General features: G+C 43.7%; 3 protein-coding genes, 3 long non-coding RNA genes and 1 other non-coding gene across 14 annotated transcripts; 3 read left to right on the forward strand and 4 right to left on the reverse strand.

Annotated features, from left to right (window-relative positions):
- Nucleotides 1–9,235: 9,235 nt before the first annotated feature.
- LOC116942856 (uncharacterized) lies at nt 9,236–104,551 on the reverse strand. The gene is made up of 8 exons (XM_032955236.2): nt 104,325–104,551; nt 103,556–103,882; nt 103,094–103,170; nt 101,633–101,705; nt 44,568–44,708; nt 44,133–44,246; nt 40,599–40,669; nt 9,236–13,231 (listed from the first exon to the last, which is right to left on the reverse strand). The coding sequence occupies exons 1-7, from the start codon at nt 104,353–104,355 to the stop codon at nt 40,635–40,637; spliced, it is 798 nt and encodes a 265-aa protein (XP_032811127.2). The 5' UTR covers nt 104,356–104,551; the 3' UTR covers nt 9,236–13,231; nt 40,599–40,634.
- LOC116942857 (uncharacterized) lies at nt 100,663–103,648 on the forward strand. The gene is made up of 3 exons (XR_004402859.2): nt 100,663–101,531; nt 103,083–103,205; nt 103,538–103,648. It is a non-coding gene; the product is annotated as an uncharacterized LOC116942857 (long non-coding RNA).
- A 118,393-nt stretch (nt 104,552–222,944) lies between the features above and the next one.
- Nucleotides 222,945–364,321, forward strand: HHIP (hedgehog interacting protein). 2 transcript variants are annotated; one of them, XM_032955234.2, is made up of 15 exons: nt 222,945–223,536; nt 242,673–242,913; nt 253,374–253,587; nt 254,656–254,857; nt 261,930–262,081; nt 267,873–268,046; nt 287,383–287,526; nt 308,211–308,341; nt 316,205–316,328; nt 337,474–337,601; nt 338,828–338,909; nt 347,635–347,783; nt 350,872–351,000; nt 354,334–354,440; nt 361,382–364,321. In XM_032955234.2, the coding sequence occupies exons 1-15, from the start codon at nt 223,300–223,302 to the stop codon at nt 361,487–361,489; spliced, it is 2,322 nt and encodes a 773-aa protein (XP_032811125.2). In that variant the 5' UTR covers nt 222,945–223,299; the 3' UTR covers nt 361,490–364,321. The 2 variants fall into 2 exon arrangements, with proteins under 2 accessions (XP_032811125.2, XP_075923607.1); XM_076067492.1 differs by lacking the exons at nt 222,945–223,536; nt 242,673–242,913 and adding an exon at nt 252,055–252,129.
- LOC116942854 (uncharacterized) lies at nt 253,760–375,025 on the reverse strand. 2 transcript variants are annotated; one of them, XR_012941827.1, is made up of 3 exons: nt 374,394–375,014; nt 303,246–303,323; nt 253,760–254,827 (listed from the first exon to the last, which is right to left on the reverse strand). It is a non-coding gene; the product is annotated as an uncharacterized LOC116942854 (long non-coding RNA). The 2 variants fall into 2 exon arrangements; XR_004402857.2 differs by lacking the exon at nt 303,246–303,323 and having other exon boundaries at nt 374,394–375,025.
- LOC142924747 (uncharacterized) lies at nt 334,276–339,992 on the reverse strand. Its single transcript, XR_012941828.1, has 3 exons — nt 339,850–339,992; nt 339,155–339,221; nt 334,276–336,247 (listed from the first exon to the last, which is right to left on the reverse strand). It is a non-coding gene; the product is annotated as an uncharacterized LOC142924747 (long non-coding RNA).
- Nucleotides 375,026–392,862: 17,837 nt separating the features above from the next.
- TRPC4 (transient receptor potential cation channel subfamily C member 4) lies at nt 392,863–469,301 on the forward strand. Of its 6 annotated transcripts, none has more exons than XM_032955231.2 (13): nt 392,863–393,277; nt 411,124–411,517; nt 431,021–431,083; nt 441,998–442,516; nt 444,157–444,493; nt 449,995–450,134; nt 456,264–456,586; nt 458,890–459,085; nt 459,494–459,571; nt 462,375–462,587; nt 464,990–465,031; nt 465,498–465,587; nt 466,610–469,301. In XM_032955231.2, coding segments are annotated over exons 1-13 (3,450 nt in total). In that variant the 5' UTR covers nt 392,863–393,275; the 3' UTR covers nt 467,663–469,301. The 6 variants fall into 6 exon arrangements, with proteins under 6 accessions (XP_032811122.2, XP_032811119.2, XP_032811120.2 ...); XM_032955228.2 differs by having other exon boundaries at nt 392,878–394,137; XM_032955229.2 differs by having other exon boundaries at nt 392,915–394,137; nt 431,024–431,083.
- On the reverse strand, nt 459,489–459,564 carry TRNAA-UGC (transfer RNA alanine (anticodon UGC)). Its single transcript has one exon. It is a non-coding gene; the product is annotated as a tRNA-Ala (tRNA).
- Nucleotides 469,302–469,659: the final 358 nt, after the last annotated feature.

Consider the following 469,659-nt stretch of genomic DNA (forward strand, 5'->3'; position numbering starts at 1 on the left):
ACTCCCTCGCTGCCCCTCTCCTCTCCATTCCCCTCCCTCTCCTCCTCGCCCTCGCTCTCTCGATCTCTCTCCTCCAGCGCACGTGCCGCTGGACGCACGGCCGGGGAGGAGGGGCTGGGAGCCATAACGTCAGCACGCACCGACCCAGCTCAGCGATGCGGCGTGACGGGCGACGTCATCACGCAGGTGTGCGCGGTGACGTCACCACCGCCGCACGCGCGCACTTGACGGCGCGCCAGCGAAGAATCCAGGCAGGAATCCGAGCAGGAATCCAGCCAGAAAACTTTTTTTTTTTTAAATACAGCGTTTCAAATATACCATTTCTAATGTAATATGAAACAAAACTTCTCGCGTGAACGCGCTTTCACGAAGCGAATAAATAGCCCAACAAAGGCAGGGCCCCTTGAACGATACATTGCTGTATATCTTTTGAACGTTAACATCTTCCACGTGTGGCGTTTTCTCTGGGTGTTCCGATTTACAACCGAGCGCAGACATTCTCTGAACAACACTGTCCAACATCCCAAGCAATTAGATTGAACAATCATTAGAATGATTGTTCAACGATATTGTACATGCTTATAAGCAAGTATCAAGCAGCCCTCCCAGCGATTCGATTAATGTCACGTTTCATGGTCACGTGTTCGAATGAAGGTTATGCAATGCAAACGATTTATTTGATCGCTATGTTTGCAGTCTCGGGTTTATCGATTAATTATCGGTCTGAGTCGTTCCTACAGTTTTGTTTGCTCCGTTAACGTAAATGTATTCGGCATATAATTCAGACGAGGGCGTGGCTGCATCGCGAGCGCACGGATCCATTTCAATCGATGAATGTTCAGACGCTGGGCACGTCACACCTGTCCACTACATCTGGACGTGCGCCCTATTTGTTGAAGAGAGCCTCACTGCTCATCAGGCGCTATGACGAAACCGGTTCAGGAGTTTGCTTGTGCTGAATCAATGGCTGCCGAGGTTATTCAGTGGGGGACGGATGCGTGTTGTTTAAACAATACTGTTATTGTTTTACGGTTATTGTTTACACGGAGAGACAAATATAGGAAGAAGACGTTGCTTATACCTATAACCTGTGTATTATTTTTTTTTTTATATACGTACAGGTTTTCACGACAAATATGATTCATAATTTGCTTATTTTTGCTTAGCGTGTGTCAAAACAATGTGTCACAAACCCTCCTCGACCCGCAACGGTCAATTAATGAAAGTCACATGAAGCAAATTCGCGAGTAATCTCGAGATATTTAAATGGGTTCGACGTTTCGCTTGAGATTACATCCAGCATCAGCAGATTGTTCTCAAGAGCTCAGATGTCGAGTGATATATATATTTGGCACATTCCGTTCACGTGACACTTTTATAACTTGACTGTGTCGGGTAGAGGAGGGATTACGGAACACGTGTTTTTTAAACCACCTAACTAAAAAATAAACCAATAATGAACCATCTTGCATAGTAATTCATTTCCACTGTATCAATCTTGAACCCACCCCCCCCCCCCCCCATGTATATATGTATGTTGAACATCTTTCGCATCGTACATAACCAACAATGCTAATCGGAGCTACTCGAACTCTCTCCCAAATTAAGTGGTGTTCCAATCATCATCTGCCCCAACCATCCATCCACTCTCCTCCCCTGCCCCACGTACATCCTCCCCTCCTCACGCGCCTTCTCGCCTCTCTCTTTCGCTCGCGGCAGCTATGCAGTTAAATTTAACAGTGCGCAGTTTTCGGGCACCCACACCCCCACATGCCACGGAACGAGCCAGCGTTGACATCCGGTGCTTGTCAGTCGCACGCTGGCCCCCGACACACTGACAGAGTAGCGCACAGGCTCTGGCTGGGATAGCGACACTGAGCTCTCTCTCTAATCCCCCCGAGCGGGCCACGGGCTGCGGGAGCCGAAAGGCGAGCGACGAATGAAGGAGACACCAAATTACTGTCCTTCGAGACGGTGGCGAGAGATTTGGCAGACAGTTGTATACTTTTTTCGGTGCGCAATCGACATGTTGGGTCAGCCCGACAAGCCGCAGTTTGGTGCAGCGGCTGTAGGCTGCACGATGCGTACAGATGCACGGAGTAGTTTCTGATATTTGTGATGTAGTTATTATTTCATCATCATCATCGTCGCCTCAAGGCTGCCATCGTGGAAGTTGTAATGCAAATGAAATCTATTCTCTCATCCTCTGATTTCATATGTATGATCTGCTCTGTCAAGGCTCTCATCATCTTCACTGTAACGCCCCACCCGTCACGTAATTTATTACGCAATTAATGGTTTCATATATCATGTAATTAATTAATCATAATCATCATCACCTTCATCGCCAACATCATCATTATCACGTAATTTCATCGTCATCCTCCATTATGGAATTTAATACGTGTCATCAACATAACAATCATAATCACACTGGGAAACACGAGATAAACAAACAATGCCTTATGAATTGATAGTTTATTGCGAACATTTAGTTATTACATCTGGAGAATCTCCGAGGTACAGGACACAGCTCGCAAGGGGCAAACAGCATCGTAACTTCCTCGCTGATGAGCATGAGCAGAATGAAGCACTTCGTAACCAGAGTTTTGTTACTGACCAGGGTCCTGAAATAACAATTGGTAACGTCACAGCGCCACCTCGTGGCCGATATGGAGAAACTTTGACAGTCATCTCTGGACTCCCTGATGCGTGTCAATCCCACGCCTTGCCTCCTCCCTACGCAGTGTCGGGGTCATACTTCACCCCGCTGGATGCACTGTGAATCGGGAATGATGCGAAAGAGGCCCACAGCGATACCATAGTTCCATAGTTCATTTATTTGGTATAGCCCTGTGAGCCATTCGGCTCTTGAATCCGGTGCAACCTCAACAAACAAAAACATGAACAAGAAAACATCTTAAAGTGATTATGTGACTGTGCAACCAGAAAATCCAGGAAAAAACATAAAAATATTCCTGAAATAGCACCGTACACCAACGCTGTGTGCAAAAATCCCAGTGGGATGGATACCGTTCCATCTCACAAACGTTGAACGTGTTAGTTTCCAACCTTGGTGTAGTAATCTTTGCATCTGTAACATTTCAGACAAAGGGTGCCGAATCCAAATGTGGCATCAGATGACTCAATGTGTCAGGTACTTTATAGTTCATGTTATGCTTTGTTGTGAGTCGAATTGCCGTCATGGAAAAAATCGTTACTTAATCTGTGTGTTCATAGTTATTATACAGTGGCATTTTCTTAGAGACACGTAATTCACTTTTGACGAGTACTGTGTCTGTATGTTACTGAAATTACCTGCCTTTATATAAGAGAGACTTTGCAATATATTACAAAGTTCTTTCAGATATGCTTCAGAGAACATTTTCTAAACTTTTGAAAAATTCTCACACCCATGAAGCTTTCAAGATTATCTATACATGTACAATGCCAAAATGATTTAAAATAAAAAAGTAGACGAAGATTTAACAACTTGAGCAGATGTTTGCCCATGTCAAAAGGCAAAACGCAGACATTGTGGATACAAATCGTGGATTAGAATTACGGCTACAGACAAGGGTTGTGGATAGCGTTTAAATCATCTGCCATCCACACACTCGTTTCACCACCTCTTGAAAAGCACGAGTCCGCCTGTAAAACATCAGATACCTACAGGCAGAAAAAAAAGCGGAAACTTGAAACCAGCGAAAACACATTGGCCTTCCGCACAAAATTCCGTGCCGTCATTGTGGTAACTTCATTTTTAAACAAAGTCCTAGGCGGCACTGCTGCCTGGGCTGATGGGAAGAAGAAAAACACATTGACAATTAAATTATTGGGTGCCAAAGCTTAAGGCATTCCTTTCCCAGAAGAGACTGTCTGGGATGAGCAATGCTGACAAGAAAGTTGTCTGCCTCTGGCAAATTCTGCGACTGCGTCTGTCTGCCTTCCGTGAAAACTCCCAAAAAAACAGGCTGCTGCAAACACCCCAGGGTAATTTGAAATCTGACAACTTTACACCCGCGTTTAGCGCCTGATTTAATCAATGTTACATTATTTATTTTCACGATTCAAGTAAAATTGAAACATCGTGTGCAGATCCCAAGCATATTTACCGCAGCTGAGCTTAAGGCAGGAACGTTGCCATTTAATGTAATGGCCCTCAAATGCCAAGACTGAGCACCCCGCAAAAGGGCAGGGGAGGAAAAAAAACGCGCAAGGATAATCCCGATGCTGACGTTACAGGTTGGAGGACGGCATGGGAGAGTGATCGCGCTCCTGTTTGCCGAGACGTTGAAAGCACCGCGGAGACAGCTGTCACGAATTCGGTTGCACACAACGCTGACCTGATCGTCAAATAGTTTTTTTTTCATTGCTCGTGGTGTTGAGGGAGATCTCCTCAATTTACATTTGACAGGCACTCTCGGACCGCAACCAAAAATAGGCGCGGCTTTCCCCGAGTCCTACCCTAATTGTTATTTACATTTTTGCTCTACTCGCTCTGCTTTAGACGTTCCCTACTTTGTATGAAAATATTCCTGACGTGCCTTTAAAATATTACACACCCTTTGCCCTGTTTATTATAATCTCACTCCACGTGTGTGTAGTCTGGTTATTGTGAAATGATTAACACCTGGGAAAATAAAGAGGGACATTAGCATGTATTACCACTCAATTTCCATTAAGAGTATTTTGTCTGGTACTTCAAACTGAGGACAGCTGTGTTTATTGTGTCCTTTTATTGCATTCTTTCTCGTAAGTAATTTCCCTTAATCTTTATTCGTGAAAGATGCCGGCTGCAATGAGCCAAAACTAAAATAAACAGCTCAGCATTAAATCAACAAATCGTACGGGTTTTAAAATGGCAGTTACACATTTAATGACCCTGAGCAAAAGGCAAACTCCTTAAAAGTCAACAGCTGTGACTCGTACTTTGCAAAGGTCTTATTTCCCCGAGAAATGTTGTGTTTAGTTTGTTGTCCTTCCCCCGCACCTCCGATTAGCACTGTTGGCGACGTACGGTGCGAAAGAAGTTCAACATACCAAAATAACCCTCAGTTTTTCAAACAAATTAAAACACTTTCTTTTCAACTTCAAATCTAGCAAACAGGTCATTTGTAAAACTCGAAAGCATCCTCGACTGGGCCTCCAGATGACCCTACCACAAACAACCACCCGCAGAATTTGGGTAGGAACATTCAACGAAACATTAAAAGGACACGCCGAGACAAATGCCCAACGCGGCAGATTAAAATGAGCGTGCGTGCGGCACATTGAGCCCAAACGTTAGCTGTTGGGTGGTTGGGGAGGTGGTGGTGGTGGCTTTTTACCTTGGTGGTGGTGGTGGCGACAAGTTGGCTTTGTTGGAGACGAGGAGCGGCGGTGGTTCAGGGGGGGGGGGAGGGTGGTGGAGGGTGGTGGTGGTGGTTCAGATGCCATGCGGCGAGGCGGCGCGCACTTCGCCGTTGAGCCCTGCCTAAGCTTGCGGTTGGCCGCCGCGCGTCGGTGTGGTTACTTGACGTCGAGCAAGTTTCGGACGGTTTCCATGATTAATGAAGGCAAGTAACCACCCGAAACCTGCTCGACGAGTCGAGCAACAACGGCGGCCCTTGCCTGGGATGACGACATACGGAGGAATAAAAAAAAATAACACCCCCCCCCACCTCTTCTCGCTCGACGATGTCCCCAGATGTTTGGTGGCTTCGGTTGGGGAAATTGAAGCTTTTCTCGCACTTGATCGATCTTTATTCGTAGCGGGCACGGTCGATTCAGTGCGTCCATTCCTTGCAGCGACGCGGTTCACGTCACCAGCTCCCGTCGCCGGCCCAGCTAAGCACCTCGTCGTGCCGCGCGTCTTTAGAGGCGTTGGGAGGTTTGGCAGAGCCACGGTTTGTGGTTATGGATGTTGGAACTTCTTTCGCGTGTGCACGTGAAGGCAAGGGGACCCCCGTATCCACGCAGTAGTAATAAATCAAAGTACAACTTCCTAGATTCGTATATATATGTGTTTCTATTATTTCACAGATTCCTTCGTTGACATCATCAGCCTTGATCTATTAACCGCTGGATGAAGGCCTCTCCAAAGCCCTTGCAACCTCTCACGGTCCTGCGATGCAACGTCCCATCATCTTGGACACGAGATGACTTCATCGTTTCTATCTCCGCAGGGGGGGGAGGAGGTCATCTCATGCGTGTCCACTACTTTTGCCGCCACTCAGCCGTCAGTCTCGACCACCGGACATCAACCCCTTCTCGCAACGTGTTCCGCCCAAGATCGCTTAATGTTGGTAACGGTCAATATACGATGACTCTGTGACATATTGGCTCAACTGAGATTTTGTTTTATGGGATTTTTTTAAAAAGACAATGCTTGAACATTTTCCTCTTGATCTATACCAAAGACGGGCAGGGGTTCGCTATGTCCCCTCACATTAGGAATTTCTGGTTCATATAATTAATGTATTGTTAATCTTAATTGTAAACTATTGAAAATAAATGTATAAAGGTGCCCAGTTTGGGAGGGCGTTGCCCCCCCCCCCCAACGGTTCCTCCCCCCAACTCTCTACTTACACAATATTTGCCTTCTCCATGTCAACAAAATACAAACAATGTTGGATTTGATGTTGCAATCATAATCTGATGTGGAATTCACGTAATCATAGTCATCTGTGTTGCTCGCCAGGTTACAACAAAAATGTGACCAGTCCGTGAATTCCACGTCAACGAAAGAGTGAACGTGGCAACGTCGGCAATTGTCCCTCGTTGGCAAAGTGGCGGTGGAGGCGACTAAAATAAATTGCACGTTGCTAGATTCCTGTCAGCAAAAGACACGTGTCGTTACTGAAATATGTTGCGTGTGCGTTCGTGCACATGCATGCACGCAAACATGCACACACACACACACACAGAAACAGATCAACCGATCTTAGCTCAGAGTGTTACGGTTTTTTTTGTCATGAGCCTGGTGTAGAAGCGTTATGGCCAAAGACAAATATCACCGCTTGGCCTGCATATGACGGTGAGACAAATGCTCATAGCGGGCACCTATTAAGCCTGGCACAGCACACACGTGAGCAATGTGATTAGCTGCACGACAGCCGCCTTTGTCTCGCCAATGGCAACAAATCACGCCAGGCATTTGTTTTATGCTTATCTGATCCACATAAAGGCTCGGGTCATATTCAAAATACAAACTAACACTGGCGTTGTGCGTAATGGATAAAAAAAAGATATTCCCACACCAATTGCTACTGTGTACATAATGTCTAGAAACCAATCGCAGGTTGTTGCCACAATTAAATTATAAGCCTATTACGCCAAACACACACACACACGTATGCAAGCCTAATGCATGGAGACGTGATATAAGAATTGCTTTAAAAAACGGTGGCTTGCCCTGGGCTGTGCGTGTGGAGTGTCGTGATAGCAGCTAAGCTCCACCCAGCCAGATCGCAAACTGGTTTTCGCCATGGACGTGACTTGTGCTTCAAAGACTGACACTTTGATAATGTGACAAAACAATTAGTTGCACGGGTGAAAGTGTTTTTTTTTAGTAAAATCCTGTCTGGTGTAGACCAAGCAGTTTAAAAGATAATGCATATATTATTAGAGCATCCATAATCTAGGTTTTTTTTTGGGTTTGATAGCATGAATAAAAACCACCGTTAAACCCGCCACCACTCGGCACAGCCATATAGTAAGGTTTGTCACGCAAACAAAACATGACAAATCATTACTAGTACAGCGCACCAGTGTGTTGGAGAGTAAACCCACAACATTTACAATTCGAGTACGACGTTTCGCCAGTAATTACAACTGGCATCATCAGGTCACAGCCAGATTTGATATTAGAGCATGTTTGTTTGTATGTTCACCCCAAGTACTGTGTGTGATTAGTGCAGACTTAATTCCTTGCAAAGGGTATCTAAATGGTGTTTGAACATCTTGACACCTGTTTTATTGCCAGAAAGGGTAAAACCTCTTCTTATTTTCATACTTTGATACTGGCAAAAAGGTCCCATGATAAAAATTTACCATGTTGTTTCAACCGATTAATACATCTAATATGTATGATTTGAACAAATGGCTACATTTCTATGCAATTATTATATCTTAAAACAAACAAAACCATTGGTGGCGTTTATGAGTCTTAAATGGAAAATTGGGGAAAGGAAAACATACACAATATAACTTTCCTAACAAGACGACGGGGGAGTGAATTTGCTATTGAAAACTGTCAATTGTGAATATACTGCATTAACAACAGTAGGCTGTTAGCACTGAACACGTCTGGCACGTTTTTAATGGACATTGCATACATCTGGGCGTCGAATAAAAGTGGTCGATACTGCTCTTAATGACTCGCAAAAATGCAATGCGTTGACGAACTGTGAAGCAGTCACTAAGCATTCATTGTGATGGGAAAAAAATAAAGTTTGTCAAGACATCTCTCAATATGTTGTAAAATATCGTTCCACTTATAGCACTTTGCAAAATACATCGTCATGCTCAAAATGTTAATATTGTTAACAGGTTAACTAATTCGCCAAAAGGAAGGCTAAGCTGTTCTTGGGGTGAGCGGGCATTTGCTCTGTCTGCGCCTCGGTTGTGGAATTCCCTCCCGCTGCTAATTAATTTATCCGATAATGTGGATTATTTTAAGTCTCGTCTAAAACACATCTTCATATGTTCATTTATTCTACTTAGCTTCTCCTTCTCTCTTCACCTTTCCTTGATTCTTACAAGCCACCTTGAGACATTAGTGGAAGGCGCCTTACAACTAAATGTAAATTTTGATTGAAAGTTTTCGTGACTGCAGGGATTCATATTCTTGGTTCTTTCGGTAAAGTCACGTAGAAGGGAAACAATAAAATAATAAAAATATAAAACAATAAAATTATCGCGACGTTTCGACTGCAACACAAGCAATCATCATCAGGTGTGAAAACCACAGCAACAACATTTTCTTGCTGTGGTTTTCACACCTGATGATGATTATTTTATTGTTTCCCTTCTACGCGACTTTACCGAAAGAACCAAGAATATAAATGTAAATTATTAGAAAGCACTGAACCATAATTTAATTTACAAATACGTTTTTGTTGCTAATGACTATGAATTCCGTGATTAAAAAAAAATCTTACGGGGTTTTTGGGGAATTTGGGTAAAGAATGAAAGGCGACAACTTAGGAATCACTGTTTTCCGTTTTAAACAGTTAACACATGAAGGCAACGGTCTATTTTACTTGTTGACATTTATGTAAAGAAAACGAATACATTTATATCGAAGCCTTTTCACGGTCATAAATTGAAACAATATTCGGACATTAAACAATACACAAAACGCTAGCCGACAATATTTGCCCCACGATTAAGCGGCATACTTAAGCACTTTTACACATTTCCAGTAAACAAAAACAACTCCACTTTGTAAAATGAAATAAATCAACTTTTTTAATGTGAGGCCTGGGGCGTGTAACGATCCACCCACGGTTCAATTCAAGACTCAATTATTTAGTTTAACGGCGTGGTGAATGTGAGGACCTCTAGCGTCTAGAGGGGTCACGTGAACAACCCTACTCATGGCAAACATTGAATCTGACCACAAGCGAATGTACGAATCCACTTATCTCGTGCTTAAGAATTTAAATCAATCGATGAATCGTTATACCCCGACTAACACTTTTAGATTGAATGATCATAAAGCAAGTTGTGTTACATCAGGTTTTTTTTCACATGACACAAAGTAATTGAATCCATGGGATATTCACGTCAACATTAAGCAAGTTACAGCATTTTTGGGGCCTTGTTTGAAGACTGGTTAACACGGTGAAAACCACAACCAAAATGTATCGACAATAATTTACAGCCCATTATCAATCAGCTGCTGGGTGAATGCTTCCCCATGCCATATCCATCAAAAGGGGTTATTTGACCATACTTTAACACGCTGGTCATCGTGGGTTGGTGATGGTCGAGTTGATTCAGATGTCACTTGCCACTAATTTTTAACTGTAACTGAGAATTGAACTCAGATTTCTGGGTTCACATTGCAGTTCTCTAACCACTGCGCAACACACCCCCTGCCACAACCAGCCAATGATAATGTAGCTCAAATACCCACTGATGGAAATGAAAGTGGAGCCAGTCTGTACTCAAGAGAGGTTGGGGAAGTCAAGACAGTTTAAAGTTAACCTGTCCTCAAGCATACTTATAGACCCTCTTTAAGCACACACTTCAGTAGACATTTACTATAAACATTCTTTTCATCTTAAATTGTTCTTCCAAGAATATAGAAAGCCCTTTCGGCCCGATCACGACCCTTGACTTTGCCACATATATACACATAACTATATTAAAGAATGCATTTGGAAAAGAAAAATAGCCATGTTTAACTTACATTGCATCGGTCTGAACTTTACCCAGAAAATATAAGAGCTTCAAACTGATCGTTATGACGAACCGTAGAATCAAGCACTTCACGCGGTTCTCAAAGGAGAACCGCGTGTTCACGTTACATTGGTCCGTATTTTAGAAAGGACTCTATCTATATATCGAGGTAAAGTATTGGACAATCCTGCTTTTGGAGGTGGAAACAATCAAGGTGACTGGAAAGGGAGCCGACTGATTCAATGGTCCACCAATGTCCCACCGCCACACAGCAGGGGTTTTATTATAGCCACCCAGAGGGGGCCTCTGATGCACTGCCATAGACATACCCGTGATAAAAATGACCCTCAATGTGCCCAAACAAATCAGAGTTCAGAAGCTAAGCAAATTGCGCCTGGTTACAACTTGAATGGGTGACCACGGGGGCTTGCCAGATGTTGTAGGCACGGCCTGTGGGGAGGCCAGGAGATCGCAGTCTACCAATGGATTGTTGAATCAATCTGTGCAGAGTTTGGGTGTGTTAGCACTCTTACGTATGGGTGTTCTCCGGGTATTCCAGTCTCCTCCCACATACCACAAAGTCACCAAAACAGAATTGGCCATGCATCCCAATGCAGTTCTCTCCTCAAGAGTCTTGACACTGAGGTTTGTACTGGGTTCATATTGTGGCATCATCATAAACACCAGGGGCCACACAACACAGAGTTAGTTGAATGTCATCCAACATAGCTGTATTTTTTATTCACATACGTAATTCTTACACTTTATTTTAATATATATTTAAGATATATTAATTTTCCCCAGTTGCCGTTGCTGATAACAAATGATGCGTTTTTCAGCTCGATTATGCGTGAAAGTTAAGTTCACAAAAAAGCGTTTATTTGAAAACGTGTGACCAGTAGAGATTTCAAAACAATGTTGAATGTGTTGGTTATTATGTATGTACTCGCATTTTGTTAAATTTATTTAGCAGCAATGATATACGCTATTTGCATATGTTAACCATAATTGACTGCTATATGCACAGTTTCAAGACCACATATATTTGATCCACTCATGTCTCACTTGATCATGACCGTAATCATTCCTGAGATGTATAATGATGTTCTTTTCATATTCTAAGACGTATAAGGTGCAGCCCTGCACTTTCTTGCTTACGCCGCTGCTAGCAGAAGGTCCTCCACTATAAGAAGTTCCAGATAACACCTAAGGAGGGAAATTTGGCCTACTCTTCTCTGCTAGCCAGGCATCTTGGAAGTTTTGGGAGCACCCAAACTTAACCCCACTGCATGCGACCTACTGACTGACTAACTGTATCGTTTGCTTAACCCTTATCAAAATAAAACTGCACTTTTCCAATAAGCATATTAAAAAAAACACATACAGTACATGAATACTGTGTCATATACAGTATATTTACACATACATCCACACATACACTCGTACATATTTTACGTATTAACTGAACCTCACTTTGTTAGTTCGCCACGAAAAAAAAACCTAATCAGGAGCAACACGCGATGGCTTGAAACGTGAATACTCATGCGGCCTTTAATTTAACCAGAGAAACATTCTGACTCTGAGCAAATCCATCGCCAGTATCACGTTTCCCCATCGTAGCCATCGGCCAGCTCGAGTGGGCACAACACCCATTGAAGGGAGCAGGCGGAGCGAGTTGAATGAGGTAAAGAGGTCGCGGAAAGAGCTCCGTTTCCAACCCTCTCGCAACGGTGGGGTGAGAGTTTTCGTTTTTGCGATGGATAGCATCTCCTCGGCCGCAGTCAAAACGTTCTCGTTTTGGTGATCAAATGAAGAGGCCGCAGTGTCCCGATTTGTTGTGATGGGTTATTTGTGGCGGCTTGTTTTAATAATTTCATCGAATATCAATGTCGCACATGTAGGATGAGCATTGGTATACACGGGACCATCACGTACGAAATGGTTATATGAGTTGCTTCTGGCCCCTTTAAGTAATTTACACCTGCGATGGCTGTATTATAAAAATAACTTTGGGTCATTTATCTATGATTATATTGACGTTAAGTTGATTTCAATTGTGTGTTATTGTATATAGATCTGCACACTATATTCTGACAATGAGATGTATACTCATATATATGCCATTTAGTGTTTTAAAACGTGGCTGCTCGATAATGCGCAGTGCAACAAGATGCCATTAACCTGCGAGTTGGATGATTTACATTTTTTTATAAGAGGGTATTAATTTAAAATAAACACTGCACAGTTTAACATGGGAAAACACCTGTGCTGAATATACTGTTATTGTGAGCACGCGTCTATGTTAGTGATGTTCAGCCTTTAATATACATGTGCATAGGATTACAATTTTATTAGGAACATATTTTATGTTCCTAATTAGCTCTTGACCCGATAAAAAATATTTTACTGGTTCCTATATCAGCACTTGGTATGTAAATTCATATAAATTTTACCCTATAAACTATTGCCTAGACGAGACACCCTCCAACAATGAAATTTTAAAAATATATATACTGTATTGTTCTGAAAGCCATCTTTTTTTGTATTGATGGTAACACACGGCAGTCAACGGCAATGTAAAAATGCGCGCACTAGGGAGCCCATTGTACAACCACACAGTCACACGATGCGCGATACGACCACACAGTCACACGACACACAAGGGAAGAGGCGATCAGAGTTGAAGAATGAGGGCACCTTGGTACCATCATCAGCTTTCCGATCACCGTGGTGGCTCGATGTCTCTCTCTCTCTCTCTGCGAGGCGTTGAACAGCTATCCAGATGCTCGCTGGCCGTCTCCTGTTAACCTGGGGTTAAGGGTTCATCATAGAGGGGGGCGTCCTGTGGGGAGAATAGAGAGGAGGGTCAGGTGTGAACGTGTGGCAAATCAGGCGTTGACAAAAGGAACAGATTCCTGCAGTGCTGAGAGATGATACCAGCGATCCCACACACTGTCTTATATACTCTTAGAGACAAACGCCGATTATATATATAGGCGATAACCTCGCTGAGGCTCGGGACTTTTTACACAGGCCCCTGGGATTTGAGGCCCCTGTGGTTGGTTAACACAAAACGACTCGAGAGAAAATGTCCCTGAATTTTTCCTAAATAAATCAGCTTTAAGGAAGAAAAAAAACTTCGCTTGGGGTGCATTTGTGCAACTGTCCACCTGAGAAAACAGATATACAAGCAAGCAACTTGCTTGACCCTCATGCAATGGCCAACCATTACATTGACAGAACAATGCGCTCACAACACTTGAAACTCTTCACACTCCACTAACTCCACCTATACCAACTCCACCAAACCAACTCCACTATTCAGACTGTGCCTTCAATTTGACCACATGGAGTGATGAAATCACGTGGCACTTACGCAGAGCAGAATAATGTCCTGTATGTTACAAAACTGCCCACAGAAGGTTTCATAGAACTGCGTGCTTCTTTATGTGTGCATGTATGTTGAACTTCTTTCGCACCGTACGTATCCAATCGTGTTAATCGGAGGTGCGGGGGAAGGACAACAAACGAAAGGCAAAAAGTAACTCGATACATACTTAATGAGATCCCTTCGAGAGACTTCATTTTATCCGTACACTAGGGGGCGAACTTTTTGACATGCGTGGCTCACAGAGAATGCCCATTGTTGCGGGAATTAAGGCAAATAGTCAACATTTGATAGAGCCATTGGTGGGGCAGACCGAGACGATCAACTGGTTTTATTTTATGAAACTGAATTCGAACCTTTATAAACAGTTTGCCTCGGAAGCTAACCCGCCTTTTCCTGAAGACGACTGCTTGTGTTGCGACCGTTATTTTCTTTGAACCTATCTTACGTGACTTTACCGAAAGACCCAAGAATATGAATTCGAACCCTCTGACTCCTGGGCCACCTGGCCCCCCCTGAGCTGTTCCTCGTCTCCCAAGAGAAACATACACAGCAGTAATGGAGCGGTGGTGCGACGGTTAGCATGCCGCAAGATGAACCCAGTAACCCGAGTTTCACTCCTGGCCATGGCCAACAACAGTGGTGAGTGGTATCTGAGTCATGGTTGGGCCAACTCTCTCCATCAAACCGTACTGACTAGCGTGGTGAAGTATGGACACGTCACCTCCGTGACAGACACGGTATTGGAAGGGCCTTCATCCAGCAGTGTATTGAGAAAGACTGTAAATAAATCAATTACATAGATATGTTCCTGCTGAAGTGAAATAAATATCTCATTAAGCATTTCGAAATCCCGAAGACATTTATAAATATAACAATTTGGCATAGCATAAGTGTAAAGTAGTTTTATCCACAGTGCAATGAATGCCAATGCTCCTGTATGTAAAATTGGCTCTGTATTACTGCCCGGTTTCCCTTACTCGTGTTTTATTTATAGTACTTCACTCTGGAGCGTGAGTAAAATAACACACAACACACGCCGTAGTGAATGTTTCATTGCAAACGAACATTTCTCGTAAAAAAAATATAAAATGTGTACGATAACAAAAAAGGTTTGGCCCTCGAATGTCCGTACGTACGTGCTTACCAGTAATGTTCTAATTACACCGCCTGCCAGAGACGTAACTCTTGCACGCATTAAACACACGAAATATTTGCGGCGCGGGTCTTTTTTTATAGCTACCCTGGGGAAAGAGACACTTGAGGAATCTGTTCAATCGCCCTACAAATGCAACCATTCATTCCACCAGCACTGGTAACAACAACAATATATATCACATCTTTTCCTTGTTTTGATACACTAAAGGATAGAATTGGGGGCACATTTAATTGCTCCTTATCTGTGGAAAATCAGGGCTTGGGTATCCTGAGAGTAAATGTTGTCGCTTAATAATTTATCCATGACCACTTCTATGAATGGCAAGTAAAAACATTTCGAAGGATGGGAAATACATTTTTTTTTCAAAATGTTGTGATTACTGTTAAGATTTTTGCTGTAAATGCAACCATCAATGGATTAAAACCAAACTCTAGAATAAAATTATTCTCTGGTTTTAACAAACTAAAATAATCCATAAATTGTCTACGGCGCAGAATTAAATGAAACCACATTTTCAATGAGCACCTCTTACAGGTGTGTTCATTACCATAACGTAAATGTGATACGGTCTGCCGAATCTACTGCTGGATGAACGCCTCCCTGCACCTTGTGTCAGTGACTGGGATTGGTGGACCATACTTCACCATGCTGGTAAATGCAGCTTGTTGAAGGAGGGCCCAGGACCGGTTCAGATATCACTCGCCACTGATGTTTGCCGTGGTCCAGAAGTGAACTTTGGTCACCGGGTTCATAACGCAGTACATTAACCGCACGGTTTCACTGTTCTTCACCATTACATTTTATGATTTTTTTAAACAATTTCAAAATTTATATTTAACCCCATTATAGTCCAGACATCACAACTAACAGTTCTCACCCAACTTCTAAACTAAGGCTCCCAAATCATAATTGGAATATTTATTCCGACTGGAGGAATCCGATGAGCTATGTAAGAAACTCTCTTTCACAGATGTTCAGTAGGGGCGGAATTCCTCCAGCGCGTATACAGATACAATCCACACTTTTCCCATGTATAGCATGATGTCATGTGTGTATATATATTGAACTTCTTAGTTGCCATAATCTATCAGTTTTAGATTTGTATTAAATATGCCCTGTCTAAGTGTTCGGCAGGTGGATAAAATTGTACCTGGTGGAGATAAAATGCCCCTACCGTCTGTAACAAGTCAGCCTAGACTTGTAAAAACACGGGATTACGATTGGTAGATCATGGGGCTTATGCATACGAGAGCACTATGCTGGCAACGCTTAAATCCTGGTTGTGTATGTGGGCAGCCACCGGTTATTGAAGCGGATTCTCAGATGGAGCAACTTTAAAGTCACGATGCTCAACTGTGTGTGCTGATTCCACCAAACACTTGCGCATCAGTTGCAGCAGTGTGCTGCCCACCTTGATCAATACAACCAACTAACCTGGCAGTCAAAAGAGACTGTGCGATGGGTTATTTTGTGTGTGTGTGTGCGCGCGCGTGCGGGAGATGGACAAAGAATTTGTCAGTACTGTGCGAGGCGGGCTCTAGTCAAGCGAGGTTACGCCGAGAGGCTTTCAAACCGTCATGCACGCACTTTTACAAGGCCGACCGGCTGTTTTGTCTAGAAAAGTGGCAGGGCAGTGTTATGCTTTTACTGGTAAAGTGTAAACAAGACACACATCCTCAGCTATATCGGGTGTGGGAAAGTAGGAGGGCTCGAGACTTGAGGAGGGGCGGTCGGGAGATCCTGTGACTCTGTATTTTGATAATTAAGGCTGTTCTGCAGGAGAATATGATCTCGTCTGAAAAATCTACAAAGGCGCGGGGGGCTTCATCGTAAATGCCAGGATGAAAGAGGGTTCAAGTGAGAGACCAGAATTGGTTACACTTGCCGTCAAGAATTCTCCGGAGTCTGATACTGATGAAATTTAAATTTGTGCTACGCTCTCATCGTGGTGCCCTACAAAGATCAGGGTTACGATGATTCTACACTCACACCATGCCAGCCCTGTACTGGCTGGAGATTGGAGATCACCAATAACATTCCAATTTGACGTGCACATTTGTGTATGTGTGTGTGTGTAGCCATTGGTGACCATGCTGAGACTACTAATTCAGCCAATGCACTTGCTGCACTCAAGAATGCAAACAAAAAACATACTCTGATCATATATGGATTGTCTTTTAAAGTGATTGATCCGCACCAGAGACAGCTTTCTTTTGAGCCTCGTATCAAACGGTGTTAGATCAGAGGACGCCAAAAGCCGTACGAAAGAAAGCCGTCTCTGGTATGGACCAATCAGTTTCAAGGACAATGCATATATTATCAATGTATGTTTTTTGTTTGCATTCTGACCACAAGTATTGTGGTTAATGCAGGCATGATTTCTTGTAAAAGGTTTCAGTTTGGTGTTTTAACATCTTAACGCCTGTTTAAAACATTTGCATGGCCAAAATGTGAATCCAGTGTCTTGGCAAGGTTGTTGCACAGCTCAACAATCTAAGACAGTTCCCAAATGTCCGTATGTCAGTCACTTTTTTTCGACGCCACTTTCCTCGTCAATGCGTGGTTGCCATAATAATAATAATAGGCGTGCGTGCACAACAAACAGGCGCACGGCAAGCACCACGGCGGAAGGCTGCCGTGGCACGCAGTCGTGGCATTTTGACCGATAAACTAATAACACCAAGCGAAGCACTCTGTGGTATTGGTCACACTTAAAGGGGGCCAATACATCGTCTGACAGAATACATCTTATGATGAATGTACAGCCCGATGACGATCCACTGCTGGATGAAAGTCTCCCATGCCCAGTTGGGCATGGGGGTCATTTGACCACTTGGTCAGTGCAGATTGGTGACGAGGGGGATCCAGCACCAGCTCAGACGTAATTTTGTCGGCAGGCTCACGGCACAGGACATCACTGCTACCTCTGAAAAAGTTAGTGTTACTTAAATCATATGAGCATATGTTACGTATACCCCAAAAAAACACACAAGGATTCCATACATTTCTCAGGGCACGCACACAGATTTAGAAATTCCATGCTGCAAGCACAACTGCGTTTTGTGTTTAGTTTGTTGTCCTTCCCCCGCACCTTTGACTAGCACAGTCTAAACTAAGCACGGTGCGAAATAAGTTCAACATACATACATACAAACTCCACAGCCATCGTATTGTGCTTCACCCTGCGACGTTCCCCAGCTCCCAGCATCGCCCATCTGCTGTGCGCCATCCCTCCAGCCCCATACTGCTGTCCTCCCCATGTCCTCACCCTTCTCCTCCCTCTGCTACTCCTCCTGCGCCTTCAACTTTCATGCGCTCTGGGAGTCGTGGCATTGGCCTTCTCCACCTGCTCCTGCCACCACCCGCCACTGCCACCCCTCCCCTCCCCCACCCAGCCCACTCGACCCCCGTGACCCCGTGGAAGCCGGTGGCCCCGTGCGGTGAAGCTAAGCCCCATCACCTGCCGTGAGCGACGGGAAGCCTGACCGGGCCTGGCTCACTCTGACCCTCGTGCCCAGCGAGCTGGGATCCCAGGCGCGTCGTCAACGCGGCCTCCATTACCGCCTTTTTCCCACGGCCCACCGCTCGCCACCTACACCGGCGCTCCTCCACCCCTCGTGTTTGGAGACAGAGGCGAGCGTACAGCAGATATCAGACAAAAGTGTCATGGATCCTCGCTACGTTTGACCTGCCACTTTTGCGCAGGCTAGAAATTTGGCTGCTCATAGATTAACAGCTATTCCTGCGCTCGCGAATCGGGGGCCTGGACCCCATGCAGCTCTAGACAGCCCCACTAGTTGGCATGTAGCCTAATCTGTCACGTTGGCCAGATGTCTTGGACGAGGTTGGAGTAGCCACACTTTACCCGCACACACACACACGACCTGGCAATCGATTGTGGTTGGTCCGAGTTATACTGCTGGGTGGACAGAGGAGGGTGAATAAACTTGCCCTCTATTTCAACTTCCACGGCCGGAGAGTGAACCGGAAGCCACCTCTGGATTGCGAGTCCACAGTGTGCAAGCAATTGGGCCACGGCAGCATCGAAGATCCCTGATAGCCTTCAGCAGACCGTTGGGGAAGATGCTTGCCAGTAAAGTACCTATTAAGGTCATGACAGCCCATGAGATGAATTGGTGTGGCCATAACCATGTCCACCTGCCTTTGTCTCCCCAGTTCTGATATTTGCTCATTTAAGGCCGCGTTGACCTAGGGGAATTCCAAGACCCATTCAGCTAACACCCATGCACCGATGTTATCCGTGGCCGTGACTCAAAACTGAGGTCAGTTGATTCGTAATGCAGTGTGCTCAGCACTGCACCACCTCTCTCCCTGTATGTGTGTGTGAATATATATTTACACATGCAAACAGGCACAACGGATTGCCGCAAGACAAACGGGAGTCGGTGAAAGTGCGAGCATTTATCACTTCAGGAGTGTGGGACCGGCGACTTTTCCCGTGGCACGAGACGATCGCTTGGATCCCAAGAATGTCTCCCGCGCTTCCTGTTCTCCGGGCTCAGGTGAGCATTTCGGTGGCAGACTGCGGCAGCGTAGATCACACGGGCAAAACAAAAAAAAAATCCCACTTGGCAATCGCTCGCGCTAAATGGGGAGTGAACGCATCCCTCTTGCCTGCGCAGTGACGACGCGAAGGCTGCGTTTGGGGATAAAGTAAAGAAAGAGTGACAAAGTGTGACCGAGTGTGTGCGAGGAGCTGCAAACAAAAAATGCTGATTCACGGCAAAAACTGAAAGCAATAACCCAGGGAAATGGCTAATGGAACGGCGTAACATGGCAGGTAGTTATAACTTAAATGGTATGGTAATACATATAACTTAATCTTTATTTGAAGCTTTCGTGACTGCAGGAATCCATACTCTTTGGTTCTTTCTAACGTGACTTTACCGAAAGAACCAAAGAGTACGTAAAGATAACTTGCTTTAGCACAATGTATTAATTTATCAGCGCTTATGTTTTATCAGGAACCATATAATAATCATGTCTCTGTTAGTATTTAGGCAAATGAGTTCCAACCATTATGTCAATCCACTGCCGGATCAAGGCCTTGCCATGTCGCGTCAGTCATTGCTTGACCATACTTCACCACGCTGGTCAGTGCGGGTTTGTGATGGGTGTGCCAAGGACCAGTTCAAGTGTCACTTGTTAGCGATGTTAGCCGTGGCTGAGAACTGTGCTCAGGCCTGTCGAATTTATAGAGCAGTGCGCCAAAACCCGCACATCCGCTCCCTCCTATTGTAGTACGCGTATATTCATGCTAATCAAAACCATCTGATCAAACTGGAGTCCGTAGCCACCTGCATAGTTGAATTTCCCGTAGTTTTTCATTCAAAGCAGAGCACATTAAGGGAGGTAATTAATATAAGGTGTTTACTCAGCAAGTCACTAAAGTACATTCAAATATAATATAAGTACACATGGCATCAACAAGTCTGCCTCACGCACATACTGTACTTTTTGTATACCCTAAAAAATCTCTCCATGTATTCAATACAAATGAATAGAGTGAAATCATCTATCAAAAATGAAGGGTTCAGGGAGTAAAGACAAACAAAAGCAATGGGAAAGTTAAATGCCGCAATTGGTGCATTTATCCATCAATCAATTTCTTTCACACAGAGTTCCTTCTAAGCTCATGAGGTAAGCATACGTCCCAAGATAAAACAGTCAAACAATGAATTGCTCTTCACCGAAATATGTTGCTTAATGTTTTAATATCCCTTAAACACCTCAGATATGTTATTGCGACATCAGCTGGTGGCAATTACAAAGCAACCTATTTATGGGATATAGGGGGATGACGGCCTATTTACGTTAACCCCTTCAACTTTGGATTTTCTTGAAATCTCGGACTATTTCCACAGACATTATGAAAAAAAGACCTGTTGTGCTACGTGAAGCTAGGTGGAAGCTGCGGGGTTAAGTTCCAGATACCAATTGCCACCGATGTTTCGCGCGGCTAGATAGTGAACTTGAGATGCGGCTCGCATCGCAGCGCGCTCACCGCCGCAAAACAGAGACACACAGAGGACAAAGGTTCTCTGTGTAGCCTGCACAGGCTGTTGAGATAGACGCTGCTAGTGAGAAAACTATGAAGGGCCTGCACGGCTCACGAGAGATTCGTGTGGCCATCACCACACCCAGGCCACCTTTGTCTCCCCGGTGCTGATATTTACAGACCAACGATGAAGACAAATATCCCCCCTATAGCCTTAACAGACTGTTGGGGCAAGTGCTGTTAGAGAGCACCTACTAGGAACTGTATGGCACCGCGCCAGGCCACTTTTGTCTCCCCGGTGCTGATATTTACAGGTGAGTCGAGCTCAGAGGAGGGCCCAGGACCAGTTCAAATATTCCCCACTGTTATTGGTCATGAACGGGAATCAAACCCGGGTCGCTAGGATCATAGCACAGTGCGCAAACACACACACGCAAAAACGCACACACAGCATTATACACACCTATGGTGTTTCTGTGAGGTCAACCTATGAAGCCATGTATCACGAGCGAGACGTCTTGGAGAGCAATGACGAAAATTCCGAGCGCTGATGATAGGATGGTGGTCTTTAACCCTGCTCCAGACGTATCATGTGCTGTTCTCTAATCTCGGGTTGAAAGACGGTCAGCTGACGGAGGTATGGATGGATCCCAAAGCTTTATCTGATCCTGTTCGCCGATAAAGGAGCAAAAAAAATGTCTGAACGTCCGGAGAGAAATTTCAAACTACCGCTTGGCCTCGTGAAACTTTAGCTGGCTGGCGTCGTTCAGAACCCAACATTACACGGACGGCTACATTAATGGCTTTCATCGGAGGATGTCTCATGCGCTGTAAAACAACTTAAGTGTGACAGTAATAAAGCATCTTGGTAAATTTGGAGCGTGCTTGCACAATGAGTCAGCTGGGCCATAAATGTAAACCGTCATGTTGGTGTGGATGACAACGCACCGTCCCTCTGTGTGAATACAAAGGACTGCTTTGGTTCGTGTATGAAGGTGACCGTTGTGTTGTATGTACAGGTATGCCCGGTATATGACAGGCCGAGGAGGATTCACCACCGCGGCAATTGCTGCATTGACATAATTCAGCACTGCATTTGGATGCATAAAGCAATGTTTTCGTGTGTTATGAATGGTCGTGCCTCTCGTAGTTGCAGAACTGGCATAAACATATATACGAATTAACCCCCCCTCCCCCCCCCCCCAGTATTTCCCGTGCAATTCCATACATGTGTGACGAACGTATGGAAGCATATAAAGCTATGAATACATTGTTCTACCCTGAGTATATGTAAATACAAACTTTTCATACTCTTGAAACTGAACCTGGATTTATGAGGCACCATTTGGATACACCACCCCTAAACCACAAACCCCTTAGTGGTTAATTCGTTCTATATGTATTAATCTACAGCTCTCTGTCCATCACCTGCCGGGTGAAGACCTCATGACACCCCATGGCAGGAGTTGTTTGACTATACCTTACCACACTTATCGGTGGAGTTTGGTCAAGGGGTGTGACCCAGGACTAATTCAGACGTCGCGTTCCACTGAGTTTAGCCGTGTTTGGAAACCGAACTCAGCTCTCTGGGTTCGGGGCACGGCCTGTTAACCACCGAACCACCTGCCGTTTCCACCGCATGCGTGCGAAACCGAATTGATGATTGAGAGTAGCATTTTACGTGCCCGCTAGCGCACGAGACCCGGCGCTCCGTCATCCTGACTTGTGTTCGCAGCAGGCCACGCGAGGATTACGTTTCCGCAGCGCAGCTCTGCGACTGGCGAGGCAGGGCAAGGCCGGCTGTGTCAGCCACCCGCTGTTCCCTCGCAATCCACCCGCGAGATGGTGCAGACCACCGAAGTGTAAAAGGGGGATGGATGCGGTGTGAATGTCGTTCGATCAACGTGGGCTCGGTGTGGGCGCAGTGGTCACGGCCCCGTGTCTTGCTTGTTGGAATCTCGCGGGGAGATTCCGTGACAGTAACATCAATTGCAGCGGCGAGGAGCCTAAGAAAAAAACTTGCTGTTATTACAACACTCCTTGTGAGATTGTTTTTTTTTAGTAGCCATGCGCCTCTGTGGAAAGTTATATTCCGCAATGAGGAATGGTTGTTTTGATTTTTGGAGCGAAGGTCATTCTGTGAAGTTGCAGTCTCGTCAGATTTCAGAGGCCAACCACTCGCAATATTCTTAAATTATGAAAGGATTGTGTTGCAAATGCACACATCACAATTGAATGTCTTTGGTAAAGTTTCCACTGCTCCTTTCTGGAGTGGTTCAAACAGCAGGTGTTGTTTTTGTTCTATGGGCTGTTCACTATTTAGCAAATATGACCTGTAATAGTGTACAAGCAAAATGTCGCATTATGAATTTATTTTTCAAACGTGTATTTCATCTTTTAAAAAGTATGTAACCTTAGTTTACATTGTGTGCGATTGAAATACGGGATGACATGCCATATGTTAAACATTTAAATGTATTTTACTTAATTACTGTATTAAAAATATATAGATACAATAGCTTCATCCGTGAGATTTATCGAATAATTATGTAACCAATGGTAAATCAATGCTGAATCATGTGTTCTTTGCATTTGCATAATTCAAGTGCGTATTCAGCTCAGAAAATCAAACCAGTTTAGCTGGCATTTGAAAAAAAAATGTGACATTGATCTCCTTTAAGACTCTGCACAGTTTTTAATTCTTCGTGGATGCCGAGCCAAATGTATCCACATTTCAAGTGGATATTCGATGGGAGTCTTTGACCTTGTTCAGACCTTAATATTTGGCTATCAGTGACCCTGCTCACTCACTCATTCAGTCATTCAATAATTTAAATAACGAAACGATTGCTATACTTGTAATCCTTAGTGACAAGGTTCATAATAACCTTTTCACATATAGAGTACATATAGCCAGATTATTTTCTGTTTTCCGTGAAATAAAAAAAAAACTTGATTTCTCAAAGCCTTTAATAAGCATGCATGGTCTCGTGAATAGTCTTTCAAGAGTTTAATATATTAAAAACACTATTTTTGCCAATGTTTAACAACATTTTTTTTTAATTTAGGTGTATTAAAATGTGTTATTAATACAACATGTTTGGCAAATTAGCAAGTTTTATATATAATCAGTTCTGGATGAAGGTCAAGCGGATCGTTTGACCGTACTTCACCACACTGGTTCGTGCAGGTTGGTGAAGGGGGCCCAAGACTGATTTGGATATCACTCGCCAGTCATGTTATCCATGTCCTAGAATCAAACTAATCTCATCGGGTTGAGAGTGCAGTAAGCTCGCCAACCCCCCCCAACTCTCCCAGATCTACTCATATACCCTGACTCTAAATATACCGGAGTGTAGCATTGACGTTTTATTGGCTAATAACAATGAATAATCGTTTCGAACAAACATTATAATCCTAGTTATTTAATGCCAACATTTTTACTGTATTTATGAATTCAGTGCACAACTACGCAAGTGAATCATGATTTGTCAAACGAAACATTTAAAATAGAGGGTTTATTTTCACGTATAAAATGGTAACGTGTAGCCAGTGCACTCCAGAGTGTGGTGATTATAATGTGAAAGTTGTGCATACATAAATCGTTAAATGTATTAATGCAAATTAAGATGTGATATAACGTGAAAGAACATGCCAAAATAGGAAATTACATAATGCCTAATCAATGCGTTTTATTATTATCATCGTCATCATCAACATCATCCATTGCCCATTGACTGCTGAATGGTGGCCTCCACGTGCGGTTCTGCAATATGGTATCGTGACATTTTACAATGTCAACAAACACTGCACAAATCCAGAGATGCCTCGACCCACCAAACCACATCTACTCAGACACGACCGTAACACCATCCCACCTTTGGTGACTTATAACAAAACGCGATTGGCTGCCGTAGAAAGCCGATTAAAATGCTGCCAGAAAATTGATGGTGCCTTGCTCAAATAAAGTGGAAAGGCTCACGTTCTTAGCCCTGCTTCAGTTGCCCCCCCCCCCCCCTCCCTTGCATTTCATAATTCTTTCCGAATGCCTTATATGCTTAGAAGTGCTAAGGTGATAAATAACGGCTCGCACATTCGCTCCCAGAAGGTGTCGGGTTTGCTCGAGCCGCAACGTTCGCCCTGGAGGCTGAGCCAATGGTGTGGAGGCTGCCAGCTCAGTGCCCCGCGCCAAACCTTCGACCGCTGCCACCATCTGGGAGGATATCGCGACCGAGTTTCTTCGTCGGCTCGCGTGGATTGTTTTTGCCACCATTCGACATCTGCCCGAGTCATGTTTAAGAACGTTGAAGCAAAACTCCTGGCTTCGTGCAGGCATTTAAAACGTTAACTGCACAAAGTGTTGTTTTTTTTAAATTCATTGGCGACACACACGCGTTACACGCACACGTTACATATTTCTAGAAGTATCTATTCCCTTGCACTGTAGTAGGCTTTTCTTATGAAAGTCAATTTCAATATTTTGTAAATATTGACAAGTTGGCTTTGGAAGTAATACCTTAAGAATTGTGGCGGAATGACAGAGTAGTTAGCAAACTGTGCTGTGAACCCAGCAACCAAAGTTCGATTCCCTGGTTAGTATCAGTGGTGAGTGATAATTTAATCAGTCCAGTCTACCCCTGCCATCAACTCCATTGACCAGCAATGGTGAAGTTTGGTAAAATAATCACTGTAACTGACATGGTGTGATGAGTCCTTCATCCAGCAGTGCATTTACAAAGGGATATTAATTTTCTTTGGGTCTTTCGGTAAAGTCACGTAGATACTGTATGTTCAAAGGAAATAACAAAAAAACTACGTTTCGATCGCAACATCATAACGAACGCTTGTGTTGCGATCTAAACGTCGTAGTTTTTTGCTATTTTATTATTTCCTTTGAACCTATCGACGTGACTTTACCGAAAGACCCAAAGAATATGAATTCTTGCAGTCACGAAAGCTTTAAGTCGAGATATACATTGTTCATATTTAAAGTGAAAAATAAACAAGACATATTATGATAGAATTGACATCCTTATGAGTGCGACTATGATTTATATTTACCCTACAATGTGAGACACATGCCATAAATACAATTTAAGCTACTCGCATTCTTGAATGTGAATGATGTGCTCTTTCTTTACAACCAGGTAACAGGACATTAAAATTTAATGACTTTTTACAAGGGAGTCCTGGGTTTAAGTACTGCACAACTTAGAACAAAAAAACAGCTAAAAACACAGTAGAAAATATATAAAAAAAAATATCTGCAAAACATCTACAGATTGTACAACAGATAATTCTGCCATCAAAGGTAAAAAGGCAACGGTGTAGCCCTACAATTATATTTTCACAACCCTGGCCTTATCCTCCACAATGGCTAGATGTCTTGGAAGACGTGGAAGCGCCCACCACATTTTACCCCACCACACGCGAACCATTGATCGACTAACTGCAGTGCCATATTGTATACTGCAGAGTGAACAGAGTCGTGGGGGGGGGGGTGTAAGAGACGTGCCCATTGTTTCAACTGCCACGCCACGAGATCGAACCAAGCAGGTGACCTCTGGATCGCACGTCCACTGTGCGAACCAGCAAAACAAAGAAGACCCAATAAATTATCTGAAACTTGGGCGGAAATTCCGAGTAGATTTACGTCTGGCTTTTAGAACACGGTAATGGCCCAGTGTTGTTTTACGGCAAATTGGTCCACGCCGGTGGCATGTCCTTGATCGGTCTCTGTGGTCACGAGCACCTCTGGATCAAAGATGAATTGAAGCGATGAAATTTCCTAATAAACACGGATGAATGATCGGCCTGTTTCCCACGTGCGGCTGAGTGAGAGGATGAACAGGCTGGCCGATGAGGTCAATGGCAGAGTGATAAGACCGAAAAAAGGGATTTGCTGACCCATTGAAATGGGATACACCATCCCTTTTGGAACAGATAAAGACAAAGGTGATTTTTTATTAATTAATTATGTCTCACTTTTTAAAGGTATTTCTCCAGAAATTGACAAAAGTTCCTTTTCACAATATGATTCCATTGTTTGCAAATTATGTATATACTATCACAGTTAACGGAGTATGTTTACTAACGCATATCTAAGAAAAACATGTCCCGCAACCGTATTTGTATCTTAAAGAGCACTCCCTTACTGAGACAAACATTGTGTGTTGATAAATAAAAAATCGTGGTGGCAAGCCAGTAGTAAATGAATGATGATAATAATGGCTCTAATTATACTCTGGTCTGGATTTAAACTTATAGTTAAAAAATTATGTTGCTCAACCAACTAAGCCATTTTCTAACAGCCAGATTTTAACCAATAGTTTTTTGTTGTTGAGTAACTGCTTGGAGAATAATAAAAATTGTAATGCTTCTTGTATTATTTCACACAATAAAACCCACCAGGTTATTTCACGGTGCTCGATATCCCCGTTGATAAATGAAAGAGGCACCCACCAAGCCACTGCAGTTACGGTGGTGCCTGATGGAAAGGTCAACAGACCCTAGAGGTCATTTGTTACTTTAAAATATGTCCGCATTTCCATTTGATGTTTGGCTCTGTTTGAAGCTGCACAGATGCGCTGTTTTGAAGAGCGGCCTTTGCTCAAAATATCAGCTAACTTTTACATTTTAAAGTTGTGGTATTGTTTGTTACGGCAATTGTGGCGAGATGTTTTGGCAAGTGTTCGCCGGTGAAGTCCCCTACGTTCTTTGTGATGTAAAGCCATTTCTGTGGAGTTTAGTACACACTAAAGTATATTAAAGTGTGAGTTTTTTTGTGAAGTTGTACTGCCATTTTAGTGGTGGCTTTGTAGTAATGGGTTCCAATGGAAATTATCTAAAGACAGTTCTCCAAATATAGACGTAACGGCATATACAAAAAATCCATACGGGTTCTACAGAACTCCTTATAACAATATAATAGTAATGGTAATAATGATAAATTAATACAATAAATGACATATCTCTGTCAATGCACTCCAGGATTAAGGCCTGCTCATGCCATCGCAGTCATAGGGGTTGTTTGACTAAACTTCACCATGCTGGTTAATATGGCTTGGTGAAAGGAGGGCTTCCCAGAACCAGTTCAGATATCATTTACCACCGTGTTAGCCAGGCTCATAGCTTATTGCATTAACCACTCTGCCACTGCCGCACCCCTATAGTCATGCAATCATCACTCAGATTAACATGTTTATGTTACATCATGGGACCTCCTTTGCCAGTACCAAAATATGAGAATAGGTTTTTTTACCATTTTATCTGGCAACAAAAAAAAAAAACCTTTTACAAGGAATCATGTCTGCATTAACCAGATAAAAGGGTTAAAAACATATTCTCATGTTTATGTTAGTTAAGTCGCAGACAAAATAACCCAATTAAAAACAAATACACAAAGAACCTGAGCACACAACTATTGTGTCTAATCAAATAACGGGTATAACAAATGCTTTAGTTTATTTCGATAGTTTTGCTGCTATACATTTCCACATGATAAGCCACTTTGTTGAGGTATCGTTTGTGGTCGGGTCGATTCTAAAAAAAGACGTTAATAGCTCAGTGGGCTTTACCTGGTAAGATAAAAAAAAATAGTTTAATTTTATTTGTAAAAATGTTTAAGTGATTTGTTTACCTTCCCTATACATTGCACTCCTATCGTGTTTTTGTAGTGTTTGTTGTTGTCACGTTCTGACCCGCCCCATACTGGACATCTGTAAAAAAAAGAGCTTTATAGCTCATCGGATTCCTCCGATACAAATAAATATTCTGATTCTGAACGAACTTGATATTTTAAATATAAACTGTTGAACGCTGTATGTACGCCCTCTGGAATGCGAGACGCAAAAAAAAATCAAAATCGCCGCTCAAAATGATGAATGGATTCTGCGCGCAGACTGATATTTTATTGGCCATGAGCTACGGCAGGGGGGGGGGGGGCTTTTTATATTTAGACAAAACACGAACAAAATGTGACGACAGTGTCTCTGTCGGCGGAGGATGGTGGAAGCCTGTTTGGGAACCCTGGGGTTGGCGATGAGGCTGCTGCTGCTGCTGCTGTTACAGCCAGCTGTGCCTGTGCACACTTGTGAAGACAGCTTCTGCTTTTCGCCATATTCCTCGCTCCTGAAAATTGACACCAATGCAGGACGAAGGGCCGCTTTGCCCATTAATTTTTTTTCCAACCTCTGCTGCATTGGCACTCACATTTTTCCTCGGACCCATTAAATGCCTCACGTGACACAGTGCGTTGTGGCGTGGCGTACCCTCGCAAAATCATGTTGTGGTACTGTGACAGCACAGTTTTAGCAGAGATAGCTGAGTTACATCGCGTGATACAGCATTGGATCCACCGATTCTTTCTCCATCCGCTGCTGAAACTCGACTTTTAATATCATCAAACCTCATGCCCGACAACCCACGTAAGAATTCGTCTTTCATTTAAATCGATGCCCAATATCCCATCCCCATCTGCCCCAATTTGACGCAGCATAGAGAGATGCGCGTCATATTTGAATGCTTAATAGACCCGAATTGTACCGTACAGCGCCTCCGATTAGCACGGTTGGCTACGTAAGGTGCGAAAGAAGTTCAACATGCGTACACATGCCTTCTCAAGGCATAGAGCATGCAGCAGGTAGCTGAGAGCAGAGCAGGAACCTGTCTTCCTCCTTTGAGTTTGGTTTTTTTTCTTTCCCTCATGGGCAACGGGTTCAACGCTGACTGCAAATCGCCTTTTCGTATTGACAGATTTGCGACTTGGCTGGAATGGACTTTAGGGCAATGAAAATAGATACAACAATAAAGCCAACGAGAGAGAGAGAGTCAGCGTGCCTCTAACACGCGATGATGCCGGTGGGGGCGGCGTTGTGGGTACGACACGCAAACAATGCATTGGGGGGGGGGGGGGCTTCAATCGACAGCACGAAGCAAAATGTAGCCAAAAAGCCACCCCGTGCATTGTGAAGTGTCTAAAGTGCTGCTCACGCGCACTCTGCCCTTGCTAACCGGCACAATGAACGACCAATGGGTTTGAATCCGTGCAGCGGTGCAGTGCAGCTCGGATTTATGTGCCATCTAAAATCAACCGCATCATTGTATCCAGGTGAGAGTGGCGAGTGCTGTCCTCATGGGTCCTGGCACCCTCCCCCTTCAACCCACAATGACCAGTATGGTGAAGTATGGTCTAGCAACCCCCATGGCTGATACAGTGTGCCAGAGGCTTCTATCACATCCAGCAGTGGATTGACGATTTGATGTCGGAGAGTCAGTCAATTGAGTCAACAAAATATATTTTTCAAGCAAGACTCTCGCTAAAAGATAATTATTTTTTCTAAATAATGTTTGTTCAATATGTAACTAGCATAGAATGGTCGAGAGTCCGCGTGGATCACTATTTTTTGCATACTTAAAAAAACATACACATATTAAAACCCACAGTCCCAAACTGTGGTTTTACCAGTAAATGTTGGTCACTTTGCTTACCTATAGACATTAATTATAATTAAACACTATACATAAAAAAATGTACGCTTATTTATTTTGTAATCTTCATAATTAGTCATTACAGTAAAGTTATAAATCAAAGTGAATCATTGTTAACTGTTATGAGATGTCTGAAGAAGCATCAGGGATTCACTAATAAGAAGCTCATTAACAAAGCCAGACAAGGCTGCCAGTCAGAGCAGTGGGTGTTCATAGAACCACAGACCTAACGCAAAGCGGTATCGAGACTGGGGGCGCAAGGCAAATTATTTCATCAATTAGTGATCCCAAAAGGGAAGGAGATCAGTTTACAAAAAAACACCCACGGTGAAATAAGATGAAAACCGTGCGTATTAATTAATGAATGACATGGCACGTGAGCACCTTAGGCCGATTGACGTCAATGACACATGCACGGTGCATTCGAATCCAGAATGGGAAAATGGGACGTGTTCAGGTCAAAAAGGGGACATTTTTGACCAAAACGTATAAGCCGTATGCTGCGTGGTATGCGTTGCTGCTTGCATACATGGGCTTTTAAGATCTCCCTGGCGAGATAAAGTGGAGAGCCGTTTCTCATAGTAACGCTAATCACAGATAAACCGATAATCCCACTTGCTACACCTTGGTGATACCCTGCCAAGCCGGGCTTCATGCATAACAGCGAGCGCGAGTGCATACCTCGGCCAAATTGACAAATGGGCAAATACTGGCATTAAGCGGGCAGCATTCCTGCCCTCACCTCACGAAGGTTCCGATGGCATATCTGGGCCTTGTTATCTCGCCCGCCCTGGAATTAGACCACAGGTGAGCAAGGCTGCAAACCCACACGGGGTGGGTTAAGACGTGTCAATAACGCGCCAGGCGAATATTAAGCGGCAGACAGCGTGGAGGGCACGCCCGAGACTCTAGGGGCGTGCGCAACGATATTCGTGAAACAAATTCCCCGCTGCGCTTCAAACACAAACAAATGGGGGCATTCCGCAGATCGTGCCCGGCGTCCGCTGTGCGTTCCAGCAGGGGGGGGGGGGCGGCCGGGGGACGCCATGAGCAAAAAAACAATGCAAGGAGAGTTCATTAATAATGTGCCACGTGGCTTGGACGTAGTTAGTTTTTCTTTCACGTTTTTTGTCGTTAAAATCAAAGCTGATATCCTATACATGTATATATCGTATAGTATGTCTATCTTTATAGATATAGAAACTTTCCAAGGGGTGAGTGGTGCGGGGGGGGAGATGGTGGTCCCATATGTCAAACTCTTTAAATAGGGCCCTACATTAATAATAACGAAGCTATTGAATGTATCTTCTCTGGTAATTATCGATAAAATACACATTTTCAAACAAAAAGGCGATAGCCCCCATCACCCCCCCCCCCCCCCACGCTGGATCTGCCAGTGATCCTTATTTACAATTAAGTGTAGCTTAATTAAGTGTGTAGTTTAATTGTCATGTGATCAAAATGCTGAGTCGATGGGAAACATAAAATACATAATAATTAGTTTTATAACTTAATTCATAAATAATTGAGTCCTTGAGATAAACTTAAAATTTGTTGCAATCAAACAACATCATTTACTTTTTGTGAGATCTTTAGAATAATATGAGAGTGTGTGGGAGATTGTATTGACGAATGCTTCGATCGAATAATAATATGACAGTCAAACGCAAGAACGTGAAGTGAGGGCATGCCAGTGCACGTGACTGTAACGGCACAGTCATTGCGTCATTTCGCACGTGACTGTCACGGCACAGTCATTGCGTCATTTCGCACGTGGCTGTGACGGCACAGTCACTGCGTCTATTTCGCACACACATAGCGAAATATACATGGCCTTTTTCAGGCAAGGGCATACTATATATTAGTTTCACCCTTGTTAGAGAACTCATCAGCACAACGTAAACCACACCTATGATATTGACAACGGCCGATGGGGTTTTCTCGCCAGCTGAAGGAAACCCGCTCGTGTTGCGGCTTGCTCCTCCTCTGTGCGAATCGGCAGGAAGACAGCGGAAGCAATGGCGATATAAAAGCAAATCGTTTGGAGGCCGCTAACTGAACAAGGGCAACCAAAGACAGACTGGAATGAAAGTTAAAGGAGGGGGGGGGGGGGGCAGTGTCTGCCCAATAGTGGGAGGTTGGGTTGCCTCCGATTAGCGTGGTGGGCCACATACGGTGCGAAATAAGTTCAATATACGTACGTTCAAGTTGCAGGCTGACAACGGCATAGCAACAACAGCTGCCAAAAGCTCGAAGTGGGGCGTGACACCACTTCCCCCCCCCCCCCCCTTAATTGGGGCCCGAGCTCCGGGGCAAAGGAAACCCAAGTGGGTCGGAGTCCCAGAAACTTGGTCAGGCCTCGAGACCCGAAACGGCAAAAACAAAAACCACACTTGCAATCAGTGGCCTATCTGCAGATGAAGGGGCCAATTGAGGAAATGGTCCCCGCGCCCCACCACTTAACAAAGCTTTTGCGTAAAGACGCATTTTACAACATCGACAACGACGATGACGAGGCCGTCACCTATGATATTTACGGAAAGAAGACGAAAAAAAATCTAAGATACACACATTGTCGTCCTGTATATGAAATTCACCTTGAAAGCAGAGTGGGATTACACTGTTTACTTTTTTTTATCAGCCAGCTAGTGCGTATTGAGCCAAAGTTATTTAAAGGCACGCGCAGGAGTAATGAACACAATGATTCAATACTCATGATACAATGATACACATCTCAGACACACACTATTGTCACCCACGTACACACTGATGATCGTATTTATATTCTTGTGCACGCTTATAATGCATTTTTATATATAACTTGGTAGTTAGCAGGCCAAAACATCAAACATATAATAAATGTATTGCTTTGCTATTACGGCAAAAAAAGCAATCAATCAACATGTGAAATATTGTTGATTAAAAAACAATATTGCTTTATATATGGTGTTTATATGCCGACACTAGACTGTTTGAATTAAGCCGAGAGAGCACATACACACACAAAGCATATAAAACTGTATTCTTTGGGTCTTTCGGTAAAGTCACGTAGATATGTTCAAATTAATAAAAATAAGATAAACAAAAACTACGACGTTTCGATCACAACACAAGCGATCGTCATCAGGAGGATGACGATCGCTTGTGTTGTGATTTGAACCTATCTACGTGACTTTACCGAAAGACCCAAAGAATATGAATTCCTGCAGTCACGAAAGCTTTAAGTCAAGATTCCTATGAAACTGGATGTTAATATTTATTAGATAAAATAATTCACAATAGATGTTTGGGCTAGGCCACGGAATGACCTGGCCAAATTTATGTTGTAAGACCCTCCACCACCCGACATGACGAAATTAATCAAATCGTCGCGTGGTGTACAAGCGTTTAACAATGCACACACTCTTATTGTTTCAACTCGAAGAAGGACTCTCACAACAAATTGTAGCAATTAGACACGCGTCAAGTTAGATAACATTGCTATACGACACCAATATGTGTGTGTGTGTGTAAATTTAAACCCTGGACACCCTAGCATCTCAATGAACTTTCCCGTTGAAACCCCCTCCCCACCACAGAGTACGCTCACACAACTTCATCATAGGCAAACACACGCGCACACCACAGTCAAGCGCTCACACAGCAGCACTTGCACGTAAAGGTCAGACTCCCGAGTACAGCGACAGCTGCACGTTTTATGCAAGCAGCCCGGGGAAGGGGGGGGGGGTGTCAAGGAGCTACTGGCCGTGCAAGGATCACAGACGAGAGGCAACAGCACCTGTGGTGCGCACGTGGCTCCAGCCCACGCAGAAGTCGTGCATCGCACCGAGCATCAGGGACGGTTGGCGCGCGCGTTTTGACTGGGCGCCCCGGGATCGCGCAAACAGCAGCGACGGGTGAAGAAAGCGTTGACCCCGCTCGGCCGTGATGCTTCCCCCAAACAAACGACGCGGGGTCCATCGAACCGCCATTGTTGGAGCGTTGCGCCGCTTGACGCGGTCATCTCTCACGCCAAAATTGGGCGCTGCCGAAAAGTCCACGGGTGCCAATGCGGTCACTAAAATCTCAAACCGTGGACCACACAGTGACCCCGCCGCCTGCCGCTTTCGATCGTTCGCCGGGGCAGCGTTTCAGATATTCACCGGGCTGCTCCCCGAAGCCGCCCAGCGGCACACTCGCCAACATCAACGTATGTGAACGTTGCCAACCAGCTCCTGCGTCGTATGAGATAAGAAGACTTTTGCTGGCCCAGGTGCAATGGGAAACGACAATAATGGGGTATTATTTTTTCACGGCACGCCCCAGGATTAAAACTCGTGAATTTCTACAAACGGCCTGCCCCCGAAATCTTAAAAAAATATTGCACTGGGAAAACATCCCCAGCCGTCACTAAATAAAGCATCACGCATTCCTGTTGGCTTTTATTTAAAGGCATGTGAACGCATTCATCCAGCAGTGTCTAGAGAATGGTCAATGGCGATGCTCGTGATGATAATATGATGATGGGTGAACTAAGCATAAATGAACATACTAATAAATGCCCTTTATACAGGAAAGCCTCATGCAGTAATAATACCCTTTTTTCCAAGAGGGTTCTGCATTGGGATGTTTGACCAAATCCATAACCGAGTGTTTGGCACGTGGGGGAAACCGAAGCACGAGGAGAAAACCCAAGCGTACAAAGCGACAACACTCAGATCTCACCACACATCGATGCCAAAACCCATTCCTGTATTGTCATCTCCTGGCTAGTATTCCCAGGCGGTCTCCCAAGTACTAACCAGGCTCAATCCCGCTTAACTTTCGAGAGCTGACAAGATACGGCAAGTCCGCAAAATTGAGAATTCCCCAACCACCTCCGTTTCTAATTCGAATTTTAGTCAACCACACCGGCAGACGTGTGCATTGTGAGAGATTAGGTGTTGCTCCAAAACATTCATTCTTGGAACTGACAATTATCGTAATTGCGGTATCACGTAGAGTAGCAGCACACAGCATGTTGCCATTATTGTTACATCTAGTTAATTTAGCACCTCCAGCATGGGATCCGGGGAGGGGCAGTGAAGCCCCCTCGCTTGTAGGATGAGCAAAAAGCTTGCTCGCTTGAAACCCTACCATACCTTCTGGCTTGCGGTGATCTCGGAGTTTATTACGAGGCCACTGTCCCACGGCATTATATGGATCGCCTGAAGCACAAAACCATGTTTAGGAGCTGACCACCCGTGATTTACAAGATCTGCCAGCCCCCAAAGCTCCCATCCCCCCAAACCTACCCCCCCCCCCCTCCCTCAACATCTAAATACAGCAGTGGATGAATTGTGAGTACAACCGATGTCTCACGGCCATGCCTCGCCCTGTCGAAGCTTTCACTGAGCCCACACTTTATGACACAGCTGCCACTTCAAAAGGGAAGTCCAGCCTGTGTAAGGAAAATACTAAATCTCTCTCTCTCTCACTCACTCCCTGTCTTCCTGAGCTACTGGGATATATTCGGATGACCATTACTCTTGGTTGAATTGGAGGCACCTCTGAATGTTGACACTATTCACCTCGACTTGATCAAATATTAATAACATTAACAGGCTCGGCCTAGTTTTTAGTACGAACCTGTTTGATTGTATTCTACTCCTATTCTCTCAGTGGGCGCATATGCGACAGGAAACACTGGCATCCCTCTAAAACTCTTCTCAAGGTTCACCTGATGGACATGGGTCACTCCCTGGTCTGCTGTGATCAGCTTTTGGATCAGCTTTCCGTGAGTTGTCAGCATTTTCAAGTCTCTTCAAGTGTTTAAAATTTCCACAATATACACAATCTCTCTTCTCTCATGGATATTACCGATCGATAACACCTACATCAATTGAAGTTCATGTTATAGTATTTATAGAGTGTATACATAGCATGTTTACAGAGTGGTTAGCGCGCTGTGTTATGGACATGGCGACCTGAGTTCGATTCCCATCCTTAGCTCCATCAGTGACGAGTGATATCCGAAATTGTCCTGCATACCACACTGACCAGCGTGGTGAAGTATGGTCAAACAACCCCCATGGCCGACAGTGTGGGGAGGGCTTCTTCTATCAATGCATTTCCAAAGGGCTGAAGGTATACCACACAATGTTTAGCTGCCATTATTCACCTGGAAAAATGTGACATACATTTGTTCCTGCCACCAACCTATCATCTATTAAGTGTAATATAATTTAGGCGATCGTTATATGTGCATGTGATAAAATATAACAATAATTATAAACAGCCCTTTGTGATGAAGTTGCTTGACCATACTTCGCCATGCTGGTGTATATGGATTGGTGAAGGAGGGGGGGCAAAGGACCGGTTCAGATATCACTCACCACTGATGTTAGCCACGGTCAGGAATGGAACTCGGCTAGCTGGACTCACAGCACGGTGCACTCACCACTGCACCAATACACGGGGACACATTTATATTATGAAATCATCGCGTGCAGTGCCATTTCCACTCTTATTCGTGACTTCAAAGGGACAGCCCCCTGGATATGAAACACACATCTCTATGCACAGGCATTCATGAATTTCATAGCGGTCTAAAATTAACTGGCGACACATACACACAAGTATGCGTGCTTTTTTCGTGCATGTTATGACACCATCAATCAGGCGGTAACAAGCCCCTAATTTGGCATGGAGCAGCAGGGTTTGTTCAAGTGATGAGCAGGCTGTGCTTGGCCCATGCCTGAGAGGGCCACAGACTGATCGTGCTCCATAAGCAGAGTACGACACATTGCACGCAGCACCTGTGGCCGTTAAAACATGATTTACTGGTGGAATTTTGGTCGGTTTGTTAGCCTACAGGCTCAGGATTTTTGCAGTCACTACACATGCTGTTAGACATGTGACGATCCTTGTCCCCACTCCCCCCAACTCTGGTTATGCGATGGACTGTCACGATCCGGAGTCGTGCTTTTGTGCAAACTTTTTGTCTAATTTGTCCACTCTTTTGGATCGTCGGTCTTGTTTAGTCTGTTATGCTTATTCTGTATTTATTCTTCGATTAGCCTAAAGGTCCATGTGCTGATATTTTTCCCGATAATTCTCACGAAGTGTAAATCGGCTATTCTTATTTACACAATTATACGCATTCATCGTGAGCCCCCCCCCCCCCCCCCAAATCCATATATTACACTGCCTACATGTTGTACATATCTACATACAAACAGGAACAAAGTTTTATGCTTTCTATCTGCACACACTGACAGTATGACTTCTGTTGGCGTGTCACGTGACAAGAACCACGTGCGCCTGATTGTGTAGACACACCGCAGCGGCTACTCATATTAGGCTGAGTCAACATAGCAGAAGCCCAGACCAATTTCTAATACGTACATGGATAATAGAAAGAGGGAAAGCAAGGAGAAAGAAAGGCATGCCAACCCTAATTTTTGCCGATATCATGACACAAATAAGCCAACCGAGGCACCGGTCATGTCTTTGGCATTTCTAGCTCGTGATACAGCATGCCCGTTACCATCACAGAGCAGCGTCCATTTGTTTTAGCGCAGCGAGTGGTTATTTTAACGATGAAAGGGGAGGACGAGACGTTAAAACAACAGACAGAAGTGCTCATCGTTGCAGCTTTTCAGAGCTCGCCCTGACCAAATGCGTACCTTTAATGAACAAGCCAGACTTGGCGATGTCATCGATCACAGGTGTACTCACCAGGTAAGGAATTCCACTGGGGGCTGTGGGGGTGGCTCCCACACGCTTTACAGCGCAGGCTTTTTCCCAACAGGAGCACACCCTCCTTAATTTAGATGGGCGGGCATAGTTATTTTAGAAGCCGGGTCTAATCAAAACAGATTCCTACACAAATGTCCCTCTGGTATGCACGTAAGATACGCGTATCCACAGGGTGTGGCGAAAGTCAGGATTCATAGCGATTTCAGAACGGCGCTCTCCACATATTGCCGCTGTTATTGAAAATACGAGCTGAGTGCGCGAAGATCAACGTGGACCTGTTGCGTGAGCAATGCTTAAAGCAGCCCGCGTGACACGGATTGAGACGTGCGTCCAAGCAAGTCATACAGAGTTAAAGCACACGCTATCATTTACTGCAATAGAGCATGTGCTGTAATTTGCTGTAAGAGAGAGTGATCCGTGACTTTTGCCGTACCCTGTATAAATGTGCATTTTCCCCTGATAATTAATTGATGAATTGCTTTATTTTTTTTAGATTCATATCAATATTAATGTAGGACGTAGCAAAAAATGTGATTACTTTTAAAGCAGCACATATCTTAATAATTAGATTTACCTTCAAACTTGAAATACGAAAGGTTTTGTGGGGGTTTTTTTGTTGTAATCTTGTGAGTGTTGTGAGCCCTTGTCTCATAATCCCTGAAAACACAACTTTAAAGATCGCCGCAGGAAATTGATTATTTGAGGCGAGGGCCGGAAGCCATGAGAGACGTTTGGCCTCTAAGCCTCAGCTTGGGTAAACACTCAAATTGGTTGTCAAAATGCAAAGGTCAGGAGCTACTTTGGAAACACCATTTATTATTATTATCTAGAAGGTTAACATCTCGCCGCGGTGGCTAGGAGATGTTAACTCCCTCGCCTGCTGTGCAGGAGGCCGTGGGTTAGATCCCGACCCTGACGCCTGCTGTGTATTTGGAGTTTGCGTGTCTCTCTCTCTCCCCGCGGTCACGTCGATTTTTCTCCGGGTCCTCCGGTTTTTCCCTCCACAATTAGAAACATGCGTCTAAGAGTATTTGGCTGCTATAAATTGCCACACCATAAGCCACATCGTTGAGCTATCATTTGTGGGCAGGTGTCTTCTGAAAAAGAGTTTTATAGCTCAGTGGGACTTACCTGGTAACATAAAACATCTTCTTGGTTATTTCGGTAAAGTTACGTAGAATGGAAATAAAATAATAAAAATAAAACATAATAAAATAAAATTCTCACGACGTTTCGGCCACAACACAAGTAGCCTTCTTCAGGTGAAGGAACACAACTGTCGGCACGACAGCGCTTCATTGTGGTCCCGACAGTTCTGTTCTTTCACCTGAAGAAGGCTACTAGTGTTGTGTCCGAAACGTCGTGGCAATTTTATTTTTTTATTTTTTTATTTTTATTATTTTATTTCCATTCTATGTGACTTTACCGAAAGAACCAAGAAGATGAATGCCTGCAGTCACGAAAGCTTTAAATCGAAATTTAACATGAAACTTGTTTAGTTAAAAATGTTTCGTTTTTAGTTTAGTTTACAACGATGTAATTGACTCACTTGAATTTTTATTTAAAAAGAGACTTGACCAATATTCTATTTTTTAACAAGAAATATCCCTACTGCTTAATCTGATCGCTGTAACTTTGCTCACGGTATGTTCTTGTGTAAGGATTTGCAGCATATTTCTAAACAGGAACCCTCTAATTCGCAAGTCTAGCTGTGAGCAGACGTAAGCCCTTGCCACTGTTTAACGTGCACGGGACTGGGGAACGCTCAAGACGCGGGGAGGCTGGACTCATTGCGGGAATTTCGGAAAGTGTTTTTTTGTACGCATCGGCGAAATGGCCTGATGGACCCTCGTTCCGTGTGTGCCCCACCTCCGGACCCATCCACCACTCTGCGTCTCTCACTCGGAGACGTCGTCGTTGCTTTTGACATGCTCAGAACGCCCCATAGAGTGCACAATAAGCATGCTTTTTTTTAACCGTTCTTTTTTAAACACCACTCACAGGCGAGTGTCAAACCGAAGTTTATCAGGGTTCACTGTAAACCTTTCTCTAAGCTCGGGCCATGACCTCTGCCAATGAACCGTGCAGTGTAAACGACTCATGAACTGGCAACAACAAAAAATGTCAGCAATGGTCGGTTGTTAAATATTTTGAGTTTGGGCTTTGCATTTTCCAAACATGACGCATGTTTGTTCAGTCCAGTAGGGTCTGAAATATAGTAGCCTTTGGGAAAGAATGGTCCCACCTTTGTAAATGAGTCATGAAAGAGCTGCATGTCATTACTAAACATTCCCACCAGCCCAAAACAGGTGTGTGGCTTCCCTGCAAACATTTCATTGTGACTCCTAATGGGCCAGCAACGCGGTGGGATATCTCTCTGTGTGTGTGCGCGTGCGCGCGAGCAGAGATTGTGGTGGCTGTGCTCAGTTGGTTACCTGCATGGTGTGTGCCCTGTACATCTGTGGGAAGACTTATGGATGAACGACCGCTCCATCAACTTCAGAATCTACAGACAAGAAGAAAAGCATTTGCAGTATTTTGAGCAGATCCGGGCAGCTGAGAGGTCAGCGCGCTTGCCAATGGGCATGTTAGCAGTTTCACTATTTAGAGCTCAGTAACATTATGGCGCATTATCAAAGCATCCCCTTCTGTGCTAGTGGATATTAAACGCATTAAAACCTGAAAGTACAAAAGTGGGCCATAGAGTGCTTTTGTCTGTGACCAAATGACCTTGACTGTACCCAAACTCACCAAGTCTCGGAAGCTAATTAGGGTTAATCCTGGTTAGTACTTGGATGTGAGACTGCCTGCGAATAATGGTTTACAATGGGAGTGGCGCGCAAATCGCAAATCGTAAATACTCACTGCATTAATCATAAACACTGCCTTGTAACATAAAATGTATATTGTAGGCTGATGTTGAAGCATTGGCCTTTCTTCAGAGCAATGAACCATCTCTCTGCTCTGCAGTAGCGCCAATACCCTGTGTTTTTTTTCTGGTACGTCACTGCGTTAACGATGAGTGCGTTGAGTTTTTCTGATCCTCCGTGCTCAGGACATAATGGATCACTTTATCTTCGTCAGCTCTCTGCCATTAGGATCTTCCCATTACGAGCGAGGTTGCCACCGCGTGGAGGAGACGGGGACACTGAGCGAAGCCGCATCCAAAATGGCTCATTTGACAGAGAGCTCCGTCATCGAAAACCCATCTGTTGGCGGAGTGACTTCGCAGCATCAATCGCGAGCTCAGGGAGGGAAGGCCATTGCTACAGTAATGACCGACTTTGCCTATTCGTCACTCAGCCAGGGGGGAGCTCTCCCATGGGTTTCCGCAGCTCCCCAAAGCAGGTGGCACCATGGAAGGACCTGCTGCACGGCGAGTTGGGGGGCGGGGGCAGGGGTGGAATGAAATTCACGCCGCTTGACCTACCACCCCCCCCCCCCCCATTTCTCCTGCAGTCGGTTTTCTTGCAGTTTTGCGATGACGGCTAGGGCGACCGAGTTGCAGGCAGCCAGTTGCGACTGGCCATCTTTCAGCGGCCGGTAAAGGGGTGCGTACACGAAGGAGCTGTCACGACGCGTTCTTTCGGGGGCTCGGTGAATTCCCACAAGCGTGGCGCGGCAAATATGCCCTCTCGCGTGCGCCGTCACAGCTGCTCCACCGATTGTGGCCTCCAAATGCCCCTCATAAATTCAGCATTGAAACATAGGTTCAAATTTTTGTTTTGTCTGAATCTAGAAAATGGTTGCACACTGTGAAGCAAACGGCAACCGTGTTCAAGCAAATGCCCTCCAGCTTCGGTCTAGCAGCTCAACAGTGAGAGGGTAAGTGGTTAGTCTCGGTCTACAATCTGTGGTGACATTCACCAGCAACAGAGTCTTGATAGACTATGCATATGGAGTTTGAGTGCTCTTCTGTCTTTAGCATGGGGGGGGGGGGGTTTCTCCAGGCATTACAGTTTCCTGCCACATGCACAAGAATACCTCCAAAGACTCTATCGAACTTTTCCAATGCAATGCCAACACTCCCGTGAAAGGGCCTTAAAAAAAAAACCTCTTGTGGGGCATCCGTCGGCAAAAAAATCCGAAGTTATCACTCTTTTCAAGAAGGCGTTTTATACAACACACCAGTCAATTAATCCCTCTCTTACAAACATCTCACTGACAATGGCTCCCGGCAAACCGTGCGGCGGGGAGTCTTGCTCGAAATTGCCCAGGCTCAACGAACCGGGAGCGTCTTTGTGCTTAAAGCCCATTAAGCTTCGCCGTGGCTCGCATGACCCCATAGAGAAGCCGTGCAATGCGCCAACATTTACGGGAACGGCAGTACAAGAAAAATAAAAAAAATAAACGTAAAGAGATGTCACGGCAAGCACAGTAGTCGTGCCGGTGAGTGAGAAAACATAATGGCCGATTCGCTGGGGAATTTGCAGTGCAAAGGAGCTGTCTCTTTTTTTTTAACTTCGATTTGAATGCGTCACCTCTGCTGTGTATGCCAGTGAAGTATGGATCTTCATGTCCTTTATTTACCCAGCAAAGCCTCAGTGAACCTCCAAGTCTCTTTTTTTTCATCAGGAGGTCCCCCCTTCGCACGGTTGGCTACGTGCGGTGCGGTAGAAGTTCAACATGCCTACATAGATTGGGATGTATGGCAAATTCCGTGAATAGGTTTGGCATCTGGCAGGAAACTGAGGTATCTGGAGAATACCAATGCCTACAATGGGGTAAAAACTAAAAAAAAACTATGCGTAGCTAGATTCAAGAATCCATTGCTACACTGCCATCTTCTGGCCAGCTTGCACAACCTAACTCACCTGGTATTCCCAAAGGGTTTTCCATCTGAGTACTAACCAGGCTTATCTTCAAAAGTCAGCATTTCATTAGATTTTCCACATGTTTTAAGTACGATTGTACGATTAGCTTACGTGATATGTCAACGGGGGGGGGGGGGGGGGGGGGGGGTGGCGGGCGGGATAATGTTTTGCGCTATAGTTTGGACTTGGTGAAAGCAATGTTAGTAGATAAGTCAGCAAGGCCTGGGGCAGAGGGAAGGTATGCATTGTATATCGCTATTCGATTGATTACAGTAACAAGGACCGGGGCAGTCTAAGAGTGCAACTAACTTAATTTGGATAAGGCAATTGGACAGCACTCAATGGTACGTGAATGTGCAGTGCTCTCCATTTTAATTGAAATAGACCGGATGGTGTCCAAAGTGTGCTATTGTGCATTTAGCCTGCACCTTCATAAGACAGCAGAATGGTCAATACAAGACAAAGTGTAAATGGACTCACGTAGCATCCAAATGCAATTGCATCGCAAGACACGGTACAACAAATAAGGACGTGCATTTAAGACACTTCGTAATATGTATGCATGTGTGTTGAACTTCTCTCACACTGTATGCAGCCAACCGTGTTAATCGGAGGTGCGGGGGAAGGACAACAAACTAAACACAAAAAGCAGTTCTAAAGAATTGAGTGTTCAACCTAGATTATTTAAAAGTGCATAGCTCCAGTGGCTTCCTAATATCGGAAGGAAGAGCGTTCCAGACATCTTAAAGTGCGTGATGCAGTCTTTGCAAAAGCCGCTGGGAGAATGACCGGAGTTCACAGTCATAATCGGTAGCTACGCCACAGCTTGACACTAAAGAAGCAGGATGTGGTGTAGCTAGCGAGTGTACAGGCAGTGCAATTTGCCAGGAACTCACAGGTCAGAGGGGCCGAGATGCCAGGTTACGAAGAGGTGAAACATTTAGACGAGAAGAGGCCCCATTTTATATTTCGCACCAGGACCCGTGCCAAGCACACAAATGCCACTGTGATCAGGGCACACGATTCAATGCACGATGCCAAAGGGCCCCTTGGGGCCGATATACGTCCCATTGCGTGGTGTTCATTTGGCTGATCCAAACGCATTTTGAACTGAGCCGCATCCAGTCAGTTGGGGGTTACTCCTCGCGGACGGACCTTGCTCGATGAGGTGAGTGGTGGCATCACTGCTGCCGTTGTCGGTTCCATTCTCGACGATGTCATTGCCGCCGCTTGGGTGGGCATCCTCCCCGTCATTTTCAGTCGCCATCTCTGAGGAACAAAAAGCCCGGAAACGTGTCACGGGAAGAAGGGTATCCCACAAAAACCATGGCACGGGAGAACTACCATCTAAGTGGATTGTCATCGGAATATATTTCAGAATCAGAATATATATATTTCCACTCGAGGAATCCGATGAGCTATGAAGATCTTTTTTCACAGATATCCAATAGGAGCAGGTCAGAGCGTGGCAAAACAAAAAAAAGTGGCATATTATTATGACTATTATTATTATGCAACTGACAGCAATCGACACTTTTAAATTTCCACAAGACGACGTCCCGGGAAGGCCAGGACGGGTGGCAACCGTACCTCGGTGATCCTTGTTGGAGTCCGTCTCCGTGTGCAGGGCCTTGCGGGAGAGGTCCAGCTCATTGGCCCGCGCGGCGATCTCGGCGATCTCGGCGGGGGAGTAGACGGAGCTCTCCGACGACGTCGACGACATCGCGTCGGCTGGGCAGAGGTCGGCGGCGGGGGTCGGGGTTCAGCAAACGCAAGTGTGAGCGACGGGGTTCACGCGAAAACGACAAAACGCGGTGTCCGTCTCTCCGTGCGACGTCGCACGCTCCGATCAGCGCGGTTGGCTACGTACGGTGCGAAAGAAGTTCGGCGTACGAACACAAACATTGTGTTGTGCGAGGGCAGGCGGGTGTCCGTTTGTTACCGCAGTGATTCGCCTGACGACGGTGACGTTGATTAGGCCATGCGGGCTCTACACTTGGTGACAGCTGTTTATACTTAAAGTTACATTCGTTGTAATGATTACAAATGTGTATTTTTAATAACCTGATATTACTCGATGAGTTAATACCAGTTATCTAAATTGTTTCACACTGTAGATGGCTTTCCAATGCTTTGACACAATCTGCTCCATCTACGTCCCTTGTGAGTAAGACCCATTTACTCTCATCTGTTGCTTGTTCAAACCTTTTGGCCCAAGCGACGTACAATTGTGTAACAGACAGCCTCCATGACATTACACAACCCCTATGTCTTGCTTTCACAGTCATCACAGTCAGATAGAGTTTTAAACACACCCCACATGAAGGTCTGGTGATGGCCAAATTAGTCCCTAATGGAGGCACAGAAACGAAATGTACAAACAGGGCCGGCATTTATCAAGCGGCACCCACGCAGAGTGGAGGGACTCGGGGGGAGATCGGTGCTATACAGGCAGTGAGAGTGGCCACACACAACGTAACCCCCCCATAGCAGATTCTCACACAAGCCCGCAGCAGCAGCAGGGAGACGTGCTGCCGAGCAGAGCAGGTGCGATGGGCGGTGTTTTTGTTATTTTCCTGTTTATCGAAGACCGCCAATAGGGGAATTTACGTCGTGTGCTCCTTATCGTGCGGCATTAATGCAACCTGCAGCACCCCCTCGCCCGTCCACTAAGTCTGTCTCCCTGTCCCCCCACCCACTAAGTCTGTCTCCCTGTCCCCCACCCCCCCCACTAAGTCCGTCTCCCTGTCCCCCCCCATCCACTAAGTCTGTCTCCCTGTCTCCCATCCACTAAGTCTGTCTCCCTGTCCCCCATCCACTAAGTATGTCTCCCTGTCCCCCATCCACTAAGTCTGTCTCCGTGTCCCCCATCCACTAAGTCTGTCTCCCTGTCCCCCATCCACTAAGTCTGTCTCCCTGTCCCCCATCCACTAAGTCTGTCTCCCTGTCCCTCATCCACTAAGTCTGTCTCCCTGTCCCCCATCCACGAAGTCTGTCTCCCTGTCCCCCCCCCCCATCCACTAAGTCTGTCTCCCTGTCCCCCATCCACTAAGTCTGTCTCCCTGTCCCCCATCCACTAAGTCTGTCTCCCTGTCCCCCCACCCACTAAGTCTGTCTCCCTGTCCCCCACCCCCCCCACTAAGTCCGTCTCCCTGTCCCCCCCCATCCACTAAGTCTGTCTCCCTGTCTCCCATCCACTAAGTCTGTCTCCCTGTCCCCCCCCCCCATCCACTAAGTCTGTCTCCCTGTCCCCCATCCACTAAGTCTGTCTCCCTGTCCCCCATCCACTAAGTCTGTCTCCCTGTCCCCCATCCACTAAGTCTGTCTCCCTGTCCCCCATCCACTAAGTCCGTCTCCCTGTCTCCCATCCACTAAGTCTGTCTCCCTGTCCCCCCCCCCCATCCACTAAGTCTGTCTCCCTGTCCCCCATCCACTAAGTCTGTCTCCCTGTCCCCCATCCACTAAGTCTGTCTCCCTGTCCCCCCCCCCCCACTAAGTCTGTCTCCCTGTCCCCCCCATCCACTAAGTCTGTCTCCCTGTCCCCCCCATCCACTAAGTCTGTCTCCCTGTCCCCCATCCACTAAGTCCGTCTCCCTGTCCCCCATCCACTAAGTCTGTCTCCCTGTCCCCCATCCACTAAGTCTGTCTCCCTGTCCCCCATCCACTAAGTCTGTCTCCCTGTCCCCCATCCACTAAGTCTGTCTCCCTGTCCCCCATCCACTAAGTCTGTCTCCCTGTCCCCCATCCACTAAGTCTGTCTCCCTGTCCCCCCATCCACTAAGTCTGTCTCCCTGTCCCCCCATCCACTAAGTCTGTCTCCCTGTCCCCCCATCCACTAAGTCTGTCTCCCTGTCCCCCATCCACTAAGTCTGTCTCCCTGTCCCCCATCCACTAAGTCTGTCTCCCTGTCCCCCATCCACTAAGTCTGTCTCCCTGTCCCCCATCCACTAAGTCTGTCTCCCTGTCCCCCCCCATCCACTAAGTCTGTCTCCCTGTCCCCCATCCACTAAGTCTGTCTCCCTGTCCCCCATCCACTAAGTCTGTCTCCCTGTCCCCCATCCACTAAGTCTGTCTCCCTGTCCCCCATCCACTAAGTCTGTCTCCCTGTCCCCCATCCACTAAGTCCGTCTCCCTGTCCCCCATCCACTAAGTCTGTCCCCCATCCACTAAGTCTGTCTCCCTGTCCCCCATCCACTAAGTCTGTCTCCCTGTCCCCCATCCACTAAGTCTGTCTCCCTGTCCCCCATCCACTAAGTCTGTCTCCCTGTACCCCATCCACTAAGTCTGTCTCCCTGTCCCCCATCCACTAAGTCTGTCTCCCTGTCCCCCATCCACTAAGTCTGTCTCCCTGTCCCCCATCCACTAAGTCTGTCTCCCTGTCCCCCATCCACTAAGTCTGTCTCCCTGTCCCCCCCCATCCACTAAGTCTGTCTCCCTGTCCCCCATCCACTAAGTCTGTCTCCCTGTCCCCCATCCACTAAGTCTGTCTCCCTGTCCCCCATCCACTAAGTCTGTCTCCCTGTCCCCCATCCACTAAGTCTGTCTCCCTGTCCCCCATCCACTAAGTCCGTCTCCCTGTCCCCCATCCACTAAGTCTGTCCCCCATCCACTAAGTCTGTCTCCCTGTCCCCCATCCACTAAGTCTGTCTCCCTGTCCCCCATCCACTAAGTCTGTCTCCCTGTCCCCCATCCACTAAGTCTGTCTCCCTGTACCCCATCCACTAAGTCTGTCTCCCTGTCCCCCATCCACTAAGTCTGTCTCCCTGTCCCCCATCCACTAAGTCTGTCTCCCTGTCCCCCATCCACTAAGTCCGTCTCCCTGTCCCCCATCCACTAAGTCTGTCTCCCTGTCCCCCCCATCCACTAAGTCTGTCTCCCTGTCCCCCATCCACTAAGTCTGTCTCCCTGTCCCCCATCCACTAAGTCTGTCTCCCTGTCCCCCATCCACTAAGTCTGTCTCCCTGTCCCCCATCCACTAAGTCTGTCTCCCTGTCCCCCCCCCCCCCACTAAGTCTGTCTCCCTGTCCCCCCCATCCACTAAGTCTGTCTCCCTGTCCCCCCCATCCACTAAGTCTGTCTCCCTGTCCCCCATCCACTAAGTCCGTCTCCCTGTCCCCCATCCACTAAGTCTGTCTCCCTGTCCCCCATCCACTAAGTCTGTCTCCCTGTCCCCCATCCACTAAGTCTGTCTCCCTGTCCCCCATCCACTAAGTCTGTCTCCCTGTCCCCCATCCACTAAGTCTGTCTCCCTGTCCCCCATCCACTAAGTCTGTCTCCCTGTCCCCCCATCCACTAAGTCTGTCTCCCTGTCCCCCCATCCACTAAGTCTGTCTCCCTGTCCCCCCATCCACTAAGTCTGTCTCCCTGTCCCCCATCCACTAAGTCTGTCTCCCTGTCCCCCATCCACTAAGTCTGTCTCCCTGTCCCCCATCCACTAAGTCTGTCTCCCTGTCCCCCATCCACTAAGTCTGTCTCCCTGTCCCCCCCCATCCACTAAGTCTGTCTCCCTGTCCCCCATCCACTAAGTCTGTCTCCCTGTCCCCCATCCACTAAGTCTGTCTCCCTGTCCCCCATCCACTAAGTCTGTCTCCCTGTCCCCCATCCACTAAGTCTGTCTCCCTGTCCCCCATCCACTAAGTCCGTCTCCCTGTCCCCCATCCACTAAGTCTGTCCCCCATCCACTAAGTCTGTCTCCCTGTCCCCCATCCACTAAGTCTGTCTCCCTGTCCCCCATCCACTAAGTCTGTCTCCCTGTCCCCCATCCACTAAGTCTGTCTCCCTGTACCCCATCCACTAAGTCTGTCTCCCTGTCCCCCATCCACTAAGTCTGTCTCCCTGTCCCCCATCCACTAAGTCTGTCTCCCTGTCCCCCATCCACTAAGTCTGTCTCCCTGTCCCCCATCCACTAAGTCTGTCTCCCTGTCCCCCCCCATCCACTAAGTCTGTCTCCCTGTCCCCCATCCACTAAGTCTGTCTCCCTGTCCCCCATCCACTAAGTCTGTCTCCCTGTCCCCCATCCACTAAGTCTGTCTCCCTGTCCCCCATCCACTAAGTCTGTCTCCCTGTCCCCCATCCACTAAGTCCGTCTCCCTGTCCCCCATCCACTAAGTCTGTCCCCCATCCACTAAGTCTGTCTCCCTGTCCCCCATCCACTAAGTCTGTCTCCCTGTCCCCCATCCACTAAGTCTGTCTCCCTGTCCCCCATCCACTAAGTCTGTCTCCCTGTACCCCATCCACTAAGTCTGTCTCCCTGTCCCCCATCCACTAAGTCTGTCTCCCTGTCCCCCATCCACTAAGTCTGTCTCCCTGTCCCCCATCCACTAAGTCCGTCTCCCTGTCCCCCATCCACTAAGTCTGTCTCCCTGTCCCCCCCATCCACTAAGTCTGTCTCCCTGTCCCCCATCCACTAAGTCTGTCTCCCTGTCCCCCATCCACTAAGTCTGTCTCCCTGTCCCCCATCCACTAAGTCTGTCTCCCTGTCCCCCCCATCCACTAAGTCTGTCTCCCTGTCCCCCATCCACTAAGTCTGTCTCCCTGTCCCCCATCCACTAAGTCTGTCTCCCTGTCCCCCATCCACTAAGTCTGTCTCCCTGTCCCCCATCCACTAAGTCTGTCTCCCTGTCCCCCATCCACTAAGTCTGTCTCCCTGTACCCCATCCACTAAGTCTGTCTCCCTGTCCCCCATCCACTAAGTCTGTCTCCCTGTCCCCCATCCACTAAGTCTGTCTCCCTGTCCCCCATCCACTAAGTCCGTCTCCCTGTCCCCCATCCACTAAGTCTGTCTCCCTGTCCCCCCCATCCACTAAGTCTGTCTCCCTGTCCCCCATCCACTAAGTCTGTCTCCCTGTCCCCCATCCACTAAGTCTGTCTCCCTGTCCCCCATCCACTAAGTCTGTCTCCCTGTCCCCCCCATCCACTAAGTCTGTCTCCCTGTCCCCCATCCACTAAGTCTGTCTCCCTGTCCCCCATCCACTAAGTCTGTCTCCCTGTCCCCCATCCACTAAGTCTGTCTCCCTGTCCCCCATCCACTAAGTCTGTCTCCCTGTCCCCCATCCACTAAGTCTGTCTCCCTGTCCCCCCCCATCCACTAAGTCTGTCTCCCTGTCCCCCATCCACTAAGTCTGTCTCCCTGTCCCCCATCCACTAAGTCTGTCTCCCTGTCCCCCATCCACTAAGTCTGTCTCCCTGTCCCCCCCCATCCACTAAGTCTGCCTCCCTGTCCCCCATCCACTAAGTCTGTCTCCCTGTCCCCCCCCATCCACTAAGTCTGTCTCTCTGTCCCCCGCGCTCTCTCGCACGCGCCCGGCCAATGGCCGTGCTGACAGACGGACAGAACCCCTCTCGGTCCGCCGTGCCGGCCGGCCCCATTACAGCTCATACCACGCGTGCCTTGCCGGGGGTGGGTGGGGTGCTGTGGTGGGCGGGGAGGTGTGGTGGGTGGGTGGGGAGGTTGGTGGGTGGGTGGGGTGGTGTGGTGGGTGGGGTGCTGTGGTGGGTGGGGAGGTGTGGTGGGTGGGTGGGGAGGTGTGGTGGGTGGGTGGGGTGCTTTGGTGGGCGGGGAGGTGTGGTGGGTGGGTGGGGAGGTGTGGTGGGTGGGCGGGGATGTGTGGTGGGTTGGTGGGTGGGTGGGGTGGTGTGGTGGATGGGTGTGGTGGGTTGGTGGGTGGTTGGGGCACTCGGCGATTGTGCGGCGAATGCCAACAGGGAGGTTCTCCGTCGAGGCTGCCCGCTCGACTCTAATGTGATTAATGACCTCGGCGACAAAGAGACGTCGCTGGTGATGGTGGGTGGTGGTGGTGGGGGGGTACGCGACACGGGACACCGTCTCGCGGTGCCACTGGATCCAGGTTTGACGAGCGCGGCGATGGGTACCCTCCATCGAGGGCACCTCGTCGTGGGCCGCAGGTCAAGCAAATTGTCAACGCGGCCGACCCGGCGAAGTAAACATCGCGCACGTATGCCGCTCGGGGAGGAGCGGTCAATCCAGTCTGTGGCGTTATGGGATTGTTAATTAAACGATAGGACATATGGGATACCGGAGGTCAAGCGTTATGTTGTATGGGAGCAGGGGAGGCAGCAAATTGGATTTTTGCGGATCCCGTCGTGGGAATCGCTTAATGGTAAACCCGGCAACCTCCGAATTGTTTCACACAAGTTCAATGTGTCACACTAGGAGGTCCCACCCGCAGCCACCAAGGATGGCTTTCGGCGGCTGGCCATATGCTGATGTGGGAGACTGTGACTCAAGAAGGGGTGAACAGTCTTCGAGCAGGAAATGGATGTCACTTTCATGCGTTCAGTCTCAGTTTCGAAGGTCATGCTGCATCTTGAACCTCCCCGGGAAATTGCCATGTGTGCACAACAATGATATTTACAGCGCCCTCCTAAGACACGTGATGGGTAGCCTCTGCAATATGGACAGCTCTTTGACAATCCACTGCCGGATGAGGGCCTCCCCACGCCGTGTCAACCATGGGAGTTGTTTAACCATACTTCCCCCTCACTGGTCAGGGGGGGAGGTTGGTGAAGAGGTGGACCAGAAATAAATTAAGACATCACTAGCCAATGATGACTGGCCACGAGTAGGAATCGAACCGAGGAGGCAAGTTCACCGCGCAGGACCCAAGCCACTGCGCCAGCACTTACCTTTGTAAATTTGCCGACTTGATAATTTTATATTGGTACGTAATTATGTTCAAATATATTTAGCATCATAATTATTTAACGTTGACCCTCTGTGTGTACTTGGGATGTTGATTGCCGCTCGTGTCTGTGATAGTCTCTCGTTCATTGTTGCATTATCTTTGATGTTTTGTTCGTTCCTCTCTTATCATGTTCTTTTTTTACCATGGTCATGTTTTGCATTTTTGTGGCTTTGTGTGTTGTGAGGCACTTTGAGATGCCACGGCATTTAAGCACCCAATAAATGCAAAACCCTTATCCTTACACTCACCTACATTAAAAAGCTTTAAAAGTTCAAAACGGTTTTAAAAGACCCATTTGGGTGATTTATCTGGATAAGATGTCAGTGATTCGAACACTAGTCATTTGTGATTTGAGGTTCAGTTTGCCGCCCTTGTTTAAAAAAAAATGTAATTAAAGTGTTGGCTTGGAGACACCGTGTCTCGGGGTTCTGCCATATCGCTCGGGACACCGTTTATTAAACCACAGCCATGAATGCGCTCATTCATTCGCAGCATTCGCAAAAGTTGGTTAATTTGTTCGACAAAGCCCTTGTGCTGCCCTTATCTCTGTAATAGTCGTTCGGGCACAAGAACAATAACCGGACAGGTAACATGTCCAAAATATGATGCTGAGCACCTAATTTCACTCTCCTTGCTAAAAGTCTGCGGGATGGAAACATAAATACACAACTCGTGTGAAAATGCAGAGGTAAAATGCCATAAAAATTTCACAGCCCTTAGTTCATCCGCTATTGGATGTAAGTCACTCCATGCCATGTCAGTAGCAATGGAGGTTGTTTGACCGTACTTCACCACACGAGTTAGTGTGGGGTCGCTAAAGGGGGATTCCCAAGACCGGTTCGGATATTACCGACCACCAATGTTGGCCATTGATGAGAATGAAACTCGAATAGTCGGGTTCATGGTGAATTTCACTCAGCCACTGACCACCTTTCATGCAGGGATTCATATTCTTTGCGTCTTTCGGTAAAGTCGCGTCAATAGGTTATTTTATTTGAACCTATCTCCGTGACTTTACCGAAAGACCCAAAGAATACACCTTTCATATGTTTCTTAACTGTAAATTATCTTGTTGTTTTTCGTTATGGCAACATATTTTTCTCAATATTTTTTGGTTTATTCCTCTGCACGTTAATATCCCTCCTTGACACTTGATTTTGTGTTCTAGTATTTTTAACCGAAGAATGAATTCCAATTCTTCCGTGTAAAAAAGAAAACGCATTCTCGCTGAGCTTTCGCCACCTAGTTTTGATATTTGCACGGCGCCAAATCTCAAAGTGCAGCAGAAGTGACTATCGGTGCTGTGTAAGAGAGTATACAGATGGATTATGTATACCCAAATATAGATATCTGACATAAACAACCTGTAGATTTTAAAACTATTATCATACAAGATATTTACAGATTACACGAGAGACATACCTCAACCCACAAGGTAAATTTGAACAGGAATTGTTGAACAAGCAACACACACTCTATCACTCACTCCCGCCAAAAGTGTTTAGGTCAGCATTCTTTTGTTTGTCTCGCCGTGTTTAATAAAGTATCCACAGAATGTCAAACACCTAAAGTCTCAAAAGCAGCGTGTGCGTGTGTGTGTGTGCGATGGTGAGGCAAAAGGTGAGATGGTCAGAGCAGGTGTCGGAGGCGTGACACAAGGTAATAGGGGCAGCTGGAAGGATTGTTAACATATTATTGTGGACAGACGGGACAGGAATTTGTCTCGTGGAGATACTATCTTGCATGGCCTAACAGGGTCAGTCAGGGGTTTAGCCAAACCACTTGCCACTCCGAGGTGAATGGGGTTCAGGGGAGAGTGAAGTTCAGGGGAGAGTGGAGATCGTAGGTGACAGAAGCAAGGGCACGAGCTGGCTGGTGCATCAAGCAATCTTCCTCTGGTGCAGAATGAATGCACATAGCTTGCGCACACTCACGGTCATGAAAGATGAAAATGGAACAAAAACTCAAAAGTGCGCTAGTAAGCAAGAGGATATTCACGTTTATAATCATGTTGAACGACAGAAAGAGGGACACGCGGATGAGAGAACATATGCAGGATCAAAAAAGTCAGTGGGCTTGGCCAAGGCACGCTGGTAAAAGGGATGATGGCTGATGGTCAAAGATAATGACATTTGTCAGCCAAGGAATGGGACGCATCCAAGAGGGCATCCACTGGGGAGATGGAATGATAAAATCAGCTTGTGTGCAAGCGCTAGGTGGATTATAACACCGCAGGATTTTATGTGATGGCGGTGACTTTGGGGGCCTTCATCCAGCAGTGGATTGACCATGGCTGAGAATTAAATATAAAACAATATTGATATATTTCAGCCATATTCAATACACTGCTGGATGAAGGCCTCCCCATGCCATGTTGGTCACGGGTATATTATGATGCAGACTGTTGAGGCAAGTGCTGTTAGCAGAACTTATTTAGGCCTTTAAATCCCACTGCTGATATCTACACTTGACACTGAGTACTCATTTAAGGCTGAGTCAAAATAGGGGAAGCCCAGGACACGTTCTGATACCATGTGCCACTGCCATTTGCCATGGATGAGAATGCATCTCTTGTCAATGCGTTTGAAGCTAAGTGTGCAAACCACTTTGTCACTGCTCCTCAATATACAAAGCATCAACCAGCTACAATATGGACTCCTCAACAACAGTTAAGCTGCATTTCTGTTATTATAAATGTTATGTACACAAAACATTACGATTAGAACAGAAAACCGCTTACTTGCATGTTCATTATGCTTCAGTGATATTGGTTTATCCAGTACGAGCATAATGTATATGAAGTACATGTGCTTTTAACAGTGGCTCTTTGTCCAAATATCCATTAAAAGTCAGTATAGCACTGCATTTGCCTTAACTCTAGTAAGTTTCCTAAACTAGAATCTAGTCAGAAATTTGCTCATTTTCACACTCGTCATCAGCTGACAAAACACCCATAATCATGCCTGCTTTGGAGCGGGTCCCATGTCGAAAAAAACAATTGACATACATCTCGTTCAACTTAGCGTACGATGTTGTGCCTACCTGCCCCTGGTTGCCGGGTCATGACAGGTGGCTTCCACTCTGCCCGCCTCCCCCCCCCGCCCCCCCTTTCTCAGCACGAGGGGCAGCTTAGAGAGGCCCCACGAGGAGCCACCGCTCACGGCGGTGATGAATGAGCCGCGGCATTTTTTTGGCAACGCTCAGCGACTCCGCCAGACCCCGCGTTTCCGCAGGGGCTGGCTGGCGCAGTCGTTGCGCGTTTCGTCCCGACTCGTGATTTTTCCGTCACAAAAACGCAGAGGGCACACCCGCGCACGGTGATGCAAGCGTTAAGCCTGGACACTGCAGTGCAGCTGACAAAGCACCCATGTCATGCCTGCTTTGGAGCGGATCCCATGTCGAAAAAAAATTGGCATACATCTCGTTCAACGTAGCGTACAATGATGTGCAATGCAGTGTCCATTCGAATGGACGGCTTCTCAAAGTGTTTGTGAATTTATTACGTGAGACGTTAAGCGAGCAAAGGCTATCCTTTTTGATGAGATAAAACTGAAATATTTTAATTGTCCGCTGAAAGTGGTGCACAAGGACAAATAACGAAGACTCGTCACGTTTGTCGATTGCCATTAAAGGAAAAAAGTCACATTTAGGGAAATGGGCCTTCCCTCTCCATAGCAAATACTATTTCTTGCTATGTTGCTTATTATATATATTATTGGTTCTTTCGGTAAAATCACGTAGAAGGGAAACAATAAAATAATAAAAATATAAAACAATAAAATTCTCACCACGTTTCGACTGCAACACAAGCAATCATCATGCGGTGTGAAAACCACCCTTCTACGTGACTTTACCGAAATAACCAAGAATATGAATCCGTGTAGTCACGAAAGATTTAAATCAAAATTTATTATATATATGTTTTTCTTTTAGGTAGCAGAGTTATTGATGTGTTGAGTTTTTGTTATTTTGTGCTTTTGGAATGTATAACACGTAGAAATCCTAGTCTGTTGGCACATATTAAGGAGTCTGTAGCACTCTTTATAAGAATAGTCCACGGTATTCTGGCAAGTGAGCCATATTTGACGAGCAATGTTCAGTGTGGAAGCGTCCCTGTAGTCCAATAGGCCACTCAATGATCACATGTTTCGGGAGAAGCCAGCATTGCTACAATGGGTCGTACATATGAACACACAATTAATTTATTTCGCAACGTACGTAGCCACCCGTGCTAATCGGAGGTGAGGGTTCCCCTCCACCCCCACATCACCAACCCGCACTAACCGAGCATGGTGTTACACCAGATGTCGAAAACCCGTCCAGAGTTTACTTGCCCTGAGTCAACGCTACTGAAATTATACACACCCATAAAGACCACGCGGCCGATGGGTTGTGAAGGAAATGCTCTTACTCGTTGGTCGTTTTCGGTAAGGTCACGTAGAAAGACAATAAAATAAATAATAGAATACAAAGTTTCGATTGCAACACAAGCAACCGTCATCAGGTGTGAATGCAAGCTCTGAGAGAGACACATATACAGATAGAGAGAGACAGACACACACAGAGAGACACATGCACAGAGAGAGAGAGACACACACAGAGAGAGACACAGAGAGAGAGACACACACATAGAGGAGAGACACATAGAGAGACACACACGCAGAGAGAGAGAGAGAGACACACAGAGTAACAACGCCTCTGTGATGACGTATTATATGAAGGATATATTACGTTGAACACATAGGCTGTCGTGTTGACGCGTAGGCTGATTATGGAAGGAGACATTGCCTGCTTACATATTTTGTTCACTGCATTCTCTACAATGACTGCGATGATTATTTTTTTGCAAGGTTAGGTACGGACAACGCGCTCCCATGACCAACGCAGCACACGGAGGCCTTCGTCCAGCAGTGGCTGAAAATTATTTATCCAAAAGCGTAAAATGTGTTTTCAATGAGGGAGCAACTTGAGTGGATGATGTGAAGATGTGAGCCTCCATCGGACATAACACACGGTAGATAAACATAAACACGTATACATATTTGTTTACTTTCACGACACGTAAACACATTCTACCGTCACAGCTCCAAACCGCGAAACTCGGACGTTGAAGCTGATGATTTGTCAACGTCACAATTACGCTGCCGTGGAATCAAACAACGGCGATGATTGAAAGTAATAAGATTTTGTTTGGACATGCGTATAACGCGAGAGTGCAACTCGAGGAGTTGCCGCGGCAGTGACACGTGCACAGCAGGGATGGTGTGGGCCTCCATTTGTTTGTATGTACGTGGCACGTTTGTTCCATGAGTATCTAAAGTAAAGTGCAAGTTGTGTGTGCATTATACATGTAATGTGTGGGCAGTTTAAAACGGTGCCGTTTGCTATGAGCTGTTGCAACAATTGTACCGTGCATGCTAAAGTACTGTGCGTAGTACATATGCATGAACGAACAAAACAAAAACTCCACAAGCGATATATATGAAGATCAAGAAACAATGCAAACGAGACGGCGGAAACAAGACTGAAATGATATTCTTTCGGTAAAGTCACGTAGATAGAAAATAATACAATAAAAATAAACTAAAATAAAAGAATGAATTCTAATAAAAATAAGAACATTTTAAAAAGAATATATATTTTAATTTTCTTATTTTTTTATTTTATTTTATTATTTTATATCTACATGACTTTACCGAAAGAACCAAAGAATATTTAAGACTAAAATGAATCGTCGCTCGAATCAAATGGCGACTCCTGAATTTCGATTTAAAGCTTTCGAGACTGCAAGGATTCATCTTCTTTGGTTCTTTCGGTAAAGTCACCACGTAGAATGAGAATAAAATAACAAAATAATACAATAAAATTCTCACGACGTTTCAGCCACAACGCAAGCGGCCGTCTTCAGGTGAAAGGAACAGACCTGTCGGGACGACAGGTCTGTTCCGTCACTTGCGTTGTGGCCGAAACGTCGTGAGAATTTTATTGTATTATTTTATTATTTTATTCTCATTCTACGTGACTTTACCGAAATAACCAAAGAAGATGATTCCTGAATTGTGTAGGGGTGGGTGGGGTGGTTTAGTGAGTCGTTACACGCCGAGTTGTATATAATAGGCATCCCCTTCCCCAGGCTGCCAGCCTGCTCACTTGTGCCATTCCCCTCCTCTAAACCCATGCCGTGCTTCACCTCTAGCCCGGCAACGTCGATGGAAACTCAAAACAGTGGCAGCGCGACACCCGTAACATTTATGGGCATTCCTGAGGTAGCCATTGGTGGCTTTGCTCCCCTTGGGAAATAAAAAGAAATAAATACAACCCCAAACAAGGAAAACATGGGGGTAACGTCTGCCTACGGAAGCATAGGGGCATCGGGGTAGCTGCCGCTGAGTGTCAGGCGATTCCCCTAAAAGCGCCAAGGACATTCGTAGGGAACACACGGGGAGGTGACTAGGTGGATGGGCAGGTAGTGAGGTGAGTGGTCAGGTGGGTAGATGGTTTAGAACTGCTTTTTGTGTTTTGTTTGCTGTCCTTCCCGCGCACCTCCAATTAGCACGGTTGGCTACGTACAGTGCGAAAGAAGTTCAACATACATACATAAGGATGACGTGGTTGGGTCGGTCGGTAGGTAATTGAGTATTTCCATGGGTAGATAGGGAGTTAGCTGGGCGGATGGATGGGTAAGTAGGTACACAGAAAGGTCGGTAAGTAGATCGATAGCTACTTGAAGGGGTAGGTGGATGGGTGAATGGGTATGTGAAGAGGTGGGTGGGAAGATGAAACCAATAATTAATATCCGTAAATCAATAGGTGGTGAGGCGGACAGAAGGATGGATGGAGAGACAGACGGGGTAAAAAAGACATACGTACAGATGCACAGACGGCCGGATGGAGGAGAGGAATAGCAATAAGCATAGGGGACTAGTGTCCGTGTGAGCCCGGTTTCAGGTACGCTTCCTCCTGAAGGCATGCAGGTGGACTGATCTATTGCCACCATGGCGAAACACTGATGTTTGGTCATCATTCTGACGCCCTGAAGTCAACAAAACGGCCAACAAACCAGGTCCTCAGAGTCAGCATTTGTTATTAACATTGGAGAGAGTGCCCATGAGCCTGCATTCTGCCTTTAAGAGAACGCTTGCGGTGTATGATGCATCCAGCCAGTCGCAATTATGGGTTCTATTACATTATTGAATTACAAAACTACAACACGCATATGCTGGCCTAAAAAAACAAAACAAAGAATGTGATTTTTGTTAAACTTTTTACATACTTTTCTGTTATCTCTCTGTCATCGTGAGTGGTAGCAGAAAAAGTTAACCTTTTTCAAAGAGCACTCCAATTAATGCAAAAAAAAACCCCGTGAAAATATACCCGTGCAGCAAAATACGCCGATTTTATTTAATAAATGTGAGCCCTTCTTAACCTACTGTTAGATGAAACCCTTCCCACACTTTGTCAGTCACGGTGTTGCTCGACTATACTGCGCAATAAATTAGAATTTTGTTATTCGTTGGGTTCATTTATTTAGTTGTCACCTCGTACCAATTGCTATGTGCACATGCGAGAAAAGTATTGCTAATATCAGGTGCACGTTAAATTAAATAAACCCAGGAATACAACACTACATCACCCTTTCTTATTGACAGCAGTCGCACGATTATGTTATGCTTCTTTAAAATAAATTAAAATGACCGCGTATGTTATTTTATTTTACAAAACGGCGATGATTATTAAGCGGGAGAACGCTCGGATACCTTACACTGCCCTCTATTGGTCATGGAGCTTGAGCAAAAGCTTAAAATAACTGATGGGACACATTTTTTTTTTGCTATTCCAAAATAAACTTCAGCCTTGAAAGAAACTCTCAAGGACAACATTGGAATTTTACATTCCTACATGCTCCCATGGTGCGCTTTAAAGTTCGGAACCCGTGTTTTTGTAGAGGCAGGTAAATGCGAGCAATCATCACTGCTTTTGGGGATCTCAACTCTGACAAGATGAGGTGCATATTTGCCTTTCTTCTGGGAGAGCTGTTTGTTAAACTCCTGTCCAGAGGTAAAACTAAAAAAAAGTGTAGCTCTGTATCCAAGTATAGGCAGAGAGGTATTTGACCCAACTTATCTGGTTTCAGACACTCACTACTCGGCCGCCTTTTCTAGAAAAGAGAAACCAAACCTGAAACGAGGGAGGGCGGGGGTGGGGGGCCCCGAACAAAAGATTCCTCATCTCCACAGAAAGACAAAGATCCTCCCGTGTAGGCTACATAGACTGTTCGGGCGAGTACTGTTAGCGAGCAACCTACGAAGGCCGGCACGGCGAACTGAGGGGGTTGGTGTGGCCAGATCCACGCCCGAAATACTCACAGACAACAACAACAACGACTGTCGTTTGCCAGTTAGTGGCGGTGGCATCACCACGGCGATAGTTTCAGGCCAGGTGCACCGAAAACACACGCACAAACTTACACATACGCTAACAGTAACTGTGCGAATGAGCGCGTGCACCATTAACATTCGTTGAGAACCTCAAGGTTGGTGCATGTGCTACTGAATGGCGTATCAGATGTAAACATGTTGAAAGCACATTACTCCCACCATGCAATTCACAAAATATATAGGGTGCTTCAAAATTATTTTTACACTTATATGGGACTATCGTTTTAATGGAAAAAGAACGGATAATACTCTGCAACATGATAACAAATGTACGTTAATAGCTTCAAAAAATCATTGAGTCACCACTTGTTCGTCATCATTGTCAACACGTGGCCTGGAATCTTCTCCAGGTGGTCTTCAGAGCCCGGAGGCATCAGCACATTGTGACGTGGTATTGTTGCAAATTCTCAGAAGTGTTAACATTGTTTGAAGCATTCTTTATTTACACCTATATGAAAATCTAATTTCCAATAAACACAGTATTTCAAGGACATCCTATAAAATGTTGTAAGAACTGTAACACTATTATTATTATTATTATTTTTAAGGGTTGGTGCCCATCCAATGCGCCAACATTAATTACATAGCTGCACACCTTATACCATACGGTTTAATATTCTGCATGTGCCTGTTTCATCGGTGAATACTAAACAATGTAGTGTTGACGCTCACAAGGAATACGTGTTGAACTCGCGGTAATTAATTACACCCGCAAAATATAGCTCGTACAAATATGTATTTGAATCGTTGCGACGGGGCTGTGTTATTGAAGTCGCCTGATTTGCAGCTTGGCTTCGCTTTAGGAATGGCAATAGAGCTTTAAAAAATGGGAGCGCGAGTGAATCAAAATAGGGACTTAACCCCGCATTATCTTGTCAAGGAACCAACTGGATATCCGAAGCAGATTTACAGTAACAAAAGAACTACCGAATTCGGTGTTGTTTGCGTTACACACGCGGATACCAGCCGAGTTTTTGTCGACTCCTGCCTGCGGTGCTCAGGTCAAAGCGGCCGTGGGTCAAGTTGTTTCGGAGGGGTTGGCGTGTTGGCTGCAGGGAACGGCAGCAACTCACAGGGACCCCACGGCGCCTTCTATCCCTGAGTCATTTATTGCGTGTTCATCTGGGTCGGGGTGAGCAGCGATCCTGCCGCCCGTCTGTCTGTGCTGTGCTGTGCTGCAAAGATGAACTTCATATCGCTCACCCCTTTTCCTTGAGTCGGAGAATAGAAATGTGAAGCGTTACCCTTTGCGTTAGTGCCAAATTCGTGTTCTTCATTAATTAATACGTTCATTAAAAATACATTGATTCGCGGATCCTGGCATTTGGCTCTTTGTGCCGCACTTATCCTATGCTCGGAGTGGAATTATTCCAAACAACGTGAAACACTTTAATTATCACCCTTTGCGATGGCGGCACATTTATTTTCGTTGTCCAATAAAATTATATCGTTCCCTTGGCATTTCAAATGAGCCTTTCAACCGGGGCAATTCTGTAGGCAATGAGTCACACAGAAATACAAACAGGGGACCCGACATGTCGTATGTTGACACACTCGTTTCGATGGGGCTTTCCACAAATTTAGAAGGAAAAAAAAAATTCGGATGTGAATTTGTGAATCGGATAAAGTATGCACATATTGTGTTAATTATGATAAATACCTTAGCCCACTGCCATTAACATTGATTGGTAAGTGAGTAGTATGTTTCCAGTACTTTGACAACCTGTATTCCTAATTCTAATGTGTTGCTGCATTTTCTCTTATATTTCTCAATGTACTCTTCGCTGGTAAAGTCACATGCTTTGTTATTATTATTATGATTATTATAATACATATAAATATATATGACTCAAAGTAGGGCCAATGTGACCTGATTTTACCGCCTTTTCTCAACATCGTTTTATACTCTTCCTGGCACATAAAGTATTTATGCATACGTTACAATTATACATTTTGTACGTCTAACCAATGCTGATGACACGTTACATTTCGTAACGTGAAAATTGCCTCAAAGAAACCCATTTTCACAAGTCCGTGAGGGTTAAATTACACAAGCGCGGATATCAAACACTAATTACGCCTCATTGCACTGTCACGCGATATGTCCCCTTAAAGACAAGTTTCTCTTGAGGTGGTCTCGAGCCGACTAAAGAGACAAGTTGCTCCTTCGGCTGCCTTCTCAAGCTGATGGGAACGGGGGGTTTGCCCCAACCCTTGCGGGTGATAACAAAGAAATAAAAAACGGATTCAAGAAGCGGCAGGAAAGACAGACGCGAGAGAGGTTTGTTTTCGTAAAAGAACAAACCTCTTGGTTGTAAACTCCACACAAGTCTGGGACGATGTGCATACAAAAAAAATAAGGGGCCCTGTCCTTGATTTACAGGCCATTCGAAAATTTCAAGAGCAATCCTACGGTCTTCAAACAACTTTGCTATCACTCGTGCGCATTTATAGCTTGTCACGATTGCTTGAATCGTGGTCCTCGGTGCACTTCTCATATAGACCGAACGAAGTGATTCGCTGCCATAACTGCTTCACTTTTCAAGAAGGCCCTACCCGCAGCGGCAACGTTACGAGGCGCTTTGCTGGGATGAGAGGTGCGCTGACCGTTTGGGAGGCTGTGAATGTGGGGACGGGAGCCTGTGAAGTCACGTGAAACGGAGATTTTCTTCCTTGAGCAAACAGAATGTTTTCAGTTGAACGCGTAGTTGAACGCGTAGACCAATATCATCCATAATGTAGGGTTTTTTTTTGGGGGGGGGGGGTTAGATCGCGTAAATATAAACGTGTCGTTAAACCCGCCACCACCCAATTATCCTGCCGCATCCTTTGTCAAACGTTCTCTTTTGCTCCCCCCCAAAAAATGACATCGTCTGTATTATTGTACACGTACAGCGGCTGTGTCGATCCACCGCTAGGACTAGGACCTTCCCACATTGTGCGAGTCACGGGGGTTATTTGACCATACTTCACCACGCTGGTCAGTGTTGATTGGTGAAGGGAGGGAGACCTCTGCTGCCCATAACGTAGTTCCACAACAGCCTACGGTACTTGTTTTGTGCCCGGTGATTGCTCATCAAAGCACTCACCAGTCTCAATTCTGCCGAGATTCCAAGATCTGACGAGATAGATTGCATCCCATGTAGTTTCGTCATAGGTGTCTTTTTCATTATGAAAAATCATGACACTGATATTCAATTGTATTCTTGGTTCTTTTGGTAAAGTCACGTAGAAGGGAAACAATAAAATAATAAAAATATAAAACAATACAATTCTCACGACGTTTCGACTGCAACACAAGCAATCATCATCAGGTGTGAAAACCACAGCAAGAAATTTTGAAAAAAAGTGACGTTTTTTTCAACGTTAGCACCACGGAGAGCGATTTGGCAGTTATTCAGATGGACGAGTCCATCTATGTTCGGAAAAGAGGAGGGGGGAGACGAAAATAATGGATGCGGTCTGAAAGCCACCGTTAGTGTGAACAATCAATTAAGACCCGAAATGGTTTATCAATCCTTCCAATGATTGCTAAGCCAGAATCCATCTTCTCGGTTGAAATTGTCTCTGTGTTTGTATATGTGGATAGCCTCATGAACGAATCTCTCATGGTAGCCAGATGGCTTGCAGATAACCTCTGTCTTGGAGAAGTCATTGTCATGTGAGCCTACTGAATTATAACAGTGATCTACCACGGCCGAGGTGTTGGTCCTACCGTGTTTCCCAGAAACAATAAAAATTCTCACGACGTTTCGACCATAACACAAACGGTCGAAACGTCGTGATAATTTTTATTGTTTTATATATATTTTATTATTTTATTGTTTCCCTTCTACGTGACTTTACCGAATGAACCAAGAATATGAATCCCTGAAGTCAAGAAAGCTTTAAATCAAAATTTTATAATCAATTAATGATTTTTTTTTAGTAACTTTGCTTGTTCCTCGACAACCTAATGTAGTGAAAGGAGGTGCGATACAAAGTTGTATTTTCTATTCCGGTGACCTCACCGTGACCTCACCGGAATAGAATGTGATGGGTCTATGGCGTGCAAGCTTGTCAATATTACATCACATTGAAGAAGACTTCGTTTTCTCAACTACAATTGTAGTTTTTTTTTTATTTAAAGCTTTCGTGACTGCAGGGATTCATATTATTGGTTCTTTCGGTAAAGTCACGTAGAAGGGAAACAATAAAATAATAAAAATATAAAACAATTAAATTCTCACGACGTTTCGACTGCAACACAAGCAATCATCATCAGGTGTGAAAACCACAGCAAGAAAATTTTCTTGCTGTGGTTTAAACACCTGATGATGATTATTTCATTTTTCGATTTAAAGCTTTCGTGACTGCAATGATTCATCTTCTTTGGTTCTTTCGGTAAATTCTCATGACGAGAATATTATTGTGTTATTTTATTTTATCAATTTATTATTTTATTCTCATTCTACGTGACTTTACCGAAAGAACCAAAGAAAATTATTTTATTGTTTTCCTTCTACGTGACTTTACTGAAAGAACCAAGAATACAATTGTAGTTGTAAAACGAAACGGACAAAAACGTCGACACCAGTTTAAAAACAAAAGCGTAATTTAAATTTGCAAGAGCAGGCCTCTCCGTGCCAATGCCCCTGAGTAATTTTTTTAACGAAATAAAGTTGTATTTGTATAAATTCGACCAAAAGCCTTCTTCTTATAACAATCGAACGTGACCGTCAATTCCGTTAAATTAAGATAAATAAACAAACACATTCGAGCTGAGCGATGGCCGAATTCCTCAGAGCCTCTATTTGGCCCAACAGCAATCATGCGTGTGGCTGAGAATCGCGTTTTCTGGAACCTTTCCGTCATTATCCTTATCTCCCCCTGTACATCTTCATTCTCCATGGGCGGATTTGAGCCCGAGACGACACGAGCTGTCTGCCGCAAAGCTCCGCAGAAAGCCGCGTGCGCACCCAGGGTCAAGTATGCCCCCCCCCCCCCATCTGTGCCCTTCCACGTGACCCCGACGATTAATGTGTGCTGATTACGGGAGCGCGCGGTCGGGAATTAAACATTTGAACTTTAGGCTTTCGTGTAAAGCCTCGTTCTGAATCGTCCCATTCTCCGTGTTTCAACGACGTGTGTTTGGTCGTTTCTCATGCATTGTATTTACACCCCAAAATATATTATTGATTGTTTGACGACAAGTATAGTATACAGTGTGTTTATGGTAAAAACATACGATTTTAGCACGTAACGAACCTTGTAACAGTCACCATTCTCACCTGTTGAGCATTCACTGCCATCTATTGTATTTAAGTATTTTATCGTAAAAATATAAGGGTAATTATATAGAATTGAAAGGCAACTCATTCCTAGAGCAATTCTTATACAATCATTCACACAAGGCCAGTTCAATAATAACGGTTGATTGCATTTTTCACGAAATTCCCAAAGAATGGATAAAAAAGGGCATATGAATCCAATGGTACTTTTTCCTTAACGTATTTGTTTTATGGTCGTCATGAATCCTCCTCACACATGGCGTGACACTGCAACTTTATTCCACTTGAAAAACTATTCCTATATGGTGAGTTGTTTTGTTTAATGTGCAGTCCGAATTGTCATATGGCCACTTTGAATGTTCGCAATAGTCCATACCACAGCTTATAGGTATCCTATTGTACATAATATACCTCACATGGCTCAAATTAATGTTACTGTCTAAATGAATGTTGAAAATGTGTCATTACAGCTAGGTGGAGTAAAGGCTACAAATATATAATTTATGTTAATGTATGTAAATGCGCTTACTATACCCTATCATGGGACCTTTTTGCCAGTATCAAAGTATGATACTTGGCCATAAAGAAGGCCGTCTCTGGTGTAGGCCAATCAGTTTAAAAGACAATGAGTAAATCATTATCAGAGCATGTTTTGTTTGCATGTTCACCATACGTACCATGTGTGGTTAATGCAGTTAGTTGATTCCTTGCGAAAGGAATCTATTTGGTGTTTGAACATCTTAACACGGCCGCTTGCGTTGTGGCCAAAACGTCGTGATAATTTTATTGTGTTATTTTATTATTTTATTCTCATTCTACGTGACCTTACCAAAATAACCAAAGAAGATTAATCCTTGCAGTCACGAAAGCTTTAAATCGAAACCAAGAATATGTTCTATTTCAATTAAAACATTTTAATAAATACATGTTGGAAGCAATTCATATATTTTAAGTTATCATCCTTGCATTAGAATATATAGAGCAGTTCATATTTTGATGGTATCATGTGGTAATGCTCCATCACATGTTTTAAATGTTTTACACAGTGAATATTGAACTGAAGCTTGACTTAAAAAAATGTAATCGCAATCGCAACATCTGTCAAAAAAATCGCAATTAGATATTTTCCCCAAATCGTTCAGCCCTAGCACTGGGCAAAAACACCCGCGCCCAGTGCAGGCCCCCTCCACCCAGGCGTGAAGGCCACGGTGAGTTCGCTACGAGCCTCCGCATTCTGTTCTCTCTCGCGGGAGGCCTGGAGGGTGGGGGCGGTGGTTATGCCACTGGAGCCATAGACGCCGCCACTCCCGTCGCATTTGAACGTGCCCTTTGAAACAATCGATCACTTTCGACAAAAAGTAAGTGTTAATTAAAAAAAAACTGAGCTTATCAGAATTTCAAACACGTTTGCCGGCAATTGAAATGGCTTCGTAGGATAATGCAGAGTCGTCTATCTGCGTCTATTGACCGAATCACCCGCAATGGGCCCGGTCTCTCATCAGATCTCACAAGCTAAGCGACGTTGGGTCGTGCCACGTGGTAGTCAGCAGATGGCATCGAATCAAACTCGACTGTTGTACTGTAGCCCTATGCTCCCACGGATGTGCTCGCCAGCGTGATGAGGTATGGTTGAATAACCCCCACAGCCAATGAGGTGTGGGGGAGGCCTTCATCCAGCAGTGGATTGACAAAGACGCTCTACATGTGTCTACACAAGACAAACAGTATACTAATTAGGAAATTGTTCGATCTACATATCTACTGGATCGACATGTGTTCAATCTTGTAAATACATAAGCGTGTCATAAAATCCACATTCTATTATTCTTTTTGTGAGTGGGATAGTGGTCGTGATCAGTGATCTATCATTGATCTATCCGGGATGCGGGTGCGCTATAGAGAGAATGTTTGCTTCTAAATTCTTATAGCCTGGCCAAATAAATCGGAAGCTAGTATATTTACAAGCACGACCGTCGTGGGAGTCGTTTATGTACACAGTTGTGCGGTGCCGTGCTCTAGATGAAACACATTGTTGTACACTTACATGCGCTGTCCCATTTCCCTCTCGATCCGACCCCCTTCGGCTAACGTTAGCAACGAGCCTCTGCTTCGGTACACATTTACTGAGTTGAAATCGCCCCAGCCTTGTGTTTTGATTCGGGCACCTGGCTGTAACATAGGGGTACTTAGCCTGTCAAAACGTCGTTAAATTTCCGTACGAGATAAGATTGAGGTGTATTTCACGCTACGCGATTGATTCTGCAGACTCCTTTCGGGGTATTAGGTGCTCGAGAATTTAGCCTCCTCGTCTAAGGGACACCTTCACCTTGGTTGACCTCTGCGCGACGGTGGAACGCCAGGTGTCACGTCCGACTGGAATTCGCCGTCCCCTTTCTCCCACGATTAAGCAGCGGCCGTGCGCGGCATTGTCCTCGAGGACTTTCGAACTTGACTTGAGCACAATGCGGTCACGCAAAGGGGCGCGCGTGCACACAAAGGCGGAGTGAGGATATGCACGCTCATAGTCCATCACCTGCTTCCTCGGTCAGGCCGGATTCACGGAATCATTCGGTCGGAAAATTTGACGTCCCTATTTTTACCCAGGTGTGAGCGAGCCCACCTAGATGCAGCAGTGGACACATTGACGACGGTCTGTGTACCGAGCCATGCAGAAGCTTTTCTCCTGCAACTTACGGGTGGAATGTATTAATTGTTTGCATGCATTCTTTGAGCAGATGCCACAAGACACACTGGTTTGTCCCACCAGAGCAGTCTATGCAACAGAAGAGTCCTCGAATGACTAAACAGGTCTCCCTTGAATAACATGCCTCATGTCTCAACGGGCTCTCACTGGTTATGAATATAGGATGCCAGTCGCAAGGCTTTGAGAGATGTAGGCAGCATGGGGAGGCATTGATCCACTAATGGATAGATCATGGCTCATGATGCTAATGATCATACAGCTTTTAAATCTCATCTATCAGTGCATTTTTTTCACAACTTTAAAGCAAAGTCGTCCAAAGGGAACATGGGCCTTTTACAAAAAAACCAAAGAACTGACAGAAGTGGGACAGAATTAATTTGTGTTGTTCCAGAGGACACTGTGTATTACACAAAAAAAAACGCATGAGCATTGAAAAATTGCTCTCTCTCTCTGCGATGTTGTTCTTTTACAAACAGATGCCGTGAATTCCAAACAGGAAAAGAGTGTTTCTTGATATGAGTAACTTACCAAAGGCACATTAGTCATGACAGGTAACTAGGTCGGGGTGCAATGATTCAGCCCCGGAGGAGTGGGGGGGGGGCGATTCAGGTCAACATTTTATTCAACAATTGAATTTCTTCACAGCGCGATTAATAGCAGTGCCTCCAGTAGCTGCGGGAGTCACGTGGACCCATTTCAATATGTAAGTTTAGAACCTTTATTTTTGCACATGTGCTTTGGTGAGCTTAATAATACATATTAATCGCTCAATTGAAGCACTGTTACACCCCCAGTTGGCTGGTAGGTACATAGCCTTAAAACGATGTAAAATTCCTCATGAGTAATATGGTCATTAATATCAATAAGTAAGCCAGGGATATCGCGAATTTTCAGCTTTCCAATGAGGCACTTTAGTCCATTGTGGGTTCACTGAGTTTAAACAATAAGACACAGAGAGGGACATAATTTCCTCCAAAAAAGGGAATAAAGCAAAGACAGATGAGAAAGTTAAAAAGCTGCTGCTGATCAAAGCCTCCTCTGTTTGCAGGGAGACCTCTCGACGCTAAGAGGCCTTTAGTCTCAGACAACGAGAAGGGGATTTTGCATTTTTAATCTTCTTGGGAAACTCTGGAAACGGGAGCTGCGTTTTAGAATCCACCAGCTGGATACGTGAAGTCCCAGATGCATTAACCTGGGGATTGTGTTATTGTCTCAACAGATACATATTTTTTTGCAAAATCTTCAACGTTTCAAAGGACATTGAGTTATTTTTTACCAATCCTAAATAATCATTGCACGTTGCTCTGTATCTGTACTGGGGCCTATTTTGAACAGTCACACATGAAATACTTTACGCGTGACTTATATGATTTAACATTTACGTCAATGTATAATTATGCCGGAGGCAATGTTTCTCTTAACTTCACGTAATTATTTGAGCAATGCTATTGGACGAATTCTACTCTATTCCTGCGCGTGGCAAATGTGTTCAGAATCCAATTGCCGATGTCGAGGTCTGCCAGCCACGGGCGAGCTTCTAGACGGATGGTCGGGCGGGAGGCGTTCGCCTCCCGTTTACTCGTGGTGGCTCCACCTGCGACGCCTCTTCGCGTTGCCTTAAACGCAACCGACGCCGTCACCATTTGGCGAAAAATGGAACGTCGTTTATCCGAAGTGGATTACAAACAACGCTTTCTACGATGTTGCTTTCGCTTGCTATCTCGCGTCGCCAAACAAGCGGACGCTGTCTGACAAACGTGAACCCGTTTTTGCAAAATAACGGCCATCGTGTCCTTGTAGACTAATAATATTAGTCAAGCAATTATACGCTCCCTTGGCAGGGGAAGTCCTTAGAAAACCACTCATGGTCGGAAACTCCAATGGAATAAATGCTATCGCTGCCAAAACACATGCCATGAACTACACCTGCAAGCACAGCACATTTACAACACGGTACGGTACGTATGTGGGAGCTGACGTTTGTAACTGAGGCCTTCGTCTAAACAGAGAACAGTTCATCTTTAAAACAGTTAACACTGGCACTAAAATATATATTTTTTAAATATATATTGCTGTGATGGTGTTGGAGCAGATGATGATATTGCCTTTAACAGCAATATTCCCGTAACAATGCAATGTGGCGGTTGCTTAAATCTAAATATAACGATACGGGAAAAGGAAACCTTTTTAGTCGTACTCTTACGACGCAAAGAATCAAGTATTTCAAATAGCAATCCTCACAAAAAACAGCAACACAACAGAATAATAATAATAATGGTACAGAAGTAATGACACTCTCTCGGTTTGAAACTGGGTGAGCTTTTTAATAAGGTGGCATGTGACCCAATGAGCCAGTCTCTCACTTGATCAAATAAAATAAAAACTGCAGCGCCAATTTTCTCTTGCTCCGAACAAGAACCGTCGCCCTAAACATTAATATCATTTAAAAAAATGCAATCATAATTATATAATACCGGTAGCCGTTTATACGGGGCAACACGTGGTGTACGTATTTTAGTCTTCAAAGCAGCATGTATCAACAATGACAGAGGTAAATGAATTTCAGCATCTGATTCTATCGGCTTACTTTGATGGTGACGGTGGGAGGGAAACTATAACCTACCTCCCCCCACTCTGTCCCACTGCTTCCCTGACCTCACAACCCCTTCCCAATAAAAAAACACTGCTCTTACAGCACCCCCATAACCCCACCTCAAGCCCAACCTCAACCTTATCGCAAGCAACCACCCAGCACAAGAAAGTGTCACTTGTCCAGCTTTAGCGACTGCTGCAGACCTTCGCACAGCGGTGCGGATCACCCACTGTGCTGTAGAGGCTGCAGATGGTACGGGTGGGGGAGGTGAGTTTCACACAACGCATGAGGCCGCGTGGATTGAACTTGTCGGCTTTGCCTAAGCACCACCCCCCCACCCCCCCCTTGTGATGTGTCCAGCTGTGGCCTTAAGCAGGGAGCATTCGGAAACAGATCTGACGAGGAATGATCATGCAAGCCCACCACTTGTGCGCAATGTGTTCCAATAATTATTTTTCAAAAAATGAAATACCGTTTTCTAATCCAGGAAAAGGCCAGACTGCATCTCAAGACTTTCGTTGTATCAGCTGGGTCCTGCATTGGGATGTTGAGCAAAATTCCAACGAGTGCGTGGCATGTGGAGGAAGCATGGAGTACTCAGAGAGATCCCACGAATACGATGAGGGGGGTACTACTCAAAGCACAACACATGTAGGTTCGATAATCTATTCCTGTAGTTCCATCTTCTGGCTGTCTCGTAGCCTAAGCCTAGAGCACCTGGGAAGTATTTTGGTGCAAATACTAACCAGGCTCAAATGTACTTATCTTCCGAGATCTCGCTTTGTTTATTGAGATGTTGAGCCACGCTGCCCAGGATTGAGCAAGGGACATCGCTCCACCACTATTCACCCCCTTAACCGGAGAGCAAAGACTTAGGTATTTCTTATCGCTACAATAAAAAAAATAACAAATCTGATATGAATTTTGATTTAAAGCTTTCGTGACTGCAGTAATTCATATTCTTAGTTTTTTCGGTAAAGTCACGTTGAAGAGAAACAACAAAATAACAAAATATATATAAAACAATAAAAAATTCTCACGACATTTCGACCATAACTCAAACGGTCATCATCAGGTGTGTCGGTTTGCATAAATTTATTTTGAAAACGGCATATTTATTTATTTTTATATATAAAAATATCGTTTGCGTCACGCGCAACGATGGCAGTTTGCCAGGACTAGTCCATCTATTTTTTGAAAAGAGGAGGGATACCTTTTTTGGATGTCCTAATTAAAAAGAGACCTGATGGTTCAATGAGCCACTCTGTCTACAGGAAAGCTACCCATACGGATGCTTATCTGAAACCGGATTCCCACCACCATCCATCACAGAAGAATTCTCTCATCAAGACTCTGTATCATAGAGCCCAATGCATATCCGACCAGGAACACATAAGCAGTGAACTCAAGCACGTACACCAAGCTCTTAGGGCTAATGGTTACTCCGACTATACAATCCGCAAAGCTATCACTCAAACCATGAAGAAGAACCCTCTTGAGGAGCCTTTCAAAACCATCACTTTACCCTACATTGCTGGGATCACAAAAAAGATCTCCAAAATCTTGAATAAACACAAGATCCAGGTCCGTTTCTACACATTACATAAAATCCGTGATCTGGTTCCGTCTGTAAAAGATGTGATTCCGGACATACAATACCCTGGTGTCTACAAACTAAGTTGCCTCTGTGGTAGTAGTTACATTGGAGAAACCAAACGCCATATCTCGGACCGCATTCGTGAACATAAAGCAGACCTTAAACACGGTAGGACCAACACCTCGGCCGTAGCAGATCATTGTTCTAATTCAGTAGGCTCACATGCCATTGACTTTTCCAAGACGGAGGTTCTTTGTAAGCCATCTGGCTTCCATGAGAGATTCGTTCATGAGGCTATCCACATATACAAACACAGAGACAATTTCAACCGAGAAGATGGATTCTATCTTAGCAATCATTGGAAAGATTTGATAAATCATTTCAGTTCTTGATTGATTGTTCACGCTTACAGTGCCTTTCAGACAGCATACATAAAAACAAATTTCGTCTCCCCCCTCCTCTTTTCAAAAAATAGATGGACTAGTCCTGGCAAACTGCCATCGTTGCGCGTGACGCAAACGTTATTTTTATATATATAAATAAATAAATATGCCGTTTTCAAAATAAATTTATGCAAACCGACACACCTGATGATGACCGTTTGAGTTATGGTCGAAACGTCGTGAGAATTTTTTATTGTTTTATATATATTTTGTTATTTTGTTGTTTCTCTTCAACGTGACTTTACCGAAAAAACTAAGAATAAATCTGATATGATTTGACAAATTCATGGCGATATAGTGTATGCTATGGAACAATTAATTACACTTTGAAAAATAAAGTGCTTTGCAGTGCAGAGCAATGGGGTCTCGATAGTTGACGCATGTGTCTTCCATCGAAAATGTTAAGTTTAAAAACGTCCTTAAAAAGCAAGCAAAGATCCAACATGCGTACAATACTGTCAGTATAATTACTGAAACAGAAAGAATACACTTTTTGATTTATAGTTTATGGAAAAATTAAAAGTTGTAGATATATTTTTTTAATAGTGACAAAGTTTTCGTCAGAATATCAAATAATCATAGCGTTGATACAATATCAATTACTGTAACATTTGTATGCATTCGAATTACGTAAAGTTAAATTTTCAAGGCAATAATTACAATGCTCTATGGTTATAGGAACATGTGAGTAATGTATACAGCTCATTTTACAATATCCTCACACATTGCATCATTTGTTCTTTAAAGGTCAATACATCGCCAACAAAGGAATAATCCATTGGAATATACAAATGACACTTGTATGGGCAAAACTCTGCCGAGGTGGATTCATAGGAGTTCACGGTCTCCAGTCCATCAGCAGAGTGCAAGACGTAAGTTTTGTCTCAGATTTAAAAAAATGTAGCCGTTTGGTAAATGTGTCTGGTGTGACCGTGACTATGGGCTTATCACGACGTGACACCCACAGCTTACACAATGAAATTGCATTCATTGGAAAGCGTATGCTTGTATCGGAATGTACCTATGTATGCATCGGCGCATGTATTCATTCCGTATCTACTCTGACACACACGATCGATGCATTGAACTCACGTGAGAATGTTGTGTGTTGGATTTGGTATATGTAAGGGATTCACGTGACCGTTGCAGACACTAGAGGCCGCTATATTTACCACAATGTAAACAAACAACAAACCCATCGCCAAATCAAACCACAAACCTGCATCGAAATGCCAGCGAGGTGAACCGTTACGCATATTTTGGAAGTGTGCCAACATTTGCATATACAGTAGTTGTTAAATTCTCTGCGCATGAAAATGAAAACTAACATTTATTGACGAATATGCTTTCTAAAAATTTAGATCATACCTACACCGTGTTTTAAAGAGACTTGTTGATTCGAGACAATCTCAGCCGATAACATCTATCACCAGACTTAAAGCTTTCGGGACTGCAGGAATTGATATTCTTTGGGTCTTTCGGGAAAGTCACGTAGATAGGTTCAAAGAACATAACAAAAAACTTACGACGTTTCGATCGCAACACAAGCGGTCGTCATCAGGAAAAGGGGGTTAGCCTCTAAAGGCAAACTGTTTATAAAGGTTTAAAATGGACGTAGCCCAAGTGTGTCAGCGGCATGGGTGGGGCAGCTAATGTTAATGTAAGTGATGATCAACGATGACGCTAGTGGTGGGTTTCCACCAATTCCAGGGCTGCCAGGTAAAAAATAGCATTATTCTTTGCTTTTTTTCGGTAAAGTCACATAGAAATAAGAAATAATAAAATTACATAATAGCGTACGACGTTTCGATTGCAACACAAGCAATCGTCATCAGGTACAGAAGAGCTAAATTTAATATTTATATGGTTTCCAAATTTTGCTAAACCCTGTTTGATTTAGTGTGCTCCCCCGTCTATCTCTCTCTGTATCCCCTGTTGTATCTGTGTTTGTATATATCTGCGGTTATGTGTCTCCTCTCTCTCGTAAATTTAGCTCTTCTGTACCTGATGATGATTGCTTGTGTTGCAATGGAAACGTCGTACGCTATTATGTAATTTTATTATTTCTTATTTCTACGTTACTTTACCGAAAAAAAAACAAAGCATAATTTCTGCAGTCACGAAAGCTCCAAATTCAAGTTTAAAAAATAGCATGTTAATGTAACATCGGAGAGCGGCCTCCACGGCAAGCACGCTGGGGTGGCGATGTTACTTTGACAGATTAGCATGTTAATGTAAAAATCGAAGAGCCGAAAATAACAACTAACATCGGAAGGTGGCAGGATGGGAACATCACAGCCAGTTATGACTTAAACTGGTTGATCACGTCCTTCCAATTATTTCTAAGTTTGTACCCATCCTTTTGGTTGAACTTGTGTCTGTATATATGGATGGCTTCATGAACGAATCTTTGTTGATAGCCAGTGGGTTTGCAAAGTACTTTCGTCTTAGAGAAATAAATTTCGTGTGAGCCCACCGATCTTACATTAACATGCTAATTTTTACCTGGCAGCCCTTTAATTGGTGGAAACCCACCACCAGCGCCGTCATTGATTATCACTTACATTAACATAAGCTGCCCCGCCCATGCTGCTGACACTTGGGCTACGCCCATTTTAAACCTTTATAAACAGTTTGCCTTTAGAGGCTAACCCCCTTTTCCTGACGACGACCACTTGTGTTACAATCGAAACGTCGTAGTTTTTTTTTGGGTTATTTTCTTTGAACCTATCTACGTGACTTTACCGAAAGATCCAAATAATATCTATCACCAGCTTTCTCATTCACTTTTGTTTATCCAGGTCATTAAAATGAAAAATTGCATTCAAAATTAGGACGGACAAAACACGTATCCTACTCGCAAACACTAAACACACGAAGATGTCCTTTACGTTAACGGAAGGAAATTTGAATGCACTGAATGCGTTTTAACTGGGCATTAGCTACACGTGTGTACAGTATGTACGTTGAGCTTCTTTTGCACTGTACGTAGCTAACCACGCTAATGGGGGTGCGGGGGAAGGACATCAAACTAAACACAATAAGCAGTTTTAAACAAATGTGTTTTCAATATAGAGGATTTTAAAGTGCATAGCTCCAGCGGCTTCCTAATATAGGAAGGAAGAGAATTCCAGTTGGCCGCAGAAGCGCATTTGAATGCACACATCGAGAATATAATATCTAATCGGAGACATTTATAATAAGGAAGCCACTACACGATGCCAGTAGTGGCGGCTACGGAAAAACAATTCAGCATTTGAGACCGGCAAGTTACTCCACTTATACACAAACATTTTTTTTATTCAACTAAGAGTTGTTTCTGGTACTGGAACCCCATGTGTGTGATTGGATTGAATTGAAATATCTGAATGTCCTACATATACTATATCCATAACCTGACACACATTTTGGTTTTTAATACACACTTATTCAACAGAAATAACTAGACACGCAGTTGATGTAATGCTCACAGATTAAATACCATGATAATAATTAAATAACCGTACTTCAGATAATATTCCACAATGTTTTTGATATTTTACCATTTTTTGTTATTTTTCTTGTGGTGAAACTATGAAAATATATATTTTTTTAAAGCATTGACGTGTGTTTTTCCCCAGAGTTTGCACATTACTCTTGGTGGCTGGCTGGCTTAGCGGTCAGGCCACTGAACCTGTGCCGCTGAGAACCTGGGTTTGAATCCAGGTTTCAACCACCTTTGATTAAGCTGATTTCTAAACTCTGTAGTGAGTTGAAGGTCTCAGACTGTTCATCTTATTAAATGTGGACTTTCGCTTAACTTAGCTAAACTATAGCGCTGGTAAAAAATATCTTAGCTTGACTGGCATGTGATGAACATATCTTTAGGGAAAGTGTGCTCCCTAATTTACTGTGAAGAGGACCATTGCCTAAAACGTCACCTATTTTATACGTTTTCTATTTAAGGCAGGATAATTATTGATGAATGTGGTGACTCTCATTTTTTTGTAATTTCCGCTCATGGATAAAATATAAGCCACGGGAAGGGATCTCGGGAAAGTCTGGTATTGTATCCTGCAGGTCGTGCTATAACATACGGGGTGATTCGCTGCTCTGCGTGAGTTATACATGGATTATTGACCTCATCACATGACGTCCACAGCACAATTGGAATAAAATATGGTAAAAAAATAAATGGGAGAAAAATAACACGCGTCATCCCACAACCCATTTATAAACACAAGATTGTACTTTCTATAAAAGTGCTTCAATCCAACTGGAAAACGAGTGGCTGTAGTAACCTGCAGAAGACCCAGCAACTTTTTTACACTCGGTCCTTTGCTGGTTGTTTCCAATGTGGGCACAACTGTGCACGGTAAGAATTGCCACTCTCCACAATCCATGCAAGCATCACAAACGTCACAGAATATTTGGGGAAAATCATGAGCTGTCCTTATGGACACTGAAAAAAAACGTGTCAAATATATTGACAAAATGTGACTCCTGGTACTGTACTTAGAATTACAATCGTTTTAGGGACTGACTAGCGACAAGAAGACGTTACAAGAGGAGAGTTAAATTTTGATTTAAAGCTTTCGTGACTGCAGTAATTCATATTCTTAGCTCTTTCGGTAAAGTCACGTTGAAGGGAAACAATAAAATCATAAAATATATATAACAATAAAAATTATCACGATGTTTCGACCATAACACAAACGGTCGAAACGTCGTGAGAATTTGTATTGTTTTATATATATTATTATTTTATTGTTTCCCTTCAACGTGACTTTACCGAAAGAGCTAAGAATAAGAGGAGAGTTGGTACTTCTGTGAACCTTGGTTCCATATCCACTTACGATAAATTGCGTTAATTCTAGATTTGAAGTTTTCGTGACTGCAAGGATTCATACTCTTTGTGTTTTTTCGGTAAAGTCACGTAGATGAAAAATAAAAATAAAAAAATAAATCACGACGTTTCGGGTGCAACACAAGCGTCCTTCTTCAGGTGGTGACAACTCATCGAAAGCACACCGCTTAAGTGGTGTGCTTTCGCTAAGCGGTGTGCTTTCGCTAAGTTGTACCCCACCTGAAGAAGGACGCTTGTGTTGCGCCCGAAACGTCGTGATTTAATTTATTTTTTACTTTTTACCTACGTGACTTTACCGAAAAAAAAAACCCCAAAGAGTACGATAAACTGCATTCTCCAGCGTAGTGGATCAATGCTCTTATATCGGCCACTAATGACTGCAAAAAGAAAACTCCCATCACGAGGACGTTTTTAACTTATCTTGACTATCGGTGGTTTGACCGCCATGTGTAGAACGAGCGCCCTCTAGTGTCACGGAAGTACAGTCCGGGAGTTGCGTGACGTCTCCCTCTGGAGGTCATTCTTTTAACACGTGGGTGGGAGAGGGTGGGAGAGGGTGGGTCGGTGGCCACTGCTCTGCAAGAGTGCAAGGTGAATGCTCTTGCATCATAACACGAAACAGAAATCAATCGGTATAACATTGAGAGAAGTAGGCAAAACCAGTTAAAATAGTCAGTCAGAATTATAACGCGCGCATAAATCACGAGGCGCGGACATTAATTTTGTGGCCAGGTTGCGTCTGAAACAATAGGTTAATAGCTCAGTGGGCATTACCTGATTATATAAAAAGTAAAGTTTTGTTTGTAGCTGTATTTTAAGTTAGATGTTTACCTTTCCTATACGTTGCACTCCCATCGTGTTTTCTTTGTATTTTTTGTTGTTCTGAACCGCCCCTACTGGACATCTGTGAACAAGAGCTTCATAGCTCATCGGATTCCTCCAGTATAGATATTCGAATTCTGTTTACACGCAAGCAGTTCCTTTCGTCGAAGGAAGAAGCAGCATAATAAAAAAAACAACTCTGTAGTTACAATAATCTATATTTTATATATATAAACATTTCAAGTAACGGCCAGCGGCATCACTCCAATAATCTCTTAACAAGTCGATACAAGAGCTCTCCTCCGATGCGTTTGTGGGTTGCGCCGCGTGCTGATGTCGTTCCGTGTGATGTCCCTCCCGAGTGCCGGATTCGCGTGCGGCTCGTTCAGGACTGTGTCGTGACGCTATTGATCAAGGACCCACCGTCTCGTATTCATTGCGGCTCTTGAAATATCGAGGTTGTTTTTTTTGTCGTTGTTTGTTGTTTGTCGTTGTTTGTTTGACCGAATTCGCAAAACAAATGGCCCCTTTTGTTACCTTGCTTGCCGAGCTCCATGGACGAACGCGGCAACGCACGCGTTGGTTCGAGCCAAAGAAGCGACGGACATCACTGCGACACTGCCCACTCCGTGTTCATTTTGTCAAATTGAGCGTTCCCATTAAAGACACTTCAGACTCGTGTCGGGCAGCCTGTGGCGCGTTCAGTCTCGGCGCACCATCACCACCACCACATAGGCACTCGTCGTTGCTGGGTGGGATCTTATTTTATCCGTATCGCTCCTGACGGAGGCCCATGGGCCAACAGGTTGATGTCCATTCATTCCTCTCGGATCATTCCGCTTAACTTTTGCAAGAACAGGTGATTTATTTATTGACTTGAAACTTTCGTGACTGCAGGAATTCATATTCTTTGGGTCTTTCGGTAAAGTCACGTAGATAGGTTTCAAAGAATGTAAAAAAAAAAGAATAATTTAAAAACTACGACGTTTCGATCGCAACACAAGCGTTCGTCATCAGGAAGAAGAAAGAGGGGGAATAAGGTGATTTGCGATTAAATATAGAGATATATATCTTTAAAAAACGTGTTGAAACTACTGATTCATTCTTAGAATATAATGGAGGGTTTTTTTGTTAGATCGTATGAATATAAATGTGTCGTTAAACCCGCCACCACCCGACACAGCCAATTAGTAAGGTTTGTCACGTAAACAGAACGTGCCAATTCGTTACTAGTACAGCACGCCGGTGTGTTGGGATTTGACGACACATTTATATTAACGCGATCTAATGCAAAAAAACCCTTTATTATGGATAATATTGGTCGCGAAAGCCTACATGTTAAACATTCTTATAATAATCTTGATTCGAAGCTTTCGTGACTGCAGGAATTCATACTCCTTGGTTATTTCGGTAAAGTGACGGAGATAGAAAAATAACGAATAGATCACAACGTTTCGATAGCAACACAAGCCAACGTCTTCAGGTGAAACAACACAGCAGGCGGACTGCTGATGCAGGAGGCAGGAGGAAAAGAATAATCGTTATCGATCGTGTTTAAAAATCCACAGCATTCGTAGTTGCATTAGTTAACGTGGCAATAGAGTAACATAATACTAGTTTACATGTCTTTGTCAACCAGCTGCTGGATGTAGGCTTCCCCATAATGTGGTGATAATTAATGGGGGTTGTTTGACCATACTTCACCATGCTGGTCAGAGCCAGTTGGTGGAAGCAGAGCCTTGCACTCGTTCAGATATCACTCGCCACTGATTACAAGATAGCCATGGCCGGGAGTCGAACTCACGGCGCTGGCTTAATAGTGCAGTACGCTAACCACTCTACCCCACATATAATTTATAAAGACAATATTACAAGTGGTATACATGTTGGTCTACACACTTATACAGCACATTAAACACGTGGGGCTGTATACATTACGTGCCTTCTACAAAGACAAAGATAAATAATCGCCCGTATAGCCTTAACAAACTGTTGGGGCAAGTGCTATTAGCGAGCACCTATGAAGGCCGGCACGGTACACGAGAGGGTGGGTGGGCAGCACCACGCCCGGCCGCTTTTGTCTCCCCGGTGGCGATGTTTTTAGGCTGAATCGACCTAGGGGAGGCCCATGCCCGTTTCAGACAATCGCCACTGGCGTTGGCCGTGAGCCGGAATCGAACTCGGGGAAAACCGGGTTCGTAGTGCAGCACAGCGCTAACCGCTGCACTACCGCTCTACAACACACACACGCACAGGCATTGCCATTACGCATACAGTAGAGTCATGTACATCCTGTAAATTGTGTCGGGATGCTGGCGTATCTGACCGGGATCATGATACATGATACTCACAGAAGTGTGTAACCCGCCCCCCCCCCGTTCCTCGTGCGAGGGCGACAAGCGCGCCACGCGATATGCGTCCCTGACCGCGTGCCGGCACAGATAAACTCCCCGCGTTGCAAGATCTGGCAGCCGAGATAGCGACTCTCCCCTCCCGGTCTGCACACCCTATCATCAGCATCACCAACAGCCTAGAATTCTTCGTCCGTTCAGCTGCACCTCTAACGACTGCTGCCGCTGATGTCGCTTCAAGCGAACCGAGTTTGAGTCAGCGTAATGCGCTACGAACCCGCTGACCTGAGTTTGAGTCCCAGCCACGGCTAATATGATAAGCCTTTTCGTCGAGATATAATTTGCCGCCAGGCCCCTTCCGAAAAAGAAGATAATAGCTCAGTTGGCTTTACTAGTTATTTGTTTACCTTTCCTATACTTTGCACTCCTATCGTGTTTTTGGTATATTTTTGTCGTTGTAACCGTCTGACCCGCCCCAACTGGACATCTGTGAAAAATAGCTTCATAGCTCATCGGATTCCTCCAGAACAAATAAAGATGTTTCTTCTGCTAATATGAGTGACCGAGCGTTACCTGAGCTGTTACTGGTACCATCCCCCCACCCCACCCGCCCTTCTTCAACCCTCAGTGACCATCATGGTGAAGTATGGTCGCACAACTCACATGACAGATAGCATGGAGATGCCTTCATCAAGCAGTGGATTGACACAGAGCAGCGAATTAAACATTCGTGTCTATTTTATAAATAATGTGCATTGTTTGTCCGTGTCAGGAAGCAAAAGACAAGTGAATGGGTGGGTGGGTGCGAGCCTCTGCTGGCATTAAATATTGAAATTAATGCATTTATTAAAAGTGTGCTCCTATTCTCAGCTCGTTACCTGTATAAAAGACACCTGGGAGCCAGAAATCTTTCTGATTGAGAGGGGGTCAAATACTTATCTCCCTCATTAAAATGCAAATCAATTTATAACATTTTTGACATGCGTTTTTCTGGATTTTCTTGTTGTTATTCTGTTTCTCACTGTTCAAATAAACCTACCATTAAAATTATAGACTGATCATTTCTTTGTCAGTGGGCAAACGTACAAAATCAACAGGGGATCAAATACTTTTTTCCCTCACTGTAGATGAGCAACATTTGCATCAACGAGTCCGTACTTGGGGATTTGCGAGCGAGCATTAGCAATGCACACATAGAGCAATCTTAGAGCGAGACAAATGCACATGGCAGTTGTGTGCACATGGGAATAGCATAAATGAACATAAACAACATAAATTAGTCGTTCTTATTTATATTTCTACAAAGACAATGAGCGTAATGACTTGACATTAGCGATTGCATACATCCGAAAACAAAGTTTCCCTGCGCTAATTACTTTATAACGCTCCTAAAGGAATTTATTTGCTGTACTATATATATACACAATAGATGGATGTACATGTACAGGCTTTTGCCAATTCACTGATAGGTGAGACACTCGCCACACTGCGTGGGTTGTGGAGAATTATTTGACGGTTCATCTTCTTGGCTCTTTCGGTAAAGTCACGTAGAATGGAAATAAAATAATATTGTATTTTATTTTTTATTGTGTTATGTTTTATTTTATTTTATTTCCATTCTACGTGACTTTACCGAAAGAACCAATAAGATGAATCCCTGCAGTCACGAAAGCTTTAAATCGAAAAAAAATATTTGACGGTTCTTGACTACGCTGGTCAGTGTACGTTTATGAATATGGGGAGCATAGATGTAAGAGCATAGCAGTACAATCCAACTTATTTTGCTGCACTACCCTCTGTTGCGCACCACATAGCCCTAAAGCCTACAACTCCTGTTATACGCACGGTAGTCACCCATCCAAGAATGCTCCAGGCTCAAACCAGCTTAGCTTTAAAAATCAAATGAGATAGGACACATTTGTTGATTTAGTCATAAGTATAAAGGTCCCTTTATGTTTAACCACTAAGAGAACAGAGGTCTTTCTGTATTACAGGAGACCTGCAGATAAACAGAACATTCCAATGTGTAGCAGCTGTACACACACACACGTTTTTAAAAATAAATAATATATTTAACCCCATTGGAACCTCCTTTGCCAGTAACAAAATATGATCATTGGTTTAATACCCTTTTATCTCTGATGGTGCATTGTCTTTGAGTTGTGCGCCTTTTGGCGTCATCTGGTCCAACACCATGTGAGACTAGGCTCTAAGGAAAGCTGTCTCGGGTGTGGACCAATCAATTTCAAGGAGAGTGCCACATATATTATCAGAGTTATGTTTTTTGTTTGCATTCCGACCGCAGGTATTGTGGTCAATGCAAACATGACTCCTTGTAAAAAAAGGTGTCAGTTTTGTTGCCAGATAAAAGGGTAAAAAAAACAATTATCATTATTAATATATTCTAGGTAAAATAGAAATTCAAATATACAATCAAGTACAGTATACACAAGTCATATTTTTCACTGAGGGCTGCAACCTTTAATGTTTCTTCGAAAAACCCATTACACATGTCTGTGATTGTGGTTTCAAATTGACTCACAACACCAGACACACGCCCCCCCCTTCCTCGACGAGGCAGTATTCCCGGGAAAAAAAACACACACAAAAAATTCCCGAGTTGAGTTTCGCATCAACGGTGACGTGTCCGCGCAACCGGTCACGACGAATGTCTGATTCGTCACCCCTCGCGTCATCACAACAGAGGCCGCCGAAGTCTCGTGACTCAGCCGCGAAGCCAAATGCCATCGAGCTCACGGTCACCGGCTCGCAGTAGTGCGTCGTGACCTCTGCAGCACGCGACTCACGGCGCTCATTGCACCACAGTGCAATGAAATGCTCCGGCTCACTGGCGGCAGCGACGGGGACAAGAAATAACAGCTTTGGGTTTTTTTTTTGCTGCTTTATATATCAACGATATATTTTCCATAATAGAGGGGGGGGGGGGGGGGGGTTTGGTTAGATCGCGTAGATATATAAATGTGTCGTTAAAACCCGCCACCACTCGACACAGCCAACTAGTAAGGTTTGTCACGTAAACAGAACGTGACCAATTCGTCACTAGTACAGCACTAACCGTTGTGTTGGAGAGCCAAGCCACAACATTTACAATCTGACACATTTATATAATTATGCGATCTAACCTAAAAAAAACCTCTATTATGGATGATATTATATTCTTGGTTCTTTCGGTAAAGTCACGTAGAAGGGAAACAATACAATAATAAAAATATAAAACAATTAAATTATCACGACGTTTCGACTGCAACACAATCATCATCAGGTGTGAAAACCACAGCAAGAAAATTTGTTAAAAGTGCTGTGGTTTTCACACCTGATGATGATTGCTTGTGTTGCAGTCGGAACGTCGTGAGAATTTTATTGTTTTATATTTGTATTATTTTATTGTTTCCCTTCTACGTGACTTTCCCGAAGTAACCAATAATATGAATCCCTGCAGTCACGAAAGCTTTAAATCAAAATGGATGATATTGTTCGCGAAAGCCTACGACGTGTTAAATGATATACACTGCTGGACGGAGACTTCTCGGGGCTGTTTGACCATACTTCACCACGAAGAGGGTCAGTGCGGGTTGGTTCAGGGGGGTGAGGGGACAGGACCCATTTGGATATCATTCAATATAATTCGCCACTGATGTTAATCGTGGCCGGGAATCGAATTGCAGCTGCTGGATTCATAGCACATCGCGCTAACTACTATGCCACCGCTCTATCCGCTTGCTCTGTCACGTACACCAAACCACTTTCATAACGTTAAAAGTAGCAATATTACCAAATGAATTAGGCTACAAATAGTGACATGATTTCCATTGAGTTTTAAACTAGCAGTGTGGGTGTGTGTGCATATAGATAATGGATAGAGTGCCATATAAAACAAAATAAGGAGCATTTTAATGCACTTTGTACAATAAGTAAAACTGATACAATAAGTAGGAGCCGTATTGATTTAGGTCAAATGAAACAGTTTCATAATGTCGCTGACAGGAAAAGAAAAATCAATGCTGAGAATGGCTGCTTGTTTTTTTTTTCAGGAAAACCAGCAAAACGCGTTAAGATTTCATTTTCATTTGAGTGAAATGAAACATTGTACCTTTAATAGTTTTGTTTGTTAATTGTGTGCATATATTTAAACAAATTATACTGGTAATGGGCTTTGCCCGCTTTCTAGCAGCATTAACGCCGTTGTGTTGAGCACGAGACTTGATACAATTTTCGTCTTTACACTGACCTTGTCTAATAAGTTTAACCAATCAACTTGTGGGGCATCATTTAGTGTGGCCCAAAATATGAAGAAAGAGTAGATTTAAGCAGAATTTTTTGCCAAATTTAAGCTTTCTATTCCTTGTACAAACTCGATTAGAAGCTACGTCGATCAATCAGTCATGATCATGTTTTTGTATTTGATGTACAAAACACATACACTTCACAGGTTTAATTTTACATCCTTTTGCCAATTTAATACTGGATGAAGGCTGCCACCAAACTTCACCGTGCTGGTCGGTGCAGGTGGCTGATGGTGGGAAGGGGGGCAGGGCTGGTTCAGATTTTGCAACACGCAGCCCCAAAACAGTGCATGTATTTACGTTTTTTACGTGTTTAGTTTTTCTGTTTAGTTTATTTTCTTTGCCTCGCACCTCCAATTAGCACGGTTGGCTACATACGGTGTGAAAGAATTTCAACATGCATACATATTTAACTTTTTTTGCACCGTACGTAACCAACCGTGCATAACATGAGAACAAAAAAAGCCTTTCAAATACGAGTTATGTACATTCCTTCGCTAATTTAGCGTCTTATTTTCAAGACCTGCGAAGTGAAGTACTTTTAAATAGAGTTAGCAATTAACGTAATGCTTTCGTAAGGTTTACCAAGTGTTTGATGGAGAATCCGAATGAATGTTGCATTAAATAATATTTTTTCTATATTAAGGAGAAACATATTCTTGGTTCTTTCGGTAAAGTCACGTAGAAGGGAAACAATGAAATAATACAAATATAAAACAATAAATGATCACGACGTTTCGACTGCAACACAAGCAATCATCATCAGGTGTGAAAACCACAGCAAGAAAATTTGAAAAAAGTGGCGGTTTTTTTAACGTTAGCACCACGGAGAGCGATTTGGCAGTTATTCAGATGGACGAGTCCATCTATGTTCGGAAGAGAGGAGGGGGGAGACGAAAATAATGGATGCAGTCTGAAAGCCACTGTAAGCGTGAACAAAAGCTTTAAATCAAAAGGAGAAATATATTGTGTGTTCTTTCATACCAGTGGACTTTTTTTCACAATTCGAAAAAATTATAATGTCAATATTACATCATCAAAAATAGTGAATTACACATTTTATTAAAATGCATGATAAACACTGCGTAATCAATAAAATTACACGATTGGATACGTACCAATTAATAATTAATGCCACGTTCGTATAGTTTCTCACACAATAATCCAATTTAGAATTGAAGTAACACTCATCAGTGACGAGCGATGAGACCGATGCAGCGAAAGGAACGTGGGACTACAAAATCAAATTGTTTTCCATCGTATTCTAGTTATTTCCATGTTGCTGATGGCCAATTGTTGTCTTGTGGAAATTAATTTGGGAAATTATTTACGCATCATATGGAATAACGATACGGGTGTGTGTGTGCTACTGCGTAGATTTTCGCTGTTGCCCTGTATAGCTCTTTGCGATCACGCTGTACATCTGGGAGCGAAACGCCGCACATCATGCTGATGAACACGCGGTACAACTCGAACACACATCGCAGGAAAATGCACATTTATACCACGCGTATTGCCAAAGATCGATACCCAGGTGCTTAAGGATAAACGAGACGTTTCTGTCTCCGATGGAAAGAAAAAAAATCTCTACATGTAACATATATTCTGCAACAAGCTAAATTGAACCTAATGGCGGGACCCCGGGGTCCCGAATAAACGGAATTCAAAATCGTAATTTAATCATTTATTTTTGGCGGCTCCGTCCCACCGCGCACATAAACGCCACGTCCCACGTGGCGCGGATCGTTCTGTCGTCGTGTCGTCCAAGGGCAGCGGCGAGGACGAATGCGCAGAAGAAACAAAACTTTTAAACTTTGATTAGCACATCGCGTAGAGCTCGTCGAGAGGGATAGATTGCCGTACAGTTCGTCTTCAACAGACATAAAATGACGTCGCAACGCAGTTTATGCGAGAGCCGGGGACTTATGGCAGGACCCCAGGGTCCGGCCATAAGGTTCAAATGTCCATCATGCTATTTTATAGAAACTGTTAAAACTGCATTTCTAGAAGAAAAAAAATGCATTGCATCTAAAAAAAAAATCATGAGTCAATTATTGATGATGGGCATACACGTATTCGGATTTCTATGATTTGGCATCACAACTATTGCATTGGCCGTTAAGACACTGATGACACAAATTTAACACACATACGACCATGACACTGATTGATGTAAACTGTTTGGATTATTTAGAATGGTTAAGAGACTACTTGAAAATTTAAAACAGAGCATTTTAGAATTTAGGTCTTCATAAATTACAGCTCAGAAGTTGATCGAGTTCAGTCATAGGGATAGGTCAGCCTAAAATACTAAGTTGCTTATATGTCCTGTGATGAACATTTAAAAATATACAAACCCCATAATAAGTGAAGCAAAAACTTCACTTCTTATGGAGTGCGGTCTGAAAGCTGGCAAAAAAAGGCAAAATCCGCTACTGGTCGCTGTATATTGCTCTAAAGATCACCTGTTTCTACATAACACACTTTTGGGGCAAGTGCCATGAGCGAGCACCAATGAAGGCCAGCACAGTATACGAGGGCGTGGGTGGCCAGCACCACGCCCGACCGCCTTTGTCTCCCCAGTGGCGATGTTTATACACCGCCCCAGGTACTCATTTGCGGCTGAGTCGACCTAGGGAAGGTCTAGGACCGGTTCAGATAATCGTCACCGATGGTGGCATTGAGCAAGGAATTGAATTCAGATTGCCGGGTTCATAGCGTAGCACACTAATTGCTACACTGCCTCTCCCCTTTATATTGCTATACATACGCACATTCACATTCTTTGTTTAGAACATAGATGGACTCGTCCATCTGAACAAACTGTCAAATCGCCATCCGTGGTGCTAACGTTAAAAAACCGCCACTTTTTCAAATTTTCTTGTTGTGGTTTTCACACCTGATGATGATTACTTGTGTTGCAGTCGAAACGTCGTGAGAATTTTATTGTTTAATATTTTTATTATTTTATTGTTTCCCTTCTACGTGACTTTACCGAAAGAACCAAGAATATTATAATGTACATTATATGAATGGCGCAGTTTATAGTAGTTTCATATCTTTTGAACAACAAGAGAAAATAATTAAAACCGTATACATTTATTTATATATTGCAACTGAGCTTAATAACCTAAGCGTTTTTATTGTGCAAACAAAAACAACCGCCAAAGGGAAAGTGAATTCAAGACTGTCCTTGTCATGATAGTTGACAACCTTACAATACAATGATAGTGAAAAGTGGAACAAGTGCACGCACCAGTGAGAAATTCTGGCTGATGGCGACCTGCCAGCGTCATTTCAGCTATTTTTAGTATTTTCCTTGCTATTTTTTGACCCTGCAGACAGAAACTCATTGTCACCCTTCTGTACGTGAAATTCATGCTACTCATTTGAATCAGGGGAAAAGGATATTGGAATAAATGTTTACTGAGCTGGGGAAAAAATAGGATTTTATATTCCATCAGCCTGTCATTTTCACCGGCCAGCACTGACTGAAATAGTACATTTGTGTGACTAAGTGAGCCTTGGATTGCTAAGTTCTCATGCAAAGCAAAACTTTAATTACGCACGAGATTCAAATAAACTGGAGTTCATGGTAAAGATACGGATTATTGTATGCATAATTTTCTCAATACATATTTACATTGAACCGTTTTTTATTCCACGTATGATTTTAAGGTTTCCATAAGATTTTGCTTGTATGAATATGCAATCTCCTTCCTTAATTTAGAATATCACGTTGAATTATTTATTTACAATACCCTTCAACCGGTAACAAAACAATTGGAAAGAGTTCTAAAAAAAATGTTACTTTTTAATTACTGACTTAATAAGGATTCATTAGGTTCCAAAACACATTGCACCCAATTCACACAATGCCAAATATCCCTTTTGTCATATTTGCAAAGGCTATTTGAACCATGACTGGTGATGGGGGTAAATTGCCGAGGCCACGTGTTTCAGACAAAAGCCGGCAAAATCTGTTCCAATATATTTTAGGGTAAACATGAAAAACGGTTATATTTTCTTCTTCGTCTTCTTCTTCTTCTTCAGTAGAAACCTTTATGCACTAAAGGTTAAAGATAAATTAAATGATTTTTTTTTCAAGAGTGGAGTTTTACTTAGACCCCCGGCGCACAGCATGTTTCACGCTAATTACGCTTGTGGCAAAAGGGCAGGGAGATTCATCACAGGAGCCGAAATGTATTACATCAAGGATGCACCCCTATATCAGTATATTGGCTTATAAAAATTTCATTACGCCGAGTTCCGCTTACATTCACCCATCGAGGCCGTTCATCAAGATGCCGCTGTTATCGTCAGCTCTAATCTGCATGCAACACAAGCCAGACTGATGATTGGGGTGCTTAGCAAGTGCTTTTTCAGATAAGTGAAATCCTAGCTAATTGATACCTGAAGCCACGTAACATGCTACGTGTAATTGCCTGCATAATAATGAATACCTGCTAAATTGTGTTACGAATTAGAAGGGTGAATGGTGGCGCAGTGATTAATGTATTGCACTATGATCCTGGCAACCTGAGTTTGGTTCACGGCCACGGCTGACATTTGTGGTGAATTATATGTGAACCGATCCTGGAACCCCCCACTTCATCAATCTTTACTGACCAGCATGGTGAGGTATGGATAAACAACCCCCATAGCACAGCATTGGATTGACAAAGCTTTAATCAAATGTGTGAAACACGTCAATCACAAAAGTAATGCATCCAGCAAGGTCTAACGGTGCACATGTACATACGCAACATATAATTAAAATTTCAGATTTAAATTAAATCTCCTGTAACGTTCGGCGCTTTGTTAATCCCCAAGAGTGTACGAACATCAATCTGCTGTTGAATTAAAATATTTGTGCTGTTCGCCTTTTGGCGTCTTCTGGTCCAACACTGTTTGAGACTAGGCTCTAAAGAAAGCTGTCTCTGGTGTGGACCAATCAGTTTCCAAGACAATGCATCATATACTACCAGAGCATGTTTTTTTATTGCATGTTCACCACAAGTACATGTGGTTAATACAGACATGATTCCTTGAAAAAGGTTTCAGTTTGGTGTTTTAACATCTTAACACCAAATTTTGATTTAAAGCTTTCGTGACTGCAGGGATTCATATTCTTGGTTCTTTCGGTAAAGTCACGTAGAAGGGAAACAATAAAATAATAAAAATATAAAACAATAAAATTCTCAAGACGTTTCGACTGCAACATAAGCAATCATCATCAGGTGTGAAAACCACAGCAAGAAAATTTGAAAAAAGTGGCGTTTTTTTAACGTTAGCACGACGGAGAGCGATTTGGCAGTTATTCAGATGTACGAATCCATCTATGTTCGGAAAAGAGGAGGGGGGAGACGAAAATATTGGATGCGGTCTGAAAGACACCATAAGCGTGAACAATCAATTAAGACCGGAAATGGTTTATCAAATCCTTCCAATGATTGCTAAGTCAGAATCCATCTTCTCAGTTGAAATTGTCTCTGTGTTTATATATGTGGATAGCCTCATGAACGAATCTCTCATGGTAGCCAGATGGCTTGCAGAGAATCTCTGTCTTGGAGAAGTCAATGTCATGTGAGCCTACTGAATTATAACAGTGATCTGCCACGGCCGAGGTGTTGGTCCTACCGTGTTTTAGGTCTGCTTTGTGTTCACGGATGCGGTCCGAGACATGTCGTTTGGTTTCTCCAATGTAACTACTACCACAGAGGCAACTTAGTTTGTAGACACCAGGATACTGTATGTCCAGAATCACATCTTTTACAGATAGAACCAGATCACAGATTTTATGTAATGTGTTGAATCGGACCTGGATCTTTTGTTTATTCAGGATTTTGTAGATCTTTTTTGTGATCCCCGCAATGTAGGGTAAAGTGATGGTTTTGAAAAGCTCCTCAAGAGGGTCCTTCTTCACGGTTGGAGTGATAGCTTTGCGGATTGTGTAGTCGGAGTAACCATTAGCCTTGAGAGCTTGGTGTACGTGCTTGATTCCCTTCTACGTGACTTTACCGAAAGAACCAAGAATATATTTCTTAACACCAGTTTTATTGACAGAAAGGGTAAAACCTATTCTTGTATGAATTAAAGTCATTTGATCATACGTCACTACGCTGGTCAAGTGCGGCTTGGCGAAGCGGGAGCTCAGGACCAGGGGGGTGCTGCGGGTGTCTGGACACCACCGAGAGGTGGAAATTTGGCTGAGAGGCGCCTACAAACGTTGTGGACCTGCAGGTCACCCGCTGCCCTGTACAATTGGCCAGCCCTGCACGACTCCCCAGCGCCCGTCCCCTCATTCTGATATCATCTTGATATCAAAATCATGAATGGAAATGAAAAGGGGAGATTTTGGAATTTAATTTCTTGAGCAGCTTCTGCTGCTTTTGTTCTCATTACATTTCTTTCAATTTGACATTTTCACAAGCTTACGCTGCCGTATATTCACGTACTTAATAACATTTGTTAATGCTCTTTGGTTTTTTCGGTGAAGTCACGTAGGTAAAATAAAATAAATTAAAATAAAACAATTAAATCACGACGTTTCGGAGGCAACACAAGCTTCCGTCTTCAGGTGGATCAGTCACAGCAAGATTGCTGCATGCAGCTGAAGACGGAAGCTTGTGTTGCCTCCGAAACGTCGTGATTTAATTGTTTTCTTTTATTTTAATTTATTTTATTTTACCTACGTGACTTTACCGAAAAAACCGAAGAGTATGAATCCTTGCAGTCACGAAAGCTTCAAATCTAGAAACATTTGTTAAGTCTACTAAAAATGTGGCAACAGTTATTATTGGATAGCATCACCGGGAAGCATTCCCCGGCAGAACACCCTTAATCACCACAGTGTGGCTGCCCTCTTGCCCAGGACAAGTTCAGATATAACTCGTCGATGATGTTAGCCATGGCCAGGAATCAAACTCAGGTCGCAAGGGCTCATATCGCAGTGAGCTAAACCACTGAGTCGCCGCTCCCTCTCACCCATAAAAAAAATAAACCCAATTTTTCCATTAAGCATATCTGAGTGATACGCAGGGTCGATTGTTTATGGAAAGAAAAGCGTGCATACAACTGTGGCATTACAAGAGATCTTCACGACCGCAGATACCGCAGTGCTGTATGGAGCCCGGGCACGACAACGCTCGCAGTTTAAGGAAGATTAACATCCAAGCCGCGCAGCTGGTCCAATACACAACGCCCCCAGAGCCTTTAATGTGGATGGAAAGTGCTGCGGGCTACTTGACCAGCGCCTTACCAGAGTGCGGCGGAGTGGGCGCACAGGCTGGCAATCAAGTGACAGCCAGAGCCATATCAGAGCCGAACACGCACGGGCGTTGAAGGCCAGAGAACCGCGCGCGCGAACGCGTGATTGGCAGTGCACTTTATATATATATTTATGATTTTTTTTAAAGGCAGGAGCGCGCGAACAAGGATACGAGTCTCGTATGTATATTTATATTTAAACCCAACAAAAAAAAGCCCTGTGAAACGGGGAGGCCCTTATTTCGCAGTAGTGCGAACACTGCGTGTGATGCAAAAATGTTTTGCCTTTTTTTTTTAAACATAAAAGATAGCGATCTCCCTTGAGAATTCGTATAGGTACTTTGAAGGCTCGCGCTGTTAGCAGAGAACCTACGAAGACCAGTAAGACTCACAATCGGGTGGTGTGGCTAAGAGCGCACATGCACAGCCACATTTGTCTCCCCTATTAATTGTGTTACATTTGCATCGCGGTGTAACCATTTTACAGCCCAACCCTCATCGCCGGCGATGCAATGAATCGTAATTTTAAACTAGAAACAAACTCCTTTTAACGATGTGGCCAATGTAGTTGCCACGATTGGTAGTAGGGGTCATATGAGCCTCATTACATATGCAAATAGAAGAAAAAAAAACATCTATTCTTACACGCACGCATTTGGATGGACATACCGCGAGCTTAAGAATCAATAATAATTAATGCATCGTTACATCATTAATGTTGATGCACTACATTGGGCCGAGTCGACCTAATGGAGGCCCACACGAGGTTGAGAATTGTTACTTGGTATACAGGGACCAGGAATTGAACCTGGATGGCCAGGATCATTACGCAGTGAGCTAAACTCTTTTCCACTGCACGCTAAATATATGCTTGTATCTACATGCACAAAGGTGGGTGAAACAATTTTTCAAACTTGCAAAGAAGATATTAAAACAGTAATGGCAGTCAAATCAAGAAGCTATTCAAAAATTATCGTAAGTTTTTTTTTAAATTACTATTATTAAAGCACAATAAAACGTTTAGAATGTTGCGATCAAAAATGTTGTTTTGATGATCAACTATCGTGCGTGTACATGGGAAGCGGCGTTGTAGTGGTTAGCACACCGCACTACGAACCCGGTGACCTGAGTATGATTCCCGGCTACGCCTAACATCAGGGGTTAGTAATATGTGAACCAGCTTTGGCCTCCCTTGATTAACGAAACCATCAGCACTGTGGAGACGATGGTGGCCAGGTGTGGCATTGGCCAAACCACGCCCTTATATGCCATGTTCACTAACGACACTTGCCCAACAGTCTCTCATGGCTAATCTGGAGATCTGTGTATTTGTAATACGAACACGCATGAACGCACACAAATTAACAACACTTGCTACAGTACGTATTCTATAATGCTCATGGATATTGAGAAAAAAAGCATAAAATAAGTGCTGTGGATAGTGCACTGCGCTATGAGCACTTAGCAGCTGAGTTGGGTGCCTATCAGTGGCTAAGATCAAGTGGTGAATTAGATATTAACCGGTTCTCGCACCTCCCCTAACCCCAATTCACCAACTTTAACCAACGCGTACTCACCTTGACTGACTACTGGGAAAGCCGTCAACCAGAATTGGATTGACAAAGAGCTGTCAATTATAACTAAATAGCATTACACGTGCACCAGCACCAGGCAATAGCATTGCAACATCATTGCCTTGTGCTCGTTCAACTGGAAGAAATGTGTTGGGAGTGCAGAACTATGTTATACCAAGCGCATGCTCATATAGCCACGGTTAGTGTGCATGCCCATAATATAGACATGCGTGACAATTTATATTGGCATCACACAAATTAATTAACTGTATCACCTGCATGTGTTGGGTGGGAGTGGAAAACTTCACAGAATACGAACCTCACCCAGATCAGCGTTACGAGACACGACTGATTAATTCCCGACGATGAGATTTCCATAATTGCGCTGGAAAAGTCCATCGGAATCACCGCTACCACCGCTGCGAGTCTGAATGCCATAACGAAATAAATTTAACTTAAAAAATAAAAGATCTCACGTGCGAAACAAATCGCCGTGCGATGGGAAGATGCCGCGTTGTGGGAATTTGTATGCTGTGGGAAATTTGACGACACATTATGCTCGACGCAGTTTCCATGGATTTGAGCCGGGCAGTAGCGCGGCCATTTCACGAAACAGCTCCCCCCTTTTACAAAATATGCTTCGCTCTTGAATTATTCGGAGATAGATTTTTTTCACGTCGTAGATTAACTGCGCTTGCAAAAGATACATATCTTTTCACGCGCGATATTATAATTATTGACCGCTCCTCAGTCGTCAATGTTCAGTAACTCGGTGCCCATGTGACCGCAAACATGGACATCTGTGAAAAAGAGCTTCATTGCTCGACGGATTTGTCCAGGACAAATGAAGTTTCTGATTCTGAACTAAACCGAATACTTAAACAAAAAACAGACGACAGATGTTACATCTTCACCCCCACTCTATGTCTTCTCGGTAGCCTAATATGCGTGTTTTTTTTTCCGAGCCATGCCTCCCTCTCATTACCCCGAGAGCTGGAGAGTGGACCCTACATGTGAGGGAAGCGATGTCAAACAACCAATACCAGCGCTCGATAGGTGTTCCTCATCGCCGCCATTTCACGGAGTTAATAAGCGACAAATCACACTGGGTTTTCATGCCGCAATCTCGAATAACATCGAGTATCCACTTGTGAAACCCTCAATGTAAAAATCAAAGTCTTATTCGTGCGTTGTTGTAGAAACTACACAAATAATAATGAACTATTAAAAAAAAATACCTGTTGGTTTTGCATTATGATTTGTGCCGGGTCAATAATGAGAAATAATGTTTATATAATTGTATTAATATACTAAATATTTGCTGCAAATGATAGCATGATTTGTGCATGATGAATATTTGTTTTCTTTCAATACTTAAATAGTTAAATAATATGCACGTTTAATATTGTATGGAGGTACATAATAACAGCAAAGGGTTACGTAAGATGGGCTGGTTTTCTGAATATATTTCCTTTTAATATTTATTGATGTTAATTTTTAACAACAACTTAGGTAAAATGTAAGCCAGAAAACAGACACTAAAAAAAATCATTCTTAATATCTTTGAGAAATGTAAACCCTGATCTGAATGAGTAATTATAATAACCAACAGTGCTTACGGAATGAGGGCCTCCCACATACAGTGTCATTCAGGCGGGTTGTTTGACCATACTTCACGATTTTAGGTTGGTGAATATGGGCGAGAGTCTCACGAATGCCGTTAGCCTTAGCCAGGAATTGAACTTGCCACGATTCGCTGCGCAGTGCGCAGACCGCCGCTCCACCCACCAAATTATTTATGGACTGGAAATTTAGAATTAATATGGAATTCTCAAACATTTGTAATTTTGTTTGTGATCATTATTACTGCGTTACACTTCCACATTGAAAGAGATACCACAAAAGTCACTGATGAACAGCTATGAGAAACAAAATTACTTTTGAAATCAATATTGAATTTACACACAGCACTTGTGGATTGTACGTGTTTTGCGAATAGAACACTATTACAACGCACGTTCATTTAAAATCAATATGAACATTCACAAAGTACATTCACCTTCAAAAGGCAGTCTATGGGAAACAAATTCCTGGGAGGAATTGTAACCGTTACGAGACAATGACAACTGCAACTTAAAGCGATCTATTTTGGCCAGCAGGTGTCCTCAACCAGCCTCGGCGAGGGCAAGAGACATCCCGCATGCACAGAGGGGATGAGACGGGACACAAGACACACGCTGCCCTACTGTATTTTGTCTATAAATAGGAACAATGAGGGCTGGAAGGGCAAGTCACCGCTACGTAAGGGCACAGTGAGATTGGGAGCTCAGGGCCATGGGCAATGCCGTTGCCGGGTGCGGTGGGAATGCGCGCTTCAAATCCAGCCACACGTTGTCGGGCTTGGTGGATCGTGCCAAGATGCAGCTTCACACGATGACGCTGTTCTTGAACGGGTAACAATGTCCCCACACGAGGCAGTAAAGCACGTCGGTCGTTGACCAATCTGTGCACGGTGCGCCCGGTAGCCGCTCGTGCGCCCTGGGTTATTGCTTCCTAATAATTTGGCTTCCTATGCACGCGCAAACACAAATCCTTCCGGTAGGAGCCGTCGTCGTAACGTCGCAAGGCACGACACGCACGAACGTGCTTCTCGATCTCCAGTGAAAGTACACGAGAATAACTATGTATAGCATAGCTTCGTGATTTGTCTATTAAAATGCACGTCTGGTGGTCGGGTAGTGGTTAGCGCGCACCGCTCTGAGGGAGGCTATTTGGCTTCGATTGGCGACCGCCGCTAACACCATTGACGGGTGATAATATCTGAACAGCTCCTGCCCCCCCCCCACTCCCTATTCACACACCCATCATCGTGGTGAAGTATGGTCAAACACCCCCCCCCCCCCACCACGGTTGACATGGCAAGAGAAGGCATTTGGCCTTCATCAAACTAGTGGATTGATAAAAGCCCGTAAATGATTATGTCGAATTGGTCTTATTAATTAGGCTTATATCAAGGGACCCACTCATTAGGAGGTGGTCATTCAATGTTAATACTGCATCGAGAATTTCTAGAGGGGCATGCCCTCCCTCCAAACGTCTTTTTGTGTAAAACAAACGTCTACAAAGCAGCAGTATTCCCAAACAACAGACATGCGAACCGTATGATTGTAAATATAACTAGCGGGATGTCTCATTAGTTTAATAAAGACAGTGGATTCAATGATCCCTCATGTCATGCACGGGTGGGGGGGGGGGTAATTACTTTCTTGCGTTTCATAGACACCACGTAATATTTTTTTTAAATAATAATTTTGCATAGCTATTTATTATTCAGCCACCTGAAAATTAATAACGAAAATATAACTCTTGGAATAATGCATTTAAGTTAATATTTTACAGTGAAAGTGACGCTGAAAACGGCAAGCCAAGCTATATGCGCTATTGTAGTGACAAATCCGATACACAACCCTAGTCTCATAACGATAGTCTCATAACGAGACTCGAAAAGTGTTCACCGATAGTGCTGCATCATATTTTCCCCCAAAAATAAAATAAAATAACACCGTACGAAATGCGTATACCGCTGTTAGTGACCAATTAATAACACATTTATCCACAATCAAGCTTTAGTCATTTCCAGAATTATTTAATAACTCACCCGTCCCTCCCCATACATAAATAAAGTATACGGTGCCTGATAAACCATAAATGATTGCAGCTGATAATCCTAAAGAACCAGAAGACTCTCTTGACAGCAGGAGCCCAGCAGATGGGCACGGCTCATAAATAATTCCCAACGATGTGTAAATAGCAATATGCTAAAGGCAGTCGTGTTGCTAATACAGAGGTGTAACTATGAGCAGTGGCAGTGAAACAACTACTCTTGTTTCGGTCATGACGTTACTTTAAAAAAAAAACAGTTTCTTATTTATTTAAATTCAAAATGCACATTTATATATTTGTCTTGAGGTATCGACGACGAACTTAGGTTCTTTGCAGATATATACGTAAATGCATTGCATGATTATCCAGGATAATGGGGGGTGGCCTGGGTTGCAGATTAACCGAGCTTGAAAAATAAATAAGTAAATACATATTTGTATGCGCGTAGCGGCGGTTTCATTAAAAGCTGCTCTTCGTCGAGGGCCGGTGAGTACGTGCCCACGTGACCGCAAACGAGTCGGCAATGTAAAACAGAAGTGAATTGTGTTACGCCACAACGTATTGATTGTTTAATGGGACGTGAGGTCGGAGAATGCGTTGTCTGTGTTTATTGCATCTTCATGCAAAATGTTTACGCGCCTACTCGTTTGTGGTCGCATGGACACTGGAGTCACTGACGAAGAGTGAGGATCAGCTAAAATGAAACCGGCGTGCGAATAAAGTGGTTAATATTTTGTCAAGCACGGTTAATCCACAACCCACATAACACTCCCACATATAAACAGAACTGAACAATGACATTCAAATTGAATTGAATGTTGTTTGCAGAAGCTACCCATGAGGAAAATGGCAGCAGAAACTTCAATACGAAGCATTTTCCACGGCTTAAATATATACCCACATGATGTCTCTAATTCCATAATCACTATAGGGCCGATAAAATTAGTACCATCTTAATAGGAGTCGACTGCAGTTGCCCAATTGATTACCTGGTCCTCGTAATAGGAATGTGGAATGTCCACAAATAGCTCATGAATGATAATGACGATGAGCACGACTCAATGCTCACTTGAGCAGGGAGACTTATTGCTCTTTCTTAGTTGTAGTTGTAATTCTATGAACATTTTGTGGCACAAAGAAATTTGATTTTCTTAAATGCGTTATGCTGTGATGCATTGTATATGTGTCCAGTATGTATATTAAGTGGTCATTCAACTTACTGACGAGTCTGCCACAGGAATGTTGAATTTTCACCGCTAACTCAAGGCTTTGAATTCAGATGAATGCCACCAAATGCTTGTATGAGTTTGGGGGCTCAATACGTATGTTTAACGCATGCATACATTGCTTAAACATATAATGATATACACACTCATCAATATGTATTATGTTGTTATAGGTTGGGCATGACGGTCACCCATCCAAGTACTAAGCAGAATCAACCCTGATTGGATTCTAATATGTGACTAGATCGGGCATATTTTCGGTGATTTGGTCATAGGCGCAGATGCACATTTACTCTATAATAGACTGTGATCACCCAAAACAGAAGCATGGAACATACAGCAATTCAATGCCCGATTCCCAAATACGAAGGAGGCATCATATAAACATCGATACAACACTCCGCTTACTCCTGACGCAATTACCTTGCTCATGAACCACCTCAATGTACAACTATAGTCGTTGCTCTACATCAACATCAGCCATGACAAATAAGTGAATGCAATTAAACAAACTCCTTCCTTTGCCCGTGGAGCAGCCCATACAAGGATGCGCATGAAGTCACAGTTACAACAACAATTCCAAACCCATCACAATACATTTGTACTCCGCAGCGATGCATTGAAAAACTCAAGTGAAAAATAAGGGCACTGCAATGGGACCCTGCTGCTCGTGCGATGTTTTAGCGGCGGAAAATAATCGGGCCCGCCAAAGCCACCGTGCTAGCGCTGCAAAAGATGGAAACTGTGGAAACCACTTGGACAAGATGGCGACTCCCCTTCGATCTTTTTTTTTATAGAAAAATAAATTATCTTCGATTGCAGGCGAAACATCTCTCTTCGTGTCGGCTATTTTAAGCTTCTTTTTTTTTACAGCTGTCAATAGGTTTACTCCGGAATATGACTACTGTATCTGCTTTGCCACGCCACGCTCGCTCTGAGCGGATACGTTTGATTACGTGTGGAAGCTAGATTGGGAAAGCAGCATTTTGTATTTGGACTCAACCCTGCAGTATGATCTTTTGTAAATGTGTTGGGGCGGGGGGGGAGTCATGCAACAACAAGACATTGTTAAACATGGAATTATTGGCTTGGCTATATCCATTTAGAAGGGGGCTGTATCCTCACCCAGCATCCCCCGATGCTATGGGGGGTGGGGGGGGGAGGCAGTGTTTGAACAAATTTCAAGCAAAAGCGGTCTCGTTACAAATAAGTGATACAGATGTAATTTGTGATCACATGCGTTCATACTCGATCTGTTATTGTAAGCACATTGTAAATAAACCTCTTTCGCGGATGGACACATCTGTGTGGTCTGTTGTCTGCAAAAAAGCAAGCGGTAAGGAGAGCCGATCGCATTGCCGATGAAAACCCAAGTGGGCTTCCCAAACGTAGGCCTCCCAACGATTAAACACCATCAAATATTCATGGAGGTAAAGAGGTTAGCTGAATATTTCAGGGAGGACGATAAAAAAAAAATCCATACGTAGAAATGATTACTTATGTAAATAATGTAAAGTGCAAATGCCAAGACATTTACGATAATGTAATACACACATAATTGTCCTGAATGATTGGCAGTATAGCATTTTTCTCATCATGCGTATATTCGTTCCGTTGTTTAAAATCGATATATCAAGTTAAACATAAGTACGCTCAATCAACTGTTGGCAGGAAAGCTATGAAACTAAGGCACTTGTTGAATATGGGAATGTTAGATTTCACTGTTCAGCCATGGGCTAAAATGAACTCTGACTTTAAAAAAGGAGCACTAACAGCTGTAATCACAAAACATAATTAAAACAATTCTATGAAGTTTTTTTTGAAAGTCAAAACATTGATGTAAATACGTAGTATTTATAATATGTGTTGTATAAAAAAAAATATCATTGCTTATCAGGTGATGTTTGAGTGTATATATATGTGTTAAGGCCTATGATCAAATAAAAGCTGGAAAAATTCCCAATCTCATTAGATCTTAGGCAGTAAGCTGGTTTGAGCTTGCAGGCTTGACCATGGAAACACGTGGATAGCCGAGAGGTTTGCTGTAGGCTGTGGGGCTATGTGGCGGCGGGTAGTGGGACATTGCTGCTAAATTCAGTGTTGTAATGTGCCTCTATGATCCTCGCCCTCACCATCTGGCACGCAAGAGCATGCTCAGATAGGGTCAATGGAACTCTGCGACCAGCACGACACGGGGAGGCCCTCGTCTAGCAGTTGCTTGATGACAAGGCTGTACATGATAACATTATATATATACACACCTCCATTCATTCGACTGCTATCAAATTCAGCAAATGGCTTTCAGTATTCATTCATTATTTTGTATTTATTTTGGGGGGGTTTCATGAATTATTTCAATGTTCAGTGTCTGCTGCTGCGTCTTGTACAGCCTGCTTTGAGCTCGATGATTGAATGTGCTTTATAAATGGAATATATTGTTATTATTATGTGTTCATATGTGTGTACAACGATTATAATTGGACTGGCGGTATCCGAATCAAACAGCATCTCATTGTAAGAGAATGGCCACTCTGCTGCCAGTCTGGTGAACACAACAGTTAACTGGTGATTTTGATAAAAAAAGAGCGAGTTGTTAGTTTGAAAGTTCCTGGTTTATGACTTGGAGGAAATCGGGGGCTTGTTGTTCCTACAGACATTGCCGCAATTTACGCGCTGACTTTTTTCCTCCCTTCAAGAAACTGAGAGAGGGACCACGTGTTGCCAAGATTGAAATGTGCGAATTCATAAGGTGAGTGGGGGGAGGGGTATTTTGATCATCAACATAAATAAACCTTGGTCGACACATATAATTCATTTATCATGGACCCATCCGCGCTTCAAGCGACTTACCATCTTTTCTATTAATTTCATTCATGCCCAGTTCTGAATCCATTCCACGAGGAAACCAAAAGGAGTTGTACCTCTGCAATTTACGGACACAATAAACACACACAGACACATACACGTTATAAAAGTATACTACGCTATCGTGAAGTAATACAATTTGAAAGCTCCATTACGCTAAAGTATATGTATAATGCTTCGTTGCTGTAGAGTGTTATCCAATTCCTTTTTGAATGCGAATGCCGTCTTTGCATCCAGGAGAGTCAAATTACATTTTGGTCAAATCTATGTATGTTGAACTTCTTTCGCGCCGTACGTAGCCAACCGTGCTAATCGGATGTGCGGGACAACTCCCTAAAATAGGATAACTACTGCCACTTTTAACTCGGCGTGAACAAGAGTATGTCTACATAAATTATAAACACCGCATCGCTATCTTCCTTGTAAATACAGTATATGTGAATGCGTATACACATGTACGAGTATATTATAAATGTTCCCACGAGCGACATGCTCACGCGATGCAGCCACGAAACCTCTCGCTGTGACACAGGTCGTATGGCCCCTGCGTTATTCCCCAACGGGAGCATTGGCTGAGTGGTGCGGTTTTTTTGGCAACAGAATGCTCCAGTTTGCTTGACCCATCAATTCACCAATTGACAAACAGCAGACTATTTACGCTTCCACACGGATGGGTAAAGCGTCACACCCTCCACATGTATGCATGTACGTGGGTTTCAAAACCTAACCCAATCTCCGAAGCCAAGTTGAAATGTTACATGTAGAAAATATAAATTAATTGCAGTTATGTGTATGACATCGTGTTGCATGCATGACAACATGTATAATGTAAGAATATTTAAAATGCTTTTAGATATATTACCTACTCTTATTGGGCTTGAACAACTAAGTTTACATATATCTGAGCCCAAAGGGACTGAGCTGTAACCGTCATGCTGTTTAGCATTGAACGTTGAAAACAATTAAATATTTTTTAGTTTTAGATATTAAATTGCTTGTCGTCTCAATAAACACCGCCATTCATATTAATTTGCATGTAACTGAAGGGAAAGTGGGTCAATTTGTCACGAAGGCCTAAAAAATGGTGTGTGTGCAACACATGATAAACACATTCTAATTATCATAGCCTCTTCTTAAAATCGTAAGTGCTATTTGTAATGATGTGTATAATGTGAGCAAAATATAAATTGATACATCGCCAACCATCAAATTATTGTATATGCAGTGTGATTTATATATTCATGCAGTATACCTTACACAATATTACGGATCATGTTCGTATCACAAATGCATGTTATACATCCACCTCCAATTGTATTTCTCAATAGTAAAAATGTAAGAAAAATTCAAACATTAAATTGGCATTAACACTGCACAATTGTCCTCGTCTATGTGTTGTCGTATGCTACGGTGAAACGTGTGCTTGGCCACGAAGACACCCCTTACCCTGCTCCTGAAGCACATGTACATCCCCGTCACGAGCAGCAGCAGCAGAACGACGGCGGCCGCGGACCCAGCGATGACTTTGTTTTTTTTGCCATTCGCACGATCGCAACAGGTGACCAAACACAACGCATATAATGCAACGCTTGATTATTACTATTATAACAACATAGCGCCGACGCGCGTGCACATGATTTATTATGATTGTGATCGGAATGTGAAATTAACTCGCGAAATAAAATTAACAACAACAACAAGAACAAAAAACTCTGCGAAAAAAAAACGTAAGCTTATTTGAGAATTAAATCATGCTCCATTTACGGAACGCCATTAACCCGCTTTGGGGCATTCGAACGTGATTATCATCCCGCATCAAGGCCTCCAATTTAAACGACGTTTTACCAAACAGTGCGACGACGCTTCACAGTGATTATTTTTAAATTTCAGGCGACAGACATTGCTCACCACGCGTATTCGGCAGAGGCGACGCTGCGACTGTCGCCGCTCGGCTGCGCGCTGTGGAAGTTGGACAATTGATCGTTGACGTTGAGATCGGAGACGCGACGGTGGTGGTGGACGCGTTGGTGGCGGTGGTGGTGGTGGTGGACGCGTTGCCGCTGAAAGTCGTCGCGTTTTGCGTCGCGCTCAGACTGCGGTTCGCTGTTGGGATCGAACCCGGCGCAGCTATCGACGACGACGACGTTGGTGTTGTCGTCTCATTCGGTGCGACGCCGATCACCGCGGTGTTATTCGCCTTGGCGTCTGAGACCGAGCCGGCGGCAAACTGCACAACTGGAATGACAACGAAACAAAAAGCAGAACGAGAGGCAAGCCTTAAAACTTGTTTTCGTCACGTATTTGCTTCGCGCACTGAGCTTTAACTTAGAACAATCTCGCCGATAGAGCTGGCACCTTTGGCATTCGAACCGAATGTGGTACAGGATTGCCCTTTAACATATCATTCTCACGCGAGAGAGCGGGCACACACATTTAGCACTTCCTGCAGCCTCCGAGAGCAATCATTAACAAAACAGCCCAGTATCGTTATTCTTTGTTGCTTGCTTTAAGTTAACTTGTAAAAGATGCACCGATGCCCACCAAAGTTTGTTCCTATTTACTGGTGAGCTGAACACAAGCAACCATTTACATTTTGAGCATTTCCTTTCGGCACGCGACGATTTCTAGCAGCTAATTTTACTTTTCAACGCAAGACGGAAAAGGGTATAGCACTTACTGCAGACGAAAAGAAGGTGCGTCCAAGCCATAATGAGTGGAAAGTGTTGACAACGTTGATTCCCGTGTGTTTCCGAACGCTTGAGGAACAGTGATAGAGGCACAGCCACGGAGAGTAACTTGGCTCCCACTGACTATATCCGAAGAAGGCAGTCAACTGGGCACAAGCTCTCCTTATCTCACTGTGCAGGTTTTCCTTTAAACTTTCAAAAACGGCCAATCGCTGCCCACACCACACTGCCCCCGCCCTCTGCCCCTTATAAAATGATTGTGGTGCCAGAAATGAACGCATGGCGAAATTTTAATGTTGGGAATACAAATTTGAGCTTAGAAAGTTACATTTGGGAATGTGCATGGAGTGGTAATTTTTTTTGTATATGGTCACAAGGATCGCGAGAAAGTTCGTATGTGCTTTCGTGAAATGTAAGAAATTGGCACTGATATTCCCATACATTGAGCTGTCGAGGGTATCGCTGTGAACGGCAATTTTTTTTTATTGCCGAGGCATTGCGAACCACCTGTTAGATACATTGCAGATGTATGTATTCGATTGTACAAAGCAGCCAAATTTTAAACATTTATTGTGAATCAGTTTGACATAGAAAAAAACTAAATTGCAAAGTAATTTTAACTCCTCTGAGCTGTACTTCATTGTAATAATGTTTATTTTATATTATTTTTCATCATATCGCAGGGTATTCACAAACTACTCATGCTATAGGTCGCTATACTGTGGTTTGTTGAAAAAGGATTAAAATGAAGCAATTTTCAGCCCAAAAAGTGTTCAATAGTTAAGTGTGTCATCTGAAGTTACGTCTCCAAATTGAGCACATTCGTCTGTAATAATAATAATAGGTGACGTTTCAGACAATGTCCCTTTTAGGCAGTACATAGAGAGGAAGGGCCATTGTATATTATATATATTTCAGGCAGTGTTGTTGACTAATGTGTTGAGTCTTCGTGTTATTTGTGCTTGGGCAGCACTGTCGCTGGAGTATCGCCAAAATAATTTGTTAAAATTTAAACAAAATCCGTGGAACTAAACGCCGAGGTAGATTTTGTTCGTTTTTGTTTAAAAATAATTTCATAAATAGTAAATATGCATCAGGTGGGGGTGTTGGTGCAGTGGTTAGCGTTCTGCGTACGTTCGGAACCGAGCGAACCAAATTATATTCCTGGCCACTGCAAACGTCAGTCACGAGGGATATCTGGACTGGTCCGTAACAACCGGCAAGGAGCAGCATTATGAAGTATGGTCAAACAACCCACGTGGGTCAGGGCAGGAGGCCTGACCCATGGAGGAGGCCTTCATCCAGCAGTGGATTCACAACGAGCTAAATGAAGTACATGCTTTTGTGGGACTATGAAAAACACATTTTGGTATTAAATATTTTTTTTTTAAAAATAATTGTGCCAATTAAATAACAATGCAATTTTTAACAAGCACAATATTTCACAGATATAAATGACCGTGACTCTGAGATTCTGTACTATAATGTCAAAATTGGTCCGCAAAATAAATGTTTTACGTACAACAGCAACCAGGCGCAGGCCTGTATCACACAAGCGGTCATCGTTTATCTGGTCAAGTTGGTCTGTTGGACGCAAAAATGAATGAGAGTACAACTGCATTAATATGCAACGTAAATAAATTACATTGATGTCAATAAACCATGGAATGTGCTCGCGATACATATTATGGTCTAACCTTGCACACACACACACACTATTGTTTGCAGTATTTTATTAATGCCTTGAAACATAAGCATGCAAACACAGCAGCGGTCAACAGCCAGATATTGCTTCGTTATAACATTTTATTTAGTACACATTTTTATATAAGCTTTTCTTAGATCAAAGGCAATCTGTGAAAAATAGTATATACCATATGAATACATGTATGATGATTGTTCATAATTATAATGATATAAATGGTGCAAGTTTATACAGATAAAACATAACTTTAAACCAGTGCTCGAGTGTTTTGTGATCTCTGAACATACGTTATTTATATCTATATATAAAATGACAGCTAATATGGTTCACAAATCTAAAGTAACACGTACAAATCATCTGTAAAGTTGACATCACTTAAACAAACCAAGACAACGCGTATAGACTGAAAATAAACATGCATAGCAAATATTACTTTTACTACGACAGTGGAATAAACAAACTTGTCACTTGAAACAAAATAAGATGAATACACCTAAATATAACAACACCATTGTAATGGCACGTATGAGCAAAGTGAAGTAATTGATCATTTCCCAGCAATGCGATGTGCAGATTCACATGCTCCACGATTTGCCTGAAAACCTCACGGCTAGAGCCCAATGTTCCCTCGACCCCACAAATCCCGAACCCGTCCACTCATTTCTCTCCTTGTAGCGTGTTTCACCGAAACATTTTTTCCAGCGGCAACAATTAAAACGTACAACGCCACCTTCCACAAATCCAAAAAGTGTGTTGTTTGTCAGTCCCCGCTCCGTATCGGCCGCGTTGTTTGACTGCTGATGCAGGAGCTACGCAGTGGTTTGCGAAAGCAACTTGGATTCAGAGTTCTTGGGCTAAGAATATAAACATGCTGTGGAGTAAATTTTGATTTAAAGCTTTCGTGACTGCAGTAATTCATATTCTTGGTTCTTTCGGAAAAGTCACGTTGGAGGGAAACAATAAAATAATAAAATACATATTAAACAATAAAATTCTCACGACGTTTCGACTGTAACACCTGATGATGACTGTTTGTGTTACAGTCGAAACGTCGTGAGAATTTTATTGTTTTATATATATTTTATTGTTTCCCTTCAACGTGACTTTACCGAAAGAACCAAGAATATGCTGTGGAGTGTAAAGGTTGGACATTCAACTCAAGTATCATCACCCTGTGTCCATTCCATCAGCTCGTGAGTGGCGACGATGGGGCTGAACACACTTCCGCCATGCTTCTTCTTCTGTAGCCAGTTCTCCTGCTTTCGTTCAATTGCAAACCTGGCATTTATTCAATAAATTTCGATCGTTTGAACTTAAAGTAGAACAATCATAACACGATGCGTCCCACAATTACGAATCCATCTCCTGCATTACTCTGCCTCCCTAGGGTAGCCATCAATTCAACGGAGGGGTACACGCCAGGGGACAAATTTATTTCACGCAATGTTGGAGTTTTCCAAATTCACGCGTAAATGTCTTGTGTTGATGATTCACCGGTAATGTTACGCATTCTACGCATTTACTAATACAGATGTGTGCTTATTGAATGGGTGCATCATTACTGGACACATTGTACATGATTGCACGTAACGAATATTCAGAATGTTGGAAATAATGTAGTCTACTTATATATATAATTGTTTATGTATTGTTTATGTAATGCATTATGTAGTATATCCTGCATTGCGCAGTTTATAATGGTAATTGCATACAAATGCAAATTTTGCATTAACCATGCAAGGGGTGGTAACGCACGCAAATAACGTAATTTTTTTTTATTGTTTAGAAATTATTTAATAAAATACCAAATGCCAGTTTGCAAATGTTTGATTGATATTGATTGACTTTTAAATTCTTGTATAGACACTCATTGTATATATAGTGTTATCAATGTCAGAAATGCATTTACACTGATTGCATTGTCCAACATATTACACGCTGATCAGATGATGCACAACTACTACGCCTTACAACAAACCATGACTGAGGAGCAGTGGGTTTGCAGCAATTCGCTATGAACCTCGCTGCCTGAGTTCGAATCCAGGCCACAGCTAACATCAGTGGCGAGGGATATCTGAACTGGCCCTGGGCTCCCACCTTCACCAACTTGCAATGCCAATCATGGGGAAATATGAATACGGTATAATTTTAGTCTGGCAGGCTGTTGGCCATTCCGAAACGTACGTCAACCAGCAGTTGTGTTGATTTTTTTAAGGTCTCAGCCCTTCTGGGGCTGATCAGAAGCGTCACGCTCGCTAAACACGTGCTGCTGGATTTGTGCTACGCATTGTCGTATGGGCTCCCTCAAAAAATGACGAGGCCCTGTCAGCACAAAAAAGAAACTATAAAATGTTTGATAACGATTTATCACCCAGAATACCCCGCAACAGCACAATAAATGTTTAACAATTTAAAGCAGAATGGAGTGGGGAAGCCTTCAACCAGCAGAGTATTTACACATGGCTGAATGTTCGCATAATTATGTTATGGCAGTCCTTATACCGGATGAATTGAATGTTAGATGTGGGAAAATGTCAAATCTGAAAACATTGCCATTGTGTCAATGACGATTTCTTTTGGCGTCTTTATGGAGGGCGTTAATAGATCACTGTACTCTTAATGAACACCAATCCTTTACGGGGAGGATTTCTATACAACTCACACTTAACTTCTAATTTAGCAATCTTTGGAAGAACGTAATCAACCAGGAAAAGTGTCAACTGTTGTGTTAACCAACTCTCTGTGTTGCATTGCATTACATTTATATTTTTTCCGCCTGAGGACGACCGCTTTTGTTGCCATCAAAACGTCGTGATATTTTATTGTTCTACCCACGTGACTTTACCGAAAGAACCAAAGAGTATGGATTCCTGCAGTCACGAAAGCTTCAAATCGAGATTTTACGAGGTGTGTTTTCTCAAACATTCTATTTCTCGCTCTTAATTTTACCCAGATTTGTCAAGTTCCAATTTGTCTCCTCCGGCCGCTCTCATTGACATGCCACTTTCTTTGCCCCACCAGCACTCTCTCTATAAAATGCCTCGAGACAGAGTCGTTGTGTCTCTGTGTGTCTCTCTCTGTGTGTTTCTGTGTGTGTCTCTCTGTGTGTGTGTCTCTCTATCTTGTGTGTCTCTCTATGTGTCTCCGTGTCTGTGTTTGTCTCTCTCTCTCTCAAATTTAGCAATATTTGGAAGAACGTAATCAACCAGATAAAGTGTTAACTGTTGTGTTAGCCGACTCTCTGCATTGCATTGCGTTACATTTCTTAGTCTACTCGGTTTGTTTTCTCATTCATTCACACCTGATGACGGTTTCTCGTGTTGCAATCGAAACGTCGTATTCTGTTATTTTATTTTATTTCTACGTGACTTTACCGAAAGAACCAAAGAGTATGGTGTTCCTGCAGTCACGAAAGCTTCAAATCAAGTTTCAACCAATCCTGTGATAACATGACACTTGTAGAGAAATTACACGTACACTTTCATAATATATGCATGGGTCTGGAACGCGTAAATATGCCAATGTGTGTCGTACATTGCCCTCTGCTCGACACAGGCCAACAAATAGAGTTGTCACGTGTACAAACGTGGCGATTTAGTATTGAATTTTGATTTAAAGCTTTCGTGACTGCAGAGATTCATTTTCTTGGTTCTTTCGGTAAAGTCACCACGTAGAAGGGAAACAATAAAATAATAAAAATATAAAACAATAAAATTCTCACGACGTTTCGACTGTAATACAATACAATTTTCTTGTTGTGGTTTTCACACCTGATGATGATTGCTTGTGTTGCAGTCGAAACGTCGTGAGAATTGTATTGTTTAATATATTTTTATTATTTTATTGTTTCCCTTCTACGTGACTTTACCGAAAGAACTAAGGATATGATTTAGTATTGCTTCAGCAGACAGGTGTGTTGGAGAGCAATACACACACATTTACCAATTGTCTAATCAGGCGATTATTCGGCCGTGTCGGGTGGTGGAGGGGTGTATGACACATATGGGCATTTTACCCTCGCGGCGATCTGATTCCAAAAATCAATTATGAATCGTAACATTGCTCGCGACAGCCTGCGCGTTAATATGCACACTTCCGTTTGGAAAGTAAGGCAAAATTATAACTTGGACCACATATAAGCTATATCGATGCTTGATTTAGAAATAATATTAACATTATGCGCAATTATATGAATAGACTATTGTCCACAACGGAAATATATACCCCCCTCCCCCCCCCCATAGAACAAGAAGAGAAGTCGCCGTACAGATAGGCGCTTAAGTTACTTCATACGCATCTGGCACTCAATTTACTGACGGAGAGTCGTACCTTCGTTTCAAGCACAACAACATATACTAACTGTGCACGCCAGCAGACGCGCATCCGTGAAGCCTCAAAGAACGAATCAATAATGCCTCCATCCTCCACCTTTCCCCATCCCCCTTAAAAGTAAAACTGACTCCGTAATTGCACGTGCATTATGATGTCGAGTATTGAGGCTCTACGATTGGGAACACTGGGTGCCGTTCGTGGAAACTTGAGCGCGTGCCAAATTGCCGCTGCCGTTTTTGAAACTACCGCAGAGCGCTTTTTATAACTTGAGAACAACACAAAAAAAACACACACACAATTCGCAGATTACAAAAACCAAAGTGAACCCACATTCTCATAAGGTCATGGGACTATGCAGGCGTCAACTGTCATGTGGCATCGGCAACCAACTGTCCAACTGTCGGGGAAGATGTCATTTGTGAGTGACAATTAAGGCCGTTGCGGACTCGTTGTGGAGAACAGCGCCACGCCACTTGTCTCCCCATTGCTGCTGTTGGCAGGTATGCACCATTGGCCATGTATGCACTTTTCATAATTATTTTTTTGACAGTCCAGATGTTTAAGAAAAATTGCCAACGGTGTGCATGTTTGTGTATCGCACTAGGCATGCTCAGCTTGTTAGTTTTGTTGTGTGTGTGTGTGTGCAGATACTAAGCAAAGGGGTTAATGCTTGCAATGCAAAGCTGCCATAAACTGCGTGAGCTAAAGTGAGCGTAATAATAATGATGATGATGACAACGATCCCCCGTATTGCCTTGCATAAGCTGTTGGGGCGGTCAGCAAGCACCTAGTAAGGCTGGACGGTGCATGAGGGGGCGGTGTGGCTAGCAGCACGCTCGACCGCCTTTGTCTCCCTGGTGCTGATTGCTTTACACACTGCAGCAGGTACTTACATAAGGCTGAGTCAACCTTGAGAAGGACCGAAACTGGTTCTGATTTGAATCGCCACTGATGCTCGTCATGGCCGAGAATTAAACTGAGAACACTGGATCCATACGTAGGGCAGTGTGATCATACCACCACTCCACTGCTCATGAGCGCTGGTTAAAATACACCTATGTGTAGGCGACTGGGATTAATGTACATCATCTATCTACGGCGTCCATGTCAACCCTGATCACCCAGAACATGACTCTCCCTATGTGAATGACAATGAGTAGAGATGAGGTATATTTGGAGTGTGTTTGTTGCTCCAGGGAACATCAGTCTATGCATTTACATCCAGTAGAAGAGAGGGAAATTATTGACATATTATGAGATGCATATGATACAAAATAAATATTTAAATGTTATTTAAAACAATTATTGAATGCACTTGAATGGATTTCGCGCATTTTAATTATCGGCAGAAGTGTGCACACTCGCGACCTTCAAGACAATGCTTCTGGTCATCAAGACGTTCCATAATGTTCACTGGACATATTGTAAATGTGTCACCTGTGTGGAAATGTGATGATCATAGTTTTTCCAACATTTGTAAGTGAAATATTTTTACATCGAGAAATGTTTCTGCAATCCCTGCATGCATGGCCATGCCAAAACGTGTGACCGGATCAGCATTTGCCTGTACAAGATTATTCAAGAATGTGAAGGGAGATATTTCCATGCTGAAAATTAACTTTGCTGAAACAAACTGCGAAGGTTTATTTTTGTATGCACTGCAGATGATTGTGAGCGGAAAATAATGTTTTCTGCATGCAGCATTAATTACACATAATATAATTTGCACGTGCCATTAACTTTTTATGTCGAGATGGATACAGTCATCCAAACATTCATAAACCAAGACCCAAAGATAGAAAATATTTATAAATTATAATAAAATAGCAATTTTCAACAATGGAACAGCCACACTAAGTCACATTGAAAAGGTTCCAATGTACAGATTAATCGTGCACTCAGACAAGGTGACACGCTTTCACCAAAGCTATTCACAGCGACAATCCAGGACATTTTCTGCAAAATTGGACTGGAAAAACAAAGCCATGACTGCTCATGGAGAAAACATGCACCACCTCAGATTTTCTGACGACACGGTCATTTTAACGAACTGCAACAAAAAAAGCTATCATCAAGAAGCATGCAAAGTTGGCGCCCGGGATAAGTTGGCATAATGATTGGAAATATCTGTCAGAGGGACACAATTGGAAAATACAGCAGAATATGCAGACCTAGGACTGTTATTGAAGGCGAACTGGAATCAAATTGATTAAATAATGATTCGGACATGAGAGGGTTGGAGTACTTCTGGAAAGTTGAACCTGATCACGAAAGGCAACATACCAAATCTGCCGTGACAAATGGATGAGAAGCATGGACGCCAAGGAAGAAAATCGAACAAAAAAACCTGAAAAGTGAGCAAAGAAACATGAAGGAATTACATTGGAAGACAGAAAAGTGAACACATGGATGAGAGAATACACCCAGGTAAAATGCATAATTTTTACTGTTTATCCAAGTTAGTGGGGCTTGGGCAGAACATGTCACTAAAAAGGATGATGAACAAGAGCAATGATGGAGTAGCAGCTACAACTATTATGGATAAACTATTTTTTATTTTATCATGCAAGGCCCACTGAGTTATACAGCCCTTTTCAGAAGCGACCTGGCCACAAATGATAACTCAACGAAGTGGCTTATCATGTGGAAATGTATAGCAGCCAAACACGCATGTTTCTAAATGTGTGTGTGTGTGGGGGGGGGGGGGGAATCCACGTGACCACATGGAGAACATGCAAACTCCAAATATACAGTAGGCATCAGGATCGGGATCGAACCCATGACCTCCTGTATACCAGGCGAGGTAGTTACCATATCGCCAGAGAGGACGTCCACCACGACAATGGAGCAATGCAATGAGCCCGTGTGCAGGTGCTCAGTCGATCTTTACATCGCAGAAATGTGACAGAAAGTTACGGCTTTGGGAGGCCTTCGTTCAGCAGTGGAATAATTATATGGCTGATGATGTTAAATCAACATAAGGACATTTCATGTGCTCGTATGCATCGTTTACCAATTTCGAATTAGAAGATGCATAAATTACCGATATAATCAAAGAGTTTGAATAAATTACTTCTCCACTTATGCAGATAAAAAAAAAACATTCTTATTCACTAAGCTATAAAGGTATTTATATGAAAGTAATAACATGTAAATATTTGTCATGGTTGATTTGAAGCTTTCGTGACTGCAGAAATCCATACTCTTTGGTTCTTTCGGTAAAGTCACGTAGGTATTATACCTACGTGAGTATTTGTCTTGGTCTTCAGTGAAAAGCACTTTCGAGGAGATGTCATTGAATTGCCTTTTCTATGGAACTCTTTTGATTTCAATAAATCACACACACAGTATTCAAGCATAACGGTGAATTGAAAATCCAATTATAAAATGTAAATTATCAATCGTTAACATATCTTACGTAGATTGCAAGCTCTTGATTGAATATATGAAGTTTTTAATTTACGCAGATACGACGAAAAATATATTTGAGAATATTAGGTGAAAAAAAATACTACCACAAAGATAATTTAGTATTGAAGCCTCGGCTATGTAAATGTATTAATCATCCAAAATAATAACAAAATACGCTTTGATGCAAATATTTCAGAGACTAAAACAACTTTGGCTATAAAAATAATGCGTGATTTTTTTTCAAAAGCAAATATCGGCATGAATGTTTAACTTATTTCAGATCGTTGTATGGTGAAAATTGCACGAGAAAGCCAACAGCAAAATGCATTTGTGTATCTTTTTTTCCAAGTTTAACATTCTGTTACAATCTTATACTGCACAAATACTTAGCGTATAGCAAAAATGTAGAGTATATTATCGCTAATGAATACTAACTTTCACACTGTTATTTTTAAACATTACTAAGAAGGGGTCTAACTGTTGTAAGAGCAAAATGTAAAAAAAAAATCTCAAATCTGACCAATGCATTTTTTCTTATATATTTTTATAAACAAGAATAAATATGAATACACTTTTACAACACACCTACTGTCCATTTATTCATGGACCGTAGGGTTGGTGATGAAATATATCTCTGGTTTTTACACACTTTCAACGTCTCATTTGTTTTAGTCCACCCAAAAATAATCTATAGTTATGACACCAAAGACAAATATACCCCATACAGCCTGAGCAGACAGCTGGGGCTATATTAGCGAGCACCTTGATATCTATGCACACACGCACGCACGCGCACGTGTGTACTGTCACACGCAGGCGCACACTTCCATAGATTTGTCATTAACACAATTAGCCGCCACATGTGGCGCGCCGTTTTTCCAAGCCCATTCGTAGCCAGCAGCGCGTGTGTGGTCGGTGCGGAGAGGGCTTCTTCGTACGTTAAACCGAGCCCGTGAAAAAAAACAAAACACACAAACCGGCCGGGATCGAGGGGTGTGAAAGGGCAAAGCCGCCCGCCCGCCCGCCCGACGGCACCGTACCACCTTTAGCTGCCAAAACAATGCCGATTTATTTGTAGCTTGGCATTTGGCAGCTGTCTCGCTACGGTTAGACCACCGTTTTTTTTTCTTTCACGACAGCGTGGGAGTGCTGGATCCGGGCCCGGATAGCTCCCGCACGGGCCAGGAGCTCTCTGAGAGCTGGATTTTGAATTTTCGTAAGAAACCGCAGAGATGTTTTCTTTTTCCGTGAAACTCAAACAACAGGCAATGCTTTCCCGCAAACCATTGAGTGCGTGTCATTATTGTGCACGGCATCATTAAGCAACGGAGATAATTGCCGCTCGGACCTTTGCAAGTACCTAGACTTTTAACAATCGTGCCTTAGGTCTTACGACTGTTTAAATATAAACAGATGCTTTCAAAATCCAACATGGAGCCGAATATATGTATTGTGAGGTAATAACGTGTACACAAACGTGTAAGAGTCAATACAGGGGCATTTGTTTTAAGGCGTTTTATATCGGCATGAATTAAAACCGGCAGTTTATTATGAATTCAGGTCCATTATGTTTGTGTAGGTGGAACAGTTTTGCAGTGGTTTGTTCACTGCGCTACGAACCCGGTTTTCTGAGTTTGATTCCCGGCTATGGCAAACATAAGGGGAGAACGATTTCTGAACAAGTCCTGGACCCCCCCCCACCGTCACCAATTCACACACACATAGAGTGGTGAAGTATGGCTTAATAACCTCCGTGACCTTCATTCAGCAGTGGATTGACAAAGGGGCTGCGCATTATTTATTTCAGTAATAGCTTACCCAACATGATTCAAAATTCACACCACACTCTTCAAAGAAACAAACATTTATACAGTCACGACCATGCTTGAAATATGTGCACACCGCTGATAGGATTATCTACTATTTGCAGAAAGAGAACCGTTGCCATTCTATACACTGAACCGGTGGTAGTATAATTCTCACACCGTCGAACATACAGGCTGCACAACGCTACATTCTCGTCCATCCACAATGCCCTTTACATCGTAATTGAGAGTACAAATATGCCGCATAAGCATACGCAGACATAATAATTTTCTGTCGATGAGTAACAGGTTTTAAAACTATAAACATTGCTTCACTTATAGTTCAGGATCAAAAAGATGATTCGTCTCAATTCTCGTTGGATTTTTTTAAGGATTGAAATATTAAAAAAACCCAGGGGCAGAATGACTGTTTGATTTTATCTACCCAAACTGGGGTCAGACACATATCTACGAGTCGTTTATTATATGTATCTGATAAAGATCACATTTGTAAAAAAAAATCAAGGTCAATTTTATATTTTTACAAAATGTTTTGCGAAAAACGTGAAACAATAATTCACTGTGTAACAGATTTCTCTTGTTCCTGGGTAGTAAGTGTTATTTTCCAATTGCTTACGCCTCAATAGTACAGAAAATGGATATTGTTCTCCACAAACTTTGCTTTTGTGACCAGGACACAAAAGCAAAGTTAATAATCCACTCCATTAAACACTGTGTAGCATTTTTTTTGTTCCTGGGTAGTAAGTGTTATTCCCTAAATGCTTATGCCTCAAAAGTACAGAAATAGCTATTATTCACCACAAATTTTGCTTTTGTGACCAGGACATATATATTTTAAAATGTACCGATTTTCAATGAGAAAACGTGGTGTGCATTTGTGTCATTCCTTCACGTAAAGTCTTGGTCACAAAATAAACGTTTGTGGGGAATAATAGCCATTTGATATACTATTGAGGCATAATCAATTCTAAAATAACACTTACAAATCGTGTTACGTAATAATCATAAGCGCACGCTCGGCACAACATGTTTGTAACCAATGCACATAAAGCTGTTCTTACACACATTACTCTGCAAATGCATACACACACTCGATATAAATAGTCACTGCGTGTGCTGTTAGTGAGCACCGATCAAGGCCTGCATGGTCCACGAGGGAGTCGCGCGTGTGTCCAGAACCATGCCCAGGCGTCGTTGGTTCCTCGATGCTGCGTGCTCACATGCTGCACCGGGTGCTCGTTTGAGCCTCAGTCAAGGCTCAGTCAACCAAGTTGAAGCCCGTATCACTCGCCACTGATGGTAGCTGTGGCCAGGAATCAAACTCATGTTGTCGGGTTCGTAGCGCAGTGCGCAAACCACTGCACCACCGCTCACACACAAACGCAAACAATCTCAAATGTATCTCTTAGGTCAGTGATTCTGCACCTGGGGGCGGGGAGGCGAGATGCCCTTTCTAGGGGTTCAAGACAGATTTTTTTAGAAGGTAAATAATCGAAACACAAACTAAGCACGGGCACGTGGGTACAACTACTTTGCTTCATTAAACCCCCTATGTATTTATTGACATTATTGATCGTTTTAACGATGGAGAACCAAAGGGGTACAAGGAAGCAGTAAAGGTTATGAACCACTGTCTTAGGCTGGGCAAAGAGTCCAGCATATCACTCAAGCTGGTAGCACAAAGTATGCCACTCTTCATACTGACGCACTGCCTTGGCGACTCATTCAAGACTGAGTCGACCTAGGAGAGGTCCCAATCAGGTTCAGAAACCGAATACCGACGGTGCCACGGTGGCTAGGAGATGTTAATTACCTTGCCTGGTATACAGAAGGTCGTGGTGTTCGATCCCGACCCTGACGCCTGCTGCTGCTGTATATTTGGAGTGTACATGTCTCTCTCTCCCCGTAGTCGCAGGGGATTTTTCTCCAGGTCTTCCGTTTTTTCCCTCCACATTTTGAAATCAACGTGCATTTAGAGTGCTGTATTTGGCTGCGATACATTCATGATAACCCATCATTTGCGGCCAGGTCGCTTCTGAAAAAGAACTATATAGCTCAATGGGCCTTACCTGGTAAAATAAAAAGTTCAGCTTAGGTAGACCTGGAATGGAAGCTGGAGTAGTAAAGTCTGTGAACTACCATTCCGGCATTAACAATGTGTGTTCAGAGACACACGTACAAGTTAAGGTGAATGCTCTTGATATTCCAAAAAGGTGACGTCTATGGGGGGAGGGTGTGGGAGGAGTGGTGCCATGGTTAGCGCACTGTGCTATGAACCCGGCAACCTAAGTTCGATTCCTGGCAAAGGTCTAACATGAGTGGCAAGCTCAATGTTAATCAGTTCGAGTCACCCTTCTTCATCAACCTACACTGACCAAGGTGGTGAAGTATGGTCAAACAACCTTCATGATTGGCATGGTGTGGAGGAGAGACAGTCATAGAGCAGTGGCTTATTAAAGCGCTGTAAATCGTCACCTCTTTAATTACAGCCTACTATGGATTGCAAGAATATCAGGATATTTGCCGAATACCATTTCAGTCATATTTCACGGACTGCGACTTGCCAGTGGACCTGCGAGTGACGCGCACGGCTGAAAGGTGAAGCTGATGCATGCACGAGTCGTGGAATTCGGGAATTCAGCGGGTGGGATAAATCTCTCGCAAAAAATGCGGAGGGATGCGATACAATCTCACCCGAGTGGACGTGACGGAATGGAAAAACGCCTGGCTAAACTGTTAGGGCCGCGTGTGGTATAACAGGAAGCAGGAAAATTAAAGAAATGGGAATAATGAGGTCCTTGTATTTCGACGCAACACTCTTTTTTTAGTTCAAGGGCAAGAGAGGCAGGGCTGTAATCACCAGACATTAATAATAGCAGGAAAATTCCAGCAGTGAGCGATGGCACATACACAGAATCATTTACGTATGATTTCCAGCCCAACAAGAGGTCTGCATTTTTAATCAATGTCTGCCTGCCCCCCCCCCCCCTCCACCATCACCACCTCGGTCTGTGCATTCAGAGCCATTCAAAAAGAATTGAAAGTCCTCATTAACTAATTTGCCGGTGTTTGTTCCGTGAGGGAAATTGACGAAGTTGCTGATAATCCAAGGACCGCCCGCAGAGCCCAGTGTGTTGTTTAGAGATGGTGAGGCTGGAGATTAATGGCACTGTGGCTTTGTGGCTCCACCGAGACCAGCAATACGATAATTATACCGTTATTTATTCCTCAAATGTTCATGTAATAAGAAAAACATTGAGGTGAGGACCGCAGTGGTAATAAAAAAATAAAAAAATATATGGAGTGCTGCGCTATTGGTTGATTCTTATAACAGAAGACATGATACAATTATTTATTCCCATTAAAATGAATGCGATAAACATATATGAATTTCATCAATAGAACCAATGTAAATATTATAATATTGATCTGTTTTAATTAAAATGTTTCATCTTAAATGTCTTCAAGGTTTTTTTTTTTTTTTACCAATTAATACATAAATCGAGTCAATCTTTTATAGCGAAAGCAGAGGTGAATTGATACATAATTTATATTTTACAAACACGATCTAGATCAATGACAAATAGAGACGTTGATTGTAATCGCAATAACATTTTTCCACTACTTAAAAAAATGTGCATTAAACTAACATTGTAGAGAAAATCAGAAACAAATCTTGTCAGGATAACTGTCATTTGTGAAATAATACTGGTATCGTAACGGTTATAGTCACAGTAATGTTATTTTTGTCTTGAATGTTAAATAATGGGGAAAACCAATAAACCGAACGATACGCCATAATTTAGATTTGTAAAAATAATATTAAAAATAAAGTGTTGATAACGTTTTATTACATGAAATACAACATTTGATTGACAGAAACCATAGCATAATGACCAAAATGTATGATAAAAAATAAAGATTCTTCACACGATACTTGGGATATATTTGTGGGTTTTTTTAACAAATAAAATGCAGGTTTACATTAAACATGGATGTGCATCAAGTACAATTTAAACACTACACGCCAATAACGCCTTTAAGCTGTCAATAAATATTGTAATAAATACAATACCTCATCCATTTATTATAATTATACAATTGGGGAAAAAGCAGAAAACCTAAATGTGTATTTTAAGTTTAATATTTCAGTCTTGACATCTTTGCAATACTTGATATATTTTAACAAATCTAAAGTATAAGCATGTCAAAACACGCACTTTAAAACTTTCATAATTGAATCCTGTCATATAACAGAACATGCAATCGCCGAAGAATGTTTTGGGTAATACCACGTGGATTTATCTTCATGAGGCAGCATTAATGATGACAGTGGTAACACATCAGTGTTTACTTGTACACCGCTGGCAAATAAGCCTCTTCGGTTTTGTATTATTTGAAGGTGCACACTACTAAAATTAAGTATAAATAATTTGAGAAAAAGCTATTTAACTTTATCTTGCACATGTATTGAGAAAACAAGAGACTGAAAGTAATGTGTGTGTATGCTGAACTTATTTCGCACCATACAGAGCCAACCGTGCTAATCGGAGGTGCGGAAGGATGGACGAAAATACAAACACAAAAATCACTTCTAAAGAAATGAGTTTTCGATCGAGATTTAAAAGTGCATAGCAAATTATTTGACTTGGAAAAATGAGAAGGTACCACAAGAAACCAGGGAAGGCAGTGAAATCGAGTACGTAAGCAATTTCAGAAATTGGATGCAACTTGGAGTATCTAAAGCAAAGTTCTTGTGCAGCATCATGGGTAGAGCTAAATGGAAGGCCATGATCACCGACCAATTTGAGCAAGGATGTGGCACATTGAGAGAAAGATACACTACAAAATGTCATCTTCACATTAGTCAAGACACAAAAGGTATGGCTATAGTGCTTATAATCTGAATTATAGCCTTGTTTTTTTGATATGCATAAATTACATATCCGTAAAAATGACATTGCTAGAATAAAATTTGAAACTGAAAGTAAAAAAAATTACATGTATTAAAGCAGCCTAATTTATACTCTTTGCTTCTTTCGGCATAGTCAAGTAGGTAGAAAAATAATAGATCACGACGTTTCGATCGCAACACAAGCAATCGTCATCAGGTGGGACAACCACAGCAAGAAAAAAACTACTTCAGCAATCGTCATCAGGTGGGACAACCACAGCGATCGAAACGTCGTGATATATTATTTTTCTACCTACGTGACTTTACCGAAAGAACCAAAGAGTATGTATTTCTGCAGTCACTAAAGCCACAAATCAAGATTGCAGCCTAATTTCTTTCACAAAATTTGGTGTGTCTCAAATTGTAATTATCATTTGAGCATGATTTTTTGATTCACAATAGTTAAATGCATTTGTAATACTACTATAATTGTACAAGCATGACGATGTAACCTAACTTAACCTACATAACCTAATAACCCACGTTACTGAATCATCTCCATGGCTTAATAGCGTAATATTAAGAGATGCACTCACCTCCTTTGTAGGTGAATTGGTGTAATGCAATATTGAATGCCAAAATGTGAACGAATCACATCACATGTGTTCAATGCATGCTCCCGTACAGCGCAGACATGGAGCGATGAAATACGCTCCTGCGTAGGAGTCAGATGGATTGTTGTATCGCGAGTCCGTGAGAGATGGTGACGGCTTCGAGAGCTCTTCATCCAGCAGTGCACAGATCATTGCTGATGATTCTCGCAGCGTAATGTGCCGATAAATTACGCACGCGTGATTTTTTTTTCAAATTGGATTTTGGTGAGTGGAAAACTATAATTTATCAGCCAATTTCTTGTGACAGTATATCTCAGTGAAATATGTTTTCTTCATGATCATTTTCACAAGGAATTGTGAATAATGAGCCCTGTGTCATATACATGCAAATAAAACATTCTGATTAAAGCTCGTCACCACTTTGCTGTATAGATTAGTGTGTACTTTAAAAGCGACCACAGATTGATAAATGTAAAAATACTTAATCAATTAACTTTATTTTAAACGATTTTTATGCTCATCAGTACAATAATAATAATTTATAGTGTACAGTACTATAATTTGTGCTAATGTGTTTTGTTCATTGCACATCTGATCATTAAATTGCCTTACTGCTGCATAGATTTTCACGGCAGTGCGCTTCAGTTCTACGATGTTTATTTAGGATGTACCGCACGTTGTTCAGCATGATGTCCGACGTTTCTCTCCATGTGATGAGACCTTCAACAGTTCTTACGAGTACAGTATTACAATTTTAGCAAAATACTCAATTATAATGATATTGCAAGTAAAATTGTCTAGAAAATGCATGACCACAATGGATTTTAATTGTCTGTATTGAATAATAATAATAATTTACAGCCCTTTTACAACACTACTGAATAAAGGCCTCCTGACTCTGTGTTGGTCACGGATGTTGCTTGACCATACTTCACCAGCTTGGTCAGTTTTGTTTGGTGAAGAGGGCTTTACGACAAGCTCAGACATTGCTCGTCAGTGATGTTAGCCGTGGCCGCGAATGGAACGCCGGTCGCTGGGTTCATTACGCACCTCTCGTACCATGAACATGAAAAGCGTACTACGCCATGAACCCCTCTAAACCAGAGTAAAATTCCCAGCCGCAGCTAACAGTGATATGTGAACAATTAATGGACCCACCCTCTTCACCACGATGCACTGACCAGTGTGGTGAAATATGGTCAACAATTCCCATGAGCCAAAGGTATGGGGGGGGGTCTATATAGAGCAGTATTTTAATATTCTACTATACAATGCAGTTGAGAGATATGGGAAAAAAACCTGTATTATAATTAACAAATCAACACTATGCTCATTTGTGTAAAACTATCATAGTATTAAATTTAGGATGGATTTTTTTATAAACAGTTTTTTTTTTGGGGGGGGGGGGTCACTCCTTCTCTGCTTCCCTGACAATGAGACTCCCTCTAAAATTCTTGGTTCTTTCAGTAAAGTCACGTAAAAAAAGATAAAATAAAAATGATAAAATAAAAATAATAAGTTTAAACATTTTTTGCTTTCATTATTTTCAATTTATAATTTTAATTTAATTGTATTATTTAAATTTAATCTTATATGTTTTGTTTTCTATTTACGTGACTTTACCGAAAGAACCAAGAATATGAATTTCTGCAGTCACGAGAGTTTTAAGTCTAAACTCTCTCTCTACCTTTTCCACAGAATAAACCAGGACACGTTTTCCAGCCTAAGCCTACCAGAACTGTTCTGTATACTGTGACAAAGTTCAACACAGTACCACTAAATCTCAGTGCAAATCAAGTCCTGCCACCAAAAATAATAATTCCAATTCCCCATCTGTCCGTGTCAAACCTTCAATTCCCTGCCCATGTACAAGTGGAGGTTCAAGATCTATCTCGGCTCTGTGCCCTGTGACTGACTAGCTCTTCTCTAGGATGTACAGAGTGTAACCTATGTCCATAATAAAGGTTTTTCGGGTTAGATCAAGTAAATATAAATGTGTCATTAATCTACCATCACTGGGCACAGCCAATTGGTAAGGGTTGTCACCGAAATATAACGTGTCAATTCGTTATTACTTCAGCACGCCTGTGTGTTGGAGAGTAGAGCCACAACATTTACAATTTGATTACCACGTTTCGCTGGTGATTACAACCATTTTCATCAGGCGATTTGCTAGAATTAATTGGCACGTTTTGATTATGTGACAAACCTTACTAATTGGCTGTGTCGGGTGGTGGTGGGTTAATGACACATTTATATTTACAAGATTCCCAACCCAAAAATCTTTTTTATGAATAGCATTGGTCGCGAAAGCCCACGTGTTAAACTGTACCCTACGCATTTTACCTTCTGCTTCATGCGTACGCCAAACTCTTTCTCTCCAGTGTCTTGAGATGCAGTTGTTTTTAGATGATTTTTAAATACATCTTGTGTCCTGTTTTTTTTGCAAGCACATTGCTTTGTGTCACAGCCTTAAAAGCTATCACTCCCAATTGAAAGTATATCACACCTTCGATTTAAAGATTTCGTGACTGCAAGGATTCATCTTCTTTGGTTCTTTCGGTAAAGTCACCACGTGGAATGAGAATAAAATAATAAAATAATGAAATAAAATAACGCGATAAAATTCTCACGACGTTTCGGAAGAAGGCCACTTGTGTTGTCGCCGAAACGTCGTGAGAATTTTATTGTTGTTATTTTATTTTATTAATTTCTCATTTCATTCTCATTCTACGTGACTTTTACCGAAAGAACCAAAGAAGATATGTCACACCTTCTCCCAGATCGCGTCTGTTTTCCTACACCACCCGTATTCAGTTCCTGCACCATTTTCAAGCCAGCCAGTCAGTAGCTACGACGTCCTCTGACATGTCCAAGTAACATTGATCGCCCAAATGCAGTGGTGCGGTCAGGCAAGTGTACCCTCAGGCTAATTTTACCAAGCACGAGGGGGAAAAAAGGCGATTGTAATCGGCACGAAAATCTGCTGAGGAGGTAGATTTGCAGCCTTTATCTTGATATGATCTGCTGATGAAAAATACACGCGTGAAAAACAAATGCAGAATAGTTGTAAGGTAACCTTTTGAAGTCATGTCACTCCTGGAACAAGGTTATTTTCCAGCTACACACGTACATATGCTTGTCTTAATGTAACTATTGTATGTCTATCTATCGCAAAAAACAAAGATCGTCCGTATAGCCTTAACAAGCTTGGGAAAAGTGCTGTTAGTGAGCACTTATGAAGGCTGGCACGGCACACGAGGGGGTAAGTGGCCAACACCACGCCTGGCCGTCTTTGTCTCCCTAATGGCAATACTTACACACCGCACTATGAAGGCCGCCACACACGATGCCAATTGGAGTTATTTGACCATACTTAACCATGCGGGTTGGCGAAGAGTGGCCCAGGACTGATTCAACATATCGCTTGCTCCTGATGCAAGCTATGGTTGGAAATCAAAGTCGGGTCGCCAGGTTCATGGCACTGCGTGCAAACTCCTGTGCCACTGCTGCTCGCACACATACAAACAAGACAAAGGTCCCCCGTGTAGCCTTAACAGACTGTTGGGGCAAGTTCCATGAGCGAGCACCTACGAAGGCCGGCACGGCACACGAGGGGGTGGGTGGCCAGCACCACGCCCGGCTGCCTTTGTCTCCCCAGTGGCGATTATTACACATCGCACCAGGTACTCATTTGAGGCCGAGTCGACCTATGGGAGGCCTATAAGCAGTTCAGATAATCGTCACTGGTGTTGGCCTGAGCGGGGAATGGAACTCGGGTCACTGGGTTCGTAGCGCAGCTCACTTCGCCTGACGCCACCGCTTCCCAAATACAGACACATACACAGACAAACAGCTCTAATTAGACATCATATAGACGGTAGGGACAAGTGCTATTAGCCAGCGAGCACCTATTAAGGCACAGGAGGATGTGGTGTAGCCAAAACCACACCCGGTTGCCTTTTAGCATCCTTAAAATAGTTACAGAGAATAGCAGGCGGTTTGCAGGGTGCAGCATATTTTTGGCATCTCTTCCCAAACTCTGCCACACACACGACTACCAAGGTCCCTGTGTTTGAATCTCCTTTTCCATCTATTGGTCCGAGAAGCCAGAAAAAAAAGTCTTCGAAAAGTTAGCAACCCAGAGCTTTTATTAGCACAGAGAAAGTCAGCGTGCAATGGAAATTAAGAGGTTTCAATGCTTCCTGTCGTCACTCAGATCCGATAAGTCCTTTTTAAAATGCACAGGAAGGTGCATGTGATCAGTGTCTACTTTTTTTCCATGTACGTGTGTGGTGGAAGGAAGTTGGAATTTAAATATAATTCAGGAGTCTATATTTACGCTACCAGCTAAAACAAAGCCTATTTGATTGCAACTCTTAATCATCACGTAGGCCATTGTTCATTTTTCCCCACGTGGACATCGGTAGATTTTGCATTTCTGCGTCAATGGCGCGAAGCTATTTAAACGCTGCCCAAAAATATGATGCAATTCTCCAAATCGGGAAAATCAGAGATGCAACAGCGGCCAAACCTCGCCACCGGTTTCACTCGCGGCCACATCGTTGCACGTAATGGGACATTTGGGGGCATGGATGTTCCAGACTATCATCTGGTGAAGCTGTGTAACGACGTACCATCGTCCACTTGTGGGCAATATATAGTAACCACGGGCCAACAGAGCCCCCGAGAGCGCTGCTCAATGTGGGACAGCGTCATTCATTGGGGTTTCAGATATATTTGTTCATCGAATAAGTGGTATACTTTGTAAGTGGTATATTAAAATGGCTTGTAAAATAAATCAGATGGAGTAACAACAACAAAACGCTTGCCTCATTCTACAAATAAGTTTATGATTAAGACCAGAACATATATTTCTACTTACTTTATATATTTTTTTAATGACATTTTTATACAGTCAGTGATATTTTTGCAATTATAAACGCAACTTATGTTTCCTTTTATATATCAGTCACACATCTTAAGGTATGTGTCAGTGAGAATTTCTAAAACATGATGTGCCAAAGAATGTGGAGAGAATGAATACATGTAGGTAATGTATCTCTTTCAAATTACAATTAATATTGGAATCAAACAAAAATATGAGTTTTGTAATTCAAATAATAATAATAAGCATAAAATATAGGTATATCATCTTTAGCATATTTTCAAAATTCACTAAAATATAAACGAGGATATATCATCGTATGTACAACATATTTGAATAAAAATTATGTTAAATAATAGTTATATAATTCATCGTAAGCATTGTTTCACATACGATGTATTGACTTTGTAAACTGAACATATTCCTAACAGGAACTAATTTGAGTATTTTACGTAAAAGTTACATGAGTACACATTTGATGAAAACATATTCTATAAAATAAAATGTATAATAATTGGTGATCGGGAAATGTTTTGGCTGTTGAAATGTAACAAGTACTGGCTAATAATTCTTATTATTTTATTTATTGGTACATTCATCAGTATTATGTTTTCATTTGTGAAATAAATTGTAAACGGCAACGTTAAAAATAATGTTTTAATGATTCCTTTTTACTTAGAATTTTTGAACATAATTTAATGGCAAAGGTACATTGTCATTCATGGTATAATGTGTGGCTGGGAATTGTTTATCTAATTCACTTATATGAAGAAAAGACACAATTTCAGGGTTATAGATACTTTATATTTTTAAGAGACGATTTGGTGATTAACATATTTAGTATACGCACGTTTATAAAATCGACTTACGTAAAAAAGAAATGTCTTGATCAAAGAGCACTGTACAAAGAAACAATTAATTTTAATTTGTGAATAATGTTTTAATGATTCCTTTTTACTTAGAATTTTAGAACATAATTTAATGGTAAAGGTACATTGTCATTCATGGTATAATGTGTGGCTGGGAATTGTTTATCTAATTCACTTATATGAAGAAAAAACACAATTTCAGGGTTATAGATACTTGATATTTTAAAGAGACGATTTGGTGATTAACATATTTAGTATACGCACGTTTATAAAATCGACTTACGTAAAAAAGAAATGTCTTGATCAAATAGCACTGTACAAAGAAACAATTAATTTTAATTTTTGAATTTTCTCAGCATCCTCGAATATATAGCGACTCAATTGTTCAACGTTTAATTTTGAAAAATTGTAAATGTGATCACCAAGTTAATGTAGCGAAGCTTGCAATCCCACTACAACCGATATAACTATTTTGATTTAAAGCTTTCCTGACTGCAGGGATTCATATTCTTGGTTCTTTCGGTAAAGTCACGTGACTTTACCGAAAGAACCAAGAATATGATATAATTATGAATTAACATTTTGTGGCACAGCAGCAGGTTAATCACAATTAAGGTTAGGTCATGTTTACATTGATGAGAGACATGTAACAATGCACATTTTAACAATATTATTTAGTTGAATACAAACAGGTACTCAGTCAACAATTACATTTTCATTTATTACAAATTCCTCCGTAAGCGTGTTACGTAAAATGGTATTTATAATTTATTTTCTTATATATATAAAGAACCTTTGTTGTAGGTGCTCAATGTGCTGTACATCACACATAATAGCATAGGGCAAGGGGAGGGAAAACCAAGAAGACAATTGAAGCTCATTCAGAGAAGCGAAAGCAAGAGAGAATCAATGCGTCTCGAGGAGGGTTTTAAACACTGCAATTGTGTCCGAATCACAAACATCACTGGAAATAAAATCACGGATGACTGAGCCGTTATTATGGGCTGGTATAGGTCCGATCAAAATCCGTTTGTTACCTGATTGTGTATATATGGTATATGAAACTACGTGAATAAAAGCATACAAAGTATGATTCAGATCAATTATGAACGCTTTTTTTGGTCTAATTATTGGCAAAACAACTTGCCAGCAGTTTCCACTACCGACGATGATGCAAATCACCAAAGCAATGCACTGTGACCATTTTGTCAAGATGTGAATCTGGTCCACAGAGACAACACAGTAACCAAACTTGTTTCTGTCACTGTGAACACACAACAATTATTGAGCAGAACAAATGGTCAATACTCTTTGGTTCTTTTGGTAAAGTCACGTAGGAATAAAATAAATCACGACGTTTCGGGCGCAACACAAGCGTCCATCATCAGGTGGGAAAGCATGGTCTGCTGCTGAGGCAGACTGTTCTAAAAGGTGATACAACATTTTTTTACAATGACAAATTAATAGAGCTTTGAGATTTTAACTGGCTGGTCTTGGGCATGAATACATATTCAGTATCTACTCTAAAGCCAGTCGTGAGTTGGTGACTAATGTAAACTATACTGTAATGTTGTTTTATAATGGATATAAAGATTATCTTTGGTATAAATACATGCTTACAAGTGGACATTTTTAATATAATTATTATATTTTCAACAATTAGGCCTTTGAATGTTTACATCACGAGGCTTTGTAGAGTGCTCAATACGAACATGCCATCATTTTGAATTCCAAAGACCAAAATGTAGATTTTGGACCCTCAAACATTTGTGGACAAACACAAGTTTTCATTATTGAAAGTAGGTCTGCAAAAGTTCGCCCGTGGAGGTTTTAAATGGTTCTGAATCCAAATTTAACGTAATATTTTCAATGTTTCTAATACGATTTAAAGCTTTCGTGACTGCAAGGATTCATCTTCTTTGGTTCTTTCGGTAAAGTCACGTAGAATGAGAATAAAATAATAAATTGATAAAATAAAATAACACAATAATATTCTCACGACGTTTCGGCCACAACACAAGCGGCCTTCATCAGGTGAAGGGGACGAGACTGTCTGGAGGACAGCGCTGGAGTGAGAAAGCCACGCTGAGATCACGACCTTTAAGCTAAGAAGCTTAAATCAATTTAATGGTCGTGATCTCAGCGTGGCTTTCTCACTCCAGCGCTGTCCTCCAGACAGTCTCGTCCCCTTCACCTGATGAAGGCCGCTTGTGTTGTGGCCGAAACGCCGTGAGAATATTATTGTGTTATTTTATTTTATCAATGTATTATTTTATTCTCATTCTACGTGGTGACTTTACCGAAAGAACCAAAGAAGATGTTTCTAATACCTTTATCATCACATGATCACAACACAAACTCTGTGATGAAGCTTTCTCGTGGCTAGCAGACCTCAAAATTGGCATGTAGCTCCTGAACATAATGCGATATGCAACAATATAACTATACTGTGAAAACATTTTTTTTAAATGTGATGGTAAAGGTATTAGAACGTGAACAAAGTCTGCTACCGGTTACTCATCTCTATATAGATTGTGTTGTACTTACAATACCACCCAGTGCACGTTCCATTGCGTTAAAAGACGTTGCTTTGGTATAGCTTTGAAATATACCAGGTAAATTGTGTAGCTAGTGCGTGCATGCCTTCTGCATTTTGTGTGTGCGCGTGTGAACACCTTCTACATCACTGTACAGTGAGGGAAAAAAGCATTTGATCCCCTGCTGATTTTATACGTTTGCCCACTGACAAAGAAATGATCAGTCTATAATTTTAATGGTAGGTTTATGTGAACAGTGAGAGACAGAATAACAACACAAATCCAGAAAAACGCATGTCAAAAATTGTATAAATTGATTTGCATTTAAATGAGGGAAATAAGTATTTGACCCCCTCTCAATTAGAAAGATTTCTGGCTCCCACGTGATTTTTATACAGGTAACGAGCTGAGATCAGGAGCACACTCTTAAAGGGAGTGCTCCTAATCTCATCTTGTTACCTGTATAAAAGGAACCTGTCCACAGAAGCAATCAATCAATCAGATTCCAAACTCTCCACCATGGCCAAGACCAAAGAGCTCTCCAATGATGTCAGGAACAAGATTGTAGACCTACACAAGGCTGGAATGGGCTACAAGACCATTGCCAAGCAGCTTGGTGAGAAGTTGACAACAGTTGGTGCGATTATTCGCAAATGGAAGAAACACAAAATAACTGTCAATCTCCCTCGGCCTGAAGCTCCATGCAAGATCTCACCTCGTGGAGTTGCAATGATCATGAGAACGGTGAGGAATCAGTCCAGAACTACACGGGAGGATGTTGTCAATGATCTCAAGGCAGCTGGGACCATAGTCACCAAGAAAACAATTGGTAACACACTACGCCGTGAAGGACTGAAATCCTGCAGCGCCCGCAAGGTCCCTCTGCTCAAGAAAGCACATATACATGCCCGTCTGAAGTTTGCCAATGAACATCTGAATGATTCAGAGGACAACTGGGTGAAAGTGTTGTGGTCAGATGAGACCAAAATGGAGCTCTTGGGCATCAACTCAACTCGCCGTGTTTGTAGGAGGAGGAATGCTGTCTATGACCCCAAGAACACCATCCCCACCGTCAAACATGGAGGTGGAAACATGCTTTGGGGATGTTTTTCTGCTAAGGGGACAGGACAACTTCACCGCATCAAAGGGACGATGGACGGGGCCATGTACCGTCAAATTTTGGGTGAGAACCTCCTTCCCTCAGCCAGGGCATTGAAAATGGGTCGTGGATGGGTATTCCAGCATGACAATGACCCAAAACACACGGCCAAGGCAACAAAGGAGTGGCTCAAGAAGAAGCACATTAAGGTTCTGGAGTGGCCTAGCCAGTCTCCAGACCTTAATCCCATAGAAAATCTGTGGAGGGAGCTGAAGGTTCGAGTTGTCAAACGTCAGCCTCGAAACCTTAATGACTTGGAGAAGATCTGCAAAGAGGAGTGGGACAAAATCCCTCCTGAGATGTGTGCAAACCTGGTAGCCAATTACAAGAAACGTCTGACCTCTGCGATTGCCAACAAGGGTTTTGCCACCAAGTACTAAGCCATCTTTTGCAGAGGGGTCAAATATTTATTTCCCTCATTAAAATGCAAATCAATTTATAACATTTTTGACATGCGTTTTTCTGGATTTTTTGTTGTTTTTATTCTGTCTCTCACTGTTCAAATAAACCTACCATTAAAATTATAGACTAATCATTTCTTTGTCAGTGGGCAAACGTACAAAATCAGCAGGGGATCAAATACGTTTTTTCCTCACTGTATGCCAAACAATTTTCAATGCGTTGCCAACAAATGTGCAGTACATTTTAATTTGGATTTGTACATTACGGTATCTAAGTGCGATGGCATCTTAAAACACTGCACATAGAGGAAGGGCACACGCTTGTATTGGGAGCAAAGGATGGATGAGGGCTGATTTGTGTTATATTCAGAGGGAAGAGGGAGGGGGGATAGGATGCGGCAGGATAGCACTGCACTACACGCCATATAGTAGGGATTTAACTGTGCATCACATCATATATTTGTTTTAATACATAAGCGTTGTTATTGTTTTTCAAAAGCTAAGAATACAGCGGGAACACACAACATGTAACAAATTACAGGCGAGATATAATGCACCCTAATAATGAAGGAACGGACGAGGGCATCCGGGCTCGCCGCCCTAATGTGGTCGGGCTAGAATCATCAATTGCGTGTAATACTCGGGCACAACACCCACCCACACCCCAAATTGTGCGTTTGAGAATGAATTATTCGTGATTCACATACCCTGTATGTAATGGGGGCACACAACTCCTGCAGTCACAATAGGCCAGTACATCCATCGCAAGAGAAATAATGAATCGATTCTTGAATCAAATAGCAATTCTAAATTTTTCAATTTTTTGTATGGATATACTTTTGCCTTTTCCCACAATTTTATGCCAATTGTTGAAATTTTCTTCCCGTCATTAATGAAAAAATTAAGTTGTTGGCTCAGCCTGAGACGATCAACTCACGACATTTGAGAACCCCATTTAATCACGGGTGGATGCCCAGATTCAAACGCCAGCATCTCCGTGGTGCCAGTTCAGCAATCAGACCCCTGAGAAGTCTGGCCACCTTCCCACAACCTTGAAACGTAACTATTCATTAAATTATAAGGGGGGGAAGGGGGCAAATAGTTACAGGCCTAGTGTAGGCATTCATCGATTACAATAAATCATCATGTTCAGAAGCTCTGCACTTAAATTGCAACGTTTTTTTTTTCTCTCAGAGATGGGTTGGTTCTACTGGTGTTTAAAATAGCCTGGTTTAATATCGGGCGGTTCTACTGGCCTGGTATACAGGATGTCACGGGTTCGATCCCGACCCTGACGCCTGTATATTTGGAGTTTGAATGCCTCTCTCCCCGTAGTCACGTGGATTTGTTTCTGACCCCTCCGATTTTTCTCTCCACGTGCGTTCAGAGCAGTGGTTCTTAAGCTTTACTGCAGCCTGCAAAAAGTGTGTCTTAATAGAAACATAGGTTTGATGACGCAAAGCAGTTGTACTTATGTGCCCGTGCTTAATTTGTGTTTTCGATTATTTACCTTCTAAAAAAATCTTGCCATGTCTCGCACCCCCAAGGGGTGCGTGCACCCCAGGCTAAGAACCACTGGTTTAGAGTATTTGGCTGCTATACATTTCCACGTGATAAGCCACTTCGTTTAGCCGTCATTTGCGGCCAGATCGATTCTGAAAAATAGCTACATAGCTCAGTGGGCCTTACCTGGTGAAATAAATCGATAGAACAAGTATCTCAGACAGTTTTCAAATCATTAGAAAGATTTAAAGTTTGAAAATAATATGATTTTAATTAGAATATTCTTCTTAACAGTATATATATATATTTATTACATTGTCCATTCTAAAAAAATGAGTACAGTAATTATTTGTTGTTATAAGGATAAGTCAATACATATCTAAGTCTGTGCTCTCCGGTTGCCTGGGTGACAAGTGGGTTATATCCTTGCCTAATCCTGGCCCAGGCTGGCTCAAAAACACAACAACAACAACAACACAAACATCAAAATGCAAATGCGAGACAATTCATAATATCACTGGATGTGGCGGTGGGGTGGACAAAGGGTGAAATGCCTAATAGTGCGTGAAAATATGAACATGTAGGGAAACGCAATTTTGTCGTTTTCAAAAACGGCATTGGAGTGCAGTACGTTAGCGAGCGTGTTCCGAGCATCTGTGACCACTGATCTTTTCCATTCACGATGTTAACCTTCCGTGCCTTTGTCTTTGTGGTGGAGCCGTGAAGGTGCAGCGTGCACCCGTGGGTCCTTTTCTCGCAAGTAACCGCAGAACCGCGCTCCTGTTATCGTACCTCGCACAAATTCCCGCACCCCAGTGCACGTACAGCTGCTTATGTACGGTCATTGATTAAATAAAGGTTAAAAACTGCTGGGATGTGACCTTTTAGCTATGTTTACGCAAATGTAAAAATTGTCCGTGGAATTACCTGCATATAAAAAAATTATGGAATTGTTTTCAGAGTTTACTGGCAGATTGACACCCATTTTCAGGTGGGTTCTGCGTACAACTGGTGCTGCAATGGGATTACTGCCACTGGGGGTACCTCTTGGCTAGACCACAGCAGGGCATTGGATTGGTTGAGGTGCTTCGATTTTACACAAGTCAAGAATGCAATTTCACATGTGCTATGTGTGTGTGTTATTGTACATGAATGAACTTGCTGCGTGTTCAGTAATATTGCGGAATGAATAATATCTTAACTATTTAAACAATATATAACTCTTCTTTCTAAACTAATTAAACTAAAAAAAAATCTGAAAAACTCCACTCGGACAAAATACTGAGATCTTATTTTTCTTCCAGCGACAGAAAGACAATGAAATATGTTTGACCCTCACCTATTATAGTATTAATTAGCTACGCTGCTGGCACATTATAGATCCAGAGACCTGAGTTTGATTATTGGTCACTGCTAGTGTTAGTGGCGAGTGATATCTGAACTCATCTGCATCCACCACCTTCACCTGCACTTTCTAACAGGCATAGCGAGGTATGACCAAAACAACTCTCATTACCAGCAAAGCATTAGCAGGGTCATCGTCAAGCAGCAGCCTGACAAAGTACTCTACATTATTATAAATCATTAGAGATGTCACTAATTAATAATATGGATGTGTAACGTAATATTAAAGAACAATGGCACCTATTATGTTTTCACATTAGCACTACAACTGTGCATTTTTAAATCGTTGAAGTTGTCGAGAAAAGTGCTGCGAAATTACGGTTCGACTAAAGTTTGAGGTGCAGCCCCTGCAATGCCTTGCTTACACCACGGGCTCGCAGAAGAGCCTCCACGAGAGGGAGCGCTCGTCATTTGTGGGTGCACCCAGATAGTTCTGCACGTCTGGACAGAGCGAAAGAGCAGCTCAAACTACCCTTAAGACGGGGGCTCCCTTCACCCAACACTTTACCCCACTATTGGTTCACCTAATCCACAGTCATCGATCGTACGTTATAATTTATACAATTACTCCCCCTGTTGGTGTCCACTCTAGGAATTGCAGCAACAAAACAAATGCCTCAAGACCCTCTTAAAAATCTCTCGATTCACAAACGCACTCGAAGTAACATTTAGCTGCCGTGAGCAATCTCGAGCGATATCACATTGTGTGCACATGGTGGCGCTCGTAACATCTTCTCTCGCCTTTTTCACCCTGACTTCAATCTTGTCAGTTTCAATTAAGCTTGATCTATTAAGGTATCTGGTCAGAATGGTGCAGTGAACCGTACAATGCCAATCGCGATCACACAGACATTTAAGAAAACCAATGAAACACTCCGTAATGGAGAACCATTGCCACTTATTGATTTGGCGGGGGCTTTTAGATTCATTAAGAAAGCCAATGAGCTCAAGGATTATCAAATGTGACGCATTTCACATATTACCCAAGATGCGGTGATTGAGCTTGTTGTAGTCTTTATTCTAAGTTATTTTACACCTCTTTGCAGCTGATCTCTCAGCAAAGCACACCATCCGCTCTGAAGTGGACGTCAAAGATCCAGTGACATCATTCGCAAGAGTGCGCCTTTATGTGCGAACATCCCAGACCTAATTTCAAACGTGACAATTTCCCGCAGCTGAAAAGAAGACGTCTGACCTCAATAACCCCTTGCGTGTGTTATAGGCAAAGGTCACATCATCTATGCGCATCATAATTTCTAAAGGTATCCCTTGTAAACTGACATATAACTCTGGAGTCACATGGCTTAAAATAAAGGATGGTTAACGGAGTATGCCTACTGGCTGTGCTTGTTTGTACAAGCTATGTTGGGCCTGGCAATGTTGTGGTCAGCTTCTGTTTATTCCTGTTCCTCCTGACTTAATTGCAAAGCACATCGCAGTAAACATTTGGCCAACGTACGTACAGAACTGTATTTTGAAAGCGCATAGAAAAAAGAGCTCTCTCTCTCTCTGCGTTTGTGAAGTCGGTGGAATTTGCCCAAATGTGGAAGTACCTCAAAATATGGAGAGCAATCACAGATAATCTCAATCACACACTCGCATCTACTAACTTCCGAGTAAACAAATATACAGACCTATTTTTAGTTTTTCTCCTGCAAGGGCACACTATTTACAGCACTGAGGGATCTCATGGCCCAGCATTAGCGCAATTCGCCGCTTGCTGCAAAGATTCACGGTTCGAATCGGGCGTCCGCCCTGATTATTACTGCCGATTTAATAACCATAATACAGTGATACGCCGATTTTACGTCGCGCCAAGCGTTCCAGAAATGTGCAACGAATATCGAAATGACGTAAATGAAAGCATTTTTTTCTAAATCACTAAAATATACTGTACATAATAATAATATATTGTCCTCAATAGCACAGCACATTTCTGTATGCGGGATGCAAAATAGTTCTTGTACAGGGTAGGTGGAGGTGAAGGCCGAGGCGACGTATACGAGGGAGGACGGATGATGCTGTCAGCGACGTAAGTGTGGGGTGGAGCGGACGCAAATCAGGTGGCGGTGGTCATATTAAAGTGAGGACGTACTCGCGAAACGACGTAAAAAGGGGTAGACGTAAATCCGGGTATTGTCTGTTACGTATATTGAACTCGTTTCTCATCTTACGTAGCCGACCGTGCAAATCGGAGGTGCTAATTACTGTAATAATGATAATGATACGCAACGTATACTTCAAGGTGGACGTTAAGGATTCCCCCTTAAGTCAATTGCAAGAGTAGGCCATTGTGTCCCGGTGGTCAGGGTTCAAATTTGCTTTGGGAAATTACAACTTTGAAAGTTACCGAATTGGGACAATATTATTGGCCTCTACGGGCAGACTTTTGCCCCCATGCCGCTCTTGCATATGAGGTTATCTGGATAAACACAATTACTTGCGCATGTACATGTACCCTGATCTTGTTAATCGACATGTTATCTACAAATATCAAGAATACAAAAATTGATGAATCTGCTCGGTGACATCGACACTCGAGGAAAGCGATTACAACTGAAAACGGGCACATGCACATGCCACGCCACGACCCACACGCAAGAATATTGACACTAGTGTCCCTGCAGAACCAGCGCATTTAAGAACGGTGGATCGTACAATTCAGTGCGAAGTCTCCAACAACCAAACTATAAAACGACGCATCGAAGAGCACGAGGGCAAGTGGGAAACATGTTCCACGCTGCCCTCCACAGTTCTCTTGTTCTTGATCTCTCTCTCTCTCTGTCTCCTCTCCAGTGTGCCGAGCAGTTGGTAAGCTTACAATGACACCAAGCACAAGTCATTGGTGAAATATGTAAGCAAGTGTCCATGGGCTTGAGATGCAAGTGTTTCTGCATGCTCACATTACCAATGTTTACTGTTTTCACCGAAAGAATATGACAGAGTGTATATGGTTAATAGCACTAACTACACATAACATGTTAAACATGTGACTTGTTTAGTCTGTAAATGAAACGCGGTGTCTATACATTGCCTCTTTATGGGGCATTAAATTGTACCTCTCTGAAGTAACCTTTAGTGTTGACAGTATTTCGATTTGGACGTGTGCATTAGCTGTACCTCAATCGGAGAACACCGTTCGTGTGTAGGTTTGATGCGGCCTATAAAATAAAATGTTATACATGCTTTGACTTAGTACAGATCATCAACGTTTTAGGAGGCTTCCGCGACCAATATTATTCATAATTAAGGTTTTTGGGTGAGATCGCGTACGTATAAATGTGTCGTAACCCTCCACCACCCGACACAGCCAATTTAGTAAGCGATTTGTCACGTAAACAAAACGCCATTTAGTTACCACTTCAGCACCACCGGTGCGTTGGAGAGTAAATCCACAACATTTACAATTTGAATACTTTCATCCTATTAATTTTATAGTCTATTTATTTTTGGAGTGGGGGCATAGTGGTTACCATAATTTGGAGTGATATCATCAATGGACTGATAAATAAATCTGTTGTCGATCTTCCTCCCTGTACCAACCCACATCGACGAGTGTAGTAAAGTATGAACAAACAACCAACATGACGGAAAGGTTTAGAGAGGCCGTACATTATAGAATGTACCGATAAATATTTAAGTATATTGTTTTATTCATAATTAAGAGATAGGAGGAAGAGTCATTAATGTAACGTTTTGTTTAAGCAAATGGCACATCATATAGACTGCATTATCAAATATAATAACAGTATTGAATGCATTATTAATGATACTTTAATAATTCATTATCACATGGATATTTATTATGTTTAAATATATTTCACAAGTTGTACATATTTTACGAGATTTACATTAGGCCAAATATATGCATTAAGTGACATCAAGGACATTGGCGTGGATTTCGTGACGCAGTGGTAAGTGCACTGCGCTATGAGGCCAGTAACCTGCCCTCGATTTATGACCACGGCCACCATCAGTGGTGAGCAAAATCTCAAACGCTCCCCACTTCACCATTCCACGTTGACCAGAATGTTGATGGTCGAACAACTCCCATGACCGACATGGCAAAGGGAAGTTCTTAATCCAACAGTGGATTGACAAAAGGGCTGTAGGTTTAGGGCCGTCCATAAATGATGTCACGCGATTTTGGACGATTTTTGACCCCCCCCCCCCCCCCCCATCGTCATGCACACGGCGTCAGAAAAATTTCAGACCCCCCTCAAATATGATGTCACAAATATCTACCCCCACCCCCCAAAATAAAGCATGCTTCAAATCGCTTTAAACTATTGTCATTGTAGTGCGTATTTAATGTGGCGCTGCACTCTGATGTTGTAGGAGAAAACATTTATTAAAAAGTCTATTAAATTAAGTAGAACGTGTTGTCTATATTTATTTAAAGTTGCGCATTTTGATGTGACGTCACATTTCTCACCCCCCCCCCCCTCGTCACACATCGTCACGAATGTCTGACCCCCCCCCCCCAGGTGCGTGACGTCATTTATGGACGGCCCCTTATTCATTAGTTTCAAAGGTAATAACGCCAGCCAGGTAGTTCTATGGATAAACACAAAATTCAACTCAGCTGGAAGCTACGAGTTCAAATCCCATACGGGGTATAAATATAATTTTCGCTTTCTGAAAAAGTATGATCATAAATTATAAATAATAGTATATATTTATTAAACAATGGCGGTGTCTGCTCGATGAAGCGAAACGCACAGGTGATGCCCATCGAACGTCACTTCCTGTCTGCTTCATCGCGTGGAAATCGAGAAGCGCGGGTTGATCGCGTGAAATAATCAGCTGCATGAAGATGACGTCTAATTATTTGTGTTCCTCGTTTATTTTTTCAGTTGCATGCAATTGATGCAGAGCCACTGAAATCGCAGTTACGAGAACTAATTACATCAATTCTGCACCCAAACAAACTAACGCTAATGCGTCCCATGAAAATGCACGCGTTGATGCACTGATGCACAAACACGCATACACAGACATGCTTGCATAAAGATAAGTAACATGCTAAATTTGCACACGCAATTTAACTTGTGCAGATAGGGGCCCAGCAATAACCGTGTGTTTATTTCCCATTGTTTGCAAACAACCAAACGCGGCTTAAAATTGCCTATTGCGCACATTGGGTGACACGGGGCGGGTGGCCAGAGTGGTGGCCACGTCGTGCCAATGCGCTCCGGCTCTACCGTAATTCGACTCTTGCCCGCTGCTAGCCTGGCGGAGAAGCATTGTTCAGCAAACACCCAGGACCCGCGCGGCGAAGGGGATGCGCTCATCCAGCGACAGGATCGACGAACGGCGCTCGTTGCGTGCGTAGCGCCAAAGCAGCGAAGGAGAGAAGAAGAGAGAGAGGCTGGGCGAAGCGGAGGCGTGGATTAGGAGCGGCAAGGAGGCCCGTTCAGTGAGCAGGGCGCAGTTTTAAGGCTTCGGCACAGCACGTGCGAGGCATTCTGGTGCGGGCGGGGTGGGGGTGGAAGAGGGGGATCTCTGTTAATCATCGTCGGTAGAGCGTTGCCCTCAAGCACCACGTAGCCCACCTGGCCAATACGTGGGTAGCAAACAGCTCTGCCCACTGCTGCCCAGCGTAGCCCCAATTCGTGGCACTCCACCCAATGTCTCGCTCGCTCACCCCGCTTCCCTCCTCTCTTCTATCCCCCCCCTCTCCTCCTCCCCCCAGGCAGCTTTCTCCCCGCTGGTGTGGAAATGGACATTAATGCTGTTTGGGGGTCACGCGTTCTGGGGCGAGGGGTTAACGCAGGCTACAGGTGTGGAACTCCCCTGCGGCAGCTGTCCACGGGGATGCAGAGGAACTTCCCAAATCACATTCCAGGGTGCGGTGCGAGGGGGGTTGCGGGGACAACAAAGCTGGTTGAGACTCGGTTGGAGCCGTTCACAATCCTGGCCTCTCATGCCAAGCGAATGTCTCTCCCCCCCCACCCACCCCTCTTCTCTCAATACCCGCCGCACCCACCAGCAATGTCCACCTGTCACCTGTCCCCATTGGGGAAGGGAGTTGTACGTATTTAGTTGGTGTGCACGTCGATGTGTGCGTGTGTGGGTTGTGCTCCTCGTGTCCTCGGGGCTGGGAGAGGAGGGCTTTTGCTTGCTTCTCTTGGAGCCTGACTTGTCATGGACGTTTGCCGCAACAGTTGGATGGCGTGTCGGGAGAGAGCGCTGTCCGTAAACAAACACCCACCCCTCCATCCCCACGCCTCCTCCTTGCTCGTGGGTATAAAATATTGTTGAGCACTCACTGCGGGATGGCACTGCCATGCCGTTTGTCAATAGGAGGCTTCTTCTCCCGGACACGCTCAATAAGTTAGCTGCTGTTTGTTGACAATGTAATTGTAAGTGCACAAATAAATCCTGGTATTTATGACTGTAAGGGTGCGGAGTCTCGAATGTAATTGTAGTGCCCAAATTAATGTCCTTATTAACGCCTGCCGCTGCATATATTCACCGGAATTAATATCTATTTGAGTTATGGCCCGATAAATTAATAATTAAATGTGGTGACTATTCTATGTAATCGCTGACTTTTGCATTTAGTCAAGTTCGCAATACAAGCTTGCTTTATTTTGGAAAACATAATAGCATAGCTATATCTGGGGCAATTGTGTAAAGTTGACCACGATCAAAAACGTGAAAATAAAAAGTTGAACAACAGCAGATGGGAGTGCTTGTTGACAAAAACTAAATTCGATCATGAAAAACAGTAGAGCAATGTGGTAAAAGAAGAACATTTTCAATTAGCGAATATCACCTGCTATGGCACACTGATATGGACACATTGACGGGGGACAAAGAACATGGAACAGGAGGTGGAAAATCAAACGAAGTAGTAAATTGTACAATTAATGCGAGGGAATTACATTTAGAGATAGAGAGAAGAACACATGAATCAGAGAGCAAACGCAACTCAGAGACATCGTTGCGTCCATCGAGAAAGACAAATGAGCTAAGGCAGGGCACATGAATAGAAGGGATGATTGCTGTTGGATGAAACCGGGGACGAAGTGGCTGTCAGAGGAGGAAACGCATCCCAAGGGATGACCACCACGGAGATTAAAGTGAAAACTCGTTTCTTTCGAACTGCTTTTTGGTGTTTAGTGTTGTTGTCCTTCCCCCGCACCTCCTATTGGCACGGTTGACTACGTACGGTGTGAAGGAAGTTCAACGTACATACATGGGAACCATTAGATTCGTTCGTGTGCAGCAGTGGAAATGTATTGTGGCATCCCAGGGCTGTAACAGGTAGGAACAACGTAGGGAGGGGGGTGGCCTTCATCCAGCAATAGATATAACATGGTTGATGATGACAATAATTTTCCGTATCTTTTAACGACGCAATAATAATAATACGTTGAATGCGTAGAGCATCTAAATACGATACCACCTCAAGGTGCTTTTGGACAAAATTACAAATACTAAATAAAACTCCGCTAAATCAAAACAAAAACGCGATTTTGGCTGATACAGCAGAAGCGGGACATACAGCACACACAACCCATAGTCACGCCATGCAACGTTATATAGAATCGGAGAGCAAAACGCTCTCTCCTCTTCCAGCAACCCATCCATCTTAGTTCACGCTATTGTCCAGAGTCCATAATTTTCCATTGCTTTTTTAAGTTTCATATTTTAATAGGGCGAAAATGAGAGCAGACATTGTAGAAATAGCATTTTTCTCAGGCAATTTGGCTCTCTTATGTAAGAACACCGAGCTTTCGCACATTTGCATTCCTTTTTTAACATGTAAAATATCTCACACACTCTCACGGATCCCACTCCCCCCCCCCCCCCCCCCCGTAACGTCGACGTCCAATGTGCCCCCTTTGCCCCGACGCCCATCATCGCGTCCACCCACACCCCCAATTCACCTCCTGGCCTCCCACTGACACGCGGGGCCTTTTTTTCCATGGGATTACCCGCCTCTCAGAACCTGCAGGTGTCATCCTCACCGGGGGAACAATGTCTCTCTTAAATTACTCTCCTTTGTGACACTGGCGGAGAGACGCTCGCTGGGTGGGCCAGGATGGCCTGAGGTGACGGGATGGGAGTCAAGACCTGGCTCTCAGCCGCGTGACCTCTAATTAATTCCCCAAAAAGCCACATAGGACACGTCGGCAAAACAAGCACCTGGCTAATGTGCGCGCGGACACACCGGACGAACCTCTTTAAACATTCAGTATTGACTCTTGCATTGGATGCGTATAGTTTGTTTTAATATAGACAATGGAGGTGCCACACTGATCTATAATGACCCGCTTACATTCCTCTCAAAGGTGTCATTAAATATTGTGAAAGAGGTTTAAAACGCTTAATAAGTGTATTGAGATCGGTGGGAGACATGTAGAGGCTTTGAAATGAAATGTTTTTTTTTATAATTTCGACTTACTACTTTAGTGAGGTATATATAAATAGATTATCCTGTAATACAAAGATACATTTTCCTTACTTAGCTTATGTTTACACAATGTTCCCCCCCCCCCCACAACTTCACTCGGATATTGTACTTCATATAAAATCATGCAAGGGCCCATTGCTTTTCAAAGGGAGGCCTAGACCAACCAATCCATTAAACGTGTGCTTAAAAGGTCAGATAGTTACCACAGACAAAACTCTTGAATAATAATATGAGAACATTGATCAATGATAATATACATTATCACTTTGGTTATTGTGGGTTGCATTGATTCGATAATAATTGTTATGATTTATTTATTACGTAAAATTGTCGAAGATATCAAATCACCTTGGGGTATACAATGGCAGAATGCTATTGTACTTCTTGCTCCAAAATATGCTTTTGGATTATCTTAGCAACGTTACTTGCATTGCATAATGATTGCATGTCGCTGAATTAAGACATCAGCCAAGGTGTAGTTTTATTACCTTTTGGTGAAAAAAAGCAGTGCTTGAATGTTATAGACAAAGCGGCTGCAAATAATTTAGAGTCCAGATACTGAAAACAGACGTTCCAATTTAATACAGTATTCACCTTTAAGTATGCATATACGTTCCATCAATATGTATTCATCAAAAGATCAAGTTACAATGTACAGCCATGTGTAACTTTACTGCTAAATGAACGCCTCTCCGTGACGTGTCAGGCTTGTGCGGGGTGTTTTGACCATATTTCACCACACTGGTCAGGTCGCCGGACAAATAAAATATCGTGTAAACCACTACGCAACTGCTCAACACTGCAGTATTATTCATATTAGTATATTGATCTCAACAGCTACATACTATAGTGTTGAAAAATGAAGTAAATTTTCAAGCCTGTGCAGAGCTGTAATGTTGAATTCTCGTTATGTTTTCTGTTTGTTATATAATTAATTAGTAGGCCCATTGTAAATTATATGTTTATAGGTACTAGTTGGTCAAATGTGGTACGGTAAATTATAGTAGCTCCATACAATACCATTTAAGAAATTATCTTACATTCAAAATTGCCTTGCTTTAAATGTCATGTGATTAAAGGACAAAATTACTGGTTTATAAGAAATGTTTTCACCACGAATTGAGTGTTGTCGTTTTACTATTTTTCAATGGGATCTTTGACAAAGACTTCCAAATGTGGTGTCGCTACAAAGGCACTGTCATCAATATGACACTTGAAGGCCTCTAGGATGACATTGCATATGAATCCAAAGAAAAAATATGCTCACAAACATATATATAGCACATACAAGTAAATGCCATTCTATGCAAGTTTCTTGAGCCTTAAGAATCTATTATAATCCGGATGGCTTAAGGGGGTTTTCAAGTTTAGTGAGTTGGTGGCCCTAACCAGGTCATCAATAACTGCAAACAAAAGCCATCACAATGAATTTGGTTCTGCACTTCATCGGCTAATTTCCAGCCTTGAAAATTCAATAAATGCATATCACTGTAATGTAAAAAAAACATTACTCTCAGTGGCAGTGTGTGGGAAAGTGCTGCCCCCTTCTGTCTGTGTAAGGGGTCACTTGAAAGGATCTCCGAAGCAGTTCTGGGATGTCCACTTCCATCGGCCAATCTAGAGCATGAAGGGATCCACCACGAAGCGAAATATCTGTATTGATACTTCGTGTCATGACAAGGATGGCACAAGCCAGATTAAGGGGAGAAAAAAAATCTATAATGAAAAATCTCTATGAATTTAATTATTGGTGCATCCTTACATCCATGAAGTAGAGTCTTTCCAATGTGAATTTTCTAGGTATGCTTATCTTGTGGTCATTATTAAACTTTGTAACAATTAACTAGTTGCATAACAATACTGTGATTCCCAAGTACATTTAAAGTGCCCTTAAAAAAACGTTACACTCTGCTGCAGTCTCAAGCGTGCTGACGTAACGTTAAATGTACAAATATATTTACCTTGAATTGTAATGTGAGCTTAGACGTTAAGTGAATCCAAAGTCACCTTTTATGTCAAATGTACTCGAGTTTGGGCCACTACCTTCCAGCTAGGCTGTCGGCTCTGGGCAGCCAAGCAGAGCAGCTCCTCCGCTAATGTTTTTTTGGGACAAGACCGCTGGGATGTGCACCTTCTCTTGATCCTCGATCTTGTTTGAGTTCAAAATGTGGAAAACTCATTATGCCAAGGGAATGGCATGCAGATAGCTGCTCACGACAGGACAAGGCAATGCAATGTAATGGTGCAACAATGGAAATGCACGTGACTTTTTCATCCATAAGGTGACGTTTCTTTATTGACGATGGCAGTGAAATACGTTCAACCTATACTTCTACGCATTCACCAACAATGCCCCTAAAAAGTGTGTGCATTTATTATTATAAAAAAAGGTAATTTTCTCAAGTAATTATTATCTTCTTCATCTATCCAGGAGAGCGTCAAGTGAGCCTCAATGATCCTTTCCAGGAGGGTCTTGTTTGAGAAAAAGGTGGACCGACATCATTAAGAGGGACCTCGAACAGATAAAATTGTGAGACTGCAGGAAGCCATTACCGTGGCTGGAGACTGATAAGAGTGGTGATGTTTCATCCAGCCTCATCATCGGCTGTCTGTGGACGGATGACGTCAGAGACTAAGTAGGAGAAGATTTTTTTAGACATTTTTGCCAATGCCTTATTAAGCATTTTTTTTTCCATGTGGTATTAAAGCAAAGTGCCCAGAGAAAACCCATGCGTATTGTGGGATCACAGTCGTAACCTGTGTAAGTATAACCTGTGCAAACATTTGTATGTTTGTATGGTCAAAGTGTGAATATGATTATATTACGTAATAAAAACGTTCCCAACATTTCACAATTTATGACCTCTAACCAATTGTGATTTTTGTAATTATGGCTCTTCAACAAATCTGTCAAAAGCCCTTGTATGGGGGAATGCGAGCGCACCCCACTTAAAGCCATTACAAATGTCACATTAAAATTAACAGGTCCCTGCAGGGTGGGCTGGTAGGACAAGTCTCTGCGCTGTCTATTGCTGATTTTACACCCAACAGCACGAGATTTCACTTCGTTAAAGTATTGAAAGGGGACGGACGGACGGACACATTAATCTATTGCAGGCTGGTACACTCAGTTTACAACTTCGTTCCTACCAGTAAGACGCATCTTAAAATTTAGAGATGAATGGTCACAATCATTCACGTGATTAATAAATTGAAAATGTTTTCCACTAAAAAAATGTATGGGCGTTATTACGCATTCTGATTGTACGAATGAGTTATTTAAATATGTAGGTGTAATGTCACTGACTGACACAAATGCAAATCAGAACAGCTGTCGAGAGAGAGTTGCAGGCATAATACACGATATTATGGTGATGGTACTTTGTAATCCTTGACCGGGTTTCATTGCACTGAAGGAGCCAATTAAACATTTAATACGCGTTACTGTGAGCACAAAGACGGCACAAAGCGTCACATAAATACGCACGCTTGCACATCCGTATTGGAGTAACCGTGCCAAACGCGGACGCGCTGTTTAGCCGCACAAAATTTTCCGTTGCAGCGTTTACCACTTGGCACCACATTGTTGTGACGAAAGCTAACTCTTGCCGATGAGAACCATCAGGACGAAACAGACTATTTCAGAGTTTGCAGTGCCTCAAAAAAAAAACAATAAAATGCCGTTCAATAATTTGGGATTGGAAAGTCAATAAACCGCCGGTCTAAAAACGTTCGTTTAATTTTTTTATGCGGAGACACAGAACCGTAGTTACCCATGATGCCCCACAACAACACGTATCGAGAGTTACGATGTTCAAACACCAAACTGAAACCTTTTACAAGGAATCATGTCCGCATTAACCACAATGCTTGTGGTCAGAATGCAAACAAAAAACTCTGATAATATCTGTGGCATTGTCCTTGAAACCGATTGGTCCACACCAGAGACAGCTTTCTTTTGAGCCTCGTCTCAAATGGTGTTAGACCAGAGGACGCCAAAAGGCGTACAGCACAAAGACAATGGCACTATCAAAGTAATGAGAGCTCTGGGTGAGCATCTACATCATGGGACCTTTTGAGTCTGTTTTTGTTCGCATTCTGACCACAAGTATTGTGGTTAATGCAGACATGATTCATTGTAAAAGGTTTCAGTTTGGTGTTTTAACATCTTAACACAGCTGTTTTGTTGCCAAAAAAAATGGGAAAACCTATTCTCATATTTTGGTACTGGCAAAGGAGGTCACATGATGAAACACATACCAAATTTGTGTGTAATACATTCATTGTTTAAGGATAACTTCAATAAATTGTCCTTTTCAATTGTATTCCAAGAGTGCATTCTACTGTGTATTCTGTTTCTTTCTTCAGGCAGTGTCACTGAAACTCATCAATTAAAAAAAAAATTGTTGTCATTATTATTAGTCTTACATAATTGTTATTTTTTTAAGTCACGGTTTCCGAGAGCTTGGATGAATGCATCAACTTTCCAATCGAGTCAATTGTCTCTTCTGTCGCCTACCATGGCTGGGCAGAATTAAATTTGACATGTATTTGTCTGTCCCGGAATCTGATTGCACATGCACAAGTGCAAAACGATTCAGGGTATCTCTCGGAGGGACACAGCCGGCAGCAAAAAATAAAAACCTAAGAAAGTTATTGAAGGTGGACTGGAATCAAATGATGAAATGAAGAATCAGGTGAAAGCAGATTGGAGTACTTTTGGAGATTAAAAAAAAACTACTTAATAATGAAAAGCAACGCGCGAATATGTTAATCAGTACATATTGTCTGCATGATCAGTGCATATGGATCAGAAGTGGAAGAGTGTGTGCGAATGAGGATGAAGAGGCACACGCTTGGATTTATGCTGAGAGACAGGAAGATGAATGCATAGATTAGGCAACGTGCGCAAGTTAAAGCCATCGTATTGACTGCTAAGATGAGTAAGTCGGACCGGGCAGGGCACTTCGCTGCCTGGTGGTCGAGGCTAAATGATGGAGTGGCAGTTAAAGGAGAGAGCGATTAAATCAGCTCACGTGCACACCCTAGGCGGACTGGGAGAGATGGCGACAGCCTTGGAGAGGCCTTCATCCAGTAGTGCATATATCATGGCTGATGATGATGGCGATGACGTGCTTCCGGCATCATCACATCATGAGACGTCTCCATTCGTCTCTTGTGGAGCAGTGCATCACCCATGTCTCAGAAGCACACGCAGACGTGAGATAGCGTTGAGTTTCTTGTCCTTCCCCGCACCTCCGATTAGCACGTTTGGCTACGTACAGTGCGAAAGAAGTTCAACGTACACATCACAAAACCACGCCGGAGATCCTTCAATCGACTTGTTTTTTTTAATCTACGCACTAGGGGGAACACTTTCTCATTTGCCCTGTTACAGAGAAGTGTTTGTTGCATGGCAGTGAAACTGATGTTGTTTTTTAAATATCTTTCACTGAAATGGAATGCAGACAAATGAAGTGGCAAAACTAATTTCACATGAAGGGTTTTTTTTTGTGTGTGTGAAGTCAATTGCTGACCCGGCTGACTCACCACAGTTGAGAAATGGGTTTAATCATTAAGGGTTGAACCCGGGTTTGAAACCATGATCTCAGCAGTGGTTAACTCAAAGGTCTGAGCTCTGCATCACCCGGCTAACTTGTTTAAAGGACATTTTTTTGTAATAAACTCTCGTTATTTTCAGGCATGCAATAACTGTGCTCCATGTTTAAAAATATTGAAACTACCAATGATATAATGTGCAAGTGAAGAAACAATATTGCTATAACACAGTTGTATTCAATAAACTAATTTCCATGCACAGTAACCATGAATTGATACATTCTCATAAACTGCAAGTTGTCCGGCCAGGTGATATGTTTCTTTTTGCGAGCTCAGCGCTGATTCTTTTTAGATTAAAAAAAATGTTCCCCAATATATTCCGTAAGGATATTTTTTTTAAATCCATAATTACTGAATGTACACCACGTGTATCTCAGACTGGCATTATGTAAAACAGAAAAATAGCTTTTCTCACGTGAAAGGGCGTCCATTAAAAAGAGTTCTAGTAGCCCTGCTAGAGGGTACATTGGCATCCTCTTCCACATTGGCCAAACATCTTGGGACAGGTAGAGGTACCCACGTTTTACCCCACTGCACATGCGTTACCTGAAAATTGACTAACTATGCTGTACCCAGTTATACAGCTGGGTGGGTAGAGGCAGAGGGGGGGTGGTGGTTAAGATAACTTTGCCATCATTTCAGCTGAATCATGCCTGGGAAATCAAACCATCGACCTCTGCATTGTAAGTACAGTGTGTTAAACTTCATATAATGTGGCAGCATTTCATTTTTTACGTGAAAATAATTTAAACAAAACGTTTCGGTAATTTGTTTTTATTAAGTATGGATTCTGCAAACTCTCTTGTATTCTCCGTCAAGGAATTGCATTCACTACTGTCATGCACATTTTGTCACTCAATACAATTCGAATTGGCGTGTCCTTTATATTAAATGTGCTCAATTGTATGCATAGATAGCAATGACGTATAGTTATAGGATTCCAAATGGAAACATTGTAGGTTCACCTCACCTCCCTCCCCCAAATATACAGGGTGCTTCAAAATAATGCTAACACTCTGGAGAATTTTCAACAATACCGCAATAATGTGCTGCTGCCTCCGGGCTCTGGAAACCACCTGGAGAAGATTCCAGGCACGCGTTGACAATGATGGCGAACAGGTGGGAGACTCTTTGGCTTTTTTGAAGCTATTAACATCACATTTGTTATGTTACAGTGTAGTATCCGTTATTTTCCATTAAAAACGATAATCCCATGTGAGTCTTGATTTGAAGCGTTCGTGACTGTAGGAATCCATACTATTTGGTTCTTTCGGTAATGTCACGTGGTAGGTATAAAAAATAACAACAGATCACGACGTTTCGATCGCAACACAAGCAACCGTCATCAGGTATGAAACAAACAGCAGGTGGACTAGTGACGTAGAAGTGTAAGTGATAACATTTTTCCGAAGAACCCTGCATGCACAGAATGTGCATGCTTATGTACACGTATATTCATTTTTTACTTAAAGATAAAAATGTAGATGTTTTAAATGAAGCAAAAGCGTAAATATATGTAGTCGGGGAACAACACAACTAAAGACAAACGGCCTCTAAATGTCAAGGGGAATTACATTCCGTCTCAGTTCCAGCCGTCTGGAACTCACTCTTCCCTCTCCCCTCTCAATGTCAGTGTCGACGTTGATGCCTTGTCGGAATCTGAAGACTTTTATCTTTCCATAAAGGTTAGATCGCGTAAATATATAAATGTGTCGTTAAACCCGCCACCACCCGACACTGCCAATTGGTCAAGTTTGTCACGTAAAACAAAACATGTAAATTCGTTAAGAATACAATTCGTTCCCAGCATATATATTTACGTGATCTAATCCAAAAACCTCAATTATGGATGATATCGGTCGCGAAAGCCTACGTGATGAAACTTATATCTTTCTTTGATTTGTATTCCCCCCCCCCCACGCCACTGAATGTCCTGTGATGTTCAGCTTGTGTGTGTTAAAATTACAAAAAAAATGAACGAATGCGCGAGTGAACATCGGCAAGATCCAAACAATGACAGAATATCGTGCCTTGACCGTGGCGCGCAAGGTGTTACGGGTGCCGATCGTCACTACGGCGAGCGGAGAGATTTAAAGGAAAATCCCAAACAGCGTGGGTTTCTCCTCGAACATTTGCCGTGCGTCTGCGCATGGCATCCATCTCAATAAAGGAGTCCACGTGTTAGTAATTGCCGCCAAGGAATTCCACCCTTGATTTGCTCACTCACAATAGTTGCCCTCACTGTTGTCATTACAGTGTTGGTATATAAAAGAGCTTAGAGCCTGTGCACAACCCGCATCTACAAAAACATTAACTCTGCTTATTGTAGCACCTGCTTACCATGCGCATACAAAGTACAAGTAATTTCTTGCCGACCTTCACTGCTGAGAGGGAAGACTTCTCCGGGTGCTTAAAACAAACTCAACACATTCGTCAATAGCACTGCCATTAAAGTGGAAAACATAATCGATGATAATTCAGATAACGGCCCTTTTCCATAGCAAAGAGGGAGAAAGAGCATTATGTGAAATCTCACCAATAATGTATATTTTACTATTCGGGCAATGCTATTGAGGAATATGTCGAGTGTGTTGATAGATTGTTTGTCCACTGCTGCCAATGCAGTCCTGTATCACGCATTCCTTAGTTAAATTCGGGTGTTTTCAGGACTTTTCTGGTGTCTGATGCTCAGTCAAGGTTGTTCGTTCAGCAGACTCCTACATTATTTAGATGCACTACAAAGCTCTTTCATTTTATACTTATTTCGCTTTCCATTACTGTTTGCAAAATGTATTTATCTTTTTGTCTTTGGCAATAAAACTTTTACCAGCCAAATGCCACTGTAATTGCGAGTACGATCGTGCCATGCCAGTGTTCTTGTCTCAAACAAAATGAAAAGTTTCCCAGAGTGTGCTCATAATGACAGTCCATTTATTGTAGATTTTTTTTTTAAGCAGTGCAATACTTTCCACTGACTCTAATAAAATATTGAACTTTTTTTAAAATATTACCCAGTGAGCTATACAGTTCTCATTCAGAAGCCACCTTGCCACAAATGATAGCTCAACGTAGTGGCTCATCATGTGGAAATGTATAGCAGCCAAATACTCTCAATGCATGATTCTAAATATGGAGGGAAAATCCGGAGGACCCAGAGAAAAACAATCCATGCAACCGTGGGTAGAACATGTAAACTCCAAATATACAGGCGTCAGAGTCGGAATCGAACCCATGCCCTGTATAGCACGTGAGAAAGTTAACATCTCGATTTTAAACTTCTTGTAAAAAATATATTCCCTGCACTTAAGGTGAAACCATTACATACTTTAGTTAGCCGATCGAAAGGTCGTGGGTAGTGTGGTAAAGGGTGGAAACTTCCACCTAATCCAAGTTGTTTAGCCAGCGGAGAATAGAGGGCCAAATACACTCTTCTCTCGCGCCTTAGATGACTCGAACATTCTGTTTTTATTTCTGTTGACAATGGCTGCAGTTCATTCCCTCAACTGCATAGTCACGGTTGTCACACACAAATCAGACATTTAGTACGAGCACAGGTACCTCAATATAATCGATGGGGCAATCTCTCCTCTCGTTAAAATAACTAACCTTTTATTTTATTTCTACGTGACTGTACCGAAAGAACCAAAGAGTAATTCCTGCAGTCGCGAAAGCTTCAAATCAACCTTTGAAAACACCGTGAGATGTCCTCCATATGAAAACATTCTGAGGTCTGATAGCACCTAAATGACATTGAATTTAAATGTAAAATGGCTTTAATCATTTGAAATATATTCTAATTACAGTGATGTATGCATATATTAAATATTTATGTACATTACGTACGCACTCCCACGATTACTCAAACATATATATTTTGCGTACCAACAGATCGTCCAGCTGTATGTTAACCTATTATGACTTTAGGGTCGTATAAATAAAATAGGATTACAATGTGTCATGTAGACTTTAGAAGTCGAGCCGTGCTGTATTGCACTGATTCCTACATAGGCTGATCAGCGATAGATATATTTTTTAATCATAATGTGTTCCAACATTTTCAAAATTATGCCAGGGGTATAGTTGTTTTGTGTTCATTAGAATGATAATCTTTATTTATTCTGGAGAAATCCGATGAGCCGTGAAGCTCTTTTTCACAGACGTCCAGTAGCGGCGGTTCAGAAAGTATAACAACAAACAGTACAAAAACACGACAGGACGTGCAAAATTTAGGAAAGGTAAACATATCATGAAAAATACAAAATAAAAATACATAAAGCACTGTATGTAAGTTACAAATTGCGTAAGTACATCAATTCTCAAATTTGGGCAAGGTAACAAAACAACAGCAAAAACATTCCCACACCACACCAAAGACGACACACAGTCCCTCAATACGATTGCACGTTCAAATTAAACTATCGATACACTGGTATTATAGTATCTATGTGTTCCAGTCTCACACTCGCAGCGACTGACTTGCAGAATAAGTAACCAATCTTATCTTTCGTTTTAAAGCTTTCGTGACTGCAGGGATTCATATTATTGGTTCTTTCGGTAAAGTCACGTAGAAGGGAAATAATGAAATAATAAAATAAAACAATCAAATTCTCACGACGTGTCGTTTGCAACACAAGCAATCATCGTCAGGTGTGAAAACCACAGCAAGAAAATGTTCTTGCTGTGGTTTATTGCTGTGGCGAAACGTCGTGAGAATTTTATTGTTGTATTTTTATTATTGTATTATTTCCCTTCTACGTGACTTTACCGAAAGAACCAAGAATACAATATTACATTGATCATTCACTGCGTTGCCCTCATGGATCCTGTCGCTACCTGGGTGCCCAGAGTGTACCTTGATGGATGTTCTACGCATATTTCACTTTTTGCCTGATGGTTTGCAATGAGGCAAAGGTGCAGCCCTGGATTTTGTTTGTGTCCATGTCACGGCTGGCAGAAGGGCCTCTACTCGGGGCAGCCCCTTCAGCAGGTACAATGGGCCAGATATCTTGGAAGAAGTTGGAGTACCCACAACTTACCCTACCATGCGCGACCGGCCCATCGACTAACTGTGCTGTACCTATTTATACTGCTGTGCGGACAGAGTTCAGGAAATGTAAGGAACTTGCCCCATTGTTTCAACTGCTGCAATGGGAGATGGGATTCAACCGGTGACCTCTGGATCGCGGGTCCAGTGCGCCGACCGGTGTACGGCGGAAGCACCCCTGGATTCAATGGTCCTGTCGAATCTCGTTTCTAACGATTAAGCTGATTAATTTTAACTACATTTAACGCCAACCCCAAATGCTAGTCCCGCTGGGACAAATTGAAAGTGGATGCCTTCAATTACCTCACGATGCCTCGATGGAAATGTAATTTTCCATTCACCATACGGGGCAGCCGCCAAACCTAGGTTTTAATGCACTCACAGAAACCTGATTGATTATTTGGAGTTGGTGACGCACAAGATTGCGTGTAATTCTTCTTTCTGTATTTATTTTATGTTGTGGCAGTGGCACATGCATCCAGATACCCCAGTTGAATTCCCATCCGCAGTCATCATCAGTGTAAAAAGTGATAACTCAACCAGCCCTGCCCGCCCCTCCACCTTCATAGACCCACATTGTGAAGTACGTTCACCAGTCCCCAAGGCTGGCATAGTGTGTAGAGGCCTTCATCCAGCAGTGGATTGACAGTAAATGACTATTATTGTGTCAATTGTACGATACGAGTTTTGTCACGAGGTAGGGACATCATCCTTCCACAAATATCTCATCAAGCACAGCCTCGCGTCATTCCAGGGTATGGCTCTGAGAAGATGACTCTACGGAACCTCGCCTGTATAATCTTCCATAGGCCTCCGACCCAATACTAACCAGTGCCCTTTCATGAGTGATCTGCCTCAAGGACAGTGGTTCCCAACACTACTGGACTTCGGAACCACTTTCAACCCTCAAAATGTTTTTCAAATATTCAACGCTAACATGTTTTTTTCTACATTAAAAAAGATTATAACCTGTAGGAAATTAACAGCTCTGTGGACCACTTTGCATGGTCTTACGGATCACGAGTGGTCTGCAGAGCACAGGTAGAGAACCATTGCTCTGGGATGTTTGGAGACCATTATATACTGGAGCACCTGGTCGAATCATGGGTGGATAATTGGATATGAATCCAGGATTTCAGCAGCTCTGGCACAGTTCTTTGCCACGGTCATGAATCCCACGAGCTTTTCCATACGTTTTGTGATTGCATTTTTCCAAATGCTATTGCAACTATGCTAATAGAATCGTATCATGATACGAAATACCAATTCAGAACTGGTGCAGAGCAGTATTCTGGAATGGGCGACAGAAGCAGATTTCGCAGAGCTACGTCTAAGATCTTTCTAAGTTACCGTTTTTATCCACACACAATCGGGTTCACTTTCCCATTTTAACTGATACAAATAAATCTTTGTCATGAAGCTGTCAAGACTATATTTGTTAATTTTCAGGAGTGAAATTAGGTAAACTTAAGTGAATAGTTTAATTAAAAGTAATTTCCATAATAGAGGTTTTTTTGGGTTAGATCACTTAAATATATAAATGTGTCGTTAAAACCCGCCACCACCTGACACAGCCAACTAGTAAGGGTTGTTACGTAAACAGAACGTGCCAATTCGTCACTAGTACAGCACCTAGTACAGCACACCGGTGTGTTGGAGAGCCAAACCACAAAATTTACAATCTGAGTACGACGTTTCGCCAGTAATTACAACTATCTTCATCAGGCGACAATTATATATGTGGAGAAGTCTTACTGTTTCGTTCCTTATATAGAGGCCTAGATGTGTTGACCACCCTTCTGCGCTCTTGCGCCACGTGGGGGGGAGGGGGGGGGTTACTAAAAGCAATTTCACAATGCAGTAATTGCAGGCCGAGCTGAGAATATTAAATCACAACACTTGAGAATTCCGGTTCAATCACAGGTGGCTCGAATCTGGACTCGGTGCACACAGCCACCTCCTGCCCATGCCCCCATGCTTCACGCATGTCCTAAGGAGAACTCTGAACCCATAGGAGCGCACATGGGGTCTGTTTAATGGGATGTTTTACACAAATGGGGCTGCTAAAGCAATGACAACATCAGTCCCCTGCAAACAGCATGGGCCAGGTGTTCTTTGCACCGTTTTTGTCTGCCGATGCAGCATCCCACCCAAGTTGATCTTTTGTTTACACAATAGCGTGTATTCGTGCCTTCTGGGAGACATTAGCCCTTGACTTGAACCAACCAGATCATCGTCTCACTTGGTGTTGATTTTGTTTTCATTCCTTAGGCAATTTAATGTGCCCGTTTAATTGTACGTATTTTATTTTCTTTCCAAATAATTTCACAGGACATCTGATTACACGTGTACTGCGTAATTACCCATAAAGCCGTTGGGTATTTTTAAACACAATTTACACAAATCTGACGTAAATAAACAAAGCGAATAAAAAAAACGAGCGTGACATCAGAACATTGTCTGTAACAGCCTTAGGATGAATTCTTATGGAAATTAACTCATTAACTTTCATTACGTCGGAGCTCGGGAAATCAACCGAGCCAGACTATCAGACAATTTTTGGATTGGAACTTAGCTGGTTACCTGGACTACAACTTGAATGTGATACCAATACGATCACACACACACACACATATATATACATATATATGTAAATATAAATATATACTATCACCACAAAAAGACAAAGGTCTCCCGTATAAACTGTTGGGACAAGTGCTGTTAGCGAGCATTTATGAAGGCTGGCCTGGCACACAAGGGGGTGGGTAGGCCAGCACCACCCTCGGCCGCCTTTATCTCCCTATTTGCAATATTTACACAGGGTTGATATTGGGGAGGCCCAGGACCGGTTCAAATAATCGTCAGTGACGATTATGAGTGGGAATCAAACTCGGGTCGCAGGGTCCTGAGGACAGCGCGTTAACCGCTAAACGTCCGCTTTCACCACCATGCACAGGCACACACACAACCGTAACAGCAGTAGCACGTTTCTTCATCACGAACCAAGCTTTTTGTCCACCATCAATATTTGAATTGCAATATATGTATGTTTTAAGCCGATTTCCCACGTTGCATTATCTCGACTTTGAACCGTTAGCATTCTCGTGAGCGGCGTCAGGAGCGAATGTGAAGCGGCAATTACAATCAGCCTTTGCCAAACACCGCTGCGAGGAGTTGATGTTTCGCTCGCGGGTTACGCATTATGTGACCCCGAAAGGCGGTTGCCAGGGATTAGGACACCGCCGAGGAAGACCACGGCCGAACGCGAGAGCGAAGCCGAAGTGTGCGACTGCACGACCGAGTGTAAACACCGCTTTGTATGCTGGCCATTACACAAGTTATTTATCCTGTTACCACAGCACCCGATCAAGTCTCAAGGCACATCATTAAACGTTACTGCGCAAAGCCTTGGACATTATAAACAGTTTACACTTACCTAAATATTTTCATAGCATTGGGTCTGCTTTGAAATGTCAGCATCGCGATGATGAACGGCACAATCCGTTTTCGGCGGCATAATTTGAAAGTGGATAGGAGATGTCTAAGCGAGACATGGACTTTGATGTTCTTACACACGGTGGCAGCAAGTCGATAACAATCTGCTCAGCAATACGATCACTTTATTTGTGAAATAGCACTGCAGTTTTTTTGTTGAGAAAGCAAAATAGGCTCTGAATTGAATATGATGTGACACTTTTACTCTCAAAACTTTGCAGAACATTTGTGCGCCCAAAAGCTGCTTGTGTGCATATGCTATTTATGTTTTTGCAAGAAATATTAGAGCAGATGTATGCCATTTTTTTCGACGATCAGATCTCGGAAGCTAAGCAGGAGAGATTCCTAGATTGTGTTTGGATGGGTCACCACCACGCATAAAACAGGGCCTAAAAGGCGGATGTGCGCTGAAGTTGTCCGCAGAGACCAGAATCGCAACTGTCACTGTTGAACCATACTGTCCTCTCCGACTTCATCAATCAGTGTGGAGAAGTATGGTCAGTATGACGTGGAGAAATGCAAACAACCCCCAAGAGCCACGTGGCATGAGGAGGCCCACATCCAGCAGTGGATTGACAACAACAAAACGTTCTGTGCATGCGCATATTTAATCTAAACATTAATGGCTTGGAAATATTGCCATCGAAAATATTTTTTTGATAATCGTTATTTTAAGTTTGCCTATGATCGGAAGTCAGATTACCTGGATACGTCCAGACATAGGACGGCAGAACTCTGGTATATCTGCCGTATTTATATTGCGTTTTCTGCCAATTTGTCCCAACGGGTAACAGCACTCGCCGATGTCTTTTGACCCTGCAAGTTGAGTCGCGCTGGCCGCGAGGCCAAACACAGCCCCCCCGTTCACAAACTTAGCGTCGAGTGCCAATGTAAATGAATAGAAGAAGGAGAATAACAAAAGATAAGAACTAACATTCCGCACGACGCAGCAAGTCAGAGAAAACCACTTAAAATCCGCACGACGCAGCACGTTCGAAAAAAAACCAATCAGTTCAGCTTTGTGAAAATATTCCCAAACACGAGGAGTTTTCCTACACGCAGTTTAATCACTCGCCTGCTATCACCATAGCGTAAACGAGTAACACGCACACGCAGGCTGAAACAACTGCGGTGATTACGCACAAATGTTATTTCTGAGGCTCGTTATAAAAAACAAAACACGCCGCTCCTTACACATCTGACATGATATAATGATAATACATTCGCATATTTTAGTGACTTGCTTCGCGGCTGACATGGGTTGGTTGAGGATGCTGGCAGTATCAATACTGCAGAGACAGAAACATTGCAACGTGAGAACACTGGCGTTAGAGGTGAAAAGCGACCTTTAAACTAAAACTATGAACTATTTTTTATTTTACCAGATAAGGCCCACTGAACTATATAGCTCTTTTTTCAGAAGCGACCTGGCCACAAATGGCATAGATGTTAACTCCCTCGCCTAGTATGCAGGAGGACATGGGTTCGATCCCAATTCTGACGCCTGTATATTTGGAGCTTGCATGTCTCTCTCTCCGTGGTCGTATGGATTTACCTCCGGGTCCTCTGGTTTTCCCTCCACATTTATAAATACGCGTTTAAAGTATTTGGCTGCTATAAATTAACCTTATGGCGGTACCCCGGGGTACCATAGTACCCCGGCTCTCGCATAATGTCCGTAATGCAGTCATTTTTAGTCTGTTGATAGTCGGCGATGCGGCAATCGACTCATCTCGACAAGCTGTACACGATGCATTATTCAAAGTTGAATGTTTCGATAATACATTTTTAATGCAAAAAAATCCGTTATCGACATCGCTGAGTAGCACTGATTTCCGATGGATTGATACCCCAGTCGCGGAGTTAAGTTCACCCCTAGAATTATTATTCGGTACCCCTGGGTACCGGCATGAAAGTCAAATGTCCACGTGATAAGTCACTTCGTTGAGCGATCAGTTGCGGCCCGGTCGCTTCTGAAACAGAGCTGTACAGCTCAGTGGGCCTTACTCTGTGCTCTCATGAAGTACCAGGAGGTTCAGCGGACTTTGAGTGCTGAGCCAGCCCTGCTGAAGTCCTGAGTTTGAATCTGGGCAGCCACCTACCAGAGATTTAACTTGGACCTCACGCGTCGCGAGTGGATGGTCACAGCAATGGTCACAACCAATGACCCCCCCCACCCCCCACTCCCTAAAATAAACGACCATCATCACATAAAGTTTGGTATTGCACTTAATTTGGCTAACTTCCAGCTTTGTAAATGAAAAAGACATTTGTATGGCTGTCATAGAAGGCAAACAATCTCAAAGCAGAGTGTGTGGGAAAGAGTGTTCTACACTAATAAAAAGGCCACTTGAAGATATTTTCAGAAGTCCCGTGAAAAATCACTTCCGCAGCCATTCTCTGACGCAAAAGGGCTCAAACTCTTCTGTGAGATTTCCAAATAGATTCTCTCTATCATGACAAGACTCAGATAGTGTACTCGGAATAACAGTGGTGGGGGCGGAGGGGGGGAACTAAAACTACTTAAAAAAGAACTGCTGCCCCAAATGCTGGCCATGCTAATGCCTTTTGTAGGCTTTTAACGAAATATATACAATATCACTGAAAACCGTGCAAGTGCCTTTCACATACTCTGATCATATATCTGTCTACGAATGACGATCTAAAGGTGACGTTAGATCGCCGAAAGTAACTTTTAAGCCTACGTGAACAGATGCTTTCGACACGTGATCACAATATGCGACGAATATCGTGCACCACTCTGCTGCTCTTGTCTCTCCAAAGTTTCGATGCAGACCACGTGGTGCCAAGTACTTGCTTCATGTCAAGTCAACCTAACATGAGGCCACCCGTGATGATCGTGCCCGGGGAATGAATCATGCACTTACAATTAGACACACGACAATGCATAAATTAATATCAATAATAGTGCTCATGACACCGCAATGCATTCTGCGTGTGAGAATTAGTTTTTTTTAATTATATTCCTTTAATAAATACGTTTCGAATTGATTTACCTGGGAGGGTTGGTGGTGCGGTGGTTAGCAGACTGTGCCGTGAACCCAGCGACCTGAGTTCGATGCCCAGCTCATGTCAGTGGCCAGGGATATCTTAACCAGTAGTCCCCCCCCCCTTCAAAAACTTGCCCTGAACCGACGTGGCGAAGTATAGTCAAGTAACCCCAATGATTGACAGAGCAAGGGGACGCCTTCATCAATAATTGGATGGTATTATATGTAAATATATGTTGATTAACAAAGGACTGATAATTAACTGATTGGAATAAACCGTGCAGCTACGGAAGGTTTTACATTTACTCGCAAGGGCCAAAAGATGATTGATTATTGAATATAATCATGATCACCTCTCCCTTCCCCCCAACTCGTGAAGATGAATCTGAACACGAGGATAAGGGGTGAATTATTATATTCCCAATTTACAGCCCTTACACAACCGCATGGAAAATTGCACCACACATCTAAGTGCAATCGTGGTTGCAGAGATGCAGAAGACCCAGAGGCACGGCCCTTGTACTCAAGCTTCCTGCTCACCAACACAAAAATGTCATATTCAAAATTGGGGGGGGGGGTCGTGGGGGGCACCGGGGGGGCATGTGTGATTGCTGTAAGTGGTGTGGAGTAGTTCATTAGGCAATTATTGCGTGTGCATATTGTCTATAATCCTACGGTTTGCAATCACTTCCTTACTGAGTATCTTAAATACTCCTTTGCTCTAGCGCCTCAACGTGTGCTGTCATCGCTGAGTGTAGTGGGCCTCATCAGCCTACAACATTGCGCATTCGTGTCAATAGTTTCAAAGGGGGCGGTGTGCGAAACACGCCAGAAAACCTTCCTAAACATATCTTGAGACTTGGGTTGCCACCTGTCCAGGATTTCTTTAGAAAGTCCTCTTTTTTTGAAGTTGCTGGGGTATCTCTGAGTCTTCCCAAGGAACATTAAAAGTCCCAGTTTTTGTCCGTGGTGTAATAATGCACCACTCAAGACAATGCATTTACATGCAGTTCTCCCCCCCTGCTTATATTGTGAGAAACTCTTCTTCCAATGATATATCCTGGGGTTTTTAATACCTCCGAGGTGACAGCTTTACTTGAGACTCGGTGAGGATTATATACCGCAAATAAAGGGTAATGCTTTGGGGCACAATTCTCTGCTTAAAGAAAGCACCAGACTTCACGATTGTCTTTCATTAAATGTGATGCATGAAGTAGCCGTTGCTGTTGGCTCAGTAGGTTAATCTTGCAATGTGGGGTTAATGTGCCAAATACCTCTGACCCAGATATAAATTGTGGTCGGGGAAAACATTGATTTCTTAAACCGACACAGCACACACTGTGACAGCTGTTAATGGACCTTGTTATGCAGTTTGTTTGAACAAATGCTCTTTTTTTTGCAATGACCCTTTACGCGCGCGTGGCCTGTTCACGTCTCTCCGAGTGTAACAACAAAACATTCCCACGCACCTTGCTCACCTGGTTTCGAGAGGTAAAAGGGCCTTCGCGGCAGCTGCAGCATAAAAAGTAAAACAGAAATTATAATTCCGAATCACAAAGGTGTGAGAAGATTGATGCCTGTGCGGTATGTGCTCAGCGTCAAATTGCCGCTCGCAACTGTTCTAGCAAAAGCACGCCGATCACTCTCTCCACTTTTCCGCAATTTCACTTGGAGTAGTGCTTATTCGCATGCCAATTTATTATCAGCTATTTACTTTTCTACCGTGTGTGAGCACTTAGCGATGGCTCCAACGTCTAGCGGTGTTGTGCCGGGCTTTGTTGAAATCTCGCCGTCAAAATGAGAGCATAGTATATTATCTCTGTGTTCATCCAATCCGCCAACCTTGGTATGAATTCGCGCTGTAACCCTGTGGAGCAGTGTGGGCATAGTCGTCTGCAACCTGCGCTACAAACCTAGCTGACACTTTCTACATTTGAAGTTTTCGTGACTGCAAGGATCCATACTCTTTGGCTCTTTCGGTAAAGTCACGTAGGTGAAAAAATAAATAATATAAAAAATAGAAATAAATCAATCACGACGTTTCGAATGCGACACAAGCAATCATCATCAGGTGTGACAACCACAGCAAGGCATTTTTTTTTTTTACTGAAGTGAGAGAGAGAGAGAGACCAGGGTTAGGGCAGTTAAATAAGTCAGAGAGGGGGAGGAACATTCGTGGAGTGTGATGCTCAGATTTTAGCCAAAATGTGTACATTAATCGCGGTGAAAGGACAAAGTTGGAAACATTTCATGTGGCCCTCACGGCCCATTGTGAGGACCATGAACATTCACCAGTACTCTGTTCTAGCATCATGCACCGTTAATGCACGAATTATGCTTGAAATCGGAGCATCACGCTCCGTGAACATTCTCGTGAGATAAATTCCCAGTCATGGCTAAGAACAGTGGTGGGTAATATCTGAACCAAATGTCCTGAACCCTCCCTTCAAAATAATAACAATCGGGTTGTAAATAGCAATGACAGTAAAAAATAATCCAAAGACAAACAAATTGCTTAAGTTACACCCTCCGTTAACAAAGAGCGTTGGTGAGACATTACGAGATGCGTATGCTCCGTTTCACATTTGCACGTATGCACAATTAAACGTGTGTTTATTTACCTTACCTTTCTTTTTTATTTCTACGTTTATTTACACACACAAAAAAAAAACCTGTTAGGCGGCTGTCCACATATCCTGGTCCGTGTTTGTTCACAAGGCCACGTTGGCCAAATCCCGTTCTTCGGGGTGACTCACGGCACATGTGGGCAGTGTAATTAATGAAATGTTAAACGCTATATTTTTACAAGTGGCCAGTATTAATGGTGTGAATCCTTGATACTGCGCACACAACACTGCCCTTCGGGGAAAGAAAATAAGAAGTGAACGTGTCATCTCTGGGCACAGATTTAAGACCGTTTAAGTCCAGAGATTCATAAATAAATGAATTACTTGGTAACACTCCAATCTTGATCTATCAATCTCTGAATTGGCCATGATCTCAGTCAGGCTGAAAACAAATTCTGTTGCAATACATAGTGACCGTGGTGTAAGGGTTAGCGCACTGGACTTGCAATTCAGAGGTTGCCGGTTCATATCACATCGTTCCACGTGGCTTGAAACAATTGGCCGTTTTCTTAAATGCCTCCATTTCTGTCCGCCCAGCTGTACAAATGGGTTCGCTACAGTAAGTGGATCGGTCGGTCACGTGTGCTGGGATGAAGTGTGAGTGCTCCAACCTCTTCCAAGATATTCTTGGTTCTTTCGGTAAAGTCACCACGTAGAAGGGAAACGATAAAATAATAAAAATATAAAACAATAAAATTCTCACGACGTTTCGACTGCAACACAAGCAATCATCATCAGGTGTGAAAACCATAGCAAGAAAATTTTGCCAACGTGGAAGAGTAGGCCAAATTCCCCGTAGAAGGGCTCTCTTGAGCTCTCTCTAGTTGAGGTTCTTATTAGAACCGCTTTTTGTGTTTAGTTCGTTGTCCTTTTTACTCTGCACCTCTGATTATCACGATCGGCTACGTACTGTGCAAAAGAAGTTCAACATACATACATGCATACTTCCGACAACAATGGCATGAGAAAACATGTGCATTGCTGTGCCTTTACTTGACATTATACAGTAGTTCTCTACCGTGTAATGTTATTAGAGCTATGTGTCATACAATGGTCTATAACATGCAATACATAGAGGCTCAGATTCCTATCGTTTCACATTTTTACCCCCACCATTGGTAATGGAGACAATGTCACGTGGTTCCGGAAAATCTGACTAAGGTGAGGTGGCCGGGTAACATCAGAGAGCGTGCCAGGTTCTAATGAGACAGCCTAACCCAAGGAGTAGGAGAACGAACTTTATCCAATACGCACTGAGTAGTAAAAAACATTATAAAGATTTGTTTTGCTTTATCGAGTACCCTATACGCCGGACTTCTCAGGGCCCTTTTACATGCGATCAGCAAGCGACTTGCATCTCATCTCAACGTGTTTGAAAGGAGGTAGCCCAGCGGCAAGCTGTTCCCTGTGTGACACAAGGTGACTCAGCACCCGGGCCTGTGATCGGGCATTAGTCTGCAGAAGAGAGGAGGGGCAGCGATGATTGTTACGTGTAATCCCAATTCAGTCTTTTGCGGGTAATTTTCTAAATGTGGGATAATGACGCCGGCACACAATGGCCAACTCATTTAAAATAATGTCAGGGGATCTTTAATGTCCGCTGTAGAGCTGACAGCGCGTATATTCACGGTTAATATAGCCGCAGTGATAACCAATAACTCATTTTTTTAAAAGTGTTTTCAAATATATTGGCCAGGAAATCCTTAGAGGTCTGAGCATGGAGGAGCCCACCAATATGAAGCTGATTAGAATAAGAAGGCCCCTTTTATTAATTCAAGAAAGCCTCACCGAGACTCAAGTCTCTTTTTCAGCAGGTTTCTGCGCTGGGATTGTTGGTCAATTCCGTTAACGGGTACGATGTCTTGCATGTGGGAGGAAACTGGAGTACCCTGAGAAACCCCGCAAAGCAGACAAAGCACCGCACGGTTAGATTCAAGAATCCATTGCTATATTGGCATCTCCTGACTATCTTGCTCACATCCCAAGCCCACGACACTGCATGTTCACATTTGTGTCCCGCACACGTACTAACCAGACTCAACTCCGGGAGTGCGACAGCTCAGACAATTAAATGACCTTGGTGGAAATGCAATGCAACCGTTTGTATTTGGTGTAAAAAAATGTGGCACCCTCAGAGGTCGCCAGCTCGATTCTCCCGGTTGCCCCAGTTAAAGAAACGGTGTCCTAAATCCCTGCCACTGCCTCTATCCAACCCAGTCGTATAACGGGGTTCACCACAGTCAGTCGATCCGTGAGGTCGCAATGTGGTGGGGCAACGTGTGGGTACGTCCCACCTCTTCCAAGACGTCTGGCCAGAGGGCGGAAGGGAAAGCCAACATTTCCTGTGGAGCTCCCATCACTCTCTGGAGGGCCCTTCCAACCAGCAATAGCGTGAGCTAGCAACCGCAGGACTGTACCTCCGATTAACATGGTTGGCTACTTACGGGGGGGAAGAAGTTCATCATGCATACACGTTGGCTACATACAACATGCACGCAACATACATACATACATGCATGTTGTATGCATGTTGAACTTCTTTCGCACTATACGTAGCCAATTGCTATTCGGAGGTGCGGGGGAAGGACAAAAAGCAGTTCTAAAGAAATGAGTTTGTAAATCTAGACGATGATTTCAAAGTGCATAGCTCCAGTGGCTTCCTAATATCGGAAAGGAAGAGCGTTCCAGACGGCCGCAGAAGCGCATCTGAAAGCGCCGCGATGCGGTGACCACCGTCTTCATTCAATGGCTTGCAGCCAATAGCCGCTGCTGCTACGAAGATGCCCGGAGTGTCGCGTGGCGATGGTTCACGCTTCCTTGGCGAGATCAGCGACGTACTGCGGTTCATTTGTGGCAAGCGCCTTGCGAGGAACGAGCGCGACACTCATAATGCATTCGTAGCATACACAGGCGTCAAATTGTACCTATTCTCCATTCACGGGGATAGCGCGATTCAATAGCTGGGGGGGGGGGCGGGAGGGGGGGGGGGTCCTGCGAGTGAGGAGGCAAGTTGGGGATGTGTTGCATTATCGGGGGCGGCTGTATCTGCGAGGGAGGGAAGGAGGAGGGGTGCGCGAAGGCACTCCGACACGCTGGCAACGCTACGTGCTGCGCGCTCTGCTAGCCTGTGGCCCAGTTTGTTTTTTCTCGCTGTCGTATTTATTTCTCTTTCCGTCGGTGCACAACTGCGCGTGGCCATCACATGCAAAACACATGCGGGAGGGTGGGGGGGGGCGGGGAGGAAAGTTCAGCTGGGAAAAAAATGGACGCGCGCGTTTGTGTGTTTGTGCGCGTGCCCGTGCATGTGCACACGTGGGGTTAGCGGTGGCATGGTGGATTAGCGCGCACTGCGATACGAACGCGTGCGACGCGAGTTCGATTCCAGCTCGCGGCCAACGCCGGTGACAATTATCTGAACCAATACTCCTGGGCCTTCTCTAGGTCGACACAGAGGTGTGTAAACATCGCCACAAGGGAGGCAACGGTGGCCAGGTGTGGTCTTTACATACCTGAATGCGTGCGTGGCTAGGTATACGACGAAACTATTTTTTACATGACGCAAGCGTAGACAACGTTTTGCATACATTTTTACGTATACTCCATTTACCGATGCTCCAATGGTGTAATGGTGAGAACAATGAAGGCGCAATCCGGAGGTCACCAGTTCAATCTCCGGGCGCAGCAGTTGAAACAATGAGTAAGTTTATTCAATTTGGCCACCTCTTTCCATTCAGCGGTATAAATAATGTGAGTCGTCGATCAGCAGAACGCACGCGGTGGGGTAAAGTGTGGGGTAAAGTGTGGGGGGTAAAGTGTGGACACTTCCCACATCTTCTAAGACGACTGTCCAGCGAGAAGCATCGGCTACAACAACCTCTAAATGGGCTCTGTAGAACTCCTGGTGCAAGACCTTCTGTCCAGCGGTGGCGTGAGTAAGCAATTGCAGGTCTGCACCTATATAACACAGAGTATGGGTTAACCCCACGTCCACCCCCCCCCCCCCCAACCTAGCAGTGGTCATGAGGTAGTACTCATTTTACCAACCCTGGAGCGATTATGGGCAGAGTTGACCCTGACCAGGATTTGAACCTAGACCCTTGTGATCATGGGACAGCTGGTCTAAAAGACTCGGGCTACAATTGCTGTCAAGTGACGTACTGTTTATATATATTTGCTTCTTCTGTTTAATAAATTAGATTTTTAAGATAAATCAGGCTGACAGCATTCCCAAACTCAGGCAACTCACATTCCAAAATATGGACACAGTTGTGGTACAATGCACATGACAAAACATGAAAGTCTGGGCAAACATCACGCGTGCAATTTCATTGTTTTAAGTAGAAACTATTTTTTTGGGAGGGGAAAGGCAAATATAAATACGTACTTCCGTACTTTCTCACGAACAACCGAGGTTAATTAAACAGCATCCGACATTCAGCAGCAGCAGCGTCTGATTTTAAACTGCTCCTGTAACCAAACACAATACCGTTGCGTTTGCTTTCCTTACGGTATTTCAAATAATGCCTTGCAATTGTTATTTATTTATAATGTTAAAGACAACGCACACACACGCACAATAGCGGGCCAACCACAACTTGTCCCGGGCAATGCTTTTTTTTTAATTGGGGAGAGGGGGGGGGAGGTGGTCAGCTTTTTTAAGACACACTGATGTTGCGTTGCGTGCGGTATTTCAAATAATACCGTACAATCGTTATTTCTAATTTTAAGACAACACACAAACACAATAGCGGACCAACCACAACTTGTCCCGGGCAATGCTTTTTTTTATTTGGGGGGGGGGGGGGTGGGGGGGAGGGTCAGCTTTTTAAGGCACACTGATGTTGCGTTGCGTGCGTCTACAGCGCGATCATACAGCCGAGCGGATAAGGGCTGGCTGGTGAGAGTGTGTAGAGAGAGAGAGAGGAGGGGAGAGGGGAGAGGGGAGAGAGAGAGAGGGGTGGAATTAAGATATTAACGCTCCGGAGGGACGCGTCGTCACCGTGGGTGGCTGGGACACTCTCCGCAGGAATCCCACTTATTTAACACACAGAGAAAAACACGAGCCGAGCCACGCCGTGTGTGTTGCGCATGCCGAGGAGGTCGGTGGGGGGGTGGGGGGCAAGCAGTTGCCAGCTGTAATGTCTCACACCGCCGGCAAGGAGCTCCCGCGAAATTCTACCGCACATCACTCAGTCATTGGCACTTTGAGGAAACGCACGCAGAGCTGCCTTGTTAGGGTGGCCTTCACGTACAATATGAACCCTCTTACATAACACTGTTGAGCGTGTATCTGTGCGTGTGTGTGTGTGTCTGTGCACGCACGCGTGTGTGTGTGTGTGTGCGGATCGGTGGCGCAGCGGTTAGCGCGCTCTGCTACGAACCTGGCGACCCGAGATTATCTGAAAAAGCTCTGGGCCTCTCCTAGATCGACTCATCCTTAAATGGGTAACTACGAGCACTGTTAACACATCAGCAACGGGGCATGCTCTTGGGCTAGATCGGGACATTTGGAAGTGCGGAGTCCCATGTGATAATATAAGAGCGATCGTATTATGTAGTCACATTTAACTAGTAGTGCCTGAATCGTGCAAAATAAACCAATATAGTACAATACACCAGTGACTTGCCCTAACATTGCAAATATGGAATGCCTTCATAGGGTTGCACGCACTTCAATGCATGGTCGTCTTGCCTTTTGAAGTTGGTTCCAACACAGAGATGCCATGTGATTATAATTTTCTCATTCCGCGCTCGAATATTTGTTTTTTGAGTCATAAAGCAAAGTAAAAGCGGTGCACCGCGATACACCCTTGTCTCTTGGTGTGTAATTTCTCGGTTCGGCACCCAGCGACCGTCCTGGTTAATACTGCCAGTGTTTTAACCACGGGTGGGCGGTGCGTCTGCTTCAGAGTGGACGTTAAAGATCTAGTGACGTCATTCAAAAATAGGAGCAGTAGGCCAAGTGCGCTGGTATCATGGTGAAAATGTGTCATCTTTGAAAACGACCCGCTAAATAATTTAATTGGGTAAAACCACAATTAATCATTGCCCCCTAATGGCAGACTATAATCGTCCGTGAATTATAGTTCCTTTGTGACAGCCTTTGCTCTATAAGAACGGCGCGAATACCACATGCACTAAATTATTATCATGAATGTTACTGCGCTCAGGTGAGATGCCACCGACGTTGACGGGCTCGCGTCCAGATTACAGCTACTCTCAGCGTTCCGCAGTGTTGTTTTGTTTTGTTCGAGGGCCTTGACAGGTGGTGGTACTGGACGCGCTCGGTTCACGTGCAGTGAATGCCACTGTGTGTTCAGGCACGAAAAAGTCTCACGCTGCACCTCCCCCGTACATCTATGCGAAACTTTATTTTTTTTTTAATCGATAAATCTGTCGTTGCGAGTGAAAGCGTGTTTCACGCAAGAACGGATGTTAAACATTGCATTTCAATGCACTTGTGAACAAAGCATATTTCAGAGAACGCTGCATTGAATTATTTGTCACAGTCGGGGCTCCAATGTGCTCTGCGAAGCCTCATGCACGGAGGTGTTGAGATTGGTTATCACAAGAGATTCACCACAAATGGCATTTTACATAATGATGTCAATGACAATATGACAGGTCGTAATAATAACAATGAATATTTGCGGTAATATACACGAGTGAGTGTAATATAAGCTGATCAGTGGCTATTAGCTACTCTGGCGAATATATTAGAAACAGGGATGTTAAAAATGAGACAATAAAACTGAAGAGTGTTCTAAGATACACGGAGAGATGCACGCTTGGAATCACAGCACGCCAAGGGATGTCACGAGGCACGCATGGATCGGAGAACGTACGCAGCAGGTCAGAGACCATCGCGTTGACTTGTAAGAAAAGTAACAACAATGGCCGAAGGGATTGTGGCTGGCGATGGAGACTTAACGACGCGCGATGGACACGGGAGAGGACATGCCCGAGACGATGTGACCCGCAAAGCCCGAACGATGATAGCTGCATTGTTGCATTGCCGGCATCGACCGCAAGAGCTATACGCAACCTCTGGCAGTCTTCATCCAGCAGTTGTATCGTGGCTTACGGTGGGATGAGTCCTTGGAGAAGGTTTTTTTTTTAACAACAGCACGAGCACAATAACATTGTAAATGATGAAGAAAGTTTTCGAATGTCATTAGTGCGGTTATAAAAAAAAGTTCTGTTGGACATTGCTAAGCGCACACGATTGCAATCGTGAAAAGTGTATCCATTGGCGGTCTTCTGATGGATTGCCACATCTGCTGCAATGTCCGTGTTGTGGTCATATGGGGCCCAAAGGTTTGGAATCGTGTGAATGTGTGCATGTTAGATGACAGCTGCTAATTTATACCGGGTCAAGGAGACCTCCGTGGCGTTGGAGTGTGACGATCTGCCCGCTAATTAGACAAAGACCTTTTAAATGAGTTATCATCTAAGTCTATTTAGTAGTCTCAGAGGTCAGGTTTAGGAGAAGGTTATATCTTGACATGAATGAGCAGACGTGTGATGGAAATGTTACGGGGCGCCTAAACAGAACAATGATCCTTCTAAGTACAGGTGTGGATTCACTCTTCAACACACCGGTGGGCTAAAGTAGTGAACTATTTGTCTTTTGTCAACGTGACACATTTTTTGCTGATTGGCCCTGTCGGGTGGTGGAGGGTTACGACACATTTATAAATAACGCGATCTAACCCAAAAACCTTTATTATGAATAATATTGGTCGCGAAAGCCTCCTACGTGTTAAACTCCATAAATAGTATTCGAATTTTTTTTCCAAATGCAGCCGTTCCTTTAAAATCCAGTTTATTAAATAAATCTGAAGCCTCTGCCGTTAAGTGCTCGCGCACAATACTGCACGGTATATATTTCCAGAGTACAAACTGGGATTTTGCTGACGTTCATGCAGATTAGAATGTGTGAACCTAGTTCGACCTCTCATCGTGTTTATAATACAAACTGGAGACATTTTTTTTATTTCAAGGTCAGTCAAAGAATGCTTTTTATCATCTACTGCTGTGTAGCATTCCCTTTAAAGACAACAGTTCCAGCAACTTTCATCTTTTCGACAAACTCTCCCAGTCTGTCACGAACGCAAATTGCCCCTTTGCTTGTTCAACTCTCGTGAGACCAGCTGCTCATGCGTTGAAGGCAGATTTTATTTTTTTAAACGATCTAACATTCGGTATGCACTTGATGAGATCTGATTATATGACTTTGTTTGCGCAATCGTTTTTATTTTATTTATGAACGCAGTACTTTTTTGTTGCTGTTGTTGTTGTTATCTGGGGGTAGATCCAGATTTCCACTCAGTGGGGGGCGGGATGGGGTGCGGAGGGGGGTTTCAGGGTGAGATCGATTGGCATTCGAGGGAGCACACAAACTTGGCACCGTTGCTGAGGGTAAAACACAACAAATTACTCTCCGTGAACACAACTGCCACATGCTTTTCCTGACATCTATCAGCAGGGCAAAAAATAATAACGCCTGCATCTTTAAAATTAGGGGACATCGTAAATGCGGTCTAATTAAAATACGGGTGGATATTGTCCATACATTATTATGTTACCAACGATTCACAGCCCTTCATAAATCCAATGCTGAATGCTCACTCCTTCCCGTATCGGGAATGGCTTATTTTTGTTATCATACTTCACCATGCTGGTCAGTGCGGGTGAAATAAATGGAGAGCTCAGGATCAGTTCAGATTTCACCCGCCACTGATGTTACTGGACATCTATGAAAAATAGCTTTATTGCTCATCGGATTCCTCCAGAATAAATAATTATTCTGATTGCGATAGCCGTGGTTGAACAACTATGACCCTCAATGGAGCTACCCTTGGGTAAAAGACAATAATTACGTCACTCCTGAAAACTAACATCGAAGCGCAGTGAGGCCAAGAAAATGATTATTTCAAGGGTTTTGCCATCCGTGAGATCTGACGATATATAGCCAGGCCAGGTGATAAAACAGCGCTTTCTTGGGAGAGGACCACACCGAAGGCACCTTTCGTTGTTTATATTCTTCTTCCTCTTCATTTGCAGGCTACTGTTAACTTTTACATCACCCTCAGAGTAGCGCACTAATGGTTTTACTGAGTTATGGGGCGTCCACACACAAAGTCTGTTATTATTAACAGGCGACATCTGTTCGAGACGCAGGCCCTCTGTAAACAGCCTCGCGAATTCGCACGTCGCCTAGGGTTGGTGCAGCCACTTGGCTGTTTATACTCTATCACTGGGCGGCTGGGAGGTGAGTTTATACAAGAACGCATGGCTCCTTTGCCTTCAGCTGCTGCAGCAAAGACAGCTACTTGAAGGGGCTTCATTATACAGTAGTTAAGCATTGCAGTGACCCGGGGGGGGAGGGGGGGAGGAAAGAAGCGGACACCTGGGAACCGACATTATTCTGCCATTTAACACGGACTTCACGGCAGTCAAAATTTTATTGTATTCATGAAAGAAAACAATCAATATTTAGGCGTCTAGTCATGTTAAATTGCTTTGGTTTATTTTGTGCAAAGACCGATTATGTCAGAGTATTCATTTTGTATTTACACGTGTACGTCTTATTATTTGTACGTGTTATTATATATGCGTGTTATTAATTGTACGTGTTATTATTTATACGTGTTATTATTTGTATGTGTTATTATTTGTGTGTGTTATTATTTGTACGTGTTATTATTTGTACGTGTTATTATTTGTACGTGTTATTATTTGTATGTGTTATTATGTGTGTGTGTTATTATTTGTACGCATTATTATTTGTATGTGTTCTTATTTGTATGTGTTATTATTTGTATGTGTTATTATTTGCATGTGTTATTATTTGTAAGTGTTATTTTTGTATGTGTTATTATTTGTATGTGTTATTATTTGTACGTGTTATTATTTGTACGTGTTATTATATGTAAGTGTTATTATTTGTGTGTGTTATTATTTGTATGTTATTATTTGCTTGTATTATTATTTGTGTGTGTTATTATTTGTATGCTATTATTTGTATGTATTATTATTTGTGTGTGTGTTATTATTTGGACGTGTTATTATTTGCGTCTTATTATTTGTATGTGTTATTATTTGTATGTGTAATTATTTGTGTGTCTTATTATTTGTATGTGTTATTATTTGTATGTATTATTATTTGACGTATTATTATTCGTAAGTGTTATTATTTGTATGTGTTATTTGTTCGTGTTATTATTTGAATGTGTTATTATTTGTACGTGTTATTATTTGTGTGTGTTATTATTTGTGTTTGTTATTATTATTTGTACGTGTTATTATTTACGTGTGTTATTATTTGTATGTGTTATTATTTGTGTGCCTTATTAATTGCATGTATTATTATTTGTACGTTTTATTATTTGTAAGTGTTACTATTTGTATGTGTTATTATTTGTATGTGTTATTATTTGTACGTGGTATTATTTATACGTGTAATTATTTGTATGTGTTATTATTTGGAAGTGTTATTATTTGTATGTGTTTTTATTTGGACGTGTTATTATTTGTATGTGTAATTATTTGTATGTGTTATTACTTGCAAGTGTTATTATTTGCGTGTTATTATTTGTACGTGCTCTTATTTTTGTGTGTTATTGTTTTATGTTTTATTATGTGTACGTATTGTTATTTGTACGTGTTATTATTTGTGTGTTATTATTTGTACGTGTTATCATTTGAATGTGTTATTATTGGTAATTGTTATTATTTGTACGTGTTATTATTTATACGTGTTATTATTTATACGTGTTATTATTAGTATGTGTTATTATTTGCATGTGTTATCATTTGAATGTGTTATTATTTATACGTGTTATTATTTAAACGTGTTATTATTGGTAATTGTTATTATTTGTACGCGTTATTATTTGTTTGTGTTATTATTTGAATGTGTTATTATTTGTTTGTGTTATTATTTGTATGTGTTATTATTTGTATGTGTTATTATTTGTATGTGTTATTTTTTGTGTGTGTCATTATTTGTATGTGTTATTATTTGTAAGTGTTATTATTTGTATGTGTTATTATTTGTATGTGTTATCATTTGTATGGGTTATTATTTGTATGTGTTATTATTTGTAAGTGTTATTATTTGTATGTGTTATCATTTGTACGTGTTATTTTGTGTGTGTGTCATTATTTGTATGTGTTATTATTTGTAAGTGTTATTATTTGTATGTGTTATTATTTGTATGTGTTATTATTTGTATGGGTTATTATTTGTATGTGTTATTATTTGTAAGTGTTATTATTTGTATGTGTTATCATTTGTACGTGTTATTATTTATACGTGTTATTATTTATACGTGTTATTATTTGTATGTGTTATTATTTGTATGTGTTATCATTTGAACGTGTTATTATTTATACGTGTTATTATTTATACGTAAAATTATTTGTAATTGTTATTATTTGTATGTGTTATTATTTGTTTGTGTTATTATTTGTATGTGTTATTAATTGTATGTGTTTTTATTTGTACGTGTTATTAATTGTATATTTTATTATTTGTACGTGTTATTATTTGTACGTGTTATTATGTGTAAGTGCTATTATTTGTGTGTGTTATTATTTGTATGTTATTATTTGCTTGTGTTATTATTTGTGTGTGTTATTATTTGTATGTTATTATTTGTATGTGATATTATTTGTGCGTGTTATTATTTGGACGTGTTATTATTTGTGTCTTATTATTTGTACGTGTTATTATTTGTACGTGTTATTATTTGTACGTGTAATTATTTGAGTGTCTAATTATTTGTATTTGTTATTATTTGTACGTATTATTATTTGACGTATTATTATTTGTAAGTGTTATTATTTGTTTGTGTTATTATTTGTTCGTGTTATTATTTAAATGTGTTATTATATGTACGTGTTATTATTTGTATGTGTTATTATGTATGTGTATTATTATTATTTGTGTATGTTATTATTTGTGTGTCTTATTATTTGTATGTGTTATTATTTGTGTGTGTTATTATTTTTACGTGTTATTATGTGTACGTATTGTTATTTGTACGTGTTATTATTTGTGTGTGTTATTATTTGTAATTGTTATTATTTGTAAGTGTTATTATATGTATGTGTTATCATTTACACGTGTTATTATTTATACGTGTTATTATTTGTAATTGTTATTATTTGTATGTGTTATTATGTGTATGTGTTATTATTTGTACGTGTTATTTTTTGTGTGTGTTATTATTTGTATGTTATTATTTGCTTGTATTATTATTTGTGTGTGTTATTATTTGTATGCTATTATTTGTATGTATTATTATTTGTGTGTGTGTTATTATTTGGACGTGTTATTATTTGCGTCTTATTATTTGTATGTGTTATTATTTGTATGTGTAATTATTTGTGTGTCTTATTATTTGTATGTGTTATTATTTGTATGTATTATTATTTGACGTATTATTATTCGTAAGTGTTATTATTTGTATGTGTTATTTGTTCGTGTTATTATTTGAATGTGTTATTATTTGTACGTGTTATTATTTGTATGTGTTATTATTTGTGTTTGTTATTATTATTTGTACGTGTTATTATTTACGTGTGTTATTATTTGTATGTGTTATTATTTGTGTGCCTTATTAATTGCATGTATTATTATTTGTACGTTTTATTATTTGTAAGTGTTACTATTTGTATGTGTTATTATTTGTATGTGTTATTATTTGTACGTGGTATTATTTATACGTGTAATTATTTGTATGTGTTATTATTTGGAAGTGTTATTATTTGTATGTGTTTTTATTTGGACGTGTTATTATTTGTATGTGTAATTATTTGTATGTGTTATTACTTGCAAGTGTTATTATTTGCGTGTTATTATTTGTACGTGCTCTTATTTTTGTGTGTTATTGTTTTATGTTTTATTATGTGTACGTATTGTTATTTGTACGTGTTATTATTGTGTGTTATTATTTGTACGTGTTATCATTTGAATGTGTTATTATTGGTAATTGTTATTATTTGTACGTGTTATTATTTATACGTGTTATTATTTATACGTGTTATTATTAGTATGTGTTATTATTTGCATGTGTTATCATTTGAATGTGTTATTATTTATACGTGTTATTATTTAAACGTGTTATTATTGGTAATTGTTATTATTTGTACGCGTTATTATTTGTTTGTGTTATTATTTGAATGTGTTATTATTTGTTTGTGTTATTATTTGTATGTGTTATTATTTGTATGTGTTATTATTTGTATGTGTTATTTTTTGTGTGTGTCATTATTTGTATGTGTTATTATTTGTAAGTGTTATTATTTGTATGTGTTATTATTTGTATGTGTTATCATTTGTATGGGTTATTATTTGTATGTGTTATTATTTGTAAGTGTTATTATTTGTATGTGTTATCATTTGTACGTGTTATTTTGTGTGTGTGTCATTATTTGTATGTGTTATTATTTGTAAGTGTTATTATTTGTATGTGTTATTATTTGTATGTGTTATTATTTGTATGGGTTATTATTTGTATGTGTTATTATTTGTAAGTGTTATTATTTGTATGTGTTATCATTTGTACGTGTTATTATTTATACGTGTTATTATTTATACGTGTTATTATTTGTATGTGTTATTATTTGTATGTGTTATCATTTGAACGTGTTATTATTTATACGTGTTATTATTTATACGTAAAATTATTTGTAATTGTTATTATTTGTATGTGTTATTATTTGTTTGTGTTATTATTTGTATGTGTTATTAATTGTATGTGTTTTTATTTGTACGTGTTATTAATTGTTTATTTTATTATTTGTACGTGTTATTATTTGTACGTGTTATTATGTGTAAGTGCTATTATTTGTGTGTGTTATTATTTGTATGTTATTATTTGCTTGTGTTATTATTTGTGTGTGTTATTATTTGTATGTTATTATTTGTATGTGATATTATTTGTGCGTGTTATTATTTGGACGTGTTATTATTTGTGTCTTATTATTTGTACGTGTTATTATTTGTACGTATTATTGTTTGTACGTGTAATTATTTGAGTGTCTAATTATTTGTATTTGTTATTATTTGTACGTATTATTATTTGACGTATTATTATTTGTAAGTGTTATTATTTGTTTGTGTTATTATTTGTTCGTGTTATTATTTAAATGTGTTATTATATGTACGTGTTATTATTTGTATGTGTTATTATGTATGTGTATTATTATTATTTGTGTAGGTTATTATTTGTGTGTCTTATTATTTGTATGTGTTACTATTTGTGTGTGTTATTATTTTTACGTGTTATTATGTGTACGTATTGTTATTTGTACGTGTTATTATTTGTGTGTGTTATTATTTGTAATTGTTATTATTTGTAATTGTTATTATATGTATGTGTTATCATTTACACGTGTTATTATTTATACGTGTTATTATTTGTAATTGTTATTATTTGTATGTGTTATTATGTGTATGTGTTATTATTTGTACGTGTTATTTTTTGTGTGTGTTATTATTTGTATGTGTTATTATTTGTAAGTGTTATTATTTGTATGTGTTATTATTTGTATGTGTTATTATTTGTACGTGTTATTATTTGTATGTGTTATTATTTGTATGTGTTATCATTTGTATGGGTTATTATTTGTATGTGTTATTATTTGTAAGTGTTATTATTTGTATGTGTTATCATTTGTACGTGTTATTTTGTGTGTGTGTCATTATTTGTATGTGTTATTATTTGTAAGTGTTATTATTTGTATGTGTTATTATTTGTATGTGTTATTATTTGTATGGGTTATTATTTGTATGTGTTATTATTTGTAAGTGTTATTATTTGTATGTGTTATCATTTGTACGTGTTATTATTTATACGTGTTATTATTTATACGTGTTATTATTTGTATGTGTTATTATTTGTATGTGTTATCATTTGAACGTGTTATTATTTATACGTGTTATTATTTATACGTAAAATTATTTGTAATTGTTATTATTTGTATGTGTTATTATTTGTTTGTGTTATTATTTGTATGTGTTATTAATTGTATGTGTTTTTATTTGTACGTGTTATTAATTGTTTATTTTATTATTTGTACGTGTTATTATTTGTACGTGTTATTATGTGTAAGTGCTATTATTTGTGTGTGTTATTATTTGTATGTTATTATTTGCTTGTGTTATTATTTGTGTGTGTTATTATTTGTATGTTATTATTTGTATGTGATATTATTTGTGCGTGTTATTATTTGGACGTGTTATTATTTGTGTCTTATTATTTGTACGTGTTATTATTTGTACGTGTTATTGTTTGTACGTGTAATTATTTGAGTGTCTAATTATTTGTATTTGTTATTATTTGTACGTATTATTATTTGACGTATTATTATTTGTAAGTGTTATTATTTGTTTGTGTTATTATTTGTTCGTGTTATTATTTAAATGTGTTATTATATGTACGTGTTATTATTTGTATGTGTTATTATGTATGTGTATTATTATTATTTGTGTAGGTTATTATTTGTGTGTCTTATTATTTGTATGTGTTACTATTTGTGTGTGTTATTATTTTTACGTGTTATTATGTGTACGTATTGTTATTTGTACGTGTTATTATTTGTGTGTGTTATTATTTGTAATTGTTATTATTTGTAATTGTTATTATATGTATGTGTTATCATTTACACGTGTTATTATTTATACGTGTTATTATTTGTAATTGTTATTATTTGTATGTGTTATTATGTGTATGTGTTATTATTTGTACGTGTTATTTTTTGTGTGTGTTATTATTTGTATGTGTTATTATTTGTAAGTGTTATTATTTGTATGTGTTATTATTTGTATGTGTTATTATTTGTACGTGTTATTATTTGTAAGAGTTATTATTGTATGTGTTATCATTTGTAGGTGTTATTATTTTATACGTGTCATTATTTATACGTGTTTTTATTTGTATGTGTTATTATTTGTATGTGAACGTGTTATTATTTATACGTGTTATTATTTATATGTAATATTATTTGTAATTGTTATTATTTGTACGTGTTAGTATTTGTATGTGTTATTATTTGTATGTATTATTATTTGTTTGTTATTATTTGTATGTGTTATTATTTGTATGTGTTTTTATTTGTATGTGTTATTATTTGTATGTGTTATCATTTGTACGTGTGATTATTTATACGTGTTATTATTTGTAATTGTTATTATTTGTATGTTTTATTATTTGTATGTGTTATTATTTGTATGCGTTATTATTTGTATGTGTTATTATTTATACGTGTTATTCTTTGTACGTGTTATTATTTATACGTGTTATTATTTGTACGTGTTATTATTTGTAATTGTTATTAGTTGTGTGTGCGTGTTATTATTTGCATGTTATTATTTGTACGTGTTATTATTTGTTTGTGTTATTATTTGTATGTGTTATTATTTGTGTGTTATTTATTTGTATGTGTTTTTGTTTGTATGTGTTAATATTTGTATGTGTTATTATTTGTATGTGTTATTATTTGTATGTGTTATTATTTGTACGTGTTATTATTTGTATGTGTTATTATTTGTATGTGTTGTTATTTGTACGTGTTATTATTTGTGTGTGTTATTATTTGCATGTGTTATTATTTGCGTGTTATTATTTGGACGTGTTATTATTTGTATGTGTTATTATTTGTATGTGTTATCATTTGTACATGTTATTATTTATACGTGTTATTATTTATACGTGATATTATTTGTAACTGTTATGATTTGTATGTGTTATTATTTGTGTGTCTAATTATTTGTATGTGTTATTCTTTGTACGTGTTATTATTTGTATGTGTTATTATTTGTATGTGTTATCATTTGTACGTGTTAATATTTATACGTGTTATTATTTATACGTGATATTATTTGTAACTGTTATTATTTGTATGTGTTATTATTTGTGTGTCTAATTATTTGTATGTGCTATTCTTTGTTTGTGTTATTATTTGTATGCGTTATTATTTGCACGTATTATTATTTGTATGTGTAATTATTTGTGTGTGTTATTATTTGTATGTGTTATTATTTGTATTTGTTATTATTATTTCTTTGTGTTATCATTTGTATGTGTTATTATTTGTTTGTGTTATTATTTGTACGTGTTATTATATGTATGTGTTATTATTTGTATGTGTTTTTATTTGTATGTGTTATTATTTGTAAGTGTTATTATTTGTATGTGTTATTATTTGTGTGTCTTATTATTTGCGTGTCTTATTATTTGTATGTGTTTTTATTTGTATGTATTATTATTTGACGTATTATTATTTGTAAGTGTTATTATTTGAATGTGTTATTATTTGTGTCTGTTATTATTTGTACGTGTAATTATTTGAGTGTCTTATTATTTGTATTTGTTATTTTTTGTACGTATTATTATTTGACGTATTATTATTTGTAAGTGTTATTATTTGTTTGTATTATTATTTGTTCGTGTTATTATTTAAATGTGTTATTATATGTACGTGTTATTATTTGTATGTGTTATTATGTATGTGTATTATTATTTGTATGTGTTATTATTTGTGTGTCTTATTATTTGTATGTGTTATGATTTGTGTGTGTTATTATTTTTAGGTGTTATTATGTGAACGTATTGTTATTTGTATGTGTTATTATTTGTGTGTGTTATTATTTGTATGTGTTATTATTTGTAAGTGTTATTATTTGTATGTGTTATCATTTGTACGTGTTATTATTTATACGTGTTATTATTTATACGTCTTATTATTTGTATGTGTTATAATTTGAATGTGTTATTATAACACGTTTAAATAATAACACGTATAAGTGTTATTATTTAAACGTGTTATTATTGGTAATTGTTATTATTTGTAAGTGTTATTATTTGTATGTGTTATTATTTAAATGTGTTATTATTTGTGTGTGTTATTATTTGCATGTGTTTTTATTTGTATGTGTTATCATTTGCACGTGTGATTATTTATACGTGTTGTTATTTGTATGTGTTATTTTTTGTGTGTTATTATTTGTACGTGTTATTATTTGTAAGTGTTATTATTTGTATGTGTTATTATTTGTATGTGTTATTATTGGTATTTGTTATTATTTGTAAGTGTTATCATTTGTATGTGTTATCATTTGAACGTGTTATTATTCATACGTGTTATTATTTAGATGAAATATTATTTGTAATTGTTATTATTTGTACGTGTTAGTATTTGTATGTGTTATTATTTGTATGTATTATTATTTGTGCGTGTTATTATTTGTATGTGTTATTATTTGTATGTGTTTTTATTTGTATGTGTTATTATTTGTATGTGTTTTCATTTGTACGTGTGATTATTTATACGTGTTATTATTTGTTATTGTTATTATTTGTATGTTTTATTATTTGTATGTGTTATTATTTGTATGCGTTATTATTTGTATGTGTTATTATTTATACGTGTTATTCTTTGTACGTGTTATTATTTATACGTGTTATTATTTGTACGTGTTATTATTTGTAATTGTTATTAGTTGTGTGTGCGTGTTATTATTTGCATGTTATTATTTGTACGTGTTATTATTTGTTTGTGTTATTATTTGTATGTGTTATTATTTGTGTGTTATTTATTTGTATGTGTTTTTGTTTGTATGTGTTAATATTTGTATGTGTTATTATTTGTATGTGTTATTATTTGTATGTGTTATTATTTGTACGTGTTATTATTTGTATGTGTTATTATTTGTATGTGTTGTTATTTGTACGTGTTATTATTTGTGTGTGTTATTATTTGCATGTGTTATTATTTGCGTGTTATTATTTGGACGTGTTATTATTTGTATGTGTTATTATTTGTATGTGTTATCATTTGTACATGTTATTATTTATACGTGTTATTATTTATACGTGATATTATTTGTAACTGTTATGATTTGTATGTGTTATTATTTGTGTGTCTAATTATTTGTATGTGTTATTCTTTGTACGTGTTATTATTTGTATGTGTTATTATTTGTATGTGTTATCATTTGTACGTGTTAATATTTATACGTGTTATTATTTATACGTGATATTATTTGTAACTGTTATTATTTGTATGTGTTATTATTTGTGTGTCTAATTATTTGTATGTGCTATTCTTTGTTTGTGTTATTATTTGTATGCGTTATTATTTGCACGTATTATTATTTGTATGTGTAATTATTTGTGTGTGTCATTATTTGTATGTGTTATTATTTGTATTTGTTATTATTATTTCTTTGTGTTATCATTTGTATGTGTTATTATTTGTTTGTGTTATTATTTATACGTGTTATTATATGTATGTGTTATTATTTGTATGTGTTTTTATTTGTATGTGTTATTATTTGTAAGTGTTATTATTTGTATGTGTTATTATTTGTGTGTCTTATTATTTGTGTGTCTTATTATTTGTACATGTTATTATTTATACGTGTTATTATTTATACGTGATATTATTTGTAACTGTTATGATTTGTATGTGTTATTATTTGTGTGTCTAATTATTTGTATGTGTTATTCTTTGTACGTGTTATTATTTGTATGTGTTATTATTTGTATGTGTTATCATTTGTACGTGTTAATATTTATACGTGTTATTATTTATACGTGATATTATTTGTAACTGTTATTATTTGTAGGTGTTATTATTTGTGTGTCTAATTATTTGTATGTGCTATTCTTTGTTTGTGTTATTATTTGTATGCGTTATTATTTGCACGTATTATTATTTGTATGTGTAATTATTTGTGTGTGTTATTATTTGTATGTGTTATTATTTGTATTTGTTATTATTATTTCTTTGTGTTATCATTTGTATGTGTTATTATTTGTTTGTGTTATTATTTGTACGTGTTATTATATGTATGTGTTATTATTTGTATGTGTTTTTATTTGTATGTGTTATTATTTGTAAGTGTTATTATTTGTATGTGTTATTATTTGTGTGTCTTATTATTTGCGTGTCTTATTATTTGTATGTGTTTTTATTTGTATGTATTATTATTTGACGTATTATTATTTGTAAGTGTTATTATTTGAATGTGTTATTATTTGTGTCTGTTATTATTTGTACGTGTAATTATTTGAGTGTCTTATTATTTGTATTTGTTATTTTTTGTACGTATTATTATTTGACGTATTATTATTTGTAAGTGTTATTATTTGTTTGTATTATTATTTGTTCGTGTTATTATTTAAATGTGTTATTATATGTACGTGTTATTATTTGTATGTGTTATTATGTATGTGTATTATTATTTGTATGTGTTATTATTTGTGTGTCTTATTATTTGTATGTGTTATGATTTGTGTGTGTTATTATTTTTAGGTGTTATTATGTGAACGTATTGTTATTTGTATGTGTTATTATTTGTGTGTGTTATTATTTGTATGTGTTATTATTTGTAAGTGTTATTATTTGTATGTGTTATCATTTGTACGTGTTATTATTTATACGTGTTATTATTTATACGTCTTATTATTTGTATGTGTTATAATTTGAATGTGTTATTATAACACGTTTAAATAATAACACGTATAAGTGTTATTATTTAAACGTGTTATTATTGGTAATTGTTATTATTTGTAAGTGTTATTATTTGTATGTGTTATTATTTAAATGTGTTATTATTTGTGTGTGTTATTATTTGCATGTGTTTTTATTTGTATGTGTTATCATTTGCACGTGTGATTATTTATACGTGTTGTTATTTGTATGTGTTATTTTTTGTGTGTTATTATTTGTACGTGTTATTATTTGTAAGTGTTATTATTTGTATGTGTTATTATTTGTATGTGTTATTATTGGTATTTGTTATTATTTGTAAGTGTTATCATTTGTATGTGTTATCATTTGAACGTGTTATTATTCATACGTGTTATTATTTAGATGAAATATTATTTGTAATTGTTATTATTTGTACGTGTTAGTATTTGTATGTGTTATTATTTGTATGTATTATTATTTGTGCGTGTTATTATTTGTATGTGTTATTATTTGTATGTGTTTTTATTTGTATGTGTTATTATTTGTATGTGTTTTCATTTGTACGTGTGATTATTTATACGTGTTATTATTTGTTATTGTTATTATTTGTATGTTTTATTATTTGTATGTGTTATTATTTGTATGCGTTATTATTTGTATGTGTTATTATTTATACGTGTTATTCTTTGTACGTGTTATTATTTATACGTGTTATTATTTGTACGTGTTATTATTTGTAATTGTTATTAGTTGTGTGTGCGTGTTATTATTTGCATGTTATTATTTGTACGTGTTATTATTTGTTTGTGTTATTATTTGTATGTGTTATTATTTGTGTGTTATTTATTTGTATGTGTTTTTGTTTGTATGTGTTAATATTTGTATGTGTTATTATTTGTATGTGTTATTATTTGTATGTGTTATTATTTGTACGTGTTATTATTTGTATGTGTTATTATTTGTATGTGTTGTTATTTGTACGTGTTATTATTTGTGTGTGTTATTATTTGCATGTGTTATTATTTGCGTGTTATTATTTGGACGTGTTATTATTTGTATGTGTTATTATTTGTATGTGTTATCATTTGTACATGTTATTATTTATACGTGTTATTATTTATACGTGATATTATTTGTAACTGTTATGATTTGTATGTGTTATTATTTGTGTGTCTAATTATTTGTATGTGTTATTCTTTGTACGTGTTATTATTTGTATGTGTTATTATTTGTATGTGTTATCATTTGTACGTGTTAATATTTATACGTGTTATTATTTATACGTGATATTATTTGTAACTGTTATTATTTGTATGTGTTATTATTTGTGTGTCTAATTATTTGTATGTGCTATTCTTTGTTTGTGTTATTATTTGTATGCGTTATTATTTGCACGTATTATTATTTGTATGTGTAATTATTTGTGTGTGTCATTATTTGTATGTGTTATTATTTGTATTTGTTATTATTATTTCTTTGTGTTATCATTTGTATGTGTTATTATTTGTTTGTGTTATTATTTGTACGTGTTATTATATGTATGTGTTATTATTTGTATGTGTTTTTATTTGTATGTGTTATTATTTGTAAGTGTTATTATTTGTATGTGTTATTATTTGTGTGTCTTATTATTTGTGTGTCTTATTATTTGTATGTGTTTTTATTTGTATGTATTATTATTTGACGTATTATTATTTGTAAGTGTTATTATTTGAATGTGTTATTATTTGTGTCTGTTATTATTTGTACGTGTAATTATTTGAGTGTCTTATTATTTGTATTTGTTATTTTTTGTACGTATTATTATTTGACGTATTATTATTTGTAAGTGTTATTATTTGTTTGTATTATTATTTGTTCGTGTTATTATTTAAATGTGTTATTATATGTACGTGTTATTATTTGTATGTGTTATTATGTATGTGTATTATTATTTGTATGTGTTATTATTTGTGTGTCTTATTATTTGTATGTGTTATGATTTGTGTGTGTTATTATTTTTAGGTGTTATTATGTGAACGTATTGTTATTTGTATGTGTTATTATTTGTGTGTGTTATTATTTGTATGTGTTATTATTTGTAAGTGTTATTATTTGTATGTGTTATCATTTGTACGTGTTATTATTTATACGTGTTATTATTTATACGTCTTATTATTTGTATGTGTTATAATTTGAATGTGTTATTATAACACGTTTAAATAATAACACGTATAAGTGTTATTATTTAAACGTGTTATTATTGGTAATTGTTATTATTTGTAAGTGTTATTATTTGTATGTGTTATTATTTAAATGTGTTATTATTTGTGTGTGTTATTATTTGCATGTGTTTTTATTTGTATGTGTTATCATTTGCACGTGTGATTATTTATACGTGTTGTTATTTGTATGTGTTATTTTTTGTGTGTTATTATTTGTACGTGTTATTATTTGTAAGTGTTATTATTTGTATGTGTTATTATTTGTATGTGTTATTATTGGTATTTGTTATTATTTGTAAGTGTTATCATTTGTATGTGTTATCATTTGAACGTGTTATTATTCATACGTGTTATTATTTAGATGAAATATTATTTGTAATTGTTATTATTTGTACGTGTTATTATTTGTATGTGTTATTATTTGTATTATGTTATTATTTGTGCGTGTTATTTTTTGTATGTGTTATTATTTGTACGTGTTTTTATTTGTATGTGTTATTATTTGTATGTGTTTTCATTTGTACGTGTGATTATTTATACGTGTTATTATTTGTTATTGTTATTATTTGTATGTTTTATTATTTGTATGTGTTATTATTTGTATGCGTTATTATTTGTATGTGTTATTATTTATACGTGTTATTATTTGTACGTGCTATTATTTGTAATTGTTATTAGTTGTGTGTGCGTGTTATTATTTGCATGATAGTATTTGTACGTGTTATTATTTGTGTGTGTTGTTATTTTTATGTGTTATTATTTGTATGTGTTTTTTTTGTTTGTATGTGTTATTATTTGTATGTGTTATTATTTGTACGTGTTGTTATTTGTACGTGTTATTATTTGTGTGTTATTATTTGTATGTGTTCTTATTTGCGTGTTATTATTTGTACGTGTTATTAATTGTATGTGTTATTATTTGTATGTGTTTTCATTTGTACGTGTTATTATTTATACGTGTTATTATTTATACGTGATATTATTTGTAAGTATTATGATTTGTACGTGTTATTATTTGTGTGTGTTATTATGTTTGTGTGTTATTATTTGCATGTTATTATTTGTATGTGTTATTATTTGTGTGTGTTATTATTTGTATGTGTTATTATTTGTACGTGATATTAGTTGTAAGTGTTATTATTTGTAAGTGTTATTATTTGTATGTGTTGTTATTTGTACGTGTTATTATTTGTGTGTGTTATTATTTGTATGTGTTCTTATTTGCGTGTTATTATTTGTATGTGTTATTATTTGTATGCGTTATTGTTTGTGTGTGTTATTATTTGTATGGGTTATTATTTGTATGTGTTATTATTTGTGTGTTATTATTTGTATGTGTTATTATTTGCTTGTGTTATTATTTGTGTGTGTTATTATTTGTATATTATTATTTGTACGTGTTATTATTTGTTTGTTATTATTTGGACGTGTTATTATTTGTGTGTTATTATTTGGACGTGTTATTATTTGTGTGTCTTATTATTTGTATGTGTTATTCTTTGTTTGTGTTATTATTCGTATGCGTTATTACTTGTACGTATTATTATTTGTATGTGTAATTATTTGTGTGTGTTATTATTTGTATGTGTTATTATTTGTATTTATTTTTATTTCTTTGTGTTATTATTTGTATGTGTTATTATTTGTTTGTTTTATTATTTGTACGTGTTATTATTTGTTTGTGTTATTATTTGTATGTGTTTTTATTTGTATGTGTTATTATTTGTAAGTGTTATTATTTGTATGTGTTATTATTTGTGTGTCTTATTATTTGTGTGTCTTATTATTTGTATGTGTTATTATTTGTATGTATTATTATTTGTATGTGTTATTATTTGTGTGTGTTATTATTTGTATGTGTTATTATTTGTATGTGTTTTTGTATGTGTTATTATTTGTATGTGTTATTATTTGTATGTGTTATCATTTGTACGTGTGATTATTTATACGTGTTATTATTTGTAATTGTTATTATTTGTATGTTTTATTATTTGTATGTGTTATTATTTGTATGCATTATTATTTGAATGTGTTATTATTTATACGTGTTATTATTTGTACGTGTTATTATTTGTAATTGTTATTGGTTGTGTGTGCGTGTTATTATTTGCATGATAGTATTTGTATGTGTTATTATTTGTGTGTGTTATTATTTGTATGTGTTATTATTTGTATGTGTTTTTGTTTGTATGTGTTCTTATTTGCGTGTTATTATTTGTACGTGTTATTATTTGTATGTGTTATTATTTGTATGTGTTATCATTTGTACGTGTTATTATTTATACGTGATATTATTGTAAGTGTTATGATTTGTATGTGTTATTATTTGTGTGTGTGTGTCATTATTTTTTTGTGTTATTATTTGTATGTTATTATTTGTATGTGTTATTATTTGTGTGTTATTATTTGTCTGTGTTATTATTTGTATCTGATATTAGTTGTAAGTGTTATTATTTGTAAGTGTTATTATTTGTATGTGTTATTATTTGTATGTGTTATTATTTGTATGCTGTATTGTTTGTGTGTTATTATTTGTATGGGTTATTATTTGTATGTGTTATTATTTGTGTGTGTTATTATTTGTATGTGTTATTATTTGCTTGTGTTATTATTTGTATGTTATTATTTGTACGTGTTATTATTTGTTTGTTATTATGTGGACGTGTTATTATTTGTGTGTTATTATTTGGACGTGTTATTATTTGTGTGTCTTATTATTTGTATGTGTTATTCTTTGTTTGTGTTATTATTTGTATGCGTTATTATTTGTACGTATTATTATTTGTATGTGTAATTATTTGTGTGTGTTATTATTTGTATGTGTTATTATTTGTATTTATTATTGTTTTTTCGTGTTATTATTTGTATGTGTTATTATTTGTTTGTTTTATTATTTGTACGTGTTATTATTTGTATGTGTTATTATTTGTAAGTGTTATTATTTGTATGTGTTATTATTTGTGTGTCTTATTATTTGTGTCTTATTATTTGTATGTGTTATTATTTGTATGTATTATTATTTGACGTATTATTATTTGTAAGTGTTATTATTTGAATGTGTTATTATTTGTACGTGTTATTATTTGTATCTGTTATTATTTATGTGTGTTATTATTTGTATGTGTTATTATTTGTGTGTCTTATTATTTGTATGTATTATTTTTTATACGTTTTATTATTTTTAAGTGTTATTATTTGTATGTCTTATTACTTGTATGTGTTGTTATTTGTACGTGTTATTATTATACGTGTTATTATTTGTACGTGTTATTATTTGGAAGTGTTATTATGTGTACGTGTTATTATTTGTGTGTCTTATTATTTGTATGTGTTATTATTTATATGTGTTATTATTTGTACGTGTTATTGTTTAAAAGTGTTTTTATTTGTACGTATTATTATTTAAAAGTGTTATTATTTGCACGTGTTATTATTTGTACGTGTTATTATTTGTATGTATTTTTATTTGTGCGTATTATATTTGTCCGTGTTAATATTTGTACGTGTTATTATTTGTAAGTGTTATTATTTGAGTGTGTTATTATTTGTACGTGTTAATATTTGTGTGTGTTATTATTTGTATGTGTTATTATTTGTACGTATTATTATTATTATTATTTGTACGTGTTATTATTTGTACGTGTTATTATTTGTATGTGTTATTATTTATACGTATTATTATTTTTAAGTGTTATTATTTGTGTGTTATTAGTTGTATGTGTTATTATTTGTACGTGTTATTATTTGTACGTATTATTATTCGTAAGTGTTATTATTTGTATGCGTTATTATTTGTATGTGTTATTATTTGTAACTGTTATTATGTGTATGTGTTATTATTTGTACGTTTTATTATTTGTATGTGTTATTATTTGTACGTGTTATTATTTGTAAGTGTTATCATTTATACGTGTTATATTTTCATATGTTATTATTTGTAGGTGTTATTTTTTGTAGGTGTTATTATTTTGGTGTGTTATTATTTCAGTGTCATTATTTGTAAGTGTTATTATTTGTAAGTGTTGTTATTTGTACGTGTTATTATTTGTATGTGTTATTATTTGTACGTATTATTATTTTAAATGTTATTATTTGTGTGTGTTATTATTTGTATGTGTTATTATTTGAACGTGTTATTATTTGTGTGTGTTATTATTTGTATGTGTTATTATTTGTACGTATTTTTATTTATATGTGTTATTATTTGTACGTGTTATTATTTGCACGTGTTATTATTTGCGTGTGGTATTATTTGTATGCGTTATTATTTGTACGTGTTATTATTTGTATGTGTTATTATTTGTGTGTGTTATTATTTGTATGTGTTATTATTTGGGTGTGTTATTATTTGGGTGTGTTATTATTTGCGTGTTATTATTTGTACGTGTTATTATTTGTAAGTGTTATTATTTCTATGCGTTATTATTTGTACGTGTTATTATTTGTAAGTGTTATTATTTATAAGTGTTATTATTTGTACGTGTTATTATTTGTACGTGTTATTATTTGTACGTGTTATTATTTGTATGTGTTATTATCTGTATGTGTTGTTATTTGTACGTGTTATTATTTGTATGTGTTATTATTTGTACGTGTTATTATTTGTACGTGTTATTATTTGTACGTGTTCTTATTTGTGTGTGTTATTATTTGTGTGTGTTATTTTTTGTACGCGTTATTATTTGTATGTCTTTTTATTTGTGTGTGTTATTATTTGTACGTGTTTTTATTTGAGTGTTTTTAATTGTGTTTGTTATTATTTGCGTGTTATTATTTGCATTTGTTATTACTTTTATGTGTTATTATTTGTACGTGTTATTATTTGTATGTGTTTTTATTCGCGTGTGTTATTATTTGTATGTGTTATTATTTGTACGTGTTATTATTTATATGTGTTATTATTTGTACGTATTATCATTTACATGTGTTATTATTTGTACGTGTTGTTATTTGTACGTGTTATTATTTGTATGTTTTATTATTTATACGTGTTAATATTTGGACGTGTTATTATTTTACTTCTTATTATTTGTATGTGTTTTTTTGGTGTGTTATTATTTGTATGTGTTATTATTTGTTTGTGTTATTATTTGTATGTTATTATTTGTACCTGTTATTATTTGTATGTGTTATTATTTGAGTGTTATTATTTGAGTGTTATTAATTGTACGTGTCATTATTTGTATGTCTTATTATTTGAATGTGTTTTTGTTTGTACGTGTTATTATTTGTACGTGTTATTATTTGTACGTGTTATTATTTGTACGTATTATTATTCGTAAGTGTTATTATTTGTATGCGTTATTATTTGTATGTGTTATTATTTGTAACTGTTATTATTTGTATGTGTTATTATTTGTACGTATTATCATTTGTATGTGTTATTATTTGTACGTGTTATTATTTGTAAGTGTTATTATGTGTATGCGTTATTATTTGTATGTGTTATTATTTGTAAGTGTTATTATTTGTAAGTGTTATCATTTATACGTGTTATTATTTTCATAAGTTATTATTTGTAGGTGTTATTATTTGTACGTGTTATTATTTTGGTGTGTTATTATTTGAGTGTCATTATTTCTAAGTGTTATTTTTTGTAAGTGTTGTTATTTGTACGTGTTATTATTTGTATATGTTATTATTTGTAAGTGTTATTATTTGTAAGTGTTATTATTTGTACGTGTTATTATTTGTACGTGTTATTATTTGTATATGTTATTATTTGTAAGTGTTATTATTTGTAAGTGTTATTATTTGCATGTTATTATTTGTACGTGTTATTATTTGCGTGTTATTATTTGTGCGTGTTGTTACCAACAAATGTCTCCGCGGTTAGCGCCATCGTTTGAAACTCAATGGATCTCTTTATTCATTGTTAGGTGTTTCCCTTCATCAGTTCTAAAAGTGGCAGCTATTACAAAGGATGATCATTACGTTTTTTTCTTCAAATTCCGATTTAGAAATAAATGCTCCATCTTATTCGTATGGTGTCCGTGGCGCAGTGGTTAATGCATGGCGCACCATGAAGCTGGTAACCCGAGTTTGATTCTCGGCCACGGCTAACATCGGTGGCCAAAGGCGATCCGAACCAGTCCTGGACGCTTCCTTCACCAATCTACATTGACCAGTGCGGTGAAGTACGGACAACAAAACCCCCATGGACTGAAAAGGCATGGGGGAGGCATGAAGCCATCAATGTGTTGCAGAAGGCCTCTAACTATATCGATTCATGGAGACATGGCAGTTTCCACTTTTATTGCAGCACTAAACGTAAACATATTCCCAAACAAGGTTCAGAGGTGGTCTTTTGTACTCCATGGTAAATAATCACATTTGGGGTGGGGGGTTAATGCAAAGGCTAGTAGTCTTCCCCACTGTGGTGTTCCCTCAACAAACCACACGAGGATTTCCATTTAAATACTGCCACATGTGGCATACACTGTGGAAAGTGAAGACCTTGACGTCAACACACCTGCCTTGCCACCACGAAACGTGCATCAGGAGCGCCTTAGACATGTGCACGTGTTTATTACGATGCTAAATACTTTCTGCATTGCATGCAACGACGCAAACAACCCCAGCCTCATCGGCTCTACATTTTCCAGTGAGGGATGTTTGTCTTTTAACGCTTCTGCCAGAATTGCCAGAGGGTTATTTTCTGCTCACTTTCTGTGCATTCCACCGAGGCATCTGTGTGTGTGTGTCTGTCTGTCCATCTGTCAGTCTGTCCATCTGTCTGCCCACGTGTCTGTCCGTCTGTCTCTGCATCGCTGTACACCCCCCCACCTTCCCAGTTTTGTTGGCATTATCAGTGCTGTAGCTTTTGAGATATTCGACCGCAATTTTGGGAGGAAATAAAAACAAAAGTTACAAGCACCAATGTCTCTGAACAATAGCTCTGATTATGTTTTGGATGGGTTCGGGAATAAAATAACAAAAGGCCCAAAAAAAAGTTTGGGGGGGAAAAAAGAAAGATAATAATAACATTGTAATAGTAATAATTTCCAATACTTAACAACGTCTTTGGGGTGTTTGCTAGTTTCCTAGCAACATTTTTTATGAAATTATACAACAGACGCTGGGGTATTTTCCTCAAGCGAAGAAATAATAACGTGGAGGAGTTTTATTATATCGAGCCTCCCTTGATAGTTTGGAAACCCACATAGCAAGAAAATTTGGCATTGTAAGTATTACACAAATAACAAACCTCTATGAATTGGATTTATTAAAGGACAGTTGAACATCAATTCACCATCCCAAGGATGAAAATTAATTGGATATGTTTTTTTGTCAGAGGGGAAATGTTCTTGCTTTGTTATTAATCAACTCATGTACAGTGAACTCTACGCAACCCCGAGTCAACACTTTATTTGGGTGGCCTGCGAGCTTAGATTGCGAACTCCGAGGAATTTCCCCGCCAATTACTGGTGCTGCATTGTAAATACAACAGAGAGGGGGGAAAAAACCCCCCACACAATACATTCAGTGACCAACAGCACAACCCTGACATTGAGTTCAGCCAGTGACGAGTCACGAACGCCAAACGCCACCACCACAATTCTTTGCTATCTTTTTCTTGACAGACAAAGTCTGCTTGTGTGGCACGATGTTTTATTTATTTATTCATCTCTTGTTTTCAACGTTGTTTGTCAAAGGACGTGTTTGTGTTTTTTCTTATGATTTATATGCTTTTATAACCATCGTATTCCCTGAGGAGCTATGAAGCGCACATACAAATGAACATACTGTTGCATGGACAAAAAATAGTATTTATTTGTAAATAAGTAAAAAGAAATGCTAATGTGTATAACTATGGTACTATCACGACGAATACAAACCACTAATAATGAAAGATGCTTACAATTTCAGCATAAAACGCTAACAAAACTCCCATATTTATACTACCGAGCAAAAAGTCACGTTAATAATAAACAACGCCACTCATTCAATGCATCGGTCGGCCGGGACTGTCGATCTCCGTTGACTTTTTAATGCTGCATCATCGTCTCTGGAGCCACAACTAAATCGCCAAAGGGCCTTAAGCTTTATTAGCACGTATCTGTCCCAGAGGCGACTCAGACCCAGTCCCATCAGGGTCCCCCCAGTTGCTACCCAGGTGGTCCGGCGAACTGCGTGCCGCCGGGCCGACCGATGCAAAACGTTTCAGCCACAACATGTCAACACCCTTAATAAGTCACAAAAAGATGCCGTAACCCAGCCCAGGGCTCTTGTGCTCAGGAAATTAAATCCCCATCGCGCAGCGAGGCAGTTTGTAATAAAAACATTTTAACAGACTACATCAGAGCACGGTTACAGTGTGTCAGATGAAGAGCGTAAGGGGATATTCGAGTTCACTGCCCCTTGCCACTGTAGGTGGACAGACATAAATCACTTTGTAAGGCCCTCCGAGCCTGCAGGGCGGTCGCGCGAGTGGGTTGCTTTGTCCGGGCAGCAACGTGATAGATAAACCCATCCACTCCTCCTCGTGACACACCACACACACACATCAGAAATGTGTGTTCCTCTAACCATTCAATTCTACCCAAATATAGGCATTGTTCATTCATTGCATGCACGACTGATTTAAAAGTAGCTACCATTCAATGTATTTAATTTTTTGCAGCGGGAGAAGCAGTGGTGGAGTGGTATGCACACTGCACTACGAACCCGGTCACCTGAGTTCGATTCCTGACCGTGCCTGGTTACAGCAGTGAGTGATATCTGAATAAGTTCAGGGCGCCCCCTCTTTTATCAACCCACATTGACCAATGTGCTGAAGTATATTCAAACAACCTTCATGGCCAACAAAGGGCAGGGAGGCCTTTATCCAGCGGTGGATTGATAGAGTGCTGTGCCATTTATTCTGGTCTCAATAAAAGAGCGGCATTGCATGCATTCTACGATTTATTCTCACCTAGGCTCGTAAATGTTTTAATACATTGTGAAACACGTTGTCTGCTTCAGGGAGCACATTCAACGGCATCTACCATACAGCGTGCGGTCTAATGCAATGGGGGTAGATGAGGGGTTACATGTTTAAGGCAAAGGGATAAACTGTAGAGAGGAAGTTCTGTGGAAAAGGGGAAATATTGTTGTGAATGAATAGATAAACACGGTCAGTCATGAGGAGAAGGGTAAAGTATGGGTTTTTTTACATTAGTAGGTTGTTATGTTTTAGTGGTATTGTCCATATATTCAATCTGGCAGATTTGTTTTAATAATTTGAAAAAGAAAGCACAAACAAAATAATTCCAAGCATTCTCTTTCACTGTTTGGTTACAAAGCCATTAGGCTGGGCTATGGGGTCAATTTTGTACAAATTGTTGCAATAAAACGACTGGCATTCAGATCATATATTCATCTGTGTGCAGGGCCTCACCAGGATGCATTAACAAGAATTGTATACGGGTTTACTTGCATTGGTTCATTAATGATCACATATTATACAGGGACACGTATGCTAAACGTAGGCACTTACATTGCTTTGAACAATTAGAAACAAGAGGCCCTTATGGGAGGACTTCCAAGAAAAACTGGGCACATCTTAAATATTTGTGTTGTGTAAAACTTTAATTTACATTTTCCACAGTGCAATAATGAAAAAAACCGAGCTCAGAAAAATAATATTTATCGGCCCAATTGCAAAAAAAAAATAATGGCATTCATAATGAGCAATAATGTATAGCCCTTTGTCAATCCACTGCTGGATGAAGGCCTCCCCATGCCCTATCGGTCATGGTGGCTGTTTGACCATACGTCACCATGCTGACGAGGATGGGTGAAGTGGGGGCACAGTGCTAGTTCAGATAGCACGTGACATTGTTGTAGGCCATGACCGGGAATCCAACTTAGGTCGCTGGGTTCAGAGAGCAGTGCGTCACTGCATGCGCCGCTGCTTATTACAGTTGTGGTACGCTACATTTAATTGGGGTGAATGGAATTGCCCTCTTCCGCACTCACTGAAATGCTGCGATGCGATTGAAGATTAAATTCCTTTTAAATATTGCGAGCACTGTAGCGGCCTCCAGTGGGTTGAGGTATGATGTAAACCCTTTAAACACGACACACGTGAATTTAAACACATTTGAACGATGTATCGTGAGCTTAATACCACGGTGTAACAAACAAAAATTTGGCCCTAGGTAGTAAGTGTTGTTTTCTAATTGCTTATGCCTTAAAAGTACAGAAAATGTCTAATATTCCCCACGAATTTTGCTTTTGTGACCAGGACAGTGATATTTCGAAATTTACCTATTTTTTATGAGAATTCCAGATAGATTCAGTGCTGAGTAAACTTTGAGTAACTTCTAGAATATTCTATAACTTTCCAGTAATATAAATAGTAGTATAAATACAGGGGCCTTAAGCCCACCAGTTCAGTATAGTTCCAACTGCCGAAGTGGATACAAATCTGCATTTTTCTGAAATGGCATCAAGAGGCTGCAAGCATCCGGCAGACGCATTTTGCTACATATGTCTGCGTCCAATTTATCAAGACAAGAGCGAAAAAGCACTCTGTAGACGCATCTGGTAAGATGTGTGAGGCCTACAAGGCATATTTTGGCATTCCTGTTGGGAATCAATAAAAACCCTGGGGACTTCATTTCACCTGCGAGCAATGCAAAAAACTCTGGAAGGTAAGATGGACAATTGTTGCTCGGAATTTGATGTTATAAAATTTGCAACCAAAAAATGTCATTGTAAAAGTTTTTAATCTTAAAATGTTTTACAATTTTCAATGTTATTGAAAAAATATATCATGGATGAAAAATGTTGCGATAATCTCTTACACATTAGTCATGGGTGAAATAAATGTATTTTTGTAGGATGGTACAGAGGGGATAAGAGAGCCATGAAGTTCGCTATCCCAATAATTTGGTGGGAACCCACTGACCACTCAAGCAGCTGCGACTTCTGCATGGTGGACCCTTCCAAACGTCGGACTGGCAAGAAGGCACCTGCTATCACGTATCCGGACCTTCCTTCATCCATCGCCCCGGTGCCACACTGCCATGAGCTCCCCGTACCCACTCCTCCGGAGAGAGAGCAGATCCAGATGACAATTTCAGAGGTGGAGCTGAGGAGAGAAACCCATACTACCCCAACCAAAAATACCTCAACGACTTGATCAATGATCTTGGTTTCACCAAGTGCAATGCCGAGCTTTTGACGTCTAGGCTCAAGCAATGAAACTTGTTGGATGCAAGTGTGAAAGTCGCAGATCAGAGGAAGCGTCACCCACCTTTTTGCAGCTTCTTCACCCGTCAAGATGGGCTCTGCTTCTGCCACAATGTGACCAGTCTGTTCGAGGCAATCGGAATCGCCTGTAACCAGAATGAGTGGCGCCTCTTCATTGACAGCTTTTCCAGGAGCCTCAAAGCCGTGCTGCTCCATATTGGTAACAAGTACCCGTCTCTTCCCCTGGCTCACTTGGTGCACCTCAAAGAGGATTACAACAGCATCTAGACCTTGCTGGACGCCTTGAAGTATGATGAGTATGGCTGGGAGGTCATCGGAGACTTCAAAATGATGGCATTCCTGATGGGTCTCCAAGGCGGTTTTACCAAGTTTCCCTGATATCTTTGCCTTTGGGACAGCAGGGACACCAAGGCACACTACCACAGGCGGGACTGGCCACAGCCGACCGAGTTCTCTGTGGAGAGGAACAACGTCATGTGGGAGCCACTGGTGGACTCCCGGAAGGTGCTGATGCCACCACTGCACATCAAATTGGGCCTTATGGAACAATTTGTCAGAGCTGTAGATAAGGAGGCGGCTGCCTTCAAGCACCTTTAAGACTTCTTCCCTCAGCTGTCTGAGGCAAAGGTCAAAACCGGTGTCTTCGTCGGACCACAGATAAAGAAGATCCTGGAGTGCAATGAATTCCCCAAGAAGCTCACTAGTGAGGAGAAAGCGGCTTGGAACAGCTTTGTCGCAGTGGTTCGGATGTCCCTCAAAGTCCATATCCCTGATGCTCATCTTGATAAATCCAAGGAGAACATGGGAGCGTACTCTGAGGAGCAAGGCGAGCGCTTCCACCAGGATAGACTGGACTTTGAACGCCGCTACCAAGGACAGTATAACGAGAACATGATGGGAGACTACATTTGGGGGCTGATTCGTGAAAGTGATTTACGGTATAATCGTAAATCTCTAAAAACTACTCACTTCTAAATCGTGTAGTGATTTTTTTTTTATTAATTTAGGATAAATACCTGTTAATTTCGATTCATATGTTGTGTTTTACTGACTGTATGTGAACGAAAAGACACAAATTCGCACGTTTTCTCATTGAAAATAGGTCAATTTCAAAATATCACTGTCCTCGTCACAAAAGCAAAGTTTGTGGGGAATAATAGCCATTATCTATACTTTTTAGGGGCCGTCCTTTCGTCACACGGCGTCACAAAAAGTCAGACCCCCCCCCCTCAAATATGACGTCACAAAGCTCTGCCCACCCCCCCCCCCCCTAAAAATATATAAAACATGCTTCAAATCGCTTTAAGCTATTGTCATTGTAGTGCGTATTTCATGTGGCGCTGCACTCTGATGTTGTAGGAGAAAACATTGATTAAAAAGTCTATTAAATTAAAGAGAACTTGTCTATATTTATTTAAAGTTGCACATTTTGATGTGACGTCACATTTCTCAACTCCCCCCCCCCCATCATCACATATCGTCACAAATGTCTGACTCCCCTCCCCCCCCAGGTGCGTTACGTCATTTATGGGCGGCCCCTTAGTTTTAAGCAATTAAAAAATAACTCTTAATACCCAGGGACAAAAATTGTGTTACACAGTGTAATCAGTATGAATCGATTAATGGCTGCATCGTACCACCCCTATCACGGACAAGTCATTTATTTTGAACGGAAGTATAATGATATATTGAAAGTGAAATGGAGCGGCGGTGCTGCTGCTGCTGTTGCTGCTGCTGCTGCAGTCAGCGCACTGCGCTACGAACCCGGCGAGCTGAGTTCCAAGCGACGGGCGACATCAGCTGCGATTGACAGCTGCACCAGTCCTGGGCCCTCCGCTCGTCTCTTCAACAACTTCTCCGTGCAGCGTGCAGTGTGGTCAAATTAACTTCCATAACTGATTGATGAAGCTAGTTGTAATTAGGGGCCATCCATTTAGCACGTACGCAAACAATCTGTCAAAACTTGACCCCCTCCCCCGCTCTCCCTGTACGCACGCGTACTTTTTACACCACCACCCCACCTGCGTACGTACGATTGACGCAGACCCCCACCCCGAATCCTATAAAACGGCCGATATTTAATCCACGCAGAAACGATCAAGGATTAATGATTTTAACGTGTTTAAGCAAACAGACAGTCCACCGCCGGACTATCTAACTCATTTGAAGGACAATGTAGACAAATTATTATCGAGGCTTCACCTCCCCCCCCGTTTCCTATGCGTACATTGTTAGTAGACCCCCCCCCCATACGCAAGCGTACGCATTTGGGTCACCCCCCTCACCCCTCCATGCGTACGTACTAAATGGATGGCCCCTTACTGGCGAAACGTCGTACTCAGATTGTAACTGTAGTGGCTTTGCTCTCCAACACACCGGTGTGCTGTACTAGTGACGAATTGGCCACGCTCTGTTTACGTGACAACCCTTACTAGTTGTGCTGTGTCGGGTGGTGGCGGGTTTTAACGACACAACATTCATAAATTGACGCGATCTAACCCTCCAAAAAAACCTCTATTATGAACAAAGTTGGCTGTACATGATTAATAATCATTATATAAATGGTCACTCTGTGTCTTGTACGTTCACTGTAATAAATACAGTTATTTAACCAGGTGCTTTTATGAACAATAGATGCCAAAACATTATAATTACAGATGTAACCGATATTTCTATTGAATTTACACAAGTGATATAACAGTAATGGGGGGGGGGATGGAGTGGGGGGAAATATCAAATCAACATTTCCCACAAAACAAGCCAAGACGATACAAATGTGACCCTTGTGATCACAGAGCAAGAATGTCTCATTCTTTTGTAATTATATCGTGCAGCATTTCAACGTTTTGAAAAAAAAATATTGTAAAGGTTTTTGTTTCAACGAGGAAGTTTTAAATAAGTCTCCAAAATCCCCCCCCCCCCCAAACTCCCCAACACTACCACCCCTGAACTATTAGCAGCAACAACAACATACGGTAATCACATTAATTTATTCTTAAAACAAAGATAAAAATTGTGCAGAAAGATAATTTAAGGAAGAAAACTCTTAATTTTCTTCCATCAAACAGTTGATCGGTAACGTTAGAAAGGATGCATTTTTCAGGGAAATTAATGCTGGTATGTGGGCATTTTTGCCTGAGACCTTTCAGCATTCAGCGAACTTTTTTGCCTTTTTGGCCAGACCCAAATGTAGGACCACACACACAACAAGCGATGAAGCGCCCTCAACGGTGGCCTGCAAACGTTTACAGGGATAATTTTTGGCAAAACAACGGCTACTTGCACTACATGTAGCCTGGATTACAGATTCTAACCTTACAGGCCTTTGTGAGGGCGGCGGGGGGGGGGGGGGGTAGGAGGGAAAATGGCTTTCATCAAACAGGCACAAGTAACCCCCCCCTCGCCTACGAACAAGAAAAATAGTGTGTAAAGCCATTTACTTCTCTATTTGCAGTCATTATCAAAATGCAGTTACGCGCAGTGCTAAGCTGAGAATTTAGGAATCTTCAGAGTTTCAATTAAAAAAAAAAACTACTTCACCCAAGGGATGAGCCATATTACATTTTGTAAAGTGAGCGATATTTTAATTATTAGATATCCCGATATATGCTGCCCTGGTTTTATTGGGTTTCTTTTTTTCTTTTCTAAGAATGCTGCATTATATATTTTATTTGCTTTCTTTGCGCATGAGGGAATTCAAAAATTTCAAAGCTGTCATGAGCAATAGTTTTCCAAGGCCAAAATCCGTTTGGATAATTTGAAAAATCCTTAAGTTTACTCGCAGAGTGAATGTGTTTAAAAAATGTTCTTCCATTCTCAAGCCATCATCATCTGCTGTGGTTTTGCAATGCAAAAAACAAAGGCAAAGATCCCCCCATATCCTCTTAACATATTTTTTGGGGCAAGTGCTGTTAGCGAGCACTCGTGAAGGCCGATACAGCACACGAGGGGGTGGGTGACCAACACCACGCCCGGCAGCCTTCATCTCCGAAGTGGTGATGTTTACTACACCACACCAGGTACTCATTTGATGCCGAGTCTCAAATAGGGGAGGCCCGGGACTGGTTCAGATTATCATTACTGGTGTTGGCCGTGAGCCATTTCCTCGGCGACCAGGCGGTCGGAAGTGTTCCAATGCTTGGCTGCCACTCCATCACAACACTTAACCATCGGTTATCATCCCTTCTGTCGATGTGCCCTTCCTAAGTGCACTTGCTTTTCTCAACAGTTGAAACTATGTTCTTTAACCTGTGTATGCTAATCTTGATTTGAAGCTTTCGTGACTGCAGGAATCCATACTCTTTTCTTCTTTCCGTAAAGTCACGTGGGTAGAAAATTAATAGATCACGACGTTTCGATCATCAGGTGGGACAATCACAGCAGTAGGCCTACTTCTGAAGTAGGTCTACTGCTGAAGTAGGCCTACCAGCAGTTTTTTCTTGCTGTGGTTGTCCCACCTGATGACGATTGCTTGTGTTGCGATCGAAACGTCGTGAAATATTGTTTTTCTACCTACGTGACTTTACCGAAATAACCAAAGACCTGTTTATGCTCTCCAATAATGTGTCCTTGTGTCTCTCAGTGTAATCCCAAGCATGCATCTCTGCGTGTTTCCTTGCACACTTAAGTGTTCCATTTTTTTATTTTTAATAAATGCCCACGTTTATAAACCATATGTGTCGTAGCAGGTATACAGTAGGCACTGATTACACAAGTTCTTCGTGAGGCACATTAGTATGGTGCTTTTCATTACTGCATCAATACACGCGTACAACAAATAGCGATTCGGACTATCCAGGAGAAGGCAGTACAGCAAGTTGACTCACAACCAGCCATTTCCATTTGTACGGGGATTGAGTGTTGCCCCCTCGTGCAGAGTGTGGGGTTTCCCTGGGTGCTCAGGTTTCCTCCCACTTGTATAAACACTCACCATTAATTGGCTGAAAACATCTTGCAATGTAAAAAAAAAACACACAATGCACAACCCCCCTGAAATGAGTCACGTGTCTTCTGGGAAAATAAGTTATGTAATCCATACAGGACGAACGACTTGGTCACCTTTAGCGGATTCGTTCCAGACGTTTGTCCCATGATGCTGTTTCACCCCAATGTCCATGGTTCTCCCTTCCCTTCCCTCTCTTTCTGTCTTCCTCCTCTGCGTCCCCCTCTTTCTCTTCACTCTCTACTCATGCGTCCCCCAATCTCATCGTTTCAGAGCCGGAGAACACGACTACGACTGCGCGCGTGTACGCCGGTCATTCGGGGGGATGCGTTTCCGTTTGCATCCACGTTGCTGTGGAAAATATAAATAGATACGGATTACAGGAATTAAACAAACCCCTGAAAAATGGACAGGACCATAAGCCATATTAATCAATGGTTCATTGCAACCTTACTACTAAAAAAGTTGCTTTGGACCACAATTACTATACAAAGACCACCCAGGCCATGTTGAACATTTTATAATGATTTTGGTGCTGGTATGTAATGCCTTAAATACGTACGACTTATCAGCTAATAATTCATTTAGTATTTATATCAACGATAGTTTTCTCCGAAAATTCGACTTGTTCAATAAAGTTACAAATTTTCCCATCGGCTATAGTGTTTGGCTCTTGTGTTGTACTTTTTGTTATTCTTCATAAATGAAGTTATGAAAATATAGATTTAGATACAATGGGCTCGAATAACCACGCGAAAAACACGACATACCATCTGTCCATTTACAAGGTTGCTCTACCCTACTATGTATGTATCACTTACAAGCAAACCTTTCTTGGTCTTTCATGTGGAAATCACAGGAATACTTGATGCGACGAGAATATGAAATTCCTTTGGCAAAAATGTGGCCAAAAACATAAAAAAGTGGCTTGACATCTTCTTGGGTGGTTATTTGTGGTGGAGTTTGAGACTTAAAGAGCCATGTTTAGCCCATGGGAAATTACAATGGCTATCGTGATGTAAATAGTCTATGTCTTTGTGTCACTTACGAGTAAACCACAAAGCTCTCGGAAAGCTGTGTGTGTCCACCCACAAACAAGTACTCGTGATCACGTGATCGCCTTTCCGAACAAATTTGGTGGTTGCCTCGTCTACTCAAAGCGTATCCAACTACTCTGAACTCGAGTACTCAGCCCACCCACAATCCACATTGCCAAGTGCGCAGGATTTATCGCTATATTACCTATACAGCATAAGCAGACTGTGTATAATGCCGCTGCTTGAGTGATCTTACACGATATTCAGCCTGATCATTTTCTTGAAGAGTACATTTAGCCGGAATGCCGATCATCATCAGCATTGGCCTACTCCGTACTGTTGGATGATGGCATCCTCATTCCCGTCGCCATCCCTCATATTCCATCTCACTCCTGCCCTCGATCAGATTCCATCGTTCCATCTCCATGGGAGACATCTTCTCGGACAAGTTATATCCTTTGGCTGCCATTCCATAACCACTATTGTCCCCATCGAGTAATTGTGCACGTGCCCATCCTTAGCAATCAATATGATTCGCGTTTGTTCTCTGATCCGTGTGTTCCACTTTCTGTCTCTCAGTGTGATTCCGAATACCCATCTCTCCCTGCTTCTTTGCACACCTTTTTGGTCCATTTTCTTGTGTCAGTGTCAATGTTAACTTCCCATATGCAGGAATCGTGCGCTCATTTAAACTGTGTTATAATTGGGCACATCGGTATGTTGCTCAGGATGTATACCTCGAGGCTCAGTTTTTTTGCGAGTGACTTAAAAATGTTATTCCAAAGAGCTGACTCTGTATGATCAGCATGACGCATTCGTGATGGACTGGACTCATAAAGCGTGTGCGCTATGACAAATGTTCAGACTCACTGCCTCTCATTGTCGAGGTCAACTTCCCTAAAGGGCTCCAGCCCTTCTCTTGCTCAGGAGGAAATGCACTTACTTGCAAGCCTCCGCCGTTCAGTTCACTGGTACGGCCATGAGTGAACGCCCACGTAGTTAGTCACGTTCTCAACAGTTTTGCCATTTACAAAGAAAAAATCAGGAAGGGTGGGAGGGGGGGGGGCAGAGGCTCGGGGGTGGTGCGGAGGGGGGGGGGGGTTCAGATGGTAATGGTCGATGCAAGGCTAATTGCCGAGTCACTCCCTGGCACGTGTGCGTTAATCTCCGCGACTGATCGCAAACACGTGGCGCTCGGCTTAAAAGCGTTCCTCGACGCCCCGCGCAGGTGCAGAAAGACGCCGCGTTGGCCAGGTGATCTGTGCGCGCAACTCGAGGCTTCCACCACACCCCCCCAAGCCCCTCTACAACATGCCGGGGCGTTCAGGGGCAAGACAAAAGGAGGAGGAGCAGCTGCGGCGAATGATGACGACGACGACGACGATGATGATGATGAGAGAGCGGAGTGGCTCACACGGCGACGCTGAATGTGCAGAGGCAGAGGCGAGATGACAGGCCACGCAGGATTGTCGGTGGCATGTAGATTTTGGCATTCGGCGATGGTGGGGTGGGGGGGGGGTGGAACTGCACGTGGAACACATTTTTCGTTGTTGACATCCAATCATCGATCAATTCCTTTTTGTTGTTGTTGTTGTTGTTGTTTTGACCGAGTAGAAATTCATTTTAGGACGTTATAAGCACAGGCGGAGTTTGCCTTCTATCATTGGGGTGGGGAGGAGGAGGGGGCGGTTTCGCTTTGTCCCTCACTTTAAAAATTTCGAGTGCATATCATTCAAATTTAATCTTCATTGTAAATGACTGCAAATAAATTAATAAAGGTGTCCAGTTTGTGGGGGGGGGGCATTGCTCCCCCCGTGCCCCCCACCCCCGCAAACTCCGCCCATGATTAGAAGTGATTTGTAAATAGAAGACATGGGTATTTAATTTTGTTCTCTTCTATGAAACCCGATGGCTTGATGGGACCTCAGTTTAATCATCGTGAGCCACGGGAAGTCCATTGCTGGATGAGAGTCTCTCAAAGTCGCCTCTCATCTCTCGCGATCCTGCAAAGGGATATTTCTATATTCAAGCAAAATAGCAATCTTGCAATGCTGTGTTATTTTTGAAGCGTTATTGTGTTTTTGTTACCATTCAAATTGAAGCGTTAAATAAATAATTAACTACTCTTATATTTTTTTACGCTTCATTCATTCCAGAAAAATATCATTATGAATGCACAAGGGAAACCACATACTTTCAAAGAAAAATGGCGATAAAATTATGATGAGATTATTCAAAAAATATATATTGAACTAAATACAAACTTGCGCTTATTCATTGTCTTGGTTCTTTCGGTAAAGTCACGTAGAAGGGAAACAATAAAATAATAAAAATATAAAACAATAAAATTCTCACGACGTTTCGGTTGCAACACAAGCAACCATCATCAGGTAAGAATGAATGATAAAAACTCACACACGGGAACAGCATAGGCAGACACATGCAGAGAGAGACACACACTAACACCTATTCTTGGTTCTTTCGGTAAAGTCACGTAGAAGGGAAACAATAAAATAAAAATATATGTAAAACAATAAAAATATTGTTATATATTTTATTATTTACTATTATTTTTGTTTCCCTTCTACGTGACATTACCGAAAGAACCAAGAATATGAATCCCTGCAGTCACGAAAGCTTTAAATCAAAATTTTTACTTGAGCTTATTAGACGCAGCTTTGGAATTATTTTTGGTACACTGTAGTTACGTTTAATCTGCATGCGATTATTTTAAGTATGCAACTATCACGTTGAAGACGGCTTTAAAACAACCCTGAGAGTTGAGTTGGTGTCACTTGTGTTTGCGTGTCAAAACATATTGACCTCGTCGCACTAATATCCCCTCCTTCACCGCCTTGCAATGAAATCTTACATAAGGCTTGTCTCGTAAGCACTAATGTCGAAGGCAATGGATGATGAATGTACAGCCACAAGTATGAATGAACATCTTTGAATCTTTGGTATATTGTTATAGTTTCCCCGCGGTCTTTCTTACAATAGAGGCATGCTTTAGTCGTCTGTCATTCAGTCATAGATGCGGTGTGTTGTACATGCTGATACGCAAACAACGTCTCGGCGTACACTCACGTTTCGCGGTGCTATTTATTTATTTATTTTGGCTCGCGGTTTTCTTTTTGGACGTTATTTTTCGGAATTGTATTCCCGGTGTATTTATTGGCGACATTACATGAACTCAAGAATCCATTAGAAGAGCTCGCGGGAAAACGTGCGCTAGACGGTGGTCTTTTTAGCATTGCACAATACACACACTCTGTTATGAGATCGCTTGTTTTTTGCCTCTAAGTTTGTGATGAACTAAATGTAAAAGACAATTTCATGGTACCGTATTAATTCATTTATTTCTAATTCCACTTACTCACCGTTTTGCTTCTGCTGAAACGTTGGTACCTAGACTGAGACCATAAACTTGCTCGACTCGGGAACCCAGTTTAATTAGATGTCCGAACTCAGAATGTCAGCGGTTCTGGCTCAGCTCTCTGACCTCCGAGCTACCTGGCCACCTCGCTCAGTGATATTATAAAAGTGTGCTTTTGTTCACCGGCCTGTAAATACTACTAGAGTCAGGCTTTCCGCACAAGATCCGTTCGTATATTGCTGCTCCAACTCAAAATAACTTATCGCCACCGGCATTAAACTCTCTTTTGAGATGCTGTGCTCAATCTTTGGTAGCAATATTTGCTTGGATGCCACCTCCAGGTTTTGATGAAGACATATTTCCACTGGCTTTCTGCATCTGCGGCATCTGTGGGGCATCCATGAACAAATGCACATGGGTGGAAAGATGCTGAATTAGGTAGGTGGAGAGATGGATATTGTCCAGGCTAGAGATCTTCATTCCATATTTTTCTTTGCTTATACGACTCCTCTCCAAGGGATGACCATGTCCCACTGTTTTCTGTACAAGCTTGAGAAGTGGTTACAGTTGCACGTTATATAATTCTAAATTGCATTGTAATGTATATATTTTTTTAAAAGAGATGGGTAAATATATGGGCAGACAGCCAATGAGACATAACAAAGCTATATTTTCTCATGACCAAAACATAACAAATTGTTCGTTTGACCCACATGGTCAGAACTATGTTAGTGGACTGGTTAAGAGGATCATCAATCTTTATTGTCAACACGTTTCAAAATAATTATGCTATCACAAATTCCCAACATCTATTCCTTTCACAAGATTACTTATGGCATCTTTTCAACTTTATATGCTCTATATTATATGTATGTATACATTCACACATTCCACTTTCCCTAAGTCTCTGAGACGTTGTTTCAAAGTAAGCACTTCTGTGGAAATTTGGAAAGTTCAGGTTAGAGACGCATCCTTTACATCAAGACCACATGTAAAAGCATCAGATAATCAAAGATAAACTACAAACTTTGTATTTTACCCGGTAAGACCGACTGAGCTAGATAGCTTTTTTTCTGAGGTCACCGAGCCACAAGTGATACTTCAACGAGGTGGCTTATCATGTGGAGAAAAATCCACGCGACCACGGGGGGGGGGGGGGGGAGAGAGACACGTGAACCTCGAAATATACAGGCGTCAGGGTCGGGATCGAACCCATGAACCTCCTGAATACCAGGCGAGCGAGTTAGCATCTCGCCACAGCAAGATGAGTAGAGAAAATGATAGTTCCACAAGGTGTGCTGCACTGAGTATGGAGCGATTGATTTGTGAGGGCCGATATGTGAAGGTCAGATATGCGACGTTGTCCGGTACATGAAAATGTGCATACGGAAATATACACAAATGCATGCACATGTTATTCGCACAAGTTTGCACCCACGTATGTGTTCTAACAAACACGAGATATGTATTCACATACTCGCCTTTTGCCCGTCCAAGGACGGGTGTATTGCAGTAAATCTGAAACTTGAAAGCGAAAATCAGACCGCGACGTGATATCATTTGCATCAATGCGTGTGCAATTTGTAAGGCCGCGGTGACACAGACCTATTTCATTTTAACGTTATAATCCCTTGTTCATCACGACGTCCTTTTTACTTCGATGTCTCAACAGCAGCGTCACGGAGATCACGTGACGTGAGGGTTCTGCCTTTGTAGTAAGAGTTGTGAGTTGACGCCGAGGAGGGGGGAGGAGGCGCCTCGGCCCCCCATGTGGAGTGACGTCACCCGCTAATTATTATTAATGGAAGGGGGGAGTACATTTGGAGGACGTCACCTCTTCATGATTATTAATGAGGCGGGCTGTTCGATGTGGAGTGACGTCACCTGCTCATGATTATTAATGAGGGGCGGGTCCATGTGGAGGACGTCACCTGCTCATGAATATTAATGAGGGGGGCTGGTCGACCTGGAATGACGTCACGAGCGTTAAGGACAGACATTCCTGGGTGATTCTAGTAGGTATAGAGCATGAATTTACAATTTATTTTAATACAAATATAGGTATTTTAATGTAGTTCTCGTTTCCTTGTCATTATTGCCCAAAAACCTTTTGTAATTGTACATGGGTACCGCTGAACTGTGTGGTAGATTTCTTTTTTATAGCTTGAGAGGTTTTGTAATTTTCGTGTCCTCGGAAGAACATACAAGAACAACATTTCCCGGGGATATCAGCTCAGCTCTTTAACAAACAAAAAAAAAACCCCGCAATTCTTCAAACAATAACATATTTAAAAAAATAACAATTGCCCTTACTATAGAAGGCAGTGTTGGCTAAGCAATGGGGTGTGCATTTCTAAGTGCCAGGCCTGCGGACTTGACCTTATGACCCCCAGATCTTATTATAAACCCCATCCCACACGTTGTGCAGTCCTTCAAAGGAGAAATATCACTGTCTATGCTTCGAGACAAACATTTTTTAAACCCCCAGACCTCCATGCAAGTTTTAGTACCATTATGCATGCGTTCTGAAAACCATTAATTTTATCAGTGTTCAATTGCCATTTTCAAATATTAGTTACAAATGTCCAAGGTTTGTGTGTGATCAGTGGATGTCCGTGCAAATCTGTTTTGTTTGTATGTATATGTATGTTGAACTTATTTTGCACCGTACGTAGCCAACCGTACTAATCAGAGGTGCAGAGGAAAGACAACAAACTAAACACAAGAATCAGTTCTAAAGAAGTGAGTTTTCAATATAGATTTAAAGGTGCTTAGCCTCAGTGGCTTCCTAATATCGGAAGAGCATTCCAGAGGGCTGCAGAAGCACATCTGAAAAAGCGCGATGAAATAACTGTCTTTTGTGTGTTTGTTATCTTTAGTCTGTTGTCTTTAAAAAGCCCTTAGTTATTGCTTGTCATCATTAATGGCCATGAAAATACTGCCGTTATTGAATAAAATGCAAATGTAGCAGCTCTGTAGTTGTTTGGGGGATCTCTACAGAGCCCCTCTGGAATGTATTTTTGTCTCTTCTTCCACATTAGCCAGACATCTTGGAAGAGGTGGAAGTACCCACCGTTTATTCCAGCCCGCATGACCTGTGGGGTGGACAGAGGCTGGAGGAATGAATAAACTTCTTTCAACGGCCGAATCGGTGCCGAACTGCTGCATTGCAAGTCCGATGTGTCTCATCAATGCACCACCGTAGCATTCTGTTAAATGCATTGATTTCTTAAATATATTTTACAATTGCAACGTATGAGCGAGCAATGGATTGTTCACTCTGAATGAATTGAACTTTCCCCACCCCCCAATCCCCTGACCCCCCCCCCCCCCCTGCTCCCAAGCAAAAATGTTCTGCCTCTAAAAAACATTTTCTAGATCACACAAAACGCGAATGACAATGTTTGTAAATGCGTCCTCGTGCAACCATAAGCCATGAGCCTGCAAATGTATACTGAGATAATTCTTAGCCAGATAATGTACATGATTGGCGGGGCGGGTGCCTCTCTGTTAAAACAAACTCAGCTAGCCCCACACTTTACTCCAGAATGAGCTCGGATAAAGTCCCAAACACAGACACAGATTCAATTCTGAAAAAAAACCCACCGCGCTTAAGTTATCTGCAATATATCTGCAATGTTTGCGGGCTGTGGAGTTCCGTCTCGTGTTGTGCCTCTCGCCGTCATTGTCGTGTTTTTTTTACGTTTTTAGACAAATAACATCCCACACCGTGCCGAAATAACACGCACACGCATCATGACACGAAGCGCACACATCTAAACACGTCGCAGCACTGAATAATAAATCATAAAAAATTAAAGGAATTACCCTATCCGGTATGATTACAGGTGTTAAGATGGTCAAACCCTAATTTGACACATATATTACTACAGGGCATGAAGTCTGCATTGACCACACATACCTGTGGTCATCAAATAATGCAAATATGCTTTGATAATATATACATTGTCCTTCAAATTGATTAGCCTGCACCAAAGACAGCCTCTTTTATGGCCTGTCTCGCCACTGCTACAGACTAATGACTGCAAAAAGGCGAACAGTACAAGCACAATGCCAACGCCAACGCATTAATAGCTCAGCTTAAACAATTATATCTGCAGAACCCTTTTACGAGGATGATGAATGACAAGAAAAAGAGACAGAGCGCCGTCTGTTAACGTTCCCCATATTTTACCAAATCAATCGTTACATCTGCTTCCAAATGTTTTCCGATTGGCGGAAGGTTCCAGTGAGTTGTAAATTCCACGTGGCATTGCATAATTCGATAATAAAGTCAATAATTTGATCATGGGAAATACCTATTCCATTATCTCGTTATTTCGCAGTTTTCTGAATAAAAACATATTCACACCGCAACAATAATATTCTTAACCTCCCCACCCCCCCCCCCCCCCGACTACAACAAATTGCATAAATCAGACAGTTATTAAGGATGGACAATCACAGCCGCATAGTAACATTCTTTGTCCACGTAATTACATAAGCAAATTGGTGGATTGGATTGCTTGCAGTGCCTTACCTTTACCTACCGCAGTGAACAGAAAGTGTGTGTGTTAAACTATAAACAGGATGCGCAACAACGCAACAGCATCTGTTAAACACACCGGGGGGGGGGGGGGTTGGGGGGGGTGCATTTCTCAAAGAGGTACGTATCTACGATCATAACCACAGCTTCGGTTTCTACAAATATTGTAATTTTTATTGCACAAGAATGAGATGAACATTTTAAAGAAAAGGCGGAAAGCTTCCAAACAAAGTCTGCTCATGTTTACGAAATAGAATACAAACGTTAAGTGATGTACCACATATATATACACACACACATAGTACATATACATATGAGGCTCCATTTTGCCTGTGGCTTGACGATCGTTTTGTAAAAATTATAATAAATAATGCTTCCGGATGTAAGATAGATGACGTTACACTTTAAAGTCGTTCGTGGCCTGCTTCCTATTTGCCTTTCTGATCTCATCTCCTCCTCTCACTCGCTCCACTCTGAAACACACTCTCGACCTCTTAACCTCCCATCAATCACCGTGAGATGGGAGGGGGTCTCCTTTGCTCTTCTGTTGCTACTACAGGTTTGGAGCGGCAGTCCTCTCTTTGCCGAACTGCATTTATACCTCTGCTTAAGTCTAAACAGACGAAGCACCTATACAACTACCGTGTGATGTACGCAGCTTCGTGCTCACCACGTGCTATCTCCATTCGTTCTTCAATTTCAGAGCAACAGGCAACATGTTCTAACTGTATGTAGAGTTTTTGTAATCTGTTCGGTGGCATCAGGGTTTTGCTGGATTTTGAGCGTCGTGTTTGTACTTCCTCTGTAAGCGTATAATGGGCAGTGGCCGGTCACGTGGTGCACAGATGACACTTCACCGCGATTGCGATATATACAGGTATCCCTCTGTTTAATAGCGTTCTGTTTACGACATTTTGCATACAAGAAGCCACCCATGAGGCTGCATCATCCACCTGCAACAGCATCACGGTATCGCCCACAGTGTAACAGCAACGCCCTCCACGTCGCCTTGCCAGTCATTCCAACAGACACATATTTTGGTCACTTACTTTAAAATGTGAATTATTTCTGTTTTAAATTCATAATTATTCAATCGCTTTAACATTTATTACCTTTATTGTTCTTTTTGTATTGTCAAAAGTGATACAGGTGTATCTTTTGAAGGTTGGAATGACTGTCAGAAAGACTAACACGTAGTTGGCTTTCGCGACCGCTATCATCCATAATATAGGGGGGGGGGGGGGTTTGGGTTAGATCGCGTAAGTATAAATGTGTCGTTGGAGAAAACTTGAGAAACTCCGAATCAAGCGGATGAAACTGTTGTCTTCACTGGCGTTCCTCAAAAGATGCAGAGATTCACATCTTTCCCACTATAATCTTAGTTCTTTCGGTAAAGTCACGTTGAAGGGAAACAACAAAATATGAATTACTGCAGTCACGAAAGCTTTAAATCAAAATCTATCCCACTATTTAAGGAACAAAACAGGAGGATTTATCCACCCGCCTGATGAAGCTAGTTGTAATTACCGGCGAAACGTCGTACTCAGATTGTAAATGTTGTGGATTTGCTCTCCAACACACCGGTGTGCTGTACTAGTAACGAATTGGCATTTTCTGTTTACGTGACAAACCTTGCTAATTGGCTTTGTCGGGTGGTGGCGGGTTTAACAACACACTTATATATTTACGTCATCTAACCCAAAACAAATATATTCTGTCAGAAGGACGACATTTCGTCTTACGCGTGTTTTTCGAAGAATGCATCCCTTTTGTAAATCGAGGGAAACCTGTACATTGATGATGTATTCGTGGCAAAGCAGGCAACGTAAGCGAAAGCAATAAACACCGAAACTCTTAACAGAAAATACGTAATGCAGTCTGCCTCGAGTGTCGTATCAAATAGGCCACCTTGGACCAAACATTTGACTAAATCAAATACCTTTGCTGTAAATCTCACGTGTAAGAGTGTCAGTCACTTTATATTAAATTCCACTCGTAATGAACCTCTGCTCTGTGAGACCCGTTGACAATGTGTGCTGGCAGCAAAGCCAGGCTCTGCCGCATTGATTCACCAATAGGCCACCCTAGACCAAATTTTACACCGACTTGAACAAGGAAGCAATCTTTTTTTTTGTACCCTAATACCACGCAAGACCCAGCACCCACAATCCACGCGAGCTTTTCTTCAAAACCTTAAATATATACGGTGGAATCCCTAGATCCGTCCGAGTTTCCGCTATACTGACCTAGCCCACACGTGCCAGGTGCTGTCCCTCGGCCTGTGAGTTCGTGGAGAAGGTGGTGCCTTGCCCTTTTTGCCATCGCACCAGCCTGTTGTGCAGTCTGCTCTTTCGTTACATCAAGATGGCAATGCGCTGTGCAAGCTAACTTGCAACTTGTGGTGTGTGAAAACTAGATTCGAAGCTTTCGTGACTGCCGGAATTACTCTTTGGTTCTTCCGGTAAAGTCACGTAGAAAATAAAATAATAATAATAGAATACGACGTTTCGGTTGCAACACAAGCAACCATCATCAGGTAAGAATGAATGATGACACACAGACACGGAAACAACACAAGGCAGACACACGTGCAGAGAGAGACACACACAAAGACACACCGAGCGAAACACACGCCAAGACGCACATGCAGAGAGAGACACACACAAAGACACACCGAGCGAGACACACACCAAGACAAACAGAAGGACAACCACTCTGCGCCGAGGCCTTAAATATGTGGTGTGTTTTTGGATGCAATGCTTTGGTAATTATTAATTTCCTCCCCAAAAAAAGATATGCTTTCAAGAAACATATATACAGTATTTTACAGCCCTTTGCGCATCCACCGCTGGATGAAGGCCTTCGCAAGCGGTGTTGGTAATGAAGGTTATTGGACTATACTTCAACATCCTGGTTAATCGGACTGGGATCACGAGACTCAAAGTGCAGCGCGCTAACCATTGTGGTACCGCTCTACGCATTGTGTAGATAGATAATACGTATAATGGCCAACGTGATCAAATGCCCTCATTGTAAATCAATACTGGTGCTTTTCATGGACAGCTATACTTAATATTCTTACGATTAGCTAATTATTTTTTACATGAGCGTACAGTGACATACAACCGCGCTTGCAAATCCTTCGGAAACAAAACGAGGTGGGCTGGTTCATGGCCGGGTAAAGGATAGCGTTGCAAAGTTTCACTTTTTGGGGAATATTTCATGAAAGCCAAACTATACATACAGACAAACTGACATAATACATTAATGTGTAAAATGTAATACAAAACAACTAAGATTGTTTTTTGTAAATAAAAAAGTAAATTATATTCCTACTTTCCGACCTCATTGTAACCACAAACCTGTAGTATTAGTCGTCTAGAATGATAGACGAAGGGGGCCCGGATTTATTTCTCTAATACTATGTCGTTGCTCGGCAAGGCGAACACGTGCCACAATAATATTTCCGCAAAAATTGTTGTCATTATGTTTTACCAAGCTTTGAAAAATCGGTATGCGGTGAATAAAAAAAGGTTTAAAAACGCATCAGCCTGCCGCTTGAGTCGGTGGGGATGGCAAGTTACGCTGACGCGTTCAAAAGATTTGGGGGGTACGGGGGGGGGGGTAAAGTTTCCCCCTTTTTCCAGCTACCTTAAAGCCACACCTTCAAGTCACCTGTGATAAATTTACTGCCGTCTGAAAGGCGCACACAGAGGCACACGTGCAGCAGATGAATCTAAAGACTCCTGCCCTAAGCACTTACACCTGCCAGTTCCGTTACGGGTTTGATGTGGCTTTAGCTCGCGGTTATTATATTCATTTTTTTTGTAATGCGCTCCAAAATATCGCCAATATAATAACATTGGCAGCCTACGGCGTGAACCTTCACCTTCTCACCTCGCCGGACTAACCGCTTCATTCAACAATTGCACGGCGTTCCTATCCATTGCGTTGTTTTTAATACGTTAAAGGCTGTGGACCGTACGCAGGTTGTGTGCATTGTTATGACAGGCTGGCTGATTTACTGATCGAGGACACTGGCGACTGCGAGCTGGGTGGCGTGAATGTCAATGAGCTCTCTTCACCGAGCTTCTTTGTCAAAAGTCAACAATCAGATTCTCTCTGTCAACCGGTCATTATCCGTGAAATGGACAGGAGATGGCAGTCGAGAAATGGATTGAATCCATCTGTGTGGAGCTGTATCGTATTTCGTCGTCACCCCTCGTGGGAATACTCTACTTTTTTTTTACCCCACATGCAAAACCACTCAGTGGGATTAGCCAAATATCCTCCTGCAGGATTATCTTGAAAATTAGTTCTGAGACTCAGTGAGGCTTTCTAGATTAAGGGCATTATGAATATTGCTATCAGGAAGCCTGCAATTTCGTGGGCTCTCTGCTAACTCCCCACATCCCCATACTTCATCATGCCGGTCAGTGTGGGTTGATTAAGTATAAGAGGACATTTAAATAAATATCAGGTTGTTTAAAAATAATAACAGAGTTTTTTTTTTTCTTTAAACGGTCAGTGAAAGAAAAAAAAATATCTCTTTGGCGCGGACAAATTAACTCCCTTCGGGAAGTTATCTTCAGGCGTGGAGTTCGATTCCCGTTATCGGCCCCCCACTTCACAAACCCGTTTTAACTTATTAAAAGCAATAATTGTTCGCCCCGTCTTCTCCAGTGGCCCCTCCTCTCCCGTTCATTTGCTCTATTTGCCTCGCGGAGGATTTCAGGCACGGCAAAATTGTTCATGCAGGGCAGCGACGTGCCTCCAGAAGACATCAGGTGGATCGATAACACAAAATACACAGCGATGGGTGTAAGGATCTCCCAGAAGACGCGAGACAGAGCCATACTACTTCGGGAATATACTTTTAAGGCACGTAATTAAGTGGTTCCTTAATGTTTCACTTGTTAATTCGTTTTTTTAGACAAAAGGGGCAGTTTTCACAGAACCTGTAGGTCATGAGCTGTCAATCGATACTCAAATTAACTGTTTGTCCATAATTGGATACGTGGTGGACAATTACAGTATTGTTTTAGTGATGACCTAGAATAATGATACAGCGAGGTGCACATGTGCTCTGATGGCATCTCCAATCGCGTTGGTTGTAAGTCGTCACTTACGTCTTGACCCGGCCTAAATGGTTCCAACTTGCAAAAGGAGATAGTGGAATTGTCAATGGCATTTCACCTGGCTACAGAGGACTGCGCTGATAAGTCCCTCCCTCAAGTGTTTGATGGCGTGCTGTGGCAGCTAGTCTGAGAAAAATGACATTCTGTTGACACAACTGAACAGGACAGGGACAATGTGTAATCCGTGTGAGTGGCACTCTGGTTTTAGCACTCGACTCACAATAACACGGTTGTGACTTAAAATGAGTACCGCTTTGTGGGAGGGGAAGTCAACAGTGGGAGGCAGTCAACAGTGGGAAGGAGTCAACAGTGGGAGGGAGTCAACAGTGGGAGGGAGTCAACAGTGGGAGGGGAGTCAACAGTGGGAGGGAGTCAACAGTGGGAGGGAGTCAACAGTGGGAGGGGAGTCAACAGTGGGAGGGAGTCAACAGTGGGAGGGAGTCAACAGTGGGAGGGAGTCAACATTGGGAGGGAGTCAACAGTGGGAGGGAGTCAACAGTGGGAGGGAGTCAACAGTGGGAGGGAGTCAAGAGTGGGAGTCAACAGTGGGTGGGAGTCAACAGTGGGAGGGAGTCAACAGGGGGAGTCAACAGTGGGAGGGAGTCAACAGTGGGAGGGGGAGTCAACAGTGGGAGGGAGTCAACAGTGGGAGGGAGTCAACAGTGGGTGGAAGTCAACAGTGGGAGGGAGTCAACAGTGGGAGTCAACAGTGAGAGGGGAGTCAACAGTGGGAGGGAGTCAACAGTGGGAGGGAGTCAACAGTGGGAGGGAGTCAACAGTGGGTGGAAGTCAACAGTGGGAGGGAGTCAACAGTGGGAGTCAACAGTGAGAGGGGAGTCAACAGTGGGAGGGGGAGTCAACAGTGGGAGGGAGTCAACAGTGGGAGGGAGCCAATAGTGGGAGGGAGTCAACAGTGGGAGGGAGTCAACAGTGGGAGGGAGTCAACAGTGGGAGGGAGTCAACAGTGGGAGGGAGTCAACAGTGGGAGGGAGTCAACAGTGGGAGGGGAGTCAACAGTGGGTGGGAGTCAACAGTGGGAGGGAGTCAACAGTGGGAGGGAGTCAACAGTGGGAGGGATTCAACAGTGGGAGTCAACAGTGGGAGGGAGTCAACAGTGGGAGGGAGTCAACAGTGGGAGGGAGTCAACAGTGGGTGGAAGTCAACAGTGGGAGGGAGTCAACATTGGGAGTCAACAGTGAGAGGGGAGTCAACAGTGGGAGGGAGTCAACAGTGGGAGGGAGTCAACAGTGGGAGGGAGTCAACAGTGGGAGGGAGTCAACAGTGGGAGGGAGTCAACAGTGGGAGGGGAGTCAACAGTGGGAGGGAGCCAATAGTGGGAGGGAGTCAACAGTGGGAGGGAGTCAACAGTGGGAGGGAGTCAACAGTGGGTGGGAGTCAACAGTGGGAGGGAGTCAACAGTGGGAGGGAGTCAATAGTGGGAGGGGAGTCAACAGTGGGTGGGAGTCAACAGTGGGAGGGAGTCAACAGTGGGAGGGAGTCAACAGTGGGAGGGATTCAACAGTGGGAGTCAACAGTGGAAGGGAGTCAACAGTGGGAGGGAGTCAACAGTGGGAGTCAACAGTGGGAGGGAGTCAACAGTGGGAGGGAGTCAACAGTGAGAGGGAGTCAACAGTGAGAGGTTTTCACAGTGGCCTCCTAAGGATGCTGTCAAGTTCTTGCATCAGTGAACTAATACACAAATAAAACAATGTACAGCCCTTCATCAATCCACTGCTGGATGAAAGCCTGCCCATGCCATTTCATCCCAGGGATTGTTTGACCATACTTCACCGTACCGGTCAGTGTGGGTTGATTAAGTATAAGAGGTTATTTAATTACATATCAGGTTGTTTAAAAAATAATAACAGGGTTGTTGCTTTTTTTACACGGCCAGTGGAAGGAAAAAAATAGATCCCGATGTCGCGGCAAAATGACCTCCGTTCAAGAAATTATCTTCAGGCGTGGAACGGCGATGCAGTTCGATTCCCGTTATCGGCTAATATCATTGGCGAGAAAAATCCCACTTCACAAACCCGTTCTGACTAGCATGGTGAAGTATGGTCAAACAACCCCCATGACCAACAAAGCCCATGCCCAAACGTGGAGTGAAAAAAGGGCTGTAGATAATTTTGCTGCGATGCTGTTCCTATCAATACTTGGCTCCCACCACATGAACGTGAAGTTTACACGACTGGCTCATTGCTGCCTACAATTGGTATTGTGAGCAGAGGAGCTGATGGGCCATTTGCCCTTAGGCTGCACCTTTATATTTTATAATAATTCGCAATATACAATGACAGTACATGTGCTGGAGAGAGCAGCTAATATCAGTATCTCCCTGTGGGAAGAATGTGAACAACTGCTTCAGGAATGAGGATTGGAATGCGCCGCAGCTGATTGCTAACACCTGGGCTGCTGCTGTTTGAGGGCCACTGGTGTCCGCGCAGGTGTAATCGATGATTAGAGAGGCATTCCTCGCCGCTATGGGGCTCGCCCATTACTGGGGGTAATGTTAAAACGGCCAACAAACACCATCTCGACAACGCCACTTTGCCTTCTGCCCTCTCGTCACAAAACGTGCGTAACCACTTTGAGGAGTGAAATACCACTTCAGCGTTGTAAACCCCTGGCATAGGACACAGGCACTTTGACGAACGAACACAGTGCTCAATTAAGCACGTTTTGTTGTACAAAGGACGGTTCTTTTTTTCTTTCAGAATGGTCTAACCTGTAAAAGACATCACTTCTAGCAGCCGTTGCTTTTGATACTTAGTTCTACCTGTAACATTTGGAATCAGAGTTATCATTTTAACCAGGATAATATATTTTTTTTGCAAATAAGACACTTGTCTTAACGATGCATTTCCATCTCCTGGTGAAATAAAATTTGTATTTCACTTATAGGTAATGTAACGACATCATCATCGAGTTTAGATTTGACAAAGCAATACGAAAAAAAACCCCTTCAATATGTTCATCGGTAACACTGCCTTAAAAAAAGAAAAGGTATATAATACACGACGTTTCGGGAAATGGCCCTTCTTCACAGCATATAGAGCGGCTCGCCAGGTGTTTCCCATCGCGAATAATCATGGAGACTCAGTCACGTGGCCATTGTAAGAGGAAAGTCGACCGAGTCCTAGGACTACTGTGTAGGGAGGGTCCTGCAACGTTCACGAGGGTCCTGCAACGTTCACGAGGGTCCTGCATTGTTCACGAGGGTACTGCATTGTTCACGAGGGTCCTGCATTGTTCACGAGGGTCCTGCATTGTTCACGAGGGTCCTGCAACGTTCACGAGGGTCCTGCAACGTTCACGAGGGTCCTGCAACGTTCACGAGGGTCCTGCAACGTTCACGAGGGTCCTGCATTGTTCACGAGGGTCCTGCAACGTTCACGAGGGTCCTGCAACGTTCACGAGGGTCCTGCATTGTTCACGAGGGTCCTGCAACGTTCACGAGGGTCCTGCAACGTTCACGAGGGTCCTGCAACGTTCACGAGGGTCCTGCAACGTTCACGAGGGTCCTGCAACGTTCACGAGGGTCCTGCATTGTTCACGAGGGTCCTGCATTGTTCACGAGGGTCCTGCAACGTTCACGAGGGTCCTGCAACGTTCACGAGGGTCCTGCAACGTTCACGAGGGTCCTGCATTGTTCACGAGGGTCCTGCAACGTTCACGAGGGTCCTGCAACGTTCACGAGGGTCCTGCATTGTTCACGAGGGTCCTGCAACGTTCACGAGGGTCCTGCATTGTTCACAAGGGTCCTGCATTGTTCACGAGGGTCCTGCATTGTTCACGAGGGTCCTGCATTGTTCACGAGGGTCCTGCATTGTTCACGAGGGTCCTGCAACGTTCACGAGGGTCCTGCATTGTTCACGAGGGTCGTGCATTGTTCACGAGGTTCCTGCATTGTTCACGAGGGTCCTGCATTGTTCACGAGGGTCCTGCATTGTTCACGAGGGTCCTGCAATGTTCACGAGGGTTCCTGCATTGTTCACGAGGGTCCTGCATTGTTCACGAGGGTCCTGCATTGTTCACGAGGGTCCTGCAACGTTCACGAGGGTCCTGCATTGTTCACGAGGGTCCTGCAACGTTCACGAGGGTCCTGCAACGTTCACGAGGGTCCTGCAACGTTCACGAGGGTCCTGCAACGTTCACGAGGGTCCTGCATTGTTCACGAGGGTCCTGCAACGTTCACGAGGGTCCTGCATTGTTCACGAGGGTCCTGCATTGTTCACGAGGGTCCTACATTGTTCACGAGGGTCCTGCATTGTTCACGAGGGTCCTACATTGTTCACGAGGGTCCTGCATTGTTCACGAGGGTCCTGCATTGTTCACGAGGGTCCTGCATTGTTCACGAGGGTCCTGCATTGTTCACGAGGGTCCTGCATTGTTCACGAGGGTCCTGCATTGTTCACGAGGGTCCTGCATTGTTCACGAGGGCTCTGCATTGTTCACGAGGGTCCTGCATTGTTCACGAGGGTCCTGCATTGTTCACGAGGGTCCTGCACTGTTCACGAGGGTCCTGCATTGTTCACGAGGGTCCTGCATTGTTCACGAGGGTCCTGCATTTTTCACGAGGGTCCTGCATTGTTCACGAGGGTCCTGCAACGTTCACGAGGGTCCTGCATTGTTCACGAGGGTCCTGCATTGTTCACGAGGGTCCTGCATTGTTCACGAGGGTCCTGCATTGTTCACGAGGGTCCTGCATTGTTCACGAGGGTCCTGCATTGTTCACGAGGGTCCTGCATTGTTCACGAGGGTCCTGCATTGTTCACGAGGGTCCTGCATTATTCACGAGGGTCCTGCATTGTTCACGAGGGTCCTGCAACGTTCACGAGGGTCCTGCAACGTTCACGAGGGTCGTGCATTGTTCACGAGGGTCCAGCATTGTTCACGAGGGTTCCTGCATTGTTCACGAGGGTCCTGCATTGTTCACGAGGGTCCTGCATTGTTCACGAGGGTCCTGCATTGTTCACGAGGGTCCTTCATTGTTCACGAGGGGTCCTGCATTGTTCACGAGGGTCCTGCAACGTTCACGAGGGTCCTGCATTGTTCACGAGGGTCCTGCATTGTTCACGAGGGTCCTGCAACGTTCACGAGGGTCCTGCATTGTTCACGAGGGTCCTGCATTGTTCACGAGGGTCCTGCAACGTTCACGAGGGTCCTGCATTGTTCACGAGGGTCCTGCATTGTTCACGAGGGTCCTGCATTGTTCACGAGGGTCCTGCATTGTTCACGAGGGTTCCTGCATTGTTCACGAGGATCCTGCATTGTTCACGAGGGTCCTGCATTGTTCACGAGGGTCCTGCATTGTTCACGAGGGTCCTGCATTGTTCACGAGGGTCCTGCATTGTTCACGAGGGTCCTGCATTGTTCACGAGGGTCCTGCATTGTTCACGAGGGTCCTGTATTGTTCACGAGGGTCCTGCATTGTTCACGAGGGTCCTGCATTGTTCACGAGGGTCCTGCATTGTTCACGAGGGTCCTGCAACGTTCACGAGGGTCCTGCATTGTTCACGAGGGTCCTGCAACGTTCACGAGGGTCCTGCATTGTTCACGAGGGTCCTGCATTGTTCACGAGGGTCCTGCATTGTCCACGAGGGTCCTGCATTGTTCACGAGGGTCCTGCATTATTCACGAGGGTCCTGCATTGTTCACGAGGGTCCTGCATTGTTCACGAGGGTCCTGCATTGTTCACGAGGGTCCTGCATTGTTCACGAGGGTCCTGCAACGTTCACGAGGGTCCTGCATTGTTCACGAGGTTCCTGCATTGTTCACGAGGGCCCTGCATTGTTCACGAGGGTCCTGCATTGTTCACGAGGGTCCTGCAACGTTCACGAGGGTCCTGCATTGTTCACGAGGGTCCTGCATTGTTCACGAGGATCCTGCATTGTTCACGAGGGTTCCTGCATTGTTCACGAGGGTTTCTGCATTGTTCACGAGGGTCCTGCATTGTTCACGAGGGTCCTGCATTGTTCACGAGGGTCCTGCATTGTTCACGAGGGTCCTGCAACGTTCACGAGGGTCCTGCATTGTTCACGAGGGCCCTGCATTGTTCACGAGGGTCCTGCATTGTTCACGAGGGTCCTGCATTGTTCACGAGGGTCCTGCATTGTTCACGAGGGCCCTGCATTGTTCACGAGGGTTCCTGCATTGTTCACGAGGGTCCTGCATTGTTCACGAGGGTCCTGCATTGTTCACGAGGGTCCTGCATTGTTCACGAGGGTTCCTGCAATGTTCACGAGGGTCCTGCATTGTTCACGAGGGTCCTGTATGTGGGAAGAAAGCGAGAACAACACCCCGAGAGACCCCCACGTCCACGACGAGGGAGTGGTAACAGTCCAAGTTCCGCAGAGAATAATCCACGAACAGACTAATGACCATCAAACGTTTTACCTAGAGCGTTCTGTAATTGGTAGAAAAGGGCAGACGCGCAGCCCTGCAAGTGCGGCGGTGGGGAGCGGGGTGCGGTTGGGGCGGAGCAGAATTAGTAAACGGTGCCATTGTTTCAACTGACACACGGGAGGTCGAACCGGCGAACTCTGGATGGCCAGTTCTCGAATTTCTGGTTAAAAATAACACGGCGGCATGTAGAGGATAACGACTTAAATGTTCAATCTTGACCCTTTCGTGACTGCAGGAATTCATATTCTTTGGGTATTTCGGTAAAGTCACGTAGATAGGTTCAAAGAAAATAACAAAAAATAACAAAAAAACTACGACGTTTCGATCGCAACACAAGCGTTCGTCATCAGGTGATTACGATCAGGTGATGAAGAACGCTTGTGTTGCGATCGAAACGTCGTAGTTTTTGGTTATTTTTTTGTTATTTTTGTTTAAACCTGGCTACGTGACTTTACCGAACGACCCAAAGAATAAGCCTTAAATGTCGTTTAACTAAAATACATTTGCTTACATTGAGCCCACTTAACATCAGTGAATACATAAATAAAACACAATGGTATCGGTAACTTAAATATTATATTCATTACAAACGTAGCAATTCGTTTATAAGATTATTAGCATGAAATTCCATGAAAAAAACAGGTGGAAATAAAATATAAAATATATACTGTATATGAATATACTGTGTGAAAATGTTTTCCAATATTTGTATTTTGGATAAACGAACGCCATAGGAATGTGGAATTTCCACCAATTACTGAACGCCGCCACCCCACAATAATTTCATAGAGTTGAAAAATTCCTGTTTTTTTAATACGGGTTAAACATGATTATATATTACCCGTTATATAAATATACTCGAGTCATGAATCATGCCTTACCTACTCATATGTGTGTGTGTGTACACCAGCAGAGATAGGAAACGTGGTGGGGTTGAAAAGAAAGACGCAGGTGTAGCAGCAAAACCCACGACGTGTCGGAGGAGCGTGAAACTGCTATCAGCCACACCGGCGTTTGGGTGCCCATCATATTAGGCTCACTCTTGAGAGCGCCTCGTTTGATCCAAACTTTACGGTAGTCGTGAAATTTTGTCGCTCGGTTAAACACTACCGCATTCACACCGAATCGATCAAAACCAACAACACCTTACATATTGCCAATAACACTGAAGGAACAATTGTACAAAGTCTGGTAGCCAGCTCATCCTCATCTCATTATGCAATGTATACATTTCAGGCTTTGTTCATTTTTTGGAGGTGGGGAAAGGGGGTGGTGTGTGGAGGCAAGAAGTTAGACATTATACCGTACTTACACTAAGAAACGCCCACTCAATAAACAGTGTTGGTGGTGTTGACGTCAGATACGCGCGTCTAAAAGCAAAGGGCTGAGCCGGCCAACTCCCATGTGTGCTTGTCTCCAAAGACTTGGGAGGGAGGGAGGGTGGGTGGGTGGGGGGGGGGTGATGAGGGGGGGGGCGTGGGGGGGTGAATGGTGGGGGGGGGAGAAAAAAATCTACAAACTTAATTTACACGCGTTCACCAGCAGCACCAATCATTACTCGTGGGCAGTCAACGTGGGCACCACAGATCCTCACCACCATCTCCTTAAAAAAAAAACCATACTTGTTGCTCAAGTTGAATGGGGTTTTTTTTTATATTTTTTGCGCATGCTATGTTTGTGCTCGCTGATTAATGCTCCATATAAATTGCACCAATTCATTATGCCGCTCTGAGCACAAATAGCTCGCTGTGAGTTATATGGGCAGGTTTTAAAGAAGAAGAAGAAGAAGATAACAAATTGATAATTTGTTGCTGTTAAATATCAGAAACACTTCCAGGAAATACAGAGAAAGCGAGAAGAGATGTCAGCTGGACTCGCATTCTGGGTGTTCTTGGTCGTAGCGGTGGCGTGCGCGTTTGCCGGTGGCAGGACGAGCTCTGGGCAACCCAGGGCTCAGAGGAAATGCCCCAGTGGCTCGGCGCCTCGCGCGTGGAGGCACAAGAGCGACGCGACGTCGACAGTCTGTCAGAACCTCTACAAGGGGCTCTCCTGCTGCACCAGAAGGAGCCACACTTACGTCGGGAGACACAAGCTCAAGGTAAAAACAAACAAAAAAAACGCCCTACGTGTACAAAACCAAATATTTTTTTAAAAAAAATTCTCAATCGTTTCGTCGATATTTTTTTTTCCCCGTTACAGTACTATGCTTTACGAGTGTCTCTTGGACTAATATATATGTAAAGACCGATATAACGTGCACAGCAGGTTGAAACTTAACGTGAAACTTGCTGGGTTTACAGTGAGGCATGCTGGCTATCGCGTACCGCGGGACCCACTCCACTCCACTCCACGCGCGCGCGCGCACGCTAAAGCGCGCGGCTGCGTCACTTACTCTTTTGAGAAGTCCTTTCTCGCGGGTTACATTTTTTTTTTACCGCTGAGGTTTGTGCGCAAAGAATGGGACGTTTAAAATGGGCTTGCTTGTGTTTCTCTTCTAATCTGCGAAAACGTTGCAAAAATGTTAATTCCATTAACATGCTAAATGCGACTCGTGTAAGAGAGAGAATCCGCATGGCTTTTTCGCTGACACTCTGAAAGCGGGGCCCCCTTTTTTTTTTTCAAAATAATAGATGGGAAAAGGCATTCAGCCGGTCACGCCTGCTAAATAATCGAATTTAAAAACACAACACAAAGGTTTTTTTGCACAACTTAATTCATTCTTCTCTTCTTCAGCAGTGGCAGCGTGCATGGGAGTGGGAGACCCCCTCCTCCTCCTCCCCCCCTTCCTCCTCCTCTTCTCGTCCCGTTATATTTTAACAGCGGAACAGAGCGCAATGAAGTTAGCAAATGTTGTCGAGAAGAATGTTTAAACCCCCAGAAGATTTTTTTTTCTACTTGATGGAATGTTGAGTGAACTTCCCATTTTCCCATTGATCCAATGTAAACAGCAACATTTTAAAAATAATATCTCCTTTGTTGTTGTTGGTTGTTGTTGTTGTAGTACGATTTTACCGTACGAGGTCAGTCGGAATTGAAGTGAGTGATTTTTTTCGCAAATATTATTATGCCGGGGAGAAATACTGCAATATTACGCCCTTGGGCTCGGGCTGAATTCAAGCAAAAGTAGAGAGGAGAGAGGAGAGAGAGAAAAAAACCCCGCACACACTCCCCCAAGCTACGCAATGAGCTGAAGGGAAAAGGGGGCGTGGATCTGCCCCCTCATTAAACAGCAGCCGGCTGCCCACACACGACGCTTGCTCCATGCACTCCGGCGATCCCGGAGAATCTGGAACAACAAAAGCTTTGTATTTGTTAGTTTGTGCCTGTACCCTGCATGCTTGCTCCTGCTGCCGCTTGCTATATACGTAGAGTCGGGCTGCGAGATGGTTGGTGGTAGTAGTTGGTGGGTGGGTGTGATGGTGGTTGTGCTTGCCGGGTGGTGATGGGGAGGTGGGTGGGTGGGTGGGAGAGTGGATGGGTGGGCAGTAAGAAGGCGGACTTGCAATCTCACAGCCCCAACATTAAACCTGGTCTGCGTTGCGTCTTGCCAAACGTGGTGATGCGTGCAAGTGTTCACTCACATGCGAGCTCGGGACAACTCGTTTCGTTTTTTTTACCCCCTAACCCCCCACCACCTCAACCACCCTCAGTGCCCCCTCCCACCCCACCCCACACACACGAGTAACTAACCATTATAGCCCCCCTACATCCACAATGTATTCATCGCAATGCGCCGCTGTAAACTCGCACTGGCAGCAGCAGCAGCAGATATTGCGCAAGAGGGGCAGAGGGAGAATACAGGGACGCCTCTGCTTTACGAACATTCGACTTACGAACTTTCAGAGAAACGAACAAATATGTTCGTGTGTCCAGTTGCCTGTTCGGACCGCGAGTCGTAAGTTCAACCGTCGCGCAGATGTCGACGGTGGTGGCGTCGACATCTGCAGAACGTGAAGAACCAGTGGCATCTACATCTACAGGAGATTATATACAACTTTTAAAGCCACTCGTCGTGTTTAGTGAACACGCCGTACAACATGTTTAGAATCGACTTACGAACAGACCTCTGGAACCTAACTCGTTCGTACGTAGAGGAGTCCTTACGTTGCGAAGCAGCAACTCGAGTGCATCAAGGTGCCCCAGTTGCGCGCGCAACCTGAATGATCAGACGTGCGCCAAAGTGCTGCTGGCGTCATCCCCATTGCGATGGACATGTTCAAGTTTTAGAATTTGCATTTTGTAGTCCTTTGTGTCAATAAACTGCTGGAGGATTGCCTCCATCCACCCACGCGGCGTAGGTTATATGGGGTTGGGGGGGGGTGTTTGACCATACTTCACCACGCTGGTCTGTCCGTGGTGGTTGGTGAAGGTTGAGCGAGGTAGGGCAGAGGCACGGCTGGCAGGCAGGACTGGTTCAGACATCACTCGCCACTGATCTTAGCCGTGACCGGGAATGAACCTACACCCACCCACCCCAGCCGCTCCCCCCCCCCTCCCTTCTTATAAAGCACCCTAAAAACATGTACCTGTCTCATTAACCATCATCACTGCTCCGGTTGCACATCACGTAGGGCGATTCGTAAAGTTGTGGTGCACCAAAAGCTGCAATTCATTAAAATCACCGCTCAGCATAATGTTACGGTCCCTTGTCAATCCATTGCTGGATGAAGGCCTCCTCATAGTGGTTGTTTTTGCCATACTTCGTCACGACGATCGGTGGAGGATTGGTGAAGAAGGTGTGGTTGCGTTGGATCGGCTCAGATATCAATCCAGTAGCCAGTGATTTTTAGCCATGGTCGGGAATCCAACCCGGGCGACCGGGTTGGTCGCGCAGTGCGCTAATCAATGCGCACCACCATTCCACGTTGCCCGTGTCGCCTGCAGCCCAACCCATGTGTAAAGTCACCACTGACGATGATGACAATGCTTCCCAATGTTCAAAGCACTCTATCTCTCTCTCTCTGACATGCACGGTAGTCTTTACAAACAAACGTGCATGCCATTGTGTTCACCGTCATATTTTGTTGAATGTTTCCAACAGTGCCTGGGCATTGGGCGGTTCATTACTGCGCTAGATGACATCTTGACAGCGCGGGGCGGGTATCGAGTTCACTGCAACCGAATGTGCAACTTCATTTGTGTGCTGCGCGGGCTACTACTGTGGTTGACAGCTCCAATACCACGCAGTTACCCCCCCCTCCTCCTCCACCACCGCTGTGAATCTCTCCTTCTTTATTCTTTATTTACTTTTCTGTTTTTGTGTCTTGCTGGGTTTTTTTTAAGTTGGGTACAAATGCATGTTCGCATATACGGAGCCACTGTCTGATTTTTTTTAAATGCTCTTCGTGCAGCTCACTATATACTTCCGTGTAAATATTTACACGCGAATTGCCAGTAGCCGGGCAAATGCTATGGCCGTATAGTGCGGTTTAGTAAACAAGGGGCTTTACTAGAGGCGCAGTCTGGTATGAAATGCAGGGGATCAGATAGCAATACAGATATTAATACGTATCCGAAAAAAATATTTAAACACTTAAAAATGACTTAAACCCAGCCCGTCACTGGCCACCCAAAAGCACCGCTCACTCCCTTCTCAAAAAAAATTGTTCTGGCAGAAATTCTGGGGTGCGCCTTGGACTCTCTCCAAAACTACGTCGCCGCAATAATTTTTTTTTAGCGCTGGTCAAATAATTAGTTTATTTATCCTTTAAAACGTTTGTTTGCGAACGCGTGTAAAGCAAACATGCGATTTATATCCTGGCATCATATCCGTGCAGCATGCGGGCTTCGTGGTGCACGGTGTGTGTGTGTGTGTGCAGGACTTGCGTCAGGATCACATTAAATGACTTCGTTTGTCACTGCGGCGAATTCTCATCCCACAACATTTTCTGCACCGATTTCTTTTTTTTACGCGGTACAAATGCTTGACACGTGCGTTTCATTTACTCGCCTATTCAATGCAAGGAAAATAGGTTCATATTAACGCGTGATCTCACGTGGCAGAATATGCCGTAGTTTAGATGGTCAACAGCCACGTGTGGGTTCAAGGGGGGCTCTGTGGGGTTTTATTGAACCCGGGAAAGCCTCAATTTTTGAGTCTCGAGATGCTCTTTCAGAAGGGTCCTGGTGGGTATATTTGTCCAGATTATTCTTGAGTATTATTTTGCGTGTGGGAGGAAATCGGACCACCTGGAATAAACCCAAACATACAAAAGGGATAACGCTCATTTTACCCGCTTGCTGTACTGTTTCATATAGCGGCCACTTCATTTCCATGCAGGATGTTTCATTAATATGGTTGTTAAGATTTCACCCCCCACCTCCATTCTGCCCCCCCCCTGCACCCCCTGGTGAATATGAATGGATGCGATGCAATATCAGGAATCGATTCAAGAATATAATTTTTTCACACTGTGGTGCATGAAGTAGCCTCTAGTAGCTCGTGGAGTCGTGTGGACGGATTCTACACAACATAAACAATATAAACGTATTATGCAATGTGTCTTGAGCTTAAGGACTCGATCCATCACCGAATTGATGCTTCGCTAAACCCCGGCTCATACCACAGCTTTTTGTCTGCAGGAACCAACATCGTCCGTGCATCCGAAGTGCTCTATCATGGGCGTGCATCATCAACATAAATTTGCACTGCACTCCATAGAACACCAAACCTTAACTAGGCTTCCCACTCTTTGTATAATTTGCTTAATTGGAGAATAGTGAACATTTGGCACATTAGTAAAAAAACATACAATGCAGCACATTGTCATCCACTGCTGGATGAAGGCCTCCTTGCACGGTGTTAGCCATGGAGGTAGTTTAACCATACTTCACTATGACGGTTAGTGCAGGTGGGTGATGGGAGATTTAACTCACCATTGTTGTGAGCTATGGCAGAGAGTCAAAGTCAGGTGGTCGGGTCCATTAGTTCAGTGCGCTAACCACTGTAACATCACGCGATCTTAGCATAGCTCATTCATTGCAGTAATTAAGGGATAGCCTGATGACCTGTTGCTAAGTCTGTGCTTTTCGGTGTCCTAACTCACATGTGCTTTCGAAAATAAATCATGTATACTCCATTTAAATTGGCCCTGACCAATTTTGTAAATGTACACGTAGTTACTTTTATATTCTTGGTTCTTTCGGCAAAGTCGCGTAGAAGGGAAACAATAAATAATTAAAAAAATGTTTCCCTTCTACGTGACTTTACCGAAAGAACCAAGAATGTGAATCCCTGCAGTCACGAAACATTTAAATAAAAAATTTTTGTTACTTTTAGTTGATTGATTCAGGTGGCGGCGATCCTCATTGGCTGTACATTTGCTTAGAGCTGGAGCTGCACTGCCATTGTCTCACTATCAGTGACACGTGCTAATCCCCGTGTGTGATGCATGCTCAGCTCAATATGCGACGTTCGCGCAATGCTGGTGGTCTGCTCTACCTGTGTGTAGTAGTAGTAGTAATAATGCGCAGCTATTGACAGCTATACCCATGAGTCTGGTTTAAGGGGAGAGTTGAATACCCGCTTGCGTGGCTGGTTCCATGGCCAAAGTGGGCGTTGCCCGAGCTCATTGTGCATTGGAGGGCAACACTGATCGATGTGTACACCGTTTTCTCTGAGCAGCAAAACTGTAACTACACCCGGCAGGACAAGTATATTGATCCTGTCTGAAGATGTTTTTTACATGTCAGAAGTTCACTTTATAGTCATAATGATTTACAGCCCTTGACGGTTTTGATTTGTTTTCTCAATTCCTATTGCTCAATGCCCCCTGTACCGTTCCCGTTCTCTTGCCATGTGCCCTGATGCCTACTTTATTGAGGGCGATATTGGCAAATAATTGAATCCACTGCTGGATGAAGGCCTCTACATGCTGTGTAAATTATGGAGGTTGTTTGACAATACTTCATTATGCGGGTTAGTGCTGGTTTGTGAAAGTGGGGGGCGGGGGGGGGGGCGTGATGGGTAGGGGGCCTGATGTTCGCTGTGGCCAGGAATCTAACTCAGGTGGTTGGATTCTTAGTGCTGCACAATAACCACTAATGTGCCACCCACTCATTTTATAGCAATGATCTTCACTGAGACCTGTTTAAAGAATGTGTAAATATATACAGTGGATGTGAATGCACAGGAACAAAGGAATATATGAAAATAACTAATAGGTTTGAAATTACTTGTCTGGAGCCACGATACACACTTTCCATCTTTCCTGCATCTTCATAGGACTGTGCATGCTCGCACATTCACGCAAACATTTGTGCTGCAAGGTGATTTTTCAGACGACTGCATTTATATCACACCAATAAACTTCAAGTTACACACACCAGCAGATGCCACAGCTGTAGAAAAAATGCATACTTGGTATTTCAATTGGCTTGCCTAGTCACCCACGCGGTCATACCGTTACAAATGCTATTCCACAACGTTCAGTACTTGAGGCCATATTTGTCTATCATCTGAACAATCATCGTACATTTTTTTTCGCCTAGGAAAACCTCGCCGAGTCTCAAAACACGTTTTTGGGAGGGATCCTACATTGGAATATTTGGTTAATTCCACATATGCGTATGTTTTATTTTCACGTGGCGGGGGGAAAAGGAAGGATAACACTCAGAGCTCCACACAAATAAAATTAATAATCGCACTTTTTTGAACTACCATTTCCTGGCCACCTCGCAGCCCAGCAGGTTTTGGGAGTTTAAAAAAAAAATCTGCGTGATCCACCAACCCTAAGTGTTACTGTGCCACTGCGCCCAGAATGAAGATGTGAGAGTGTTGTGTGTCCCCACATGTTATCCACACCGCCCGCCCGTACTGGATGTCCGTAATAATTAAGTGCATCCTAAAACGGCGAGGTGATGTTAGAAGCCGTGTTAAATTAGGGGCACAACAATGCTTCAATTAACCGATTTATCGTGGATTCTAAAGCTCACGATATATTGCATATGAAGCACGCGTGCATATGTGTGTGTGTGTGAGAGAGAGAAGCGGTGATTTTAAATTTGTACGTGCGTTGTACGGAATTGGCTCACATCATCACCGCGGCCACTCTGTTCATCCCCCATGTAAAAAATAGAATTGATTCTGGAATCGAATCACGACTGTCGATTGGGAGAATTCATTCATTCTCTGCGGTGGGGCATGATTTCCGACATGTAAAGCGGTTACATTACACCGCCGCCTTCATTCAATGCTCTAAAAATCCACACTCCACAGTATGCTGAAGTATGGCCAAGCAACAAGCAACCCCCGTGACCAACGTGGAATGAGGAGGCCATTATCCAGCAACTGATTGACAAAAGGCTATAAACTAGATTCAAAGCTTTCGTGACTGCAGGAATTACACTTTGGTTCTTTCGGTAAAGTCACGTAGAAATAAATTTAATTAAATAATAATAGAATACGCCGTTTCGATTGCAACACAAGCAACCATCATCAGGTACAAATGAATGAGAAAACAAACATAGTATACTTGGAATAATAATGCAATACAACACAGATAGTCGGCCAACAAAACATTCAACACCCCACCTGGTCGATTACGTTCTTCCAAAGATTGCTAAATTTGAGAGAGAGAGACAAAACACAGACACGGAGACATACAGACAGACACACAGGCCGAGAAAGACTCACACAGAGACAAACAGAGAGAGACACACACCTAGGTACATAGAAAGACAACGTCTCTGTGTCGAGGCCTTAAATAGAGAGAGAGAGGGGGGGAGCAAGGGCTGTAACTTGTACCCGAGGTGTTGATCCACCCTTGTTAAGAGATGTACCCGTAGAAATAATGATGGAGAGAGGAAAAGAGTCCAGCTCCGTAGCGAGGACTTGAGTTTCGCCACTGGCGTTCCCTGGGCCCTGTTACCTGCCACTTGGCTGCAGTCCCTGCATGAGGGGTAATGACAACTGACACAGCAATCTCACTTTCGAGTCGATTCACTGGAATTGTCACAACTCATGGTTACAATTCAATCAAGAATAGGTTGTTTATTTTTGCATTGTCGTGAATGTATTGGCCACTGGTGGCTGGAAGGGATTGAATTCGTCCATTTGTCATCATCATCAACCATGATCCATCCACTGCTGGATGAAGGCTTCCCGAATCCACCACCGTTTCTCACGACCCCGCGATGTTTTAATCCACCAAGCAACTGCATATGAGCCGATGTATTCGCCCCATCTCCTCGGTAGAGCAAGACAAGGTGACACTCTTTCACTAATTTGTTCACGGGTAACGTGAGATGATATTTTACCAAAAAAAAGTGTATTGGATAAACAAAGGCATAAATACAAACGTTGAACACCACTGCGCGCATCACGTACAAAACTGGAACGCATGGACTCTGAGCATGCGATCCGATGCGTGCATAATGAGCATGCGAATCAATTAGATAACTGATTCGTCTATGACTCCGTGCATTGTTACTCCCCCAGTGTGCGTGCGCGTGGAAAGGGTGGGGGAATATGTGCCTGACTTTGTGTGCCCGTCGTGCAACCGACGGAGCGACGCGCGGCAGCTAAACATTTGATGGCCATGTCTGTCCGTTAGTCGCCGAGCTGCATTGGCTTCCGGTTGCAGGACGAATGCATTATAAGGTGGCACTCTTTACGCCGCAAAGTGCTTGCCACAAATGAACCACAATACCTCGACCTCCGGTCATCCTCACAGCGACTTACGGCTAACCGTCGAACAAAGACGGACACTTTCAGGTGCGCTTCTGCGGCCGTCTGGAACGCTCTTCCTTCCGATATTAGGAAGCCACTGGAGCTGTGCACTTCTAAATCTAGATTGAAAACTCATTCCTTTATAAGTGCTTTTTGTGTTTCTTTTTTTGTCCTTCCGCCGCGCCGACGAATTATCACGTTTGGCTACGTGCGGTGCAAAATAAATTCAACACACATACAGGCAGCCACTCCCAGCGAGAGTCAACAAAGCGACTTGACAGAGCTCTCACTTTCAGTGGTCTGACCACGCGCGTGTGATCAATTCTGAAACCGATGTGTTCCCATTAGCGCACTGCTTTCCTTTGAGGTCGACATACACGGAGCCGAGATAAATGTCTGGCTTTCATGTGCTTGCCTTGCAACGGGCGGGGCAATAATTTGAACGTATGTGCCCATAAAAACAATAAATGGTAATGCAGTTGATGTGTTCTTTCATTCTATCGTGAAAATGCCACATCGTGTGTCATTGCTCCTGTCATTTATATAAGCACATAAATACGTGTGGTGAACGCTATTTTGTTCACTTAAACGCAGCCGTGGAGCCCCCTCAAGTTGATTGTCTGCTTGTTGTGGCTTCTGTGCTTCGATGGGTTTTCACCTGATTGTAGAGTCAACTGAACTTGGGGGAGAAACAGATTGTCTTCCCTGTTTGGCTTTACATAACAATTTTATTGTCACAATGTCCAACAAATTCACCGATGGTTACCTGGCTCTTAATGGGAGGAAGTTAGCTCGTTAAAGTTGTGCAACATGGTTGTGGCTCAAGAAAATAATTAAAATACCACAATTGGGATCCCCCTTGGGAATGTTTAAATTCCCGCAGAATTGACACACTGTTTGGTCATGAGCAGCTTTGGTAAAATGTATACAACATGGATGTGCGGGAGGTTCAGAGTGCAGTTGAGGATGTATCCAAATTATTCCCATACTGCCAAAAGAAGACATTTTCATTTTAACGATAATTAATTTCAAACAATCGTCTTTATAAATAGTCCTGAACAAAGGCAAATTCACAAAACTAAAATGACAGTTTTTTTTTTAATGAGACTCCTAAAAAAGAAAAGAACATTCGTGCAGCTGACTAGTTAGCGGTCATTAACGCCCCTTGCTCTTCTTTTCTTTTCGCACACAATTATTTCAATTTGCATCCAAACGGCGACACTTCTCGAGACACCGGCGGCTTATTGTGACACACGGCACCTCCTCCACCTACACCCGGCTTGGGGAAGAATTGAGCCACGCTGGTGCCACGCGAAATCCCGCAGAGCGGATGAATTTGTTAAAAAAAAAAAACCTCAACCTCAGCCTCAGCCCAGATCGAGAGCCCGCGGGCCCGTTCGGCCGCAATGCCCGGTTGCGATGAGAAAACTTTGTGGTCAAACACCCCCAAAACACGAGCTGTCAACGGCTTGTGCCGCTGGCTCCCCTACAGTAATTGCACTAAACAGTCATTAGTTTGTTGATACTAAACGCGGTGGCCATATCTTCGTTGGGTCCCCCCCCCCCTCCCCAGCCAGCTCCACCGCCCCCGCTACCTCCCCACCCCCCCCCAACCGACCAACCGCAGTCAAGAAAAAGACACATCCACACGCTTCCTCTAAATATTTGGACGTTCTGAGGAAAAACACATCTTTCCCATTCCCATATCTTTAATTACCGCTGCCTCTGACCGAAAGCCTGCACCATTGCTCGGTGATGCTTTTATTTTTCCTCAGTCAAGTAAATTGCCTCATAAAATGTTCGTGTTTCAAAGAGCGATTTATTGTGTTGCATTGTTCTGCGTATGTTGTTTAATTTACAGCCCACTGTCATCTGACTGCCGCACGAGGCCCTCCCCATGTTGTGTCGCTCTTTGGCCGTACTTCACCATGCTGGTCAATGCCCGTTCATAACTTGGCCACGGATGTTAGCTGTGGATGGGAATGCACCTCGGGTGACAGAGGTTCGGAGAGCAGCGCGCTAACCACTGTGCCACCACTCCACCCCTGCACATTTACGGTGATCATTTATACAGAGCCCTTACAGCGTTCAATTCCAGTCACATATTTTGTCAATTTTATTTTTGACGTAGGGTAGGCCTTCATCCAGCAGGGGACTGATCATGCTTGGTGATGAAAGTATATCATAATACATTCATGATCTAATCTAAATAAATAATGTTTTTTTTATTTTTCATCCTATCACAACAGCCCAGGGTAACCGATTGAGACAAAATGCATTTATAATCTAAGACAATTATATTAATTCTCGTAAGATTCGTTTTTGGGATAATATACGGGTTTCTTTTTTTTACAATATCGATTTACTGATGATGTTTGCTGTGTATGTGCTAATATAATTACCGCGTAAATACGTAGGGCATGTTAAGGTGTACTTACTAAGAACGCCGCTCTATTTAGATGGAAATGCCTCACTGAGCCGTGAGCGTATGTATGCATGCATGCAAGCCCGTGCATTGTTTTTTTGGTATAGACGCCATCCAAATAGCAAAACGGGTTTAATGAGTTGAGTGGCGAACCATTCAAATCCTGCACTGCTATTCCAAAGAGGAGAGAGGGGCGCATTTGCAACAACAACAAAAAAACCCGCACCCTCTTTGTCTTTGCTCATGGGTCAGCGGTCAAATGACACATGGCAGCATTGAAGCTTATCACACGTGTCAGAAGCAGTTAGCGTGAGGCTGATCGCTCCTGTGCATTTAGGAAATCTGCAGGGGCCTCACCTGATTTGATCAGCCAGTTGACATTTAGCCCCTTTTTCTCCTGCCTGTCCCGCAGATGCCTCGGTTCTCCCCTATAAATGGGAATTGCGGGAATTTACAGCGACGGCATAAGTAAGTTTATTCAAATTCTTGGCAGGGACATTGAGGACCAACAATGAGTTGGGAGTTGCGAAGGGAAGGGGGGGGGGGGGACGAGCAGTAAGAAGCGGGAGAGAGGAGGGAAAGAAGATTTGGATAGGAGGGGGTTGATAGTAGTAATAATAATGAGGCACACTAATTTGTAATTGTGAACTTGTTGATGTTATTTGTTTATCTGTGCTTATCGCCGCCTGGCAGCAGCGGATTGTCGTACGCATGCCGAATTGGCCTCGGGAGGCTTTTGGTGTGTGGCCCGCCACTGGCAGTGCTACCAGGGCATCGCCGCTGGGCCCCCGATAAGCCGTGGCCAAACAGGACGGGGCGTAAACAAACGGCGCGGGCGGAGAGAGGCCCGCTCGCTGGGTGGCAATCGCTATAACCTATTGCTGAAGGAAAATCACAAAAGATCCATCTTCATTAGGCATGGCTCCAGAAGCATACTGCCCAGACCGTGTAGTGTGATTGCAGCTTTTCTTTCGTGTTTTTTTTCCTGCCCCCCCCACCACCGCCCAGCGCCTACCCCTCTTTAAAAAGAGGCGTGCAGCCTCCTCCAGCCTCATATAAACCATGCTCACAGAGCCAGAGAGAGAGAGAGAACTAAATTAAAACATATACGCTGATAACGACTTTAGTATACTTCCGCTCTGCTGCTGATATGTTGAATATCGGACTGAGCAAATAAGTGGCAGAGTACGCCTTAAATAACCAGAGTGCATTCACAAATGTTCTGGTTATTGCCGTTCCTGTTGATGTAAGAGGAGGCAGAAAAATGTTTTTTTTTTAAACTTGTGCGAGTTATTGGCTAATTGGTCGAGCAAAACACAGCCGAAGAGACTAGGGTTAATGCTGCTCGAGCCAAACGGTAGTGCGACTCGCATGTTCATGCAATTTTTCATTTTTTTTAATGAACCCGATGCCTCAAACGCCACTTTTTTTTTCACCTGGAGCACAAAAGCAGCCGGGCCACTGATGCTAAACATGAGCCCGAGGACTGAACGCTGTGTAGTGTATACCCCAAACCAAGTTGGACTACCTTGGCCGTGACCCAATGGGAATTTTGACGTCCGCCCGGTTCCGAGCACTTGAGAGAGGCCTTTTGTTGTCCAAACATTTAATGCAAATAGGGCATTTGTGAAAGGAGCAAAAACGTCCTGATGCTCGCAGACAGTTAAGTTGATAAAAAAACAGATTCTTACGCTTGAGATACGTGCACGAAATCGTGAACGTTCAAATCGACGATATTAGATTTGTGCAAAGTACACGCAGATTACGTTCAATGTTTTTTTTTTATCATTGGGGCCAAAGGGGTGGACAGAACCGTACTGACGAGGCAGAATGCATGGGAAAACGAGACGCGCGAATCCGTAAAAATGAAACAAGATGAAAACGGGTTCCTGAATCGAATTTTGATGATGAATTCTGACAATTCGTCGAATCGCTGGGTAGTCGAGGAGGTGAGTTGTTCACATGTTGAACAATCACTTGTGCACCAAAACTAGCAGCCTTAAAGAACCCGTTCAGTTGAATTCCACGTGCCCATCTGTGTTTGAATGGACTCTTGTGGTGCGTTGCTTATCTTGTCACATAGTCATTATATGCCAAGTCAGGGCTTTGTTCTTTGCAGAATAGTTGCATGTGCGTTTTACAACATGAAGATAATAATTATGGTTTTAGTTGTGTGTGCATAGCTATAGAACAAAAATTCATCTCACGTGGTATATTAATCAAACCTTGAAATTATAATGAAATAAAAGTTACAAATGTCGGCCAAATCATACGGGGCCCATAAAATTGATTTACTTCGATCTACAATTTTAATGTGTTATAATATTAGAGAGTATACCATTACATTAAAATATTGCAAGCATAGAACGTGCATCAAGTAAGCCCATGTGCTCTAAAAAACGGTGCGAATAGGAAATGAAATCATTTGTTCTTACAAAATTCTTTTACGCATTTTTTTTTTGTCCAAGAATAGTTTTACAATAAAAAAAAACCTTAAAATAAGCCTCGCCGCGAGTGATTCTTTGCACAATCATGGACTCTGACGGGACTTAATTTTGCATGTTTACGCATAATTATGCCTCCATTGAGGTTTTCCATAAGCTTATGCCGTGTAACGTTAGTACCGTTTTATGCCCTTTCGCAAATTCGGCCTGTTCCGCTGAGCAGGAGAGCGGTGCAGGCGGAATCGTTCATGCGGCGAACAGTGCGCTCACTGGGGCTTAAACATGAGCTGCTCCCAGAGCCCGCTTAGCGGAGGCAGGCTCATCCATCTCGTGTTTTACAAAGTCCTCGCTCCAGGTGTGGCCCGCGCTTAATTGAAACCGTGCAGCTCTTGACCGACAATCAACCACAGGGAGAAAAAAACCCAAAACTGATGACTTTGCCTCGGCTGAATGGGGTTCGGTTACACCGCCTTGGCCATGGCCAGCTGTGGATATCAACTCCATACAAAAACCTAGAAAATATATATACACAGTATATACGGAGAAACTCATCCGCCCTCATCCTGCACCTCCGATTAGTGCGGTTGGCTACGTATGGTGCGATGAAGGTTCGACATAATGCATAGTACATGCTTTTCCTATTATCTGCGCCCCTGCATCGATCTGTAGAACCTCTTATTAATTATCAGCTCATTGATTCAACACAAAGCAGATGCGGATGGATAAAGAGGAAGAGCTCACAGTGCGACCGCCATCGCCTGTCGCAAACCATGGGCCACACAGTAACGCCACTGCCCGCTTGAATCATCCACCGGAAGTGTTTCAGATGTTCACCATTAGGCTACTCCTGAAAGCTGTCCACTGACTCACCCACCAACCACGACATGAAGATATACACGTTTCTGATCAACTAACCCCTGGATGAAGGTTCCCCATATCCTGTTGGCCATGCAGGTAGTTAGACCATATTTTACCTCACTGGTCAGTGCATATTGGTGAAGGGGGGGCGGGGCAGGACTCATTCAGTTATCCCTCGCCACTGTTAGCCAGGCCAGGGAATGGAACTCAGATCTCTGGGTTCATAGTGCAGTGCAATAACCATTGTGCCATGGCGCAACGCCTATATGTTTATGGTGCATGCAGAATGTGAACGCGTATGTATGTGTACAAGAAGAATGCCGGCTCTGGTTTATTCACCACACTACCATATGGGCACCCATGGTTTACTTCAAAGCCATGGTGCAGAACTGTGGCTAATACCATGCAACCATTTGTACGTGTGTATGTTGAACTTAGTTCACACCGCGTGTGGCCACCATGCTAATCGGAGGTGCGGGGGAAGGACAAAAAAACTAAATGCCAAAATCTTGGTCCGGTCAACCCCTAGGTTGACTCAGACAAAAATGAACAGCTAGTTTGTTGACCAGCGTGTTAACATCGCAATTGAAGAGACAAAATGCAGCCAGGCTTTGTGCTGCTCATGCAGTCCTCTCAGGAGCTGAGGTGGCCTTAATAGGTGCTCACTAACAGAGCTCTCCATGGTAGTTTGACTACGTGTTGGAGCTTTGCATTCTACCCACACGTCTATAAAACGAACGAGGTGAAAACCTTGAGATATTACCTCCTTTCAACATTTGACCACATCATCTATATTCACATGGAAGCAGTTGTATTATTTTACAATGCAACCATTCTAAACGTAGATTTCCCCACCTATAGCACCAGCACAAAATGAACTATCCACGGTGCCTGATACCACAGAGAATGCAGTGTTCAGTTTACAGCAGATGGCACACATTGGTAATTCCCTGCACAAGGTGCAGGGCAGCTGCAGGGGTTGGACCATCAACTTTGTGCAGACTGGCTTAGTGGTGAGTGCACTTACCAGGAGGAACATCCATCCACTCACACCAACAGACAAAACAACAGACAGACAAATATCCCCGTATAGACATACCGTTGGGGCAAGTGCTGTTAGTGAGCACCACGCTTATCCGTCTTTGTCTTCCCAACGCTGAAGCTTGTCACACTGCACTAGGTACTCATTCAAGGCTAAGTTGACCTTGGGAAGGGCCAACACGTAAATGATGTTTAACACGTAGACTTTCGCGACCAATTTCATCCATAATATAGGTTTTTTTGGGTTAGATCGCGAAAATATAAATGTGTCGTGAAACCCGCCACCACCCGATATAGCCAATAAGCAAGGTTTGTCACGTAAACAGAATATGCTAATGACAGCTGCCCGCCTGATTATGCTAGTTGTAATTACTGGCGAAACGTCGTACTCAGATTGTAAATGTTGTAGATTTGCTTTCCAATACACCGGTGTGCTGTACTAGTGACGAATTGGCATTTTCTGTTTACGTGACAAGCCTTACTAATTGGCTTTGTCGGGTGGTGGTGGGTTTAACGACACACTTATATATTTACGTCATCTAACCCAACAAACCTCTATTATGGATGTAACTAATGTTAGCCATGACCAGGAATCGAAATGCAAGCAGAGTTCCATCTAGCACGAAGCCCCAAGCTGAACGATTCAATGCCACAACTTTCGTTTAAAAAAAGCATCCGAAAACTTTAGCTTAAGGTTGTAAATATACATGCGACAATTAAAGAAGGGAGATAGGTCGTTGTTACATCAGTGGCTCTGGTATAAAACTGTACGTCGAGAATCGTCGGACTCACGCAGGTCGGTGTAGTGCAGATATGCCATATTGTCGCAATCCATCACACCCAGTCTCTAACAAACGCATTAGAGAGCACTGGCACATCATCATTCTCTTTATTTAAGTGCTGTTGATTTACCCCCACCCCCGCCACCCACCCCTTCAAATGTAAAATGTAATAGTTTGATCACTGTTGTTCAAAGGAACTGTCTTAAACGATACAACTTTTTTCATTGGTGGTGTAAAAATGCTTTTAGCGACGCATTAAATGTTGGACAGTGTGAAATCATGTTTGGTAGTAATTAGGATGGTTTCAGGCACTTTCAGAGTAAGATCTACTTACAATATTCTTTCAAGGATCTTGGCAGTGCTCATCACCGCTCATGTTTATAGCCAGTGTGTGGACATTCCACATTCCTCTGATGGGGCCCAGTCTCCCCATGGCAGGTGATGTTGATTTTACCCGTCCCGAAGTAATGATGATGGTGATGGGTTGTGTCAACCCTGACTGGGATTTGAACTCTATTACTTCTGACTGTGAGCCATTCCCTCCTGCTAAGACACACCGGCCGGTCAACATTAATATTGGTCAACTTGAAGTCACTGCACTTGGCAACTTGATCTGCTGAAACCCATCCTCTGAGTGGCAGGTGACCGTGACCTCATCCTCCTTGTGGGGTGCCTGATGTTTGTGTATTTTAAGGCATGATACTCGATACCGCTTGAAAGTAAGGATTTTTGTTTAAAAATGAAGGCCCACAGGAGTCCATCTTCTTAATGTCTAACCACGCTGAAAACAAAAAAAAAACTTCACGAAACTTTGAAAACAAAAAAAGAAGAGAGACGTGAAGCGGTTTTTTTCCTCTGCTCAAGGCGATAAACCGTGTCAATTGACCGTAACGCCTCGCAATGAAAGCGCAAGGGATATTCAATTTTCACTTGTTTAACCTTTTTTTGTAATTTCATTTTCGCGTCATTTTGTTGCTGAAGGCAAACGGTAATTTTTAAAGGGATATGCGGTGGGACACTCAACATGTCCTATCAGATTCGCTAATGCATTCATTACTACAGTTTTCTTGTGAGATATAGAATGCAATGTCATATGTATATCGCAATGGCATCATGCAGTTTACAATATATTGCTTTGAAACAATGGGCAAATGTGAAGTAGCAGCGCAGAGTATTGATATAAATTTAAAGAAATAAAACCTTTCCCTTAGGTGCTCTCTTCCTAATTTTGACAATTTATGTCAACAGATTGAAATCGATGACTCCACAGACACAATATGGTGAAGGCAATTTTCGTTACATTTGGTGGGAGTTCGTATCAATTGCGGCACTCGTTCCATTGTTTTTATTTTATTTTATTTCCCTTTTCAGGCTCTTTTGCAGCCTGATGGATGTGTCCAATATTTGTGATGTTGGTATTAACGTGCATAACATGTTTTGTTTTATGTTGATCGATAACGATAATGGTGACGAGTGACGCAAACAAATGATTCTTGAGGATCATGGCGATTTGTGATGGTGAGTGTCGAGAAAAGTTAACGATTGAGATGAAAATTCGTGATTGAGTCTTAAGACCGTGCCAATATGCGAAGGATTCGGTGTTACAGTAATCCACCCCCCTCCACCTTATTCACATTGATTCAAGTGGCACAGTTGGCGGATTGGCAGCAAACCGTGGACGTAACTCGTGAAAAACTCCAGTTATCCATTGATAAATGTGGATGATAACATGAATTTGCTGCCACTTCCAGCTACCTCTTTTTGCCCATGAAGATATGTAAATAAAATTAAACAGTTTTTTAACTATTCTTGGTTCTTTCGGTAAAGTCACGTAGAAGGGAAACAATAAAATAATAAAGATATAAAACAATAAAAAAATAAAAATTCTCACAACGTTTCGACCGTAACACAAGCAATCATCATCAGGTGTGAAAACCACAGCAAGAAATTTAGAAAAACAAATTATTGCTGTGGTTTTCACACCTGATGATGATTGCTTGTGTTGCAGTCGAAACGTTATGATAATTTTTATATTTTTATTATTTTATATCTTTATTATTGTATTGTTTCCCTTCTACGTGACTTTACCGAAAGAACCAAGAATATGAATCCCTGCAGTCACGAAAGCTTTAAATCAAAATTTATTTTTTTTACTATTACTATTTAAACTATTTCTATTTTACTAAATATGGCCCACTAGGCTATATCGCTCTTTTTCAGAAGCGACCTGGCCATAAATCATCGCTCAACGAAGTGGCTTATCACGTGGAAATTTATAGCAGCCAAATACTCTAAACGCGTGTTTCTAAATGTGGATGGAACATCCGGAGGACCCGGAGAAAAATTCACGCGACTACTGGGAGAACATGCAAACTCCAAATATACAGGCATCAAGGTTGGGATTGAACCCACGATCTCCTGTATATCAGCTGACCTAGGTAACATTTCCCCACCATGGCAAGTCATCCTCAAATAATAGGATGGCTTTAGGCCTGATTGGAGACTAGTACATTGAGGGGCTAATCCATTATTAAACTTGGATAACAGGATTCATTATCTCTTGTTTTGAGCTGCACCGCGTGCTGTTCACCACGTTGCAGAACAACACGCGATACATTCCCATGTGCAGCGCAACCTCCACAACCAAGGTGGCATCATTAATTTTCCACCACTTCCAGGTGACAAACGGAGTAGCAGAGAGGTGATGCCGTGGTTTTGCCGTAATTTTTTGTAACCACAATATTCAGTGATGCAGGCAATGTAAATAACGTGGCGGTTTTGCCGGAATTTCCAAGTGCCCATGCACGTGTGACAGTTGTGGTGGCATCCATTGACAATACGAACAGCTGATATGTGAGGCCTGCAAATACAGGGTGTCGGGGGGGGGGGGGTGGTGGATGGAATTTCACTGTGATCGTCAGTGGCAACATATCGACGAGGCGCAAGGCGGCGGAAAGAAATGATCCGACGTGGCAATCGTTACAGAATCGCCGTGTGCCCCGTCCCGTTCGACAGCTGCTGGCGTCTCTGAACGGCACGGCGTGTCGCCGCTTCCTGGACGAGCTGGAGTGCGCTCGCTGCTCCCCCGACGCTCGCCGTCTCCTGCTGCAGCTGCAGCCGCAGCAGGAGACGCAGTCCGCAAGAGGGCCAAGAGTGGCGGGCCGTGGTGGCTCCTCCCGTGCCGTCCTCACCATGCCCCTGCTCTGCCCGGACTACTGCTCCGAGTTCTACGGCGCCTGCAAGCCCCACCTGGCCGGTACGGCAGCCCGAGGGAATCGGTGCTGGACAGTGGTCCCGGTACACATGGATATACTTACATATATACATTATATATATATACTACAGCGTTGCATATATGCCAAGGTCATAGGTGGAGTTTGACTTCTATATATGGGGGGGGTGGGAGCAGGGGTTCGCTTTGTCCCTCACATTAGGAATCGTAGGTGCACGTAATAAATGTATTGATTTTTTTATTTTAATTGTAAACTACTGACGATACATTTATAAAGGTGTCCAGTTTGGGCCCCCCCCCCCGCCCGTGCCCCCCCCCCCCCCCTTGCAAGTTCCTCTCATGACTAAGGATTCACATCTGTATATTCTACGTAATGTAATCGTGCCAATGGATCAGCGTTCATGCCGCGCCACTTGTCAGTACCCGGCACACACCGGGATAACAAATGGTCCTCCCGGCCAACACGCTCCTGAAAACTTCTCTTTGAGAGTGCAGTCAATTCTGTTGATTTCGGTTTATTGTCAATTGTTAAATGGTCATATTATAATCCACAGCGCTCCGTCTACCCGCTGTTGTGTGAAAGCATTCCCACACCCTGTCAGAGGTGTGCGTGACCATACTTCACCCACGCTTTGGATAGCGCGGGGTTGGTGTGTGGGGCCGCAGGACCAATTCGGATGTCGCTCACCGTTGACGAAACTCAGGTCGATGTGTTCATGGCACAGTTGCGAAAGCCACCGCTTGACCACTCCACGTGAGGTACACGATGACAGACGTTATGATACACCATTGGTATGCACGTCAACTGCCGCATTGCTCTGTGACACAGATCTCTCTTGAATAAGGAGACATTTGGTCTCAGTGGGCTCTCACCTGGTCTTAAATCAACAGCGCATTATGTATGAAAACGAGATGTGATCGCACCTCAAGATCCTTTACAAATAGGGGTGAACACGTGCGAGGCCGTTTGGCCATACTTCACCATGCTGGTTAGTGTGGGTTGGGCGAATGGGGGCCTCCGGAACCGGTTCAGATATCACCTCCACGTTTCACAAACAGGGGTTAAAGATGCGCGTCTGGATCGTCTGAAAGAGAGAGAGAGAGGGGTTTATTTTTAGAGCACGTGATGAGGAGAATCCATACTCTTTGGTTATTTCGGTAAAGTCACGTAGGTAGAAAAAATCATAAATCACGACTTTTCGATCGCCACACTAGCAATCGTCTTCAGGTGGGAGAGAGAATATCATGTGACAGGCCACAGATTTAACGCGATAACGGGATGGCCTGATATAAAATATGTGATATTTGCTTTGCTTTCTGAAAGAACAGAATATATATAGATGGTATCTGCTTGATAAATGAACTCTCAGAAGTTCATATCGTTTTCAATGTCTGTCACCCTCCTTGGATTTAGGTGAACTCTCAGCTCACTTGTTGGCGGTTTATTTTCGATTCCAGCCCAGCAAAAACAACGAAAGGCACTTGGCGCGTTTCGCAAACGCAGGCGTCAATATCCTGAACTTAGCAGCACAAAGTGGTGGCGCTTTTCAAGGGCCCTCTCCGTCATGCTGACACGTTATGTCAGCGAATTTTGAACGGCTGGCCTCACAGATGCATTGCTCACATCGGACGCGGAATACTTTTTCAGTTGGTGATTAGTGGAGCACGGTTGAAACGAAAACAAAATGATTGCTTGTGAGGGTTATTAAGTTATTTAACGCACATTTTTTTTCCCACCACAAATACATTTACCTGTGTGTATTATTGACAACAAATTTACTGTAAACTTTACTTCATGCATCCAAACATTCCATTATGATTGTCCCGTTTTTTTTGTTTTTGTTTCCCAACCTGTAGAGTTAATTGATCACCTCAAAGACGGTGACGAAATGAAATACCTATTTTAATTATTCAAATGATATTACATTTGTAACCTATTGTCAATACACTGCTGGATGAAGGCCTCATCACGTGTGAAGTCATGAGGATTGTGTTGTCATACTTCACCATGCTAGTCAGAATAGGTTGATCATGGGGGTGGATGCAGGAATGGTTCAGATATAATTCAACACTGATGATAGCCATGGCCAGAAATAAAAAATTAATGTGCTGCACACTATCGATTGTTCCACCACATGAATACATTACAAAACGCAATTTTTGATGTCATGATTTTGTAAGTTAATTATGTGCATAAATTAAGTTTATGATGTTAGTGCCTTACATAGCATTTGATGTGAATAAGTCTAGCTTAATTCACAAAGAGGGTAAACGAAAATCATACGATACTGCGTAAATGCGGATAATTAGATTTACCAATAATTCTGCCAAATCACCAATCTTTTCCGATCTCAGTTGTTGATTGTGGTAGAGCCTGGTAAGTACATTGATGGGAGACTGCCTGGGAATACCAGCTCTTTGTTCGGGTTGGACTCTGAGAGGTGGCATAGGAGATGGCAGTGTAACTATGGATTCTTGAATCCATCTGTGTGGAGCCTTTATGCTCTCAAATGTGTGGCATTTTTCTGGGTTCTCTGGATTCCTTCAACGCGCCACTCTTTCATAGAGTGGAAAGGTCATTCTCATAAAAAAACAAACTTTACAAGTGCAACATTCATATCATAACTTCTTTATTATGACATACTTGAATGCACTGCTCATGGATTTAATTTCCTGTATTGAATTGTTAAATATTAAGGATTCTTTGTATTTAAATAGCATATTAATATAATTAATGTGCAACTTGAATATGCACTGTGTAGTTTATTTATTCTTACGGTGCGTTTAAATATGCAGAAAAATGTTTCATCGTGCGGTGGGGTGGTATTGAAGGCAGTAATTTCATTTCTCCTCTTTGAGTTTAATGTGCATTCTCAAGTAAGCAGGGTGGAGCAGTGTTTAGCACACTGCACTGTGAGCCCAAGTGACCTGGGTTCAATCCCTTCGATGAGCACGGTTGGCTACTTATGGTGCGAAAGAAGTTCAACAAACATACATACTGTATATTCCTGGCCACGGCTAACATCAGTGGCAAGTGACTTCTAAATTGGAAGCAGCTCCCCCTCCAAATCAAGCAACCCACATTGACCAGCATGGTGAAGTATAGTTAAACAACCCACATGGGAGGTTTCCATACATAAGTGGATCAACAAAGGGATGCAATAATTGCATTTGCTTATTCGTCAGAGATATCCCTGCTTATTTCATCGCTAACCTTCACCGAAGGTCACTCCACGATCTTCCGTGTGTGGACTCACTGGGCAGCAGTATGGCTCTTTCCCCAGAAATGGTATTTCCTCCCGTACAAATATAGATTCTGATTCTGTATTCATGGTCGCTTTCAAAAATACAGTCATTGTTTTAGTGTGGATATTTTTCTGCCCACCTGCAATGAACGCCTGTATGCGATGTGGAAATACTGGTCTCTGAAATACGATGTGTTTGTCACTGAGAGATGAGCTTCATCGCAAAATTGGCCAAATTTGAGTTTCCATAATGTGGGTAACCTGAATCATAGTTACATTTCTTTAATATAAATGGCATTTTTTATATTCAAAAGTGACACAATCGGTTTTGCTTTTATCACAAAGCCTTTGTTCATTAAAATAAATGTATTTGAGCAGAAACATATTGTGGTGTAATAAATAAAAAAACTTAGAACCTATAAAAAGATACATCTATTTTATAAAATATAAATGTCACTATCAAGGTTATGTTTTGCAGCCACAAGGTAATATTTTGAAAACAGTTTCTGACATTTCCACAACCATTTAAAGAAGTTGCCCTTACATTCTCTGGGGCATCGCGAATACAGATTTGATTTTTTTTTTATCAATAACGCATACAGAACATTGAGCAACATTGCACAGACACATTCCATTGTCATTCACTTTACGATCCAATGTGAATGAAAACAAACCAACCCCCCTCCCCCCCCCCATTTATTTCCCCCTGATAACCCAATTCTTACTCGAGTGTACAATTACCATATAATGTGGATTCACATCGTGACGAAGTATGACGGCATCTCAAGGCGCCGGACAAAAAACTGCTGGGATGGCATATTCATTTTACGGAGAGATATGGGCAGCCAGTATTTGCCGAAGGAAAATGGAAGGTTTGGAGACTGGACTTGAATGAGAGCAGAGAGAGTCGACAGCATGGATGGCTGGGAGAAGGGAGTTCCCAATTACGGGGGCAGCGGAGGAGAATGAATAGCCTCCCACGACGGAAGGAGAAGTTACAAAGTGGTGGTTGCTAAAAGTGGCAACTGAATGATGGTGAAAACACGGATATCTCTCGCAAAAGTGCTTCACGGCCCATCAGATGTCCTCCAGTTTAAACAAAGATTTTGATTCTGATGGCAAAGTCAAGTGTACAGGCATGGGAGTAAGGGGGAGTTGAGATTAGTTGGGATAGATACATGGATGCCAAGATTTACTGCAACAACATGTTTGAGATAGGATTTTATGGATCTTCAAACTGGACGTTAAATCACCGGTGAAAATGAGAGCACAGAAAAGTTGGATGCGAAGGTCGGGCTTGGGTTTGGTGAACAGTAGACAACAGAGAGTTTTAGCTTAAGGGTTGGTTGAAGGTGACGAGAAAGATGTTGGAAAGAGGTGATACTTTGGGGATTTGTGAAAGAGAATTTAAAGCCACGTCTGCCAGGTGACCATCTGGCACCGGCACAACTGGCCCTGTGCCACAGATTGAGTCTGGGATGAACCTGGAAAACTGCCCCGTGGTCATCAGAGGCACATTTTCGTTTAGTACGGTTGGTTACGTAGGTTGGGAAAGAAGTTCCTCATACATACGTACGCCTTGATGTGGCACTTGAGGACCAATTCCGGTGTTGATCCCCCAGGTCGCATGTGATTCCGTGTGCAATCCGTTGTTATGGAGGTCAAGGAGGTCGTGACTGCCAGTCACGTGCCATTGGTCGTAGTAATAGTGATTTAAAGTCAGGTTTAGAGATGTTGGATACAATCTTATTTTGTATATAAACAAAAAGATCCCAGCCAAAACAAAGTTTATAACAATTTATCGAAATGCATTTTTCGTGGCCAGCAAAACCAAGAAATCCCTTTGTGGATGGGCCGCAAACCACAGCAGATGGTTTGTAGTTTTTGTCAGCTAGGCGTGAAAAGCTGTGGTGTTTTTACGTGCAGCTATAACAGGTGCTGCCATGTATACAACATGGCCCAAAAGTGAGGCCACATAGGGTTATTATACAGGGTGGCCCAAAAGTCAGGCCACATAGGGTTATTATACAAGGTGGCCCAAAAGTCCGGACACACAGGGTTATTGCATTTATTTTAACAATGGAATTAACATATTTTATGTGTTTCTTCTTTAAATTAATATTTAATCTATTTTAATTATTCATATGTATTTCTCCTTCCTGTGGGGTCACCTCAAATCCGTAGTTTATAAAACTCGACCAAACCCCCCGAGTGCATTGAGACGAAACATAGTTGATGAATGTTCAAAGGTTACACTTGTAGTCGAAAAACAAAAGATCCTCAATTCATTTTAAAAGAAAATTAATGCATGCACTAACATTTGTTAAAATAAGTCAACCCTGTGTGATTTGTTTAAGTAAATATAATAAACCTATGCGCCCTGACTGTTGGGCCACCCTGTGTAACAACAACTGAAAATTGTCATCATGCGATCAAACAGGAGAGATGGTTCAGCGAGCAGTGTCTTCTGAGCATTCAATGAAGGGGGGAATATATTGTAATGGATTGGTGATGTAACTGATCACCCCTGAGATCATTGTCATGATTCTATGAACCATGAGAAAGAATTCAATTCTTTAAGCATATTTTTCGTTTAGTTTTTGCTGTCTTATTTTGTATATTGTTTAAATTTTGTTTCCATCTAATTTGTACGTTTTTTTGCCTCATTGTATCAGAATTTAACAAACATATGGTTTGCGAAAAAACCCATAAACATTGTATTCTCTCATGCACAAATCTGTGCATGTTTCTCAAGCTTAATATACAAATTCTATTGATTATTGCTTCATTACATGCTTAGTAATTATTTAAGAATGTATTTTTTAAACATGCCAGTTGTTGCCCTATAACGGATTGGGCAGTGGAGAGCTCTCTTATCTGAGGACAAGGAATTCTTACCCTAGGACGTTAACATACAAGGGGCCTTTAATGATACGAACAAAACTCCAAAAACTCGAGAAAACATTTCATTTAAATGAATGTTCAGATCAGCTTTTGAGAAAAGTGTACAGCTTCATCATCATCATGATCTGTAACGCAATTCACCGCCGGCCAAATTAGCATTTTATGGCAGTGATTGTGCTCTGAAAACTCATCCGCTGATTGCCTGGACAAGGTAAAGGAGACCTTTTGTGTGGAGCCAGTATGCACAAGTGAATTAATCTGTCTACATTTCATGGAGCTGTTGGCTTGTGTCGCATACAAACCACCACTTGTTGAAATACCATTGAAAAACACTCACACATACATTACAAGTGCTTGTCAGCCACCATTGTGCACGTATCCCGATTTCATGTGTACTGGAGGGGTTTTTTTTCACTTCCCCACCCTCCATGCCCCCCCCGGCCACCCTCCCCCCTTTTTTTAAAAGCAGAAAAAAATGTTTTTTTAGACGAGCATTAGGGGGTTCTGAATTCAAAAGCTCCTGGTGAAATCTTTCGTTTATATTTGCTCTTAAATGTTATCAGATTTGTTTTCCCAGCCATCTCTCTGTTTACAAGCAGGCCGTTTGTTAGCTGCCAAAAAAAAAGAGCAGAAAAGGAGAGAGAGAAAAAAATCCTAAAAACTAACACACTACCTGCTAAAGCAAACCGTGGCTGGTCAGAAAAAGCATCAAAATTCTTCCAGAATCGCATGTCAATACAGTAAACATTCTCGCTGAGCGAGCGAGCGGAGGAGGGAAGAAATAAGTCTCTGTGTCGCAGCTGACAGCCCTTGTTCGGTCATGCAATGGCTCCGTTGTTTTCCTCATTTCGGTGAAATTAGTTGTAATTTTCAATCTCGTACACACGCACACGTAAAATCCATCGCGCGTAGTATTCGAGACACGTTTATCCGTTTAAAAATATGTTGCAAACATAGTGCGTAGCATTGGGCAGAGCGAGCCACAGGCAGCCATATGCCATGACAAACGCAGGGTTTATTTTCCTAGCGCTCCGTGTATGTGTAAAACTGCTGAAGTGCATCATGATGTCAAGTGCCTCTGCAGGCCACCCAGGTTGAGGATGAGGTGGTGGGTGGGTGGGTGGGTGCCTGGGTGGTTGGGAGGGCGGGCGGGCGGGCTAGCGGGTGGGTGGTTGTGTGACTGAGAGAGCGAGGGAGGAGGAGGGGAGGGGGGCGACGCGATGCTTGGAGCGGTGAAGACCGAGGGGGGCTGATTAAACTACTGCTTCGGGGCACAGAGCAGGGAACACACGAAGGGTGGAGCAGGGAGGGGGGAGGAAAGGCACGGGGGGGTGGTGGGGATTCTTTTTTTGGGAGCGTGCCGAACGATCGGGGAGGGGAGCAATGGGGCGTGGGGAGCATGGGGGACATCATGTGCTCACGGCAGCGAGCCAGTTAGAGACCTGGCCCGGACAGCAGCTAGACATCTGCTTTCCCAGGTACGCGGGCGTCTATTAGGCCTCGCCTGATTGCAGGGAATCTCAGAATTGTTGGTGGAGCGATTCATCAATAATTCATTTAGAGCTCTAGGGCGGTGAAAGGTTGGTGAATGGTGGGATAATGATAGCCGCCGAGCGCGCGTAAGTGACTGGGAGGGATGAATGCAGATATTGATGGCGCTTGCTCGCACTCCCCCGGGGCACATCACGGGGTGGAACTCACACCGCGTCGCACCGGACAAAGGGCAGGTCTTTCGCCCTCTGGTTGCGGCACCACTTTCTCTGTGTGGCGCACAATGGCCAATGCGGTTGGTTGGTGGACGGGAGCGGGAATTGGGGAGAGATTTATGGGGGACACGGGTGCTGTTGTGCGTATTTTTTTTTAACAAGCAGAGAGATGGGCGTTAACCACCGAAAATATGACCAAAAAATATGTAACAGGATTGAAATCTGTTAACAATAAGGTGGAGCAAGCTGTCCGGCAGCTAACGTGTGGAGAGACAATTGAAAACAGAAGCAATACAACCTTACCCATGTGACCTCAGCAGAATCTCTAATCCAAGCCCCTGTCACGTACTGCTAATTCATGTTTTCAGCAGGAACATTTACAACAAAAAATGGGGACGTCAAGATTGCGTTAACGCATTGCTATGTACACACAAAGTGTTTCTGAGCGCATACGCCCGCACGCAAGCACCCTCAGAACGCTTGTGTTTATTGAGCGAATCCAAGCCCAAGTTTGTAAAAGTGTGGATTTATAATATTTCACGCTGTTTTGTTTATTACGTTCACAGTGACGAGTGGGTGCAAGTTTTACACGGTCAGTAAAATGCCACGTTTTGGGGAAAAAGAGGAACCCATGTTCATATTAAACAGTTGTTCTCATAAACAAAGCCATCAGCAGTGCACTATATCTGATGTGCACTCGGACAACAACAACAACAAAGCCTCAAACAAAAACTTCCGCTATCAGTTTTTCATACATTGGCAAAACAAATAAACCCTGTGTGCCCTAACGCGCAATTTATTTTTTGTCATAAATAATCTTTTCGAGAAAGTAATTAAAATTCACTGCCCGCTCTGTCGACATCATTCACGCGAAAAATGCAGCCAAGCTAACAAGAACGCGAGCGCTTAATTTCTCATAAACTAACGAGCAACAATCAATGCTCGCTTCAATGCCGGGTGCTTTTTTTAAGTACTTGGGAGTGAGACCAAGCGACGTCTCATGCTCGCTTGTGGGTGTCACGGAGTGTAATTCAGCGTGGGGGGGGGGCCGGGGGCGGGGGGGCATGTGCATCTTCAGAACTGAAGAAAACAAAAAAGCGAAAATAAATTCTTCGGAATGCTTCTAAATCAACGCTTACACCTGTACATCCCCACCCACCCCTCCCCAAGTGAGCCTTCACAGAGGCCTGGCACGCGCTCGTAATTGGCTCCAGGGAACCCGGCGTCAAGTGGGTCACGGGGTCTGTTTTATTCTTTTTTTAGCGGTGGGTGGTGTGAAGTAATGGTGGTGGGGTGGTGGTGTTATTTTTTTTATAAGCGGTCCTCACCTCATCCCTCACCTCGCTCCTATGCTCACCTTAGATGTGATCCTGGGTCATTTTGTGGTATGCGTGGAAAAAAATACCTTTGAGGTGGTGGGGGGGGGGGTGGGTTGGTGTGGTGTGGGGGGTTGGTGTGGTGTGGGGGGGTGGGAGTGGGGGGGTTGGTGTGGTGTGGGGTGGTTGGTGTGGTGTGGGGGGGTGGGAGTGGGGGGGTTGGTGTGGTGTGGGGTGGTTGGTGTGGTGTGGGGGGGTGGGAGTGGGGGGGTTGGTGTGGTGTGGGGGGTTGGTGTGGTGTGGGGGGGTGGGAGTGGGGGGGTTGGTGTGGTGTGGGGTGGTTGGTGTGGTGTGGGGGGGTGGGAGTGGGGGGGTTGGTGTGGTGTGGGGGGTTGGTGTGGTGTGGGGGGGGTGGGAGTGGGGGGGTTGGTGTGGTGTGGGGGGTGGGAGTGGGGGGGTTGGTGTGGTGTGGGGGGGTGGGAGTGGGGGGGTGGGAGTGGGGGGGTTGGTGTGGTGTGGGGGGTTGGTGTGGTGTGGGAGTGGGGGGGTGGAAGTGGGGGGGTGGGAGTGGGGGGGTGGGAGTGGGGGGGTGGGAGTGGGGGGGTGGGAGTGGGGGGGTGGGAGTGGGGGGGTGGGAGTGGGGGGGTGGGCCTTGAGTCTGGCACCGGAAATGGTGGCTCCCCCGTCGAGGTGCAGGTCTGCCGGGAGTTGAGTCGGAGAGAGAGAGAGAGAGACCTGCTCGGGCTGAGCCGCAGATAATCCACGGGTTTTTTGCTGAATGAACACCATCCTCTGTTATAACTTCTTCTTTCATTGCCTTTTTTTTTGCTTTTGTTTTAAGTTCAAGCTGCTCTCCTCCTTTTGCCTACCCCCTTAAACCTAAGCACTTCACCCCCCTACCAAGTGACAAAAGCTGATCCTGCTAAGTCTTAGGACCCCTCCCAACCTCACCCCTACGCTCTTCCTTTCTCAACATTAGAGCTCTCCAAATGTTGAAAACTAAAGCCCCCCTGTCCCCCCCCCCCTGCAAAGCACAAAGCTCCCCTCCCCTCCCGTTGCTCAGCCTTAAGGACCCCCCGGTGTTTTAGTCTGAAGTGCCCTCGAGCAAATACTTTGCCCACCGCACATCCAATTACTTTCTCTCGCGACCGGCGAATGCACTCGGGGGGGGCAATCGTGCCAAAACTACCCTCGAGCCTTTTACCCCCGCGGGCCCTGAGCTTCCCCGCGTTGCATGTCGGAGAAAAAAAAAAAAGCGGTAATCTTATCACCACCCCGTGCCGTTTTTCAAATCGTTTGTTCCGGGCGAGCAGCGTACCTGCCGGGAGCGGTCCCGGCCAGCATGGAGGATTTCTGCGCCCTCTACTCATCCCGGTCACGGGACGGAGCCGGAGCGGCGATGGCAGCGGCGGCCACCGGAATTTGCTTCCCGGATTTCGGAAGGCGGACGTCCGGGCCACAAGGGCCACTCTCCAATCACCTGGAGGGGGTGTCCGCGGACAGCGGAGAGGCGCAGCATCCGAGCAAGTAAGGGGGAGATTTCGCTGTTGCCGTGGGGGGGGGTCTACGTTCCCTTGTGTGTGTGCTCTGTCGATATGGTGCAGGGTGTTTTCTCTAGAATCTGCTGGGAGAATTAATTGTGTTTTGCCCACGAAAGATTGATGCCCACGCACGCCATGCATGCGCCATAATTGGATCGTCCATGTAAGAATCGTTCATTTAATGTCAATTTCAAGCACACGTCATGCAAATATGACACAATGAAAGTTACGTTCAAGGAAGACGACACAAAAACAACTGACCAACATGAATTTCAAGCTTCATTAATGACGAAGAACACTTTAAGGTTGAGTGGGCACCATTATATTGCATCACACTCCAACACTTTCACATGTTGAAAAATCAAGGCAATGACATCAATCAAGCCCACTACAATTATGCATCTGAATGTACAGAAACAAATTTCCCTTCTCCCACGAAGGTATTTGATATATGCATTTGGATGACATATATCGTGATATCCTTCACCCCACATTATCTACAATATGAAGTTGACGTCAAACAGAAGCTCCTGACCGCGACATATGTCGCACAATTCAGATCGCTGGCTCGTGTCATTTTTTTGTAAAATAAAAAAAAAATGCCACTTTATGCTACAGGATAAAAAAAAAGAGAAATGCTGCCAGTTTATTCAACGGCGGCATGCGGCTGCGCGGGAAGCGATTAGCAGGAGAGGCATCGATGAAGGCACCAGCACGTGGCATGCGCCGAGCGTGGAAGAGCGGGGGCCAAAAACACCACCCTCTAAGAGCAAATTAACAAGAGGCTTTTTTTCGAATTCGATATACAACAAAACAAAAAAAACCTCAATTTCAAGAACCGCAATGCACGTGAATGAATGAGTCGGTGGTCCCGAATAGATAACGGTCGCGAAGCAAGTCCTTCAAGAGCCGCATGCGGCCACGGGGCCGCAGGTTGCCGACCCGCTGCTCCAGAGCGACTCTCCGGAGCTCGCTCTACTGGAGGCCCTTGAGCCGTCAGTGACTGAGCGAAGGCGACTGCGTGGGCTGTTGCGGCTTGATGCTATTCCCGCAGAAAGCGCCAGCGGGAGGGCTTGTGCCTGCTGCTGGTGGCGGACAGGCTGCGGCAGCCAGTGGGGGCTGTGCCAAGCCGCGACGGCACGCAGCGCCTCTTCATCCTGGAGCGCGAGGGTGTGGTGCGCGTGCTGGCGCCGCGATCGGGCATCTCCGGCGAGCCCTTCATGGACCTGCACAAGGTGGTGCAGAGCGGGAACAAGGTGAGGTGCATTGCATGCACTGGGCGGAGCAACAGCGACTGGCCTCCTGTGAACTGTGATGGGTTGGGGGGAGGCAACCCTGGGCTGCATCTCAGCCAGGTCTGCCAGGGTTAGAGGCATGGACAATAGTTTGGGGAACGGGCTTACCGTATCCAGTGTACCTCTGGCTAATACCGTGGCTATGACAATTTATATATTTTTTTTTATCTATCTTGAAAATTAATTTCTTTAAAACAGTTTTTGGTGTGTTTAGTTTGCTGTCCTTCCCCCGCACCTCCGATTGGTATGGTTGGCTGCGTACGGTGCGAAAGGAGTTCAACATATACGTGTACGCATGATAGCGTTCACCTGCCACCCGAAAGGAGTTCAACATATACGTGTACGCATGATAGCGTTCACCTGCCACCCGAAAGGAGTTCAACATACACGTGTACGCACGATAGCGTTCACCTTTCACAAACTCCGGTGGACATAGCGAGCCAGAAAATATTCGGTGAGAAATTAAGGCCCGAAGGGGAGAGGTGCTGCTCTGCCAAGCCAGGACAGCGCCACTGAAGACGTCACCGTCCTCTGATTGGTGGTTCGAAGGCAGGGTGTGTGCATCATCAAACAAGCAGCACCACCATTGACTCGGTGAAGGAAATTCCACATTCATATGGCAGGGGAGAAGCCCATTCATAGGATAGCCACTGTGAAGACGGGCCGCGTTAGTCCTGGACAGGAACGTGAACGTGTAACCTTTCGATTGTGAGTCACTCGAACAATGCCACATGACCAGATGAGTCAATGTTAAGGTCACTAAACAGCCACTTATTGCCACGTGTAAAACGATACTGCTCGTGTATCTGATAGTATCAGTGGCATTGATTCTCCTCTGGATAATGAGGTATTAGTGAACCCTTCTAGATCTCACTGGTGACTCCAAGGTGATGGGGATGAATGTCCGGATAATCCATTGCCACGATGAGAGTGATGCCACGAAATGTGGCTGGTTGCAGTAATATTTATACAAGTAATATTCACTCAGCCTAGAAAATACTGTATGGTATATATATATATCAAAGGCCATTTGCAAACAGGAAATTGGATGGCATGCCCGTTAACATGTTTATTACGTATTTATATTTTATGCCAAACAGGTGACAGCCAAATAAGACCAAAAGTCTCTTCATCAAGGGAGACCTGCATCAAGAATCTATGATGCTGTAAATATGTAAACAAATCAGTGAGCCATCTAATACATGTTCATTATGGAGCAAATTATTAAACATCAATTAATAAATTATTAATAACAATAAGTTGTCTGAAAAGATTCAGTATGAATACGTAAAAAATAGACACTTTATTTTAAGTAAAATACATTTAGCATGGGGTTACAACTGAGTTTAAATGGCAAGCAACCAGTGCAACGAGAATTAACTTTCTACAGCAGCAATTATGGGATACATGAAGATGTTTTGTGGAAGAAAAAAAGAAAAAAACATTTCACGTCATGGTGATTCGAGACGAAATCTTGAAGGTTGGCGAGCAAAATGCAAAAAAAATGAATGGATAAATAATATAATCAAAGTTATCTTTGTTTACCTCCTGACACGCGGGGCTCCCCAGAGAGAAGGCCGGTGTAATAATAATCGCCTCGTGCCAGCGTGCCCTATTCCTTATGGGCCATTACTTTTCAGGGTTTGACACGAAATGTTCCTGCACATAAATTGGACAGCGCTTGGGCAACCCCCCCCCCCCCACACACAGACAAGACAATGTGAGATTAATGTCGGGGCATGATTTGTATGCTAATCTCTGCGCCCCACAGTTAACAGCCAGATAACATCTAATGATCACTGCTGCACGATACGGTGGGTGGGTGGGTGTGTGTATATAGAAGCACTATTTATTATTGCGATAAGATTGTACCGTTCTTTATATATTGTACGAATCTCCTGGAACCCATTAAAATTATCCGCATGCAAGTGGCGATTATACTTTGTTGATAATGTGCAAGGCAGGGCATTCCAATTCAATAACTCTGTGTGTCTGACTGTGATTCCAACTTGATTGAAATCCGGTCCTCATGTGTTAGCCCATATATGTGTGTGACATGTTGAGTAATACACAATAATAACTGATGATGTTCAAGGGTAGCCAGTTGAAACGTTCATCAATCAAACATTCTTCCGGAAACATCAAGGAAAAGGCTGGTTGGCTCAAAATACCGAGTTATTTATTTATTTAGTGATGGTAAAAAAATGTATTATTATTTCACATTTAATTATGGTTTTTGCATTCACTAAAGTGGAAACGTGCATTAAGTTGAGTACTAATGATGAACATATTTGGTGTTTGTTAATAGTGTAAGATTACCCAGGTCACAACCGTATGACAAAACCTATACTTGAGTTTTCACATTGAGTATTAACTTAGTTATGAAACCCGCTACGGTACCTTCAATTATAATTTTATTATCTTATAGCATTTGGTAGAGTTCATAAAGTGAAACTCTGACCTCGTTATACCGTAGGCCCAGCCCATGTCCGCAAGAGGCATCCCTTGCTCGTTAAGTCGTGCATCAGCCCTACAGATTCTATGGGATGGCCACGCTGCGGCGTGTCTTGATCTTACAAAGTCCGGTCATGACCCTTCAATAAAAAATAAGTCTCGCGTGACGTGGCAGCGAACATGCAGAGTTTTCACAGTCCCCTCTCAATGCATATTGCTTCAGAAAACCCAAGTGGTTTACCCATCCCAAAGGTTAAGGGTCAAAAAGTGGCGTGGTACACCGCACACGTCCGCACTCGTCTGTTGAGGTCTAAAAATTGAATTCCGCAAAATGCGTAGGGGTTGTGCAGTGCATAGGCTGTGTCTGTCTCTCAAGCTCACCTAACAACCACAACAACAACCCATCCACCACGAAGTGACAGTGATGTCACCGTAGTGGTTATGCCAGACTGGGTGCTCTTTTGAGTCCATGTGAAGTGTCGAAGGTTTGATTGCCGTAGTGCACGGTACAGACCCAGGTGTTATGGGTTAACTGACTGAGATGACTGTAAGATTTACCACCTGCTTTCCCTTCTGAACCACCTTGCAGTCTTATGCACTGCTGATTGTTGTGAGCATCCCTCCTCCACTGCCCTTTGTGGCTGGAGGTAAGGCCCACTAAGCTATTTTTTCAGAAGCGACCTGGTGACAAATGATAGCTCAATGAAGTGACTTATCACATCGAAAATTTAGAGCCATGGCCAAATACTCTAAACGTACGTTGATTCTAAATGTGGAAGCAAAACCGGAGAACCTGGAGAAAAATCCACACGACCACAGGGAGAACATGCAAACTCCAAATATACAGGCGTCAACGGTCGGGATCGAACCCACGGCCTCCTCTATGCCAGGCGAGGTAGTCAACGTCTCCTGGCCACCGTGGCGAGATGTTCGATCTTCAGCCGCCTTCGCACTCAGCTCTCACGTCTTCACGTGGTGCCGCTATTAAAATCAGCCTGACACTACTTCTCTTGCCGCTCCACCCGCTGTGTCTCCCTGCGTCATAATTGCCGTGCTGATTTGCACACGCTCTAAATGAATTGCCGGCGAATTGCCATTGCAAAAATACAGTAGGGCCGCCCTGTGTCAAATCATATTGTGTTTATCAAATGTAAGTGTTGTAATTTTCTTGTTAATTGGTGATAAATGAGACAATGGCTTGTTTCATGGTCTGCGGGGTTGTTTTAGCATTACTTGTCCACTCAATCTATTTCTGAGGGCCAGTTTATGTACCGTTTAGATGAGACACGACCACACCCACCTTCACATAAAAGTCACATAACACTACATGTACGACAACACAACATGGCTGAGTGTATTGAAACATTAATCATCGTTAACTATGATCTATCCACTGCTGAATGAAGGCTTCGCCAAGCAGTAATCGATGGTGGACTGGCATCAATATGTTAAATTATTATGCGGAAGACAGCTGGTGCATGTCGAAAGCTGACATAAAAAATAAGAAACATTTTAAGACTTTGATCATTTACCATTCCTTTCTCAAAACAAATTCTGACCACCACTCCGATGTGCAAGATTTGTTTTAAGGTAGGTCTTATTAATAATACGTGCGTTGCATTTTCCCAGATAAGAATTGTGCATTCACCAAATGAGTTGGACCATGTATGAAAGCCAAAGCAGCGGTTATTTATTTTACTGAACGCACACGACACATGATGAAAGCCACGCGTTAAAGCTTCATTATTGCTGTATTGTTATTCGTATATTTTTATAACAGGTAACACAACAAGGCGTGCACATGTCCTGGCTGGTGATCTATAACTGATCGTGCGCAGGCAAAACCAATTTGGACCAAAATGTAGCTCTCCGTGCCCCTGGCGAGCTCCTCCGCTAATGCCGTCTGGGGAGTCGTTCATCATCGGCATTGCGGTAAAGAAAGCAGCCTTCGCTAAATCGGCCACGGTTGCGTCCTAGCCTCGGCGCAAACGATCGCGCTCTCATCCCCAGCGCCGCCTGCTTTGTATGCACGCCGCACGCCGGCTGCACTGGGCCCGTAGGATTTACTGCTTCCTCTAAAACAGATATAGCGCCTGTCCCGTTAACGCTTCTAGGCGTGCCTGGCGTGAGCAGTGCCACCAGGCCGAGGGCCCGGCACAGCGGCGAGTTTATACCTCCCAGCACCGTTCCACAACCGGCGTGGCCAGCGGCCTCCAGATATCTGAACGGGCCCGATAGAACCGATGCCGCCGCTGAAGAGTCACTCAAGAAAATAATTTTCATCCCGCCACACATGTTGTCATTAGTTTTTTTTAAATTATAATTACGAGTAATATTTTGGGGATTTTTTTTCTTCTAGATGCGCTTTAGTAACAGCCTGAAGGTAAAGAGTTAAAAGTCGCATGGTGTGGAAGAGGAAGAAGCTTTAAGAATAAATGCATTTCTCATGTTTACCTGGAGCTAATGCTATAGCTGCAGGCGGTACTAGGTGATATTTTTTTACAAAGTCAAGGGACTGAAATCATTTGATGGGCTTATGGTTTAGTTATGAACTAAAGTACAATGAATTGCTTTGGATTGTGCCTTAAAGGATATTAAAACCATTTTTCCCGTATCATTCCGTAAATGTACAGTCCTAAATAATAAGTACATGTTCTGCAAGAAGAAAGTTTCAGCCTTGTCTAAGTTGCTTTTAATCAAACGCTCGTGCTCACCACAGCATAATCTGCAATGCTGTTCTGCAGAGAGTGGCTGGAATCTGGCCGTCCCGTTGCCACAACACATTGATATTGTGTCAGTAAACCACTGCTCTGCGGTGTCATTGCCAAGTTGATAATCCTGCACTTGCAGTGATAGTCTCGCCGAGGTCGCACACGCTCCGTTGCATTTCGCTGCCCTGATTGAGGGAACTTCAACGATAAAACAAGATCACAACAAAAAAGTCAAGTCAACAAATTGAGGGCAGAAAATAAACGAACGGATTAATGAAAGCGTTTAACTTCTCGCTCAGAGTGCACACCAACCCTCCCAATCACTAGGAGGCAGTTATCGTTGATCCGTCCCAGCCACTGCTGGAGCTGGCCATGGACGCTGTGTGTGGTGCAAAGTCATCCGCTGCATTCTGAATTGTGTTGCTGTGAACCTCTGTGTCTGTTTTGTACAGCGCCTCGTGATCACCGGTTCAGATGCACTTCAGAAGTGTTAATTATTATTTTTTTAATCCATACAGTACTCCATATGCCACTGTGCATGATGATGTACAGACACTTTTCTTTATATATAACTTAATGGTGAATATCGTGTGCTTACAAATCTTCCTTCTGCAATTTGTTGTTAATTTTTTACTGGTGGCGTAGTAGACGCCAGATATAATTATACTCCTCGGGATTAAGTGGCGCTGTGCTTCTATGTGAGGAAGTGGAGGTTGTATCAGAAGTTGCCCTTTATCTTTCTCCAACCAGTGCAATGCAAGGATATGTGGATCATATAAAAAAAATAAAAACTCAACACATTCATCAGTAATCCTATGGCCTTAAAATGAATAAGACACGATGAAGGGCTATGAAGATGTTCCATGGCGAAGGACCATTGCCTAAAACGTTGCCTGCTATATATATTTTTTTCCTTTTTAGGCCACAGCGTTCGTGACGAATGTGAGGGGTTTTTCCGTGTGCTAATTGCACTTTGTGCACCACTGTCAACGTAGTACCACCAAAACATGCGTCGCTTACATAAAACCTGTGTTGGTATACGGTGTGCTTACATCCGGCTTCCACGGTGATGTGCACTCATTAATTCCTGTATTTAAACGTCCTTCACCCTCTAATTAGGTTGCCAACATCATTTACCGCTGTCAGTTACAAATTGGCCGTTTACATTATGACACCTCCTTTGCCAGTAACAAGATATAGGAATAGGTTTTACCCTTTTAACTGGCATATTATTATCAGAGTTGTCTTTTTTGTTTGCATTTTGACTGCTTGTGTTGTGGTTATTGCAAACGTGATGCCTTGAATAAAGGTGTCAGTTTTTGTGCCAGTTAAAAGGGTAAAACCTATTACTATATCTTGTTACTGGCAAAGGAGGTCTCATAATGTAAATGCTCACCCCGAGCCCTCAATACTCTGATAGTGCGCTGTTTTTGAGTTGCACGCCTTTTGGCGTCTTCTGGTCCAACACCAATGGAGACTAGGCTCTAAGAAAAGCTGTCTCGGGTGTGGACCAATCAAATTCAAGTACAGTGCATGTTATTATCAGAGTTGTCTTTTTTGTTTGCATTTTGACTGCTTGTGTTGTGGTTATTGCAAACATGATGCCTTGAATAAAGGTGTCAGTGTTTGTGCCAGTTAAAAGGGTAAAACCTATTCCTATAAATTGGCCGTTGTTCTGGCTGAACGTTCGGTCCAAAGAGTGAAGGCATAGATGTGCAAACTTATCCGCTTTTTTCCTGGCATCGAGACGTGTAAAAAAAAAATGTGCCCGTGTTTGCGCATAAGTCGCGACAGCCGACATGAAATGAATGCCACACGACGATTAACGCTGGCGTGCGTGCATGCTGTGACGTGTCGTGCGGGAACAGCTGCTGGACGAGAGGGGCCTCCTCAGCCTGGTGTTCCACCCCGGGTTCCAGCGCAATGGGAAAGTCTACGTGTCCTACACCACGAACCGCGCCGGTGGTGGAATGGGGCCTCACGACCACATCCTGCGCGTCTCCGAATTCACGCTGTCGAGGTAAAGCGCCGCCCTTTTTGCCCTCGTTTTATATGCCAATCAAAGACGTTATGCAATGTAGATTCGTTTTCTTTTTATAACTATGTTATTATTCTAGCTTGCGCGTTTGAGAGTGGGATTCGTAGAATTGATGCTCACAGATTTCAATCGGTAAGTTGGACTGTTAGCTTCCCTAAGGGGGGAGGAGGGGTGGAACAGTGGGGCGGGGGGGGGGGACGGGGGGAGTAGGGGGCCAGTACTGACAAGTGATGCACCGGGAACTCTGAATCCATTGCCAACCGAATGTCACAGAGACAATACAGGGAAGCTGTATTTCACAATCTCGGCCAACATGTAAATCTTTACACCGCGTGGGTGTTGTTCGGTCCAAAAAAAAAACATGTTGACTCCCTCTTGTATTGATGCACGAAAAAACACTGCATTACTGACAATTCCCTGCTGAAACCTTTACATCAAAGGGTGTCTGATGAGGCAATTAGCATTTTCAAAGTCTTAATGACCTGCAGCATAACATACAAATAATACAATTACATTTCTTTATGAAATTACAACTATTGCATCACATGGTTGAACAGCCAGCATTGCTCCTGGCAATTTTTTAGTGCCAGTGAACAGAGTAATTCAGCTGGAGCACTCTGTGTCCCCTAGTTTAAGAAAACATCATATTAAAGAAATCTGTTCTGGAATAAATGAAAAAAGTAAAACAAAATCCAATGAGTCTACTCTGCCTGGCCTCGAACATCATTCCTGAAATTTTCTCATCGGGGAAAAAAATCTGTATAAAGGTGGAGTTCTGCGAACGGCTACCCACGTCCCGACTGGCAGAAGGACTCTCACTAGAGGGAGCTCTTGATAGCCCCTTGAACGTATCTTGGCCACCCGGCCAGATGGATTTACCCACACTATACCCCACCACACACAACCTGCCGATTGACTCGACAAAGATGGAGGTGAGCAGAGGAGGGGAGGGGGGGGGAGGTGAATTTAAACTACCGCACCTGGAGATCGAATAGAACCGGTAACCTCTGGATTGCAAGTCCAATGTGCAAACCATTATGCCACGGCAGCATCTGAAATTATTTTTTTTTAAAATCTCCATATTTTGATTTCGACTATGCATCGCACTGCCTCTTCACGCTACATTATACTTTCCATTTTCATGGTTATATTTATTATGCTGTTCATTATTTATTTATTTACCAGAATGCACAACTTGGATGAAACACCTCATTTACAGTATGAAGAGCGCTGCCAGTGGCAATGATGCCCTCATGGAGGGCATGCATGGTGCAACTATAAAATGTATTCCAAAAAATGCATCACACATCATTGCATCACCTTTTTGTTAAATGAAGTCCCATTGCCATACAAAGGAAATTGTAAAATTGCACATACAGTACATCTCTTGAGACATTTCCAGAACCGCATAAAATTAGCTTGGTGAAAATATTCACATTTGGCGTTTTTTTGTTTGTTATCAAGGGATCAAAGGTCGTTCATAGCTCATCATAATCAAAGGTCGTTCATAGCTCATCATAATCATCATCACCATGAGTTCAACACCGATGAAGCTTGGAAAGCTGGCTGGAGTTCAAAAGAACTCACAAACACGTTGTAAAATTACCCAACGCAGAAGATCCCTGGTTTTGATCTTCCACGAAGCTCATGGTCCACCCTAAACCGCATCCGCACAAACCATGGCAGATGCGGATACCTGACGCACAAATGGAAAATGAAAAACTCTCCAGTAGTGTGCGACTGTAGCCATCCAGAACAGACAAAACAATATATTACGATGCAATACCCGATCCACAAATACAGCGATACACCACTGCTCCTGTCGCGGTTGTCTGCCTTGAGCACCTGAATGTGACGTCGCAGCTGTTGCTCTGCGTCTACATCAGCCGTACGAAAGCAGAAAATAATCACCATGGATCCCAGTTCTATTTCCTGTCCGATTGAGCCCGCACTCTGTACGACTGCAGCACTGTGACTGACAGACTTGACTCACTACAGACTGACTCTTTATAGCGCTGTGACTGACAGACTAAACTCACCGTCACTTGGTTAATCGTCACCATCATCAAACGCTTAGCGAAGATCACGAGGACGTTATTAAGTGTCCATATTATTGTCTTAAAATTGTGCTGATCCACAAAATGCAAGCAGTGAGTGCTACAGAGAGCTATATACTTTACCAGTACTGGAGGCGTTTACGTAGGCACGTGGTCTGTGCCCCTTTTGCTATTGACCTGCCCTTTCGCTCAGCTGCCTGTCACTCTGCCGTGACCACCCCCACCCTGTTGAAGTGGTGGCAGCCCTGCCACTCCTCGTCACGCGAGAGTGGCAGCCACCGTGCGTGCGTGTGAAGTCAGTGAAGGCAAGCGGGTTTATGCGCACCCTGCCGACGCCCCCCCAAAATGAATCTGACAGCGACCACTCTGGATATGAACCAAAAATGCTTTTATGCACTTTCCACACAAATGCTGATCTCCGTTGGATTCCCGTGTTACAGCACATTGCAATAAATCAGTAAATATTTAACCATGCGGAAGCTTGTCGAGAATCGCCAAAAATATAGCTGAGAAACATTGTCTTTATATATTTTAATTCAGTTGTGGATCATTTATGTATTTTAAATTTTGAGCAATGCCATGGGCACACAGAGCCTACTCTGTGTATTGCACACAAAGCCCGTATCCACTGTAGTCTAGATACGCATACCGGGTGGCATTTCTGCACTGCAACTTGAAAAAGTGCGCTACGTTTCCATTTAGATGCTGGCGCAGACGAAGGCCAGTGATGGTTTGTCAGTGGCCTAAGAGAGAGCCAGAAATCCTAATGGCGGCACGGCCACAAGATTTCAATAGCAGGAAAGTGTACGGCCAGCACATCCACGCCGCCTGTATCGATTGGAGCCAATAAATTGCAATTTTTCGACGTTTTGGCAATCACAGAGAGGGCCTTAATGGAATGGCTTTTCACTGACTGTGCCGCAACACCAGCCTTTTGCGGCTGTTGGAGCTCCACCCTGTAACCAGAACCCGCTGCCTACAACTACTTCCAGTTACCAAAGTAATTTGAATTCCGGAAGAACCATCGGCACCAAGCGTCAAGAGAATGTGACGGATCGTTAACGGCGTGCAGTTTGCCCGGCGATGTTTTTTTTTCTCTTTCTGGGAATTTCAAACGGGATTTTTTTAGAGATTTTAGAGATTGCGCTGAACGTAAGGCCATTGATGTCAATTATTGAAACTCCTCGACGTGGCCTTCACCCATATAGCCGCATGAGCATTGCGTGTACTTGAGCGTAACTACGTACCATCTATTTTGACCTCAGTTATAAAGTGGTGTGAGTGCAATGGGCCAGATTCGCATGCTGACAAGGCGACTAGAAAATATCACTTTGGTCATTTGTGCATTTGTTGTTCATGGAAATAGGGCATTTGCACCAAAAATAACACCGCATAATTAGCATTCCTTCAGATGCGAAATTTGGCAGAGTGACCAATAAACAGTGACAACGATACTGTATTTAAACGGTAACGTTTTATTTTCTTGAGCAAGCTAACGCATGACATTCTATATCGTTCAAAATGTACATTCATAAAGATGTGTGCAAGCAAACAGTGTGTACGGGAATGGTGGAGACCTTGAGATAGTAACAGAGAAATACACGAATCCCATCACTTAGCGATCGTCACGTATTGCTTCATATTTTCCTCATACGAGGACTTTGAATCGTCTTCCCACAGTGGTCTAACTGCCGAATTCCTCGCCTCCCAAACCTGAATTGATCGAGAATTCCGGCACAAGCCCCCTCACCCTGTCTGTAATAAGCGAGACACCTTCATCCTTATCCTCGACAGATCTTTCCACTTGGCTCTTGATTCAATCCCGAATTTACTGCAAGATCACATTTACGGTCTACAACTTCCCCTGCCCACACTGCTACCGAGACCCCCAGCGGCGGTGCGGCCAGACCTAGCTTCGTCCTCTCCTTCTCCTCTGCTTTCTTCTCTCAAGGTCTGTTTCTCTCTCTTAACTCTCCGTGTGAATTACTTTCATTCGCATCTTTACATTACTCTCTCCTTGATTCCCCCCCCCCGCCCCCCGCACCTTCGATTAACACGGTTGGCTACGTACGGCGCGAAAGAAGTTAGCCGTACGACATGCTGTATTTCCCTTCTCTGCCGGGATAGCTAGCCCGCTACTCATCAGCCGCTCCCTAAATAAAGTTTATTATTGCGATGCACATTGCCCCTCAATAGTTTTGCGTCTACAGACGCGGTCACAATTTGGATGCTCCAAAAACGAAAAATTGCACCACACTGCTTTGGATGGTACACCATGCACTTCTCATTAGGGGCCGTCCATAAATGACGTCACGCACCTAGGGGGGGGGGTGTTTGAGAAATGTGACGTCACATCAAAATGTGCAACTTTAAATAAATATAGACAACACGTTCTACTTAATTAAATAGACTTTTTAATAAATGTCTTGTACAACATCAGAGTGCAGCGCCACATTAAATACGCACTACAATGACAATAGTTTAAAACGATTTGAAGCATGTTTTATTTTGGGGCAGAGCTTTGTGACGTCATATTTGAGGGGGGGTCTGACTTTTTGTGACACCGTGTGACGAGAGAGAGGGGGGGGGGTCAAAAATCGTCCAAAATTGCGTGACGTCATTTATGGACGGCCCCTTACGCACGCTTCCTCACCGCGCTTCTCCGCGTCACAGTATTTCCCTCGTCACTAGATCACGGTGCTGATCCATACAACGTGGCCGGAAGTGTGGTGTTGTAAGGACGAGCAGACTTCTTTAGGAGGCACACTCTGTTTATTGTATTATTTCCTTATACATCGCTTAACACACACAGAGGGATATTCGGTCCCCTCACCCGATACCCTAGGGAGGTACAGCCTCCGGACTTGGCGGGACTCACACGTCTACCGCTATCCTAGTCCTCCGACTAGGACCTAGGGGAGGCTATCTGACCCACCGCTGGCCCGGTGGGTCCTGACCACTGGGTATGCCGAGCCTTAGCCCTTAGAAGGGCTGAAAGGCTGGTCCAGGGTCCTAGCTAGGCTTCAGCCCAGTCTTCTATCTTCGTGCAGGGAGCGAACTCCTCGAGGTCCGTTGGGTCACCCGTCTTATACCCCTTCGTGGCCAGGTAGAACCAATCATACATTCCCACGTGGAACCGTCTGATTGGTTCGCACCAAACCCTGGCCACGATCCGTTTCACCTCGACTGACCCCAACCGTTGTACCCAGGGGTAATGCTGCACTGCCCTGGTGGCAATGCAGGTTACGCAACAGCGTGTAGTTAACACCTCTACAGAAGCATGCGATGGCTGAACGCTCTCCTCTCAAGGCAAGGAGACAACCGCTGTAGATGCATACACGGGGAGCAGTGCTCTTATGAGAGGACTGCATATGGTAAAGGTACAGCACTGCAATTGCTTGGTCTCGCCACCGCTTGGTGGAAGGGCCACCGCTACAGGCAGCTCCATAGAGCTCCACTATTCCGTAGTGGCAAGACGTCTTGTAAGAGCCGTGAGTACCCACACTTTATCCCACTACGCGCGAGCTCCCGTTCCACTGTCGTGTCCTCGTTTACACTGCTAGGTGGACGGAGGTGAGTGAGTGGGGCGGTTTAAGAAACCTTCCAATTGCTTCTTACTGCCGGGTCGCGAGGTCGGACTGAACCGGAGACGATTCCGCTCCTCGTCGCATCACGGCAGCGTCTCCCATGAATGAGCTGTGGTTGCCGCTTTGCAGGAAATCTGCCAACCGCGTGGATCCCACGTCCGAGCGGACGATGGTCGAGGTGGCGGAGCTGCACAGGAGGAACCTGGGAGGAGAGCTGCTCTTCGGAGAAGATGGCCTCCTCTACATCTTCCTGGGAGACGGGGAGATCACGCTCGACGACATGGAGGAGATGGATGGACTTAGGTACGGTCGGCAGACTCGTACACTTTAAGCGACATTAATCGCTGCCACGCACCGTGCGCTGTATCGGATAATGATTGAACGCGTTGTCTTTTTCCCAACTGTGCTGTCGGCATCACGCCGTGACACAAAGGGGTCCGCTTGGAAGGCTCGCAGTGCAGTGCATCACCCTGTGTTAGAGAACGGCCCACGGAAGATGATATCACAGAGCTACTTATGAGGTTCCTTCAAACGACCTCGGTTGTCTCCACACAAAGGGGAGGGGGATGCTGCATCTCCCCGCATGCTCTGCTAGGGAAGAATGCTTGTCGCATGGTAGTCAGACCGATATTTTTTTAATATTCTCAAAGCTGGAAGATAATCAAAGTAAATGTAAAAAACGTATGTAATGCTTAGTTTTTATTAGTTTAATTTCTGTGTAATCATTGCTGACTGGTGCGAAAACCGTCAACTCACCAAATTTGATAACCCAATTGAATCATGGGCAGGTGAAAGCCGGATTCAAGCTGAGTATCTCAGCAGTGCCATCTAGATATTTTGAACACCTCACTGAATTGGCTTTAAAATGAAACGCCTTTTGAAATGTGGGTGCATAAATGAATACCACGATGTGCAAAGCCAACAGCACTTGTTCCATGTAGAGACTCAACCTGTCGTGAAAATGTAGAATTTCCACCCACAGGATCAGGGCCAAAATGTGCATTCGCAATCACCACCTGCGTAGGCATTAGGGGCTGCTGTTTATAGCTCGTCACGGCTGCTCACGGAACGGTCCTGGCCACTAGGGGAGCCGCTGTCCTCCGCAAACGCCGGCTCGTGCCTTCAAACATTGATGAGAAACTGCCACGGCAAAACGATCGATCAGAACCTGGGCCATACCAACCATGCATCATGTGCTGAATAAAATGCACGCGGCTAGTTTGCATTGCCGATTGAATGTTCTCATTGTTTTCAGATGTACGGACGGGTTAGGGCAGTGGAGGTACGAGGCATAAGCAAAATAAGCAAATGCACAGTACTCCAAGTAGCTTAAGGGGCCTCGGATAAATAAAAAATAGTTTCTACTTAATGTCAGCTCCAATTAAGATCTCAATAGGCGTAAAACAGCAGATAAATCTCACACCCCTATCTTGTCTGAATCTCTCATCTCATCTTACTCCATCTCTGTCTCTTGTCTGCATCTCTCATCTCACTACGTCTTTGTCTCATCTACATCTCTCGTCTTTCATCTTGTTACATATCTATCTCTGGTCTATATCTCTTCTGTCACCTCGTGAGGAGTTTATGCAAATTAAGGCTAAGGGTGGCCGGGGAGGGGAGGGGGGTGGTCCCAAAAAGTTGTTTCTGCTTTGGGCCCTCGGTGGGCCAACACCACCGCTGGGCATCAGCGCATCTTAAATTACCCTTGGCGCGTCGGCAATCAGACATGGTAATGAAGCCGGAGCTTTAGTGTGCCGTTGTTCGATTTGGCTGCCACAAAGGCACTGCGTCATGTTCTCAGACACAGACGACAGCCCCCCTTTTCACCAAGACACAATCGGTTATTCACGTCGATTAAAACCACAGTTTGGATTCACGGAGCCATTTGGGTCTGAACGCGCGCGTCGGCGGTGCAGTGGTTGGCGCACTGCGCCACGAACCCACGCCGTCTGAGTTGGACTCTGGGCCACAGCCAGTGAGTAATATCTGAACCGATCCGGGGATCCTTTCTTCACCAACCCGCACTCACCCGGCATGATGATGTACGGTCAAACGACCACAATGACCTATTACGGTGCAGCGAGGCACTCCATCCAGCAGTGGATGAAGTTGTTGACAAATTGCTGTGAATTATTATGATTATACTTTTAGTTTTTTTCGGTAGAGTCACGTGACTTTACCGAAAAAAAACAAAAAGTATGAATCCTTGCAGTCACGAAAGCTTCAAATCTAGAATTATTATGATTACTTCGTGTGCATACAGCATCGTTGAGTAGATTTACAATCAAACTCGGAGTAGGATTCAACGCCGTTCAATACGACTCGTGGAATACACACTGAGAGATGTAACAGGTATAAATATTACACTCAAAACATATATGTCAATGCTAAACTGGTCAGCGCCGTGCATCAAAAGGCTCTAAAAGTCGAGCATTGACTTTGTCCTCAGTGATGATGAGTGAGCTGTACTTTGTGTGCCACGTGGTGCAGTATTTATATTCCAGTATGATATTGCATTTGTTAAAATGTAATCGTACATTCAAATGTGTGTGGGGGGGGGGGGGGGGGGGGTTAGGGGGGAAATGGTGGTGGAGTTGTTAGTGCACCGAGCACGCTAATTTCCACTACAGCAAACGTCAGTGGTAAGTGATATCTAAACGGGCCCTTGGTTCTCCATTCAGCACACCCACACTGAACTGCATGATAGAAGGTAGAGTCGAGTTAGGGGTTGGCAAATCTGCAGCTCCAGAGCTTTAAGGAGTGTTTCGTGACTTTTTTTACTATTATTATAATTAAGGACCACCGTCTCGTATTCGCATTGGATTGCAGCTCTTGAAATATTGAGGGTGGTGGGTTTTTTTAACCGAATTATAAAAAAAAAATGCATCCTCTTGTTGTTTTGACTGACATGGCCAGGGGAGGACTTCATCCAGCAGTGGATTGACAATGACTTAAATAATGATTCAATTGTTCTGTTATACTGGTAGCTTAATTTGCTTTGTATGTATTTGTCAGTGGGATATATTCTCGTGGATAAAGAAAAAAAAAACGCAAGATCGGATTTCAGATCGTACGTCTTTCTTTAATACGTCATAAAGAGAGCTCTTTAAAAGCTTGTCTATGTAAAAAAAAAAAATTAAAGGTCTTATTGGATATTCCAACGTCATTGGAGCCCAATGCTCCCCACAGTAAATGAGGGTTAGGAGGTTAGTGCCCTCGTGTGACCTCGATGGATCAATCATTGCCGACAAACTACCTTTGAACATTACCTCAAGCTGGAAGACAGCTTTTATAGAGCACAAGCGGCGCTTGACAGAGGCAAGAACCAAGACACGTGCCTTCCCAGCCTCCCCCATGCCTGCGAATGTGTTTATCAAGTGCTGTAGGTAAGTGTTGATTGTATTGTTTCAATGGGTAACCTTTATAATCAGGTGAGGGGCCAGTGAAGTGCGATTCATTGTATCCTTTGTAAATCGAGAGTTGATGCATGTGGTGTGACTTGAACCCATGACCCCCCCCCACCCCCCTTTGTAAAGTAAACATTATTTTACTAATCTATAACAAAATTGTACAGGGTTTCTTTTTTTAGCGGTAAGACAAATTGCACATAATTGATTATAAATTGAATGCAAATGCTGCGTAATCTTTACGCGTGGGTTACAATGCGGAATGTCTGGCAGGGCGGGCAGTACTGGGCCTTTGAAGTAGCTCCACAGTGGGGTTTTTTTTTTTAAATCCAGGATTGCCTTCTGCATTCCCATTCTACAGCCACTAAAGTCTCATGGGTCTGACAGAACTCTGGGCCCTAATTACGAAAAGCCCGTTGCCCCATGATGGCTGATGCGGGGTGCTTTGAGCGACCATGGGAAGTCTGTCACCATCGCACCCCATTGGTGCCGTTCTCATGCACTAAACGCAACACCCCGCACTAAACACACGCATCCTTCATTTGCGCGAGTGAATTATTGTTGAATGCAAATTGTTCCACGTCGTCCTCATAGGCAAGACTCCTCGTCAATATCACACAAGTAAAATATCTCTTACATTTACATGTAAATTCCATCTCTAGCTCCGCCCACTTGCCCTTGAGCGGAGCCCACCGAAAGCCTCTGTAACCTCTTGTTGCAGCAGCTCTTTCTGCTGCGTCAGCAGTTCTCCTGCTGGTTGTCTCACCTGATGACGGTTGCTTGTGTTGCGATCGAAACGTCGTGATCTATTAATTTCCTATCTACGTGACTTTACCGAAAGAACCAAAGAGTATTTCACCTTTTATGGTAGTGGAATTTTTAATAATCCATTTTTACAATGTATTCTTTATAATAAGTAAAAGGGTTTGTTGATGTTATTTAATGGTTAGGCATGTAAATGATGTAATTATTCATCCCCCACCCACACGCCTCCTACTAATTCAACGAATCGTCACGACTTGATTTTAATTGTACACACTTTTTAGTGTTTTTGTTATCTCATCGGTGTTGTTTCTTGGTTGTTCTCGTTTTTTATATATGTATATAAACCAGTGATTGCTCCCAAATAATGTATTCTCATGCACGCAATTCTATCTTTGTATCCTTACCATTGTAAGAATAATTTTAATGAATCGACGCACCGCGACATGCCTATTAACAATAATTATAAAACAAAAATGAAAAATGTCTTTTTAAGATTCAGCATCTTGCTAGGCTTTGAAATAATATATCTTCCTTCCTCCACTCCCCCCCCCCCCCCTTACTAATTACACATTCTGTTCTTGTTTACTTAAGGCAAACTCAAATTTAGCATCCCCCAAGCGTGCCACTGTGGCGGCAAAGCGTCGAGACGCACAAAACCTGTGTAAATTGGACGTGCGAGGATGCACACGCAGTCAAATATCCTACTCCGGATCGTCGTCACCCCCACAATGGTAGACGCTGTGAGCCCAAGCGCTTCTGTTTTGAGTGGCGGTGGGCTGGCGGGGGGGGGGTTCACCCCGAAAGGTTACACTTCGTGACCTGCGTTTCTTGAACAATATTAAATGGGATCAAAGAATAGGTTTTACCCTTTCTGTAAATGAAACAAGTGTTGAGATGTTCAAACAACAAATATCAACCTTTTGCAAGGAATCAAGTTCGCATAACCACACACAGTCCTTGTGCCAAACATGCAAGAAAAAACATGCTCTGATAATATATTGGCATTGTCTTTGAAACTGATTTGCCCACACCAGGACAGCCTTCTTTAGGGCCTAGTCTTACCAGTGTCAGGCCAGTGTCCGCCAAAAGGCGAACAGTTACAAAGACAATGCACTATCAGAACATTTCAAGCTCGGGGTGCATGTTCAGCACAAGTACTGCGTGTGGTTAATGCGAACTTGATTCTTGCAAATCTTAACACCCCTGTTTAACTGCCAGAAAGGGTTAAACCCATTCTTATTTTTTTCATATTTGAACAATATCACTTTCGGGATCCATCCCCGAGCCTGAGCCAGTTTCGCAACAGGCTCAAAACGGTGTTGATTCAGAGAGCCTGCTTCAACGTGTGATCAATGCCCATTCGTGTTGGACTGGACTCATAAGAGTATATAGTAGTCGTATATAGTAGTGTACTATATATACTCGTATAGGCGAACCCCAACTTAAGCGAATTCGCACTTATGTGCGGTTACACGGAACCTCTAACCCCCGTCACGTACTCTTGAGACCTGGCCGTATATATATATTTTAAATATACGCATGCAGTACATGAGTAACATTGCTTTCAGATTGTGCGCAATATAAAATAGACATACACGTGTTCTACAAATCAAACTGGGGAGGCCTCCTTGTCCTCTGTACCCAGAGAGCAGGTGTGCTAGGGCTGAACGATTTGGGGAAAATATCTAATTGCGATTTTTCTGACAGATATTGCGATTATACTTTTTTAAAGTCAAGCTTCAGTTCAATATTCACTGTGTAATACATTTAAAACATGTGATGGAGCATTACCACATGATACCATAAAAATATGAACTGCTCTATATATTCTAACGCAAGGATGAGAACTTAAAAGCTATTAATTGCTCCCAACATGTATTTATTAAAATGGTTTAATTGAAATAGAACAATCAAACATAGAACAATTGTTAAGTTAAATTAAAAAAAAGTTATAATAATAATAAAAAAATGAAACCATTCCAATAAGAAAGTAATAGGACTTTTCAAATCGCAGCCTTTGCGATTTGCTAATCGCTTTGTTTGAAATTGCGATTTCGGTTTGAAATCTATTAATCGTTCAGCCCTAACTGGTGTGCTTGGCGTGCATTGTAAACGTGACTGCATGGCATATCTAATGCGCACAGCTATTTCTCCAAGGGGCTGCCAAGCTTTGACCCACTTCGATATCTCATGTCGCTGCATCCCCCCCCCTCCCTCCCGACCCCCTGCTGACAATAAGAAGGAAATGTTGCTGCAGGAACGCTGTCAAATGACAAAGCTGCCCTTGACATGAAACATCCCCATTGGCCAGTCTATGTCTGCAAATCCAAAGCGACGAAACAATTTTGTGTTCATTATGGACCCCTGCCACAGGTACATGAGCCAAATACTTAACCCATCCGTGGTAAATTGTTACCGATTACAATTTCCTTTGAATTATGAGACATTTACAGCTCTCTGTCAATCCACTGCTGGTTGAAGGCCTCCCCAGGACCTCCACTCGAGGGAGCCTTGGAGAGCCCCTTTAGTGGTTTATGGTCTAATAAGCTATACACTATTTTTTTTATTTTACCAGCTAAGGCCCACTGAGCTGTGTGGCTCTTTTATAGAAGCCACCTGGCCACAAATGATAGCTCAACAAAGTGGCTCATCATATGGAAATGTACTGCAGCCAAATAATCTACACACACGTTTCTAAATGTGGAGGGAAAACCGGCGAAAAGTCCACGCGACCACCGGGAGAACATGCAAACTCCAAATATACAGGCATCATCAGGGTCGGGATCGAACCCATGACCTGTACACCAGGCGAGGTAGTTAACATCTCACCACCGTGGCACCCTATTCTTCGACACTGGCCAGTGTCCCCACAGTTTATCCCGCCGTATGCAAGCTGGCGATCGACTTTAACTGCGGTGGAACCCAGTTACACTGCTGCGTGGACAGAGGTGGCGGGGGAGGGGGTCTGTGGTGTGTGGTTGAAAATACTTGCCCCATTGTATCAATTGCCGTGCCAGGAGATCGAACCGTCGAACTCCGGATCGCCAGTGCAGTATGCGTGTATACACGATAGTTCCACTGTAGCGGTGATATTAATTGTAGTTGTGTGGGTTATAGTTGACAAAAAAAATTTTTGATTTAAAGCTTTCGTGACTGCAGTAATTCATATTCTTAGTTTTTTCGGTAAAGTCACGTTGAAGAGAAACAACAAAATAACAAAATATATATAAAACAATAAAAAAATTCTCACGACGTTTCGACCATAACTCAAACGGTCATCATCAGGTGTGTTGTTTGCATAAATTTATTTTTAAACGGCACATTTATTTATTTATAAAAAAAAACGTTGGCGTCACGCGCAGCGATTTGGCAGTTTGCCCAGGACTAGTCCATCTATTTTTTTTTTGAAAAGAGGAGGGGGGAGACGAAATTTTTTATAATGTATGCTGTCTGAAAGCCACTGTAAGCGTGAACAATCAATTAAGAACTGAAATGGTTTATCAAATCTTTCCAATGATTGCTAAGATAGAATCCATCTTCTCGGTTGAAATTGTCTCTGTGCTTGTATATGTGGATAGCCTCATGAACGAATCTCTCATGGAAGCCAGATGGCTTACAAAGAACCTCCGTCTTGGAAAAGTCAATGGCATGTGAGCCTACTGAATTAGAACAATGATCTGCTACGGCCGAGGTGTTGGTCCTACCGTGTTTAAGGTCTGCTTTATGTTCACGAATGCGGTCCGAGATATGGCGTTTGGTTTCTCCAATGTAACTACTACCACAGAGGCAACTTAGTTTGTAGACACCAGGGTATTGTATGTCCGGAATCACATCTTTTACAGACGGAACCAGATCACGGATTTTATGTAATGTGTTGAAACGGACCTGGATCTTGTGTTTATTCAAGATTTTGGAGATCTTTTTTGTGATCCCAGCAATGTAGGGTAAAGTGATGGTTTTGAAAGGCTCCTCAAGACGGTTCTTCTTCATGGTTTGAGTGATAGCTTTGCGGATTGTATAGTCGGAGTAACCATTAGCCCTAAGAGCTTGGTGTACGTGCTTGAGTTCACTGCTTATGTGTTCCTGGTCGGATATGCATTGGGCTCTATGATACAGAGTCTTGATGAGAGAATTCTTCTGTGATGGATGGTGGTGGGAATCCGGTTTCAGATAAGCATTCGTATGGGTAGCTTTCCTGTAGACAGAGTGGCTCATTGAACCATCAGGTCTCTTTTTAATTAGGACATCCAAAAAAGGTATCTTGCCATCTATTTCGACTTCCATGGTAAATCTGATGGCTGGGTGTATGGAATTGATGTGGTCGAAGAATTGGTCTAGAGCAATACATAAAGTTGATACACCTCTTCGTCCCATAGTCTCTACTATCAGCTCCCCCACCTACAAACTAGCTCGTTTTTTGTCTGAAATCCTGCGTCCTTTCACTGGAAAGACCACCTCTGCGGTACAAAATTCTACTCACCTGGTATCGACAATCAAGGGTATTTCCCTGTCCCCAGACGACCTGCTTGTCAGTTTTGATGTAGTTTCCTTATTCACCAAGGTTCCTGTACCTGACACCATTGCAATCATTGAAGACTTGGTTCATCAAGGACTAAACACTGAGGTACCCCCCCTGGTGAGACACTGTTTAACCAATACATACTTCACTTGGAATGGAACTTTCTACAAACAAACTGAGGGCACCCCAATGGGCTCCCCCCTTTCTCCAGTTATAGCTAACATTTTCATGGAGAAATTTGAGACTGACGCCATCCAGACTGCCACTCTGCGCCCAACCTTATGGAAGAGGTACGTGGATGACACTTTTGTCATCTGGCCACATGGCCGGCCTGCTCTAGACCAATTCTTCGACCACATCAATTCCATACACCCAGCCATCAGATTTACCATGGAAGTCGAAATAGATGGCAAGATACCTTTTTTGGATGTCCTAATTAAAAAGAGACCTGATGGTTCAATGAGCCACTCTGTCTACAGGAAAGCTACCCATACGGATGCTTATCTGAAACCGGATTCCCACCACCATCCATCACAGAAGAATTCTCTCATCAAGACTCTGTATCATAGAGCCCAATGCATATCCGACCAGGAACACATAAGCAGTGAACTCAAGCACGTACACCAAGCTCTTAGGGCTAATGGTTACTCCGACTATACAATCCGCAAAGCTATCACTCAAACCATGAAGAAGAACCGTCTTGAGGAGCCTTTCAAAACCATCACTTTACCCTACATTGCTGGGATCACAAAAAAGATCTCCAAAATCTTGAATAAACACAAGATCCAGGTCCGTTTCAACACATTACATAAAATCCGTGATCTGGTTCCGTCTGTAAAAGATGTGATTCCGGACATACAATACCCTGGTGTCTACAAACTAAGTTGCCTCTGTGGTAGTAGTTACATTGGAGAAACCAAACGCCATATCTCGGACCGCATTCGTGAACATAAAGCAGACCTTAAACACGGTAGGACCAACACCTCGGCCGTAGCAGATCATTGTTCTAATTCAGTAGGCTCACATGCCATTGACTTTTCCAAGACGGAGGTTCTTTGTAAGCCATCTGGCTTCCATGAGAGATTCGTTCATGAGGCTATCCACATATACAAGCACAGAGACAATTTCAACCGAGAAGATGGATTCTATCTTAGCAATCATTGGAAAGATTTGATAAACCATTTCAGTTCTTAATTGATTGTTCACGCTTACAGTGGCTTTCAGACAGCATACATTATAAAAAATTTCGTCTCCCCCCTCCTCTTTTCAAAAAAAATAGATGGACTAGTCCTGGGCAAACTGCCAAATCGCTGCGCGTGACGCCAACGTTTTTTTATAAATAAATAAATGTGCCGTTTAAAAATAAATTTATGCAAACCAACACACCTGATGATGACCGTTTGAGTTATGGTCGAAACGTCGTGAGAATTTTTTATTGTTTTATATATTTTGTTATTTTGTTGTTTCTCTTCAACGTGACTTTACCGAAAAAACTAAGAATATGAAAAAAAAATTGTTCATGTGGATGCTGGTAGCGAAGCAAAGCTTAGAATGAAAATGATACGCTCAACTTTCACGTGTCAAACTTAACATGCATACAAATGTACTATATTATTCGTGTGTGTTTATTATTAATACGCCGATTATCACAATGTTATCATGACACTACCAGCCTGCAAAACACATCGATAGAAATGAAATTCATCCTCAGAATAAAATGCGTAAGTTACAAGAAGATAATCGGCGCGGGGAATAAAACGGGAAGCAACGAAGCCGTTTCAATAGCACGGCCGCATTACGCTTCTGCCTCTGTGCAAAAGAGATGCACGTGCTGGTGTCGTTCGCCGGGCTTGGGTGAAACAGAGACGCATCCGACGCGCGCGGTCCAGGAATAATGACGCTCGCGCGCCAGACCCATTAGTGCCCCCCCCCCCTCTTTGCTGATTGTGGCAGGAGGTTGTTTTTTTTGTTACCTGCCACTAATACCCAAAAGTCACAGGTCGGGAGTGCGTTCCCCGCAGGTGCCGCGCCCACACGCCCTCTTATCGTCGCGGCATTACCGCAAAGGGCTCCTGGAGTTGATTTCTCTCCGCAAATAGTTTTGCACGCAAATGCTCGCGCGCGAGACTTAGTTTCATCAGACGGCCGTGATTGCATTGCCGTTGCATTCCTTAAATCGGCATGAGCTTTAAATCACGGTGGCCTAACTGCTAAAATATCTGACAGCTTTGTGATTAGAATGCAGTGTTGTTTCTTAGCTAGAAGTGTGACTTTTTTGGGGAGTGCAGGGGGGGGGGGATAGAAATACACTATGCCATTTCAATTTCACAGCAACCTCGGTCCATGCAAAGCCGGTAATTTCTCATAATTGTTTCACAGCGACGCATACCATTACATTTTAACCACACTCGAGAGCATGCCTGTCTCTAAATAACATTCCTCCGCCTCATGCGTTTGCCATCCTTCAGGTGACTACAGCACCCGAAAAATAGACACAACCACACTCTTAATTCGCACTGACGACGCTCAAATCAACGACAATGGCTCAAAGCCTCCCGCACCAATGACACTTGGAGCATCCCGAGTGACAACTGATTTTCTGCCGACCACAGCTGCGCGCGTGGACATAGCAGCGCGCAGAGGTGTGCTCTCAAACGGCAGGGAGGCACAGCTCCCATCACGCCTCGTATGCATGCTACGTATGTGTGTTGAACTTCTTTCGCAACCGTACCTAGCCAACCGTGCTAATCCGAGGTGCGGAGGAAGGACAACAAGCTAAATGTAAAAAGCAGTTCTAAAGAAATTCGTTTTCAACGCTAGGTTTAAAGGTGCATATGACCGTTACGCATTCCATGTACAATGCTCTCAGCCTTTTTGGTCTTAGACCAACAGCTCAAAAGGGCACACATGGCCAAGTTCGTGGAGTTCCTCGCCCTGCGCCAGTATCAGCCGTTTTGGCCGGGTAGCGCTGTTGAAAGAGAGGGCTTCTTCGCTCGACGATGGGTCTTAATCCGAAACAAAAATGAGATGGTAAAAAAAAAATTACGCTGAAAATGGAATGAATGCTTGGTCAGCTCCCGTCGTCAGGAACAGCCACAGGTCCCCATAGTCCATTCTCATCTCATAGTTTATTCATTACAGTGATTAATTTCACTAATTTCTGCGGGAACACATGCCATTGACCGGACCTGTCACCTTTATCAAGTGTGAGCCATTGATTCCTCGGGATGGGGCTCTGCTCCAGCCGCTGGAGAAGCAGTGTGTTGTACAATGGCTCATTTAAACACACCCTTTAGCACAAACTGTTAATTCCCAAACAGAGTGGTAAACATTTGTTTTCACCGGTGCCTTTCCTTAACCCTCTATCTCTTAAATGAATACACGAATAAGATAGCGCGGTTGGATTGGCGGTGGATTAGTGGTTAGTCCGCTGCGCTATGAACGTCTAACATCAGTAGCTCGTGATATCTGAACTGATCCTGGGATTCCCCGTCCCCCCTCTTTCACCAACCCGCACTGCATAGTGTGGTGAAGTGAAGTCAAACCAACTCCCATGAAGAACATGGTGTGGGGTGCCCTTCATCCAGCAGTGGATTTAATCGTATATGTTATTCTTATATAACATGGACCATTTAAATGTAGATATCAAAATGTGTACAGGTGCATTGTGGGATTGTGGTGGGGGTGCGGGGGAAGGGGCGGGGGCAGGACTGGATGTGCGGGAGGGTGGCAACAGCTTGGGCAGCGGCGGGGGGGGGGGAGAGACCATTCAGCAGTGGATTGATCGCGGCTGACGATGATTTACATTTCCAATGAGCCACATCAATGCTGCTTCGGTGCACCGTTTATATTCTCTCGCACTGCGTGCGGGCGGATGGATAGCCCATCAGCAGTGCCTTGGTGTGACCCATATGTATTTCCCTCTCCGGCAGCAATATCAGCACTGGGTGTTCACCGCAGGCTGATTCAAACATGTTCCGAGGCTCTCGCTGTCGTTTCCCGCGGCCGCCCGGGGAATTACATGCCGCTCGAAGTGAATGACTTTCCGTGTCCATTTGGGATTGATTGTGCGTGGATATTTTTAGTCCGCACTCTATTCCACTCCAAACCTGACTGGGAAATACCTGCCACCCACACAGTACGTGCCTGAGCGGTCCGTAGAAATGGCCGTTTTTAGTCGAGCGTGGTTAGGGATTTTAATTGACCTGAGATGAAGTGCGTGCCAAAAAAATATATATATTTAAGCTGCCGCATCTTCGGAAGTATACCTTCGTAAATTTGTGTTCACTTCTTTTACTTGACAAAGCCTCTGTGAATCTCAAGAGCCATTTTCAAGAAGGTCCTGCGAGGAATGTTCGGCCAATTCCTTTGTTCAGTTACGTGTGATGATGGGAGGGAATGAAATGTCTGGAGAAAACCCGTTCATACGAGACAAGAACACAAACCTTACCACCACACATATAAATCAGCAGCCTACTTTCTCTACTGCCCCATTAAAACACCTTGTTGCCACTGCAGTCGAGTGCTTCAAAAACATTTCCTCAGCACGATCCACCAAACCCAACCGTACGTCATGTGATCATGCGTAATTATACATCACCAAACTAGGTAACTTTGACACCGATTTCGGTACGCTTTGGAGGTAGTGTTTAAGCATTAGCCGTACACCGTTTAGTTTAGGCATTTGATCATATAACTCAAAAGTAATGCATCCTGTCTCTTTTTCTCAAAAGACGTTTCATTGACCTGATTGAACACTTAAGAGATTCGATTGAGGGATTGTCATTAAGATTTGGCTCATTTTCAACGTAGTCTCCATCCTTTCCTGCGCACCTGTGCCAGTGTGAAACGAGGGCCAGCAATTCTATCAAAGCAAAAAGATTCATCGGCATCGTGTAACAATTTGGGAACGGCGTGTGGTATAACGGCATCATTTTAAAAATGTTGCTCCTGTAGAGCATATTTCAGAAAGGGGCTGACAGATGAAAATCAGCGGTTGGTAGATGTGGGCTGTGCATGGGTTTTGGCAGCATAATCCATCCAAACTGCACAATGATATTTGATGTTCTCAGGCTCCTGTGTGTGGTCTGGCATTGTTATGTTGAAGGAGGAGGGTTTCTACCAAATGACAATTGTGCCTGATATTCCCATGAATGATTATCTCAAATTCTGTATCAGTTCTGAGAAAAAAATAAGCATCACGTTTGCACTGTCCATCGTATATATACACACACACACACATGCCATTGTGTAATGGTTAGCACATTAGACTTGCAATCCCATGGCACGGCAGTTAAAACTATGAACTATTTTTATTTTACCAGGCAAAGCCCACTGAGCTGTATAGCTCTTTTTCAGAAGCAACCTGGCCACAAATGATAGCCCAATGAAGTGGCTTATCACGTTGACATTTATAACAGCCAAATACTCTAAACGCATGTTTCTAAATGTGGAGGGAAAAAACGGAGGTCCCGGAGAAAAATCCATGCAACCATGGGGAGAACATACAAACTCCAAAAATACAGGTGTCAGGGTTTGGGTCGAACCCTGCATACCAGACGAGGTAGTTAGCATCTCGCCACCGCGGCACCCTGAAACAGTGGTGCAGGTGTCATTAATCCTCCACCTCTGTTTACTCAGCAGTACAAAATGGTTGGTTAATGCGTGGCGACTCCTCCCGCCTCTTGCAAAGAGGTTTTCGCGAGCACGGAAGAGTCGGGTCAAAATACCCTCGAGAGAGAGGGAGAGAGGCTCTCTCTGGAATCCCTTCTAGTAACAGGCCCCTCTACTAAACAATGGGCTGAATAAGATATTGCAGGGCTTCACCTTTACGCTTTAATGTTGAAGCGTGTGTTCACGTTTGCAGGCCACACAAGCTCAGGGGCCTGGCAGCTGTGAAGCGGGCCCCATAATAATGGTTGCCTCGGCTGCTTATCGATGCCCCCGATTCTTTTAAGGCAGCTATGGTTGGGTCTGCACTGTGGGCTCATTTGTAAACACGATTAACGCCACATAATTTTATCAATTCTGCCGAGAAACACATTTGCAGTGATTTCTGTTGTGCCCGTTAATTATTGTTCCGTGGAAGAAAACTTTACTCGGTAAGCATGCGTTTATATTCTTTGCTATTTCGGTAAAGTCTTAGCTCTTTCGGTAAAGTCATTATTATTTTATTGTTTCCCTTCAACGTGACTTTACCGAAAGAGCTAAGAATATTAATTACTGCAGTCACGAAAGCTTTAAATAAAAAAACATGCGTTTGTGTGTCTGTGTGTGCGCGTGTGTGTGGTATCTTTGTCAACAGCGATAAAGGCAACCACTAGGTTATTTCTAACGTGTAAAATATTCTACTTTGTAAGTAAGTACTTAATAGCCACGACTTCATCGGGGATATGTTTTTTTATCGTAACTGAACAAGGTAAGTGAGCTGAGCCACGCTTGAGGTCTACCCGCACCTCCGATTAGCACTTTTGGCAATGTACGGTGCGAAAGAAGTTCAAACATACATACCCAGAGCTAAGTGAGATAGTGTTTTTATGAGTGGTGCCTTGCCTAGACATTAACTCCGCATTTACAACTTGTTCAGCACATTCATTCAAATCGGTGGCCAATTAATGTATTATGCGTTCTAAATTAGCAGTTATTTTTCATTTCAATAACCCCGCCGTGTTGAAACTGGGATTTGTTGATTTAAGGCAATTAAAGGAAACTCGTTTTTTTTAAGTGATGAAATACAGTGTTGGATCGTTCACTTCAAATTAGAAAATACCCCAGTGTTCCTGTAATACGACGTGACGTTCCGCCACAGAATCGAATGCGTTGTCAATGTAAACCACACTTTGTTTTAATCGTGGGGAAAGGCGGTTAAGCATCTTGAAGTACCTTGGCCAAGCTCGGGGAGAAGCACGTGGATTGGGGCTGGCTCGCTTGGCTGACGTCGCTATGCTTCTTTGGAGTGTCGTTTTTTTTCCCTCCTTCTAATTTGGAGAGTAGGCGCTGTATTTTATGGTTGCCCCGTTCAATTAATGCATATATCACATGCCATCCGTGGCATCGCACCGAAAGCGACGCGGTGAACAACTCCGCCGGAGAAACCAAACCCTCCTCCCCCTATTTCGATTATCTTCTCGGCCAAAAGCTGCCGAAACAGCGGATTTGGTTTGAGTCTGCGGCTCAGATTTTATCCCTCAGGGTTTAATGAATGGCACCAAAATTGGCAAGTTGCATTAACACGCCGAGGCTTGGCGAAGGGCGTGTTGCGCGCCAGCCTCAGCGACTTTTACGTTAATGACTCAGCCACGCGTGTCCACCTGTAATCCATTACGGCATTTTATAGGGGCGCTACATAATTCATTGCTTTTCATTTACATCGGCCAAATGGGTCGTATTAATAAATTTAGAGTCACGCATTTCCCATAAGCTTGTTATATAAAAGAGAGGAGTTTGTCTTCTAATGCTGGGGTGGGTTCATTTTAATCTAATTTTTCACGCAACTTGTCAGCTGTTTCATTTAAATTTATGCGCGTTGTTGGGTTGATGCAATTGCAGTGCCAAACTTATATAAGGGAAAAACTCAACATAGGGATCGTGAATTTGTTGTCCTTTCCTCTCTACCCAGGGAGTAAAACTACTGATATTATGAAAGTACAGAATGCATAATTGTGTGTATGCATGTGTGTATGCATGTGTGTGTGTGTGTGTGACTGTAGGATGGGGAGCGGTAGTGTAGTGATCAGCGCGCTGCGCTACGAACCTGGCGCCCCGGGTTCAATTCCCGTTCACGGCCAACACCCAGTGACGATTATCTGAACCAGTCCTGGGCCTCCCCTAGATCGACTCAGGCTCAAATGAGTACCTGGTGCAATGGTGTGTAAACATCGCCACGAGGGAGACAAAGGCGGCCAGGCGTGGTGTTGGCTACCCACCCCTTGTGTGCCGTGCCGGCCTTCATAGGTGCTCGCTAACAGCACTTGCCTCAACAGTCTGTTAAAGCTATACGGGGGATCTGTGTCTTTGTTTTTTTGTCTTTGTGACTGTATGTAACATTAATGTGGAGCGGTATTGTAGCGGTTAGCCCACTGCGCTACGAACCCAGTGACCGCTCATGGCCAACACCAGTAACAATTATCTGAATCTGTCCTGGGCCTCCCTTAGGTCGACTCAGCCTAGAATGAGTGCCTGGTACAATGTGCAAACAACACTACTCGGGAGACAAAGACGGCTGTGCATGGTGCAGGTCACCCACCCCCTCGTACACTTTGCTGGCCTTAATAGTTGCTCGCAAAAAGCACTTCCCCCAACGGTCTGTCAAAAGCTACGTGTGGTGTCTTTGTGTGCATGTACATGTGTGGAGTGGTGATGCAACCTTAGAATCCTGACTATACACAGTAGTTCAAATTGTTATTCAAATATAGCGGATGGCCCTCTTCTGCCAGCTCAGTATATGTTGTCATAATTTTAACATCGCAAAAATAGGGAGACAAAGGCTGATGGGCATCATGCTGTCCACACCTGTACATTGTATTGGCCTTAGCAGGTAGTAGCGGTGTAATTTGCATCGATTCATTGATTAATATCGATTCTTAAGCTCACGATACATGCACCAATTCACGTGTGTTGGAATAAATGTATATTTTGTATTATCATGTATATGTTGTGTGAAATATCTGTGGCTTCTCGATTGAACATCAAAGTTAAAATAAGAACGCTGAGTTGCAGCAACTCACTGATGTGCCAGTATGTGGTCCATTATACCCCTGATAGGTGCTTTCTAACAGCACCTGTACAAACAGCATGTATGACGAGGAAAGAAACAGAATCAGAAGTTTATTGTCCGAGTAAATAACATACTGAGCTATAACAGCTCTCTTTCAAGGGTCACACGGCAGCGAGAGTTAATGAACGAGATGTAACATATTAGACATATAAAGTGAATTAAATCAAGTGATCTTACAAAACAATTATACGTACATTCGCATTTGAATTGTTTCGACCTCAGTAATGTCTGTTGAAAAGAATCCAGCGATGGCAGAGTGGCGATCCCCAGAGAAGACACCGATTGGTTCCAAAACTTTGGAGCAGCTACATGAAACGCTTTTGAACCAAGTTCCGTACGAAATCTAGGAATCGTAAACAAACAATCAGACAAATCTTTCCTCTTTTTGTCTTTCTTTAAGAGGAAAGATTTGTTTTTGGTATAATTTCCCCCATTGCTATTATCTCTGTCCACCATTAGTTTTTGCCGTTATTACATTACGGCAGTGAAGCCAATACACTCTCACATTGCCAATTAATGCGGCGCAGGCAACTGATACATTACATTTTGATTTAAAGCTTTCGTGACTGCAGTAATTCATATTCTTAGCTCTTTCGGTAAAGTCACGTTGAAGGGAAACAATAAAATAATAAAATATATATAAAACAATAAAAATTGTTACGACGTTTCGACCATAACACAAACGGTTTGTGTTATGGTCGAAACGTCGTGAGAATTTTTATTGTTTTATATATATTTTATTATTGTATCGTTTCCCTTCAACGTGACTTTACCGAAAGAGCTAAGAACTGACACATTGTTTGCGGGTTTTTTTTCACTTTGTCTCTGCGAAGCGAATCACGAATGACACTCATGACATTTAACGTCCCCGAACGGTGAGCTGGCAGATTGTGGCACAATACTGAGGGAAATCTCGAGCCAGGTCTTGGGTGATAGCATTTCCAAATCCAGACGCACGGCCGGCGTTAGCTCAAGGGCGTCCTTGGGGGGGGGGGGGGGGGGGGTGGGCAAACGCACCGCTGCTGTTACTCAACTCCATCGCTGCGTGCGAGCAGAGATGGGGCCGTTTGCCAGTTTGAGGACTGCACATTTTCAAATGCCCACCCGCGGTTGTGACATCTGTGACGTGCTCCGCTGGATTGCATCTCGGCAACGCGATTCGTTGCAGAGTGTTCGGGAGGGGGTAATAGGCGAACGGTAAAGGCTGCAGTTAAATCTTGACGTAAAGCTTTCGTGACTGCAGGAATTCATATTCTTTGGGTCTTTCGGTGAAGTTGCGATCGAAACGTCGTCGTTTTTTGTTATTTTCTTTGCATTTGCTTCAGAATGAGAATCTTTGTATACGCGTGCGTTGAACATCTTTGGCACCGTACGTAACCAACCGTGCTAATCAGAGGTGCGGGGGAAGGACAACAAATTAAACACAAATAGCAGTTATCATAAGAACCTCTCCTAGACAGAGACCAAGAGAGTCCTTCTACAGGGTATTTGGCCTACTATTTTATGCGACCCACAGATCCACTAACTATGGCGAACCCATTTGTACAGCTGTGCAGACAGATAAGGGGGCATTTGAGAAAACGGCACATTTTTCTAAGCCATATTGAATGATGGAATTGAACTACACCACGACACAATGATCTATGAAGCTCTTTTTCACAGATGTCCAGTAGGGGTGGGTTCAGCAAAAAGGCTGAAGGGCCTCTACTCGACAGAGAGCTCTCGATTGCCCCTTCCGGGGGGGTGGGTTGGATCTATTCCTCCACACTGAGGCTGGACTACCCACACGTCAAACCACCGTTGCGCGACCTGTAGAAAATTCAACTTCGACTTAAAACTTTCGTGACTGCAGGAATTCGCATTCTTTGGTTCTTTCGGTAAAGTCACGCGGAGAGAAAATTATCATTCTGGGCGCGTTACGGAGACAGGGATTAAAGAAACGTGCACCATTGTTTCAACTGCCGCACCTGCAGATCGAACCGGTGACCTCTGGGCCGCAAGCACGGCACAGCGAACCACTGCACAGCGGCAGCGGCATTCCTCGAGCATCGACGCGACGCGCGTAAATCAATGACCGCGATAATATAATCTCTCTTTGGTGTGTTTGTCTCGTCTCTCTTTCATCCCTCCCTCCACCCCTCTCCATCGCGTCACGTCTCATCCGCTCCCCAGCGATTTTACAGGCTCGGTGCTCCGCGTCAACGTAAGCTTGGAGCTTTGCGAGCGCCCGTACGCCATCCCTCCCGACAACCCCTACGCCAATGGAACTTTCCAACCACCGGAGACTTTTGCCCAGGGACTCCGCAGTCCCGGCAGGTGAGGCCCAACGCGGGGTGGGGGTTGTTGGTTTGTTTGTCTCTTCATTTGACAACGGCAGCCGCCCAGCTGCCAATCGGCGGCGGTGACGGAGCCGTGGCGGACGTGGCACGCCGGACTGCACCTGGCCTGGCCCGCACACTGTGGGTTACCATTAAGAAATAGCAGAAATGACAAAATTGATCGATTGTTTCTCCTTGACAGCCTCTCTTGGCATCGTGCACTGCGGCAAATGCTTTGTTTTTATGGTAGCCGTCCTGATCAGAACCGTCTTTAATGCGGATAGAATCCATCACGCGTGGCTTATTTCAACTCGAAAACAATTGTTGCGTTCTTAATGCAAATATTAAACGAACGTGGAGAGTTGCATGCGCATTAATAACGTCATCACAAGCAGTAAAAGTTTTTGGGAATTAAGTAAATGACGTATACTTGCATCCTATCACAGACTCCCCACGTGGACTCGAATGAACGGTCGAAGCAAATGCCGTGAGCAAGCGCACTGTGATTGTGCATGAGCAATGTTTTCACACGTTCACGCAACACACGCACGGCGAAAATATATTTACGGCACATTTATAGTACCCTAAAACATACATGCAATGCATTCTAAAGTACATAACCTTTATTTAGGGCATATATTGGCACACAATGTATTCTCAGTGGGATTTGATTTACTTGCTTAACTTACAAATCAAGATTGAAGCTTCAAATCAAGATTACAAAATACTGTACTGTATTTGCAACCTGGTGACACATTGTAATATCATAGCCAATCATGGCCATCTCCAGTGAATGGCAAAACATGGTGAAGCTATGCATAAATCTGAGCTTGTATTCAGAAAGTGTTTTATTTTATTTTGGTGCACTGATGTGCACTATTAAATAAAAGGCTGTGCAACGAATCGCCTTCCCCTAGCAATTCCGAAGGATTGTCACGATTCATGGTTTGTGATTCAATTCAATCGTCAACTTCTGATTTGCCATTACTGTACATGCAAAAATCCCTCGTAGACTCAGGGCTTCCATGAGTCAATAAAATACAGATCTGAATAAATCAACAATTGACTGTTCTGCAAATGATGCAATGCATCTATCGTGGGTGTTCGAATAAATGTTTATTGATACATCAATGTATTATAGTTGCATGCTTCAGAGTCAAGGTTATCTCAAATCTCTGATATCTCCATTAAATATAGAAACGGGCCAATTGGAGTTGACTCGGCTATACCAGAGCAGTCAGTTCGCTTCAGTCCCTTAAAGCCTCATTAGGCCTGAGTAGACCCTATTAAGCCCCACTAGACCCGGCTGGTTCTTCCACGTAGGATTGCCACCTCTGATGTACAACAAAAAAACCGGGACGTATCATGGGAAGAAGAAAATCTCACAAGACCAAAGGAGGGGTAAACTACATTTAAATGCTCCGTCTTGAATGGTGTGTCATTGCACAACTGACAAAAACTGAGAGCTGTAATGTGTACTCTTTGGTTCTTTCGGTAAAGTCACATAGGTAAAATAAAAAAAATGAAAACAACTAAATTAAATCATTACATTTTTTATGTTATTTATTTTTTACCTCCGTGACTTTACCGAGAGAACCAATGAGTTTGGATCCTTGCAGTCACGAAAACTTCAAATCTAGCTGTAATGTGCCCGGGGAAACTTGGCAATTTCCCAGGACGACTGCCTCAGCAATAGGATGATCTTGGGAAAACCAGGACAGGTGACAACTTCAGTTCCACATCGGACGCGTTTACAAATGTAGGAACCGTGCAGGTCCACAGCAATTTCGGTTTCTGTCTGGCAAACGAGCAGGAGACCAATTACAAAGTACAAGCACATCCCAGCGGGGCTGAACCCAAAATGACTCACACGAGTAAAATGCAATGTGATTGAAGCGTGCAGGGTGGATGGAACAGGAGTGCGTTTAAATTGGCTGGAAGTGAACACGCAGCGTATTTATTTCTTTATTTTATCTCCGAAGCGCACTTTCTTTACTTGTTAAACTTGAGCGGCATACGTTACCCCGAGCAGGCTTGGCCAGGCTTTTACTAGGCCCCTCTGTGATTCAGAAGTTCGCAACCATGACCAACTTACTGTCCTCTGCGATTCCAATCTGTGAATTAGCTCTGCACATTAATATTGATAACTCGGGGTTGTTCAGGGGCGCCTGTGGCGCCCCTGAACAACCATTTACGGCTTTCGGCCAGGAAAGTCACGAAAAAAAATTGCACACGAACGACGCGTTCACGCAAGCACCCGATGCGCCGTTTTGAAGTTTTTAAATGAAACATATTTTGAATTGTATTATGTTTTGAATTAGATCATTTTATTTCTTCATGAAAAGCTTGTGTTTATTTTACATCTGGAAGACTTCATTGAAAAGGAGATTTCGTGTGAATTTTCTCTCGTCGTTAAGTAAATGGCCTTGCTGGGGGGGGGGTTCGGTTCGATGCTGACTTTCACCCGTTTGGGATTGCGGGATCGAGATAAGGCGACATAGAGCTGCTGGCCGTGCGAGAAGACCGCCGTCTGCAGATCGATTCCAACGTAATCGAACGTCTATCCCTGCGCATCCGTCGTTCATGCAGGGAACGTGTAGGTTTGCAGCGCCCCCTGCATGAAAACGACGGAAAGTGCAGCGTTCATCACAGATAGATAAAGTTGTGCGCTTATATAAGAGTATTAGTGATTTACGTGACTATTTATTTTTATATCTGTGTAATTGTTTATATATATATAAAATCACATTTACAAGTGCATTTACTGTCGTTGGAATGTTAAGTTTACACCTCAGAGAAAATCTAGTTGTTGTTTTTTTAAGTTCTGTCTGTGCTAGATCATTGTTACATTCAAATTTACATCACCCTCATGCATAGGACTTCGTAATTATTTCGTGCAAATAAAATTTGAAAAAGGTAATTTTGCTCGTCGTTAGAAATTTCTTCATTTATAGAACATTAAGCATCTTCACGTTGAATATTGCTTGGTACATTAGCCCTTTTGAAAATAGTTCGTAAAATATATGGAAATTAAATTTTAACTACCGATGGGGCTCTCAATGGAGGGCATATTTCCTTAGAGTTAAAAAAAGGTTCACATGTACCAGTTCACAACATTTTTTTGTGACATTTTGTGCCATTAAAAAATTAAGCCAACTTCTTTTATGTTGGTAAGTATGCATTTGTTTAAACGTGGAAGCTCATTAAGCAGCAGCTTAATTTTACGAATAAAGGCAAAACAGAGACTAATGTTATAATTGCTATAGGAGCTTTGATAGCCGCCGGAGTTTAACATCAGTGCACTAAGGCAATTATTCATTCTTTGATGTCAAGGGAAGACTGATCTTTAAAATTAAAGTCACATTCATTGAAAGTAGTCCGAAGACATTAACCTTTTTCCCCCCTGTGCATACATTGAGGCCCATCTGCACTGAGTTACCAGCAACCTGCCTGAAAAATGTCTTTGGCTTAAGATGGTATCGCAGCATAACATAGCGATAGGGAAAATGTGGTGGCCACATATGGCAGCACAGCCCACACAAGAAAAATTTCGTATGAAGTGGCCGGAAGCCCGCAGTGGCAGGGAGGGAGAGGAAGGGAAGCTTTGTTTTGGTAGAGACTTACATAAGGCAGTCGGATTGTGCTTGGATTGATTTTACAATAAGTCCATGGGTTTGGGATGATCCAATTCTCAACAAAAGTCACAGCGATGTTTGTTACAAAATCTTGTTAATGCTGGCATTTGAGTACTGTTTTTTTGTGAAAAAAATATTTTAAAATTCACATTTTTTTAGATTGTAAAAAAACACCCACAATGTTTTTGATGTTTCATTCAATGTATAGCCTATATTTTACTTTCCTAATACATGAAGATGATTCGTAAACATGCAGGGGCATGTGAGTAAGCCTTCCTTTATTATTAAAATAGAATTGGTATAAGTAAAATTTAAAAAAATAAGTGTGAGCGATATATTTTTTAATATGTTCTTCGTTGAACTTCTTTTGCACCGTAGGTAGCCTATTGTGCTAATCCGAGGCGCGAAGTATATTGTGCTGCATCATAATTGAATTGCCATTAGCTCCAGAATCATCATAGGTCTAAACTGGTAAACTATACCCACTCCAATACTGATAGACATCGCGCACAAGAGCACGCGATAAAAATGTTACATCACATGTCTCTTGTGTTACTATCCCATAAAACACGACGCCAATTATGTGGGTTTCGTGCAAGATCGAAGAGGGGGAAAGGCTGTAAATATTTATCCTCGTAAAATGTACGTTGTCACATTGCTCTCCTACATATTCAGCTTGTCGTTAAATAATATATATGAAAAGGTTCAAACAAAAAATGGAACATTTAACATTTTTTGGGGCATAAAAATGTTAACGTTCAATTATCACATAAATGATAAATGCTCAACACGGACTCCTCTGCCTGTTTTTTCAGGCGTTTTTAGTCCCCGAGAGACATTATGGCTACTAAACCTTCAAAATACTCAGACCACTTAGGAACATGAATAAATACAAGCAGCTAATCCTTAGCACTGTGGTCATTTAGCGCTAACAATCCCACACACACACACGATTCAGTGAATCGTCACGATACAGTCGCGATTTCATTCAAGAATCAATTGTCATTAACATTGTATCATTGGTGTGAATGTAACGTCCTCTAGTAGCTGAAGAGTTCAGGTGAACCCCCATATATACTATAAAATATATTCATCTATAAACATGGATTCTTACGCACGTGACTCTTTGCTTGTATTGTAAGCTTTGCGAAACGATATCGATGACTCGAGGCATTGGTTATGCCCCGAGGGGCGATGATCGACCTCAGAGACGACGCTCATCTCGGCCCGGTTTCACAGAGAGGGAAAGTGGGTGGCCCACATGCCCGCTACGCAATCACATTACCGCCCAATAGTGCTGCGTAAACCTCTGTTTAATCTCGCTGTCAATAGAGTAGCCCTACCTTGCAGTGGCAGTCCCACACTGTAAAGCCCCACACGGGAGGAGGTCTGATGGTTTTAGCCCGATTTAAATCATGCATACAGCGTGTAATACGACATTTTGGAATGGGGGTAACTTTTAATTTTTAATAACATGGGAGCAATCGATACAGAATTCATTAGAACGGTACGTACTATTCGCAATTAAATGAAAGAACACACTATACGACGCATATAGAGAGAGAGAGAATTAACAGGTACGACATGCATTGAAATAATCAATTAATTTTCATTATTAAATGTTTTAAAATCCCATCTATATGTACTGTTGTGTCTTGGGCCATTTTGAGTTAATCTTGGTGTGCAAAGCTACTTATTGTAAATGTAATGAGAATATTTTTTTTTTCAATAAGCACCATGGGCAAGAAACTGCACTTGTGCTTGTGACGCCATCAGCAGTATTTGCTTCAGAGAGCCCTTTCAGCTGCAGGTGAAGAAAAAGATCCCCCATGTAGCCTTAACAGACGTTTGGGGCAAGTTCTGTTTGCGAGCACTATTGAAGGCTGGCATGGCACAAGAGGGGGTCGGTGGCCAGCACCACGCCCGGCCGCCGTTGTCGCCATAGTGGCGATGTTTATACACCACACCAGGTACTCAATTGAGGCTCGGTCGATCTAGGGGAGGCCCAGGACCAGTTCAAATATTCGCCACCGTTCTTGGTCGCGAGGGGAAATTCAATATGCATCGCGGGGTTCGTAGCGCGGCGCGCTAACCGCTGCGCCACCGCTCCCCGCAGCCGCACAACCATGCACATGCGTGCACACGCAGTGGCGTAATGGTGAAACATGACCCTATCATCCGTTGTGCATCTGTGCCGTTGATGTAAACAAGCCGAGCCTGAGGGATAATTTACAATGGCAAGCCAGACAGGCAGAGTGGGCGGAATTCTGCCTCGATAACTTAAAGGGCACTTTTACCAGCAGCCTCCCCGCGCCTTGTTGCTGCATGCATGTGAAAAATATGACACTGTAGGCGAGCGAAGCACAAATAACAACAAAAAAAACCTCAACAACTACGTCCATAACACTGCCCTAAAGAGGAAAGCGTGTATAACATGGGACGTTTTGGGCAGTCGCCCTTCTAAGTTCCGGCGAGTTGGGCAAAGATGATCTCTCTGTTATGATCGCCAAAAATATCACGTATTATACATGTTTTAGTCCAGTGTTCTTGATTAATGTGTGGAGCTCTCGTTATTTGAGCTTGTGCCCAACTGCCAATGCAGGACCATAATGTTTTTGTTTCATGCTTAGGCAATATAAATAAAGGTGTTTTTAAAATGATTTTTAAGGACTGAATCGTGCTTACGGCAAAGGCTAGTGAAATGTCATGCCCCAGCACCTCCGATTAGCATGGTTGGCTATGTACGGTGCGAAAAAAGTTCAACAACATACAACATAACATACATACATGTGCTCTCATTTTACATTGCTGATATGAAGTGCAAAGGACAATCTGGCTCACTCCTTATCGGCAATCCCAGGCTTGAAAGGCCTAAAACTTTGCTGAAATTAACAGATTGCCTGTACGTAGAAATTAGGTTAGGTGCTGTGTAAGATAGAGCACAGATTTACATTTTAATTTAAAGTCAACAGTCTAAGCAGCCCCAGGCTCAAATGAGCCGTTCAGTGGTACCTATCTCCATTGTCATCCAAACCCAGTGGTTGAAGTTCCACATTCCTATGGCAGTAAACAGTCTCTCCATGGGACAACCAGTGCCGCCTTACGACCATGTGGTGCAGCCTCGCCAGGCGTTGTTCATTTTACCATCCTCGTAGGGATTGAAGGGCATGGCCAGGATTTGAACTCGCGTTCCTATGAGTCCTGTTCCTCTACCGACTGAGCTGTGATTCCTTGAAATGCTTTGTGCGCTGCTGATCACACGTGTTTAAATGTGTGTTTGAATATAGTCTTGCTCCACGAATTTTATTTCAAACTATTGAACAGCATCGCCCTCTGATGTGTCTTTTAGTTGTACCGCTTGTTGTTTGGCAATGCATCCCGACGTTTCGTTCCACGTGCTGGGGGATTCTTCAGGAACTGAGCATGTCCGGTACTAAAGAAGCTCACAGAGCGAAACAGTGAAGATTAAGCTGAACAACACGTGGCACAAGCCAAAAAACACATCAGGGCAACCGCGAAAACCTATACAGGTGTATTGGACATCATCCTTTAGCAAATACTTTAACTAGCAACCATCTCAATGAAACATAGCTCAATTCCACTCTGACCTCTGTAACATTTTTTAGGGTTTGCCAGGCAAATATATATTTAATAAAAATGTAACAACTCATCGCTGTGATTGCACCCATTTGCTCGTGGTATTTTTTTTGGAGTGCCCGCATTTGTTCAGCGGGCATCAATCTAACCTAACCAATTTTTTTTTTATCACGTAAGGTCTGTTGAGCTATATAGCTCTTTTTCAGAAGCGACCTGGCCACAGATGATAGCTCAACCAAGTGGCTTATCATGTGGAAAGTTATAGCAGCCAAATACTCTAAGCGCGTGTTTCTAACTGTGGAGGGAACAACCGGAGGGCCCAGAGTAAAATCCACATGACAATGGGGAGAACATGCAAACTCCAAATATACAGCAGGCGTCAAGGTCGTGATCGAACCCACGACCTCCTCTATACCAAGCGAGGTAGTTAATGTCTCGCCACCGTGACATCAAGATGCCCATGGCTGCGGAGGTTAAACACCGAAGCCAAACAAAGTTAAATGCACAGATACGCATCGAACTTCAGGTCAGAAGCCTAATTGCCCTCTCTTAATAGGTGTTCAGTTGCTTTTGACTGCCGCTCTGCATATCTTCCTTTCATCCTCGGCGCCCCCCTTGGCAGTGGTGAAAGATATGAACTCCCTACACTCGCGTGGAATAGAAAACATCTGGTTGCCTAATCTCCCCGTGGAGCCACCTCCACAGAATATTAAAGTGGCTGGGCTCATGTGGAATTGAGGGATGTACGCGGTCGCTCAGCTGCTCATGCAGTGTCTGGCCAATGCACGTGGAACTCACTGCTCATCAAATGTCTGGGATTTGTCGCCAGCTCTCCGCCAGTTCAGCAGGAGTTGACTCAAGATGGAAATGTTATGCGATGCTTACAAGGCATAAACGTAGTGCCTTCTTGAAAAGCCCTTGTGCTATCAGAATGCCGCAAATACCAATTGTACTTGCTGACGTGCTAATTTCAGTGAGAAAGTTGCACGTATTGAAAATCTCTCTGGGCGCATGGCGATCGTTTAATGATCATTTGGATAGCTATAAAACATGGGAATCCTGGGGAAAGGAGGTTTTATTTATATATACTTGGTATATACAGATAAAAGCAGTCATATGTATGGGAAAACAGGAAGGTCTTGTGCCTGCACTTGAACAGGGGCAGGCAGCCAACAGCACGGATGGCTGGGGAAAGGGAGTTTCGGACATTGGTTGCAGGAGAGGAGAAAGAGCGTCCACCCACAATTAGCTTAATGTACATTAATGCTAACACGAGGCTGGTCATGTAAGGATTAATACACAGGCAACAAGTTAACCGCAAATTACTCAATTGGGACTACTTATAGCAATCATCGCCCCCTACTGCCAGACTAATGCCGTTTGCAGACCAGGTTCTGAGTCACCTTGCGCCCACAGGACAGCTGCCACTGGGGGTGCCCTTTCAAATGTGTTGAAATAAGATGTGAAGCGCTCTGAGGCAACCGGGTGTATAGGCGGGTGCTACAACAAAAACAAATAATGATTATAACAAATAAAATATGCTGCAAGTTGTTTGGTAAAGGACGGTTAAAAGGTGCAAGCACCTATTTGTAGATTACCTTCAATTGGGTTCATACAAAAAGTTAAACCAGAGTAAGAGTTCAGTAATCGCTGACAGGTAATTTTCTTAAAAGTCTCGGTTGAATTGAATTTGGCACTAATTCTAATCGAGTGCCAGACTATAAACCAAAGGGAAGGGTACGTATCCTTGCGGATGAAGGTTTATACATTACAATTACTTAATTTACACACTAACACATCGAGATTACTGGGAGGTAGGAATTACCGTAACGAGTTGGCCGGTTGACAGGACGCAGCTCGCTCGTGCGCCGATTGTTCTGGTCACGGGAAAAAAGAGACGAGACAATTTTCGAACGCGGCACGATCGATGCGAAGCAATTAACTAAGTCTGATTGCCCGCGTGCGATTCATGACTACCACCAAACTAAGATGCCTAAGTCACAGTTGTAAATTTCAAAATTCCACTTCCTTGCATAATGGATTTGTTCGGAGATAGACATTTTTTTTGTTGTATTTCCCACCCCCTCCCCCCTCCCCACCACTTTCAGATGACTGCGAAAATGGACTCCATGTACATTAAAAAAATCTCTTCAAATGCCATTGTTTTTTTGCAAGTCCATAAAGCTGTAATCTGTTTAACTCCGATCACAAAAGCACAGTCTGTAGATTTCTCAGTTCGTTCTTTTCCCCTCCTCCCCAGCCACTTCTAGACCACCCAAGGTGAGGGCCCAACATGCATGGGATCGGAGTTTTGTTTTCTCATACGAAAGGCACCATTTCTTGCCATTAAGCATTGCAGCAAGCACCCGCAAATAAACTAAGAGTGACGCTTAAACGGAATTGTTTCAAGAAAATGTCACTCTTCGAAACGGCGAAAGAAATATAGACGTTGAATGAATCAACGCCCGTGAAATATGATTAACTATAAATGTCCGGGGCGTTTGCTGCTCTATAATTAATGATACGCGTAAATATGAGCACCGAAGTATAACTCACGATAAGTTTATTAATTCATGAGGCTGATCTTCGACACACAAGTCAAGGAAATGGTTATCAAAGTCAATATACACATATAGAGTACAATTACTTTTGCTAGGTTTTTTTTTTAAATGAAAAAGAGCTATAGTTGGATTCTTAATTTGTACTGACTATTCTTTGGTTCTTTCGGTAAAATAGAAAATAATTTATTATTTTCTATTTTATTATTTACTATTTAAACGTGACTTTACCGAAAGAACCAAAGAATAATTCCTGCAGTCACGAAAGCATCAAATCGAGTTTGTACTGACTATGTTTTCTTACGGGGTAAATAATATGGGCGTTAGGAAATTGCTGTGGTTCACAATCGTGATTTTACGAGCCCATTTTTTTATTTCCATCATGGAGAATCTAGCTGCCTCTAGTGGCTGTAGAGAGTCACGTGATCACCATTGCATTCAATATACGTCGATTGTTGCACCCATCGTTGTGAGCTGAACGATTTATATCGATTGATGATTCAATGCCGCTTCATGCCCTTGTTGGATATTTTTGAGATAATTATATTACTCGGTGCTTGGAAACCCTGTGAGATATTTTACGTGAGGAAAATGCACCCTTTGCACTTGTAAGATTATTTACATTGAGAGTGTGTTAATGGCATTGACACCCAATGGCCAACGTTCTTTTATTTATCCCTTGATCTCTTGCATTCACAAAGGATTGAACTTGATGCACTTTAGGCTCAAAAAGATCCCCCTTACAGCCTTAACGGACTGCTGGGGCAAGTACTGTTAGCTAGTTGTACCTATTATTAGCTCTTTCGGTAAAGTCACGTTGAAGGGAAACAATAAAACTGTATTGTTTTATATATTTTTTATTATTTTATTGTTTCCCTTCAACGTGACTTTACCGAAAGAGCTAAGAATATGAATTACTGCAGTCACGAAAGCTTTAAATCAAAATCTAGTTGTACCTATGAAGGCCGGCATGGCACACGAGGGGGCTGGTTGGCCAGCACCATGCCAGGCAACCTTTTCTCCCAAGTGGCGATGTTTACACCCCCACACCAGGTACTCATTTGAGGCTGAGTCGACCTAGGGGAGGCCCAGGACCGGTTCAGATAATCGTCGCGGGTGTTGGCCGTGAGCGGGAATCGAACTGGGGAACAGGGTTCGTAGCACAGCGTGGCGCTAACCACTTCGCCACCGCTCCACACAAACACAAGAATGTCCACACATGCATATACACACACACTTCTAAATACATGCACACGTGTAAGCACAACACACGAATCTATGTTGGCGATTCAGTCGATATTTTGAGGCTTCCCACCCTGCTATATTTGCAGACAAATAATAATTACTCAAGATTCCATCACGGAGTAAAACAAAAAAAATTGTAAATCCAAATTTCTCAATGTTTGAGGAATTCACAAAATATATCAGAAAAGAGTCAGCCATATTGCACCATCGGGCCACAGGCAATTTTCAAAGAGAGGAAAATGTTTAATCAAACGTCCAGATTTGAAATCTGTATTGCATCTGAACTGAATATATTTTTAGCCCATATATTCGAAAATATGTTTCAGAGTTTTTTTTCTTCATTTATTTTTTTCTAAAGATATATATGTAGGTATTAATAAATATTGATTTATGAGCCCATTGTATTATATTTATTAGGCGTGTAACAATTCACCTCTCTGTCCACCCAGCAGAATTAAGGGGGTCGACCATTAAATTTTGATTTAAAGCTTTCGTGACTGCAGGGATTCATATTCTTGGTTCTTTTGGTAAAGTCACGTAGAAGGGAAACAATAAAATAATAAAAATATTAAACAATACAATTATCACGACGTTTCGACTGCAACACAAGCAATCATCATCAGGTGTGAAAACCACAGCAAGATCGATCGGCAGGCCATGTGCGGTGGGGTTCGTCCACCTCTTTCAAGACGTCTAGCCAGCGTGGAAGAGTAGGCCAATACCCGCTAAGCAAAGCTCCCTAGAGCTCCCCCTAGTAAAAGCCCTTCAGCCAACGGTGGTGTGCACAAGTAATTGCAGAGCTCCCTTCGATTCAATAATTAATCACTTGTGAATAAAACAATATATTCCTTGTCTTCTTTTACTAGTATACATCTTTATAAATACAAACTTAAAACAACCCACCCACCACCACACGCGGCGCTGGCAGAACCCACAAAATGCAGATTTGTAGTTTCAGTGCATGACTTTTGGTTTGTTTTTTTAAGAAATACAGAAGCACCTAATCTAATGTTTTTCCAGCTCCTTATCCAAGATTTCACGGAATTTATTTAAATTCATGATTGCCCCAGACCACCGTGACTTCCATTCCATAATCGTAGCCTTAGTTATCGCCTGATTAACCTGCATTCAGTCGGGAACACAGTGCAACCTTGCTGCAATTAACTCATGAAGAAGCCCAGTATCAATTACTAGTGAAACCCTTTATGCAGATGCTTTCACGTTGTAATTCAATTGCATTGTTTGAAAACCACATGCATTACCAGTTCAAAGTGTCCACATGCATTATAAATGGGGTTTTACTACATCTCATTAGGAAATAAAGTTTTGTTTCTGAAAATTCCATGTTATTGTAAGGCCTGCCTTTTTGGGTGGCACGTCAGCTTTGTGCAATGTCCTCCTTTGAATTTCTTTGGTTCACCGTTTGGAGAGAAACGGGAGCCAAAAAAATGTGCTGTTACGGCACGACATTTTCCCAGGCTTAATCTAATACCGATTAAAAATCTGGGATATTGGATTAATGTCACACGATTAACTGGGGTGCTTGATGACGTCTCGGGATGGTGTACACGATAATTTAAATAATCCGCTTCTCGAGACTCCAAGCCCCCTTTCCTCTCCTGCACTCTTCCGCGAGCTACGCTTCATTCACAGTCACGCAGGAGTTTCCACAGGAAGGGACACGTGAGGCTAATGAGGGCAATGGGTGTGCATTTGTGAATGTCATTTGAGCAGGTTCGAAATGTAACCGCAGTAAGACGCAACTCCAAAAAAAAATAACCTTACAGATGCGTGGCTGAGGCCGGGTGACCTCCGGCTGTCGGACACAAGATCGAAGCTTCATTAATGAGACAATGCAACCACCACCAGGTGCTTCGTCACAGGTCTCTATTGATGTTACTCCGTACACATTTTAGTAACCACGTGAGTGATATCCCTGTGACATCACTAAGATGTCAATCGCGTACTTGCCTCGAAGTAAAAAAAAATGTCACCATATAATGAATCTCAAACGTTTGTCAGACAGCGCAGAACAGACGTCCTCGTTACAGGCATACACAAACACACAGTGAGCTATTTCTTTTTGGTTGAATCTACCTTTAACTGGTTTATAACCCCCCACGCTGTTACATAACAGGGCTGGGGGCAGCGTATGGCTCAAGTGAACATTCATCATTTTGTAGGAGCAGGTTGGGGATTGTTTGAAAGTCGACAATCAAGAATACGCATTCATAAAAATGAACTAAACGGCTGACCGGACCGGCAAATGAGCACCTCCACGCGCGGGTTTTTCCGCCGTTAATATGAGCGCGCCACGGTGGCCTTGTGGCGGAGAGGTAACGCCGGATTGAATATTAAACAGCGGGGCACCGGCGACCCGAATTGGCGAGACAAATTATTCTGTTGCCGAGCGCACCTGTTCATGAACGCCACGTGCCAGCGGCGCGAGTTATTCTTTTTATCCCCCGAGATTCAGGCGACGTTCCCAGGCTCACGTGAGTCTCATATCGGTCTTCCCCGAGTGGAGATTTATCCGGACGCTCTCTCGGCGGTGCCAAAGCGGCTCGTGATTTACCCGACCTTCGAAACGTTCCCGCGGATGCGACAAACGAAACGCGCTGGGGAGTTGGCATTCGCTCAGGGGAAACGCTTTGCAGCTCAGAGAGTGGCAGGGTGGGAACGGTTTTATCCACGCAGCTTGGAGGTTAGTCGCGTGGTTTTATCACATCACGTACTGCATGTTTGGTGGGAGTGGTGGCGTAATGTTCGGTGTGCTGCTATATCAACCTGGCAACATGGGTTCGATTCCTCGACCATGGCTAATGTGAGTGGCACCGGTCCCAGGCCACTGCCTGCACCACCCTGCACTGACCTACAAACAAGACTCACTAAAATTTGGCAATAGTGCTGCCTAAAAAAAAAATCACACATCATCATCATTCCATTTGGACAAGGGCTCTTCTTCAGAGCAGAGGGCAGAATTATTGACCGAATTAGACAACAACAAAAAAAAACGTTTTGCCAGTTTTCCAATATACTGACTGTAAAATTCTTACATTTATCTGCTGTCTCCACTCTGAACAATTCAATCAACCAACTACTATTATGCTGTTATTTGGCAGCGTTAATTATGAATTTCGTGAGGTTTATTTTATCGAGTGGCATTTTAGCCGAGACACTACAGCGATCACCAGCCGCTTTAATGAAGTGCACCGCAGGAGCTACGTTATCTGCAGAGCATAGCAGAAGTCTTCACATCCCCCCCCGAACAGCACTTCCTGCAGCACCATACTCATCAGTGCCATCCTTGGGCACTGGGTGGAATGAACCGTGGCCCAGAGGGGAGAGAGCCACCTACTGTGCACTGAGCATCTGACGCTGCCCACCCCCCCAGCGGACCTAACATCTCTTCAGTGGATGCTCATCCAAGTGCTAACTTGGAGCCCATCCCTGTGCTCACGCAGCCCCTGAGATCTGAGGGCATCAGGCTCGGGGTGTTGTGGCTGTGGGGGCTCAGGGGGTAATTATCTGGCTTAGAGGGTGGCTCAAGTGGCTTAGTGGGTGGCTACGTGGATCAAGGGGCAATTGTGTGGCTCTGTTTCTACCTCTTAGTCAAAAGATTCCATTGCCGAGACCTGCGCGCAGAGAAATTCGTGACGCTTCGGTGTTTGGGCCAAGTGGCAGAAAACCCACCGACCTTTGGAAGGACAAATTGACTCGTCCGTTGCTATCTTCCTTCGTTGCTGCAAAAATGGCGAGATTCCGTTACGTTCCCGCCAAGCATAGACGCATCACGCGTCATCCATAGCCATTCCCTCGCTGAATCAAAAACTGATGCATCGCTGGAATGCTTGAAATGGATGGTGTTCAAAATATCCACCGCCACAGGTGAGGATTTATTAGTGTGACTGCATTGATTCAAACTGCAGAATTACATCAAGCAATGTCTTAAATGTATATTCTACATTAAATGATTGCGCTATTGTGGACCATCTTGGCAAAATACAGCAACTATTTTCAGATTTCCATGGACATGGCATGTAGTGCACAACAAACAAGATTAGGTGCGACATTTCTGTAACAAAAACATCGGTGAAAAAAGAATAATGGTCAAACAAAATATATTTATTTCGTTTTTTAGCACGCTGTTGTACTTACCTGTGAAACAATGCTGCCTGAGTGACTGAGATGAGAAAATAATTTGAAGGGTTATGTCACTGGGCAGGGGGGGTGGTTTTTGAACATTTTGATCTCGTGGATGTTGATGGTTTAAGAGCATGTCGAGTTGAATCGCATCGTGCCATGGGGTCAGATATCTGGGCCACTCACGTGTGGGATTAAATCAGAGCTTGCGCGAGCCATCGTCGATTAATCAACTAAAACTTGTAATCGACTATTTTTTGTGTGGTCAATTACTCTGGCAGATTACAAATGTAATTGTTTGAAAGTATTAATATTTTTACCAGGTAAGGCTCACTGTGCTTTATAGCTCTTTTTTTCAGAATCAACCTGGCCACAAATGATAGCTCAATGAAGTGGCTTATCACGTGGACATGTTTAGCAGCCAAATACTCTCAACGAGTGTTTCTGAATGTGGACGGAAAAAACCGGAGGACCTGGAGAAAAATCCAAATATACAGCAGGTGTCAGGGTCGAGATGGAACCAGCGACTTCCTGCATACCTGGCGAGGGAGTTGACATTTCGCAGCGGCCCCAAAATCCCGCGGTGACGTGGCTGATGTTGCTAAGCAGGTGACGTCCTGCACAACGGCACACGTGGGAAATCGTGTTTCAACTATTTGTATGTTAAATAAGGCTTCTCTTCACCGAGTAATCGAACTAATAATTGTTAGAGTGATCAGGTGAACAATCGTATAAAGTTATAGATAAACAACCCGCCCGTCAATGACTTGACATGGGTGTGGGTAGGCTTTCGTCCAGCAGTGGATTGAACAAAGATAAAAAGTTGTCATTGTGACCAAAGCTGTTGGCGCCAAAGAGCTGTTAGAGTAATCTTTGTTATCTGTAGGATATGTTTACGTGCCTTTATATGCACTTCTTTCATTATCTAGGTCAAGCAATGTCTTATAGAAACATGTACATAATTTCGGGGTTTTTTTTCAATTCAAAAAAATTGGATCGGAAGTAATTTATTACCTAAGACTAATGCTGTTTGTAAACCGCCTGAGGGGGGTGCGTTTTGTTGACCTCATTTCATGCCCATTGCTCTGTACCCAAGGCCAGTGTGTTTTCATGGCACGATTAATTCTCGTTTGACTCTTAAGTTTTAATTTGCAAGCCCAATTAGTATACTAATTTTGCTAAGATTGTTGCACTAATTACTCAACTGCTTTGCTTTTGGTAATTTCCTGAGTTTTTTTTCTTTCTCTCAACGTAGCCATAAATAAGGCTTCTCTTTCAACGAGCAGTGTTTAACCAAATAACCAAATAACTGCACGCAGGCAGCCAAGTTATAACATTTCTTCACAACTTTTATTTTTTATCATAAAATGGCTCTCCTTCTTAACCCTATACCTAGCGACATTTATTCCCCCCAAACACATTCCTGCGGAGGGAGCTGGTAGGAACGTTGGGTTGCTCGGTCAATGGCCAGGGTCAACGGCGGCACCACGTGGTGTATTCCGCAAATATGCCCGACTGTGAGGGCGGGCACAAGCCGGCGTGAGTAGGTGAAACGTTGAGTTTTATAAGGGCACCACGGGGTGACCAGCCCCGCCCCACCCAGCCCCACCCCTCCCACCCCCCACCCAGCCCCACCCTCCCCACCCAGCCCCTCCCCACCCTCCCCACCCAGCCCCACCCCTCCCACCTCCCACCCAGCCCCACCCTCCCCACCCAACCCCTCCCCAACCAACCCCTCCCCACCCAACCCCACCCCTCCCAACTCCCACCCAGCCCCACCCTCCCCACCCAGCCCCTCCGTACCCTCCCCTCTCCACCCAGCCCCACCCCTCCCACGTGGACAGACATCCACAGACATACACAATTGATCCCCTGCCTCCTGTGAATTAATCCCGGTTGGGCTTCCAGTCCATATAAGGGCACCACGGGGTGACCAGCCCCTCCCCACCCAGCCCCACCTCATCCAGCCCCATCCCTCCCACCCCCCACCCAGCCCCATCCTCCCCACCCAGCCCTCCCCACCCTCCCCTCCCCACCCAGCCCCTCCCCACCCAGCCCCTCCCTACCCTCCCCTCTCCACCCAGCCCCACCCCTCCCACGTGGACAGACATCCACAGACATCCACAATTAATCCCCTGCCTCCTGTGAATTAATCCCGGTTGGGCTTCCAGTCCACTACGTTTCCTACCAGTATTATTTACACCCCCTAAGCGATCAGCACACACTCCTATTATGCGTGCGCTTCGTTCTCCCCAATGGCAATTGAAACGATGGCGCTAAACGTCTTCAATCCCCTCGCCTCTGTCCACCGAGCGCTATAAAATTGGCTTTTGGTACAAAGACGTTGCCACGAAATCTTTCGTCAACGACGCATGTCGCTCCGTCGGCAGAACGCGTGTGGCGGGGTCAAGTGCGCGTACAACTGACAATGTGGGATAGGCCTTCATCCAGCAATGGATTGACAAAGGCGGTTGTACATTTATCAACTGTTAAATTAATAATTGCATACACACCACCCCCTACCCCACCCCAGCGAAGATAAATCATTTCTGTTGGAATTAGACACAAGATTTTTGGAATTCCACGAATTTGCTTTTTGCCAGGAACATAACCGGCCATGCACACGTGCACTCGTAAACACGCGCGTGTCCACGTGCTTCCAATTAGCGCTCGTTTTCATGTCTCGTGAACTGGGAGCGGGGGGGTGGGAGTAAAGAATCATTTAACCAGCTGCGCATTCCGACGTGAGTTTTGTTGCCTGTGTTCGTCAACACAACTTAATCTGAGCCCACACCACGGCTGATCTTTACACGGCCCTCTGGTAAATGCATTCACTTCTGTGCACGTGTACAAGTTATAATTCACGTATACTGTTATGATGGTGTTATCGAAATTGCCTCAAGGGTAAATACGCATATCAACTGCGGCAGATCAATACCACATTTCAAAATGTAATGTTCTAACTTTTAAATAGGTATCATATTTTGAGTCCCGAGTATCGTTTTTTAGTCATATTGTATTATATTCACATATCTCTATTCCTGCACGTAGTAAATTATTTTCTGAGTGCTGCACTGCACGTAAGAAATATATTTGTATAAGTATTATTTGGTGTCTGGTGGCATGGGCAATTGCATAATACAAGAATGAAAATTTCTGAAAGTTAAGCTTTACTCACCGATGGAAAGTGGCGATGCCTGGTTCACATATTACTCACCACGAACGCCAACCATGGCCATAAATGCAACTGAGGTCACCGGGTTTATCGTGCAGTGAAATTACATTTGCAACCACCGTTCCCCAATCTCAAAAAGCGATGCAAGACACATCAAACGCCTTATTAATGTGTGTCATGCACTGCATTTGTAAAGTAAGTTTTTTAAAAAGTCAAGCGCCTCGCGGTCATATCTCTAACGTATCTACGAGCCTCGCTGCCCGTCCATGTGCGTGCAAAATCGAAGGGGAACCCCGTAACCTCGCCGTGAGGTCATAGGTCAAGGGGGGGGGGGGGGTAACGACCCGCGTCTCCCATCTCACCCCGAGTGCACCTGCCCTTTGAGAGGGTCCATATCTTGGGTGGCCATTGAGATGGACGAGATGTCCGCTGCACGCGTTTATCTTGAGCGATTCCGTGCCGCCAACGTGTGCATCCGACAATGCGGTGACTCGTCACGGCGGCAGGTCGAGGGAGCAGTGTGGAGCCCCAGCGGGGTTCACGACCTGTGCCACGCCGCAGCCCGATCAGGCCCACACTCGCAGGCAAGGGTGGTGTCGATTACTTACTCGGCTGCTCCGCCAAATTTTTCGCTCGTTTAGTAACCGCTCGGAAGCTGCTCCAGGTGGCTCGGTTGACCGAGGCTCAGGTCAAAGCACTAAGGCGACACTGCTGAGACTCAGGTTCTGAGTTTTTTTTAAATGTAATTTTACTTGGCGTCAGTCCTGTCGGCAATGATTGTGCGCAACGTATTATGGGGAAACAATGGTTGTGCGTGCACTTTAAATCAACGCAAGGGAGCATAATTTGATGATGAACACACACAGTCGAAGGTACCATTTAGTGCATGATTAAGGAGACCGATTAAAAAAAAGAATGCAGAGTAGTCGTGTAATGTATTTTCTGTAGCTGTTCCCCATCAGAGCAAAGTATTTCTGCTGGCTGCAGGGTTTTCTAAATTGGAGCTAAGATGCTTTGGCCTGTGACTAATGTAATAAGCAATACAATGTGGATCTATACAGCAGCTAACTGGGAGTGCATCTCAAAATGGCGTACAAATAAGCGGCACGTGCACATCGACTTGGTAAAGAGATTTTTTTACAAAATCATTTTGGAGGGCAATTGCTCAAGAATGGGGGCTGGGTGCACAGCAGAGAGGAAAAGGAGATGACTCGAGACATTCCACAGGGAAATTAACTCAAAAGCAGAGAAGATAACCGGAACCTGTGCCTGAGCAGGAGATGAAGCCTCTGCAGTGAGAATGGTCAGGAGAAAGATGTTAACTACCTCGCCAGGTATACAGAGGGTCGTGGGTTTGATCCCGACCCTGACGCCTGTATAGTTGGAGTTTGCGTGTCTCGCTCCCCGTGATCGAGTGGATTTTTTTTCTCTGAGACTTCTGGTTTTTCCCTCCACATTTAGAAACATGCGTTGAGGGCATTTGGCTGCTATACATTTCCACATGATGAGAAACTTCTGAAAAAGAGCTATACAGCTCAGTGGGCCTTACCTGGTAAAATAAAAAATAGATTATAATTTTAAAGAAGGCAGAGTTTGGTCCACAATCTCTCAGAAAAAAAAAACAAATAGTTAACAAGCCTAAAACACAATGTGAAAGTAAACTGTAGAATAATAATGGCATATAAATACTGGGTTATCTGAAGATGCCGTACATAGCTACCATATAAACATCAACACTGCACGCAACGCGTTTGCATGAATGTAGATGCATTACAATTGATATAAGAAACGAAACAACTGAAAACACCAACGCAACACACGTCCCCTCATCAGCCGTCTCAACACCGCAGCCACAGGCTGAGCTGTAATGTGTGTGAGCAGTTGGAAATAGCAACCACGGGAAGAAGGACGATTGGTAAGAAATATACAAAAAGTATTGTTAGTGAATGGGTACGTATTCTCTTTACCTCGAGCTTAATGTCTCACTGAACGTTGCTGGCAGAACAGACTAGGTACATTACTTGTAGCCACAGCCATAGCAAGAGGGAAACTAGATGTGGTGTGCTGAGTGTAGACATATTTTGCAGGTAGTCGACCCCAAACGAACTAAGCTGATTTCAGTAACAACAACAGCAACAATAACGACGATTTCCCTAGTGCCATAACATGGCAAGCCATCACAAGGCCGCTGAACAACCGACAAAGAGCATTGAACACCCGTCAATAGTCTATCGCAGTGAGACACAGAAAAGGTGGAATGAGGGCAGGAGCGACTCAGCATTACTTCCGCAACAACGCCTGCGTCGTCTTCTTCTTCTTCTTTTTCAAGATGCACCGTCGACCGGCACCGCAACGGCAGCGCGGGTGGTGGGGGCGCGATGCTGTGCGTGGAGCGAGGGAGGGGGGGCCGGCAGGGAGACTCGGGGAGGCTGCTGCTCATCCGGCGTGACCGCGACTACGGTGAGAAATTTTTTTTTAGCGGCCGCACGCCCCCACGGAGGCCGGCCGCGCCTGCGTGTCGCCGGTTGGCGCGGTTGGCCACGTACGGTGCAAAAGAGGTTCAACATGGACACTCGCACGTGTGCGCACGTACAATTTGGCAACGTACACGCACGTTGCACGCAAAGACAAAGACATCACGTAGATGGAGCCCTCAACACTGTTGAGGCGAAGTGCTGTTAGCGAGTGACCTATGAAAGCCCAGGACCAGTTTAGATATTCGTCACCGATGTTGGCCGTGAGCAGGAATTGAACTCGGGTCACTGGGCTTGTAACGCATTGTACTCACCACTACACCTCTACACTTGCATGCAGCCTTATACATATGCTGCAATTCCATGCAATTACACAACGCACGGTCATGAATCGATTCTAGAACAAATATTGGTTTGGGCATAGGGGGTCACAGCCATCCGACTGGCGACCAGTGCCCCTCACTTGCGCAAATGCCCCCTCATTAGGCCTCCCACTACAGCAGTGCATCACGTGCCACCACGACCTTGTCCGCACCTGCTACATCGCTGCTAAAATGAGGCCACGAGTTCAATTTATGCCCAGGGTCAAACATAGTCCATCATCATCATCATCACAGACATCCCTCTGTGATTGATACAAAATTTCACTTCTTGTTACATCGGTAGTGGCCGTGCTTCGGGCACATGCGTCCACTCCGTCCGGGAATGTGCACCGTGTACCACCAGTGTACACGGTGCACACTTAGCCCAAGGGCTAACCCCCCCCCGCCCCAGTCCGCACGTGTAACTTTGATGCGAAGATGTCAGCTTCAAAATAAAAAAAAAGCTGTATCGCTGGGTCACGATCCAACTTTTTTTTTGGTAGGCATCTCAAAACCTTTCCGCCGCCTACCGTGTTTATTGAAGGCTCGTGTCGTTGAGCCGGCGAGCGGCTGACGGGAAGCGGTCGAGCACATTTTGATTCTAACACGGGAGTTGGGTAATACTCCACTTGGATGGTAACACGATCGCACTTGGTAAAATTCCATACGATATCGATGACCAATACAGTTACTGTGAACAGAGAGGACAAAAAATAAGACCTGTTATACAACTGCCTTTTTTTTGCCGGCATTAGCTGTCCACGGGTGTAGAAAATAAAATAATATCCAGTATTTTAATTATATCACGGTGCAATCTGGATTTTTGAGTCGGCAAGCGAATTTACACCCACGGTCAAAGGTTTTTGCACAGTCCGCACAATAATATTTTCACGTGCAGTGTTCCTATTAAAATGTCACTAACTGGTTTTTTTTTAAATGGGGTTAACAATTGAATATTGTTTCCATAAATGAAAAAAACACTTAAGGAGTAACTCTATACCCACACTGTGCACTGTGGAACACACAATATCCTGACCAGGCTGCAACACTGTTGCATTCTTCTACTTCAGTCTGCCACTCCTCACCAGGCTCAGTAGCAATTGTACAGCCAACATTTGAGGGTTTTTTTTAATATTGGTTAGGCCTGCAATCCAAGTTATCGTCTTTCTGGCATCTGGTCGCCTCTGTTGACTTCAACTTACAACATTTATTGCCGAAATTTGGCAACACCTAATGCACAAATCTTAGAATTAATTTCAGGAGCATTTGTTTCTTCTTCTTCCTAAAATGCAATTCATTTTCAAAAGGTGTCTATGCACACACAAAAATGTGTTTACATCGCTCATTAATTAATTAGTAGCTCGCTTTCTTTCACGAATGAACTCGACATTTATACACGAACTGGAAACAACGGGAATGGGTTTTAGTTGTCTCCGCTGTCAAAATGTTGACCTTTTCAACTGAGAGAGTCGTAAAAATTATGACACGTTGCCTGCAACTTATATGAATAGAGTTAACAAAATTAAGTGTATACATTATACAGTGAGGGAAAAAAGGATTTGATCCCCTGCTGATTTTGTACGTTTGCCCACTGACAAATAAATGATCAGTCTATAATTTTAATGGTAGGTTTATTTGAACAGTAAGAGACAGAATAACAACAAAAATCCAGAAAAACGCATGTCAAAAATGTAATAAATTTATTTGCATTTTAAGGAGGGAAATAAGTTTTTGACCCCTCTGCAAAACATGACTTAGTACTTGGTGGCAAAACCCTTGTTGGCAATCACAAAGGTCAGACGTTTCTTGTAGTTGGCCACCAGGTTTGCACACATCTCAGGAGGGATTTTGTCCAACTCCTCTTTGCAGATCTTCTCCAAGTCATTAAGATTTCGAGGCTGACGTTTGGCAACTCGAACCTTCAGCGCCCTCCACAGATTTTCTATGGGATTAAGGTCTGGAGGCTGGCTAGGCCACTCCAGGATATTAATGTGCTTCTTCTTGAGCACTCCTTTGTTGCCTTGGCCGTGTATTTTGGGTCATTGTCATGCTGGAATACCCATCCACGACCCATTTTCAATGCTCTGGCTGAGGGAAGGAGGTTCTCACCCAAGATTTGACGGTACATGGCCCCATCCATCGTCCCTTTTATGTGGTGAAGTTGTCCTGTCCCCTTAGCAGAAAAACACCCCCAAAATCATAATGTTTCCACCTCCATGTTTGACGGTGGGGATGGTGTTCTTGGGGGCATAGGCAGCATTCCTCCTCCTCCAAACACGGCGAGTTGAGTTGATGCCAAAGAGCTCCATTTTGGTCTCATCTGACCACAACACTTTCACCCAGTTGTCCTCTGAATAATTCAGATGTTCATTGGCAAACTTCAGACGGGCATGTATATGTGCTTTCTTGAGCAGGGCACCTTGCAGGCGCTGCAGGATTTCAGTCCTTCACGGCGTAGTGTGTTACGAATTGTTTTCTTGGTGACTATGGTCCCAGCTGCCTTGTGATCATTGATAAGATCTTACCGTGTAGTTCTGGGCTGATTCCTCACCGTTCTTATGATTATTGCAACTCCACGAGGTGAGATCTTGCATGGAGCCTCAGGCCGAGGGAGTTTGACAGCTCTTTTGTGTTTATTCCATTTGCGAATAATCGCACCAACTGTTGTCACCTCACCAAGCTGCATGGCAATGGTCTTGTAGCCCATTCCAGCCTTGTGCAGGTCTACAATCTTGTCCCTGACATCCTTGGAGAGCTCTTTGGTCTTGGCCATGGTGGAGAGTTTGGAATCTGATTGATTGCTTCTGTGGACAGGTGTCTTTTTTACAGGTAGCAAGCTGAGATTAGAAGCACTCCCTTTAAGAGTGTCCTCCTAATCTCAGCTCGTTACCTGTATAAAAGACACCTGGGAGCCAGAAATCTTTCTGATTGAGAGGGGGTCAAATAGTTATTTCCCTCATTAAAATGCAAATCAATTTATAACATTTTTTACATGCATTTTTCTGGATTTTGTTGTTGTTATTCTGTCTCTCACTGTTCAAATAAACCTACCATTAAAATTATAGACTGATCATTTCTTTGTCAGTGGGCAAACGTACTAAAATGAGAGAAAATATGCCCTAAGTGACAGTTAATAACACCTCGTTATTTTGTATCATACAATTTACTATATAGCAACGTAATAAAACAATGTTACTACAATGGTTCGTGTCTTACAATTATTTAAAACATACCAATTGTTAGCTCCTGTGGAATATTTCATATATACATAACTGTATTTTTAAACAACACTGGATTCCAAACAACATTGAATACAAGGAGAATCGATGATAATTTATTTATATTTATTCCATGAGAGACACGAGGTCAAAGGTCTATATTAAACAATTAAATAATTGACCGATTAAATAATTAAATAATCTGGCGTCCCCACAGTTAACACCTTTTTGTTACAATCAATACAGTGCACCATTTGAAGTTCAATTACTTCAGAATAACTTGAATGTAGCATGCAGAATTCGTTCATGTAAACTATCCAGTTGTATTGATAGATTAGGTGCGGAGAAGATGATTACTGTAAATAATTGTAGCATTTCTTGACAGTGCCAAAATCTTTTAGCGTGTATTGTAAAATTAGCGCAATGAGCTAATTGGGCTTGTATAGGGTTAACCCGGACTCGAGATGGTAATTTGCGCACTTCTCTGATTTGAAGCTTTCGTGACTGCAGGAATTACTCTTTGGTTCTTTCGGTAAAGTCACGAAGAAAGGAAATAAATTAAATAATATAATACGACGTTTCGATTGCAACACAAGCAATCGTCATCAGGTAGAAAACAAACCTAGTGAACTTAATACAATGCAATACAACACGGAGAGTCGGCTAACACAACAGTCAGCACCTTGCCTGGTTGATTACGTTCTTCCAAAAATTCCAAAGATTGCTAAATTTGAGAGAGAGACAAAACACAGACATGGAAACACACGGACAGACACACAAGCAGAGAAAGACAACACAGATACACACAGAGAGAGACGCACAGAGAGAGACACACAACATAGATACACACAGTGTGTCTCTGTGTTGTCCCAACTCTGCTTGTCTGTCTGTGTGTCTCCGTGTCTGTGTTTTGTCTCTCTATCAAATTTAGCAATCTTTGGAAGAGCGTAATCAACCAGGTAGGGTGCTGATTGTTGTGTCAGCCAACTCTCTGTGTTGTATTGCATTGTATTTCTAAGTTCACTAGGTTTGTTTTCCACCTGATGATGATTGCTCGCGTTGCAATCGAAACATCGTATTCTATTATTTAATGGATTTTCGTTCTACGTGACTTTACCAAAAGAACCAAAGAGCATATTCTTCATCAGCACAGTCAGTTCAGGCACTGAGACAGCCCGACAGTCTGTGACACAAGGCACCATGCCACTGTCGACCGATAAAACAGTCCCAACTCGGAAAAGTACTTCTGAAACAAAGTGCATATTAAATAAGCCCTCGCTTGGCATTTTCACGACAGGCACTGGCACGCCACTTTGTTTTCACAACGAGTAAAATAGCATTATAAAAGAAATGTGAGTTGCTTTTTTTGCTTCCGGAATTAAAAGTTTTCAAAGTTCCATCTCAACAACTTATATGTAACGTGGAGCAAGAAAAACATCTGAAACAGAACGTGGCTCTTTGTTGGCATGGAGACATCAAAGAATTCTTTGACATGTTGAGTACATGCAGGGAGGGCACCGTGTGCCAGGACTATTGCCAAAAAAGAACCGCTCCAAGTAAATAGGTAAAATATTCCCTGAAACAATACGCGGCCTTTCTTGTAAACAAATCATGCATTGGAGAAGGCTCAAAAATAAAGCAACGCTCATGCGTGCCTGGATAAATAAAAGTGAGACAAGAGCAAAACTGGAATTTTGCCGATGAAAATAAAAACAGGGGTAAGCGAAATATGACGAACGTGAACGAGATGTGATTCTTAAAAAGGAGAAAGTCAAGTGAAATGGAACAAATGCATTGGAGAATTTTGCAATAAATGCAATAACTTTCGTCTGGGATAGGGAGATACCACTAAACTGCACGCTGTACAGCTGAGTGCTGCCGGGATCCCGTCCATGCACCGAGACTGTGTTGTCGTAGCGAGCATATCGTGGCATTCAGCCCGGTCAATATATGGGCATGATGGGAATATCTTTTATGGAGTAAAAAAAAAGTTAGCGATTGAAACGCTGGAAAATTGCAATGAAAATGAAAGTGTGCATTTAAAAGGAGGTAGACACACACAAAAAAAATCCATTACCTTTCGATTTAAATTTCGATTTAAAGCTTTCGTGACTGCAAGGATTCATCTTCTTTGGTTCTTTCGGTAAAGTCACGTAGAATGAGAATAAAATTATAAATTAATAAAATAAAATAACACAATAAAATTCTCACGACGTTTCGGCCACAACACAGACCTGTCGGGACGACAGAGCTTCTGTCGTCCCGACAGGTCTGTTCCTTTCACCTGAAGAAGGCCACTTGTGTTGTGGCCGAAACGTCGTGAGAATTTTATTGTGTTATTTTATGTAATTAAATCCATTACCGTGAACAAAGTGGCTTGGGAGGAGCTTTGCCCGTACACAAAAGCACTTGTTTGATGATGATGATGATGACGATTAGCAGACAAGAGTTGATGGCCGCAGAAGCACACCTGACAAGTTATCTCTATTCCTAAATAAATGTGCATACTGCATCCTATTCCACACTGGGAGCCGTATAACAATGCACCTGCTGCGACATCTCATGAATCGTGCCGATTCATAATTCAAGTCTATTGTCATCATCATCAGCCATGATCAACCCACTGCCGGACGAATGCCTCCCAAAGTCGCCACCACCTCTCACTGCTCTGAGATCTAATTGTATTGTGCTGTTATTACCAGATTGTAAATGTCGTGGCTTGGCTCTCCAACACACCAGTGTGCTGTACTAGTGACACATCGGCACGTTCTGTTTACGTGACAACCCTTACTAGTTGGCTGTGTTGGGTGGTGGCGGATTTTAACGACACATTTATATATTTACGCGATTTAACACCCCCAAAAAAAACCTCTATTATGGTCATTACCATGTTGCGTGTATGGTGTCGGTAGCTCGTGCAGCCCTCATGTGACATTAACATCGTGTGTGTTCCTCTGTATCTCTTGGCAGTTTAATTCCAAGCGTGTGCCTCTCCATGCCGCATCGTTACTTGCCTGCTGTGTACGGGTGCCAATAGGGTCGGGCATCATTTTGAAGTTGCGATGGCTTGGGGTGGTGGGGGGGTAACAGAGGAGAGGAAAGGTCCCTCCCCCATATCAGACAGTGGAATCATTCATTGGTAGGTTATGAATGCAATCGTTGTAGAATTTCAATTAATGTCTGCTGATTGGCTTCCTCTACCTCGCAGTTATTTGTTATCGTTTGTTTGACGTAAATAACGATTAGAATAGCAATGAACCATACGGGATTTTGTCAATCCACTACTGGCTGCAGGCCTCCCCATGTCGTGTTAGGGTGACCAGAGAAGCTTGACCATACCTCACCGTTTGGCCAGGGCTCATTGGTGAGGATGGTTGGGTGAGGGGTGTCAAGAAGGGTTCTAATGTCACCTGCCACTGAAGTTAGCCGTGGACTGGAGTTAACCAAGGTGCTTCATGCATACAGGCAATGTTGTAGTCGCCAATATCATTCCCCGTGGTCAATCCAATGCCGGATGAAGGCCTTCCCAAGCGGCTGCCATCTCTCGTGATCACGGCTGCCATCTCTCGTGACCACGGCTGCCATCTCTCGTGATCACGGCTGCCATCTCTCGTGATCACGGCTGCCATCTCTCGTGATCACGGCTGCCATCTCTCGTGATCACGGCTGCCATCTCTCGTGATCACGGCTGCCATCTCTCGTGACCACGGCTGCCATCTCTCGTGATCACGGCTGCCATCTCTCGTGATCACGGCTGCCATCTCTCGTGATCATGGCTGCCATCTCTCGTGATCACGAGCTGATTTCCTCCAGACGTTTTCGCAGCTTCAGAGGAATTATCGTTTAAGATTTGCGAGTGCTCTGCAAACAGCAGGTGCTGGCAATTAGACATTGCAAAGGGGATACAACTGTTAAAATCCAGACCAGTTTCAGTGCCAGTCTGACCAACGTAAAACCTTCGGCCATCGATCAGGTGGAGCGACGTGCCCAGAGCCAGCATTTAAAATCTTTAGCATTGCTCTATCGCCTGAGGAGCAAGCACGCCTCATTACGAGTCACAAATATAAATGTTGCTTCTTTAGCGGTGGTGTATCTTCCTCCAGAAAAAAAAATTGTGCTTTTCTTTTCACTCCGGTCTAACTTGCTTCATTATCCAGCCGAATTGTTGAAACCAACAATGGAGCTCGCTCGCTCGCTCGCTTCCTCAAGAACGAACTCGTTCCCCCCTCCCCCCCCCCCCCTTCTCGGCTATCGCCTGTCGTGTGGCAGAGTCGGAGCCTCCCGTGTTCCACTACAGGCCGGAGCACCCGAGCCCCCTAGTGGGGGGCCACGTCTACCGGGGGTGTCAGTCTCGCCGTCTGCAGGGCCTCTACATCTTCGGTGACCACAGCGGGTGAGTTTTGCCGGGCCGAGTCCGATACAAGCCCCTGTGTTGTATCGACACCGCAGGGCTCCCTCCCGGCTCCCATTTGAACCTCACAGGGTGGGCAAGTTCATAGACTGCCAAGTTAGCGCCAAGCGGTGAAAGCTGACGGTAGAACTTTTTTTTACCGGCGTGCTTTAAAGAAATGTTAACACGTACATGGGACTATCGTTTTTAATGGAAAAAGAACGGATAGTGCACTATAACATGTTACCAGAAGTACGTTAATCGCTTCAAAAAGTCAAAGAGTCTCCACTTGTTCGTCATCGTTGTCAACACGTGGCCTGGAATCTTCTCCAGGTGGTCCCCGGAATCCGGAGGCAGCAGCACATTGTCACGTGATATTTTTGCAAATTCTCAGAAGTGTAAAAAAAAATAATGTGAAGCATCCTGTACTTTGAAATGTATGCGTGTTGAACTTCTTTCACATCGTACGCAGCGAACCGTGCTAATCGGAGGTGTGGGGGAAGGACAACAAACTAAACACAAAAAGCAGTTCTAAAGAAACAAAGCAGCACTGACAAATTGTAATAGGAGTTGGTTGGTCGTCAGCTCAATAGTTAATTTTGATGTCGAACTCAATCCATCGTCCCTTGGGTCGATGAAATAGATACCATTATGTGGTACATCAACAGTAGTTGTCGTATAATGTGCCCCTTGGGATTCAAATGTGAAATGTACCCCACATATGTAAGTGCCCTAACCCGTGTTATTTTGAATGGAAGAAAAAAAAACACTTTTTATACCATAACATCAATCAACCAATCACAACCAGGCAAGGAAACCTATTCAATTCCACTAAACATATGTTTCAATTATTGGAAAAGATCCATATTATTCAATATGAATGCAAAATTACCTTGTGATTTTATTCATGAGTAATAACATTCATGGCGACCCGGCCCTCCCTGAACACAACACTAACCAGAATGGTGAAGTATGGTCAAACAGCTCTTATGACCTACAAGACGTCGGGAGATATTTGTCAAGCAGTGCATTGACAAAGGGGTATACAATTATAAAAAACATATACATTTTAAAAATAGTGGATTATTTTACTAATAAAACACACACACACACACACGACGAGCAGCATTCAAAGAAGCATCTAACCCTATATAAAAGACCAAACACTCTTGAGCTTTAACCAACAATATCCCAGGTCTGAAAGTGTGAGGTGGGGGGGAAGAACCCACTCCTCCACCTACCCCCTCCCCCGCCATCTCCAACGAGCACGGTTGGCTATGCACGGTGCAAAAGAAGTTCAACGCATGCCTCCTTGCTGAAAATTAAGAATGGGCCAAACCAGAGCTGCAGCACTCTCAAGCAGAAATTCAATTTAAATTTTATAATGTGGCGACTGCCCAAGCCTCGGAGTGCTGAGGTTACGTAGGTGTGGGAATTTGATTTGAATGTGGACTGCGTGGAAAGCCGTCGATCATTTGATTGGCTGAATTGATCGAGGCCAAACCGGTGCCATGGCCAGGACCCAATCGACTCATTTTCAACAACATTGGGGAATTTCTATTCAATACCAAAAGGCAAGCCGTGACTTATAGGCGGCACACCTTCCATTAGGGCTTATTGTTTACAGACATTCTTTTTGAAAACAGATCATTCGTTCATTCAAATGTGTAACATTACTCGACGGTCGGGGGGTGGTTGTGAAAGTAGTGAGCGCACTGCTCTGTGAATGTGTTGCCAGCCACAGCTAACGTGAATAGCGAGTAATAACAGCACTACCTCTTGAGATCGACAAAGCAACTATACATGTATACACCTCCCTTTAGCAAGGTTGGCTGTGTACGGTTGCGAAAGAAGTTCAACATGCATCCATACAACAGACCTGACTATCAAATTAAGACCTGAACAACACATGAACCAAATAACAGGTCCCTGCAGGGTGGGCTGGTAGGAACATTGGAATTTTTCACTTCGTTAAAGTATTGAAAGGGGACGGACGGACGGACACATTAATCTATTGCAGGCTGGTACACTCAGTTTACAACTTCGTTCCTACCAGTATAATCGGAATAATTCTTTTTAAAAAATGACCTTCAAAGCACGTTGCATCTCCCTGCCCTAAACGGGGCTCGCTCGATACGAACCACCAGCGATCGAAATGGGCGAACGCCCTAATTGAAATGTTCAATTGGCCCGCCGGAAGACATTCATTAAGAACTCAAACGGCGTGACTTGTGCGCGTGCGCCGAGGAGCGCGTGAAACTCGGGCCGTGCTCAAACGCGTTCCCCGTTCGCTGTAAGCTGTGCGCGGCGCTTCGGTGGTCCGTCGCTGTGCCCCGTTGCGCAAGTGACTGCCAAACCGTCTGTGACGATGTTCGTGGCCCAACGAGCCGATCCGAGCTTCGGCTTCCCGCGGGCTTCGCGCACGCTCGCCCCTTTTTCCCGCTCGGCTGGTGAAATTAATCGAGCGAAGGGAATTTATACTCGGCCGAAATAAAATTTAAAAAAAAAACGGGACGAGTTAAATTTTTTTGCGGCGTAAATTCACTCCGAAGCGAGGGCATTTGGGAAGAGAGGGCATTTGAGTTCAAGAGGCTATGTTACTTGCACGTTGCGTAAACACAAGTCGAATACATAATTGTTTACATGTATCAATACAGATATATTTTAGTTACACATGTATGTGTATATACAGTATCTAGATTTTGTATACTTGCATGTATGAGATCGCATACATTAATGTAATAAAACCCACCTCAAGATTTATATCCATAAAACAAGAATTTAGAACTCTGCCAATTCACTAATGGGTGAACGCTTTCCAATTCTCTGCAGGTCATGGGGGTTGCTTCACCATACTTCGCCACGATTCTAAAACTCACAACCCATGCACAAATGTATGTGTGTAGAGTATTCCCTCATTATTCGTGAGCGATACGTTCCGGAAATGCTCGTGAATAGCAAATTTTGCGGGTAGTGATATTGGCTTACGAATTAATTACCTTAAAGAAACACATAAATAAGCTATTAATTACATGAAATGATCTCATCACTTTATCTCATTACTTTCCTTCTCTCTCGATGCAGTCCTGTAGAGTTCCAGATGCGATTCGCGAATAGCCCAAATTGCGGATAGCAAGCTCGTGACTAACGAGGGGATACTGTAATAATAAATGTTTTTTTTAATGTACCGTACGTTAATTTGTAATGGGTTCACATAACCCCTTGCAGCCACTAGGGGTGCTACCATTCGCCACAATGTAAAAAAGAGGACCCCTTGAAGACAATCATGACCCTAAATTGGTAAAATTCAATCAGTCATTTAGCCTCTGGCAGGTGCATAACGAGTCACGCCCCCATCCCCCCTTCCTCTCCCCCAGAGATGCAATTTGGGGTCACGACTTGATTTAAACAAACATTTCTTGCAATTTTACCGTTTCGTGTGCATTGCGTGGAAAAAAACTAATTCTGTCTTGTTCGGACGTTTTTTTTCATGCCATAATTAGGCAGCAGGGTGGCGCAGTTAGTAACACTTCTCTCTCACAGCAAGAAGGGCCTAGGTTCGATTCCCCGGTTGTGTGTAGAGTTTGTATGTTCTGCTCCTGTTCCTCTCGTAGCTTAAAAAAAATGCATGCAATGTAACTGCTATTGGCCAGACATCAAAGTGACCTACAAATTACCCTTTTGGGATTGCAAGTAAAATTACTCTTTACGGAAAACTCGGCAGGAACCTTTGAAATAATGTTGAGGCTCAATTAGGTCTTCCTGGGTAAAAAAAAAAAAGCAGTAATAATTATTTGAATAAAATTATAGTAAATCAGTCCTCACATGCATGATTTAATGCATCTATCATGTACCTAAGAAACAATTTCAATCAATGCATTTTTGCATACCTATTGCGTAGGTGTATTTACGTACATTACACATCTCTACTTTTATAATACGTATGCCTACAATACATCATACATATATGAGAAATAAATCATGTATTGTTTATGTATTGTACGTCTATGCGTATTCCGTTTGCATTACTGCAGTACGTGTAATCCAATACATATTCTCATTATATAATATCTTGACATATGTCGGTATGTGTGTGCGTGCTGTACATTTACGCAACTCAAATTTCAGTGGGATCTTATTTTATCCAGTGTTGCCAAGCGATATTGATTGATTTTACTGCCGTTCCATTCTTACATTCTAGTTTAATGTCTACTGAAGCCATCATTCCCAATGTTCTCTAAACGTTTCCAAACAGTCTTCATATAACATCAGGTATTTGCAGGAAAGCGGGCAAGGCAAGCAGAGAGATTCAATATCTCAGTGCATGTTATAAACAAGTTCAAAACACAGCTCTGCCAGCAGTCCACCCTATTGATATAGACTCAAAAAATTGGCATTTAACAAAAAAACCCTGTATTTATTTAGTCAAAATATTATGTATTTTCAGATTATACAAACAATATATATCATCCCTACAGGATCTGTGAATATCTTCATTGGCATACCAAGGGATGGTGTGTCTAGCACTTACACCCAACCGCCCTTGATAACCGGGGTTGAAGTGGGTATCAAGATTGAGTCGACCTAGGGGAACACTCAAAATAGGTTCCGATGGCGCTTGCCACAAACGCCTCAATCCACGGCCAGAAACGGAGACTCAGAAAGACGTGTTTGGTAAGCGCAGTGCACCAACCACCGCCGTCACCCCACACTCGTGCACCCCACGTGTGTGCGACTGTTTGTGACCTTTGTGATCAATGTCCTGCCTAAGAGACGGAGCGTGAGTGTTGCACTCGTGTTGGCAACTGTTAACCACGGCGATGGACAATGTAGTAATTGGGAAAACGATGCCTTTCTGTATAATACAAAAGCGCATTGCTACATCATAGCCGCTTGTTCGGGGCACAAATTATGCGGTGGCTCGATTCGCCGATAAATAATACATTTATTCTCGGGCTTTAACGACGGACCGATGTTTTATTTATATTCTTGGGGACAGTCTGACTCGAATCGTAACAAGCAAAGTAATGCGCAATTAGTGGTGGAGTACAATTTGAATGCGCCCCATGCTTAAAAACTATTTGTCAGAAGTATTCCCTTCGGGCTGTTTATCGAATTCATCATGAAGCATAGTAACGTGCTGACTGGTGACCACTGTGCAGTTTTGGTTCAATAATGATAAGGGACCGTTGGAAAATTCTCCTTTCCTAAAAATATAACCCGAGGTGTTTATTTATTTATTAATTTTCATACCGTATCAAATATTTGACCATGGCTCATTCAACTGAGGCTCATTCGTCTCATTCACGGAGAGGCCTTAGCATGGACACAACAAACTTTTGCTACAGACTCACTTTCCATTTTTACATAAATACAATGTAATAAACCTTGAACACTTTACAGTGTCGATAATGTGTACATCGTGAAATCCGGTGGCCACGAGTCTTATGATGAACATTTACGCCATGTTTTCATCTCATACCGTATATAGCCAGTTCTGAGTGAACGATGAAGTGGTTGAGCGAGGTACATTAATTATATTTATGTTCTATAACGGCCAGAAAGCTTTAAACTAGGCCTCGCCTGTTATGCAGGAGGTCATGGGTTCCATCCCGACCCTGGCGTTTGTATGTTTGGAGTTTGCATGTCTTTGCCCGTGGTCACGTGGATTATGTTTGGAGTTTGCATGTCTCTCTGCCCGTGGTCACGTGGATTATGTTTGGAGTTTGCATGTCTCTCTGCCCGTGGTCACGTGGATTATGTTTGGAGTTTGCATGTCTCTCTGCCCGTGGTCACGTGGATTATGTTTGGAGTTTGCATGTCTCTCTGCCCGTGGTCGCGGGGATTATGTTTGGAGTTTGCATGTCTCTCTGCCCGTGGTCGCGTGGATTATGTTTGGAGTTTGCATGTCTCTCTGCCCGTGGTCACGTGGATTATGTTTGTAGTTTGCATGTCTCTCTGCCCGTGGTCGCGGGGATTATGTTTGGAGTTTGAATGTCTCTCTGCCCGTGGTCATGTGGATTATGTTTGGAGTTTGCATGTCTCTCTGCCCGTGGTCACGTGGATTATGTTTGGAGTTTGCATGTCTCTCTGCCCGTGGTCGCGTGGATTATGTTTGGAGTTTGCATGTCTCTCTGCCCGTGGTCGCGTGGATTGTGTTTGGAGTTTGCATGTCTCTCTGCCCGTGGTCGCGTGGATTATGTTTGGAGTTTGCATGTCTCTCTGCCCGTGGTCACGTGGATTATGTTTGGAGTTTGCATGTCTCTCTGCCCGTGGTCGCGTGGATTATGTTTGGAGTTTGCATGTCTCTCTGCCCGTGGTCGCGTGGATTATGTTTGGAGTTTGCATGTTTCTCTGCCCGTGGTCACGTGGATTATGTTTGGAGTTTGCATGTCTCTCTGCCCGTGGTCGCGTGGATTATGTTTGGAGTTTGCATGTCTCTCTGCCCGTGGTCACGTGGATTATGTTTGGAGTTTGCATGTCTCTCTGCCCGTGGTCGCGTGGATTATGTTTGGAGTTTGAATGTCTCTCTGCCCGTGGTCACGTGGATTATGTTTGGAGTTTGCATGTCTCTCTGCCCGTGGTCACGTGGATTATGTTTGGAGTTTGCATGTCTTTCTGCCCGTGGTCGCGTGGATTATGTTTGGAGTTTGCAAGTCTCTCTGCCCGTGGCCGCGTGGATTTTTCTCAGGCTTCTCCGGTTTGATCGTACACATTTAGAAACGTGCGTTTTGATTATTCGGCTGCTATAAATTTCCTCGTGATAAGCCACTTGATTGAGCTGTCATTTGTGGCCAGGTCACTTCTGAAAAAGAGACATATAGCTCCGTGGTAAAATAATTATAATTACACAGTTCACCAAACACCGACATCAGTACCCACCCAAAACACAGTTTACAACTCAGTTCAGGCTTTCTTGGCAAAAATACTGTTACGTACGTGACAATCCACCGCTGGATGAGGGCCTCCCCACACTGGATTGGCAGTGACCATACATCACCATGCTGGTCAATGCAGGTTCGTGAAGGTAGGAGAGAGTGCATAACAATAGTGGATATTGCAGCAGTGAAGGAATATTCTAGTCTTAACATTTGTATTACAGGTGCAGCACCAAACTTATCCTTACAATCGGTACCATGGCAATGGCACAACCTCACTTTGCAAAAGACCCACGCTTGATTTTAGCAAAATGAAGTAAACTGCCATCGGATTTTGACAGACAGTTGAGACGAACGCTTCAATACACAACTTCCCTTTGTCCACGACTGGCACGGATAATTCCCGATTCTCTTGCAGATGAGGGAGCGTGTCACGCCGTTGTTTGGTGGAGATACGTCACCGTATTTGCACACTAATGCACGCCTCTGCTTGGTAATGGGATGCTCTTGAAAAGCTGCCACCCCAATGCATCACTGGGCGCCTCTCGCAACGCGGGGAGTAAAAGCGAAGCGCGTATCGACGTTTGCCTGCGATCCTGATGCCGTGGAATTTAATCCTCTTGCTTGTGTTGAGCTGTGAGGGGCAGGAAAAGCCCATCGCAGCTCCGGTTTCGGGACCGATTTGCATTTTAATGGAAACCCTCGCTCATTGAAACATTCCATAGAGTTGTGTATGACCGCTCATAGTGGTGGCCCCCACATGACCAAATCATCCACCATGCGCCCAATCCCAAAAAGCCAAGTATGGTCGAGCCTGGATAACGCTTTGACCAAATACAAGCGTCGTAGGCTGCGGGACTACGTTGTGAGCAGCGGAGGGCAGTGTTGTACTTTACTTCTATGTTGCTGCTTTGCTCCTCACTTTAAAAAAACCCGTACTCACCAGTGTGGTGAAGTTTGGACGTTTGCCTCGCACGACCCGCAATGGATTGACAAAAGGGCTGTACATGTACCGAGCTGATCTATTTACTGCCCCGCGAATTATCCCCATCCACGGTCGCAATTCCATTCAAGAATAATATACAGTAAAACCTTGGATTGCGAGAATAATTCGTTCAGGAAACGTGTTTGCAATCCAAAGCACTCGTATAACAGTTGTGATCACGTGACGCTCGGCAGACAAAGCGTCTATACGTACTATTCGTATTGCAAAACCTCGCTCGTTTATCAAATTAATATTTATTTAAAATTTTGCTCGTCTTGCAAAACACTCGCAGACCAAGTTACTCGCAATCCAAGGTTTTACTGTATATATATTTTTGTATCATCGTGATGAAGGTAGTGGCCATGTGAACCTTTTAACCGCAATTTATACGATTCTAAAAACGTAATAAATAATAATTCGCAAGCCTTTTGTCATTTCCCTGATGGATGAGGGCCTTTCCCCACATGGCGTCGGTCACTGTGGTTGATTGACCATACCTCACCGCCCTGGTCAATGCGGGTTGGTGAAGGGAGGGAGACTCAGGAATAGTTCAGATATCACTCACCGCTCATGTTAGCTGTGACCAGGCCACTGGGTTCATAGCTCGGTGCGCTAACCACCCTGCCTCTGGTTCACCCCCTCCCTCTCAAAGATACTCATTAACACTGGTTATTTTTACAGTGGCTCTTATGTTACATGGAACAAATCAATGCGTATATAATTTACGTCATTTCTACGCCTATCTGTATAACTTAAATTTGGGCATGATATCTCAAAAAAATCTAATGGCAAAATTGGATTTTAAAAAGTTTTTATGGAAAAGCTTTTATAAATCCAAATCGTATTGTATATTAACGGTGCTACCTTTCCGCGGGCATCATTAACAGACCTTTACGAACGAAAGAAAAACCGGTAGGATGCTCCAATGCATATGCACGTACGTGCTTTGTGCATCCAAGAATTTGCTAATGAGCGCCTAATTATCGCAATCATTAGGCAGAGCGTGTTTATCCTTGCCACTGGTTGCAGCATATCAGCGGCATTATTTGCACACATTGGTGGCAGGAGGCCACTACTCCTGCACACGGCTCTCGGCAGCCCCACACTCCGCGCTGAAAAAAGCAATAGGGACAAATTATGCTGCGGCAATTGTACTGGAACCGCCCCAGGGGAATGGGGGGAGGGGGTCTCTAAATGAAATTGCAAAGGCGCACGGGAGGCAGTATGCAAGTCGGTGGCCTCAGCAAGAATTGCTAAAACAACACGCGGTGGGTTTCGCTGTGACCTTTGCATGCATAGAGACAGGGAAGGTAACAATCGACTCGTGCGGAAAAGCAGCGGCGTGTTTAGCGAATAACGACCTCCCCTTTATTAAAACCTAAACAATGCCCGACGTTGCGATCTCGCGGCGCTGTTGCGACGAGAGCGGGACCGGGGGTTCGCGTTGCTCCACTCCGCCCGCCGAGGGCGCGCGGGGCCAGGAGGGCGCTCGCTTCGATTCCGGCCCTCAAGGTTACGCCCGAGGTGCTTTGCAAACTGCGGCGTTTGACCGACTTCCAGCTTGCCACGAATTCTCTCTGCCCTCTCATCCCGCCCAACCGCTTTCCCATCAACACCTTCTCTACTCGTATATTCTCTCATCCGCAGCCTCCCCCCCCCCCCCATCAACCACCACAAGCGCAGCTGGACTCTCATGAACGTCCTTGCACCTGCCTCCTCTCACGTGCCCACTCATTTTCGACATTTGTTTGTGTCCCTTGAGGTTTATATGTTTGGCCACGTGGTTACGAATCCATTTGCAAAAGGCAAAACTGTTTTTACCCAATTTTCTGAGATTTTCTATCGGCAGAATGCACGCCAAAAGGCGTCCTCTGGTCGAGCACCAATTGGGTCGAGGCTCAAAAGAAAGCCGTCCCTTGGTGTGGACCAATCAGTTTCAAGGACAATGCATATATTATCATAGTATGTTTTTTGTTTGCATTTTGACTCCAGGTATTGTGGTTAATGCAGACATGAATCCTCGTAAAAAGGTTTCAGTTTTGTTGCCAGAAAAAAGGGGGAAAAACCCTATTATTACATCAGCTTACTTAATCTTATCATTATTTAACGATTAGCCATGCATGGTCAATATGCTGCTGCATGGTTGGCCTTCCCTTCCCACAACGTCACGATCGCACGCGGTCTTTGCGATGCTACAATCCGGTCATCATCACTCATCAACACTCCAGCCCAAGCTGGTCATCATCACTCATCATCACTCATCATCACTCATCATCACTCATCATCACTCATCATCACTCCAGTCATCATCACTCCTCATGAACTCTCCAGCACCAAGCCGACTTATTTCCACTGATTTTTTTCTAATAAGCCAACGTGAAATCTTTATCTTGAGTGCGTTCCCTAATCGATGTGTTCCTCTCCTTGTCCCTCAAATAAATTCCAAACAATGCACCTCTCCCTGTTTCCTTGCTCACTTCCCCCCCCCCACCCCTTTTATTCCATTCTCTTTGTCAATATTCCTCATCCATATGTCACCCCCCCGAAATGAGAACCTCTCTTTCTTGAGGCACACTGCTAATCGCGCAGTCTGCAAAAATAAAACAACGCGAAATAACATTTTCTAATTTGGTCACCGGTTTTTTTCAACACCACACGCACGCTGAGCCGCGGCAGTGAGCATCCGCGTGCCCGATCTCCCGAAACACCGGGGGAAGTTTTATACTTTTTTTGGGACGGGATGAGGAGGGTTTGCATTTCACAGCACGCCACCAGCATTCCCAACTCCTTGCAAAGCGGTTCAATTTCACTTCCAGCTGTTGTTGAGAAATAAAAGTAACAGCTGCTTGAGCTGCGCTTTAAAGGGCACCTGGGAAGCATTGCAAGCGCATTGTAATAGCGCCGAGTTGTTTAATTGCATATGATATCAGCAGGCTTTTCCCTTGTTGCAGATGGGATTTTCAACCGGAATTCATTGTCTCATATTGTTTATTTCATGTGACGCTTTGCTCAATCCACTGCTGGATGGGTGCCTCATCAAGCCACCATCACCGCTCACGAGCCTGCGAGCCATCCGTCTTAAGTGTTTTCACGATAAGTACAAAACCAATCCCCACGTAGCATACCACACAGAATACTAATTTCACTGCCCTGATTTGTATGGTTTTCGGATAAGATTGGATAATTAAATACGTTATGAAAGCATCTGTATACAGTATATATTTGTTTATATGTAACATTCTCCTGTACATCGCTTGAATTGGCGAGTGTGTGTTGAACATCAGCACACTGATTTAGGTTCGCGAATTAAATGTGTGCATCCATTTGCGCATTCAATTTGTTCGCATGCACACGTTTTTGTACAGTTGATTCCCTGAATAAGATGCAGGTGGAGACTAATATTGTTGTCTTTTCATCCGTGTCGCAGAATGGATTCCTTTAATCTTACCTCACAAACTAATTTGCTGCTCACTGTTGAATAATATAGGAATCTACGTTGTGTTAAGATTGCCTGACTGGGAACACCTTAATACACAAAGGACCTGAGAGCTTTGGTAACTGTTGATGCCAGCTCACTGCCTTCCAGCTTCTCTGCGGTTCCTCAGCGATTGCGAGATGTAATTTGCACAAACGACGACGCTTTTTACATACAAAACTAATACATTCCAAACGTTCTTTTGTACTTGTTTATTGTCACGTTTTTCAAGTGGCATGTAAAAAGTCAGGTCAGTGAATTACTCTGTCGTTGTTCAGGTACTTCGTAACACATTCTAGTGATCGTCACAATCATTACCTTTCACCACTGCCTGCTTCGTCGGTACGACGATTATGAATCGTTATTATCACGGCCACGACTCACATAAACCATAATTGTCATCTTAAGAATCAGACCATTTGTTGTAGATCATCAATTTCATTTTTAGTCATCATCATCATCATCACTCTTACACACAAGGGTTTTGTTGCCGCAAGCATTCTTATCAACATTCATTATCACACTCTTGTGCTAAAAAGTATTTTCAGTGGTAGCCCAAGGTTGGCCCACCATTTCAAACCTCAATTAACAAGTCCTTTCCATTTACACTTCCCTCCCAGATATGGCAGCTGTCCTGAGCCAGACAGTTCTCTCGGATTGGCTTCTTTAAAATACCGTGGACTTTTCTTATGCATCATTGGACCCAGTTATACCTGCCTGCATTGCTCCATCATAACGCCACCGAAATGAGTTATGTCACTTCCTTTTATCTGCTATACAAAACAACAACTATGGTTTATGTCCAAGTTGTCATCGCAAATTTGGCGCCCGCATAACCTCACTCCTAAAACTTGTCATGTATTGCGTGGGAAACATAGCGAAGGTAGATTGCATTTTCCACCATGCACACCACTTCAGCAGAGGCGTGCCGAGATCATTTATTTTTTTAAACAGCCCAACTTTAGTGACGACACATCAATGCAAATGTTAGCAGTGCACCTCGTGTCTTCAACGAGGGGGGTATGTTGCAGGGCAAGGCTTTTATATATATATGGAACAGCTGCCCTCATTGCCCTGACCGGCAGAATTTCGCTGGTAATAAAAGTTTTCTAGCCACCTGCATAAGGAATGGTGCATATGGTATATGTTGTGGTTTTTTGGTCTTTATCGGCTGGCACAACAATTTACCAACAGCTATCAGCCGACGATGAGGGATGCCGCAGCTGTGATGTAAGGGTTCGCACACCGGACTTGCAATCGCGAGGTCGCTGGTTCAACCCGAACGTCCCTCCGCCTATTTTCACCCAGAAGTCTAAGGACGTACCCGATATAATCCGCGTGTCATGGGCCAAAGTGTGGGTTCACCCACTTCTTCCAAAGGCATCTGACTAATCTGGAGTAGGCAGTATAACCTCGCGAGGTACTCTCCGGAGCTCCATCTAGTGTAGAACCTTCCTGCCAACAGTGGAGGAGCTAGTCATTACTCACTCCTTGAAAACAACCCTATCCAACTTAATTTGACATCTCTCTCAGTTTTGATGATCACACTGTGTTTGTTCTCACTGTAGGCCCATCATGATTACCGATGATTGTTGTGAAATTGCCACAGTGTGGGCACATCGCAATTTCTGTGGGATTTGTACCTCCTTCTAAAATGAATCCATATTCGCGGCTGTAATTGCCTCTCCTGACCATTAATATTGTACAATTTAATGTTGTAGGTCAAGTTGCTTTTTTCGGCCATTATTTAATGCAATTGTGGGAGGGGGGGTTAACAATCTATTTTTCAGTGGCACTTCAAGCAGAATGTATTAATTCGCGAGAATTTGTGAGAGTAACTTGAATACATTCTCATCCTATATTACATTTCTATTTTTTCAGAGCGATATTTGCTAATTTTGTATTGGGGTGAAAATTACTTTTCAACATTATATTTTTTTAATTGCTTCCATTAAACGTGGTGGCGATTAAATGAATACCTGTATATTATTTCACCAACTTTGCCAATTTTGCTCAACTAAAAATCTTATCAACCGATGTATAAATATCCCTCACCCTAAGCCACTGAAAATGGCACCATATTTTGGTTGCGTCTGCCAAACATTGCTATTATTTTACCATGGCTAGGTCAGAAATAAATGGAAAGGGTAAGCTTTGAAAATACTACATTTTATTCCAGTTGTGCTCTCCGCTGCATGTCATGATGCAAAGCGTTTAATCCAGTCTCTCACAGAGCAGCGCATTGCCTCATTTTAGACAACGGCCCGAGGAATGGGAGCTCATAGAACAACATCTCAGATCCCTTCAGTGAACCTGTTTTAATCCACATGCCGTGGAGTGCAATTTCCCACATGGTCTTTTAAAGTGAAATGTTCTTCAGACGAAATTCAAATCAGTATTATTCTAATTGTGACAAAGAAAATTGAATATGTGCAGTCATTGGGGACTGCGCTGAGACCAGCAAACCACTACACTTGAGATCCCGGTTTAATCACGAGCGGCTGAAATCACGCTTTGAATTCAGAATCCTGGAAATGCTGGCACACTGTTCTGACCTCTGATCCACCGGGCCGCTGACCCTATGAGTTGCTTTAATTGTGATCACTCGTTGTAATGCTACCTCAGTTGTATGAAGGACAAGACCACACTTTTTAACACAGGGAGTGGGTGCTAATTCAACTACAGTACTTTCCCTTACTCAATTGTCGCCATTGCATGCGAGCCGTTGCCAATGTTTGGACATTAAAGTGTCCACACACTCACACTGTCAAGATTAATGACGGAACATTAAATTAGGAGATGGAGCAAATTAAATCAGCTCGTGTGCAGGTATTCATCTGACGTGATTTCGGATTGTACCACGTGTTGTTCAACATGATGTTCGCGCCATTTTTCTCCACGTGCTGAGATGTTCTGCATCTCACGGCAGTGAGATGTTAACTACCTCGTATGGTCATGGGTTTAATCACGACCCTGACGCCTGTATATTTTGAGTTTGCATGTTCTCAAGGCTGATAATGACAATGAGGCTTCCACTTATTTATATAACCTTTAATGTAAGACGATTAACACAAGCAGCAACGTGCTTATTCAGATAAAGTGATTACATTATCTCAGAGTTATGTAACTTCAAAATAGGGCTGACACAGTATGTGAGGGGTGACCACTTGTGTTTCATTCCCAAAACCAATGGACCACCCCTCGCGTCAACAGGTGACAAACGTCAGCATGTGTAGCCGTAACAATAAACCCATCCTTACAAAACGCCCACGATCGTGTATGATTATAAATTAGCCTGCTTCGAATTTTGAGTCACTAGTTCAAATTTTGATGAGGTCATAAAGGGTTTTATTTGATAAATTGCGTGAAAATTGTCATTTCAAGGTTGTTTGGATTCAATATTTTTAAGCATTAAATATAAAACATCCAACAAAGGGTTTTATTCGCACTTTTTATGGCCAAATGTATAATATTATTTAGCATTACTATGATTGCAAATGTTAAGTGTGAAAAACACTGTACAATAACGTCCTTTCAGTGGTCTGCCATATTATTGGACCTTAAAACATTATGTGCTGCAAATTTTTCAATAGAATCTGATACGATCCTGCAATAAATTTAAACTGATTCAATAAGAACGCTAAAATAATCTTTCACTATTATGGTACAGCTTACAAACATATCAAACATCCACAGGATCCATTAGAAGCATTTCGTTGTTTTTGCTCTCAGCATTTTCATTGACACTGTCGCACCAAAAGACTGTGACTGGCTGATGGTCAGAGCGTAAGGCCTCCATCCAGTGGTGGATGGAAATGGCTGATGATCGAGAGAAAGAAAAATCTCCCGTGATTTCGGGCGAGAAACTCACACACTGAAATGTCTTCTGGGAATCACAGTTCTTAAAAGTTTTAATTATTGCAAATCATATTTTCGACATTTTGAATCAATCGATGTTTAGTTATATGTAATGGACGTCAAATCAATAAAGGCGCCTCATTGCACTTTACAAAAAATAACATTTACATCATTGCCCAACACTTACCATATATTAAATACGATGTGTTTAGTTTTATATCACAAAACAACGTGCCCTAGGCAACATTTTACAAAATGAATCAACTCCTATTACTATAACAAACACATAACACGACAAAAGCACATTCAGGTCACTTTTTGGATTTGCACCATATTACAGGTGCACTGTAAGAGGTGGGTTTTTAACAAAAAAACAGTTACATGTACGCTAAACTATCTGCTCCGTGTTATTGAAGCCAAACGACTAAGCGGACACCCGGCCAAAATAACGCATTGGAAGCGAGGAACTGCAAGGTAGAGTTACGTGCTCCGTATTAAAAAAAACTAATTCCAGCTTTGTTCTTGCAAATTGACAAGTGCAGATTTCACAGATTGCAATAATTCCTCCAGAATTTGAACACAACACGTAATAATTCTCCCAAATGTAAATTTGCATTCGCAAAAGTAAAACGGTGTGCGTGCGCATGTGTTTGTGTGTTGTATAACCCCTCGCATGAAATGAAAACCTAAATACAAGAGAACAACACATTTTCTTTGGCGCTAATTTTATTTTGGCAGTGCACTCATAGTTTTGCTGTTGTGTTGTGAATGCTTAGAGGGAGGCCGTGCACTTTTACTGTCCAAAGTGCCACGTGAAAATGAAGTGTGTGGCCTTTGGTTAACCGTGGTCTTTGACTCTAGCCTATTACCTACCATTGCTCATTACATGCATAGCATTTGCAAGTGGTGGGAAGAATTCTGGGATTGATGATGCAATAAAGGTGGGGCATTTGAACTGGCCAGGACGTCTTGTCAGTTAATTACTGACTGTCGCATGTATTCGAATCTGTACCTTTATCCACTAAGTTAAGCGTTTTAATATCCCGATAACAAAGCTGTTCGTAAAAAAAAAAATTGGGGTTTTTAATTTGAAACCAAAATTATGTAAGATAAAAAAATGTACCAAAAACATCTTACAAAATTAGTTTCATTGACTATGCCACGTGTTTATAATGGTGTCTTTTTTTTTTAAACAAGGCACTCAAATGGCGGTGATTCTAAATGCATTGGTGCAGCATTAAATAAATTAAAACTATTTTCGTAATAGGCCAGGTGCCTCTGATGATTACAATAATTTTCTGCCTCCATACTAACAAACTATATCCATTCGCTCTCATTTGAAAAAAATGCTGCAACACGTGAACAATGAGAACATCTGACATTTCCTAACCGGGTTAGAATTAGTACATTCATCCGTGCCAGATATGTGGTGTAAAAATAGGGCTTGTTATCAGGAGATCGCTTGAATATGTTTTGCCTTCCCCCCCCCTCCCGCTATTGTCGTGGCCAGTTCGGGATTAAGCTAGTGCGGGGCCTGTAGCTTATGTTATAAAGGGGCCCTGAATTAAACAAAAAACACATACATATTAAAACACGATTTTTTTACTTGCATAGTAAAGTAATTGTATTTTTTTCATCTGCTATACAGCCAGATAATACGACAAATCGCGAACCTTAAACACCCAGTCGTTGATAAAAGTTGTTACTATAGAAATAGAGCAAGTGCAGAATCACTGAACTGGAATTGATAGGACCCTTAAAAGTGCGGGGCCCGTAGCTACTACATATGTAGCTACTTTTGCTACGAGGATAATCCGGCACTGGTCGTGTCTGGCATTGAACTGACAATAGATTAGGCGGAATGTCTACCACAACATTTAAGATAATGAATCGAGTATATTTGGCCAAGAGGCTCTGGAAGATCAGTGTTGTACCAATTGTGGAGGAAAACACTCAATGAGGGATCAAAAATAAGAAATATTCTTGTAGGAAAACATGAAAATACCACACTTGTATGGCAGGGCTCAGTCGCGTCCATAAAACAAATGCTGGGAACAACACAATACTGTGTGAAGCTTGGCCAAGGTTGTGTGTTCACTCACTCTACTGACATGGAAAGACTATGATGTAGGCTTTGGGTGACACTCACCAGTGTGTGAACGCAATCGTGTTTTTGTACTGTTTATTGTTGTAACGTTCTTACCTGCCCCTGCTGGACATCTGTGAAAAAGAGCTTTATAGCTCATCGGATTCCTCCAGTTTAAATATTCTGATAAAGTATGAGAGTCCTGCTGTTATGTCAACTGGGCAGTATTTTAAAGATTAATTAAAGTTATTTTATATGGATGCAACTGATATTTTCCAATCGTTGGGTTTCATCGGTCATGTGTAAATTAATGCCGATTTTTTTTATCTTCCAATTGAAAAATAACATAAGTAAGTAGTTGTTGGTTGCTGGAATTCATCTTCTTGGTTCTTTCGGTAAAGTCACGTAGAAGGGAAATAATAATAAAAAATTAAACATGATAAAATAAAATTCTCACGACGTTTCGGCCACAACACAAGCAGCCGTCCTCAGGTTCATTGGAGCGCTGTCTCTCCGACAGTTGCTTGCGTTGTGGCCGAAACGTCGTGATAATTTTATTTTATTATGTTTTATTTTTCTTATTTTATTATTTCCCTTCTACGTGACTTTGCCGAAAGAACCAAGAAGATGAATCCCTGCAGTCACGGTTGCTGGAATGTTAAGTTAAAACATCCATTAATGGAAGAGTAGGCCCAAATTACCTTCTAGGAAGAGGCCCTTCTGACAAGCAGTGCCATGAGCAAGGAATTGCAGGGCTCCACCTTTACATACAATATTTCTCAATCCTGTGCCACAAAGCTGGTGTTCTGCTTACTCAGAAGAGTGTGGAGTGGTGGGGGAATTTGCGTCCGTGTGAAATGAGTCCTTGCCGGACTCCCAGGAGTTTAATGTGCTTGGTTTACAGCCTTAACAGAGCAACTATGTTCACGTGCAAAAAGATGTAACGGTACCATAAGTATTGTACAAATGCTTTCAGACTACAACATTCCACTTGAACAAACTGAACTGCGTACAACATGGTACTACAAGCAAAGCAACACATTATACATGCATTGCTCTTGATTTTTCATCGTAAAATTAAAGGCTTACGATTTTATTGCCCCATAATGCTTTTAATGTAGCTTACTCAGTGTGGTGAAAATCTGTAATACAGTTCTATAGAGGCAAGAGCCCAACTCGCTGGGTTCAAAGGTTACCAAGAAGTCACAGTACAGCAAGTAGGTTCATGAATACACATCTCTGTGGGTTTGTCTCTGGGTACTCAGCTTTCCTCCCACCCATAAAACACACATTATTGAAATTGGCCATAACATCCCAATGCAGGACCCTCGTGAAAGTGAGCCTTCAGGCTATGTTAGGCTTTCCTCGATAGATATGCAAATAATAAACAAGTGGTAAATTCCCCATTCATTATTTGCTTTTCACGTGTGTTAATTGGATCATATGCTGGGCTATATTTTTGAATTAGTATTCCATTTTAACGTAAGTGCGTACATGGGAAGGGCTTTTTAGCGCACACACGCATTTCTCTCACCGGGATATATGCTTTTTGTTTTGTGAATTGGAATGCCGAGAGGACAGCCGTATCCCGTAAATGACATGCTACGTTGGCATATAAATGGGAATCTTAACCTTTTTACTCGACTGGAAAATGACAGTAAAATAGAGTCCGTGCTTACAGGACACATTTTCTGGAGGATCTCAGTCCTGGGGGGCGCGGAGGGGGGGGGGTGGAACAAAACCCCTCCAGATTACAGATGCTCGACAAACACCCCCGATTAGCACCTCCGATTAGCACGGCTGGCTACGTATGGCGCGTAATAGGTTCAACATACACATATTCCATACAAATACAACAGGCACCGGCGCAGCCAATGGTTATGACGGTGCCGTTGTGCAACACCTTTCGCGACACTTTGCGATCGGACAGGAGCATATTACACTCCCTTTGTCACCTCTAAATGGGGACAAGTGCACGACCAAGCCATGTGTCCTAATTTAGCTGCAATTTAACAACCGAAGATGACATTATTGAGAGTTCAAGTGAGTTGTGACTGTCACGTCAATTGCCCCGAATGCCGAATTCGTGAACGGCCACGGCGTGCGTGCGATTGCGGAGGGCAAATTGCGCAGCTGCCCTCTGACCCCGTCTCACCGCGTCCCGCGATCTCAGGCGGGGGAGAGCGTTGGGCAGTGTTTGGAATGGGAGCTAAAAGCCACATTTCATCGCACTCGCCCGTCCCCCTGCCTCTCACGCTGTGACGGCGATCAGCGATGACGCTCACGACATTTCCATGGCTCGGAAATCGTTGCGGAGTAAATTGCGATCGGCGAACGTATGGCTTTCGATCTCCCTGGGTGTAAAACACCTTGGAATACAGCCTTCAAATAGCATGGCAGAAACCCTCCCCCACCGCCCCACGCTACCTGACTGGAAACTGATCAAATAGGTCAGAGAGCGGAGACCCGCTAATGGAATACCTCCAGCCGGTAATTGTGGTGAGTGAGCCACGAATCCAACTTTGCCACGATGCTGGTATCCGTGTAAGAAGAATGCTCTGTAGGTGGCGCCCTCCTCTAATGATGCATCGGGCACTCTTCTGGGGGAGTGGCATTCTTTCCCAATGAGACGCTGCCGACCTAGGCACGCGACGATGCATCGATTAGTCGACTTAAACTCGAGCCTCAAGCCGCTCGCGAAACGCGTATCGAATCGAGCATGCGCGAGCGTTGACGATTTATGTACACGGCGACAAACTCAACAGCCGCCACGCGCCACTAAGTGGCAATGGCATCACCACAGCGCCTGTGCCAGGCCAGGTGCACTTTTGTGGCCACATGAGGTGTCGAAAGGCTCGCTGACAGAACGTCGCGGGACAGACGCAGATGCCACGGGTTGACTGACATGAGATGACTTGGCTGTATTACACACACGCGCCTATGCGAATGTCACATTTCGGCGAATTACGTCAACCAAACCGGTAGGCATGAGGTGGAACCAAAGGCAACACAACTCCAAACGAGACGGCAGCAACGCGATTAATAAAAGCGCACTTCTCAAAAAAAAATTGCGGCTCTGAATTGTGACAGGCGCGTCGTGGCCAAGGTATGTTTGTTGCGAATGCATTTTCAGACCCAGCATGCACAAGGACACATTTGCACACGTCAGGGGATGCTGCCACGGTGTGTATTTTTTTTAGCAAACAACGACTTCCAATTCAGAGAGGTGTGTGGTTCAAAACCATCGCCTGGCGCGGCAGCTGAAATTATAATAAACCCCCAAACCCACCGCCTCTCCCGACCTGCCTCTTTCCACCGAGCAATACGAAAGGGTCACGCCACTGTTAGTCGATCAAGAGGTCACGTGTGGTGAGAGTAAAGTGTGGACACTCCCGCTTCTACCAAGAAGTCTGCCCAGCTTGGACGAGTAGGCAAAGCGCCCTCCTCTTACAGGCCTCGCTTGAGCTCCCCCCAGGCCCTTCAGCCAGCAGTGGCACGAGCGAGGAATTGCACGGCTGCACCTTTTCCCCCACCTTTTGTTACGTCCGTAAGGAACCGGGTGCTGTGTGCACGTCGAATTTCTTTCGCGCTGTGCCTGATCGGAGGTGCCGTGAACGTGACCGGTGGCGACGGCCGTTAACTGCGCGCCCTGGCTACGCGCTCCTTGCCAAAAACCCATGTCCCCCGTGCCCTGAGCGTGGTCCTTATTGGATGGGTTTAACGTTCACCGGAGTCAGCGGTGGTGGTGGTGGTGGTCGTGGGGTGTTTAGAGAATGGTTCATTGCTGCGAAACTCACGATGGCGCGTCGCTGCGTTGCCCCCGTTACCCCCCCCTCCCCCCCCCCCCCCCGGTGTGCTTGCGGCAGGAGGCTGATGTCGCTAAACCGTGCGTGGCAGGAGAGCCAGCTACCGCTGGGAGGAGAGGACATTTGCCAGGGGGGCCTTTCTGGCAGGCTGCAAGGCACCCTCATTGCCGTCGCTCAAGACGAGACCGGTACGCAGTGTGTGGGGGGGGCGGGGGGGGTGGTGGTGGCGGCGGCTCGGGCTCTGCACGCATGTGTTGTTGTTTTTTGGGTGGGAGTTAATTGATTTATACAACACGAATTGATCACCGGTGCGGAGCAATCGAAGTAACAGTTGCTTGTAGGTAAAGCAGGTAATAAGCACGCCGATGAATTGCGGTCTCTCAAACGAGCACTGGAAAGGATTCAAATGAATGAACATCGATCGTTCCCATTTGTGTATGCATGCAGTTGAAGTGTCATAGTGAAATTGAGTTCCAAGCCTACCAGGGTTGAACACTGATCTTTGTTATATAATGGACAATTATACTTCGCAAACTGACCATGACATGTAAATATATTCACCTGTGTATGTGGTTTTGTGTGCATGTGTTGGTACACGTGTTTGTATGGGTGCGTTGGTGGTGCTGGCCACGTGAAGGATGCTGCTGGGTAGTTGGAGGCAGTCGCCCTCCAACAGCTGAGGTTAGAGGAGCGACGCTCACAACAACGGGCGGAGCGCCGGGCGGATAAAATTCCAGCAAGTTGGCACAGTAGGGGGCACAGCTGCTGCATCTGCCAGTCATCTCAATCAGCCAACCCATGGCACCTGTAGGGTCTGTCCCGTGACCTCCTGTCAGCGAGCCTTCAAAACTTTACGTGTTCTCAAAGTGCACCTGGCCGCACCTGGCCTGGCCAGGTGCACCAGTGACGAGTGGCTGATATTGGTGTTGGTGCTGGCCACCCACCCCCTCGTGTGCCGTGCCGGCCTTTATAGGTGTTCGCTAACAGCACTTGCCCCAACAGTATGTTAAGGTTATACGGGGGATCTTTGTCTTTGTGTGTTTGTATGGGCGTGTGCATGTACCGTCTGCGTTTTTTTAACGTGTGGGGAGTGTTGGCACAGTGGTTCGCGTACTGCACTATGAACCGGGCAACCAACATCAGTGCCAAGTGATATCCGAACCAGTCTTGGGCCTCCGCTAGGTCAATTCAGCCTGGATACTTGGTGCAGTGGGTGTGTGTGTGCTAACATCAGCAATTGGATAGGGGACAAAGGTGGCCAAGTATGCTGCTGACCACACCACCTCCTTGTGTGCCGTGTCAGCCATAATGATGGCTCACGAACAGCCACTTGCCCCAACGGTCTGTCAAAGACGATACGTGACATCTTAAGTCTCTGTGTATGTCTCTGTGTGTGCGCGTGTGTCTGTAACAGGTGAGATGTACCTCCTGACAAACAGCAAGATATCAGGGCAGACGCACACGGGCCGCCTCTACAAGCTGATAGACCCCAAGCGGTGAGAGAACGCACCCATGAGAATCTTCCCCACGACTAGCAACGCAGCTCCTATCTCTCTCCGCGTGCACCGCCTCTGTCCTCGCACCATGCGATGACGTGTCAGCCGGTAAGATGATAAGCATTGTGTGCACAGCACATCGCGGGCTTTCAGATGCACTTCTGCGGTCGTCTGGAATGCTCCTCTGTCTGATATTACGAAGCCACTGGAGCCCGTGCACTTTAAAATCTAAAGTGAAATCTCACCTCTTTAGAACTGCTTTTTGTGTTGAGGTTGTCGTCCTTCCCCCGCGCCTCCGGTTAGCACGGATGGCTACATATGGTGCGAAAGAAGTTCAACATACATACATACATACCTCTCTCGTAAGCAGTCACTCACGTGCATTGTCCTTCCATGGTTTATGGGAAAATGCGTGCATTCACATTCTCCATATCTGATAGACACTCATAAGCCTGTTAATTAATTTCTTAATTGCTTAATCACGGTTTATAAATGGATGCATGATCTGCACATCTGGGCACTAAGTTCTAAATTTAACCGATGGAGTATTTATTTTTAGAGTGTATTTTTTGTTTGCGTTGTGTAATAATATTAATAGTTAAAGGGAAATTGCAGCCCTCTGTCAATCTACTGCTGGAAGAAGGCCTCTCCCCACCCTGTGTCGGTCACAGAGGTAATTTCGCCATACTTCACCACGCTAGTCAGCGCGGATTACTGAAGATTGGGGCGGCTACACTCGCCATGGCTGGGAATTGAACTCAAGTGGCTGGGGTTCACATCCCAGTGGGCTAAACAACTGTGCCACCGCTACACACAGCCCTTGCTCTGTACACATGCATCTACACAGTGAATATTGATGCTTATGTTTACACGTATTGTGGAACGAATCGATGAATGATCGTGATCCAGAGTTGTCATTCGATTTCGGGTGATTGCTTACGCTGTAGAGCTTGTGGACCATTTTCCTCGTTCACCCAGGGAAGCCTCGCCGAGTCTCTCCTGACTTTTGCAGGAGGGTCCTGTCAGTGAACACGAGTCGGTGGCTGCATATAGGTCGGATTAATCAATTAGACACATCGTCTATTACCCACTTGATTCGATGCAATTTTCATCAGAGATATACAGATACTTTGCTTCCTACATTCAAAAATCAGGCAGAAGCCAGCATATTTAAACGAGATGAGCGTTTCAGACAAAGATCCCCCACATAGCCTTAACAGACTGTTGGGGCAAATGCTGTTAGCGAGCACCTATGAAGGCCGGCACGGAAAATGAGAGGGTGGGTGGCCAACACCACGCCCGGCCGCCTTTGTCTCCCTGGTAACGATGTTTACACACCGTACCAGGTACTCATTTGCGGCTCAGTCGACCTAGGGGAGGCCCAGGACCGGTTCCGATAATTGTCACTGTGGTGTTGGCCGTGAGAGGGAATCGAACTCGAGTCGATGGGTCTGTAGCGCAGCACGCCAACCGATACGCAACAGCTCGCAAGACACACCACACACGCACCAAAGGCACGTGCGATGCTCGGCACATTACAGTAACACGCGACCCAATCTCATTAGCATTTTTCTAATTAAAACTCAAAACAGTGCCTCTGCAAGCGCTTACGATGCCAAGGCTTCCAATCGCGAGCCAATTAATATTTGCAAGGGATTCAACAAGCATTGTGCACGCTGAAGGTACTGCAACGAATACACGTCGCTGGAGGTTGACCAGGCCACAACATCGGCAGGCCCGCTTCATATCGAGCCCATGCGTCCGTTCGTAAGCCGCGTTTCGAGCAGAAGGGATCCCGTTGCGGTGACCCTTCAATTACGCAGGAGGGAGTAATGAAGCGAGAATCAAAGGTGCAATGTTTGCAGGGTGCGAAAGATGTGCAAACAAAACTGTAGCAAGAATTTTAAAATAAATATTCAGCAGCTACGCTCAGTCTACCATCTCTCAGCAGCCCTGTGATGCAAACAGCCACGTAGTTTCGCAGCTCCGATTAGCACGGTTGGCTCCGGACGGTGCGAAAGAAGTTCAACATACATACACGAGCCGATTTCAAAACTTGTTCGATATGTTCATAATAATTGCATTGCACTGTGAGCCCAGCCATCGTATTGCAATTTCTGACCATGGCTGACATGAGTGGCGAGTGATATCTACCCCTATGTCGTGGTGAAGTATGGTCAAACACCCCATAACAGACACGGCGTGGAGAGGCCCTAATGTAGCAATGAATTGGCAGGGCTGTAAGTACATTAAGTAAATATGTTCATGCAATGTTCATGTTGATAATAATTAAAAAAACAAGATGAAAAATATTATACTCTGGAGGAATTACTGCTTATAATTCATCAAATCACATTTCCTCATTCAAACACTTTTGAGCAAATTATAAAACGTTATAAATGTGACAACACATATCACTGCTGTTACAGCTGCGTATATAATTTACCAATACGTGTTGTACCTTGGCTTGTGGATGGCATTCGGGTAAAAACAAAATCTAATGTGTTGAATGGGAAGAAGAAAAAAAACGCCTACAGGTGACACATTTTGCATTCCGCACTCGACTTTGTCTTGAGTGTAATTGGCGAATTTATTATCATGAGTCCCCGCTTTGTTGCAAGATTACAATAGGAAGCCAGATGGCAAGCTGCAACACAGAGTAAGGGGCCAAAGGACCCGTGATAATAGACTCCGGCAGATGTTCAACAAAGGAAAAATAGGTCTTGGGAAGAAAGTTAACAGCTGCAAGGGGAACTGCGGGAGCTGTTTAGTTAGAGGGAACTATTTTCTTACCTCCATAAATTTGACAGGCAATGGTCGAAAGATCGATCAGGTGAGAGTAATGCTCAGTGATGACTTATATGATTAATGCTGGGCTTAAAGGCAATTGGTAGTGTAATGGGTGAATGCTGTTGAATGCCACGTTGTTTAGACTATAAAGAACACCTCACTAGACTCACAATCCAGAGGTGTCAGCTTAACAAATAGGTCAATTAGAATAAAGCTACACTCTCATGTTCCTTTCCTCCTTCTGTCACTCAATGAAACTCTTAAAGCCTAATCCTCTGCTCCATTTGTGTTCCAACATCTTCGTTAATGTACACGTTTCTTGATCCATGTGTCACAGCAGGTTGTACGCAATCATTTAAAAAAAACACACGTGCCACGCACTTTTGAGGACAAACGCATTTTGGAAAACATGACAAAATCTACGCGTATGCATTTTTCTTATTTTGTTGTTTGATTGAGAGCCCATAACAGTAACAGCCCCAGGTAAGGTAGCTGCTGTGTTTTGTGCTGAATCTATCCCAGGTGTGGCTATTATTATTGTGCTTGCCTTTGCATGATGGAGGCCTCCTGCCTACACCACTTACGTAAGCTAGTCATGACCGCAGAAGTCATGGTTGTTGTTGTATTTTGTCATTTCCACACATCTGTTTATTTTACAGGTTTGGTAATGGAAAAAAGAGATGTGAACAGGACATTTTGCTATTAAACCCCACGGTGAAATATCATCATTTGTTTATCAAATGCTTTTGATTTCCCTTATATATAACAGAGTATAAGATTTTAGAATGTTATATTTTGAGTGCAGTATTTTTTTCAGGGTGAATGAGAAACAGAAGTAACTTTTCATTCCTATTATCAGAGAGATTGTGTTGGCTATTACAGTACTCTTCTCCACATGTATCTTATTTCCAGCTATAACAAAAACCATGTAACAATATAACAGCGTAGCGTTTCGTGACCAATTGGCATGTTCTGTTCACGTGACAAACCTTACTAATTGGCCGTGTCGGGTGGAGATGAGTGGACGACAATTTTACATATATGTGACCTAACCCCCAAAAAAGTGATCATGAGAAATATCACAAGTTATGAGGACATTTTCTGAAATGAGTATCGAGTCATGGACATCTGAATAAGACAGATGTCAATTTCAAAGTGACATGTTTTGAATTTATACGATTCGGACAAGTACGCACGAGACTTGGCACCACATCGTGTACGTTTTGAAAGACCACCCTCAGTGAAAGCTATCTCTGTAGGCGCAAGGTGGCTTGACATCTGGCCCTAAATCAGCGATTAGTCTGCCAGTAGGGTACAATGATGGCAATATCTAATCCTAATTAAATAATTTGCAGATCATTATTAAAATTTGCCTCATTTGGACCATGACGCAAGCACATGATGGCCCGCTCATTTCAAATTATTTCGAGGGGGGGGGATCTTTAATGCCTACTATAAAGCAGACAACACGTAGTATTTGATGAGTGCATGTATGTTGACTTTGTTTCGTAGCCAACCATGCTAATCGGAGGTGCGGGGAAGGACAACAGACCACACACAAAAAGCAACTCTAAAGAAATCAGTGTTCATGCTTAGTACACTGATAGCATTAACCAGGGCGGCTGCTGGGTCGGAACCGCGAACCACCACTGCAAGCGACCAACGACGCTCTCATCACTGGGCCGTCTCACCAACTATGCATTGTTTAAATGGTATACGTCATAATATCCCTCGTTTTGTGAAAATAGCATCACATCTAGATACGTATATACATACATAAGCAATGTATCAAGGACTGCGTTCGGTCCAATGAGATTTTAGTCTTCGTATCCTCGGGGGTTATGCATTACCTCCGCACACTGCCTGGCTCACTTAAATTATTATGTACAGTAGGTTGAGACGGATGCTCAGATTCGGATCTCTCCAGGATAAATAAGGATTCTGATTCTAATATGTAAATAACGCACATTTCCTTGGTGGCCAGAATGTAGTTTAGAGTATGGAACATAATTCAACGATCCCGCGTTATAGCAGCTACAAAATCAATCGCATGCACGATGCGTAGACGCAAAATATTTTGCGGGCCTTACCGTAACACACTTGTGACTCTCCCTGGAACCGTGTGAGGGAGGCTCTTTTTATAGGTCTGTCCAAATGTTGAATTTTGTTTTGATAGGGACGTGTCCTGGAGGCTCAAATTACTGAAATCGTATGGAAGCAAAATCCGCTGCCAAGTTCTGTAGCCTTGTGTCGTTGCCATTTTGGCTGCAGACAGAATGTTTTCTTCTTTTATACCCCACGCTTCATTAACCCAATTACCCACAATTCCCATCTTACAAGAATACACTTTAATTAACACAAGCTATTTTGCATTTCCTTCCCCTTTCCTTGTGCCACATCTGTTCGCATATACGTGATAAGATTTTTGGTTTTGGTCTATGGTAACAACTGGAAAGGTCCTCCCATGAAGTATTTAAGGGGTAAATAATAGTTTCCATTGAATGTCTTAGACTTCCATCAGGCTTGGACACGAAGAGGCAGAAGCACCTGGTCAACATCATCAATGAGAAGACAAAAGTAACCCTGCCTGATGTCTGGCTACACCACCCCGCTGTTCACCGGCGCCTGCCTTAATAGGCGATTACAAATAACTCATACCCCTGACAGTCTGTTAAGCAGAAAAAACACAAATAACCCTTATCTATGACATCTTCAGTCGTGCTGTGTTTTGGCTATCCGCTTGGGTGTTTTGAGCATTTGGCCCTGTGCTCAGAATCCATCATTTTAAAAAAAAATATACGGCTGCCGCTTTGTCTTTAGTTCACAATTATCATATTCTGCGTACAACCTAAAACCAATCAATTGAACAAAGTGTTGCAGCGCACGCTGCGATATTCTCCTAGGAGCAGCACATGCGTTAGGGCATTGTTGTTGTTGATGCTGGAACAAACCACTCTGCACGAGGGGGGTGTGGGGTGTCCTCTGTTATCTCCACTGGTTATGTGCCGCGCGTCGCACGCACAGCGGGGTGAGCCGTTCGAGAGCGTGTCTAAAGTGAAATGGTTTAGCCTGGCAGTCTTGATTAGGTTTTTATGACGTTCTCACCCTCAGCGCCTCTCCAACACTAATGAGATTCTTCAATCTGAGGCTTGGGGTTAGCGTTAGGTACACATTACCCTAACCCTAACCTTGATCCCATCACTGTCGGCGTGTTCTCTTGTTCCAGACATCAGTGGGTTCTCTTTTTTCACCTGCACAACAAGCGTGGCGTATTGCATATGCTCGTAGTTCAAACTTGATTTGAAGCTTTCGTGACTGCAGGAATTACTCGTTGGTTCTTTCGGTGAAGTCACGTAGAAGGAAAATAAATTAAATAGTAGAGTACGACGTTTCGATTGCAACACAAGGAACCGTCATCAGGTAGAACTAAATTTGAGAGAGACACAAAACACAGACACGGAGACACACAGACAGACACACAAGCAGAGAGAGACAACACAGACACACAGAGAGAGAGAGATACACACAACATAGACACACATAGACCCAATGCCTCTGTTTAGAGGCCTTAAATAGAGAGGGGGGTGGGTTGGGCAGAGAGAGAGGTGGGTCTGCTGGAGCAGAGAAATTAGCATGTCAATGAATCCACCCCGAAGCGACCGAGGGAAAGATCGAATGGCCCTATGAGAGCCTGGTAAATTTTAGACAAACAGTTTGAGAAAACAAAATTTTGCTAACTGATGTAAGAAAAGTTACATTATTAAAAGTTACATCATTTTAGAGAGAGAAATAGTTTGAGAAAACAAAATGTTGCTAACTGATGTAAGAAAAGTTACATTATTAAAAGTTACATCATTTTAGAGAGAGAAATAGTTTGAGAAAACAAAATGTTGCTAAATTATGTTTTCTCAAACTATTTCTCTCTCTAAAATATACCAGGCTCTCATAGGGCCATTCGATCTTATTTCCCTCGGTCGCTTCGGGGTGGATTCATTGACATGCGAATTTCTCTGCTCCGGCAGCTACCCCAGCAGACCCACCTCTCTCTCTGCCCCTGCCCGCATCTCTCTCTATCTAAGGCCTCGACACAGAGGCATTGGGTCTCTGTGTGTCTATGTTGTGTCTCTCTCTCTGCTTGTGTGTCTGTCTGTGTGTCTCCGTGTCTGTGTTTTTGTCTCTCTTTCAAATTTAGTTCTACCTGATGACGGTCACTTGTGTTGCATTCGAAACGTGGTATTCTATCATTTAATTTATTTTCTTTCTCCGTGACTTCACCGAAAGAACCAAAGAGTAATGCTCGTAGTTACGAACTTTCTGGCGCAGAGTAGCGCTGAGAATAGCAGTGGTTGAATGTGCAAAGGCTGGTGCAGAATAATGTATCTTTTAATAATGTAAACTTTTCTTACATCAGTTAAGAGCCACATTGTGGTTAATGCACCGGCGTATAATCTCAAAGTTCGCCAATTCAATTCCGTTGCATTCTCTTTGTCCGTCGCCTACGTAAGGCGTCACTGACAAAGCACTGCGTTCCACAACATTGTGTTTGTGTGCACGTCGCACATTCCATGTGGATATTGTGAACAAATGAATAGTGCCCACTGTTACTGTTGTACCATCGTGTCCCTGGTCACACTGTGCAATGCAATATGGATCTATGAAGCATTTAAATGTGACCACATCTCAGGTTTACATTATGAGACCCTCTTTTGCCAGAAACAAGATATAGTAATAGGTTTTACCCTTTTAACTGGCACAAAAACTGACACCTTTATTCAAGGCATCATGTTTGCAATAACCACAACACAAGCAGTCAAAATGCAAACAAAAAAGACAACTCTGATAATAATATGCACTGTCCTTGAATTTGATTGGTCCACACCCGAGACGGCTTTTCTTAGAACCTAGTCTCCATTGGTGTTGGACCAGAAGACGCCACAAGGCGTACAACTCAAAAAACAGCGCCTTTTGGCGTCTTCTGGTCCAACACCAGTGGAGACTAGGCTCTAAGAAAAGCCGTCTCGGGTGTGGACCAATCAAATTCAAGGACAGTGCATATTATTATCAGAGTTGTCTTTTTTGTTTGCATTTTGACTGCTTGTGTTGTGGTTATTGCAAACATGATGCCTTGAATAAAGGTGTCAGTTTTTGTGCCAGTTAAAAGGGTAAAACCTACTCCTACATCTCAGGTTGTTCTACCACATCTCAAGTTTCGGTAATCATGCCCGTGTACAGAGTTGACGATGGTATTTTAGCGAGAGCACGGAATGAGGGATAGAATGCTAGAGGCTAGAGAAGTTGAGATCCGAAGATGCTAGAACCTCAAGTAAAGACCCCTGCATAGAAGATTGATCGTCACGGGTGGAAGTATACGAGGAAAGACTTGAGCCTGGACCTGAAAATAAGGAGGCTCTCAGCAGTGCAGATGGCCAGAAAAAAATGTATTCACATCAAGTCAGAGCGCGAGAGGAAGTGGAACCACGCACCAGTGCCTTATCTCAGCTAAAAGGCCAATGTGGTGGACTTAAGCAGGTTCCTCTGAGCCAAAAAAAGGCAATCTTATCCTTGCTTTATAGACAATTATCTTCACTATTGCAGCATATGATGAGCATGAATCGACGAATATCAATCATGAGGTATCGACTACTTTAAATCGTCAATGAACTGCATACAAAATGGGGGGGGGGGAGGGAAGGTTAGAAATTAAGTGAAGAGCAAATTGTCCAAACCCACAACAGACCTGTTGAGGATACAGAAGGTTATATTAGTCGGTGAGTATTACAGCTAATTTTAGACCAGCAATGCTGGGAACCGGTAGTTTATCCCTGCGTTAATAGCGTCGACACAACGCCCAACACACTCACTCACACGCACACACTTCAACGCATGCCGCCATCCCACCCACCCCCCACCCCCCACCACCAAACCCCGGGCACAGGCACAGAAGTCATCCCGAGTGCGCGCGCCCCCTGGCAGAGCCGACGCCGCTCGCCTCCAAGTGCCCGCGCTTCTGCGGGAACGGACGCTGCTTCTCGTCGGGCAAGTGCTGCTGCCAGAGTGGCTGGGAGGGGGAGCTGTGCAACAAGGGTGGGTTGGCCGCGCCCTCGGTTTCCACATGCCCCGGCGGCTTCGTCTCGTCTCCACGCGTGCTCCGTTCAGCCACTCACACTAAACTCAGACTGTAAGCTGCGGAGTGCGATTGTGCAATATTATCCTGAAAGGCCACAGCACCACAATGAATACTAAAAAAATAAATATTTTTTTTTATTTTTTTTTAAGTAAGGCCCACCGAGCTTTCTTAGTTATTTTTCAGAAGCGACCTGGCCAGCAATTGATAGCCCTACGAAGTGGATTACCACGTGGACATTTATGGCAGCCAAATACTCTAAACGCATGTTTCTAAATGTGGAGGGGAAAACCGGAGGACCCGGAGAAAAAAAAATCCACACGACCACGGGGGGAACGACGCAGACTCCAAATATACAGCAGCAGCAGGCGTCAGGATTCGGGGTCAAACCCACGACCTCCTGCAAACCAGGCGAGGTAGTTAACATACTGCACGCCACAACACTACACTCCTACCGATTCCTCCAGCCACCTCGCTTTGAAATGTTCTGTTTTCTGGTCCCGGCAACAGAACGTTCTCAACTAGGGATGGGCAACACACGCTGAGTTACCAGCGACAGACACATGCAGAAGACGAATGAAACATTCAAACGTGAGGCAGGTGGAGGAATCAAGGAAGTGACATGTTGTGACCTGCAGCACAGTGCTTGAACACAAGCAAGTATGGGATGAAACCATTATCCATGAAAGTGGCCAAGTGTTTTAATGATTAGCTCCTGCGAGTTTTTTTTTTATACGTCTGCATTATACCTTTACCGATTCACTGCTGGATGAAGGTCTGTCTGTCATGTTGGTCGTTGGGTATTATCGATTGTACTTCACTACTCTGGTAAGTGCTGGTTGTTGAAACTGGGGGGGGGGGGGGGGGGGTGGCATCAGGACAGATATCACTCGCCAATGATCAATGATGTTATAGCCATGACCGGTAATCAAACTTAGGTCGTCAGGTTTATGACACAGTACGCTAAGCACTGCACCACCGCTCTGTATCTATCTTCCCAAATGCGAAGAAATCCATCACGATTTTCCTCGTCCGCTCGTAATCAGCTCACCGCCTCCTCCACTTTATTTGCTGGATATTGAATTATGATTGCACCTCGCACAAATTGACCCCAATTACAAACTATGAATGGTCCATACTACGTTTACATTCTGTCCTACATTGTATCCTTGTCCGTCACTGCAAACTTTATCATCCATCTGGCTTCCTTCCCTTGTCAGTCAGGAAGGGAATTACACCGGTTGAACTTAACAGAGTAGACACTATATATACACTCCTATATTTACAACTCGTTTTCCTCTGTGATGCATCTCCCGCTGTTTTGTACAACATCTTGAGGATGTGGTTGCACTTAGGTGCTTATAAGTGCAAATTGCATTGTCATTGAAAACCAAAAATCCCACCACCCCGTGTAACTCAGCTGTGAAGCTCAAAGAGAAACATGTGTAATGTAAGATGTGCTTCCACATTTCTAATCCTTGGTCCATAACTAGAATTGGAAAAAAAAATCTGTATTTAGTCCATAATGTCCCCTGCACCTGCTCTACATTTAGCACCCATTCATGTAATTATATAGAATTAATATGTTATCAGAGTCACTGTTTTGCAATTGCACGTGTAAATATGTGCATTACATTACATATCGTTTTCAATACACATTGCTTGTTACTCTTTGGTTCTATTGGGTAAAGTCACGTAGGTAAAAAATAAAACAACAAAAATCACGACGTTTCGGCCACAACACAAGCGGCCTTCATCAGGTGAAGGGACGAGACTGTCCCTTCACCTGATGAAGGCCGCTTGTGTTGTGGCCAAAACGTCGTGAAGGGACGAGACTGTCTCTTCACCTGATGAAGGCCGTTTGTGTTGTGGCCGAAACGTCGTGATTTTTGTTATTTTATTTTTTACCTACGTGACTTTACCCAATAGAACCAAAGAGTATGGATCCTTGCAGTCACGAAAGCTTTAAATGTAGAACATTGCTTGTTATTATTTGTGATGGAGAGAGGGCAATAGTGGTGAGCACACTGCACTATGAACCCAGCAACCCGTGTTCAATTCCTGGCCACGGCTAACATCCGTGATGACCCCCCCACTCCCCACTTCAAAATTATTAAAAGCCCCTTGATTTTTTTAAATTAAAATATTTTACCTCGAGGTTGAAATGAAAAATCTCGTTTACAAGGATGTGCAGGGTGTCAAGTGACACATTCATAGCAAACACTCAATGACACGTGTGCAAACATTAAATCTACACCCGTAAGCACTACGCGTTGTTACAATGCATACAGTGGTCAAGAACAGGGCACAAGACAGCCAAGGCATCATACCGCAGTCACACCATAAATAATTGGTGCACACTGTCAGCATATATATGAATGCAATGTTTGCTAAAAATACCAGTTGCAAATGTGTTTATTCAAACACCCTCAGATATTTATGTTTGCGGTATCAGTGACCGATGTGGCGGTTATGTCTGTGCTAATGATTCAATGACAACTCACGCCCTAAATTCTTGAAAACAAAATAATAATTTGTGCCGTTGTGGAGAATACAAACTAAACAAAATAATAAGCAGACAACATCTCTCCCTGGGGGAGAGATATCCTCCGCTTATTTATTTTGTTTGCATATTATCGTGGTTTGCGTCGAACTGGAACACATATATATTGAAAACAGGGTCTTCTCCTGTAAACATCTGACAGTTCGCCATTGTTCGATCAGGCAGGTCAGACTGCTGAAGAGACACTGCATGTTGAAGTCGGTCCAGAGTTGTGTTTGTGTTGAGCAATTGCTGCGGTGATTATGTTCTTCCAAAAGGGCCTTGTGCTCAACAGGAAGAGTGCAATCCCAGAAGCCCTTGTGGTTGACGGGTGGTGTAAATTGACCGGTTTTTTTTGTTTGTAAAATGACAGATACCTGAGAGATGTATTGTCTGCTTATTTAATTTGTTCTTTAATTCTTTGATCATTTTATATATGTGTATCTTCTCTGTGTATCTCCGTTTGTTTGTTTTTGTTTGCCTCCGTCCATTTGTGTCCATCGCAGCTAAGTGTGAGCGGGCATGTGTCAACGGAGGTGCGTGCGTGAAGCCCAACAAGTGTCTCTGTAAGAGTGGCTTCCAGGGAGCCACGTGTGACCAGGCCGAAAGGAGCCTGGGCTCAGCTTTCCGAGCCGGTGAGACACGCTTACACACGGGGCATATCCAGCTTTGAAGGACCATTGTTTTTCTTTAAGGACCATAATGAAAGGCCATTGTGAATTTTATATTCGTATATTGTCCTGTGTTTAAATGACACCGAATGTCCCCGATCTCATCAGATCCCAGAAGCAAAGCGGTAGGTTTAGTCTGGGATGGTGGGTGGGTGGGTGTCCACCTTTCACAGCAAAACAGACTAGCAGGCAACTCATCTCTTTCATATATCCGTCTCTCCACGTAATAAGTAATATAAAAAAAAACGTTTTAAAAACACGCTTTAATGAAATGTACTAGTCATGGAAGAACTCCACGACTCCAGGAAGTGGCCCCGAAGCTTCCCACGACGTAAGGGGGCCCTGGCCAATTACAGCCAACGTCAGCTGACCGTGGACAATTACACCCAAGCCGAAACATAACGTATAAAAAATAATGTTTTAAAATATTGATGTTTTTTTTTATGATAGAATATAGTATTGTCATCAGTATGACATAAGTATACCAAGTTTGCAGTCGATACCACATTGGGAAGTGGGTTAAAATTGAGTTACAAGATTTGAGGATACAACAACAACAGAGTGAGTTAAAATAAAGCGTGTAAAAAGTAGAAGTCTTTTACACAACCTGTCAGCCTCACGGCCTTCTGGGAGTGCCTAACTTTCAGTAACATCGGTTTCAAGACGCGCAAATTCTGTACCGGTTTCGCAACACAGTGTCTCATCGGCAGAGTCAGGCGAGCTTGAATCATTGCTGGTGAACTGCCAGATGTTATTGGCAAGGTCCCTCCCTTCAAGATATGGCTCATAGTTCGACGCAAAGTTACATAATCGACAACACACTCGTGTCATCGTGAATATAACGAGGAGAGGAGCAGATAACACATGTCCTAACAGGTGTTACAGGCTGTGGGTAGCAGAGGGCAGTGCAACAAAATCCATAATATTCGACTCCAGTGCAAGTATATCGATGCTTCTCACGTTCACAAACCTGCCCCTGACCAGCATGGTGAAGTATGGTTAAATATACATAACCCCCACGACCCACACAAAGTGGAGAGGCCCTCATCCGGCAGTGGATTGGGCAAAGCCACTGTGCTTGTACGTTGATTAATTATATCACTGCTATGTTGTTCTCAGCTATGCTTGGAAAGCTTCAGCCTAAGTGACCTGATGTCGAACATTGTCCCTGCACTCAACTCGGTTCACAGAGATGTCTTGACGAGTCTCTTGATAGCAAGGAGGAGGTGGTGCGCCACGTAACACATCTTTGATTTATAAAGCAGTCTTCAGGCATCGTGGGCCCCGAGGCGCTGTGCCCAAATTTAGGGTCGCGCCTAGGACTGGAAATTGCCGCTCTAAAATGTTTACGGCACTCCTTTTAGAAGGCACGGTTTTGTAACAGAAGCGTAGGCTTGCGTACGCTCTCGTATGCACATTCCCATCACTCTCCCCTTATCACACACGAGATCAAGAGACATTCAAGATACTCAAAATGTTACCAATGGTTTTAATCGTTTTACATCATATATATTTTTTAGCGCCATTATATTAAACAAAAGAGCGGGTTTTCTTCGTGAAATATACTTTTTTTTTATCTGGGAATGCCTGGCTGAATCGTCAGACTCATTTTCAGGAGAGTGCTTGCATTGGGGAGTTTGACCAATTTTGTATTGAGTGCGTTGCATGTTAGAGGAGGCGCGAGGGAATAACATTGAAAAGACTGTACAGATAGGTTACCGATATACTTTCTCAACTGCCAACCTACCTGATGTACTCTTTCCTCCTATCAACCTCACGAGTCTCATTCAGGATGGAAATAGCACACACACACGACCGATTATGCAAATCCACTCACACCATCTACAAAGCGCTGCTGGATTTCAGATGTACGCCATCTCCAACGCACCACACATGTTAACACGTGCTGCATAACGCTGCCTTTTAACGTGCATAGAACGCCACCACCAAAAATGCCATGAGAAATCACAATCCCTTAAAGATGAGTGTAACTGGCCTCTTTCATGGACGGAGTGAGCTTAGGTTAAAGACAAGGAACACTTTCTGATTTGTCTGGCCCAAGGCCGTTCCTCTTTTAGCTCTCTGTCTCGATCGCTCTCCCCCCCACCCCCCCATCGTCATTTGAGGGCATAGAGTTTGAAAAGCCAGCATCCATCTCGTCGACAGTTGTGATTGTTCTTTGGGATCGAATGAAGATGCTGTGAACAGGAGGCGTCAATGTTTCGTTTTGCAGGCAGTGATTCATTAACTGTCTTTTTCAGTGGTGTTACTTGCCCAGGTACACGTTATGTGCAAACAATATACAAATGACTCTGCGTGCACATTTTATTTGTGCAGCTTCGTAAACTGTTGGTGCATTAATTAATCAGCATGTTTATCAGCTAAAATATGTATTATTCTTGACTACGAACCCAGCGCTCACAGTTCGATTCCCACTCCGGACCAAAAACAGTGGCAAATATCTCAACCGATTTTTTGGCCTCCCTTTTATCAACTCAGCCTTAAATGAGTAGCTTGTGCGGTGGGTAAACACCATCACTGGGGAGAAAAAGGCGGCCGGGCGTGGTGCTGGCCACCCACCTCCTCGTGTGCCGTTCTGGCAAATCATAGAGGGTATTTATTGTTAATTAATATTCGTGGTTTCCCATTTATAATGATAACCTGCCTTGCCTGTGAGGCCACCATTTTCACAACCCTACGTAACTAGACGCATAAACATGGGTTATTGAACACAGCTCTGATTTAAGTAACCAAACTAAAACAGCACAGAGTATTCATTGTTGAACAAAAATGTCCTCGTCACATTACATTTACAATCGTGATAACAATTGTGCAGTTTACATTAATCCCACGTTTGTAATGGGACCAGAATGCGGAGTGCAGTGACTTCACACTGAAACCTCTCTTATAGGTTCACATTAATAATATTTTTTTATTAATTTGAACCTATCTACGTAACTTTACCGAAAGACCCAAAGAATATTAATTCCTGCAGTCACCAAAAGCTTTAAGTCAAGATGAAACCTCTCTCTTGCCCCCATTATAAAGCCTACGTTTGTAGTAGCACTGCCAAACTCTTTCTCAACGCTGCTCAGTATGCAGAACTCATGTCGTCGGCAGCCGGGCGCAAGAGCTGGATTAGAATCCCTCCTCCAAAACTCCGGGCACACTCGCCGATTGTGCGTGCACTTGCGCCGGTCACGAGAGGTGCAGAGCTGGGATCAGATGGAATTCGTCGGAGGGCTTCTTTGTTGCATTAGCGTAACCTGTATCCCCCCCGTGCCATGCTCCCCGCAGGTCTCTCGTTGCTCTTCGGAAATCCCTACCAGAAGAGCCAGGCCCTCAGCCAGCTCCCACGGAGCCTCCGTAGGCTCATCAGAGGCCGGGGATCCAGGCACACACAGGTGAGCATTTTGCCTCTTGCGTTTCGTAATGCCACTTGGTTTGTTGAAAGGTGTTTTGTCATAATAATGGTGGTTAGCACACTGGACTTGCAATCCAGAGGTCACCAGTTAAAACGCCTAGCGCTGCCGTTGAAACAATAGGGCAATTATTATTTTTTAATCTCCCCAACCAACCTCTTGTATATCAATAAGCAGGGCTGCAGTTTTACATTTTACCCTATGGCATACCAATTATAACTTGATAATTAAAACACAAGGATGAGCCTTACACCAAAACCCAACAAATGATATCTTCATTTCCAATATGCAAAATATTATTTTCACAAAGACTAGGGGACGAGATGATTGGTTTTGATCGCTCACTGAAGACACCTGTTGATAGACAGCTGAATAAAATTACATACTTATGAAACTGTCATGTATATTGAACTTCTTTTGCAACCGCACGTAGCCAACCATGCTAATTGGAGGTGCGGGAACTGCTATTATTAACACATTGTAAAATTGGTGTGCTTCATTTATGCTTTCAACTCAAGAACCAAAAGTAGTAGATGAGCTCCTGTGTACATGATAGCCTTCCTGTGGACAGCGCTATGAGGATGGGGAGGGCACGGCGGCGCACATTGTGATTTACACCAAGATTGCCCTTGAAGAATATACGCCTCGAACGGGTAAAGATGCAGCCCTGCAATGTACAATATTGCTTTTGCCATTGCTGGCTTAAACGACATTTCGAGGTCATTTGACCAAATCTTCCATGCTGGTCATGCATCTTGAAAGAGGTTGGAGTACCCACACTACCCTAAAACACATTGATGGACTAACCATGGTGCATCCATTCATACTGCTGGGTGGACAGAAGCTGGGGGAGGAGGGGGGGTGCTTAAGAAACGTTCCCTATTTTTTTAACTACCAAGCCGGTAGTTCAAATCACACCGGCGACCCCTTTTAAGTCCATCGTGCTAATCATTAGGTCACGGCCGTATCTTGCCAAATTCACCATCAACCTATTCGGATTTTTTTTAAGAGACTGTTTAACGTATATATTTTCGTGTTTAGGATTGTATTTTTTTGCAAAGATACACGAATCAAAAATGTATGGTGTTAAACAAGTGTCCGGTGAGTGTGGAATGGCTGCGGTGTCTCATTGCATCTGTAAGTGCAGCTTAAGCATACGTCAATTCAATGCCGATTTCTCTTCAGCAAATTCAAGTACAAAATGTATTTAAATGTGGCATAATCCCATGCTGATTATCCAAATCTAGTGATGCTCTCTGGAAGGAAAAATACTATTTGTATAATGTATTATTATAATTTTAAGTACCCTGTCAAATCGCATGACCTTTTTCACAGCACAGTTAATGTGACTCGCACTAATGCACCGGAGAAAAACAATGTGCTGGACATGCCAGCGTTGAAAGGAAGCCTTTAGTGTTTTAACGTGCGTTACATTTTAACGTAAGTGAGCCCAGCATTCAATTGATTGTCACGAAACAATGCGGCCACACCATGAAATTACTACAGGCTGCAATGCTTTGTATTTTACAGAACCATATCTTTACGCAGTTGTCTTCATACGTTATTCATAAGTTAAAGTGCAAAAGTGCCATAATCTTTTGTCGCATTTGTGTCTACGTCTATTACAATGCCACTTTTCATTAACCAATGCTGCCTTGAACTGTATATCCTCGCTGTGCACCTGCATGGACAATGTATGTGGAATACAAAGGGCTTCATTTCAGCCAGAGTAGTCCAGGCCACAGGATGCGGTCCCAATATTCAGATTAATCCGAACACAATATCTGAGAATTGAGCCTAGATAGGACATTTCGGATGAGCCAATAGAAACAATATTTTTTTGATTCATCCAAACGTTTGACTTTCATGCTTTTACTGCAAAATGTGATGTCACGTGGTATCAGGTGACATCACTTTTGTTAGCAATAAGACCCGTTAAATTATCATTTAATGTAAATGATCCAAAATCTGTAACAGATACAACATCGTCCTTACAAGTCCTAAAATCTAACATGCGATGAATATATATTTTATCTGAAATTCATACCTAGCATGCACACATACACATCTCTATTGCAAAAAAATGCATCTTTACCTCAAATGAAATGATTCATATGTTAATACATGCATTACAAATATAAAACATTGAACTATCATATACTTAAGATTATTTTTACATATATAGGCACAATTGCAAAGGCGATAACAAAAATCGTAACCACAAAATGTAAATATCTCATCAGATTGCAGATTTTATTTTGAGTTATTGATGTATTTGAAGATACCCTCATGACGTCAGATGCCACTTGTCGGAAATAAAGTTATTTAGCAGCTGTGGAAGTGGTGGAATAATCTGACGAGGCTGTTTCTGTGGCTGATTGACATTTCCCATTCACCAAATCACCATAAATGCAACAAAACCCCATCATATCTCGAAAAGCATATCAGATGTTGAACCTCGTTCATATTTGTACGGGTGACCTCCAGGGCCTGCCAGGAGTTATAGGCATGGGGCTGCGAGGTGTGGCCAGGCAAGGGCAGTGCTGAGTATTACCACCTCATGTGCCTGGTGGGTTTTCTCCGAGTTCTCCCAGTTTCCTCCCACATGAGCCAATCTTGCGTTAAGTGTTGGCCAGCCACCCCAATGCAGGGCCGTCCTGACAGACACAAATCTTGAGATTCGGTGTGGCTTTTCCTAGGTAATGAATTGGCATGTATTCACTTTCTTTATTTACTGTGTGGCAAGGCTGTAGCCATGGAGTCAACATTGGGGGGGACCAAATCTCCAGGGTGCCTGGGGGTCCCAACCCAGAAAAATATCTAAATTTGAAAACTAATTTACTGCCTAAATATAAAAAAAATTCACTAACACATGGGATGGACTTTTTATTTATTTTTTATAATGTCTAATAGTGTATTGTATTACATTGCTCTGTTCTTTATTTTTTACCATTTCTTGTTTCATTGTATGTAATGGCTGAGATTAGGGATTAATAAATTACAACCATAACCACTATCATATCAACAGAAATCTATGCATTGGTTTATATGAAGACAAGTCCAGATATTGTGGCCAAGGTTCAGCGAATTGTTGTTTTTATTTACATAGCATAGCAATTTTTTTCATAGCAATATATTGGGGGGGGACATTTTGAGCATATTTGAATATTGGGGGATGTGTCCCCCCCCAATATATATTATAATTACGGCCTTGCTGTGTGGAAATGAAAATCGTGGTGCTCTGTGTGATCACAACGTCACAGGGTGTAATGTACCACGGAGAAAGTGTTAAACATGCCTTTAATCCCAGTGACAACATTCTCTTCAAAATTGTGTCAATGGGATTCACATCAGGGCGCTGTGTGCGAGCAACCTCCAAATGATCCTCCTCGTAGCAGAATTCATTATCTGAGGATGTTAAACAAACATCCGCTCGTCGTGTTTTAATAGTGGTAAGACGAAAATATAGAAGCACGCTTGAATTCTATATTTTTTAGAAGACAAGCGTCCACATGAAATGACATAGCAATACAAATAATGTGAAATAAAAGAATGCTCCAACACCACAAAAAATAAGTTCAGTGAAGTAATTGCACATTTGGTGCCGATCAAAACACTCAATTTCTCACACTCTCCCTTAATTAATTCTGGGCCAATTTTAAATGTCCTAGGAGTTTCGCGAACCGTGATCTAAAAGGAGGCGACACAGCAACAACGACGAGTGGATCTCAAAGCGCATGCGGCGATAATTATTTGGGGTGCGCCATGTTTCGTTGGTTGTTGGAGCCGCATGGCGCAGTTATTTCTCGAGCCTTGACGCCTCTTTGGCACGGATATGCAGTCGATAAACCCTTGTATTCGCCGGCCCCAGGCTGCACATGGGTTTTAAAGGATAGTCGCTGACAACTGCTTTCCTATGTCATCCGCGAAGATGTTGTTTTGTTGTTGTTGTAAATCCTCTTTCTCCTCGTCCTGCTTCGGTGTTCTTCCCCTGCCCCCCACGGTCACGCTCACCCAACCTCATTAAGTGTCCGCCTGAGCCCCATATCACATGTCCACAGTGGGGTATCGCTAATCCTGCAATTGTAATGAGAACATGTACCGATCGAACACGGCCATTATTACAGCAACTGTGCACGAGTATTCGCTGCATGTTTATTTATTTACTTACTGTTTAACATAGAATATTGTAAGTCGCAAATAAATATTATGGCTTAAATAGGACGTATAAAAATAGAATGTGACTTCACCATATGTAACGTTTCTTTAAAAGTGTTTAGAAAAATTGTGTTTATTAACCCGTGTGAAAATGTAAATTCCTTTGAGTTATTTTCAGCAGCTTAGGTGGAAATTCCTAATTATTGCAGTGATGTTTATTAATCAGTAATGCTCGTCAGCCTTACGCCACATCATGCATTTTAAACACCAATTCATGCAATTTGCCAAAGATACCGTGAAGCTTTCACCTGGAAAGGGTCACGATGGAATATAAGCCGTTATTAATAAGAAACGATTCACCCCCTGCCAACGCACAACAACTGATGTGACAAATTGATTCTTACATGCAGTACAACGTCGCATATCATCCCTTGCCGGGGACTCAGGTCCAGACGGATATATGAAAAGGTCAGATATGCGAGTATCTGTATAAAATGACAGTCATACAAACCACTTCAAATATGCGAATTTACTGGACTTCAGGAGTGAGTGTATTTATTTGAGATTAAGAATACGTACATTCATGTTCAAAGATCAGATTTGTGAAAATCTTAGAAATTGCCAAACACTGCACGGGGGGGGGGTGTGGGTGGCTAATTGGTCATTGCGGCTTCATTTCCACACTGGATATTTCCTGCGTCACTGTTGGCCCAGGAGGTGGCGCGTGACTAGTAGCCACGGCCATAGCGAGATGCATACTGGATGTGGTGTGCCCGGCGCATGCATATTTGTTCACGGATCGCTGGCCCGGGCAGACCCGGCTGAAACGAATCCCTGAACGCACACCGTGATAAAGTTCCACCACCTCTGTTTGCCTTCCTTACCTTGGCATAAAGAGGAGGTAACGCACGTAGCTTTGTCAGATGTTAAAATGTAATTGGATTTTCGCTGCACAACTGTGGAGCATAGTTGGGGATAATGAGGTCTTACTAGTGACATCAAAGTAATAAAAAAGGTATTCACCGAATGGTAGAACACATATATATATAAACTCACCGTATATAATTGGCATTTTGCCGTGGGTTTTTTTTTGCATCATAGATAATATTTATGCATAAGCCAAAAGACTTGCGTAATGTAACGTATACAATTGCATTTTATAAATTAAGTTGTATTTATTACGCATGGTTTAAAACCGAAGGCGAATGACACGTCAATAAAAGAAAATACTTTCAGGACTTTAGATTCTGTTTCACTTTTTGGCTTAAAAAAAAAAAACAATGATCAGATTTGAGACAATTTTCAGTCACCGGAAGCTCAGCGTACACGTCCAACTTCGAATAGCTGGTCCTGTGTGATGTGTCCAGCCCATTGTCACTCCGCTTCTGGATGAAGGCCTCCGTGAGGCCATCTCAGTCATGAGTCATTTACCATCACGTAACCCCTTAGCGTCGGGGGCGGCGGGAGGGGGGATAGACCGTGCCCCCCCCCCCCCCCCCATTCAGAAGGTTCAGCCTCCCTTCTAAATTCTTATAGACATCTGTGAAAGGAGCTTCATAGCTCATCGGATTCATCCAGTTTAAGATTCTGATATAGTCAAGTCACTGGGCATGGCCATAGCAGCCTTTGGGGCTGTCCATAAATGACGTCACGCGATTTTGGACGATTTTTGACCCCCCCCCCCCCTCGTCACACGGTGTCACAAAAAGTCAGACCCCCCTCCTCAAATATGACGTCACAAAGCTCTGCTCCCCACCAAAAAATAAAACATGCTTCAAATCGCTTTAAACTATTGTCATTGTAGTGGGAATTTCATGTGGCGCTGCACTCTGATGTTGTAGGAGAAAACATTTATTAAAAAATTATATTTAATTAAGTAGAACGTGTTGTCTATATTTATTTAAAGTTGCGCAGTTTGATGTGACGTCACATTTCTCAAACCCCCCCCCCCCCAACTTTCGTCACACATCGTCACAAATGTCTGACCCCCACCCCCCCCCCAGGTGCGTGACGTCATTTATGTACGGCCCCTTTCCGCAATACACACGGGGGGTTATAAATATGGCAGCATTAAAGATAGACTAAAGCCGAGCGTATCATTATTACCCATTGTTTAACATCTGTTTAAAGTTTTCTGAGCATTGTGCCACTACCCCCCCCCCCCCCCCCTTTAAACAAGCTCGTGATATGCGCAACAGGGAAGTTACTGTGTGATGTTGCAATATATTATTCCACTAAATTTCACTCCCAATCACTCGCTCGACGATCACAAACGTTGCTGTCAGCTTTAATCATTCATTCCCGCACGTTGAGGACTAGGCTCTACCAGGCTGACCGTGTTGGCTCATCCACCATCATGTGCTCAAGCACCATACACTGTGTAAAAATAAAAAATCAGTCCAACTCGTATGCTGAAAACGAATGTATTTGGGTGTGCTATTGCATTGGTCACGGTGGAATTCTCCCGTTAGCGCTGATTTCTGACAAAGGTGGAATTCTGGAGCTTCGCACACGTGATTATGAACGCCCTGTTCACAATTTCAGATGATTCTTGAACCTCTTCGGCACTATTACAACTGGCTTGAGAGCAAAAATACAACACGTAACGTTCCTGCAAGGTTACATCACTGCTCTTTATGCGTCTTGCCTCACACTGCTCCACTTTGGAATTCCCTCCTAGCCATGCTCGATTACTTGGCACTTTGCGTTTTGGGTCGTTGGGCCTCTGCTCGGCAACTGTGTATGCTGTTGTTTTTTTATTGCAGGGAGGTTCACGTAAAGAAAATAGGTTGACAAGACCCACAGACCTGCCGAAATCTCCCATCACAACTGGATACAAAGATTTGGTGACAGAGGTGGGACGCAGGCCGTGACCTCTTCAACAGAAGGAGTTAAAAACAAGAATTTAATCATCAATTTGCCATATATATTACAAACACTAAATAACAACTTAAATGAGTAAATATACAACCACCAGAGTTAAATACAGCACACGTGACTTATGAAAAAAAATTTTTACAGATAAACCGACAGTATCGTCATGGAATAATGTAAAATTACCTTCTTTATTTTGCATTGTAAATTTCTTGGCTAAAACTATACCAATGGTAGAGTCTTTTGAGGAAGGAGTTGTGGACACATTTTTTCTTCATCATAGTGAATCTGAACCCTAATTGGGGGCTGAAACAAATTCCTAGGCCTCTCATGTGAAGTCTTGATGTATATCCCTGCCTTCACGTGTGCTGTACTTGCTTCATGTTGTGCCTATAAACTCACCATATCGATCCTGCTTTTCATGCAGCCTTTTTTTCATGCAGCCCGTAACTTTGATAATGAACAGTTCGTTTTGGAGTACAAATTGAACAGCAAATCAATTACGTCCGAGGTTAGGTATTAAGGATTCGAGTGTTCCTTACGATGTTTACCAGACGTTATATCCCAAACGCCAGCAGTTCTCAAACTCCAGCCTTTCCAATTAACAACAGTTCCTCTTCATAGTTTAACCAATTAAGAGATGCAGCCTATGTATCTTTATATACATTTACATTGAATGGGGAATCCTGGTAGACACGGGAAGATGGGCTGCATGGAGGTGTGAGGGATGGGGGTCTTGAGAATCACTCGTCAGTGTTATCAATGGATAACCCGATGATATTGTAATATTATGTTACAGAGTTGTTGCCATTAAAAACATTATTTTTATACACAGTATGCGTAAGATGTATTTGTAACAGCTATGTGGGGAACACATTATAATGTATGCCATAATGAGCTATGGTAGGGAACGGTAGGCGATGAGAATGACACCTCTGAAGTGGTGTAGGAGGGTGGCTATATTTTGAGACGGTGTATTCCGGAGTGACAGAGGTCGGGATGTATTCTCCCACTTCGATGTGCCTGCACTGCATGCGGACGCACTCTGATTATCATATTGTCAGACCCGATATTGACTTCAAGAAGTTGCTTCCACAAATCACTGTGCTCAGCTGGTAATCGTGAAATATGCACAATCCGGCATTTACAATCTATGAAGCTAACAGAGCATGTACAAAACATAACACACACACACACGCACAAAAGAAAACTTAAAATGTATTTCTTAGTCAGATGTTCTGCTCTTTGGTTAGTGCCAGTTGCTTTTAGATTTTAAAAAAGTGGCACTACATTTGTACATTACTGTACGTTTTTTTAATTGTCTTATTTATTTCTGTGTCATTTCTGGTTGACAATGTTTATATGATGTCTCACGAAACACTTTGTCAATTGTCAACATGAACAGTGACAGTAACTCCCATGAACAATAACCATCGTTGAGATCAACATTACTCGTTGTTTGTTTAGGGCATATGTGTAAAAAGAAAAAAACAATCCAACTCGTATACTAAAAACAAATTTATTGGGATTTGCTATTGAATTGGTCACAGTGGAATTCTCTTAGTGTTGATTTCTGACAAAGGTGGAACTCTGGAGCTTCACACACATGATGAACGCCCTGTTCACAATTTCAGATGAAACTTCAACCCCTTCGGTACAATTACAACTGGCTTGAGAAAAATACAACACTTAACGTTTCCTGCTCATGACTGGCGTCTCTCCGACTTCTAGTATCCAAGTAGAGACACAGTTTTACAAACTTTTGGTACGATAGACCAATGAAAAAGACGTTCTCAAACAAACCCCCCCCCCTTTTCCCCTATCTCCGTATGTTCTCATTTTTTGTCGTGATTTAATTGGTGACGATGTGACGACGATGGTCTTCCTGTTGTCATCTCCGTCAATTCGCGCAGTCAGTTCCGTGTGCCTGGTCTGCCTGCCAGGAAGTGTGTCTAGAGCCATGCGCACCGGGCACCTTATACTTAACCAAAGTGGCCTCTTAGAACATCGTGTGGCTTGTGTGCACACTGGGTGGTTTGGTATATATTTACACGTTGGTTTCAAGTGGGAGTGAACACATTGAAAAGGACACATCTGTTACTTCAGTTAACCGTCTTCAAAGCGTGTCAAGGGTTGGACTCCTGTCCCAGGCTACGCACCGTAACGTGCGCATTATCCCCGCTCGCCCGCTGCATTTCAGGTGCGGTTGAAGTCGGGGGGGGGGGGGGAGGAAAAATGCTCCGCTCTGAGGCTCGAAGGATCAACACTTAAATGAAAGCCTTTTTTTATATAAACAAAGGTGGCCTCTGACATACGTGGTCACTGTAACCCGAAAACAACAAGCGCTACATCTCCTGTATAGTATATTTAAATATATTACCGGTGTTTCTTTGTACGATTATTCAAAAGCACAATGTTATGGGTGTATTTTGTATGTCACTATAGATATGGGGTTCTTATGTTGACATTAATCGCGAGTGTATCAGTGCATATTTTTGTGACATTTTTTTAACTAATTGCTTTGCTTTATGAGTCATTTATCAAACCATATTTTGTATTAGAGTGCCTATTTATAAGCCGAACACTGTATCACTATAGTAGCTTTATTTAGCAAATGCCATATTTAGTTTTGTATTGGACCAGAAGGTAGGCTCTGTCACAGAGATAAATGCATTACCCTTACAAACATGAAAGTGACATAAAGTGCCCTGGTGGAAGCATTATTTGTATTATTATTTTAAAATTAACATTACGTTGAATGTTAAAGTAGAGAGACTGGGAGTTACATTTGTATTTATGTTTAAAATCAAATAAAGGCTTTGTGTATTGTAGAGCTTTTTAAGATATGAGTTTTTTATTGTGTGTGTGGGGGGCAGTGTTATTCACATACATGTTGAAAAAGCTATGTTTACATTTAAAATATACTCGATGTATTTTTTTTTTAAACAAGATAACCCATTAACGAAACTACACAGCATCCTCAAGGGAGGTTTTGACAGACTTGCTGTCTGACGTGACCTGCCTTGAACGGGCATCACAGCTCTCGGACCATTATCAAACAAGATCTATCCACTGCTGCACAAAGGCCTCCCAAAGCCGCCTCGCAAGTCAACAACCTTATATGGCTCCTGCACACAAGCTAATCTCAAACATCTGTAGTGGCATGGAATAGCAATGTAGCGGCATAGCGCTGGCTGCTGGCGGGGACGGGGATCTGCGGCTTACGGCAGCCCTGACGTCAGCAGGCCACGTGATTCACCAGAGGGGGATCTAGGGGGGGAAAGGTCACAGAAGGGGCACACCAAGAACCCGCTGGTAGGCTCTAGAAGGGCCGCCCCTGTCCACGCTGACAGTATACGAAGGGCCCCTGTAGGGGACCTCGGGGCTGTCGACTGTAAGTGGGATACTCTTTGGTTCTATTCAGTAAAGTCACATAGGTAAAAAATAAAACAACAAAAATCTCGACGTTTCGGCCACAACACAAGCGGCCTTCATCAGGTGAAGGGAGCAGACTGTCTCGAGGACAGCGCTGGAGTGAAACACAGCCACGCTCAGACCGCGACCTTTAAGCTGTGTGCGAGGAAACAAGGTGCCTTGACAAAGGAATTAGCATAAAAATTAGCATTTGATTGGCCGACTTAGCATGATGAACGGTGTAGAGGTGGTGTACATGCGGGTGAACATGCCGGTTGGCGAGGGGGGGAGGGGGAGTTTACCTATTGATGGTGTGAAAAGGGAATTTTTAAGAGCTGCGAAAGTTTGGGGTACCACTACTTGAAAAATATACTGTACCATTGAAAATTAGTTTAACGTTTGGTTCGATTTAGAACATCTTTCCAATGGTTGCTTAATTTGAAACCATCTTCTCGGTTGAAATTGTGTCTGTGTAAGTGGGCTCCCCGTCGTGCCCGTCAAGTCCATTGTCGTCATCGTCGTCGTCACCATTCTTCTCTTAGTCGCTGCTGCTGCTGCTGTCGTCTGATTTTGCGCTGTTTCATGGATCCATTTCCCAATTTAAATTGATCCATCTCCTTAGTGTGCGCGCTCTCGGATACGCTCCTTTCCTTGTACAGCAAAACTGTTTTGAAAACCCATTGTGCATCTCCTTAAAAGTTGCACGTGATGCCAACGTGCTGCACGTACGGGGTGTAATAGGTTGAGATGAAACTGAATTGTTGATATTCCCAAGCACCGATTTACCTCGTTAAGTTGCAGTTAAAGCAGTGAGATGAATGGGAGAAAATGCAAAGCCTTTATTGTGAACGTATTGTTCAGCGTGGGTTAAGCAGTGCTGCAGTGGGTTCCACACTGTGCTACCAACTCAAATATATGAGTTCAAGTCCTGGTTAGAGCTAACGTCAATGAAGGATTTCTAAACCGGTGCTAGGCCCTCCTCCTCTAACCCCTTTCCTCGTCACCAACCCCGTGTGGTGACGTACGGTCCAACAACAGCTGACATGGCATGGGGAGGCCTTCATTCAGTCGTGGATTGACACAGGATAGCTATTTATTTATTGATTATAGGGAGAGATAAAAAAAATATTCAACGTTGGAAATAAATGTTTAAATTGACAAGGCCAGGAGTTAAATACACGCGTACATATTCAATTACGCTGCAGTGCAGTGGCTGAAAGAAAACATTCAGGGTCATTTTTTTTTTTTTACGGGAAGAAAGGGATTGGGATGACTTTGTGGGAGGCACTTGACAACACACGAAGCATAGATTGAGACCACTATGGGGAACGTTCAAAAAGTCAATTCTGTAAAGAACACACAACAGGTCTCCTGCCTGCACCATGGATGCACCAATCACCACCACTTCTCTCAACCGGGGCCTCAGTCGCTCCTTAGAAGTCGTGGGTCTCCTTACGAATAGCTCCCGGTGGTTATTGGTTAATAATAAAAAATAATGTTTTGTTAATGATATAGCATCCTCCCGCGTGCCGGGGTATCTCGGAGCGCTTGACATCACATCCCACCTTCAACAGCTGAAAGGGCACCCTCAGTGGCAGCTGTTCCGCTGGGCACAAGGTGGCTCAGTGCCTGGTCTGCCAGCGAACAGTCTAACAAAAGGAGACCGGGGTAGCCGTGTACACAGTAATCCCAATTGAGTAGTTATCGGGTAAATTTAGAATTTGTAAAATGTGGACCCTCATTCTGGCAGTCGGTGGCCGACACGTGCGAATTACATCAGGGGATCTTTAACATCCGCCGGGTCCATCTTCTCGGTTTACAGTGCACAGGTTCAATGGTTAATACACAAACTCAATAATGATTGGGGCGCCTGTTGAATTCAAACCGGGAACATCTGAAAAATGTGGTGAACCATGATAGGCCCTGTCACCGCCTCGCATATTAGATTAAAGTTGCTAATACCATCATAAATTACTGTCACCATGCTATATATAGTACTGACAACCCCTGTTTAATTTTGGTTTTTTTTACTCAAGTATAATCATTTCCAAGTGCAGGTTAATTATTACATCCCAGGATCGATAGAGGTGGTGGCGCTTGGGGAGGCATTCATCCAGCAGTGGATTGAACATGAACGATGATGATGAACCAAACTGAACTACAGTATTATAATCATATGAAGTATACCCACCTACTGACGCGTTACTGAGCCTACTGTTCACGCGCTAATTAAAGGTGCCATCATCGATATTTATGTCACGTTGTTGAAAGGAGGAAAAGACAGAGCTCAAAAATGCCATGATTTGTGTAGGTGTCTCTTAGCCATATACTGTATACACACGTGGGGGTGGTCTGGAAATCCACGACACCCACTGTGACTGCTCACAAACTCTCAAAATCAAACCCACCATCCACTTTGCTCCTTTATGAGAATTTTCATCCGTTGTGCCGGCTTGAAATAAAAGGAATTGACCTCGTGGCGTGGATTGCGATGAAAGGCGTGTTACGCCTTGCTGGCCCGTGAGACGCCTTGCGCACAAAACGCTTGAAAGAGAGAGGAGAAAAATAAGAAAACAATCTTCACACGCGGCAATGCTTGTTGGAATGATGCGGCACGTAATGAGTGCTTTTGGATCCGGCAACCGTCCGCACGTCTACACACTTGCCATTGCGCTCATCAACAGAGCCGTTGAAATTATATTCGATCGACGGCAACGAAAGTAGAAATGTTTTACAATGGCGTGAACATGTTTTAATTTAAGTAGGGTGCTGCACGGATTTTTTTACAGTTACAGGTTTGACTTTATGTTTGCGATGAATCGCAGTGGTAAAGGAATGCAAGTCAATGCACCATTTTGGAGAGGGCCTTCATCCACCTGTAGAGACAAAGTGAAAGCCGGTATGGTACTGAAATATTACACTTACAACACTGACACTGCTTCATCCAGTGTCTGCATTTTAGGTGAAATATATTCAGTTTTTTTTTTTACCATACCGCCCTTTTATCAATTCACGATTTGTTGACGGTCCTCCCCACCATGCCTCTCGATTTCACTCACCTGCTTTTTTTAAGAGGCATTAGTATGCGGAAACATCGATGACAATGTACAGCGCGAACCTCTGAATACATTGCTCGACTAAGGCCTCTCTCCGCACTGTGTTGGTCACGGGGGCTTGACAATGCTTCAACCGCGCTGGTCGGTGTGGGTTTGTGACACGAGTGCCTGTTCAGACTTGGCCAGGAATCCAAATCAGGAAAGGGACGCCACCATGGCGAGATGTTAACTACCTCGCCTGGTGTGCAGGAGGTCGTGGGTTCGATCCCGACCTTGACGCCTGCTGCTGTATACTTGGAGTCTGCGTCTCTCTCTCTCCCCGTGGACGCTTGGATTTTTCTTCGGTTCCTCCGGTTTTTGCCTCCACATTTCAAAACGTGCATTCTGAGTATTTAGCCGCTATAAATGTTCATCTGATAAGCCACTTCATTCAGATATCATTTGTGGCCAGGTCCCTTCTGAAAAAGAGCTATATAGCTCAGTGGGCCTTACCTGGTAACATAAACATTGTTCAGTTCATAGTTTTAGTGAGCGGAGTACATTGAAAATGGCACTGACCACTGCACCACTTTTCACCCCTCTAATACATGCTCATATAAGATTGGATTATCTACTTACCAGGTGCGTAACAATTCCCTCTCCTGGCAAATTAATACATTGTCGCAAATCATCGATTCAACTCAAGAATAAATAATTATTATTTTCTAACACCTGCGGTGGTGGCTGCAGGGGTCACGTGAACAAATTTCAATGCATGTACATACACACGGAAATAATTGATTTCCGCCTACACAATATTCAATGTAACACGAGTGTAATAATCAATTTTAATATATGAATGTATGTACTGTATCGTTAGATGCCTCTTATTTACCCAATGCCGATTTAAAATGAGAAATATAAACGTAAAGGGTGAGCTTCATACTTTCAATCCTCCTACCATTTTATAAACACTGATGCCCAGTCGCCTGCTTATTGCTCTTCTACCGCTATTATCATGGTTACTGTTCAAAGCATATATAATAACAGCCTTTCTGGCAACAATACAGGTGTTAAGATGTTCAAACATCAGGCATCAGGTTTGCATTAACCACACGTGCTTGTGTTAAAACATGCAAGCAAATATGCTTCGATAGTGTAAGCATTATCCTTGCGACTGATTGGCCTACACCAGAGACAGCCTCCATCATGGCCTTGTCTTGCAGGTGCCGTAGCCAGACCAAAGGACACCAAAAGGTGAACGGCACAGCCCATTAATAGCTCGGGTTCAAAAGAAAGCCGTCCCTTGGTGTGGACCAATCAGTTTCAAGGACAATGTGCAACATATATTATCATAGTATGTTGTTTTGTTTGCATTTTGACTGCAGGTATTGTGGTTAATGCAGACATGAATCCTTGTAAAAAGGTTTCAGTTTTGTTGCCAGAAAAAAGGGGAAAACCCCTATTATTATTATCAGATTTATCTTCCATGGTTACTGTTCCCATGAAATGCACTCAATGATTCCTCTACTGATGTCGAGGGCCCCGGTCTACCAGACACTGTTTCATCTCATCCGTACTGTGCTCAATCACCACACTGGAGGTCACAACACTTCTCTCCCTTCATTCATTTTCCCAAGCTCTTATGACCTTGCTCAATTTTTTTTTTAAATGCTGCATGAACTCTTGTCTATCATAGCTTTGTCAGTGCTGTTTGTTGCTGGCCGCACGATCTTTTGAGCCTCTGGACACGTGCTCAGAAACTTTGTGATTAAAACAAAAATTGGTTCGGTGTTATGTATTACTCGGCTTCAGCCGGTGCTTGCTCGATTAAATTACGAGCGAAGTTGAGGACTCCATTAGCATAACTGTGGATATAAATTGACATAAATCAACAACACCACTGTGGTTTCTCAGCTTTATCGCTGATGTATATCGTTCTGTATCAACAGGGACACTGCTAACCCACCTGTCAACACGTTACATCCACGCCTCCAGGATAGCCAACCCAACAATCAAGGCTCCTTGTTGTTGCCATCCTTAGTGGATTGAGAGGAGGAGGAGGAGGGGCGGGCCGTGGAAACATCTGACCGCCGCCTGGCTTCTCATCCTGGGAAACTAACGTCAGCAGCAAGGGGGCATCGATCTCCGCTTTGCCGGCGCTAGCCGCGGTGAATCACAGAGAATTGTGGAAAAAGCAGCGTGATGCTGGGGCAAATCCACGGGCGCTGTATTAGCGTGGCTTCTCGAACAGAGGACAGTTCGTGGGGGGAGCCGTGTATTTTGGGGAGATGGGAGATTTTAAGTCCCTGTGCCCATGAATAACGCCAAATAAAGGTTTGCGTGATTTGAAATGAGCGTGTGAGTAACAACGACGCAGATGAGGATGATGTGCATATCCCGTTATAAATAACGCGCATCAAAGCCGACATCACTTGCACACCGGGCCTCATGGCAGGACAATAAGCAATGTAACGTTGGCCTCTGCTGATGCCGCGTGAACAGTCACCAAAACCACGCAAGGCTTTGGACAGCTGCCCGTCCTACTGCCACTGGGCAATGGGGCATTACACAAACGTGATTCCAGCCCTGGGCTCATCATCACCTTTGTGTACAATGGAGATCCAAAGCTGTTCCGATGTATAACACGCAGATAGCTGGACACAGCCATCAAGTACCCACCCTTGTTTAATTAATAGCGCGTCCCTGTGTGTGTGTGTGCATATACATATAAGTTCTACACATTAACCTTATGGCGGGACCCCGGGGTCCCGAATAAACCGAAGTCAAAATCGTAATTCATTCATGTGTTTTTTGGAGACTCCGTCCCACCGCACACATAAATACCGCGACCCACCTGGCGCAGATCAGCAGCGAGGACGAATGCGCAGAAGAGCTGAACAAGCGAATGCACTCCATGCTCGGGTATGGGCAGGATCATAAGTCTTATCCAAGCTGCTAAAACTACCTCCAGTACTTCAATCCTTTATTTGTCATAACGGTATGCATAATACAGTGAAACTGCTCTCTTATCTTCATTATTATTTGTGACCTACCAATGTCTGCAGCCAGGATCAATCCTTGGCAATCCTATTACCTGCAGATATTTAACAGGTGAGATGCGTTGCACCGTTAATACCTCCTGTTTGATAACATTTCTCTTGTCCATATACATCTGTGCAGAGAGGCGTTTTTTTTTGCGGTTAAGCCATCGTCCCCACATACCGCTCGTATCAATGCGGATAAGAGGAGCGATCACCCATGATTCTGTAGAGTAACATTGGTATAAACGCTTGTTACAAAATGAACAGCGCATTGAAAACGCGTACTATTTTACGTACCGTTTACAAAGTGTGTTCACAAATTCACACAGAAAACACGATGATTGCCAGAGGGGTGTAATTTATTTTTTCGATGGTGTATTTAAATAGAGATACTGCAGGTAAGTAGTTTTCAGTTTTAAAGGCATTAACAAGACAACACTTACCACCATCCTTCAAACCCATTGGTGAACAGGAGCAAAGTTTGTATTCACATTATAATATAATGTTCATGCGAGAGCCGGGGGCTTATGGGACCCCGGGGTCCCGCCATAAGGTTCACATGTACAAGGATATTTAAGTGAAGATACCTTTATTCATTCTGTAACCTAAGTCATATGATGCCAATAATTTTTTTCAAAGTAAATGGGACATGATCCTGGTTCTTTTCTTTTCTGTCAATCGTCATATGGCAGCTCATGATGAGGCTGGACAACCCCCTTGCAATCCTTCCTTTCTCTAGTCACGCAAAACCTACCTATATTCAATGTTTTAAGTTTAGATTTTGCCACTAGATGGTAGACGTATCACTTGATTTACAGATGGCAGAACACTTTGCTCAACTGCACATTCGAAGAGCAGCGAGTTGTTATCAAGTTTTTTGTTATCTGACAATCTAAAGATAAGTGAATTTATCGAAGAATGAAGCTGCAGCAGTATAGCAACAACTGTATATCTACGGTGGCGAGATGTTAACTACCTTGCTTGGTAAACAGGAGGACGTGGGTTCCATCCCGACCTTGACGCCTCCTGTATATTTAGAGTTTTATGTGTTCTCCCCGTTGTCGCGTGGATTTTTCTCTAGGGCCTCCGATTTTTTTCCCTCCACATTTAGAAGCATGCATTTAGATTATTTGGCTGCTATACATTTTCAAATCTTAAGCCACTTCGCTGAGCGATCATTTGTGGCCAGGTCACTTCTGAAAAAGAGCGAAACATCTCATTGGGCTTTACCTGGTAAAATAAAAAATATAGTTTATGGTTTTAGATTACATTGTGGCGCTGTGGTCTTTCAGAATAATACAGCACAATCACACTCTGCATGTGCACTGATGGAATTGCTGATAAATCAAGGACGGGATGCTTTGGAACCATCCGGCATACAGCCTGAAACTAGCCCTGTTGGACTGGAATCTGTGCGGATCTCTGAAAGAAGCTTCACTCGGGCAAAGCTCTGAAAGCATTGGTGCAGTTATGGTTGAATGCCCCACAATAATACTCCGACGTTGTTAGCTTTCGAAAGCTTTTTGAACCGCTGTTTATACAAACATTGTGGTCGACGCAAAAAAAATTTGTTTCTTCAGTTATTGAAACCCCCTTGTGCAATGACAGCGGTGGTACGTTATTATTTAGGGCACTGCGACAATCACAGACAGCTGGGTTGCATTCATAGCCACGTGCATCAATGGCAATTGATATCAGAACATGGCCTTAATCTCTCCGAGGTTCAAAACAACTTATAATTCACTATGTAACACGATTTTTGTTCCTGGGTAGTAAGCGTTATTTTCTAATTTCTTATGCCTCAAAAGTATAGAAAATGAATGTTATTTCCCACAAACTTTGCTTTTGTGACCAGGACTTGATGTGAATCAATGACACAAATGCACACCACGTTTTCTCATTGAAAAATATGTAAATTTCTAAATGTCACTGTCCTGGTCACAAAAGCAAAGTTTGTGGGGATTAATATACATTTTCTGTACTTTTGAGGTACATGCAATTAGAATATAACACTTACTACCCAGAAACAAAAAAAAAATTGTTACACAGTGTCCTGTTGATATTTGGTCACTCCATTCCTCAAAAAACCTCTTACTACTAATGCAGGCAATATACTTTCATTTGGTCAAGAGCTGGGTGAGTGTTAAGTAGATAGGCTGGGTGTTAATATTAACACAAAGATCAGCATTCTTCAAAAACACCAGCTCATCATCACAGAGTTTCAGAACAGCAGCAAGATAAACGTAGGTATAGATCCAGTTCATATTACAATGACTACATCCATACATGGACATGTCTTCTGTCCCAAGTCTCCCCCCCACCCCAACCCCGATCATTTGAACCTGGCGATCTCAGATCGATTTTCGACCCCGGCTAATATCACTGAATAGTGTAATGAAGTATGGTCAAACAATCCCCGTGATGAATACACCGTGAGGGGGAGGCCTTCATCCAACCCTGAATTGATGAAGAGCTGTTTTAAGTTACTTTTGTTATTATTATTATTATCCATGGAGACCGTTCTGGCCCTGGTTTCTTCTCCTCTTTCCCCTTGTAAAATGTTGGTTTATTTCAATGGAATTAAGCTGTCGCATGTAATCTGTGGCCGAAACTATAAATCAATTAAAAGCCAAACAAGAAGTAACCACTTGCCCCAGAATTCTGCGATAACATACATAATTTGTGAAGGTTCCATGCGAACACATGGCGCTTGGAGCAAACTAAGTCTGTCGATGTCATGGAAGGCAGTTCCGTGCTTAAACGATGGCAATAGTTTTCATATGCAGATGTCGGAAGATTAATTAAGCCGGTGTTCTTCACAAGGGGGGGGGGGGGGCACTGTCGCTGACAATGCAGTCAGTGTGTGTGCCGCCACACATTTTAAACCATTGTGTTTTACAGCAGCACGATGATGATGATGATGGGGGGATGGGGGTTGTTTTCACATTTGTGTATTGTCGGGTAGGGAGTGGGGGGCGCACTTCAGGGGCCGCCAGTGGCTCGCGGGGCTAGCAGTGAAAGAAGCACTGCACGAAGCCACACGCCTGCAGCGAGTGAGAGGTTTTGTTTCAGAGCGCAGCGGACCGCACAGCCCCCCCCCCACCCACCTAAAACTGGCCTCGCACCTCTCGGCCACCAATAATCCAACCGTGAAACAGGCGCCTGTACCCCCCCCCCCCCCCCATCAATGTTGTCAGCAGGACATCTCTAAGTCAACCGCCCCCCCCACACACACAACCGTGAAACAGGCGCCTGTACCCCCCCCCCCCCCATCAATGTTGTCAGCAGGACATCTCTGAGTCAACCCCCCCACACACACACACAACCGCGCCAGCAACGAGAGGTAACCCCCCCCCCAAACACCGCTCAGCGTGTTCCTCGCGTCTCCCCTCCCTCCCATCGCCACTCACCCAACGCGGCCGCCCACCTCCTTGAACGCCGCCGTCCAACCACGAGGGTGCCGGATCAATGTTCGCGGACAAAGCCCCTCGTCTTTTCTTCTTTTAACTCATGCTGGTGCCGATACGCCCCCCCCACCACCCACCCCCCCCCCCCGGCTCAACCCGCAGTGCGAATGGGGCCCCGAGCTTTGTTAATGTCTCTCGGCAGTGGCTTGGTGCGTAGTGCGACGCCGCAGCCGAACCTCTCTCAAGGTGCCCTTGGCAGCGCGGCCGCGTTGCGCCACCGACAAACGCCGCCACCACCCCCCTCCCCCTCCCGCCCCCGTGCTCTGCTGCGAGTTTCTCGACGTTTGATCGAGGGACTCCGCACGGCGTCTTCGATTTGTGGCCCCGCAGATCGCGAGGCGAGTGGGGGGCGAGGGCGAGAGGCCTGCTCGCGTGAGCGCGATTGAGAGGCGTCGAGTCGAAGCGGCCCTTGTGCGCACCCCTGAACGATGACCACGTGGATCGCACGAGACGGAGAGTCACACATCATTACCCTCGCCATAAAGGACACTTGTCAATTGCCTTTGCTGTGGCGGTACCTATTTTACGGCAACATATTGATGTACAGGGTGCTTCAGATGTCTTGTGACCCCATTTCATTCTGTAATACGTATTTTTTTTCTTGCAATAAGGTTTATTTAAAACAGAAATTAATATGCAAAGGGGAAACAAGGTTAGGGGTCAATTAATTCGGGGTCACAGGATATCTGGACCACCTTGTAGAAACATCGTCATCTTGGTGGGGAATGGACAGGACTGGTGATGGAATGACAGTGAAAGGAGACGCCGCACCAGAAAGGATGACCACCGTGCAGACGAAGCGATGAGATCAGTTAATCTATAGGATAATACACTTCATCATTTTGATAAGGGGTATACTTATAGCATGTAAACGCCACCGCATGTCAACAAGCTGTACGGAGAAAGTAGGCATATTTATTTTACAGAGACAAGCAGTCGGTCACAGGCACAGAACTAAACGTAAGGTCTTGAGGCTGGCTGGGCACTTTGACAGAAATCGTTGATTGCTAGAGTTAAAAGTGCGTGCAGGGGAATACAATTATGAGAGGGGAAGATAGGCAGGGGAGAGTGCATGTAGGATCTGGAAGACAGTGAGAATTTGTTTTTATTGATCTTGGATTGGATTGGGAGCCAATGGAGGAATTGGGAGTACAGCATTGGGGCGGCGATGTGGTCTTATTTACAGGTGCGGATTAAAAGGTGAGCATCGGCGTTTGGAGATTAGGGATATTGGGAAGTCCGCAGAAGAAACAGTTGCGCCAATCGAGCCGGGATGGGATGAAAGCATGGATGACGGTCTCGGTGGCAGCTGAGTTTTGGATACGATGAATGGGGAAGTTGTTGCGCTGATAGAGGTATGAGGTCGCGCAATTGCGCAATTGTATGATTATGAGGAATGACCTTAATCCAGTCGTGGATAGAGAACTGCTGCTGATGATGATGAGTATAATCTTATAATCATTTTTATAATCGTCATCATCATTATTCGCCATTGTATAACCACTGCCGCGTCATCCCTCATGATCATACTTGACCATTTTCTCATGCCCAACAAATGAACTCATCTCGTCACCCCATATCCATGGTGGTCATCTCAGGCGTATTTCTCGCTCCTTTGGCTGCCAAACAATTGAACATTATACCTTCTAGTAACGTGTACTACCCAAACCCCTTACTTTGCCAGGCAGTCAATAGCTGTGATGTGTGGTTATTCCTTGATCCGGATGTTCCTCTTCCTGCCTCTCAGTCGTATAGTCAACGTCCATCTCTCCATAATTCTTGTCACACCTTTCAGCTGTTGTTCGGTAGAGGCAATGTTAGCTTTTTTTTTAAATGCAGCAAAACTCATGAATGACTCCAACTGGAATTGAACTCGGTGCTTCTGGATAGTGAGTTACGTGCGCAACCTCCCATGCACCATGGCAGTCTCCTGCAGGCTTTGCTCATAAAGACGCCGAATAAATCTGAAGGGAATAAAACCTACGACCCCTGACCATGGACAAGATTGACGGTGGGTCCAGCCTGATACTAGAAGTCATAACCTCTCAAGGTTTATAAAAGCCCAATGACATCGCGCCCAAACGCCGCACTCACGCGAGCAAAGGTTTGGTAACTCATCGCTTCGAATCCTCCTTTTACTCTCACGCCTCTCATCCAGCCTATAAAGCCTCGTCCATGGCCCCAGAGAACTCCAGAATCAATTAACTCAGAGCAGTGGCCACTTTGTTATGTCACTTCTTTCCTAACTCCAACTCACCTCCTCCCCCCCGCCCCCCCTCGTCTACCCGATACATCACCATAATGCAAAACAAACACAGAGGATCCGATCGCTCACATGACCACTGCGAGCTGTTGTCAAAAAGAAAGCACATTGGCTGTAACCCTGACCCTAGCCTGGGTACATGTTTTATAAGCGGACTTTTTATATATATATAACTGAAAGCCGTCAATAACACGGTATGAAAAATGGCTACGATTGTACAATCGACTGCCAAGGCGTGAAAAATTAGATTATTACCGAACACGAGGCAAAACTCAGCTGCCTTGAAACGCACATTGATTTAAAGGTCATTGTTCAGCGAGGTGAGAGAGATCGTGTGCCTTCATGCCCATGCTTAGGAATGTCAACATTGCACCAGCTTATGATGTAGATCATATGCAATCATTATCTTCATCGGCAAAGCCAGGTGTCGTTTCGTCGCAGGTTTTTACAATTTAATTTTAACCGACGGCAATATCTCATGCAGTCCCGCCGTAGGCTAAAATCCAATTATAAAACTAAAAAACACTTGTGATTCATGATGTACAAAGGAGACTAAAATGAGGAATACAAATGAATACTGATACATTAACATATAACCCGCTGATTTCTAATGGCTCTGTTTCTGCTCAACAGGTGTTTGAATTTTGATTTAAAGCTTTCGTGACTGCAGTAATTCATATTCTTAGCTCTTTCGGTAAGGTCACGTTGAAGGGAAACAATAAAATAATAAAATATATATATAAAACAATAAAAATTCTCACGACGTTTCGACCATAGCACAAACGGTCGTCATCAGGTGTGATGACGACAGTTTGGTGTGATGACGATCGTTTGTGTTATGGTCGAAACGTCGTGATAATTTTTATTGTTTTATATATATTTTATTATTTTATTGTTTCCCTTCAACCTGATTTTACCCAAAGAGCTAAGAATATAAACAGGTGTTTGAATATTATGAAAGCGATGGGTCGATATCTGGAAAGTGTATCAGGAATGTGTTAAAGTTGTAATAAACGTATTGAAACTCGAGGGAGACTTGTAGAAGCTTTGTAATAATATATTATTTTCCCTGTCACCATATTTTTTTCGTCGGGTGGCTATCAATGCATCTTGCTGTAATTATTTATTGACCCAAGAAAGCCTCAAACTGAAGTGGCGGACTTTTTCAGGAATAACCAACTTGAAATGTTTACCCAGTACCTTTTTGTGTATTTATGCCCCTTGAAGGAATCCAGTCTGCCAAGAGAAATGCAACAACAATACTACACGGAAAAACTTAAAACATTGCGGATATGCCATACTCGTTTTTATAATGTATACATTTTGGGTTAAAATGTATAATTTATCTTCTTTGGTTCTTTCGGTAAAGTCATGTAGAATGAGAATAAAATAATAAATTGATAAAATAAAATAACACAATAATATTCTCACGACGTTTCGGCCACTGTCTGGAGGACAGCGCTGTCCTACCAGACAGTCTCGTCCCTTCACCTGATGAAGGCCGCTTGTGTTGTGGCCGAAACGTCGTGAGAATATTAGACAGTCTCGTCCCTTCACCTGATGAAGGCCGCTTGTGTTGTGGCCGAAACGTCGTGAGAATATTATTGTGTTATTTTATTTTATCAATTTATTATTTTATTCTCATTCTACGTGACTTTACCGAAAGAACCAAAGAAGATGAATCCTTGCAGTCACGAAAGCTTTAAATCGAAATGTATAATTTAGTTATTGGCTGTAGCGCTGTACATTCGTTCAAATAATCAGATGGCACATGATGATGGCATGGACTCGTTGTTGCACATTATCATGGAAATGTGATTAAAATTAAACTGGGCATCGAGGCAAGCCCATGAGTATTACAAAACAAAGATATGGCATCTGATATAGTGAAATAAAATAAATTATACGTAAATGTGTTCACACATCTGCAATGTTAATATGAAAATGTATTATTACTCTGCATAGAATTCAGTATAGCAAATGCCCTTTATTCAATGAAGAGAAATTGATAATCCCATATTGAAGGAGACTTGATAATCCGTATTCCACATATTCACCAACTATATATTTTTATTTACTTTTATTATTCCCCAAAACCTAGACATTACCGTGCTTTCACATCAGTAATACGATATTTGTTTTTACCTCCATATTATATTCTGGCAAATAATAATAATTAAGTACTATGGTCTATGACCAAATCGCACGAGAATGTGCCTCATCTCTCCGGTTGTTGGCTACCAAGCAAGGTTGAGCATGGACATTGCTTGGATGAAAGCCGATAACACGTGTACAAGGTTGTCATAGGTGACCGGTGGGGTAATGTAGTACTTTGTTTCTGAGCAGCGGAAGACAGTGCACCGAAATCTATCGCCGTACGATAGTTATGCGCTTCCGCGTCTATGCGCCACACATTCGCCGATCCGCACCTCAGCAGTGTGCTGAAAGGTTTGTTCAAATGAGCCCTGTAACCCACACAGTATGGGGTAGGCCCTCGTCCAGCAGTGGACTAAAAAATGTTGGGGGGCTCCACAAATACGGGCACATAATGGTTGTCCGCGCGAGACGAGCAGCAGGAATGACCACGCTAAAAAAAAGCCGCACGGATGTCAATAGCCCCCCTTCCTGCACTGGCTTTGCTCTTTAACAGCTCTGGTACTGGGAGTCACGGGGTATGAGAGCGATCTACGCTCTGAAATAAAAAAAATAAAGTAACCGGTCCTGGGTAAATGACATTTAATATGACCAAACGGTCCATTCGCGCGTACCTGCGTTCGCACGTTTCCCGAGATCTTTATTTCGTGGGGTATTTTTATTTTATGTTTTTGTAAAGGGGCCACGAGGGCAGATGATAACAAAATAAGTGGGCTTAAAGCCTGGTAATAGTAACCTTGTCAATTATTCAGAACGGATTTGGCAACGGAGCAGCGACGGTGACTGAGGCATCAAATCAGCCGGTTTTGGTGCAAGACACGACGGAAAAAAGCAGATCGCTCTACTAAGATTCAGAGAAAATGCCGTGTTAGTGTGGAACAAGACACAATTTGTCAACATGTGGTATTGTAATCTTTGGTCCGCTCTTGATACGTTGTGGGGTTTTTTGCACTTTTCTGCAGAGTGTATTTCCATGAAAACGTATACGTACGGTGCGAAAGAAGTTCAACATACATGCATAAGTAAGGTGTGTTACAATATTTCCTGCTGACCAACCACACCCACCCACGCCACTCACTTCCACTTTGCCCCCTAATCTCCCAGCCCACTGGCACAACCTCCACTCTCCCACCCTTGCAAACCCCACCATAAGCCACCCTCTTTTTTTTTCCACCACTGCTCACAATTCTCACACCCGCTTCTGTAAATGCCGCAGGCTGTCTCTGGTATTATAGCAGGATTACAAGTTTTTGCACATTTGTACACGGATTACATTACACACTCACACCGCTAACCATTTTGACGGAGAGCATGACAAACATATGAAATCTGCATTGCCACCGAGATCAATGACATAATATAATATTATATATGGGTGACAAATTAGAAACGCATGTTCACAGGATGCCAGTGATGAATGAAGATGATGGTTAAGCATGCATCAATGTCTGAAATTATTAATTGCATAAACCGCTATAATGTTAATCTGGAAGGTCTCGTGTGCAATGTATTAAATGTTCAATATATTTAAACACAAAATGAACAAGTCATTTTCAATTTGAACCCTCGCATGTCCCTCTAATTACGAGCATTTTGTAAATCGTGACAAAATTATTATTTTTGTCTCAAAAAATATATAGTGCCATGATCTCGGTATATGAATCAACTATTATCTTTTGTTCATAAATGCTCCACGTGCAATATCTTTACGTAATTTTTTTTATGACAATTAGCAACTGTCATGTTTAATTTATCCGATTGCTGCCACAGCATAATGGAATAATGCCACAGATTCGTAAAATGCCATTATTATCATGCACGGCCAGCCGTGGTGAAATGTTCCCATTCATATTTAAGGCCAGTTAATTACCCAAGTGCTATATACATCGGTAAGCACGTGTATACAATACAATACGACACTGCCAAAGCAATGCACTAGAGTGTGTGACACGTTAGAAACTAGTTAAATGTGTTATTTGTATTTAATAATTCAAATTTAAGTTGGGTACAAACACAAGCTGGGGTGGGGGTGCACATTGGTTAGCCGTGCTGTGAACCTGGAAACAGATTTCCAGGCACAGCTAACATCAGCAGTGATATCTAATCTGTTCTGCCCACCACCCCGTCCTCCCCCATTCACAAACCTGCATTGAGTACCATGGCAAAGTATGATCAAGCAACTCCATCACCAATACTGCATGGCAAGGCCTCCATCCAACAGTGCACTGTCAGGGTTTAAAATCATTTTACCACCACAGGTTACGTCTGCTAAATATAGAAAGCTGTGTACAGACTTTACTCTTTCGTGATTTATTTTATATTATACCCACGTGACTTTACCGAAAGAACCAAAGGGTATGGATTGCTGCAGTCACGAAAGCTTCAAATCAAGATTGTGTACAGACTGTACGTGAACCAGTTCATCAGGGATGGGGCAGGCTTAGTACTCGTTACTGTTTAGGTAACAAGTCAACTCATCACTCAGTCATTCCTTTATCTCTCACCCTCTATGTGCCATGATATTTACTCAAGGCCCTTTCATTAGATACTCCCCAGTTGCATCCAATTGTTCAAATTGCTCATGTACTTATTTTGCTGTCTTCCCTGGCTTCTTGTAGGCCATTACTACCAGTGAGTTAGCCAGTCGCTCGGTCAATACAATACAAAACAATTAATTACCTACCAGAGGGGCAATCAAAGCCAGAGATGTCCTCCTCCATTCGTCCACATCTAGGCCTCGGCAAGGCAAGGTAATTTCCCCTTTTTACCGGGTAAAAGGGTAAAGGTAAAGGTGTCGACATGCCAAGGGGTAAGGTAAAGGGACAGGGTAAAGGTAGCTCGGAAGAATTACCCGGTAGGGTAAAGGTAGCGTGAAGTATTACCCGGTAAATACGGTGCCTTGTTTACCGCTAAAAGCTCCGTGGCGCAGTCCGTGGCCTCCATTTAATAAGTTATATTTAAAAAAAAACTTTTTTTAAACACGCTTTTATGAAATGTACAAGTAATGTAAGAACTCCACGACTCCAGGAAGTGGCCCCAAAGTTCGCCACAACGTAAGGGACCGTGGGCAATTACAGCCAACGTCAGTTGACAGTGGACAATTAGACCCAAGCCGAAACATAACATGAAAAATGTTTAAACATTTATATTTTTTATTTGTAATGATAGAATATAGTATTGTCATCAGTGTGACATAAGTATACCAAGTTTGCAGTCGATACCGCATTGGGAAGTGGGTAAAAATTGAGTTACAAGATTTGAGGATACAACAACAGAGTGATTTAAAAGAAAGCGAGTAAAATTGGAATAATCGAGAGTATTCTATGTGAATAAAGCGCTCTACCTAGCATTCACCTGTTATAAACCTTTTTAATGTGTAGTACCCCAGTAATTACCCTGTAATCGGGTAATTTGTATGGGGTAATGGTAAAAGGTAGGGTAAAGGTAGGCTCGTTGCTTTTAACTTACCTTGCCCGAGGCCTATCCACATCCCACGCATGGCCATATTTGAAAGTGGCCATTTTTTTATCAGTTGACGAAAGCGTGACGTCAGTTAATCAGTTCCGTGCGCTCCGTCTCTGATCTGATTGAAAGTTTCCACCCCCCATTGCCCACAGTGGTGGGGGGGGGGGCAGATTGAATCAGGATTGTTTAGATTTGGGATGAAGGTGTGGCCGAGATAATTAAAACGGGGAAATGCTGCGGAAAGCATTGCCGGTGATGATTACCATGGAATTGCCCCAGTGTACCATGGTCGTACATGTATTAATATATAACTCGAAAACACGATAGCCACATTAGTAGCATTATGAGTGCTGTGTGCAGTGTTTCTGTAGGTACACCTTGTTCCGCACAGCTCCTCCCGAATCCAGATCTCCCGTTGCATTCCACAGTGCCTCATAATGTCATCTCACCCCTCTCTGGATTCAAATTGATGACATCCAGAATAAACACGTCATTCGAGACCCAAACGTGGCACCACCTCCTCCTTGCTTTGACATTCCTCAAAGACACTGGTGTGGTCACCAGAACATCAACGAGCCGTATAGATACGTACATATCCTTCATGCATGAAAGACAAGGCACAGTAGTGTGATTGAGACAAGCGACAGTACTAATGCGATTGTGGCCATGAAACCCAAACTATGGAGCATATAGTAAACACAATGCGACATGCAGAGCTATATAGAGTCTCATAGAGATGCATTGAGGCCCATAGAAGATACATTATAGACAAGCCACAGCGCGACTTGCCATGCTACCCAAACTATGGACCAATATAGTTGAACCGCTGCAGACTGTGCTCCTTCTATGGGGGAGGAACAGGAAAACTACTCGAGCTCCCTCCTGAAGCCCTCTCGGCGTGGCTAGCAGACCTCGATATTTGTATTTAGCTCCTGAACGTATTGCAGCCATACGCAAAAAGAGAACAGAACCCCTCCCTTTCCCTCCCGATCTTCCATCCACCCTCTCTCCCCCTACTTCTCTCGACACTGTGCAACCCTCACTCCAAATCTTCTCCCAGATTTCCCACTTGCCCCGATTACCCCCATCCGTCTCTCTGCCTTCCACTAATCGCCTCCTCCCACAGCGTTTACGTGCATTCGCACTGTGTTTCGACATATGCTATGTCCTTCTGTTATTGCGTATGGCAATATGTTGAAGAGGCAGATACCGATGTCGAGGTTTGCTAGCCACGACGAGAGGGCCTGAGGAGAGAACTGGTGTCGTTTTGCTGTTCCTCATCCTCCATTGAAGGAGCGCAGACCACAATTGCTTTATGATATGGTTCAAAGTTTGGGTTGCATGGCCACAATTGCACAATTGTGGCTTGCCTTTAACAAATCTCCATGTGTTTCTACGTATCTCTGTGAATTATCTATGTGGTCTCTATGTATCTGTGTGTATCTCTATGCAAAAACAACCCCCTACCTCCTCGCGGTGCCGGACGGGCAACTCTGTCGTGGACAGTGCTGTGGGGGGAGTTCCAATTTTGATTGGCTCCTCCCCTCATGGCATATGTGTCCACCACAGGGGCTAAACGGGGGCTCTGGACGGGTGCGAGGGGCTGGTAACCCCTCCACCTTCAATTAATTACCACAAAACCACGAATTAAAGTGAAATATGTAACAACTAAGCTTGTGCCGGAGGCCCCGGGGGGCCAGGCGTCTATGACGTCTCCTGGCCAAACCCCAATTGGCGGAGCCAGGAGATTGAATACCTACCCTCGGGGCTACTCCAGAAACAACGAAAAGCCACTACGGGTGGCCACGTGGAATGTTCGAACGCTCACTGCAGAGGAGAGGCTGCCACTCCTCTGTCGGGAGCTGGACCGGTACCGCCTGGATCTATGCGGCATTCAGGAGGTCCGGTGGACCGGCTCTGGCTCCTGCCACCATGAGGGGTGGACAGTCCTCTACTCGGGGCAGCAGACTGCCAAACAACAGGGTGTGGGTCTTCTTTTGAACAAAAGAATGAAGGGGGCGTGGGAGCGTGGCGGTGAGGTGTGGGAAGCTGTAAGCCCCAGGCTACTTTGGGCTCGCCTTCCCATCAACCGGAGGCGAGGAATGGTGGTCGTGGTTACTTATGCCCCCACCGAAGATGAACATCCGTGGAGGGATGCAGGCAAAGCCGATGAGTCAGATGCCTTCTATGACCTCCTGTCACAGGTGCTGGCTAAAGTGGCCCCTCGGGATAGAGTCATCATGTTGGGTGACTTCAATGCCCGAGTTGGTCATGATACTGGCACCTGGTCTGGAGTGATTGGAGGGCATGGGCCAGATCAGCTCAATAACAATGGTAGGAGGCTGCTAGATTTTTGTGCAGCCCATGGGCTTGTAATTACCAACACGCTGTTCCGGCATCGGCGCATCCACACAACATCATGGATGCATGCCGGGTCCAAGCAAGAACATCTGCTGGACTACATAGTGACGGACCAGCGAATGCGAGCCCATGTCCTTGACACCAGGACCTACCGTGGAGCTGATCTGCCCTCTGACCATCGACTAGTCATCTGTAAGATGCGCCTGCCATTCTTCCACTCCGGTGGTGGGTGTACACCCAGGACCCCATTCCAACCTAAAGTGGCCTGGTCTCAGTTATCTGATGAAAGTTGCAAGCGAGAATTTCATCATCGCTTGCGGCTGGGATTGGCATCGTCCCCGACTCCTCCTGATGTCGAGGGTAAATGGGCGAGGTTTAGGACTGTGACTCATGCAGCTGCAATGGCTGCTTTGGGTACGCGGTCCAGACCTCCCCAGACACCCTGGATGACAGAGGAGTTGTTCAGGATGGTTGAGAAAAAGCGACAGGCCCACTGTCATCGGCTACAGAATCCCACGTCAGAGAATGAGGAGGCTTACCGCAGCCTTCGCTCGGAGGTTCGGAGAGCCGTGAGGCGCTGCAAGGATGGGTGGTGGTCGCGGGTTGCTGAGGAGATGGAGTCTGCCTCAGTGGCCCGTGATCACAAATCGCTATTTAACTCCATCAAAAAAGTAACCTGCAGCGCCACACCTATTACCATCATTAGGGGAAAAAACGGTGATCCAATTTCCGACCCCCAGGAACAGGTTCGCAGATTTGCTGAGCATTTCTGTGAGGTCCTGGGGGAGGGAAAATCCCACAGCCAGGAAAACATTGTGGCACAAAGTGAGGATGACCCTGCTGAGGCTGCGGTGCCTCAAATATTGGATGAAGTCACCCCCTGTGAGTGGCTGGCTGAGGTGCCATCTGCTGAGGAAGTATTGAAGGCGATCCGGAGTCTGAGACCAGGAAAGGCAGCGGGCAGAGATGATCTCCCAAGCGAAATGCTGAGGGAGGGTGGCGTTTGTGCACAGACTGCCCTATATGACATCATAACAACAGTCTGGACCACTGGACGGGTTCCGCAGGATTGGAAGGATGCCCTGGTGGTCCCCCTTTTTAAGAAGGGGGACCGCACAGACTGTAACAACTACAGGGGCATCTCACTCCTCAGTGTGCCGGGAAAGGTCCTGGCAAGGATTATTCAGCATCGCCTTGCCAGGCACGCTGAGGAGAGGCTTGCGGAGCCCCAATGCGGTTTCAGGAAAGGGCGGTCCTGCACAGATGCCATATTTTCTGTCCGTCTGCTACAGCAGAGGTGTAGGGAATTCCAACAAGACCTACATCTCTGCTTTATTGACCTGGTCAAGGCCTATGATACTATCAGTAGGCCTGGGCTCTGGGTCGTTCTTCGTGCTTTTGGAGTACCTGACCCTCTGCTCACGATCATTAAGGACCTTCATGATGGTGAGCGGGCCCGGGTAAAACTACGTGGCCGGGAGTCAGAGCCATTCCCTGTACACCTTGGGGTGCGACAGGGATGTCCTCTGGCTCCCACATTATTTAACATCTATTTTGACCACGTAGTTCGTGAAGCCTTCAATAGCTGTACCGGGGGAATCTCCATATGGTACAGATATAATGGGAGGCTAATCGATGCCCGGGTGCGGTCAAGGGATGGCTCCCTATTGCTCAACCACGTTATGTATGCTGATGACTTGGTAATAGCTGCTCAGTCAGAGGAGGAGTTGCAGACGCTGCTGCTGAGACTGGAGCGTGCCACTAAGAGGTGGGGCCTTACCATCAGCCCCACCAAAACTAAGCACCTGCCTGGGTATTTTGTACCATCGGACACTCCACCCCCACAACTCCCAATCGGTGATGGGGCAGTTGTGGAGAGAGTGGAGAGTTTCCCATACCTGGGCAGTGTGCTTATGACTGGCTCCAGTTTAACAGCAGAGGTCTCACTCCGAATCAGTCGAGCGGCAATATCTTTTCATCGGTTGCGTAACGCTGTGTGGAAGCTACCTGGTCTGTCGCTCCGCACTAAGCTTCAGGTCTTCTCGGCCACGGTCATTCCCTCCCTTCTCTACGCTTGCGAAACGTGGACCCCCCTAATGGAACATCTTCGCCGGTTAGAAACATTTAGGCTGACCTGCCTACGATCCATCCTGGGTTTAACCAGACTGGATTGTGTGAGGAGCTCACAAATCCTTGAAAGATCTGGGCAGGGTCCCATCGGTGAGCTCCTCCGGCAGGCAAGGCTGCGATGGCTGGGTCATGTAGCCCGCATGCCCAGCCACCGCATGCCGAAACAGCTTTTGTTTGGCCGGATTGAGGGGGCTAAGCGGGCGCGGCACGGGCTAGAGAAGAGATGGAGTGATGTGGTACAGGAGGACGTGGAGCTGAGTGGACTTGCCGATGACTGGTACCAGCGGTGTCAAGATCGGCCTCTGTGGAGGAGGCTCGTGAAGGATGCTACTGGGCAGTTGGAGGCAGTCGCCCTCCAACAACAACGGAGGGCGGAGGAGCGACGCTCACAACAGCGAGCGGAGCGCCGGGTGGCTAAAGCACAGCAGGTTGGCACAGTAGGGGGCACAGGTGGTGCATCAGCCAGTCATCTCAGTCAGTCGACCCGTGGCACCTGGGTCTGCCCCGTGACCTCCTGCCAGCGGGCGTTCGACACTTCACGTGGCCTCAGGGTGCACATAGCCTGGCACAAGCGTCGTGGTGACGTCACCGCCACTTAGTGGCGAATGGCGGTTGTTGTTGTTGTTGTTGTTATCTCTATGCGTCTGTAATGGGCTTACTATAAGTAGAACCCAGTGCCGGATTAAGCTAGTGCGGGGCCTGTAGCATATGTTATAAATATTAAACCAAATTTTTTTACTTGCATAGTAAAGTTATTGTATTTTTAATTTGCTATACAGTCAGGTAATATGACAAATCGCTCATCTTAAACACCTAGTCGTTCATACACGTTGAAGGCAGTATAGTACTATAGTAATAGAGCAAGTTCAGAATCACTGAACCGGAATTGATAGATTGAAAACATTTAGCGCGGGGCCCTTGAAAGTGCGGGGCCCGTAGCATATGCTACTTTTGCTACTAGTATAATCTGGCACTGGTGTAGTGTGGTAAAATACGCGGTGCGCACTGCTGCCCTAGGGCAAGCGAGGGCAGGCAGGTGCGCGTGTGCAACGTTAAGGTTGCACGTGCAAATCGAGATTCGGTTGCAGACGGGGTCGGTCCGGGGCCGTACGCTGGCACCGGAGGTGTCGTCTTGGAGACGTGCGATAAGGGGTGATTGATGGCCTGATAGGTGCTAGCCTGTCGGGCCCTACAGAGACACAAGGGAGGAGCTGGATCATTGGGAGGAGGATAGAAGGGGGTGCGTGAGAGCAGAGCGGGAGTTCGGGTTCTGGGACCAAGGCAAAGACATCTCGCTGCTGCCCGTCAAGACCTCAACCCTGACGGGTCGACGGGTGGGTGATGGTTGATCCCCCCGCCCGGATCGGACGAGTTGAGTGGGTCTGAGGGAACGTAGGTGAGGGCAACGGCGCAGGAGAGCATCTGTGTGCAAGCCTCTGTGTAAGCGAAGCCTCTGTGTGAGCGCTGCTGTGTGCAAGCTCTCTGAGCGAAGCCTCTGTGTGAGCGAAGCCTCTGTGTGAGCGAAGGAATCATGTCTGCATTAACCACATTTACTTGTGGTGAACATGCAAACAAAAAAACATGCTCTGGTAGTGCACGATGCATTTTCTTTGAAGCCGATTGGTCCACGCCAGAGACAACTTTATTTAGAGCCTAGTCTCAAACAGTGTCAGACCAGAGGACGCCAAAAGGCGAACAGCACAAAGACAATGCAACTATGAGGACATACATCATGTCCCATTGAATGTTTACTTTAATAATATGTGCGTATAAAGTTGTTAGTGTCTTTACGTGTTCATGTCCACTGTTTCGATATTATAAAGTACGTTTTTTTGGGGGTGAAAGAGGGTATCTTTCGCTGCTGTCGCAACGAATTAATCCTTTAACGTGCATTCCCTATACTCGCTTAACGACCAAATCACTTAACGAGCGGTTTCCTGGAACCAATCAGCGTGGTTAAGAGGGCTTCTCCTGTACAGTCCACAGTTTGACTTGCACGGCCACGATCACACTACTGCGACCTCTCTTACGATGTGCACCCGTGAAGGGCCCTAGGCACCGGTTTTGGGACGTTATTAGTTAGCCGACCGCGCTGCGAGTGGGAGAAGCACGCCCGCTGAGGATATTGTGGAGGCTGTTGGCAGTCATTAATTACTCTTGACACGTGGATACCGTGCGGACGTGCATATGGATTGTCGGGTCACTCGCTTTTTTCATCACCCTCGACACGACCCGTTCCGCGAAAGCGCTCTGTATATCTACATCGTGGGAATGTGTTTAATTGTTTGAATTAAATATATTTCCCCGGATGTTGAATGAATTCGACCTGCATCATCGTTGTTCTGGAAGACACGCCTGCAATTTGCAGGTGGCGGCGGGGGTGGGAGGAGTTGGTCAGTCCTATCGATTGAAATCTTGCGAAAGCCGTGTTCGTTGTTAATAAATAACGGTGGCCAATTAAATTAGCCGCGTTTTTTGTTTGGTTTTGTTAGTTTGTTGATTGTTTGATCACACACGACTGAGCGCTGGTGGTGGCGATTAGTCGCCTACGAGTATGACGAGTGACTGTGACAGGCGAGACGCCCCGGCGTCAGGGATGGTCGTCATCACCACCTGTGTGTGTGCTCGCCATGGTCACTAAGGTGGGGGGTTGGGGGAGCATTTGTGGTGTTGGTCAGTGGACGGGAATCAAAGCGCGAGAGGGTGAGCCTCAGGGTTCCAATTGAGAACGCGCGTGTGCGTGTGTCTATGCCTATGACAGAGATGGAAACACACACACTCACTGCAATATGCGAGAGAAAACGTGTTCGCGTGCGAGAGATTTTGGTCTGCGTGTCAGAATGGTGTGTGTGAGAGAGAGAGAGATAGCTTGCGCGTTGTGTGTATATCTGTGTGTGTGTAGAGAGGAGGGGAGCGGTAGTGTAGCGGTTAGCGCGCCGCGCTACGAACCTGGCCACCCGGTTTTGATTCCCGATCACGGCCAACACCCAGTGACGATTATCCGAACCGATCGTGGGCATCCCCTAGGTCGACTGAGCCTCAAATGAGTACCTGCTGCGATGTGTAAACATCACCGCTGGCGAGACAAATGCGGCCGGGCGTTGTGCTGGCCACCCCCCCCCCACCGCCTCGTGTGCCGTTCCAGCCTTCATAGCACTTGCCCCAACAGTATGTTAAGGCTATACGGGGGATCTTTGTCTTTGTGTGTGGAGAGCGCGCGAGAGAGAGAGCGAGAGAGGGGGCAGAGCATGTGCTAATGCAAAGTTGTATCCATGGAGACGAGCCAGGCAGGACGCGAGCAACGGGCAACAGAGGGACGAGAAGACCCCGATGCTCATCCGAGCTGCTCCGAGATCCTCGGCGACCTCACCCCCCCCCCCCCAAAAAAAAATAACAACACGCCGCATTAATTGCGGCACGCAGCTATCAAGGAAACACTCAACACACGCACACGCAGCTGGCAGTCCAGGCGCCGCATTTATCACGATCCGCCTTTTAAACGGTAATGAAATGTTGTTGTTGTTTTTTTGTTCGTGACAGTGTCCGACAACGATGTACACGCATACACCCAGAATTGTGTGTTGTGTGCATCTATAGACGTTTAAACCGCACACGATTTCACGGTAACGGGATCACGAAAACCACACACACACACACACGTGCCCACAATGAAGAGATATCCGACACAGCGTGTCAAATGTATATTTCATGTACAGCTTTAACCCGCTGTGTGGGGAATGTTTAGGAGCTATGAAAAGCTCACATGGTGCGCATGTTAGCATTTGTGATGATCAGGCTCCATGTCGTATGCGTGTCTGGTGAACTCCATTCGCATCGTACGTAGCCAACCGTGAAAATCAGAGTTATGTTGCAATTCCATTCTCCTGGAATTGGCCGGATCTCCTTAAACATTTTAATCTGACCAGGTGTAAATAAATATGATTAACAAACACATATGTAAGGTGAAGCTTTCGTGACTGCAAGGATCCATACTCTTTGGTTCTATTCGGTAAAGTCACGTAGGTAAAAAATAAAATAATAAAAATCACGACGTTTCGGCCACAACACAAGCGGCCTTCATCAGGTGAAGGGACCGTGCTGTCATGACGGCCGAAACGTCGTGATTTTTGTTATTTTATTTTTTACCTACGTGACTTTACCGAATAGAACCAAAGAGTATATGTAAGGTGTGCCATTTGTGCTTGTGCATATGTGTTTGCATACATTGAATGTATATGTATTGCTTTGCTTAGGCATTTAAAATTGAACGCGCCTAATTTTGACTCCGCCGGATTTACATGACGTGCATGTGCCATATGTATGTCCTGCGTGTATGCACACAGTGTGGCTTTACTTGTTGGTTGTTATCAAATCTCATTATTACGTTTGTTTGCCCAGGATACTCTCACTTAGTCTATGTCTCTTTTTCAGCTGGGTCCTGCAAAGTTGTGGGGTATTTTGTTGTTGTTGCAGTTGTGAGCAGTGAATACTTGGTTAATTTGCGGGCAAATGTCGAATTGGTAATGGATGGACCAAGACGCTGGCATGCAATGACGTTTAATGCCAACTTTAAAGCGAACAGCGCGTATTAATGTTTTGTTTTGGTGTCCAGTATTCATACACGCGCAGTATTAACCAGGGGCGACCGCTGAGGCCGAACCGTGAACCTCTGTAACAAGTGGCGAACGCGTTAGCGCTCAACCACGTCACCGTCTCTCGCCTGATGATGCTGATTGTAATTATCGACGAAACGTCACGGCACCCTTATTGTAAATGCCGTGGGTTTTACTCTCCATCTGTTAACGTGATAAATCTCACCAATTGGCTGCGTCGAGTGGTGTCGGGTTGAACGACGCATTTATATTTACGCCATCTAACCCCCCCCCTCCCCCCAAAAAATATACATAATCGATAATATTGCTCGCAAAAGCCTCGTTTGCAAGACAATTGTGTAAATCCGACACAAACGTACAGCCCCTCTTGTCAATCCACTGCTGAACAAAGGCCTCCCCACGCCGTGTCGACCCAATGGGGGTTATCGCCATACTTCACCGCGCTGGGCAGTTGCAGTGTTGGTGGAAGGCAAGCACAGGAACCCGTTGAGATATTACTCACCGCTGATGTGAGCCACAGCTGGGAATCGAACTCAGGTGGCAGGGCTCATAATGCAGTGTGCTAACCCGTGCACCACAGCTCGTAATTTGCATGTACAGTGCGTACGTACAATAAACATATTGTATTATCTCATTACGTATGAGTGGCTCTCTGTGTTTACGAGTCACGCACGTCTCAACGGATGCCCCTTGATTTAAAATACATGCAAGTATATGTATATACATCTCCGTATATGCGTCTGGAGGCTTACTGCATGTATTGTGCAACGATGTGCATGCACAGTATATAAATTGCATGTATTGATTTTGGTCTCCTGTTGAGGGTAAAGGCGGACACCAGGGTATGAAGAAAACGATATTTGCGTGGGTAAAACGATCCGTAACTCATTTACGTGGGCCCTCGAACAGATGGGAGCACACCAACGCCCATCAGACCACTACCTCACCGCCGCACACCAACACACACGAAAGAGCACACCACACCAAAACGATTCCAGACCGCACGTGAAGCCACACCAGACCGATACCGGCCGACACCGGACCACACCAACCACACACCAGACCACACTAACCACACACCAGACCACACTAAGCCACAGTGGATCATAATCAAGCAACGCAACCAGACGACAGCACGCCACACTTAGCCACCCACAACCCACACTGAGTGTGTCATATCACACACAAAAAGACGGTCACCGCATAGCGCGCTTTCAGATGCGCTTCTGCGGCCGTCTGGAACGCTCTTCCTTTCCGATATTAGGAAGCCACTGGAGCTATGCACTTTGAAATCATCTAGATTGAAAACGAATTTATTTAGAACTGCGTGTTTGTGTTTAGTTTGTTGTGCTTCCCCCCAGACCTCCGATTAGCACAGTTGGCTACGTACGGTGCGAAAGAAGTTCAACATACATACATACACACAATCCCATATCAGACTGCGCCACGCCACACTAAGCCACAGCCGATCATATCAAACAACGCAACCCCAAAACCAGACGACAGCCCGCCACACTAAGCCACCACAAGCCACCAGGAGCGGTACAATATCACAGATACCCATATCAGGCTTGCGCGAGGCCACACCGAGCCACGATTGACGACATCAGCCCCCCGACCACACGCACACACAAGCACGAGCGGGGCGGCACCTCGCGAAGTGAGGATGACACTCGACCGCTCAGCGAGCGAGACGCTCGAGAAGCCGTGCGGGAGAGAGGAGGAGGGCACGTCGCCTCGCTCTGCGTTGCGATGTAACGGAAGACCGTGGCGAAGAGAGTGAAGGGCGAATGGATGGAAGAGCCTAAGGCGGACGATGATTGTGATTGAACATTATACATGTATGTAATATCAGACTTTAACGCCAAGTGATCATGATGATGGTAATAATATAATAAATCGTACAACGACCAGAGGTAAATTGTACAATTGTAGAGAGATACAGAGAAGCAATAAAGTTCCGCGGACAATATTCGACGAACGTAAAGAGGACTTTGGCAATTAAGCTCAAAATAATAACAATATAAAATATTTAATACGTATAGTTAAAAAGGGCAATGAAAATCTTAAGCTGAAAACGACAAGTATATTATATTCAAACGAAGAGAAGCAATATTATAATGATGATGGTGAGGATTATTGAGAAGATGACGATGATTATGTGAATAATCTAATTATCCGAAGCAATATAACTAAGTTTAGCCGGATTCCAGCATCATCGCACATACACACGACAAACACAACCTACAATATTGCGAATATTGCTTCACAGCATCACCGTGGGTAGCGGGTCTCTCATTCATTCATCCCCGGCGCTCTTGCACGTTCATTGAGCGGAGGGATCGCATGCACAGCCCAGTTGGAGACACTCGCACCACGCGTGGAGATCCCGCTGGGCGGTAAGACGGGAGAGCTTTGAATAGAGAGAGAGAGCCACACACACGCGCGCGAGCGCTGCGCATTCTCGCTCGCATCACACTCACTCCACTCAGCCATCGCTCGCTCGCTCGCACTGCATGGAGGTGGACGGCGCTCGTCTGGACGCTGGAGGATTCGTTCCGTGTCGTCTGCTCGTTCGCTCGCCTCCTCGCAGAGCGCCCTGAATGTGGCTGGAGCCAACAAGGGAGAGTTAAATGATTTTTGGAGGCAAAGCATTCAGCTTCTGCGTCAAGGCAGAATTGCTCGCTGCGATCTGCAAACTGTGAGTGCCCCACGCATTGATCACGATAATGATGAGGATGAAGATTATTCATATCATAACGATGGCTTTGAAATTCATTGATACATTTTAGTCGCTTAATTGCATTGTGCATTGCATGCGTACGGACAATAGGGTTTTCACATTAGCCGCGGCTTTTATTAATTCAAATTACCTCTGGTGCAACGGGACAGCGGTCTCTGATTCTGTCTTAGGGGGGGGGGGGGGGGAGAGCAAAATGAAACACAATTTGAGCTTTTTTTTACGTCTGGTTGGGTGGCCCTGTTGGGTGGCTGAGCGGCCACACACAAAAATATAATAAAACCCCCGGCATTCACAAAAAATGCTTTGTAAAAAATTAAGTGGCAAATTCCTGCAACCGAAGCCGCTGTTTCCTTTCAGATTTATTGATATGTGAAATATACCTCCGATTAGCTCGGTTGGCTACGCACGGTGCGAAAGAAGTTCAACATACATACACGTGAGAGCATGCGTTCGAGAACCCTGTGCGGGTGCGTATATTATGTGCTACGAACCCGGTGACCCGAGATCTATTCAAACCCACGGTCAAGACCAGTGACGATTATCCGAACCGGTCCATGGCCACTAGGGGAAGACAAAGGCGGCCGAGCGTGGTGTTGGCCACCCACCCCTCGTGTGCCATGCCGGCCTTCATAGACGCTCTCTAACAGCACTTGCCCCAACACTCTGTTAAGGCTATACGGGGGGGGGTGGATCTTTGTCTTTGTTATGCTGCGCGTGTGAGCACAAACAGTTTTGTCGCGGCTAGGGGTACTTCGGCTTCTTAACAACAAAACGTCTTCTTTGGTTCTTTCGGTAAAGTCACGTAGAATGAGAATAAAATAATAAATTGATAAAATAAAATAACACAATAATATTCTCACGACGTTTCGGCCACAACACAAGCGGCCTTCATCAGGTGAAGGGACGAGACTGTCTGGAGGACAGCGCTGGAGTGAAAAAGCCACGCTCAGATCACGACCTTTAAGCTTGTGTGACTTTACCGAAAGAACCAAAGAAGATGAATCCTTGCAGTCACGAAAGCTTGAAATCGAAACAAAACGTCTCTCTCGCCATTCGGGCCCCGTCACTCGCGTGGCACTCGCTTGCGGAGCGGGAACCGTCAACATCGCGGGGACGACAAAGTGACGACCCCCCACCCCCTCCTCCCTGGCATCGGAATTCTCCGGCACCCAGGTCTTGTAGCCACTGATCCGTAGGGCCACTCTCGTGCCCTGCACCTGCGGCCTCGGCTTCGTGTGCAACGCTTGGGACGGCTGATGATGCGATGTGCCGACGACGTCGGTGATTGCGCCGTTCGCTGTCACATAAACGGTGTCCCTTTTTGTTCCGTGACAACTTAGGGTGCGCTTGTATGTGGTCGTGCTTGGACACGTGTGCTCTCGGCATGCATACACACGTAGCCTCGTTTGTCAGTCCATCTTTAGATTCTGGCCTCCCTGTACCTGCGAGAGTCGTTGGGGGGGGGGGGGGGGGGGCGGTTAATTGGCCATACTTCAGCACGCTGGCCAGTGTGGGATGGCAGGGATCATAGACTAGTGTAGTATAGTACAACAATTGATTTTTCCCCGCACTGCCCCTCTGCTGACAACGTAGTTCCGCAACGGTCTGCAGCGCCTGTTTCATGCAGGGTGCTCGCACGGCCTAGCAGCGACCAGGCTCCAACCTGCTTAGCTTCTGAGAGCTTGACGAGATCGGGAGCATCCCGCGGAGTGCGTTGGTCAAAGGAAATGTGGATATAGCCAGTGACATTTATGCAACAGTAATTGAGGCACCCGAAGAGTCTGAGAATTGCATTTAACACGCTATTAACGCAAAGGCGGAATTTGGCCAAGACAGTTAATTTATTGATATACAGTTCAACATGTGTGCTGCTCGTAATTTTAATCCCAGATCTCCCTTGTAAAAAGAAAATACTCAATTGGCTCATGAATAAAGGTAATCTTATCCTGAATGCGCCCGATCTTGTCAGATATCGGAAGCTCAGCAGGTGTGAGACTGGATAGTGACTGGATGGGCGAACAACACCATGCGTAAACAAGTTGCTATAATAAAATAATAAATTGATAAAATAAAATAACACAATAATATTCTCACGACGTTTCGGCCACAACACAAGCGGCCTTCATCAGGTGAAGGGGGGCGAGACTGTCTGGTAGGACAGCGCTGGAGTGAGAGAGCCACGTTCAGATCACGGCTTTTAAGCTGTGTGAGAGGAACAAAGAGCCTTGACACAGGAATTAGCATAAAATTTAGCATTGAAATGGCTGAATGATTAGCTTGTGACTGGTCACAGAAATAGCTATGTTAAAAGTTAAAGCATACACATTTAACAATGGGTGCCTCTGCGGATGTGTATGCTTTAACTTTTAACATAGCTATTTCTGTGACCAGTCACAAGCTAATCATTCAGCCATTTCAATGCTAAATTTTATGCTAATTCCTGTGTCAAGGCTCTTTGTTCCTCTCACACAGCTTAAAAGCCGTGATCTGAACGTGGCTCTCTCACTCCAGCGCTGTCCTACCAGACAGTCTCGCCCCCCTTCACCTGATGAAGGCCGCTTGTGTTGTGGCCGAAACGTCGTGAGAATATTATTGTGTTATTTTATTTTATCAATTTATTATTTTATTCTCATTCTACGTGACTTTACCGAAAGAACCAAAGAAGATGAATCATTGCAGTCACGAAAGCTTTAAATCGAAATTTAAGTTGCTATAAGCCGCGAGGCTACGTGCTCTGCATCAGACGACGGTGCAGAAACAGACGTACATTGTTGTGCCGTGCTATGTCCCGGCGTCTATGCACCCCGGCATTTTTCCATTCGTGGTAAAGTATCGTTGAATAGCCCCCATGAGCCTCTCAGCGTGGGGTGGCCCTCATCCAAGAATGGATCGACATAAGGGCAGTATGTATGTATGTATACGTCCGCGTGAATCTATGTATTGCATCGAAGGGCTATGCGAATATTCAACCTCGGTTAAGACTTGAAGTCATATCACAGAACCCAATGCCCTCCTCTATCACAGTGCTGGGCAAGGGGAATAAGGCAGGGTGCCCTCTACTGAGGACATTTGGCCACTTGTCCACACTGGTATTGTCTCTCCATCGGCTGTTGTGATCATCATCATAAGCCATGTTCAATCCACTGCTGGATGAAAGCCACCACCACCACCACTCACGATCTTAGCGATGTAATAACCCACCAATAACCCGTACAATTATTTATTTCATCGCTCCATCTCATGTGTGGCGTGCCGGGAACAGACATCATTTTTGGATGTAGTCATAGCAGGGCCAACGTCCCGCAAAATGTTTGTAAACCCGGCACACCTCATCAGCCATACACACCATTTGTGCCTGTGGGCACTAGTTACGATGCCACCTACTCCATCCAATCTGGCAACGACCCAGGACGTGTTCAGTGAAAATGTAAGCCCTGAGCAGTGGCAATAGCCGCGGCTCGCGCAAGGTACTGAATTGGACAGAGACACAAACCCCGCTTAGGTCCCGAGATGGGGATGAGAAGAGGCTTGAGATAGGCGAGGGTCAGGGCGAGGATTACGTCCGTGTGAGGTGGAAAGCCCTCGTGGCGCTTATAACAGTAAGCCCCGATGGCGGAATAAGAGCTGGGACCCTCCCTGGGGAATTAAAAGTCACGCGGCTCAGTAATATTTCACTTCCGTGGACACATTGATCAAGATTGAGGCGCGGAGTTCGTGCGGGTATGCATGTGATGATTGATTGCGCTTTTTACAAGTACGGTCTATCTCGTGCTCATGTGTGGTTAGCATATTGCTCGCGCTATTCGCCCGGTTCTCTGTGTAGCGATACACGGTTGTGGCGCTGACCCATTCGGTGCCCGTATAAATATAGATTTTCTCCCCACTTCTCCCCCCTCCCCTCCCCCCTTCAATTCGTATAGACTCCCCGTGGAAGAGATATAGAGATCGGGATTTGGCGAGATGTGAGAAATGCGGCATGAAGAAGATACAGGTGTAAATGAGATGTCAGGAAGAGTGATACAGATGAGACAAAAATAACAGTAAATCGAAAGATGTAAACAAGAGACAGAGATATGCTAAGATGAGGCGATATTTGCAAACAAGATAGAGAAAGATGAAGATAAATTGTTTTTCATTCATGTTTATTGAGATCTGAATTCGAGCCGCTATTTAGTGCATCCCTATCGTTTCATTTGTCTGGGGACCCACGCGCCGTTTGGGTCGCTTGGGATGTTTCTTTGCCTCGTGCCACCCCTGGCGGGAGATTCCGGCAGCGTGGGGTCTCGCCTGAATGTAAGTAAATTATTTCATTTATGAGAGTAGATCTTTGCCATATTTTTAACTGATTGCAAGCACGAATGTGGGATATGAGGATGGGCGGTTGCCGTGAAATTTCCCTCGATGTGTATTTTTTTTTATTTTATGGTCACGGTGTTATTGGCAAATGTGTTGAGTTTATTATTATTATGATGTGTGCTCGTGTGCCACCGCCAACGCATTGTCACCAAATAAGTTGTATATGTGGGCTTCTGTGATGAGTTGCTCATCGAGGATCTAGGTTTGATTCCAGGCCTCGGCATTGAGGAGGTCTTCCAGCATCCACGTGGCACCCTGCGCATCACAATCAGGGTTGTGATGCACATTGTGCCCTCAATAGCACACACACACACACAATCTGTCCCGGCCTGTGCCATTATTTGTCTTTCATAACGACAATGTCTCTAGCGGTGTAGCATGGCAAACCATTGCAAGGGGCTCTGAGGATCAGTGTGTTAATAGGTGCTCGCTAACAGCGCTTGCCCCGACGGTACATTAAAGACTGCACGGAGCAGCTTTGCCTTTGATTTTCCCGCACACGATTGGCGGTTGCGCAGCAGTGAGTTCTTAGCTCGCTGCTGCCCACCACGCCGTGGACGTTCCGTCTTCACGTGGCGAATGTTCGCTCAAGTCTCAAGGACAAACATTTTTGGTGCCAAGGTCGCAGCGGGGCCACTGTGGGGTTTTTTTTTTGACTGGCGGTGGTTAAACAGCTGGGCCAAATGTGGACTACGCGCAGGGACGGGGCAATTTCAGGAAGAGCTTGTAGAGTGCTCAGAAAATAATGTTCTTGGCAACTTGGGACAATGGAAGTTGAGAACGCACTGCAGCAGAAGAAGGTCCTTTGTAGTTCAGCTGCTATGGTACTACTGCTGAAATGAGATCACAGCTGCGATAGCCATTATACCCAGATGCACAGACACGTATTCTATTTGGTGAATCTGTACGTGTGTGCATCGGCAGGGTTACCATATTCTCCGGTTTATAAGACTTACTTTTGTAGATTAAAGCAAAAGTTGTTGGTGCGTCTCATAATGCAGCAGACGTGTGGGTGTGAGCGAAACCAGATTTTTATACTGTAGTGTCAGAGACCAGATTTGTGTGGGGGAAGCAGTCGTGTGTGACGAGGGAGGGGGGGGGGGTTTGAGAAATGTGACGTCACATCAAAATGCGCAACTTTAAATAAATATAGAATTGTTATAACAACACTAACTGTTATAACAACACTCCTACAAGATCAGAGTGCAGCGCCACATTAAATACGCAACCACAATGCTAATAGTTTAAAGCGATTTGAAGCATGTTTTATTTTCAAAATGGAAATAAGGTTTTGGGGGGGAGGGGGGGAGAGCTTTGTGACGTCATATGTGTGGTGTTTCTGACTTTTTGTGACGCCGTGTGACGAAGGTGGGTGGGGGGGGGGTCAAAAATCGTCCAAAATCGCGTGACGTCATTTATGGACGGCCCCTTAACGATATCATCAAGGAGCATGAACTATCGCGCGAACTACGGTGGTCATCCTCGCAGCAGCGGCTTTTGGCTGCAAGCCATCGAACCAAGACGCTGGTCACCGCATCGCGGCGCTTTCAGACGCGCTCCTGCGGCCGTCTGGAACGCTCTTCCTTCCGATATTAGGAAGCCGCTGGAACTGTGCACTTTTAAACCTTCTAGCTTGAAAACTCATTTATTTAAAACTGCATTTTTGTATTTAGTGTGTTGTCCTTCCCCCGCACCTCCGAGTAGCACGGCTTGCTACGTACGACGCGAAAGAAGTTCAACATGCATACAACATACATACGTCGAGGCACGTGAGTGGCAGGCAAGGTGGTGGAACACCTCCGCGAGGTGCCATCCACCGGGTAGACGGAGCGATGAATCAGCTCGTTTGCTGGTGCCGGGTGTGGATTGTTCCGTTGGTGAGGCCTCACCTTTGGAGGTGGATAGATCGCGGATAACGATCCAGTGAGATCATCTTGTGCACGTGCATACTTTCTATTTAATCGTGACCTCCGTGAAGACGTCCAACGAGCAGATGGAGAAGCGATGAGACCGGCTCGCGTGCCGCGTGCTGCGTGGATCGTCACGTCGCAGGATTGTGAAAGATGGCACGGGGCTTAAGAATCATTTATTCAGCAGTGGATTGACCGTGGATGGACCGTGGATGATAATGCATTCGTAGTGTTAAACTTTACAAAGCCTATAATGTAGCCTCTCTGTACTAATTAGTCCGGCTTGTGCGATGGTAGGTAGGTAGGTAGGGTGGCCGGTACAAACCCATCACTCCGTGTATGATAATTAATTCGTAGTATTAAACTTTACAAAGCCTATAATGTAGCCTCTCTGTACTAATGAGTCCGGCTTGTGCGATGGTAGGTAGGTAGGTAGGGTGGCCGGTACAAACCCATCACTCCGTGTATGATAATTAATTCGTAGTATTAAACTTTACAAAGCCTATAATGTAGCCTCTCTGTACTAATGAGTCCGGCTTGTGCGATGGTAGGTAGGTAGGTAGGGTGGCCGGTACAAACCCATCACTCGATCGTTCCACACTCTCTCAGGTTCTCTCGCCTTCGACCCAAACGACTGCATCGATTTGGTACTTCGGTGACGGTACCGAATGCTGCGTGTGACGCGTCCCTGTTCGATATTCAACGCCGGTTCAAACAGGGAGCAACCGATCCCGGATGAGCTCGCGGAGTGCTTGCGCTCTCACGACGGGACAGACCTTGAACGACGACCCATCATTAGCATCATCGGCAGCGGCGGGCATGATCAATCCACTGCTGGATGAAGGACTCCCCGAGCCGTCGCTCGTCTCTCACGGTCTCGCGATGCTAGGGTGGACGTTGTTCTCGCGGGCGCGATCGCTCCTTTGGCTGCCACTCCCGCCTGAGTCTCGACCTCGACCAGCAGCCGTCGTTCATTCGTTGTAGCCGCGTGTTTCCTGTCCAAAGCCACACTCACTTTTTTTTTTTTACTCTATCCATACGAGGTCCCTTGACCTGCGTGCCCTCTCGAATCCACGTGTTCTTCTTTCACGTTTCTCGTTGTAAATTCCAAGCGTGCATCTTGCATTCTCACCTGGGTTTAAAAAAAAAACATATATGTTCATTATGCTTCGTTGCGCACTTTTTTATCTTTCGTTCACTTGCATTTGTCATTGACCACGTGTCTGATTCACATGTCATACCAGGTCATATGCACATATGTACATCGCAATCTATAACCGCGAAGTAGCCTTTACCTTGTAAGATACGCACCTGGGCAGTATGTCTCAGTTAATCAGGAAAAAAAATATTATGAGACCTCCTTTGCCAGTAACAAGATATAGTAATAGGTTTTACCCTTTTAACTGGCACAAAAAACTGACACCTTTATTCAAGGCATCTCTGATAGTGTGCTGTGTTTGAGTTGTACGCCTTTTGGTGTCTTCTGGTCCAACACCAGTGGACATTAGGCTCTATAGAAAACCGTCTCGGGTGTAGACCAATCAAATTCAAGGACAGTGCATATTATTATCAGAGTTGTCTTTTTTGTTTGCATTTTGACTGCTTGTGTTGTGGTTATTGCAGACATGATGCCTTGAATAAAGGTGTCAGTTTTTTGTGCCAGTTAAAAGGGTAAACCCTATTACTAGAAAAAAAAATACTTAACATTTTACGTTCAAGTGCCATTTGCCTCCGCAGTCACATCATTGTATCGTCAACCGCTGAGGTTTTACTACCAACGTCAATGCAGTGATGTAAAGTGACGTCAGTGCAGCGTTATGATGAAGCGGGCTCAACATAAACGTGGAGTCTTTGTCCTTGCGAGTGAAGCTTCAATCTTAGAGAGACACGGACGCACGGCCTCGGTGTCTTTCTGTCCAACATTGGATAATGTTTTTGTTGTTGTTGTTGCATTCTATTGTTATTAACCACGAGGTGGGGGTCACAACAGGAATAAGATGTCCGCTGTGTCAGCATTTGGCGGTGCCAGGTGAACAATTGTGCCTTGCAATAGCCTCGCATTTTCCACCGTGCCTGGGTCTGTGCTAGGTGGACGTGTGACGCAGTGGTTAGCGCAGTGCGGTATGAATCTAGCAACGCGAGTTCCTTTTTCCGAACACGGCTAACATCATCGGATCCAGGAGGTGGGGGCGACGGGGTGGCGATGGGGCCGATTGACCCCCCCCCCCCTCCCGACCATTCCCTCTCCTTGAGTAGTTGAATCGACTCCGGGCCCCCCCTCTCCACCTGCAGAAAACCGCACTAACCAGCTTGGTGAAGTATGATTAAACAACTCCGATAACTGACACTGCGTTGGGAGGACTCCAATCCAGAAATTTATTGACAAAGGGCTGTACGTTTTGGTATTAATATTATATATTCATAACACCCCTTTATGGTGAAAGAGTAGGCCAAATAGCCTCTAGAGAGGCTCTCTAGAATGCCATCGAGTGGAGGCTATTCCGACAGCAGTTGCGTGATCAATTGCAGGGCTGCGCCTTCACCTTCTGACCCTTTGACCTCAGCAATATTGCTTTTGTGAGCATATTGCTTTAAACAATGTTAACACTCATTTATTACACTATGGAACACACATTTTCTTCCTGGGTAGTAAGTGTTATTTCGTAATTGCTTATGCCTCAAAAGTATAGATAATGGCTATTATTCCCCACAAACTCTGCTTTGTGACCAGGACAGTGATTTTTTGGAATTGACCTATTTTCAATCAGAAAACAGGCGAATTTGTGTCTTTTCGTTCACATAAAGTCAGAAAAAAAACATATGAATCAAAATTAACATGTAATTATACTAAAGTAATAAAAAATGACTACAAAAGATTCAGAAGTTAATAGTTTTTCGAGCTTTTTTTCTTATACTGTAAATCACTTTCACGAATCAGCCCCCAAATTTAGTTTCCCATCATGTTCTCGTTATACTGTCCTTGGTAGCGGCGTTCAAAGTCTAGTATATCCTGGTGGAAGCGCTCGCCTTGCCCTTCAGAGTACGCTCCTATGTTCTCCTTGAATTTATCAAGATGAGCATCAGGGATATGGACTTTGAGGGACATCCTACAGCCCATTGTGCCGTAGTTCTTCACCAGAGTCTCAACCAACTCCACATAGTTTTCGACCTTGTGATTGCCCAGGAAGCCACGAACCACTGCGACAAAGCTGTTCCAAATCGCTTTCTCCTTACTTGTGAGCTTCTTGGGGAATTATTGCACTCCAGGATCTTCTTTATCTGTGGTCCGATGGAGACACCGGCTTTGACCTTTGCCTCAGACAGCTTAGGGAAGAAGTCTTGAAGGTGCTTGAAGGCAGCCGCCTCCTTATCTACAGCTCTGACAAATTGTTTCATAAGGCCCAATTTAATGTGCAGTGGTGGCATCAGCACCTTCCGGGGGTCCACCAGTGGCTCCCACTTGACGTTGTTCCTCCCCACAGAGAACTCGGTCGGCTGTGGCCAGTCCCGCCTGTGGTAGTGCGCCTTGGTGTCCCTGCTGTCCCAAAGGCAAAGATAGCAGGGAAACTTGGTAAAACCGCCTTGGAGACCCATCAGGAATGCCACCATTTTGAAGTCTCCGATGACCTCCCAGCCGTACTCATCATACTTCAAGGCGTCCAGCAAGGTCTTGATGCTGTTGTAATCCTCTTTGAGTTGCACTGAGTGAGCCAGTGGAAGAGACGGGTACTTGTTACCATTATGGAGCAGCACAGTTTTGAGGCTCCTGGAAGAGCTGTCAATGAAGAGGCGCCACTCATTCTGGTGACAAGCGATTCCGATTGCCTCGAACAGACTGGTCACATTGTGGCAGAAGCAGAGCCCATCTTGACGGGTGATGAAGCTGCAAAAAGGTTGGTGACGCTACCTCTGATCTGCGACTTGCACACTTTCATCCAACAAGTTCCACTGCTTGAGCCTAGACGTCAAAAGTTCGCCATTGGACTTGGTGAGACCAAGATCTCTGATCAAGTCGTTGAGGTCTTTTTGGTTGGGGTAGTATGGGTTTCTCTCCTCAGCTCCACCTTTGAAATTGTCATCTGGATCTGCAACGTCTTCCTCGCTCTCTGACTTGCTGCTCTCTTCTAAAGACGGCTGCTCTCTCTCCAGAGGAGCGGGTACGGGGAGCTCATGGCAGTGTGGCACCGGGGCGATGGATGAAGGAAGGTCCGGATACGTGATAGCAGGTACATTCTTGCCAGTCCAACGTTTGTAAGGGTCCACCATGCAGAAGTAGCAGTTGCTTGAGTGGTCAGTGGGTTATCGCTAAATTCTTGGGATAGCGAACTTCATGGCTCTCTTTTCCCCTCTGTACCATCCTACAAAAATATATTTATTTTACCCACGACTAATGTGTAAGACATTCTCGCAACATTTTTCATATATGATATATATTTTTTTCAATAATATTGAAAATTGTAAAACATTTTAAAATTAAAAACTTTTACAATTTCAACAAATTCTATAACATCAAATTCCGAGCAACAATTGTCCATCTTACCTTCCAGAGTTTTTTTGCATTGCTCGCAGGTGAAATGAAGTCCCCAAGAATTGTCTTGATCCCCGACAGGCATGACGAAATATGCCTTGTAGGCCTCCCACATCTTAGCAGATGCTTCCACAGAGTACTTTTTGCTCATGTCTTGACAAATTCGTCGCAGACATAGCAAAATGCGTCTGCTGGATGATTGCAGCCTCTTGATGCCATCTCAGAAAAATGCAGATATGTATCCACTTAGGCAGCTGGAACTAAACTGAACTGGAGGGCTTAAGGCCCCTGTATTTATACTACTATTTATATTACTGGAAAGTTTGCTCGGCACTTAATATATCAGGAATGTTCTGGAAAATAGGAAAATTTCTAAATATCACTGTCCTGGTCACAAAAGCAAAGTTTGTTGGGAATAATAGCCATTTTCTGTACTTTTGAGACATAAGCAATTAGGAAATAACGCTTACTACCCAGGAAGAACAAAACATTTGTTATGCAGTGTTATCATTATTTACAACATTTATTCTGCACACAGACACAGAGGTTGTCGGTCAACGTGCTGGGGATGTTAAGAAAGCAGGGACATTTGGAGAATCGTGTTGTATTGTTCGTGCGAGGCTGCTATAATTAAATCTTAGTTCCATTGCGGAATTTCGCATGCAGGCCGCTCGTCGAATTACATTGTGCCCTGTCAGTTGCCACGCTACACAAATTGGTGGGGGGGGTGGGGGGGGGGACGGTGAGGGGGGGGGCGTCTGATCAGGATGGGCGGTTTTTTTTTTGCAAAAATGATAAAGATCCTCTCGAGGAGAGGGGAATAATGAGGCCACAATTGTTGAGGCAGAAGCGTCGCTTGTTAAGTAATTTGCACTGTTTTTGTCATGCTGATGACAGCCAAGGTATGTCTGTCAGCAGCCGCCGATGCATTACGACAGTAATAGGCCTACACTGTGAGGTGTTGTGTAAGCATCAGAGTTACATGATATTCCCGCATACGCTATGAATAAGGTGAACGATTACGTATATATTTTACACGTTATATATGTGTTCCGTGGGGGGTGGGGGGGGGGGTGGGGTTCATTTTCTCGTTCAATATTTTCACGGATTTCAGCTCTGGACAGCTCCGGCTGAAATGAAACCCTGAGTAATTGTACAGAACATAAAGCGCGTCCACAAAGGTTTTGATCCACTATGAAATAAATATAGTTAGACAGCCGTTTTAGTCAAGTTGATGAAACTATACAACGACAAGGACCAACAGCGTTAGCAGACTGTTTGGGCACGTGCTGTTAGCGAGCACTTGTTAAGGCCGGCACGACACACGAGGGGTGGGTGGTCAGCACCACGCCTTTGTCCATTTAGTTGGCGATGTGTACACACCGCACCAGGTACTCGTTTGAGGCTGCGTCGACCAAGGGGAGGCCCAGAACCGGTTCGGATATTCGTCACCGATGTTGGCCGTGAGCGGAATTCGAACTCGGGTCGGCGGGTTGGTAGCGCAGCGCGCTAACCGCTGCACTACCGCTCCCCACACATTATACACATGCACGTCCACACACTCGGTAATTTGAAAATGGTGAGTATCATCCCTCTAAACGTCCGATGGCATTGGCAACACATATTGCATCGAGATTTCAAAGAGTCCCAGGTGATCGCCAAACATCTCAGCTGTGATTGTTTTTTACCGCTTCTCTTGTGCTGTTAAAGATCTCTCAAGATGATTATTTTTTTCCATAAACTTGAGAATGTGAGGAACACGTTTCACTTTCGATTGCCATTGGTTGGCTCCGTGCGTTGCCAAAGAAATTCGTCATACAGACACGCAGTTCAATCTGCCAATTCTATCTAATAAGTGTTACCTTCATGGAGACCCTGCCTGAGTTCGATTGCTGGCCCCAGATAACATCAGTGGTGAGCAATATCTGAAGCGGGCTCTGGGTTCCCCCTTCAGTAGGCTGCACTGATTAGTGTCGTGAGCTATGGTAAAACAATCCCAAAGATCACCAACCAGGATAGGGCGGTCTTCATCGACCGAGCCAGTGGTTTGACGAACCACAGTAAAAACATTTTACCGTTTAAACATTTTCTAGGAATGGTTTTGAGAGCACTCAAAAAGCCATTAATCAATTCTTAATTACGTTTTAAAATGCATGGTTTTCTTTACACATTGCACAATTCGTGGCAATGGTTGCTGCGTTGATTAAAACCCTTGCAAAAGAAGGATCCTGGGTTCAGTGTGCTCTCAGCTGGTTATTAATGAAGGTCATCAATCTACAGGGAGGGCTTAATAACACATGACAGCCCTTGACATGCAAGTCATTTGGAAGGTGAGGAGCAGAGACGTGGGAACATAGAAGTACAATTAAATGTATGTATCTGCACAGCCCACCACGCCACGCTGCCGCCGATGAACATTTTTTTGCACGTTTTGTTCACCCGCCAAAGATACCATTTCGGCTCAACGCTAATTAGTTACCGACATCTGGTGAGTTCAAGCACGTCCTGTGCACTTTGGTCAAATGCAGTAAACATACGTTTCTAATATATAAGTATATTTTTAAACTTGAAACTAAAAAAACCCATGTGGTCCCTGGCATGATGTAGTACAGTACCCATGTACTTGTTACAGCCCTGAGCCAGAGGTGGGAATTCCACATTCCCGTGGAAGTTACGAGTCTAAAAAATGTTCTTCAACACGCGTCTAAATCTATACATTTTGTGGGCACGGTTGTATTTCCCGTCTTGCTGTTGAAAACTCTAAAAGCACCCCCTCGTATATCACAAAACGTATTTACAGGCGTGCTGGTCCTCTGGGTAGCTGAGTGATACGTTTTACAATCTCTCCACAGGTTTTTCACGGAACTTTCCCAATTGCTTGTCAGCGAGAGCCGGTCGTCATCAGCGTGTGATTGATAGCGACCAGGTAGTCGCATACGCCGCAGTAATTTTGAACCTGGCAGGCGTTTGTACAATACGGAACTCGTTGCACTGCTTCCGACAGGGTTACCATGGCATGTGTGTCCCTTATTCTCCGAGACAGGTGTGACCAGTGATGAAATATAATATATTTAACCAATTAAGACAGAGTGCAGTGCACGCCCCTGTGTGACTTTGCAGTTGCAATGCACCATGACAACATGAGTATTTATAGACGACTTATCAGCGCTGCATTTCTCATTTTGCATCCGTAAATGACCTCGTGAAGACGCTAATTTTTCACAGGGTCACTTTATAATTCCATTAGAGAGATAAGTCAACGCAAGCGGAACTACATTTTACTCAAGTGAACTGCAGCGTGTTAGACCAGACGAGATGGTATGGGATTCAATTGAACTTAATTGAGGCAAATTAAATGGGAAATTAATGTACGCACATAATCATTGCAAATCTATTCTGTAGATGCTGTAAAGGAGGCTCGCAAAAAATAAGTGTTTTCTTATGCAGTCGTGCATAACTAATGTAATGTGCCACGCTGGTCAGGGCAAGATCAAAATTATATACAGGGTGCTTAAAAAAAATGTTAAGACTTAAATGGGACTATCGATCTTAATGGGAAAAGAACGGATAATACACTGTAACATGATAACAAATGTACGTTGATCACTTCAAAAAGTCAAAGGGCCTCCACTTGTTCGCCAGAATTGCCGACACGTGGCCTGGAATCATCTCCAGGTGGTCTCCAGAGCCTGGAGGCAGGAGCACATTGTCACGTGGTATTGTTGCAAATTCTCCCAAGTGTTAACATTTTTTTAAGCACCCTGTATATACATTTGTAATCGTGGTGTACTGTACGTATGTTACGTGCAAATCAATATTTGTATAAAATCACTATTTTCAAAATGCATGTTTTATTGGGTTGAGTCTAAGTACAGCACAGTTTTTGGACGGCCCCACTTGAGATGTCCGGCTAACTCCATTTTAATCAGAATATGTATTTATACTGGAGCAATCCGATGAGCTATGAAGCTCTTTTTCACAGATGTCCAGTAGGGGCGGGAAAGAATCGTCGTTTCACACAACGGGATACATGAGTCTGTGTATAACACCCAAACACGTTTCACACAAGGGGATACTTGAGTCTGTGTAGAACACCCACACACTGTTTGACGGAAATATCATCCAAGTTACGTACAGATGGATTAAGCAAGCCTACTTGCTGTGCATCCTTCTGTGGCTCGTGAAAAAAAAGGAATCGGTAAGAAAAATCCACCCCATGATAAAGTCTTGGCCACAAATGATAAGCTTAACTACGGGGCTCATCGTGTGGACATTTATAACCCTTAAGCCCATGTTTATAAAAGGACCCGGAGAAAAATCCACGGGACGACGGAGAGAACACGCAAACTCCAAATATATAGCAGGCGTCAAGGTTGGGATCGAATCCACGACCACCCGCATACCAGGCGAGGTAGTTAACATCTCGCCACCGCGGCGCCCCTATTGCAGCTACGGAGGAAGGGCCTGGGGGCTTCAGGAGGAAGGGGAGGGGGGCTACACAGGTTGAACTTCCCTGTTGAGTAAAGGCAATAAAAGCAAAGAATGAAATACGTGCAGCAGGAGTCAACGGCGGCACGCCTTTGGTGCCGCAGACGCGGCCTCAGGCTGACTGGTTCCATTAATCACACACCCCCTAGGTGCACACATGATCGCACACAGGGCTACAGGTGTCCATCATCACCATGCCCGACTGCAGTGACCTGCTCGTACGCGTCAACCACATCTTCAAGCGTGCAATCGGGGCCGTACCGTAGCCGGGAGGGGGGGGGGTCCCTCTATGTAGCTCAGCACCCTGCCCTCCCCCCCCACTCCGCCCCCCCCCCCCCACCGACCCACGGGGTCCGACGCAGTTGCACAGTCTGTACTACACTCAACATCTACACGGACTGGGCTGTAAGTTGGAACGTCCTCGGATTCCGCTCCTGCCGAGCGCAGCGTGTGCCGTTGGCAATGAGCATCGGTGCGCCCCCCCCCCCCCCCGATGATTTACCCAGGGAGACCTCGCCGAGTCTCGAGACGTCGCTTTCAGCAGGGCCCTTGGCTAATTCGATGCATGCGCGTTGGGGCGTGTGGGAGTAAACCAGAGTGTCCTGCAGAAAGCAAAAAAACCCACACACGTTCGTGAGACGGAGGTACAACTCCAAGCTTCGCACGGTCACATTCCAAAGTCCGTTGCTGTTCGTGCCATCTTCTGGCCACCTCTCGGCATCTTTTACCCGCTTCGCCTTAGCGCTGACCGGGCAGTGGTCCCTCTTGGTCTTTTTGCTACACATACGACCAGGGTGACACTCAAAGCTCCACACGGATTCTAAAATCCATTTCCGTCCAGCCATTTGGCCACCACTCACCTTGTACAGTACCTGCTTTGCCTTACCACTGACACAGCAATTAGTGACTCGGTTATCACCCAGTCAGCACAATCGTTTGCTCTATGTCATGAAGATCAGCGTGAGTAAAATGTGGTATTCGCTCCGCTGTTAAAGCACACGGCAACCATCATGAAGGCGTGATATGTATCACGGGCAGAAACTATTTACTAGTTTTATTTTACCAGATAAGGGCAACTTAGCTATATAGCTCTTTTTCCTGGTCACAAATGATCGCTCAACGAAGCGGCTTATCACGTGGGAATGTATAGCAGCCAAATGTTATAAACGCATGTTTCTAAATGTGGAGGGAAAAACCGGAGGACCCGGAGAAAAATCCACGCGACCACAAGGAGAGACACATGCAAACTCCCAAATATACAGCAGGCGTCAAGGGTTGGGATCGAACCCACGCCCTCCTGTGTACCAGGCGAGGGAGTAAACATCTCCTAGCCACCGTGATGATGATAAGAGAGAGAGAGAGACGCAGACTTCAAATATACAGCAGGCGTCAGGGTCGGGATCGAACCCACGTCCTCCTGTGAACCAGGCGAGGGAGTAAACATCTCCTAGCCCCCGTGATAATGATGATGAGAGAGAGAGAGAGAGACGCAGACTCCAAATATACAGCAGGCGTCAAGGGTCGGGATCTAACCCATGCCCTCCTGTAAACCAGGCGAGGTAGTAAACATCTCGCAGTAGTTGCGCTGAAGTTGGGGGTGAATACTTGCTGCGAACATTTCCCCCACCGCCCCCCCCCCCCCCCCCGAATGTCGCCACGCAGGCGGGTGGCCTCCGGACATATGGCCCAGTCCTACTACAGACGCGCGGGCGCGAGCGAGCAACGCCGCGACCGCATCCCCCTGCGAATTGTGCGCGCCGAGGCGGGCCTCTCACCGGCCGAGCGGGCCTTCCTGGCGGCCGTCGAGAGCGGCGACTACTGCACGGTGAAGCGGGCGCTGGACGACGTGTCGGTCTACGGCCACATCGACGTGAACTGCCTGGACCCGCTGGGGCGCAGCGCGCTCCTGCTCGCCATCGACAACGACAACCTGGAGATCGTCGAGCTGCTGCTGAGCTACAAGCTGTCGGCGTGGGACGCGCTCCTGCACGCCATCCGCAAGGAGGCGATAGGCGCCGTGCAGCTGCTGCTGGACCACATCAAGTGCGTGCCGCAGGTGAGGTCGTCGGCAGCGCCGGCTTTGGGGTTGAGCGCGCGCGGTGAACGCGCGACTACCTGGGGAGAATGGCAGGGCACCGGTGGCCAGTAGCAGAAGTAGCTACGTAAGAATCTTGACTTTAAAAACTTTTGTGACCGCAGGAATTCGTATTCTTTGGGTCTTTCGGTAAAGTCACGTAGATAGGTTCAAAGAAAATAACAAAAAAAATGCAAAAAACTACGACGTTTCGATCACAACACAAGTGAACGTCATCAGGAGGATGACGATCGCTTGCGTTGTGATCGAAACGTCGCAGCTTTTTTGTTCGCTATTTTGTTATTTTCTTTGAACCTATCTACGTGACTTTACCGAAAGACCCAAAGAAAATAGCTTTTCAAGGGTCTCGCGCTAAATGCTTTCAAGCTATCAATTCCGGTTTAGTGATTCTGCAGTTGCTCTATTACTATAGTACTATACTGCCTTCAACTTTTACGAACGACTGGGTGTTTAAGGTTAGCGATGTGTCGTTTTATCTGGCTGTATAGCAAATAAAACGAATACAATTACTTTACTTTTCAGGTTAAACATTTTTTTATATATATTTGTGTTTTTTTATTTTATTTAGGGCACCTTTATAACACGTGCTACAGGCCCCGCACTAGCTTAATCCGGCACTGCAGGGCAGCGGTGGGTAACCCGGATCAAAAAACAAGAACATGGATCATGCAAATTGTGTGGAAAATGCGTAATAAAAAAACATTTCTTGACGGCAGGAATTATATTGCTGTTACAATTTTTTTTTTTATCGAGCAGCAAAAATCCAGCACCGAGAATGTAAATTATTGGTTTGACTGCCATATGATGAAATATTTCCATGTAGCGGGGCGTGTGAGAAAGTGAATTCCCGATGCATGTACGTGTGTTGCACTTCTTTCGCACCGTACGTGGCCAACCGTGCTAATCAGATGTGTGAGAGTCGAGGGATAGCCCAGCGGCCGCGCCTTCACCGCTTGTTGCCGAGGTTCACGGTTTGAATCCGTGCGACCACCCTGATCATTACCGCGCATGTACTAACTGCAGTAATAATAATACTATGCGTCGTCTACTTCACAGTGGACGTTAACGATCCATTGACGTCATTCGCAAGAGCATGTATAATCCCAAATCATAGAAATCATGGCCCATACTAATTCCCCGGGTCACTCTTGCATTTGAGACTATTCTGGCCTCTTGAGTTCTCACCTGGTTAAACAAGATAAACTTAAGCTCTTTAGTCATGTTAACACGAATTGATTCATTTGTACAAGTGAGCCTATTGCATTCAAATCAGTCTTAGGAACACCACATCTTAAAAATCCTGAATCCCCTGTTAGATGTCACTTATCAGTGTCCAAGATTCAGAGACACATACGGGAATACTGTAGCGATTATCATTATTTGGAGCAGATTAATGTTGGACTGCAGAGATGCATCTTTGTCTTCCCATATCCTTGTGTTTTGTAACATTCCTGTGGCAATGACCAATCTGGTCGAAGCTTCATTCTCCGATCTTCTGTCTTCCTTGAAGTTTGCTCCTAAATGTTTAAAAGAGTTCCCTTAATTAAAAAAAATTATCTACTTACATACAGTGAGGGAAAAAAGTATTTGATCCCCTGCTGATGTTGTACGTTTACCCACTGACAAAGAAATGATCAGTCTATAATTGTATTGGTAGGTTTATTTGAACAGTGAGAGACAGAATAACAACAACAAAATCCAGAAAAACGCATGTCAAAAATGTTATAAATTGATTTGCATTTTAATGAGGGAAATAAGAATTTGACCCCTCTGCAAAACATGACTTAGTACTTGGTGGCAAAAACCCTTGTTGGCAATCACAGAGGTCAGACGTTTCTTGTAGTTGTCCACCAGGTTTGCACACATCTCAAGAGGGATTTTGTCCCACTCCTCTTTGCAGATTTTCTCCAAGTCTTTAAGGTTTCGAGGCTGACGTTTGGCAACTCGAACCTTCAGCTCCCTCCACAGATTTTCTATGGGATTAAGGTCTAAAGACTGGCTAGGCCACTCCAGGACCTTAATGTGCTTCTTCTTGAGCCACTCCTTTGTTGCATTGGCTGTGTGTTTTGGGTCATTGTCATGCTGGAATACCCATCCACGACCCATTTTCAATGACCTGGCTGAGGGAAGGAGGTTCTCACCCAATATTTGACGGTACATGGCCCCATCCATCGTCCCTTTGATGCGGTGAAGTTGTCCTGACCCCTTAGCAGAAAAACACCCCCAAAGCATAATGTTTCCACCTCCATGTTTGACGGTGGGGATGGTGTTCTTGGGGTCATAGACAGCATTCCTCCTCCTCCAAACACGGCGAGTTGAGTTGATGCCAAAGAGCTCCATTTTGGTCTCATCTGACCACAACACTTTCACCCAGTTGTCCTCTGAATCATTCAGATGTTCACTGGCAAACTTCAGACGGGCATGTATATGTGCTTTCTTGAGCAGGGGGACCTTGCGGGCGCTGCAGGATTTCAGTCCTTGATGGCGTAGTGTGTTACCAATTGTTTTCTTGGTGACTATGGTCCCAGCTGCCTTGAGATCATTGACAAGATCCTCCCGTGTAGTTGTGGGCTGATTCCTCACCGTTCTCATGATCATTGCAACTCCACGAGGTGAGATCTTGCATATAGCCCTAGGCCGAGGGAGATTGACAGTTCTTTTGTGTTTCTTACATTTGCGAATAATCGCACCAACTATTGTCACCTTCTCACCAAGCTGCTTGGCAATGGTCTTGTAGCCCATTCCAGCCTTGTGTAGGTCTACAATCTTGTCCCTGACGTCCTTGGAGAGCTCTTTGGTCTTGGCCATGGTGGAGAATTTGGAATCTGATTGATTGCTTCTGTGGACAGGTGTCTTTGATACAGGTAACAAGCTGAGTTTTGTGAGCACTCCCTTTAAGAGTGTGCTCCTAATCTCAGCTCGTTACCTGTATAAAAGACACCTGGGAGCCAGAAATCTTTCTGATTGAGAGGGGGTCAAATACTTATTTCCCTCATTAAAATGCAAATCAATTTATAACATTTTTGACATGCGTTTTTCCGGATTTTTTGTTGTTGTTATTCTGTCTCTCACTGTTAAAATAAACCTACCATTAAAATTATAGACTGACCATTTCTTTGTCAGTGGGCAAACGTACAAAATCAGCAGGGGATCAAATACTTTTTTCCCTCAATGTATATGTCCTCTCCTACCGGGGCATCGCCTGGCTCATTGCGCCACTAATTACAATTCCATATGATGTTCCCACCCTGTCAAGGGTAACTTAATAGACCTGTCATCCTTCTGCTGACATTGCAATCAGATCAATGTCATCTGCGAATCAAAGATTGCAGATCAATCATTCTCTGAATGGTACAGAACTGTAAAATATTTACGCGTGTCTGACATCGTGTTCTAAATACACGTCATATGCATGGTCATAACGGACAACTCTGTCGTTTGTGGAACGACTCACTAAAAGCATTGTCCATCAGATCTCCACCCATTGTACTGTTGTATAATGATTCTACAGCTATTATTTTACTTGGACTATTATACTTCTTCAAAACCCCGCCCCCAAGATTCCTTATTGATCGAAGTCTTTTTTATAAATAAAATTATGATGGAGGTCTTTCTGATGTTCGCTATATTTCTCAGAGGTTGAAAATGTGTTCTGCTGTACTTTCTCCAGCCCTGACACCTGCCTCTTCTTCTGATAAAGTTGCTTCTACCTGTGGGTTGACACCTTTTTAAACATCGTATAAATAAATAAATGGTAACATTTTCTTTTATACCTACATGACTTTACCGAAAGAACCAAAGAGTATAATATTTACATTGTATTATATTTCTTTTTTATATATATCGGTATAATTACACACTTGGACCATTCCATTGGCCAGTTGCCAGACTGCCAGATGGCCTTGCAGATTCTGCACAGAATTTCAATTATAATTTCTCCTCTAAGGAATTAAACAAATATAGATTCCTAAGTGTCTTAGACGTTGCTTATTTGTGTGTCCCAGACGATATTTATCTGTGGTGTCTTCCCTGGCACCGTATGGAATTGTTCCGACTCTGGGATTCCAGGCCTCCTTGGATTATCAGGATATTATTTTGTGGAGGTGGGTTGTTTATTTTTAATTGTCATCACTGGCATCTCAGTGGGTGTGGACAGCTGTTGGCTCATGACGAGCTCATTCTCACCGTGTTGGCCCTCTGGCTCATTTTAACCCATATGGATGGCCAGACAGCCTCCTCCTCCCCACTCGGCAAGGCGTAGTAGCGGGAGAGGCGGTTTAGTGGGGCCGATTGCCGACCATGCGGCAGGAAGTACTGAGTTTCAGGGTCTCAGTAACAGGCTACGGCTTACATTAATATATTATTTTTGGTCAAGGTGACCCGTGTTTGCTCGTTGTACATGAATAGTTGTTAAAAGTTTATTCAACAAAGTTGCAGGCAATTTTAAAATGTGTCCATTTTAAAACTGCCAATTTTAAAATGTGTCCATTTGAAAACTGCCTTGGACGTTGTTTTTAGCTCGTTTGTTTGGCCCACATTGTCCGTGGGAGTGATGCTTAGGTCGAAAGCTTCAGAAGCCCGATGGCACTGGCATAAATGATTATACCTTTCCGATGACTCATTGCAGTGGAAATCGGTCCAAGGTTTCCACATTAAAACAAATGCTTCTGGGAAACATCACTCTTGAAGGGCTAAAGGCCATGTTAATGTAAGATCATAGAGCGACCTCAACGAGGGCGCTTTCCGATCTGCCATTAAGATGCTAATTTCTTACATTAACATAATTAGCCCCGCCCACTTCGTTTATGACCCTTGGGCTACACCCATTTTAAACCTTTTAAAACAGCCTGCCTCAGCAGCTTTCCCCCTCCTGATGACGATCGCTTGTGTTGTGATCGAAACGTCGTAGTTTTTTTTTATTTTCTTTGAACCTATCTACGTGACTTTACCGAAAGACCCAGAAAAAAATGTGTACAGATTATAAAGTTTCCACTTAAACCGTGAGCTCACTCCTAGCAGACAATGCTGCGCAACGTTTTTATTTCTCTATTTTTAGATTTAGACAGACAGGGTTTAGCACTCCGCGACCTGAGATGTATTTCTGGCCATGGCGAACATCGGCGGGTGATACCCGAACCAGTTGTGCGGACACTCTCCCTTTGTCAACCCGCCCTGACAGGTGTGGTGATGTATGGTTGAACCGTCCCCACGACCGACCCTGGGTCGGGAGACCTTCATTCAGTGTTGCGTCAAAAAATGGGCTGTACAATGCGATTGTTATGAGATTAGACATTCAGACCCTTTATTTACCACCAGGTTGAGAGCCCACTTAGGACCAAATACAGGGTGCGTCAAAAATGTTTATACTTATAAACATTTAAAACACTTATTTGGGACTATCCTTTTTAATGTAAAAATAATGGATAATACTCTGGAATATGATAACAAATGTATGTTAATAGCTTCAAAAGTCAAAGAGTCTCGACCTATTCGTCATCAGTGTCGACACGTGGCCTGGAATCATCTCCAAGTGGTCTCCAGAGCCCGGAGGCAGCAGCACATTGTCACGTGGTATTGTTGAAAATTCTCAGAAGTGTTAAAAAAAATTTTAAGCACCCTGTACATCTTCTTCTCAAAGGAAAAGAGACATCGATAAGAACTGGTACAGCGTACAAATGGAATAACGGAATGAAAACCCCAAAGTCCATTTTTTTTTAAAAGGCAAACATTTCTGAAAATTTTACTGTGGCTAAAACGAGAGTATTTCTCCATCATTGCTCCTCGCAATTCAATCAGCAACAGCAAGTGGCTTGTGTGCTCTAGGAATGGATCTGTTGACCTAAAACACTTTCTCTTACATAGTCTCGAAGTCCCCGCCTCACCATTCCACGCCCAGAATGAAGGGTAAATCGTATTTTATTATGAATATGTAAAGCCGCTGGTGAGGTCCCCATGCGTTTTATTTATTTATTGCAATCCTGTACAAGGAGCTTTTGCTCTGATAAGTTCGGGGCAATTCCAGAGACTTTGAGGCAGAATTCATTCAAATGTATGGGCAGAGATTCAGACATGAGGCCTTTGCAATTTATTTGTGGCTGTTTTTTTTTTTCTTTCTACCTGCTCACTTCTCCCGATACGTTGTACTAAATGCATTTCCACATGTTGATTAATATCATTAATATAATCATATTAACGCCAAATATTTACCCAGGACAAGCCTCGCCGAGTCAATAGAAGAGATTCCCAGAAGGGGTCCTCCATTTTAAATGCAAACCGCCACTTCTTTCAAATGTTTCTTGCCGTTGGTTTTTCACACCTGATGATGACCGTTTGTGTTATGATCGAAACGTCGTGAGAATTTTTATTGTTTTATATATATTATTTTATTGTTTCCTTTTCGATTTAAAGCTTTCGTGACTGCAAGGATTCATCTTCTTTGGTTCTTTCGGTAAAGTCACGTAGAATGAGAATAAAATAATAAATTGATAAAATAGAATAACACAATAATATTCTCACGACGTTTCGGCCACAACACAAGCAGCCTTCATCAGGTGAAGGGACGAGACTGTCTGGAGGACAGCGCTGGAGTGAAAAAAGCCACGCTCAGATCACGACCTTTAAGCTGTGTGAGAAGAAACAAAGCGCCTTGACAAAGGAATTAGCATAGAATTTAGCATTGAAATGGCTGAGTGATTAGCTTGTGACTGGTCACAGAAATGGCTATGTTAAAGTTAAAGCATACACATCCGCAAAGGCACCCCTTGACAAAGGAATTAGCAAGCCTCGCCGAGTCAATAGAAGAGATTCCCAGAAGGGGTCCTCCATTTTAAATGCAAACCGCCACTTCTTTCAAATGTTTCTTGCCGTTGGTTTTTCACACCTGATGATGGCCGTTTGTGTTATGGTCGAAACGTCATGAGAATTTGTATTGTTTCATATATATTTTATTATTTTATTGTTTCCCTTCAACGTGACTTTACCGAAAGAGCTAAGAATATGAATTACTGCAGTCACGAAAGCTTTAAATCGAAATTCCACGAGAGTTTGACTTCGTGTGTAAGGAAACTGAAGAACCCCGAGAAAACCCACCACAGGAGACACTCAGCACTGACAATCCCATGGTCACCTCGTCGCCACACACCTGCAACACATGGCAAGCCATGGTGGTCACCCATTCAAGCGCTAACTTAGATGCAACACTGGTTTACTTTTGATCGGGTAGTAGGGTTATTTAATATATTTATGTATGCATATTATATGGAGTGAAAGGCTTTCAAATATATGAGAGTTGAATTTGGATTAAATATATCATCTAAATGCAACTGCATCTCAAGACGCTGTAGAGTACAATAATTGCATTTAATTCATACAGAGTTACAGACAGTCATTGGCTGAATAAACCAAAGACCTTGAGTGTGTATTGAACAGGGGACAGTGAGTCGACTGCATGGCTGGCTTGGGACAAGGAGTTCTAGACATTGGGGGCAGCAGAGAAGAACGAGCAACCTCGTAGTGAGCGAAGGTTGACTCGGGACTGTGGTAGGAACCCGTGGTGACTCGACCAGAGAGGGCTCATGGGGGGGTGGGGTGGGGGGGGGTAGTTAAACGAAATGAGAGGGGAGAAGCAGGAAGGGCGAGCACATTGAAGGCTCTTAAAGACAGCGAGTGCAATCATGAAATTGATCGGAGATTGGATTAGGACACTGTGGAAAATTCTGAGTTAATTAACCATCTTTCTGAGTAGAGGCATAAATGAAAACTCACTTATATTTCGATTTAAAGCTTATATTGTCACAAAGCATTTTCCATTTACACATGCACATTTAACTGATAAATGTATTGTGTTTAATGTTTGTTAAATATGTTTTTATACAACCTTTTCCCATCAAGCTCTATAAGGTTTACTCACAGGAGAGTTGTTTTTATATATATAAATAGAAAATGAGACACGGGAGAGAGAAATGACATATTTTGTCACAATACTAGCCAGCGTACTGAAACCTACGTTGGGTGCGCTCCGGGGTGTACTTACACCCACAAGCAAAGCAAGGATATATAATTTATATATATATTATAGCCTCATTCATGCTAATTGCATCTCACAACGCTGTAGAACAATTATATGCATAATCACATTCAGGGCTAAACGCTGTATATAACAATTATATTGGTTTTTTTTATAAGTAAATGAAACCCATGGAAAAAACATTTGAATAAACATATGACGAAATGATATGAAAACAAAACGGTAAAAAAAACACAAACAAAAGTTATCGCAACAGAGGTACAGAAAATGATTCTGTACGGTAGCTCCTCACACCCGCAAAGAGCAATTATATGATGTCGTCTCCAACTTAACATCTTTCACGGAAGACAGCAGTATTCTCTCTTAAGGTCAGCGCAACCAAGGCAGCGTTGCAAGCGAGTAAACTTAACTTCAGCTTGCGAATGTGATTTTTTGTTCACGATGTTTTTTTTTATGGAGAGATTGTGTTGAGGTCTCTCTGAGAAGTGCACTTCACGGATGCAGATGATGACACAGACGATTAGGGATAAAATCATCCGGTCGGTCCAGCAGCGCCACCCACGAATGCCGTCCGTGCGAGTTAAGTCTCTTGAATAAAAGAAAAAAAAACATGAAGGGGAATAATTAATTTAAAAAAATATAAACCAACATTTCGCCGCATGCATCACCAAACGCTGCTTCATGACATCAACATTATATATCTCGTAGGGTGACGTTTTGGCTAACGACCCTTATTCAGAGTAGGGGGGACGGGCCAGACAGAGGACTTCACCGTCTCTCTAGCCTCACTTTCTGCAATGAAGAAGGGACGTTGCCCAAAATGTCAGCTTGCGACATTCGTTTGTCCGTAATAAGACAGCGTTCATGACAAATGCGGTGCCATTAATTTCTGATTTTTTTTTTACAAATACCTATTCACGTTTACATATGCTTCCTGCTGTTACATTTAGTTGGAAGCTGATCTGATGCAGAGTGCCCTGTCCATGAATGGAAATACATCCGTTGATTTTGTTCTGGTTTTCCATGTAAAATGAAATGTTTAAGTCGATCACCCGTTTGGCCTTCTGCACTTATATTAACATGCAGCATTTTAATGAAGCAAACAAACAACGCATTGGTTTTGACTTTCTGGATCTCGCCAGCAGTGAGGCTTGATAAGCAAATGCGAGGTTTCATTGGTGAGAGCACTCCCTCTCAGTAATGGAGCCTTATCAGCGCAAAATAAATCAATACGTAGGTGCCCGTTTGAGAACGAGACATCTTTCCACAAGCTCATCATAAAAGTTGCATATCACTTGGGGCAGAAGGGTATATCATAATGTGGATCTCGAGATTGAAACTGAAGCCAAAGCATACAAATAAGAACATCTCAAATTAGTATAACGATGGGATCATTCCTACACGCTCTTCATTCTGCCTAATGGACCGTGCGTAAACTGCATTCGCCCTCGGCGCAACTTTTTTCACGAGTTTGCACAAAATAAGTACTGCACGATGGTGGCTGCGGATGGGCAAGGGACAGTTTCACATAAAAAAAAACAAATGCTCCCATTTATTTACTAAATTTCCATTATTGAGGTGTCGCATGTGATTGGACAAGCGTGGATCTGACACGTGAACAAACTTGCGCCTGATTGCACTCACGGCCACTGCATTTGCAAACACAATGCACACCCACGTGGCACCTCTAAGATTAGAAGCCATTCAGATCGTTAAACACCTTTGCATCGCCGGCCTTCCGCACACCGGTTCATCTGTTGCCCACTGTAACCAAACAAATATATTCACTCGCGCCACGTGCGCTAATGAGATTGTGTTGGGGTTTTTTTTCTCCTACGCAGACACCTGCCGCGAACATTGCGCCTTTGTGCCCTGATTTATGCGCTTATTTTCCACTCACCCCGCACAACGCGCTACCAGTGCGCATGAAATGCGGCATTGCGTCACTAGGACCCTCGCTAAGCTGCGTGCGTAAGGGGTGGCGGCATTGTCTCTGCGATGGGACACGCGAACACAATGTCTGACTTTCTGTATGCTCACGATAGATAGATAGATAAATATAGCGTTTTGCGCCATTTTATTCAATCGGAGGTGTGCGTGTGTTGTGTGTGTGTGTCTTGGGTAGCGGTAGCGGAGCGGTTAGTGCGCAGCGCTACGAACCCGGCCACCCAAGTTCGATTCCCGCTCACGGACAACACCACTGGCGATTATCTGAACGGATCCTGGGCCTCCCATAGGTCGATTTGTAAACATCGCTACTAGGGAGACAAATGCGGCCGGGCGTGGTGCTGGTCGCCCACCCCCTCTTGTGTCGTGCCGGCTTTCATAGGTGCTCGCAAACAGCACTTGCCCCAATAGTCTGTTAAGGCTATACGGGGGATCTTTGTTTTTTTTTGTGCGTCCTGGATAAATGATCTCGACACGGTCAATAAAGGAGCCAGGCTGGAAAAAAAAAATTGTCCTCCACCTGAACAATTGATCCTTATGGCGGTAGCCCAGGGTACCAAATAATACTAAATGGCCGAGGCAATTAAATATTTTATTTCTGGGACACTTTTTTTTCCAGGGGTGTACTTAACTCCGCGACTGGGGTACCAATCCATCCGAAATCAGTGCCATACTCCGCGATGTCGAAATGCAGCGAGGACGATTACGCTGAAACCCTGAACGCTCGTACGCACCGTGGTGGTGCATCGTAGTGTACAGCTCGTCGAGATGAGTCGATTGCCGCATCGCCGACCATCAACAGACTAATACAAATGACTGCATCACGGACATTATGCGAGAGCCAGGGTACTATGGTACCCCGGGGTGCCGCCATAAAGTTCAATTGTCAAAATCAATTGCGTTCTCTAAAACAAAAGAATGTTGACATACTCTGCATTTTAACGCAGAGCTTAATTTGAATTGGAGCTGTCCGAGTTTTGAGCTCCGGAACATATTCCCTCGCCATCCCCCTCCTCCATGTCCCTCGCCCTGCTATTGGTGATGGGCGAGCAGCAATATATCAATGAAAAATTAAGCCTTGTGTAAATAGATCATATATCTGTCAACGTATGTGTAGTGACGCGGACACACATTTTTGCTTTTTAATTAAGAGCCTTTATTTTGGACACAACGCTATTCCTAGGCCCGTTCTTCTGTTCTTGATTCTTGAACTTAATCTTCTCTCCAACCATGTTGTCACTAGCGGTTTTCGGTATCGTAATGGTACCAGCATGGCTTGAGGTACAGTCACGGATTCACTGATCAGCGCCTGCACAGACAACCCTGGTTGCATACACTGGCCCACCGATTGCAGGAAAAAAATACGAGTTCCCGACAGCATTTCTATCCAACCCTGGTAAGTGAGTATCCGGAGAAATCAGTTGCCTGCAGGCATGGAATGGCTAACGTGCTGGAAACCAATATGTGTCCCGACAAGGCGAACTCCCCAATTTGCACCCGCGCATTGATTTGCCCCACAATCCCCATGCTAACACCTGTTTGCCGCCACGTACGTGCTGGAGACCGGCGATAAGCGATGGCCACTAGACGGTGGCAAGTCAAATATCAAGTGGGAAATAATAGTGACCGACGCCCCCGTATAAATCAAAATGCAGACCTCTTCTACAGAACCCACCACAACCGAGGTCCCCGCGGCTGCCGCTAGGACCCGCTGAGCCAGCTTCTTCCACGGGTTGCCCGACTCGAGCCACCGGTGCAGGAGTGAGCCCCGACCCTCTTTAAGGGATTTCGCGACTCCGTTATTCCCGACGCTCACCGATTCTGATGGTACATCAAAAGTGGCGGTGGAGGTGGTGAGAGGTGATGATTCCCTAGATGCATGAGATGAACTATCCAGCCGGGTGTCTGGGGTGTCGAGGCTCGCCTGGTGTTGCAGCGCAGCGGTCGCCGATGAAGAGGCGGACGCTGTCGTCGCTGATGGCAGAGGGTCGCTCCTGCATCTACGCCCAATGCGCCCGGGCCGGCCTCAACGATGGCAGGTGATGGATGGGCCCTGCCGTAGAGTCACTCTCTCCCCTCTTCGCCCCCAACCCCGAGGTCATTGTGGAGTCGTCCCTCTGGGCCTCGTCCACCCGTGGACCGCCGCCACCACTCCTTTCAGTGGCTCTCCGTTGCCTGCAACTGCCACCGTGACGGGCGGGGCGACCCTTGTTTTGCAGCTTGGGCGTTCAGGCACCGTGCCCCAGCACCTTTATCTATACGTGCCACCACTCAGATCCGCTAGTCCATTTCTTCTTGTGCCCGCAGACACCGGGCTACCCACAAGGAGGTCTGTACTTCCTCTTCCACTATGGGCAGTACAACGCCCATCTCGTGAACCAAGGCCAGCATTCTCTCCATCACTAAACGAATCCATCGCCGTTTTGTCCAGCCGAGGGTAAGCTGCCTACCCGAGCGCCATCAGAGTGTGAGGGGCGACTCTGCTTCCTCTCTTTTGCGCTGTTGGAATTTCCTCTTTGTGTTGGATGGCGGCTGATAAATTTCAGCCATCTTGCGGCAGGTTGCTTTCCGCATGGCCCTTCGCTCTGCCGGTATGGCCTTGAAGATGGCGAGGGCTTCATCGTTTCAAGTCGTGGGCAGTAACCTCAACGCCTCTTCCTCCGTCCAGTCCAATGCCTGGTATGTGGCTTCAAACTGCCTGGTGAAGGCTCCCCAGTCGCCTCCTGCTGCCACAAACTCTTTGACCGGCCCCAGCCGGTGAGGCCTGTATGCCACTGGCGCTGTCTTTGGCAGTGGCTTCCTGGCCGCCACCGCTGTTCCGAGCATCCTTGGCTCCCCGGCCTCCGCAGCGGTCGGCCGGATGGCTCTGACCGCCGGTTCTCCCACCACCATCTCCACCGCTCCCAGTCTCCCCTACTCTCCGGCAAGCTGCACCACGAGCTGGGAGACCACGTCTGTGAGGCAGTCGATCCGTCCCTCTAGCCGCTCCCATCCTTGGGTCATGGGCAGCGCTCGGGTGATTGGATGCTCCGGTTGCTGCGGCTGCCCCTGTTCTGACACTACCAGCGCCCCCACAGCCTCTCTCACGTCCCCGAGATTGGTCTCCGGGTCCTCTTTGTCCCAGACATTCTAGATGAAGACCTCTTCATCATCGGACGTCACCAGTGGGTTCCTTCGTTGGCTTGGGTGCGACATTCGTCAGAGACCCCACTTCTGACACCGGTTGTAGTGATGCCGACACATTCTTGCTTTCTAATTAAGAGCCATATTTTCGGACACAACGCTATTCATAGGCCCCGGCTTCGGTTCTTGATGCCTACACTTCGTATTCTCTCCAACCGTCATTTCCCCTCGTGCTCTCCCCTTTTTAGATCCCTCGAGCCCCCTTTCGCGAAGGTTCACTTACCCCATTTTTCTCAGCCAATCCTCGTCCTCCTTCTCCAATCGTTGTCAACCGTTACCCCAACAGTCTCCCCTCCTTTTCCCGCCTTTTACGTTTGAATTTCTCAACCAATCAGTTCAATTATCTGGCCATAACTAATCCTCTTTGAGGCCTCCTTGCACCAATCAGAGGCCTATAGCCCACTTCTTGACTGTCCGTCTGCGTACGTACCCCGTCAGGCAAGTGGTCTATTGTTTTGGTCTTTAGATATCCATCAGGTGTGTAGAACACCTTTCAATCGCATTTAATTTAACCTGTTAATATATTTCAAAGGCACTCTTAACCAACTTTTTTTTACACATTTTCTTTTACACGTGCTTTTTTTTACCACACATGCCTTTCATGAAACGTGAAGGTCAAGTTGATCTCCGCTTTTTAGCACTCCCTTGAAAAACAACAACAACAACAACAAACTCCCCACTCCGCTCTTGACGTGATTACGGACGCAGTTACAGGCTGTTAAAAACTAGAAATAGAAACCAGGGAAGCCAGATGGCGGGTTCTTACGAGTGCACACACAATTTTTTCAAATGTTACACGATACGAGGCACTGACACGCGACACGTATTCGACACAGCAGCCACATTACCGCAGGCGGAGTAAAGCGCCTACGGTTTGTTACCTGAGAATGTCATTAAAAGTAGGAAAGAAATTTATTATATTTACATGTGCATTATTTATTTATTTTGACTCACCTCGTTCGTCATAAATACTGCCCTATAGTAGAACAAATTATATGAGGCTGTTTCAGGCACTGACCCTCCTTGAGAGCAGAGACATTTCTGGAAAAATCAACCCGTTATATATTTTGTTATAATTAGGTATGCAATGATTTTATCCTTCAGCAATGCTATGAATAGTCGCAATGTGTGGTCTTAATTTCGTTATGTGGGGTTGATGTCCTCACCCTGTTCTGCATGGGTTCCTTCTGGGTTCTCCAGTCTCCTCCCAGAGCCAAAGAAAAATGCAACGTAACTGGTATTGGGGGGAAAAAAGATCCCAATGCTGAAGAATTGCCCAATAATTACTCAACCAGGTTTATACGCAGCTACGTCACGCCTACTGTGAAAACTTAACAAGACCCTCCTGTCAACGAGTCTTGAGACTAAAGTGATGCTTTCCTCGGTAAATAAACGTACAAAATATAACGTCATTTTTCCCAATCTCATTTTTACAGTTTTGCCCACAAAATAGCCTATCCACATGTATTGCTTTTTGTGTTAAAGTGGGGTCCCATAGGTTACATGGAGTGTTCTTGCCAATTACACCTGATAATCCAGCAACATTTGTTTAACAATACTGACTCTGCTGATGAGACCCAGGAGGTTTAATCTGGTCCAGAGTTTGCTTGCTTAAATAAACGCTGCTGATTGATATTGATCTGCAAAGCTGCTGTCATGGCTAATGGATCTTTTTTTTAATTAATATGTGGGGATGTGGAGACAGATCAGCTTCAGAATGTCCTCAACTTTCAAAGTTTTATATGAGAAAATTCTATCTGGACTCCCTCCAGCTCATAGCACAGAAAACGGATCTTGTCAATGACTTATTAACTCCTGTGCCTTTGGCCAAAAAGTACGTTCTTATTTTTTTTGCTAGACTCAAGGGCAGCCTCTGACAGAGCTGATAATTCAATTTTGTTCGACCGCCCCTCAGGCACACTGGGAGTTTCAAGCACTGCTTTGAGACGAATTACCTCACATCCCTCAAACAGGTGGCATTGTTGTCTCAGTGGGGGTTGGGGGGGGGGAGGTCTACTTCTTTACTATCAAGAGTAGTATGCGGTGTCCCTTGGGGATCCATTTTGTTCCCTCAACTGTTCTCTATGATTATTACGCTATCATTGAACAACGTCAGTCAGCAGTTTGGGGTGAGCTTTCATTTCTATGCCAATGACACAATTTTATCTTTCAGTCAAGTACGATCAGGTCTCTAACTTGACAGTGCTGTCAGCTTGTCTCCCAGATATTAAATATTGGATGCCACGAAACTTTCCCAGTCTAAACTGAGGCAATTATATTGGACTCCCGACACCAACCCTACAAGGTTAACTTCCCCACATTCGTCATTGAGGGCTTGCTTTATTGCTCTTCCCAACTTGCTACCAAAGTCTTTCTTTTCCCATCTCTGAAATATTGCCAAACTCAAACCCTGTCTCTCCTCAGCCGGTGCAATGAAGTTAAATCCACTGCTTCAATTCTTCTCGACTTGATCACTGCAATGCACTCATTACAGCAATATCCGCGACGACATTGTTAAGTTGTACAGCATGCCGCTTGCCCCTGAGTGTTCACACATTCTCAAAAAAAATCTGTCCACATTACACATAGGCTCCCAGTTCATTCTGGGCCCGATTTCAAGGTTCTGCTTTTTTTAAGTAACAAGGCACTCAACGGTCTTGCTCCTTTTTACTTGACTGAACTCCACTCTGTTTGTATCCCAAGTCGTATACAGTACTCCATTCACAAGATGCTTGAGTAGTAACGCTCCCCCGGGTCACAACGCCTGCTGATGCTTCTAACCAGTGGAACTCCTTAAATGTAACACCCTTTGTGAGATCCGCCAACTCAATGTAAGTTGTTTTTTTTTTAATTACACCTGAAGACACATCTGTGCAATAAGGATTTGACAAAGAAAAAATATGTATATCAGCAATCAGATGACCTTTTATTTGTTGATGTCATGGGATGGCCTTCACCCGCTGATGATATAATAATTGCCTTTGTTGTGGTGGCTGTTGTTGAAATGGGGAATTTTAAATGAAGTCCGTAGTGAGACAAGAGGAGGAGGTTTTTTTTCTCATATATTTGAGCGCACACAGCAGCTTGTGAGGGAATGTGGTGTCTTCTTTATCATTGCCCATTATGCACCAACTTTGACGTTCGCACACTGCCCAGCTTTTGAGTCAACCTGCTCTCGAGTCATCATCATCGACGTCAGCCAAATATGTGCAGCATGTTGAACTGCTTTCGCACCGTATGTAGCCAACTGTGCTAATCGGAGGTGCGTGGCAAGGACGACAAGCGAAACGTGATCTATCCAGTGCTGGATGAAGGTCTTCCCAACTCACACATTGACCGCAACGAACGTGGGATCTTGGGCTGGACACGTGGCTAGAAGGAGTGGCGCTCCGTGGTCGAGACCAACGGCAGATCGGCGGCCGGAGCGAGGAGCGCTCCTGAGCGAGCACGCCCGCCGCGGAGACGAAGCGATAAAATCATCCCGTGTGCGGCGCATAGGTGGATTGTTGCCCTTGAGTGGTAAAAACGCGAACGTTAGGTTTTATTCCCGCCGATCAATTAAGGGGGTGCTGCATTTTTTGGGCATTCTGGTCTTAATTTCCTGATGTCTTAATCCAACACAATTGAATCAGTGCTGTCCAATGTTTCGAAACCTCCCTTGAGTCGGGGTGATATTTCATTTAAAAAAAATCAAACCTTTAAGCCTTTAAAGGCGGCCCGGCGTGGTGGTTGACCACCCACTCCGTCGTGTGCTGTGCCGGTCTTCCATGGGTGCTCGCTAAAGGCACTTGCCCCAACAGTCTGTCGAGGCTATACGGGGGGGGGATCGTTATCTTTGTCTTTGTAATGCTGCATACCTCGCACGAGCTGTCCTGCTGCTCTCGACTCGGTTGGTATTCTTCGTGTATTTTACCGTGGGCTGTCCACACAATTTATGTCATGGCTTTCTTGGGTCATGCCCTTCCCTTTCCACTGCTAAACACCCGACTGCCCACACATTTCAAGTTACACTACTCGACCGTTTATAACAGACGCCGTCAGGAAGATGACACTCAATCGATATCCGCACTGATGCAACACGCCCCAATGCTGCCTCTGTCCATTCAAAACAGATTCTTCAACAATTTACCGTGTGTGTTACCACGAACCTCACAGTTATGTTGTCCGTATTGTGTTTGTTGAATTTAATTTAATTTCACGTGGTCACTGCTCAAGATTTGAAGCTTTCATTCTTTTGATGTAAACAGCATCTGGAGATTTCGTTACATTTATACACGATATCGAGTACTTTTGTTTTGATCTTGATTTGAAGCTTTCGTGACTGCAGGAATCCATACTCTTTGGTTCTTTCGGTAAAGTCACGTAGGTAGAAAATAAAATCATTTTATGATTTAGAAAATAAAATCATTTTATGATTTTTTTTAACCTACGTGACTTTACCGAAAGAACCAAAGATTGTACTTTTGGTTTGCTCTTATTTATCTCAAGTCCAAAACTTGCAGCCTCCTTCGTCAAGTTCTGCAATCGTTTCTCGTAATGAATTTTCACAGCAAAATCCGAAATGACTGAAATTCTTTTCCCCATGAATTTACGTTGTGCCATCATTTCTGAAAGTTAATTTTTCTCAGAAGATGTCGAATAACGTCGCTGTAAATATCCTCGGTGAGAACGTGTCTCCTTTGCCTGACTCCTCTTGTGATTTGTGCTTTCCTCTTGTGATTTGTGCAATTTCTCCGCGCAATCTCAACGCAGCAGTTCCTTCGAAGTGGCGTTGGCAATGTCAACATGACATCTTATCAACACCTCAGTTTCGTGAGCGCTGGATGACCACTTGCGTTTCCGCTTAATCGAATTCCTTTTCATAATCAACTCAAGGCCAGGCAATAGTGGCGTCGATATTCATATGCCATTTTCAGGAGTTGATTGAGAGTGTGCATGTGTTTTGATTTAGAGCTTTCGTGACTGCATGGATTCATATTCTTGGTTCTTTCGGTAAAGTCACGTAGAAGGGAAATAATAAAATAACATGTAATATATTTTATTAGGTTTTATTTTTATTATTTCCCTTCTACGTAACTTTACCGAAAGAACCAAGAAGAAAAAAGTGTGTATGTGGTCTACGGTGGAATTGCCTTTCCTCAATCGTTGGTTCGCCTCTAAAACTTCTAGAGTTTAGTGCCCGAAGATCTTCAAATCGAAAAGGGAGACACGTCGTTTTTGTCTCCCTTTTTGAAAAAGAAGAATCATTGCAGCACTCATTCCATGATTGAGGTACGGTATTACATTTCCGTTTAAACGTTTAGTAGATGTAGTTTCGCGCATTCATTTTACAGCATTTGAGTAAATCATAATTAAACGATTCTTTCGCGGATGGTTCATTGTAGGTTCTGCAAGCATAAGAATCACTTTGATTCGATTAACAATTGCGTTCTATACCACAAGCGCAAATGTTAACCGAAATGGTATAGTGTACAAGAACCTTCGTTGAATATGAATGCAATCCTAAAAACAAACGCTTTAAAGCGGACTGCGTGGCTCAAGAGGTCAGAGCACTGAACTGGCACTGCTAAGATCTTGGATTTGAATCCAAGGAGCAGCTTGTCATTAAAGCGACCTGTCAAGTTGAGTGAGTTGATGGTCTCAGCCTGGTCATCAAAGACGGCAGCGAGGAAACCCACCATATTAAATCTGTTCCCCTGCATTTGGTTAGAGTCCAGCTCTGAGAATTAGAAAAAAATATCGGTTTGACTACCATACAACAAACATTTCGTTGCAGCAGAGCATGTGATAATATGCACCCCGAGTGAGGATCAGAGGTCACTTGAAGGGACACATCAGAAGTGGTTCTGTGATGTCCGCTTCTGCTAGACACTCTCAAACATCGGCGGGTGCACTGCTGGGTGAGAGCTTCAAATGGATTCTCCGCCTCGTGACGTGACAGCGATAAATACAATTGGGGGAAAAAAAAAACACCACTTGCGTGTAACAGAACATTTTCCGCAATTTGCTACACGGTTGCCCAGTCATTGAACCTGTGAGACTTTCCCGAATGGGCCTCACTAGTGTGCCGAAGCCGATTTGATGAGCAACGCCTGTGCCTGCCTTCCACAGCAATCTTTAAGTCGTTGTTCGGCAAATGTTGTTTGGCAAGGGACCGTAGGTCCGCCTGCAATTACTAAAGCTTGCCTCCTCCGCCCGCTAGCGATGATTCTGACGGTGTATTCCTACCGACGTACAATTTAACACCGTTGCCCGGATTTTACGTGCGGGTCCCTCATCGTTTGTCTCTAAATTCATCATTTTGCCAGCAGGAACGGCTATTTTGGAGTCTGCTTGGGGCAAGAAGGACAGGAGCTGCAGACATCCTGGTGGTAGGTCCACTGATTAATCAAATTTCTGCAGTGAAACAAATATTTCTGCCTTTGCTGGAGGATAATTTATTCTTTCTCCTGACGCCTTCTCGGTCAGTGCCTTTTTTTTTTCTCCAAACATCCAGGGGCTGTGAATCTCCTTTCAATGCACGTCGTTGGGGGACGGGGGAGGGCACGGGAAGGGCTGACAGAGAGCCTGCTTAAAGGCCAAACCATCCCTATACAGCAGCCTCGCCATAAACATGTTTAATTTAAAACTGTACACATTGCTCATGAAAAAATAAAATCCACAGAGCAGTTTTTGTCATTCAGACTAACATTGAATATTGCAACTGTAAAATATTAAATGAAACAAATCTTACATATATATAAAATGGCAGCTGTTCCAAATGGCTTTGGACATTTCTCTTGCTACAATAAGTCTCTGTGATAAATTGCTTCAGTTTAGCTGTTGGGGATTTTGGCATGCACGCTGAATCGTAACAGTTTTTAACTTGAACTAGTGTGGCTTAGGGTAACTTGCAGTGACACACATTTCCTTACAACACTTTTGTAAGTATTTTCTAAACTGAAAACCCATTTCTTTAGAAGTGCTTTTTGTGTTTAGTTTGTTATCCTTCCCCAGCACTTCCGATTAGCAAAAAAGTTTCAACATACATACATACATATACACATTTCTGTAGTAGTGTTATTTATTTATTATTGTCATTATTCGTGATAAGAGTGGCAAGCTGATAAAGCGAACAAAACTGCATGTACAAGACACAACAAACTCGAGACAATACAAACCAGACAGTATAAACGAGAACAAAAAAATATTGAATCGTGAATCAATCACAATGCTGTATGAGGACAATCCATCAAGCCCTGGTGGAGTGACTAATTGCAGGCATCCCACTCGGTGAGTATTCACATTGTAAGCGATTGTGGAGGAAATGTTGCCCGTTAGGAATGAGGTTGGTATGATGGGGAGACTGTGATGTGGCCAGCAACCCAGAAGGGGTTAATGTGGATCATGATGTAGCTGGAAGATTATTGAATAGTTTGATTCTACATTAAATGGGAAATATAAAATTGCAATAATTTTTTAAAGTACACGTGGACGTATTAGCAGTACACTGGTGCACCTTAACACACCGCGCCTCATAAAACAGTCTAAAATAAAAATTTTGATCTGCAAAAATGTGTATCAGTCTTTAATAGACCCCGTCGCAAATTTTACGTCATTCGAAGGCTATTTAGTCTTCTGAGACTTGCTAAAAAAAAAAGGTCAATATTGACCGTTGATTTGGTTCCGGGGCACGCGATATTTTGGGTCGACCAGAAGGGCGAGCGCCTGGATCAACAGCAGCTGTTGCTGCTGCTTTTTTGCGTGCCTTACGAGCCTGAGATTGGCCTGGAGCATCCTCGTCCTCTTGAACTGCGAATGGATAGTACGGAAAGTAGAGCGTTGGGGTCATGTTATTCTTCTTCCAAATGCTTTAGGGTTAGGAATCGTCATCAGGCTGGGTGCTGCTTTACGGCAAGAGACTGTGAAGCTTCGTGTTCAGCTGCTGACGACATTCGCCTTCCGATTGCTTCGACATCACGAGAACTGATTTTTACGCACCCCGCAAGATTTTCTGACCGGGGTTGCGAATCGCGGGAAAATAATTGGCAGAAGTGCGATTTTTTTCTATATACACATATACTGCGCACCGGTGTAAAAAATGTGCTAGTGATTTAAATGTATATACGTCACAAATATAGGTCGAGAGATTCCATTCGAAATATCATATTTGGTGATAATAACAGCCACTGCCACGACAACTGCTGCCATCATCACCATCACCACCCTCATCAGCCCCACCACCACTCCCACCACGACCACCGCCCTCACCACTACTCCCACCGACATCACCACCACCCTCACCACAACTACCACCTTTCCATCACCCTGACCACTACTACCACCACCACACCCACCACCATCACCACCTTCGACACTTCAATGTTACCACCACCGCCAGTGTCACCACGACCCCCACCGTTTTGTTTCAATTGTTTCTCAATATTTTTGTTATCTCGTTGGTGCAGTTTTGATCGCTTCATTAGCCTCAACGTAACGGCATATCATTTGCATGTGATTTGCATCGATTGTGCGTAATTACATTTTTACGCACGTGATTTTATGCACTTGCGAGCATAATTGATTTTAATCTAAGCTGCAATGCATCATTGTGCGTCTAATGGATACACTTGCAATGATGAGCCACACGGCCAACAGCTGGGTGGTAATGTGGGCTGTGCAGCAATGAGCGTTTAAGAATGGATGGCAACACCTGGATTCGGTGTCGACTTCAGCTACAGATCATGCTAAATGCATACAGCGTTGAATGCGTTCGCTCGAGATATCTACAAAACTAAGTCTTGATCAAAGCGAATTTAACGGTTCCTTTTCATTTTCGGGCGATAATCATATATATTGGTGATGATGATGGTGGTGGTGGTGGTCGCGGTGGTGGTGTGAGTGGCTTTGGTGGTGGTGGCGATGATGATGATGATGATGATAGAAAATGTTTCGGTGGTAGCAGTGGCGGTGGTGGTAGTGGTGACTGCAGGCTCCATGCATGCGCAGTCAGTCGGACATCAATCAGAGTCCTGCGAGTCTTGGCATCGACTTTCACTGTCACAATTGGTGTGCAGTGTCTCATAGTGGCCTGCATGACTGATTTAATTCAGAGGGGCAGTCCTGGAAAGACCCAAAAAAAGAGCTCTTAAAAAACACAATATCGTGCCCTTTATTTAGAATGCTTCTTCGTCTCCCCATCCAAATCAAGCTGCCCACCAAGCCAGCCCAGCCAGCCCGGCATCGGCAGCCTCTCTCAGGAACATTCTCTCAAGTGTTCTGACCTTGCCCTGTGACCTTTTGACCTAAAATGCAATTCCAGGCATCTGATTGTGGTCACGGGTCACCTTTGAACATTGGTGTCGAGATTGGTCAAAACGGCACAAAGTAATAATCCGGCTGCTGACACAAGCTGAATATAAGTGATTGATTGGTCTCGTTTTATTCTTCGATTTTTTTTTATTGTGGTCATCGCCTTTACAGAGCAGTGTGGGAAAAATATTAAAAATCCAGATTCTCTGGATTATGTTTTTCATAGCTGTGGCTCTAAGTTGTATTTTTAGCCCTTGATTGCAATTACTCAATATATTTCCACTCCTAGGATCATCTCAATTATTTGTTGTTTTTCTCACACGCGCTTTATTACATGTATTTATGAGCAGGCACATAGCATGCATATTCCGTCTTACACTTGCCTAAATGCATTATCTACATTGCATTGTGTCAGTAAGATTCTCGTTGCAAACTCTGTTCAATCAATTATGGAGTGTTTTGTTTATTATAGCAAGATTTTACCAGCATACTGTTATTGTGTGATGATGCATTCAGAACAATATTAAGCAACACATTTTAATACTTACAATAATTATATTGGAGAGTTATGTTTTTTGTTGTCCTACACACACGTCTGCAGTAGTTAAGGCATTGATTGTAGTTGTCAGTCCGTAAGACACGTTAACATCCATTCATTTACTGAGGGAAGTTTCAAACGAATCTCAGAAGTCATGTTACAGAGGGCCCTGTTTGTAATGTTTCAAAAGATCGTGTTGACTAACGCCGCCACCACCTCCCACCATCACTTTTTAAGTCCGCTGGAGACGACAGTTGTTGTAAAGTGGATACTCGACCTTTAAGGGCCACTCGTACGGTCTCACCACCACCACCACCGTCTGCCTTCAGGTCTTCTCTCCTCAGTATGCTTGCCCCTCCTTCTGGGTGTCACTTCATTGCCCGTCTCGGTAATCTGCCCTCTCTCCCTTTCACCCTTACACACGTGCGCCACCCATCGCAACCTCCCCGTCACTGATCACATCTACAACACTCTACCTTACGATATTCTATGATAAACCGACAAAAGCTATGCATATATTATCAGTTTGTTGGCATGTCCACCACAAGTACCGTGTGTGGTTAATGCAGTAACGGGATTGTATCGATTTGGCGTTTGAACATAACACAACTGTTTAATATGCCACAAAGGGTAAAACCTATTATTATTATTATTATTTTTCATACTTTGATACTGGCAAAAAAAGATCACCATGATAATGTTGCTGGTGTTGGCGATATATCTCAATGCTGAAAAACATACCTGCAAGTTACTTATTTGGGGATTACACAGCAGCAGCATCGCCCCCCCCCCCCCCCTACTGTGAAAACTTGGCAGGAGCCTGCAGAAAAATAGTTTTGAGACTCGGTGACACAATCCTGGGGGGAAAAAACGAGCGTAATAATAATGATATCATAAATAATAACAGCCACCTCATAGCCCTGGGGATTGGTGTGTCACAGACACAAGGTGATGTTTACATAATTCACAACCCTTGCCTCCAGAGAGCTGGATTTAAGGAATACATCACAGAATAATATGCAGATGCCCCAGATAATTGTGATTAATTCTTCTTGTAAGCATTGAGCTGCCATCTCTTGAGATACATAAAGCCATGAAATATCATGGAAAGAAGAATATTTCACAATTACCAGAAGAGTGGAGCACTAAATGTATATATTGTCTTGAGTGGTGTATTATTCTTATTATTGTTAAATTAACTGAATAAAATCTGGACTTTTAATGTCCATGGAAGAGTTCGGCCTTTCACCGGATGACTTCCTCAAAAACAGGACAATCCTGGAAAAACCAGGACACGTGGCAAACCTATGCAATTGTGTATTCGCAATTTGTGAGTGGCCATTTCCTCTGTCCTTTGCACAAAAGTGACACGGTGACACCAGCAAGTCAATAATAAGGATAATCTAGAAAACGATCCTGGCTATGGGATGTACTCATTTTTATGAATGGAAAATCTTGCCTTCCCACCACAGTGCCTGGAGAAAACGTGCGCATAAGATGGGATAACATTCACATGTTCACACTGATGGCTTCACGACTCACTTTAGGTGCTTTTGTCTCATGGCTTCCATCTCACGGCCACTTAGCAGCCCAGCGGATTTAGAAGTCTCACAAATCTACGCGATCCACTAACCCTTTGCCGACAAGGCAATGAATCACAGTCACGAGCCGCCACTGCCAGCCAGTCAGAGGTGCAGGTAAAGCAGCACCCCCGCTATGTCATGCTTTTGCAGTCGCTGTGCCGAAGGGCCTTCACTCGAGGGGTATTGTAGCCTCGTCTTTCCACGTTACCAAACATGTTGAAAGAGGTGTACGTCACCTACACTTTACCCCACCACACGTGCCCTGCTGGATCAAGAAACAGCTGGTGCTTTTACCGAAATATATTTGAAACGCCATCAACCATGTATCAGGTACATCATGTGCAAAGCCATCAGAACACCCATCACGTGTTTTCCCATTGCAGCATAAAAAAGTGCACGGGAGCATCTGTTTCCCCTTGGCACGCTGCGGTCCTAACTCAGAACTCTGCGGTGTGACGGTATTGAACGTTTAAACGCCCATCAGAGGGTTGCGCATTATCTGGAGAATGCACACACACACACTCGTACACATCACTTTCAGTAGAAGTGACCCTCTAGTTGAAGACTCATCCATCAGTTCATCGATCGATCCATCTGCAAGCCTGTTAATTATTTCCTGCTGTTAATTAATTCACTCAACTGATATAACTAAGCAGTGATCGCTCTGTTTGCACAGCGCCTATAGGTGGTACGTACATGTTTTTTTTTTCTCATAGATCTTTCATGAACAAAAGAAAACCCTTTGGGTTGAACGCAAGGATTTCAGGGGTTTTTTTGGGAATATTTACATTAAAGTAATGCAAATTCCACTAAGGGACTGAGGCCACTCTCTTTGATTACACGCGCAGGCACAGACGGCCGATGTCGTCATTGCAAGACTTCTCACTGCGCCTGGAAAAAAATAAACCCCACGAGCAGCCTTCCACAGAACACATGGCTGGCTTGACTGCCTAGCAATTACCCTCATGTTAGTCTTCATGTATTACGCTTGGAAATCTCTGCTTAGGATTCGTATTATTGTTGGGGGGGGGGGGAACTATTTGTATTTAAAAAAATATTTCTTTGAGTTTAATTTCTTGCACTGCATCGATTTTATACTGCTGTACAGTATTTTTTCATTAACACTGCTCTCCACAGATATATATTTAAAAAAAAAATAAGACTGTTAATCTCAATAGGCTTACGCCTGATGAATACTCTTTGGGTCTTTCGGTAAAGTCACGTGGACAGAGAAAAATGATGAGTAGCCAACAAAATTAATTACATTTTTCATATGAATGCTCGAGAGAAAAAACACGTAGATGCGTGCATGCAATTACATTGAGGGGCAGAAAGAGGAAAACATAGATTCGGAGATAAACATTAATTAATTACCCTTTTCACACTAACCTTTAAACAGTCTGCATCAGCAGCAGGCCATGCTTTCCCACCTGATGACGGACGCTTGTGTTGCGCCCGAAACGTCGTGATTTATTTTATTTTATACCTACGTGACTTTACCGAAAGAACCAAAGAGTATACATTTTCACACTGTTTAGAAAAGGAAATGGACTTAGGCAGGACGCGTACCTATAAGAGATGACGGTGCACCCACTGAGGCGATGGAGCGATGAAATGATGTTCTGGGTGGAGGATTAACGTCGCTGGATCGTAACAGATGGAGACAACTTGGGGAGGCCTTCATCCAGCGATGGATTGATCATGGCTGATGAAGCTGATGACATTCTATCAATCACAAAAAACTGTGGCCCAACAGCTTAGAGCGACCAAGCAAAATACAAGCAAATAGTCATTTCGTAATTATTATTATTACTACCCGCCACCACAATCGCCCACAAATAAGCACTGCGCGCTTATGGAGCACTGTTCCACCGTGCGAACGCTACATACATTGTTTCCCATGTAAGACCACGGTCTAGAAGCCCGAGACATGCGCCGAGGGAATGACATCAAGCTACCCCCACTCACAAAGTCTGCCCGTTGGCTTCGGGGCACTGCCCCGGTGCCGTGCGCGAGTCTCGACGTTCGCGATGGGTTTGGCGTTCCTCATCGCAGCGCTGTACAGTGGCATTGTGTTCATTGGGTTTCTTGAGGCGTGTGCCAGCATTGTGGTTCATTTGTGGTAGGACGCGCAGTGGTTTATAGCATTCTATTTCGTGATTGGATTTTTTAGTACGCTTACAGTTTGGTTGTATTCCTACGTTTTGGTTTATTGATCATTGAAAAGGTGTCACTGCATTTTTATAGCATTCGGTTTATTTATCATTCAAAGTAAATTGTGCCCTTAAAGCCCACTGTCACAACATTAGTGTTTATTTATAACTAAAGTAATAATTTATAAGTAACACTTTTTCATCCCTTTATAATTCCACTGCTGGACGGTCTCCCAATGATGGGTTTTTATTTTTCCCATTACATTTCCGTGCTGATCGGTCCAGGTTGGTGTAGGCGGTGAATGAGAGGTCCCAGGACCTGTTCAGCTGTCACTCATCACTGATGTTAGCCGTGGTGAAGAATTAAATTCAGGTCATTGAGTTCAGAATGCGCTGTGCGCAAACCACTGCACCACCACTCCCCCTTAATTGGAAGTATAACACATAACACACGTAGAATGAATCCACATTTACAGTACTCAAACTGTAAATGTGGATTCACTCTTCAAGACACCGGTGGGCTAAAGTAGTGAATTATTTGTCTTTTGTCAACGTGACACTTTTTTGCTGATTGGCCGTGTCGGGTGGTGGAGGGTTACGACACATTTATAAATAAACGCGATCTAACCCAAAAACCGTTATTATGAATAATATTGGTCGCGAAAGCCTACGTGTTAAACTGACCGCTTGAAGTTTAACCTTTGATTTTGTCTCAACTCAAAATACCTCATTCAAGAACCCGTTTGGGTCATCCGATGTCCACCGCTCATTCTGTTACATGGTGTGACCCCTTTATTTACAAAAGTGGTTAAGTGGTTCCTTACATTCGTCTGTGTGAAAACCATGCTCATCATCATTCATGCGAATGCATGAACACAGCAATGACCCTGGCAGCGGAGGAGTTATTCATAGCTCGCTGTCCACCGAATGATGCATGCACGTGTGTGTGTGTGTGCATACACGCGCGCGCGCGTGCCAGAGAACGACACAGGTTTCCGTAGATTTCTTTTGCCATCGTGCGTGATGTCTGGACGACAGCCCGATCATCTGGGACGCTCCTTTGTCCCTTGTTAGGCAGGATCAGAACGAAATGTGCCCGTGCTGCAGACGGGGTTTTATCCAGGCGGTGGCACTAATGATGGCCAGCCAGGAGAAAAGTCGTGGCCTTGCATCAACGTTCGATAGAAAGACCTCCTTTAAAAAAAATTATACAATTCTCGGGGACAATTTCATCTGCACGTGCGGCCATTTTTGTCGGTCCACAGAGGGAGGTGAGGGCCTCCCCACGTCGTGGGAGCTATTTGACCATACTTCACCACGCTGTTCAGCGCGGGGTTGGAGGGGGGCATATATATGGTAACATAGAAGTACAATACAAAAATGTATTTTGCTGCACTGCTCCCCACTGCTCACCATGCAGCACAGTCACATAGCAGCCTATGACAGCCTAGCATGCATTGTGGTCGCCCATCCGAACACTATCCAGGCTCAAATTTCTGCTTAGCTTCCGAGATTATGGATGATTTATTCACAGGCACTTTTCCTCGGATGCAAATACAAAAAGTATTTCTGAGATAATTTGACAGGGTTGAAAGTGTAGTTTGAGTTTTGTGATTATTACCTCAAATGAACACATTGTAATAAGGCTGTTGAATATTTTATTGATGTGGAAGGGTTTTTTTTTAATGGAATTTTTAAACAGACACCATGAATGTGAAAGCCTCACTGAGCCTAAAAAAACTATTTACAGGAGGTCCTGCTTCAATGTTTGGCCAATTTTTAATTGGGTCTGTTTCGAATGTATGCGATAGTTTTTTTTTTTAAACTAGGCTTCTTGCCTTAACCGATATGGGAAAGTAGTGGCACAGTGCTTATCTCATCGTGCTATGAGACATATCAAATCCTGAATGCAACTCGCATCGCCGGGCGAGTTAAATCGTCTGGCATTCGATTGACAAGCGACTGTAAATTATGACTATTATTACGAACCAATGCTCAACATTTCAAACAATACACTGCACTTTAAATTTAATACGTAAACGCATTACGCACACGTTCTGCACGGCCGTCACGTCATGCCACGTCCCTATGGGGATGGCAGGAGCTCCAACAATCACTTGAGCGGTCTTTGGAATGCATCAGCCCACACTGCTCAGAGCCAAGCCTGCACGACTCAGAGCACTAGTTCCTGATAAAAGCCAAAAAATATAGGGTGTTTAAAAAAAAAAACGTTAACACTTACACGAGACTATCGTTTTTAATGGAAATAGAACGGATAATACATCGTTACATAATAACAAATGCACATTAAGAGCTTCAAAAAGTCAAAGAGTATCCACTTGTTCGCCATCATTGCCAACACGTGGCCTGGAATCCTCACCAGGCGGTCCCCAGAGCCCGGAGGCAGCAGCACATTGTCACGTGGTATTGTTGCAAATTTTCAGAAGTGTTAAAACATTTTTGAAGCACCCTGTACATCGCCTTCTCAAGGGAGAAGCGACATCAATAAGAATTGGTACCGCGTACAAATGGAATAACGGAATGCAAAACCCATAGTCCGTTTAAAAAATAATTGAAGCACCCTGCATTATAGGTGGCCGCGTCATTCTGTGACCGTAGGATGTGAAGCATAATTGGTAGTGTGCGGGGTGGGGGGGGTGGAGTGGGGGGCACCCAGCGGTGAAGGGGTCACGTGTGTGGCGCCGTAATCTCTGTACGCGGTGCGTGCATTCGCGTGACACGGGAGGGATGAGGGCAGGCGCCGTCGCCAGCTGTTGATGGCAGCGCGTGGTTCTGTCGCGGACCGCCGAGGTGTTTGCGTTGCTACTTTCTCTCATTTCGTATGGACACAGCTCAGCACAGATATCCTCAGGGGGTCGGCGGGCCTCCGTAAAAGCGCACGGTTTACAACCGGGGCTTAACTTCAGCCGGGTCTTGTCCGGGGTCAGTTACCCAGAAAATATTCCATCACCCCAGACACCACAGCCAGTATACATCTTTGCCAAGGCTGTTGCCCTACTCGTCATGGGCCAACTCTCGGTCTACTCGTGATCCGGAATATATTAAGTGAGACGTTAAGTTTCCGCTTGCAACGCATGACTGTGTTCACCTGAAAAATAGTGACAGATGCTTTTTCACTTGGCTCTATGCTCGATGCCGTGTCCCTGAAGGCTTTGATGAATGAGGATGACTTCATGGCGATCTTAGCTGGTAATTTACTATGAGGCACCAATGGAACCTTGTACTGCACACATCACCGTGGAGTGTTTCTCAGCTCCAGCCCTTTCTTGGCTGCATTTGCACGATTACCAATCTTTTCTATTCGTATGAGAATGAACACCACCAATGATGCTGCATGCGCCTGATGGTTGATAATCACAGAAAGGCCAAGGAGACATTAAACAAGCTCTTGTGACAGAACTCACCGAGCACGCTCCAATTATCATGAATGCGGCGTTGTTGCCAGATCAAAAAAAACGTTCCCCTGTCGAACATCCGATTAGTGCGGCTTAGTTTGCTCGCGACAACAAGTAAAATATAGTTTGCTCGGCCGTTTAAGATGCGGCTAGGCCTCAAAGTGGCCTTGGGCCGTGTGTAACGAAGTCATGGGGGCCATAGTGGGTACCACACCGTGGGCCCTCCCCTAGTCGGTGCATCGCGACCACCAGAACTCACGGCGCGGACGCTTTCCTAACGCGCGCGTGTTATCGCTGCCGCCAGGTCCCGGAGTTCGCCGAGGGTCACTCGTCCGAGTTCACGCCCGACATGACGCCCATCATCCTGGCGGCGCACACCAACAACTACGAGCTCATCAAGCTGCTGCTGACGCGCGGCGTCTCGGTGCCCCGGCCGCACGCCGTGCGCTGCGCCTGCCTGCAGTGCGCCGCCGGCTCGGAGGCCGACGGCCTGCGGCACTCGCGCTCGCGCCTCGCGGTGTACCGAGCCCTCGCCAGCCCGTGCCTGGTGGCGCTGGCTAGCGAGGACCCCTTCCTCACGGCGTTCACGCTGAGCTGCGAGCTGTGCGAGCTGAGCCGCGTGGAGAACGAGTTCAAGGCCGAGTACGAGGAGCTGTCGCAACAGTGCAAGCAGTTCGCCAAGGAGCTGCTCGACCAGACGCGCAGCACGCGCGAGCTGGAGATCGTGCTCAACTACAAGGAGGAGAGCGACGGCGCGCCCGAGGCGCCGGACGCCTTCAACCTCGAGAGGCTCAAACTCGCCATCAAGTACCACCAGAAGGAGGTGCGCAGCCACGGCCCGCGCACGTCTGGGCTACCTGCGTCACGTGCCGGTCCAAGCGCGCGACGCGCGGGCTCGGCCTTGCTTAGCCTTCGAGAAGCCGACTGGAGCAGGGGGTCGGCAACCCGTGGCTCTGGAGCCCGCGTGCGGCTCTTTAAGGATTGCTTCGTGATGTTGTTTTATTAAGGACAACCGTCTTGTATTCACATTGCGTTGCGGCTCTTGAAATATTGAGTTTTTGACCGAATTTTGAAAACAAATGGCTCTTCTTGTTATTTTGCTTGCCGACCCCTGGACTTAAGCGACCGCATTCGCCGGGTTTAATGAACTAAACTATTTCTACATTAATCAGGTAAGGCACCATTGAGCTATATAGCTCTTTTTTCAGAAGCGACCTGGCCACAAATGATAGCTCAACAAAGTGGATTATCGTTTGAAGATGTGTAACAGCCAAATAATCTAAACCAGAAGCAAATGCTTGCAATGTACGCGTCTCTCAATTAACCTCGCATTGAGTTTATGCTGGCGACAGTTCCGTTGCTGCTCTTTATGTGGATCCCATTGATTGTAAGAAAAACTACCCTATTTTTTCTAGTTTCCGGCCAATGTGGCTAAAGAACATGCATTTGACCGTGAAAATTAGGTCCCATTTGAGTTTACTGTAAAATGCCATGGCCTTGGCAATTGCTTACGGAGTAAAGTATCACGCTCGTCACTTAAAGTTTGGTGCTAAACCTTTCTGGTGACCCTGCATTTGACCCCACGCATCCGTGAGTATAAAGTTTTGTCATCAGGATGAGCAGTACTCATTCACCTCCGTAGTCTGTCCCTCAATGCTGCTTATTTGAGCTCATCTGTGCATCTTCCATATGTTTAATATCTTCTAGAAGCTGTTAAATATTGATATGTAATAAAAAAATAAAATCGGTGCTTTGGCATTATTCACTGCTGAATGGTCGACAGGCATTATCTTACGGAGGGACTGTTGCTTGCCATGGAAATGTGGAACTTCCAGCACCGGTTAAAAGCCATTAATGGAGATGAGCATGACCCCTCAATTAATTTGGGTAGGGAGCTGCTTTGATTTCTGTCTCTTGGTATAACCCACTGCCCAAGTATCGCCTGGCTTTGCCTCCATTGATCGATACTTTGTGAGATATAGTTAATCCCGAGGATTGTTCCCAGAATCTTGAGGCAGCATTGCGACTGTTGCCACCACGTATTAATAGCTCTTCTGGGATGGCGACACTGGTAAACCTTCATTGCATGCGTCGCAAGTCCTGGTGCCCTCTATATCAAGGAAAAGCCTGTCGGCCTGAAGACTGATGGGCCTGAACGTTATTTTATTTGTTCATGGCAAAACGAATCCATGTATTTTATTGCATGACCTTCAGTCCACCTTGATGGAATATCATGGCGTAAAAAAAAAAAAATCACAATGTTTGCTCGGCTGCTATGAATGGGCTCCACGGTGTTCATGGAGGGCTCTTGCCAAAAAAAAAAACACCACCAGTGCCATCATCCAGCAGCCTCGTCGGGGGAATGTTGTTGTTTTTTTTTCTCGCCGACAAACTGAACGCAACACCGGAGCTCACGCGGACCCCCTCTGTCGTCTTTCGTCCTCTGTCGTCTCTCGTCCGCAGTTCGTCGCGCAGCCCAACTGCCAGCAGCTGCTGGCGTCGCTGTGGTACGACGGCTTCCCCGGCTGGCGGCGCCGCCACTGGGCCGTGAAGCTCGTGACGTGCGCCACGCTGGGCCTACTCTTCCCGCTCTTCTCCGTGTGCTACCTGCTCGCACCGCGCAGCCGCATGGCCTTCTTCCTGAGGAAGCCCTTCATCAAGTTCATCTGCCACACGGCGTCGTACCTCACCTTCCTCTTCCTGCTGCTTCTCGCGTCGCAGCAGATCGCGCGCACCGACCCCAACATGCAGGGCCCGTCCCCGACGCTCGTCGAGTGGATGATCCTGCCCTGGATATTAGGTTCGTGCCTTCTCAAGCTTTTGCTTGCCCACCCCGCCCACCCACTCCTCCTCCTCGTGCGTGGCGTAAATATTTGTGGGGTAGATTGGGCGGCGCCTCTGTGCTCTCACGAACTCCTCTGGCCACGGCATCGGCGGACGAGAGTCGATACCTGAGCCGGGGGGTTGGTGAAGTATGGTCACAAACAACGACGGTGCCCCAACTCGTTGTGTATGGGGGAGACCTTCTTCCAGCAGCGGATTACAGAAGGGCTGTAAAATAACAGTAAGTTGTGCATGCCTATAATTATTGGTTCTTTCGGTTAAGTCGCGTAGATAGAAAAAAAAATCAAAATTAAAAGCAAAAAAAAAACCCACGACGTTTCGATCGCAACACAAGCGGTCTTCCTCAGGTTGCGGGGGGCCTGGGGGGAGTTGTGGGGAGCCTGGGGGGGGGGGGGGTTGCGGGGGGCCTGGGGGGGGGGGGTTGCGGGGGGCCTGAGCAATGATTTGTGCGCGTGAGTCACGCTGAGAGCAATTAGTCAATTAGTCACACAATTAGCGGCATCTTTGCCTTACGTGTCGCACAATCGACAATGGGAGCCGCGTGCGTGGCGTTGTCTTTGTTTTGTCCTGTACTGGAACGAGTACCTGGTACGTAAACATCAGCACTGGGCAGACAAAGACGTCCGGGCGTGCTCCTAAACCACAACCACCGCCTTGTGTGACATCCAGGACCTCAGAGGTGCCCGCAAACAGTACAAACCCCGGTCATCCAAGTTCAATTCCCAGCCGCGGCGAGTGATATCTCACCCGTCTCTCGGATCACCGCTAGGTCCGCTCGGTCTTAAAAGGGAGTACTTGATGTGGTGGGTAACGCCCAGGCGCTGGGGATACAAAGGCAGCATGCCCGCTGTTGATATGACCTCCACAGCCTCGTGCTGTCTAACGGCACCTCCCCCTTCGGTATATATATATGGCTATCCTTCGAGATCTGTTGGTGAGTTCCCGCTAGTTTTCGGGGATATTTAATTCGTGGTCAGCGAATTGAAGGCCTTCAAGTGCACATAAGCCTGGCACAGGCGCCGTGGCGAAGTCACCGCAGCTTAGTGGCGAATGGCGGTTGCTGCGGGAAGCGAGAAGTGTGGCGGTTTCGCGCACTGCACGACAATAATGTCAACTTGTAGCGCGCCGGAGGGTACCAGGAGGAAAAACCACAAACGAGCAGGGAAGGCGGCAGCCGTGCGATGAGCCGGCGGCGCCAAAATAAAAACTGGCCGAGCCTCTGCGGGCCTCTGTATGTTAAGGGGCCATCCGTTGAGCTCGTACGCGAAAAAAAAATCTGTCAAAACTTGACCCCTCCTTACCCGTCCCTGTACGCACGCGGACTTTTTACACCACCACCACCACTCCACCTGCGTGCGTACGATTGACGCACCCCCCCCACCCCCCCCCCCCCCACCAATTTCCTATAGAACGGCCGATGTTTAATCCACGCAGAAACGATCAAGGATTCATAATATTATCATCGTGTTGAAGCAAACAGATAGTCCACCGCCGGCTGCATTAAAGAATTAAGTTGCGTACCTTTGCCACTTATTCTGCTGAGCTGCGTGATAGCTGCAGTCAGGGGTACGGTGGTGGAACACAAAGAGTGACACCGCTCCCACAGTCCCACTTCTCCCGGTAGTACTTGTGGTCTGACCGCTGAAGAAACTGAACTGTGGCTCATTTGAAGGCCAATGTTGACGAATTATTATCGAGGCTTCACCCCCCCCCCCCCCGCCGTTTCCTATGCTTACGTACATTGTCAGTAGACCCCCCATACGCAAGCGTACGCATTTGGGTTAACACCCTCCCCCCTCCATGCGTACGTACTAAATGGATGGTCCCTAAGGTGTTATCGGCCAATTCATGAGCGTTTACACTGGGAGGAAACCGGAGCACCCTTAGAGAAATACCACGTGGGAAGGGGAACACTCTCTCCCAGGTGGAGTCCACATTTTTTGCTGGTTTTCTGTCTTCTCCTGGCGAACCAGGGTACGAGCTTCCTCCTCGCCGCCCACGGGGGTGAAGGGAGTTTTTGCAACATATAAAGCGATCCACCAACCCCAGCTTGCACGGTGCCGATTTACAGGCCACGCGCATAGCCACCACCATAATCCCGGCCGCATGGATTTTATTCGCTATCATGGGTATAACATGAGTGGTGAGTGCCATGGGTATAACATGAGTGGTGAGTGTCATGGGTATAACATGAGTGGTGAGTGGCATGGGTATAACATGAGTGGTGAGTGCCATGGGTATAACATGAGTGGTGAGTGTCATGGGTATAACATGAGTGGTGGGTGCCATGGGTATAACATGAGTGGTGAGTGCCATGGGTATAACATGAGTGGTCAGTGCCATGGGTATAACATGAGTGGTGAGTGTCATGGGTATAACATGAGTGGTGAGTGCCATGGGTATAACATGAGTGGTGAGTGCCATGGGTATAACATGAGTGGTGAGTGCCATGGGTATAACACGAGTGGTGAGTGTCATGGGTATAACATGAGTGGTCAGTGCCATGGGCATGACATGAGTGGTGAGTGTCATGGGTATAACATGAGTGGTGAGTGTCATGGGTATAACATGAGTGGTCAGTGCCATAGGTATAACATGAGTGGTGAGTGCCATGGGTATAACATGAGTGGTCAGTGCCATGGGTAACAGTGCCAGTCCTTGACCACCACTAGGTCAACTCAACTTTAAAATGAGTACACAACTTGTATGTGAACATTCACAATCACGAAACAAGAGTGGTGCTGGCCCACCACCCATGTATCTGCCCTAATGGCCTTAATAGGCGCTTGTTAGCACCAGCGTATGACTGTCAAGTCTTCATTCATCGTTTGTGTATCCGTGTTATGGGGAGTTACTGCGCCATTAATCTAGTCGCCTTGGTTTGAATCCTTGCCGAGGTCAGTGGCAAGTAGTATCAGAACCGGTTCTCGACCTTCTTCAGGTCGACTCAGCCTTAAAACGAGTACAGAACTTGTATGTGAACATTCGCACTCGGTATACACAGGCAGATAGGAGTGGTTCACACCACACAACACTCTCCTCATATGCAGTGCCGGCCTTAATAGGCGCTCACCAATAACACTAGGGCCATTGGTATATAACGTTATCTAGGTGACATTTCCTGTCTGGGGTTGTTGCTGTAACACGACTCTTTGTTTCGTGTTCTTGACTCGACACTGAAACCCTGGTTTGCCTTACATGTCATGCATGTTTAGTTTGTTGTCCATACTCTTTGGTTCTTTCGGTAAAGTCACGTAGGTAGAAAATAAAATAAATTAAATCACGACGTTTCGGGCGCAACACAAGTGTTCGTCATCAGGTGACGGACGCTTGTGTTGCGCCCGAAACGTCGTGATTTATTTTATTTTATACCTACGTGACTTTACCGAAAGAACCAAAGAGTATGGATTCCTGCAGTCACGAAAACTTTAAATCAAGATTTGTTGTCCTTCCCCCGCACCTCCGAATAGCACGGTTGGCCACGTACGCTGCGAAATAAATTAAACACACACACATACAGCGCCTGTGGCAATTGTATTGTTATTGGAACACAAACTTAGCCGCCAGTAGGTCGGCTCAGCCTTCAAAAAAGAGTCAACGGCTAGACAGGTGACACAGGTCGGCACGTTTTCGGGTTGTTCCCCGCGTTGTTCGGCATAACGTTCTGTGCTCCCCGTGCCGAGAGCTCATTAAGAATTACATTCCTGTAGAAGCTCCCAGCACGTGGAGCAAACCGTCGGACATCGTGCGGAACGACACGCAGCTGTAACAAACCGAAAACGCATCGGAGACGCCGTGCAGCCCAACCGCGAAACCGAGCGCAGATGCGTGGAGTGGATAATTTCGTATAACTGTACACAGCACATGCGTAGACGCGCGCGTGTATGTGTGAGAACACCTTGAAGTTGAAGCTAATTAATTGTTTTATTGAAACATCTGCTGCCACTTTAATTGCTGAAGGGTATAATTGGACTTTTATTCGTGTGTCCTGCATTAAAATGAATGTTTATCACGAGCACATTTTCTTGGCCTTAATGCTTTTGTCATTTATATTTTTCCATTTTTTTTTTTATAATTTTATTACTGGCATCAGCTGCCGGGTAAAGCTAAACCCATACCGGTGGCAGGGAACAACCCAGAGATGAGGCATCGTAAAGCTTCTCCGAATTTATTTGGTCATTCATCAGAATCGTTATCGTCACTACCAACCGTCTACACCAAGACCACCAACGCCATTACCATCATCACCACCAACATCATCATCATCCATTTTACCTGGAAGCACCTTTAGTAACCAGCATCTAAACACATCACAATTGCAATCATCCAACTACGTATTGGTAAATAATAACTCATCTAATTTGGTCATTATTTGATCAATATAGCAACATTTAACACTCAATAATGCACAGACTTTTGCTCGTAAATTAAATTCAGTGATTTTTTTTCACGTGTGTGTCAAGTCAAACTGGTCTGCTCAGGTTTCAAACCCAGCCTCTCAGCAGAATTGGTTAATTTCTCTGACACAGGATAGCACTTGCCAGCTGAGTCACCTATTTGCTTCCTTGTGCTAAGACTTCAGCCCAAGATACTTGTGTTAAGTTTCCACAACCACTGCCATCCGCGCTGAGTGGCCCAGGAATGGCCGATTTGTTTTCCGGAATCAACAGTACAGCCCAAATCACAATTCATGAGCCACGATTTCCACATTGGTTCCGAGGGCATCCCAGGTCAGAGTACTGCAGCTCCGTAGTGGAAAGCCCCGTGTAACCAAACTCGCTTGACGTCAGGCCAAACCGGTGTCAGGATTGTCATGGGAACGTAGCATAAACCATCTCCGGTCATCCTAGCAGCAGTGGCTCTTGGTTAGCCATCGAACAAGGGCGGTCACTGCATTCCGCCCTCTCAGATGCACTTCTGTGGCCGTCTGGAACGTTCTTCCTATTATAAAGCCATTGGAGCTATGCACTTTTACATCTAGATCTAAAATACATTTATTTAGAACTGCTTTTTTGTGTTTAGTTTGTTGTCCTTTCCCTGCACCTCCAATTAGCACGGTTGGCTGCGTACGGTGCGAAAGAAGTTCAACATACATGTGAGCAGATCCTGGCACTATCCTGGTACACAAAGCCAACGCACTTGCCGGTGTCATGGAAACACAGCATTAAAAGTTGCCTGATGTGTGCTCTAGTCTCACGACCTTGACAGCAACCTTGGCCGAGGTACTGTCAAGTAACTACAGCATCCACAATATTAACCACGCGATGTGCAACCTGCCGCATGCGTTCATCACCCCTGTGTGATCATCATCAGTCGCGAAAGCCATCGCCACATCTCTCTCACATTTCCTGCGATCCAACAATCCATCAGGTTTCCGCGCGCAAGCTCGACTCGTCGCTCCATTTCCTTCGGTGGACGTTCTCACGGGCGGCGTTCCTTCCCGTGTGCGACGCGCAGGATTGATCTGGGCTGAGATCAAGCAGATGTGGGATGGCGGCTTCTCGGAGTACGTGCACGACTGGTGGAACTTGATGGACTTTGTCATGAACTCCCTCTATCTCGCCACCATCTCACTCAAGCTCGTGGCGTACCTGAAAGTAAGTCGCGTAGCCCCCACCGCCGCCGCTGCTGATGATGATGCCCTCTCTGGCCTGTCGTTTAGGCCCGGTGACCCAGAGGGAGGGCTTGCGTGAGAACACCCCCCCCCCCCCCCCCATGCTGAAGGCTCAGCCCATGTGTATGTAGTCAACATTTGTGAATTGTTTGTTTGACATCGACTGGTGTTGTACCCCCTCTGATTTTGCAAATGCCCCCCCCCATCCCCCCGTTAAACAAGGTCACACGACAGGGTTGCGATGTTTCTGATTTTGCTCGACAATAATAGAGTGGAGACGATGACGATTGTGATGGTTTTGCATGTATTGAGGAAAGGAGACAGGGCAACTCATGGTGTTCTCACACAGTGAATAGTGAATGCCTACAAGTTGACCATTGGCTATTGACAACATGGATTTTTCTACAGCCGGGCGGTGGTGGATATGCACGTGGCCTGCAATCCAGAACTGTGGAGGGTTGGTGTATAACCGTGCAGTTATAGTTAAACTCCCCTCCCATGGACATGGAGGAGCCACACCCTGGCTCGCCAGTAGAAGGCAGTGCAGCAAGTGGACTAATTGCCATCTGTTTCCATCTGGATGGGGTTTTCTCCAGGTGCACTCCTCTCCTCCTATTTGTATTCAATAAACACTCATTACTTGGCTGAAAATATTTTTAAAACCCAATGCAGGACCTTCCTGAAAAAGAGTCATCCAGCTCAGTGTGGCGTTCCTAGATGAATAAGTAAAAATATAAGTAAATTAACATCAAATTTTCCTGCTATTGTCATTTATTCTTTAAAAAATTATAACTGGCCCACACATAGGAGTGTCCTAAAATAAAAGCAAAATGTGTGTTGCGCAGTACTCATCTCCACTGGTGGCCTTGAGCCAGTGACACAAATTCCACATTGCTACGGTGGGAGCCAGTCCATCCATAACTCAACCTATGTTGACTTTCCACAAAGTGGTACAACTTTAAATCACACCCTCCCCCGTAGGACTATATTCCGAGTCAACTCCAAGCTGGGAAATGAATTTGCAACCTTCCAGACTGCGAGTCGAGTCCCTGTGCCGCAGCACCACTCGGCCAGACCATTTACTCTACCCCTCCAACTTGTTTACTCCGTAATCAAGTACCGGGCGCTCGAACCCCAATAATGTATACGCTGGTGTCTCTATTTCGTTGCCCCGAGGCTGGATTTCAGGCCATCTCGGCCTGGCCGGCTGGCTGGCAGTCTGGCGCACGCAGGTGGAGCGGGATTTTGTCTCCGCGTGGCCACGTAAACAGCAGCCGCCGCCGCCTCTGTCAGAAGCACGGTCGGCTTAAACCCCGCGGCGCCGGATTAAATGTGCACAGCGACTGAATGTGCGTCACGGCAGGTTTAGGCAGCAAACGCTCTGATTCCGTGCATCAAGGCTGACCGCCAGCGGCGGCTGTCCTCGGGGGTCCGTAATGCACCCCGCTGTGCTGACATTGTGCACGGTAATTTGACGTATCGATGTTGGTTACAGTTAATCAGGAAGGTTTTGTCGATGGCGGGACCGCTCGATACGAATTAAATGAACCATCAACAAGCGCCTGTGGCCCATTTCCTGCCCTGCGTGTAGCATTGCCTTTAATTATACCTTAAATTTGCCTTTTTTCTCACTCCTTGATTGCCCAACTCGTTCTTTAAAACGTAGTCTACAGTTTCACATGTTCGTGGAGGCCATTTTGAGTCGGGCGGAGCCTCTATCTATGCATGCGTGAAATTACATTGAGAGATGGAAAGAAGAACACGCGGATTTGAGAGCAAACACAGGTTGAACGCATTCTTAAGACTGTTCAGAAGATGGCCGATGACGATGATATGCTATTCGTCACCAAAGATGTGGCCCCGGCAGCTAAGAGTGACCAGGAAAAATAAAGAGAGGTGGCCATTTTATTATTTTCACCCTGACACTCGTCCATGGATTAGCACTACTCGCTCATGAGTCTCGAAGAGGAACCCAGCGAATACACGGAGCCTCTACGCTTTTTTTTATGTAACTTTGCCAAAAGTCGATGCGCTCTGCCAGGCTTAAATGCTCCCGTGTCACGTCATGAGTCCGCATCACTGGCCACAACCTGACGATGCAGAAGTGGCTCCGTTGACCTTCCGCGAGACATTGCTCTGAAGCTGACGTCTCGGAGATTAGTCTGTGAGTTTCCCAGCACCAAACCTCAAATGGAATCACAAAAAAAGAGATTCTCAGAGCTGGTCGGATAACTCAGAGGGTTAACACTGCATCATGCGAGGGACACAACGACCTATTTTAATGGGGGTATCGACGATACGACTGTGGGCACCCACTCTTTTCTCCCGACTCCCTTTGACTTAAATAGCTACGGAATGTTTTTAACCCATATACAATCATATGTGGGCTATAACCATATATTATTTTATATGCACCGTGTATTGGGTTTAGAGGAAGACAGTCTCACAGTGACGGTATTAATCGAACGTTTGCAGGTACAATGCTCACAATTGCGTTATGAAGCGTCTTGCTTTCATGCGCACGTCAGTTCGGAAAAAAAAGCCTGGTGTTCAGGAACAAACACCAGCAGTAGCGCTGCTATATTTTACGCAATGTATTTTTCGGAAAAATATTTTTTTTTTCATTTGTAACAATGTTTTTTTTGGCATTTATGGTTAATTATTGTAATTTTTTGTGTTATTTTTTTCATAACATTTTTTTACTTGTCTATCTGTTGATTCTGCCCCCCCCCCCCCCATTGTGACCGACTGAGCCCCCTATGCGTCGCATAACGCTGCCACATACCCCCCCCCCACCCACCCCGGCCTGCCTCCGCTAGTTGCACCCCTGCATCAGACTACTGAGCTGGCACCACTGACATCTTGAGTTTGAATGTGGACAACCACCCGTGGATTAAACTGGATTCTCACATACAGCGGAGTTGATTGGCTTGCTTAGTTTGTTTGACCCAGGAAAGCCTCACTGAGTCTCAACACTCTCTCTCTCTCTCTTCAGTAGGGCCCTACCAAGTTTTCACAGTAGGGGGTTGCTGCTTGCAATTCCAATTGAGTAATTTGCAAGTTATTTTTCAGCATTAGTATATTTGGCCAATACCACTTACACTGTTTTCTTCCGAGAACCCCAAGGAAACCTGTGTAGAACAGGGGGAGAACATAAAACTACACACAGGAAGTTACCCGAGTCAGGGATCGAACCCATGCCCTTCTTGCTGAGCCACAATTGTTACCACTGTGCAACTCTAATAATCTCAGTCTGGTCACCAATGAGAATAGAAAAAAATCATATGACATTTTATTTTAACTTATTTTGGTTTATTCTAGCTCTGGTGGGAAAAGAAAAATCCGTTTTGATTTTCATGAACAGTGGTTGCTATGCACGTGGCCTGTAATCCAGCAGTGTGGAGGCAGCGAGGGTTGGTGGTTTGCACAAATGTTGCGAAACTCCCTTCCCATGGGCGTCGAGGTGCCATATCCTGGCTTGACAGGAGACGGTGATACAGTAGTGTGTGGTATGGAAGAGAGTGGCTTTTCTCTAGGTGCTTTGGTTTCCACCCACACCGATATACACTCATTAATTGGTTGAGAATATCCTATACAGAAGAAATCCGTCTTAACGACCAGCCCTGTTAAGGACTAATCGCTTAACGAGGGCCTCCATAGAGCCCAATGTGTTCGCTTACCGACCCTGTTAACGACGGGCTTACGACGAGCACGCGACCGCCAATTTCGGCCAATCGGCGAGCTCCAAAGTGGTCTGACCAATCAGCGACGTTCATTCATGAGCGTTAGGACATTAATTACATTCAGTGTCTGCTGCACTTTGAGGTGGAAACACCTCTTTTGAATTCTTGGCGTACTGCATTTCCTATACTCGCTTAATGACCAAATGACTTAACGACCGGTTCCGTAATTAAGAGGGGTTATACCGTATATCGAGGACTCCAGAGCTGGGGCAATGGTTGTCAATGGCTCACCAGCGTATCTGTGAATCTTCAGCGAATTGTGCAGTGTAGTTTTCATGCATGAAACTAAACATTCTAAGGTATTTTTAAAAAGCTCATAATTCTGTCACTTTCCAGAAGCTGGGTGGTGCACTGCCTATTTGCAAGAGGTTCAAAACTGAAATGTCTCATGAAATGACACCAACAGCACAATTGGCATATAATTAGAAAAAATTATAATGCAACATTTTTAGTTGTTTTTAAAGACCAGCATCTTCACGTCTGGTTCCCAACATGCATGCCCGATCTTGCATTACACATTTAGCAAGAAATGTACGCGCTGATCTGGCACTTGCACACGAGCAGTCGCCATTGCCAAGCAATTTATGGGTGTGGCGTTTGCTACTTTTCAATAGCGCGTTGTCTGTCTCCCTGCTCATAGCCATGGCACAATTTGCCAAATCAATATAATTCGACAATTTGGGGTGAACTTTCATTTCTGAGGTTAAACTGAGAAAAAAAATCCAAGGGCAATTATATTTGACTCCAGACATCAACTTCGCAAGGCGTAACGTGAGGATGTTGTTACCTCTAACAACGGGCCACCAACGAAAGCCACCCACTGGCTCAATCTCACGACGAAGCAATCAAACGAATGACCGCGTAGAATTACTGTTTCCGTTAGTTTTCGCAGGATTTCGTGGAAAAAGCCACAAACGTGGCACCAAACTTCAGAGTGGTTTGCGCAGAGTGATATACTGCATTACCAGCTTTCTTACAAAAAATGCTTCCCCGTTCGAAAGAGTGGCCAATAATGGTCATTGAAGTCTGGCCTCACGGCGATTTAATTTGTGTCGTTCGGTTGGCCGCACTTTAGGGCGCGGGTTTGTGCAGGAATTGGTGCGTGTCTCTCTGCGCCGGATATAAATGGGCCTAAGGGCAAACCTATCTACAACAATGGGCATACTCCATCGAGGAGAAAAGGCAGCATTTGAAATCTCAGGATGAATTGTCCGTGTGTCTAACATATCTTCAAAATATATTATTCATTCATTCAAAAGCTATGAAAGGGTTGTGTGTAGTCTTCTACATGACAGTGCTGTTTTTCAAGGCTTATTCTTTAGCGTGCTTGCCTTCCGAGATAGGAAGTCACATGTTAAATTAATTCAATGCCCATCAATAGAACTGCCAAGCTGCATTGTCACTGGGTGCACATATGACGGATCTCATAGCCTTGTTAATGGTGTTTCCTGTAAACAAAATGCTGCATTGTCGTGTGACCGTTTAATCAAGGGAGTCCTTTTAAGCTTATACCATTCACCATGAAAACACTACCTTCTTACAGAATGGGGGAGTGGAGGGGATAAGGGGAGCGCTGGTGCAGTGGTGGTAATCCCACTACACTGCGAACCCAGGCGACCTGAGGTTGAGTCTCACCCATGGCAAAAGATCAGCGGTGATGCACGGTCAAACAACCGACCCCTCAATGGCCGATATATTGCGGGGATGCCTTAATGTAGCAATGGATTGGCAAAGGGTTGTAGATTGTTCATTATTATTTCTACAGCTGTATAATATCTAGTACACCATTACTTGCAACATCAGATAACGTTTCAGGATATTCTATATTTGTAAGCCTATTAAACATACTGTACGTATTTTGGTTATAAGGCAGCGGTAGCGATCAACATAGCGAGTATTTTTTTTAATATAATTGTCTTATGCACCACGATCAATGCTGTAACGTAATGTGTTTACGTACATTTTACTTCCAGTAAAAACATTTGCAAAGCATACTTAACGCTTTGCATCTCAGGTTGAAAGCATTTACGCATTAGCCCCGTCTGTCAATTGCTCGTCAGAGCCGTCATCTAAGCCCCGTTATCTCATCGCCACCGACAGACCTGCCGTTAGTCGTGCGCTTAATGTCAACGCTGCCGTCATTGCGGCTAATTAAAGCCTTCTGCGGACAAAACGCGCGCTGGAAAGTATTGCACAAACCCACGAGTTTTTCCTTCCTTCGCAGAATCCCAAAACTGGAGAGGTCACACGGACCACCAATGCGGAGGTATGGCGCTTACAAATATCTCACCCTGCCATTCCTTCCTCCATCTCCACCCTCTCTCCCCCTTTTGCCACCACCGCCGTCACCGCCGCCCCTACCCTCACAGTACAGCGGCTCGAAGGCGCGCGAGCAGTGGGAGATGTGGCACCCGACGCTCGTCGCGGAGGCCCTCTTCGCCATCGCCAACATCTTCAGCTCGCTGCGCCTCATCTCGCTCTTCACGGCCAACTCGCACCTGGGGCCGCTGCAGATCTCGCTGGGCCGCATGCTCCTCGACATCCTCAAGTTCCTCTTCATCTACTGCCTCGTGCTGCTCGCCTTCGCCAACGGCCTCAACCAGCTGTACTTCTACTACGAGACGTCCGCCGGGCAGGGGAATGACACCTGCAAGGGCATCCGCTGCGAGAAGCAGAACAACGCCTTCTCAACGTGGGCATGAGCGTCTGGACGGGCGGGCGGGCGAGCGGGCGTGCGGGCGGGCGGGCATGTTACCAAATCACAAATCATTCCGAGCCCGTGACGTCGTTCGCATTGAGCATGCCGATGCGTGTCGGTACAGCAGCCCGAATCTAACCAGGCTATAATGTAACTGCCACTGTGCAGCTGCGGATACCAAGGTGCCTTCATGCAAAAGGGATAATGAATTTCACTTGGCTAAATAAATTCCATTGAATTTGAATTACACTGCATGGATTTAATTTCAGGCTTACTGGCTCGTGCGCATTAAGATTTTGACGATCATCGATTTTGGACGGTTTGGGCATTGGTTGTGGTTCTCCATCTCCCCTAAAACCCCCTCGTGGCACCTCAAGATGAACCGCTCTACCCATCCATGCACACGAAATTGTCTCCACCCAGCCTCTCTCTCCTCACTCTACTCTCACACAACAATAATAATAATAATATTGCCCTTCACCCAGAGATGTCTCCACCAAATCTCAAGAATGTTCCCGGCTTCCCTTTCTTGCAGTGGCAGCTCATTATTAGGGGAGCTGGTACCCCACGAATGAAAAATTTCAAAGAGAAACCTTAATTACACTTTGCTGGTCATTAGAAAGATCACAAGTTGCTAACACCCTTATCCCTCTCCTCCTTTCACATTACGAAACAGTGCAACGAATATGATTGGTCTGAAATTTTTTAGATTGTGCAATTGCCTTAAGGATCGATTTATTCTCATTCTACGTGACTTTACCAAAAGAACCAAAAAAGATCGATTTTAATCAACAAATCTATGCATCTTTGCATAATTAGGAAATATCACGTAGCAATGCAATCTCCTACTGGCAGACAGGATCCATTTGCAGGCCGGTGCTGCGAGCTCCTTGTGCCGCACAGGGACAGCTGCCACTGGGGGTCCCCTAGGCTAAGCTGCTGAAGGGTTGAGATGAGATGTAAGGCGCTTTGAGATGCTGGGCATTTAAGTGCGCCTATAAATGCATACAGTACCCTTGGCCGAGCGGTGGTGGCTATGCACGTGGCCTGTAATCCAGCACTGTGGAGGCAGCGAGGCTTGTTGGATCGCACAAATATTGTGAAACTCTTTTCCCGTGGGTGTCGAGGTGGTGGCATATTCTGACTTGCCAGCAGAAGGCGGTACAGGGAGTGGAAAAAATCACCATCTGTTTCCATCTGTTTCCATCTGTGTCCATCTGTTTCCATCTGTTTCCATCTGTGTCCATCTGTGTCCATCTGTTTCCATCTGTGTCCATCTGTTTCCATCTGTTTCCATCTGTGTCCATCTGTTTCCATCTGTGTCCATCTGTTTCCATCTGTGTCCATCTGTGTCCATCTGTTTCCATCTGTTTCCATCTGTGTCCATCTGTGTCCATCTGTTTTCATCTGTTTCCATCTGTGTCCATCTGTTTGCATCTGTTTCCATCTGTGTCCATCTGTTTCCATCTGTTTCCATCTGTGTCCATCTGTGTCCGTCTGTGTCCATATGTTTCCATCTGTGTCCATCTGTTTCCATCTGTTTCCATCTGGGTCCATCTGTTTCCATCTGTTTCCATCTGTTTCCATCTGTGTCCATCTGTTTTCATCTGTTTCCATCTGTGTCCATCTGTGGCCATCTGTTTCCATCTGTTTCCATCTGTGTCCATCTGGGTCCATCTGTTTCCATCTGGGTCCATCTGTTTCCATCTGTGTCCATCTGTGTCCATCTGTGTCCATCTGTTTCCATCTATTTCCATCTGTGTCCATCTGTGTCCATCTGTGTCCATCTGTTTCCATCTGTGTCCATCTGTTTCCATCTGTTTCCATCTGTGTCCATCTGTTTTCATCTGTTTCCATCTGTGTCCATCTGTGGCCATCTGTTTCCATCTGTTTCCATCTGTGTCCATCTGGGTCCATCTGTTTCCATCTGGGTCCATCTGTTTCCATCTGTTTTCATCTGTGTCCATCTGTGTCCATCTGTTTCCATCTGTGTCCATCTGTGTCCATCTGTGTCCATCTGTTTCCATCTATTTCCATCTGTGTCCATCTGTGTCCATCTGGGTCCATCTGTTTCCATCTGTTTCCATCTGTTTCCGTGCGTGTGCGTTTCCTCCGGGTGCTCCGGCTACTTCCCACTTGTATAAATCGACACAAATTGGCTGAAAAAAATCTTTAAGTAAAATCCCAATGCAGGACCCTCCTGATGACTCGGTGTGACTTTCCTGGATAAATACACAAATGTATCAGGCACCCACGCTCACGCCTCTCGCTCTCCATTTCCCCATGTGACGTGCCAGGCTGTTTGAGACGCTGCAGTCGCTCTTCTGGTCGATCTTCGGGCTCATCAACCTGTACGTGACCAACGTGCGCGCGCCCCACGAGTTCACCGAGTTCGTGGGTGCCACCATGTTCGGCACATACAACATCATCTCGCTCGTGGTGCTGCTCAACATGCTCATCGCGATGATGAACAACTCCTACCAGCTCATCGCGGTCAGTGCTCGCACACACACACGCACACACACACCCACCTGGCCAGGTCAAAGCAATGCAAAGACAGCCATTGTCCCTGCGCCTTGTGAGAGTGGGGGCCGTGGTGCGCGCATGTCCAATAGTGGTCTTGAACAGGGCTTAAAGATGTAAGAGCTTAAGGAGCACCAATGGAATTTCTTGCTCACGCCAATGCTGACGGAAGGGCCTCCACTAAAGGGGGGTTCTAGAGAGCCTCTCGAGATGGCCATTTGGCCTACTCTTCCAAACGCCCTGGAAGAGGTGGGATTACCCGCGCTTTGGCCCACCTCACGTGACCTGTTGACCGACTAACTGTGGTCAACCCATTTCTACTTTCTAGGGGGGACGGAGGCGGGGGGGATTTAAGAAATGTTCCCATTGTTTCAACAGCCGCGCCGGAAGATCGAACCGGCGACCTCTGGATTGCAAGTCCAGTGTGCTAACCATTACACCACGGCAGCATCCCGTGTAAGCAGGGCCTACTTTTAAGGATACGTAAACACTGACCCTTGGGCTCTGTCATGTATTTATGTAAGCGGACGCTCATCGTGTATAAGTTTTACATTTATTTTGGCTGCGCATTACCTGGCAGGCTTGGCACTGTCTTATACTTCATCTGATAAGCCTTAATGTTCCGGTGAATTGCACCGTGTTTGAACAACGCGGAATTACACCAAAATTAACCGTCTAACGAATTACCTGCTAAATGTAATCCACAAAGTGGCGCACGATCGTAGCATTACAATAAAATACATTTCTGACAACGCCCGACGACAGACAACACTTGCAGACTCATCAGAAGGATCAATAAGAACAAATTGAGACTAATGGCTTTGTCCACACGAGGTCACATTCACAATGGATCCGACGTGCCCCTCGGGTATCTGTGTTAATCGTTGAGTAAGAATTCCTAATTTCCCAGGTGTGCTTTAACATCATGTAGCATCTCTAATGAGGCATTAATAGATAGCGTATTAATTTATCGTTAAAAGTACTAGGTGGTACACCCACGAGTAAGTCGATCTATCTGAAAACTTTAAGTGAAACCACCTGTGTGATCCCACACAATAACCCATCTATTTGACAAAATACATGCCCTCAACCCATGAGTCCAGACCACCACTGCCACCACTGCCTTGTTTTCAATTCTAGAATGCACTCCCCCCCACCCCCCCCCCCCCATGCACTGCACACACTAAAAAAGTGTGCAGAATAAATATTTGGTATAGAAAAAATATATATAGCCGAATGGAAAAAGCCAATTCACTTCGTTGGAAAATGGTACAAGTGGCAATATTCATAGACAAGTTGTAATGCTTTTAAAAACACCGTGGGGCGCCACGGGGGTGAGATGTTTACTAGCTCGCCTGGTGAGTTTGATCATGACCCTGATGACTGTATATTTGGAGTTTGCATTTTCTCCCCGTGGTCGCGTGGATTTTTCTCTGGGTCCTCCGGTTTTCCCCTCCACATTTATAAACATGCGTTTATAAAGTATTCGGCGGCTATAAATTTCCACATAAGCCACTTCGCTGAGCTATCATTTGTGGCTTCTGAAAAAGAGTTCAATAGCTGAGTGGACCTTACCTGGTAAAGTAAAAATGTTTAGTTTTCAGTTTAGGAAAGTGGGGTGTTCATATATTTAAAAAAAAAGCAAAGCAAGCCAGCGTTTGTGTTCCGTCCTGTCGTGCACCATACTGCAAGCTCAATGCTTGGCGAATTTTATTAATCCTTTCTGGTTCTTGCTTGCATTGCCAGCGACGCGCTCCATTTCACTAAATTCACGGGGAAATGTCCAAAGTCAGCGCTCCTCGTTTCGTTCAGTCCAGCCTTTCTGGGTGGCCCCGAGCGAGGGAACGCCGTGCCGCCAACATGGCCAGTCCAGCCGCAGCATCATCAGCAGCTTTGGAAACACTGCGAACCATTTAAATGCGTTGCCAATGTGCCACCTAGTGGAAAGACCGCCTGTTTATTTTGAGTAGGTTGCACGGCTGCAATAGCAGTGCCGCTACTGCCTTGCTCGCTTGCTGCTGCTGGCTCGCCGCAGCAGCAGCAGCACAAAGAAGCATTATTGACGCATCATCCACTCCGGCGCTAAAGTAAATTACACGGAATGGTACAAACATCTGCGCCGAGTTTTGCTGACGCAGAAACATTCGTACCAGGTCAGGGGGTGGGGGGGGGGGAACTGTACGCTGTGTGAGGGGAGCAATGATTCAACACCCCCTCCCGAAACCCGGTGATTTGATAAATTGCCACAATTCGGGGTCACGATTCAATTCAAGAGTCATATTTAGTGCACCGTAGCGACCTCTAGTGGCAGCGGGGAGTCGTGTACCTTTGTACGGTATTGTGAGCAGGAGAAATGCATTTTAGTTCTGCAATCGTTGCATGCCAAACCATAATACGTGCATCTGCCTCCGATCCAAATCACGTGGAATCAGGACCTCGAAAGCTAAGCAGATTTGAGCCTGCATAGTGCTTGAATGGGGTGCCCACTAAAGGACAATGGAAGGTGTAGTCGGCGTTGTGGGCAAGGTTGAGGGGCAGCGGCGCAGCCAAAGCCAATGCTGCCCTCGATTCGCCACCACCTTCACGGGTCCACACCGGACCAGCGTGGAGATCCCTGGGGGCACCGGGATCTCGCCTACATTTTTTTTTATTTTTAAATGTATTACATTTGTAACAAGAACAAAAAGGGTGCACCTCCTCGCTTGAATAAGATGCACGTGGATTCACTCCAAGGAAGATCCTGATCATTGTAGACCTTATTCTTACGCTGGTTAATAAAATATTTGAACAAAGATACTTCAATCGCAAATAAACTGCTACTTAAAAATTCGCAATCTCCTGCACACCAAAGTTTGGTTTTCGCGAAGATTGCTGCACCGCCACAGCTATGATCGATGTACAGCATGACATTTTATTTTCAGTAACCTGGATAAAAGCCCACTACTGCTGTGCACTATTCCTCGAATTGTCAAAAGCCTTTGACACTTGTGACCATGATATTCCACTCACAGACTCGGTCAACTTATATGTCCAAGTATTCGGATTCTAAAGATTCTGACTTCAAACTTAGTTCCGCCACGTCTTCCTCCATGCGCCGTTTTCCGACACTTCGATAGCTCGACTCTTGCAGTGCTGGGACAAAGTGACGAGCCACGCTGGGTCTCTCTTTGAACGGCCCAGCGTGCCTCGGGCTCACCTTCAACGGCCCTGCGTCCCCTCCCCCCCCCCGTGCGCTGTAACACGCCCGCGCCCTTCGCAGGACCACGCCGACATCGAGTGGAAGTTTGCGCGGACCAAGCTGTGGATGAGCTACTTCGAGGAGGGTGCCACTCTGCCGCCCCCCTTCAACATCGTGCCGAGCCCCAAGTCGGCGTGGTACCTGTGCCGCTACGTGCGCGCTTGCATCTGCCCGTGCGGCCCCGGCACGGCTGGCGAGCCAATCAGGAAGCATCGCAAGTTCGGCGCCATCGGGGTAAAACATTCAATTGCACTGCAAAAAAAAAATGACCAGGAATTCTGAACAGGGACAGATGCCACTGTGGGAGGGTCCCCTTTGGCTAGACAACAGCACGGCAGTGGAATGGTTGAGATGAGATGGAAGGTATCTTAAGTGCCCAATAAATACGCATCTTTATCCGTAATGCAAATTTCTTGGCCTATTTCAAATACAAATTAAATGAAGATGCCACTAAAAAAAATCAAAGCACGCTATAATTCAAACTTAGACCGCGTATCCGAAGCTATCTGATATGAGTTTAAATCGTCATCGGTGAAAATTTTTTTACTTAAAAGTCATACCGCGTTCTACCGATATAACAACTTTGTGATTGTAATACAGTTTAATACGTCTTCACCACTGTGGATGCTGCTGTGGTGTAATGGTGAGCACGCTGGACTTGCAGTGCAGAGGTCACTGGTTCAGCCTCCCTGAGTGGCAGTTGAAACAATGGGGCAAGTTTTTGTTAAATCCTCCACCACCTCTGTTCGCCCAATAAAGCGCCATTGTGGCGATATGTTAACTACCTCGCCTAGTATACAGGAGGTCATGGTGTTCGATCTCGACCCTGACGCCTATATATTTGGGGTTGCATGTTCTCCCCGTGGTCGTGTGGATTTTTCTCTAGGTCCTCCGGTTTATCCCTCCATTTAGAGTACTTGGCTGCTATTAATTTCCACGTGATAAGCCAGTTTGTTGCGCTATCATATCCGCCCAGGTTGCTTCTGAAAAAGAGCTATCTAGCTCAGTGGGCCTTGGTAAAATGAAAACAAAACTAATTATAATTTAGTTTAGTGTAACTGGGTACACCACAATGAATCGATCGGGAGGTTGCATACGGTGGGTAAAGTGTAAAATGTGGGTAATCTCACCTCTCCCAGCATGAAAGAGTAGGCCAAAATTGCCTCGTGGAAGTCCAGCAACCAGAAGTGATTAAAGCAGGAAATTGCACCGCTGCGCCTTTGCCTCTTACCTCTACATGCCTAGTGCATTGTGGAAGCCGGTCATGTTCAATCACTCGAGCCCGGCTCACACCAGGAAGTTTAAAAAGCAATAAAGGGGTGGCGTTCGGCCCAGGAACCGATTCGATATTTATAACAGCGGAGTTAAATTGCTGCACTGTGACGGATCGATATTTGGTAACGAAATAAATTGGAATCCGTTCGTTTTTTTTATTGCATTTTCCTCCAATGGACAGCTTTGTCGATGGTTTGGAGGCATACTGGAAAAAAAAAAACATTTACCGCAGTCATCATTTAATACCAGAGCACCGCAAGATGAGAAGAGGCTAATATGCTCACGTTTTTGGCAGTGGACCTTTATTCTCAAGGTTTGAAATCTCTGAATTGTTTAGTTCTTGTAGAGCATAGTTATGGAGAAAGTCGAAGGTGCAGCCCTGCAACTGTTTGCTCATGCAACTGCTGGCAGACGGGGCTCCACCGAAGGGAGCCCGAGATAGTCCATCTTCAAACATGAGGGAGTACCCACACTTAGCCTCTCAAATATACACCTCATTCAAAACCCAAAACATCGCACCTCCTGGCTTTGACATTCCTCCTCGAAGACACCGGTGGAACCATCAGAAACAACAACAGGCCGATGCTCACATCTCCTTCCATATGTGGAAAATTTAATTCACAAACCACAGTGGCACAATTGTGGACCGTCGAGTAAAACAACTGTAGTCTGCGCTCTCTGAACGGAGGAGGATGAATAACAACACCACACTCTCTCTCTCCTAAAGCCCTCTGGTCGTGGCAAGCAGACCTCGACATTGAAATTTAGCTCCAGAACGTGCGACTGCCATCATCGCAAGAATAGAATACAACATCACCGCATGCGACCTGCCGATGAAATAACTGTGGTGCAACTCATTTATTCCGCTCGATGGTGGAGGCGGGGTGGGGTGCGGGGGATTTAAGAAACTTTCACCACTGTTTCAACCACCATGCCAGGAGATCGAGCCGGTGACCTCTGGATTGCAAGTCCGGTGTGCGAACCACTACACCACTGTGGCAGCGTGCCCGTATTTCTAGAAGCTGGGTTAACGACTGTGGGTGGTGAGGTTTATTATTGTCACAAGTGGTGGAAATCGCACCTCCTATTGGCACCGTTGGCTACGCACGGCGCCAAAAAAATTCAACATACATACGTACTGTAAAATAAATACAAAAACTCCGACACACGTAAACAAATATTGTACGATCCAGAATACAGGGTTTTTTTTTTTGGAAAGCCAACGTGTTAAACCAAATATTGTACGCCCACACATTTCTGCGCCATTTCCGTTCAACCAACCACAAAACTTTTACCTGCAATGTACCATAAACCAATTTAGGTACGCTGCATTTAACATGTTTTTTCTTTTGTCTGTATAGAAGAAGACTTCAGACAACTTAAGAAGAACTCATGAATATCAGGTAACAATGGGTCTCTGATGTTTAACGCTCAGCCGCTCACCGCTGATGTATTACTCACGACTGATCATATAATACATCATTATTCCCCATGCTAATTGAACTTCCTGCATAAGACGTTATGTTTTGCGCTGATGTTATTTATTTAACTAGTTTTATAAACGCCTATTTACGGAGCTCCACTGCATCATCACACTGATGAACTGTCGTTTCTCATACGATCACGAGCATTAAGAAGCGGTGATTTTATGTCGTCATAAGTCACGAGCATTCTGTGTTGGGAACCAAGTCTCGTGACAAACCCCCAGGTAGCTATTGCGGACACTGTCGATGAGGAAATGGGCCACATTAAGACATTAACGGAGGAAGGACAAGAAATGGTTCATCTTTTATCCACTCGCCATCCAGTATAACTTATAAATAACTTTTTTACAATTTCACCACCCCCCCCACCCCCCCTGTGTTTCAGGAGGTCATCAAGAACCTCGTTAAGCGCTACGTGGCAGCGATGGTCAGGAACGAGAGGTCCGGGGAGAGCCTGGTCGAGGATAGCTTCAAGGTAAGGCTTCGGCCCTGCTGCAGCTCATCAGCAGATGCTCGCTGCTGGCGTCGTCTCAGTGGTAAATGCTTAATAAGGTATTCATTTTGGGAGGTGTGTGTATGAGCGTCCTGATACTCATGATCAGGGCACTCAACCCCAATGAGTGCACAAAATAACAATTCCCGTTTTTTGTCAGTTTAACACGTAGGCTTTCACTATCAATATCATCTATAATACAGGGGTTTTTTTTGGGTGGTTAGATCACGTAAATATATAAATGTGTCGTTAAATCCGTTGGATTACCGTTGGTATGGCTATTTTAGTACACACAATCGACACTTGTACAAGAACCATTGGCTTGTACAATGCGCATGCATAATGTACGTTGATTACCATATAAGATACCCAAATGGCAATGGATACCCAGTGATTTATATGGATTCATTACTCCCACCCCATACACAAGTGTTGTCATCACATCTACCCCTCTATGTCAGGAACGAAACAGGAGGACTTCACAAATCTGGCTGTCGCCTGATGAAGCTAGTTGTAATTACTGGCGAAACGTCGTACTCAGATTGTAAATGTTGTGGCTTGGCTCTCCAACACATCCGTGTGCTGTACTAGTAACGAATTGGCATGTTCTGTTTACGTGACAAACCTTACTAATAGCCTGTGTCGGGTTTTACGACACATTTATATATTTATGCGATCTAACCCAAAAAACCTGTATTACGTTTTTTCACTAAACTTGACTAAATTCCAAGTTCTCAGAAGTAATATATAGAGTATATTACTTTTTCATGCAACAAAAATTTTCACATATACCGGGTGTGTGATAAACTGTATCTCCTAATCTGTGGATTAAAGGAAATTAGAAGTAATCTCAGAAGTAGATCTATGACATCTGCTTCCGCGGGCAGTTTGCTAACACGTGGGAGCTGCACTGCTTCACGAGATATCGCAAAAAAGGATTCTCAGCGAATCCAGCAGCCCAGTTGGATGTGGGTGGCCAAGGGCCGAATCTCTGTTGTCCCCAGGAGCTAAAGCAGGACATCTCGAGCTTCCGCTACGAGGTCATGAGCATGCTCGACGCGGCTTCCCAGCGGCGAGGCTCGTCCGTTGACACCTCGCAGATTTCCACGACGCCCGACAAGAGCAGCCCCGAGACTGACACGTGCTTCCCACGCGGCGGGGCGGAGGGCGGCGCCCGCGCCAGCCTGGCGGACGACTCTGACCTCGGAGGCGGCGCTGCGGGCCACGCGCCCCAGCGAGACGGAGGCCACCCGCCCCACGGCTGCCCGTTCGACGTCACTCCGCGCCCCCCGCAGACAGACGATGCCGGCGGCGGCGGCGGCGGCGGCGGGGAGCGGCGCGAGCCGGCCGAGGCACGCGACGCGCGCCGGCCCGAATTCTTGATCCCCACGCAGGCGGAGACCTGGGACGCGCTCTCCTTCGGCCACGGGAGCAACGGCGTGCTCATATCGGACGGGATCGGCGGCTTCGGCGGGACGTGCGTGAACGGGGTCGGCGGGCGGCTCAACAGGCACCTGCCGCGGCCCGGCGGCCGCTTCCTCGGCAAGCTGGAGCTGCTGCCCCGGCGCAACGTGCGGCGCATCCGCTCGCTGTCCGAGAGCGTGGCGCGGCGGCGCGGAGGGAGCGGCCTCCGGCAGGCGGGCGTGCAGCCCGCCGCGGCACCGCCGCCTCGGCGCAAGCGCCGGTTCCGCTTCGGCTTCTATTCGCCGTCGCACCTCGCGGGCGCGGAGGTTCCCGGGTGCTCGTCGTCGCGCGGCGGCGCCGCCGCCGCCGCCGCCGGTCGCTGCTCCGTCGCCTCGGCCGCCGGGCCCCCGTGTCGCGCGACGGCAGCGGACTGCGCGGCGGCGTCCTCTAGCGCGTCGATGGTGGCGGACGAGAGGGGAGACGAGGCGTCGCAGGGGTCGTTGGAGAGGCTCGCCTGCGTCTTCAGCCCCGAGTCGTCGCGGTTCGACTTCGCCAACGTGGTGTTCGAGCACGGAGAGGAGGAGGAGGACGCGGTGTTTGGGGATGGACCGTGGCACGGCATGTCCGGGCCCTACGTGACAACTCGACTCTGATCTCGCTGGCTCGCTCGTAGTTTGGTTTTTTTTGTTTTTTTTCGAGCCGCTTGTACTTGCCATTTTATTGATGATTTTAAAAAAATATATTTACATCAATAGCAACAACAACAACAACAAAGAGGTGAACTTTACAGCTCTGGAGATGGAAGATTCAAAACCGATTAAGTTTTGTCCGAGGAAGCTGCTTCTTCTGAACTGGGACTGCGGCAGAAGTTGTGGATTCTCTTGCTCCGATAAAAAAAAAATGTTATGTTGTTCAAGCTCCTGAGAAGATACGTGTTTGAAAGAAAATAGTAAAGAAACTTTTTAAAAAATTAAGATGCTGAGGGCAGGGAGTACTTTTGAAATACTGATAAACTGCACACGTTTTATGTGGACGCTGCGTCACATGGCATCTAAGAGATGAATTTGTTCACACATGTAGATGCTTGCAACTTTACAAGACGCCAAAACTCGTAGGAGTTAAAGCTAAATAATCCCAGTTCTGCTCGTTGTGTTTGATTCAAAGACAAATTTCAAATCTACTTCAGGAGCCAACGCTTTGGTGGAAGCTGCAAGCGAAGCTAGTTTGATTTTTGGATCAAAGTGAGACCTTGAGCATATATCATGTGCTGCTGCAAGCTGCCGTTGGTTTCCAGCTTCAAGGCTGCATTCTGCAACGAAATTGGAAGCCATTCCTTCCAAGATCACACAATCTCTTGACATTGAGGATGCATTTGCAGGGAGGTCTGCAGCCTCGTGATTGGCTGCTCACGGTCACCTGATCACTTTTCTGACAAGACTGCACCATGATGGTCAAGTCTGTCCGTGGCCCCCAAATGGAAAATAATAAACGTAGTTTTTTTTCTTCAACTTTTACCAATGATTATATTTGTAAGTCATATTCCAATAATGTACGAGTATAGTTTAAGTTGGGTTTTTTTATATATATATTTTTTGCCTGTTAAAGCTTGTGTTTTAAATGTTTTACTATAACGGCTCCCAGTAAACATGGAACGTTGGTTGAACATTGGTCCAACTCTCCTCCTAATCGCATTCTAACGTTGCCCCAACGTTGCTTTGTTTACTGCGTAGTTGATGAACCCCCACCCCCTCCCGTGTGCCCTTGTACATCGTCATGGCGACAGATGGAGGCGACGATGTCTCACGCCAATTAGCAAGGCCTGTGAATTTGCATCCCGCTGTTTTCTGTTTTGGTTGCAAGGGAAAAAAAAAACAGAAACACGCATCCTGCCGCAAATGTATCTACGGTGTTCGGAGACCTTGAGGCCAAAGTTCCACACTCCACGCGTGACTTTAAGAGCACCGCGCAGCATATAATCCTTCTGCTAATCATGCCAAACGGATTGGCAATATGCGCATATGAGAAGCACTGAGGCCATGCGGCCTTGCACGCACTTTTAGCAAGAGGATGTAGCGTCGACGTACCCGCTGTATTTGGAATAGACTGCATAGGTATGTGTAGAGAGCCACTATGCATTGTATACAAAGCATACACTGGATTCTATATCTTTGCCAATGTACTATTGAAACGAGGAAAATCAACAAAACGCCGTGTTACGTAATTAATGCAGCAGCCGACGACACTACGAACTGTTATATTGCAGTGTAATAAACATACGGATGTAATCGTTAATTTACGAGTGCGTATATGCGGTTTGTGTGCGGGCGTGATTGCAATACCATGTAGACGTAGATTTGCAAATCAATGTTAATAAGAAATGCATGTGATATTCGCGCCATTCGTATAGCGCAAGGCAATCACGAAGACGCTGTGTTTCACAGATACAGTCATCAGTAGTTTCTCAGTGGGGATGCAATGCGGCCGTGCGTGATCCCGATCGAGTCATTCGCAGGTAATTTCTCAATTATTGGACCACGATGCCTGGTCACGATGGCCCGCTCCCGTGAATCACGTCGCGGGATATTTAATGTGGGCTCTGAAGCTCGCGGTATATTTATGGTAAGTGCACGCGCAGCGATAACCAGGGCGG

Source organism: Petromyzon marinus, chromosome 16 (genome assembly GCF_048934315.1).
Source record: "Petromyzon marinus isolate PM22_M1 ecotype Great Lakes invasive population chromosome 16, UKy_Petmar_22M1.pri1.0, whole genome shotgun sequence".
NCBI classification, from domain to species: domain Eukaryota; kingdom Metazoa; phylum Chordata; class Hyperoartia; order Petromyzontiformes; family Petromyzontidae; genus Petromyzon; species Petromyzon marinus.

Bases quoted from the DNA above. Each gene is read 5' to 3' on its own strand.
- LOC116942856 (XM_032955236.2), bottom strand. From the start codon at position 104,355: ATGGCTTGGACGCACCTTCTTTTCGTCTGCA. The intron at 44,247-44,567 runs GTACGGTTGCCA...TTTGTTCCTCAG, and splicing joins CTCCAACAAGGATCACCGAG to AGATGGCGACTGAAAATGAC. The intron at 40,670-44,132 runs GTCCGTCCGCGA...TCTTGTCTGTAG, and splicing joins CACTCACCTCATCGAGCAAG to ATTCTGAAGTTGATGGAGCG.
- HHIP (XM_032955234.2), top strand. From the start codon at position 223,300: ATGTCAGCTGGACTCGCATTCTGGGTGTTCTTGGTCGTAGCGGTGGCG. The intron at 262,082-267,872 runs GTAAAGCGCCGC...GCCGCTTTGCAG, and splicing joins TCCGAATTCACGCTGTCGAG to GAAATCTGCCAACCGCGTGG. The intron at 354,441-361,381 runs GTGAGCATTTTG...TTTTTATTGCAG, and splicing joins GGGGATCCAGGCACACACAG to GGAGGTTCACGTAAAGAAAA.
- TRPC4 (XM_032955228.2), top strand. From the start codon at position 394,070: ATGATTTTTGGAGGCAAAGCATTCAGCTTCTGCGTCAAGGCAGAATTG. The intron at 450,135-456,263 runs GTAAGTCGCGTA...CTACCCTCACAG, and splicing joins AGCTCGTGGCGTACCTGAAA to TACAGCGGCTCGAAGGCGCG. The intron at 465,588-466,609 runs GTAAGGCTTCGG...TGTTGTCCCCAG, and splicing joins TGGTCGAGGATAGCTTCAAG to GAGCTAAAGCAGGACATCTC.